The sequence below is a fragment of the Rhinolophus ferrumequinum genome, chromosome 3 (assembly GCF_004115265.2).
Source record: "Rhinolophus ferrumequinum isolate MPI-CBG mRhiFer1 chromosome 3, mRhiFer1_v1.p, whole genome shotgun sequence".
Lineage (NCBI taxonomy): Eukaryota > Metazoa > Chordata > Mammalia > Chiroptera > Rhinolophidae > Rhinolophus > Rhinolophus ferrumequinum.
In genome coordinates, this window is record NC_046286.1 from 19,604,009 (window position 1) to 20,180,724 (window position 576,716).

Below are 576,716 nucleotides of genomic sequence, written 5' to 3' on the forward strand. Positions count from 1 at the left end.
GCTGAGTTTGACCTGTAGCTGGTCTCCTACCAGGTGGCAATGAGGCTGTTGTGCCCAGTGGCCAGCCTAGAAATAAGCTGGAGCTTCACCCAGACGTCTCCAAGAATGATACACTGAAGGGACAGATTGAACAGGCACCAGAGATCTACTGAAGCAGATCTTGCTCTGTAAGGTCAGCTCCTGCACCACAACTCCTCCACTGTAGTTACAGCCAGTCTTCACAGCCAATGAGCCTGAGGGTCAGTCCTTGCCATTGATGGAAAACACCCAAACAGAACAGCAAAAAGAAAAAAGAATCCAAAATAAAGGAGCTTAAGGGATCTCTGGGACAACATTAAGCGTACCAACATTTACATTATAGGGGTACCAGAAGAAGAGGAGAGAAAGCAAGAAACTAAAAAGTTATTTGAAGAAGTAATGACAAAAAACTTCCCTAACCTGGCTAAAGAAATAGATATACAGGCCCAGGAAGTGCACAGAGTCCCAAACAAGATGAACCCAAACAGGCCCACACCAAGACTTATCATACTTAAAATGTTAAAGGTTAAAGACAAAAAAGAATCTTAAAAGCATCAAGAGAAAAGCAGTTAGTTACCTACAAGGGAGCTCTTTTAAGACTATCAGCTGTTTTCTCAACAAAAACTTTGCAGGCCAGAAGGATTGGCAAGAAATATTCAAACTGATAAAAGCAAGAACCCATAATCAAGACTACTCTACCCAGCAAAGCTATCATTTAGAATCCAAGGACAGATAAGGAGCTTCCCAAACAAGAAACAACTAAAGGAGTTCATCACCACCAAACCACTATTACAAGGAATGTTAGAAGGACTTCTTTATTATATATATGAATAATAAAATGGCAATAACTACATACCTATCAACAATTACTTTCAATGTAAATGGATTAAATGCTCTAGTCAAAAGATAGGGTGGCTGAATGAATAAGAAAGTAAAACTCTCATACGCTACCTATAAGAGACTCACTTCAAATTGAAAGACACACACAAAGTGAAACTAAAGGGACAGAAAAAGATATTTCATGAAAGTGGAAACAAACAAACAAACAAGCTGTCATAGCAATACTTACATCAGATAAAATAAACTTTAAAACAGACTGTAACTAGAGACAAAGAAGGAGCTAGTAATTCCACTTCTGGGTATTTATCCAAACAAACCCAAAAAGCTACTTCAAGAGGATGTGTGTATCCACATGTTCATTGCAGCATTATTTACAATAGCCAAGATACGAAGGCAACCTGGGTTTTCCTTGATGGATGAATGGATAAAGAAGAGGTGGTACATGTACACAGTGGAATATTACTCAGCCATTAAAAATGAATGAAATCTTGCCATCTGCGACAACATGGATGGACCTACAGGGTATTGTACTGAGTGTACTAAGTCAGACAGTGAAAGACAAATGTCATATGATTTCACTTATAAGTGGAATCTAAAGAACAAACAAACAAAACAGAAACAAACTCATAAATACAGAGAACATTTGATGGTTGCCAGATGGGAGGGGGATTGGGGTGGTTAGTGGGTGAAAAGAGTAAAGGAATTAAGACCTACAAATTGGTTGCTACACAGCAGTCATGGGGATGTAAAGTATAGCATAAGGAATACAGTCAATAATATTGTAATAACTATGTATGGTGTCAGGTGGGTACTAGATTTGTTGGGATGATAGATAGGAGGGTGGGTTGGGGAGAAAGTGAAAAAGGTGAAGGGATTAAGAAATACAAATCGGTAGTTATAAAATACTCATAGGATGTAAAGTAAAGCATAGGGAATATAATCTATAATATGGTAATAACTATGTATAGTGCCAGGTGGGTACTAGTTGAGGGATCACTTGTTAAATTATATAAATGTCCAACACTATGCTGTACACCTAAAACTAATATAAAATAATATTGAATGTCAACTGTAATTGAACAATTTTAATAAGAGAGGAAAAGATAAAGGGAAATAAAAGGTTCAAATTTCCATGTATAAAACAAGTAATTCTTGGGGATGTAACATGCAACGTAGGAAATATAGTCAATAATACCGTGATAACATGGTACAGAAGATTGTTGGATTTATCATGGCAATCACTTCTTTAGCATAGTGAATATAATCAATAATATGGTAATAACTCTGTATAGTGCCAGGTGTGTACTGTTGAATAACTATGATGTACACCTGAAACTAATACGATATTGTATGTTAGCTATATTTTAATAAAAATCTTAAAAAAAAAAGAAAGAAAGCAAGAAAAAGAGTAGCAGAACTCCAGAGAACTTGAGCTGGTCTGCTCTGCCAAGGTCAGGAGCCTGATTAGGAAGGAGTGGGATTCTGAGATAACCTATCGAGATATGAAGCATTGTGTGCTGAAAATCATGAGTCCTCAAATTCCCCTGAAACAGGATTTCTCAGTCTCTGCACTATTGACAGTTGGGGCCAAATAATTCTTTGTTGGGAGATGGCGGGGAGTGGGGGCTGCCCTGTGCTTTGTAGGGTGTTCAGCAGTATCCCTGACCTCTACCCACTAGATGCCAGTAACCAGTAACCCCTCCCCTCCATTTGTGACAATTAAACATCTGCAGAGATGGCCAAATGTCCCCTGGGAGTGGGGGGGGAGGAGGCAAAACCTCCCCATGTTGGGATCCAGTGCCATGTAAACCCTCGGTACCGGCCAGAGTGGCCCAGTCCTCCCTGTTACAAACTAGTCCTCCACCTTTGCTTAATGACAGTGCAGAGACCTCTACTTTGCAAATCAACAAGTGTCCCACTCAAGATGTATTGTCACCTCCCCTCATGGTCCCCAAACCAATGATTAAGTCTAACCCAGTTAGGAAACGTTGGCCTACTAAGGAAGGTAAAGAAGCTACAGGACCAAGCCATCATGTACCAGCAGGACCCTCGAGAGCTTACATGAGACTGGATTCTGAGACTGCTGGATTAAATCTGGCAGAACATGAAGCGGGATAAAGCGGAGTTTATCAATATGGGATTTAATATCCTGGCGAGGACTCCAGGAAATGGTGCCATTGTGCCGCTGGAATGGTTTATAGAAGCATGATAGAAGGTGAAATATAAATACAATAATTTTCATGGTGGAAGAAGGAATCAAAAAGCTCAGAGAAGTAACCATGCTAGAGTGAATACACTGTACGAGGCCACAAAATGTAGTACGTGATTAAGACCCCACGGAGGGGCCATGGAATACTTCATTTGCCAAAATGATAGAAATTGTGCTGATGAGATGGACATCCTTCAGGGCCTTACCACAGGAGAGGGGAAAGACTACTCTAGAACTGGGTTCAGTGATATTTAATGGGCATGATTGGCTCCAGGACTGATGAAGGACAAGTGGCAACACAATTCCACAGTGAGACTTGGATCACATGGGTATCCCATAGACTATCACATTGGTTCGCTTCATAGATGGCATCATGCTAATTGCACTGTATGAGCAGGGAGGAGCACATGCAATGGTCCGTGTGTATTCAAGGGAGCGCGAGAGAAAGCCTGAGTATTCAGGGGCCTGCTGCCTCCATGATATGTTCAGGGATGCGGGGGAATGGAACACACAGGAATGTCTCATCTAGACTGAAGCACACATTACCACATTTTACAACTCCCCCCACGGAAAATGAAGCAGAATGCCTGGTAGGGCTCATCGGGTTTTGGAGGCAGCATGTTCCATTCCAGGGAATACTTCTGTTGCTTAGATACTGGTGACATGGTTTGAGTGTGGCACTGAACAGGAATGGCTCTGCAAACAGCCCTGCTGCTTGGGCCACATGACACAATAGGCCCTATCATCATATATATACACATACGGTGGGAAAGATGCAGGGTAAAGTTTACAGAAATCCTTCATGGAATCAATATGTGGACCCCCAGTGTTCTGACACAAGGCAATGCCATCTGCATTGGAGAATTATATATGCTTTTCAAAAATCAGCTCCGGTGTTCTGCTACAGCCCAGAGAAGAAGGAGCACACGACCCAAGGGATCAACCATCCAGAATTGCCCACCTTGGGATGGGGTCTGTCAGAACCATGAAGTTGGTGGCAACCTAGAATAATTTGAGTGGTACACTTGGGATCAAACATAAGCAGTACCCAAGGGAACAAGTGAGCTGCACAAGCTCAGCGGCTCAGATTCTTCTATTATCTATCACTGTTACATCACTCCTCTCCTCTAGCTCACCCCTGTGGCCACATGGATATGTTCCCTTATGACCAGCTGACAGAGAAGAGAAAAAACCAACCTTGGTTCACAGATGAATTGCCTTGGTATGTGGATGCAAACTGAAAATGGATTGCCCTACACCACAGCCCCAGGGGTGGCCTTAACAGACAGTGGTAAGAGGAAATCCTTCTATGTCCGGTCCACCGGCCATCTACTTTTTGGGGACTGTAAAGGAGCAGGGACCTTGTCTGTTTTCTTCAGCTCTGCATTCTGAGTACCTAGAGAAAGAGGTACTCAGTAAATATTGGTTAAATGAATGAGTGAAGTCAACAACATTCACTGAGCACATACTCTGACCCAAGAACATAAGAACTATTTGGTAGCTTATTAATTAAAATGCTTGCTGATGTTGTGCCTGTAGCAGAAGGGTGCCAAGGAAGAAACTTGGAAAGGTAATGCAAACTCACTTTAAAAGGAAGTGCAATGGGAAAATCTTGATAAATATCTTTTTACCCAAAGATGTATTCTATGCATAAATAGCCAAGATTGGGGAGGAAGCACAATTAAGATATCCAGAGACAGAAACAAAGGGAAAATGAGTGCCTTCCACCTGACACGCTTTTCCACTCATGTTTCTATAATTCTAAAAGTGAAAAAGTATTTCATTTATTTTGAGCTAGATGCCTACTGCCCTTGTGCTTCTTTCAGAAAGAATGCTTTCCCCAGTCATTATTCCAGTACAACAACCTCTTGTATAACTCAAGCATTTATAGCTTTCTAACAAAATGAGTTGAATTTAGTTCAGTGAATGTGCAGAAAGGCCCAGACAACATGTAATTTAAATCAGGGAACAGTCTGGGGACTGGTAGAATCCAATCAATTAGATTGGTTTATTTGTGGCAAAAGTCTATAATAGTTTATACCTTGCCCAGAGACTGTAATATGGATAATGAATAGTGCCTGACCCATGTACAAATTTGATTAAAATTCCCTACATAGAAATAAGACTATGATCCAGCAAGCACGCTGCTTGGTATTTACCCAAATGAGGTGAAAATGTATGTCCACACAAAACCTGCACACAGATATATATGCAGTAGCTTTATTCATAATTTTCAAGATTTGGAAGCAACCAAGATGTCTTTCAGTAGGTGAGCGGATAAAGTGATACATCCAGACAACAGAGTTTGTTCAACACTAAAAAAAAAGAGAGCTACCAAGCCATGAAAAAAAACCATGAAGTTACCTTAAGTGTATATTTCTAAGTGAAAGAAGCCAATCTGAGAAGGATGCATATTGTATTATTCTAACTAAATGACATTCTTGGGAAAAGCAAAGCCATGGAGACAGTAAAAAGATGAGTGGTTGTCAGAGTTTGGGGGATAAGAGGGATGAACAGGTGAAGCACAGAGGATATTTAGGACAATGAAACTATTTTATATGATGCTGTAATGGTGGACGCCTGTCATTATAAGTTGTTAAAAATCAATCCACCATGAATGAATCCTAATTTAAACTATGGCCTTTGAGTAACACTGATGTGTCAGTGTAGGTTCATCAGTTGTAACAAATGTACCCCCTCTCCGGCCCGTGATGTAAGACAATGATAATGGAGAAGGCTGTGCTTGTATATGGGGATGCTCTGTACTTTCAGCTCAACTTTGCTGTGAACCTAAAACTACTCTAAAATCCAACATCTAGTCAAATAAAAAAAGAAAGAGTAAGCAAAAAAAGTAAAATAAAATAAGTAATTTGCTATAGGGGCACTTATTGTTCATAGGAAGGCTGTTAGCTGGCCTGACAAGGGACTGGGGCAGAAAATGAGAAAGTTATGTGGAATGCAGGCGGGCACCCTCTTTTTCTCTTTGTCTGAGGCCACCAAATCCCTACTCTGTTTCCTTGGTGTTTTTTTTTTAACTAATAGCTATTGCCCACACTGGTGGTTACTTGTTCAGTGTCTATTCTCTGCGTATTCTTCCCTTCCTCATTATTAATAGACTTCAGTTTTGTTCAGAGGGGCAATACGTCTAGTTTTTCCAGATACTTTTGCAACTAAATAGTTGTGTCATATTGTCCAAGCAAATGAGATGTAAGCAGAAGTCGTAGTCACAGAATAGTGACCTCAGAAAGCTATTAAGGAAACAGACTCTGATGGTATGAATCTGTTTCCTTTCTGCGTAGAATATAGGCGCCTTACCTGAAGATGGAGTAACTATCCTGTGCCCAAGAGGATGACAGCCACATGCTGAGGATCGTGGAGAACAAAACTAGAGAATTATGGGTATGTTATCAGCCCAGGACTGCCTATCTCTGCACCTCTTATTATGTGAAAGAATTTTAAAACTAAACCAAAATAAGTGGGTTTCTCTTTCATGCAGCCAACACAGTCCCCAATGAATACAACATTTACTGGATCTTTCTTTCTGGGCAGGTGAATATCCTCTGTTGTTCTAGTCAGTGGAGCAGATGGCTGCCCACATATTTGCAGTTTATATTATCTCAGCGGATGATAACAATCCAGATTGAACCAGAATCTCTGACTCAAGATGAACTTCACGAGAGATAGAATCTGATTAGCCTGGCTGATTCTAGCAACTATTTGCAGGGATAGGAGAACTTACACAAATATGGCTGCCAGGCCCTATGTCTGAAAGATTTCAGAGAAAAGGGTTCATTATGAACAAAGCCCAACAACGTGAACTATGCTCACGCTATGTAGGCACAGTGATTTCAGCCACAGCATCTGACTCTCCCAATCATTTCTGTTATTTAACTTCTTAGCAGGAAACATTCGTGGGTGGAAATAAACTTTTTTTTTTTTTTTTTTTGAAATTGAATTGAGATCAAATATGCATATAGTAGGATCCTTGATTTGGCATCCATTTCACAGAATGTCTGTGTACAGATATGTGTTTTAATTTACAAATAAGTGGGAGTTGAATTCAGTCAAGATATTGTCTATACTCTCTACCCTAGACGTGTACCACCTAATGCAAGGATTGGAAGGTAACTAGCAACATGAGACATGCTGTCTGCCCTTTGGTGCTTCTAATTTACCTAAGGAGGCAGGCTACAGACGTAAAAGTAATTAATAGTGTCAAGTTCCAGTTTCTCTACCCCCAATATGTGATTTAAATCATAGTTCATATAAGAGATCAGAGGAAGAAGAGAAGATGGCCCCTTGTTATTAAAATTTGTTTGGAAAAAAATGACAAATCAACTTCTATCCCAAGGTTAAGCATATATTATAATTAGGCAAAAGAAAAAAAAAAAAACCTAAATGTGAATTGCATCCATTCAACTGCAGAGTGAATGTCTGACAGGATACATCTAAACACTTACAGATGTAAAAAGGAGTGACTCACCAAAATCTTTTGCAAAATGAAGTGAAATGGCATTCTGTACTCTGCAACTATTTGATACCTCTATCGAACACGAGCCTAGACCTGACAACCTAAACTTGCTGTCTATAAATATGTTAAATGAAATAATGTCACATGTCAGATGCACTTCATCACATCAGGGTCTCTTGGACTTAATAAGTCCAAGATTAATCGTAAGATGTATTTTTCTATCACTGGTGTTTACAGAAACTTTAGAGTGGTAGCTACCCGACACCTCATTTGTATATATTTTAAAGATACCTTCTTTTTTTTAGAATCCCCCCAAAAAAACCTAAACGTGAATTGCATCCATTCCATTGCAGGGTGAATGTCTGAAAGGATACATCTAAACACTTACAGATGTAAAAAGGAGTGACTCACCAAAATCTTTTGCAAAGTGAAGTGAAATGGCATTCTGTACTCTGCAACTATTTGATACCTCTATCGAACACGAGCCTAGACCTGACAACCTAAACTTGCTGCCTGTGAATATGTGAAATGAAATAATGTCACATGAGCCCACTGTCACCATTTTTCTTTAATACAAATTTTGATAGAGATTCTGTAAGAATAATCATCTAAAATGTGTGTGATCTTTCTCAGTACAATTTCCAGTCACTCAGTTATATTTCATTCACGCGTTCAGGAAATATTTATTGAGTGCTTAATAAATACCAGGCACAGTACTAGGCACTAGGAATACGGTAGAAAAATAAGACAAACAAGGGTTTCTCAGTTTATGAAATTTACAGATTAATAAAGATTGACATTGACTAATAGCTGCACATGTGGAAAATGTTATGAAAGAGAATGTATACGGATAATGATAGAGTGCCCCAAACATAGTCTTGTGGGAGGGGAGTAGTTCTAAACTTTTACACCCTTTTCCCATAATCCAAATTTGAAGTGCTAGATTATGAACCTTTGAAATTATTCTCTGGCCAAGATAAGATCAGAAAATGCTGTGTCAAGAGCATTTCCATTTTTTGGAATGGGAACTTGGGTCTTTGCCAACATCACACCAAAAAGAAATAAATAAGCAACGGAACCCATCTATATGCAGCTGTATCGAAAATTGTATTCCATATGCGACAACATATTATTAAAACAGCAAAGTCAGGGCTTCCATCTGCCTGTTGAAATGCACAGTGTCACTCTTTTCCCTGTAATGTTAGACTTTATTGTGTTTGTCGGCAGCATATCCCATTTTAATATTTGATAAATAGGAGAAATTGTTTCAAGCTACAGCCCTGTACTGCCTCAGCTCTTCACCTCCTTTCCGAAGCAAAGTCTCTATCCTCAAACTAATATTCCCTGAAAAGAAAAATCAATTCAAAATGACTGTGAAAATGTGTTTATTTTTCTACCCTCAGGATTAAAAAGCTGAGAAATGATTAATAATAATTTGTCTAGAAAGATAATGCAGGCATTTTAAGGGGGTTAGTGATTTTGCATCTTTAATTTTCATCAGTTCTAATATTTTATCATTAAAACTGCATGAATATATGTAGAGAGAGATAAAAGAAAACTAGAGAGGTGGTAATACCTCATATCTCTTAGGCGGTATTTCCTATGTTTCGGATTTCTACGTTGTCTGACCCCATTTCAGTCAATTTTCCGTAGCCTGCCTGTCTCATATCCGCTGAGGGAACACACTAGTGCTGTGTTTATGCTAATTTTATGCTCTCTGAGTTGTGTCTGTTATTCAAAGCAGTTGAAGCAGTTATTGCCAGTAATCTTATTTCTGTGGGAGCCCCAGGGCAGACGAGGCCTCAAAATCAGGCCTGCAGACCGAGGCAAAGCCATCACAGCCTGCTGGTAAATGGCAGTTCTTTCCCTCCGAATCTGATATCAGTTACTTCGCAAACACAGTAATAAAATGAAACAAATCAGATTTTCAAGTAAATAAACCAGACTTCAGTGGGAAGCAACAACGGTCAGGGCAACAGGAGTTTAATAAGTGATACATGGGGGGAAAGACAAAAGCACTAAGGCCTGTTCCTCTACCCTCTTTATTTTAAACCTCCCTAACACTGAAAAGTTTGTTTTAATCCAACAGCGAGAAAAGAGAGGAAAGTCAAATAAAACAAGCAGTGACGTTGATGTTGACTTGCTCTTATCTAAAATCCAGCAAACGATAATGAAAATTGTATGATTTGCTCTTGAATAGTGGCTAGGGAGGCATAAACAAAAGATTCGCAAAGACAGAAAAAGACTTGTCCGTTCTCCTCACCCATAAAAACTAACAGCCTTTAAAAAAACTCAACAATATAGAAACAGAGGTAACCAATGTAGTTTCCTGATGAAGGGATATTTGTCCTCTCGTCATAAGAGGTAACATGGGGGCTTTGACTCAGCAAGAGTAGTAACCAAGATCTCTTTGCCAGATCAGGGAATCAGAAACTCAGGAGATAAGTCATTTTTGGCAACTTCTTATTTTCCATTATGTCCTTACCTGTGTTCATTCTAAGCTACTTCTGCACTCCACCCCCTTCATTGTCATCACCTATTTGTTGTAAGCAATTCAAATGGCTGACTAACAATAAACAATAAAATGGGGAGTGTCTAAAACTGACTAAATAGTATGATAGAATTCTTCTAGAAACCAATGCTATATACCTTTCACGAAATTGGATTCAGTGCTATGTTGATTAATTTACATTTGTGTTGTTTTTCTCTAATCTGCAATAACTTGTTGCCCCAGTCTTGCCCAACTCACTCATTCATTCATTCATTTGGCAAACATTTGCTATCTGACTATTTTATACTGGCCACTGTGATAGGAACAAGATGTTTAGACTCAGCTTCCAGAGGGGAAAGAATTATACGGCACTGTAACTGCTCATTCACCTAACTGCTGTGAGTGAGGCAAATAGAAGACACTGTAAGGACACGTAGAAGTTGGTTGTGGAAGATGGGCTTTTTGGGAAGGTGACTTCTTCTAAGCTGAATTTTAGAAGAATAAAAAGAAAATTTCTGATTAATTTAGTTAAAAGGATAGAAATTTACAAGTGATGAAAGAAAAAAGAAAAGTATTTTCTAGGTAGAGAACTGAATGAGTTCATTTGGAGACTATCAAGGAGATCAGCATTCAAGGAAATGATGAGGGAACAGTCTAGGAAACTCGACCCTTGACGACCTAGTATGTCAATCATAAATTTCCCACTGCTAGTGCACTTAAGGGTTTTAAACAGGATAGTGGCATTTTCAGAATTTGGTTTTGCAAAGATCACGTTCCTAAGTAGTATGGAACATAGCAAAGAGAAACTTTAGTTGGAAAACACAGAGGCTGGTGGTAAACAAAAAAGGAGGATAAAACACAATGGATTCAGAGGAAAGAGGTAAAAGAAGGGATGGCTTGATGAAATAGCTATGGTGAAGACATCTAGTTCAACATAGCATATTGAGCACATGAATTTATCTCGATTTCTTCCAGAATTAACATGAAAATGGCAGTAAAAGAAGAAAAAATTTAAACCCTCACATAAACAAAGGTAACAGAAAAAGAGATGACAACAGATGAAAAATGTCAAGAAAATGTTGAAATGGAAAGCAGATGTACGTGTATAACTGAATTAGCAAAGAAAGCTAAAACCTAACTTCTGTGGGGAAGACTGCTGATTTGATACCTGCTACAGAAACCCCAAAAGATCAAGGAGTTGGAGGCATTAGTTTCTCTGAAAGATGAACTGTGGTATGCGGTTGGAAATGAGGAGGATTTGTTGATAGTGTGTAAAAGAATAGTCAGCCCGTTGGAGTCTTTTCCCAGTCCCAACAGAATACGGAGAGTTTCTTGTCCAGAGAGGCTAATTCAGAGCAAGTTTGGATTCAAGCATATGAGTGGGTGAAGTAAAATGCTGCATCCTAGATGTTGAGACTTTCTTAGCATTCTTCCCTTGTTCAGCTCTCAGAACAATAGCTTCTATGATTATAAATCCCAGGTAAAGATCACTAAGATTTCTTTTTAGAGAAACTGACCCCATTGAAAAGGGGAAAAACACACACAAAAAAAATCCTACAGTCACAGGTTAAGGTCTCCAATGCACTAGTCAAATCACAGGCTGATTAACCTATAGCTAGCCCCACTCAGCTCACTTGTGCACACAGGGTTTCCAGTCAATCACCTTTTTAGTGCTTCCTTTTAAATAGAAATGTACAGGCAAAGATTACCAGAATTTTAACATAAAACTCTAACATTCCAAAACAAACTTATATATAAAACAAACATATATATATATATATATATATATATATAACTTGAATGAAAGAGAACCGAAGAAAAAGTGCGTGTGTGTATTATACATACATACATATATATGTATGTGTGTGTATATATATATATATATGTATATATATATTCATCTCTAGGAAAAATTAGAAAGAGGATATTACTTTCAGGCCTTCATGAAACAAACAGGGTTGTAATGCAGGGACTCTAGTTCTGCTCCCCACACAAGAACGCAAGATATGGTGAGGCCAAAAGGAACACCAACCGAGCCATAGATAGGGGAGTCATACCACTATATTCTCGCTGGCAGCTGGGTTGGAGACACAGGAAGCAGGAGCCACATGACCCTCAATCCGCCGTCCGCTTCTCTGCCAACCAACCAACCAACGTAGCCGCGGCAGTTATATCAGTGGCTAATGGCTAACTGGTTACAGCTGACGGCCAACTAGTCAGAGCTGATGACCATCTACTACCCGAGCGAGCACCTTTCCACGTGAGGCCGACAGCCTGGAGACTGCTTTCTGGGACTCTGTCCCCACAAGGGTACTCTAAGTAAGGAATATTCTAAGAATAAGAAGAGAGAGGTCTTGGAAACTATCAACAGAGTTACTATCAACATTCATGTACAGATTTTTTTGTGAACAGTTTTCATTTCTTTAGGGTAAATACCCAGGAGTGTAATTGCTGGATTGTATGGTAAATGTATGTTTATTTTTATAAGAAACTGCAAAAAATATTTCCATAGTGGATGAACTATTCTTTCTTTCCTCTAGTAATGCATAAGATTTTCATTTCTTTCACATCTTTACCAACACTTAGCATTGTGTTAGTTTTTATTTTAGCTATCTGAATGGATGTATAGTGGTTTTAATTGGCACTGTACTAATGACTAACGAAGTTGAACATCTTCTCATATGCTTATTTACCATCCCTTTGTCTATTTTTTGAAGTGTCTAATCAAACCCTTTGCCTAATTTAAACTAGGTTTTTTTGTTTTACTCTTGTGGAGTGTTCTCTGTTATATTCTGAATACAAGTCTTTTGTTGGATACATGACTTGCGAATATTTTTTTGTCAATCTGTAGCTTGTCTTTTAATTATGTTAATAGAGTCTTTCACAGAGCAATCTTTTAAAAATTTTGAGGAAGTCTAATTTATCAATATTTTCTTTTATGGATTGTGCTTTTGATGTCATGTCTAAGAAATTTTCCTCTAATTTAGGTCATGAAGATTTTCTCTTAAGTTTTATTTAAAAAATATGATAGTTTTACATTTCACTTTGAGGTCATGATACATTTTAAGTTATTTGTATAAGGTTATATTTGTTTAGGTCAAAGCTTACTTTTTTAAAACTATGGACGCCCAATTATACCAACATAATTTGTTGAAAACTCTATTATTTCTTGATTGACTTGTCTTTTTATGTTTCACAAAAGCAAATGACTATATTTCCATGGATCTATTTCTGGATTCAATTCTAAAGAAACTAAATTGAAAAATTTAGAGATTTAAATTAATATCGTAGTGTGATTTCTGTAAGTTTCTTCTTTTTCAAAACTATTTTAACCTATTTCTTTTGCCCTTCCATATAAATTTTAGAATCATCTTGTTTATATCTATGTAAAAGTCCTTCTGAAACTTTTGATTGCTATTATAATAAATCTATAGATTCATTTGGGGGAAGAAATGACAATTTATCATGATGAGCCTTCCAAACCAAGCAGACCCTATATCCCTCCATTTAATTAGGGCTTTTAAAATTACTTTCGTCAGCATGGAGTTTCTTTATATGGTATGTTAAAATTATACCTAAATATTTAATTTTCTGGGAGTCATTGTAAATGTTTGTTGTAGGTACTCATTCAGAGGAGGGAACCGCTGGTTGACCCTCAAGCTGGACCCCGGCAATGAGAGGCTTCTTATCTCCTCCCCTAAGTCGGCCCACTGCTCCCATAGCCAAAGCTGTTTCAAGGATGCAGCCGAGAAAGAGTGAAGTGTTGAAACTACCTGGACTGAATATGTGACTGAATCCAGCTAAGGCCTCTATATAAATTTTAAGATTCTGGTGGGTGATTGTGGAGATCTACTCATCTTGCAGTTGCACAAGACAAGCCTTATCAACACTACCACCAACAAATCGGGAGTGGTCTGGCTCTTTCTTCCATCTCTCTTTGCCCTCACGTATGGGGCATAGTTTCAGATTTCACCTGGGAAACAGCTGAGGTTTGAATCAACAACATTCTTGTTTTTGTTAAATTTGTTTTCAAAATGTATATTGCTCGTGTGTAGAAATATGTGTGCTCATCTTGTATCTTATGACCTTGTTAAACTCATTTATTAATTCCAGAAATTAAAACAACTGTTTTGGGTTTTACTACAATGGCAATAGTTTTATTTCTTCCTCTACAATCTGTATGCCTTTTCTTTTTCTTGGCTTATTTCATGTGTAAGACAGAGTAGAGTAAAAGTTTTAAGAGTAGAGATGCATGGCTTTTGGTTAACTCTACTACCTTGTTCACATGAGAAATGAAAATCAAAATAGTTCATTGCTATATTTTTCTCATTGGAAAATATTTTTATTACTACAAGCTGTATTTATTATTTTACAAGTATCAATAAAATACATTTTTTTCAAGAAAACTATGTACTTGTTAATTTTCCTTTAATGTGTATATTCTGTTTGAAGAAACTTAAGTTTTTCAGTATTTATCTAAACATTTAGAAAGAGTAACAAGAAAAAAAAAATCACAGGGGCAATCTAATTATCACTAGCAGCTGTAACCTGTTGCATTCAATGCTGGGATTACAATATACGCTGCTTTAACCAAATGTTCAAGCATTTAAAAAGCTTCTTTTATCTTGTGATTCAAAAGGAAATTACAGAGTAAAAGCACTGTATAGGATATAAATGTGTTTTTCTACCATGTAGAAAAAAATCTTAATCCATTTCCAGTTAGCTTTACCACTTTTGAATTATGAGGTGGCTCACCTATCAAAAAATGAATTTCATCTCCCAGATAGATGTCAAGTATTTCATACCATGTGGCTTTCTTTTCTCTGCTCTGTTATATATCACTTTTAAACAGGTATCATTGCAAGTTGTCTTACTATACAATGATTGGAATAAATTGTTATAGTATTTTATGAGACAATGGTCTCATTTTAACCAAACATGATCAATAAAGAAATTCAGATTTGTGCTGATTATATGTTTTATAGAAAACCATAATTTATTTATTTGAAAACCATAATTCAAAATAGCAAGTTGTCACAATTCAATTAGGTGGTTTGGTTTATACACACATGTACAGTTCATGTTGTGCTTGTTATAACAATTATTTCATAAAGTGAAAGATTTTCTAATGAAAGGGAAATCAAGTTCTATTTCATTCTCTGGTTGCAGTAGGTCGTGTCTTTCTCCCTAAATACATCCCTTAAATAAGATTACTTATAGTGTATAAGTGGTAAATAAACAAAGCTTCTTACAAAAGGTTCTACGTATTATGAATGATGCCCCATTCTCTTTAATAGGAGAGTTTGCTTCATGCATACAATGGGAAAGAGATGAAAAGTGGAAAGAGATAAGGAACTGAGGTGGAAGGAGAAAAAGGTATGAGACAAAAATAATTAGGCTTCCACAAATCATTCTTTTATAGATAACACAAACAACATGGGAAAAAAATCATACGAAAACTTGTCTTTCTTTGTTTTAAATGAAATTAATTGTGATTTATTTTCCTGGTAGTCATTAGGTGGGGGAACCTTAATGATTTGTTTTATAGAATTTGAAAATTGATATTGTTCATTTCTGGGTCCCTGCAACTTTGTCAAGGATGTAATAATGAAAATTCTCTGTATGGTGACTTTTTCTGTTCCCTCTCTCTCCTTCCGTAAAATGAAGTTTATTGTCTTTCCTAAGCACAATAAAACAGAAAAAAACACATATTATTGTATTAAATGTATTTACTTTTAAAAAAGAAACCCCAAATGTTGTGTGTGCAAATGTTTCTCCTCTCACATAGAGGCTGGGGAAGAATTTAGAGCTAAATAAATGCTGCCTGAAACCCAGCAAGATAAAACATAAATCATTGCATTAAAACCTCTAACAAGTCTATCTGGTTTTTGAAATGACTGGGAGATGAAAGTGAGGAGTCTCATTTAAGAAGGCCCAGCGGATCAGTTCTGCATTTATATAGCTGTTATCAAAAGCAATTCATTTGGAGATCAAATAGACTGACAGATAGGACAAGCAGGGGATCACCACTGCCTTCAGGCAGCCCAGAGCCTGGACGGCTCCCCACCACCATAACTAATACTGAGTCTAGTCAACGCTCGTGTTCAGTACCACTTCCATCCTCTGGCAGCTGCACATAACACATATTTCCTCCATCCCTTCTTAGGCCACCGTATGGAGAAGAGTAATAAGAATAATGTTTCTTTAGCTGGGTCTGGTGGGGAGAACCCTCTGGTGTACTGCAATGAGTAGACTACGTCCGTTCATCATAATTTTGGACAATAGTGACGGTGGTGAAGAGGAATAAAGGAAATAAGAGAGGCTTCCCAAGGCAGGAAATAAGAGAGGCTTCCCAAGGCGGCCTTGGGGTTCCATGACCTCTTCATGGTTGGCACATTCTGCACAACTTCTCAAGGCTGCAGATTATGCTCAGTTCTCTTCAGCTGATTCTCACACAGTAGGACAAAAGGGAAGAATGCCAATATAAAGTGAATTTGCACCGCTGGGTATTTCCAAGTTTGGCACTGGGGAGATTTGCTTATCAGGGTGGAGGCTGGGGTCTCTCGTCCTCTTTTAAGTAGAATTTACTAGATTTTTATTTGATTAAACGTTAATTGTTGAAAGTCTGAATAAAACAAAAACAAGGAAGAAAATGAAAAATACCAATAAAACCATCTTTCAGAGATAACTCCTGTTAACATGTACATCCACACATATAAATATGGGCATAAATACACACAGATTTATATAGTACTCTCTTTGCATCCTATACTTTTAAGTTAATACTTAAAAGTAAAGATTTCTTGTGCAATTATTATTTGAAAACATAATTTTTAATGAATCAAACCTTTAGTTATGTGAATGTCCCAATCTTGATTTAATTATTTCTCTTTCACCAAGAGTTTAGGAAATGTGTTGTTGTTTTGGCATATGAGTGCGATGTGTAGTTGGTCCATATATTTTTCAATAAATTATTTAGGTAAAATTTTTATTTTTGAACCACTGAGACAAATAGATGCACATTCTAAAGTCTTTTGACAATGATTAAATTGCCCTCTATAAAGTTTATATCAACTGATAGGCACATGAATGATGCGTGGGATGCTTCTTAGGCTGTATTTTTGCCAAGATAAAGAGTATACTCCCATGTACTGAATATTATAATTTCTTTAAATATTTGCCAATTAGATAAGTGAAACGTGGCATTATCTTGTTTTAATTTGCATTACAGGTGTACCTCGTTTTATTACACTTCATTTTATTTCCCTTCACAGATGTTACTTTTTTACAAATTCAAGGCAAGACCCTCCACCAACAAAAAATATTACAATTCATTTGATTGGATATTCTCTTTATAGTTAATATCTGGAACCTGGAATGGAACCCACAATATCTCCGAGGTATGCCTGTACATTGAAATAAATGTGTATGTGTTATTTGTGTTTGTGTTTTTTCTATCATAAGTACTATGTTTACTAGTTTTTAGGGGATTAGCCATGGTCATCTTTTCCTAAAATTTTAAGAGGCTTTTAATTATTAAGTATATTAATCTTTGTTTTATACATTAATAGCATCTTTATCTAGTGATCAGAGCTTTGAGGTAGCATTAAATTAAAAATTTTAAAGGATGTGATAATGAAATAGATACATTACTGACTTTAAGCCATTGTATCTCTACCAATGATTTATAAAGCATCATGTGATTATATAAGCCTTTGGTTTTAAAACGGGATTTACATCTGGTGTACGTATAAAGTACTTGTTTTTAATTTGCAGTGTTTAGGAGTAGAATAAAGAAGAAAAAATATTATCATAAGCTCCTTTCAAAACTTGTTTTACACTTCAAACTCCAACCCCTTTGGTATAAAATACTCAGGAATAATAAATATAAAGGTAGCTAATGCCATTACAAGTGAACTCAGAATTATTTTCCTTCTATGGGACTTAAGGTAGTAATCAATTAACAAATATTTACTGAGCACCTACTCATTGTCTAGGAGAATCATAAATATTTAGAAACATTTATTTACAAATATTTTTAAAAGCACAGAACTTACCTTAAGTCTGATTTGGGGAAACAATTTTTTTCCCACCCTCATTCACTGAACATTCACATGCACTCTGTTGCTAGGTTACTGTATTAGGGTGTAGTAGAGAAGAACTCAGTGATATAGGAGAAGTGGTCTCTGCTGACACTATGTTTATAACCTAATTGGGGAAACAGACATATTCTCTAAAACGTCAACAGCCATTCATCACTTTGGCATGGCCTCGTATTGTCACGAGGGCAGCATAGACACCCTCAAGGAAGGGAAAGCTCATTGGAGCCTCAGAGACCAGAGATGGACCTTATCTGGGTCCCCAAGAGTATATAAGACATGAATTGAGTAAGGAAAAATTGTACTTACAATGGAGTATTATGCAGCCATAAACAAGAAAGAAATCTTACCATTTGCAACAACATGGATGGAGCTAGAGAACATTATGTTAAGTGAAATAAGTCGGAGAAAGACAAATACCATATGATCTCACTTATATGTGGAATTTCAAAAAAAGAATAAATGAACTAATCAGAAAAAATAAAAGAAAAAAGACAAATATTTTCTTTTATATTCCTTGAGTTTCAACACATACCACTTTTGCCTTGAGATCCAATAAGCCCAACAATGACTTTTATCTTTGTGTCTCTGTACCTTTCCTTTAGTTGCTGTACCTCGATCTCAGCAGCACTGGGAGGGGGTCTTAGAGAGGGGTGGATTGAAGGGCTCCATTCTATGATCTCTCTATCCTCCCTGCAACTGGGACCATAGAGGTATATGATGGTGGTTTTTATAATCATGGAGGACTTCACCCTCAACTCCCAACTTATATGCTCCGTGCATGCTGGCATAGGGTTTGTCATTACTATAGCTTTTCATTCCTATAGAGTCAATCTCACCCACCAACATAAATTGCCACAGCGGATATTATTTGTGGTGGGCTGAATAAAGGCTACTCGAAAGCTATCCACATTCTAATCCCTGGAAATTGTGAATGTTAACCTTACATATCAAAAGGAAACTGCCGATGTGTTTAGGTTGAGGACCTATAAATGAGAATTTCCAGGGTTAACCAGGTGTAATCACGGGAGTCCTCAGAGAGTCAGGAGATCAGAAAAATAGTAGGAGATGTGAACCAAGAAGTTGGAGTGCAGTAGACACTGGAGGTATGCTTTGAGGGTGGATGACGGGCCACAAGCCAAGGTACGTAGGCAGCCATTAGAAGCTGAAAAAAGACAACGAAACAGATTCTCCCCTAGAAACTCCAGAAGAAACCAGCCTTGACTACATTTTGATTTCAGCATAACGAAACTGATTTCAGCTTTCTGACTTCCAAAATTTTAAGAGAATAAATTTGTGTTGTTTTAAAGGCACAAAATTTGTGGTAGTAGCAACAATAGGATACTAACGTATCGCTTCTCGTCCTTTCGGCTAAGATCAAGTGTAGGATACTAATGTATTACTGAAGTTTCTTCTCCTAAAATAACCTTCTGGGGGAATTGGAATTCCATCTTTAGATCTATTCTTTAAAGCCGTGGCTTGAGAAATCTGCTAAAATGAAAATATACCTAGGAGGTATGATATACTTAACATTAGAACATTAGTGTGAATTATTCTAGGAAACTATCTAGAAATTCTGGAAGAAATAGGTCACTGGGTAGCTAAATTTGATGGGAAGAATATAGAAAACATAGGTCCACAGTTCAAAATAATTCTGGGATAAGGTGGTCTCAACACCAAAGATTTGGAAACTAAGATTGGAAGAAACAAAATGGGACAAAAGTTGGGGCAAACCCCAAACATATAGGTTAATAATTCCACAATTTTACTTTGAGTTAGCCCTGCTTTCATGTTCTTTACACATATAATTTGTACCCATTTCTGAAACAAAGTACTCCATTTTAATTAATACACAAAAATACTAAAAAGGGAGAATAACTAAGAAATCAAATATATTTAAGCAACCAAGGATTATGGATTGCAACTACAATAATTCAAGTTAAATTTCTACATTACTGTGTAAACTCTCTTCTTGTGCACAAGGGAGCATGGCATGATTTTTGAATTCTAAATAAAACACCTTCTATCTCAGGAGCCAGACCTCTGCTAGGTGAGAAATCTTATACCTCTTTTGGGAAGTGAATGCATTGTTCAGCCTAACACTTGATTTACATTTTCGGATGTTAAATGCACAAATGCATCTAAGCTGGATTCTAGTTTTAACTAGAGACATTAGTTTATGCAGTACCAGTTGTGCTCAGATACATTCCGAAGTGTCTGAACAGCAGAACCCAGGTTCATTTGTCTTAACTACTTGTAGTCTTCTCAGGAAGAATGTTTTTAAGCTTAACCACAGGTTAAGGAAAAGAAAGTTAAAAATGCCATTTTCTCAGGTATCAATAGTAATGCTTATTGTGCCCTCACATATTTTGGAAGCCTAAACTTGGTCTGCCAAGTTTGACCAAACCAAGGAAATCACATCGAGATACATCTATATGTTCATTTAACTCAAGACCGTTGTCTAAAAATGAAGTCTATAATACTAATAATTTATTAGAGTATAATGAATGACTATTTTATATTTATAATGGTAATATATTAGGGTAATGCTCCTGGTTTGCCTGAAACTTTCTGGGATTGATTTCCTGGTTTTGACAGACAGTCCCATATGCCAGGAAACCCCCAATCTCAGGCAAATCAGGACAGGTGGTTCAAATACAAATATATTCTTGATGAACTGTCTTTTGAAATTGGTTTTGACCACTTAAAATGAGCAAAATTTAAAAAGTAGATTACATAATGTTCTTTTTTTAAACATAAAGCAGTATTTACACTTTTTATTTAAATTTATTAAGTGGAATATGGATAAACAGAGTGTGGATTTTAAGTAGTAGTGGTGTTTTCAATGTTCGTTATTGGTTCATTAATTTATTCTAGTTTTTACTTCAATGTGCAAGCAAAATGTGCTTTTTTTCATTTTTAAATTAATCACACTTTTAGGGTCCCAAATTAACATGTTCTCTACACACAAACATCTCCTGTCAAAACCCCATACAAGCCGGTAGTTATTCACATATTCACAACCAGAATGAAACATCTATATTTCTAATGCTCTTTCAAGGCAGTGTATCAGATTTAAGATCCTGATTATCTCTGAGACAGGACAGCATGTAGATCAATGTCCTGACGGTCCAAGCCTTCAAAGAATGTCGCCATTTATTCTGTGGATATGCATCCCTGCACAGCCACCAGACAGGACTGTACATGACACAACTAAATACAATTCTGTTTTCCTAATCCCCTTTTCCTTCCCCTTTGCCCCCGAATCTTCCCTTTTCTCTTTTCTGCACCCTCCTTCAAATGTTCATTTTGAAGATATACTTTTCACTGGGATTAAAACAGGGTTTGCGTCTAAAATTTTCATTTACCAAACAGAAAAATATTTTACTAGAAGGGAATGGCATTAAAGAGAAATGATTTTCCATGTGCCCCGAGGCCTGGCATAGACAGGATTTGATATGCTATGTTGGGCTGGAATCTGGATTGATACGCAGAGATGAGAGGGGGTGTTTAATAAAATTTACATTTCATTTTCTCACTTGACACCAGTCTCCTGTCACTCATGGAACTGATGGGAATACTGCAAATAAATTTCGTCAGAATGTAGTTGGGGAAACAGACTGGGAAATGAGAAGACAGAAAAGAGAGAGGGAAAAAAGGACAGTCTGTATTGTTTTCATCTGTGGTTCCAGTAATGGAAATACATCCATTGTGGCTGGAGGACCTGAATGCTGGATGCCTCTATAACTGGAAGGAACAAGTGTGCTGGTGAGCGACCTGGGGAAGGCACCTGGGAACGGATGTGATCCAGCTGCCAACAGGGGGCAGTCGTACTGTCAGAGGGGGATCTATAGATTGAATGAGGAGATTAAATTTATGGAGGACTGGAAGTGATTCATATCAGCAGAAATAGAGAGCAGAAGCCATCCAAAGACATGATCAAAGACAGGAAAGGACTGAGTTCCCCACCTCCTTTTTTCCCCCCAGTGAAACTATAGTGTCTGTATTAGTTTTCTATTGCTGAGTAACAAATTATCAGAAACTTAGTGACTTAAAACAGCACTGAAAGCAGAATATTACTCAGTCTTAAAAAAGTGGGAATTCCTGCCATTTGCAACAACAAGGATGGACCTGGATACCATTATTTAAGTGAAATAAGCCAAACATAGAATGACCAATTATGTATGAACTCACTTATATGTGGAATCTAAAATAGTCATACCTATGGAAGTTTGGTGAGTAAACTGGTGATTGCCAAAGGTTGGGGGGAGGAGAAAATAAGGAGATTATGATCAAAGGCTAAAAGTTTCAGTTATGCAACATTAATAAGTTCTGAAGATCTATACAGCATGGTGCCTATCGCTAACAATACTATATTGTAAACTTAAAATATTCTAAGAGAGTCAATCTTATATTAGGTATTCTTCATACTATTACTACAACTAATAATAAGAAGAAGAGTGTGGGAGGAAACTTCGGAAGGTGATAGATATGCCTGTGGCCTCGATGGTGGTAATGGGTGGGTACTTACCCATTAAATGTGTACAGTTTTTTACATGTCAGTTACAGCTCATTAAAGAGGTACAGCCTACCGACCAACCAGCCCAGCAAACAAAAACACCACCTATTTGTTAGCTCTCAGTTTCTAGGTTAAAAGACTAGGAAGGCTCAAATAGATGTTCGTCTTAGGGTCTCACAAGATTTTGCATTACAAACCAAGATCTGCTCTTTCTCTCTACTGCTTTTTGAGAAGGTGTGTCAGGGACATAAGAGGAAATCAAGGAGAGAAGACATTACAAAAACCAAGAGAGAAAAGTCCAAGAAAGAGGAAGACAAAGTCTGGATTAGATGCTCCCGAGATGTCATGTAAAATGAAGACAGGGAATTGTTCTTTAGAATTGGAAATGTGGAAGTCACTGGTGATTGCCACAAGAACAGTCTCTGTCCTGTGGAAGGGTCAGAAAACATATTGGAGTGCCTGGTAGAGGGAATGAAAACCTAGGATGTAATGAAATGCAGTGAAATGTGTGTACTAAAGTCTTTCAGACAATTTTGTTGGAATGGGAGCAGAAAAATGGGTAGAGATTGGAAGGAATCTAAAGATTCAAAGAATATTTGTTTTTGTTTTTGTTAAGTGGGAGCTACTTAACCATGTTTGATAGTCATGAAAATAAGTAGATCAGGAAAGATTGATGATGTTGGAAAGAAAGGTGATAACTGAGGCAATGACTTCTTATGAATAGAATGAAGATATGTAGAAAGAAATTCTGAAAAAAAAGTTGGCATTACTAGAATTACAGCCCCAATTTACAGCACTTCTAGAGTTGTCAAAACTGTAGATAAGCACACAGGATTATTTATTCATCCCCAAATTTAAGAAAATTTTGTAGCACCCAATTTTTCCGGCCACTCCCATCATTTGCAACATGAAGTCCACAGTCTCTTGATCTAAGGCTCTGTGACAAAAGTTTCAGTCTCTGGAACCTGCTTAATAAATGTACCATGATAGCTGCTACCAACAGTCAGCTCTCTGTGTTCAGGGTTATGATACCACTTGGTGTGGGTTTAAAATAAGTTCTTGTGGAGCTGGGCTGGAAGAAGCACACAGTGTGTCACTAATCTGGGGAAGAGAGGGATGCTGTCCTGTGGGCACTTCTCAGTCTATGGGAATTGTGTCGGGTCCACTCTTGACTTAAGATGAACATCTTCTTCTCCAGTGTTTCCTCCATGTGAATGGTGGAGAGGAGGCTATTTTAAATTTGGATCTTATTGAGAGATGCTGAGCCCATAGCCATATACACATGTTCTTTATAGACTTTTCACATAGATGGGGCCCTAGGGACACTGTGATAAGAAAGCAGATGTGGTCACACTCTGACATCTGTCCACCATGGAACAATCCTTTCCTTACTTAAGAGACTTTCTTCACTTTTCCTTTTATTCCTCTTTGGTCTCTCTTTTTGGCCCATTTATTTTCTTTTCTATACTTTCTTTTCCTTCTCTTGTATATTTATCTTAGTTCACCTTGGAGAGCATTTCTTATAAGCATTTCCTACCCCTGGATGAGATCTAAAGGGATTGATAACCTTTAGTCAGTCATAACTTGGAGATAATATTTTAATTTTTTTTTGTTTTATAGTAATATGTATTTATAAAAATATTGAAACAAAAAATATATAAAATTTGAAGTGGACATATACACATATTCCTTACTCCATTACTTATAAGTAACTATTGTTTTCAAAAATATATTGCTTATCTTTCCATAATTTTCTATATACAAACTATAGGCAAAAAGCATATTATATACATTATTTTGCAATTTGCTTAATTTTTTTAGCCTAACTGTATATCTTGAGTAATTTTTTACATCAGACATTCTACTAGATCGCTGTACCATTAATTTGAGGGGAAAAATTTAAACAAGCGGATACAGTTCAGACAAATTTGCAATTTTGCTTTGGATCCTTGTAAGAGTTTGGCAGCCAACTGTTCATTATAAAGTGGAGAGAAGAGAGATATTTCCACATTTGTCAAAAGGAAATTGACTCTCTTTCCTTTTGTTATAACTACTTACTTTGAAATAAAATATATGGTGATAATAATAAATGAGTCATCGTTTGGGGACTGAAATAAAAGAATGTAGAAATGATCAACTATGCAAATCCCTATAAATTCTACAAAGTCCTACATATGCAGTAAATGAATCTTCTGTCTCCAAACAGACCAGACTGATGGGCAGAATCTACTTTTTTCTTGAATTGTTCCAAGTAAAGAAATCCCCAGTCTTTTTTGAAGTCTAAAAATAACAAATGTTAGAAGAATATTTGTAAACAGGAAAAGCTCTGTATTCTATTACTTAAACCTCATTGAAGTTTATAAAAATGTTTTATCTTTGTTTTTCTTACAAATTACATTTTGGAAATGTGATTTGTCTCTCAAATATATCTGTAATTAGTCACAGTGCTGTAGTGTAAGTTGAAATCAACTGTTCTACATGCTATAGAATAATTCCTTCTGCTTATAGCTTTTTCAAAATTGTCATTGATACATTATAAATTATGGCAACAAAATATGGAATAAATGCATGAATTTTAAATCCCAGAATTAATTAAAATCTTTCACTGTTATTGACATATACAATTTAATAGAAGCTTGATTGAATAATATTTGCATGTGATTTACATTCAATTTTCCCACATTCATTTTTGCATAGAGTTTGCATACATTTCAATGTATAGCAATTTTGTACATTTGCAGTTAGACTGCTAGACAGAAAGAAGTCATTCAACTAAATAATCATTGAAAGGACTGGACCCTGAGGGAACTAAAGGCCTCTTGGTACTCAGTAATATCACTGGGCAATAATATGAGCAAGTCTCCTGCAGGACACAACCCTTGTCACATTGGCTCAGTCTCTCAGTCTGAGAGAGACATGAAGTTCTGTCAAAGTCTGGTACCTTCCTTGAACACAATCCCCAAAACTTGAGAGATGGTAGAAACTACCCTAGCTCCCTTCATCCTTCTTTCTCAATTTTAACATCCATACATTTTTCCAAAATGTTTTTCAACGCTCTTGAATTTTTGTTTGTTTGGTATCTTGGGGGAAAGGAGTCCCCCATACATAGTAAATCAGAAATGGGAGGCAGGAAGAGTTTCTTTGAAAAAACACAGGAAGAAGATAATTTTAAATAATGTATTTGAATGAAAGGTTGTTAATGCTGGAAATATTTACTGAGTTACCCATATTAATGGTCTGAATAAGTTTAGGGTTGGCCTATAGTGGCTTTACCTAATCCGCTCATCTCCAGACATGAATGAACCAAGAGCTGTGCTCTGCTTTCAGCATTTACTCAATTCTCCCATGTTTTGAGAAGGAAAAAGAGAACTGGTTTAACTACGGTTTGGGGGATTCTGGCCAGATTCTGAAATTCTATGCCACATGCAAGTTACTCTGGATGTTTCCGGTTGTTGTTCAGGCCCAAGGATTCAATTGTGACTTCAGGTAACCCAAGCTTTGCCTGAGGGATAGAATGAATAGGTCAGTTATGGTTGTTCCTAAACAGAGGGATAGGCTCAAGATTCTCTTTCAGAAACATCAGTCTGTTTGCACAGGGAGGATGGGGAAGAAGATAGTACAGACTGGGAAAAAGGTAAAAGAGAAATAGAAAACACAGAGTTGGTAGCTGACCCTTTGGAAAGGGTAAGATAGAATGCGGAGTCAGGGTTGACTTCTAGATTTTGGTCTGAGTGCGGGGATGTGGTGCATTGTGTTGGGGAAAGCATGAGGAGGAGCAGGCGTGAAGGCCATGTTAGGTCATGGGAGCTGTGGGACAACCTAGTGGAAGTTCTCAGTAGGTTGCTAAATATACGGTATAGAAGCCAGGAAAACATCTGGGTTGGAATTTGAGATGGTGAATAAAATCACCAGAGTGAAAAGGAGAATCTGTAGACAAATCCTCAGCTAAGACTGCTACCATTTAATAATCCTCAGAAGCCTTAACTTCTGAAATGTTTTTGTACAAAAAGATTACAGCTCTTGAGGACTTAATATATGCACTAAAGTAAAAATTGCAAACAAAATTACTACATAGACCAGGAAGGTACAAAAATGAGATAAAGAACGGGGACTAATTAAACTAGAGAAGGCATAGTCTGCCTAAGCCATTCAAGTTATTTTTTTTTTCTACTGTCATGTTTTTAAACACTGTTAATGTCCAAACAAAGTACATCTACAAAGAGAATATATCCTGCAGGCAGCCACTTTGTACCTCCAGAGTAAATTTCAATAGGCCAGATTGCCCATCATTAAATACAAATAGTCTGGATTAAAATCTTTTGAAGTACATCTAATTGTATCTCCCTCAGAATCCAACACAATCACAGAGAAGGTTGCTTATCTCCTTTTAGGGCAGCTTTAAGGTTTCAAATATCCACAAGATCCGTAGAAAATGGACAAGGAGGCTGAGAAAGTTACTGCTAACTCATGGCAAGGTGAGACACACTTTTCCATTGATGTCCTGCTGATAGGACTTTCTGCCAGGTACCATCTTTGGGGCTAATTCCAGGGCAATGTTATTGAAAGTTCTACAATAGAAGAGTGTGTCTACTTCTTCTGTTCTAATTCAAACATAGGACAGCCCCTAGTCTTTCAGAGATTGGAAAGTCCTGGTTTACATTTAGGGAAAAACCTGAGAGCAAGTTCTTTCTGGAAAGTCTCCTTACCTCTGCTGTCTTTGTTTTTTTCCCTTGGAGCATAAGGGCTTCCGGATCCAGAGCCGAGGATACAGTCAGGCTGCTTAAAGGATCCGTTACTTTGAACACTGATGCGCCCTGTGCAAATATATGAATTAGGTGAAATTGCCATTAGCATCCTCACCCAACTTTCCTACACCAGTTGACCTTATACTCTGGTCTCTATTAGAGCTTCTAGAACAGCCTAGAGAGGATGTACATGATGTAATCTCTCCCCTACCTCCTTGGGCAGCTTTATGAATTATCTTCTCCAAAAAACAGTTCTCTGATAAATGAGTTAGCTGATAATCCACCTGGCCACTTGGTTATCTCTGGTCTCCCAATACAGTTCTTTTATTCCAGTTGTAAATTTAACACAGTTACTAACAGAAAGAACTACTGAAAGATAACTTTGATGGACAATTTCTTTCCCCAAACTTGCTGTTTTGGTATCTTTGTCCTTTAACTTAAAATCTCAGTGAAGCCTATGAGAATATCAGTTTTCATGTATCAACACTTATCAGTTGCAAACTTGATATGCTTGCTCTATTGTGGGCTCCCAATAATGATTGAATTTATGCCATGAAATAAAATCAGCTTGTAAAATACCAGGAAGTTGTCTTGTGATTGGAAGGTAAGTTCTGACAGATCTTCTTCTAGCATTCAAATGTTCTTATAAGATAAATGTTTTCCTGTAACACTGCAGAAATAACTATAGCAGACCAGCCCATTTCACGATCCCTTAATCAGAGAAGCCCAAAGCATTGGGGCTGGCCGTCCAAGAGGAAGGTAAATAAAAACCCCTACTGGTATAAATCAGAACTGAACCATTATTAAGACGGTGAAACCAGGAAGATACGTAACTGGCTTAAGTTAAAAAACAAGCAAAAAAATTAACAAATATTTGGGAACCTGTTATTTGACTGGCACTGGAGTAAGATCCACGATAAATACAAACGATATATCACACACTGTTTCAATCCACAAGCATTTATATGACTATCTTCCATTTTAAAGTTGAAAAATGACAATTCAGAGAGCATATTCTCCCTTCTTAGTACCCACACAAGTCAGGCCTCATCTCCCCTGCTCATCTTCCAGAAATATTTTGAACATTCTGACTTTCAGCCCAAATGCCCACACACCCCTTAATCACAGCTGTTCATGAATTGCTTCTGGGTGTACCGAATGAAGGCAGAATGCTTCGGTGGCACCACAGGAGGCTTTACTCTCTTGGGAAAGCCGTGTGCTGCCACTGTCCTTGCCCAACCGACTTTGGTCCTGCAATTTCTGCCTTTCTTGTCCAAGGTCTGAACAGAGAAGCAGCTGCTGATCCCGGCCTGCCAGCTGGTATCTGAGCAACTGTTCTTGTGCCTCCTTCCAGTTCCCATTCTCTTGCACGTACACCTGCTGTGCAGGAGACCCCAGAGTACAGGTGTGCCCGTGGGATGTGACACAGGTAATACTGGCAGCTGGCACAGCAGCTTCTCGGCTGCCACCCTCCTCTCGGACAGCACGGCGGCTGACTTTCCTTCTTGACACTCCATTTAATGACTCATGAGGGAGCCGGTTCAGCTTTCCCAGAATGACCTTCGTCCTCATATCTGTGGAGAAAAAAATAGGGGAAGAAATGGACTCAGCGCTCAATCAGCTGGTTACACATGTTGCGTATTTAGCATTCCTGAAAAGATAATTGCTAAATCATTCAAGATTGAGTCTAATCAGCTTATCGATTTCCAAATAATTTTGGAAATATTTTTTCCTAAAACAACCCACTGTGTCCCATGCCCAATTTATAATTAATATTAATTATCTAATAAAAGTTTGACGATATTGCTTCCCAGAGAAACACTTTTGTGATGTTGATAAGTCAACAAGGATTTTTCATTGTAAACAAGATAGTATAACAGACCACAGTTAGGCCTGACCAAGTGGGTTAACTAACACTGGTATTGAGCAATGTGAGCACTAAAAACGAGTCTTATCTAATACTTTGGCTTTTATGCCAAATTTACATAAAAAATTTGAGTAACTGATTTAAAAACAACACATGAATATAAACATATGTAGAGATAACACACATATATAAATAAACATGTATCCATATGAGAATGTACATATGTAATTGTGTAATAGTAGAAGGAGCACTGGACTGGAGTCACAAAATTAGAGTTCAAGCTCTCCCCAGTGAATTGGCTCTGTGACTTTCATCTAGTCACTTAGCCTCTCTGGGCTTCAGTCATACAATTTTATATTACCCTCAGGTGCTACTTAACAGTTTCCTAAAATGTATTTCATTTTAACATTCTTGTTTTGTTTTCTTTCCTTGATATTCCATTTACATTTTATTTCTCTAACCAACAGAATCCATATTCAACTCAGAAGAGTACAGTATGGGTGTTGACTGTGGTAAACAGATGATCTGGGCATTTATCTTTTTTGTTTGATGGTATAAGTTTTATTTTGATTATGCTTGATTCATTTTTTTTAAATTAGCTTCAGGTGCACAAGACAAAGTACTACTTAGACGTTTATCCTTTATATCCCTCACACTGTGTGAACCCCCCTCTCCCCATTCATTATCCCTCCGACATCGCACACAGCCATTACTGTCTCTATTCCTAATGCTGTACTCCACTTCTTGTAAGTATACACACACACACACACACACACACACACACACACATAAACTTGTAGTTGGCATTCATTTTTGTTCAGCTTCAGCCTCAGGTGTACAGTGCAGTGATCAGGCATCTACATCATCCCTGAGGTGGTTCCCTAATGAGACAAGTGTCCATCAGATACCCTACAAAATCTTTACATTATTGATTACATTCCCCAAATTAATTTTCAAAACCCCGTGGCCATCTTGTGGTTATTGACTGTTTTCTAATCCCCTCACCTTCCCCCTTATCCCCACCCGCCCTCCCATCTAGCAACCCTCAGTTTTTCCTCTATGTCTCCAAAACTGTTTCTGATTAGTTCATTCACTTATTCTTTTCTTTAGATTCCACATATAAGTGAGATCATATGGTATTTGTGTTTCTCTGTCTGACTTATTTCACTTAACATAATGTTCTCTAGGTCCATCCATGTTGTTGCAAATGGTAAGATTTCTTTCTTCCTTATGGCCGCGCAATACTCCATTGTATAAATGTGCCACATTTTCTTAATCCAGTCATCTACCGATGGGCATTTCAGTTGTTTCCATGTCTTGGCTATTGTGTATAGAGCTGCAATAAACATAGGAGTGCATAAAATTTTTTGAATTAGAGTTTTGGATTTCTCCGGATAGATACCTAGGAGTGGAATTGCGGGATCATTAGGTAGTTCCATTTTCAGATTTTTGAGATACCTCCATACTGTTTTCCATAGTGGCTGCACCAATCTGCAATCCCACCAACAGTGCACAAGCGTTCCCTTTTCTCCACATCCTCTCCAGCACTTGTTGTTTGTTGATTTATTGATGATAGCCATTTTGACTGGGGTGAGGTGGTATCTCATTGTGGTTTTTATTTGCATTTCTCTGATGGTTAGTGAGGTTGAGCATTTTTTCATATTTCTGTTTGCCATCTGTATGTCCTTTTTAGAAAAATGTCGCTTCATGTCCTCTACCCATTTTTTAATTGGGTCATTTTTTTTTTGGAGTTGAGTTGAGTGAATTTTTTATAAATTTGTGATATTAACCCCTTATCAGATATATCATTGGTAAATATCTTTTCCCATTCAGTAGGATCCCTTTTTGTTTTATTGATGGTTTCCTTTGCTGTGAAAAAACTTTTTAGTTTGATGTAATCCCACATGTTTATTTTTTCTCTTACTTCCCTTGTGTGAGGGGATATATCAGTAAAAATCTTACTCTGGGTAATGTCTGTGAAGTTTCTGCCTATATTTTCTTCTAGGAATTTTCTGGTTTCAGATCTTACGTTTAAGTCTCTAAACCATTTTGAATTTATTTTTGTATATGGTGTAAGGAGGCAGTCCAGCTTCATTTTTTTGCATGTGTCTGTCCAGGTTTCCCAGCACCATTTATTGAATAGACTGTCTTTACCCCACAGTATATTCTTGCTTCCATTGTCGAAGATTAAACGGCCATATAAGCATGGATTTATTTCTGGACTCTCTATTCTGTTCCATTGATCTATGTGTCTGTTTTTATGCCAGTACCACACTGTTTTGATTACTGTAGCCTTGTAGTATAATTTGATGTAGTATAACGATGTCGGTATCATTATACCTCCCACTTTGTTCTTATTTCTCAAGACTGCTGAGGCTGTCCGAGGTGTTTTATGGTCCCATATAAATTTTAAGATTATATGTTCTATTTCTGTGAAAAGCGTCATTGGTAGTTTGATAGGAATTGCATTGAATATGTATATTGCCTTAGGCAGTATGGACATTTTAACTATATTAATTCTTCCTTTCCATGAACATGGTACGTGTTTCCATCTATCTGTATCTTTCATTTCTTTCTTCAGTGTCTTATAATTTTCTGAGTACAGACCTTTTACTTCTTTGGTTAAATTTATTCCCAGGTATTTTATAGTTTTTCAAGCAATTGTAAATGGGATTGTTTTTTAAATTTCTCCTTCTGATGTTTTATTATTGGTATATAAAAATGCAACTGATTTCTGAATATTAATTTTGTATCCTGCTACTTTACTAAATTTATCTATCAGCTCTAATAGTTTCTTGGTGGAGTCTTTAGGGTTCTCTATATGTAGTATCATGTCATCTGCATATAATGACAATTTTACTTCCTCCTTACCGATTTGGATGCCTTTTCTTTCTTTTTCTTGTCTGATTGCTGTGGCTAGAATTTCCAGGACTATGTTGAATGGAAGTGGAGAAAGTGGGCAAGCTTGTCTTATTCCTGATCTTAAGGGGAATGGTTTTAGCTTTTCCCCATTGAGAATGATGTTAGCTGTGGGTTTATCATATATGGCCTTTATTATGTTGAGATATGATCCCTCTATTCCCACTTTCTTAAGGGTTTTTATCATAAATGGCTGCTGGATTTTATCAAACGCTTTTTCTGCATCTATTGATTTCATCTGGGCATTTTTTTCCTAATCTGTCCCAATTATTTGAAGCGTGTATTATATAAGCAATGATACCTGTAACTTTTAAAAGTGTGATCTTGCCACATGTAAATAGTTGAACTAACTAACCTACTACCATGGTGCTTGAGCAATACATGATGGTGAACTAGAACTATTTAGAGTTTTACTGATGTAACTGAATCATACCTACCCAAACTGTTATTTATGGCATTAAAGATGTGAAAGATGGTCCCTAGAAACTACATAACACAGCAGCTGGGAATACAGGCTTGGAATCAAACAAATGTAGTTAGATGTGTTGCTTGTTCCCTTACTTGATGAATAAATGTGCAAATTGTACCTTATCCTCTGTGTGCTTCAATTTCCTCATCTGTAAAACAGTGGAAATGACAGTATCCACCTCACAGGACTGTTTGAAGTTTACATAAGATGATCGCAGTGCCCAGAGCCTGCGATCCGGAAAAAGACTGGATAAATAATAACCATCATAATGCAAATCACTAATGCTCACACAACACTCCACCCTGCCAGACACTGTTCTGAATGCTTTACATCCATTCACTCATTTAATCCTCATAACCGCCGGAGGTTTTGTGATTTATAGTAAGAAATCCTTTTCTGGCACAGAGCTCTTAAAATCCTTGGAATCGCCTAAGTGAGAGAAGGACTGAAGATATCTTTTGTTAAGTTAATGAGGTGACTTTTGGACCTCACCTAAGGATGGGAGCTGGTTGCCAAGAGAACCAATCTTGTTATTAAAGGATAGAAACTTTCAGTCCCACCCCTTGACCTCTGAGGAAGAGAAAGGGGCTGGAGGTTAATTCAATTGGCAATGATTCAATCATTTGTGTCTATGAAATAAAATTTCTATAAAAACCCAAAAAGACAAGGTTCAGAGAGCTTCCTTGTTGGTGAACTTGTGGAGGTGCTGGGAGAGAGGTTCCTGGAGAGGGCATGGAAGCTCCAAGCCCCTTCCCCACACCTTCCCTTATGCATCTCTTTAATATGGCTGTTCCCGAGTTTACATCATTTTATAATAAATTGGTAATCTAGTAAGTAAAATGTTCCTGCGAGTTCTGTGAGCTGCGCTAGCAAATTAATCGCATCTGAGGAGGGAGTCATGGAAACCTCTGATTTATAGCCAGTCGGTCAGAAATACAGGTAACAACCTGTACTTGAGACTGGCATCTGAAGTCCATGGACGTGTCATTGGAACATCCAATCTATAGCCATTTGGTCACAAACACAAGTGATATAATCTGGACTTCCAACTGTCATCAGAAGTTGGTATGAGAAGTGACGAGCAGTGTTATAGGACTAGCCCTCAATGTGTGGAATCGGATGCCATCTCTGGGTGTATAGTGTCAGAATTGAGTTGAAATGTAGGGCACCCAGCTGGTATCTGGAGAATTATTGGAAATTGAGTCTCAGAACTATTTTACAACCCCATGAAGCTAGTTCTATTACTGTCCTCACTTTACAGTACTTGCCCTGGGTCATAAAGCTTTGAAGTATAGTAGATATGGGATGCAAACTTAGCTAGCCTGCCTCAGACACAATGCACCTAACATGACCACTAAATATGATTCCACAAGTTTCTTTTTTTGACTCTGTCTACATTTACATTGATAAAATGTACCATGAATTAATAGCCCTGTAACTATCTTTTCCTCACACAGATAGAAACATTATACAAAATCACATTAAAATGAATAAGCAATGTCAACAAAAAAGATCCTAGGTGTCTAACTTTGGAATGTCTTTTTTCCTGAATTTGTCCATGTTTTTGCATGTACAGTCCATGCTGACCAGTTTTATTAAATGCCAGCTTAGTTTGATTTGCACTTATTTGTTTGAAAGTTTGAAACATTTCCATTCAGAAGTTTCAAAAGTGCCTCAGATTCAATATCTCAAAAGAATAAACTTATCAAATTTTTTCCAAATCCTGCTCTTTTTTCTTTACCCTATTTCATTCAAGCAATCCCTTTTCAGGTGCTCAAACTGGACTGTAGGAGGAATCATTTTGAGTTTCCAGAGATGCTTTACTGGAGTACCCATCTATTTACTCATTAGTTTATTGGTTCACCCATCCATTCATTCATTCACTCGTTCACTATTTACTGAGCACCTACTATATGCTAGGGCTGGGACTATAGCAATGGACAAAAAATAGTCCTACTATTATGTAGTTTGTGTTCTAGTTGTGCAGACAGACATAAACAAGAAAATGCCCAGAGCCTGTACTAAGTGTTCCTGGGATAACAAGCCTTTTAGTGTAATGTCCCCTGTTCTCCAGGACTCCAGGAAACAGACCTCTAAGATGATTAATGTCAGAGCCTTATGGTAAGTGGTGGAACAGAACTAAGAACAAAGAACTTTTGGGTGTGGGGCAGGAAGAAGGCTGGTGTCTGGGGAAGACAGGAAGTGCTTAACCTTGCTTGAGAGGTTAGAAAGGTTTCACAAAGGAGATGACTACAGAGTTTTGAAGGACAATATGGTGAGGAGACATTGCAATATAGGATACAGCAAAGGCAGGGCAGCAAGAAAGAACAAGGCATGTTGGGATCCCCAAAAAGAGCTCCACACTGAGAACCTAGGGTGTGTATATCAATATGGATGTGTATGCATGGTTGGGGTTGGTAAAAAGTAATGTAATAATACTATATAGAGGCCATAAATAAAGAAAGGGGCTTGAAAACCCTACTAAGGATTTTGGAGTATATATATTTCACAGAAGATGGTGTGTGAGTCCCTGAAAGTTTTGAAGTAGAGCAGTGACATATTATTACTCTGTTGGGAAAAATAGCCTTTCTGTAATGAAAAAAAAATAACTGTGAGGGAGTTAGAGAGATTAGTTATGATAATGAGCAAGATATAAAAAATAACAGTAGGCCAGAGTTAAATAGTGGGGGTGCCAAGAAAATGTATACAAGTGGACACTTTGGTCAGTGTTGCTCAAGCAGTAGTTCGCTGTAATCAGAAGTGTCTGGACGCTGATGGTAACCACTAGGAGCACCTCTTGTAACTGCGGAAGTCAAATGTGACTTGTATTCATCATTTGTTATCGGTATGTATTAAGTATTACAATTTTAATAATTTTCATTTCTTAAAAATGTGTATACATTTTTTTGGCACCCTCTGTATGTTTAATCACTAAACAGAAAGATTCCAGAGACAGATTATAACATGAGTGGGGAAAAGAAGTGGCTGATATTTAGGGGACATTCAGGTATGGGTCATGGACTTCAGTGCTATCCCCATTGATAGGTGAGGAATTGAAAGATAGAAGAGATCTTATAATCTAGGGAAAATGAAACAGAGTGTATTTCTATTGCATCAGAAAAAACAAACAAACATTGTTTGATGCACCTAAAGATAAATCAATTGAAAATAAAAAATATTCCTCTTAGGCTGTATTATCGGTGTCTATAAAACTCTGGTGGTTGTAGGTGCTAATGAATTTTTGTTGAATGAGTATGATAAATTAGCATAAGGACCTGAATATATTTTACTTCCCCTCCCCCCCATAAATTATAACCTTCTTGAAAACTTGGACTTGCTCCCACTCTCCATTTATCTTTTGCAGCAACTATCTCACTATTAACTGGATATTGATATCAGCTACTTTTCTGTTAAGAGCAATGTTCAAGGAAGTAGGGAGCTTTTTCAGACCGGGGAATCTGAAAAGGCATTTCACAATCACAAAGGCCCTGCTTTCTCCTTCTAGCAAGTTCTCATCGTGTGTGTGTGTGTGTGTGTGTGTGTGTGTGTGTGTGTGTGTGTGTGCTGGGCTTTCACTTGCCCATGTGCCCAGGGCCGTGGTAAGAGTAAAGGTTTTATAATTGGAAAAACTATTGAGCCTCTATTTGGGCTTACTAGAAAAGTAATTTAACCTTTGAATTGCAGGGGTTTTTTTTTTGTTTTGTTTTGTTTTTTTTAGTAAGATGGGATAACCTACTTTGCTATCTCATAAGGTTGTCATGAAAGCAGATGAGCTAAAACACGTTTTGATACCTTGTAAACTATGAAGGACCTTATAAAGCTCAGGTGTTGTGCGGTGGTTGTGTTAGTCTTGTGCTGATGATGAAGGTGATGATGACAATTACTGTAGAAAGAAACAAAGGACCATCCATAGGAGTATTTCATGGAAATGTAATGTAAATATTGGCTTAAACATTACAAGCATTGTTTTCAAATAGTGTACTCTTTTCTAACTTCAATATTTTGAACTCCTTTTGGCTGAGTGCTTACATACATTTCCTTTACAGTATTTTATATCCATACAGAGCTTTAGACTTGGGCTTCATCCTACTACAAGCCCAAATGTTTTTATTCTTTCCCTAATTATCTCATGTCCCACCTGTAAGAATTCTTGTAAAACACATTCTTGTCTTGAAATAGTTTTTCCATCTTATCTTTCAGAACTCTCTGCCTTCTTTTATTCATCTCCTCCCATATCTCACTTCCTTTGCAAAGAACTTTGTAACTCATGACTTTCTCATTATCATAATACATTGCATGTTGAGGGATTTATCAATTTATTTGTTATAAACAATAAGATATTATAGTTCAATTTAAAAAACAATTTTATTAAACTATAGGTTTGCTAAGAATAAAGGAAATCCAAGATTATTCTATGTTAATGACACCCTTATTATTTGCATCCCAGTATGTGTTGTTGTTTGAAGAGAAAAGGCTAAAAATAATTTAAAGTAACACACAGCAATTGTAGCAATTATCACATGTTGGGCACTAATATATATATATATATGTATATATATATATACATATATATATACATATATATATATATATAATACAAACACACACACACACACACACACACACACACACACACACATACACAGTGCCAAAAAAATGAATATACATTTTAAGAAAGGAAAACTGTATTAAAATTGTAATACTCAATATATACTGATAACAAAAGATGAATACAGGTCACGTTTGACTTCTGCAATTACAAGAGATGATCAAAGTGGTTACCATCAGCGTCCAGACACTTCTGATTAGGGCGAACTACTGTTTGAGCAACATTGACCAAAGTGGCCACTTTTATACATTTTTTTGGCACCAGAGGTATGTGTACATACACTGTGTTTCCTCAAAAACAAGAACTACCCAGTTAATTAGCCCCAGTTAAGATTGTCAGCCAGATGGATGCATTTAGTCATTATGATATGACGATGTTCCAGAAGAATATGACATGACTATATTTGAATAAATGTAGATTGTTGTACATGAAAAAATAAGACATCCCCTGAAAATACGCCCTAATGCATCTTTTGGAGCAAAAATTAATATAAGACCCAGTCTTATTTTCGGGGAAACATTTTATATATGTATATATATATATACATATATATATATATATATACACACAAACACACACACACACATACATATACATATATATAACATATATAATTATATATACACAAAATATATATATTTATATATACATAAATATTTATATATATATAAAATTTACTCCTTATAACAACCTTTTGAAGTAAGTGCTATTATTGTCTCTCTTTTGGAAGGGAGAACATTAAGAAGCACAGAGATTAACTTCCCAAGTCCACGTACAAAGTAGTGACAGATCTTATTTTACAGAATTAAAGATTTTTGGCTCCAGAGTCTGTCCTCTAAGCCCCACATGACCCTGTGTAAAGTTAAACACAACAATGTGGATGAAGGAGACTGTTCTGTTGGGTGTGTGCATGGGAGTATGGCAGGCATGTGAATGTCATCTTTTATTTCCCTTACAGTGAAAAGAAATTAAGAGCTATCCTAAAGCCCTGGAAGGTAGGTGGCAACACCAACCTTGACATTTCCCATCCTTGCTTTTCTCTCATCTCATCACCCAGTTCATTAATCACTCTTTTCTATACAATGTAAATGCTAACTTTTTTAACCTGGGTATTATGCCCCTCAGTTTACTGAGACCAGTCTTGGTTTGTATTAGAAGACAGTAATCATGTCTATATCATAATATATGACACATTATTGCGGCAAAGTATACTAATTTCCCATTCAATTTAATGATGAATGGGAACTGAGGTGAGAAAGAAAAGATAATAGCAACAATATAAATACGTGCAATATACTTTTGATTTGGAGCAGTAAAATGAGATAAAGTATTATATTGTTTCTATTGTTTCCATGATGCATCAATTAATATTCTGCTAAACCCATAGGATTCTTATCGTCTCTCTCATTTTCCAGTCCTTTGCCTAGCATGTATCTGCCACGGCCAACTATGGGAAAATTGTCTCGATTAGAGCTATTCAAACTTTCAGGTTATCCTAGTTTCCCTACGGGATCGCAACTCCTTCCAGAACTATTCATTGACAGCTCAATCTACATTGATTTATACCTCAAATACCTGCTGACTAGAGTTTCTCACTTGACTTGTGTAACTGCTTCTATTATTGGTCACCTTTCCTTGTATGACAGTCTCCTTTTCCTCTTTGGACGTTGAGTTCTTTCAGGGAAGGAACTTGTCGTGCTATCAACCTTGTCTCTTTCTTATGCCAAGTGCTATGTCAAGTACTGAGTTTGATGTCATTTCCATAATTACTGCTCCCACCAGGAGGAAAAGACAAAGTTTATTGAGATCAGCAAATAACCAAAGAACAAGTATAATAAATTGTCACGTGGAAGCAAACTTAAAAAAGGAAAAAAAGGCTTTGAATTTTTATTCCTTGGTAAAACCAATACCATTTTATATAAGGGAAATCAAACACTGCAAATCACCTATTTTCAAATCATTGAAGATATTGTTATCCTGTTTTTGAGAGATCGTCATTCGAAATCTGTCCCCTCTTGTTCTTCAAGTCTGTATCTCTTCATAAAAGACTAACACAAGCATACCTTTCCTTTGTAGGCCCCAAAACATTTAAAAATCTCCCATGAATTATTTACATGGCAGCCCCAATCAGCAACATACCTGGCAGACTCCTAGCCAAAATGAAAGTGTACTGTGTAAAGGTGCCCAGGGAGGCTGGCCACCTCCCACTGTGAGGTTATAGACAGAACTAAGTCAGCACACATTATATGTCAGCGCCGACATCAGAAGGAATCAGTTCCTTTGATCTCAGACCTCCATAGGAAGCTTAGATCTCAGACAAATTAGATAAAAAATGAATTTATAGCAGATATGTGTCCTAAGGCATTCAGCTGAATGTTTGGGTTTTAGGGAAGTAAGAATATTAAATATCAAAACATATGAATTGCCATGCCTCCTTTCCACCTCTACCTTGTTGGTGAATTCCCACTAAAATGGAAAGATGGGATTTCAGATTGACTCTCCATACCTCTTAGAGTCCCAGTAGTGCTTTTGATCAAGTTTTAGGAAGAATGGCATAAAATACGGGAACATATATCCCTTCGCTATGAAAAGAAGGACTCTGGTTTGGGGTACCTTCAGGTTCAACCACAGTCAGCTGTAACTTTTTTTTTTTTTTCCAGCTATCCTCACCCTCTTTTGTCTTCCAAAACTTTCCTGGGCAACAAATACATGCTGCGCCTGTGTTGTTTAATTTGTGTGGGTAACTAGTCACTGGCTTCTTTTGCAACAGGAACATCAACAATGAATGCCCCCTCAGTTCCCACTGCACTCCCACTGTTCATATCTCTCTAGTCCAGTTACCGTGTGCTGCATTCAGTGTTGGAGGGCCTGGCTGCAGTACAGAAGGCCCAACATAATCACCTGCATCTGGGAACCTAAACAGAATCTAAAGCAGAGAGATGGACGGCTGATCAACCAACATAAAGAATGTATTCCACCTTGGTTTCTCACTTGTCAAGAAGTGAAGCTGCCCATATACTGAAAAAGGATATATGTACTCGTTAATGAATAATATCAAATTATTAATTATAATTTATTATTGATAAAATTAATTAATAAATTGTATACGATTCCCTATGTCTTTTCTAGATTATTTGTTCAAGGGAAAAAATCATTTATTTTCAATAAGCAATGCATGACAAATCAGGAAGGTATGAAAATTTCTAAAAGATGAATGAAAAAATGCCTAATCTCACACAATATCACAAGGGATCTCCATTTTATTGTTTTTGTAGTACTCTAGCAATGGAAACGGTTTAATAAACCTAATTTAACTTATTAATAATCCATCTGGAGTTCACTTTAGTGTATTTTTTGAAGTGTGAATCTAGATTGTAAATCTAAACAGTCAAATTTACTAACTCCATTTATAGAGTAACACTTCTGTTTTCCTTTATTTTTATCTCCTTTATCATAAATTACATTTCTGTATCTAATATCTATATCTATATCTAATTGAGGTTATTTCCACCAATGTGCCCATGTTTTCTTATGTTAGTATCACATTATCTTAAGAATAGTAACATAAATATGGTCTCTCTGGTTGACTTAACATTTTCCCACAACCATAAAATCAATTTCTGATTAAAAAATTAGCTTTGTATCATTGATCTATATTTTCTGAAGAATTTTAGGATCATCTTATGCTGTTCGACTCTGTATAAAATAATTGGAACTGTGTTAAGCCCAAGTTAATTTAGGAATAATGGAGGTCTTTGCAATATTAGTCAATCTAATTGAAAACATGTTAAATAATAACATCATCTGTAAACCATCATGTATTTTCTCTAGCACTGTACTCTTAATTTTGCTTTATATCCAACTGTGGTTTTTTAACATTCCAAAATATAGCTTGTAATATTATGGTAAGAATGAGTTACGTGTCTTATCCTTGTTTGAGTAAGAATTCTTCTAATACTCCATTGTTAAATGTGATATTGGCTACAATAGCATGGGAACACTTGGTTACAAATAGCATTGGAGTTCTCCATCTTATTTATCAAGCAGGCTCTTATTCCTAGTTAATTTTTTAAAGTTTTCTTGAGGAATTAAGGGCTAGATTTTACTCATGTTCTAAATTAGGAGATGTTCATGTTTTTTATTATATAACATGGACATGCTATTTATTAATAATTTCTAAATATAGTTTTATTCTCCTGGGAACTTGGGACAATTTCTAGTCCTGAGCTGTTTTGCTCTTCATTGATTCCAGACAGCTTGAGGCCATCTCTCCCCTCCCTTCTCCCTGTCATTCTCATAGACTGGTACTTACAAAGGTACACTGATAGTTCTTTTTATTTTACATTCACAAAACATACCATCTGTAGTTGATAGGACTCTAAAGTGGTAGAAATAAACCCCTGAAGTTAATGGTCATAGTCACAGATGTATGGTATCTTGCCACTCTTACACATCAGTTTTCCACTCTCAGCATTGGTGTATGCATTGCACCAAAAAAAAAAAAAAAATAAGAATAAAAAAGTGACCAAATAAAGATCAGTGTACAATTGGAGAAGGCATACTGAGTGAGGTCTACAGCAGTAGCTGTCCTGCCAAGACAAAGGTGGTGGCAAGCAAACTGGGAGAGGAGACTAAGGCGGCTAGCAGGCAGTCACATTTGCCCATTGTTAGGACCCAAAAGATGTGCAATCATTACCCTGTCTTGTTTTTTTGTTGTTGTTGTTTTGGTTTATATACCACATATCAGTGAAATCATATGGTTCTCTGTTTTTTCAGTCTGACTTATTTCGCTTAGCATTATACTCTCAAGATCCATCCATGTTGTCACAAATGGTCCTATTTCATCTTTTCTTACCACCGAATAGTATTCCATTGTGTATATATACCACACCTTCTTTATCCATTCTTGATGAGGTTTTAACAGGTGAAGACAAGCAATCCAATTGGAAGAAATGGTGTAAGCAAATGGGTGGAAAGGTGTTAGACATGTCCCCGGATAAGTGAACACTCATGTGGTGAGTGTGAGCAGGGGGCAGGAAGGTGAAATCTAAACTAAGATGACGAAGATAGAATGGAGTCAGGTCTTGGAGGGCTCTGAGTCTTCACTGACAAGAGAAACCAACAATAAATAACACATACAGTATACAAGGAATGGTTCTTCATTCTCTCATGATATTAACTCACTTTATCGGTATAACAACCCTAAGTGTAGGCAATATTATTATATCAACTTAACAATGAGGAAACTGAAGCACACAGAGAGGATAGATGATTTGCTTGAGGCCACAAAGTAAGTCAATAGGACAGTCAGGATTAAACACAGCCTGCCGGACTCCTGGGTTTCCTGTCCTTAATTGTCACATTCTCCTGCCTCTCCAATTAACAATGGGGGTTCATTAAGTCTTCCGAATTGCAGAGTGACAAGCCCAGATATGAATTTTTAAAGCTGGCTCAGATGGCTCTATAATATAAAAAACCCTGGTTGGTAACAGTAAAATTCAAAAGAAATATGCTTTACTCCCATCTTCCTCCATCACGACTCTACCACCCACCCCTATTGCATCCTTACAATTTTTGGTAAAAGGCATAACATGGTAAATTTATAGTCTAAATCTACTGGACAATAGGAATAATTCCATCAGCTAAATAATTAAATACGTGCTATGGTAATGCTTAGTGAATACAAAGTGCTTATGAGAGAGAGAGCCAATCACTTTATCAGCAAATGACAAAAGTTTAAAACCAAAGAGGGAAAAAAGGGAGACAAAAGTGCCATGGAAATAATGAGATAAAAGAAAATTTATTTAAAGTTAGCAATAATTAGGTGTTTTGTAGCTGGTAATAATTTCCAAAGAAAAGCAGGAGATGCCTCATTTCTTGCCTTGGAAACACTGCTCTTTAGATTTGGACAAACCTTAGAAGATAAGGAAACAAATTGCTTGTGATCCTCAAAGGAGGATTCAGATAACACATCTTTCTATTTTTAAGCTGGATGTCCTAACAAAATGGCCTCTTTGGGATGCCCATCTCTTCAATCTTAACTCTTCCACAGGAGGCCTGTCCCTTGTCTCATTCCTGATAATTTATTAATAAGCCACCACATAAAAAATGTGCCTTAATAAAACACCCAGGCATTGTGGACTGCTTAATGTAGTTAATTTAAGCGGGGCAACTGAGATTCATGTAGATGGCCATATTAGATTAGGGGAGAGATGAGTGTCACTCGGTGCCATTCCCTGAAGAATGCAGCTGACTATGCCGTTCTTCATTCACTGAGCTGAGTTCAGATGACTGCAAACATGTGTCCTGAATTTACATGAAATAGTATGGACAAGAAGCTTCTAGAAACCAAGGTTAAAGTGGTATTAGATGGAATCTAGAAAGAGATTCCTGTGTTTTTCTCTCTGCCTTCATTCTTCTCACCCCCACCCGCCCCAAACCCCCTACCAACTTTTGGTGCAGGTCCAGGAGCTGGATTATGGCTGGCTAATTTGTTGGGAAATTTTTTAGTAAATGAACTTCATTTCCTTCATGGGAAAAAGTATAAACAGCCAAACAAACTGAAACACGTATGCACATGCACACACACACACACACACACACACACACACACACTCTTCTCTTGCCGGAGTTCTTTGAACAAGTTAGACACAGAACAACTTGGATGGCTATTGTTTAGTTAAGCATTCACTCAGAACTATTAAGATTCCTATTCCCTTTCAAGCAGAAAATATCATGAAAATTGGCTATTACTTATAAAAATAGGAACATTCTTCTCTTTAGAGCATGTTTCAAAATGTTTCAGATCCATGGAAATTATATATTTTTCATCCACCATATCCATACCTGGCAAATCCATCTTGCGTTCTGCCCACTATCTTTCTATTTTCTGTATCCTTAGAAGGACAAGGGCAAAACATTGACCTGAAGCAAATATCTATGTTTTCTCATCTTGGCACCAATTATCACGGTGATTTAGCAATATAACAAGGAAAATCATCTGGTATAATGCACAACGCGAGCAAATAATACATTTTGCTAAAAGAACGACTAAATAACAAAGCAGAGCTTAACAAAGCTGACTCATTTCTTGAGGTTCTATATTCAATCTAATTTGGTATTTGGAAGTTAAACTCTCTTCTTTCCCAAATTCAGTAATGTTGCCAAACTGGCAGCTTTGCAATAGCTAAGGGAAAGATTATATGCCTATTTTCTGTTTTTCCCTTTCTCTGTGTAACAGATCCATGTGTTAAACCAATAATCTTATCCGAAGTAAGAAAATACAAATACCAACTTGAATAATTGGTTAGTTAATAGATGAGTGGACAGTTAGACTTATGCATTCCTATGCTAGGGTATAATTTCCTTGAGACAATGTAACAAAGACTAAAAGAAATGTCTATCAACTGAATTGATTCAGAAACTGACAGCCGGGGCAGAGGGAGGCTACAGTTTATCCACACTGGGTCTCAGATGGGGATCATCCCCAATATCCAAGCTTACCTTCTCCCATTGTGGGGTCTTCTTTTGTAGTCTCTACCTGTGATCCTTGGTGCTTGGATGAGACATGGACGTGATTCTTTTGATCATTAGTCTGGGATTCAGAAATATTTTCACTTTTTATTTCTATATCAAAGAGAAAAGAGTGTTTCTTGGTTTTTTTTGGAATAAAATAACATTTTATTTGTAAATGGGCCCTACGTATTAAGACATTTTCCTTGTATACTCCCACAAAATGATTGTGAGATACATGCAATAGATATATCCAATGCATATAACATCCAGAGTTTATAAAATAATGAAATGAAATCCCATATACTGACCACCAACTTTTAGGTATAAAACTGTACCATCCAATAAGGTAGCCAACATATGTAGCTATTGAACATGTGAGATGTGACTAGATTGAGTTGAGATGTGCTGTAAGTGTAGCATATACACCTAATTTTGAAAGAAAAAAAAAGTAAACTATCTAATATATTTATTTGTCCATCACATGTTGAAATAAGTGTTGATACATTAGTTTAAGTGACTCCTAGAAAAATTACATTCTGTGCCTCACATTTGTGGCTTGTATTATATTTTTACTGGACAGAGCTGGTACAGAATGTTAGTAATACTTTTTTTAACTTTTATTTTAAAGCAATTATAGATTCATAGCAAGTTGCAAAGAAATATACGAGGAGAATTTATGTAAATACACCCAGCCTCCTTCATTGTTAACAACTTGCGTAATTATAGTATAATATCAAAACCAGAAATTGACATTGCTATAATCCATAGAGCTCATGCAGTTGTGTGCTTTTGATTGAAGACTTTATATCTTCAGTCTACTTTTGACTGAAGAGATTCTTTATCTTCTATTCATTTATTTATTAAGTATATTCATCAAAAATATATTTACGTTGCTCATGCCAGGCACTGTTGTAGGCAATGGGAAGACATGATGAGTAAGAAAGACCTGATCCCTGTTCTCAAAGAGCTTTTATTCTAGTTTGCATGGCAGAGAATAAACAAATAAATTTGTAACATAATGTCAGATAACGCCATGTCATGGCATGTGATGGTTTCTCAAGGAAAACCAACATCTGTGATTGAGCTCTGAACTGAGCTAGCTAGCTGCTTTTTCATGGAACGCCACTTTTACATTGAAAGAACTTGAAGGAATGATTTAAAGAAAAATTATGGTATTTTTTATACTTTGGTATTTGGAAGATATATATCTTTAAGTGAAAGAAATCAGGCTGTAACATCAAAGAAAAACTGACAGTATTCGTTGGGAGTGATAAAGTTCAAGTTGCCATGGGAAATTTAGAATTTTGGAAAACTTGTATCAACTACAATTTTCAGATTCCTAACTCTTAAAGGTCCATGTGGATATTAACAAATGTGATTTAAAAATCGTAGAATAAAATATGTCAGCATTTGAAAGATCTTCATAACTCAGTGAAACTATATTTTCCAAATGGCAAAAGCATCAAAATCATGCATGGGTAAAAACTCCACTGAAGTACAAGGTAGACTAGTTGATTTTCATGTAACAGAGTACACAAAGTACATTGAGATGTAGCTTTAAGTAACTATCTTTTGGCCAGTTTGGGTGCAGTATCAAAGAAGAATATCCACAATTAGCTATAAAGGTTATTAAACTACTCTTCCCTTTTCTACTATGTATCTGTACAAGGCTGAAATTTCTTCATATACTTTAGCCAAAACAATACATTGCAACAAATAGAATGCAGAAGTTGCCTAAAGAATCCAGCTGACTTTTCTTAAGGCAGACATTAGAGAGGTTTATAAAAAGGCCATTCTTTTCACTATAAAGTTTTTGGAAATATAGCTTTTAAAATATGAAATACATTAATTATGTTAACATATAATGCATGTATTATTGTTAGTTTAAAATAAATTAATAAGTAAATTTTACATTTTCTCATTTAACTTCTAATTTGGAATTACTGACAGATAGAACACACATTGACAAAAGCTCTTTGGAGTTTTCAATAATTACTAAAAATTTAACGAGGTCTCAAGATCGAAATTTTATCAACTGCTGACACAGACCATACAGCTGAATCAAAGAATAATGTTCTCTGAGGATGATGGGGAACAATATAATTTTCTGATTCTAAAGTACAGAATCAAATGTACAGAATGAAAATGTTAATTTTAGAAATTTGAAAAGTACAGAAAAATATAAATAAGGATATTCAAATTACTCATGCCAGGTTGATTACTGAACACTATTCTTTCATAAAGTTCCTTCTAATCTCTTTGTATTAAAAAAAAAAAAAGAAGAAGAAGAAAAGAAAGAAAGTTAAGAGTCTGTCCAGACAGGAAACAATGGAAATTTAATAAAAGGAACTGTGTCCACAGATATTCAAATGTTCAAAGAGCAAAAAGAGACACTGAGGTAACTGATATGTTAGTAACTGCAGAAAGAAGCTTCCTCTGTTGCTGGGGGAACAAGAGAAGAGGGGGGTAAGCAGAGGCGAATGAGAGGTCCCTCCATGGCTGGTAGGTTTAGTATAAAACGGAGGATGAGAATTACACCACCTACATCACATAATCACCTGAGATCAAAAATTACAAAAGGTCTTTGCTTTCACACCAGAAAGCACAACACACACACACACACACACACACACACACACACACACACACACCCCTTTAGATTTAAAAACAAAGACCAAAACCTTGGGGTCGAAAAATCACAAGCAAAATCCCAGGGTGAGATCTTGTTCTTTTTGAGAAAGACAGGACTCCTCAAGCTTCTTTGTAGTTTGCCCAGCCTGATCATGACAGAGAGAGGCAGGGATATGGGCTGAAACTTGGTTCAAAATAAAAAGCTCATCCTGTGAGTCCCTCAGAAATCCAAACACGGTGGATCTTCTAGTAGCGGCACCAGGCTTCTTCCTGTTTCCATTTTTTTATTATGACTTTCTCTCTTTGCCTTTCCTCATTTTGCCTCTTATATATCTTGCTTCGGCTTATCACTTTGGTTTCCCAATATCTCCCAGTATCACAGGTGTTTCATCCACTCATTGGCTGGGAGTGTGGTGTGGCTGGAGTAAGGAATTTGCCACTGTCTGACCTGCTTCTTTCTCCCTCACACCCTAAGAACAGAGTAGAAATAGAAAGAAGGCTCTTTTGCAGAACCTCTTTTCCTCAGTGATTCTCCATGTCTCCACCCTGAAAAAGAAATGATCTGCTTCTGAGAAAATATTTAAAAACATAATTTCTATATGCCTCGAGAAACACACACACACACACACACACACACACACACACACACACACACCCCAACACCAAGCACTCTCTTTCTCCTGAAGAAGAAGACAACATTGCTCCTAATTCTTGAACTCAGCTTTTGCAGGGTTACATGGGCAGTGGGGCACACAGTTTCAGAGAGTGAGTTTTGCAGCCAAACTGCCTGGCTTCTTCCTGATTGTTTGACCTTGACCAAGTTACTTAGCCTTTCTGTGCCTCATGCTCTATCTCCATAGCACAGACATAGTATCTAGTACTTACTTCATAGGGGTTGTGAAGATGTGGTAAATTCATGTGTCTAAAGTACTTAAAACCTGGTCCATAGTGAGTATTCAATACCTATGAGATTTTATTATTATTGCTGTTATTTAAATTAGCAATCCTTGTCTCTACTATACGAATTGAATGCTTTAGCTCCACACGGTTTAATATATTGCACAAGTTCATAAAAAATTTCTCTTGGGAAGGAAAAAAACATTAATATATTATTATACATGATCACATATATTTCTCCAATATTTTCATTCTTAAAAAAAATGTACATACTTCTGCTTTTGTTTTTCTTAAACCAACAGCACACAAGACAGCAGAGAGCTAGCCATGAGACCACTGAGCAGAGGGAAGCAGCCAGGATTATGGTTGATCTCTCTGACCCAGTCACGGGGAAGACAGCAAATGGCCTGGATCGAGCTGTAAAATTGGCTCCTGTTAAAAGAAAAAAAAAAAAGCAAACAAGCAAAAAAAAGTCTCAATAGTAACATATTAACAGGATGCTAATATAATATTGTGGAAAAAAATATGCTCACAACAATATTGGCACTTAGTAGGTCCAATAAACATTTATTGAATTAAATGATTAAATAAATGAATCAATAATAAATCCAAGGTTTGTATTTCTGAAACTATAAGGATCCAACTCCACCAATAACTTACAAATGTTTTTTCCAGTTCTGTCTAGTACTGCTGAGGGAATTCTTCCTATTTTCCTCTTTTATTCTCAGACTTATGCGTACCTTCTCCACCAATGCAAAATTTCAGTTTCACTCTTATGTCCTACTAATTAGAACAGAAATGCTCTCAGCTCCAGAATGTATCAAACTACTCTGACAAATGTATCCTATTTAAAATATGGTATGTGACATCAAAACAGGGAAACAGGGACTCCTACTAGCAAGCCAAGAGCATTTTTAATGTCAATGCAAAGTTATTTGAAAAACTGGGAGTAGAGCAGTGGTAGATAGATAGAGCCATTTTGGCTATAGAAGATGGAGCAAAATGGGTGACTTTATTTACAGAGTGAACCTTTTTAAGAATTTATCTCAGATCCCTCCACCTTTAACAGGGTGATAATTTGAGTTCTCACCCACTATTATTTTTGAAACAAGGCATAATATAAAAACCAACCAACCAACAAAAAAACCCTTTGCTTATATACACAAAAATATGTACACAAATATTTATAGCATTTCTGTTCATAATCACCCAAACCCAGAAACAACCCAAACGTTTGTCAACAGGAAAATGAATAAACCAACTCTGGCTTCTCCAGGTAATGAGATACTACTCAGCCAAAAAGAGAAAAAGAAGAAGGAAGGAGAAATGAAGGAAGGACAAAGAAGTAAAGGAGGGAGGAAGGAAGGGAGGAAGGGAGAGGAAAGAGAAACAAACCATTGACAACGTGCAACACCTGGGATGAACATCAAAGCCATACTGAGTGAGAGACGACTACCTCTGAAGGGTACATACTGTATAATTCCATTTATATGACAGTCTAGAAAAGACAAAACTATAGAGATGGAGACCAGAACAGCTGTTGCCAGGGATTAGTGGTAGTGGGAGGGCTGGATGTGAGGACATAGAAAAGCATAAGGAAGACTTTTTTGGGGAAATATTCTGTATCCTGACTGTGGTCATGGTTACATGAATCTATACATGTAATTGAATTCATGAGAAGACAGGCCAACAAAAGATAAATTTTACTATATATTATTTTTTAAAATAAAAAATTTTTAAATTTGCCTCTAATTTGGAAGGTGATAGATATGTTCATTATCTTAATTGTGGAAATGGTTTCATGGGAATATACATTCATCAGAACTTATCAAATGCCATGCTTTTAGCATGTGTAGTTTATCATGTCCATTATACCTCAATGTAAAAAGTTTAAAAAAAAGCTTGCATATGAACATGAGTTAGTTACAGCCAGTGTTTTTAAAGTAACTTATTCAACCAAACCTAAACCTCTGCTTTCATCTGAATCACTCCGGCAAAAACTGAGTTTTTATTTTCTCTACTCAAGGAAACACCATGTTTTTCTTTGCTGTGCTTTTCTTGGATTGAACCTGACAATTTGAAATTCACAGTCAAAACTTTAGTCTCTGGACTCCTGACTGACTCAGTCCCAACGCTACCATAACAAAATTAGCTAGAAATAGTTCTCCTGTGTGTACGTCTTATACTTGAGACAAACTTGCTTGTTTCTTATCAATTAGTTGCTTTTTATGGGCATCTCAATAAAATAAATCTAGCCTGGGGATGGGGCAATGGGTTTTACTGGGGATTTGCAGAAGTAAAAACAAAACTCCTCATTCTTTTATCCATTTTCCAATGATTGCTCAGTGATTGTTTACTTTGTTAGGTGGTTAAGTTACTGTTCTCATTCTTAAGCTATTTACAAGCTAGTTAATGAAATGAGATACACATACATACACATTTGTAATACAAATCAGAATGTGACACATACCACCAGAATAATGCAAATCAATTGTTTTGGAAGGATATTTTCCATTGTTATGATAAGAAGAAACAGACCAGCGGAGGGAGTATCTAAGTGGGGCTTTGAAGGCAGAACAAATAAAGACAGAAAGGAGAAAAAAAAATCAATGGATGTTTAGGATATTAATGCTGGGAAATCCTGGAGATTAATGCTGGAAAGCATTTGAGACAAATTTGAGACAAATTTGGACATTAGATGTCCATCAAAAGGGAAAATTCTGAATGCCCAGAGTCATGGAGACCCGTTTATTAGCCGATAGCAGTAACCTGTGTTTAAGAGTGAAGATCACCAAGTTTCAAATATTTTTAGCAACAGAACATTTTTTAATAATGCAATCTTAGACATAATCTCAGTATACTTACTTATTCATAAACAAGTATTTACTTGAGTCTATGATGTGCCATGTTTTTCTATACCTGAGAATATAATGCTGAACTCAGCAGAATTCCTGTGTCTTTTGGAACTTAGGTTCTGATGGAGCACAAATTACACAGGCAGTAGACAAACAAGCAAATGCAGGGCTACTCGGAGTCCAAGTGGTGGTAAGTGCCATGAAGAGGACTAACGTGAGCTTGGAAGAAAGAGAATGACTGGAGGTGGGAGAGGGTTGGGGGTGGTGTTGTAGCCTAAGTGACGCAGAAAAGGTGACATTTTGGGAAGAAACCTGAGTGAAATGATGAGTGAGCCATGTGACTTTCTGGAAGAAGAGTATTTCAGGCATGGCCATGACAATTATAATAGAATTTCTCTAAATTAGACAGAGAGAGCATCGTTGGTTCCCCCACTCTCTTCCCAGCTGAAAAACTCCTGAGAACCCCCTAGGAGCTCCATGGCTCCAAGAAGTGGTTAGAAAAACCACAGCCTAGAATAGACCCTGGTCATGATAGTGAATGTGGAAAGGCTGGGTGGAAAGTCAGTAGTATACATTTACAAAAACCCTTTTTTCTTGGCAGTGTCTTAGGAAGTTTAGAAATGAACAATTGAGCTGGATTAGTCAACATATTAGAAAGACTTATGAGGATTCCACACACACTTGGTCAGAACCTTTCAACTTCTCAGTTACTCAGTATCTATATTTCTAAAACAGGAATAATGATTTGTTCTTTTATTTGTTCCTTTCTCTAACAGAGAAGAGGAAAAATAATAAAAATTATTACAAGTTCTTTGCTTGATTCATAGATAGATGAAAACATAACAACAACACAAATCAATGCTTGTCACATCTGTAACTTTGGAGCTAGTTAGAAATGAGAAATTTCATTGATTGGCCTATCAATGTGGGAATGAGGGCTGCTTTCCCAAATGATTCTAGCACTAGAAATTGATATAGTTGGAAAGAAAGAGTTACTCTCAGTATATGTACTGCTAATCAACATGATGTCAAATTAAAACCACAATGAAATATCACCTCCCATGTGTCAGAATGGCTATCATCAATAAAACAATAAATATTAAGTGTTGGCAAGGATGTGGAGAAAAGAGAACCCTTGTACACTGCTTGTAGGATTGTAAATTAATGCAGCCACTATGGAAAACAGTACGAAAATTCCTCAAAAAACTAAAAACAGAGTTGCCATGCAATCCAGCAATTCCACTTCTGGGTATTTATCTGAAGAAAACAAAAACACTAATTCAGAAAGATATATGTATGCCTATGTCCACTCCACTGATATGGAAGCATCCTAGATGGCCAGGGCCATCAATAAACGAAAGGATAAAGAAAATGTGATATATTTCATATGAACATTATATATAATTATACATATATATAATGGAATATTATTCAGCAATAAAAATAATGAAATCTTGTCATTTATGACAACATGGATAGACCTAGAGAGTATTATACTAAGTGAAATAAGTCAGACAGAGAAAGACAAATACCATGATTTCACTTATATATGGAATATAAAAAAATAAAACAAATGAATAAACAAAACAGAAACATATCTGTAGATACAGAGCACAAGCTGAGGGTTGCCAAAGTGGGGGGAAGAGAATGAAATTTAAACCAAACAAAACATGATGTCAAGAAGGGGATCACAGAAATACAGGCCTTTTAACATTTTCTTTTATCCTTCATCTATTTTCTTCTAATTTAAACTTTTGTAATCTTATTCTGACAGAGCCTCACCTTACAGACTTGATCTTGAAAATTATGAAGAATAATTTATGGAAAAATGATAAAGAAAAACTTTTCAAGAAAATTCCTCAGGTAGTTTATTTTACAAGTTACAGTGGGACCCTAAAATAAAGTAGTGTTCTACTCAACATGAACCCCAAGCTCAGCTCAAAATCATGTGTTACTGTCCAAGTTTTGTCTACACTACATCTTACATTTGGTTTCATAAATTTTTTTTTTTTAAATATACTTGATGAAGTATTTGGTGTTAGTTAACCCACTGAGAAAATGAAAGGACAAAAGTCTCTAGGACAAAATAGCCAACTCTGCATATGTTACCCTTCAAAATATATCCTACGTTCAAGGATATTGAACATGTTTCTCCATGAACTTGTATTTAATTAGGACACCTTCATACATATTAAAAGAATATCTGTCCTACACAATTAATAATAATATTACCTGACCCTAGAAAATATTCCCTTTGTGAAGAAAAATGATCCAAAACTGGGAATGAAGGGAAAAAATGATTATAGATCTTATCAATATCATATTTTAGCATTTGCAAATGGGCCCATCCAAGGTTTATCAAATTTGCTGGAAGATACATTTTTTGACTTAATATTTAATATTAAGTAAGGCTCAGGCTTGTTAATTTGTATAAGATTGGTAAACTACAGATGATTTTTGTCCCGTAAAGAAGCAAAGGATATCTGTAGACATGTGACCTCAAAGGTTACAGTTTTATTGCCCTGTTTCCAATTTTGCAAACTTATGTCGGCAGTTTCCTCCTGGCTATACGATCTATATCCTTCAAATATTCCTTTACAGGTTTAGCATCCTTCTGGTTCTCTCATTGATGAGTTCAAGAATTTGTTGACAAGTGCTCTTTATATATTTTCATGAGAGCCACATTTTTAACTTTTTGAAAAGTGTATACTATGACAGTTTGAATTTAAGTTTCAGGAGGGAAAACTGATATCTGACCTTAATTAAACATTTGTGTTGGACTTCAGATAGTTCACATCAAATCATTTGATTTCCTTTGCCATTTCCAATATCTAAGAGGTTTAAATCCAGTAATGATGGTTCTGATATATTTTTCATAAAACTGTATTATCACATGTTACATGAACTGCTTTCCACAGTTGCATGTCTTAAGTATCACATTAATTTACCTGATCAAAATTAATAATGAAATATAAATTTATAGTTTTTAGTTCAAATGTGATGTATTTAAAAAAAAATTTTAGATGGAGGTTGTAGGTTTTTATTTTTTGTTTTTTTTCTGGTAAGTCACAATAACGTTTGCAATATTTAAATCATTTGTTTTTCATAGTAGATAACTCTGTGTGTCTATCAGGGTTCAATCTTTTAAAAAGAGCATATCAAAAATTGCACTCTTGGGGTCTAGATAAATAATGGACAACAATCAACATCAAATCAGGATTTAAAAATATTTGCATGCTCACCACTCCTCCATAGAGGAGACTTGGCTCTACCCTTCATGGACATCAGAGAGTAGTATATTACATAAGTTCATCTGGCTTTGAACATTAATTAACATGTTACCTGCTACAAACTTATTGACTAGTATTACCCTCTAATAAAGCAAAATTTGTCAAGAATAGATATTTATTCTTAAGGTCTTATCAAAAAGAGTTGGACCATATAAATAATTTATAATCAACTTACACCTATACTTCTGAAGTGCCAGGATTTTAAATGGGTGTAGTTGCCATTTATGGGGGGAGAGGGAGAGGAGATGGGGAGTGTAGGAGTGAAAGAATTTATAACACTCAATATCCCGTGACTCTCTTTTTTATAACTTAAAATTTTCTAATTAATACCAACCAAATGTAATCAAATGTCATAGAAATTTAAGAAATAGAACATTCAAAGTCAATTTTAGGAATTGGAAGAAATTGGACATTTGGATTCTTGCTTACCAGTATTCTCCAAAGGCTTAATTTTTACCTGTGTTCTTGTTTCTCACACCTTATTGAGAGATCAAGTGATTTTTTTTTTCCCCTCTAAACTACAATGACTCCTTATTCATGATAGGAGCTATTCTCATTATAAAGAAGCGGTTATTTTTTTAAAAGAAAAGAAACATAATAAAAACACACTGTGTTGAAATTACCTGGAGGGGAAGTGACAGTAAAAATAAAGTACCAATTTGACCCAGAGATCAAAACTGCCAGGTTGGAGAAGCTCACGTAACCCTCTTGAGTTTCTGCCTGAGTACACCCTACAAACAAACACAAAAACAAAAAGTAAATGTTAGTTACCTACTCAGAGAAATTTCTTCAAATTTTCTTTATAGAGAGGAAATTGGACAATAAAGTAAAAAAAATTTTTTTCATTAAAAAAGTTACTAAATCCATCAGGTTTTTCTTTTCTTTTCTTTCTTCATTAAAGTTTATTGGGGTGACAGTTGTTAGTAAAGTTACATAGGTTTCAGATGTACAATTCTGTAATGCATCCTTTATATAGCACATTAGATTTTTCGTAAGCAAGTGTTGGAACCAAACAATCCACAATAGAATAATAACAACAGCTAAATATAAAGAAAGCTTAACCAGATACTGTGCTTTATATGCATCATTATAAATAAACTACACAAAAACCCTATAAAACATGTTATTGTCTATATTATTTAGAGATAAGGAAATAGGCTCCTAAAAGTTTAAACTACTTGGTGCTGGGGTATAGCCCAAATCTTCCTAATTTCAAAGTTAGCATTCTTAACCCCTACTATATATTGAGAATTTTTATTACTAAATGCCTCTCAAGAAAGAAAAACTATTATCTTTCTAAGTGGTCAGTTTCTAGGCTCTGCCTCTCTTCTATTCAAAGAATCTTTGGTTTATGTGAGGGCCAAGTTCGGCCAATTGATCAAGACTTTAGCAATGTTATCAGAGCATGACTGATAAAGCTACTATGATTTAGCAACTTAAATTGCCTAGGCTATGGTTCCCCTGAATAAAAAGGAGAAAAGAAAGCTTCCATCTTCTAAAAATAGGCCACCTATTTATAATTAAAAGAAGACAACTCAGGAACACAGTCACAGTGCCGTTAGTCTTCTGACTCCAGTATCCTCAAATTACGCTGCTAATTACCAGCTGCTCCATTTCACTCTGGGAATGGCGCTATGATTGGTATGATGGACAATGAGTTAGGAGAGGGTCTTAAAGTTTATAAATTGGTTTGAGATCTTTAAGTCTGAAAGGTGTCATAAAGATATACAATGCTTCGTGTTACATTTTTCAATTCAATTGCTCAATCTTTTTTTGTGAAAACATTGTCTTTCCTCATCAATTTTGCAGAGCTAACTAAAACTTTCTTTTTCAGAAACATCTTTTCCTTCATCTCTTCAGAGTCCTCAAATAAATAAAATGCCCAGAAAAAATGGAAATAAATAAGCCAAGACAAAAATAAATGATAGGCGCCCAAGATAAATGCAGTTTATACTCTTTAAAACCTATATGCATCAAAATTATGGCCAATAAACTCTTGCAAACAATGAACTGCAGAGTACAGATGTTCAACATGAAATCGTTTGCTGCAGTTTTTCCTTTGACAAACGTCCTTATTGTTCCCATCTTTGGAGGAATACAAAGCAGCATTTAATCGAAATGTGTCCGTGGAGCACAGTGAGTCTGCCTCGTAGAACAGCCGTCAAACTGCCTAATGGAAAGTGCTTTAACTCCAAATGGGTTTGCTTTTGTGTTAAATACCAGCTTGCCTCAGAGATCTCTACAAAGATTCCCATATATATCTATGATATTCTCAGATTTGAAGCATATGCGCCCAAAAGCTGAGGCAGTTGCTGCCAAGTACAGTCTATTACTCCAGGGTTCATCATATCTCTGGAATGGTGCTTGTAAAATATATAAACGCCATTGACAGGCTCCCTGATCGAGCTGGTATGAACAATGTATGGGCTGAGGAAACAGGTGGGGGTGGGGTGTTGGGCTTGGGCAAGACTGAAATTGATTACATGATTTACCAAGGAATGCGCCCTGAGTATGTTTCTGCAGGGCATATGGTTTCTAAAATACCTTTTCAGCCCGAATTTTCTGCCTCAACTATCCTTCTCACCCCTAGCTATACATACTAGCAAACTGCTATAGCCTTAATGTTGAGACTTTATTTTCAAAAAATATTAAGGTCATATTTTTTCTACAACTAGGATCTATAAGTATCAGAGACTATGAAGGGCCCTTAAATAATCGTCTTTATGCATATAAGTCCACTTTTTTGTGAACAGATTATATAACCTCTTTTTTACTGAGGAAGATCTCCTGAGACAAAAGAACAAGAAGTTACATTGCAGAATAAAAGACGTAGACTAGACATGTAGGTATGATTTGGTTGTTATTTTGTTTTTCTCCAGGAAATGCTTAGAATGAGTTATGTAATCCCTCCCAAATGGTTTTGGCTCCATTCTTTCTGAAGTTAAAGAGAAGTATTTTGTGACGGTTTTAAAAGGTACTTTCAAACATATGAAATAGAATGGTTTGGTAATGTGGGCATTCTAAAAACAGAAAACTACACAAGGTTTTTTTCCCTACTTCATGACACACATAAAAAAATGTGTGCACAGAAAACAACCTCAGCCTATTCCTCATACTTTTTCACTGAATCTCCCAAGGAGGATAATGGTGACAATACTGATCCAAGTGAATCAGCTCACTTGGTGTGCATTTTTGTTAATAGAATAAAATAGTTGTTTTGCATGATCACAATATGATTCTCAGCTAGTTAGTGATTATATTCTTGGGATAACTGAAAGAAAAAGAATGGAGGATTATGGGGGGCAAGTATCAGGAGTGGTCAAAGTAAAGTGTGGAGTCTGAGTAAGGCACGGCATAGGAGTAAGACATGGAGCGTTAGTAAGGTACTGAGTATCCATAATGTATAAAGTACGGTGAGGTGTGGAGTATGACTACGTTATAAAGGATGAGTAAGGTATGAAGTATGAGTACGTATGGATAAGGAGCTGGGTATGGGTAAGTGATGGAGTAGGAGTAAAATATGGAGTGTGGGTAGGACATAGAGTACAGGTAGGGTATGGAGTATGACTAAGGATATGGAGTATGAGCAAGGTATGCCGTATAAATAACGTACTGGATATGGTTAAGTTATAGAATACAGGTAAGGTATTACGATAAACTCAATGTTTGGATCCTCCAAAATTCAAACGTTGGAACCCGATCTCAAATATGATGGTATCTGGAGGCAGGGCCTTTGGGAAGTGATTAGGTCATCAGGGCAGAGCCTTTGTGAATGCAATTAGCACCCTTATAAAAGAGACCACAGAGAGCTCTCTTGTCCCTTCTGCCATTTGAGGACATGATGAGAAGATGGCCATCTAGGAACCAGGAAGGGGACCTTACCAGACACTAAATTTGTTGGAGCCTTGATCTTGGGTTTCTCAGGCTCCAGAACTGTGAGAAATAAATTTCTTCATTTTTAAGCCACTGCCCCACCTTCCCCCTTCCCCCGCCACGCCCCGCCACCACCACCACCAGCTTATGGTATTCTGTTATAGAAGCCTGAAAGGACAAAGACGGATATGGATTGGGGGTAAAGTATGAAGTGTAGGTATGGTGTGGAGTGTGGATACAAAGTATACAATATGAGTAAGATATGGAGTAGAGAATAGGGGTAGCTGAGTTTCAGTAGTCAGGTGAAGGTAACTAATGCATATATTACTAGAACATGAAAAAAGCTGAAAATTGGTATTGTGGATACTGTTGGATTAAGATCAGAAGGTAGCTGAATTACTGTTATAGCTTATGCATCCCAAAATAAAATGCCAGCAACAACTTAATGGCATTGAAGAATGGACAGAATGACATCATCGAAATAAGTAATTTAAAATTACCTCCTAATGCAGTTTTCAATGTTTAATTTTCACATTAGCCAATTGTGGATAGCTTTGCTCAATTACTTTATTTTCTTAATAATTTGGCTTGTTTCTACAAATTTGCACAGGAAACATTTTGGGCTGTCCTCTTTCCTTGGGATTTGAAACCCAAGGAGTTTTAGATTTAACTGGATAAAGAAATTACCAAGAAAAGCGAAAATAACAATATGGGTGTTACTTTTACGAAAGTGAGTAAAATACAAATTGCATGACTGGAAATACAGAAAATATGGAACGTCTATGAGGTGATTTTCATAAAATGAGCAGCATCGTCAGGCCAATAAAATTGGATTATACAAAGAGAAAGCAGACAGGGTGATAAGGAGAGTAACAAGACTATGGACATTTGGGATAAAATTATTTTTTTCTACAGACTGAAAAGTTTTGATTTCTTAATAATTAAGTAGATTGGGTAGGGGATTTATAGGCCAAAATAGTTGAAAGGCAACTTGAAAGAGATAGTTCTAATAAGAAAACGACAGAACAAAACAAGCTTTAAACAATAACGGTCTCGAAGCTATGAAATGTTTAATTATGAAATGTCGATTGCTTCCTCAAGACAATTTTCAGAAGGGGCTAGTTCTGTTTCTGGAATTGATGAAGTGCAGCTTTGCACAAAAACAAAAACTATAAGCTAAATAAAACAGTGATGTAGAAAAAAATATTCTGGGATTAATTCATAAAAAATATGTTGAATGGGTATTCATTTTCTTGGAACCTTTATCATAACAATTTTATCTTTTACCTTTTTTAGAGACAAGTAACAATGAATAAAAAAGCAATATCCTCAGGACAGGCAGGTGTTATATACCAAATAACAGGAATAATTTAGGCCAAAATAAATGCAATTAGCAGGAGAAGCAAGATTTAGCACTTCTATGATGGACTTACTCCTATACATTTTAGCATTTCATATACAAGTCTTACAGGAGCTATACGAGTGAGCTTAGACTCATAGCTAGGGTAGAGGAAGAAATAACTGAAGTGATAGCCAGTGAAACCAGCAATTTTGCAGAGAGGCTGATGTTTGAACTGGTAGGTGAGTCATTTAGAAGTTTGGTAAAAACATTACAGACAACCCAAAATCAGTAGAAATGTCTTAACCAGTTTGTGAAGTGCACAAGAAATTTAATAAGCTATTTTTTAAAAGTTATCAGTACACCTTCTAATTTTGCTTTTGTAGCCTGTGCTTTTGATGTTCTATCTATGAAATCGCTGCCAAGACCAATATCAAGAAGCTTTTCTTCTGTTTTCTTTTAGGACTTTCACGGTTTCAAGTCGTATGTTTAAGACTTTAATCCATTTTTGAGTTGATTTTTCTGTATGATATAAAACAAGGATCCAACTTCATTCTTTTGCACGTGGATATCTAGTTTCCTACACTGTTTGTTAAAGAGACCATCCTTTCCCCACTGTATTTTTGGCTTGCTTGTTGAATATCAGTTGACCATATATACATGGACTTATTTCTGGGTTCTCTATTCTGCTCCATTGGTCTATATGTCTGTCTTTATGCAAGTACCATTTTTTTTTTAACCATAGTTTTGTATATATTTTGAAATCTAGAAGTATGATGCCTCCAGTTTTGGTGTTTTTTTTTTTTTTCTTTTTAGATTGTTTTGGCTGTTAAGGATCTTTTGTGGTTCCATACGAATTTTAGAATTTTGTTTTCTATTTCTGTAAGAAATGTTATTGAGATTTTGATAGATATTGCATTGAATCTGTAGAGCATTTCTGATAGTATGGACATCTTAAGCAAAATTAGGCAAGTGGCATTACATCAAATGAAAAATCTGCATAGCAAAGCAAACAATAAACAGAATGGAAAGGCTACCTACAGAATGCGAGAAAATGTTTGTAAGCCACTATTTCTGATAAGAGTTAATTTCCAAACTATATAAGGAACTCCTACACCTTAAAAGCAAACAAACAAACAAAAATAAATAACCTGATTTAAAAAATAGGCTAAAGACTAGAATAGACATTTCTTCAAAGAAGACCTACAAATGGACAACAGGTATATGAAAAAATGCTAAGTATCACTAATCATCAGGGAAATGCACATTAAAACCACAGTAAGATATTGTCTCATACCTATTAGGATGGCTATTATCAAAAAAACAAAAGACAACAAGTGTTGGTGAGGATGTGGAGAAACTGGAACTCTTATACACTGTTGGTATTGCAAAATGGTGCAGCCACTATGGAAAATAGTATAGAGGTTCATCACAAATTTAAAAATAGAATTACCATATGATCCAGCCAGCCCACTTCTGTATATTTATCCAAAATAACTGAAATCATGCTCTCAAAGAGATAGCTGTATCCCATGTGCATTGCAGTGCCATTCACACTTGCCAAGATATGGAAATAACCTAAATGTCCACTGGCAGACAAATGAGTAAATAAAAATGTGGCATACACATGCAATGGAATATTATTCAGTCATTTAAAAAACGGAAATTCTGAAATATGTAACAACTTGGATGAACCTCGATGACGTTATGCCAAGGAAATAAGTCACAAAGGGACAAATACTGTATGATTCCATTTATATATATGAGGTATCTGGAATAGTCAACCCAAAAAAGCAAAGAATAGAATGATGTTTTTTTTTAAATTTTCATATGCACAAGCTCCAGGGAAACTGAATGAAGCCCGCAGTGGTGCACAGGAAGTTAATAGAGGACAAATAAAGGTAGAGAGGGAAAAATCAACTGGAGGGTCTGCTCTGGGCCAGGTATTTTGCATTTACCATCACATTTATTCTTCTGATCACTGAGATCGCGTGTTTCTCCATTGGAACCTCATTGTACCTGTGACTTGCTCCCTGGGCCAGTCTATGGTATTGGACCAAAGAATCATTTGTCTTAGGGGAACACGCTCTTCTTCTTATACCATACCGAGGATATGGGATATGACCAAAATGCTCCTTCATCATGTAAGGAAAGGGAGGGGAAAAGATGGTTCCTTAAATATTTACTGCCAGCCTAAACTTTCTTTTCACATACCCTGGCTTTGTAGTCTGGAGATGAAGGATGTTTCTTCCAAATCACTGAAGATACTGAGTGTTATTGACCTTGCTATGAATTCCTAATGGTTGCAAACATTTTCTGTGCAGATGCAGTAGTAACAGGCCTCTGAATATCACAGATACCTACCTTGCAGCACTGAGTTGGACGTCCCTTCCAGGGAAACAGAAATGGCCCAAGGCTCTGAGGGGGATCCCAAGGACTCTACTCTCCGATTCTGAAACCGGAAAAAAAGAAAGAAAAGGGAAAGTTGTATTCAGAAGAGAATTTTGTGAAGTTATCTTAATAAATAAATAAATAAATAAATAAATAAATAAATAAATACAGACAGAACCTTTTATGAAACACAAAGGCAGGAGAAATAAGCAAAAGAAGGAAAAATGATAAGTATTTTCTTTCTCATATTAAGAATATGTAAAAATTAGCTTATTGAGAGAGGAGAAGGGACATTATCGCAGACAAAGTTGGGGCAGCACAGTGAAGAGAAGAGAGGAAAGCTGCATTTGTAGAAGAGGAGAGAGGTGTTATGTGCTAGAGGATAATGAGGAAGGAAAAGTTAAGAGAAGAAAACAGGAGAGAATTGGGTGAGTACCACCAGACTACACCAAAGCGACCGGTTTCCAAGTGGGGACCTCGGTCCCCTGGCCTTCATTCCTCTGAAAACATGTCAGGGGGTGCATTTTTAAAATAAAGACTGGAAACCTGATATAACTATCCTATTTCACTGTTTTTCCTGAGTGACTTTAGTAAATATAGGAAAAAAATAGAACTAGAGGGCCTGGACCTGAAATTAGAATTAAGCACTGAACCCTCTGGTTAATGACTTACTTAACCAGCAAGCCTACTTCTGGGGATGTATCCAAATATAAGAGAAATCATTTTAAATAACATAAAACTATAATGCAGATATGATGGTACAAAGTCCTTCGTTGGCATATGAAATTATTTCTTCAGATATACCAGATATACTTCTTTGAGGAGGCTAGATTTCCAAGACAATAGGAGAGACCTACTTCAAGAATTTGCTTGGGGAGGAAAAGTATCAGAATTATATTTTCTCCCCTTAATCAAATTCTGGACATTCATATAAAGTGGAAGGAAAGTAGGCTATGAAACGGAAGGAAGATGACGGAAGTAGTTAGAAGTTCTAGGTGCAGCAAGTATCACTCAGTGGGCACTCTGTAAATGTGTACCATGATGGATTCTAAAAGGTGTCCTGAGTACACGCTATCCAGCTCTAAAGAAAGAGTGTAACCTGTGAACAAGTTACCTGCTTATCCACAAAAATGAGTTGTGGTTGTACTGGCAGTTCTTTTCCCACTTCTCCATCTGAAGGCTGGACTAGGACTGAAAGAGCATAAGGCCGAATATATATCAAGTTCCCAGTTTTAAAGTTGCTGGTATTTCTGGCACATGTCAAAAATAAAAAGATAGAATATATTCATAGGATTACAAATATCAATGTGGTAGCTATATTCCATAATACATTATTACCAGAAAGAATATTCACATTTGCATCTAGAAACTTAATAATACACATTATAGTGAACATCATAACCACAGAATAATTACGTATTTGTTTTATATGCTTGCTTAGCCATAGTAAAGGATGGACTGGGTGTTGGGGGTGTGGAAAAGCACAGATTATAAACTGCGACTTTTATCACAATTTATTAATATCAGCCCCCAAAAAGCCTCAGTGAGGGAACTTCTCAGATTGAAATACTTAGAAGATGGAAATGTGTTCAGCAATATGGTAGTAAACTAGCTCTCCCCCCAAATACCCTGATTTGTGGCATTTTTCCAATTTCGATGGTAGAAATACTCTCACAATGGCTGATTCAGGTACCAAGATGACATCACTGAGAACTGGGAAGAGATACCTGAGAGCAAGCTCCAGGATTTTACGTGGAATAACTCATTTAGTACTCACAACAACCCTTTCACCATGTGCTTGCACTAAACTGGATCAATAACTGTGGGATTAATTCATTAATTTATTTTAATGGAATGAAGCCTTGGGGTGAATAATACTTATAATTAGTATACGCTGAGTACTTACCATGTAGCATATAAAAACCCATTGCATCTTTAAAATGACACTGTGAGGTAGATACTCTTGTTTCTACATGAAAAAAACGAGGTCCAAAAAGGCTAACGTAACTCGCCAAAGGTCTTACAAATAGTAAGTGTATGACCAAGGTCTAGAGTGGTTCACCAATAAGCTGTATTGTTTTTCCTCTCTTTGTAGCACATTAATTGCTGATATAACTTAGCAATAAAATTGAATAAATAAAATAGAATAAAAATGGTTATGTAATTCATGATACCTTAAAATATCTTTTCCCAGAGCTTTGGCACTTTTGATGCTCAAGATAGCTTTATTAAAAGAACACTATAGATTCTATATCTATTGCCCCATTAAGTCTATTACATATTACATATCATAGGCATACTACAGATTATTAGTAATTAAAAGGAGATTATAGACATCAAATAACTCATATATTATCCTAATATAGTACATTCTATGCTGACTTATCCTCAGAAAAACCTAGGTCAGACCTAATAAGTAAGGACTTGGTTTTAAAAATGTAGCCTATCCTGCCCTCAATTAAATGCTTGTGAGTCAGCTACTTTATTCCCTTACCTTTTATTTATTTTTTCTTTTGAGGAGAAAAGGATAAAATATTTATTTAACATGGAAGGTGTATGCCTGGTAAAGGGACAATTAGTCCTAAAAAGAGGAAATAGTGGAAAAGCAAATACAGCAGATAATAAACTGTGGAGTTTCTATAGGAAGCATTTTCCCTGTCCCCTGAGAATCCTGTGAAATGGGAGGGCGGGGCACAGTGGGAATCTGTGGTCCTAAGAACTCCCTTTGGCCATCTACCCGCTAAGGCCCTGACCTCTGCTGCAGTCACTCACTGGGAATTCAACATACACTAGCCTGACCGTCACTTATTAGTTTGCTTAGCCTGAGTGGGTATGGCTCTGTTTTAATTGTTTTTAAGGGAATGATTTAAAGCAGATTTTTAAAATCCATGCTATTCATTCTATTCTTCTATGGGTCCCAGGTTACTAGAAGATTTTAACATTGTTATCAGATCCTGTTTCTTCCCTAACCTATTTCTTAAATGCTTTCTGATGCGGGGCAGGATCCAGGCTAGCAGCGTGGGTTAAAGAAACTGAAAGAAAAGACTCCATCAGATGCCTAGAGACCAAGGGATGGGAACCAACTGCCTGAACACCCGCTGAGAGGCCATCCCTGACACACTTTAAAGTTTATTGTGAGCAAACATCTCTTATTAAATGTAAACAGCATCTCACTGGAGGTCAGAGCCTTGCTGCTACAGCATATCCCAAGGTAATACCACTTTAAGCTCCACATAAACTCTTAAGCAGTTTCTATCCTAAAACCTGACCGTAGGTGGTACAGTTTTTTACGATATGTTATAATAGTGCAATAAATCTGTTAGCTTAAAATCGAATCTCCGTGGCCTTTTAGAGAAATCATCATTAAATGCAAGGTCCTGTTAATGATGCCATCGAAGTGAAATTGTTTAATCTGCTAAGGGGGTGAAAGGTCACCAAATGAATTTTTTATAATACATCAACTTGACACGCAATAGGGAAAACTGTAATAGATAAAAGCAAAGGAAAAGGGCACTGTCTTCTTCTGATAGGTCAATAGCAGCCAAGAGAGTCACTCATCCACTTTCCTTTCACGATGGGGCTCCTTTTGCATTTAATATGGACACCCAATTAATACCTCAGCACCACAGACAACCTCATTTTAGGTGACTTATAGCAATTTCTCCCCCTTCCCTGAAATGAAAGTGATCACAATACATCATAGCATTGTGCGAATTAACGTTAATTGATTCAAGTTACCAAGCAATGATGGGCCACTTATATAATCTAGGCGTTATTGGGTGCTAGAAGGGATGGAGGGAAGATTAGATTCCAGTGTCCGTTGCTGTGACGACGGGAGTCACCTGACGCCTTGTTAGACAGTTGTAAGGTTCTATTGCTGGCCCCAGTGGGGTCGTCAGTAAACTGGAGTGATGTCCAAACATCATTATACCCTGCTCCGATATTAAAGCAAAGGGATTAACAACTTATTGCAAGCAACCTGGATTTGTCATTGTGCTGTCGTTATCCAATTTCCAACTGCTAATGTGACTGTAGCCTGCAGGCAGAAAGACCTACAGCCAAACTCTAAAAAATGGGGGAGGAAAGTTCCCTCCAACCCTCCCAGTTTTAACCACTATTTAACAGCTTCCAATACCCAGTCAGATATGTGAAAGAATTTTTCCCCCCTTCAATGCTTGAGTGCAAACTGAAAAAGAATGATCATGAGAATACAGAAATTTCCCAGTTCAGAGATCAAAACTATTCATTATAACTCTTGCTTTTCAATCTACCAAATCCAAACGGCTTACTTACCCTGTAAAGGAGGGGATTATTTCTATTTGCATGGCAAACCCAGAAAACAAATAAACAAATAAATCCTACTGGTGAAAACTGGCTCTGGGCAGGAGCTCTGGCAGGGGTAGTGAGAATGGGGGTTGAGATACTGCCTCACTCCCTCTTTAACATTTGCTTTCTTAAAGTTACAAAGTCAGGTTCCTTTAAAAGAGCCCCATATTTTAATTAAATGTTTCAGGATGTCCTGAGCATTTTCAACCATTGTTATTTTAAATAGGCTAGATAGGGCAGATTTTGTATGGGGCAGGAGGGTACTTGAACTCCAAAGGAGTTGGAAAGATTCTGTACCCTGGAAGAAGAAAGTGAGTTCTTTAAATCACTTCAGTTTAACAAACATGTTAACTCTTCTACTATGTACAAACATTGTTCTAAATAGTGTGAGAAATGCCAGGATAAATAAACACCATGACCTCTGTCCTTTAGGAAGTTCTTCCATATAGTTTGTAAGGCATGAATGACTTTACTGGTTAACTTTCAGATTTGACATGTACCATTTTACTTATAGAGTAGTCCCCCCTTATCCACAGGGCATTACCCCCAGGAGACATTTGAAACCAAGGATAGTACCAAACTCTATGCAAACTATGTTTTTTCTTATACGTACATACCTTTTCACTTAAAGGAAGCACTTTATGGCTTCTCTTTACATATCTGAATTGACACCCTCACTACTTTTTTGCTTTGGGGAAATTATTAAGTAAAATAAGGGTTACCTACCACAAGCACTGCGATACTGAGACAATCAATCTGATGAACTAGATGGCACTAAGTGACTAATGAGTGAATAGCACATACAGGGTCAATACACGGGACAAAAGGATGACTCATGTCCTGGGCAGGATGAACTGGGACACTGAAAGATTTCCTCACACTATTCAGTATGGCACGCAAGTTAAAACTTAGGAATTGTTTATTTCTGAAATTTTCCAATAAATATCTTTAGGCCATGGTTGGCTGCAGGTAAATGAAACCTCAGAAAGCAAAACTGTGGGGACTACTGTATTTCATCGTCCTTATGCTCCCTACCCAACCTAGCCAGATGCCCTTACCTGCTGTAAACTCCTAAGTGGGATGGAATGTCTTATGATTTGACTCTTTGGCACTACAGCATAGTATTTTCGTTAAATGTTTCAGGGTTCTAAACTTGGCACATTGTAAGCACCCAACACATGTTACTATAGTAACACTATAACAAATAAATACCCACCATGCCCTTTTTCTGCTCTAAGGCCACTAAACGCCTCTGGAAAGCCACACCAATCTTGGTCTGGCCAACTTCTCATCCTGGTATACTCCTCAATTGGTGTGCTGTTATGTTCTAATACTTATTATTCAACTCTTGAGGTTCTTTGGAATTATTCATTTCAAACTGGGATTTCAGTAACACTAGATACAGGTTGCAGTCTGCCAGGAGTATATAAAGACACAGAGTAAATATGGCACAGCCTCCAACGAGGTCAATTTAGAGGTTGAAATCTAAGTATTTTAGTTGGCAAATAACATTTAAAATAATATTTTATAATACATCTAGCATGAATATCTTATCTAAAATAATGGAAACTCTGAATACATTTTTAAGATCATACACAAAATATTCAAAATGTCTTATTTGTACTGGGGTGCAGTGGCAGTCACAGTCTGACCCGGAAGACAGAAATCACTCAAGATTTTTCTAATGAAAGAGATTTGATACGAGATATTGGTTACACAGGAGTGTAAGAATAGCAGAGAGGCCAAGCAGGTTGCATTTCAATATCTGCAAAAAGTATTTCATGATCATTTATTGTGCATGGCACTGTGCTTAGGTATTCTTGAGAATGTAACAGTAAGTTGAAGCCTTGGCCACCTAATAAATATTATAAAGAGAAAAATATACTCAGGTTAATTTTACAAAAATCTAAATTAATGGTTAGCAGATTCACATTGCATTAATGATATCTTTGTAATAGATATAGAATAGTGAGATTTAATACAGCATTCTTATTAAATAGTTACATAAATATTTGTTTTGCCTATCCATTAATTTTCAGATCTCTAGATTTTCATATAAGCCATATAATTTTGGGACATAATAACTGTTCAATTAATGTTTGGGAGGTACAAAACACTGAAATGTGAGTTTTTATAAGTCTTTATTATATTTACCTACAACTTCACCATCTGGATAAGTAAATATAAATTACTTAATCTTAAAGCAATGTGGTCAATTTTGGAATCATAACTACATGTGTATGTGGGTAGGAAAATGCTGGATGCAGGTATGTCAACAGCAATAATGGATTACTAGTCACATCCTGTTTATAAGGAAAATAGCAGAAAAAAATGTAACCTCCAGAAGAAGAATCAAAGATTTAGTGGTCTGGGGCCTTTTAGTATAAGAACAACGGTTCCTAAGGGCATCACTGCGGAAACAGGGCTGTGAAATAAATGATGGTTTTAATGATGGCCGTGAATCATCGATAAAAATGTGAATAGTCTACATTATTTCCCATTTAATAAGGCTGGATAATATATTATTTTAAGTTTAAGAGATGAAAGCTTTTTTAAAAATATAGTGAGAAAAGGAGTAATTTTTAATTAAATGGAAAGTTTGCTTATGCGGTGTATCTCATTTCCCCACAAAACCACATCTATAAAATACTATTATGACAATTTGGCCATACACCTCACTCGACAAAGTAGTGAATCTGTATTACAGTGAAAAGAAGACATAGTGCAGAAATATTCTTTAACAGCAACGCTGTGTTTTTTGCCATGAGGGAGGAAAGAGACAAGCTGGCAGTGTAGGAATCTCTTCCAGGATGAACATTCTGATATTCTTGTGAAAAAGATCCTCCCAGGTTGACAGAAAGATTTTGTCCTTGCATACTCAAAACAGCTGTTTCCTAGAAAGCAGATGCCCAGGGGCCTGGGGAGGTTACACAAGAGAAGATGCTAAATGAGACTGCGCGCCAATAGACTCCTCTAATTGTCTCTTCTAGTTTTCGCCTCTTTTCTAAGTCAGCTTGATAGTTGCTCCTTACACAGAATAAGGGAATTAAAGGTCTACTCATGTGATGGGTACAAAAACACACAACTATACACTCCCACAGTGTCATGTTTACCTTAACTATAACTGTTTTCAGGGCCCAAGTTTCATGTCAATGACATAGACAAAGACATTTATGTCAGACAGCTTATTAGTTTTCCATTGCTGCATAACAAATTACCACAAACTTAGTGGTTTAAAATAACACAAATTTATTGTCTCCAGGTTATGGGTCAAGAGTCCTGACAGGCTTGGCTGACTTCAAGGCTTAGGTGGAGGCTCTCGAGAAGAATCTACTTCCAAATACATTCACATTATTGGTAGTTTATTTCCTTGTGGCTGTAGAATTGCGGTCCTTGTTTCCTGGCTGGCTGTCGGCCAATGACCCTTCCCTATTCTTGGAGTCTACCTGCTTTTTTTTCTCATGTGGTCCCTTCCCTCTTCAAAGCAGTGACACGTCAAGTCCTTCTCATACTTTAATCTCTCTGTCTTCCTCTTCTGCCTTCTTCTTTTGACACAACAAGAGAAAGCTCTCCTCTTGTAGGGGCTCATGTGTTTAACTGGGCCCACCTTGAGAATCTGGATAATTCCTCTGTCTTAATGTCAACTGTGCCATATAACATAATGTATTCACAGAAGTGCTATCTAATCATATTCGTAGGTTCCTGGGTCTAGGGCAGCACATTTTTGGGAGGCCATTTTAGAAATTCTGCCAACCATAAACAGCTTTGGCATTTCAATAGCCAAACTTCCATTTAAAAATGCAGATATATTTAATTTTTCCACATGGCAAATATTATTATTATTAATATTATTATTAATTTTAAAGAAAGGAGAGAAAGAAATTCAAGAAAACAAAAAAACAACTTTCTATGGAAAGGAAGGGAACCAACACAAAATGTATCCTGCCAGGATTACAAATAAAAGACAGAATATACAAATAAGATGCCCCCATGGGGAACCCCCAGACTGAAAGGGCACATTGAACATATGTTTGTCTCTGTTCTCTCTACTGCACTGAAATTACTTCAAAGAATAAAGATGCATAAAAATAGTATAAATCAACAAGGATGAAGAAGGCAGGAGAGAAGAGAACTGACAACAGAGGTCAACAAAGTTTTGTAAGATGGAAAATAGGTTCATAGAACTGACCTAGCCGAACGAGTGAGCTTAAATCCAGACGCCTTTAGAGCAGGATAAACACTAAGAGAGGCCAATTCACTGTGCAGTATTTCATTAAAAATAGATAGCATTCTATTTCTCCCCGCAAACTGAAGGTTTTTGAAAGCAGGGAGTACTCCGATGGAAAAGTAAATGCCCAATATGGCTTCAATTTGTTGACATGCATGCAACCCCATTAAATTAATAAGAGTGAACCTCTCAAGAACATCCTTGGTGCTTTTCACTAAAAGGCCTGAGAGCTAGACTAATTTCTGCTGTCTCAAGGTCAATTCATTAGCTTGTCAATGGCTCTCCAGTGAGTTCAGTGGAAGTCCAAACTGACGCTGATCAAAGATGAAGGAACAGGGCTGGCCTTGGGGCCTGCACAGGGCGTCAGGGTTGTTTACCACACTGTGCAATTCTTAAGAATATGCAATGTGATATGTACATGATGTAATACAGAACTGTACCCCTGAAACCTATGTAACTTGACTAACAATTGTCACCCCAATAGACTTTAATTTAAAAAAAACAAAAAGAATATGGGTTTTCTCATTCAATTCCTTAGGACATGGCATTTCTCATTCTTCAGAGACTTATTTAGATATACTTAAGAAAAGGCCGTTCCTTATCTTCAGAAGATTTGCCTTTTGTCTTACGTCTAGAAATTTATCTTAAAATAATAAAGGAATAGAGAGACATGGGGGCTATAACATATCCCAACAGAAAATTGAGGCACCTAGTCACCCACACGTAAAATATACTTATAAGAACTCAGTGGGATCTAAATGAAATTGGACTAAAGGAAAGAAAACATACTTAAACTTAAGCTAAGCTACATTAGCACAGTGTTTTCCAGATTCGTAATTCCTATATCATCATACATAATATCATAGTACCATCAATAGCATGGTGAAGGTTTGGTGGTTGATAAAAATATCCAAGATTTAATAGATTCTGAGCAATCATGCAACTAGGAGTATCTTTTGATTCTAAGCTAACAATTCCCAAAACTCTTCAAATTAACCAGAATCCAGAAAAAAAAAATGCTTGAGTTTTCTTTCATATATTCCATACATACTAATGTATTATAGAAAAGAGGAACACCTATCTCCATTGTAAAGACAGATAAAATATAATACAAAAACACTAGCTATGCTTCTATATGAATATGTTTCTCTGTGTATAAAAAGGCAATAAATGTATTAGTTAGATATACCTCAAAATGTGAAGGTATCACTTTTTGCTTTTGTTGTTTATTTTATAGTGAATTTCACATCCATTGGAAATGGTTGTATAGAAATAACTAACACCCATTAAATATTAATTGCTCACTTATTAGCACTACTACATATACGATGAAAAAGGAATAATAACATAATAATCTAAAAGAATGTTAATGCTCTAAAATTTCATTGAGTAATATAGCTCAGAATCTAAATAATTTTACCTATCTCAGGGACCCAGTATTATCTCAAACTGCGCATAAGTTTCAGCTTATTTTCCCCGTGGTGGTGACAAGTTTATAGGGAATATCCATGTTTGCCGATCTTGAGCCCTCTACGACCAAATAACATGCATTTGTGAGGTGGTTAGTTTTATGTGTGTTTCCTAAGAATTATGACAAGTTCATATTGTTTCTCAGTCTGGGGTATCATTTTCGGTTGTTTTGCATTCTCTAAAAATTGGATCTTGAGACTCTAACAGTCTTGACTTCAAGGCAGATGCCTTAGATGAACTTGGGCTAGTCAGTTCATCCCTTAGCTAACGTAGTCCATAAAATTGAGAGTACTTTACATTTGCCTTTCCTTAATGTGTGCTGCACGTACTTGAGGGAAACATTCACGTAAATCTACTTCTGAAATGTGTATTAAACAGAAACCTAGTGGAAAATTTCAAAATACAAGCTTGTAGAGTCAGAATAACAGAACAAAGGATGTTACAGGTCCTACACAGGTCTATGTTGTAAACATAATCGGCAGCAGTGATGTTCCTGCCTCACACAATTTGACAAAGGTATCCTTTCAGAGCTTTGTAATCCTGGGTTAAATAAAACCCAACAAGTGTTACTGATTTAGCCTCGTAAACTCCTGGTCATCCCTCCAAAATTTTCCTAAATATAAGTAATTTTCCCAGTTCCTACACGTAGAATTATTATCAGCCTCCCAGTACTCAAGTTTTAGCTCATAGCTCTATAGAATTGTGATAGGTAATGTTTCTGTTAATATTTGTTTCATGTCAGCAACCCCAGAATCTAACCCACTGATTAAATTCATTATATGAATAAATGAATGAACAAATGAATTGAAAACAAGTTGCTTCAGAAAATTCTCTTCCTACATGCTTTTCACTTTAAGATACCAAAAATATGTCTTCAACTACCCATGAAATATAATAATCATGAAAGACATAGATTTAATAAAGAATTTTAACATTGAGAATTTAAGACTATAAATTTATTCTTTTCTTAAGAAGCATATAGGTTATGTAATTCAGTATAAGTATATTGACATTTGTAATATGCACCCAAGAAATCAGTCCTAATTTGGATTTTATTATAATTAGTACTTACCCATAGGCATTGACTTCCTTTGACTGAGTCACCAGTAAGGCCCCAATAGTGATGTTCAGAACGTTTTCTAGTACTCCCGTCTGTTGAGCAGTGATAACCTGGTGAGCCAAATCCTGTAATTTGTTACATGATAAGGATGGGATCAGGCCAGTGCTCCTTACTGTTGGCAGATCACCAATTTCGATGACCATTATTTTTGAGATAGTTTCCATGGTGGTTGGTGGTGGGACCAAATATGAGCTTATTTCCATCATGAGAGGTCTACGTTGACCAACTCTATAATGACTGGCACAAGTCACAGTTGGGCAATTGCGCTTTCTCTTTGCTCTATGGTCAGCAATGGCCTTTAAGGTTGCTTCATTGCCAGGCATGTCTTGAATTAATCTGATTTGGTCTTGGCTAACCTGCAAGAAGTCAATTAGTCTTTCAAGGATCCTGATTTCCCAGCCTTTTTCTAGGACTGAAAACATCACAGTGAAAGCCAAATTAATGGAAACACTTGAGCGTATTTCAATGGGCTTCTCTCCTTGTAGGACAATATACAAGAGATTATCCATCACGTTGAAATAGTTGGAACCAACAGACTCATCCAGCAATGAGGAAGTTGATTGAACCAGAGTAGATGGAATGAAACGTTCCCCTAAAAAAACATGGGGCCTCTGGAGTTCATGGTAGAATACAGCCAAGAGAAGCTTGGAAGTGCTTTTGTTCCCCAATAGAAAAAAACGGAAAACTTGAGGAGTGTGATCCACAAAGCAGACCTTGGTGATAGCCCCTGTAGGTAAAATGGAATAGAAAGCAGATGCAGACCCTGAGGTAAAGCAGGAAGTACTGTCATTTATACTACTAAAGGTGTCAACAAAACCACTGGTCACAGATACAACAGGATATAACTTCCTCATTGCCCAAGTGACATCAACATTGTCAAGAATTAAAATCACGTGGTCAGTCTGTTTGCAGATGTAGCCTGGTATCAGGGATCGGTACGTGCATTTTTGTTCTTCTCTGAATGTACCTACAAAATAAAGGAAAACAAACACATGACATATGAACCACAATCTCACAAAGATTATTTGCAACCTGTCACTTCCATCATCATCTATAACCTCATGAAACATTTCTTGAACATTTAGGTGTACTAGATACTGAGAACACAAAAAAATCTTGGGCAAAATATGAGAAAAAAGTATGTTAAATAACAGTTATTTACTATAATCTAACTGTATATGCTATATAATGTGTTATTTAAAGTTGATAATGGTTATAATAGCTAAGTGTGAAAACAGTTGAATAAATAAAATAACTAAGAAAAAAGGAATAATCACTAAGGCCTCCATAATGGAAAAAGAATAGGAGAGAATGAGGTAATACTCAAGCCAATGGGAAAAGAGGAAGAAGAAGGGGGCTGGAACAGAGAATTTATGGAGGCATGTTAAAATCGAAGAGGTATATTGTGACCAGATTGTGAAAGAGTGTTGATGTCAGACTATATAATTTTTCATACTTTCTTTTTCTCTAAATGAAGAGTCAAGAAATACAAGAAGAAGGGGGATAAAAAGAAAGTAATAATTTGGGCATTGTTGACATTAAGTAGAGGCCAAGTTGAAGATTATCTAGGTTAATGAAAACATTTAAAGAAACATCATTATCCATTACGCCCACCATTCCTAATTCTCCTGTCTATGAGCCTAGAGTAGTTCTTGCTCTGAGTCCACAGGAATATTGTATCTTCCAACAAAGAAAGAGTTCCTTTGACTTAAAATTTATATGTACAAAATTATCTTGTATTGTTTGCTAGGTATTTTAACTTTCCTTATTAGTGCAAGTTCATCAAAGTAACCTAAACATTAGTGCAAGTTCATCAAAAAAAAAAAAAAAATCAGGTTATTACTAAGGTAGTATGACCTAGCTTCCTCCTACATCTTTCCTTTCATATGATGTGATTAGAAATCTGTGCCAAAGCTGCCTATGTATCAATAAATTTAATACCAAAATGTTGCTTCAGGAGTAGAGCACAAAGTTTACTTGTGCCTCACAATTACAGTAACAACAACAGTGGTAAAAATTACAAGGGTAATTGTAAAATAATTTCAAACTGAATGACAAAATTTTAGCATACCAAAATTCATGGGATGTAGTGAAAACAGTGCTTTGAAGAAAATTTATATAAATGCTTACATTACAAAAGAAGACTTGTCTAAAAACAATACCTTATGGCACTACTTTACATATTTTGAAAAGCAGCAAAACAAACCCAAAGTAAGTAATAATGAAGGAAATAACAAATATAACAACAGAAATCAATGATATGAAAACAAACAAAACCAGAGAAAGTAAGCAAAGCTATCATTTTATTCTTGGAAACATCAACAAATTGAATAACCCCTCACTTGACTGCTCAAGGTAAAGAAAGCAAAAATCACCAGCTTCAGGAATGAAAGAGGGATTATTACTACAAATCTTATGGCCAAAGGTTAAGAGACTTACAAAGAAACTTTATGCCAATAAATTCAAGAACTTGGATAAATTAGACAAATTCCTTGAAAACTGACACAAGTCAAAACAGAACATTTGAATTGCTCTGCCTCTTAAAGAAATTGAATTTACTAAATTGAATACTAAATTATTAATTTAAATAGAGATTTAATTATTAAATATAAAAGAATGGTCACTTCTACATAGTGTATTTTCTCCGTATGGTCCTATACCATGGAAATGTTAATGTTAAATCAAGTATTATCTTCAAAAGCAAGGAACCACATGAAGGGAATTAATTGCATGATCTTAATAGCCAGGAAATTGTGCTTTGAGACCTTGATGCACCAGTCACTACTGCAAATGAAATAGTTCCCCTTTACTAAACTCTACAGCTCACTTTCCTTTGTACACATTTTTTTCCCAGCCATGTTGATATCATTGATTAAATCATTCACATTCCATCCAGTTTTTTAGATCTCTGATTTGTTCTTCTTGCTTCTCATCCAGGAGACAAAATGTCTTTTAAAGTGACCTCTACAGATTGCTAAATTCTTGGAACTGGCCCTAAGTAAAATAATTATTTTCTTCGTTAATATGATTCTCAATCATGCTCTGCTAATAATTAACCATATGTACTTTAATAAATTACATAAGCTTAGTAGGTATCAGTGTCCCTAAGGGCTATTTCTCAAGGCCAGAGGCTATATCTCACATTTAAATCACCACAGGTCTTAACACATGACCTCAGACACAGTAGATGCTTCTTTATATGTATTAGTTGATCAATAAGCAATGTCCTTTTCAAAATTCCTATTCTCTAAATAGTTTTTATCTATTCTTGCCAAGTGTCTAGTTATAAGATTATTATTCTAGGGTTTGAATATATTTTAAACTAACCCATTAAAACAATAATAACAATATACTACAAAAAGTTATTATGAGAATTGCTCCCTGAATTGATGTTAATATGATAGCTCAATACTATGAGAAATTCAGCTATTTCACTTGAAACCATAAAATTGAAATGATGGCTAATTACATTTGTATAAATTTTCTTGTGTTCTTGAATCACATAATTAATTTGTCCACAAAAGGTTTCTGTTGTGACAACACATTTTATCTTGACTGAGGCAAGGAAACTGAGGCAAGGAATTCAATAAACATTTATCACAATAAACGTTTATTGAATTCCTTGTGTATGCTTCAACTGCTAACATTAAGAAGATTATATTACTACCTCGTTTCCCTGAAAGTAAGACCTAGCCGGACAATCAGCTCTAAGGTGTCTTTTGGAGTAAAAATTAATATAAGACCTGGTGTTATATTATATTATATTATATTATATTATATTATATTATATTATATTATATTATATTATATAAGACCCGGTCTTATATTATAGTGAAATAAGACTGGATCTTATATTAATTTTTGTTCCAAAAGACACATTAGCACTGATTGTCCGGCTAGGTCTTATTTTTGGGGAAACACGGTAGCTATATCACCTCTCCAGTGATAAGGAAGGAGTTGCCTTTCTGTTATTATTAAGAACTGTGATGTGATTAGGGAGTAAATGCTAAGCACCAAATATGTGTCAATCATGCACTTGTTTAAACTTGGCCAGTTACCTTCCTGATTTCAGAGTAATGCCAATTACATGCATTGTTTTTATTCCTAATTTATTTCTTTTTTATGTTTTGAAACTCTGTGTCTGAACATCTTACTATGAAAGAAATACATACATATGTTCTGATTTCTGAGACATTTGTTTGGAGATTTACCACTATGACCTTCATGAAGTCAATAAATGGTAGCTCTTAAGTAAAAAGAGTTTCAAGAAATGTTGGTTATTTCAAAATATTCTCCCCACGCCTTTCTTCCCATACCCCATAAAATGGAGGACATACCCATTTGATCCAATGTAAGTATAAAGAATATTTAAATTATGTCTTTGGTTCAGCTCTTCTTGACAAAATGTAAAACAAACAGGACACTTTCTCTCTAAAAGCATACACTCTTTATAATAGTTCTTATCCTAGAAATAACATTGTGCAAAAAAATCTGTAATAAATAGCATATTATCCAATTATCTATTGAAGGATACTTTAGTTGTTTACATATCCTGGGCCACCGTAAATAAAGCTGCAATGAATATCGGAGCACATATTTCTTTATGGATAAATGTTTTCAGATTTTTTGGGTAGACACCCAGGAGAAGGATTGGTGAGTCATATGGTAATTCTATTCGTAATTTTTTGAGGACCCTTCACACTGCCTTCCATAGCGGCTGCACCAGTCTGCATTCCCACAACAATGTATGAGGGTTCCTTTTTCTCCACAGCCTCTCCAACACTTGTTACTATTTGTCTTGTTGATGATAGCCATTCTGATTGGGGTGAGGTGATATCTCATTGTGGTTTTTATTCACATTTCTCTGATGATTAATGATGTTGAGCATTTTTTCATATGTCTATTGGCCATCTGTGTGTCCTTTTTGGAGAAATGTCTGTTTACAATGGAACACTATTCTGCCATAAGAAAAGATGATACAGTGCCATTGGTGACAACATGGATGGATCTTGAGATTATTATGCTAAGTGAAATAAGTCAGACAGAGAAAGTGGAGAACCATATGATTTCATTGATATGTGGGATATAAAACTGAAAACAACAAAGGAACAAGACAAACAAATAAAGAAACAAAAACTCATAGACACAGACAAGAGTTTAGTGATTACCAGAGGGTAAGGGGAGAAGGGGATGATAGATGACTGTAAAAGGGGATCAAATATATGGTGATGGAAGGAAAACTGAATCTGGGTGGTGAACACACAATGTAATTTATAGATGATGTGATACAGAATTGTACACCTGAAATCTATGTAACTTTACTAACAATTGTCACCCCAATAAACTTTAATTTAAAAAAATGCATTAATTATACTTTAATGCTATCCAGGGTTTCTTTAGCCCCATGTATCTTAGAAATCAGAGCTGAAGTTTCTTTGATGGTAGTGTGAGAATAATGATTGGGATGGGACTGCCCCAACCTGTTTATAAGTGGGGTAAAGCTGCACACAGGTAGGTAGCATTTGCCCACTGGGGAAAAATATGATTTATATAGTAGATACATTATCATTTAACTAGAAAATCCTTTTTTTATATAAAGGAAGTTAAAAGAGACAAAAATTTAATAATTCCACTAAACAATTATATAGTCTTCTCTGGGAGTACAGGCTTACTTCTAGCAGAAATTTCTACCTTAGAGTTTTGACAAGAATTCTGTACAAAGGACATGACCTATGAGTGCTGAGAAGTTGATTTTTTAAAAATAATTAATTGAACTAAATCAGCCTGGCACTCAAGATGAGATTGTGAAAAGCAGCTAATGCATAACTATGATAATTCAGAGCTTCATAAAATGTACAAGAAAAAAAGTCAGATTGTTATATTTAGATACAAGCTGAAGTTCTGCAGATAAGACAGAACCCATAAAAAGGGAGAGAATGAAGTTTGATGAATGACAAGTTGAACAGCGATGGCAGAACAACGGCTAGAGCCCTTTAAAAACTGGTTGGATTTGATAAGTCAAAGACTCTCCATCTTTCATGGAGCAGGAAAGAAAACAGAAAGTGGTTGTGCAGGTAAAGGTGGCTGGGAGATAGAAGCACTTTTAGCTGCTGGGACATGTGAGGCAAAGTAAGGTCATAGACTGAAAGTGAAGTATGAGGGTATGTATTAGGGTTTGGGATGAGGGGAGAGAGGGTAGGTAGAATGTTTGTAGATTGAGAAAATGGTGTGAAACTGTAATTGTGCAAGAGGAGTGAACCCGGTCATTCTGGATTTTAGTGCTTATACAATGTTTGGGAACCTTTCTATAAAAGTAGGAATAAAACTGTGAATTGAAAATTAGGAATAAGAGTGAGTAAATATTAGTTAAAATGAGAAAAAAAAGTCACAACACAATTATAAATTTAAACCTCACAAACACATAATAAAATCTAGGAAAAAGTAACGTTGTTAATTAATTACCCAACACACCTTTATATTATTTTTTTCTTAAATTTTTATTGCACACTTTTGTGTAGCTTCTTTATATGACAACAATATTATAATATTTTCTATAGAAGGGATAGAAAAATAATTCAGAATTTCCATTAGCCTGGATGATTGACATTTGTTGTCTATCATGGTAGTTTAAAAAGAGTTACTTGCAGCTTAACAACTCATAATTGGTAACATATAAATGTTTGGAATTGTTGTCAAATGTGGCAAATTTCCTAGAAAGTTTTTCTCATGTATGAACTATAATCGTTGAATAAATTTGCACACAATAACTTTTATGACCATGTTGCTTGAAACCCTACCTCTCCTCCACCTCTTACTTTTCTTCTCATTTCTCAGGATACATTCATATCACAGTGTATACGAGAGTCTGGCTTCTGTGTGTCACAGTATGGTAAGTTGACATGAGTGACTAGTAAGAACTTTACATAGAAGTGATTGTGAACCATAAACACCACACACTATTAAACCTATATCAAATGTCTGTCCACCTCAATGTCCCCTTAGCGACATCCTAAAAATGCTTGTGGCTACTCCATTGTCATTCAACCTCATAGTACTTATAATAAGGAAGAATTTAGAGTGGAAAGAGAGTGTTATCTTAAATTTTAGTTAAAATATCTCAATTTTTCAAATGTTACAAAAACATAGGGCCACGCAAACACATTATTAGGATTCCTTTTGGAGTCTTGGAAGTAAGTGGCCCATGTAAGTGAGGCCCCTGAAACCTAAACTTGGTCACCTTCACCTTCCCTGAACCCTAAGTCAGCCTGTGTCATGGAGAGTGGATGAACAAATGCCTTGGATATATCTCGTAAGGTGGCATGGACAAATACGATGGCTGGGTTCACTGAAGTTTGGATTTCTGCCTGTTACTGGCAAGAGGGTCACAGGTATTTGCAAAAAAATTATAATGAAGCACAGCACATCTCAGCTGCATAAAAAGGGAAATACAGCAAGGGGTGCTTATGTATGTCAAATAAAGGCATGTGGCAACGGATTTGATGTCACAAGGAAAGAAAGGGCCTTTGAACAAGTGAGACGGAAAGACATGAGTCATGGTCGTAAAGTAGGGCCCTTGAGTTCATGATTCTGAAAGCTGATGGTGATGCCAATGCCAATGCTATGGCTGTGCCAATCAATGGTGAGGTAGAAGGAAAAAACAAAGCACAAGCACACTTCGAGAAAATAACAGCACCAACGAACATTTACTTATGTGCCAGGTATTCTAGATAAGCCTTGAAGATGAGTTGAGCACTAAGAGTCTGAACATACTAACAAACAATAGCCAGACCATTTATAAAAATAAAACTCTGACCCACGATCTGCAGTAAACAGTCCAAGAAGCCAGCCTATTATCAGTAGCAACCAGTCCAGGATGACCAAACAATAACCCCTGAAATAATCAGCACAAAACAGCCAGTATTTGATTAACAGCTACCTGCTCCCCTAATTTTGTTCCTTTTTCCTTTCCTTTCTCCCTCCCTCCCTTCATTCCTTCCCTCCATTCTTCCTTTTCTAACCTCCTTTACCTAAAACTTCTTAATGACAAGCTTAATTATCCATAGTTTACAGATAGAAAAATTGACTCACAGCAACTTTGACTCATATAATTACTTAGTAATGAGGAAGAGATGGAAGAGAAAAAGTGTACTTCTAAACTTCTACCTATGCCTCTGGCAAAATAAAATGTAACCCAAATAACTTCATTTGGGGATTGTATTTAGATGTAGGGTCAGCTGTGATGATTAGTACGGTGAAAGAGGTGCTGTAATAATCAGGACTTCTCTCTACACAATCTATTGAAAGGAACTCATGGAAAAGTTTTTTGGTTATTTGTCCAATCACATATGTGGTGAGATTCCATTTGCTTTTTTATATTACCATTTGGCCTTTGTTATATTTTTGCATATTATCCCAGAAGTATAAACGTACAGCCACAAATTTAACAAAGGCAATAGCCTAAAGATTATCAGCCAATAACATTAATTATTTAGTGTTATAGACAAAGTTGAAATCCTGGTGTTCATAAATAAGAAATTTTATTTTTATTTCTCCAGAATTTACCAATGCCTAAGAGATGAGGTATTTGATCAGTATCTTACCATTCATTTTCCTATTTCATCTTCAGAATTAATCAATTCTGTTATTTTAATTTTGATGTGAAGCAAAAATAAAGCACACATAGCCAATGCACTGGGGTTCCAGAACTGCCACCTGGGTGTAGTTATTAACTGTGGGGGAGAATACACATTTACTTAAGAAGGCTATGCACACAGCCAGATAAGCATCACAGGTAACTCCCCCAGCCACAGCTGGCAGAAGCCCAGTGTGACAGTCTAGTTTCCCTTCTAAATAACATTCTATCTTTTCTTCCTTTGGATTTCTTTCCTTCCTGTTTCTTTCATTTGGGGAAGGTTTTGTTCTGAGTAATGATTATCTTTCTCACTTGTTTGTGTCTTTCTTTTGCCTACTTCTCTACATGGCCTTATCTGCCAGTCACAATTTTTGTGGTCTGCAATTCTGATCACTTTTAAATGAAACCCATGCTGGCTTTGGTAATCATAATGTCATTTACAATTTACCACTAGACACATTTATTCAGTTAGTAGCACACTGGAGAAAGAGAACTCCATATGAACTCACCGTGAAAGGCCTAATCTGATTATTTCCTCATGAAAATCCAGGCAGGGGTGCTTGTAAGAGGGGCTGAGAGAAGAAGAGAAAAAAAAAAAAAAAAAAAAAAAAGGCAAGGTCTGGCCACAGCTGACTTTCATAATCAATGTGAATAGATAAGTGACACAGCCTGTCAGGGGCAGCCGTCGAATCACCCCAGGGCATTCCTCTCCAAAAGGCAAGAGTGGACAGGACTTAATAAATGCTGAGTGACCAGTGAGTATTGGCTTGCCATATGCTATTGCTCTCAAGGTGGACAAGAACAGTGATAAAGTCCAGAAGCTCTTCTTTAAGTGGGGGAAATTAGATTAAGCAGGTCATATTTGTATGTGCATATGTGCACACGAACACTTGCTTTGTGTATACTTGAACATCCTGGAATAGCCTATACATACAATATGCTTTGCCCACCTTTCCCTACATTGGAAACCATAGACCTAAAACCCAAGAAAGAAGGCAAGTTAGGTATGTCTGGTGGAGGAGGAGACAGAGGAGAAGGTTGCCTATGTGTGAGAGTGTATGTGTACTCAGGTTGCTTCCAGGGTTCTAACACATATTAACTTTGTGTCAATATTTGTCCTTCCTGTCGTGAAATGAGGATTTTCCACCTCATTTCACGTTTGAAAAGAAAATATGCCAAAGGGGTCTTCTTTGCTAGAAAAAAAAAAAGGAAAAAAAGAAAAAAGAAACAACTTCTATCCTTTATTTAGAAAGATGGATCAGAAGGAAAGGAAAAAAGTATTTTTAAAATAAATGTTTTGACTCAAAGGCACATGGAATCCTTCCATCTTCCCCTTTTCAACAAAAGAGAAAAATTTATGTTTAAAATTGAATGAAATACATCAACATTAATGATTTTTTTCCTCGAGGTTAACACCATTTCTCTCAATATTTTTTTTTTAGCCATTTTGTGATCATTTCACAATTCATGGTACAGTAAAGTATAGGAGATTTTGACAAAAACAAAGTATATAATCATTCTCTTATTTTCAAGAAATGAAAAGAAATGGTTTACAATTATTTTCTGTCAAAAAACATTTACACCTCATTATTTCTAATTTAACAAATACAAATAGCCACATATCAAATGAAGTAAAGATAGGTTGAATTTACCCCCATTCATATATTTTGTTATAGACCCTCAGGGTATGAGGCGTGAAACTCCAAAATCTCAAAGCTATATTCCTAAATAGACAAAGGGAGTAACTGAAACCTTGGGAAAAATATTGAAGAAAATATATTTTGCTCACACTAGAGATAATAGAGAAAAACTGTCTACTTTTTTAGAATAGGGAATTCCAACTAAAAATTATTTTTAAACCTTAAAAATAATGGGCATGTGTTATATTTGTACGGTTAGGGTAAACTGAGAGTGATGTTCTTATGCGTAATAGATTTAAATAGATGACAGAAAACACCACCTTGTTAATTTGGAGTCTAGAATAACAGGTCTTCAAGTCTAGCAAATGACCACAGCATGGTAGTTCTGGTCATTATAAAAAAGATAAGCCCATCCACTCACATATATAACTAAACACACAGAGAGTAGTATTATAAGAACATGTAATTTGAGAAACTTAAAGGTCATTTAGTTGAAAAAGTACAACACATATTCAAAGCTCAGATCCTGGAGCTTCAAAATGAAGGCATTTCCAGGTTGGGTTTCATAATTTGCCCGACAGTGGCCCTCAGGAGAATACTCTCCTCTGGCATCCTCCTCCATGAAGAAGACAGAAGGCTAAAAGCTGGTGACCGGTGTGGTGAAGTGGCTTCCAACTCTTAGGAATCAAGAGAGGATAGAAAAGAGATTACCAAGTGTAAAGATGGCTCTAAAGGACAGAAGACACGGCACTGAACCAGGAAGCTGCTAGATGAGGAGTGCAGGCCTCTGCAGGCATATAGGCTGATGGACTTCAGGAGCAGGTTGCAGGATCTGTCGCACTTTCAGAACAGTCTCACTGAAGTTCTTGTACTTGGGTCTACTTTTCAAGTTAAGTAATATCTTGGGAAGACAATGATGAAATCCAAATGAATTCCATTAATGTGGAATACATTTCCAAACAAATTGGAGAAAAATGGAAAACCACATAAAACCAACCATTACGTGAAACAAGGGTGCCTGTAAGGCCTTATGTAAAAAGCTGTTTTGTCTTTAATAAGTTCTCTTGGTGAGAATTCTGAAGTATTTGTTTCCTTTTTATTAAGGTGTCACTTTGAGGGGGAAAACAAGATCAGGAGATGAAAATAAGTGATAGAATGACAATGAAGATGGGAAGAAGAGTCAGATATGTATCAAATAGATCCTTCCCAATCAACCACTTTTCCTTTCGACATTTTTAAATTAAAAAAAAACCTTACTTTTATCGATGAAAGTCCATTCAAACAAGTTCCATTAGACTATTTTGTATTCTTTTACTACGTCAATATGTCATCTATATTTTTCTCGAAATAAATGGCTTAGGAAGTGTTTTTGTATTTTTGTCATTTTGTTGTATTATGATTTGACTTACAATCATCAATGGGTATGGTCTCAGTTATGATTTTTATTCTCTGAATACTGCATGGAAAACAGCCAAAGCAAATGCAACTTCAGGAAGTATAGTTTGGGGGTGACAGATCAAACTTTCAAATCAAAGAAACTTACATGGCATCCGGGCTCTACCACTTTCTAGCTGCAAAACCACCGGCGAGTTCTTTATCCTGCCTTTGGCTCAGTTAACCCATTTGCAAAAAGGATTAAGAATCCTTAAAAGTGAGATGATGTGTGTGCAGACTTCGGAACAAACACGTCCTAATAAATATAAACTGTTACGTTCGCCATAATAAAAAATAAAGGGGGGGAGTATTTTTTAGAATACTTGACACTCTCCTTTTGCCTTTTTGGCACTAGCCTCATCTCAAACTAGTAACATTTGCCTTGAAATTTGAAACAGCACCTGTTCCTAAGTGTTGCAAGCATTCATAAGGAAAGAGGATGTTGAAAGGAACAGGTTATAGGTGAAGAAAATGCTAAAATGTGGACATAAGATCTCTGTATTTAGAAAATGTGGGCAAGAAATACATACATACATCCATACATATGTACATGTGTGCACAAACATGCACACGTGTGTCTATAAGCAGGACACCTATTTTTTCCACTAATGAAAAAAATATAAACCTGCAAAATTCAAGATGGATTCCCTTTTCAGCTAATCTTAATTTTTTCCTTTATTCTTTTTGTAATATTCTCCATCCCTACCCCACCCTTTCTCTCCATCCTCCTATTTCTTTTTTGCTATCAAACCTTGCCTGCTAGCTTAAAAAAAAAAAAAAAATAGTGACATTCGTGGCTTAGATTAAAGGCAGAGGCTGCCAAAAGCATCCCTTACAAATACAATTCGGGTATACTCTTTTCCCAGAATGATAAACTTATCACCTCTCCAGCCCTCGGTTTGGAGCTGCAGCAGTGATTCTGCTGTATGCCAAAACTAAAATTAATGTGACTGTGCCATGCCCAGCTCTGAGCTGTGGCTGTAATGAGATTTGAATGGGAAGCCCCGGACACAATAAATCTGCGCCATATGTGACCATTTCCTGTGTCAGTTCCTTTCTCATAACCAGTGGAGACTTTTTTTTCCCTCTCATGACCCCACACCATGACTCTGAAATCTTTCATGGCTGCTTATGAGCCTCAGGCTTTTTGCAGCAGTTGTATAAATAAATGAATTTGACAGCAAACATCATAACAGTTAGCAGTAATGTGTGTTTGCCACAAGTGCCTGTACTGCTCACTGGAGAAATGGCAGAGGAAACAGCTTGTTTTGTTACCTAAACAAAAGTAGTTTCATTTGACAAGTGGTGAAAGAATTAGTCAAATAAACTTGAAATCCACTAGGACTATTTTTGCCAAGTCTCCCTGCCAGTGAAATGTTCCCAGCTCCTCAGTGCCCATGACTCACGAGATAAATTTCCCTCTTTTATTTTGAGATAAAGATCTGGGCTGGGAATACGAAACCTTTGACTGCTGTTGTTTTTATTAATCTTCTTTGCAAGGCAAGCCTGTCATGCATGGGAACCCAGGTACAGCAAAGAGTTTTCAAGGAAGCAGACAAGCCACGGAGGACAGTTCAGGTGGGAAGGAGGGGAGGTGGCCATGATGACACGACTCACTAATTGCCTGTGGAAAGCAAACTGAAGCTTACGAGTGCTGCCTTTTCTTTCACATTGCCTTTATTCAAGAAATAAAATCTTCACATGAGTTACTGAAAGAAGGGGAGGTAACATTTTTCCTGTATCTCCTTAGTCCCAGTAAAAGGAAGTTGACAATGTTCAGTGAATTTGTGGTCAATGTAGATCAGCACAGAATGAGCATAGATTTTCCTCAGTTACGTAATTTGCTTGTTTTATAAGTTCTTACGTTTTTCTGCTCTTCCACTGGCATCTTGGTGCCAACCCCGTTGTCCCAGCTGTGGAGGGGATTACAGCACAGTGGTTGTTCTTATGGACTCTGGTTACGTATACAGACTCTGGTGCAAACTGCCTGGGTTCCAAGCCTGCTTCTGCTACTGCTACTTACTCTGTGTGATCTTAGGTATATAACTTAACTTTACTGGGTCTCAGTTTCCTCCTTCACAAAGTGGAAAGAAAGATGGTATGGTATCAATCAAGCTCATAAGGTAGCTGTGACAATTAAATGCATTTTGAAAGGCTCGGAACAGTGCCTGGGACAGAATGTGATGTTGTTTTTATTGTCATTATCGTACCAAACAAAAAACTTGGATAAGAATCTCTTTAGAAACACTAGAGCTCTTCTCTGTGATAACATGATATTGGCATCTAATCTGGGAAATGAAATTAAAAACTTTTGAGGGAAAACTACAACCACACATTCATTTGAGCCAATTACCATTAATTTCAAGGTATAAGTACAGCATTACTTTAAATAAAAATATCATCTGTACCTTGAAAATACTTTTTTAGATGTAGGTCATTTCCAGTCTTTTTAACGTTTTAATTTTGTCATGGTTGAATAATTATTACCTCTAGAATGTTCTCATATTTAACAGAAACATTACTGATTAGGAGAATGAAAGTAGAGAGCTATCACCAAATAATGGATCTTAGCCCAGGTATGTTTTGTTGTGTTTTATCTTTTTTTCAACTAATTACTGGCATACCTTGTTTTATTGTACTTCACTTTATTGTACTTCATAGATGTTGCCTTTTTACAAACTGAAGTCAAGATCCTCTACCAGCAAAAAAAATTACGATTCATTTTATTGTGGTGGTCTGGAACAAATCTGCAATATCTCTGAGGTATGCCTGAATTAAAATGATTCACTAAAGTGTTTTGCTTGTGTGATAATATGTAAGAAAGTACTTTAAAACTTTGGAAGGTATGGATTATAATCAATATCAACATATATTTCAACTTATAGACAGCCTGCTACCTACACAATAGATTCCTAGTGTTTCTGTTTTAACTCACTGACGAAGCCACTTGAACACACATTTCTCTATACCTAGTCCAACTATTTCTATGGAGAAAAGTCAGAAATATTAATGTACTGAACTGTGTAAAAGTAAATGGATTACTTAAGTTTTGCTCTTAGAGCAATACTAATAAAACTTGAAAAAGATGTGTCAAGTGAAGATAAGGAACCATTTGATTTTATAAAACAATGATGAACCAGGCCGGAACAAAATGCGGTTGGTTGTGATTTGAAGGGGGCGGTATTTGCTAAAAAACCAAATCTGTGAGGTGACATCATCCTGTTATAAAACAGGTTTAAGAGAGATTCCATTTATAGTAAAATGAACTGAAAACTCCATCTTTTCATTTCTCCCTGTTATAGGCTACAATACTACATCTAGGGAACTTCTCAGAAATTGGTCTGTGAGAAAATGATTTTTGTCCCCTAGGCAACTTCACTGTCAAGAAATGTCATCTGCCAAAATGCTCTCCACGCTGCTTCTAAATCCTTTTCCAAGATCTGCTTCTACAATGCATATCCTGACTCACCTTTGGATTCCCAGAGGTGAAGATTTCAAGTGATCAATAATTCCAGCTATTCACTCCCCACATGAAAATCAAGACTAAATAGTCACAGAGCTGAGCAGTGTCTTCCTTGACTGACCAGCCACTTCTACCACCTCTTAAGTAGCAGATGAATACTGCCACCTTGTAAAATCTTTTTTTCTGAGTTAAAGAGAAAACTGAAGGTGTCGAAAAACCCTAAATGACCAGTAAGCTTAATCAAGCATTGTGGAGCTGTACAAATAACTGCTCAGCAATTTCTTGATTATTTTTAGGGTATGTGTGAACACATATAAGGCTTACCTCAAGGAGTGACAGCCTTGTACTTTCCTATCCTCTCATGGCTGACTAGAATTATTCGTCCTTAATCATTGAGCAGAAGTAACAAATGTCCCTTTTGAGCCACACAATTTAAATGAAAGAGATGGGAAACTACAGGCCATAGGTCAAATCCAGCCCACTGGCTATTGTTGTAAATAAGTTTTATTAGAACACAGCCCACACTTATTTGTTTATATATTGTGAACTATTATAAACACTGCTTTTGCACTGTAATAGCAGAGTTGAATAATTGTGACAGAAACTCTATGGGCTGCTTCGTTAAAAATATTCACTATCTGGCACTTTAGAGAAAATCTTGCCAACCCCTGCTCTAAAAATTCTCTGAGACAGTGACCAACAAAGTACAAGATGGAGGCTGATCTGTCAGGCCCGTTTTTTTTGGCAGAAAACAACATAATCCTTTGCACCCTCACAGAAGGGCAAGTTGAGTGGACACTGCCACTGCTGCTCTTTGGAAACAGGAAGCGATGGAGACCGCAACGAGAGCACCATGTTCCAGGTGTCTGTCATCGAAGGGAGAGCCAAGGGGAATCTTGCCAAAAGAAGTGCTGAGATAAACAAGAAATGTAATCAAGAAATAAATCTTTGTTGTTTTAAGCTATTGAGATTTGCAGGTTGTGTGTTGTGGCATCCTCACTTAGCCTCCCCTGAAGGATACAGCATCTTTGCTACTCTCTGATGTAGCTTTTTCTCTGAACAATATAAAGTAACCTGCTTTAGGGAAGGAAACGAAGAGCATAAAAGGACTTTTTCTTTTTTTCCCCTGTCCTCAGGAGACAGGATGAGGACATGAAGTGTTTGAGTTCACAGTCAACAATTGGACTGGAACTTCTCCCTTTCTAAACATAAATTTTCTTTACATAATTTATCCCAATATTTGCTTCATCTAACCCCCAAAAATCAATCTTCCCTGTTAAAGCTTTTGGAAAATGAATCCCATGAATCTCTGCAAATCTGCCTTCCTTGCCATTGTGATATAAAGATGAAATATCTTTAATATACTGTGCACAGAAGGTTGTTGAAGTAATTAGGAGAAAAAAATTCCATAAGCCCAGAATTGGCATGCTGAAGTCTTTCAGAATGAGTTCTTGCATTTGGGCTTTGGCAGTTTTAATATGGGTGAAAAATGTATACAGCTGGCTCTACTTCCTTATTTTTCTATATCCAGATCTTCTTTGGAGGAAGAAAAAAACAGGTCCATTTTTTTTTGGCAGAAAACAACATGGTCCCTTGCACCCTCACAAAAGGGCAAGTAGAGTGGACAGCCTGCCACTGCTGTTCTTTGGAAACAGGAAGTGATGGAGACCATAACGAGAGCATCATGTTTCTGGGTTTTAACCATCGAAGGGAGAGCCAAGGGGAATCTTGCCAAGAGAAGTGCTGTGATCTGATGACTAGAGACTCCAGTTTGAAGATGTCAATTCTAATTTATTTTCTTCCTCCTCCTGGTGATCTTTGACAACAGACCACCATGCACCTCAGTTTCCTTATCATGCACACAAAGCAATATACGTGGATATTTATCTACAGAGACATTGCATAAAAGTTAATTGCACTAATGTCTAGGAAACATGGCAGGAGAAAGTGGGTTGAAAGAAGATGAAGCCACCCAAGCAATCTGCTCACGAAAGGTAATAACTACGAGCCAGGAGGAAGAGCGGATGAGAAACATGATCAAGTTAGCTAGATACTGTTCAGTCACTTGAATAAATAATTTGTTAGGATTCTTACAAATAAGATACGGGATGAGGGCATCCCAGGTAAGCTACCTCGAAGTCATCTTTTAAGTTCAATGGCTCTGCTTGAAAACTGTTACAACACAATTCAGCAAAGTGAATTGTTTCAAATGTTTAAGGACATTTTGGAATTCAACTTTGAGTAAGAAAACATAGCTAGATTCCTGAGATGCACAATTGGCACCAAACATGCAGAATGGATTATTTATAGCAAAAGCTTTATACAAATTGGGAGACAAAATAGTGGCTGGAGCTATAAGATCAAGCACAGCAAAATATACCAACAGATACTCACAAATTCTATATACAGGCTCAACGTGACAAAGAATAACTGATTAAGCAAAATTTTGGTTACCATACTTAACCATAGCTAAGATTTAAAAATTATAGGCAGTTGTGTACTGTGATTTGCATATAGACCTACTTCAAGATGATGTCTTCAATTCTGATGAAATCGGGTGTGAAATCAGGAAATCAATAGTCATCGTAGGCATTATCTTTTCATCTCAGATTTTTGTAAATTCTGGGTGCAGGGAGGGTGATGGGGAAAGAAAACAGGACAAGAATCTCCTTTTCTTATTCCTTCATTGTATAGTTCTGACAATTTAAGCCCTGATTTAACGCTACTTATTGAACATTTATCATTATCCTAATAGCAATCTAGACTTTGGGAATATGATAGCTAAAAATAAAAGGAGAGGCACAGTGCTTGCCTTCGTAGACTTAGAGTTATAGTTCTAGTAATATATTTGCCTTCTTTTTTAGAGTCAGTAAGCTCATAAGCTATTTGAGTACAGATATCAGCCTTACTCATTTCAGTATGTCTCCCTCTTCTCCCAGGCATTTGCACCAGTGCCTGATATACACAATCAGAGGGAAGAAACATCAAAATTCCCTGCATGTGTACTATGTGCCAGATACTGTGAGAGTCATTCAATATGTCTTATTTCATTTAATCATCATAACAAACTGATAGGTATGTTTTTATTGCTTCCATTTTCAAGATAAGGAAACTGGATTTGAAGCTGAACTTAAAGGACTCCAAAATGGCAAAGCCAAATATAGCTTAGATCCCTGAGTCACCACCAGGAGCACAGCTGCCAGGGGAGCGACCCAGTCTTCTTAAGGCTAAGATGTAAGTGAAAAAAGAAAATGTTTCCTTTTCTTAAATAATTGAGATTTTGGGGGGTTATCTAGAGTTAATTACTCTGCCTTACACATTATCCATGTTTTACACAAGTAAATGAAATAAATTTAAAAAGTGAATAAATACACAGAGGCAAATAATAAATAAGGCTAAGGTCCCAGCTGGTTTAGAAGCAAGAGGAAAGGCTAAGTGCGCTGACTTTCTGACCCAGACTACATCTACCATTTAAGGAGGCTCTATTTCATGAAAGTGTTGTTGCTCTCACTGTATTTTTGGAAGTTCACTGAGAACTGGTTACAGATGAGTTCTGCCCTCCTAGGTGAACTCCACTTGGTGACTAGCTCAAAACTAATTTGGGAGCCCTTAAAGACAGCTAAGGATTCAGAGCTTCACTAAGGTCTGGAATACGACAGCTAAAGCAACATACTGCATACTAAGAAAGAAAGTCAGAAACTACAAGCAGCTGGTTTGAAATTTGAAAAATGTTTGGCAAAAGGACAAGAGCATATTTATAATTCTCAGTACTTTCCATTGGACTGCTCTATGTCAAAGGCCAATTTCCATCCATTAAAATATACTAAGTTAGTTATATGAATATTATGTTTAGAGAAATTCACACTCTGGGTCAAAAGCAAAGCAAAATTAGACCGTATCCATCAATGGGGAGTTTATCATTCCACCAACCACAAAATTCTTTTTCCTTGAGTTCAAGGCTAATTTCCCCTGAAATACAGGATTTTCCAGATAAAACTAGCCACTGCTCTTTCAAGAATGGTTTTCCAGGTTAATAGGAGATGACTCCTGGGAAAATACTACACCCCATAATGCATCTGACCAATTCTTTGGTGCCATTCAAATTGTGAGGGGTAAGAGTCGGAGAATTCCTTCCTGTCCTCTGAGACGATCATTTTATACCCCAAAGCTTCAACCTCATTATTCTTATCTTAGGGCATAATTACAATGTTATTATTGGTCATAAAATTAACCAGATTTTCCTCTCTTTTCTTTTCCTCTTCAGCATTTGACTCCCTGACCTTCCTCAACAGAAAAGTCTATGGACTGATTATACGCTAAGTATAAAAGTATTTCCTTTTATTTGTTTTAAATTTTCCCGCTGTTAATTTCATTGAGAGCATATTTGTTTTCATATTATGAAACAAGGTAAAGAAAACATATAAGAAGAATTTTTACTACTCCTATGAAATCTGAAAATTTTTGTTCCTGTCTTCCAATGCTTCTAAGACTGTTCACTTTTATTATCTCACCATCCAGAGTTCCTACTCTGTATTTATATGAACATGTAGATACATGGTTCACCTAATATCCCAAGATCCTTTGCCAATTGCTCACCTGTATCCTGCAAACTTCACCTTACTATTTTCCAAAGCAACTGTCTTGTTCTGACTCAAATTGGAATACAGTTTTCACTTCAAGGCCTGGTGCCCAACTGTAGCAGAGGCTGCTATAGTATTGTCTTAGAAAGAATTATAAGTCCATGTACAGACTCAGGAGGGAAAGTGTTGTGATAGATCGGCAGTCTACTGGGGTGAGGGGTGGTATATATAGTGGAGCCTCAAAAAAACTTACAGTCAGGACAAATATCACTATACCTGCTACGTAAAAACACCTTACTCAATAGTACTTATGTGAGCTTTCCATGTTCATATAACCAGAATTCCATCTATATTCCATTCTTCAGAATTCTATCCAAATGCCATTCCACCAATCCACATCTGATATTCTTTAAGTTTCTAAGAAGATTTTTCTAACACTCTGTGCTGATCACTGACTGGCAAAATTCATTCCATAACTTACTCTCAATTTGAAAACCATAATCACTGACTGACAATAATAACTATATAATTTGACTCTAAAATGGAAAGTGTTGTCCCACATGGATGGCAGCTTTGGCTGACAACACCTAAATCCTTCCTAGCCTGGATTTAGAAAGTCACTGCAGATTCAGGGTGAAAGCCTCTGGAACCATTGATTCATGCTCCCTTTATAAAGAAGGATGATTGCTCTTGTATTTTATATGTTAAGAGAATTACACTTGGTGACCTGTAAAACTACACCAAAAGCTAGAGTGTTTTTTGTTTTTTTTTTGCAAAGAACCAGGGTGCTTTCCCTCTGCTACCTCATCTTCTGCTACTTTTCCTCTCTCTCTTTCTCCTCACTCTGCTCAGACCACTCACCGCATTTGGGGCCTCTGCTAAGTCAGACCTTTGTACTCTTCTCCCAGATGTTCATGTGGCTCTTGTCCGTACCTTTTCCCACGTGGTTCACATTGTTTCCTCCTCAGTGAGGCCCAGCTTGACCAGACTACCCACGCATGCACTCTTGTTGCCTCTTATAATGCCCTACATTCTCAAATTTTGTCCATAGCACTTACCAGTTTCCAACCTAGTAGATAATTTACTTATTTTTCATGGGTACTACTTAGTATTTCTCTCCTCTAGAAGGTAAGCTTCATGAGGGCAGGGATCTTTGTCTAGTTTTTATACTTACTGTGTTTCCCCGAAAATAAGACCTAGCCGGAAAATCGGCTCTAATGTGTCTTTTGGAGCAAAAATTAATATAAGACCCGGTCTTACATTATATTATATTATATAAGACCTGGTCTTATTTTACTATAATTTTTGTTCCAAAACACACATTAGTGCTGATGGTCCAGCTAGGTCTTATTTTCGGGGAAACACGGTATATACTATAGCTAACTAGAAGCGTACCAGAAACACAGTAGATACTCAGTGAATACGTGTTAAATTGAATAAACGTAAGACATTCATTTATTTCAATTATTATCTCTAGAGTTTTTCTGGTTCACTCACATTCAGGCTGAATGTTCATGTTCTGCTTATTTAGAGCTAAATCTCCTTTACACATGGAATGTGTATATTTGAAATCTACAATGAAATCTTGCCTAAAGTGTTTTCAAAAAAGGACTGGGTATCAAAGGTACCACATATCTTTCAGGTGTCAGATATGAACGTATATTTTCTCAGCTACTCCATTTTCCTTGGTTTTCAGAAAAAGTGATGTTCTTGGCCTCCTGAAATCCTAGTACCACAAATGAGGATGTAAGATATCTCATTGCGGAAAGTGAATGAAAGGGATTGGGTGGGGAGGGAAAACAGGAATAGGGAAGAAATAGATGATAGTATTTCTAGGACTTCTCCCTCCACAGAAAGGAATGAAGGAATGAATTAAACAGGAGGCAAGATGGTGACAAAGTTAGGTGTATGAATTTCATCAGGTTGGCAGAATTGCAACAAGATTTCAACAAGAATTGAAAGGTAAAAGGAGAAAAAGACAACTTTACATTTGTATCATACCGTTTATATATAGATGCTAACAACATCTAGATATGAAAGGTAATGTCTTTAGTTATATTTTACAGACAATGAAACTGATGCTCAAAGAGGTTAAATAATCATAGGCACCCATCTATTTGGTGACAATCAGCTTCTGAAGCCATATTTCAGCCGTCGTTTTATGTACTTGGCTACCATTTTACCAGCCATCATTTGCCTTTCACAACAACTATGAAAGCCAGGTATAGTACGTCATATTTCCGTTTGCCTGTTGAGAAAACCAAGTTTCAGATGGCTTATTACTTGCCCAAAGATAAAGTGAATTGATCAAAAACATTAGTCTCCTGACTTCTTAGTCTATTATTTTTGCCATAACACAGTGTTCTCTGTATTGGCTATAAAACTAAAGTTTCTCAAATAGCAGGTAGAATTATGAATGAATAAACCAGTCAAGGCTTGATTCTGTAATCTCCAAAATAACCCTGAAATATTTTCATATTTTCAAACCATTTGGATTAACACTCACAGAGGGGAATTAGAACACAGAGGGTAACTAAATTATCAGACTTAATTTTACAAATAGTATTGCCTTGAGGTCCATCTACTTGAATTAACCAAAAAGTACCACTAATTAGCTAGACTTAAGCAAGGGCTGGTGTTAGGCAATGTGACCTTTTTATGTCACATGTCAACTGGATTACATTTTTCTCTTTGATGTACAAGTCAGTGGTCACCTTAGGCTGCCAAAATTTGACACCATGGATTTGTTTGATGAAATGCACACAAACAGATTGGTTTGTTAATTTTTAAACACAATCTAGAGTCCTTTTATAATACTGTTTCCAACTTCACTGAGAAAATCAATACATCAGTGTTTCAAATATAAGTGTGGTTTATTAAATATAGCCCCAGACTGAGGAAAGGGGACCTGCATGCTACTACAGGTTTTGCCAAAAATTCACTGTTCTTAAACAAGTTGGCTTAGCTCTCAGAACTTCAAGCTTGCCATCTGAAAAATGAGATTGGACTAAATAAGTTATTGTTGAGATCCATTTTAACAATCACCATGCACGGGATTTTATCACTTAGAGATCACCATGCTAGCATCCACTCGAATGGCCATTCCCTGGCCCTGTTCATTTATTTCTTAGGACCCCTCCATGTCGGACATCTTAAAAAGGAAACTCATCTCTCCAAACAAACCTCCTGATTTATTTTTTTTAATCTCTTTGTATTTATATTCCTGCTGTACCTATTTCTTTACCTCATTGAAACTTTAGCCTTGAATCTTCAGCCTTCTCCTGACTTCCTTTATTTCTTACCTACTGGCTACTTCCTTGCTCATCACTTCCTTGACTCTCTCAACAGAATTTTCAGTCCTCCCAAGTTGTGATCCCTCATTCTTCTCCCATGTCCACATATAAAATCTCTGTCCTTGACAAAGCTAAGCACCCACTTCCATCACCTTTTCTCCTGGGAAGTTAAAGAACTCTAGAAAATCACATGATGAAAAAAGTATAAAACCACGCATCACAGAACTGTGTGATTGGGTGCTATCACACATACTTTTTCTCCAACCTTGATTGAGCCTTCAGTATTAATCCACTCATCGTCCATTCACCTCTAAAGTTCTCTTCTTTTTGAGGCTTTAGCTCTTCCTATCCTTCCACCTCTATGCCCAAATCATTGACATTACAAATAAATTTAGGGACACCAGGAACTAATTCTCCCACTTTTATCCCTGCCTTTTTCAAATATTCAATCTTCCTTATTTCATTCTCATCTCACTCAAAGAAATGGATCACTTTCCTCTTTCCCAAGCTAACTTCTTCATAGTTGACTTCATGCCTGCCTCCTCCTCCTCGAATGTCACCAATTAGCTTCATCCATTATTGCCCATTTCTTAGACTTCAAAGTTCTACCCATCATCTGGAAGCATGTACAAGTTTCCCATGATAAACACTTACATTCCACTTACCCTCAAATTCCTTGAAAAGGTAGGTTTGCTTTTTCTTTTGTTTTGTTATTACTTAATTTTTTTCATTGTTGAGGCAGGTCTCAATCCACTGAAACATACATTTTCCCCCAATCACTCTACCAGTCCTATTCTCAGTCATATTATTAGAAGCCTAAGCTTTAGTTCTGGTTCTAAGATCCAGTTGCTTTTTTTCCAGTTCAACATATTCGACTTCATTGTAGCATTTGTTCTTGCTGTTCTTGAAATGCTCCCTTGCCTGAAGTCCTAGAACATCGTTATCTCCTCATTCCCCTCTAAACCTCTGTTTCTCCTCATCTGTTGTTGTTTCGTTGTTATTTTTGTTTGGGGGACCTCCTTCACCCAACCCTTTAAGGAAAGGTGTTACACACACGCACACACACACGCACACGAGAGAGAGAGAAAGAGAGAGAGAGAAAGAGAGAGAGAGAGAGAGAGAGAGAGAGAGAGAGAGAGAGAGAGAGGGATTTATGTATTTATGTGTTAATGGACCCCAAACTCATCGTCTGTCCTGAATGACATGACTGTGGTGTCAGTTACCCTCTCTTTTAAGGCATTTCATACACATCTCAAACCCACTCTCCTGCAGCCCTTCCATGCCTCAATCGACACTACATACTCATTACCTACTACTTATGAATGATTAAATTTGAGACCCAGAAAGTCAACAGCTTACTTATCCCTTCTCATATGCACAAGTTTATAGGGAGAGGTTCTATAGAACAACTTGTAACATCTAAGCGCCGACCATGTGCCTGAGACTGTGTGCAGTGGTTTTACAAGGACTGTACCAAGTCTAATCACATTAAACCTAAAAAGTCTATGCTATTGTTATCTCCATCTAAAGATGTGGAGTCAGGGTAAAGAAAAGTTCAGATATTTGCTGAACAAATAAGTCATAGCTACAGGAATCCTATCGAGCCCATCTGGTTGCAGAGTTGTTCCATGTGTGATATTGCCTGCAGGAGACATGGCGCAGCTTAATTTAAGGCACTGGATGAGAGTGGTATAACCATCACCTCCTTAGCTCACTGAAAACAATAAAAACAATAGTAATAATAGCAGACTACAGTACGTGTACTAAATGCTTGCAATGTGATAAATGTTTTAAGAGCTTTTAAGGCATTAACTCATTTAAGCCTCTATGACATAGGGGCTTATAGAATAGAATAACTCTATGGCATAGGTACTATTATTACTCTCATTTTATAGATGAGGAAGATGAGACATATAGGGTTTAAGCATCCTTCCTATTTTCAAATAGTTGAGGAAAGTGAACACTAAGTAGTCTGTTCTGAAGTCCACGTCCTTGACCTCTATAAACGACCTCTCTTGTCATTTAAGCATTAAAGTAATAGGAGAGCTGGTTCCTATGCATCCCTTCACCCACTATACTGTCTGGCTTTGTCCCAATAATGAACAGTCCTGCTGTTAGGATGCTATTTTTTTTTCCCTTTTCTCCCCCTCCTTGCTTTGGCTTGTTAGTTTATAACAATGTCTGAAAATGTTTTCTTCCTCAGTTCCCCCCAAATCCTACCACATTCTGTTTCATGCTGGATAATCTAATTTTACTGATATTTTTCACAAACCACATACTCACTCCTACCACCATCAAAAAACAAACAAAAAACACACACACGAAAAAACAGAAACACTTCATACTACTACCACTTTCTCCATATAGTATTCTAAGTTTAGGGTAACAATATAATTTATTGTTTAAACCAAGACACTTTTGAGAGGGGTATATTACACTTTTGAGAGGGGTATATTACAATTGTACTGGAACAGCAAATATGAACTTGGGTTGTCCTAGGCAAACCAGGAGGTATGGTCACATCACTTCTGACCCACAGAAAACGATGCAGCTGCACAACCAAATTGTTGACTGAAAAGATTTCCTAGTTAACTGCTTCCCACTGGCAAAGACATAATGGCTTCTTTCAATAGTACTGAGTATAGCACAACTAGAATTCTGCTGGGATCTTCAAATAACAAGCACAAAGAAAACAAACTTGCCAAAATTTTACAACAGAAAATGAATAAGAGAATACGATTTTAGGTTCTAAGTCTATTATAACCAATGGCAAGTAGACAGAACTGAATAAAAATGGACTTAAAAGTATTTAGTAATATTTCTTTAAATCAGCAAGGTTTAAAGAACAGAGAACTTACTTCTTAAAGTCTTTCCAATAAAATCCTCAGTTTAATCTCATTGAAAACAATCATTTCTTGTTAAATAAACATTATCTAATGAACAAAGGATTTTTACAAAATCCTTTCATATCTTGTTATTCTCAAGTATAAATTAAAGCTTTTAACTTGTCTGTATAATGCAACCTCAATCTCAACCCTTTAACCTTTCTCCATAGTATTTAATTCTGTTATTTCTAAAACATAAAGAAAGACCAACTTGCCAAAATGTATACATATAAAATGAAATCCTGAAGTTCATAATTTTAAATTGGTAGTGACCAAGAAATAACTTTTATCTATTGAACCTATTTTTAGGGTTAATTTCTATAGTTCTTCATCTTGAAACAGTGTTGTATTTACCTGAGTCTCAGAGAACATTTTTCCCATAGGTTGTAAAATCTATTAACTGATCACTATTTAATATCTATTATTGGTTTAAAATAATAATAATATGGGTATATGGGAGTATCTCTGGGAAGTATATTAATTGTAAATTTCTAGGTTTTATAGAGGCTATAGTGTGTATAAAGTTCTATTTTGTAATAGTAAATTCTAGAATGGAAATCTTAATCCCTTCTCTTCCCTGCCCTATTATCTTGTATCTGTTGTGCATCTGGATATGAAGAGCAGGGGGAAAAAAATGGCACAAGCCCAAAGTGAAATTTTAAAGTAGGAAAAGTTTGCCTTTGACGGCCTTTTTGAATCTTGAAAAAATAATCTCTCCCACTTTGGGGATCTCAAAACTGTTCTCTGTTCCTACAGAAAAAAAGAACCTGTTATTATTTGAATTTTGATGAAAACATGTTCTTGCTCCCAGTTTGCATTTACAAGTTGGAAAATCTAAACTATGTAGTGGATTTAAAAGTTTATCTTCATGTAAAGGAATTATAGGCACCAAGTTTCAAGCAGTGTTGAGATTTTTAGAACGGGGTCTCCTCTAGTCTGCAAACCCAGAGCACTCGATAGGCTGGTCTGAAGCCAGCTCTGCCTTAAGGATTTGGCAGTGATGGACAGACACTAAGTCAGCCAAGAATGGTTGCTGGGCTGTAGCCCATGGATGCCTTACGGATTCCCAGGAAAGGGGCAAATGGGGCTGAAGATTTTAGAAATCTAGTTCTCAGGAGCAGCACAGCAAGATTCATGAAAGCCATCATGAGTACCACCCAACTAAGCAAACTATGTCCAAACGTCCGGGAGAGAGATTCTTCCGTCCCAAACAAAGGACTGAGATACCCGATCTTGTCCCCGGTGTACTCTCACCTGGACAACCCACTACATACATAATCATATCCTGCTCCAGTACCTTACTATTTATTCATTCTCTCATAAAGAGTTTATAGTCAAGATTCAGAATTCAGAGAGAGAGAGAGAGAGAGAGATGGAGAGAGGGAAATTAACAGGATTTTCTGCTCCCAAATCCTTCAAGTTTAAAGATCAAACAGCTAAAGAGACGATTAGCAAACTAGAAGATTAGAGGTGAAACAGAGAACTGTAGCCCTGGAGAACTATCAGTGGGAGCAAGAGAACCCCAGCTGGTAGGACATGAGCTCCAGAAACTGTGCCATTAACAGTGGAAAATGAGGAAAAACTGACTGATCCTTGAAAACTAACTGTAACAGAAAAGAGAGGAAAACAATGCTTAGTTTCACAGGTTAAAAAATACCGGTATTAGTCCTCTTAAGGAGCTGTTTTGTATGTGTGCCTAATCAAACATGTTATGAAATGATTGCAATGCATGTCATGAAATTTATGTTAGGTTAACACTGCCTTGCAACTTACTTGATTATAATAATAAATACTCTCCCTCTATGCCTTCAGTCTGATTTGAGAAGTCTCTTGCAAAAATTCTGACAATATATATTCTACATCTACCATGTTTAAGGCCTGTGCTCGATGCTAAAAACACATTTCCTTCACTTTATAGAGTAGGAACTTCTCAATATTGGCACAAAGGACATATTGGACTAAATGAATAATTCTCTGTTGAGGGGATATCCTGTACATTGTAGGATGTTTAGCAGTAACACTGGCCTCTACCCACTAAGTGCAAGTAAGTATACTTCCCAGCCCCCAATTGTGACAACCCAAAATGTCTCCAGATATGGCCAAATGTCCCCTGAGGGGCAAAACCATCTCAGCTGAGAATCCACTGCCAAAGAAGGATTCTCTACAAACCCTGGCCTTAGGGTGGTTATTTACTGCTCATGTGGCATAGTCGCCTTCTTACCAATTAAAAACCTTAGCTAGATTCTGCTTTGAAACAACAGCAGCAAATATTCTCATTGAGTAGATATCTAAATTCCAACCCCTGAGTTTTTTCAACAGGGTTTGTGTCTCACTTGGCATTTATTTTAAAAACAAAGTCTTTATTAAGAAACTGTAAATGTTAAATAAGTTGCTGTTAGCCACTGCATAATGCCTAGATATTTACCATCCACCTAAGAGATAGGAGGGCAGAAAAACACCATATTATATTTGCCAATTAAACTCCTCCATTTTTTAAGGAATCAAAGCAATACATTAGAAAAAATATGGTAAAAAGTAACAGTCTACAGAGTTATCAATTATGTGGGGACAATTAGCTCTGAGACAATAGCATATAAAGTACTGAACAGTCATGTTACATCTATGGAGAGGTTCATTTGCTTTTCTTCTTATAAAATCTAGGACTTCTAGATATAGAAAACCCATTAGATTAGATGGGATTTTTACCTAGTCCTTCTTGCAGCCTCATAGTAGAGTAGAAAATCAAATCCTTGACAATTAGACTGAGTGTATCACAACATTCCTTACCATTTGGAATCTAAACAACATCATCAATATACAGATATTAAAAATTGGACTTTAAAATACAAAAGAACTTAGTTGTGCTACATGGTTCACCTTCAGCCCAGGTTTCTCATCTACGTCTCAACAACAAGAATTAACACTATGTGAAACAATGGTCAAATGCTTTATAAGGAAGACTTAAATATCCCTCAAAAGCATCAGATAATTACTTAAGCCGGAAGCAAGATGTTAGACTAGGCAGACTAATGATCTGATCTATGATGGTAATTCCCATGGTTCCCAAGGAGCGCGAGCATCAATCATTTAATAAATATGTGGTTTCCACTGGACTCCAGACTGGGGTAAAAAAAAATCTCAGTGGTGAAATAATTGCCCAAGTTTTCCTGGCATAACAATATGCATGTCACTTAAAGCAAGGGCTATTTCTAACTTAACCCATTTCTAATCTTTCTTTTAAATTCTGTCATATTAATTCTGTCATATTAATTAATACCAGAATAAGCACCCAGAGGGGGAAAGCTGCATAACTGGACAATAAAGTGATGGGTTCAAACAAGATCCCACAACTCTGCTGTTTGAAAAATTCTAAGAGAGTTTCCTTTTTGATACTATTTTATTTTTAAAAAATTATACTATAGTTGACTTTTCTACCTTTCCATTGCTCAGATAACTATATCATGGCTTTTAAAACCCATGGTCTCCAGTTGTGATGTGCCTGAGAAGATATCACCTGACTGTAAGTCTCAATGGACTAAACAATTATCTAAATCTTATATGCCGAGAGACTATTTTATTTTTCAAATTATCACATGGTAACTTTTTTCCTTTTGGTATACAGTTCTAGGGAGTTCAGTAATATATGGATTTGTGTAACTACCTCTACAATTAAAATGCAAAACAATTCCCTCATGCCTCAAAACTCCTTGTACTACTCCTCCTGTATAGTAATATTCTTACCACAACCATACCTCTGGCAACCACCGACCTTTTCACTGCCTTTATAGTTTTCCCTTTTCCAGAACATCACATGGTGGGAATCATACAGCATGTAGTGTTTTCATACCATATCTTCCCTCACTCCAACATGACTTGGAGAATCATCCATCTTGCATGTATCAATAGCAGTATGTATCAATAGTTTGTTCCTTTTTATTTCTGAGAAGTATTCCACTGTAGGGACATACCACAGCTTATTTATCCATACCCTTGCTGAAGGACATTGGGTTCTTCCTAGCTTTTGGTTATCACAAGTGAAGCTGCTCTGAACATTTGTCCACAGGTTTCAGTGTGAACATAACTTTTCATTTCTCAAAGGTAAATAACCAGGAGTAGGATTGCTGGGATTGATGTTAAGTACATGTATAACTTTGTTAGAAACTGCCAAACTATTTTCCAAAGTATCTGTACAATTTTGCACTCCTACCAGCAGTGTAGAAGAGTTCCAGTTGCTTCATATCCCCACCAGCGAATGGTATGATGTCCTGACAGTTTTAAACAAAGAATGTTAAAATGACTTTATTAAAAAATATCTTTATTAATGTTATAAGACATCTGCTTAGTATAAAGCAGCTAGCACTTCAATTGGGAAATAGCATTGTTTTCTAAAAAGGTCCTTTGCAGAAAGTATTTTGATATTGAACATTTGAAACCATAATAAAATGGTTTATTCAATAAGAGATCCTCTAAAATTGTATTATATAATTTTTCAGGGAGCTGCAATGGCCCTGAACTACTTGTTTAATTTTTTGGTGTGTCTATGGTAACTATAAAATTGTACTCCATGCTTTTTGGCTGCTACAAGAACCAGACCACATTTATTAGTTCAAAAAGTATTTGGTGAGAGCTATTATGCTAGGAATAGTTATAAATAGGACAGATTTGGTTCTGTCCTGATGAGGCATACACACACACACACACACACACACACACACACACACACACACACATGCATATGTGTACACACATATAGACAATAATAATCAATTGCATGAGTACTTCTTCCATCTAAAGTGTGCACAGAGTATGTTAATTAGCTAGGGAAGTTTTAGTAAAACTTGGCCTTAGCTTGATCAATGCCAGGTACTCACTCAGAAAGCATACATAGAAAATATTAATTTTCCTTTAATTCTGATTTCATAGCAAGTCACAAAATTACCAAGTGTTTCTGAGAAATTTGTACGCATTAGAAACTAAAATATAATACCAATTGTGATAACGGAACAAAAAGCTCTAATTCCAAGATTTTGAAAAAAGCAGGTCTAGAATGTAAAGAAGAAGAAAACTAGGAACAGTACCTTAAGATATCAAACTTCTTCAGATAAATGGAAAGCGCATTTGAAAGTCACCCATAGCTAAAGCTCAATTCTCCTTTTGGCTAAGGAATGTCTCCAAGCCCCATCGCTGTCCCCCCTTTCTTTCTCTAAATGCTCCCTCTTGTCCAGATTCCCAGTTTTCCATCTCATATATATAGATGATGCATTACAGAATTGTGCACTTGAAACCTATGTAATTTTACTAACCATCATCACCCCCGAATAAATTTAATTTTTAAAAAATTCAAAAAAAAAAAGGATCACACCAGCATTCCTTACTCTCTGATTCCTCTGGATTGCTTTCTCTGGATCATATCTGCAGCTACGCATAGAAAGACAATATCCAAGAAGAAATGGATTTTCCCTATATCAGACTCCTCATTCATAGGACCCCAGCCCCTACCTAGGCTGGGTCATCCAAAGAGAGAGTCAGACATTAATAGCTCATTTGTGATTCACTGAGGAAACAGCAATGTTCCAGAACCATTGTCTCTGCATGCATTTAATACTGCTTCCTTAGTAAAATGCAGCCCATTACCTGAAAACCCTGTGAAATTTGTTGGGAAATTGAAAACTTCACACGTATACAAAAGGCTGAGTCTTTTTCTAAGAGTTAGGCAAGTAATACAAAGATTTCAACTGCTAACAAGATTCTTCAGAAATGAGGCTGACTAAACATAATCAGTTCACCCTAATTGACTGTATACAGTTTTATTACATAACTGGTAGTTTTAAACCCCCAGCTAATTAGTTTGCCAAACAGAGGTTAAATTCTTGAGTGGTTCATTCAAACTATATTTAGGCAGGATTTACAATGTAACTCGCACCTTATCCAGGCAGCTGAAAATGCACTGTTTTAACAACTGAAATTAGTAAGCACTTCCCTGTAACCAAAAGAGTAAAAGAGAAGTTTCACAAAAATGCCAATCTTAACTAACCATGACATCTACTCTGGGTTTTATTTTACTGGATGCAATTTCTGTTCTATATAGTTACCTAATTTTGAGATCTTGTAAAATATTTTTATCATTGGTGTCACTGGTAATGCTGCATTTGAAATTATTAAATTAAAATTAAGCAAAAAAATCAGCTTATTTGGCCTGAAGTATTAATTCAGAGGAATCTCTTAGGTTGTCTTAGTTATTGCCTCTAGTCCTTCATAGATTTTTACCAATTAATAGTGTTTGGCAGAAAGTTAAGTCTGTCTGAAGATTCCAGAATTTATTTCTGAGCATATCCCTCACAGTCTAGCCCAGTCGTTTAAAATAATTCTCATTATAAATATTTGTGTTTACATTGCATTTTTAGGCTACTATCAATTAAAATTCTAATGGAATAAGACAAAGTCTTTTACCAAAACTGAGCAGTGAGAGTAATAAATCAATTAACCCCTTTTTACCAAGCATCCATTATATATTCATCCCTATGCCAAGTCAAATAAAGCACAAAAGAAGGGTCAGACATAGACATAGGAGAGAAGCAGGATTCATGATTTCAATGTCGCATTAGAGAAATTTTTACAAACTAATTGTTTCTTAAACTTATAAAAAGCATTTTACAGAGCAGAGGTCAGCAAACTTTTCCTGTAAGAGACCAGATAATAAGTTTTTTTAGGTTTTGCAGGCAGAGAAGCAAAATTGAGGATATTATGTACATACCAGTCATACAAAAAGGGAGAAAACAAATTTCCACCAGTTTTTAATGACGAAATTCAAAACTTATATCAGATTGACCATACCTCAGACAATGTAATTAGCAGAAGTAATTGCTATGTATTTTCTGTTCTAAGACTTCAATAAAGAATAGAGAATTCAAATGGACCAAATTTTCTCTGGGACTTGGAACTCTCAGAAGTCCTTGTTCTGCTTGGAGTTGCTTTCAATTAAACAGGTATTGATTATTTACCATACTTCTCCTGGAAACTGTGCTAGGTTATGAGGACATAAAGAGAAATGGTCCTCTGCCTTCAATGCACTAAAATTCAAGAGGAGACAGATGAGCAGACAAAGTACAGCGAGGCATGTAATATGTACTGCAATAAAAGTATGTATACAGTGCTTCATAAACATCTGTATAAAGTTCTATGTAAACACAGATGGAGGACTTTTGAAAACACTGTTGAAAGTTGTTCTAAAAATGTGTATCTCTCTCCTTGCAGTCCTAGTAACAAGAACACTGGACCTTCAGAATATTTAATTGATTAGGAATCCCCAAGTTGCTTCTGAATAACCATGCCAATCCATTTTCATTGTGTAGCTTTACAGAGGTGGACGTTCCAGGTAATTTGCCTGAACTGAAAGGGACAATGAGAACCTAGTCAAGTATTTTATTTATGTTTTTACTACATCTACTGCAATAATTTTCTTTCATACTGACAATTAAAATTATGATTATTTGAGGGCTCTAATTAATGGAGAATTTCCCCTAGAAGTCTTAAGAATAAACATGAGGATTTACAAGAATAAACAACAACAACAAACAAATTATTCAATACCAATCCAAAAAGAAAGAGAGGAGAAAACTTTAATATTATTATTACTTTGCCTTTCAAAGTAGTGTACTATACAACAGGCAATAAACCACCAAAGCCTCACACTTACTTTTAAATTCAGAAGGAAACCAAAGTCTCCTGTATCTTTTTTCCCGAGGGGGCTTGTGTTGCACTATGACTTAAATGTGGCAACATGCCTGATTCATGAAGTAGTGAAGACTTTCATAGCCTTTTCCTCTTCAGATATCAGTTAGATGATGACTTCAGCATCCCCTATACTACACCAAAAAGTCCACTTTTGGTTCTAATTCCTGGAAAGCTTATCGGGAAATAAGCAGAATACAAGGGTCTAGAAGTCAAGATGCTCTGCTGTTGTGTGGAATGCAAGCTATTTACATCTCTGCTCTAATGATCCTAGTGACAAGCGTGCCTGGTACATTTGTGAAAAGTTATTTCTACCTCAGAGTCATGCTAGTCATGCTAATACTGATGAGATGCAGTAGTAACCAGATGAGAAGTGATACGTCCTCTACCTTTCTTTATCCCTCTTTTAATGTTCACTTCAGTCAAATCAACACCCATAGAGATGGAGTTTACTCCACAGTTCCTTCTAGCATGGAGTTTATTTTCTATATAGGTACGTAAGTCATAGACATTCATGAAACTACAAGAAAGATCCAGAAGAAGATACTGTCCAGAGATACAACGGCTTCAAGCAACATGAAGTGTTTAGCTGTATTGGGAAGAAGGGATGTGGAGGCCAGTCTTTTGCTGGAGGTTAGATCACAAAGCACATCGGCTGTTATGTTCATGAGTTGAGATTTTATTTTGTAAAATAAAGGGAAGCCAGTTAACAGTTTTATGCTGACACTTATGTGATCAGATTTGCCTTTTAGAAAAAGCACTTTTTCCTTGTGTAGTCTATAGAAGTATAAAGGTTTATATTGCTATTCCTCAGATAAAGGCTTACACCAAGGCAATAATAAGAAAATGGAAAAGAGGATAAATTTAACAGCCATTAAGAAGCTGGACTTGGCAAGCCTTTGTAACTATATGGAAGAAGGGGATGCGAGGGTGAAGCAGCCAAGGGTAACTAGTAATTCAGGAGACCAGAGAGAGGGTGGAGGGCAAGGCACTCACAAAGGTAGAATGGAGATAACTTGCTGGATATTCAGATCTGGAAAGGGTATATGGTGGGGGTGGGTCTAGAATGGAGATAAAGATTTGAGACCTGGGAGTCAAAGGCCAGGAGGTTGATAAGATCAGGAGGGGAAAAAGAGGAAAAGGAGAAGATGGTTAATGATAAAAGTTTAGAGACCACAAACACAGTTACGTACGTGTAGAAGAGGATTCATGGAGAATATGAAGAATAGGTAATGGCTGGGGCATTCATAGCTACAAATTTTCTATTTTGAAAGGACTCTGACCAGCAGTCAGTTCAGAAGGGGACCAGAACATTTGTTTGCACAGTACTTGATATAAGAACTGAGAAAATTCAATTGTCCATATCAAAGAGTAAGGGCTGCTGCTGGACATTATATTTTCACCCTAGACCCACCTTTCAGGACTCCAGTACTGAGAGGTTGGAGAATCAGGGGAACACATTGCTTTAGAAACCAAAGGAGGATTATTACGTCATAAAAATGTCAGTATGAGGTGAGCCTCTTGAAATCTCCCCTGAAATTTACAACAAATCAAACAACTGTAATTCTACAAAGGACTCCCTGCACAGCAGACAGGCAACACTAAAGGACACACAATTGAAATCATCTAAAGGTGGGCAAATTGGACAAGCAGGGGAGGAAGGAATGGGGATGAGGGAGATATGGGCCGTGCGGGCCAACGGCGCAGGACGCAGACCTAGCTAGGTGCTCCGATCTCCCTGCATTCTAGAGCTACTGCAGCCATGGGAGTGGGAATAACTTGGACTGCTAGGGCTCTGCTTACAGCTCATAGTCCCACCTGAGGGATCAGCATATAACATGGCTGAACCCAATGCTCATGGCAGAGACCTCGGAGCAAAGACTGAGGGAAGAAGGGTGAAAACGGTGGTTTAAGCCCTCATTGCAGAGCAGAGAATGGAGGGCATAGGCACGGAGCCTGGCAACCCCTTCCCCACCTTCCCAGACCTCACCACGCCTCCACCTGTCCAGTGTAGAAGCAGAATGGTAGCAGGGTCAGATCAAAAGGACAGGATATTTGCAGTTCTGAGAACTGTGGCCCATAGCCACAGACTCAGCCCAACTAGTTCCAGCGAAGGGGAGGGAGCCTTGGGTACAGGAATGGCTGTGCTGGTGGTCACTGCCATAGCTCTGGACCACCTCTCACAACCTACCTGGCCCCTGCCCCACCTATCTGGCCAGATCCCTGCAGGAGTAAACAGAGCCGCTGAAACACACAGGCTCTGAAACTGGTGCAGGAAGAGCTTTGCAGCTTCAGAAGCTCTCCACATCCCCCCACAGAGGTGGCACCCTATGACCCAGGCAGACTGTCCACAGAGGAAAAGCCCACCTTCCAGGGAATCCCCCAATTGTGTGAGAAGCCGTAACAGTGCAGAGAAAATATAACACTACAGCATGAAAGAGAATAAAATCTGCAGAGAGAAAATAAAACATTCTACCAACACCTACTGGAAAACAAAAGAAAGACCTCTTCCTATCAACCTGTTGCAGAACCCACTCCTGTAGATGTCTAGGAAGAGAAATAAGAATTCATTAATTGCCATGAATAAGCAAGGTAACAAAGACAGCTCAGAAAGAAAATGAAAAGTTTTCAGAAAATGAACTTAAAGACGTGGAAATATGTGACTTAAATGACAGAGAATTCAAGATTGCAGTTCTTAAAAAACTCAACAAGATGCAAGAAAACACAGATAGGCAGTTTAATGAACTCAGAAACACAATCAAAGAACGAAATGCACATTTTACCAAGAAGCCTAAAATTCTACAAAAGAACCAAATAGAATTTCTGGAGATTAAGAACTCAATAAAAGAAATGAAGAATGAAATAGCTAGCTTAGGTAATACAGTTGACCAGATGGAGGAAAGAATCAGTGACATCAAAGATAGACTGGAAATGACACAGATGGAATAACAGAGACATGAAGGTTAAAAGAACTGAAAGAACTCTACAAAAACTTTCTGACTCCATCAGAAAGAGCAATATAAGAATAATGGCCATACAAGAAGGAGAAGAAAGGGAGAAAGGAATGGAAAGTATATTCAAATAAATAGTCAACGAGAACTTCCCAAACTTGTGGAAAGAACTGGATCCTCGAATCCAAGAAGCAAATAGAACACCTAATTACCTCAATGCCAACAGGCCTTCTTCAAGGCATAGTGTATTGAAGCTGTCAAAAATTAGCAACAAAGAAAGAATCCTCAAGGCAGCCAGGGAAAAAAAGACTGTAACCTACAAAGGAAAGCCCATTAGATTATTATCAGAATTTTCAGCAGAAACTCTACAAGCCAGGAGGGAGTGGAATCAAATATTCAAACTATTGAATGAGAGAAAATATGAGCCAAGAATAATGTATCCAGCAAAGATATCCTTTAGATATGAAGGAGGAATAAAGACCTTTCCAGACATACAGAAACTGAGGGGATTTTCAAACACACGGCCTGCAATACAAGAAATACTGAAGGAGGCTATTCAACCTGAAACAAAAAAGCAAAAGAATTCAAAACCATGAGTAGTATTATGAACAGGCAGAAGCAGGAAATGGCAATCCCTACACCAAATAGGACACTATATGCTTAAACATAACATAGAGTGTAAAGAAGGAAAAAAAAAAAAACCCTTAAAAAAAGAGGGAAAAGACAACTTGATACTGCAGTACAGAAATCAACTCACAGCAAAAACATAAAAGGGGAGAGTAAAGGTCTGAACTGGCACAAGGGAATGGAGAAAGTAAGCATACTGAAGAAAATGGAATACTCTAAATATGAAACTTTCTTTTACATAAACTTAATGGTAACCTCTCATAAAAAAAAAAAAAGTCCAGTAGTGAAATATGTAACACAAAAAAGAAGAAATAGAGGGAAAAATCATAGAATACCACCGCACTGAAATAATAGATAGCAACAAAAAGGCAAAGAAACAATGGAGACACCATTCTACCAGAAAATCAGAGACAGAATGATAGGAAATTCTCAAATAGCAATAATCACCCTAAATGTAAATGTACTGAACTCACCAATAAAAAGGCACAGAGTGGCAGATTGGATCAAGAAACTAAACCCAACCATATGCTGCCTCCAAGAGACACATCTCAGCTACAAGGACAAATATAGACTCAAAGTGAAAGGGTAGAAACTGACACTCTAAACAAAAGGTATTCAGAAAAAATCAGGTGTAGTCATACTGATATCAGATGAAACAGACTTCAAGATAAAATAGGTAACAAGAGACAAAGATGGACATTTCATAATGATAAAGGGGACTATACAACAAGAAGTCATCAATATTTATGCCCCTATCAGGGAGCACCAAAATATACTAAGCAACTACTAACAGAACTAATTGGAGAAATTGACCAAAACAATTATAGTAGGGGACCTAAATACATCATTGACAGCTATGGATAGATCATCCAAACAGAAAATAAATAATGAAATAGCAGCCCTAAATGACACATTAGATGAAATGGACATAACTGACATTTATAGAGCACTTCATACTAGAACATCAGACTATACATTCTTTTCTAGTGTACATGGAATATTCTTAAGGATAGACCATATATTGGGACATAAAACTAGCCACAGCAAATTTAAGAAGATTGAAATCATCCCAAGTACAATCTGTGATCACAAGCTTTGATATTGGATATCAACTGTAAAAAGAAAGTAGGAAAAACCACAAATATGTGGAGATTAAATAACATACTTTTAAAGAATAACCAGGTCAAAGAAGAAATAGGAGGAGAGATCAAAAGATACATAGAAACAAATGACAATGAAAATACATCCTACCAAAATTTTTGGGATACAGCGAAAGCAGTTTTAAGAGGGAAATTTATATCATTACAGGCCTATCTCAAGAAACATCCCAGGTAAATAACCTCACGTTACACCTTAAAGAACTAGAAAAAAGAAGAACAAATGAAACCCAAAGTAGCAGAAGGAAGGAAATAATAAAAATCAGAACAGAACTAAAGAAATAGAGAACAAAAAGACAAGAGAAAAATTAATGCGACAAACAGCTGGTTCTTTGAAAAGATTAATAAAATTTACAAACCCTTGACTAGACTCAGTAAGATTAAAAGAGAAAAGACACAAATAAACAAAATCAGAAATGAAAGAGGGGAAGTTTCCATGGATGCCACAGAAATACAAAGGATCATCCAAGAGTACTATGAAGGAATGCATACCACCAAATTCAATAACCTAAAAGAAATGGACATATACTTAGAAAAACGAAGCCTTCCTAGGCAAATCACGAAGAGTTGGAAAATCTAGATAGACTGATCAACAGTAAGGAAATTGAATCAGTCATCCAAAACCTTCCCCAAAGCAAAAGTCTGGGACCAGATGGATTCACTACTGAATTCTACCAAACATTCAAAGAGGATCTAATACCTGTTCTACTCAAACTCTTCCAAAAAACTGAAGAAGAGACAATACTCCTTAACTTATTTTATGAGGCCAACATTACCCTGATGCCAAAACCTAGTAAGGGTGACACATAAAAGAAAACTGCAGATGATGAATGCAGATACAAAAATCCTAAACAAAATTCTAGCAAATCGAATGTAACAATTCAATAAAAAGATTGTACATCATGACCAAGTGAGGTTCGTCCAGAGGTACAAGGATGGTTCAACATATGCAAATCGATCAATATGATACACCACATGAACAAAATAAAGGACAAAAATTATATGATTACATCAACTGATGCAGAAAAAGCATTTGACAAGATACAACATCCATTTATGATTAAAACACTTAATAAAATAGGTATAGAAGGAAAATGTCTTAACATAATAAAGGCCATATATGACAAACCCTCAGCTAATATCATAGTTAATGGTGAAAAACTGAAGCCCTTTGCTCTACATTCAGGAACACGACCGGGCTGTCCCCTATCACCTCTGCTTTTCAACACAGTATTGGAAGTCCTTGCCAGAGCAATCAGGCAAGAGAAAGAAATAAAAGCCATCCAAATTGTGATGAAGAAGTTAAATTGTCACTTTTTGTAGATGGCATGATGCTGTATGTAGAAAACCCTAAAGACTCCACCAAAAAGCTATTAGAAACAATAAACGAATAAAGTTGCCAGCTACAAAATCAATGTACAAAAGTCCACTGCATTTCTATATCCTAACAATGAAATCTCAGAAAAAGAAATAAAAATAAACCAAACAATTCCTTTTGCAATTTAAACAAAAAGAATAAAATACTTAGGAATAAACTTAACCAAAGATGTGAATGACTTATATACTGAAAACTATTAAGACATTTTTAAAAGAAATTGAAGAAGACACAAAGAAATGGAAAGACATTCCTTGTTCATGGATTGGAAAAATCAACATAGTTAAAATGGCTGTACTACCCAAAGCAAGATACAGATTTAATGAAATCCCCATCAAAATCCCAATGGCAGTTTCTAAAGAAATAGAATAAAAAATCATCAGATTTGTATGGAATGACAAAATACCCTGAATAGCCAAAGCAATCCTAAGAAAAAAGAACAATGCTTGAGGTATCACACTCCCTGACTTTAGCTTGTACTACAGGGCAACAATAATCAAAACAGTATTGTACTGGCAGAAAAACAGACACACAGACCAATGAAATAGAACTGAGAACCCAAAAATACACCCATGTAAATATGGACAGATAATTTTTGACAAAGAAGCCAAAAACGTACAATAGAGAAAAGAAAGCCTCTTCAATAAATGCTGGGAAAATTGGAAAGCCACATGCAAAAGAATGAAACTAGACTGCTATCTGTCACTGTGTACCAAAATTAACTCAAAATGGATGAAAGACCTAAACATAAGACCTGAAACAATAAGCTGCATAGAAGAAAACATAGGTACTAAACTTATGGACCTTGGGTTCAAAGAGTATTTTATGAATTTGATCTCAAAGGCAAGGGAAGTAAAAGCTAAAATAAATCAATGGGACTATATCAAGCTAAAAAAGCTTCTGCACAGCAAAAGAAACCATCGACAAAATAAAGAGGCAACCAACTGAATGGAAGAAGATTTTTGAAAACAGTGCCACCGATAAGGGGTTAATATTCAAAATATATAAGGAACTCATACAACTGAACAACAACAACAACAACAAAAAAAAAACAATTAAAAAATGGGCAGAGGACTTGAATAGACATTTCTCCGAAGAAGACATACAAATGACCAATAGACATACGAAAAAATGCTCAATATCACTAATCATCAGAGAAATGCAAATAAAAACCACAATGAGATATCACCTCACCCCAGTTAGAATGGCTATCATCAACAAGACAAATAGTAAGAAGTGCTGGAGAGGCTGTGGAGAAAAAGGAACCCTCATACACTGTTGGTGGGAATGCAGACTGGTGCAGCCGCTATGGAAGGCAGTGTGGAGGTTCCTCAAAAAATTAAGACTAGAATTACCATATGACCCAGCAAATCCCTCTACTGAGTATCTATCCAAAAAATCTGAAAACATTTATCCATAAAGATATACGTGCTCCAATGTTCATTGCAACATTATTCTCAGTGGCCAAGACATGGACAACCAAAGTGTCCTTCGATAGATGAACGGATAAAGAAGTTGTGGTATATATACACAATGGAATACTATTTGGCGGTAAGTAAAGATGAAATAGAACCATTTGCGACAACATGGATGGATCTTGAGATTATTACGCTGAGTGAAATAACTCATACAGCAAAAGTCAAGAACCATATGATTTCACTGATATGTGGGATAAAAGACTGAAAACAACAAAGGAACAAGAAAAACAGATAAAGAAACAAAAACTCATAGACACAGACAAGAGTTTAGTGGTTACCAGAGGGTAAGGGGGGTGGTGGTAGATGAGGGTAAAGGGGATCAAATATCTGGTGATAGAAAGAGAACTGACTCTGGGTGGTGAACACACAATGTGTATATATAGATGATGTATTACAGAACTGTACACCTGAAGTCTATGTAAATTTACTAGCAATTGTCACCCCAATAAACTTTAATTAGAAAAAAAAAAGAAATCAAAGGAGGATGGGATTTTAAGAATCAGGGAGCAGACTCAGAGTCAAAATCGGCAGAGACCATATGAATAAGGAGAAAATACTCCATCAATTTGCAATTGCTGATGGTTGCCTGTGCAATTTCAGTGAAGTAATGAAGGAAGAAGCCACAGTGCAGTATGGGAATAAGAAGGGTCAAAGAGGGCCCAGTGTTCTTTAAAGAAGTTTGACTATGAAGAGATGCAGAAGGATATGGCAGTAGCCACAGAGGTGTGCAGGGTCAAAGGGCCTAAAGAATAGTTTGAAGACACAAGTGGAGACCCTGTCTCAGAGCTACTCTTCAGAACTCCATGTGCTAGACTGGCAATGACCGCAGAGCAAATTGATGGCTGCTCTTCTCCATAAAATCTCTCCCATAGGTCTCCATGTTCATCTAAAAGTCTACTATGAAAGATTCGTTTAGTTGGGCCTTCAAGGCTTTTTACTAACAACAATTTTCTATTAAAGTACAAATACCCAAGCAACACTTGGAAAGGAAGCCAGGATAGATGCTGGAAGTAGAAGGGGGAAGTGAAAAGAAAATTTTGCCTGCTTCACTGTTTTGCCTGAGTTGGCCTTGAATTTAATCATTAGTAATAACAGAAAATTACCTGTGTTCTGTATTGGGCAGAAAACACCGATTAATCACTAGTGCTACTTAGCTGAAGACACCCTTCATGCCCTACGTACAGAGAGGCGTACTCAGATTACCAATTTCTGAGAACAAAATTCAATTTAATAAGTGTAATACTAATTTGGATCAAAATTAAATCTATCACGTGACACAGATGACACTAAAGATTTTAAATGCCCCGGGTGAAACTTATAGGGATCAATTGTTATTTTTCCTAATTACAATTATAGATGTAAAGTAAGGATATAGGGAAATCTAGGTCGACAGTGGTTACTAGGTAACTTTGGAAAGGAAGCAGAATATGCCTCTCCAAAAAATCCCTCAACAGGCTGATTATGTGGAGATGAAGACAACTGAGAAGTAGCAGATACAAATAAAACTTTCTGTTTGTTTCAAGACAGACAGGACATAAATTTGTCCTGTTTGTCTCAAGACAGGACATAAATTTGTAAAGGGGCCTCCACTCCACTCCTTACCAGGCAGGACTGAAGTGAATCATGTGAGACTCTAGACCCTTATCAGCCCAGAGATGGTACCAGAGGCATCTGCATAACCAACTTTACTATGGAACCCTTATCCACCATTAGTTTCTCCATATATTTACCTTCGCACAATTTGCCACCCCTGGAAGCTCAAAGTTCCTTTTTTTTGTCTTGTCACTTTTCTACATAATTATTGTTCTTAGGATGAGAACCATTAAGATAGGTAGCATATACCTCATACTCAGTGTGTGTAAAGCTGAATTCTTCTCCAAATCTGCTCCTTTTCCAGGGTTCTTCCTCAGTCAATGACACCACCAACCACCTAGATGTTTGAGAAACACCTTGGAAGTCATCCTTGCCTGCTTTCTCTTCCTCATTCCCTACACCCAATCAATCAACAAGCTGAGCCTATTTCACCTCACAAATCTCACCAAATCCATATATTTCTCATGTCACGATCTTTGTCTATGCTGCCTCATTTACTCTCCTTTGGATTTTTACCATTGTACTGGACTCCTTCCCCGCTCTCTTACCCTCGTCCAATCTATTCTCCACAGGGAAGACAGAATAATCTTTTAAACATACAGATCTGATTATGATACTCCCTCATTTAAAATCTTGGCCCTTAGGATCAAGTCTCAACTCCTTGACATGGATTATAAGACATTCTAAGAACAGATCTCTCACATCTCAATGTCATCTTGGGCCACTCTCAGCCAGATTGAGGTTCTTTTGCTGCTTTAAAGACAAAATACAGTCTCTGATCACTGTGCTTTTGTACATATTATCCTTCTATCTCATATCCTTTTTTTTACAACTCTTTACCTGGCTTATGCACTTGTGTTTCAAATCTCACTCACTCCAAAATGTGTCACTCACTCCAAAAAGCTTTCCCTGATCTCCTAGATAAAAGGTTGACAAACTGTGGTCCATGGGCAAAATTGCCCATGCTTGTTTGGGTACAGCCCTCAAGCTAAGCATGGTTTAAGAATTTTTAAAGGATTTTCAAAGAAGAAAAGAGAAGGAGGAGCAAGACAAGAAGGAGAAGAAGAAACAGAGACTACACATGGCCCTCACAGGCTAAAAATAGTGAAAGCCTAGAATATTTACTATCTGGCTCTTTACAGAAAAGTTTGCTAATCCCGGCCTTAGATCCTCAGCTCAGGGCTCCCTACTATGTACTTCCCTGATGCCCTCAACTTCCTCAGTTATCACACTCATGCTTTATTACAATTAGTTATTTAGTGTCTCCATTTCACACGCACAAAGTCAGGTGCCATGTCCATTGTTACCACACTATATCCTCAGTATGTAGTACATGGTAGATTCTCAGTAAACATTTGTGGAACTAACCACAGTGAAAATGAAAACGAATGACAGCTTCCATATTATTGCGTTCAGAAATGGGCCATGAAAGCACTTTCAGAGGTGTATGATTAGGACAACACCATTGCTCTCAGGACAGAGATGACTTATGCTTGTCATTCCCCAAATTATTAGTAGTTTCCCCTTTCCTTCATAAAATGTCCTACTTGGGAGGAAGTGAGGATACTTAGAAAAAGTTCATAGGTCCTGCTCCCTGGGAGGAAAGAGACTTCCTAAAAACAGGGGAACAGAAACCACAGTGGAGTTTGTATTAAAAGGCAGAACACTTGAAACCAATGTAATTTTACTAACCATTGTCACCCCAATAAATTATAATTTAAAAAAAAAATAAGCAGAACTCTTCCTACAGGGAAAATAATCATTGTAACACATAGTGTCCAGAACTGAGCAAAATGTTAGTAAAATATTGTGGTTATGGAGCATCAGGATTAAAATACGCTTTTGTTCACGGACCTGGAAATAATCTGCCTATTATTTTTAACATAGTCATTGTGTGACACACATCCCATATTGTAAATAACAAACTTTTGGAAATCCGTCTGTGTTGAATTTGGGACAGCCAGTACTCATTACATTAAAGATTAATAAATACATTTATAACAAGCCCTTTTGAGTATGACATACACAGATGAGTCACTCTTGTTTCTTTTGGAATAAGTGGGCAATAAGATATTCTAGCTTATCAATATTCAGAAATGATAAAATAAGTTATTTTGTGATACAAAATTTAAGATTTGAAATTAATTTCAGGAATTATCTAGTTCGACACTGTTATTTTATGGATATGGATACGGATATGGAGGGCAAGGGTAGCACATGTTCCTGCCCTGTATAGTGCTCCTTTGAAATCCATAACAAGGCTGCTTACAATTTTTTCCATAAACTTAAATCAAGTTGAACATACTTAATAATAACATATTATATTTGTACTGTATTCCTTTTTTTAATGATCTTGAAATCATTTCGGAATCTTCATGCCTGAGATTCATCTTAAAGAACAGAAGTGTATGTTGCACTTTATGTGTACATGAATCTCACACCTATCCAATGACAGATATAAAGCTTACATCTTTTTAGAATTTCTTTTTCACTTCTCTAGTGTCTTGCTACCTGAGCCACAGATCTAACAAATCAAATATCTGTGTCACATTAATACTATTAATAAAAATGACAGAGAGTATTTTATTGAGTGTGTACAATGTACGCGGCACTAAGCTTATGTGATTGATTCATTGACTCATCACAACAAGCCGATGAGATAAGAGCCATTAAGAAAAAGATGAGAAAACTGGAGCCAGGAGCAAATACCTTACTCAGGATACACAGTTGGTAAGGAATCCATTTGGGGCCTCAACACGTGTCTTTCTGAGTTCACTGGGAGCCAACACCCTACAATAATCATTTTTTAAGGAGGCTGTGTTGGATACTTCTGTGCACCACTTCAAATCCTCACGGTCCCATCTCTTACTCCAGCCACTAATGTGGCTCCTAGTTCCATGCAGGAGGAATCGGACAGGGCATCTCCAGTGCTGCTGCATGAGATGAACCACCTTGAATTCATACATGTGCAACCAGGAAGTGTTGGAGTTAAGAGCTACCTTTGACCAATGGGAGACATGAAACCGTGTCTCCTCTTTTTGTCCATGGGCAATATCGAGATACATTTCACAAGGGTCTTCAGAAGGCCTCACAGAATCAAGCATTCCCTGCAGGCAATTTGAGTTGCTTTCCCTCCTTTGTTTCATGACTGCCGTCCCCAACTCCTGCTCCCTGGGATCACCTCCCAAATAAATAACCTATGTGCAAGCCTTTCCCTCAGGTTCTGCCTTCAGCAGCATCAGGGATAAGAAGAAGCCATTTCACCCACCATCTGAAACCATCTTGTCTCTACTCATGAGTTTTGTATCACTAATATGCAACAGCTAACATACTTTATCTGAAGAGGAAATCCCCTGTCTCTGATGGACCTGACTTCTTCATTTCCTGTGAATAGCAGAACTATCTGCATCTGGAGGGTCTCAGCACAGCGCTTTGAATATTTGTCTACCTCTACTGGAAGCCCTTCTGATTAGTCAGGCTCCTTGAGTTGGAAACATAAGGATTTATAATGAAAAAGAATCACACAGTAAAAACAGAAAGAATGAAAAGAAAACAAACCAATAAAGAACCTATCCTATCATAACATTTGAGATTCTGGTATTTGCTGGCTTTGGAGGGAGTTCAACATAAACGAAACAAATGTGTATTTTATTAAATGCTAATATTTAGAAGATGTAGGGGGGGAAAGAAAAGATAAATGCCTCCAATCATAGTTGCAAATATGAGGCGTCTTTTAGCCCCTTCAAAATCGTTAGATGTTTTCCTTGCATTGGAGCCACCTACTCAGTTTTGGAAGTAACGCCTGGGACCAACCAGAAAAGTGTGTGAAGAGTAGCAAAGTCGCACGTGGATCCAACCAACAGAGATGGGCACCACGCTGTGCTCTCAGCCTGGTCTGTAATCCAATAACTAGTCATTTCTAGCCAAGTTGCAGCTGTCCATCCGACTGCCTCCACAGGAAGAGCCTATTGCTTCTGACCCTAACGCAGATCTGCCTATAATAAACTCTATTCTTCCCTTGCAACATCTGCTATTGTTAATATGATCTCTGTTTGTCTTGAAGTATAAATAGGCTCCGAATTTCAAGAGTTCAGAATACACTGAACCGTAACAGCATAGCTTCTTCCTTTTCTTATGGGTAAGAGCCTTATCCCTCTCTTGGGTTTTGGAATTCATTTTAAGAACAACAATGAAATACAGTGGAGAGGAAGAAGATTTGAGAGGCTCAAGAGTGCTCCAGGGGTTCAAAAATGAAGAGTTACCCCTTGCTTTTGTGTTTCCCATAATTGCAGTAATACATGTTGACTGTCAATTCGAGCCATTTTCTGTGTTCTGTTTTCTAAAGAGTTTGAGTCAAGAGAAAAAAAAACTAATTACATTATTAATTAGTACCCAAAGTGTCTTGCAATGTTGAAATTTACCAATTTTTTATTTTGCTTGGGTAAGACTCTCTTGTTCCTTATTTTTATTAATATACTTGTTCTCAAGAAGTGAAAACAGGTGAGCATTAGTCCTTTCCTCCAACATAGAATATTCGTAAAGAGCCATATAGTCAGCCCAATAACCCTAGATTCTCAGCCTACACCTGCCTTTAGGTGAACTGACGTCACTCCTCTGAATCTCAATTTTCTCATCTATAAAGTGGATGAAATGAGTAATTATTTCATAATATTGTTAGATAATAAATGAAATCATGCATGTGAAATGCTTAAGTGTGCTTCATAAGTATTAGGAGATAATGATTTTTTTAGTAGGTGTGATTTTATCTTCCCGTGTGACTCAAAGTCTTATAATCCACTTATATGAACTACCTCAGATAGAGAAGAATCTGTTCCACATGTATCTCCAGTTTGAGGGTTAAAACAGAAAAAAATGCTTAGAAGGGTACCTAGCAGTTGTAAACACAGGATAAATGTCAGCTATTCATCATCATCATTATTAATATGTCATTAATAATGTATAATTATCTGTATTATTGTAATCAGTTTACTGAATGAGCTGGACTCAGCAGGTACAAAGAGAGGAAATTTAGTCTTTATAACCAATTCTCATTTAAACTCATGCTGTCAAGTGATTTTTCTCAGCTCCTGGATGAAACCCTAAGTAGATAACACAGCTTTTTTGAGTATTTTCACATAGGAAAAATTTTAGTCCAATCCAATGCAATCCCAAATCCTTTGAAAAACTCTTTCTTCCCTCAGCTTGGGTCTGCCTCTGGCTGAAAAATCTGTGATGGGAAAAAGTGTGGTTGTCTGTGCATCATTTCCCCACCTGGATTCCTCCTTCTCCTCTCACTATGACGCCTTCTCCAGGGTTCTCCAGGGTTGATCTTGGGGCCTGACATTGAGAGAGGGAAGACCAATACAGGACAGAGAGGAATTCCCTAATGAAGAACATTTATAATCCAGCATTAATGTCCTTTGAGTACTGCAGATGTCTAAAACTGACTCTTTTTTGAGTTAAAGCCTCCTGTGGGTTCCACAGAGATTGACACTAAGAATTTGCAGTTGCCTGCTTGACATGGGTGATGCTTGTTCCTGCTGGCTATTTGAGACATATCTGGTAGCCATTGCTGTCCAGTGTCTACTGCTCACTTGAGGTCACCTCACACCTCCCGGCTGAGGGAAGAAAGAGTTTTCCAAAGGATTTGAGATTGCATTGGATTGGACTAAAATTTTTCCTATGTGAAAATACTCAAAAAAGTTGTGTTGTCTACTTAGGGTTTCATCCAGGATCTGAGAAAAATGACTTGACAGCATGAGTTTAAATGAGAATTGGTTATAAAGACTAAATTTCCTCTCTTTGTACCTGCTGAGTCCAGCTCATTCAGTAAACTGATTATAATAATAAGGATAATTATATATTATTAATGATATATTAATAATGATGGTCACCTCACACCTCCCGGGTGTGCTGAGGACCCAGTGATTGGTACTGAAAAAGGCATAAAGTTCAAATAGGAATTAACAGCTTTTCCTAGGTCTGATACATAGACAATGGGAGGGAAAAACTTTCTTTTTCATCTGGGATTACTAAACTAGGATTAATGAGGCATCTTTTGGCAGCAAGATGGAAAGAGGCTAAGTATCGAGCAGAGAGAACAAAGAGAGGCGGTTGACATCATTGAATCCTTAGTCCCAATCCCTGGCAGTCCTCACGTCCCAGGTTCTTCTAAAGCATTCTTCAGTTCTGTTAGGGGTTGCAATATTCTCCCCAGAGGCACAAGCTAAATATTCATGTGTTGCTTAAGGTTCCTAGAGTAGTAATTCACTTCCGTGCCCTGATTAATACTTTGAGTTAACAATCACCTAATAGGAAGGGCAGGGAAATGGATTCTGAGAACAGAGTGGACGGAGAACAGGATTGAAAACATAGCAGCATTACAGAAGAAGGTAGCCTAGATCCAAGGGGACTGGGTCTGTTCATAAAGGAAGCCAATGCCGTAGCAAAGGTGCTTTGACCCTCATGACAAGCACCTATCGAATACATCTCATTTCCAAAGGTCAAAATACTTCAGCAAGGTATTCCAGGATAGAAAACTTTGGTTAAATGAAACTTGTTAAGTAGGTTTTTGCTACTGCCTGAAAAGTTCTGCCTCATCTCAGAGCATTAATATTTTAAGAGTGGCCTGCTCCAGACAAAAAAATTCTTCATTGTACTCAGCGATCAATCTTTTCTATTGGAACTTAAGCCCTGGGGGCATGTGGACCACTGTCTACTGGTCCACACACCAATCGTACTTCCTCTCTATAACTGTGCCCTTCCACTGTGTACACCTCACCGCATTCATCAGTGATGCAAGGGCATTGTCCTGTAGTCTAGCAACCATAAGCATACTCATTCTACGATGCTTACTTCCTTGGAAAAGGAAAATGGTGAAAAGTGTTTTTTATGCAATTGAATCATGAAATATTGTCAGTGACGTTCATGGCCTATGAATGTGAGTCTAGTCACTGTTACTTAGGAGGTAAAATTTCTAAAGGATACATAGAAACATTAAAAACTCTTTTTCAGATTATCTACTTGAAGTTTAAGCAATAAGGGGATTACTGGTGGGATTTGAAGTTGAGCATAAAGAGAAGATTACGCTGTGTCAGAATCATTAAATAACATTTATTATCTGCCATCTGATCTATGGATAAATAGAGATGGTCTCAATGAAAGTGATTTATGATACTTCCAGCATCTTTCACAGAAAATGAGAACATGTATAAATGGGGATATAATCAAATAAAAAAGCATGGAAACAGCATTTAAAGTTGATAATATTGTTCAGTGTGCTGATGCATGCAAGCACACCGCGTAAGACAAAAGGAAATACAAATGCAGCACTCAGGTGTTTGGAATTTATTTCTTATTTACATTGTGGGAAATTGTCAATTAAGTACTTATAATACAGCAGGGAGGTTATACTTCCTTTGTGCTTAAGCTATTCAGACATTTCGTCCTTTTATTTAATTCAGTCTATAGCCTACACAGGCTGGCAAACACTCTGCTTGGCTAGAATGGCCAGGTCTTAATATATTGATATAGCGGCTTCACAGATTGTGCAAGAAACAGCCAGTTTTAACTGTGTCTATGAATACAGATTTCACTTGAATGCCGGTTAGTTACTGAAGCTTCTGGGAGAGGTAATGTAGTCTAATAGAGAATATGTCAATTTAGGAATTCGATTATGTTTTAGGCAATTGTTTTCTTACAGGTAAAAAAGGAAGTAAGTCAGAGCAGGGTGGCTCACCTTCATTGCGACTGACATTTGGGGCTGGATTATTCTTTGTTGTGGGGGCTATACTGTGCCCTGTAGGATGTATATTAACCTCTCTGTTCTCTACCCACTAGATGCCAGTAGCACTCCTCCAGTGGAGACAACTAAAAATATCTTCAAACGCTGCCAAATGTCTCCTGGGGCCAAAATTAATCATCTCATTGCAAACCCCAGACTTGGAGGATTGTTGTGAGAATCAAAATAGATAATAACTGTTACTATCTTTATAAAGTGGAAATTACCTTACGAATATTGTTTGTATCACTTTACCTAATAGTATAACTAATTTTCCAATCTTTTAATTGGACCACTTATACTATACAATAAGTGGCATTGGTCTCTTGGGGCAAAAACTTACTTATGGTGGCAAAAATTTAGTTACGTTCCTGGCAAAATTCAGAAACAAAGCAAGGTCTGACAGATCTTCCAGAGCAGGATCATTCTTTAGTCATTTTTACCCACATTGCCTGATAAAGTTCCTGACACACGCTGTCTCTCCATAAATCTTTTGTGAGTGAAAAAGAAACTCTTAAAAGGGATCCTACTATGTATATTTTCAAGAATGCTTTAACTGGAGTGAATCTCAATGAATTATGTGCATTTGGCATTCTGAACATTAGGAAAGTTTCCAGATGTATGTGCATGGAACCAGGGCGAGGAGGATGTTGTCAGAATAACAGAACATTCTTAATCGATGCTATTATCCATCATATTTTTATCACTTCTAGTAAATATTTTCCAAATAATCAGGAAACTAGCAGATTGCCACTGCGACAAGAGTAATCAATCCATGTCTTTTCTCACCTGGATCACTGCAATCGAACTGCTAATTCATCTCTCTCTCTCATCCATTCTTGCAAACCTCCATTTGTTCTTCCAGAGTTTTAAAAATGCAAAGTAAATTACATCAGTCTCCATTACAAGTGGAATAAAATCTCATTTTCTTAAAATGTCTCATAAGGCTCTGCAGGATCCGGCTCTCATCCACTTGTCTAACGCCATCACTGGCTACCTGGTCGCATGACCATTTGTTAGCCCTTCTGGTCTTCTTTGCCCAATGCTTTTACTCCTCCAGCCTTGGGCTTTCCACATAAACTGTTCTCTCTGCCTCGAAGGCTTTCCCCTCTACGCATTACCTGGCCAACTCCTACTCAGTTCTGGTAATATTCATAATTATAGATTTATTTGTCTATTGTTATATGTATATTTGTATCTTATTATTTACTTTCCCTAATAAGACCTGAGGCCAGGATGGGGATTATGCCATTTTGTACACCCAGCTTTTATCACAGTACCCAGCACACAACAAATGCCCAATAAATATCTGCTCAATAAATGAAAGAATGAACAAATGAATGTACACATCTTATCACTGACTTTCTGAAGGAAAATGTTTGGAAGCAAAGGTAGCAATTTCAGGCTAGAAAAGAGAAAGCAGCATGGGTAAGGGAAGTATTTAGGGGTTAGCAAGGCCATGGGTGAAACAGTCCTTAAATCACATGGTATCTGTACCTATTTCCTCCATCAATGCTCAAGACTGGCCCAGCTTCTCCCCTCCCTGAATGACACCCCAACCCTTCTTGGCCACAGATTAATTTTTCCTCAAAACACCTCAGAACCCAGCAAGTAAGCATACAGTAGGAGCTTTTGCTCCCACAGTGCATGATCATACCTTTGTGGCCCCTTGTCTCGGTGACAAACAATAAAATGTTATGCATCATTTATTCGCTTGCACACTTTCAAACAAAGGCTCTCCTCAATGCCATGCATTCTCCAAAGTTCTAGCTTTGGATTATTTTCTTTTGTCCTTCTTTAGCAATCTTATTTACCCTATTGTTTCACTTATTACCTATTCCAAATAATTTCCACTTTTATCTCTAGCTGCAATTTATCTCCCAATATCTAATCCCAGAGATTCCAGACACCAGCTGAATATCCGAATAACTCCTATCCCATACAGTGGTCACGCTAAACTCACTGAAGGCAAAGCCTAGGCAATCATCCTCTTCTTTGTCACGTCTCCCTATCTGCTGCTGGAACCTCCATTCCCCAAGACATCCCGCCTATGGACGATGGAGTTACTGTCGGCTTCTCCTTATCGGTTCCCAACAGTCAGGAGGAGGTAAACCCTTTCTATTTCCTCTCTTTTGTATTTTCTTTGATCGGTACCATCCTCTCCCTTCTGATTGCCATCAATATCCTCTAGATCCTCAAAAGATATCCTCCAAGTCTAAACAATTGAAGCAGTGTCCTAACGAGTCTTTCCATTGGGTGTATGCTTCAACCCATTCTTCACCCTGCTTCCTGCTGTCTGAATAATCTTTCTAAAACACAGCTTCCTATAGGCTCCTCCTCTGTTCTGAGTCTTCAAAAGCCCCTCAGTAGCTATTGAAATAAATAGAAGTACTTTAGTCTGGCATTCAAGGCTCTCCAATAATATGGTTCCACCTCCCTTTCTTCTCAACATGTTTCCCATACTGCAGCCAAATGAAAATATCCCACACTTTGTGACATCTGTGTTCTTTATTCAGGTCTCAATATGGAAAGTTCTTTCTCCTTCTGTCAAAGTCCCACCCATCCAGTCTGCCCAGATTACTATTTATGTATTTGCAAGTGCTTATCTTATATTGCTTCATATTATAGTTGAGTATTTGAATTATCTTACTAAATCATTATCTCCTTGAGAGTCAAAGATGAATCTCATGTATAATCCCCCAGAAAATGTATACACAGAAACGGGCATGGGCATTAAGAAAAAGGCATGGGCACTGAATTCAGAAAGACTTGGACACAAATCCTGGCTTTACCGCTTGATATATCACCTAACTGAAGACTTAAACTCAGTGAGTCTCAGTTTCATCATATTTAGAATGATGAAAATGAGGCTTACTTCCATAGTTATTGTAAAGATATGCTCTATGAAGCACCTAACACAATATCTGGCATACAGGAAGTATCCAGCAAATGGAAGTTACCGTAATAGTATTCATTATCATTACATTGTAATAAAGACTTAATTCATTTTCGTTAAACTACACTAAAATTATCATAACAAATCTTTCCTGCCCTCTAGTAGGTTATAATCAAATTGTTTATAAAGGAGTCAGTTTGCTCTGGGATCTCCATGATATCGGCTGCAAATAGTAAATGCTAGATATATTTTCAACAGAAAACTTCTAGGAAAGAGTAAGGTGGTGAGGAAACTTGTTTTACAACAGATTCAAAAATGGGTTCATACAGTGGGTCTACATGGCCTTCTCCTTGTCATCAGAAGAGAAAATCTTTTTTAATGCTTAACCTGCATCATTCATTGCCCAGCATGCATAGCCCTGCTTGGAGGGGAGAATACGAGAATTTACTAGCCTTTCTAATTGCCAGGTACTATCATATAGACCAGTGTCAGAGTTTATACCTTAAAACTACTGATTATTCAAGGAGAATTCAGGTTTGAGTGGAACAATCTTGAGAGAGGTAGGAAAATCAATTGTTGAGAATTTCAAATGGTATTAAATCTACCTCCAAAACTGAATGTGAAAATAAGAAAGAATATTTTTAAAAATGTATGGTAAGATGTTACTTTAGATCTGTTGCAGGTATGTATATTATCAAGAATGATTTAGGTGATTCAGGATATTTTCTTTCCGCTTTCTCCATCTTCCCTCTCAAGAGGAGAAAAGGGAAATAAAATAGCCTCAATCACCAAATCTGGATTAATCTTGGAATCCTGGAATCACTAAGTATGTTAGTCTGAATAATGGTCCTGAAAAGTTTGTGTCATGTCTTAATTATCGGCATCTGCAAATACTGCCTTATACGGGGAAAGGGACTTTGCAGATGGGATAAAGGACTTAGAGATGGGGAAAGTATGTAGGATTACCCAGGTGGGCTTTAAATATAATCACAAGTGTCCTCCTAAGAAGGAGGAAGATTTGACTACGGAAAGAAGGTAATGTGACCATGGAGGCAGAGACTGGAGTGATGCAGAGACCATGCAAACAGCAAGAGACGAAATGGACAGCAAAGCATTCCAGCCACTCAGTGAAGGGAAGGAAGACAACCTCCAGCTATTAGGTTGTGGGGAGAAAAGGGTCCATGAGGAGAAACGCTTAGAAGTGCCTGTCATGCTATGTGATCATGGGATCTTTAGTTACAGAGAAGTTAGAGTAGGTCCAGGGAGAAGAGGAAGCGGTTCAAAACTAGTTAGCTCCTGAGGAACAGAAGGGCTTCCTGTGGCCAACGTTTCCCTGCTGTAGGAAGCAGCCCTCCCCAGGCCTGCGAAGGTATTTCGGCCACTCACATGGTTGGTTTTCCCAGCTGCAGTTGTTCAGCAACCCGTGTGGAGGATGTACGCTTCCCCGTCTGGAATGGGCATCTGGATCTTTTTTAAACAAGACTAAACAACTGCTCCTTGTTTTTACAAACTTTTCTGTTTCTGTAGTTATTTTCATGTTCAAGGCAAACTGAAAGCTAGGTGAAGGCTCAGCAATTGAAACCGTGCCCCTGTTTTGAAAGAGATGTAAATCAGCAGGACCTTCAAAGGAATTTCTCACCATGTACTCATTATGTCCATATCCTGTTTCGAGAAATGGAAGGAGAAAGGAAGAAAAGGGAAAATACAAAGGAAAAGAAGAAAAATAAAACAGGAGCATGGGGGCAAGAAAGTCCGAGAGAGAAAGAGAGAGAGAGAGACACTACCGGGTGCTTGTGCGTGACTCTCTTTCATATGGAATTAATGGTGGTTTAATGGGGTATGAAAGGATGTTTTACTGGAAACAATGAGGAACAATTGTCTAGCTCACGTTTCATTTCACAGGTCATTATTGCATTAAGAAGTAAATCGACCAAGTCCGGTAAATAACAGTCTGCGTATTGCCGAGAGCTTCAAACCAACAATTTTAGCCATCACCAACTAATATCTCTGTCATTTTAACCCTTGCAGGGTAGTGCTAGGGGGCTAAACAATTACAGTCTTCACCCAGCTCTAGCAGGTGAGCATAATTCATTGCCCCTCTAGTCCCTTCTTTTGCAAAACCCAGGAGGCCATATTTTAGCATGGTGTGTTGTTGATGAGCCCGCCCGAGCCCACTGCAGCTCTGGTGGCCTTGAAAAACAACCTCCATTTTAGAGAGTGCTGCAGGCATCTTTAAACAGACTGTTTCCTCTGCAAAATTAATTGCTGCAAAAATCAGTGCTCCCTCATCTAAGCTTTTGCAAGCTCATACTCAGCTATTTGAGCAGGCCACAGATATATCTGAGAGGGCCAAAGAAAACGAGCCGCTTTCCTTTGTTATAAAAGTTCACATTTGTGTCACCAAGCTTCATCAGGCACTGGACATCCAGGAGTTTCTAATGTCTAATATTTGTTTCCCTTAACTCAGGGGCAATTGGTAGATGAAGCAAATGGTGGCTGTATTTAGAAGCAATAGCACAGTAAGTAAATATATCAAAGATAGTTTATAGTAAACAATGACTTAAAATACATGTAGTAAAACGTATATTTAAATACATATCAAAATAAAATATCTTCTTGCTTTGACTTATAACAAATTTGAGACCAAAATCAGGCTAAGAATCATAATGTTACATAATCATGTCAAACAAACCAGGTTATACTGATAATACAAAAAAAAAACAAAACCTGATGCTCAGTCTGCAGAACAGATATGGAATCCTCCACATTCTTACAATAGCCCTGAAACAAGGTAAACTAAGTCTAGATTATTTCCTGAGAGAGAAGACATCTTTATAGTATTTCTTCAACATTTATAGTAAAGAATATGAACTAAGAAACAATAAATTGGAATACTATCAAGATTTAGTATAAATCATATTCTTTCACTTTCCACAACTATAAAATTGAGGCCTTACAAAGAAGTATGGTAAGCTGAGTAATGAATGCTCTCCCAAAGATGTTCACGCCCTAATCCTGAACATGTGAATATGGCAAACGGACTTTGCAGATGTGATCAAGGTTATACTTAAAGTGAGGAGATTATCTGGGTAGGCCCAATCTAATACCATAAATCCTTCAAAGTGAAGAACTTCTCTGGCTGGAATTAGACAGATGCAGAAGAAGTCAGGAGAGGTTCAAAGCATGAAAGGGTTGCGATCTTTTCAAACCATTGCTTGCTTTGAAGATAAAGGAGGCCATCAGGGATGGCATGTGGGCAGCCCTAGGAGCTGGGATGACTTTCAGCCTACAAGCAAGGAAATGGGGACCAAGTCCTACAACCACCTGGAACTGAATCTGAGCGAAAACCTGAGTGAGGTAGGGAACGGATGCATCCCTGGAGACTCCAGAAAGGAACACAGTCCTGCCTACACCTCAATTTCAGCTTTGAGAGAATCAAAGCAGAGAAATCAGTCAAGTGTACCAGGTTCCTGACCTGCAGAACTGTGAGATAATACATGGATGTTGTTTTAAGCTACGGAATTTGTAATAATTTATTATGGCAGCAACAGAAACCTAGTGCAAGAAACAGCTAATATACGATGCTCAAATGCTCAATTCATCACCACAGCCAGAGCCTGAATAAATGGTGGCAGTGGTAGCCATAGCATAGCAGTTACTAGTATGTACTAAATGCTTATCCTGAGCCAAGCATGGGTCTAAGTATTTATATGCTTTGTGTCTTTTATAGCTCTAGGATCTGTTCCGTTGCCTCAAACTGTTTTAGGAGAAAGAGAGAATATGGCCTAGATGTGGAGAAAGGCTGGTTTCCACAGGAGCAATGCTCAAGGAAAGTTGCATCTTACCAACATCACGCAAAAGGGAAGAGGTTATTACTCACAGCCACATAAAAAATCAGTTTTGACTCCCTTTCTCCATGGTAATTACTTTCAGGAACTTATCTTCAATTTTTAAAAATATTTCTCCTGTGAGGGAGCTAAGCAAATTGGAATTGGGTCCTACAGGGATTCCCTTATTCTGTAGTAGAAAGATTGGCCTCTAGGTCTAGGGGAATTTCTTTTCTTCCGTCTCCCTTTTCTTGACATGCTTTACATAATAATCAACTGGATTTTCAGGATTCCCATTTGTTATATAAATGAGTTTTACTATCATTACTCTTACTAAAATAGTAAGTAATACATATACATGATTTTAAAAAATGGTAACTCCCCAGTTGTTCCCTCTGAGCAATGGTACCGAAGATCGAGGTAGAGGGGTAAGAGGCCAAGAGTCTTTTATTTTTCATTGTGTATGCTTTATTGTTTCATTTATTCTTTCAACAAAAGTCTTCAGGACAATTTCTTAAAAGTGCAGTTGCTGAGTCAGAGATACAGGCCTTTTGATGGTTGCCAGATGCCAAGAAGCTACATCAAGTGATATCTGAGAACGGGTTTGAGAACTGTTTCCCCATACTGTCCCGCTACACTGAGATTATAATACTTTTTAATCACTGCCAATATAATTGGTAAAACAATACTATTAATAATAGTATTAATTATACAATAATAATTAACGATACTATTAATTATTAATACTATTAATAATTATATCATGTTTCCCCGAAAATAAGACCTATCTGGACCATCAGCTCTAATGCGTCTTTTGGAGCAAAAAGTAATATAAGACCCGGTCTTATATTATATTATACCCGGTATTATGTATTATATTATATTATATTATACCAGGTCTTATATTAAAATAAGACCAGGTCTCATATTAATTTTTACTCAAAAAGACGCATTAGAGCTGATGGTCCAGCTAGGTCTTATTTTCAGGAAAACATGGTAGCAGTGGTCATTACTGTATTAATAGTAGCGATGGACACTTTTCTTGAGCTTATCTCCTTTAAAATAATCATATGAGTATATAATATTAATAATTTCACTTCCTAAATGAGGAAACCGAGCCTCAGAGAGGGTAATAAACTTGCTTAGAGTTGCACATCTAGTAAGAGAACACAATCTAGGCAGTTTGATTCAGTGTTAAGAGATCTAATCTGTGCTTTGATTATGAGAGAAACTGGGATTTATGTTTATTTATTGGCATTTATATTTATTTTGTACGAAATGCATTTCAGAATCCTTTGAATACTTTTTCAATTGGTTTGCTGCTTTTTATTCTTACATATTAGTATGAACTGTTTGTGTATTAAGAAAATTAGAGCTTTTAGATAGGAGTTGCAAGAGTTTTCCTAGTTTTTTTAGTTTCTTTTTAATATTCTTTAATGACATTTTTAATTCTTATATAGTCTAATTTTTCAAATCTTTACATATGATTCCTAGATTTTGATTCATGCTAAGTAAGATCTCCAAAACTCTAAGAGCATATGACCTCATCAATATTTTCTGGTAATTCTAAGGAATTTTTTTTCATCTTTAATGTATATGGAATTTACTTTTGAAAAGAGAAAGATACGAATGAATTCCTAAATTTTTCCCTAAGTGATTAGTCAAATTCTTGAACATCATTAATTGAATAATTTCTAATTTCTAATGATTAAAAAATGTCATTTTTATTATAAACTAAGTTCTCAAATACATTTGGATCTATTTCTGACCTTTTGTTCCATCCATGTATCTATTTCTAGGATATTTTTAATGATGACATTCAAACTGGGAAAAAAATAGCATTAGTTTTTACATCTAATGAGCATGCAAATATTAGAGAAAAAACTGAAGACTAGATTTAAAAATCTATCAGATCCACAAAATTGAAAAGAGAAGGTCTCAATCATTAATTTGTTTAGCACCTATTGGTAAGGCACAAGCGTTTTATTTATTGGTGACGCTGCTCAAGTAGTCCCTTCCATTAAAATGCACACACACACACACACACAAATATATAATAATCAGACAGACAACATCCATCTGTCTTAGGTATGAAATAAGCTGAAGTTTGAGCTTCTGCCTGCTAAATTTTTCAATACTATTGCACCAAAAGAATGGAAAGCAGCAATGCAGGATTCCACCATTATTAAAATTTGAAGAATAGAGGTACAACTGGATGGCTCAGTTGGTTAGAGCACTAGTTCTGAACAACAGGGTTGCCGCTTTGATTACTACATGGGCCAGTGAGCTGCGCCCTCCACAACTAGATTGAAGGCAAGGAGCTGTCTCTGAGCTTCCGGAGAGGTGGCCGGACGGCTCAGTGGGTTAGAGCACGAGCTCTCAACAACAAGGTCGTGGATTCAATTCCTGCATGGGATGGTGGGCTGCGCCCCCTGCAACTAAAGATTGAAAATGGCGACTGGACTTTGAGCTGAGCTGCGTCCTCCACACCTAGATTGAAGGACAACGACTTGGAGCTGATGGGCCCTGGAGAAACACAGTGTTCCCCAATATTCCCCAATAAAATAAAATAAATTTGAAGAATAGAAACATAGCTTATTATTCAGTGAAGTCCTAGAGATAATACAGGGGGAAAATAGGAAAAAGAAAAAAACATGAAAAAGAGAAAGGAGAGAGACAATATACTATCATGGCAAAAAGTAAAGTAATTTCATTTAGTTACAGGTGTTCAAAATAGACCCTCTTGTAGAGTAGTGATATGACTGCTTCTCGTACAACAAAGCATAGCAATATGAGTAGACTTCTCCGTAAAGGGTCATTAACTTGAGTAGTGTATTCCCAGTCTCAGAAAATCTTGATGCTTTGATTGGAGGACTGGGTATTCCCACAGCAGCTCCAGCTAGTGGTAGATAATCCAGGGCTAGCCAAGCTTCTTTCTTGTACTGAGTCACATGCCCAGAACCAATTAGGTGGTATCTAGAATGGTTTCTAATTCTGGGGTTACTTTCTAATCCTAAAAAACCCAAAATGCATCTGATGACCTATAAAATGACTTATACAAATGGAATTTAATAGGGATGAATAGAGTCTACAACATAGGTTAAAAAGTGAATTCTCTTTATTATTTCTCACTCAGAACAAGGGAGAAAGATACCAATATGGTAATTATAGCTACACATAGCTAACTAGCTCTTGAAATATGACTAGTGCAACTAGGAACTAAATTATAAATTGTATATCATTTTAATTAATTATAAAGTACAAAACTGATTAGTTATTGGAAATGTTTAGGTATACATGGAACACTTGCGTATGTGAATATCTACGTTTTCAATTGTAAAGTTTATGAAATCTAGATAAATGTTTGAAATCTAGATCAAATATTTCTGATGAAATGTAGTGTCTGAATTGAGATATGCTATAAAATGAAAACAAAATTTCAAAGACATAGCATGAAAAAAGAAATGTAAAATATCTCAATAATTTTATACTAATTAATCTTAAAATGGTATTTTTAATATATTGAATTAAAATAGTATATTATTAATTTAATCTTTTTATGTTTTTAAATCTGTCCACTAGAAAATTTAAATTATACTTGCATCTTTCATTATTTTTTCTACTGAACAATGCTATTCTGGATAGGTAATATTCTGGTTTCTACATTTTGGAAAAGTCCTTGATAAATTGAAGAACATCAAAAGAAGTCAGTCTAGAAAGTGAAGACTTAAAAAACAATCTGTCATATGTTGAATAACAGAAGGAATTTAGGATTTCCATGCTTGAAAGAGGCATATTGGGTTATTATAAGATCACTGTTTTACTATCTTTGAATATGTAAAAGGCTGTGATATGGAAACAATTAGACTTATAATCTGTCACATCAGAAGGAAAACTAAGTCACTAGGCAGACATCATAGAAAGAAGATCCTAACAAGTAAAATTATTGAAAATATATTAGGCAGTCTTGTAAGAGAGTGAATGCCCACTTCCTGGGAAAAGTAAAGGTAGAGGTCATCTGTGCATTGAATGGGAAGTGGAAAAGGTTGACCTTCAAGGAAACATCAAAATAAAGATGTCATAATCTTATTCTTTCCAACTGGCCTATATTCCTGCAAACTAAGGCATTAATATGAGGCAATATTTCTCAAGATGCATTCTGAAATACACTAATTCCAAGCACACTAGTGTGTAATATAAACAATTATTCTCTAGTTAAAATGTTTGAGAAATATTGTATAACATAAATTTAAACAGTATTTTTAAATTTAATTACAGGACTTATCAGAACCTTTACTATTTTAATGCACACGTTGAAACTCTAAAGTGGCAACAGTCAAGAGTTTTCAAAATTTATTTGGCCACGGATCACATTTTTCAGAATTTCCTGAGAATATTGAATGGGGAACATTCTCTAAAAAGGCTATTATACATAAGTAAAATTATAAAATTTACTCTGTGAAACTGTTGACTGGCAAACAAAATCTGAGTTCTTGACTTTTTCATTCATTCATTCAGCCATTTATTCCCTCATTCAGCAAACATTTACTAAGCATCTATTATGTTCCAGGGATTGTATTAAAATTCAAAGAGCTTGCCTTCAAGGTACTCACAGTCTGATGAGAAGGCAGGCTTGTAAAGTGATGACAGCAGAGCTTGAGACATGCTATAATGGAAATGAATGACAGGTAAAGGAAGGGCATAAATAGGCAGAGACCCAACTACATGTGGAAGAAATGCAGCACTTCACAGGGGAGTTGCTGCACTACAGCACAAAGGACAGCCCTGTGTCTGATGCTCTAACCACAACTCTTTTACTTTCCTCTTTCATCTATGCCTTTTCAAACTTTATCCAATGGTCTAGGCTCATGGCAAATTCCGTTTCCTTTATAGAGCCTTTGTCCATATCCCCAACTATACATGATCTCTCCAATATACTTTGTGCCAGTTTTATACCAACTGCTTTTCTCCATTGTGTAGCCTGGATCTCCTGCCCCCATGAATGAGGGCAGGAATGGTTTCTTATCTCCCTTGAGGTCACTTCTAAGATACCCCAATAGGACATAGTGCTTCTCTCTCTCTGGGCACTTGATAAACATTTCTCTAAGATGGAAAACAAAAACAAAAACAAACAAACAAAAACCCCGCATAAACTCACTGAGGGAAAAGGGAAGCTACAGAAAAATTACCATAATAAGTTTTTGGTCTCATGACCAAAACTCATGCTACTCTATTGTCATCATACAACCTCTAGTAGTTAACACTGGCAAAACACTTCATTTTTTTTTTCTTTTTCCCCCCTTTTTCCACCTCCTCTCCCACTCCAGTTCAAGCTGTTGTTTCTCAGTCTAGTTGTGCACGCCACAGCTCCCTGGCCCATGCTGGTATTATGAGCCTTGCGCTGCTCCCAGCTGAGGCAGTCGATCATCCCAGCCCACAGCAGCCCACAGCAGCTCACGCCAACCTCCAGCCGCTCTTGGCAGCCCAGCTCCAGGGAGAACTGTTGTTCACAATCTTAGCTGTAGAGGGCGCAGCTCACTGGCCCATGTGGGAATTGAACCAGCGACCTTGGTGTTAGGAACAGGGTGCTCCAACCACCTGAGCCACCGGACCGGCCCAAAACACTTTTCCCTGATGTGACAAAGATTACTTTGTACATGAAGAATGGTTTTATATATATATATACACACACACACACACACACACACACACATATATACACACACACATATATATGACTTTTTGTGGTTATTACATTGTCTTCCAAAAATGTTACAATAATTGACAGCTATTTTTTTTAACTAAAAAATCTATTTGCTACCATGTAAAATGGAAATATGTGAATTATCCAGTTAAATATATCTCTGTATAGCACCTCAACAGATGATTCAGGCCACAGGATAATTATCTAGAAGTGGTTATGAGCCCAGATTTTGAAGTCAGACAAATATAGATTTAAACCTTTGTTCTGCACATTCTAGCTCTGGGGCCATGAAAAATTAGTTAACTTTTCTAAATCTCTATTTCTTTAAATGCTGAAAGGAGATAACAATCCCTACATGTCATGTTAAGGTTGTTGAAAAGATACATAGGAATGTCCATAAACCACTTACCACAATGGCTGGCACATGGAATATGCTAGATAAACCGTAACTGTTATTATTGCTAGTGGGGAGGGATAATTGCTGGAATAATTGCACAGTCTTGGTTTGCTTTGTTCTGTGTAGACAGAGCTATCTATGTGTGCGAAAAGCTGATAGATCTAAGAGAGCTAACACTGGAGAATGTATAGAAAGAAGGAAGAAAACCTAGAAGGAGAATATCGCATACATTATAGCCTAGTGTGAAAAACATGGGTTCAGTCCTGAATCTTCTATTAATTAGTTGTATGACTTAAACAAGTTACCTAATGTCTCTACATCAGTTTCCACATCTACAAATGGAAGGAATTATCTATTTCATAAAAGAGATCCTCTTGACGGCACTAAATTAAATGAGATAATTCATCTGAAGGCCTCGGCACAGAGTCAGAAACATGGCAGATACTCCACAAGCATTAGTTGTTAATGGAAGATTTGAGGAGCAAGACAATCGCAAGGATAAAATGCCTACACTGAAGAAAGGAAAAGGCAATTATTCCCATGGCTCATATGCCTTTTCACATCATCCTTTAAAATTCACACGTGAAAAATCATTCCAATTCACAGTAGGAACTATTTCAAAATGCAGTTAAATATTGTTCTGCCACTCACTGCCTGGAGACTAGGCAAGTCATGGGGGAGTGAGAGAATAAGGTGAAGGAAAGGTGCTCTTTGAGTCTTACAAAGTATCATCGGAAGCTTTATCTTCCTTTGCTTGGGATAAAAATCCCTGCAGCCACATATCCCAAAGATTCTAATATTTTCTGAGACTCCACTGTGCCTTTATATTTTAATACCCTGACATCTGGAATCCTAAAACTCTAATGTTTAACCATAAATATCTGCTGAGATTAAAGAGCTATATACCAAGTTTCAATCTTTGGGGCCTATAATTGCTTGGGAAAAGAGAATGGTATTTCCCCCTCTAGCTAGAAGAAAAAGACCTCTGCAAGCACAGATATTGGCAGACAAATTTTCTAAGAACCGTTTCCTCTCTCCATTCTGTCCCCTCATTTTCTCCCTCCCTCTCCTTTCTCTCATTTTATAATACCATCTTGCTGTCATTCCCAGGACAAATGGGAAGAAAGAGAGAGAGCCTAGAAAGCTTAAAGAAAAGACACATTTCAAGACCTAGCAACAAAGAGTTGAGAAAACACGAGCCACTGTCTGTTAAGCAGCTGAGCCCACCTCTCCCTCTACTTGAGCTTTCCCAGTATTCAGTTAGAAACCACTTCATCACTCTATGCGCTGACAGTCAGATGCCAGCTTTATTTTCTTTTTTATCCACCTAATCTTTTAGTTTTGATTTGAGGCGAGTCACTTTTAAGGTCTCCGCAATGGTTTATAACTTTCTTTCTGAAGAGGCATCCAAGAAGTAACACAATTTGAAAAATGTTTCTTACCCTCTCATGGTTAAGAATGAGAAACTCTCACCTGCCCTGAAGGTGGATTGGGTCAGAAATCCTGGTCAGACCACAGCACTTTGCTGGGAATAATGTCAAGGAGAGTGTGGGAAAAGCTTATCATGAGTTTGGGCTTTTAGTATAATGATTCAATGTAGAATTTGAAAAATAAACTTAGCATTGTGCCCATTTTTATCCAATGATATATTATGAAAGTGACGTTTTGAGGTTACTCAGCTCACTTCAATACTAGGAAAAATAATCCATATTTTTAAAAAATGGTTTGATATATTATGCTTCAAAGACGTTATTTAGAATGCAAATACTCCTGTATCATTTTATTGTTCCTTTTCCTTTTGGAAATATATCCAGTGTGTATATAAGCAAGTATGTTTATGTCTGTTGGTATTCTTAATTATTCATGAGAAATTGAAACTGCCCACTTTTTAAATTAAAAATATGAACTGTCTTCTTAACATCCTGTTTATTTTAAAGGGAACATATAACTCTATAGCAGTGATTCTCAAACCTTAGTACTGCAGAATCACTTGGGGAAGTTTTTGTTGTTAGTGGTGGTTTTTATTTTTTTATTTTTTATTTTTTTTCTGTGTGTATGCTTAAACACAATGGACAAAGGCCTTCACCTCACACAAACCTGTTGACCCAAAATACCCTTAACATACAAATGAATATTTAATGCCCCAGGTGATTCAGATGATAAGCCAGCTTTGGAGCCACCATCCTAAGCACATTAAATGTATCCCCTAAAAAGAAGAAATTTTGGCAGGAGAACAAGCGTTTTTTGTTTTGTTTTGTTTGTTTTAAAATTTCCAGTCTTTTGAGGACCAATACTTTTAGAAATGCAGTATAATTTATCAGACAAATTAGACATACAAAAGTCCAAGTTTTGTTTGTTAGACTCAACAGACATAACATTATCCTATCAGATTGCTATGTTCCTAAATGATAAATCCCTACAATTATCTAATTGTGGACTGATGCAATAGTTTGTGGGGTAGCACAGGTCAGTGGACCACTCCTGGTGGAGCTCATATTAGGCCGCCATTATTGTCCACTTCCTAATTGCACTGCCTGCCCCCAGTCTCTCGCCCACTTATTATCCATTCACTCCACAGCAGCTTGTATGATCTTTTCAGAGACTGAGTAAAATCCTGTCACCTCCTTTCTTAAAACCCTCCAACACCATCTTATTAAATTACACTGGCCTATAATAGGAGGTGGCTCCTGACCAGCTCCAACTATTCCCCTTCTCATTCACTACATACTGCACTCCTCAGACACTTTGAGGCTATTCTTGTCTCAGAGCCCCTGCTCTGGCTGGTCCTTCTCCCTGGAGAAGGTCTCCTAATTCAGGTTTCACTGGAAACGTAAGTCTATTTTGAATAGCCACTCCCTTACACACACACACACACACACACACACACACCCAAACTACCTCTCTAGCCCAAAACCCTATTTTATTTTCTTTATAACTCTCATCACTAATGGAATATTTTTATTTATTTGTTCATATATATATATATATATATATACATATATGACATATATATTTCCACTGGAACAGAAGTTTGATGAAAGCAGGGACATTATCGTGTTCACAACTATAGTTCCTATCCTTAGAAAGGCACTGGTAGATGATAAGTAGTCAAAATGAATTCACTGAATGAATGAACAGGCCAACTTCAGTGCATAGCAGGCTAAAGGTGCTCTGAAATGCTAGCTTCTTTTTTATCTCCCTTCTGTTGTCTTCATCATGTCTGAGAAATTGTAAAATGTCATTGAAACTACAGCTCTGATTGTTTTCAGTTCTCTCCCACCAACACCAGTGTTCCAAATATATGAACTGGTCTGAGCAGTGATGCCACCCATTTGTAGTCTGAGACACAAGAAATGAGTAAGAAGAAAGTACAAAGCTCTGATGTCTATCTAGTGCTACCTAAATGGGATATTAATTTCAAGACTTTGTTTTTCTCAATGATTTGAATTTTCAGATGATCAGATGCCTCCAAAATCAAAGTAAATCCTTTCTGGAATAAAATGCAAATGGTTCTTAGAAGATCTCCTGCTTGGGATTAGCCATGCATATTTCAAAGTTGGCTGCAATGCAAACTTACAGATAAGTACAAAACAAAATTAACAGCTTACTTTTCCCCTGGCTACACACCCTGCGTTACACAGATAAAAAACCCACTGGCACAGCATTCCCCACAGCTGATCCACATGGATAATTTTTGCTCCTAATGCTGGAGTATATGACAATATGCCGAGACCTGTGGATATCTGTCTGTGTGAGTGGATAGTTTTTCACATGAACTTAAATGTGCAAATAAAATCTGTTTTTTTTTCTTTCAAATTAAAAATAAACCTCAAAGGCAATGGACTCCAAACTTTTTGTTAATGAAATCCAAAAAGGGTATAAGGGTATGTTAAACTCAGTGTCATTTGGAATAAATGTGAGAGTTGGTTCCAGTGGTCTCCATTTTCATTTTTGCTGTATTGCTCTCACTGTTTTACAGAAGACCATGGATTCTTGCCTTGCAAAGGAAAAATACAAAATAGACGTTCATTCTCTCCAGATTAAATTTGTCCTTTTCTCATCCACCAGATGTGAACAGGAATTGGATACTAGCACAGAAGAGAATGGTTTAAAAAATAAAGAGACTTGAATTAGGCAAGGAGGGATCTATTCATATTTTGGAAGTCACAGGAAAACACAACAATTCTGTTAGCACCCGGAAGGCACCATTTACTATGTGCTGTCTCCTTCATTGCAAGAGGACACAGACTGTATTTTTAGTGCAGTAAACAGAAGATCCCACTGTGGGAATCCTTGTAGTTGGTACCTCTAGCAAAACCTCATTTAAAATGTTATAAAGCTTTAAAACATCAGGAATTTAAGACAGTCGGTCATATATACCTCCTTGTATACATTCGGCCACTCATACACATTCTCATTATTGTTGGCACACTGATAGTAAATGGTATATAATAGTATAATACATGATTACACGTGGTTTTACCGTGGAGTCACGTTTCACAACTAAGACAGAGAGTGATGAAAATAAAATACACAGCACCACAAGAGCACCACACATCGCATGGTAAGCAACCACCTAAGAGTTCATCAAAAGAACATTATTATTCACATGTGGAGAATTTGAGAGGTATTTTAGAGCTATTTGTAACAGACATTTTCAGTACCACACTCATGGTATTTGGTACTCACCTTGACAAACCAAAGACTGCTACTACAAAAACTCACAGCTCCCTTCTGAAAAAGGTTTTTCCTGGTCATAAGAAAGAGAATAATTGGCCTTTGTTCTGGGAAAGCCAAAGGGCTGAAGAGTTAATGTCTCCAGTAGCATCCCTCAGCCAGAGATAGATAGGGATTTGAAGTACAAATACCTTAGCTTCCTCCCAGCTTAGCTGGGACAATTTTGGGTCATGTTCCCATGGTCTCCTGGGGTTCCCCACCAGACCTGAGCTCCAGCTATCCACCAGTTTGATAACACAACCATTACTGATTTCAGTCCTTTTTCCATCTCACTTCCCCACTTCTCTACGTTCCTCATTTCACCTCCTACCTCCCCTACATAAACTATTTGGATTCTAAGCCTATATCAAGGGGAACCCAAATTAAGATACTATCTTCAGCTCTTATTCTTTTGTGAAATGTAATTTTTTATTAAATACCCTGGGACATGTATCCCCTGTCACTAATTCCATAGAAATGTGATCCTCACCAAAAGCCACAAGTTGAGAAAAACCTCACAATTATTCATGTACTTATTTTAAAATATAAAGATGTTTTCTCGATAGCATACACACCTATAAAAGTGGGATGGTTCTTAAAACCAATAGAATAACTTACTACAGAAAGCTATTTGAGTAGACGTACTAGTAAATGGGAGACTAGTTAACTGTCTTTTTGTTCTCTTTTACTACTCCGCACATATTTTCTCAATATATACTTTTCCCTGAATTTAATTATTTTGTGCAAAAATGTATTTAGTGGTTATATTCAACAGATATAACCAACATATCAAAATGAATATTTACTTAGCATGTTCCATGCACTCAGTACTGACTTTTTGAAACCTATATTGTAATTCCCATAGTTTGTCACTCTATTGCAAAGATAAGCCTTCAATCTGTAAAAAAAATTGAGAAATATATGAAAAAGTATAGAAAAAAGTATAGAAGCATGAAATTGTATGGTAATTAAAAGACTTGTGTGAAACATCTCTAAATGACAAACGCTATAAAGCAGTAGTAGTTTACATGGAAGAAGGTGGACACAAGTAAAAAGATACTTGGAGACTTCTTGGTTCCAGGATTCCTTATTACAAATATATCCTCAAACCAATGACCTGAAGGCCTCAATTTCTTCTGAATATTCTTGAATGGTTTGGAGCAAATGGCATTAATAATCTCCTCAGTTACCAATAATTCATTCATTTGATCAGTTCATCAACTAATATTTGTTGAGCATCCCCCAAATACATAAGAGTAAACAGAACAAAATTCTTGCCTTCATCAAATTTGCACTCTAAAATGGCAAAAAGAGTAAATCAACAAGTAAACAAGTACATTTATAATATAATTTCAAGTAATGGAACCCTGACAAAAAATAATCAGGCACAGTAGGGCTAGAGAATAATGGAGGAATATTTATTTTCGATAGGATGATCGGGGATGGCTTCTCTAAAGAGTTATCATTTAAACAGGAAAAGCTAGCTCTGCAAAGAAATGAGAACAGGATTTTTCTGGCAGAAGAAATAGCTAATGCAAAGGCTCTGAAGTAGGGATTAGCTTATCATATTAAAGGAAAAAATAAGCCAATGATGAGTAAGTTAAAAGGGTGTCACAGAAGATAAAATGAGAGAGGTAGGTAGGAACCATACCACAAGACTTTGTAGGCTTACAGTTTGGATTTCATTCTGAGGGGGATAGAAAGTCATTGGAAAGTTGAAAAGATTATTATGGCAATCTGAAAAATGAACTCTGGGACACAGGAGTGGAAGAAAGAAGACCAGTGAGAAGGATACTCCCTTGTCAGGTGGGAGATGATGATGGTTAGAAGTGGGAGAATTTGGGCTAGAAAAAAGAATAAATTATTATTTTTTACCGAAATAACCTCATGAATGATGGTATCAATTACAGAGGTGGACACAGCTACTAGGCAAGAAGCAGGTAGTGGATTGGGACAGAGATCAAGCTTTCCATTTAGAACATGTTGAGTCTGAGATGCCAATTATACTTCCCAAGGGAGTCAGCTGGATATACCAGATCAAAGTTCAGGGTCAGGTCTGGGCTGAAGATATAAATAGGAAGTCATCAGCATCAAATGGTATTTCAAGTTTGGACTTGGGAGGAAGATTAGGGAGAGAAGAAAACAGATCTGAAGACATACTTCTGGGACATTCACACATTCAGAACTTAAAAAGGGAAAGAAAGACTAAAAGAGAAGTCTGAAGAATCAATCACAGAAGTAGGAAGAAAGCTGGGAAAATTCTTTAGATTTACTGAGAGCAGGTTCTACCTGACCACAAATAAAACTCTGAGTTTCATTATTTGTGGTAGTAGAAGGACAATGATTTCTCCAGGGGTCCCATTATAAAAATTGATAGCTAAGTGGGCTTTGGCTGTATAAGAAAGAAGAAGAAGGAATTTTGATCACAGCATTTCCCTCCCGCCCCAAGGACAATTAGAAGATGGAGAAAAGGAAGGCAAAACTGCATACCATCTACTATACCACCCTTTCCAGACTGAGAGCCCTTAAGTCCTGATGGAAGAGAAAGATAGAATCAGAAACCAGAGGAGCTTGTTCCATGGCTGACACTGTGAAACGGTGAACACTAGAGTGCTGCTTCAGGCTCAGGTGACCAAGTCAGTGAGAGCATTGTTCTCTTCACCTGTGCACAGACCTGGGTGTCAGGAATCGGTCCCTTTGACATAGACACAGGCAATCTCATGGAGGCCACAACAATAATCATGACATCTCTTAATCACTCAACATTCCATGATACAGGTGATTAGCACAGACTTCAACTCTAGAGCTCAGTTCCTCTCCAGGATGTTTAGACAACACGGCCAATACAACCCCTTCACAGGCACACTCCCTCTAATGGAGGCATCGAGTTCTGATATAACCAACCTGTGTTGAAGAAGGATCCAGTCCATTCTGCCTCGGTTTTAGGAAATACAGAAACTGGTGGAGGTAGACCCAGGGCTCTCCCATCCAGATCCTTAAAGAGATATTTTCTTGGACTTTCACAATCCGATTCAGGGCAGACCAGTATTCCTAAATCTTTCCTGTGAAGACAGACAGAAAGCAGCTCTCATTTCATGATAAGCAGCAAAAAGAAAATATATTGGTGTTACTAATCTGATGAAAAGTAAATTCAACACAATTTTACTATTAAAATGTATTACATAGACATGAAATAAAACTCTAGAGAAAATGTTATTTCCCAGTTATATGGTCAAGAAGACAGTATTATTAACCAAATATTCTGTATATATAATCTTTACAGAGATTGCTAATTTTCTAAGAAGCAAGATACAACAAAATGCTTCTAACTGCCCTGTTTCCCTGAAAATAAGACCTAGCCGGACAATCAGATCTAAAAATTAATATGAAACCTGCTCTTATATTATAGTCAAATACATTAATTTTTGCTCCAAAAGATGCATTAGAACTGATTGTCCGGCTAGGTCTTATTTTCAGGGAAACACGGTATAATATCTATTGAAAATAATGTAATCATTTCTGTATGAAACTTTGGAGCTTTGCAGTATTTTAAGATTGCCATTATAAATATCAATTATATTTGTGCTATATACAGACAAGATCAAAATAGAAATTCTGATTCAACAAATGTCTATTAGAAATCTACTACTTACAGGTTGAGGAATATAATGGTGATAAATATAGACAAGGTTTCTATGCTTTCAGAATTTGGAGTCAGGCAAGGTATATAAACAAATAATAGGCAATTATAACATTGAGTTATAGAGAATTTATTTGATTTCCCCTAGTCTAGTACTTTTAGGTACCATTAGTAATAATATTAAATATTTATTGCATGCCAACCATGTGTTAAGTATTAATAGTACAAAGAATCAGATGCTAATATCATTTAGCTTTGTAACTATTTCATCCCATAAGTAAGACATGAACATAAGGAAAGTCGGACAGTAGAAGAAAAATGATAGAATAACCCAAGTTGCATAATGATGATACCTAATAACGTTTCGGTACCAAAAGTGGCTCAGGGATGGGCATCTTAAAAAGAACAGTGTTGGGCAACACACATTTACTTTCCATTTAGGGTGATTTTTCTTGACTCTTTTCTTCCAACTAAAGAAGTTTTCTCCAAAGTTGTGGGGAAGACAAAGTAGCCCATACTCCCTGCTCCTGACTTTTCTACTCCCTTTTATGGGAAAAATAATGCTTTCGCTAGTTTTCAGTTTCTTGAATAAAATTCTCAGATCATATGTTCCGTTACACCTGGTCTGAGCACCAACATCTGTCTAAGTCACATGGCTCAGTTCAGGGATTCCTGACAGTAGACGTGGTCTCCTCCTTCCCACTAGTCCCTTCACAAGGGCTCCCAAGCTTCCTTCTGAAGACTAGTGATATCATACGCTATGGAAGATTCAAGAATTAGGGTCAATTTTTTTCTGGTGACTGAAAAACATCCCAAAGAAGTATCTCTAATAAAGACAAAAATAATGAAACAATACCAATGAAACTTAGACACCATCACTTCTGCCCCCTTCTTTAACCAGACAAATCCACATGGCTGAGCCCAGATTCAAGAGAGAGGAATAGCCTCTGCCTCTTTAGTAAAAGAGATTGCAAAAATCATGTATTAAAGCACATGAACATAAGAGGGGTAAACAATTAAAGTCGTTCAATTAACCTACTTTACCTTTCCAAAAGGACTTATTTCTATTTCCACTGATGATTTTATTAAAAAAAAAAAGTGTAAGGATTTGAATAATTGCAAAATACTTCATAGATATGGTTTATTATAAATAGTAAAACTGGTACCTGCTTTGTAAAGGAGGAAAGTAGAACTTGTTTTTATCTTTGATATTTAGCATCTTGGTCCTCTCTGCTGTTATGGGATGAGTGATTCCAGTATTCTCTGCATTGGGCAGGATGCAGACATCTAGGTCATCACTATAGCAACTCTTCACAAAACTAGAAAAGGTGACATCTGAAAGAAAAATTTTTAAGATACCATAATATTCGATCATATAAACTACCAAACACAAATATAGACTACACAACTAAATACTCTTATAGTAATGTGTGTCCAGGAGTTAGTTTAAGCTATCCAGGGTAATTCCAGGAGTATACATAAATCTTGACTTAAAATATCTGTAATTCTGCATGACATGGACATTGTTTGCAGAACAGAAGAGTATTCCAGCACACTCATGTATTAAGAGCAATACTTTTTATCAAAGTTTTGATCAAAATCCAATGAGGAGTACGATAATACAAAAGAGATCTGATAGAAAATTACTGTATAGGTTGTGGTACAACTTTGATTTTATTTCTGGCTGCCCCACTAACTACCAAACAACCTCAGTGGGGCACAATTGCTGCATCTAAGTTTCCTCCTTTGTATAGTAAGAAAAATAACACCTCCCTAAGAGAATTGTCATGTAATCAAATTAAATTACTGCTGTGAAAACTCTTCAACATGTACAAAGCAGTGATTTTTTAAAGGAATCACTCACTGTCATTATAGACCATCATTGTGGTAATCAGGACACAGCAGGTGGTCAGCGGGACACCAAGCATTGGATTATACTGCACCCTCTAGCTGATCTAACTTCAGAATATTAAAAATTCTATGCACTGATTTATGAAATTATGTTGTTTAGATAAGCCCAAACATCCTACCTTGAAGTTTCATGATTCCTGAAATTGAATGGCCATTTCTCACTTTGTGCCATGGTTCCTGTGGCCACCGATTTGGTTCAGAGGTGAATACAGGCCACAGAATACCAACTCGACCTCCTCTTGGGTTGGAAGGAGCTCGGTCTGTTAATGTCAGGTTGGCCGAGCAAGGCTTGACCCTGTCCTGAATGCAGTCAAAAGAGGAGCTAGTGGCCACAAGGACCGAATTCCTTAGTACGATCTGCACATTTTCAACAGAGCTCTGTCGAACTGAAGACACATATGCTGTTGCCAAGAGACCGATCGTGTTGTCCACCAGAGTGACATTCTCTATCTCCATACTGTTCTCCACATGAAGCATGGCACCATAGTCAAAGTTCTTGAAAGCCAAAAAGCCAGAGATACTAGTACAGTTGTCAAGTCCACTTTCCTTATAAAGATGAAGGCCGTGAAGACTTGAGTGGGCTACATTGTCAGCCCAAAGGGCTTCAGGAGAGCAACAACTCTGGCCTCGGATGTGAAAGCCAAGTCTCTCCGATCCTGCCACAACGTTGCCACAGAGATTGATGTCCTTTGCCTGGTTTACTTTGATTCCTGCTACCCAAACTGTGGACCAGGCTGACTGTGTCATCAGAACCACAAGGTTATTATAGAGAGAATAGGCCTGACCCTCCAAAGCAATGCCATGACCAGCTGTATTAAACACTACATTGTCTTTCAAAATGATCCCATGACTGGCAATTGCATGAATGCCCCCACCGCAACTTTGGTGCAGAGTAGAAGATATTATCCAGGATCTTGCTGACACATTAGTGAGTTCAATGGATGAAAACAATGGTGACCCAAAGTTCTGAATTTCTACATTTAAAAGTTGAAGGACACCTGCAAACAAAACACATATCATAAGGTACTTTCTTCTTCCCTACACAAGGCAGAAGGATGGTCCAATTATGGGTACAAGACTATGCAGATTTTTATTAAAAATATAATTGCTTATTCTCAGCACAAATATATTTCATGCCAGTGAAACTGCAGGCCGTGCTGGAGCATTGTGACAGGAACAGGACAGATGGCCAATTTGTATAGTTGAGCACCATGCCAGCAGAAGTGACCCAGCAGCAAGAGTGCCTTGGTCCTGAACCTCTGACATTGCTGATTCATCCAGGGTTTCTGAAATCATCCCCAGGGGAAAGGAAAGAGAACCTGTACTGGATGCTTCTTATGGACCAGGAGCGATGCTGATTTTTATGCCTATATTATTATCTCAGTTCATTTTAACATCCCTGTGAGAGAGACATTTTTATAGACAAAGAAACATAATAAAATTTCCCTGCAGTTTTGTAAAACTCTGACATGAGTTTGTGAATTCCTTAAGGGTAAACGTGGGTCTTTCATCCCTGTTTTCCTAATATGGTTACTTCAGTGTATTAGGTGCTCAATAAATGTGAATGAATAAAATAAATGAAGAGTAAGAAAAGTCATTCAGCTAGAAAATGGCAGAAGTAACATTCAAACTCAAGTCTGATTCTGAAGCCCTTGTTAAATAAACTTTTATTTCTGTAAACATTTTAAATTTATTGAAAAGTTGCAAAGACAGCATGGAGAGTTCCTGTATACTTTGCACTCCGTTTCTCCTACTGTTAGTATCTGACATAACTCTGGTACATTTGCCAAAACTAAAAATTTAACATCGATGCATTACTATTAACTGAACTCAAGATATTATTCAGATTCCACCAGCTTTTTCATTAATGCCCCTTTTCTGTCCCAGAATCCATCTAAGTTCCCACATTGTATTAAGAACCTTTGTATTTTTCTATAACATACTCCAGAGTCTGGTGGTACTTTGAGAAGAAATTGAAACAGCATGCGCAGTTATACAAGTAGGCACTTTGGTCAACAGTTTCAATTAATAGAGGCCCTGTCTTGCTCTCCGTCCCTGATTCTCCATCTTCATCAACTTCAGGATAGTCTCATTTCTACAAGACCAGGATCCAGCCTTTGTCTCAGTCTTCTAAAGCAGGATTTCTCAATCTTAACACTATTGACATTTTGGACTAGAAAATCCTTTCTTGTGGGAGACTGACCTGCACAATGTAGGATAGTTAGCATTTACCCACTTGATTCCAGAAGCCCCATCCGTCAAACTTGTGACAAGCAAAATGACTCCAGATATTGCCAAATGCCCTTTGGGGGTTGGAGGGAGGAGCAAAATCACTTCTGTTGAGAACTAATGAAGTGACAGCTTATAGAGAGAGAGCTTGTTCTATGGACCAGAAATCCAGAACTTCTAATGTAGAACTTAAAGATCTAAACACTGCCCTTTATCATAATGGTGAAACAAATGTGCCAACAAAAAGTGTTCCATGCTCAACATACCAGGGGAGCCAAAAAAATGTGTACACATGACTTGTATTCATCATTTGCTATTGGTATATATCGAGTATTACAATTTTAATACAGTTTTTTCCTTTCTTAAAATGTGTATATATATTTTTTGGCACCCTCTGTATTTGGGAAGTGGTTAAATCCTTTATTCCAAGCCTTCTCAGAGCCTTTACTATATTCATGTACACAGTGACATTCTAAGATGGAGCTACAGAGAAAGCCTTTGCCAAAATTTTTGACTAGGAAACAACTTTGGAATAACATTTAAGGAATACAAGTTTACAAAATAAGGTGCTAATCAAATAATTTTGCAGCATTACAAGAGCTAAAGCTTGAAAGAAACAAGAGAGATTGAACTGATCCTTAAAGCAGTCTAGGATATGGAAATCATTTTTATTTAAATTTACGTTATTAATTTATAGCATGAGCTGAGGTCTGTCACCAGCTATAGCATGCTACTGGGACGGAGTAATAGAAATTCAGGAAAGAGATAAAATTCAAGTGGTCATTAAATCATCTATAATTTCAAAGCAGAGGAAATTTCACATCTGCTAAAGATGTTTTCTTTGAGGTAAAAATGTGCATATGTGCTGATCACTAGTATATTATTTTAACATCACACTGATAATTAAGCACAGATTAGGACTGAAAATTCATAGCTTCTCAGTGCACAAAAGAGCCATCTCATTTGAATATTTTGTTTTATAAATGAAAATTCTCACAGTTGGAATTCCTGTGTGTCCCAGATGAATACATTTCAATTAGTTACGCTACTAGTAACTGAAAATGTCATTTACCTGAAAATTCTTCTCTGCTGGACTTCCTGAAGGACCCCACAAGTAGTCTCCCCCGACATGATGTATCAGCCTGGATTTGTATATTTCTGGTCAAAAGTCCAACCTCAGCAGCCAAACGAATATATTGGCCATCCTCCATGAAATGGACGCTTCCTGGGGCAACAGGAGTTGGGGAAGACAAAACTTTAAAAACCTATTGCAGAAATCGCAAACTGGGGACCCAAGTGAACCTGCCAAATGAAAATACTCCTTTCCCCTCGGAAGTCCTACCAACATTAAAGTCTGCTTTTCCTCGGGCATTCTTCACAAATGTCAGCTGAGAAATGAAAAGCCCATTTACTTGTCTCTCTTTGGGATCAGAGAGAGAGTGCTTGAGCAAGAATTCATTTCTCCTCAATAATTGTGGGTACTGGGACAGGTTACTGGTGCAGGGATATCAGGGAAGACCTGTCCAATTAGTGGAGGTCCCCAAACACCTTCCTTAAATTTATCGGTGTGAGACGTAGGGTTTGGTTGTACATTGTCTACAGACTTTGTTCATGAGAGTGAGGAATCCCAGAACAACTGAGGCAGTTACAAAACTAAGACAGCAATGCATCACAGTAAAGGGACAAAGAACAGTAGCAGTGTCCCCCATAACAGGTCTTAAGCTCACCACTGCTTGAAGGAGCCTCCTCAGCAGCAGGAGCTAAAGAGCCAAGTGCTGATTTGTTTCACTGGGCCACCATTTGCATTTCACCTTGGACCTCACTGGCAAGGAATGCTAAAGATTTCTCTTTTTTTGATTACTTTTCTAAAAGAGAAATAATCCTTGCAACTATGATTTAAAAAGAGAGATTCAGACATAGTCCTGTTTGAAAATACATCAGACAAAAAAGATATTCTCTAACCCCTCTATTTTCATGTTTTATTACTTGTTAGCTATATTTCCTGTGTTAAATGTATTTATTAGACTAAACCAGGAAACTTATGGTTATTTATAATTTCTGTGCAATATATTTTAACTATGTATAGTGTATAAAAATATTCAGGTTTTTGTTTTGTGGTTTTTTTAGAAAAAGTAGTGCTCAATATATAAAATGAATTTTATGTCAGGAAGGACACATTCCTAAGTATGAGGAAAAAAGTCATTTACAATAACTACCATATTCTAGGTAATTGTGTGATTCAGTGTGCCAGGAAATGAACAGGAAACTCAGCTCCGATGAGGCTTATTCTGGTCTAGCCAGGAAAATATCCAATGGCCTTGAACAAGAGTCATAACTCTCCCACTAGCTTCTAGACTTGCCATTATAAATAAAAAGTTAAATTCTTCCCTCACATCAAAATATTTTTTTCACCAGGCAATAAAATTAATGAAGGGATAGAGATAAAACCTTCTAGGATGAGTCTAGGACAGCAGTAAGGCACTATTTATCTCCTCTCAATGGTGATCGGATCCAAGACTCCAGGCAGAACTCATTCATCCTGACTCATTCACTTCCCTTAACCACAAACCAAAGACTTACCGATATGCCGGTGTTTGAGCCGTTCATGGATCCTAACATAGCGACCCTTGACTTCTTTCACAGTGAGGACCTCTGCTTCATGAGGCTCATAAGAAGAGGAGCTAAGGACGATTTTGTCATGGGGTCGCCAGTCCACCGTGTCCTCTACTATAATTCTGTAACAACATAAAGATGGTATCAAGTATACAATAATTGAAATAAAGAATACATTGGAGGGGATCAAACGTAGATTAGATGAAACAGACAACCAAACCAGTGATTTAGATGATAAGGTAGCAGAAAACACCCAAGCAGAACAGCACACACACAAAAAAAGATTCCAAGAAAATGAGGATAGTTTAAGAATAGTTTAAGGATACCAACATCTGCATCATAGGGGTACCAGAAGTAGAAAAAAGAGAGCAAGGTATTGAAAACCTATTTGAAGAAATAATGATGGAAAACTTGGCAAAGGAAATAGATATCCAAGCCCAGGAAGCACAGAGAGTCCCAAACAAGATGAACCCAAAGAGGCCCACACCAAGACACATTGTAACTAAAATGCCAAAATTAAAGACAAAGAGCGAATCTAAAAGCAGCAAGAGAAAAGCAGTTAGTTACCTACAAGGGAGCTACCATAAAAATGTCAGCTGATTTCTAACAGAAACTTTGCAGGTCAGAAGGTATTGGCAGGAAATATTGAAAGTGATGAAAAGCAAGGACCTACGACCAAAATTACGCTACACAGCAAAGCTATCATTTTGAATCAAAGGACAGATAAAGAGCTTCCCAGACAAGAGAAAGGTAAAGGAGTTCATCACCACCAAACCAGTATTGCAAGAAATGTTAAAGGAACTTCTTTAAGAAGAAAAAGGAAAAAACAAATATTAAAAAATATGAATTATAAAATGACAATAATTACAAATCTATTGACAATTACTTTCAAAGTAAATGGATTAAATGCTCCAATAAAAAGACATAGAGTGGCTCAAAAGATAAGAAAACAAGACCTCTACATATGCTGCCTGCAAGAAACTCGCTTCAGATTGAAAGACAGATACACACAGAATGAAATTAAAGGAATGGAAAAAGATATTTCACAAAAATGGAAACCAAAAATAACTGGGGTAGCAGTACTTATACTACACAAAATAGACTTTAAAACAAAGGCTATAACAATAGACATAGAAGGACCCATTACTCCCAATTCTGGGCATTTATTCGAAGAAACCAAAATCATTACTACAAAGGGACATGTACATACATACGTTCATTGCAGCTTTATTTATAATAGCCAAGATATGGAGGTAACCTGGGTGTCCATCAATGGGTGAATGGATAAAGAAGAGGTTGTACATACGAGTATATACAATGGAGTATTATTTAGCAAAGAAAAGGAATTAAATCTTGCCATCTGCAACAACATGGATGGACCTAGAAGGTATTGTGCTGAGTGAAGTAAGTCAGACAGATAAAGACAAATGCCTTCACTTATATGACTTATAAGTCCACCTATATGACTTCACTTATAGGTGGACTCTAAAGAATAAAAACAACGAAACAGAAATAAACTTATAGATACAGAGAACATTTTAATGGTTGCCAGAATGGAAGGGGGATTGAAGGAATGGGTAAAAAACGTGAAAGGATTGAGAAGTACAAATTGGTAGTTACAAAATAGTCATGGGGATGTAAAGTATAGCATAAGGAAAATATTCAGTCATAATGCAATAACTATGTATGATGTCAGATAGGTACTAGATTTATCAAGGTGATTGCTGCATACGCTATACAAATGTTTAATTGCTATGTTGCATATCTCAAAGTAATATAATATTGTATGTCAACTGTAATTAAAAAGTTAAAAATTATATTAAAAATAAAAAGCAGGGACGTCATAAAAATGGTGGCATGAGGTGAGCTTCTTGAAATCTCCCTTGGAATTTACAATAAATTGAACAACTATAACCCCACAGGGGACTCCGTGCACAGCAGACAGGCAAGACTACGAGGTGCACTACTGAAATCATCCAAAGGAAGGCAAACTGCGTGAACAGGGGAGGAGGGAAGGGAGAAATGCAGAGATGGGGCTGTGCAAGCACAGGACACAGACCTAGCTCAGTGCTCGGAGTTCGCTGCATTCCAGAATTACTGCAGCTGCGGGAGAAGGAAAAACTTAGACTGCTACGGCTATGCTTATGGCTCACAGGGCTGAGGGGACAGCATATGACACGGCTGAACCCAACATGGCTCATGGCAGAGACCTCAGAGCAAAGAAGGCTGACAACAGTGGTTTAAACCCTCACTGTCCAGCACAGAATGGAAGACATAGGCACTGAGCCTAGCCTCCCCTTCCTATGCTCCCAGAGCTTGTCCCACCACCACCTGCCCACTGCTAGAAGTGGAACAGTAGCAGTGTCAGATCAAAAGAAAAGAATATTTGCAGTTCTGAAAACTGTGGTCCTCAAACATGGACTTGCAGCACAATTAGTTTTGGCAAAGGAGAGGGAGCCGTGGAAGCAGGACTCGCTGTAGTGGTGGTCGTCGCCATTGCTCTGGGACACCTCTCACAACCCACCCCGCCCCTGTCCCTACCTATCTGGCCGGATCCCTGCAGGAGTAAACAGAGCTGCTGAAACACACGGGCTCTGAATCTGGTGCAGCAAGAGCTTTGGAACTTCAGGAGATCTCCACACCCCCCCAGAGAGGCGGTGCCCTATGACCCAGGTGCACTGTTCACAGAGGGGAAGTCTGCCTTCCATGAAATCCCCTCATTGTGTGAGGAGCTGGAATACTGCAGAGAAAATATAACATTATAGTGTGGCAGAGAATAAAAGGCTGCAGTCAGAGAGAAAACAAAACATTCTACCAAAACTTACTAGAAAACAAAAGAAGTACCTCTTTCTATCAATCTGTTGCAGAACCCACTCCTGTAGATATCTACGTAGAGAAATAATACATCATTAATCGCCAGGAATAACCATGGTAACAAGACAGCTCAGAAAGAAAATTAAAAGTATCCAGAAAATGAACGTAAAGACATGGAAATATGTGACTTAAATGACAGAGAATTCAAGATTGCAGTTCTTAAAAAACTCAACGAGACGCAAAAAAAAAACATAGACAGGTAGTTTAATGAACTCAGAAACACAATCAAAGAACAAAACAAACATATTACCAAAGAGATTGAAATTCTACAAAAGAACCAAATAGAATTTCTGGAGATTAAGAACTCAATAAAAGAAATGAAGAACTAATAGGCAGCTTAAGTAGTAGAGTTGACCAGATGGAGGAAAGAATCAGTGACATCGAAGATAAAAATCTGGAAATGACATGGATGGAAGAAGAAAGAGACTTGAGACTTAAAAGAAATGAAAGAACTCTACAAGAACTTTCTGACTCCATCACAAAGAGCAATATAAGAATAATGGACATACCAGAAGGAGAAGAAAGAGAAAAGGGAACAGAGAGTATATTCAGACAAATAGTCAACAAGAACTTCCCAAACTTGTGGAAAGAACTGGATCCTCAAAGAAAGAAGCAAATAGAACACCTAATTATCTCAACCTCAACAGGCCTTCTCATTGTATTAAAGCTGTCAAAAATTAACAACAAAGAATCCTCAAGGCAACCAGGGAAAAGAAGATGGTAAATTACAAAGGAAAGCCCATTAGATTATTATCAGAATTTTCAGCAGAAACTCTACAAGCCAGGAGGGAGTGGAATCAAATATTCAAACTATTGAATGAGAGAACTTATGAGCCAAGAATAATATATCCAGAAAAAATATCCTTTAGATATGAAGGAGTAGTAAAGACCTTTCCAGACACACAGAAGCTGAGGGGATTTTCAAACACACGGCCTGCACTACGAGAAATACTGAAAGAGGCTATTTGACCAGCATAAATAGGGATAATTTGTGACAACCAAAACATAAAAGAGGGGAGAGAAAGGCCTGAACCGGAATATGGGAATGAAGAAAGTAAGCATGCTAATGAAAATGGAATACTCTAAATATGAAACTTTCTTTTACACAAATTTAATGGTAACCACTCAAAAAAAAAAACAAACAAACAAAAAACAAAAACAAAAAACCCGCACTGAAATATACAACATAAAAAAAAGAAACAGAGAGGAAACTCATAGAATACCACTACACAGAAATAATAGACGACAACAAAAAAGCAAACAAACAATAGAGACACGGTCTTATCAGAAACCCAAAGATAGAATGATAGGAAACACATATCAATAATCACCCTAAATATAAATGGACTGAACTCACCAATAAAAAGGCACAGAGTGGCAGATTTGATCAAAAAATAAACCCAATCATATGCTGCCTCCAAGAGACACATCTCAGCTACAAGGACAAATATAGACTGAAAGTGAAAGGGTAGAAACTGACACTCTACACAAAAGGTATTCAGAAAAAATCAGGTGTAGCCATACTGATATTAGATGAAACAGACTTCAGGATAAAATAGGTAACAAGAGACAAAGATGGACATTTCATAATGATAAAGGGGACTATACAACAAGAAGACATAACAGTCATCAATATTTATGCCCCTAATCTATTAAAATCAGGGAGCACCAAAATATACTAAGCAACTACTAACAGAACTAATTGGAGAAATTGACCAAAACACAATTATAGTAGGGGACCTAAATACATCATTGACAGCTATGGATAGATCCTCCAAACAGAAAATAAATAATGAAATAGCAGCCCTAAATGACACGTTAGATGAAATGGACATAATTCACATTTATAGTGCACTTCATCCTAGACCTTCAGACTATAGATTCTTTTCTAGTGCACATGGAACATTCTCAAGGATAGACCATATATTGGGACATAAGACTATCCTCAGCAAATTTAAGAAGACTGAGATTGTACCAAGCATATTCTCTGATCACAAGCCTCTGAAATTAGATATCAACTGCAAAAGAAAGTAGGAAAAACCACAAATATGTGGAGATGAAACAACATACATTTAAAGAATGACCGGGTCAGAGAAGAAATAAGAGAAGAGATCAAAAGATACATAGAAACAAATAAGAATGAAAATACATCCTACAAAAATTTTTGGGATGCAACGAAAGCAGTTTTAAGTGGGAAATTTATATCATTACAGGCCTATCTCAAGAAAGACACCTTAAAGAATGAGAAAAAGAAGAACAAATGAAACCCAAAGTCAGCAGAAGAAAGGAAATAATAAAGATCAGAGCAGAACTAAATGAAATAGAGAACAAAAAGACAATAGAAAAAAATTAATGCGACAAAGAGCTGATTCTTTGAAAAGATTAATAAAATTGACAAACCCTTGGCTAGACTCACTAAGATAAAAAGAGAAAAGACACTAATAAACAAAATCAGAAATGAAAGAAGGGAAATTATCACGGATGCCACAGAAATACAAAGGATCATCCAAGAATATTATGAAGGACTATATGCCACCAAATTCAATAACCTAGAAGAAACAGACAAGTTCTTAGAAACATAGCCTTCCTAGACTGAATCATGAAGAATTGGAAAATCTAAACAGACCGATCACCAGTAAGGAAATCGAATCAGTCATCCGAAACCTTCCCAAAAGCAGAAGTCTGGGACCAGATGGCTTCACTAGTGAATTCTACCAAACCTTCAAAGAGGATCTAATGCCTGTACTATTCAAACTCTTCCAAAAAATTGAAGAAGAGACAACACTTCCTAACTCATTTTATGAGGCCAACATTACCCTGATACCAAAACCTGGTAAGGATGACACAAAAAAAGAAAACTAAAGACCAATATCGCTGAACAATACAGATGCAAAAATCCTAAACAAAATTCTAGCAAATCGAATGCAACAATGCATTAAAAAGATTATTCATTACGACCAAGTGGGGGTCATCCCAGGGACACATGGATGGTTCAACATATGCAAATACATCATTGTGATACATCACATAAACAAAATAAAGGACAAAAATCATATGATTATATCAATTGATGCAGAAAAAGCATTTGACAAGATACAACATCCATTGAGGATTAAAACACTTAAGAAAATGGGTATAGATGGAAAATACCTCAACATAATAAAGGCTGCTTTGCAGATGACATGATGCTATATATATAGAAAACCCTAAAGACTCCACCAAAAAGCTATTAGAAACAATAAATGAATACAGTAAAGTTGCTGGCTACAAAATCAATGTACAAAAGTCTATTGCATTCCTATATACTAACAATGAAATCTCAGAAAAAGAAATTAAAAAAAAAATTCCTTTTGCAATTACAACAAAAAGAATAAAATACCTAGGAATAAACTTAACCAAGGATGTGAAAGACCTATAGGCTGATAACTACAAGATATTTTAGAAAGAAATTGAAGAAGACACAAAAAAATGGAAAGACATTCCGTGCTCATGGATTGGAAGAATCAACATAGTTAAAATGGCCATATTACCCAAAGCAATATACAGATTTAATGCAATCCCCATCAAAATCCCAATGGCATTTTTTAAAGAAATAGAACAAAAAATCTTCCGATTTGTATGGAACCACAAAAGACCCCGAATAGCCAAAGCAATCCTAAGAAAAAAGAACAATGCTTGAGGTATCACACTCCCTGACTTTAGCTTGTACTACAGGGCAACATTAATCAAAACAGCATGGTATTGGCAGAAAAACAGACACACAGACCAATGGAATAGAACTGAGAACCCAGAAATAAACCCACATAAATATGGACAGATGATTTTTGACAAAGAAGCCAAAAACATACAATGGAGAAAAGACAGCCTCTTCAATAAATAGTGCTCGGAGAATTGGAAACCACGTGCAAAAGAATGAAACTGAACTGCAATCTGTCACCATGTACCAAAATTAATTCAAAATGGATCAAAGACCTAAGCATAAGACCTGAAACAATAAACTGCATAGAAGAAAACATAGGTACTAAACTTATGGACCTTGGGTTCAAAGAGCATTTTATGAATTTGACTCCAAAGGTAAGGGAAGTAAAAGCTAAAACAAATGAATGGGACTATATCAAACTTAAAAGCTTCTGCACAGCAAAAGAAACCATCAACAAAATAAAGAGGCAACCAACCGAATGGGAGAAGATTTTTGCAAACAGTGCCTCTGGTAAGGGGCTAATACAAGGAACTCATAAAACTCAACAACAAAAACAACAAACAACCCAATTGACAAATGGGCAGAGGACCTGAAGAGACATTTCTCCAGAGAGGACACACAAATGGCAAATAGATATATGAAAAAATCATCAGAGAAATGCAAATAAACACCACAATGAGATATCACCTCACCCCAGTTAGAATGGCTATTGTCAACAAGACAAATAGTAACAAGTGTTGGAGAGGCTGTGGAGAAAAAGGAACCCTCACACACTGTTGGTGGGAATGCAGATTGGTTCAGCTGCTATGGAAGGCAGCGTGGAGGTTCCTCAAAAAATTAGGAATAGTATTACCATATGACTAGCAATCCCTCTCCTGGGCATCTACCCCAAAAATCTGAAAACATTTATCCACAAAGATATATGTGCTCCAAGGTTTATTGCAGCTTTATTTATGGTGGCCAAGACATGGAAACAACCAAAATGTCCTTTGATAGATGAATGGATAAAGAAGTTGTGGTATATATACACAATGGAATACTATTCGGTGGTAATAAAAGATGAAATAGGACCATTTATCACAACATGGATGGATCTTGAGATTATAATACTAAGCGAAATAAGTCAGAAAAGGTAGAGAACCATATGATTTCACTGATATGTGTGATATAAAACTGAAAACAATAAAAGAACAAGACAAACAAATGAAGGAACAAAAACTCATAGACAGACAATAGTTTAGGGATTACCAGAGGGTAAAGGGGGAGGGGAGCTGTAGAAGAGGGTCTAATATATGGTGATAGAAAGAGAACTGACTCTGGGTGGTGAATACACAATGTGAGATATAGATAATGTATTACAAAATTGTACACCTGAAATCTATGTAACTTTACTAACAATTGTCAGTGCAGTAAACTTTAATTAAAAAAAAATAAAAATAAGTTGCAGGATATAAAATAATATGCACTATTTATTTTTTAATAAAAATAATGCATGCACAGAAAACAGAAGATAAGAAAGATGCTATTGAAATGTCAGCTCACTATGGATGGTGGGTTTCTTAGTGATTTTCACTTAAATCTAAATTTTCTAACTTACCAGGTAACATACGGTAGTAAAATAAATATTGAAAAAAAAAAAAAAAGAAAGAAAAGAAGGCTATGGGTTTAAAATCACACCAAAGTCAAATTAGCTACATAACTGAAATCAATTCTTTCCTTCAGTAATATCAGGATAATCCTTGTATTATTGTTCACATTATTGAAAAAAGTTTTTCAGACCATAGATCGCCACAATGTTCTGAAAAGGTCCTTGTGAAAATGATAATTAATTCCCTATGGAACACAGAGGATTTTTAGGGCTGGGAAACTATTCTGTAAGGACGGATATGCGTACATGTCGTTATACACTTGTCAAAACACATAGAATGTACAAAAGGAAGAGGGAACTCTAACGTAAACTTAAAAAACTAATAAAAGCTTATCCCCTTACTCTCTTATATAAGTCCTCGGTTCCAGCCAGAGGAATGTGCTCACTTTCCCAAAAAACAGCTATGTGTTTCTCAGCTATCACGTAAAATGTCATTGCCTTTACTCTGTCCTCCAGTCCACTCATTATTTTTTTTTTAATTTTGCGGTGATGTCAGTTAAAAGTATTAAACAGGTTTCAAGTGTATAGTTCTATAATATATCACCTATATAGCATTGTGTGCTCACGACCCAAAGTCAAATCTCCTTCTGTCATCATATATTTAAACCCCTTTACCCTCTTCTACCTCCTGTTTCCCCCTTTACCCTCTGGTAACCAGTAATCTGTTGTCTGTCTATGAGTTGTTTGTCTTGTTCATTTGTTGCTTTTAGTTTTATATCCCACTGACGAGTGAAATCATATGGTTCTCAATGTTTTCTGTCTGACTCATTTAGCTTACCATGATAGTCTCAAGATCCATCCATGTTTTCGCAAATGGCAGTATTTCATCTTTTCTTATGGCTGAATAATATTCCATTGTATGTATCTTCTTTATTTAATCATCTATTGAAGGACACTTTGGTTGTTTCCAAGTCTTGGCTCCCGTGAATAAAACTTCAATGAACACAGGGTTTTTTAAACATATATATATATATATATATACATATATATATGTCTTTACAGATAAGTGTTTTCAGATTTTTTGGGTAGGAGAAGGATTGCTGGGTTTCATGGTAATTCTATTCTTAATTTTTGGAGGCAACTCAATACTGTTTTCCATAGTGGCTGTACCAATTTATATTCCCACCAGGAGTGTATGAGGTTTTTTTCCCTACAACCTCTCCAACACTTGTTATTATTTGTCTCGTTAATAATAGCCATTTTAACAGGTGTGAGGTGGTATCTCATTGTGATTTTTATTTGCATTTTCCTAGTAGCTAGTGAAGTTGAACCTGTTGGCCATTTGTATGTCTTCTTGGGAGACGTGTCTGTTCAGATTCTCTGCCCATTTTTAAATTGGATTGTGTGTTGTTGTTGTTGTTTTATTGTTGAGTTGTATGAGTTCTTTATATATTTTGGATATTAACACCCCACTCATTCTAAAAACTGACTGAAGTTCCTTTGCCTTCAAGAGGTCATCCCACGGGAGTCTATTCTCCACTGAACGCCCAACCCGCATTTCTGTTTCACTACAAATTTGTCGTAATATACTACTCCCTGGTAACTGATTTTGTACTCTTGTCTTCTGTGGCTGTTCAACTTTGATATTGTTCGTTAATATTTAATAAAATATAACTATCTAGCTATGTAAACTCCATAGTACCTAACAGTTTTCTAGGCAAAGAGAAAAAGGAATTATTGAAATTATTTGTCCAAGCTTTATAACAAAAAACCTAATTGAACCTAAGCCAAACTTTTCCATTAAAGCTTCTGAAACCTTACAGTCTCATGATCATTTACCTCTCTAAAGATAAATACTAAAGCTTTGGGATTCTAAGCTTCATAAGGAACATACACAGATGGCAAGGGAACACAGGCCTTTCCACTTTATGTCCACATAGCAACAGTGGCAACTTCAGAGAAAACTGTGGTCCCAGAATCAACAACCTAGATGGCTCTGCTGGTCAAATATCAGTTTCCTTAATTTCCAACATCCACTCTTCCCACTTTCAATGTTCTACTCTTAGGTTACCCTTCAACCATTTCAAGAAATTCTAGTGTAAGGACTGCTCAAATTCCAGCTGTATTTCATGCATGTGATTAATACTAATAAGAGTCCTATAAATACATGGGAGAGGAGAGACCCGCTTGTTGCTCTGAGCAAAATATACCTAAAACAATAAATAATTAAAAGAATTACAAGAACTTTTACAACATATTGGACCTAAATGGAAACCGTATGGGAAGAGAGAAGATACTATGAATAATCACGGCAGCCATCTCCTGAAAGACAACTTTTTAAAAATATAAACAGAATATCAGCACAGTTTCCTTTATTTTGGCCTTAACATTTTACCCAGTTTAGAGAAAATACAATACTACTGGTCAAAAGAACATAATTATAAACAATGAAAAAGAATATGCTTCCAAATTTGATTTTAAAGTTTTCAAAACCATGTATAAGGCATTCATATACAAACACCTACAACTTACATAAATTTGTTAACCAAACTTTAAGGAAGTCTTAATAATAGATGCATTTGACCACATGATCAGTGTCCAGATGCTAAAATATTTTTACTGGAGGATTAGAGATGACCATATACTTCTGAACTCTACTCACACTGAGGCTTTTTAAAGCTCTGGTTTAATTTTTTTTTTTTTTTTTTTGTCAGTACCACTGAAATGTACTGAGGACCTTCAGACTCACTGGATTATGAGAGATATTAAAGAACTTGAATCCAATAATGATATTGATAGTAATGATGACAACACGAATAGTTATTGTGTATGTCAGTCATTTGTCTACCTGATCTCCTTTCTCCTTCATTCCAGGAAATCCACCACAGCTCTTCTGAGACCTGCTCTCCCCGCCCACACCCACAATACTAATTAAGCGGTCCTAGTGAGAGCATCTCAGAAACCCTTTGCTAAAGGGTGGGCAAGGGAGCTAACCTACCTTTGTTTGTCAAAATTCTTCTCCTGAACTTTTTTTCAGCTTTATTGAGGTATAATTGACAAATAAAACAGGAAGATTTTTTTAAAATGTACAACGTGATGATTTACTATACATATACATTGTGAAAAAAGTCCCCCCGTTGAGTTCATTAACATATCCATCACCTCACATACCATTTATTTTTTGGTGGGAACATTTAAGTTCTACTTTCTTAGCAAATTTCAATGATACAATACAGTGTTATCAACTATAGTCACCTAGAATTCTGAATTGAAACTAAGAGAGAGAGAACTTCCTCTCTGGTGGTAAAGCTGGGAAAAGCCTGATAGCTCTGGGTTCACTTGCACTGGACAGAGTGGGGAAAACCCTCTTCAATAGAAATAAATGGGATTGAAATAGAGAAATAGGAGAGGTGGGGGGAGGGCCTAGTGCATCCAATCTCCCAAATGGATTAAGAAAGGTGGTTTTTACTTTCAACTAAAAGAATCCTGATTACCACAATAACTACCATGTCTTCTGGCTTACTTTGGATCAAAAACTGGGCAAAGCACTTTGTATACATCAATTCATTTAATCCTTTTAACTACTCGATTAGCTAGGAATTATTATTCTCATGTTATAGAAAAAGAAACAGACTTGAAGAGAATTATTTACCCAAAATTACACATTTAATTAATTGCCCAATTAGAATTATTTTGTTTGCCTATACTCAGAGTTGAAACTCTTCTGCATTGTGGAACACTATTTTCATTCTACCTTCCTAACTCATATTTCTTTTCCCAGCATGGAGACAATAGCCAATCTGAGGTTAGGCCCCATCAATTCATTAGACCAGAAGGAATTATTTTCTTTTGGAGGCTACATATGTGATCCTGGATTCCTGCCAATAAATGAATAAGGCCAATGAACTCTACATTCTAATACTTGAACTAAATTGTTATAGTCTAATGATGGGGTTTGAGTAATAAGCAAAATATGGTTGTTTTATAAATTGAATTCGAAATGTTCATTTATTACATGATATGACATTGAGCCAAGAGGCCCAAAAAGTTCTCATTTCCAGAAAAGACACATCAATTCAATGTCGCAGGCATTTATTGGAAGTCTTTTCTATGTTCTGCTGTATACTTGATGCTAAATAATAAACCAAATCAATAAAAAAACAAAACAACAGTATTTTCCCACTCCCATAGAAGCCACTTAGAGGAATAGGACATATATACCTCAAGCAGCTTAGTATCACTCAGTAGGGCACATTGTTATTAAACTATAAATTAGAAAATCACAAACTATAGTGGCTCAGATGGTGGGAAAACCAGTGTGTGCTAGAGGGTAGATTGAAAGCCTTGCGGGAGAGATGATGGAATCTTTAAGGATAAGTAGGAAGTATAAATAATGGTAAAGAGGAGATGTAAGGATAGTTCTGACCCCTTATTTCATGTAACAAGTATTTAGGGAGCCAGTACAAAACTATCATAGAGATTCATGTGTGAAGAGCTGAAATGAGAACGTAGCAGAAAGAAAAGGAAAAAGAAATATTCCAAGCAAAGTATATCCAAAGAATACCATTATTAATTTGACATAAAAGATAACAGAATATATATAATCGATAATGAATAACATTAGAATTAAAGGCCTACGTCCTGGGGAAAGGTTGAACTAACATCTGACTTGATTTGTTCTTCAGTTCAGAGTTATTTCCTTATAAACAACAGAATAAGCTAATAAATTACTTAAGAAACACAGAAAATAAGAGGACAAAGAGACTGGATATAATCTTTATATACTATCTTTCTTTAAAAAGAAAATGAAAAGGAATAAGACAAAAAAATGAGAATCCTTGAAGAAGTTTTCCCGTAAACCTCCTCTACTCCCCATTTTCCTCTTCTCAGAAATTACACCACTCTTCACCCAGGTGCTCAGGTCAAAAGTTTTACAGTAATCTTTTACTCTTTTTTACCCAATCTTTTAGCAAATGCTGCCTCTGTCAACACAGATATAACCTCCATCTCTTCCACCCTAATCTAAGCCATTAGCATGTATCACCTGAAAGGTTGCCATATTATTGCAATGTCTTAACAGTTAGTCTCTGCTTCCACACTTGTCCTCTCGTTAGTCATTTCTCTACATAGCATAAGTCAGATTAAAACAAAAATCAGACCCTGTCCCTACCTTGTTTAAAATCTTCCAATGACTAGTATAAAAACGTAAAAGTTTTATCACAGGATTCATTGATAAAGTGATCATTTAATTTCAAAGAACACGTGATCATCTTTAAAAGACTCAGTGAAACATATACTTAATACTTATAATGGGTAAAAAACAAATTATTTTTTAATCTAAGTATAACCTCCATTAAGTTATCTAAACTGCAAAAAATCCAACATTTTTGTTCATCAATCTCCCCAAAAGTCAACTGAAGCAAGCAATAGAAGGATAATTTAATTTAGAGATACAGTTATATAATAACATGCAAAAAAGAAAAAAAAAAATTCAAATATCTGACTAAGCTTCTTTGGTTGATAGTGTAAGAAATGAGTATAAATTTATAAAGTTAACATGAGTTTTCTTCCTCTGAATATTTCACTCTAATGTTCTTCATAAAATAAATCAATTACATACAAATAAATTTATATCTCTAATTCTGTTGGTGAAAGTTTATAAAGGGGTCCATTTGTGTCCCCATGAGAATATATTAGAAAGACTTACTAAACTGACTTTTAACCTAAGGAAGATTGTAAATCAATGTTTAAAGAAATGGTTTAAAATCTGTAGTTCAGTTAATACTGTACTAGTTTCAACTTGCTGGATTTGATAATGTTCTGTAGTTATGTAAGATATCAACAGGGAACACTGAGTGAATGGTTCATGAGAAAGAACTCTGCTAAGTTTTGCAACTTCTTGTGAGTCTTAAATTATTTTACAATTTTTTAAAGGTTAAAAAAAAAAGCTATCCATGAAACAATAATTACATGTCATTCATACAAACTCATTAAAGTACTCCTCCTCGGGACTGAAACTTTGTTTTGAATATTTGTAATATGTAGAACACAAGCAAAGGAATCAGACAAACCATGGTAAAAATCTAGCCTCAGGAACTTCTGGCTTTGTAAATCTGGAAAATTTACTTAACTTCTTTAGCCTCAGTTTTCATGTCTGTAAAATGCAGATAATAATACCTAACTTACAGTATTGAGAGATTCAAATAAGATAATGCGTGTAAAATGCTTGGTAGAGGCCTGACATATAGTCAGCCCACATGATAAGAACTCAATAAATGGTAGCTAGTTAATTACCATGGATAGTTTTAATTAATAAAATTGAGTTTCTTTCAAAATAGCCTGTAGCTCTGACTCTGAAGGAAGTTTTTAGCACATTCTTATAAGAAAAATCCATTCATATGGCTCCTGCCAGATTCCAACTTGCTAACCTTTTAATAACTGGAGTTTTCTTATTGATCCCCCTTTGCCTATCTCACAAATTGTCTTGAGGATGACAAAGGCACTTCTACTCAACATGACCAAATCCGAACTCATAATCTTTTTCCCCAAACTCAGCCCTCTTCTAATAAATGGCACCACCATCTATCTACGCAACAAGAAACCAAGAAAGCACCTCACACCCAAAACATTTTATAGCTTTTACTTCCCGTCCTCAAATCTGCCCACTTCTCCCCTTTGTCACGTTAACTCCTAACTACAAGTAACACCCTCTCTTGCTTGGACCTCCTAAGTGGTGTTGCTAGATCCATTTTTAACCCCCTTTTGTTGTCTGTATTTGTTTTTTTTTTAGATATAGAAAAATCTAAAAAACTGATAAAAAAAAAACTGATTTTTTTTTTTTTAGATATAGAAATGTGATTATAAGTGTTACCTTCTATCCATACCATCCTCTTAGAAACCTAAAACAGCTGCACAATGCTCTCAAGAGGGTAAAAACTAAAACTCTTGACATCACCGTCGGATCTGGTCTGGACCCCTAACTACTCCTTGGAACCTTATCATGCTCAGTCCCAGCTCTCCACATCAGTCACCCTGGCATTCTTTCAAGTCCCTCATATTCTCTATTCTTTCTCCTGTCACAAAATCTCCTCTCATGAGGCTGCTTCTCAATCACCTGTCATTTACTCCTCGGCTATCAACTTCTAAAAACTTAGACTAGCCCCAATATCATTTCCAGGCTGAAATGTTCTTCTCTCCCTATGTCTTCTTGGTCAGGGACATCATCCACTTCCAGGATGACTCCCTGTCATCTTCTCCCTAAGCCCTAAGATACATATGTAATTGTCTCCTTGACAACTCCACTTGGTGTCTCCCATTCAGCATGTCCCTGTCAAATCTGTCCCTCCCCGTCTTCCCATCTCAGTGCATGTTTCCACCACCCACCAGGTTGCTCAGTCTAAAAACCTGAAGCACTCCCCTCACCTCAGCATTCAATTTCTTGGCATGCCCCGACAGCACCGTCTCTTCTCTCAATCCCCACTGTCTCCTCCATAGTCCTAGCCACCACGATTTGTCACTTCAACTGGCCTCCTGATGCTCCAGCTTTTGTTCTTGTCTCCACAATCCATCAACAAGAGCAGCCAGAGTGGTTTTCAAATCATAAATCAGATTCCATCAATTCCCGGGCCATTCAGTGTTTTTCCCTTTGACCTCTCACAACTAAACAAGGTTCCTTGTGACTTGGCATCTATCATGCCATACAACTCTCCCCTCTGCTCGCTATGGTCCAGCTATCATGACCTCCTTTCTGTCCCCAGGACCAAAGTCCACCTCAGGGACAATGTTGGTGGTCCCTCTCTCATTGCCCATATTATCAAAGAGCTGGGTTCCTCCTACCATTCCAATCTCAACTCAAATGTCTTTTCTCCAGAGAGATCTTTTCTGTCCATTCAATCCAAAAGGGAACTCCTCATACCCTCTACATCTCTTTTCTACCATATGACCCTGTTTATTTTCTTACTAGTACCTTTTATCATCTGGAACTATGTTGTTTATATTTCTGTATTTGATTGTTTCTTGTCTATCTCCACTAAGATGCAAACTCCCAGAGGACAGCATTGTCTTCAAATTTGCCTCTCTATCTCCACTACTTACAACCGGGCACATAGTAAATTTTCACCTCATATTTGTTGAAAGCCTGCATGCTGTTTGCTCTGGCTTTAGTGCTCTTTCCACACGCATTTGACCCCACATTGCTTAATTAAAGCCCACTCATCTTTCAGTTCCCACGTCTGAAATCACTCTTTAGGGAAGCCTTCTCTAACTTCTATTACTGCCTCAAGATCCAATGTTTGTATGTTTTGAAAATCTTACATAACACTCCTTCGTAGCATTTATCACATATGTAATTTTGCCTTTACTTTCTACTTATTTAATTAATGTTGATGGCAGAGACATGTTGATTTTTCACTTGTTATTGTATCTTCAGGCCATCAGTCAATGTTGACACAGGATAAAATATGACAAAAATTGTGTTGAATAAATAAATAACAGTGTTAAAATAACTACAAAAGTATAACTGTGCTATGAAGAAACTCTGTACGTAGAGAAAAGCACAACAAAGCAGTAGCTATCTATCATTTTACCAGCAGGGATCCTTGCTGTGCTGGATGTCCTTCCAGACATTTCTGTATCCACACATATGCATAAATATTATTTTCTTTTATTTACAAAACTAGAGAATATCTAATATTAGTTTCTACCTGAATGCTCACATTTCCTCCCCTCTGTCAACTTGGAATTCACTCTTTTTCACCTTTACCAATTTAAAATTAATCAATGGTATTTAATTTTGATTAATTAATATTTATTTCAATTTCAGCAAGGAAGAACATTTTTCCATATGTTTATTAGTCAGATGTTTTCTTCTGTGGCCCATGTATTCAAAGGTTTTAGCGATTATTCATATGGTATGCTCATATTGTTTTCTTTGTGTTCCTAGGAGTTCTTTACATATAAAAAACAACTAGCCTTCCATTAGTACTATTATGTATTGCAAATATTTTCTAGCTTTTTATTTGCCTTTACATTTTATAATTGATGTGCAGAAATATTTATTTTTTTATGTTGTCAAATCTATTATTTCTTGCTGTTATGCTTGTCGTGTTCCTTGTTACGTTCAGACAGATCATCCCTAGTTTAATATTACATAATATTTACTTAGATACTTTTCAAATAATTTTATGGTATTGCTTTCTGATATGCAATTTTTTAATCCATCTACATTGTCTCCTGTTCTGGTGCCAATAACAATAAAACAATTATTCACATTAAAGGTATATATATATATATATATACCTTTAATACATATATAATGTATATGTAATATATATATATAATGTATATATAATGTGTATATAATGTATATATAATACATACACACACACACATATATTTTTTAAATAACTGGTAATGTTTAGTTATCTTCAAGTGTTTACTGTTCCAAAAGGCTAAGAATTAATAAGTCAGATTCCAAATGCATATATTTCGCTTGTGATTAAAGTTACATTAGATTTGACATCTTTAAAATATTAAGCCTTTCCATTTACATTATGCATCACCACTTATTCTAATCTCCTTTTATGCCTCTTACTGGTGTTTTACAGTTTTGTTTTTACAGCTCCTATAATTTTTCTTAAGTTTATTTCTAGTATTTCAAATTGAAATTTTAAGTAGGATTTTTATTATAATTTAAAACTTTATTGCTTACATATTAAAATGTTATTGATTTGTGCATTTATTGAATGTAACTGATAGTTTTTCAGATAGTGTCTCGTTTTCTAGAACAAAATATACAGAATCCATAAAAAAACGACAGTTTGTATTCCTTTCAATATTTACAACTAATGCATTTTTCTTGATGCAATACAATGGCTGAAACTTTAATAACAATATTTAATGACTGTTATACAGTAATTTTTAATGTCAGTTTTTCCATAATATACAAAGTGTCTTGTTTTGCAGGGATTTTTAATTATTTATTTTGTACTATTATTTAAAGCAGTGATTTTCAACTAATAGCTAAAGAACCCTATTAAGAAACATTGATTTAAAGGAAGTATCCTTGTAGTCCTAACTTACTGTTTCTTCTAAAAATGCAAGCTGAATTTTATGAAATGCATTTCTGTTGTGTCCCAAATTGATTATATTCTTAATAGTTATACCTATTGTTTAGACAAATTATATCAATGAATTTCATTTTGAACCATCTCTCTTTACTTGAATGACATGCACTCAGTCATGAATTTTGTTTCTTCTAATAAATTACTGGATTTCACTTGTTTCCATTTTATTTAGGATTTTTGCATTTTACTTACATTTGAATGCTGCCTCAGTTTTTTTTTTGTTGTTGTTGTTGCTTTTGAGTTATCTTTACCAGCTGTTTAAAAAACTTATTTTATGCTTGCTTCCTAAAATTAATTGGAAAGCCTCACATATTTTCCTGTTCTATGGATAGATTATACAACATAAAAAGTAATAAATGAATGATTGAAAGAACATGCCACACATTTATTCGAACCAAATGCATACTTGGAAATAATCCTTTGATAACTTTATGTCTTTTGCTATTATTGGTTCTTTCAGTTTTATTCTTCTTTACCAATTATGATCATTTATATTTAAATATATCATTTTTTAAATTTCAAAATGACACTATATATTTTATATTATAATTTGAATCTCTTTGGTATCTGTTATATTTAAATTCTCATTTCTGATTTTATATTTTTTGTATGATTGAAGTTATTTGAGATTAAACCAGTATCTCTAAAAAAATTTAAGTCTACCAATTTTCTACTTCTTAATTCACCAGTTTTGATTATGCTCCAATTAATTTATTAGTGCTATTAGTTATTTTATTTCTGGTTTCTCATATTGACAATGTAGTCTGTTTATTTTTGTACTTTCTTGTTCAACAATGAAAGTATTTAATGTGATGGAATGTTTGGCCATGTCTCATTCAATACTCTCAGTATTGTTGCTTCCCAAGTATTGGATTTATAAAGGCTTGATACAAAAGTTATTTAGGAATGGGTTTTTCTTTTGTCCTTTTTTTCATCTTGGAAGAGATTAAGATTTTTAATTAAGATGTCTTAATTTTTATGTTTATTTTATTGTGATCATATTCTCTATCATTTCTGTTCATTAAAATTTATTAAGGTTTTAACTACATATATTCTGGGATAAAGATATATATATATACACACACACATACTTATTATATATACATACATATATATACACAAGTGAAATTGCCTTTATTATATTATTCATATGTCTTCACATTTTCTTTATTTTTAATGTAAAGATTAAAAACTGAAAGAGGTAAGTAAATAGCTTTTATTCTGCTTTTGATTCTGTCAATTTTCCCTTACAATACTTAGAGGCTTACTTTACATATTTCTATATAATGTTATCTAGTGTAAAACTTTCATGATATTGGGTTCTCACTGGGGATTGAAGTCTTTATTAATATAAAATGTATTTATTTGACCAATTTTATATATTTAATTTGATTTTTATTTTTCTTGTGAATAGTTTTCAGGCTCTTGCTTTTGTTTTGTTCTTATTTTAAAGATTCATTTAATCCAATACTTAACGTAAAAATGTTTCTGAATTGGTTTTAAGTTTTCCTTTGGTAAAAAATTTTGATTTATTATCCAATTTTTTTCTAAACAGTGTTATTTTTAACAAGTATATTTTCTTCTTATAATTGGCAGATTTATCACTTTTTTATTTTTGTTGCCTTTTTGTGTCTTTTTTGTTGCTTTGGTTCTACTATTTCATTTTCTTCTCTTTTTATATTTTGTTATTTATTTTATGGTTTCTATCATTCTTTTTCCCCCCTCTGGTGATTTGGAAGATATATGTCCTATTTTAAATTCTGCCAGAACAAATTCAGTCATACTTTCTTCCTATGGCATGCTTATGTCCCATCTCCAGTTTCCTACAACTATAGTCCCAGATTTTAAACCCAGAGTTTTATCTAAGAATAATGACTTGTGAGGGTTAGTTAGTTTGTGTCAATTTGGGTAGACTATAACACCCATTTATTCAAACACTAAAGTAGGTGTTGCTGCAAATGTATTTTGCAAATGTGGTTAACATCTACAATCAGTTAACTTTAAGTAAAGGAGATTACCCTCAATAATGCTGGTAGGCCTGATTAATCAGTTGGAAGGCCTTAAAAGAAAAATTGAAGTTTCACTGAAGAAATTGTGCCTCAAAACTGCAGCATCGAATCTTGGTTAAGACTTTACAGCCTGCTAACCTGCCCTACAAATTTTGAACTTACCAGCCCTTATAAGTGTGTGAGCCAGTTCCTTGAATGCACCTCTTTCTATATACTATACAAATAATATTTACTATATATAACCAGTATTATACAAATACACACAGACACACACACACACATAAACTACTAATTATATATATATATATATACACATATATATGTGTATATATATGTGTATATATATATATATATATATTATATAAACAGAATCCTGACTAATACATTAACTTTTCAAATTTTATATAGTTTCTTTTATAGGAACAATTAGAATTTGTCCTATTTTAATAACCATATTTACAGTATATCTATTTCAAGGCTTAACTTCAATATGTATATTTTAGATACCTTTATGTTATTCTTTAAATTTAAATTCAGTTTAATCGCTTTATTAGGACACTTTTTTTCCAATTTGTTTCAATTCTTACAAAGCAAAAGATATCTTTTGTTTTCAAGTGTGAAAGCATCTTAGCAGGGAGTCCAATTCTTTAGTCATAATCTTTTTATCCTTAAACATATATACATTTTGCACCACTATCTTCCTACATCTAATGATATAAAAAAAATCCTAAGGTTAAGAAGCTTTGTGTCCCCTTCTGTTTTATTTTTACTTTATCACTCTGTTTTTTCTTATGCTGTGAGGATATGTAGCAATCATTGTTCTTGATGTTGATCTGTTCAAATTAAATGTAACTACTTCCAGGTTTGCTAGGTGTATTTCAGTTGTAGTTTTCATTATTGTTTCTATTATAGTTAACCTGGGCTCATATTAAAAAGAGCAATTACTTGTATATACTTTCTATTTCTGTTCTCTATTTCTAATACCTTCTGTTTTATTATTTTTAGCTCCTGATATTGTCTTCTGCATTCAGGTAGATTGCATCAGTTTGTTCTTCATATTATCTATTCAGAGGCAGTGATGATGTCATTCTTTACTGCCTCCAATGCATTATTAAATTCTGTTACTGTCTTTTAAATTCCATTATATTCTTCATATACTTTATCTCATTCCTATTTTAGTCTATCTTAACCAGTTATCATTTTATCTCAGACTGTTATGGTCTCACCTTAAACTTCATCTATTATCTCATAGAATTCATATTTTCAAAGATTTATTGATAACAGTAAACATGTATTATCTAAAATTTACTCCTTAAATAAAGGAGTAAATTTATTCCTCCCCTGCCTTTTATTTGTTTTATTCACTTTCTATTATGTTACAGAGATTTTTAAATTCCCTTCTAGTCCCTTATTTTCCCATTTATTCACCCCTGAACTGTGTTCTTAATCTGCAATTTAATTTTATATCATAGTGAAACATCAAGCAAAAGCAAACTAAACCAAAAATTATATTGCTAACTTACTCTCATTCCTTACCTCTCATTGCCTGATGCAATGTCAGCCCCAAGATGTGTCCAGGATTTCTTAGGATAAGCACTATGAAGCTGAAATTTCCCATACACCCCTGAAAATAAAAGGAGCAATAGTTGGATAGAAAAATCCTTCAGAGGAATTAAGGGCACATAAGTAAAACTCATTAGAGAGGTTATTGTGCAAGATATATGATGCAGAAACTATATATAAAGATGTCCATCATATCAGAAAAAGAACACTTAAGTGCTCTGTTTTCAGCAGGTCAAATATATCCCATGTGGCTATAAAACTTATTCTCTCAAAAGCTATCGAAAAATGAATGCTACACCACATCTAGTAATCCAAAAGCTGGGAAAAAGACCATTCTAATGTTTAACTAGTTAGATTTCCACCATTACGTGATTCCAAACCATTTGCAATTCTGTTGGAAGTTAACTGGTTTTGATGTTTTATGTTATACACTAGATTTTCCAAAAGGCAAGGGTAATTTTATTTCCTAAGGAAAGAGATTTGGTGCTATATTAGCTTTATTTTCAGTGGTTAGACCTCATGTATATATTTTTTTGTATTATAGACATCAAAGGATAGATCTCTAGCTCCTTTGTTTCAAAATATAATTTATTTCAGACTCATAAATTAAAGTCTTACCAAGGACATGCTTGATGCAGTCCAGTTTTATTCCTTCAGGTCTTTCCTCTTACATGTTTTACTGCTATTTAAAATTAAATAAAGCACAATTCTTCGTACTCTAGTGGTCTAAAAATGTTTTGGGCGTGAACCCAAGCAGTAACAAAATTATGATCATGCACTTCTTTTGCATGCATATTTATTTATTTTTAGTAAACAAAGCTACACAGGAATACATTCATATATGTTTGAATATAAGTACTAATATTTTCTTCCTGCGCCCAAATGGATTGTCTCCATACCCCAGGATTGGTGTACCCCATTTTGCTGCAAATCATGTGTCTTGAGATCTAAAGATTGTATATTTTTTAGCAGAAAACATATGAATAAAAGAAACAAACAGCAGTAAGTTACAAAAAAACATGCCTTGACTTTTCATTCAATGTAAACCAAAAATATATATTAATTAAAACATAGCCAACTATTTATGACAACATTCATAATTTTTTCCATACTCTAATTCAAAAAAAAGTTAGAAGATAATAAAACTAAAATCAGGATTAATGGAAATATTAAAAATATTTTCAGAACATATTCTGAAGTTAATCTTTCATAACTATATATATGTATATATATATTCTCATATGTATATTCTCATATATATATATTCTCATATATATATATATGTTTTAGAAAATATCATCATTATCATTATCTTTAAAAGAAATTCCATCTTTTTCACTATTGGCTTAGTAAGCTAGGCAAGGGAAGAACATGAAGTAATTTACAGAAACTTCCAACAACAAAGATAATCAAAATCAGTTTATTTCCTTAAATCTGAATTATCCAGAATATTCAACTGACCAGAAAAGCAGATTTCTTGATCAATCACAATCATCGAAGTTTTACTATAAAGTGACACAATTTCTTATTTGTTTCAAGGTAGTTTCAATACTTAAAGAGATTAAGATATGTTATTTACTTATGATATCACAAAATTCTAAGCATATCGTGAAACAAATATTTCATTCCTTATTCAATTTAGTATCAGAAAAAATTTCAAAAGCACTAGTTTGGCCATCAGGACAGGCATCCTTTTATACTCCTTATACAATATTTAATCCAATGTGGCACTCCATAGAACAGAGTGGACAACACAGGCAAAAAAAGATTGAATGTTCCTGTGATGCTTCATCCAGTTTAGCAACTTAAAAAAAAAAAAAAAAAAACTAAACTATTATCAAACCTCATATTCTTAAAAAGATAAAATAAAAAGCATGTATGAAAAATCCTTTGGAAACAATAAAGCATAAAGTATTATATGTCAAAGGCTATATATGTTATGGAACTAGGGTACCCAACTTCATACTATCCTAACATGATTGTTTCCATTTTACTGAGTCACTAATATCTTATAAAATTAGTAACGCCATACATAAAAAGTGAGAAAATACTAGAAATCTAATAAACAACCTCTTATCGTTATCCCTTAAAATTAAGTTATTGTGTGGCTCTTACCTCAAGGTTATACAAGGTCAGTCCCAGTTTCTATGCTCTCATGTAGACCAACTTTAAAATAAGATTTGGTATTGTGGCAGTATCTAATTAAGAAACTGTCAATAGAAATGTTTCTTAGTAATATTTTGATCTATCAGCTTTAAAAAATACATCAATAACCACATAGTATTTATGGTTGATAACACAGACTCTTAGTCCAGATTTTGGTGTCTGGTCAATCTGGATGTAAATCTAAATTCTGACATTGTAAAGCTGTGTGGCTTTTTTCATATTGTTTATCATCTCTGAGTCTTAGTTTTGACATCTTTAAAATGGACACTGCTTATAGGAGAGGTGGCAAATGAAATAATAAACATAAATTAATTAAAAGAGTACCTGAAATTTAGTAGATGTTCTATGAATGGTACTCCTCTATCACACATACACATTTCATTTTTAATGGAAACTATATTATACTCTTACCAATTGTTCCTGGATCAATATGAATTCCATTGAAACGGTCGCAGGAGACTCCCTCTGAAGCTCTAAGGAGAATCAGAAGACTTTGTTCTTTTTTTAAGGGATTCTCTAAAGTACCTGTTTACAAAGAAAAGTATATCATTTATATTAATTTGAAATTAAAACAGAAAGAGGGAAACTGTAATGGAATGTCGGGAAAGCAAAGTACATACTCTAGAGTAGACTATATGGAGGAGAGCCAATGGTCATATAGGGAAATAAAAGGGGAAAAATGAGCTGCAGTAGACTTCTCTAAGGTAGTTTGGAGTCTGGCAAAGATTCACTCTTTTTTTCTTCATTAGGACACAGTAAATTTTCCTGACCTCCTAATATTTAGCCTGGTCATATGACTTGTTTTAATCAATGAAATTTTTGTAGAAGTAATAGTAATGCCAGTTCTGAGTTGATGCTCTAAATTGCTTGGCAGGTTTTCACCAGATCACTTACAATGATGTACTCTGCCATTCAAGGAGAATTCTTTAAATAGCCTCACGTGCCTGAATGAAGAGACATATGTAGTGGATCTGAAGAGAACATACAGGCTGGAAGCAATTCCAACTGAGTTTATCATAAATATTTGTTGCTGTATGCCACTGAGCTTTGAGGATTATTTGTCACACACCATTCCTACAGCAAAACCTGGCTGATACCTTGTCTATGGCTGGATCCCCAAATTGCTTTACATGCATTTTAGCATTTAGTGCTCAAAACAAACCTGAGAAATAAGTATGATTTTCATCTCTATTTTAAATATTCATACATAAAGAGGCTTTGACATTAAGGGACTTGTCCAAATTTATCCAACTAGTAAGTAACAGAGTCTAAATTCAAATCATGGCCTGTTTATGCTGAATGTTTTATTAAACAAGTTACCTATAAAACAAATAGGTTATTGTCTAAGCCTAAATAAATTCTGTTAACAGCATAAGGACACAATCCATTCAGGCTATGATACTCAGACATCAGTTGGGAAGTGCTTCTCACGTTATTCCCTTGATGTAAACAGTGGAGTTTGGTCACTTTTATAGTACAAGAATTGTTTGGGGAATTTGCTGAAATAGTGGTAGTGAGTATGGACTTAACAAAGATTATTTTCTTCAGAAAATATATCTTAGAGTACAGAAAATATTACAAGGAAATCAATTTTTCAAGAAGCAACTGGTGAAAAGACAAGTCTCCAAACTACATACTAAAGCAAGCAGATTCACCAAAGACATCTGCTATCAAACAAGACTTTCCAGTTCAAAAATTCCTGCAAACATTACCAGAAATGGGGTTGCCAGGTACAGTATGAAATAAATGGTAAACTTAAAATTGCCTGGTTGTCATTTTGGTTATGAAGTCTTTCAGGGGCATAAAATCATCCTCCCCACTTGGCACTTCATACCTGGTAAACCAAAAGACTCAATGTGAGTTTGTAGCTTGCTACATACTGTACCTAACTTTATAGTCCACTAGTCTATAAGGAACTGCTGAAAGTAAGAATCAGAGAGATACGTAAATCTGCTTAGAGTCATACAGTCCATGACCAAGCGAGGATTAGAGCCTACTGGGCATTCCCAGTGAGATCGTAAGGTCCGTGTAGGTAACACCACTGCTCAGCGGAGTGACCAACATATCCTCTTAGCCAAAACAAAGACGTGCCAAAGCAGAAAGAAGGGAAGCAGGGGAAGAGAAGAATGTTAAGAAAATGTGTGTGGTGCAGCTCTTATCTTGTGGTTTTAAGTCTGTCCACTAAGCTGTTTTCCAGCTGTGATTTCATTTATTTCACGGAGGGTAGTTTAGATTCTTAGGGGGAAAAATGGCCTAGCACTAAACAGATACCAGAGAGAAAAAAGTAGGACAGTTTTTGCCCTAGAGAAATGTATACAGCGTCCCACAAAAGGAGTTCAGCGTTCCTCTAAAATCAGAGATTGAATCAATTATGCAACCCCAAACGGCAGCACATGTGGAGTTTTCACAGAAAGTCTGGGCAAAATTAGCCTGCCGTGATTTTGTGGTATCTGAAATAACCAAAATTTGGATTCTTTGTTGTGATGTGGGGGAAGGGAAAGATAGGGGATAGGGACTGAGTAGAAAGAAGACAAGAGTGACCTAAGAGAAGGAAATATATGCTGCTTTAACATTAAAATGAAATGCATCTTCATATATATATGAAGATTATATATATATATAGTCTTATATATATATTATATATTATTCATATATATATATATATATAATTATTAGCTTCAGGTGTACAAACCAATGTAATAGTTAGACATTTATACCCCTCACAAAGTCATAACCCCCCACCCCCATTCTACTACCCCTCTGACATCGTGTACAGCTGTTACAGTTCCACTGACTCTATTCCTTATGCTGTACTCAAATTTGTAAAAGCTGGTGAATGGAAAGCCCTAAAGGCTGGGCTCCTTATTTTATTCTCAAATCGAGCAGTCAAAGAAAGGTAAGACATTCTCACCGGCTTGGGCTTTGCCCTAAATGACAGTAGCCACTTCAGGATAATGCAGTTCCTCTCAGGATAATGCAATTCCTCTCTGATTTTCCTTTTTCAAGCTGCTTCTATCTGCTATACGCTGTAGCAAAAGGCATTTTCAACCTGGACAAATTTGGATACTCATAATGGAGAGGAAATCACTGCACTGTGCTGCAAAGACAGGCCAGGGGTTTATGCACACATGATTTCATGAAATTCTTACAACCCAATGATGGATATTAAGATTCTCAGGAGGAACCTGAGACAAAGAGACGTCAAGTAACTTGTCAGAAATTACACAGCTAATAAGTGGTGAAGCTAGGCTCAGACTTAATAAGTACCATCCTAGGGCATGTGGGCATAGAGGAATAGGAAATAAGTAAAGGGAAGTTGCCATTATTTAATATGATGGAGGGCAATGGAAGGGAAACAGAATATGTTCCAGATGCTAAAACCACCTAGGGAGATGGAAGAAAATAAGTTCTGGTATACGAATGATAACCGTTATAATGATTTGATGAATATGGTACAAATGGATTCCATGAACTTCAAGGGTAAGAAAAAGGACTTTCTATTATTTTATTAACTAAACCTCTTTGATGAAATCAAATGTAAACTTAGTTTACACTTAAGCCCACTCTCTCAACATAGCGACCCATGCCATGGAACTAAGCCAACCCACCCACACTGAGTTACTTGCCGACCCCTCCACTCTCTCCTCTGTGGACAGGAGATACCCCAGGATTTGATATCCTTCACCTTCATCCTGTCTACATCCTAATCATCGCTGAAAACTTGGCTCCACTGTAATTTATTTCTAAAAGCCTTCTATGATCTTGAATCGCATGCCTCTTTGTGTATAAAAATGTCCGTGCCACTTGCTGTAGCAATTTTGCTTCAAGGAACCTGTCTTAAAGAAATAGTGCGGAATGTGGATAAAGATTAAGACCCAAAGTTCGTCACTGCAATGTTATCTATTCATAAATGTGAATATTAGAACACCTTGAAATAGCACACAATCAGAAACAACTTTGTCCATTTAGAACCCCCTTCTTTTTCCCCAGTTTCCTTGACATGCTCAGTAGCTGAGCCACATAAGTCCCTAAAAAGCCCAAACGCTCCTCACAGGCCACTTCCTTTGGGATCTTTCCTTGTAAACTAAGCCTGGGTTATGTGGCCCTCACATTATGGGCTATCACACCATAGAGTGTTTTCCCTCGATACTTCTAAACGATACTATAAGTGCTTTTTACCTGACTGCCTCCTTCTCTTTACAGTGAGCTAATGGAGAGAAGCGGCTGTGTACTGCCAATAGAGTTCATTTATGTTTTACCCAGAAATGATGAGCTAAGTAATTTTAACCATTCCTTTTGCAGAAAACAATTAGAAATAAAGAGGAATACTGTACAGTAAAAAAGATTCATTTCACCAATGTTATAATAATTTTAAGCGTGGATGTGCCTAGCATCATAGCTTCAGAATAAATGAAGCAAAAATTGACAGAATTCCAATGAAAAATATGTATATCTATAATAACAGTGGCAAATATAACACAACTGCTTATGAAATAAACAAAAAATAGTAAGGATATATATATATATATATATATATAGCTAATCGAATAATACAATTAGCCACCAACATAATGTGTAGGTGGAGAACTAGACTCATAAAAGAGACATATTCTTTTGAAGCATGCACAAGACATTCATCAGTATTGATCACATGATGACCCTAAAGCTTAATAATCACATGATGACCCTAACGTTTAAGAAATTTGAAAAGACTGGAATCATATAGCATATGCTTGCTGACTACTTTTTATGTAAAGTGTACAATTCATATTGGGAAAGGTTTATAAAATGAGTTATATTAAACTAAAAATTTTCCAATTATCTAAAAATACCATTAACAGAGAAAAAAAAAGCCGCAGAGTGGGCAAAGATATTTATAATACATGTAACAAAAAAATGATACATTCCAAAATATATAAATGACTTCAATGAATCCATATAAAACAGATAATCATAAATGCAGTAAGAGAATAGGTACTTCACAAACAGGATATAAAATAGACAACAAAAATTTTAAAAGTACTCAATCACATTACAAATTAGAGAAATGCAAATTAAAACAATAATGAGATCCCACTATATACCCATTAGAATGGATCTGTAGTGTTTAACTGAGCTGTGTATACTTTATTTTACAAACTTCTCTGTACATGCGTCATATTTCACAACAAATTAAAATTTATTAACTGATTATTTTCCAAGCACTCATCAATTTTGTTGATCTAAAGAATGGAAACTGACAAAAATTATACTTGTTTTTCTGCTTCTCCATGCCATTAATTTTTCTACAACTTGATTGACATATAATTGATACATAAAATACTGCATATATTTAATGTATACTGATGAAAATTTTAAACACATTGCCCTAGTAAACTTTTCTGCAGGTCTTGTTCACTAAATCCAAAGCAACACATTGTATTTCAAAATAATTTGTATTTCTGTCCAAGTTAACCTTGGCATTTCATAAATATCATGATTGTACACGAAAGACAGGTGAAGAAATTACCCCCCAAAATCAATTGCACACATTTTCTCCTGTCCTCAGAAGTAGGTTACATGGTGATAACTTTAGAAGTTGAACTTTTAACTGGAACATAACTATTTTTCTCATGTGCTACTAGAGCTATTTTCTTCAGAGCATAGCCCCCAGAACATTATAACTTAACACACTCAAGCTGGCAAATAGTACTGAACCAATTAAATTATGAAGCATATTGTATTCTGAATTAGCTTGTAATTCCCAGTGTGTATTTGATCCCTAAAACACCCCTCTCCAATAGAATCGATCCCATGTAGGGGAAAAAAAAAAAAAAAACGGAGGATGGAAGGGCTTATAGGCCAATGAAATAAGAATCTGTAATAATAAGCATAACCAGTAGGTATTATCAAATAATTATGTCTAACTACCCAGGGAGTGATTTTATTCAAGCTGACATATTTTTATTATTGGGAGACCTCGTAATTGATCAACAATTGATAGAATATAAAATAGAAATTAATATAATTCATTCATTCACATACTAGCAAAGTGCAAAAAAATCCTTAAACCATCCTAAGTGGGGTTGAGCAAATTCATTGCTGTAAACCTGGATTTCTGCCACTATAAAATAGACACAAGAATAGCATCCATTTTTTGTGAGGGTTAAATAACTTAGTGCATATTAATGATACATGGCACAGTGTCAGTATATAATACTTGCTTTTAAAAATATTGGCTCTTAATAGTAATAACAGTAAAACATAGTAGTAGTAGCAAAAGGAGAAATAAAACATTAAAAAATTAACATTTAATTAACAAAATTAACATTTTAAATTTGAAACTAAAGAAAAGGAAGGCGAGCTCTTCCTAGCAAATGATGACCTATTTCTAAAGTGCTAGAAACTAGACATTTCAAAGGTAAAAATATTCGATGATCACTTATTTGAATGTCCAGTCCAAGGAACTGAAGGAAAGACAATTAAATTCCTCTTAAACTCAAACACTCTTACAAGGGTTTCTAATCAAGTAAACAAATTATTCATTCATTCACTTATTCACCTGCTTGCTTAAAATTATTTCGTTTTTCCATGCAAAAATAATTACCTAAATTTAACAATAACTTTTTTACTATATAATTAAATATTTAATAATTTAAAAATAATAAATTTGTAAGAAATGTTATGTTACTGTGATAGAAGTTCAAGAGCTCCAAATATAATTTGGGAAACACTAATTTAGAAAACATTAAAGTAAAGATGATTACTGTAAATATGTTTAGTATAGACTATCTGATAGTCTAATAAAACAGAATAAAACAGAAGTTGTTTCTTGTATCAGTATTTTGCATATATATATATATATATGTATATATATATATATATAATATGATGTTTGTCAGAGAATTAATATGTATAGGAAAATAAATAGATATTTCTGTGCTTAATCTCATTTTTGAATATGTATTATTGAACAGTTGGCTGTCAGTCTTCTTAGGGACTCACAGAAATAGATTTTCGTGTTTCCTGAACCAGCAGAAAAATAAAACTTTTGTGCTTTTTCCCTTATCATTAAACAAGTACAATATTTAAAAGTCACATCCATTTGATGTTACCTTTTTATTTTATCAGCTAATTAGTAGTTTGATTAGAGAGCTATCAGTGTAAACAGAAACTGACCTGTTGACTGATGATCCATGTAAGCTAATTTATAATTTATTTTGCAGATATCTATGTATATTTACACATTAAATGTGTGGTTATTTCTATTATTTTTCTAATTATAGTTAAACTTGAAAGAGGATATATATATATATATACATATATATACTATATACTAATACATATATATACATGCTCATATGTATGTATGTATATTTTTTACTTAATATGTATTTTTTAAACAAACATGATACAAGATTCTCTCTGGGTACTTAATGGTCTGACTACAGGGGATTGTGGCTGTAAGCTGGAGGATATGTTTTAATCTACACTTTTCTGTGTTTTGTCTCCTTATTACTTAATCATCCAATGAGTCATACAGAACTGTCAGTTTTGAAGGCAATAAACTGTGTATGGATTTGTCTTCTTCTTTAGGATTGAGAAAGTCCCAATCTTGGAAGCAATGAAAGAAACTTCCATACACCTAGTACTTCATTTCCCGATAATCAAAGTGCTAATGGTGACCTTAGGCTCTCAACTACAAATGTGAGATAAACTGACAATACCCATCACTGGCTTTACAAAACAACATGTGACAAGTTTTAGGATAAAAACCCAGCTCCTAGCCTAATTACTGAGTAACCGGGCAGCACATCACGTCACCTGGCTGTAACAAGCCAAAGGAGCAGTGAACTGCTGAGTTCTCAGGGCCACTGAGTTGCGGGGCATGTCATTGCTTACGTGGGGATCGAGAAGGGTTCTATTAAGTTTTAAAGATACAAATTTACTATTACTGGTTATCCTCCGAAATCCTCTTACAAAATCACGAAAGAATTTTCTATTTGCAATTTTAAAAGTATAAGATTAAAATACCCTCCATTGAGTTGAATGAACATTGAGGCTAGCAACATGTCCGTGTCATTGATATCTAACATAACAAGGAGCACATATTAAAGCACAGAAACAATGTCTTATCTAAGAAAAGACACTGATGAAAAAGATGAGTATAAACAGCTATTCATAGGCAAAGAAATACAAACATTTAAAACAATGGCAAACCAATGTTAACTATACAGGCTTTGAATCAGGCATTTTTATCAGTTTCTCCTAGAGAGACTAAAAATTAAAATATTTTGGATTTGTACAGGATCACCAACTTGTTAAATGTGTTTTTACCTTTGTTTTGTTCCTTTCATGCAGGGAGAAAAACATTATAGTTATTTATACTTTCACACTGTAATTCCTTCCTCACAGATGTTGACATTTCAGTATAGGGAGACTGAATGTATTATAAGGAAAAGGCATTGAGCTGAAAGACAGATTCAGATACGTCCATTCATTTATATATACACCAATCAGTCACACAGCCCATTATCAGAAGTCGACTATGCACTAGGTATGAGCGTTACAAAATGTTCTAAAGAAGTATCATCTAATATAGAGAGGACATTCACGAAAACATACCATTTTATAACAATGAAATGAAATCAATAATGATAATATGAATGAGTAGAATGGACCAGAAGAAAAGATACACTGAAAGCTGCTGAATGGAGACAAGAAAGTCTCATAGTAAAACTAGTCCTTGGGTAAAAGTTTAAAGGATGAGTATTTAAGGTAACTAATATAGCCTCTAATTCTGGCCTTATTCTTTACCAGCTATGAGACCTTAGAACAAGTCAGTAATCTCTTTGGAGCTCACTTTCCTTACCCATACAATTAGATAGATAATTTGCAATCTCTGAGGTCTATAATATTAGGTTGGTGCAAAAGTAATTGCAATTTTTGCAATTATTTTTAACCTCTTAAACTGCAATTACTTTTGCAACAGCCTAATATCACAGTTATAAAACTATTGGGGAATTTTCCAGAAGTTGTAAAATGAGTTGCTAAACTAGAATTATAATCCAGGCTCTAGAAATTCCTTATTTATGAAGCTCCTCAACTAATTTTTGTCTTGTTAAGGTCACACCCATGAAATTATCAAAAAGTAGCAATTTTCAGCACTACTTGTACTCATTTGTGCTTTAATGCTTTACAGAACAACATTGCATAGCTTAAAATCCAGCGTACATCATTAAACTCGCATCTACTGTTTGCTATTCTCCAGCTACTGTGGACACCTTTCTGCCTCACAACTACGTAAATCACAATCCTGCCTCTGCCTCCAGACTTTTACACTATCTCTTCCTTCTATCTAAAACCCTCTTGTCCAAATTTTTGCAAGTCTGGCTCTTTTTTCTCTCTATGGTCTGAACTCACATTGACTCTTCAGAAAAGTTTTTACTACCTACCTAATCTGTGGTGCCAGCATCCAACCTGGACCTCTCTTCAGCTCGATCTCCCCTTCAGTTTCCTTCAGAGCGTGTATTTCCATCTAACATTATCTCCCACATTTATTTTACTATTTCATTGTCTGTTCCCACCCAACAAAAGAATGCAAGCAGGAATCTCATCTGTCTTGCTCCTTTCTGAATACTCAAGTCCCAGGAAGAATGCTTGGCACTGAGTTGGCATTCAATGAAAGAGAAAGTAAGGGAAGGGGACAGAGACAGAGACAAACCTACAAATAAAATTTTGAAAAATCACCATATCAAAGGAATTGTTTTCTTCTTAATAGCTACTCATTTGCTTCATTTTATCATCCAAAGGAAAGGGGTAGAGGATTATCACTTTGTGAGGGGTATAAATGTCTAATTATTGCATTGTTTTGTACACCTGAAACTAATTTAAAAAATGAAAAAGAAAAAGAAAGCTCGTTATTCATGAAAACATATAAAGTTGGATGACATCACTTTGAATACGGGTAACTGTTCATTTTGAAACACGAGATTTAATATATTCAATTGTACTTAAGGATATATTAAATCCAAAAAAATGAAGTTGTTAAAGAATAGATAAATGGTGTTGAACATATTAGAAGTTACTATCCTTCAAGTAATGTGTTGAATTTTTTCTGTGTTCTACATGCAAAGTAACATTTTATGTCAAAACTATATTACACAGCCATTATAAAAAAAAATTAAGGTAGATTAAGGTGGCCAATTTTTCCCCTTACTTTCTTTGTTCTCTCCACAGTATCTCATGCTACTAACCACTCCTTCTGTCCTGTAAATTACTTCTTTTCAAGATATTATTTTCTTGTCATTTCATTTTCCTTCTACCTACATAGCAATTTCTTTTCCTTTCTCCTTCCTGAATTCCACTTCCTTTACCACCCTTAAAATGTTGGTGTTCCCCAAAATTCAGCTTTAGTCATTGTTTCTCCTCTGTCTCACATCTTTGATTTCACATTTTCACTGACGACCCCCAAATATTATCTTCTGCACAAGTTCTCTCTCCTACACTTTCTCATAAATTGATTTGCCCTCTACATGTTACCACTTACATATCCCACTGAAATCTGAACTTGACATGTATGAGTCTATGTACTCAACAAACCATTCTAAGAGCTTACTATGTGCCTGACTCTGTTCAAGCACTTTAATAAATATTAACTCATTTAATTTTTATAAAAGTCTACAAAATAAGCACTATCGTTATTCCCATTTTAGGGGTAAATAAATTTTAAAAATCTGAGGCAGAGTTAGCTCATGTAATTTACCCAGAGTCACTCAACTAATAAGTGGTAGAAAGGAGATTCCATCCTGGTACCACCATCAACCCAGATCTCCCAGCCTGAAACCTAGAATGTATTCTAAACGACTGCTTCTCACCTCACCTCAAAATTGCCACTAGGTTCTAGTGATTTTATACTTCCTCAATATCTCTCTAACTCAGTCTTCCTCTTTAACTCCAATGTGTTAGCTCAATCCTTTACAATTGTGTTCCTGAAACACCTCAGTAGCCTTCTCACTTTTCACTGTGTCCTTTTCAATACATCCCACACTGCCAGCCCAGAGTGATCTTTCTAAGACCAAATCTCACCATGTTACTATGTATCCTGCTTAAAACTATCCAGTGACTACCCACTGCCTTCATGATAAAAATCCACATACCTTAATATAATCTACAAGACCAAGAAGTTTCATTGGCTACTATTCTATAAATCCTACAATCTGACATACCCATTCCCTACAATTTCCTAAAGGTACAATGCTCATCCACAAATATATGCCTTTTCAGATCTCTTCCCTTATCTTTAAGCCCCACTCGGTTGAAAGAGATGATACTTCCAATTATGTTCTCGCTTGTCTCCATTACTTTATTGAAAGCTAGGTTCACGGCTCCTATTTCTGTATACCCAACTTCTCCCATGGTCCTTAGCTCATGTGAGGCAATGAGCAAACAGATGATGAATGAAAGAATGGACATGCAAGTGAAATACTTTAAGCTTATCTTAAGTGTTTTATCAGACTAATGAGACAACCACTGAACACAGAGTGAAATTGAGTTTGACATTTGTGATGCAGCTGTAGCCCTCTAAGCAAAGCTTTGATCTTAAACTTCCCTTCTAATGCTGGCATTATCATTCTACTCTACCAAAATGCAATTGGTACCCTTTGCCAACACCAGTTGCCTTAAAAGCAGGACTACCAAGAAATATAATTCCACAATGTTGGAACTTGGATCAAATGGCATCAAATAGCAGACATAGTCTGGCAGTGCTCCGTACCAATGTCCACATCTATTAAGTTTATTTACTAACTAGTCTTATTACCTATTTCATGTTGCGATTTCTTTAGGGTGTGCTAGAATTGGACAGATGGGTTGAAAGTCTTCCTTCAGGCATAATACACATTGGATGGGGCAGATGGGTTCCAATAATCAACTTTTAGTCCTGAAATGCATGAACAAAGCAGGGAGCAAAAGAATACACTATTGTCTAGTAATAGATAAAAATATAGTTGGAAATGGAAAAATTTATAAATAAGACTTGAAATGTGTATATCAAAACTGGACAGTGGCATAGTGTCACTTCCCTTCAAAGGTGCAGATTTTCAGGCAACAAGTTTTTGTTATAGTAATAAATAACTTCAGAAATGAAAAAAAAAATCAATCTTAGCAATAGAAGATGTCAACCGAAATAAGTTTTCTGGTAACACAAACAAGGCTCGGTTTTATTTAATATTTCTATAACTGGATAAGGCTTTTATAGAATATTTAACAAATGCACAAATGATATTAATTTGCGAGGAAAAGATCAGAATTCAAAAGGATTTCTCCATTGTGGAAAGATGGATTTATAATAAAATAAAGAAATAGTAAAAGGTATTGTACTAAGACCCAAGGGAAAAACCAAATAATACCTACACAAGTGTACAGTGTAGAGATACGTATTTGAGGCAGCATATATAAAAAGAATAGAAATTAGAGCTGACACTATCGTTGGCAGGACCAGCAGCATAACATGGCTGGACAAAGACGTTAGTTTAATCTTTGGCTGTATTAACAAGAGAATCATATCTGTTATGGCAGATATAAGCTGACTGCTAAACAGCTTCCATTTCCAAATTCTGCTCTTCTTTACTCTGCTCAGTGAGCCAGGATTCTGTTGACCTGCAAGGAGTATTACATCAGTGGGTTCTCCTTTACTTCGATTCCATTTGGGTTTGGCCAAATGGTAGTGAGCAGGAAACGAGAAGAAAGAGAGTGAGGTCAGATTACTTATTCCTATAGGTCCTTCCCAAGTGGGCCCCAGCTATACAAAAGATCATGCTGCAGTCTGGCAAACATCTCCACTCTTCCCCCTTCATCTCTGATTAGAATGTTCTGCTGCTACTAGCCATGGGGTATGCTTCATGCCATTCGGATAGTTGTAAATGGTTTCTGTATCAAAGTCTATTCGGATTGTCCAATACAGTATGACATCTACGAGTATTTCCTGCAGGCACCTTGACAGATAAACTAACATTTATTAAACATCTAGTATATGCCAAGCACTTAATACGTAGGAGCTGTTACGTTTAATGGTTTTAACATCCCTCTGAGGGAGGTTCTATTGCTGTTGCCAGGATATTTTACAGATGAAGGAATGGAGGTGTCCATAGGTTGATTTGCTTTAGGTCAAATAGCAAATAGGTGACCAAGCTGGATGTGATCCCAAGCTGTCTGACTTAGAGCCCGTGCTTTTAACTACTATACTTGTTTCATTCTTATCCTTATTCAGGTGGAATAGTCCTTTCCCTCTGGCTTCATACTGTCAGAGGAATTAAACAAAACAAGCATGCTTAGCAAAAATATTAAGTATGAGGAGATCTTATAACTGTGAGAAATGTGGAGGAAATACAAATTTGTAAAATCTTTCTGAAAAGTGATTTGACAATACATATCAAGAACCTTAAAACATGCACTTATCCTTAGGCCCACTAATTCCACGTATAAAAGTCCATCCTAAGGAAATAAGCAGAGATATGAATAATAATTTAAATGATAAAATGTTCATGGCAGAGTATGTTATAAGACCAAAAAACATCTGAAATAAACTTGATTTTCAACAATAGAAAAATGGTTAATTAAATTGTTATACCTGTATGTATATGAATATACTCACATAGATACATAATATTAAAACTATTAAAATTGTGTCTTAGAGGAAACACTCATACACTGCTGGTGGAATGTAAATTGATGCTGTCACTATGAGAAACAGTCTAAAGTTTCCTCAGGAAACTAATAATAAAGCTACCATATGACCCAGCAATCCCTCTTCTGGGTATCTACCTGAAACACTTGAAAACACTTATTTGTAATGATATATGTACCTCTTTGTTCATTGCAGCATTATTTACCATAGTCAAGACATGGAAACAACCCAAGTGCCCTTCACTGGATGACTAGAGTAAAAAGATGTGGTACATATATACAATGAAATTGTGCTCAGCCAAAAAAAAAAAAAAGATGAAATATTGCCATTTTCAACAACATGGATAGATCTTGAAAGTATTATGCTAAGTGAAATAAGTCAGACGGAAAAGAACAAGAACCATATGATTTCACTCATGTGTGAGATATAAAACAAAAAGCAATAAACAAACAAAAAAACCAAACTCACTGATAAAAACAACAAAATGGTGGTTATCAGAAGGGAATGGGGTTGCGGAGTGGATGAAAAGAATAAAAACGGTCAAATATAAGGTGATGAAAGATTAGACTTTAGGCGGTGTGCACACAACAGAGTATACAATTGTATTATAAAGTTGTACACCTGAAATTTACATAACGTTATTAACCAATGTTACCCCAATAAATTTAATTTAAAAATATTATGTCTTGGAAATAGAATGAGTTGGGGAAATTTTCACATTGTTAACATAGGATTAAAAAAATTATCTGTATACCCTACATTTTAAAGTATGTGTGTGCAAGTATTTATGCATGTGTAGGAAAAAAATTTAAGACAAGACTACAAAATGTTAACTGTGATTATCTCTACATTTGGGAATATGAGTGATTACTTCATGTCTTCTATATAAGTTTCCATTGTTGTTCTGTATTTTCCAGTTGTGTACAATAGATTGAAAAAATAAAATTATCTTAAAACATCAATCACTATGATTAAAATGGTATAACTAGACTATAACGATATAATAATAATGATAATGATGATTGAAGTAACTATTATTTAACTATGGTGAAAATAATAGGACCTGCAGAACCTGAAAAAGAGAAGATTCAAGAAAATGTGCATTAATAACTATCAAAGAAAAGGAAATTTAATTCTCATCCTATATGGATCAAATAGAAGAACCTGAACCAACAGACATTAGAAGACAGAATTTGGCTTAACAAAAGGAAAACAACTCTAATAGGATTTTTTAAAGTGGGAACAGGTTGTCTTGAAAGCTTTTGATTTTTCTGTCACTGGAACTATTCAAGAAGAGCCTTGACCACAATTTTTCAGGAATCTTTTTACAATGATTAAGCTTTGGATCAGTCTCTCCCACAGTGATTTTAAAACGTGGATGCTACCAAACAATATCTAAACATTTCCTCACCATCAGAGATTTATTTCTCTGGTAAAAAGTATTACTGTTTCTGGGAATTCTCTTTTAATCTCCTTTTTGGGAGCAGAGTAGAATGTTTCACTAAGTTCAAAAGTAGTTCCTTTGAGGGCAGGACATATGTTTTCATCATTGTACACTTATTGCGTATAACAGTTCCAAGTAAAAATAAATACCTATTGCGATATATATATATATATATAATTTTTTTTTTAAAGCCAATGCACCACTTCTGGTTAACCCACTGCCCCAGATCCACTCCATCCTGCTTGTTGTTTCAGCAACATGGCTCACTCCTGGCACCCACTGAGTCTCTGGCCCTCAGTAGCTGCACAGGGAGCCACAAAACATAACAAAGAAAGAGGGGTAGACAAGGTGAATTATTTCCTTCCCCCAAGCTTTCTCCCCTTTGTCCCAAGATAGGGTGGTTCTGTAAAGGCTTCTCTAAAAGCATATCACACAGCCAAGCGAACAGCCATGTCTCCGTGAGAAGCTGTGGCCACCTTGTGTTTGTTTTCTCTCTTTTCTCCTTTGCTTCTCTTTTTCCTTTACTCCCTCTTCACTGCAATTATTTGTCCTGGTAAAGCATGCGCACATAAGCTTTGTGTCAGGTCTGTTTCGCCAAGGATGTGCACTAAGATAGTAACTGAAATTTTATTGTGAGTTAGTGGGTGAAAGGATAACAAACCATTGTATGAGATCGGAACGAGGGAGCTGCCAGTAAAGTTCTCATACAAAGAACGGAGGGGAGAACTGATCTTGGCCTGGAGGAGGCAGAACAAGCCCTGGAATGAGCAGCACCATGCGGCCAGAGACGTGACCTGATGATGGTGGGTGGACATGAGAGACAGACCAAGGACACGTCTCTGTGTCTAAAGCTGGCTGGAGAAAAGTCTTACTAGTAAACTCACTACTTATCTTAGCTCTTCCCAAAAGCCATGAAGCGACCTGCTGATGACATACCATTTGCCAAGTCCTTTCTCACAGAGCTTAATTCTCATAATGCTCCCCATCCTTGTGTCCTCTACTCACCAACTCTCAGCTCCCCGCCTGCAATGACCATGCACGCCACACTCAGAACGTTGCTTCTGTCCACGGGGAATTCTAAAGTCCCCATCACATAGAGGCCTTTGAGCAATGGAAGCTCTACATCGACAAAGACAGTCCTGTCTGCAGAGAGAAAAGAAATTGCTCAGACATGTAACCAAGACAAGAATTGCCTTCTCTCCTCTAGTGACTTATTCTGTGGTTCTCCAGAAAATTCAGGGGCGGCTTACATCGCTGCCTATGGCAGTAAAGGTGCAGTATCTGGAAGAACAAACACAGAAGGTGCCAAAAAAAGGTATACACATTTTTCTGGAAAACTGTATAAAAATTGTAATACTCAATATTTACCGATAACAAAAGGTGAATACAAGTCACGTTTGACTTCTGCAGTTACAAGAGGTGCTCACAGTGGTTACCATCAGCATCCAGACACTTCTGATTACAGCGAACTACTGCTTCAACAACATTGACCAAAGTGTCCACTTGTATACATTTTTTTTGGCACCCCTGGTAGTTTGCCAAAGTCTAGGCCTTAAGAAGAGGCAGGGGAGAAAAAGCCATGATTAATAAATTCTGCCATTGCTTAATAAACTGAGTGTTATGGCCAAAAGGCTTTGCTTATGCTCCAAACAGCTGTCCCAAGCCTCCTCTCTTTAGTGCAAATGTACAGATACGGTGCCAACGCTTTGTCCTGTCCCTTCACTTTGGCTCTAGTTTCAGAGAGGTCAAGAACCATGGATAAGATCTTGGCCTCTGACTATGTGAATGTGAATCCCAGCTCTGTTACTTAGTAGTTGTGTGGACCAACAACTTTACTTCTTGGGACCTCAGTTATCTAATCTGTGAAATGGGAATAATAATAAAAATACCTGCTTCATTTATAGGGCTTTTGTGAGGGTTAAATGAGTTAATAGAGTTGAAGTGCTTATAGAGTACTAGTGAGCCATTCTCAATGCCCCAATTCCTACCATGTAAAGCAAAGTGTCTGCTATGTGCTCAATAAATGCTGATTATGTTCATTATCTGCACTGTTGTCCATTAGCCTGGCATGCTTTTAGAGCTCTTCAGACAACTTAAAACCATTTCTCTTCCTCTCCCCTTCTATAAAAACAGTTTCCACACAACTTCAGAAGAATCACAGATTTTTTCTAAAAGTAACAATAGAGTAATAAATTAATAAAAATTTTCACTTAAAATAGTAAATATTTTACACATTTGCCAAAGGACTGTGTTGCTTCCTGAAGCTCAGCAATAATTCAACACAAATTAAATATATCAAATAAATATTTCTGCTTAAATTTCAGGTACCATAATCACTGACACACGTGAAGATTTTTAAGGAATTTTGTTAACATAATCTCATGTTTTATTTCAGGAAGTAATGCACCCCTGCTGTTCTTAAGAACCTGCTTTTATTAGCTTTTCCTGAGTTGTCTTTTCTAGTCCTGCCTACTTCCCTAGTTATAAGACCTGCCTGTAGTAGAGACTGTAGGGTTGGAAACCAATCATTTTCCTTTTCCTTCTGGGTTCAGAGTTAGACTATCTCTTCCAGATTACTTTGCAGTTAGATGAAGTCCTGTGCCTGAGTTGTAGTCAATAAAATGCAGGAAGAATGGAAGTATGACCTCTCTAGGCCTGATCCATAAATCCTACTGTATGTGCTCTCTCTTTTCCCTTCTCTCTCCATTGGACAGTAGAACAGTGGTCCCGAAGGCACAATCACAATCCAACAGCATCAGCGCCATGCACTCAGCCATCAGAACCAACCTAAGTTTTAGCTCTCCTAGTAAGCCATTCCCAGTCCCACCGTGGAGATCTCTCTCTCGTCACTCTCCAGTGAAACCTTGTACATTCTTATGATAAAGCACTAAAGCATATCATCGTAATTACATACATATTATTATATGTAAGGGAGCAACTGTCACTGGGCTGGTCTCAGTGTAATTATCTCTCTCTCCCACTGTTACTTCATTAGGTGAAGAAACCATCTATTTTTCAATATCTCTAGTGCTTATTGTTACATCAAAGATAAAGATGAAATAAATGTGCTTATTGTTACATCAAAGATACAGATGAAATAAACTGTCAAGTTTAGTTCCCTACACACCTTAAATTCAAGAGTTTACTAGTGACTGATACAAAATGAATAATCAGGCTAACTAAATGGGGGGGAATATATATATATATATATATATATATATATATATATATATGTATGTATAAATTTAATCACTGGTACTTTATAAACATGCATAGAAAGAGTGAAATATCTAGAGAATGCTCTACGTTTAACATATATTTTATGGGTTCATGACTAATATGACTTCAAAAGCAAGACAAATTATTTCAAGCAAGCACCTTTGAAAACAAGAGTTCTATCCAATGGCCTTTACCTCTTCCAACCGATGGCCTTTTCTACCAATGTTTGGCTGTTGAGCCTGATTTTACAAAACAATGAAATTTCCTGATCTGTCTGTTCACCTTTTCTTCTTTCCGAATTTCTTTCCTCATGATGTGCCAAATCTTGCTAGGTAGTGGGAATTCAAATATAAGACATATTTCTCATTATCAGATGAACACAAATAAGAAAATAAATACAATGCAATATACTTGAATGATAACACAAGGTGAGACAATTAAATTCACAAACTCATCCTAGAAAAAGTCCTACACAGTACCTCATTGCTGAATATCACTATGGTCACCTTCAAAGTACTCCCCTTGGGAAGCTATGCACTGACAGCAATGCCTAGTCCACCCTTCAAAGCAATTTTGGAATTCTTTTCTGGAATGGCCATCAGAGCTGTCGTCATATTACCCTTGATGTCCTGAATGTCATCAAAATGTCTTCCTTTCAATATTTCCTTTATCTTCGGGTAAAGAAAGAAGTCATTGGGGACCAGATAAGATGAGTAGGGAGGGTGTTCCAATACAGTTATTTGTTTACTGGCTAAAAACTCCCTCACAGACAGTGCTGTGTGAGCTGGTGCATTGTCGTGATGCAAGAGCCATAAATTGTTGGGGAAAAGTTCAGGTCGTCTAACTTTTTCATACAGCCTTTTCAGCACTTCCAAAAAGTAAACTTGGTTAACTGTTTGTCCAGTTGGTACAAATTCATAATGAATAATCCCTCTGATATCAAAAAAGGTCAGCAACATTGTTGCAACAATTTCGCAAACTTAATTGTCAGACCTCGTATATTTTTTCATTATGTGGAGGTTGACCCTACCTTTATTCCCATCTTCTTCAAAATGAAAAACTTATCAATGTCCCTTTTATAATAAAATTCTGCTAAAATAAAATAAACACATGCCCCCAAAAGATTTTTATAAAGGAATTGTCTTTTTATCACAATAACAGAGATTACAGCTATCATTGCAAGTAGCAAAAGAATTCATCCTAATGCAGTCTCCAGAGATCAGCTGCAGATTCAAATTGACCAACCTTAAGCGATCATAGCAAGTTTTAGAGGATTTCTCTCTGTTCCAGGTGTGGAAAATTAGAATCAACCGAATTCTCTAGAAGTAGCATTCTTTCCATGAAATTACTCAAGATATTTCAGAGAAATCACTCAGAAGGAGTTACTTATACAACCCATGTAAAAAACATGAACGCTAGGCAACCTCTAGTTTAACTGTGGCCCAGTGCTTTTCACCTTCTCTTGACTGGCCAAGGCTACTCCATTCCACTCTGTCAGTGACCAATCTATCCTACTTAAGAGAATGAACACTGGCATATGGAGGGAACCATCTGGAATTTCTGTTGCTCAATGGGAGGCTGATGGGGGAACAGATCTGGAAAGAGACTCCAAAAACAATTAATGAGTACCAGATGTAATTAAAGACTGCTTTTCCCCCCCAAAGGAGCTCAGGACCAGCCATGGGGTGGTGCCTCTTGGTTCCGAATTACACCCTCTTTCCACTTGTTCATCCATCAAGCACTAAACATCCCACCATCTTTATTCTAGTATCATTTGCCAAGCAGTGCTTTGTTTTGTTTACAGAATGTGTTATAGACAATTAAAAGGATAGCGCTTTAGAAATAATATCTGGAAAGTTAACATATTAAGCAGCAGTCACCTTTATTTCCCCATGTATCAAATGCAACACAAAAGTAGCAACAACAAAGAGGCTTTAGTCTTCTATAAATGCATTATCTCTCTTTAAGACCAGAAAGCCTGCGCCAAATCAAAAGGCAGATGTCTCTCTGAAAGAGGGCTGGGGCTTCTTTTGAATCAGGAATAGCCCGACTACCATAGTTACAAAGCATTCCATGTAATTTCACCACTAGATTTAAACTCCGTTTTTTTCCAGAGCAAAGTCAAGGAATCAAGGTCACTATTGTATAGCATTCCAAGGGTCTGACACTTGTCTAAATCCTGTAGAAATGAGATCAAGGGCAAAGGGCACAGATCCTGGGAATAATGATGGGGTCACATGAACAGGCGTAATTTAGGGCAGGCAGACCCACTGCTTGTATGGTAGTCACTGTATCAGGCCCCATAACTTAGGTGGTGAAGACAGTTTCCACTACAACCCTGCTATTGTCAGGAACGCAGCCTACACCAACTTCAGACATAGCTCAGACTTCTGAGGGAGAGTGATGGCATGCAAGGGCAGAGCGGGACATGTAAGGACATACAAGGACTATACTATTTGTAGGCTTGGTATTTTCCATTATGTACCTTCCATAATTAATGGGTTTGTTTTTACACTCTTGGCCCCAATGCTTTTCCATGAATATGCAAACCAATGGCAAAGTAAGTTTTAATGCCATTGGAATCCCTATTTAATGACCTAATCTTCCTTTTGAAAAAGAGAAGAATATTTTTAGCTCTAAAATGACTACTTTAAATATATGTATTTATATAGTGATTGGTGGTGTTTTTTTTTTTTTTTTTCCTTTGTAGTCTTATTTAACTTTTTGGTAAATCTAACAATTTATCCAAATAGTCTATCCCAACATGTGAGAAAAGCTGGCATATCCAAAGAAAGTACTCTTAAAATAGAGTGGAAGTTCTCAGACATAAATCATTCACAGGTATGAAAGGTTAACATGATTGAAAATTAGTGTCAAGTCGACTACTTTGCAGAGATGATGGTATCCATTTATCAAGAATTCATTCTTTTGTAGAAAAAGCAGAACAAAGAAGTCCTAGAAGATAAGGATGCATTCTTTCTACAACTAAATTCTTATCAAAGTACTGCTAACTTTATAGTCTGCCTTTTTCAGTAAATCCACACAGGTGGTTTCTTTATTTTAATCTGCTTATCATTTTTTTTTTTCAGACTGATCTTAAAAATAGGCAGAAGAGGCAGTTTTCAAAGTGCCCAGAGGCGCATGATTCAAAACTGAAAGCTGGCTTCCTTAAACCTTGAAGAAAAACCATCTGCCTGCTTGGTAAATATGTGTGTGGCGGGGAGGACAGTGGTAGAAGGAGAGGGAAGGAAAAAAGCTCTCCTCATTCCCACCCCATAGAAAGAGTCCAATTTAAATTTTGGATAATAAATGCTCATCCCACTACCTGTCTTTACCAATCACATAGAGAGACATGCATCATTCCCATAGTAAAATCAACATTTTAAATTATGATATTTTAATTGATCCAATAAAATATTTAACATACAGTGTTTATCTCTTCCTCTAGTCTATACCATCTGTTGTTCAAAAATATTTGAATCTATTTAATAGGAAGGTCTTTAAGTAAAATTACCAACTGTATCAGATCAATCCTCTGAATCCCAAATTCTAAGAGGAAAATGACAGAAGGTGCTGCTATTTTCATAAAAATAAAAAAGAATCTGTGCCTTCTTTCATTCCAGGCTTTCTTTGTTTTGTTTTTAATCTTGAGATGGTGTTATGCTGCTGTTCTCTCTATAAGACCTCAAAGAATTCAAAGTGGCCAACTTGGTATTGTCTCTTCTTTTTAACTACTTTAATATTTAAAAAATATTAATGTATAATTGACATATAAAAAGCTGTACATGTTTAATGTGTACACCTTAATGAGCTTAGAGATAAGTACACACCCATGTAACTACCATCACAATCTATGCCATAAACCTATCCATCCTCTCCAAAAGTTTCCTCCTGCCCTTTTAATTAATTTATTTATGTTATTATTATTATGCTGTGATAAGAACACTTAAGATAAGATCTACCCTCTTAGCAAGTTTTCAAGTATAGAATACATGATTGTTTACTATAGGGACTTTGCTGTACAGTAGATCTCTAGAATTTATTCATCTTAACATAACTGAACTTGGTACCCTTTGACTACTACCTCCCCCGGTTCCCCTCCTCCTGGACCATGACAACCACTCAATTAAAAAATGGGCAAAGGAGCTGAATAGACATTTCTCCAAAGAAGACATAGAAACGGACAACAGGTATATGAAAAGATGCTCGTCATCACTACTCATCAGGGAAATGCAAATAAATACTAAAATGCGATATCACCTCTCACATTTTATAAATAAAAATGCTTTTATAAATAAAAATGTGTTTACAAAGGATGTGGAGAAAAGGTAATCCCGGTATACTGTTCATGGGAAATGTTAATTGCTGCAGCCACTATGAAAACCAGTGTGGAAGTTCCTCAAAATATTAAAAATAGAACTACCATGAATCCAGCAATCCCACTTTTGGGTATATACACAAAGGAAATGAAAACAGGATCTCAGAGACATAGTTACACTCCTGAGTTCATTGGTATTGCCATTTGAAACAAGGTCCATGGTGTTTGATTGCTCAGATGTCTCGAGTCTTAAAACACAAAACAAAACAAAAAACTGGACCTTTCAATCCCCAGAAGACCTAAAAGTAAAGAGTGTGCGCTTTGATAAATTTGACGTCAGATGTTAAACTACAGTTTGGCTTTATCCACATAATTCTATTAGCTCTCTACACCAGTAATAAATCTGTATTAACCTGGAGTTTGGGGATAAAATTCCCCTCCAACCCTTGTAGTGAATGATACAATATATGTGAAAAAGCAAAAACTGGTAACTCTCAAGAGATCTAATTATTAAATTTTTACATGTTACAGTTAGTGTTCAAACCCAATAAGGCACCAAACTTATTTGCATATGGAGGTTTTTGTGTTGTTTTCTTAAGAAAAATTCATGAGACCCACTTCTAGTAAATAAACATATTTTCACACTTCAACCCTGAAGAAAAAAATCTGAAGATCTATGAAATAAGCAACTGATTCCTGAATAAGGCTATTTAGGCATAGGTCCATGCAGCAAATATTATGTTAAATGTGTTTATCTCCCCCATTAGCTCTTTTTTATAAATAAATCCTCTCTTTTTCTCTCTGCTGTACACTAGAGAAGGTGATATGTCCTGAAAACTATGAGATTCTTTATTTTTCTTTAATGTTATTGACTAATTTTTTTCTCAAGCTTTCAATTGTTCCTTCAAATGGGGGAAAAAAAACCCAAAACATTATTAAATTCCTTAAAGGTAAGATGCTTGTATTCTGTTTGTTTTTAAAAAAATTACACACAGTATTTCATAAACGCATAATTGATGCTTAAGAGAGAGTTTATAACACCTGACTAATAAATATTAGTAAATAACCTCTAGTCTACATTTTAATATATTGTATCAAAATTTATAATTTTGGAGCAAACTAGTCTATATTTTATGCTCCTAGATTCATAAAGTACTTATATTCTATATAAATACAAAACTTACTTCTTACTTCTGTAGAGGTTTTCATTGTTCTCAGCATTTCCATATTTTCCATGGTTATATATTTTAGAAATTTCCAAAGCCTTTAAGAGGTTTTTTTGTAAATTTCAATAAATTACATGTATCCAATGCAAAGAGTTCTTGCTTGGGGTATCCAAAATAAGTTCCTTTCCCCTTGAAATCAAATACTATACCAGAGACGATGAAGGTTTCTAGAACGTTTAATCACTATTACAAGTTTTTCAATAATGTCTAGATTGTACAACCTCTGCCAATGTCCCAATACTCTACAATATCTCCTTACTGCCTGCAAAGATACTGAAACCCCTATCTTTGTTAATACCTTTTTTTAACCCAGGGTGTCTAGAAGTCCCCAAGAGAAGAATAATATATAAAGAAGAGCATTATCACTGACAATTGATTTTTTTTATTCATTCATTCATCCATTCATTCATTCAACAAATATTATCAAGTTCCTGTCAGATACTGACACATGCCAAAGAAACAAATATAAATAAAACAAGAGAAGTAAATATTTTTATGAAACTTATCAGGTGAGTTTTTAGTAGAAGAAAGTAGACCTGAATCCTTTTGAATATTTGCTTCCGATACTCACCAAAATAATCATGGTAAAGCAATATTTTAAAGTAAAGAAGACAATATCTGTTCCTCCCTTCCTTCTAGTGCCCATCGATCCAACCCCTAGAAACCAGTGTCCTCATTCGCTCCGAATGGCCAGGATCCCCCTGCTGCCCCCACCTACCTACATGTCACATATATCCAGGGTCTAAGTAGTTCTACAGTTCTAGTTGCTTCTCAACTGTGTCCCCATTCTCTCCAGGCTCCATTCGCTAATACCTGACTAATAAAGAATTTCTGTAGGACACACACACTGGTTAATTCACATATTATGATTTGTTCAAGAAGCAATCGGGTGCAATGGAACGCTCACCACATTTGAATTCAGATAAACTTAAGTTTGAATCCCAAATAAGACATTCCTTGGGAGAACTGCTTAGGTTCTCTGATTTTCTGTTCCCCGAGTGCAAAAAAAGAGGAATCGTGTTTCATGGAGGTGATAGTAAGGATTAGGTAAAATACGAAATGTAAAAAGTATTGTCGTACCCGGTACATAAGGGCATAAATCTATTAGCTATCACCTGTTTAGTATGTCCAACATACATTTTTGAATGTTCACTCTATACCTATCACTCTGCTGTGCAGTGAGCCAAAGAGACACATCCTTGCTCTCATGAAACTTAAAATTTTGTGGAGAAAATATACATTTAGACATAATCACATAAATAACTGTATAACAAACTGCTAAGTGGCAAGAAGAAAAATGTACAATGTGACGGGGATAGAGTGCTCTAGAGAGGGAAGTAGCACATACGAAAAGTGAGAGGTGGGGAAAAGCTCCATACATTCCAAAGAGTGGAAAGTAGCACGGGTGCCTGGACTGCAAAATTTGGAGGAGAGTGGGAGAGGTGGGGGCTGGAAAGGTAAGCAAGAGGGCAGATCAGGCAGGACTTTGGAGGCTATCCAACAGACTGGATACTTTGTCCTAAGAATGACATTAAGCCAGTAAAGGGTTTTAAGCAGGGAAATTATATGACTCATTCATATTTTTAAAAGATCACTGGCTGCAGTGGAGAGGAATGGAGTAGATGAGGGCAAGCGTCGGAGGAGAATAAGTAAGAGGCATTCTTGTGGTTCACCCCAGAGGTGATAATGCACTAATTAGGGTGTGAAAGGAAAGATGAAGAAATGCAGACATATTTGAGAAATAGTTATAAAACAGAATATACAAAATTTGCTGAGGTGTCAAGAACGTATCTGGGCTATCAGCAATGGGAGAAGACACCATGTACCGGAATAGGGGGAGATGGAGGAGGAGCAAATTGGCAGCTGGAAATGGCAGACTTATGGGGGACAGAATAGAAACAGGGGATTTGGGGTGTATTGTTTCAGTTTGAGTTATCTGTAAGTCCTCCCAGTGGAGATTTCAAATTGACTATTTGGGTCTGATACTTGGAAAAGGAAAACAACATTTCCCTGGCTTCTAATACTACCTGTAGGTTGACAACTGTTAAATTTATGTTTTCACAAATCACCAAGGAAGCAAAGACAGAATGAGAAGGGACGAATCAGTATCTAGAAGTCAATAAGGGCTCAAGAGAATTTTTTAAAGTCATATTGACATACAAAAGGTATGTGTATTCTATTAGGAAGTATTCTGTAGGAGGGAAAGGCTGCAGACAGGGAAAAAGAGACAACTGAGGTATCTAAAAAGCAAGACCAGTCTAGGATGCAGAGAACACTGGGTAAGAGGGATCTTTGAGAGAAGGTAAAACATTTTCTGTATTATAACAAGAGAGAAGAACATAGGGGCACATGCAGTCCACATGCATCCATCTCCTTTCGAGAGGAAACTGAGGACAAGTGTAAAAATTAAAATACCCTGCAAAGATCGTGAACTTAGGAGACACTTTCAGCTCACCTCTAATTATACAATGTGAACATTAGACTCCACCTGCCAATACCAATCAGAAATCATCTCTATTACAAAACTCTATGAGAGAAATCTGTATATCTGAGCATTTGGTTTAGTGTCTGCCTAAAAAACTGTAATACCTTAACACCATCTAAGTGGGATTCTTTTAAAAGTAATCGATGAGAACTAATACTTGAGTGACTGCTGTATAAACATATGAAGTGGTTAATGTTACTAATGTATTTGTGCCTATATATCCACATATCAAACCAAACACGTATTTTACATATGGAGTCTTTTTCGCCATTTTTTCATTCTCAGATAGAGACTGGTTACATACTACAACATGGATGAACCTTGAAAACATTACACAAAGTAAAAGAAACCATTGTATGATTTCATTTATGTGAAATTCTAGGGTCGGCAAATCTATAGAGACCAAAAGTAAAATAGTGGTTGCTTGAGGCTGGGAGGGATGGAGGAATTAGGGATTTGTGGCTACGGAGTGCAGGGTTTCTTTGGGGGATAACAAAAAAGTTCTAAAAATAATTGTTGCGATGAGTGCAGAACTCTATAAATATACTGAAAACCACCGAACTGTGCACTTTAAGTGGCTGAATTGTGTGGAATTTGACTTATACCTCAATAAAACTTAAAAAATAAAGAAGTACTTAATATGCTAATATAAAACACTCATCAAAATATATCTTTTAAAGCAAGGAGCAACACAGTTTGTAATGTTATCATTTGAGTAAAGGAAGGGATTAAGGAAAAATATATTTACATATGTATAATTACAGAAAAAATGGTATATACAAAATAGAATATCTCTAGGCTAGAAGGATACCCAGGGATCTAGTAACATTGTGGTTTCCAGGGAATGATAGTAGGTGGCTGGAAGACAAGAACGAAGGGAAACTTTTTAGTGAGTACTTTTTTGTGTCTTTTGAATTCTGAGCAATGTGAATACATTAACTATTTTTTTTAAAAAATTGTAGCTGAAATTAAAAATAAAGACTAATTGTATTCTTTTTTATTTGCTACAAGCAAAGTTATAGTCTGTGTGTGTGTGTGTGTGTGAGAGAGAGAGAGAGAGAGAGAGGAGAGAGAGAGAGAGAGAGAGAGAGAGAGAGAGAGAGAGATTCTTTTCTTGAATTATCTTCTTGTCTTTGCCAGACTTATAATTTCCTTCCACTACTATGACTTATAGGCAATGCCTTAAGAAAGAGACTTAGCTGTGCAGTCTCTTCTTCCTTGACTTGCCTTTTCTGTTCCTGTTTTTAATGTTTCTTAGTTTACATTTTGGTATGAAATGCTGCTTTCCCACCTATCTCCATCTTTGCCATTTTTACATTTGGATATTTGTAAAATGCTACACATTGCTGAGTGCGAATCTAGAACCATCTTGACTCTTCTTTGGGACTGAAGAGTCCCAAATGTTTTAATTTGTTCTGACTTTAGTTCTTGCCTGCTAAATTAATATTTGGACAAAACCAAACTCTACAAAGTTCTCCTTATTGCATCTTTGCTGGCTCATATTCATTCGAGTTCATGAAACAAGGATTTATGGGTAGAAAAACAAGGAATTATAAACGGAGCTTATAAACAAGGAATTATAATTATAATTATAAATTATAAAGGAATTATAAGCAAAGAACCATAAAAGAGTGCTACTGAATAGTCAATATTAATTCAATAATATTAAGAACTAATACCCAATTGAGCAAATAGAAGAATCTAGCTTCAGCATATTTCCAGAGATATTTTAGAGGCTATATCCATGAAAAGAAAACAATTAGCTGTACGATACTTTTTAAATTATCAGCAAAAATAAATTTTAATCAGTAGATTGAGTAAATAGCAAAATGAATGCCACTAAGAGTTTGAACTGGAAAATCAAGCTCATAGATTCTCCCAGAAACAAAAAGAATAAAAAGATAGAAAATATGACAAAAAAAGGCTTATATACGTAAAACATAGTAATATACCCTGAAGTCATAATATCCACCTACTTAGGAGTTTCAAAAGGAAAAAAACAAAAGACAGACAAATATCAGGGAGAAAATTATTAAAGAAATAATTTAGCAGGGTCAAAGAAAAATATATTTTGAAAATAAAAGGGTCCGGTGAATAAGAAAAATTCTTAAAGTTTTCCAAAAACAAATTACCTATGAAATATAAAAACCAAATGGATTTCAGTCCTGTGTGCTAGAAAACAATACACAAAATCATCAAACTTCTTTAGTTCCTCTATGCATGAATTCCTAGAGGATGTATGTCAGCAAACCACATGTAAATCCAGAAAAAAAGGAAGATGTGGAATATAAAAACAGATGGTACGAAGAAATCAAGGAAAATTTAAAGATAAATCTAAACAACTGTTAATGTACAATATTAAAAACATAACTTCAACTAAATCCTCAACTATAAATTGTGGATAATAATTCTATATATCAAATAGGGTTATTATGAAGATAAGGTTAATGTGTAAAACACAGATATGTCAAACAGCAAAATCTCAATTAAGTGCTTTTATAATCTCCTTAATTTGTGCTAATCTAGTGGCCAAAAATGAATATTTAACTTTTTTAAATTAATATTTTCCTGACTGGTAGTGAGATTGAGAATTTTTTCATGTTTACTGGCCATTTCATTAATTTCTCTATAAATTTCGTTTTTTAGTCATTTGTGTTTTTCTCATTCAGGAAAAATAATTATAGGATTTCTTTGTATATTATAGATAATAATATGTATTGTCATGTACTGTGTATTATATTTTGTTTCCATGGCTTGAGTTTTACCTTTGTTTAGAATTTCTTTGATCATGGGGAGGTTTTTAATTTTTATGCATCCAAATTTTTCCATCTTCTCTCTTATGACTTCTAGGTTTCTGTCTTGTTCAGGAAGGCCTTCCATATAATATAAACAGAATATGAGAAACAGTTTCTCATATTTCCTTTTAATTCCTTTATACTTAATATGGGGCTTTTTAGTTTATTTGGCATGGTATGACTTGATAATGCCACAGAAATATATTTTTTTAACATATAGGTAGATAACTTTACCAACATCATTTACTGAAATTTAGTCTTTTTCCGTGGTTTTAAAATGCCATCCAAATCACTAACTGAATCCTCACATATCCACAGGTGTGTTTCTGGACTCTTTTGTTTCAGTCACTTCCATTTCTCTATTTATCTGTTCCTATGACAATACACACCAATTTGGTTGCTAAGCTTTATCTAGAGCAAGCCTCCCTAAATTAACCTCTTCCTAAAAAATTTCTTGCTTATCGTTATCTATTTGTTGTTTCCTAAAAATGTTAGAATCAGCTTCTCACATTCCCTTTTTTTTTTTTTTTTTTACTAGTTGCAATTTTAACTGAAATTATTTGAGGTTAAGATTCATGTAGAGAAGAACCTTCCTGTGTCTTCCTGTCCTAGTACGTCAGTTCCACTTATTCACCTAAGTTTTGAGGGCTTTTTTTTTTATGACATATGAATGCCTTTTTAAGTTTATATCTAAGTATTTTATAGTTTTTTTCTTTCAAAAGAAGAATCTTGTGTCTATTACCTTTTCTAACTGGTGATTGTTAGTATATAGAAATGCTATTGTTCATTGTATGTTGGTGGTGTTTCCAGCCATTTTACTGACCTCTTTTGTTTAATGATTTTTCACTTGAAACTTTTATATTTTTATAGAAAAAACAATGTAGGTTTACCAATAATTGTTTCCACCTCCTAATGGTTATGACCTTTATTATATTTTTCTTATTCAATTACATTGTCTTGCACCTCCAGTAATAGAAATGATGGTAAGTACTCATGTTTTGTTTCTGACTCTAACAGGATACAATTAATCTTTCATGGTTATTTATGATGTTTCCTGTGGATTTCTTGTAAATATTTTATATCAAGTTAAGGAAAATTCCTTCTATTTCTAGCCTAATAATTTCTGTTGTTATTGAGTAGGCATTGAAATTGATCAAATGCATTCTCTTTTATAGATGGGGAAGCCTTTGGGAAAAATCCTCTTGATACTTTTGTCCTCTTTATGTCACCATATAAACATTTTCCCTTTGGGTGGGAAGCAGAAAACTTTGACACACTATGATTATTAGCTTTTGCCCTTAGCAAATCATACAAATAGCTGTGTCCCATTCAAGAGGAAGACTGTATATTTTTCACACTAAAAAAAAAAGAAAAAAAAGCAGAACATGGAATGCCTTCAAAAATCTTGCGTGAACTAGATGCTTAGATTTTATATTTTAGATTCTTCGATGAAATAACTTGGAGAAAATTTTCTCAATTCAAAAAATGCTGAGAGACTTGTGATTAGATACCATTATAAACCTACAATTTGTGTTTTCAATTCATCTGCTCCTTCCTCGGCCTTTCCCATCCCATCCTTCCCCACTAACCTAAAATAGTTTTCTCTGTTAATTCACACTTTATGATTTTCCTTATTTGTGTTATCTTTGTCTAGTTTTAGAACCAATTCTATAGTCTTGGGAATGAATTGGGAAGTTTTCTATCTTTTGGCTCTAAATGAGTTTATAATATGATGATTATGTGTTCCTTGAAGGTATGTTCTGCATTTTTTTAAGAAGCATTCTAGGTGATTTCACATGTAGGTTGGTTGTGGAATCCACTTTGGGAATCAACTGGCCTGAAGACATTCTCCCGCTTATACAATAATGTGTAAATATTTCTTGCTGTTCTATTATTTGTAAAATTGAAAAATTGGGGAGGAAACCGTAAGTGTTCATCAGTGAGACAGGAGTTCAATGAGTCATGCTACATCCTTCTTCTGGAATTCTATACAGTCATTTAAAAGGATACAGTAGATTTTTCTTTAGTGGTATGATAGTATCTCCAAGATACATTAACTTTTTTTAAAGTCACATACAAATACTTAGAACATATTTTCATGCTGAATTGGGATACATTTTAGCATGGCATGTAAGAGCTCTGTAGTCAGACTATTAGGTTTAAATTTTGTCCCTCTATCAATAAGCTTATGATCTCCAAGTCTCAGCTTTCTCTGCTAATAAAGAAAGTTAGCACCTCATAAGGTGGTTATGAGTGTTACAAAGTGAATTCATCTAAAATGCTTATGATGGAGACTGACATAGAGCAAAGTGCTCAATTAATTATATTTGTAAAGCTAAACATCATACAACTAAATACACACATTGAAAAGAACAACATAATCCCAATTGAGAATAGCAGTTATACAACAGAAGGCAAGAAGAAAGGGCTAAAGGATTCTTTGATATTTTGCTTTGGATATATTTACATTATTTTGGACAAGAAAAATTTTGTGTATTATTTTGACTTTTTAAAACAGAATAAAGTTACAGAAACATAATACTAATTGTATGGATACCCAATAATATATGAAATTGGATATATAAGGAAAGTATTGATCCTGGTACAAAGCAACATGAAGGAAAGTATGGACAACAAGATGGAGACAGATCTGGATGGAACTCCTGGCTCAGTCTTTACTGGCTGTGTGATCTAGGGAATGGTACTCTAAGCCAGGGTTCTTCAAAACCGTGGTCCATGGATGCCCTACTTCTGTACTAACTGCAAAGTTGTTTCAAAATGCAGATCACTAGTACTTGAAACTCATCTCACTTGATTCTTGTGCATGCTAAAGTTTAAGAACTTCTGCTCTCAAATTTGGTTTTCTTGTGTGTAAAATGCAGTGCCAATGTCACAGCCTCTTTATGAAGCTTCCGTGGATAAAATAAAAATTAAGGCAATGCTTGACACACTAAAAAAAAAAAAAAAAAAAAAAAACTGAGCTCATATTATATTAATGGGCATATTATTGCAAGTAATACTGCTATTAATACCAAGTTATAATTACTTTTATTATTACTAACTAAGGTATCCAATTATTCTCAATGTGTCGTATCTTTCTATAGCCTTATATTTACATAATTTATGCCCTTTTGGCTCAAAAAATCAAATTTGAACACCTCTGCTATTTTCTACATGTTATGGCCTTCTGATTTTAACCCAGCCTCTCTGACCATTATTATTCAAATAATCTGAGATCTTGAAAAGGCAAGTTGAGCACTTGGCACTGAAATTCTGGCATGGTCCTTATTAATGCGATGTGATTTGGATCTGCCTGTGATGGTATATGGTGGAATTAGGATGGGAAGAAAGAAGATACTAAAATAGTAGACTTTATAAAAATCGTGGTTACGTTTTCCTCTGAGGCTTGAACTGAACATGGTAGGGCAAAAACTGTTATCAATAAAGTCTTCTCTTTTCTGAGCACCCACCAGTCTCTCCCTTCTCTTTGTTACCTGAAAATCCTAGGCATCAAAGTTGCATTCCCCTTTGGTTCTAGTTTTCCTATTCCCTGGGGTGGGGTGCGGGGAGTCCACATTTCTCAAACAGCTTTGGGGAAGAGACTCATAACCATACTTAATGTATAAAAGCTGTGGTTTTCATGCAAAAACCAGGAAAAAATGCAAAAGCTCTCTTTAGCAGTTTAAAATCCTTTAACTATTTCCTTCCCTTTCTACTTGAATGATGCGACCAGCTTGTTCTGCCTAAAGCCTTCTCTAAAGTGGTACTTCCAGATGAAGAAGATAATTTAAGAAGTGTTAGAAGCCTTTTTAATTGATTCAGACTCATAAGGTACCATTAAATACACACCAGGTAACACACTAGGAGCCTAAAAGACTTACTGCTCCTCTCCTATTCCCTGTTATTACAAATAATTTCCTCACCAGTACTATGATTAAGGCCTTACCTGGTTTACAAACAGCACAACGTGGGCCCCTTTGCAGTAGCCAATGTCATAGCTCTAAGCAGACACCAGTGTTTTCTCCTTTACACTCTTCCTTTTATAGTTTCACCCCCAAAAAAAGAAAACAAACAAAAACAGGTGCATCCACACTATGCAAATGAGGAAAGGTAACCTCTGAAACTATTTCACAGCAAACAGAAGATCCTCAAGCTGCTTGCTAGCTAAAACCACAGGAGGCGTGTCAACTGCCTAGATGCTAAGCCATGGGAGGCCTGCAGGCTGGGAAAGCTGTAACTCCCCGGAGAGCTCTAAACTCCTGATTGGCACGCCACACCAGGCCCCTCAGTTCCTCAGGTGTAGATCCGCAGGAGGCCCATCAACTGCTCAGGTGGAAGGTGCAGGGAGGAGGGAGGAGGCAAGCTGTGTGGAGTAGCAGCTTGACTGAAAGGCCACCAGCTCACCAGGGAAGAAGGGAAATGAGAGGCACCTACTGAGAATACTTGAGTTCAGAGAACTACATTAAGGAAAGGAATGAGCCCGCTCTCTCTTGCATAAAGTAGCTTCTTAACTGTGGGAAGCACAACTTATGAAGAGTAAGTTTCTGGCCCACGGATTCTAAATAAATGCTGGTGTTAAATGATTCCCAGGCTGGGTGCCCAGGCAGACCACCAGGGCTCCCCAACGAGATCACCACCTTCTAGTCAGTTGCTAAGGCTTTCAAGGACTTACCATCCTCCACCCAACCCCTGGCTGCCAAGATTCTCAGCATGACAGTGACAGCTCTCCCTTCAGTTTCCAAAATCCCTTCGTATATTTTAGCAGAGACTGATTGGGTGGAACTTGCGTTTCACTCTCGTTTACTCACCAGAACATTCATTGAGTATCTGTAACATGCCAAATCCTGTGCTTTCCATTGGAGAAATATAAAATCAAATAAGGTATGTCCTCCTCAAGGTGACATAAAAGTAAATAATAATTACAGAATAAGGATATGTAATAGAAATATACCCAGGTTGTTGTAGAAATGCAGGGGGAGGAGAATTAAATCAAATGGGATTCAAAGACAATTTCTGGGACAGGTGACAGTAAGTTGAGTATTAAAGGACAAAAAGGAGTAATTAGAAGACAAAAAGGGGAGAGGAACCGGGCGAGAGGTGGGGAGAGTTACAGCTAGGCAGAGAAAATAGAAAATATGAATGACTGGAAAGAGAAATAGTTGATTCCATCCAAGAACAGGAAGTAGATGAGAGTGACTGGCTAGAGAGGCATGCAGGGGACTGGTGGACAATGAGGCCAGATCACATAGGATCTTGTAGTCCAAACAAATGACTTAGAGATTTACCCTGAATGCATTCAGAAGTCCCTGAGTATTATACAGCATCAATACACAAGACCAAAGCCATAGGAAAATTAAAACTTGCTGCTCTTGACATTAAGGTTTTTCAGGTTTCCATAAAGGTTAACCTATTTTCAAAAATTAAATAGATTCCTAAAGTCAAATTTTCTAACTTCATATTTTGTCACTTAATTTAAAAAACTTATATAAAAACACAGAAAATGGTGCATACCATATGTAGCACATATTTCACTAGCAACTGCTTTTAAAGGGGGCACTTAATATAGTTAATGAACACTAATGTGGTATTAAAATTCAAATAAATGCCAAATATTCCTTCTCTAGATGAGTATAATTTTAATCACATATTCCAATATTATTTATAAATGTATTGATAAATCACACACACAATACTAATGTAATAAATATTATCTACATAATAAAACATAGGCAAAGAGAAAACTTTCAAAGGATAAGAGGAAAATAAATAAAAGTAAAGTTTCTAGAATTTTCTCTCCGCTCCTCAATGGGTTATCTTTGATGCCCCATTTTGGAAGCCATTGCATTGACAGCTAGCAAATGCCTAGACGCGCCTCCCCCACACTCTTAAACATATGCACGTGGTGACAGAGCAATGTGTTATTCATGAAAGCAAATCAACTAAATGAAGAAAAACAGAGACAAGTAGAGTAATCAAGGATGGTGATGACATAACATGCTCCAGTCCAGGCGAGCGCTGGGTAGCTGATAAGAGACTAAGGCGATAGATCATGACTTGATGAAAGCCGATACCTTCCTTCAGCTCCGATGGGTCCTTATGAGGGGTAAGAATAACACAAGTTACGAAGCAAGCTCCTGATCCCCCCTTTAGAGTACAAGAAAAAGCAACCTGGGTGAAGTCAGAGTAGTACAGGCAGGATATTTCACGTAAGGAGTGAGGGGAGTCATGGGGCGTGATAGCCTCTGCTCTCTCATATTAACCAGACCTCTGGGATGTCAGAAACAGATTTTTATTTCTAGATCATTTTTCAGGTGTCTCTCAGAAGCATTGAGGAGTCAGCAACCTGGGAACCGCTCTACATCAGAGGTATGTGTCTATATCTCTTTGCCAGAGGTAGCATTGTTAAGCTTAAATCCTATTTATAAGATTTGAGCCGTCATAGGATGCTGCCCACTTCCCTTTTCCACAGGGTTTTTAGTAAGAAAAGCTGTCACTGTGGTGAGGATTAGAATTACAAATACCTGAACTTGGGGAAGGAAACTCTGCTCTAGATACTCATTTCCCCAGACCTCTCAAAAAGAAATGACTTCCACACATTATCTCCTGCCGAGGGGAGAAGGAAGGAGCCTGTGTGTCAGTGTGAACGATCTGATTCAGAACTATAGCCATGTCCCCAGAGCAACCACCCCAAGGCGTGTGGCCTCACTATGCCAACAACAATCATTCCTGCTAATCCATCACAGGTCCAGGAATTATGCCATCAATAAGTATGGACGAGAGGGGCTGGGATATCATCAGCTTTCCATTCAATTCACCGTTCATTCATTCATTCATTCACTCACCCACTCACTCATTTAACGAATAAGCAAAGAGCACCTGTTCTGTTCTGCACTGTACTGAATGCTGGGAGCACAAAAATGAGAAGTGCCCTTTGATACCAGTCATGTGCTAGAAGACAGCAGAGTGATGCCTGCCATTTGCACTGCTGAGCACAGCCCAGCCAGTCCTGGCACCATGCAGGACGCTCACCACCTTTGTGAAAACTTTTGCGTGGGTTTTACAGACACCATCATCCCACACACTACTGCTGCCTGAGAAATGCAGGCAGAGGGGCTAGCCCACTGTCGTTAAACCAAAACCCCAGCTCCATCTAGGTAAGAACAATGTTTTTGTTTTGTTTTGTTTTGTTTTAGCCAGACACTAAATTGCCATCAGGTGATGTTATCGTGTAACTAAAGAGAGGCAAACAGATGGCTTCAAATAGGATTCAGGGCTTGCAGAGCATCACTCATGTTACAAATGAAGAAAAGCCAGGAGATGCTATTAGACACAGAGCAGGTCCTGGAGAGCACAGCAGCCTGACAAACAGAATCCTGGACTTAATAATGCAGCATAACAAAAGGCAGTCCCATCCCACGTGCAGTTTTGTGTTAATTACGTGCTATTTATTCCAAATATGAGGATATACTGCTAAGAAACATACATTCCTACCTTTCTCTTAAAATCTACTTTATTGTGTTGTCTGTTTTTATCACCATGACCCTGTACATCACACCCCATGAAAGGCTCTATTTTGATCCTTCCTACGTGCTTCAATAGGGATAGTGTCATGAACTAAAGAGACTCAAGGAATTTGGAGGCTTGGATTTGAATTTGTGCTGTCTCTGATCTCTGAACTCTTTCTTGGGCCTCCCTTTTTGGGTCCATTTTCCTCAGCTGTAAAATGAGAGATAACTATGTCAGAGACACCTAGTGGCCTCCCAGTATTTTTTCTCTCCTTCCTTAGTAAGGAAGGAGAATACATTCAATTTTTGGCTGAATACATTGTGACCCAGCCAAAAGATTACATTTCCCAGCCTCCTTTACAGTTAAATATGGCCACTTGGCTAAGTTTTGGCCAATAAGATGTAAAAAGAGGTGTCACCTGTGATTTACAGGCATAATCCTTTCTACTTCCTGTGCCTAGAATGGGGTGGCAATGGCTGGAGCTCCAGCAGAAATACTGGAACAGATTGACTTTGGGACTGGAAATGGAACATGGTGGCACAAGACAAATGGAGTCCTAATCTGACACTGTGGAACAGACTTCTTTTTTATGAGAGATATAAACTTCTATCTTTCGGGTCTTTTTTTATTCACAGAAGTCCTAGTCTTACCTAATACAACTGGCTACCTAACCTCATGCAGTGGTTGCAAGAGTTAGACTAAGTATAAGAGTACTTTGTACTCGGAGTGTTTCCCTAAAACCGTGGCATTGTGAATTGCTCTGTGAATAAAGGGGCTCCATAGTTGACCATCTCTGAGAAACAGCACATACAATATGCCCCTGTGGAAATTACACAATTCATATTATCATAGAAAAGGCTTTAAAAAGACCAAATACAAAGAAATATATTTATCTGTGTTTAGTCCAAAGTTTCCCAAACTCATCTGACTTTGTTATCTTTCTCCCATTTGATGCTTATTATAAAGAGCGAGTTTCATAGGAAACAACAGTTTGAGAAATTCTAGGTAAATATATTATTAGTTAATATATACATGGTTGTTTTTAACCTTACAATATGGTTTACCTAATTGAATCCACTTCCATTCCAGTCCAGGCCCTCATGGTATATGCTTTCATAATTCTCTAAATGTTTCCTACAGCACATTTGTTAATTTTATTAGCTTATAATTGCATGTGTGATTACATTTTTGTCTCCCTTATAGGCAGTAAGTTTCAGATAGATATTGGAACTGTTTTGCTCACCATTTTACCCCAACATGAGGCAAAATGCCTGGCACATAATAAATCATGTGTCCGGTAAATAGTTGTTCAACAGATGCATGATTTCTGAACTCAGCTTTAATATCAGGCACATTGTGGAAATGGCAGAGATGAAATAAGGGTAAATCAACTTTGGAAGAGGAGACAATGCTTACTTTGAGGCAGATTTTTAATCACTTTTGCTGTCTTAGATAGCATGTAGGCCATTAACTCTTCCAGGGCCCATGGAGAAACCTAATAAACTGAACATTGGAATGCCCCTTTGAAGGGAGCATTATTTAATACTACACAAAAGAAATCCTGAGTAATATTGACCTAATGATTAAATACAAAAATTTTAATGAGTTTTCAAATGAAGGGAAAATAAACCCTCAGAGTTGTCGGCAAGACTCCATTACAGGCACGAGTCAGAGATATTGCAGGTTCGGTTCCAGATCACAGCAATAAAGCGAGTGTCACAATAAAGCAAGTCATAATTTTTTTTGCTGATGAAGGGTCTTGCCTTCATTTTGTAAAAAGTGAAACATCTGTGAAGGTCAGTAAGACAAAGCACAGTAAAATAAAGGATGCCTATACTGAGCTCAATTAGCCTAGATATCCAAGAAAGATCACTCACACGGCTAGAAATTGATGTTGGCTACTAGCTAGAACTTATCTGAGGTTGCCAACCAGTGTGATAAACGGGGCCTCTCCACACAATTTGGGATTCCCATAGCCTGAGGACTGTGTTCCAAAAGGAAGCATTCCAATAGCAAATAAGACATCCGGGCCAAAAGGTCTTCTGATGCAAGGGTTTTTGTGACTCAGCCCTGGAAGTCCCAGAACATGGCTTCTATTACATTTTATCGGTCAAGCAAGTTACTAAGGCCATCGCTGACTTAAAGAGAGGAGAGTGCATACCCGCTTCTCCGGGAAAGGAACAGCATACAGTTATAGGGAGGGAAGTGATTTATGGCAGAACTTTTTGAAGAATAGCTACAAACGACAACATTTAAATTATGATATAATTAGAACCAGCACTATAGTGTTAATTAGTGCTCTAATAAAGAAGCAGATATACGTTTATATCACAAATTTGATTTTTAATATTTTGATAGCTGTATCACTATAACTGTTTCTTTTATAATCCTATTTTATTTTTTTAAAAATAGTATTCTGAGAACAGATCTATGCTTTGCCAGACTACCAAAGGGACCTAGATCACACGAAAAATTAACAACAATCTGGATTGTGTAAAAGTGTGGCGACTCAAGGTTTGACAATGAGCCACTTATGCCATTCCTGACCCTATTGGCCAGGCTGCACCTCTAATCACCTCCTCACTGGGCAAACTTCTTATCTTTAAAGATCTGCATATGAAGAGCCTCAAACATCTCCCTGAAGAAAGTATAATCAACTCAAGAAATGGCAACTATACCTAAACCAATAATTGGGAAATCATGAATTATTTAATTCTACATTCCAAGAATATCTGCATGGAAAACAGACCATAAAGTATAGAGAAAAAAAGGTACATAATTCAATTATATCAAGTGAAAAATGCCCCGCTCTATATGAAGGGCACCGAGAACAGCTGTTCCTTACTTCGTTCATACTTCCCCAGCCCCAACCAGGAAGGCAAAATACATATGTAATCACTCAGGTCCCATTTTTTGTTAAAAATTCCTGTGTCTCCTCAAAGAATATTAATTCCATGAGACAAATTTCTTAAGGGAATAAAACTAGGTAAAATATAAGTTCATGCATTTAAGGCAAGGAAAAAAATGACATGAATTCTCAGCAAATTTGTAGCAGTTCAGGTCATCGAATATGGGGTTAGTAAGAACTTTAAAAGTGATTTCTTAATAAGGTGATTAACTCATCCTGGTTTGCCATAGACTTTCTAGGTTTTATCATGAAAAGTTCTATGTCCCAGGAAACCCCTCAGTCCTGGGTAAACCAGAGTAGTTGGTCACTCTATTTACTAATGACTTTAAAGAGATTAGCTCCTAAAAGCCACATCCCCAAAATGAATTCCAATAGATACTGGTTTCAGTATTCCAAAGTTGAAAGGAATTAACCCTTGTACTCTGATGGACTACTGCTGCCTATTTTAAATATAACCTTCAACTCTTACCTACAGAACTGACTTGTAAGAATTATATCCAACTCTCCAATTTTTTTTTTTAATATTTATTGTGTTGCTTTATATTTTTGTAATACTGTACCCCTTTTGGAAATGACAGTGATATCTTAGAGAATATAGCCTATTCTATTTTCCCAAACTGAATGAGCTGTACAAATGACCAGTTCTGTTGGAATTAATCTATCATATGAGCCTATCAATTTGGAACACTTGGCAGTATTCTAACCAGAGAGTGACCAGGAACAACCTAGAAGTTCTGGTGACTCATCAGGGAGTTACTGTCTTTAATTTTAACAAAGATGTGGGAACCCTTGAAGACATGAATCCCTACAAGGGTTTTCATAAATATCCGATGCAGATATGTGAAACTGTAAGATAAGGCAAGCATTACGTTTTCATTTGATTTGTAGGAGCCTCCAGAGAGTACACAGGTTATTCTCGGACAATTTCTAAATTAGTCTTCTTAGTTGTCCTTGGAACATTTATGGTTAACCACCTCCGCCATCTTGGAATGGCTCTTTTCCTGTCTTCTGTTGTTCTAGTTCTCCTCCTTGATCCATGATTGCTCCTTCTCTGGTTTCTCTTCCTGCCACTTTAATGAGCATTTCCTCCAAGATGTTATCTCCTATCACCTCCTTTTATTTCTCTGACGGTTCTCATGTTGGTTCTAACCCTGGTTCAATCCCCAAAGCTTCCTTACTCAACTCTCCTGAGTATTACAAAATCTAAATCCAGATTCCCAAATGGCTTCCCTCCCAAACTCCTAGTCCACATTTCCTGTTAACATCTCGACATCTGCACATGAAATTTAGTATACGTCTATAATGGAATTCATTATCCTCCCAGTTAAACCTGTTCCTTCCCCTATATCCTCTATTTCTACTGATGGTATCCCTAGCCATTCACTCTTGCACAAAAGTTCTGAGTCATTTTTCAGCCTCATTCTTTTACCCTTCACAATTAATAAAACACCAAGTCCTGCCAATTCTGCTTCCTATCACATTTATGATACATATTTATACTCTTCCATAGGAACCACCAATGCATTTATTGCTACTATGAAGCTGGTAGTTTATACTGCTACAGTCAAAGTACACTTGAAAGTCCTGGGGAAAATAATGCATAACTCCTTTAAAAGGTAGTTTTGAAATGTGCATGGAAGTATACAGAGGTTATACTAGTAGAAAAGAAATCACATCTATGCAACTGAAGAAAAGCCCCATAGGTGTTATACAGGTATACCTGTTAGGCTCTTTAGGGGCTAGAATACCAGGTGTCCAGAAGGGTCACATTTCTAGGACACTGGAGTCAGAAGTTTGTGAAGTTCTAAAAGTAGTGATTCTCTAGGCGGGGCTAAGTACCAAAATAAACACTGGGTCTCTTACATATTTCACACTTGCTAATGTACCCCCACCCAATTTATGATCTGCTAACCCTGGGGAAATATGTCCCCTTTTAGAAAATTGCTATGATACTAATACCAATGGACCATGATAATCTATGTTTCTCAGGTGAGTGATGACAGAAAAGGGTTTGAAAAACTACTCAGAGTAAAACTCTAATTAGTTCCAGCAAGTTAGCAAGCCATAAAAAGTGTCACGGCCAACATGACTTTGGGTCTAAAGAGAAGATTCTCAGTGAGTTCTAATGAGCCCAGAAACAAACACCAGGATTGAGTCAAGCAGAAATTGACAAACTGAGATTAGAGAAAGCGTATCAACCTATTTTAATATATTTTTTAAATTATGTTCCTTGTGTCACTTATAGGGAATAAAGATCTCTACTGTTATTTTAATTGAAACTTAATTTTTATGGAGAAAACATATATATAGTTGTAAAAATACTTTTAAAAAGTATTAGTTACCCACCCTAGTTACCCACCCAGGCAAGAAAACTCTGTCCCAGGCCTTGGTCCGTGGTTAGTGTATTACTGCTATTAATTTATAAGAAGCCATTTGAATCCGGGTCATTGCAACTAGAAAGAATTCCCTAACTTCCAAGTGTGTCTCACAAATGTAATCCTATTTTAGGGACACAAATCTAAAACAAGTAAAACCACAGTATTCCTTCTTATAAATTTTAGGAGGCAATTTGCAGCACTGGGTTAAGAAAAGGGGGATTGAAATTCTGCTCTTATCTTTGGTACAAAACATAATAAAAGCTTGGGCAATAACATTAATGCATTTCATAGCATTTCACAATTTCTAAAACACTTGCATTATCTTAGCTCATTTTAGTTGGGCTAGATAGCCACTAAATTCCCTACCAGTGCAACAATTCTATGTATCTATATTTTTACATATATATTGATATTTAGTTTAATACAAATAAATGAATATAAAGACACTCCAATCGATATTACTAGATAATCATTCAATTCATCAAAGGACCCCATATTGCAAAGGATTTTGCACTTAGATTGCTTTAAATAGTAAGCTTCTATAGTATATTTGTAGTCTGTGGATAAACCTGCTCCATGGAGCTTGAGATCCTGATTTTTCCTTCTGTGGGAAGAACGTGGCCTTAACATGCTTTACCACTAAGCAAAATTCAGAGGTCTATGTCCCCCTCTAAGAAACTGCCTAAAAGGGAGATTAATACAGTATCTAAAGATACTTTGATCTTTTGTTTCCAATTTTCTTTTTATTTTTTTGATAAAAATACTGATCAAAGTTTCTGTGTCAAAAGTACCTCTTAAAAAATCATATTTGTTTGTTCTTCCCTATGAAATATTAAAGAATAACTGTCCCATTTGTATTCTAAATAAGGTTAAAGAAAAGTTTGACTGTTATCCCCATGGACTTTTAATGTCTGCCATGAAAGAAACAAAATTGCTCAAAATATTTGTGCTCCATTCTTCCGTTCACCCTACCACATTCTTCCTTCCCAAGAAGAGGCTTCTTGTCATGTATGTAAAGATTTGACCACAGGTTGCCGCCCAAACACTGTCTTCCACCCCATTTTACAGTGAGCAATCCCAGATTGGGGGCCCAGTTGTGTTTGGAAGGTTGACGAATCCCACTTTCAGGCAGTTAAGAGGCAATACAATAAAACCAAGCATTATAGGTGGTAAAGAATAAAGAAACTAAAATCCTTTGACCTGTCTGTCTCCTGGTGTTCTTCAATTTCTGACTCATATAAGCCAATGGAATCTGAAGTCTGCACAGACAAGAAAGACAGCACAAATTCACCAGACCCTAAAACATTTAAACCTTTTGAATTAAGTCAGGTACATCTGCTCTTAATTACATGTGTGCACATACTCACACACATAAACACATACATAGTGGTAGATTAAAGACAGCTGCAAGTTCTTTGCTATTCTTCCCATTGAGAGTGGAACATACTTCTTCTCCCCGTATCTGAGCTGGTTTTAGAGCCTTACTTATCCAAGAGAATGTGATGGTTATGAGATTCTGAAGCAGCTAAGGCCGGTTCAGAAAACATGCAGCTTCCACCCAGGTCTCCTGGACTGCTCACTCTGGGAAACTCTTTTAGGCTGTTTCCTCTTGGAATCCAGCTGCCACACTGTGAGAAGCCCAAGTGGCCCCAGAGAGAAACCCGTGTGAAAAGGAACTGATGCCTCTTAGCTAACTTCGCTGACTAGCTCCCAGCCAATAACCAGCATCAACTGCCTGTTACATGAGTGAACCATCTTAGGTCACGCAGCCAAGTGGAGCCTGTAGATAACTGCAGCCTAGCCACCATTCGACTGCGATGCCTGAATGACCCCGAGAAGAATATTCCAGCCTAGCCCTACCCCACAAAATTATGAACAAAATTAACTACATGTTTTAAACTGTTAAGTTTCTATCTAGGTGATTTCCTAAGAAGTGATAGATTTCCAGAACACACACACCGCAACCATGACCATTCTGATGCCATGCCTTGTATGGGGTGCCATACAAAAACACCCCACTAACTGAAGCTTAAATTTCTTCCTTATCCTGCTTGCTAGCAATCCAGAATAAACGGAGTGATGGTTTGTATGATTTTTCTGTCCCACCCAAATGGGACAAGGCAAGAATTTTGAAAACTATTCAAGCTACATAGACAACACTAATGTTTATACTTTGTTTCTAATTGATGTTACAGACCTAAATTTCTGAATTATGTATATTTTACCCTAAATCAGTTATAATCTCAGGTTGAAAAAAAGATAAATCAAGATAATAATGCTATATCAAAGCACTTTGTAGAAATTCCTCCCTCCAATACTACTTCCGATTTTATGATTATCTTACCTCATATCACCAACCTGAATGCCTTGAGACTTAACAAGAAAATGCGTTCAATATTGCCATCTTTGAACATCATATGACTTTGATGAACCTCTCTGCCATTTGAAGTACCCGAGTATTGAAAATCATAACAAACAGAAGAACTATTATAAAACAGTACTCTCCCATTCATCTTCAAATAAGAACAGTTCAAAGTACTACAGAAAATGGAACACAGTGAATTCTCACACACACACATACACACACACACACACAACATGCCGGAGGCTATATGATATCACATCTGTACCCTTCAAAAAAGAATCCTATCATTTGGAATTATGACATATTTTCCTTTCATTAAGCCTGTACTGTGTGAAGAGGGTATCATCCTGTCATGGCTGAAACTCCCTCAGAGAAAGCACTAGAAGCATCTTACACAAATCCTCTCAGATCAGTTCAGGACAAAACATGAAGTACAAGTTAGCAGGATCATTTTCCGCATTGACCAGCTATGTTTGTGAAGGTTTAAGATATTCATAGTATGATAGAATGTGTAAGATGTCTAAAATACATTTATACCAATTCTCCCAATATTTAGGAGGCAAAGACAATCAGACATACTTGTTTGTGTGAAGCGAAGTTATAAACAAAACTACAAGAGCAGATTCTTCATGATTACCTCAGCTTACTCCATATAATACCACTAAGAACAATTTACAACTGTTTCAAAATCCAGTGTCTATAAAGACAGAACGCCTCGAAGGAAAATGGTACCATACTTAAGATAGTGATATCTTTTATTAGTACAGTAAGTCCTATTTTTATGGAATAGGATGGGTCTGAGGTCATTCCATAAAATTGATTTTCCAGAAAATGGAAATAGGCAATTTACCCTAAGAATTTTATTGAAAAATTATGCTATTCTATTTGAATAATGATGGGATGTTCTACACATTTCCTTTATTAATGAATTAAAATACACAAAACACCATAAAATTATATTAGAGGTTCAAAAGTATCACTTAAATCTTCTTTACCAGTCACTTTCATTTTATAAAATCAGCAGTTCCATTAAAATCGTATTATGTAAAAATGGGTTTTTACTGTAATAATAGTTATTACCTATTTAGCTCCCAAGGATGTTGTGAAAATTAAATAATAAGCCATTGGAAAGCAAATACAAAGTGTCGCTAATACCAGAGGCCAATAGGGGCAGCCAGATGGAAAAAATGAAAGAAAAGAGCACCCGATACATTAAAAATCACAGCTTTCATCTATAATTCCATTACTCTATGCAGTGGTCATGTGTACTGATGTTAGCTCATTTAATCCTCTCAACATTATGATATATTAATTATAGCCCTCATGTTACAGATGAAGGTCAGAAAGGTTTAAAACTTGTCCAATGTCACACAATGGGTAAATGTCAGGATCCAAATGTGAACCCAGATTTATCTTAATCAATAGCCCGTCCTATATCACCTAAAGGATCACCACCTTCCCCTGCCCTGTGCTTCCTAACTGCCCCTCAGACTGCCACCCTATCTCTCAAAGTCCGCTTCAAATGCCTCTTCCTCCATGAAGCCATCTCTCTTCCACTCACATAAGACACTTTGATTTGAAACCCTCTTTTGATTACAGCTATTCGTTGTATTATTATGGGTTATGCGTTTTATTTACCCAGCTCAGATCACTAGCTGTTGGAGGTCACGGCTGTATCTGACTTGCCTTTGGCGCCTCAGATCAGGAGCACCTGGTTCAGAGCCTTGAACACAGCGAGTGTTCAGTAAATGTTGGTTACACTGAATTGGAAAGGAGTGTTAACTTGAATTACAACTCCATTTGCTACCAGATGCAAAGCAAATGCTTTCACCAATGGCTCATTACATCGGATACCTCTTTGGGAAGTTTCCCCAGTTTCGCCATGTGTGTACCTAATGGGATAGTGGTAAGACTGAATTCCTCAAGTAGAGTATCTGACATATGCTAGGTACTCAGTAAACTAGAGTTTTCTTCATTGTAATTCCACGTGAAGGGAACAATGTGAACAGCAAACAGACACGTATGGATTCAGTATAAAATATAGTCTGATTTGAATGAACCAGAGCAGGCAGAGACGACAAGTTTTTTAAAATGATATGATAAAGAATCGGGTACTGGAACCAAACTGTCTGATTTTCTACCTCAGCTTCTTTACTTACTAGCTGAATGAAACTTAACCTCTCTGTATCCCAGATTTCTCAGCTATACAAAGGAGAATAATAACAGGATCCTCACATAAAGTAGTTGTGAGAATTAATTAAGAAAATCCGTGTAGAACACACAGCGCAGGGAATAGCACCCACCAAGCACTCAAATTATAGTTTCTGCTATCATCACCACGATCATCATCATAAAAATCTCAATGCTTAGGAATCTGTTCAGAGGAGAAGACATTATTTTCCATAGACCTGTAAAATCTTATAGTTGTACTATGGTGTACTCAAAGATTATTTCTGGTATTAAATTACGGATGGCAGCATTGATATGTGCATTTCATTCAAGCAATACTTATTGAGTGCCTATTTTGTGCCAGACTTTGGTAAATAAATTTCTTGATTCAAAGAAGGAATGAAAGAAACCAAGAGAGCCAGACAAGGTTAAACATGCAAACCACAAGTAAAAAGAGGAGGTAAATTAAATCCAAAGATCCATCAGAGGTCAAAATATCAGGGTTTGCCAAAAATCAGAAGAGCAAAATAAGGCAGAACAGCTCCAATGTAAAACCCAAAACTAAACAGAACTATGCATCAAAATGCCAGCTACCAAAACGTAATTTGCTGGAGTTCAAAGAGGGCTTATTAAAGGAGAGAGGCAACAGGCAAAGAGTACGGATACTCATTTATTAGATATTACATATCTGTTTTCATTTACTTATCTTTCTAATTGAAAACTGAAAATCATGAACAGTGACTACATATTTTAAAAATCTTAACTTCTCTGGTTCTCACAATAATACTGAAGGACCACTTGGGAGATACTCTTATACGTCCAGTGCCTATGCCTGCCCACCTCCCCCCCCACACACACACACACTTTTTCCAAAGCACTGATTGATTTGTTCTATTTAACAGCAACTTCATGGAGAATCCAGGTCCATCTCATAAGCTGACCATGAACAAACGAACGAAGGATGATGGAGCATGCCAGAGACTCTGGGCAGCCAGGGCACAGAGCGGATACAGTCTGTCCGACTACAAATGCCAAGCAATATAGCTAAGATTGCTCCTCGCTCAGCATAAAGGCCCCAAAGGATATTAAAAGCTTGGCAACCTTCAAAAGCTTCTCTTGCTTCCTGCATAGGGTGGGAGAAACAGCTTGCTTAGTGGGAGAAACCATAGCCCAAGGCCAATCCGCTGGCTAGATTCATCAAAGAGATGGCTAAGACAGAACAGATTTTTCCTTTCCGTATAGGAATGACTCATGAGCTTGTTTATTCAAAAAGTTACATCCTCCATTTAGAGAGGTGGATGATAGGGGAGTTGGATAATAATAAAAGTTCAAGTTCGTATTGGTCTGGTCAGCCCATTCCCTCCCTCTTGTCCCACGTCTCTCTATGTAGTTACACCGGCACACCACCATTGCCCAGAAGGTAGTCAGTATGTTTTATTCATTCTGCCTTCCTTCTTCATCATTAATAAAGCAAACAACACAAACTACTCTATTTAGTTTATTCTTAGTCCTTTTAGAGAAAGAGTGTACTTGATCGGTTAAGAATAAGAACTTGGAGTAAGACTGCCTGGGTTAAAATTCTGACTCTGCTCAATTGTAAACTGTGTGACCATGGGCAAGTTCTCAAGTGCCCTGGGACTCTGTTTCTCTGTCAGTAAAAATGGGGATAAGAATATTATTTATATCACAGAGTTATTGTGAGGATTAAATTAGTTAATATATGGAGAATAATACCCGTCAATATTGTTGTCAAAAATGTTTGATATTATCATTATTATTACCTCACAGGTGACCAAATGGTCATCTTTCCGTATGGATCTCCTTTTATTCAGTATTACCTTAAGAAGTTCAAATCAAACCAGAAATGTAATCAAGTCTTTTAGTGAAAATATACGTGTTCTGTGAAAAATATTTTCTTCATAGGCTAGAGAGATTTTCTGGGAGTTTTAATAACTCTCTCTTAAGAAAGAAGAATTTTGTAAGTATGTGTGTATGTTTCTGTATGTCTGAGGAATCATCTTTCTCCTATATGTATGTATACAGGGAGAAGGTTCTAGATAGACTGATAGTAGATAGATAGATAGATAGATAGATAGATAGATAGATAGATAGATAGATAGACAGATAGATAGACAGATAGATAGACAGATGATAGATAGAGTGGCTTTTATTTTTCTATTTTATTTATCTGTTCCTTTTCTAGCATCTTTGAAAAATCATGGCAACATGATCATTTTTCTTCAGTACCTATATGTAAATGATTCACAAAAGAAAAAGATAGAAAGCCATTTGTAAATTGCTTCTTTCCATACACTCTATCTTTCCAACACAAGCTGTAAATCTGTTCTCTGACACATAAGAAAATTTATCCAGTTAGTCGATTATTTTAAGTCCTCTTGGCATTGTGACTACTTATTCCACCTTTAAAGAAGGTAGGCTAAGCTAGTTTTCCTGGATTTCACTGGATTATGAAATTCCTCTTCTATATTTACCCAAGAAAGGTTGTATGCATAAATTCCTACTTATTTCCACATTGTTTACTGTGTTGTACAATCCATTTAAATGACAAATAATCCCCAACTACATTGGCCTGGTTCAGTCTGTCTGTGATTATTTAACCCATGGATTGTTTTACTCACTTGGTAAAATCAGGACGTCATCCCCAGGGCCTGGAACGGTATGGTTGTGTCCTCCCCAACCCTCCTCAACACCTGTCCATGCTTCAGGGAGAGACCATTTAAAAACTGATTCAGGCACAGAGGTAGCAGCTAGAAAACAAAAGGAAACTAGCAAGAGTAACTGAAAATCTTATTCACTATGATAACTCGAAAATTCTATTATTTTAGAATACTGGTGATATTTACACCTCCCAAAGTAGCTGCCTTTTAATATTTTATAACCTTCCAAAAAAACATTTTTCAGGTATGAAGCAAATAATTATTTGATCCTTTGATTACTTCAACTTCTAGGGAAAATATGTTCTACTTTTATTATTAAAGATTTGTGTTTTGCTTTATTATAAATATTGCATTTGCTTATTATAAATATAACATATATATGCTTATTATAAATATTGCATATACAAATACGCATTGTATTTAACATTTGGAAAATACAAATATAAAAAAGAAAATAATAATAATAATTGCCTACAATCTCACCACCTAGAGATAACTACCACTAACCTTTTATTTGTATTTCCTTCCAGAATTTCTCAGCATTTTTATATAATTGAGATTACATCATATATGCAATTTTACATCCAGCTCTTATTTTACTTAGCTTAGCACTTTTTTATATGCATTTTCTAATGTCATTAAAACTCCTTGTAAACATAATTGCTACATAATATCCTATCATATAAGAAGTCCATAATTTACTTAATCCCTAATGTTTGGTATTTAGGCTCTTTGCTTTCCTTTTAAATTATAAATAATGCAGTGTTAAATATCTCTACATAAATTTGCTGATAATCCTGATTTCTTCTTCAAATAGAATCTTAGCATTGAAATCACTGAGTCAAAAGATCATAATCTCACAGATTTTAGTGCATATTAAAGGCAAGATAATAATCTGGACACCTCTCATTACAGTAATTTGCGTACAGTTCATGTGTTCCAAATGGTTTTTATTGATTCCGCCAGTGATAATCAAATGGCATTTTCTTTTTAACCATCACACTGGCCCTTTCATCAGGGAATTGAAACATAAATCTACTAATCACCAATTAGGAATGCCCAGTATCACAACTCCATGCTGCACTGCACCCACATGTTCTTTTCTGGAATGTGATCCCTATCACAGAGTCAGAAGGGCAGACAGAAAGGCTCAAAAGAGGATGAAAAGATTCAGATGACCAAATGTTTATCTTCCAGTACAGATATTCTTTTATTCAGCCTTACCTTAAGAAGTTCAAATTAAACCATAAGCGGAATTAAGTCTTACAAGGGAAATAGATTTGTTCTGTGAAAAATATTTTCTTCTCAGGCTAGGAAAATTTCCTGGTAGTTTCAAGAACTCACATGATTCATGGGAGGGGAGGATCTCATCCATTACTTGCTATTTCATAAGCATAAATAATCAGTGCCTTCTCTATCAGAATTGTCCTACAAGTTTAGAAATACAAAAAAGGAATGAAATGCCACACTTGTCCCCAAGGAGCTACTAGCATTGTGTAAGTTGTGTAAGTAAATATTGGGAGGACAGAGCTCTGAAGAGAGTTCACTTTAATAATAGTACCTGACCAAGAGAGGGAGTGAGACCTTTCCGGGGGAGGCTTCTTTGAGAGGGAGCCTCTGGGCTGCCTTTTAAATGCAGGTAGAGGCGGCGTGAAATGTGGTGAGAGCTTACACTTTAGACAGAGGGATGAGCATGTGTAATGGCAAGATGAGAGATCGAGTGGAGGAAATAGAGGTAATTTGGTGTTGCTGAGCCAGAGAGCTGGAAGGAGGCAAATGATGAGGCTGGAGAAATAATCAGAGGTCAGGATGCATAGGGTAACAAAGCTGGAGGAGCCAAGGAGGACCTCTGGGCTTCCAGTGTAGGTGGTGATGGGCAGAGATGCCCATTAAGACAGACACTGATAGACTTAGTGTGGGCCATGTAGAGTTTGGGGACAAACTCTGTAAGGCCTCCCGGTAAAGATACACAGCAAGCAGAGAATGCCTATGAATCTGAGCATGAGAGAGGGCTCTGAGTTAGAGAGATGGATTTTGGCATCATATGACCAGAGGTGATATTTGAAACTCTGAGGATGGTTGTGATAGACACGGAGAATTATGGTATGAAAAGAGAAAATGCCTATGGTCAGAACCATGGGAACAACCAGTTATTTTGTCTACCTGAATCCAACTACCCAGTAAGTCATGGTCTAATTAGGGCTCCAGGATAATTTAAAAGTATATAGATTGTGGTCAAGTAGAAACCCTAGGCATTTAATTATCACAAAATATACCCCACACCATGGGAATCGGGCAATGTCTTAAAACAAGCCTCACTCAGGAAGACGCTTTATAAATATTTTTTTAAAAACAATACTATAATACCTTTTTAAGTTTCCACCCAATTTTGCCTCCTTTGCAATACTGTACCTTAAATATTCAGGTGGGATAAGATGGTGGCATTTGTTGTAGTGGCCACTAACTAGCACCACAAAGGCCAGAAAAAGATGTTCTGATGACTTTTTTCCAGTGGTATTTTAAACAGGCAATGACAGGGTCTTTAAAAACCTATTCCAAGCCTCAAAAACCCTTAATTACTTGTTTTATGTCACAGACGTTGGAAACAAACATTCTTCAGTTATTTCCTGTTTTATTCATTCATTCATTCATTCATTCATTCATTATTAGTTTCAGGTGTACAAAAAACCATAGTGATTAGATATTTACACCCCTCACAAAGTAACCCCAATAAGTCTACTAGCCATCTGACACCACACGTACATAGCTATTACAATACCATTGACTGTATTCCGTATGCTGCACTTGACATCCCCTGACTGTATATTTTTTTAATTATAGTTGACATTCAATATTATTTTATTGATTTATTTTAGTTTCAGGTGTACAGCGTAGTGGTTAGGCAGTTATGTACCATATTTTGCCATGTATAATACGCTCCCATGTATAATGTACACCCACTTTTGGGCCCAAACTTTCAGGAAAAAAATCTTTCATTTTAATTTTTTAATTCAAATTTTTATTTGTTTACATTTAGGTAAACAAGTTGTATTATAAAGGAATTTTAGCATTTTTTTAAACATGTTATGGTACAAGAAATTTTATGTAACAAATAATTACAAACCACAAGAGCAGATAGAAGGGACAAGAAATTTTATGTACTGGTAACAAATTTACAATATTTACGCATCATAGAAGACCAAGAACTCTTCATCGTTGCAAGTTCATTTTAAGTTCAACAAAACCAATTATCGTATTCCAGGGTATTATTTTGCATACGGATATCATTATTGATTACACTTTTAACTCATAAGCATAAATAAAATAATTAAAAACATTTATATAGATATGGAATTAGTACTACCCATGTATAATGCGCAACCTTATTTTTCCCTTACCAATTTGGGCAAAAAGTGTGCATCATACATGGAAAAATATGGTAATTTATGAAGTGATCCCCCGATAAAGTCTAGTTCCCATCTGACACTATACATGGTTTTTACAATATTATTGACTATTTTCCCCAGACTGTATATACTGTATTTCACACCCCCATAACCATTTTGCAACTACCAATTTGTACTTCCTAATCCCTTCACCTTTTTCACCCATCCCTCCCAATCCTTTTGTTATCTTCACTCTTGTTTGTAGGAGGGCTAAAATTGTCTTTAATTGCACAAAATAAATCTTAAGGTAGTTATTCTACAGGATGTTATTATGAGTGAATTCGATCATTCTAGACCATCCTGCCTTAAGATAAGAACAGTTAATGGAGAGAAAACACACTTCAGTCTCCTGCAGAGCTATTAGATTTCTATACAGTTAATATCAGGCTTCTATATGCCTATTAATAATATAGAAAGGGGAGGAGTGAAAAAGGAAGCCTAAAACAGTTAAAGAAGAAGCAGTCAGAGATACACAGGGAGAACCAGGAGAGAGGAATGTCTTGGAAGCTTAAGAAATAGAGAATGTCAGAGGGAAGACGTGATCTTGTTAATAGCAAAGTTCTGATAAAAGAAGGAATAAGAAGTGGCTGTTGAATTCGGTGACCAAGGCATGGGTGATCAGGATGTGATCAGTCCTGGTGGAACTGGCAAAGTGGAAACCACTGTGGATTATAGTGAACTGAGGACTGTAGTGGAGGGAAGGAAGAGAAGACATTGGGTCAGATTATCCACAAAGGTCAATGAGGAATGAACAGCTTTAAGATTTGAGACTCTCAGCCTTTGATCTATCTTCCCAACATTTAGATAAGCTAGACTTATCTTGAAACTGAAGTCCATGAATTTTGGTCAGGACCAAAATTTATGATGAGGCTCCATCTTGCTTTCCTCTACAAACTTGTCTCAACAACAAGCAAAATTTGAGGTGGTCTCAAACTTCATATTCAAGACAAATATCGTCCTCTCCACCTTAATCCTTCATCCACTCCAGCTTTTTATGGGTCTGTTTGAAGAGGAAGCTACTCTTTTGAGAAGTTTGCAGAAGAGATATCAACTGGGGAAGGATTAGGTAGGCATTCATAAATTTTGTTTTGTTTTAATTGGGAGGCAATGAACAGAAGGAGCCAGTAAAGAAGAGGTTAACTATACAAGACAAAGGAGTCTTTTTTTGATGGGACGATGTTCAGAAGATGCTGGAAGTGATGGGTTGACTTTAAACAGGAGAAGGGCAGACAGAATCTCAGAGACCAGAGGAAAGGAAATAAACATTAATAGGCCTGTGCGAAAAGGGTTGGCAAATTTAAGTAGAGAATATCTGATCACCCGAATGTTCTCATATGATTGTGGACAACACCTGAAATTAGCACCCACTAAAAAGATAAGATGGTTGAGGTAAGGCTTCTTCAGAGGGAGATCGCTGCATAAATTACCTAAATGTCCAACCATTATGCTGTACACCTGAAACTAATATAAAATAATAGGAATGTCCACTGTAACTGAAAAATAAATAATTTAAAAATAATAATAAGTTAATAAATAATAAAAATAGTCGCAGGGATGTAAAGTAGAGCACAGCACAGGTAATATAGTTAATACTATTGTAATACTAACAATGTATGACGGCAGTGGGTAGATTTATTGGGTGACCACTTCGTAAGTTATATAAATGTCAAATTACTATGTTGTATACCTTAAACTAACATAAAACTATACATCAACTATAATTAAAAAATAAACTTTAAAAATTTAAAATAAAAAGAGAAGTTGCTTCATGTTGAGAGTGAAAAAAGTTTCTTAGTTAATCCCCCCCACCAAAAAAAGGGAAATAAAGGACAGGAGACATAGCAAAATGCTATGGCAGCTCTGAAACAGTTATGAAAACAAAGAATCACATTCTTCCTAGTCCAAGAAGCATGGAGTGGTGACCGTCAGCACTCCTAGTTTACAGCTGTAGTCCAATACCTTTACCTCATTTATTAATTTCAATGGAGAAATTAGATCATTTTCTGATTAGTATGGGCTGTGCTCTGACATAGGACAAAATTGTCACGGGAAATCAAAGGAAAACTCAGCCTTTGAAAAGATTTATGTCTGCTGCAAATGTATAGTTAAATTGACTAAGAATAAACAAAAACAAACAATGAAATACATTAGAAGGTGCTTATGAGTCATTTAGCCTTTGAGAATTTGTCTTTTATGAGTTAGAAAGATTTCACAGAACCATCTGACTTTAGGGGAGGGTTTGTTTACCCTGATTTTCTGAAATTACTGGGAACAATTAAAGTTTTGAAATACCCTGAATTTTTCTTTCCATTTGGTGGGGGCCTAATGGCCCATCTGCAGATCTGGACTCCTGTGTGCACATATGGCCCATAATTTATGAAATGTGGTTATTTACATGTGTTAATTCTTACTTTCCAATGTTTTGATATACACCCTTCTTATATATTTCTTTGACATGCAGACGCATATTTTAGCTATGGGGCTGACACAATAGAACTGTTAGGCATAAAAGCATTAAGACTGATACCTGCCTGTTTATAAACATTGTGATATGAGGAATTTGTAGAATCATTACTGGAGGACATTCTGTTGTACTAGGCACTTCTATGCCATGGGTTAAATATTTTGTACACCTGAAATTAATAATAATAATTGGAAAAAAAAACTTACCTGAAATAGTTGGGGGCACACCTTCCTTCACCTGGAGAATTACTTGAACTTGGCCTTCACCTGAAACTAAATAAAAAAAGGCCACAACTCGGATGTGATACAGAGATCATCTTAATATGAAAAATATTCACTTAAAAGTGGCTAAATTCTCCCCAATCTAACTAAAATTTCGTTATAAAAAATGAAGTCCTTGTTAGTTAATCTAATAATTGATTTCCAAGATTTGATTTTGCTTGATTTAATTAAACTTAATTGCAGTGGGTCTCCAAGAGAATTAGCACACAAATAATTAGGAAAAAAAAACCCAAAAAACCTTTACCCATATGTTATTTGGAGGCCAATGTTGGTCAGCAGGGTATAACTTATACCCTATTTTCTATCACTTTGAAGGCTCAGCTTTTAGCATTCATGTGTGTTTCACCAACAGAGTTCAGATCACCCATGAAATGTATTTGCTTTATCTTTATCCAAACAAATTGCCCTTTTAATGAAGGTTTCTCTCCACCCTCCTTTCTCCTCCCATCTTCCAAACCAACTGAGCACATTTAAAAGGCCTGGGGTTCATTAATTTTAAGTGTTCAATAAATTAGTGGAAATAATCAAAAGGCCCGATTCTTTCTGATAATGACAATTTGATGTCAGTATAAACCAGTAGATTAAGCTGGGAACATATGCTCCTTTGCCAAGAGAGGCCGCTATAATTAAATAGTGAGTGCATCTACAAGGTGCTCTCATGCCTGATTAATTAGTAATCAGGTGCATGAACTCCACTTTTTAGTAACACCTTGTCTCTTATTGGTTAATTACCTTTCTGCCTTCTCAGACGTCGTGGGAGCCAGCACCTCCCACCACTGGAGGGCCCAATGCTGTTGCAGGCTGCAGTCTAGGGCTCTTGGTCTGACCCATGCTCTCCATTTGCCTTTCCCTGGATCCCTGTGCCCTTTCCTCCATCACAGAATGAGATAGACCCAGGATCATTCTTTATAATTGCAAAGCATAAGCTTCAGAACATTACCAAGAAAAGCATCCCCAAGGGGATCCACTATGGGACCTCTCCTACTCTTCTATTCTCATTTTGATCATTGTTCTCATTTAATATTTTTCTCATTTTAAAAGCATGGGTCTGTGGCTTTCTCCTTATGCTGCACACATTTTGAGACTAGGTAAAATGGCCAACATGTTCTTTTTTTTCCCCCAACATGTTCTTGTACACGTTCTACTTTATCACCGCTTCCAAGACTTCACTTAAATTGTTTCTTTACCCTATTGTATATTTCACCTACTTTTCTGTCTTGAAAATAATAATAACAATGACAATAATAAAGCCACTAGCCCAGCAGCTTATCTTTTTTTTCCCCTAGAATGTCTAACTCATCCACTTCTTCTCACACTGATCTATGCATTTTCTAAAGTTGAAAAGCACTTTAAAATCATACTGTGATATTTACCATAAACTTGCTTTTAATTTAGCAAATATTTACCAAGTATTAACTGTGGTGAATTTAGGATTGCATCAATCATTAGCTCTGTCTTTATATCTTTGAGGAAGGGATTTCCACATGTACCTTAGACGCTATCATTGGTAGGTATTTAGATACTTAATTTTCATGGACCAATCTGAACATCCTAATTTTATAGTGCTCTACTCTGGATATCCACTACCTACAATCTCAACAAATTAAATAAAGGCAGGAAATAACCCTCTTAAAGGAACCAAAGACAAAATAGTAAAAAAGTTAGGCTCAATAGGAAAGAAAAGTAAAAGAGAATATGGACAAGATGATATATAAAAACATGCAAAAGGCTACAACAATAGAATACCCTTCTACACACACACACACACAGACACACACACACACACACACACACACACACACACAATGAATATTGTAATAGAATCAAACTCTAAGAAAGGTAAATTAGAAAAAAAATTCCAGAAATCATTTGGAAAGGGAAATCAGCTGATTTAAAGATGTTATAAAATCATCTTTGTTAATAGTTTCCAGGCACTTGTAAATTTCAGTATATCTGTGCTCTCTCCCTTAAGATACAGCCACTGAGGTAAAAAAAGTAAAAAAAAAATACTTAGATGTAAAGTTCTCTTTCAAAGCCAGAGTAGTCATTTTATAATGAATTATTCAACCCCAAATAAGTATAATTTATACTTATAAGACAAATGGTTGGGGGAAGGGAAAAAAGGAAACATCATTTTTCCCACTAGGTAGATGAGGAAATTTGAAGTAGAGAGAAAATAATCAATGTATCCCAAATCCGCTGGGTGACACAGATCCCATAAATGCCACACATTGTAATTATCATTGTGATAATTAACTCCAAGACTGAAAGGCCAGCATATCTGACTCCTGTTTTAGGTTGTCCTTCATGGAGTCACGTCGTCATGCCCTGTTCTTGGCTCAGAGTGATGTCATGTCCATACCTCTGTGCCAGTGGCTTCTGAGCTGAAGACTCTGATTCTGTTCAGCCTCTACGTGAGCACAAATGATTCCCAGCTCCTGAGGAACCTCTTCCCAAAAACAGACATTGAAATGAAAACGTACATTGAAATGCTATTGCTCCCTTTATGAAAGCGGGGGTGTGACTACCCTTCAATCTGAGAAAAGAAATCGTTTCAGTATCAGATGAAAGGGAGAAAAGTTACCAACAGTAGGAAAGATTAGAAAAGTCTGATTTCCTACACCACCACTTACACATGCCCTTCTGCAGGCTGGTTCTGAGCATATGAGCATGGCTCAGAGGGCTATTTCTTCCCAAACACCCTTTCTGCATCATGAGAGTGGTACCATAGAGAGTGGTGGTAGGGAGGAATGCGGGTGCCAGAGTCCCACAGCTGAAATTTGAATCCGGGGTCTTCCGTTTCCTGGATGTGGGCAATTGACAAGTTATTCATCTTTCTGAACCTTAGTCACTTCATCTGAAATTGAGAATAATTCCACTATCTACCTCAGAGGGTTACTGGAAAGAATAGGTGGGATAACCTATGAAATATGCTTAGCGTAGTGTCTGGCACATAAAAAATAACAAATATAGCTATCATCAATAGTTGTTATGGCATGAGCATTATTCTAAGAATCAGTTAACAAAACCCAAGAACTATGCTTTTATTCATTTTATTCTTTTCACAGCTGTACCGAATCACAATTCAGAGTTGTAAGCAACTTAAGCAGACATGCTAAAATTTGCTAAGTGCTTTGACTCTGCAAAAGACAGTGTAAAGGTTAAGTGTTGTTTCCAAGTTGATAAATACAAAGAGAAATGGAAATCATTTGCAAATAAAGGTATCAATTTGGCAAGAGTTTAAAAGCTGTGATATTGTGTACATATGTTTTCTCAGTGCTTATGATTTCTGATTTTGTATTTGTAATACAAGAATGGTTAATCCACTTTGTTTATAAACGGAGACTTATTGCAGTTGATCCTTCCCAGATTGTAAGAATCTGGTTGGGTCTCTGGGTCAATTATTGCTAAATTATTCCAACAAGTGCTATATAATCTGAGCTTGCTATAAACCGAGATATCTAGAAGGAAGAGAAAAATGTGCTAAGAAAACAGCTCCTGGTAAGAGGAAAGAGAGTTATTCAGCTAGATATGACACTTGTGCCTACCAGAGTTATGTGCTGTGCCTGGCAAATTTTGTCCTTACTAGGGAACTAGAGAAGATAAAAATTCATAATTTTCTCCCTGAGTAGGTCCCATTCTTTCTTGGAATTTTGGATGAATAAGTACCTATGTAGAAAGAAAAAAACACATGGCATCTTAGCAGGTTGTAGACTCCTTTCCTATTTTATTCTTCATTAATATCCGCATTCTCACTTTGCCATCGAGGTTTAGGCACATATTGGGACCTCTCATTCAGTCCACATTTATATAGTGAGTCAGCCACTGACTACACATGGAGAGAACATGAAACAGCAACTGCAATCTGTCTCTGCAGATTTCATCCATTCTCACCCTGACTCATGCCTTCTCTTTCCAACTCTGTCTGCCCTGGACCCGGGTGTCAGCTCTTTCTTCATGAGCCAGCTGTTGGATTTGGTCCCCTCTTTGCATTTTCAGCTTAATTGCCCTACACTCTACCGCCACTTCTCCTGGATCTCCCTCACACACCTGCAAACTCCTGCTCTGTTCTCTCTACCTGTTCAGTGAACTTGAACTCGCTCCCCAAAATTAGCCTCTTTCACTTAGCCACAGAGAAGGCTTACTTGTCAACGGGTCGCTGGAAAACTAAAGCTTGATTCACAGGACCACACTCCCGGGTGATTCCAGCCTGCCAGAGACAGCCAGAATCACCTTGGCCCTCGTAACACAGGCTCTTTTAAAGACTTTCACAGAAACGTTATGTAAAAAGCCTATGATCCCCACTGAGTCTTCTATTATCCCAGTAACATTCATTCATGGATGAATGTAATTTTTTTAAGTGTAAAAGAATTTGATCAAGACACTGATAGACAGATACATCTGCATTAACCACAGTCCTGAGAGTTAGCTCAATTAAATCTTCTTAATTAACTCAGAGAACAATCACAATTGTTATTCTGACTCAGAGCAATGTTTGCCACAGTTGCATGGTGGTATCTGTGTTTTTCTGGGCCTTGCACAAGTGTACAGACCCAAAACTTCCGGGGAGGGGCGTGGTAGCAAGCATTCCAGCTGTTTGCCCATGAGGCAAGTTTAGAAAGCACTGAATTGAGGAATTCTATAACTCCCTTCATACCATACTCTCAAAAATGTGGTTTGATCTCAGAAGCAGGTGTTCTTAGCAAGTGAGGAGAGAGACCAAGATAAAAAAACGAGAACCTCATGTTCAAACTTCTTACTTTACCAAAAAGTTGCAAATCACATTGTATCCCAAAACATAAAATGTGAAGTGATAATTTTGGTGGCAGAGAAGTTTTACTTTAATAGCTATGAATGTTAATGAGTTTTAGAAAAACCACTAGGTCATTAAACCCATGATTTTATGGATATTATTGCTTAACAAGAGGTTAGGTTTTTAAAATAAAATAGTGTGGAAATTGATTTAAGAAAAATATTAAGTAAGTAATAATACAGGAGGCAGAAGGTAGTGACAAATTGCGAAGGTGGTACTCAAATATCTAAAGTTTAGGCAGCATAGAGTTAATCGATAAGTATAGGTTTAATTATGAATAGAAGGAAGAAAAATTGGTTTACAAGGATAGGAATATAAGCTTTGATTTAAAACAAACAAACAACAACAACAACAACAAATCAATAGTATGCTAGAAAAAGTATGGAACCTGAGTCAGAAAAGCTGAGTTTGAGTACTGGTTGTACCCCCAGTACCCTTCCCTACACGAATTAAGGCTAGCCACCTGCATCACTAAAAATTTGCTCCTTAATCTGAGCCATTCCTAGAAAAAGCATCTGATTCTGACTTCTAAGTTTTCCTTCCTTCCTTCTGTTTTCTGTTCTTCCTTTCATCCTTTTCCTTGTGGAGAAGTTGCTTGTCATCAAGAGGCAAAATCTCCTTTCACATCCCCAGCTCCTGTTTCATTCTCTTTTTTTTTGCCATAAAGGTTAGTGCATTTCCCTGAAGTCAATCCTCTATATTACTGGTAAGAATCCTTGGGGATCTTTGGGGAATGAGTTTTCTATAAGAATGTAAATTAATTTATTAACTAGAATGCTACAGATTGCCTTAGAGGAACACAGCATGGAAATGGCTGCAGAGTTTCGAAAGATTATGACTCTGCTCTGCTTATAAAATCTTCCCAAAGAGCTCTGGGGAGCCAGTTGAGTCCTCTCTCCACCTTAGATTCAAACGGGATTCCTTCCATCCCAAGGAACTGCACAGGGTCTTGCAGACCAGCTAAAGAACAGGAAGGTCTAGGCAGCAGCGTGCTCCATCCCTGTGCCCTCAGCGCTTTGAGAAAAGAGAAACCTAAGCAGTATCCATGATCTCCTCGCCACAAACTTAGGAAAACATTCCTTATTTTCAGCATCTCCCAAGTTCACAGCATCTTTTCTGAGCCTCCTGTGACCGGAGTTCTTCAGGGCACCTGGTGCAGACAATAAAGTCCATCTGTCTCTATCTACAGCCCTCTTGCCCTCCTGGACAACAGCCCCGGCGGCTTGCCAAAGAGCCTGGTGAGGGGAACACTTGGAGACAAGCATTGGCCAGCCTGGCTAGACATGTCTCTTTTCAGTCCGATCAGGAAAAGGTGGTGCGCGGGAGCCCTAAGCGTAGCAGGCGGACTTTCTCAGCTGCCGCCTCACACAATATCCCAGCTCGGCAGTATCTCTGCCGCGAGAGTGGGGGCTGTGTGAACTCGGGAGGGCAGCGGTGAATGGCTCAGCATCTGATATGAATTTATCACCGGCTGCTGGTTGGGTGGGGGATAAAGCAAGTGGAAGGGGCTGTGAGTGTTTAATGCACCCTGCCTCAACCCAACAGTTTGCCCTAAAGAGCCTTTTACCAATATGAAAGGCCAGGGTCAAAAGTAAGTTGACCCCTGACAGAATGTACAATTATTAGAAGAGGGCTGTGCACGAGCAGCTGCTGGAACCCCACTGGTTCCGCATCGGGCTTCCAGGAGTCAGAATATGAATAATCAACTCAAGATTGCTTTCTCCACCCCTCTCAACCCCCACCCCGTCCCCTCAACCTTGTCCCCCTGTTTTGGGCAAGTCCTATTATATTTCTACAGGAAGAAGCAGAGCCCGCCCTAGCAGCTGCAATAATTGTGTTCCTATTGTGATGAAGACCTCCTCCAGGTCACCCCCCTACAAGTGGCCATTGTCGGTGGAGAGTCAGTGATTATACGCTCTGCCTGATGCTTTGGGGGACCCAGCTGCCTAAGTGCTGACACACGAGCGAGCCGAGCGAGCAAAGCGTGTGGAAGGCCAGGGAGGGGGACTGGTGGAGGTGGAGGCAAGAGGTGGGGGTATTCCACGTCTGTGAGACAGGACTCTGACATACCAGACCTTTTGCATAAGTCAAGCCCAGAACAAATGAGGCTTTATCGGGCCCCAGTGACAGGGGTCTCATCTCCCTTTGAAGTGGAGCTGAGCATGGGGCCCAGCAGCTTTTCCTCCTTTGGATCAAGCAAACATCCTTCTTTTGATATGCTACATGCTCATTATCTCTGCCCCATTTAATGATTTTTGATTGAAGGGTGGCGGCTGGGATGCCGAGAAGATCGTTAGAGAGGCTCCATCCAGCCAAGCCTGCAAGAAAGGCTTTCCTTGTGCCTGGGCCTAAATTTGGAATTTCTTAACAGTGTGTGCTTGTTCTTAGAGGCAGATAAGGGCTGAGCGTGAAATTCTTAATTAAGCAATAAATAGAGAGTGGGGTGTCAGCAGATGTAGCCAGTAGCCATGGCAACGAGAATCACATGGGCGAGAGAGCTGAGACTAGATGTAGGCCTCGGGCCTGGGCCTGACTGACAGCTGAAGAATCCTACAAAGCTTGTAAACCAGATTAATTAGCTGACTAATTATTTCATAGCGTTAATGTAACTAAAAAATAAAAATAGTTCACCATGAACTGAAACATCCCTGGAAAAAAACAGCAGGGAAAGAAAGAGGCAGTGGGAAACTGGCTGTGTCGGCAAAGATGTGAGCCTCCAGTGAATTAAATCATACAAATGGAAAACCGGGCTTGCTAGATTTGACTCCAACTTTGAAAACATAAAAGAATACTTGTTCTACAGTCATACTCATTCCCAAGCATGGCATAGGAGTTATAGTTTGGAACCACTATTCATAATACTTTATCACATCTAATACCCTGTTTTCCCGAAAATAAGACCGGGTCTTATATTAAGTTGTGCTCCAAAAGATGCATTAGGGCTTATGTTCAGGGGATGTCATCCTGAAAAATCATGCTAGGGCTTATTTTATGGTTGGGTCTTATTTTCGGGGAAACATGGTATTGCCCCCCTCCCCCTACCCCGGGTCCTAACACAACTCTAGCACACAAGTACTTTACTTGTGGTCTGATCTGTAAGTGGCTCCTTGGGCAGAAGTCTCAGGGGCTTTAGAAAGGCAACCTGAACCAATCTCCTTAAAAGATATTCTTAAACGAGTGAGGTTATCTTATTCTGTGGGTAACAATTGCTTAAGTGGTATTAAATGTCAGTTATGGCAGCAATATATCATATATGTCATACTATTATGAATCTCAGTTATCTCCCAAAATCTAGTCAAGGAAAACAGAGAGAGACCCTTTCAGAGGGGTTATGATGAATTCAAGGCATGTGACACTGTTAATCTTCTAGGAAAAAGGAAAAAATTTAGAGAAATAATCTGTTGAGAAAATCTGTAGTAAAGTAACATGGCATACTAATCACACTTGAAGATGTGTGGGTGTTTTGTGCCACAATTCCAAGAGATAAGTATTCTTAACCTCATCGAACAGATGAAGCCATTGAGGCATAGAGCATTTATAATTCCATGCCCCAGGTGAAATAGCCAGCCAGCCACTGATTAAAACCTTAAGCCCTAAGCTCTGGCCATGAGTTTTCCAAAGAACCTGCATTCCATAAAGATGTTTGCTGAACAAAGACAAAACTCGCCTTGGTGGAGAAGAGAAATGCAAGGGTCAAAACATATTCCATGTGCGGGATTTTTTTCTTCGTCAGTGGGGATCAGTGAGAAGTTTTCTCCTCCGACTCTGCCTAGTAGACCCCACCACCACCACCGCTCCCACCACCGCCCTTTTTGGTTAGTGATCAATGATTAGTTAGCAGGCAGCACACTCTAGTGGAGAGATCCATAGCCAGGAGCTAGAATGCCTGGGTTCTGCTTCTTCATTCTCAGCTGAGTCTAAGACTAGTCAGGTATCTTACATCACACATGAAGTCGCCAAACAGAGGAAATGAAGATAATTGTGATTTTTTTTTAAAAAAAAATTCCTCTCCTGGGGAATGTGGTAAGGCTGCAAACAAACAATACAAAAGATGATCCACTTAGAAGTGGTCCACAGATGAATGAAATATAGCCAATTGTCAGTAAAGCAGCACTCTGAATAAAACACCCGCCAGGAAAAGGAGCAGGAGCCCCAGAAAACCCCCAGAAAGTCTGACAAGAAACTCGGTGTACCTGAAGGAGGTCAAGCAGTTTTCCTACAATGAAATGAAACTTTTGAACACACAATTCTCCCATGATTTTTTTTCTCATTCTAGGAATATATCCACATAGACTGTGAGGTCTTGATTTATACTCTCTTCTTAGACCAAACGTAAATTATACCAGTCACAAACCTATAAAGTCACATAACCTGAAAAAACAATTATGTGAAAGTAAGAAACTAACCAATATGTAAAATGCATGACACAGAACTGCAACTCTATTTTGGGGTACCAGCTTTTGGGGTACCAGCTTTTGGGGTACCAGCTTTTGGGGTACCAGCTACAACTACCTCACTGTCATTACGGCATTTAGGCATCATCAACCTTCCTAAAGATGGTGTGGACTTTACACAGAGGATATCCAAATCCACACAACCCAAGATAGCTTCACGGGACATCCCTGTGGAGAAGCAGAACGAGCCTCAGTTCCTCCCGAATCCTCATATCCTTACTGTGCCCGCCCACAAATGGGAAGAGAGGTGTCTCTAGCCACCTGTCTCCCCCTCATGCTCAGAGGATGGAGGAGACACAAATGACCGTAAAAGCCACTATGTAGAGCCGTGGGAATCATCTTCAAGGAACAAGGGTCTCCGAGTTTATTAAACATTCAACCAACCCTCTGTGACTTCCTGTTCCTTTTCCAACTCATAGTATTCAAAGGTGGCGATACTAGGGTATTGTGATACAAAGACTTTTGTAAAAATTAATAAAAACTATGTACCTAATGAAAATATTTTAGAATGAAATATTCATCTGCATCGTATATATGCAATAGATACATACAGATACATACAGGTGTACACCTACATATAAATATACATATATAGATATACACTTACACGGATGTGCATTTATACCATGTATGTATGTGTGTATGTGTATATATGTATAAAATAAGAGTATAACTTGCTATTAATTCAATAAATAATACCATCCCAGGGGAAGGAAATCTGTAGCTGCATGGTTTGATTTTTTTTTTATGCCACAAATGTGCCTTCATCATTTGGCTTACGTGAGTATTCAAATTAGTTTGCAGTTCATGAGCAGAATCTGACCGATGGACAAGATAGGCTCTTCAGAAGCATGCTAAGTAATAGAACAAGAATAATCTGAAATTAAATTCTGTTCCAGAATGTATATCAAGTGAAGTTATAGTGGAAGTTAATGGCCACTATTTGCTCTTGCTTAATGGCTGTACACGGCTCCAGTGGTAAAACAGTCTCAGGGATCTCTGTCCATCCTGAGCTTTTATAGTTTTAGGTTACATTTATGGATGGATCAAATCAGAAATAAAATTTGAATGGTACAATTCAGTGCAAATAAAATATACAACAATATATTTGGCAGAGATAAAGGTATCAGGGAAGTACGATATTCTCCTCTCTGGTGCTATTAAAATTTCATAGTCCCGGGGCTCAAGTGTAAATCAGACTCAGTTGACATATGGCGAGGCACAAATAAGAGGGACAAGGGACTCAAGACAATCGCCTAGCTCTCTAAATCTTTAGGGCCAGCTCTGGTTTGTGGCAGGGGCTAGCACTTTCCATGCTGATGAGGTCCCCTGAATTTGACCAGGATCTATGAAGACCAATTTATAACAAAATTGTCATCCTAGAGACCCATTTGGACAGTCTCCTTACAGACCACACTGAGCTGAGGGTGATATATAAGTGGACATCATGGTGCTCAGAGCAACCAGTGCTGACATCGTATAGAAAAGGAATATGAGACGAATACCAGGAGGTTCAGAAGAAATATATAGTCCTGACCCACCACTGGGCTCCTGTGAAACACTCACAATAAGAAGATAAGGAAATCCTTTTGCCACCTGTTACTCTGCAGTCATGCAAGGGTTCCTGGTCCTTTAAGATGAGGATCCTGATCCTTCATTCCGATGCTGCATCCTGGCAAAGACAGAGACCGCCCTCCCCGCCCCCAGGCCTCACGTCAGCCCTTCCTGCCTTCTCATCTTCCTGACCTCAGGTTCCCTTCCGCGGCTTTTCTTCTCACCTTCCACATTAACTTCACTCTTCATTCCTCCTCTCTCTGTAGCTGTCACCTTGTACTCTCTGCTGTTCCGAGTATCTGTGGCCATAATCAGCCATCCTGTCTTTATCTGTGCAGTGGATCTTTCTACAAATACAACACTGCCTTCAAGTGAATTGAAAATATTAATAATAATGTTTATTAAGTACTTGCTGTGGGTTACACACTCTACTAAAATGTTTTGCATGTTATCCTTTACTTAATTTCTTATCTTTTGAGGTAGGTCCAATTATTATCCCATTTCACAGATCAGGAAGCTGAGGCTTAGAGAGAAATGATACCTGTTCAGTGCCCCATAGCTAGTAAAAGTTGGAGCTGGGATTTAAACCCAGGCAGTCTGATTTCAAAGCCCACCCATTTAACCATAACAAACGGCTGTCCCCTTCAGCTCCTCATCACTTCATAGCACAAATCTGGAATTCAGAAGTAAATAGTGGTTTCTGATTCTGTGACCTCAAAACGCTCATCCAATTATACTTACCCAAATAGGTGAGTTGCCTCAACCGGCTATCGAAGAACCAGTCACAGCCTTGGTCTTTACCAGGTGATGGAAGAGATGGAAGGGACCGCCCCAGTTGATTCCCACACGTTATGAGGATGTCAGGATAAGGCCACAGGACTGTGTGTACCAGAAGGAGGTAATTCCCAGGACCAAAGTTGCCAAATGTTGCTGAGTACTTGAAGTGAAAGAAAGTATAATAGAGCTCATTTAGTAAGGAAGGCTCCCCTCCAAACAGAGCTACAAAGAACACAGATGGAGTCATTTAGAAATAGGGTAGTTCACAGCCATACTACTTTCCTTGTGGGGAATGGGCTTACTTAAATCCACTCCATAATAAATTCATAACTAGAGCTACACAATCATAGAATGTGAAGACTGAAAGTCTCCATAGTTTTTTCTTCTTTAACAACCTCAATTAAAAGAGAAGAAAACCAAGCCCCAGACAAGCAAATTGACTTGTCTCAGATCAAACAGCTAGAAGAGACAGAGCAGGGTCCAGAATTCCTTTCCAGTTGTTCCCTTAACTTAAAAGGCAATTACGTTATGGTATGATAGGAGTGTCATCCATTTCTAACATTAGTAGCTAGCACTGTTGGGGGTTTGCTACATGCTCGGGTGTTCTTCATATCAAGGCATTCAACCCTTGAAAATTCCCTTGTGATTGCTACTGTCACTGCCCCATTTTACAGATGAGGAAACTGAGGCAGGAAGAGGTTCAGTAACTTGCCCCATATCACAAAGTGGAAGAGTGCCGAGCCAGGACAGAAACCCAAGGTGTCCACCTCCAGAGTCACCATTCTGCTACCTTTGCATTATTAAAATTCCCCAAAATGTTCTCATGGGAACCTCAAGGGAAGGAAACAGAGCTCCATTCTGAAAGCATTGGTGAGAGGATCAAGAGCTGCTTTAAATTCCTCAGAACTATGGCACACCTAAAGCAGCTTCTAGTTCCCTAAGACTGCCTTCATGACTTCTAGGAAAAAAAATGTTTGATGAGAAAAGAAGAAAGAAATATGTTAAAAGGAAGAAAAGAAGCTTGAGGGAATCCACTAGATTGCTTTTTTTTTTTTTTTTTTTTTACTTCCAGAAAATGCACCCACTTTCTATATGGCCATTGCTATCTTGGCTCATTTAACCCCTTCAACACAACCCAAATGAAAGGCTTGACCTTCATTTGCAAGTTAATCTTTGACCACAAGGTGGCAGTGTGCAACGTAAAAATGTATTGTTACGACATTATCTCTGGCTACAAACACTTCTCCCTGGATTAAGTTGGTTCTGAACCCATAATATAAGGATGCAATTCTATAGATGGCTTAGAAGCTGGTTTTCATCGTGTTAATAAAGTTGAAAATGTTCCATTCTCCATTCAAGGTAAGTTTAAACTGATTGCAAAATTTTCAAGTTAAAAAAAAAAAAAAGGAACATATCTCGTATTCAGATTACATTCATCTGGCCAAAATCCTGCTGCAGTTGCATCGGCACCAGAAAATGCTAATGCCTGCAAACTATTATTTCACAGAAGGAAAGATAAGAACCCCTGGGTAATGGAACACACCATTAAATTAATTCCTGGGATTACCTGTAGAGATCTGTTGATCCAAAGGGTCTCAAATCGGAGTGAGTAGGTCTCTTGATCCAAGAGCAGAGCCATCCAGCCATAAGAGTTAGACAATGTGTCACACACATAATTGACAGTGGTGGTCCTATTTCTGCTGTCGGTCACGGTTAAATCATAAGAAACATCTGGAACATTAGTTCTAGGGTGATTTAAAAAGAAAAATATGGATTTTAAGTTATTTGCTTATTCTGTATCTAATGCATTCCTCTTCCATCTCATCTCCTATTCTCTCAATGTATGTGTTAGGCCCCTTCTTGGCTGTGTGTCTTTTGGAGGTTTTCGTAGTCACTGCATGGGTTAAAACAGACCAGTGAGAGGTGTTTTGGATTGTTTGTGCATGTCACTAACCTGGTGGGTTAGAGATGGTAACACTCAGAATGGATGCCGCTAAAATATCGTCTTAATGAATTCACATATGCCAGGACTATATACTATGATTTTAACCAAGAAATGTGCATGGCCAGAATTTTGCGGTTGACCAGGTTTATCAACAGCATAAAACATATTAGTTATTAGATATTCCTATTGGGAGCAATGACTGAGAGCCAGAACTGGATGGCCCTAGACGCTCAGAAGGCTGCCTCCAAGTGCTCCGGAGGAATGACTTTGGTAGTCTACCTTGGAATGAGGAGGTAACCTGGGCGCTTCTTCTCTTGGGCGCTTGCACAATGCCCAATGTTCACTCCCACTACTACACCTCAGTGTTGTTGGGCTTGCGTTTTTACTTGTTAACACAGGCTGTAAGATTCTTAAGTTAGAAATATTTTCTTTCTGGTATCCTACACGCTGGCACAGGACCTTGTATACAAAGGGCCCTCAAATTATGTTTGTTATATGGACAAAGAATGCACAGATGAACTCTCCCAAAAGTTGATGCCAATTTCCTGATTTATACAAAGAGTTTTGAGGAGAATTAATGAAGAAACTGAGGCAAAGTATGGCAAAAGTGTTATGTGAATGTCAAAGGTAGAACTAGAATTTTTTTTGACTTCTACAAATTATTCTACACAGTCCATCCCAGAAAGTAATTTTTAAGACTTAACTAGAACAATAGATTTAGCCACATGCTAAGACCCTAAAAGAAAGTCAAAGTGGACAGAAAAAAAAATCAATACACATTATGACTGTCCTTCCCTCTTTGGTTTAGTTTTTCATGAGAATCTTTAACTGTGGCATTTTGCTGCAGGCAGATAATTAAATTCTCAAAGTAGAGGGAAATGAGATGAAGGAGGATGTTGGGTTTTCAAAGTGAGGTGTGGCATGAACATATCCAAAGCCAATTTACAATCCAGTGGCAAATTATAAAAGGAAACTGTTTTTGGTGTTAAATGATTGGGCACTGCGGTCAAATGGTGTAAATTGGAAATCTGTATCAGCAAGCACGAGGTGTAGGAACTTGGGCAAATTACTGACCCTCTTCAAGCTTTAATTTCCTTTTATTTGTTAAATGGAGACAATAGTATGTATCTCATGCAGCTACTGTGAAACTTAAAGAGATAACATATGTAAACTATTCGGTAACCGTCTACCTACAGCCCATTTAAAAAAAGAATCTCAGTTTTCAAAATAAGAAAAAAAACCTCAGATGTGCCAGATTTGCCATTCTGTACTACCTATTTTAATGTCTAGAGGTTTATCTAGGATATTTGGTCATTTAAAAACACTCAAAACCTTTCATGGTAAAGAACATTGATATATATTTCTCGTAAGATTAAATGTGTTTCATCCATTAATTAATAAAATGGAAGGGATGAAAATGCTTGGGGCATTGGGAATATAAGAACTACTCTCTCCCCAAATTTCCCTCTGCAGCATTAACCGAACTTCTAAAAATCTTGGAGTAGAGGGACTTCTCCCTCTCTTTGGGCTTGGTAACTTGGATGTTTTTCCTTTCACATGTATGTCAGAATTTAAATTAGAACTAAAGAACAATCTTCAACTCATATTCTTAGAATCAGAATGGGCACAAAAGTCATCTGCTCTCACTTCTAATCCATGGCAGGAACTCCCTCCGTATTTTATCCAGTCCCTTTTTCTACTGATGGGGCATTCACATCCTCAAATTCCTCCTCTGTTTATGGAATTTATTTTTATACTTTAATCTTTACACAAGCTTTAGGAAGCTTAATTTTATTCCTTGTATTTTCTAGCCATTTGTCCTCAGCCATTGTGGCTCTCGCCTCCCCTGACTGAAACCATGAGTCCCAGAGTCCCACGAGATCACCCAGCACAATTTGGCCCAACTAATATACTTAATGAATAAAGATAGGCTACTGAGAAATAAATGTAAAACAAATGGGATAAGAAGAGATAAACTGGAACCAAGAAATACCAAAGAGGTACATGAGTGGGCTGCAATAGGTACCATGGTCAATATATAAAGTGGGATTCCCCACAGTGTGGGATGCTGTTTAGAGTGTTTCAAGTTCTGAAAGTGCACCCTTTCGGCTTTCACTGAGACATATGGGATCTGGAAAATGAATCACAAGACCTAAATCCAGGGGAGACTAATTGATAAATCAGAATTTCTATTTAACAACTCACAATAAAAAAATAAAACTGACTCTCACACGAGGAAGTCTACCCAGCAAAACCACACGAGTGCCAGGAGATTTCTTGTACACTTATTAATTGAAGGAGATAAACAGTTTGATCATAAGTTATCAGAGCTCAGTACAGTCAACCCCATAGGATATTTGCCAAAAGGACTTAAACACTTATGTTTAGTGGTCAGAAAAACCTCTCCTGGGCTTATACAAGCAATCTACACTAATAGTGAGCTCTGGTTTAGGAAAATGCCAAGGTTTCCTTGTGATTCCTAGGCAAGTGCTCTCAGTTAAACCAGCTTTATGAATCATTCTTTAAACTACAGATCAAAAGAAAAATTCCATTTGTGTAAATCCATATATTTGTTCACATTTAATTCTTCCAACCTACATTTTGTCACTTACACTGCCTTACCAGTCTATATTTTATCACTCTTCCCTTAAGATACGCACACCACCTTCAAAATATTACCTTCGTATGTTACAATACAATCAGTTGGGTAGATATCTCCAGAAACGCTTCTTAATTCCAGCAACGTGGCCCCAAGAATCCTCCTGGTCAGCTTGACGAGACTTAATTATTTCCATCAGCATCACATTTATAAATCAATTTCCCTCAGCATCACATTTATAAATCAATTTTTAGGATGTGATTTCTCCTGGTTGAGTTTCTACAGATTGTAACTTCAATTATTCAAGGAGCTATTTTTTCAGACTGTACTCCCCAGTTTCTGAAGGCCCTTATAAACATGATCACCTCTTCAAAGATTGCAAAACAACTAAATTCTAACATTAATGCAGTTTCATTTGTCTTTAGGACTTTTGTACCCTTTTGATGCCCCTTCCAGCATCTAGGAATCTGATGCCACCCTTTGCTCAACCGGAGATCTACTATAGCACATTGTGATCCTATATTATCCTTCCTCTTCCTTCTTCATGCAGTGCCCTGATCCTATCAACGCACCCCAGCCATCTCAACCAAGCTTTATCCAGGATGCAGTTTCACAGGCACTCACATACAGCACCAGCTTTCTGTAATGCTGTACAAGGAGAGGAGGAGGTTATCAAATAAAAGTTCATCAGAGCTGGGAGTGGAAATATGGTACATCCTGAAAAGCAAATCAAAATGTAAAAACCCATCCTCGCCTACTAGGCACGATGCCTTGGGTTGACCATCACAGGGGGCCAAAGATTCAAAGTCAAATCAGCTCCCATCCTTCTAGGACAAATACCAGCAGTGATAGCGGTGGGTTCTTCTGAAAAGCACCAAAAGAACATCAAGAGTCTAAGAACACCATGAAGAGAATTTACCAACCATAATTACTACAATTTTCACTTGCCCTAAATAGCCACTAATTTCCCCGTGCCCTAAATAGCCACCAATCTCCCTCTCTTTACTGTTAATGAAGCAAAGGAGCACAAAAGTATTTCTAATTTGGAGGAGCCAAGGGAGTCGGCATGGGTCATTAGCGGCAGAGAGCTTCATTACGAGGGGAAGAAGTCTCTCCCTGAACTTCTCATGGCTTTATGTGCAAGAAATCAGGAGGCAATCAGTCCATTTTAAATGTTAACCCTTACCTCTGTATCAGCAATAGCTCCTATATACAATTAAAAAAAAAAAAAAAAAAAAACAACTACAAGCCTGTCCTTTTCTTTTTCCGTTCAATGGGGTACCTTAATTTTTGTTCTTTTTTTTTTTTTTTAAATAACCAAACCTGTTTTTAATTAAGGGATAGTCTTCTTTAAAAATATAGCACAATCACTTAATAAAACTTCCCAGCCTAAGTACCAATTTACAATACTAGTTGCATAAACAGTTATGTAATTTAGTGCCCATATACCGGGTGGAACGTTGAATGTCTACTGCCCACAAAGGATTTGTTAGGCAATCAACATTACCAATGAGAACAAATACTAACACCCTGGTTTGTGTTTACCGTTAGCTTACTTTTCCTGAGGGTCCATATCTCTGTGTATTGAGACAAACGCTGCATTGAGCTCGAAATGCTCTCAATTTGGAACAATTGTGAAATAAACCTTTTATAATTACACATCTCCTAAGCCTGACACATCATAATAACTAGCCTGAAATGGTGCTGCTAGCATCTCCTGGATATTAGTGCTTGCTGCTCTTGCTCTCATCCTTTACTTCACAAAGAGGACAAAATTGAAATTTTGAGGACAGCCAACACATTTTTTGTGGCACAGTTTGGCTTGAGCAGCCTTTGAAAGTACACTGGGCTCATAACAAGTCCTTGTCAGAAAACCACTATCCTACCTGCAGACCTTCCACCATCCAGTAATATTTTATACGTATCAAAAAGGTTTCTTTTTATATACTTTTATTGCTTGAGATGCACTGAATGGTTTCTCCTTCCGAGTAAGAAACCTAAAAAGAGGAAAGAACCCACAACACTCAGTCTCTCCCTTAAACTTTTAGCAATCTTTAAATTCACATAAAACACAGGAGTGGTAGGCAGAGAGGGAAGCCATATAATTTAATAACCCCTGTGTTTCTGGCAGGCACACCCAAACATCACTCCTCCATCACTTTGCACGTGTATATTTCTGTCTATCATTTTTCAGAGTTGGCTAAAGTAAGAATAGTTTATTGTAGAGAAGCCCAAGAATCAACCCAGCACCTCCTCATACGTAGTGTCTAAAGCTTTTGCAACACACTTAGGACAATGCTTCTTGCTTATTCTACCGTAATCCATGAAGAGAAACAACAAATGTCTATCATCCTATTTAAGCTGATCCCTCGGACACTGTCGCATCTCTTCTCTTGATCTGTTGAATCTAACTGAAATGGCTTCATCAGAACATGAGAATACCACTATTGAAGATATGCAACCAGAAGGGACACAACTACCTGTCAGGGATACTGAACAATAATTTTATGCTTCAGGTAAGGAGTTAGACTAAGAAGCTTGTCTTCCTTTTTACATATATACACCTGGTGTTGTGGTGGAGCTGACCGACACCAGCTCACAAGTTTATTGTCATCCCAATGCCATTTTCAGTAATATCACGGTTTAATGATATTTCTCAGTTTGGGGTTTCATTATCATTTTTTGATCTTTTTCTATTTTACTTGTGTAACTTCTGCTGCCAAGAGAGGGTAATACCTCTTTGAACTTTGTTATCTCACATGGGTTTTTGTTTGGGTTTTTTTTGTTGTTGTTTCTGAGGACTGAAAAGATACCATTAGTGATGCTATGCCTATTTATCCCTAGGAAGGAGAGTTAGGCGATTATTAAAGGGAAAGGTAGGCCAACATTTCCATTTGAACTCTTTTTTACTTTTGCATTTACAGAGGCAGGGGGTGCCTCATACTTTGAACACTGACACATTAAGAGCAGTTACATAGATAAAAACTGAACGCAAGCACTACAGGAGAGGATATTAAGCAAGATCTAGGAATCAAGGTGATCAACAAGAACATTAACCTTTTCTTCTCTTTTCCAGGAGAAGTAAGAAGAAAGAAACAAAAGGTATCGGGAACAATGAATCAAAGACTGTGTCCTAAATGATTCCAGATTCTATAACTGCCTGGGAGGTTTTGCTGGATCAGTATAATGTCATGTGACTATTCAAAAGTATTTCCTATTTTTCAAGAATTAGATTAGGTCACATTTGAGCAAACTTAATTGCCTTGCCAGGCATTTGTTTCTCAGAAACATAATGATCTATAATATTTTATTCAATATGCATATTTATATATTTTGTAAAACACAAACATAAAATGGAGACATTCTAAAGCCAACGTGTATTGAGCACTTATTATACTCCAGGCAACTACCCTGTGAGATAAATACCATTATGTCCATTTTACTGATGTAAGAACTAAAGCAAAAAGAGATGAAGTAACTGTCCAGAATAATACAACTAGGAAGTTGGGGTGGGGGAGCTATGTATTGTACTCACAAATGATTTTTAATTACTTCTCTATTCTTCAGATTTGAAAAATAATTCCAAATGTATGCAGAATCTCATGCACTGAAAAGGACAAAGAAGTTGAGTATGGCTGAGGCATAAAATGCAAGCAAGGTTGGGCAGAGTGCTGAGAGGTGATGCTGGAACTATAGACTGGGAGTAGGTTCTGAAGGGCCCATAAGATATTAAAAACATTGGACTTTCTTTAGGAGACACTGGGAAATCTTAAAAAGTTTCAAGCAAAGGAATGAACGGATAGTAAGACCAGTTCTGCCTTTATAAAATTCAAGGATGGAAGCACAGCAAGATGGCAAGCTAAGAGGCTATTGTTGTTATATAGGTGAGAGATAAAAGTGGCCTGGACTAGAGAGAGGATGTTAGGAAAAAGAAATAGAAAGACTCAAGAGGAATTCTTGGGGGGGGGGGAGATAAAACGGACTGGACTTGGTAGGTGATTTACAGAGAAATAAGGTAAGAAGATACGTCAAGTATGACCCCATATTTCTGAAACATTTGCCTGAACACTCAGAAGGGAACAGGTCTATGGATAAAGATCATAAATTCAGTTTTGGTAAGTCGAGTTTAAGATGGCTATTAAATAGTTAGACATAGGGAATCGCATATCTGATTATACATCTATAAATAGTGAAAATATTGAAAGCATTGCTGCTCCATAGAAATATAATACAAGCCATAAATGTAAGTCACAGGTATAAACTTAAATTTTAAATTAGCAACATTAAAAAAGTTAAAAGAAACAGATGGAATTAATTTAAATAATATGTTTAACCCAACATATGTAAAATATTATCGTTTCAACATAATCAATATAAACAAATTACTAAGATGTTTTACATCCCTTTTCCATACCAAGTCTTAGAAGTAGGGTGTATAATTTACACTTACATAACATCTCAAGTTTGGACAAGTCATATTTCAAGTTTTCAGTAGCCACATGTGGCAAGTGGCTACAATACTGGACAGTGCAGATCTTAAAGGCAGTTGGATAAACAGGTCTGGACATGCAGACTAGAGGAAAAAAATCTGGAAGCATCAGTGAATGTTAACTGAGGTGGTGGAAGAACCCAGATGACCTGAGAAGAGTATGACTTAAGAGACAGGAAAGCTCTTCACAGAGCCCTAAGCAAACACTAGCACTTACAGGACAAGGGGAGGAGCTTACAAAGGAAATCTGGAAGGAACACACAAAAATCTATTGGTACTGTTAGCCTTGTTCCATGTAATTATCCCTATACAGAAGAAAACATTTATCTAAATTTGGGGATGGATGAATCCAAGAACTACATGAGGCATGTCATCATTAGGGGACCTCTAGAGAAAAATGGTCACTGACGTATTTTTCTGAACTGAGGTCCTGTCTTACATTGGTAGGGCTAACACCACCTCTGTTTTATCAAAAAGGATGGAGATGGTAGAATGAGATTGGTCGAAACAAAAGCTGGGAAAAGAACACTCTCCAGGATCCCTGTGGCTCCTACAGAAATCCTGTTTTTAGAACTGGTCAGCAAGAGAGAGAAAACGTTATATAAGCAGCTCTCATGCAGATCAAGCATATTGCCATTTTAACAAAACATAAACTAGACTCTGCCTTGTAGAGGATGGACGTTTTTTCTTCACCTAAATATTAATTATTATTATCTACTTCAAATATTAACATGTCTCTGTCCACCCAACTGCTAGGGTTGAGCCAGGGGAAGCTATAAAACAAGAAGTGCCACAAATATGGGTACCCATCAGACTGAAGGTAGTGAGGGAAGGGACAGAATGTTGCCAAACAAAGAATTTACATCAAACAAATGTCAAACAAAGAACTTATAGTGAAATTGGACCAAAGAAGGGGCCTTCCAAGGAAGAAATTACACTCCAACCACTTGGTTGTTAGCAAAAGGGGAATGGGTGCCTTGTTTAGGAAGCTATACACGACCACACGCCCAGCCCTCATGGGGACATCAAGCTGAGGGAGGTGGGAAACAGTTGAAAGTGAAGACAGCAGGATGCTTGTGCCATATCAGATCTCCATCAACACGCAATCCCAAAAGATCATGACTGTGAGAGCTTTGTAAATCAACTCTTAGGGTGCTTGCTCCAGGGCAAATAGCACAAATTAATCCTTTCTTCATGATATGTAGCAAAGTTTGTATCTATGCTGAATTCAAATTGCTCATTAGCTCTGACATGTTCCTAATGAGGTTATAATGCTGTGGGACAAAGATCAAGTCACTGAGCACAAACAGCTAGGGATAGAATCATAGAAAGATAAAGTTAAAAGGACCTTAGAGTAGTGCTTCTCAAACATGAATATACATCACCTGGGGATTCTGATTCAGGATCTCTGGGGTGGAGTCTATGATCCCCCATGTTTAACAATCTCCCAGGAGATGCTGGTGCACTGTCACTAACAAGTCCCTAGAGTCCATCTAATCCAATTATCTTATCCTAGAGGTGAGGACGCTAGGACCTAGAGACTTATAATTGGGAGTATGCTGGGACTTCCCTGGGGCTAATTCTGGGTAGTTGGTCATTGGTCCACAAGCTTGTGGTCAACCTGAAATGAACAATTTATAAATAGAAGCATAAAGAGTTGGGTGACCAACCATTCTGGTTTTCTCAAGACTGAAAAGGTTTTTGGGACATGAGTTTTTTATTTTATAACCAGGAAAATTCCAGACAAACCAAGATGTGTTTTTCACTCTAGTAAGAGACTTTTGAATCTACTTAGAATATCATTTCAGGATTATTATCTTTTGACCTTGTCAGTCTGTTTCTGGGATCATGACCTGCTGCTAGGTAAGCACCTAAGTACCCTGCTCTAAATATCTCCGAGAACAGATGCTCAAACAGGATTACATCTGCAGAGCCTTCTAACACCACTGCTAAGTGCCTCTCTAAGAGACAGTCTCCCAGTAGGTTTCAAAGTAAGGCATAAAAAAGGGGTATAAAGAACATAGAGAAATAAATATCATACAAGCACATAATGTTCTTTTTAACTACACAAATGTATTTTAATTTTCCTTGTTTGAAAAAAAGGCATATAAGAAGTAAATCACTAACTTTTATAAATCTCAAAACACTCATTAAAAACACCTTTTGTAAAAATCCACTAAAGCAATAATAATAACCAGGATGCATCTGTGAGAATTAAAAAAATAAGTCATTCTCTATACAATCAAAATGATTAAAAATGAAACTACATCCCTCCACATTGCTATTTTACTAACTGGAATTGGGGCCATTAACATTAGATAGAATAATAAACAGTCTGGCAAGCAAAAGCGAAAAGATTTTCAGACTACTCAGTACTAGCAGTATATCTCAAAGGCTTTCAAAACAGAATGTCAAGACACTGATTCCATGTGCATTGAAAAATGGAGACTTAGTGCAATCCTGACTACGTTGTCTCCCTCTCTGGAGTTTACTGGATTAAAAAGGCAGCAGACGTGGGCTAGCTGAATAACTTGACTTAGTATTCATGCAGTCAGGACACTTAAAACAAAGGATGAAAAGAAGTGTGGCTAAATATATACAATGCATTTGAACTAGGTAAAAGAACCCTAGACACTCAGCAATCATTACCTGGGAATTAAAGAGGGCAGAAGCAATCCTATTATGCATTATAAACAGCCCAGCTGCTGACTTAATGGGAGTTTGACTAGCATCACCCAGGAATCCTTGCTCCAATATTAATAGGAAATGTATTGTATGAATCCAATAGTTCATGAAATTAACAAGGAAAATGAACTGGAGTGAAGCAAAACTGCAAGTGATAGGAAGACATCAGCAGTGGCTTCCCTGGAGCATATCGAACACTTAAAAAGCGCTTGGGAAGAGGACATGTATATAAATGAGAATGGACATTATTGGAATTTTTAAATAATACTTTTAATTTAAATACATTTCAAATTCTCTGTTGGTTGCAAGTCTTTTCAAGAGGAAGCATTAGCTCAAAATGTCAATAAGAGCTCATGGACTAGGAGTTTGGTCCAGCGACACTGAAAGTCAACTGCCATTTGACCCCCATAAACTTATGGTTTGACCGCTGTCAAAATGATTCTCACATCACTTTTATAGAACTAAATACTTCAAATAGAATCTAGAAAACAATTTCACTTTTATAAACCTCAACAGCCTGAATGACATATGCATACTCATTGGCAAACTGAAAAGTAGAGTTAACTCAACTTACAATCCAATAGACATACGATGAAAGAGAACATCTTCCCCACAAACACTGCCAGGGACAATCTGACTGAAGCTGGCATTGACCAAACAAGAATCTGAGAGCGTTTCCATAGAAGCAACAATGTGACTTCCATTTTTCCCAGACAGAGACCCATCCAAGTCTTCCACTATTGCTGCATGAGGAAATGGAAATGCTACTAAGTTGGGAGAGTTTGTAAACTTCAACTGGTTGGTCTTCACAGTAAATCCACCTATAAAAAGGAAGACCAAAACACTGTTACACATGGCACAAAAGACTATTATTACAAATGGCAGCTGAAATCACTGAGATGTTTTCAGTACTTTAAATTGCATATTTATACAGTTTTACAATTCACTCATTTATTTGTTCAAGAAAAAAAAGTCATGAATGTCTACTGTACGCCCAGCTCTGTGGTATGTGCTAGAGATACAGTGTTACTACCTTCGTGCAGCCTGTATTCCAGGGCAGTGATTCTCAACCAGGGCTTGGTTTGCTCTCCAGGGGACATTTGGCACTATTTGGAATCATTTTTGACTGTCACAACTGGGTGGATGGCAGTGCTATTGGCATCTGGTGGGTAGAGGTAGGAATGCTGATAAACATCCTCCACATAAAAGACAGTCTCCACAACAAAAAATTATCCATCCCAAAATATCAACAATGCCAAGTACGAGAAACCGTGGTCAAGTTGGCCATAAACACAGAACACTAATTTACTAATTACTAAACACTGAAGGTGTTATGGCTTAGTCTTTCATTGTGTCTGCTCCAAGTCTTCTGTGGTAACCCCACCTCTTATGAAGTTTATACCTTAAACATTTACCCTCATAAGCAACATTCAATCATGTGGGCAAATAGTAACACACTTTGTAAGTGTTAGCTCTAGGGCTACACTTCTTTGCAGTCTTCTCTCACAACATCATCATATGATTCACCGGTCCTGCTGCTAGTCCAGTTGCCCAGAAAGAAACTATGGCAGTGGTCTTCTAATTCGCACACCAATGTCATTAAAATTTAAAAATTGAGTACATCGCTCAGTACCTATACTACTATACTTCTACACTATGTACTTTATAAAATACACCAAAAAAAGAACACAAAAAAAGAATGAGATACAGATAGCGGCCCAGTAGAGTCCATGCAGTGAATTCAGCTATGCATTCACGACTCCATGATTAACCTCCAACAACTTCTGTAGTTCATCTAATACCACAACCACTGAAGCTCGATAATTCAGGCCTATTGGAATTTCAGTTTCTTGCATATGCTGCTCCTAATACACACAAGAGTTTCCCTACACATTCTCCCTTGCAAATTTCTATTCACCTTTCAGAGCCCTGCTCAAGTGTCACCTCTATGGAGTCTTACCTGACCTCCTTTCTTGCTCCTTTCATTGACTCTTTGTTCAGTTTTCTAGAATTATATTCATCACACTCTAGTACAGTGACTGGATTAAATATTTAATTTTATGCCTAGATCAAGAACTCCTGGAAGACAAAAGCTATATGTTTTTCATCTTTGTATTCCCCATTTCTTTAAACAGACCCTGGAATATACAGTTTTTAAACAAATGAACAATATGATACAGCCAAGATTATCTGGTGAGAAGGGATTAGAGCTTTTTTCAGTTCTTATGAATGATATGAAACAGTGAATCTATTAAAGAACTGAGGAATTGTGATTTGAATGTCATAGGTATTTTTTTATTCCTATTACTATTTCTACAATTTTAACAACAGTCTTTGGCTCTGCCTATATAGAAAAAAAAGTAAAATAGAGACTTGCTGATTATTCATTTAATTAAAAAAAACAAACAATTATCTAAATTGGTGATTCAAACCACAAGAGCACATTTACTTGAATTACTTGGTTTGGCTGTTTACAATGATCAAATCAACTAGATTGCTCTCCACTTCTTTTCACCTTGGCCCTTGAGTCTTCTGAGGTATTACTCACCACCTCTGAGATGTGGTTAAGAAGTGAACAAAAATACCTATGGTTCTTTTTGTACATACAAGCCTTGGGCTGTTGAAAACAAACTACTAAATTCTGGCTCTTTCAGGAAAGATTTCATGTGTGTTAGTTTATATTCATATGTCTATCCATCCAACTCCATTCATTAATTTAATCAGTGAACCTATTAGGCACCAGCCTACTAGATACTAATGATAAAACTGTGAGCAGGAGAGACATGATCCCTGGCTTTATGAAACTCAGAGTCCAGCAGAGACATGGAACCATAGCAATAGTATGACCGAAAAGAATGGGGAGCTGCAGGAGCCACATAGAGAGCACCTGGCCTCCTCTAGGATTTCTTTAAGGTGATTTGAGCAGCAGTTTCTACTGATGCAATCTTATAACTGAAAAAAACAATGAATCACGAAGGCTCTGCCACTATCTATCATATTTACTTGAGTGCTGTTCTTCTTTACTGTCTATCTTATTTATTCAATCAACTTACCCTGTCCTCGGGAACAGCCTGAACAGGTTCTGATGGACACACAGTCAGTGAGATCAAAATTAACAAAGGTTGTGTTAGATACTATCAGTTCCCATCTTTTGGGTGTTTTGATCCCAGCTGACATACACAGGCTTTCCTGTGATTTAGAAGGGCAAAACAAAAAAAAAGATAAGAAAAATAAGAGAACTGACCACATGAAATAGAATTTCTAATACACAAATAAAAACAATTAAGAGCAGAAAAAGACAAGCGACAGACTGGGAGAAAATATTTGCAAATCATATACATGATAAAGGATCATGATAATATATACTACACAGACATTAGAATGATTAAATAAAAAAATTGTGATGATACCAAACGATGAGGTTAAGGAACAACTGAAACCCTTATACATTGCTGATGGAGATACAAAATGGTACAGCCACTGTGGAAAATAGTTCGGCAGTTACTTATAAAGTTAAACGCACTCTTATCCTATGACCTCGTAACTCAAATCCTAGGTGTTTACCTTAGAGAAATGAAAATTTATATTCATACAGAAACCTTACCCAAATGGTTATAACAGTTCCATCTGTAATCACCAAACCTGGAAACAACTTAAATGTCTTTCACAAATGAGTGGATAAATCAACTGTGGTATATCCTTATACAACCCAACAATAATAAGGAATAAAATATTGTTTCTTGCTACAAGTTCAATAAGTCCCTAAGACATTTGGGAGTGAAAGAAGCCAGTCTCAAAAGGTTACAAATTATCCATTTACACAATTGTTGACTGTTGAAAAGACAAAACTAGCGCACAGAGAACAGATGAGTAATTCCTGAGGGTTAGAAGTGAGAGGAAGATGTGACTACAAAGATGAAGCCTGAGGGAGTTTTGGGAGGTTGATGAAACTGTTCTATATCTTGATTGTGGTGGTAGTGGTTACACAAGTCTATACCTGTTAAAAATCAGAGAACTATAATCAAAAAAGTCAGATTTACCATATGTTAATATAAAAATAAAAATTAAAAGTCTAAAAAGAAACCAAAACTGCTTCCAGGGTTTACAACAAAATCTCTTCAATAAATTCTATCTAATCAAGTCATTAGTTCTTTACTGTCCCACTGTTAAAAATAATTGTGCATCTGAGGACCACCAGAAATCTGTCAGAGGCTTCCAACATGAAAGATGGTAAAAAAAAAAGAAACAAACAGAAGAAAAGAAACCCAATGGAGACAAAACCAGTGTAGGAATCAGAAGAAAATTCATACACTATCATTAATAACCTCAGAGAAGTTAAGTATATTATATCCATGAAGCAAGAAGCCTAAAAGGGATTTTTCAGAAAGGAGAACAGAAACAGAAGAGCAAAAATAATTAATTCAATAGAAAAAAAAATTTAGGAAATATCCTAGAAAGTAGAATAAAAAGATAGTTGGAAAATCAGAGAGAAAATTACGAAGATTAGAAAAGCAATTCATGAGATCCAATATCCAAATAATAGTTTCAAAGAAAAAGAAAAACAGAGAGAAGACAATTATAGAATTATCAAAGAAATAAGACCAAAAGTTTCTACCCAGTGCATAACAGTGGTTAGAACAAAAAGCCACACAACGTAAATCATATCAAAAAATACCAGGGACAAGGACAAGATCCTAAAAACTTCAAAAAAGGAAAAACTGAAAGGTTACATAGAAAACCTAGAATCAGAGGATCTTAAAACTATTCAACCTCAAGACTAGAAGCTAGAAGACAATGAAGCATTGCCTTCAAAATGTCAAGGTAAAATTAACTTCAACCTGGTGTTTTATAACCAACAATCTACTAACAAGGAGGTATCCATTCGTAGCTCAAAACCTTCACCTTCCAAAGACATTCACTTTGGTAAGAAACTTACCATAGGCTACATTCTAATAAATGAGGAATTAAATCAGAAAGGTGGAAGATGTGGGAATTAGAAGCAAGAGTTCCAATTTTAGGGAGACATGGAGGATGTTGGTCAAAAGAAATTCCAGGATGCAGCTGTGAAACCCTTCTCCTACACTGCAGGTGAAGTATAAACACTTGGGATTGTTTGACATTATCCACTAAAGCTGAAGGGATAAAATCTGACCCAGCAATTTTATAATTTGGCATATATTCAAAAGAAATGAATGCACATGAACACCAAGAAAACTATAGAAAAATATCTGTAATATCATGATTTGCAATAACCCAAAATTGCAAAGAATCAAATGTCTATCAATAGCAACATAGCTTTAAAAAAATTGTGGTACAGTCATCATAAAGCTGAATACTATATAGCAATTGGAAGAATAAATGATTGCAAAATAAAAACAAAAAATGGATGAATGTCACAGACATAATGTTGTACCAAAGAAGCCAGGAACAAAAGAGTTACATGCTCAATGATTCCATTGATACTAAGTTCAAAAACAGATTTGAAATCAGTCTATGCCTATAGAAGTCTAAATAATGATTCCCCTTTGGCTGGGCGGCTACGAGTTGGGTTAAATCGGAAGAGACATGAAGGAGCTCCAGAGAAACTGGTAATATTGCATTTCTTGATCTGGGTGCTTTGTACATGATTTTTGCTTTAAAAATAATCCACTGAGCTCGTCGCTGGTGATTTGTGCACTTTTCTCCATAAATATTATATTTCCACAAAACATTTATTTTAAAAAGTGGACCAAATACTAGAGAAAAGTAACATACAAGATGGGAGTGTGAAGAAAGAAATTAGAGGAGTTTGAGGTCTTTGAATTCCTCAGGTACAGTTTAAGAGTGCCGATGCAATTAAGGCTTTGAGACAACCAGGCAAGTGAAAAATTTAAGTTCAATAACTAAAATAGTCATACAGAATAAATAACTTTCAAACGAGTAAGTATAATAAAAAAAAAAAGAGATACTGTTCAACGGGAAGACAAATCAAGTTTGGAAAGTAGAAAAAAAAAGAAATAAAGAAAACTGATTGCAAACTGAAAGCATAAAATGAGATGGTAGAAATAAATGCAAATATATGGGAGACATCAGCTTTTGGATGCTAATTGAAACCACTAGAGAAAATGAGATTTCTCCCAGGGAGAGCATGTATATTGAGAAGAGAAGGGGCCCTACAACAGAATTTAGAGAAACAAAAAGATGAAAGGTCGGAATTGAGGAAGACAAATCCACCAGTGAAAATGGGAAGGAACCCCTAGAGAAATAGGAAAAATGAAGCAAGCCCAAGAGCATCTGTCTGAATAAGATATTTTTAAAGGTAGTATTATTTGTTCAAATTAATCACAACAACAATAAAAAGGCAATCATCTTACAGATACTTTCAAAAGTGGGGTGACTGTAATCTATATCCGGACATTTTTGAGGTGTGAAAGGGGATGCTAGTTAGATAGAATGCTGGGACAACAGGTATAAACAAACTACACGACCAAACTAGAATGTACAGTATACTCATATTTCTTGTATGTTAAAGCTCTCCTCGCCGGAACTTATTCTCCCCATCTCAGTATAAAGGTAATGTTGGGGGTGAGAGTACCAACATATACACAAATATGTTTAAAGGAAAAAAATCCTTTCTAAGCATAACAAGTTCTTCCAGAAACTAATGCTTGTTTCATGATCTGATTCACCAATCATATGTGAGTGGACGTTCTAACAATGGGTACGCAAAATTATCCAAAAATCTTACTTCCTAAAGGAATGGCAGACAACAAAGTGAGAGACTAAAATCGAAGTTCCACAACCACAGGAGTCAGGTATCCTTTTTCTTTTTTTAACAATTGACATCGCTTCACATGTCAATAAAGTGGTTCCCAAGTAAATCTAAGCAATACTGTGTAAAATAAAGATTCAGAGATACTTTAGTTGTTGTTTGATTTGTGGTTGTTTTTAACCCTAGGACTCCGCAGAGCCATTAATGGGTTAATACGTAATCTAAATTTCCAAAGATAGGAGATATATTAAACAGCATATCCTAAATGATATCAACCTAATAATCTTCCTTTCCCCAAACCCTCCTTGGAGTAGCCTTCCATGGAAAACCTGCAGGGAATACTGGAGTAGGGACTAATAAATGCTCATTGCCAAAGTCTTTTCCATGAGTAATTGGAAATATTTGACCAGTAGTGGGAGGACATCCAGGTGGTCCCAGCTCCACACTATGAAGCAAGGATCTTAGGCTATCATTTGATCCAAAGCCTCCATTTCTTTAGCCGTAAACTCGGGAGTTCTAACTAGATCAACTCTTAGGTAGCATTCAGCTCTAAAATGGCATAGTTTTATGATTTGGATGTCTAACCAGGATCTAGGTCTCTCCTAGAACAGACTGATCTCTTTCATCCAGGGACTTGTGTCCTGCACTTTCTTGTTAAGAGACTAAAAGGCCCTAAGCTGCATTGCATTCCTGGTGAATCACACCCCAGGGGTGTGATTATTTTTTATTATTTCATGATAAGCACCCTTTTGTCAAAATTTATATCTTAATTTATGTCACTCTCCCATTAATTATGATGTCTCTTTAGCACCAATTAAGATGTTGTGACATTAATTTACCAGGACAGCTATTCAGCTTGATGAGAATTTTGTTTTTAGCGTCTTTTCTAAGGTTATTTTGGAGAAATTTAAGGGCCTTTGCTCCACCAGTATCACAGAATCTAAATCTGGGTCCCATCCTCTCTTGAAAACTATTCAGTCTAAAAATAAGAATCATCTCTCAAGGTGGTCATCCTTTCAGAGAAAAGGAAAAACTGGCAGCTATTTCGCTCCTGAAAAGGATGGTTCAATAGATTTAACTAAGTAAATTTGCGAATTAAACATAGAAAAATGTAGCTTAGTAAGAAAATTATTTTTTTAAATCTCAATGTTAATACATATAGCTATGAAACACTCTCCAAGGGAAGTACAAAAGTCAATAATTATCACTTAAATTTCAATTGGCCGAGCATTCAGGAACAAATTAAAGAGAATGCTCTTTCCTTGGTTCTCATGTATGAGTATTACGAGTGTTATGACAATGTGATACTATGAGTATTATGAGTATTCCATCTATGAGTAGTATGATAATGTGATACTAATACTTATGTACATCTTTCAAAAACAAGAACTGAGGGGACCCATTATAGGTCTGAAGCCTCTTGAGACCAATGGCAGCCATGGACTTCCCTTAAGGAGAACTGATAGTCTCTTCCAAGAAGTCCTCTTTGCCTCATCTGCATCAAGGTCTCTGGCCTTGGGGTGGCAGAGAAGTCATCCCCTTTGATGCTTATCATTCGGAAACCCAATGTTAAAAAAAAGAAACAGGCCAAAATGGACTCACTTTTGCTAAACCATGTACCAAACGAAAACTCCATAACTAAACTAATTGGAATATCAGCCTCTCCCAGGAGTGGAGTTTTAAACCAATAAGTCTGAAATTTCCTAATCAATACTAGTGAGATAATCTCCATGATAAAACCCCTGCCTTGCCCTTCCCTCCCAAACAACATGACCTGACTTAAAAGCAATCCTTTCCTTTCTTTTGCTAGTAACTCCCTTGCCACATCTTTTTGCCTATAAAAACGTCTCATTTTAGGGGCAGCAAGTTGGCTCAGTTGGTTAGAGCGCAGTGCTCAGAACTCCCAGATCACTGGTTTGATTCCCACATGGGCCAGTGAGCTGCGCCGTCCACAACTAGATTGAAAACAACGACTTGACTTGGATCTGATGGGTTCTGGAAATACACACTGTTCCCCAATATTCCCCAATAAAAATTAAAAAAAAAAAAAAGACAACTTTTCATTTCGTACAATTCTTGAATTGCTTAATAAAGCCAATAAGATCTTCAAATTTACTTGGTTGAATTTTGTTCCTTAAAACTACAATTACGAAAGTAGTAGGAAATCGCATAAGAAACTATAGTGTACTATAGCAAACAATGTAAATTTATATGACCTATTTTTGGGGAGAGGTCTCCCGACATAGAGCAAGGACTCTATGAACAGAATGTTGATGTAGAAACTTGGCAAACCATAAGGCAGAGAGACACTATGGAATCATACTATTCTATAATCCTTGTGAACTTAGAGTAAGTTAACCTAAAATTATTAAGCATATTATTGAATTGGTATGGATAACAATGCTAAATTACAACCAAATAAGAATTCTGCAAACTACTCATGATGTTTATGTTTTATATCAACTCATCACAGCAAAAACTCATATGTATATTTGATTTTTATTATAAATATCACCACTGTTACAAATAAAAGTCCCCTCCAACTTTTACCAACTCAATGTAAGATTCACCTAAAAATGCTATTAAATTTATATATCCTGAATCACCAGGAAGCCCAATACATATGATTCTATTTTGATGGACAGCTTAAAACAACTACATTAAGGTACTTACCTTGTAAGCAAAATGAGCAAGTAATAAGCTGTCAGTAACTGAAGTATTTGCATCACTTTCCAAGATGTCAATTCCAAAATCTCTGCATGAATAAACTTGGAAGCTTTTTAGATGAAGATTGCTACTCCTAAAAATCTATAAAAAAAAAAAACAAAAAACAGCATATGTTATGGCAAAGGTCTGAGGCTTGGTTTTTTTGAAGACTTCCCATAGCTTCTTTAATTATTAAGTATAAATAAACATGCTGCACCATATTTAAGCAGTTTTTGCCCATCAATACCTGCAGACATCCCAAAGTTGCCGTGAGGTTAGCACTAACTAGTCCCCTCTGGTAATATCCCATCTATACTTTTCATTTCTCCTCATTAATAACTGACACATTAAAAAAGGTCAATGTGAATCTTTCCCATATCTACAACAAACGTGTCGGTGTCAAATCACACAAAATTAATAGAGAAAAACAGAGCATCCAAGAACTCCAGTACTTAACATTTTCCTCAGTGTAGTATGTACTAATAGGGTCAGAAAATTGCAAGTATGAAATAAGTAATTCAGCATGACTACAGACTCAAAATATGTTATGTGCACGGATATTTATCACAACTGGGGTTAGTGGGCCCAATCAGGGATAAAACATTAAAAAAATATGTTTAATAGTGTTTAAAGAATCCTTCTAGTTTGGGGGACAGAACCCTTCTTTTTTACCTAGCACTGATATTAACTATGTGATCGTGGGCAAGACATTTAACTTCTCTTAGACCTCAGTTCAACCGTCCGCAAAACCACGGTGGAAATCAGGACTAGAAATTACTCAACAGTCATCCCTTTACTCATTAAATAGGGTCATGGCTTCATTCGTATCTTAAGGCGGAAGTGTCCTATTAATTAAGGCCAAAGTAGGCATGATTGATCATAGTACCATGCTTCTACCTGTGGATCTGTCTTTGTGCTTGCATTTTCAAGAATTAAGTAGCTTGCAGCTCCCACTTTGTATGCACCAATAACTTTTATACAATGATAGATCTTTGAAGACTGAAAGGTTTATTTAAACAAAATAGGAATGATCTGAACTGATAACTTGACGACAGTTGTTACCCAATTACAGGCGTCTCAAGTTCTGGAAAATATGCTCATATTCAAAAACAGCTAACACCTAGCACCAACTCACCAACTAGAAAACCTGGTAATTTTTAAAGGAAACCAACACACAAAAGCGAAAAGCCCCTATCTGTGGTGTAAATACATTTTTTATGATGTGCTCTCATCTCTCTCTTCTAAAAGAATCACTCTACGTTTATGAGACATGGTGAGGGGAGCGTATTTTTCTCAACTTTTAGTAACATACGTACAGAAGAGTTAGATTGCTTGAGTTGGAATCCAACAATTCTTAGCTGTATGACCTTAGCAAGTATTTTATCCCCAACCCAGAGTTTTCTTATCTAGGGTGAAGAATAATGAAGCCCCTCCACCAAAGGTTATTAAGATGATTGAAAAAATATCCAAAAATACTAGCTATCAATATCCTCAAATAGGTATAAATTTATGCTTACTCACAATATAAATTTTACCTAATGGAATGTTTTGTTGGAATAACTATATGCATGACACTTACGTCTAATGACCAGAATACAATCAGATATATCTAATAATAAAATTTATGAAATTTAAGCTTATGAAATTTAAACATAATGTATTTTGATGATGCAGAAGGTACTTCTCAATGTCACAATTTCCAGAGACAGTATTATCAGCATTGCTCTATCACCAGACAATCCTGTTTACTAACAATGATAATGGCAGCTGTTATTGTATATCCAAGAAGATTCACATACTCTTTTAGGCACTTTACATGCAGACACTTACTTAACTATCAAAACAAACTTATCTTGTAGGTACTATTACTATTTCCATTTTATGAATGAGATAGGAAAAACTAGGGTATATGCCTAAGGTGACACAGATAGCAATTGTGAACATTTGAGAGTTTACATGGCTATATCCATAGGAGGCTAGTTTTGTGTGTGTGTGTAATAACTGTGTTAAGATATAATTCATATACCAATGTACCTATTTAAAGTTTACAATTGAAAGGTTTCCATATATGCACAGACATGTGCAACCATCACTACAATCAATTTTAGAACATTTGCACTTCAAGAAGAAACCCCATATTCCTTAGCCTTAAGCAACCATTTATCTTTTTGTCTCTACAGATTTCCTTATTCTTGATTTTCTTATGAGTGGAATCATACAGTATGTGGTTTTTTGTGACTGGCTTCTTTTACTTAGCATAATGTTTCCAAGGTCATTCCTGTATCAGAACTTCATTCCTTTTTATGGCTGAATAATATTTAATTGTATGGATATACCACACTACATTTATTTATTCATTCATTGGTAGATATTTGGTTTTTTTCCAACTTATGGCTATTATGAATAATGCTGCTATAGACATTGGGGTATGAGTTTCTGTGTAGATACGTTTTTATTTCTGTTGGATATATACCTAGGAGTAGAATTGATAGATCATATGCTATCTTCATGTTTAATTATTTGAGGAATAGCCAGACTGTTTTCTGAAGCACCTAGACCATTTTAAATTCCTACTAGCAGTGTATAAATGTTCCAATTTCTTTTTTTAAAGATTTTTATTAAAATGTAGCTAACATACAATATTATATTACCAGTAGTTACACCGGTACACCATAGTTATACCTGAAGAATTGATCATCACGATATGTCCATCAACCATCTTACACTGTACCGTGTATCACAATATCACTGGCTATATTCCCTGTGCAGTACATTATATTCCTATGACTTATTTGTTTTTATAACTAGAAATTTGAACCTCTTATTATCCTTGAACTTTTCCCCCTTTTTAAATTGTTCAATTACAGTTGACATTCGATATTATTTTATATTAATTTCAGGTGTATAGCATAGTGGTTAGACATTTATACAACTTAGGAAGTGATCGCCCTGACTACTCTAGTACCCACCTGACACTATACATACTTATGACCATAGTATTGACTATACTCCTTATGCTTTACTTTATGTCCCCATGACTATTTTGTAACTGTCGGTTTGTATTTCTTAATTCCTTCATCTTTTTCACCATGCCCACAAATGGTCTTGACGTCCTCGTCAAAAATCAGTTGACAATAGATGCATGGGTTTATTTCTGGACGCATTTCTATTCCATTCATCTACATTTCTATCTTTGTCCCCATACCACGCTACCTTTATTATTGCCTTATAGTAAGTTTTTCTTACTACCTTCTTTTTCAGGATTGTGTTTAGAGAAGTTACTTTTTAATTCCCTGCTATCATGTGAATTGCTCTCCTTTACTCTCCTCATAAAAGTGAAGTTCCAAAAGCAGTGTCATAACTTGGAGTTTTTCGTTGATTAAAAGAAGTTCAATCTTTAACTATATATATATATATTTTTTTTTCTTTCATGGATTTAGCATTTCTGGTTGCAAAACTTGAGAAAACTGACTTTAATGATTGTCTGATAATGTTTTTGTTTTATTAGCTTATTTCCTCTAGAACAGTTATTTAACAGGATGGAGACAGAGTTTAAGCCTTTGCAAAGCATGAACTGCTTCTCTAGATAGAGGGCACGCAACAAATGTTTCTACTGAATTGAGATCCCTATGTTCATAGTACTTATGGGAAACCTAGTATTTTATAAAATTAAATGAAAACAAAATATTAAATGCAATTGGGATTCTTCATGTTAGCTACGCTAATTATACGTTTTGGGGCTTTCCCCATCCATAATTATCTTCCTCTTATTGGACATATCAAATAAATGTCTGACTTTCTTATTGTGACTTAATTTTATGTTTTTATCCTGTTTCCTGAATGTCCTATAAACATATTTCTTCATCTATGTATCTTAGGCTCCAGATTGCTAAGTGGCAGAGACCAAGTATGTGTAATTTTCTCTGTGTAGCACCAAATAATGACCCCGGATAATTTTTATATGTTGCTGTTAACATGCAAAGCTTCCCTGTAACAAATCATGGTGACAATGAAAAGTAAATGATGGATGTGAACTTTCTTCCCTTTGGAGTAAAATAGAAGAAAATTTTGTTCATTATAAAGGTAACAATGGCACCTTGAGCTGGAATTTTTGTGTTCCAATGATGAATAGCATTTTTTCTTAAGATTGAAACATGTGTTATTCAAGATATTAGGGTATCAAATGCATAACATTTGGAGTCTGAATTCTGCACCTGGTTGTGCCACTAACTGTGTAACCTTTAGCAAATCCCTTTGTTTTCTGAGCTTTAATTTCTCATCTCTCAATAGGCATGGGATAGGGGAAATGGACGACTTCTATGATCCCTCCTGGTTGTAAATCTGTATAATTCAGTTATTCTCTGTGAGAGTTGCTAAAAAGTCACCATAAAGGAAATGAACTAACCCTGGACGACTAACCAGGAATTTGTTCATTCAACAACTATTCCATAGAGACCTATGATGCTGTTGTCTCCTTAAACTTGTGTTGATATTGCAATGCTCCCCTCGGTGGCAAATCATCCCCCTTTGAACGGAGATGTGTAGTAAACCACCATGAAGAAACAAATGACGGTTTTAATAAAAAAAAAAACTAAAGAAACGTACCTGGGCACCACCTGCACTTCCCCAAACCACAAAGTCTTGCAACAGGGTGGGGCCTCTGTCATTATCCCAAGGTGGCTGAAATTTAGGGTATACAAAGAGACCACACCTAGAAAGCGAAACAAACAGTGAAACGTAGCCAATTTCTATGTTTCAAAGTCCCACTTTTTCTCACTGGAAAATAAAAAGGTAAAGATAATGAATAAAGGAGAGTGAAAATGAGACCTGTGAGCCTTTTTTCTGACTGTCCCTGCCCATTGCTTAGCCTTTCCTCTGTTACCTTCTGTGACCTGCCACTGGATCTCAGCCAGATACCGGTTGCCACGATCCCGTTATTCCCTATCAGCCCATCTCTAGGTTCATCCCTGTCCTGGGAGTCTGAACCTCTTCCCCTGCCCTTCAGAACATGGTCCCTGCTATTCTACCAGTCCCCTTCTAGTTTTACCCCTTGGCTAGGACTGTAGACACCAGCACCTACAATCCCTCTATCTTCTGTTCTCCCGGAAATGCCCTACCACTGTGACATTCTGGCTATCTTCTTCCCTCACCTTCCAGGGCTGCTGAAAACTGCTAAATAAAAGCTTCCTAATCTTCGTGATAATTTCACGACACACGTACTAATCCCAGCTTCAGCTGACACTTCAGCATGGTATAGTAATTGTGCTCAGTCCTTATTGCAGTCCCCTTATTGTTTTCCGTGATAGCAGTATTCTTATACTATTTTTATCATGATTATTTGTAACTGTCAATTATTGAGTTTCTACTATATTCCAGGTATTCTCTTAGGTGCATTACACAAGTCATTTCTAATTTTCACATCACACGTTCAAGGTAGGTCAGTCCCCATTTTACAAAGAAGGGATCTGACTCAAAGGAAAAAAAAAAAAAAGCAATTTAGGAGTGAAATCAGCATTTGAATCAGGACATGACTCTGAAACTGAAGTCCACATTTTTCCCATGGTTCCGACCACGTTTCCCAGTCCTTGCTCTTAGCAGATATCCTCATCCTCTACATAACTTTGAACCAGACTTTGAACAGTCCCTTCTCATCTTATAGTATACACGTCACAGGCAAAGAGCCTCTTCTCCAAAGCTGATTTCCCCAGTCAGCTCCTGAGCCCAGGCACTCTAGGTTCCCAGTTGCTCCCAATCATTGGAAATTGAATTGCTTTCTCCACTAAATTCTCCTCTGCTCCCAAAAGGTGCATTCTGTCTTGTTTCCCTCATAAGTGACTTCTCTCCCTTTCCCTTCCCTTCACCACCAAATTTTTGTGATCCAAAATGCTTATACAGATACATCATCAAATATCATATGAATGCCAAAAGTTAGACCCTCTCTGAATGTTGCACACAAAAAATGTTAAACCATAAGCCTTATAACCAAAATCAAGATGAATTTCCTCAAATTTACCTCGTACAAGAATGTGCAATATTCCGAGTGAAGGAGAGAAGTGGAGCTTGTGATGTTTGGCTGGTTACAAGATGAAAGAAGTAGCCATAACCAGCAGCACATACCATGTTTCCCTATAGAAAGTAAGGATAGTTAAATATTAATAATAATAGTTATTCCATATACAATAAGGTTGCTGGAAAGACTCTTATATGTGCTCATTCTGCTTTTTCATTTACTTCCTGTGAAGGTATATTGATACTTTCATGGACTCATTTACTCTTCTACCCACCCGTCCCCCACACCACCCCAGGAATCAAACTTATTCTTATTCCTCTTCCTCCAGACAACTCAACTAGACTGTAATTTGCCCACCTCAATAACTGGCATCTCATGTTAAAATGTCCTTGTAAACTTCAACAGCGAGAAGCTAACATGCGTCATCCAACCCAAGCTCTCCTCTTTGGTATTTCCCAGAATATACAACGGCAAAGGTATAACTTAAAACCAAGTCTACAGAAAGTCTTCTCTCTGATCCTTTCAACAAATCAATGATTTGGCTATGGGCTGAAAGCCAGTGATTGCATTAGCTATGCCTCAGTTCTGAGAAACAGTGGCTGAGTTCAAATACAACTCAAATCTCTTCAATGTGCTTTTGTCCTGATTAGATCATTTTAATCACCTTAATATTTCTTTATAGGATTTACTGTCTAAATAATTTAATTTCTTTTATTATCATACTATAAACCTAAATTCTCCACTAGACCATATGAGTTTGGAGCTTTAATTCTGATTGAACTAAACACATGAGATATTCTTTCTAAATTCAATGAAGTAACTATAGTATGTTCATCACGATGTAATATACACGTATTTTAAGACAGAATAGAAAACTAACTTCCTAAAGAGTCTAATATTATATACAGAAGTATTTTGCTTGGCTTACCTAACGTTTACAAAAATTTTTATTTTGTTTCCAACATTTTAAAATCAGGAGACTTGATAGAAAAAAATTAGACTTTCAGTTTTTTAAAAATGCTGAGCCCAAATTTCTATAGGATAGCTATGGATCAGCTGAAGCTAAAAAGGGGCCTGACTTCTTAGACTGTGGATGTATTTTGTCATTGTCCCCATCCTTCCTGCTTCACCTACTGATGAGAATGGCCTAGTCCCTGCAGCCATTTGAATTCGCAAACTCTTCACTCCAGACAGTAACATAAATGACTTGCTGGCAGCTTTGTATTTTAGCGGGAGAAATGAAAAGCCAATAGATCACCTACTGGACTACTATCTGTGTGCATCTGTCCTCCCTCAGCCTCAGAGGCTCATCCAAGGTCAAGATGTCCATGTCTACCTAGAGAATAGAAGTCAAGGAGCATACTGTCTTGTCTGCCGAAGGCCTAAACCTGTGCTACAGAGACAAAGGGAGCCCCAGTGGCTTCCACACAGTTCATTCTTGATCACCTGGGGATTCTCCATTGGCCTGGCTGGTGTGAGAAAAAGAACGACAAAATTTCCTCTCTGGGAGTAAGTCTCCCAAGGAGTATGTGCTATGGGACTAAGACAACTCATTCTGAACACTGCTACCAGAGCACAGAAAGGAGAATGGGGAGCAGGGAGAATTGTGACACTGTGCAACCCAAAAGGTATTAAATATGTTTCTAAAACACAACACTTCAGTGCCATAAATGGCTCTATATAGGACTCAGGGGGAACTCTATGCTTTGAGAATCTTGCTAGAACAGTTTCTTAAACTTTAATGTGCACCCAGGGTAGGGTTGCCACCTTTAGCAAGACAAACAACAACAACAACAACAAAAAACACAACAAAAAAGTACAACAAAAAAAAAAAAACAGAAACCCAGTCAAATTTAAATCTCACACTTAATAAAAAACAAACACTAATCTCTTTTTAGTATGTCCCAAATATTGGATGGGATATACTTGTTTTAAATACTTATTAGTTGTATATCTGAAATTCAAATTTAGCCAAGTATGCTGGGTTTTGTCTGGCAACCCTAACCTGGGGTATATAAAATACAGATTTCTAAGCCCCGCCAGATATTCTGATTTAGTGGGTGTTGGGATGAGGTGAAGGGATAGGGAACAGAATTCTATACTCTCGAGCACCACTGGTGGTTGTAATGCAGGTGATGTTTTGACCCCTTTTTGAGAACTTCTTCTCTAGAGATGACTGAGATATGAACACTGTACTGTCTAGTTATCAAGAGTCCTAGGAGATGATCAAAAAGGAGGGAGACACTGGGAAGAATTCAATTCCTGGCAATTTTGTCATGAGCTACTTTGGGAACCCAGTATGAATGGAGGCCACTGTTGAAATCTGACGAAGGATAGACCTAGATAATCAGGGTGGGAATGGGTTACCAGATCCCAATAAAAAGATCGTCCAATCACTGCACTGTACACCTGAAGCTGCACAATATGAACGTCAACTACAATTTTATGTATGTATATATAGTTACAAGAAGCGGAGTACAGCATTAGGAATAGAGACAGTGGCAATGTAATGGCTGTGTGCGATGTCAGAGGGGTAGTAGATGGGAGGAAGTGTGTTATCACTGTGTGAGTGATATAAATGATAAATGTCTAACTATTGTATTGTTATATACACCTGAAACTAATAAAAAAATTAAAATATAAATAAATAAAATAAAATTGCTAAAGGAAAAGATTGTCCACCTCAGTGCAAGTTATACTTTATGTTGATTTTTTTTCTTTTTCTTAGACGTAGTTATCTTTTTTGAAGTTATGACCAAGTATAATGATAATATTCATAGTAAAGCGTTATAGAGAAGCTGTTACCATTCAGATATGAATTTCAGCGTCTCATATATTTTTACAATGATTCTGAATTATTATTACCATTGAATTATTATTATTATTATTATTTCACAGAGAAATTGAAGCTTGGAGATATTAAGTAACTTTCTCAAAGTCACAGAATTAGTAATTGTCAGAGCCAACTCCATTCGTGTCCAAGGGTGAAAGTGTCAGAGATCATAGTCTAGGATAGAGAAATGAAGGTCAGACCCAGAACCAGAATGCCAAACAATAGGGTGCAAGTAAAGAAATGTAAACAGTAGGGAGCAATGCAAAGTCACATCACCAGAAGAAGGGCAGAAGAGGAAAGCTTGCTATGGCCTCCCCAACAATGCACAAAACACTGAACAACATTCTTTGCAGAACTCAATGTATCATGGGCATTCAAGGAAGATAAATTTCAGAGAGAAATTAACTGTCCAAGTAAGCCAGTTCTTTGAGGTGTGCATCTGTATAGTTCTAGAAAAAAGTGAGTTAATCCTTCAGGCACCAGGTAACCTGCGGGACAAGATAGGCAGTGATAGTGTTTGATATTGCCACATAAATATAGGTTTCCCCAAAATAGGAGAGCTTTTCTGAGGTCAGATTTTACTAAGGAGTTGCTCTCTTCACACCAAAAATCCAAATATAAAATCCGTTCCATCCCCACCACATGGGGGGAAAAAAACATGCTCAGCTCAGAGTGCAGAGACATACAGGCAAGAAGGTGGGCCAATTCCCAACAGTAGGCGGGGAAAGACATGACATTTTGAAGAGTATATTTAATAAGGACAGCGGTTCTGAAACTAGCATTATAGGAATTGAACCTTATCAAGGCTTAGACTTTATGTGAATGAGGACTAGCTATTGATATTGAAATGTTGAGCAACTGACAGAAGAAAAGACTGAGACTGTCTATAATTTTTACTTTATATTATTAAATTGTTATTTAACGAATGTTATTTTATGTTTAAATTGTTATTTAATATATGGACATGGTGGCATGAGTCATAGCAAATGGTTAGAATTGAAAAAGTCAGTTCTGACCTACTCAATCACAGAGCTCTTTCTCACAGCATTTAACAAAGCTCAGCTTTTACTAGTTTGAGGAAGGAAGAATTAAGAGTGAAAAGTCCAATCGTACCCTTTTAGTTATAGCTGTTCTATATTTACCCTTAGGTTGAGTATACTCATTTCATCCCATAGCTTCAATCATTCTAGATAATATTTTATCGACTTTAATTCCTAAATGAAAGGACTTCAGGTATTATTAAAGGTAGCTCCCTAAACCTGGGTGATCCACTGGCAGTCATCATATTGCAGTACTCCCTACAAAAGGGGACTTTAAAGAGCCTGTTCCTCTCTGGTGTGCCACATGTTCCACTAGGAACATGAACACACACACACACACACACACACACACACACACACACACACAGAACCAAGCAAAGTCAATACAGGATAAAAACTGAATTAGATTGTTTTAAAACAACCAATACTCAATTCCTACCTCGTGTGAGAGAAGGAACCAACACCCTAATGTGCCAGGCAGCTTCTGGGAAAGTGGGAATGAGGGCCAGCACTTACCCTGAGACTGGAAGCCTGGCCAGCAGGTAGCACCCAGGACTTGGGGGGCAGTCAGTACTTCCTAACACAATCACCAGTGCTGTTTCCGGACCTTCAGCTTGTTATTCACTGTGGGCCCCAAGACTCTCTGACCCTGGTTATTTGTGATTAGCCAGCTACTCTCCATTGTTCACTCAGTCACAGAACTGTTTTCTTTCTTTGTGGTGTAGGGGCCCATTCTCTCCTGCACTTTGATAATTTGGGTTCTGAGCACTTCCCTGATTTCCTGAGGCCATATAAAATTCTAATCACGTGTTTCACCTACCACATGGAACTCAGTAAAATTGACTTTTGGATATCAGAGAATGTGAAGTTGAATTACTATGGAAGATGCTAACGTGACTTCAAGGAACCGGGGCCATCTCTAAGACTCCAATTATCTTGAGGTGGCACAGTGTAGAGTGGTAGTTGTCAGTCAGGGATGATTTTGTTCCCCAGGGAGTATTTGGAAATCTCCAGAGACGTTCTGTATTGTCACAACTCAGGTGGTAGAGGGATGTACCTGGTATTCAGTGGGTTGAGACCAGGCATGCTGTTCTACAGAAGACAACTTCCCACAACAAAGAATTATACGATCCGAAACGTTAATACTGCCATGGTTGAGAAACCGTAGTCTAGAGTCTAGACTGGAAGTCTGTGTTGTCAAAATAATCTATGCCCATTCTAGTATCCTAGCTCCAAATTTTGATGGAAAGGTCAACCTAAATTTAAAACATACCCTGTTTCCCCGAGAATAAGACCTCTCCAGACCATCAGTTCTACTGTGTCTTTTGGAGCAAAAATTAATATAAGACTCAGTATTATATTATATTATATTATATTATATTATATAAGACCCAGTCTTATATTATAGTAAAATAAGACCGGATCTTATATTAATTTTTGCTCCAAAAGACACATTAGAGCTGATGGTCCAGCTAGGTCTTATTTCGGTAGTAATTACAATAAGAATGCTTTGGCAGTCTTTACAAGGATGATATTTATATCTTTTTAAACAGTCAAATCTGGTGTTAGACATTCCCAAAAAAGGACATTTATTAGCATTGAATCAGCTATCTCAATTCTTCCCTCATGTTAAAAAAAAAAAAAATAGGATATGTGCTCACGATTCTTAGCTTCAGAAGAATTGCTGTCACTGGGTTGGCAAATACAAGTGCCTAATATGTCTCTTCAGCCCTAGTAGGTACACAAGGAAGTAACATAGCTGTGGATTCTCAGTTATGATTACACAGCTGGAAACTTCCTCATGGAGTTACATATGCAGCCCCACCTTCCACATAGTCTGGGTTGGGTGGCTATGTCTCTACCACACCTATGAGCCGTGAGAAAGGCCATGAGTATGTAAGAACTGAGGGTTAGGAAATGGGGCTTCTAAATACCCAGCTTTTCTGCAGATATGGCAACAATGAAAACGGCACACTAGAGGCTAGAAGTGATTATCTCACTTAGACATATACCTGCATTTCATTACCAAAGCAATCCAAAAATATTACCAAGACTCTATCAAGAGGGGAAATATTCAAACATTTAAAGAATAGATTAGAAGAGCTAAGTGCTGATTCATCACCTTTCCCAGACAGGTGCTCAGAAAGCACATATTTTTAGCAAATGAATAGATTTGTTGAGTCATCTGCCCTAGTGTCATTAGTATTTGCAGAGCAACTAGCTGATCATATTTAAATGCTTTCCAAGTGCATTTATAGTTGCGCAGGGTATTGCAACTTTGGTCGCCTGTTAGCCGATAAAGCCCACTTTTCTTATAAAACAAGCACTTGAACAGTCAGATCACATTACTTCCCAGCCCTTTTTACTCTCCATTCCAATTGGGTATGCTACAAATGAGTCATGAGGAAAAACCACATATTTATGCAGGCAGCCAGCGGCTTGCAGGGTAGGGTTTAAGGCAAGCGAGGATTTTGTGTGGAAATCAATTCTTTGCGGAAGTCAATGTATTATGGACATTCAAGCAAGAGGAATTCCAGAGTGAAATTAACTGCTCAAGTAAGCCAGCTCCTTGAGGTGTGCATCTATAGTTACTAGAAAAAAAAAGTGAGTTAACCCTTCAGGCAGCTCTTAAATATACATTAGCTATTGAGTGGGAAGAGCTAGAGAACTGAAATTGGGCCTTTAAACACAGAATTCCTTACAAAATTGATTCACAAACCAGAACAAATTCCTCTCAAATTAAATGGGGATTTCCAAAGGGTTCATCTTCAGGGTTTTTCTGTGGAATATCCTAAAAAAAGAGTCTGGTCATTGGAAATGTGCAATACCACCAAAAACGGGATATTCGGGAGCTCTGGAAGTGAACAGGCCCTTGCTGTTTGAGAGCAAAGACTTTCCAGCCTGAGATTGACATAGGTGATGTCAACTGCAGAGATGGGGCCTCTGGACAGATAACAAGGAATCCCCATAAAGCGAGTCAGATGCAGATGCTGAGTAGCTAAGGGAAGTCAGTCTGGAAATGGAGTACTCTAAAAGCTACAGGTAATGCAGGAAGAACCACCACTAATCTGTTTTTGGAAAGCACAGCAAAGGCCTATGTAAGGAGTATACAAAGAAATACCACAAGTCTTCTGGAGATGCTAGCAGGAATATCACGCTTGAATCCTCACTAGCAAGAAGCCACAAAGCTCAGGTTTTGCTTCTCCCTGGACCCTGGACTTGGTTCAGTTATAGCCCGGGCAGCGAAGCAGGCACACCACTTGTGGCTATAAAACTAAAAAGTTATATCACACTTGAAATCCCATTGTATCATGCTGGGTTGAAGGTGAGTGAACTATAAAGACAGCTGACTGAAAGTCAAGGTAAATTCCGTGTGCTATAGCTACACTTTTGGTCCTAGGCTTTGGGTCAGGGTAATTAGGGAATAATATATGACCACAGATCACTGCAGAGACTTAAGGATCAACTGTGTTTCTTCACTGCCTGCCTGCCAAGCCAGAGATTTCAAAGCCAGATTCATGTAGGTGAGAGAAAGTTTAGGCTTTCAGGGTTGGTTGCCCAGGAACGAGAATTATATAATTTTCTTCAAGTCTACATAAGGGCTTTAGTTTAGTTAATACTATTATCCCAGTGTCGATTTATTGATTTAGCTATTAGTCTATGGCAATGGCATGGTTATGTTATCATTGGGGGAAGCTGGGTGGCAGTTACACAGAAATGCTATGCTGTGTTTTTGCAATGTCTTCTAAGTCTAAAACTATTTCAAAATTGGAAGTTTAAAAACAGAAAAATCTTAATTACAGCAATGCAGAGGCTTTAAAAAATATTTTGCCAGACTGCAAGAAAACTGAGAAGCAAGGCAAGAGAAAGGATCAAAATAACTGAGTACACACAAGGTTTGACTATATTCCCATAGGGATAGTTTGACTCTAAACCCCTCACATAGAAGGACAAAAGAGCCAGCACCCATGAATCAGTTCCTCAGAATAAGAAATGTCTCTCTTGATTATCAGAACAACCCTGGGAAGGGGGAAGTTTTATTTTACCACATCTCTTTCTGTTCCACATACTTGTATTACACACACACACACACACACACACACACACACACACACGTATCACTGTTATTGTAGCCTCCTCATTATCTCTTTGGAATAAAGGTGTATTTCTAAAATACATTTGTCAAAGTTTTCTGTGTATTGTCCATAGGACAAACTTAATAAATACTAACTTACTAATTTACTGTTTGTTCAATGATGAAATGACCTTCATTGGCCCTAAGGGTCGAGAGCAGTCCCTAACTTTTGGGTTTTGCCACATAGTCCCAGTTATCACCTATATCCTTAGTAATAGCACATTCCAGACATTAGAATTCCAAAGAGACAGCACAGTAGAACAGTAGTGGCACATCTGAAGTAAGATTTAACACTGAGAGGTGAATCCCACAGGATTTATCTGCTGCCACAGATGAAACATCTTATTTTCCAGGCATCGACATGATTGTTAGATCTTGGAATCTATTCTTTATTTTTCTCTTTCTTCTCCTCATTCTTTGATTATGTAAATATGCTCACATTCATTCATTCATGATATTCAATGAATTTGTGTTGATAAACTATTATGTTTCAAACGTCATGTGGGGTCTAACAGCTAATAAGCTAACGAAAAGAGAACTACAGAATTTTAAGGTCATCAAAGAAAATCTCAGGAATACATCTAATGAATATACTTATTGAATCTACACTACCGACTTAAACTGAAACTTCACTCTCAAAACATGTTCACTGTACTTTTAAAATAATTTTGTAACATAGATATAAGAGGAAGAAAGTAAACAAATAAAAAATGGAAGGCCTCTAACAGGGAAGAGCTTGTTTTGGACTCAGTTTTTTGATTGCTGACTGAGCATTTTTCACAGGTCAGTCTGCAAAGGTTCAGGTGATTTATCAGCTTTTCAAATGACCCTCTGGCTCTCTGCACCTACAGACCTATAGCCAGCTCAATTCTTCTGGTTGACTAGTGGCCAAGACACTTGCCCATGTGTTATCCAATGAAGCAAAGACAAACAGACGGCAACCCTGGCATTCAATACTGGATTCAGATATATTCCAGTCTCATGAAGGAAGATGTGGTGGGACACCTTAGGGTCTACTTTCCTCTAGGTATTTCAGTGTAATCAAGATTATATTAGCTGAGAAAGTATGCAGAAACATAGTTCTTTAGGCCCCAAAGCTTGCTGGCATAGCTGCTCAACAAGCCTTATCACCAACCAGTTAAATGCCCACTCTTGTTGTTCTGGGTCTAGAATTTGGTTTCCTTCAATCCATGCAGTTCTGCCTCTTTTCTCACTGGCATATTAGCTGTCCCCATTAGGCACCTAAAATGGTGTGTAAGTGCTGCACTTGGAAAAAACGTAATTAAGCGTCTGGAGGAAAGTTGAGGAGATAACCATGACTTTTATTAGGTGTTATTCAGCTGAAAGTAATTAAAAACAGATGATCGGAGAGAGACAGAGATGTTCATTCTCCCAGTGCCTCAGAAACTTGGCGAAATTGTCATGATACAGTAGATCAGGGGTGTCTAAACTGCAGCCCACAGGCCAATTGCAGCCCGCAATCCATTTTTAATTGGCCCGCAGCAAATTCCAAAAGTATATTTAGTTTACTTAAATAAACCAGGTGAGGCAATACGTACTTCACCTTGAGTGAGTGGCCCGGCTGTTTGTGTATTTTACCACATATGGCCCTGGGTGAAAAACGTTGAAAGAAGTTGGGACACCCCTGCAGTAGATGCTCAGAGGAGTGTCCTGGAAGAGTAGGATATCCCTGGTACAAAATCATTGAAAAAGGGGGAACTAAGTGGCCTTCCCAGTACTCTGATGCAATTCTTCACTCACACATCCATGGTTAAACTACCAGAAAAATGTATTTCTTAAAGTGTTTGGAGAACAATTAACCAAGAAAAAAGAATGTTAAGTTTACTAAATAACGGGATGAAAAAAATCAAGGCCATCAGCATGTACTTCACTCATCCGGGAATCTGACATGACTCATATGCCTCATGACTTTACAGACCCTCAGTTTTGAACATATGACCACAAGAATACAGTAAGACAGTGAAGATTTAATAGGTAATTAATGTTGGAATCATGACAAAAATCAGCACCACAGCGATAGCTTGGGAAGATATTTTAGATTGCATTAATTAAAGTGACCAGAAAAGAAATGTCTACATTGTTTTGTTCCACGTAGATATTACGTCAAAGAGCATTCACGGGAATTCTGAAAGGATTACATTTATCCTACAGCACTTGTTCAACACAACATCAAAAAGTACTTTCTCAATACCAGTGTGCAGCAAGTAAACATTTTATTCTATCCACTGATGCTGCCCTCCAACCAATTTTTGGAGTGAACTGTATGCCTTCTTAGCTCTGACCCTCCTGGTGAAGACCTTACCTCGATAACATTGGTGGGGTTGCGGGTATAGACACCAGATGGTGTCAACAGTTCAGTACTGGATAGTCCCTCGGCGCCAGAAACACGGATGATCACATTGTTTCTTATTATGTTTCCCTGTTCTGACCAGTCCAATTTAAGAAAAAACAAATCAAAAACCCAAAGAATTCACGAACATAATTAAAATTTATAAAACTCAACACTGTTATTTCTACTAATACACATTATAGCTCACATAATGCATATGCATGTGTATAGATACACATATATATATAACATTTAGTATGTTCAACAAATTTAAGATATCTAACATCAGGCCTGTCTATATCATATATGGCAATTTAAACAGACTATAATAGATTTAAAACCAAATTACATATTTACCATTTGTTCTTTCAGGAATAGCCTCCCACGGAATATATCTTGTCTCCGTGTATGTACCTGAGAACAAAAGATCACATTACTTCAGCATATTTCATGCCACCCAGGAAAACGAGGGACACTGCTATACTATGTCTTCTTTGAGGTGTGGCTTGCTTTGATTTTACTTTTGTGTTTTTATCTATGAAGCAAAGAAATACATAATACATGGACTTTTTAGTTCTGGAGTATCATGGATCAGAAGTTCATTTTTTTTAAAAAAAAGAATAAAGAAATGGACCTACTATTTTTTTCTTAGGAAGAGACTAAGTGACTATCTCCATAGTTAAATGCCACATACCCTCGTGTCAGCTCCAGATCTGACCCTACCTATTCTGACTGGCCATCAGCTATCTGCATGCCCCTCTCTTTCCCTGGAAGACCTGGAATGTCCTGGAGTTACAGGCTGGACAGTAACTAGGACCCTCATACCCAAGCCACTGAGGTTTGGAATAGAAGAGAATAAAAGAGGATGGGCCATGCTACAGAGAGAGATTAGCCACATACCTGGCATCAATAGAAAGCAGCCCCACAGAAGCCCTCTTTCTAGGTCATTAGGTATCTGGGTTTCCCATGTCATTTCATGAGTCTGGATTTGCATACTCGTTTTACATGAATTGAGTACTTTATAATGCCCTAATAAACAAATATTCAAATTCGCTCACCTGCACTACAGTAGATATTAAAAGCTACCAATTCACAATATCCAAGTATTAAAGGTTAAATTCCTCCTGCAGATTTTCTTCCTTGTCTAGTTAATGTCTAGTCTGTATAATTGTTTTCTCCTACAATAGTCTTAGTGTATCTTCCTGAATTTCTGTTCCAGGTTTCAGCAAAGTTTCCCCTTATTCAGGTAAAAGTAAGAATAAACAAAGGTAATCCTCCATCTGTTAGTCTGACTGCCCTGTAGCTGTCCTTTTCCAATCAAAAGATTTTCCTGCACCTGATCACTTTTATTGTTCATAGCTCTTTGCCCTTTAGAGCTGGAATTTGTTTTAAAGCAAGTTTATATGATCCATATTTTCTCACTAAACAGTTTCCCTCTCAGGAATAGAACCTTTATAGCTTTTATCTTAACAGATTGTTCTTAAATGAAACATATTCCCACTAATGATATCATATTAACTAATTTAAGAATTAATTTAAATATATAACACTATTTAACAAATACCGTTATAATCTTACTTTCAGTGAAAACCTCTGATTTGCTTTTTTATTCTGATATAACCAAAGACCCTTTGTTCATTAATTCATTCATTTCTTTCAACAAATATAGCTATAATGCACTAGTAAATGTGCTAAATGTTAAAGAAACAATATTCACATGAAATCTGATGGTAAAAACAGACATCAATCAGATGATCAGAAACATGATATATAATTTTTAATCAACAAATGATTGGTGCTAAAAGAACTTATACAGAGTATCGTGCAGAAAGAGGGCAAGTAGCATGAACAGAGGAAAAGAGCTTGTGCAAAGGCTCTGAGGCAGAAAAAAGTACAGTCTTTTGAAAGAATTAAAATAAAATAGGTCAGTGCACCTAGAGCAGAGAGGGAGAGAAAAAGAACAAGACAAGTTTACAGAGGTTAATAGAGGTAAAATCACTGAAGGAATCCTTTAAGCTAGATTAAGGATTTTGGATTGTATTCTAATACAATCCACTATAATTCTCTTAAAGGGTTTTAAGGAGAGAAGTGATATGATGCAATTTAAGATTTTTAAAGAATAACTCTGGGTTGTGCAAGGGGAATGAACTTAAGGAGAAAAAAAAGTGGATACAGGTGACCAGTTAGAAGATTCTGAAACACGCTTCTTCAGCAAGCCACAGGAGCAGCTAAGAATAGAATTCAAGATTTTTAACTCGTTGTCCAGTATTCAGATTTGACACTCCATTAGACAGTACGAAGATATTTTACATGACTTTGAAGTACTATGAAAATTGCTGAAGTAAATTTTAAAATCTCCCATTGTGTATTTATGAACTTGAACTGAAATGTCACCTTTAAAAGATCCATTTCCTATTGTAAAGCTTAGTTAGCCAATCACTGATAACTAAATTTAAATTTAGAAATTTTAACTATGACTTATTTCTAATGAGCAAAGTTTAAAGTTTTTATAAATTGGAAATTCAAATTTGGGGACAATGCTTTTTGAAATAACTGTGTCTTACCCAAGCATATACAGATTAGACAAGCTCATTTCACTTACCCACCAGCACTGCATGGCCTAAAATATCGTAGAACACATTGCTATCCACCTTCAGGCCCAGGGTCCTGGACATGCTGAGGCCTCTGCTGAAGGAGCCCCACACTGTGCAGCCCTGTATGTAGGAACCTGAATTGGAAAAAGTAAGGCAAAAGTCAGAAGGGAATCTTGAAGGCTCCTCAGATTCCATTAATCATCTCCAAAGCAAGCTATAATAAGAACATTCTTCCATACTATGATGAAACTAAGGAAATGAGCAGAAGTCAAATTTTAAAAAATGAGCAACTCAGGCCAATGCATCTCAAAGATACCAAAGATAAGCTGAGCAGAATCCAAGAGTTAAGTGTTAAAAAAGGAAAACATCTGAGAAAGAGACAGTATGGCCAAACCACTAAAGACCGCATGGCCGTCAAGATTTCCAACTGACTCTCGTCACAAAATGGCGGACAGCTGCCAGAGAGAAGTTAAGGACAATGTGAAGAGTATTGCTTATGAACCAATCCTGATCTTTGAAAACTGCATCTGGCATGAGGAGATGTAATCACTATTTCCTGAGCTATGAAGCAATATTTTTAACTTTCTGGGCAACAATATTTAACTTGTTGGCCAGAGATTCTCTCCTTTTCTTAATTAAATTTATTTGGGTAACATTGGCAAATAACACTGTATCATTTTCACACGTACAAGACTATAATTCAATATGAGCAAAGCCAGAGGTTGACCTGAGGATCACAACTCTCATATTTGCATATGGTGGGTTTAGGAAGCTGAAGGGGATATACTCCATACTATGGTAAAAGGAACTGACATTTAGGAAAACCATCACACTGGTTCCATGGGCATATTTTATGACCCCCTAATCAATTTATGTGGACTGGCTCAACAATGAATAAATACTTACTGAGTATCAACTATATATTTCAGAAACTGTGCATGGTGCTAGAGATATAAAGATGAATAAAATTTAGTAAATTCTGTATTTGTGTTTCTTCAGTCTGATGGAAGAAACAAATTAAAATAATAAAAATGTACTATTTAGATAACTAAATAATAAATCCTGAAAAATGAGTCTTGTATTATTTCCAAGTAGTGAGCAATATTATACTGATGTCAAATATTTGGAATATTTAGAAAATATTACTTTGGTTTATAGAATAATTTGAATTTTAAATTGGGTCTACCCAGAAAATTCTCAATTATAGTGTCTCCATAAATGCAGGGCCTCCACATTCAAACTCGATCTCAGCCCCCGTAGTACCAGATGCTCTCACATCACTCACCAATAAGTTAACACATCCGTACCCACTTATGTAGAAAACACTGCCTGCTGTAAACTTTTCCCAACTCCAGATCTCCACCATAGAATCACTCCATCAGGATACGCCTGCCCATCTGATCAACCCAATAAGTACTAATGTATTTATAGAGCCTTTATGGGTTAAGGTCAGGAACCGGTAAACTTTTAAAAGTGGGGTGCAAGTGAAGATTCTAACTACCCTTAACTCTAGTGTCTGGGGGCAATTCGCCACATGGGTCACGAGGGCCTTCAGAGCATGAAACAAAAGATCTTTGCCAAGCATGCAAGAAGTTTCTAACTGCTGGGTTAATATTTTGCCCCCTCCTAGGAAACACATTTGCATTTTAATAGACTTACAGGGGATAATGTATTAACTTAGTAGATTTCAAACTTTTTTTAAGCAAGCACTGAACTCATTCTCAAATAAAACCTAGTATATAAAAATAGGTAAAAATGTAGCTATTCTGAAGCAGAGGTTATTAATAAGCAGAAGGCAAATTAAGGAAGTTTTTGAGCACAAGAGAGTTTTGATTGTGTTCAATTGCTAACACATATGAGACTGCTGTTCTCATTTACACTGGAGCTGGTCCCCATGCTAAATATTCTGTAGCATTATAAGCACCAGGAGACCAAAAAAGAGAGAGAGAGAGAGAGAGAGAGAGAGAGAAGAAGGGTACAAAGATACTGATTGTCCTAATGTACTATCGTTTCCATATTAGGAACCATCCCCCTAAATGAATGTCAAAAATGAATGAATAAATAAATAAATAAATAAAAATAAATAAGGTGAAAGAGATCTGGAAATTGCATAAACAGACATTCTTGGCATGCAGATGAATTTGAAATGAGAAAAAAAATGTTGCAGTTGGCTAGCTTTCAATGACTTCAAAGATTACTCTGTCATTACCTGTAGAAATCCTAGCATTTGTCAAGGCCCACCTGAACCACGAAGTATGTATGCCTTGATGTCCTTTGTCAGGCACCACCTCCAGGAAGGAAAAGCTTGAATGTGTGGGTGTTGGAGGTGCTGAGAGATGGGGAGGATAACTCAGAAATGGCACTTCTGTCTTCATTACTTAGAATCTCTACCCCAATTCTCTGACTCTCTGCATGTGAACTTCTGGCATTGGATTTTCACCCTAGATGCTCCTATGACTCTCCAACTTGTTTCAGAACCTTTATCAGTACATGTTGTCATATTCTTCTTTTCTGATTCTAATCTTGTTTTTTACCTAGTTGTTCCCACCTGCATTTGACATTTCCTCTTCCCTCTCTATCTCAGCTCTGGCCAAGTTCTGCACCCTGCTTGGTCTATGTTCCCAGGAAAAGTGCCTGGTTCTCAGCTCACTCTCTCCCAGTTTTCCAAGGTGAAGATTCCTGTGACTTAGGACAACTTCCATAGAATTGCTCTCTGCTGTGCTGGACTCCCATTGCATTGATTATTTATACTATTCAATGTCAATTTGCCAATAGTCACAAGCTAGTAAATGATAGAGGCAGGGTTTACAACATGGATTCACACAACCCACGTCTGTTGTACCTAGAGTAATGTCTCTCAAAGTATACTCCTTGGATCACTTGTTCTAGAATAATACGGCTTGGTTGTTAAAAATTCAGATCCCTGAGCCCACCTTAGACCAGACTTTGTCTTGGCAGTGTCCATAGTCCTGAATTTTAATAAGCTCCCAAAATGATTACTTTAGTCATACTAAAGTTTGAGAACCATAGAACCTAGATTATAATTGTCTATCTCTGAAACCCCCATACCCCATATATCACTTATCACAACCCCACATGTTGTGCCTTTAACATGTGAGAAAGAAACACGAGAAGTCATAGGCCTGGACCTCCTTACCTCTCATAGCACCCACTAGAGTCAGCGAGCTCAGATGCTTCTGGAGGGCTTGCCCCAAATCCCGGAACTGCACTCCCTTCAAGTAGACCTGGCTGGGTTCCTCTGGGAAGGACTGAATAATGACTCTGGCACCCAGATCCCTGGATCCCAGCATCTTCTCACTCTTAGAATACAAACAGTGCTGCAAATTACCTGAAATACAGAATGAAGTCAGTGGATCTGAAGCATGAGGCTTTTAGACAAATCCCCCCGCTCCCCTGTTGAAATGCACTGACTGCACAAAAGACAAAGCACTATTATTTATTTCATTTAATGATCTTACTTCCCTTTTACTTTGATTCTCCTTTGTAGGTTATGAATTAAAATATCTGATAACTAAGACATGATGTTGCCTTTATTATTTTCAGAAGCCTCCCAAATCAATCACCTTAATTATTGTCACAAAAAGGCTGACTATATCCCACAAACCCAACCAGAATAGATGCTTATTTCAATCCAAAAATCCCCTGAAGGTAGTGTGCAATAAAATGACCTTCTCATGGTTGATAATTGTAGGCAAGAGATGTGAGTGCTAAATAGAATCACAGCTCTTTTTAGTCTTCAGCTGTCCAATGGGCTTCCCCTTTCCCTTGCTGCTTTATAGTTTGGGGCCTTAAGAAAATTACCACTGCAGGAATGGCAAAGAGCTCCAGTGAAGTAACAGCGCATTATGCACCAACCCCTCCTTCTCAGTCGTGCCCCTAAAGAGGACAGCAAACTGCATGTACATCGTATACACAGCTGCTATAGCTGGAGTGCTTCAGGATGCAAGACACTTTCTGTTCACACGTGGCATGTAGTGGTGTGAACTAACTAAGAAATCACTTCCTGAATTGATTCTGTATTATCCAAGAAAACAAATCAAAAAAGAAGTGCCACTAATACAAAATGATGTACCGTTCCCCAGTTAATAGTCCATAGTAAATTAGAGTTCAGTCATTTGCTCACATCCAGAAAAGGAGTGTATAAGAGGCAAATTAAAGAGGTCTTTTATCTGCTTATGCGTTATCACAATTGTGATCATTTATGTCAGTGATCCATAATATTTTCAAGTGGCCAGGCCTTGTATTATTGTATTTAGGTAACTCGTTCCCATATTTCCATCCCACACAAAGAGGGGAGTGACATATGTTTTTAGTGAAGGTATGAATTCTGTTTTATTTTGAGAACTTTGTAGTAACATTTAAGAGTTGTGCTGCAATCAGGGTTTCTTCTTCCATTGGGAGCTAACAGCTTTATGATGGCCCCAATTCAGAGGTGTGGTCTCACTTGCAGCATGATCAAATGCAAAGTTTTACACAACTTGATCTGAGAATACCTATATGAGAAATCCCAGAAGTGTCTGAATAGAATTCAGATCTCAACTCAGCAGAATCGTTAAGCAGTCACTGGATTATAACCCACTGTAGCCAAACATTTTTCAGAATGACGTATTTGTGAGCAAGACGACGGAGGTGGTAGGGGGGTGGGGTCAAGAGCCCTCTCTCCCAACCACATCCCAACATTATACCCGTATGTGTCTATATGTAGAGATTACTCAAGTCTTTAAATTCACCCTTGACATTTCTTCCAGGCTCAGGACACTACCAGACATTTCTACTCAGGTGCTGTCCTGGCATCTCAGTCTCAACATGTACAAAATTAAACTAATGATCTCCACCCTCCCACTCCAAAATCTGTTCCTCTTCCCGTCTCAATACACAGCCTCATCATCCATCCAGAGCTCATGCCTGGGAGTCATCTGTGACATCCACACCACCCTGGACCAAAGTTGACAAATGATGTCTTCACACCATGTGAAAGCCTCATAATCTACAGCCTGAGAAACCAAAACATAACCTACTAAACTAACCATCCCTGAAATAGATGTTTAATAGGCACATCAGTGTGATTCAGTGCCTGTTATTCTTCTAGAAGATAAATTGACTTTTTCAACCACTTACTTAAAGTATGTGGTAGTTCACTCAGAAAACAAACTCCAAAGTGGGAATGGGGGCGGGGAAGGAAGAGGTCTACGAGTCTAACCAGTAAGAATGAGCTGCTGCCTGTGTTCGTGGCTCTGGCATGAAACAGTTTTCCTGAGAATTTTAGAAGGGGACTGGAATCAGAGTTAAGACTTCATTATATAACCTCTAACCTGGAAATTTAATTCAACTCTCCAGATTTAATTATTTAACAGGAACTTTTCCCCCCAAAGAAATAATTAATTTCTCAAGTGGATACTTTTGTTTATCGCTTTCACAAGGTGGTTGAGGGCAGAAGATGAAATGACAATTTATCAAGAGCATTCTGAAAACTACAGAATATTATGGATATGCAAAGATTAAGGGTTTATCCTATTTTAAAAGAAGTCAACAATGCCACAGATCATTTGACAGTAAGAACATTCTTTTTCATTCATTGGACTTTCCCACAAAATATTTCTCTACCTTCTGAAGCATTAGCCCCCTGGCATGAAGCAAGGAACTCTGTCCTCTCATTAGTGAGATTTCCTCGTATAATAATATTCCTGCTGAGCAGGGCCACTGTGGCTTTTAAAATATGATGCTCTCCAGCCACCCAATGTTCTGTGAAGTTGTGAGAATACCTGAAAAACAGAAAAAGAAAAAAGACATCTGTAGATACCACTCTGAATATTATTAGGAATCGAAAGCCACTAGATTCGTATAATTCTCTATGTGGGGGTCTATTTCTTTAGAAACTCAAGTACGGAAGAGTGAACTATGGGCACAACTCTCGGAAAATTAGAAAATATACTGACTATTATACGGCCCACCTACTATAAGATGGAAGTTCTAAGGTCTTACAAAAGGAACTTCAAAACATTTCTTGCTTTATAATTTTGTCAAAACATCTAGTCTTAATTAAAAATGTGTCATTGAAAGACAAACCAATGTCCAGACACCAACACAGTTAAGACCTAATCTTCTTCCATCTAAATGGAGCCACGCTGTCACCCAGTTACCTCAAGGGTGCTCTCAGATGGAGGTGTGCATTGTGCACAGTTTCCACAATGGCAATCTCTTCCATGGGTTTGGCACCTTCAACACCTATTCCACTGACAATGACAACTTCATCCCCAGAGTGCCAGGCCACAGCGTCTTCCAGAGCCAATACTGTGTCATGGGCATAGGCAGCTGCTTGAAGATGGGTGACAATTACTTCTGGTAGTGAACCTAAAGCAGTCAGAGGAAAATTTATCTTTAGACACTCTAACAGTTAATACAAATGTGGTATTATTCAGCCAATGAATCCTGTGAAAGAAGAACCTAGGAAAGCAAGTTCCAGGCTCGATGAGCACCAATGCCTTCACATTTTTGGGTATTGGTTTTTGGTTTTTTTTTTGTCTGTCACATGGTAGCAATAAAAATAATCCAGGATTGAGAGTGGCATGGTACAAAAACACAGGAATTGAAGTCAGACTAAATTTACAATTGAATTACAGTATTGCCATATTCTAACACTGTTTTTTTTGGGTATTATACTCAGAAGTAGGCTTCGGTTTCCTTAGTTACAAAGCAGAAGTAGCAAGGCCTTCCCCCATAGGGTTTTAAGAGGATTAAACCAAATAATATCTACAAAACATGTAGTTTGGACCTTGTCACATAACAGACCCTCAATATTTTTGTCCTTCTGCTTACTCCTCTACATCATTTTGTGTTTTGAGTACATAATTTTACCACCTCTTTCTTATTCCAAATAAAAAACAAATAGCTATTAGAATCTCTGACACAGAAGTCCATAATGAATTGCTAATCTGAAGACTTCAACTCACTTTACAAACAGTATTAGTAGAGTACAAAATCAAAATTACCTCAGAGAGGGTGTCCTGAATTGTGGTGTATTAAACAAGCCTTTTAAAATCTACAACTGGGTGTATCCAACATAGAAATGCTACGCAAAATTGCAGAGTAACTTGTGTCTCAAGATGTCTTCGTTTGTATTAGGCTCCAGAGCTTCTATCTGATCCTGCCATACAGGATGCTACTCCTTCACTATCAAATTTTCAAGAAGGTAGTCTGTCTTGCCGTTTACAATCTGGCCTTTTCCAGCAATGGTCAAAGCAAAGATCTTTTTCAAGGCATTATCTGAAGCAATACTTCAGAAAACACAAGGCTTACTCCCAACTCCTTCTTCTTTCCTCAGTACATTTCCTTCTTCCTTTGCAATAGATGATAATTTACCTTTAGCCCACAGCAACTTACTGTCCTGCCTTGTTGCACTAAAGGAAAGTAATAATACTTGAATCTCTAACTACAGAGGTGGCTGGCAATAAATCATTTTCAAATTATTCTAAACTTTCCTCTTTATTTGTCTGTATGTGTGGGCACTTGTACCAATAATGTTGTTCTAGGCTTAGAAAGGTCTCTGGGTTAATGATGTAATTTCTGAGGTTTACTTGGGCAATAATTTTATCTTAAAAACATTTACAGAGTTCAACATTTCTAATTATAGGGCAGGTAAAAATTAAGACATAAATCATCGCAAACGAAAATAAGTTTAATTTTATTTCTTGTTTGTATGTTTTAACCTTTGGGAACAATAAAATGAAATAAAGTTTCTTTATATATATATATATATATATATATATATATATATATATGAATGAATTTCTATTATTGGTTCTTAAATGTCTGCACAGAAAAACCTCTATTGAGCATAGAAAATGTTTACCAAAGACAAAATTCTATTAAACACTGTGATCAATTATTCACACTACTCAGTCAATATGTAACGAACACCTACTATGCACCTACCAACATGCAAGCTACTCATGGCAGAACCAAGAGTAGGGACAACAAAAATATTTCTCAACTAATCATTCTTATAAATAACAGTCAAGTCAGAATGAAAGAAAAAAACTCAGAGTCTTTGAAGTGCATTTTAAATTATTAATATAAACTGATGTCCTTTCAAATGTTGACAGAGCCTCTATAAAGCAGTAAAATTATCTCATAATTTATTCACTCTCATTGCAATAATATTACCTCTATGTGTAGGATTAAAACATCAAACCTGGATGTTTCATGAGTGCGAGCCTTATGTTTCTAGCTATGTAGTAGATATTGGCATTTGGATGACTTACCATCATCTCAAATTCAAGAATGTTGAAATAATTATGATAACCACCTGAGCTAGAATCTCTCCAAACAACTTTTATTCTCCTGGTCATTCTGCATTGTTCTTTGTATTAAACTTTGCTAAGTTATTTTAATTACATCCCTTCTTTGTCCCTTAATCTACAATATCCACCTACAGTACTCAGTAACAAAGCCCCAAACTCGCTTGACTTTTAAGACTCTCTATAACATGACTCTACTTTATGGTCTTGGATTCCTTTAATAACGTCTCCATTCCAGGAAGCCCAGGCTCCTTACCTCTTCTCATTTAACAGACTAAGTCCTACCACTATCACTTCGCCCAACCTGTGGCTTGACCTGAGGGTCCAGCTTTCTTCCCCTCCCCTATTCTTACAAACACATCTCAGGCCACACCTCTTCCAGATTTCAGGGAGCACTTCAGCCCATACCGATGTCCACCTCCTCTTATAGACATTATAGTGCTGCGGGGTCCTATTTGAGCAAAATGTATGTGTACATCTGAGTTTTAGGCATGTCTGACCAGGTTATGGACAATTTGTGTGAATTGCTTTCCACACATATGGGAAAAGCTTACACAATGGAGCAATTGGGGGAAAAAGGAGATAACAGAGACATCATGGGATCTGTCTCACATATGGGCCTTCTCCCCTGACCTCATGGACCACTGAACCTGAGGAAAGAACCCGAAGGAACTCTCCAGGTGGCTTTTGCACCTGATGTTCCTCTGCTGGGATTCTTTCATCAACTCACTCTGCCTCATTCTTCACAATGATGTTTAACTTGATTCCTCAGAAAAACCTCCTAACTGAGTCAAACCCTATATTATATAATCTGTCACATCACCATGTCACATCACATGTTCCTTTCCAGCACTTAACACACTGCAATTTGACCTCCATTACTGTAATTCTCTGTTTGTCTCCCCTATTAAACGTAACAGAAGGAGTTATACCTATATTAGCTCACCACAATAGCACTAATGCCTATCAAAGTGTCTGGCATATAATAGGTGTTCAATAAATATGTATTACATGAGGAACATCACAACTGAGTCATGGAGAAATAAGCACCCCAAACTGTTGGTGTCCAGGTGACCAGATAGGACCCTGAGTGTCAGCGAGAGGAGGCTATCGCATTTCATCACAGAACACAGCACACTCCCACGCCTCGGGGTTTGACCGCCTGGAATGCAATGAAGGCCTGTACCCTTGACACCCATGTATTCAGTATTCTCATAGCAGGTATCAGCAGTATGGACTGGGGTGAAAAGTCCCCAGCACTTTCCTAAATGAAGTACAATGACCAAGAAAGACAAAACAGGAGGAAACATGCAGGAAAAATACCTCATGGTAACTGTGGCAGACACACTAGTTGATGAACTCACACAAAATTTGTCGTGAGACCACATAAGTGTATAACAAGCAGGCAGGAATGTTGCAGGGGGCCTGGAGGTTCTGGGAGAGTTGGGGGAGGCAGGCAGTACATTTTTTTCTTTATCATTACTGAAATATCCACAGGCTGAGCAGGCTCAGAAAGGCCTGGGGAGATTCGAATTATATAACCTATCTCAGTTCTAAATTATGCTATAATTATTACAATGCATACGTCTTATTCCCCACCTCTGCAGTCAGCACTTTGAATGCAGGGCCACTGCCTCATGTTTCTGTTTATATATGCCACAATTCCTAGTGTAGTCCTGGGCTCATGATTAGCAGTCAACTCACAGGGATTTAAGTTAACTATTTTGAATATTGCCTTCTGGACATTCACTTGCAAACCCCCATCAGATATATATTGAAATTGGTATATAATATCTAATATGTAAAAAGCACCAAGAAACAACAACAACACAAACATTTATTAAGAACTTAGAATAAACCCAACCTATGCTAAGCAGTTTTACTCTGCAGTAAGAACTGTTTTTGTTGTTTATCTTTTAATAGATTGTACAGATTAGGAAGTTAAGATGCTTCAGGGACAAGATTACACAGCAATGAGATGTCAGCACCGAATTCTGAAAATGGCTCTACTGAATCCAGAACCAAAGAATTGTACACAGAATGGAATTGCTGACCTCTGGAAGTTTAACTGTAAATTAACTGTACCAAATTATTTTTGATGCTCAAAAAATTATATCCCTTACTTTATGTGATTTAAATGTCATAGGACTTCTCTGATGAAGAAAGCATTGCACACATTTCAAACGTGAGTCATTTTACTTCACAGAACTCTTAAGAAACCCAGATTGAGCAGCTGCCTTTCTTTCCCTACCACAATTCAAAAAAAAACAAACATAAAAATACAGTTTAAAAGGCTCAATAATTTATGAATTTACTTAAATGAAAAAGGGTTATGCTCTTAACTTGTAATTTAATGTTTAACCACTTTGGGCTTTCAACATTGACCTGTTAACCAACAAATGATTCATTTACTCCCACTAATAACTTCTACTCATAATTGTATTTCCTACAAATTATTGTTCAAGTATTCCAATGCCATTCATCCATAATTACACAATCCCAGAGAACCATCTTACCAAATGGGCATAGCAAGAAAATAATCTTTGTGGGTTAACACACTTTAAAATAAACTAATTGTCCCATGTTTATTTTGTAGGACCTCAATCATCATTCCAAGTGATGAACTGCCAAATCATTTGGAGGGAGCGGGGACAGAGAGAGCAGCATCTCATTAAAATAATGTTTATATAAGAACAGGAGTATAAAGGAACTCACAAAAAACTAGAAATATGCTTCTCAAATATATGTAAGTTATTTCTCCCTTACTTCTGTATGCAGCTTCACCACTATCCAAAGCAAACCAATGAAGTTATCTTTTCTTCTGTGGAGATGGATATCTGCCAAGCCCTGGGAAGACAGAAATAAAGGGAACAGTGTCGTTGTCCTCCAGGCCTAGGGCCAGTAGAGGAAATAGACAAAGTTCACAAATGTACCAAGTTTAGTGTTAAGACAGAGGGACACACAGGTTCCACTGTTACACAGACATGGAGCATTTCAGTCACACAAAAGGAGGAGTTGTTCCCGGGACTGCTGCCCAGAAGGAGTGGTTAATGGAGCTGCGTCTTGAAGAATAATTCATGGTGGGCCAGGTGACCAAATCAGCAGAGCGCTCTAGGCAAAGGCAGCAAATGCATATACAATGGTGTGGGACAACGACACATTCAATAATTGCTACATATGTGGCATGGCCCAATTGCAAGTATGTGGAAGAGATAGGGGCCTGATGAGAGTCAGTGAGGATACATCTGGAAAAGTGAGCAGGACCCACCCAGCAAGGGCTTCCCAGGCTCGCCCAAAGAGTTTATCCTAAATATGACTAGGAAACTACCAAAGGAATATGTGAGATGATAACTATGGAATTCTACTGTTGTGAGACTAGTGATATTTTAAGCCCATGAGTACATATATCAAGCTGAGAGGAGATAATCCTTCGTGAGAAACATATCTACTGTAGATCAGGGAGAATGAGAAAAAATCCGAGTCAAACCTTAACATGAGCAAGAAACAGCTAGTGAGGGAAGTGGAGGCTTAATGTGTCCTACCAACTAGAGATCAGTGTCTAGAGCAAGACAAATGAGATGGCATGGTGTGACTAGGCAAAATAATGCAGGACCTTGTCGGCCTGTTTTAAACAGACTTAAATCTTATTCAAAGCAGTTACATGATCAATGTATGTTGTAAAGGTCACCCTGGATGTTGTGTGGAGAACAGATTGCAAGAAAGTGAATGAAAATAAAACGTTTATGTAAAAGGCTACTGGAGGGTAAAGGGTTAATGCAATAGTTCAGACAAGAAATTTTGGACGTTTGAATAAGAGTTAAGCATTGGATCTGGGGAGAAGTGTAAAAATTTGAGATTTCTTTTGGAGAATCAAGAGGACTGAGTGATTGGATCTTTGGATAAAGCAGAAAATGCCCATGATGACTCACAGGTCCATAGCTGAAAAAAGGTGGTAGATAAACAGAAATATTCTGGGAGGAAGATAATGAATACATTCAATAAATATTTATTGAGCACCTATTATGTGCCATGTGCCATGAGCTGTTCTAAGTACGGGACTACAAGAGTGAGCAAAACAGTAAAAACAAACAAACAAACAAAAAAACACTACCTACCTGCTGTTTCTCTTGCAGTGGCATTCAGCTTTAGACATAGTAAGCTTAAGATGACAATTTGAAACAGGTTACATTTTAGATATTAAAGAGAATATCCAAGTGAAAAGATGAGTCTGGAGCTCAGAAGAGAGGTCCAAGTCTCGATATATAAAGAAATAAGCAGAAGTTACTTCATGGGAATGGGTGGGGTTACTTAGGAGAAAGTATGCACTTATATATGATGAGTACCTGAGACCACACCCATGGGAACATGGTCCTTTGAAGACTGGGTGGATGAGGAGAAACCTAAGAGAAGCAGAAGAAGGAAGAACACCAAAAGATGAAGATATACACCTACCCATACTTAAACAAAAGAATGCAGTAGAGCGACAATCTGTGCAACTGCTTGGGGACTCATCCTGCCCCATCCCTTTATTCTTTGCTGTTATCACTAGGGTCTGGGCACCCTGCCCAGCCTCTCTTGTACTTGAGCCCTGTTCCTCACCGTTCCTTTCATCCCTTTGCAGATAGAAGGTAAGATACACAGTAGCAGAATATGAGCTTTGAGAGAAAGGAGAGGGAGGGAAAATCATGCCCTTCCACTATTACTCATGTCCCTCTTTCTTCTGCCAGCACCTAGCCCAGATCCTGTGCTATCTCTAACCGTAGGAGGTGACAAGTAACCAGAGGAATTAGAGAAGGTTTACCACTGCTGATTACTGCACCTTACATCTAAGCGGACTCTCTCAGTTCCCAGAGCTCACACTGTGCCAGAGCCTATCTCTAGGCCACCAAAGCCACCTACAGATGGAGGTACTGAGAACATCCTCTGCTGCTAGTAGTCAATAAAAAAATCAACTGAGGTAGTAGAAACCAAATGGAGAGAAATGTGTCCCTGCCGTCCCATGTTGGGAATGGACCTACTTCCCCAGCCGTTAGTCTAATACTCAGTGGTCAGCTGCTCTGACCCACTAGCATTATACAGTGAGGAGATTTAGGTGAAACAGGGCTCACTTAGGTCACTAGCCACAAGGTTTATCAGCCTTTCTTTGAGAAGAAAAAAAAAATGTATTCCAAATGCCAAACAACCAATTTACAAGGCAACTCTTTGAACCAAAACTATTTGTGAATTGGAGGCGACCCAATTTACTATACTTCAGAAGGGAAGACTGCGACATTAGCATTAATATAAGACCATCTGACAGACCAAAGAGAGGGAACAGGGCATTTTCACATACCATTTCTCTCTCCCATCGAGAATCACTTGCTGTGAACGCTCCCTTGGACGGAAAGAAAACCTGGCGGGGGAGTCGGGCATGAGCGTGGCTATGAGCCTTCTGCCCCGTTACTGGTTAATGTCTGCTGGTGCGGACTGAGCAGGGAGCATGTGCCTGCAGGAGGCAGAGGGTGCACCAGAGCAATCCTGTCAATGTGCACATCACCGTTGATCAGCAAACATTTTCACACCGTGTTGAGAAGGAATTGGGCACAAAATCTGTTTCCAATGCTGAGAAAAATTTACCATTCTTTTGGCATAAAGGTTTAGACTAAGGTTAACCGAGATTATTTGGGAAGGGTGTAATGAGCCATACTTTGATTGAAGGCCTTTTCCAGAGGTATAAAAGGAAGGCTAACTTTTGTTTATACTCAGTCAGAGCTTTACTGTTCCTACTGTGATTAAAAGTAAATGACTGAGAAGAATCAAAAGATAAAGCTCAAAATACCCAGGAAATAGTACATTGTAAGATAAGTGAAACGTCTGGAACATGGTTCCCAGCTCCCGTGAGGATTTCAGGCCAATTCAACAAATGCCCTTCTTAGGCCCTGCAGAACTGCAGAGGGAAGACCTTTACTCAGAGGTGCAAAACCCACTTGGTCAGAGCTAACGGCTTCTATAGAATGCCCTTAACACCCACTTCTGTTCACTTCCCCAAAATTCCATAAAAATTAGATATATTTCTGACCAGATAATCATTTTGATAATCATCAGTATGATTTATGCTTTGGAGCAGAGGTGACTTGTGGGGGAAGAAAGGGCTAATATTTAATAACATAACTTCCTTTTAGAACAGCAGGAAATGTATAACGCTTAACATAAAAATATAGAGAAGCAAAAAGGCATCAACAAAAGCACTCACAATCTTAATGCAACACAATGTATGTCTTTCCTGTCCTTTTCTGATGTTCATACGTTGGCAAAATTTCATATGTAAACAAAAATGGTGTAATTCTGTACATAGCTAAATTCCCTTTACTTACTCTAGTAGGAACATCTTTAAGCTACATTATATATTATTTAACATCATGACAGTATCACAATATCCCATTTGAAATGTGTATTTTATATACTAATTCCTTATTTATTCGTGTTCAGTTTTTCCCCAAATATTTTGCTTTCATAAAGAATGCAGATGTGAACACACTTGAGCATAATTTGTGCACGTATACATATTCATGATTATCTCCTTAGAATAAATTTCTAAAGGTGGCATTGCTATATCAAGGCATATACCTAGTGTTAAGCCTTTTGATATAATTACCCAATTTTCTTACAGAATGACTGCATATAATTCTACATTTACGAGCAGCACATGTTAGTGCCAGTTCCTCAGCCTTTCTACTACTTTATTTTTAGTCGTGGCCAATTTGATTGTTAAGGAAAAAAAAAATCACTTCTGTTTTAATTTGCATTTCATTGATTTCTAATGAGGAAAAAGTAGGAGAAACCTCATAAGAACAAAAAGCAATCTCTCACTATGACACAGAATAAACTCAAGCCCTCTCCACATACATTCATATCGACTGGCCATTTGCATTAATTATTCTGATATGTCTATGCACATTCTTTGCCAGATTTTTAATTTGTTCTAAAAAAGTTCTTTACTTATAAAAAACATTAATCTATATCTGTATCAAATAAGAATTTAGTGTATGATAACAGTAACATTTAAAATTCTCAGGGTAATGTTACTGTATTAGTTTTTCATTGCCACTGTAATAAATTACCAAAAAAAAAAAAATAGTGTCTTAAAACAACACACACATTATCTCATAGCTCTGGAGGTTAGAATTCCTAAATTGGTTTCACTGAGCTAAAATCAAGGTATCAGCAGGGCTGCTTCCTTCTGTAGGCTCTAAGAGGAAAATATATTTCCTTGCCTTTTTCATCTTCCAGTGACCCCTGTATTCCTAGGCTGTGGCCTATGGGCTGCCTCCATCTTCAAAGTGCATCACTCCTACCTCTCCTTCCTTCAACACATCATCCTCTGACTGACTTCCCCTGTATCTCCTCTGGTAAGGACCAATGTGAATACAGTGGGTCTAACTAGATAATCCAGGATAATCTCCCCATTTCAAGGTCTTGAATCACAACTCTAAAGTCCCTTTTGCCAAATTAAGTAATCTTCATGGGTCCCAAGAATTGGGACATGAACATATTGGAGGCCATTTTTGAGCCTATCATAGTGTTGAGAAAATTGACTAGCCATTTGGATAAACAAATAAATAAATAAGTAAATGAGAAAAAATTAGTTAAATGACAGGAAAAGATACACTATATCAAAATTAATTATGGATGGATTCAAGTAGGGCTTGGCAAACTTTTTCTGTAAATAGAAAATACTTTTGGGTTTACAAGCCAGGTGGTTTCTGTTGCAACTATTTAACTCTGCCAAGTCCATATAAAGCAGCCATAGATAATGCAATACATAATACCTAAGCAAATGATCATGACTATGCTTCAATAGTTTTGTTTACAAAAATGGGCAATGGGCTAGATTTGACCCATGGGCCATAGTTTGCTGACCCTGGATTAAAAACATAAATGTGAAATTGAAAAAAGAGAAAGAGAAATAATAAAAGTACCAGGAAACAAATAGGTAAATTTTTATATAGTTTTTGTATAGGAAAAAGTTTTCTAAATGTAAAATCAAAGGCAGAAACCATAAAGAAAACTATTTGTGTATTTTCCATCATAGAGATCAGAAAATGTCATAAAAATATGGACAGTAAATAGAAAACTGGGAAAGTAACAGGCTCTTTGTACCCCATCAAGAATGTTACAAAAGGAGCCATAAAGAATAAAGTCCCACTTGGGATCCCAAAATAACCTAAAAAAAATTAAAATTGAGAAGACTGTTCCAGAACCTGAAAAGAGTATCTTCTCTTTGTCTTCCTGCCACAAGTGAACACTAGCTGCATGTACACAAAACAGAAGCCCACGTGAGTATTAAACCTACGAAGACAATGAAATGAATATTAGTTATTTCCCCTTCTGGGCCCCATTCTCATCATCTATAAGATGAAAGTCATAATCCCAGTCTTTCCTACTTCACAGAGTTGTTGTGAATTAAATGAGAGGAAAGAATGGGAAGCAGCTTTGAAAATTATAAAGTGCCAAGATCTAAGTAAAATCCAATTTTAACAAATACTGACTATAATACCCAATTCAATGATACACTTTCTCTATGACCAGGCTGAAAGCAATACTATTAATAGTATTGCTTTGATGATATATGTGGAAGAATTCTCTTTGAAGGAAAAATCACAAACTCCTGCCTATGTAGCATTCCATTTATTTAACAAAGTTGATTTTTTTTTCAGTACTCAACATATAAAAAATGTAAAACCTAGAGTATATTAACCATTTTATAAACTGAAAGGAGGTTATTGAGATCTGGAGCATCGTCTGGAAGGGAGTAGAAAACAAGGCAGGAGGTATAGGTAGGGATCTACTTTAGACAGGGCGTTATAATCATGTTAGCAATCTTGGACTTTATCCAATGGGAAGCCACTGAAGAGTTTTGAGCAGAATAAGATGGACAAATCTGTGTTTCTAAAAGATTACCTTGGCTCCAGGGTAAAGAATGAATTGGGGAGGAACCAAAGTGGCAACCAAAAGATAAAAAGAAAACTTAAACAATAGTCCAAGCACAAGTTGATGGTATCATGAACCAAAGTAATAATAATGGAGGTGGAGAGAAGTTAATGGGCTCATGTGTTATCCAAGAATTCAAATCAAGACTTGGTGATGGACACATTTCAGGGAACAATAGAGAAGGGAATATCAAAAAGGACAATCAGGTTTCTGGCTGACAGATTTACTGGAAAAAAATATACACCATCTCATCCTTAGAATAATAATGAGGCAGCTTCATCAAATCAAAATTATAGGCATATAATAATAACAGCAATAACTAACATTTATTAAGTAGTTGCTCCACGCCTGTCATTGTGTGTTAAATGCTTTACAGCTTTATGTTATTTAAACCACATAACAACTCCATAAGAAATGTTTTGGAATCAGCTCCATTTTATAGACGTGGAAACTGAAACACTGAGGAGTTGAGTTTTTCAAGGTCCATCAGCTGGTAAGCAGTAGAAATGGTATTTGGACCTAAGCAGCCAACTTCCTCTAATGCTCAACCAGAGGAAGATGAGTGAGTGCTCCATGACTGAACAAGGGCAAACTCATCTGAGAAGACACAGAATGTGAGCCAAGAGCCTCCTGTTCTAGCAGGAGAAAGTAAACTATAGAAATCCCGAGAGGAAGAGATGAATCTTGGAGCCAGTTATTCCCCCTTGGGAAGCTTTGTGTCAAGACAAGAGACTTGCTATCTTAATGGGTTATGTATCCAAGATATGATACAGCATCAGTTACAGAAAATAGGATTCATTTTAGTGGCTGGGATGGTTCATTTTTATGTGTCAACTTCACTGGGTTACGGGGTACCCAGACATTGGCCAAACATTATTCTGGGTATATCTGTGAGGGTGTTTCTGGATGAGATTAACATTTGAATCCATACAGTGAGTAAAGAAGATTGCTCTTCCTAGGGTAGGTAGCCCTCATGCAATCCACTGAAGACCTGAAAAGTACAAAAACCTGAGTATGCGGGAACGCCTGCCTGAACCACCTCCCTGGTAATAGCAGCAGGCTCAGTGATGAGCTTTATTACTCAAACAGGGCCAAAGTTAATCCTGAGGCTTTTGGTCAAGCTTTTCATTTAGTTATTCACACAACAAATATTTCTTTTTTTTTCCATGATCACGTGGGATTTATTCAAAAGATGCAAGAATGATTCAACATCTGCAAATCAATCAATGTGATGAACCACATTAATAAAATAAAGGACAAAAATTATATCTCAATAGATGCAGAAAAAACATTTGACAAACTTCAACGTAAATTATGATAAAAACTCTCAAAAAATTGTTTTCAGTTTTTGGTCATTATTAATAAAGCTTCTATGAACATTCATGTACATGTCTCTGTATGAACATGTGCTTTCATTTCTCTTGGTTAAATACTTAGGAAAGCAATGACTGGGTAATGTGGCACGTATGTTATTAACTTTTTAACTGCTCAACTGTTTTCCAAAGTAGTTGTACCATTTTACGGTCTCACCTATGTTTATTGCAGCACTATACACAATAGCCAAGACATGGAAACAACCGAAATGCCCATCGGTAGATGACTGGATTAAGAAACTGCGGTACACTTATACAATAGAGTATTATTACACAGCCATAAAGAAGAAAGAAATCTTACCATTTGCAACAACATGGATGAACCTAGAGAACATTATGTTAAGTTAAATAACTTAGACAGAGAAAGACAAATACCATATGATCTCACTTATATGAAATCTAAAGAAGAGAATAAATGAATGAACTAATCAGAAACAGTTTCGGAGACATAGAGGAAAAACTGAGGATTGCTAGATGGGGGATAAGGTGGAAGGAGAGGGGATTAGAAAGCAGTCAGTAACCACAAGATTGCCACAGGGTTATGAAAGTTAATTTGGGGAATGTAATCAATAATGTTGGAAAGATTTTGTAGGGTATCCGATGGACACTTGTCTCATTAGGGAGACCACCTCAGGGATGATGTAGATGCCTGACCACACAACAAATATTTCTTAGAAGTCTGCTATGAGTCCAGGCATGGTTGAAGGAAACGAGGATGTTGTAAATGGAAAAAACAGGAAAATCCCCACCCTCATGAGGTATACATTCTACTGGAGGAGACACTAGAATATGTACAATAAATATGATAAATAAGCTGTATATAATATGTTAGTGTTAAAGGTTAAGGGGGATAAAACAAAGATGGGATATAAAATGTTAATGGAGGGAATGTTGAAATTTGCTCAGGGATCAAATAGTCATTGGAAAAGAGTCACTCTTTCATCTGGAGCCTCAGGGACCCATTTCTGCCTCCATAAGACAAGAGCTTAATTGAAAATGAAGCCATTTCTTTGTGACTTCTTACTGAAAGCAACAAAAGAACAAACAAGACAAACAAAAACTCATTGACACGAACAATAGTTTCGTGGTTACCAAAGGGTAAGGGAGTTAAATGGGAGGTAGAAGAGGGTAAAGGGGGTCAAATCTATGGTGCCAGAAATAGACTTGATTTGAGTGGTGAACACACAATGCAACATACCGATGATGTATTATAGAATTGTATACTTGAAACGTATACGATTTTTTAAACTAATGTCACCCCAATAAATTTAATAAAATTAAAGACAAGACAAGACAAGACAAGACAAGACAAGACAAGACAAGACAAGAAAAGAAAAGAAAAGAAAAGAAAAGAAAAGAAAAGAAAAGAAAAGAAAAGAAAAGAAAAGAAAAAAAAAGAAAAGAAAAGAAAAGAAGCCAAGTGAGGGGAAAGTAGAACTAGGAGTTGCAGAGAAACAAAATCCTAATGACTTCCTCGGAGAACCTGCACTCAGCTGTACCTAAAGTTTCTTCAGTTATAGGAGGCAATAAATGACCTTATTTTTTGTTTGAATTGGGTTTTCTGTCACTTGCAACCCAAAAAGACCTGATGAATACCAACACTTTCAAGTATATATAGAAGCTTAAAGTATCTTACAATGTGTTTCTAAGTGTGGTTCCTGCTGTACTTGGATTATTGAATAGCTAGAACTTATTTCTAATTAGCAGCACACATTTACATATAAACACCCCAAATCTTAAAGACCTTAAAAACAGCATGTTCACTTTAACGTGTTTAAACAAGTTCCTTAAAGGGTGGTTTATACTCTTAATTTAAGGAACCCTTTCTTATAGATTGTTCCAAAATCACTCTTGTCCAGATTAAGCCACTACAAATTCTAAGTTATTATATATCAGTTAAATATCAATGAGATTTTACCAGATATGTTTCTTTCATTGTTCATAGAATAGAGGTATTGTAGACTTTTTTTGAAGTATTATTAGACAGAACAGAGAGAATTTCCACCTTACTTTTTGTTGGTAGTGTTGGTTATATTTTGGGGACATGTAGTTAAGGACTGATTCTCATCTGCTCGGAACTGAGAACCATTCTTCCAGTTTCTGGCCATCTTACCCTGTTGGGGGGTCCAAGTACGCGAGAACCACGCTCACTAGTGTTAACTTGCTTGCTCAATTATGAATTGCCACAATGTACCAGCTGACCAGAAACCAACATTGTATTGAGATTACAGGATGCAATGAATTGGTTTTGACTTTTCCCTATCCTTCTTCTTCCATTCCTCCCCTCAATTTGATCTTACTTCCTTCCCATCCCTAAATCAATATAAAATCAAATAAGCACAGCAAAATACACACAAACAGAACAAACGCAAAATCAAAAGCTGCTCTTCCTTTCAACCCAATGTCTGTTTGGAGCACCCTGTGGCAAATTGTAAAGCAGGACTTCTTCCCTGAAACCAACCAATAGGACCCAGGCAGGTGACAAAGAGATGATAAGCACCCCACATTGTAAGTGAGCCATGAACAGGTGGGAAGGAGACATTTCCTTGGGGCTTATTAAAAGAAGCCTAATCAACTCTGCCATCTGAGTCATCCCAAGACAGATCCCACCTCAGGCTATATGAGGAACAGAGAGGAGATTCACAGGGATTCTGAGACGGGGGTGAGTCATCAGCCTAGGTGACCTAGCCATGGCCTTTTCTTCTCCCTTCCCCTAGAGGGAGGTCTGAGTGTACTTCTTTCCTATTCCGCAAAGAAAAAGGGCTTCAAAAGTACCAATCACAGAGTCACTTGCAAGAAGGGGAGATTGGCTTCTTTCTCCCATGTTGCATATCTGCATGTGCAAACTATTTGCCAGGCTTCCCATGCCTATATAAGGAGGGGAAAGGTGGTAGATGAGGGTAAACGGGGTCAAATATATGGTGATAGGAGAACTGACTCGGTGGTGAACACACAATGGGACATATAGACAATGTATTACTGAATTGTATACTTAAAGCCTATGTAATTTTACTAACCATTGTCACCCCAATACACTTTAATTAAAAACAAAGAAAACAAAGAGAAAGCAAGCCAGAGAAAGGGCTGGTGAGTAGAATATCTTTGGCGTGGAAAGATTTGTAAGTTTCCTCTGGATCAAGTGAATTCTGGGGAAGGCAGGTTGGCTTCCTGGTACTCCACCCAATATGGACCCCAAGGTGGAAGCTAAGAGGATTACTAACCCAGGTGGAGCTTCCACACTGGGGAACAGTGGGAAGGTCCCCTACAGGGCTCCAATGATGTCACGCGGCACTCTTCAGAGAGAGAATCAACAGTCAGCCAGTATTATCCTAAGAGGAAGTGACACACAACAGAGTATACAAATGCACAGTTCAAAAAAAGCTTGTTAACCTTCTTGCCTCACCTCTTTTACCTGTCCCAACACTGAGAGAATGTAAAATAAAAGGATGGGAGGAAGAGTGAAGGAGCAGACCACGACCCTGCCACTCCAAGTGCCTCAGGCTGGAGCCTAATGGGGAGCAAGGAAGGAAACGTTAAATGAGTAGAAGACTGAAATTTTAAACTAGATGAATTAGGACTGGCCTTTTTAATATCTAACATCCACTAGGAAGCTATGGTGCCCAACGTATTATTAAAGGACAGGGCAAAAAGATCTGAATATGGATCAAGACAGTGATTAGAGAAAAATAAAGTCTGTTCTAAGTCAGATATCTAACTAGAAAGTTTGAGTCTTTCAAACATCCCTAAAAATGTACCTCTTCCATTTGCATAGCCCTGTGACTGTTTCACACACCACACCAGCTCAAGTTTCCCATGATATTCCAGGAAATATTTTAGGCAAAAAGTTTGAGGGGAAGGCAAAGAACCTCTTCAATACTGAGGAAATCCAAGATCCCTGGAAAGGAAAAAGAAAAACCATAGCACATACTAGAGAAATTAGATTCCATAAGACCCTGGGATAAATAGAGTTTGTAAGTTTTGGGTAATATTAGGAGGGGATGTCCAATCAGAGTAAAAGCTTTCAAATGTTTTGTTTTTTTTTTTCCCTCTTCTGTTACTTGATGGGACCTTTCTACATTCTGAGTTCTGTGCCAGAAATTTAATAGGCATTTTTGTTTGCCCGATTTCACAGACCTGTTTTATTCAACCTACATGCAGCCTAAATAACAAGTGATTTCAACTTTACACGTTGAGTCTATACAACACTAAAATTGTACTAATATATTTGAATATTTCTGCCTATAAATTTCAGTCACCTTGGGATCTCAGAGATTAAACTAGAACTCAAAAGTCTAAGATTTTAGTTTAACTAGCTTAGAGGACACCTATAGTTTTGTCTGCCCATCTACACCCCTTTATTGGAATGGCTACCATCCTTTCTTTTGGTAAAGAGCTCCCCCAAACAAACACCCATGCAAACACACAAACATATACAAGCCCATCACACCTCCACCCAGACCTCCATGGTCAAGGTAAAGCTGTACCTTCTCACTTCCTGGCCTTCTCTCCCTGGCCTTGAGGGTTGGCAAAGTGACTTGAACTGGCACAATCACAGTGCCCTCTCTCCCTGGGCACCAAGTATAGTCCTAAGCCTGGTAGGTAAATCAAGCTGGACTTTGTGAGGTCTTCCTTGGTTATTTTTGGAATTAACGATAGAACACAGAGCTCTGTTTTTTGGTGGTAGAGAATCAAAGTCCACGTGAAACCAGAAAATGCAGTGGCCATATGGAAGAAGCCATTAACGAGTAAGAACCAGTGTAGCCAACACATGCAGAGAGACCCAGAGGTAAGAGACTATGTCCTGATGGCATTTGGACTCCTGGAGGCAGTCATGCCCGAAGCCAGTTGCCTTCTTGCCCATCCTGCAGTTTGAGCAAGAGCTCACAAATCTTTTGTTTTGTCTAAGTTTGTTTGCACTGGGTTTCTGTCCCTTAAAAATCAAATGATTTAAGGTTAATAAAGCCACATATAAAAATGCTATGCCACAGCTATGGTTTATACTTCAATCCAAAAAAATGAGAGACAGAAGGAAAGGAAGACTCATGGTCTAGAAGATACAGAGAATGAGCAGAGGCTAGAGATGTTATTGATGTAAAGGAAACTGGGCTGAAATGATTGATCAGGTGACAAAAGAGCAGAAATCTGAAAACATATTGTCAGATAGAGAGGACCTGTTATGAGATGAAAATGGGCTCTGAAAATTTTCATCCCACATCAGAGAGACGATAGAAAATGTCCCCAAGCTCTCTCTCAGGGAAATAAGGAATCCTACAAAGAGAGGCCCTGAATTCTTCACTGCATCGTACCTACTGCAGTTAAAAGGATGAGCTAGTAGAGTTGTTTTTAATCATAATTTTAGCAATGGAACTCTTTCTTCTAATGAAATATTACATTGAACACAAATATAGAATAGTGATAAAAGCAATAAATCAGTTACTTGAGCAATTTAAACTTTTGTTGTTTGACCCCCAAATGCTTCATTGTTTGTGGAACCGCTGAAGCTCCTGGAAACACTTGGATTTCGTGGAGCACAGTGTGGAAACCACTGACCAAGAACAGCCCCCCGACATGCATGACTACTCCATGTAAATGACACCATGCTTCAAGACAGCCTGGTACTTGTCAGCAACTACAATAATGGTGCCCATATACAGTACTTCTAAATGGAAACTTGAATAGATACTTAGTACTTTTAGAAGGATGACAAGGCATTTTCTTATGTTTTTATTGAATTTGTAACTATTTTATTATAGTTGTTCAAGAGTTATGAGAATAAGGAATTTATATCGATAATGAGTACACACTTGTGTATTGAGTAGCACTACAATAAAAATAAAACTGGGGGCACGCAAGAATACGTTACTGGGGAGCATATACATTACTCCTGTTTATAAACAGTGAGCCAAAACATTCAAGTTCAGGAGACATGCCTCCAGGGGCACCTTGGGAAGAGGTGTGAGAAGGGGAATGAGGCAGTTGAAATAAGTGGATTTGTTTACCCCATTTTGGTACAGTATAATTCTGCATAAGATTATGTTTGGAAAACAGAAGTTTGAGTACTACAGATCCAGATTATTTCTAAGAATTTCAGCTTTATTAACTAAAACCCATACATTTTCATTGACAATGGTAATTATTGGTAGCTGTGGAGCCTCTACCTTCCCCACTCTCCTTGACATCTCACTGTCTTTAGTGTGTGTTATGTGAGGTTTTATGGGTGTACAGGTGTATTAGTCAGAGTTTCCCCAGAGAAACAGAGAAACAGGAGATACGTACAAATATACATATGTACATATATGTGTATATGTACATATAGATAGATAGATAGATAGATAGATAGATAGATAGATAGATAGCTATGACAGAGAGAGACAGAGAGAGACAAAGATTTAATTGAAGAAGTGGCTCACACAATTGTGGGGGTACAAGTATAAAATTTGCAGGACAGTCCAGCAGACTGAAAACCCAAGGAAAAGCCAATGATGCAGTTCAAATCTGAAGGCTATCTAATAAGGCATATTTAAACGTGCTTCTTTAGACTCCTTTTTTCATTTACTCCTACCAAATTATTCTGCTCATAACAATTACACTAGTGTTTTCCTGAAACATGCCCGCACATACTAGCTTTCCTCAGAAACTTTCATTTATATGTCATGCCCGTATCTTGTAATTTCTTGAAAAGGACAAAGACAGAAGTCCATTCAAGGCCATGAGACAGCTTTTTCTCCTAAGAAACTGTCAGCCAAATTTCTCAGGGAGGAACTAGAAATGAAGTGAGAGACATTGATAAATTTCCCTGCTGAACAATCAATAAAAGCTCCACCGTCCTGTTCAGACTCCCACTGTGGAAGCAAGGGCCGTAATTACATTGTCAAAAATTCAACTTGCCCAGGCTGACAGCGACCCCCTTGAAAAGTGACATATGATTGGCACTCGATTTGGGGTGGTGAACCTGGATTGGCAGACAGAGTCGGGGAAGCAAAAGGCAAGAGTGAAATTTCCTTATTGACTACAAGCACCCAAACCCCAGGCTGCCCCTCTGGAGGGGTCCTGTGGCCCTTTAGTCCTATTAACAATCAAAGTGAGCAGCTGACAGAACTTACCATCTGAACTCCACCAGAGATTCAGAACAAGCCCTGCCCTAATCCACTCCCAAACCCAGAGACATGTGGGTGTGTGTTCACACAGGGGAGGGTACAGGACTGTGGGTGGGTGGGTGTGCATGCATTAGTTTTCCTACATTAAAAGAAAAACATGAAATGTGCTTTCAACTCCATCTTTCGTCATGACAGCTGAACAGCAAAGCCTGTTTGCTTAGCAATTTTAATCTATGATAAAAATCAGCCATAACAGAAGGGTTACAAGGGGCAGCGATGAAGAATGAGAAGGGAGGGAGAAAGCGGGGAAAGCTATATTACGGACGTGCAGACCCATTTGTGTGACTCTCTATGACCTGAGCTGGAGTTAAATCAGCATCCGTCAGTCAGTCCTCTTACTGTTGTATATTAGAAATAAAATGGCTACAAAAGGCTTCATTTGCTGGGCAGTGCTCTGCTTCTGGCTAACCTGGGGTGCATGAAAATGATTTCCAAGAAGGCTTTATTATAACCATGCCTAGGAATGGAGGTTAGTCACTGCTGGAAAGAAGCTGCACCACAAGAGATTAAAATCAAAGGGTGTTCACTGAGTTACGGGAACAGAACAGAAGATATCTGGGAATGTTGCTACCTCATGATCTGCAAAGCTAAAATCTCTCTCTTGCAATGACAAAAAGAAGTAGACAAGAAAATTAATAAGGAGAAAAACCTCTAGGCAGAGCTGGTCCCGTGCCAAATTTTGAAATAGAAACCCCTCCTCCTAAAAGAAAATGAGAACATTGGCATTGGGTACTCAGTGCTTTGGGAGGAAAACAGGATATAATCAAAATAGCCATAACTAACACTGCTTGAGTGTTACCATGTACCAGCTACTTTGGAGCAGTTCACAAGCAGTAAGTCTGTGTGGTGGAGACGGTGTTTTCCTGGTTTTATAGAGATTCATTTGCCCAAAGTCATAGCTGATAAGCTGCAGAACTGTACTGATTTGTGATTCCTAAACTGTTAACCACTAAAAACAGCATTTCTCCAAGTGTAGTCCGTGGCTACCTGCATCAAATCACATGAGGATCCCACTGAAATGCATATTCTTGGGTTTACGTCAGGCCCACCGAGTCAGACTCTGGGGGTGAGGCCCAGAAATCTGCATTGTTAAGTCTCCTTTAGAAGAGTCTCCTCTGCACTAAAGTTGGTGGACCTCCTCATTACAGCATCCTGGAAGCTGAGTGAACACTGGCTCATTAGGGACGTGCCGGGTGCAAAGCAGTGAATCAAGTTGCTCCCTGTTTTGCATACTTGACAGTAAAAGAAAATGAGTTTTTCCCAAAAGCCCCAATGTCACCACACGACCACCTCTGGCCCTGGGAGAAGGCCCGCAAAATTATGTAATGATTTTAGCCATGCTACACCACCATGCTGGAGGGAAAATCAGTTTGAGACCTCAGGTGGTGAGGGAGTGAGGTGAAGAGGGACGACTGACGAGCCGCAGGCTGTGACTGGATTCTCTGATAGAGACTGCAGGAAGGGAGTCCCTCTCCCCCAGGGGCTAAGCTCTTTTCCATATAACATTACCTTCAAATGAGTGAGATGGAGCAGCACCATGTCAGGGAGGAAAATTGCTTGATTTGGCCTGCGTTCAATGTGCAAGCTCTATGGTTGAGGAGAGATCCTTGTCACTCCTATATCGGCAGGGATTTGGAGTAATGGTGAAAACAGTTGTTGATGACAACCTAACCTTGGGAATACAGGGAAAGAGAGGAGGAGGAGGAGGAGGAGGAGGGAGAAGGAAAAAGAGAAGGAGGAGAGGGGATTTGGGAGAGGAGGAAGAGGAAGTGGGGGAGAAGATGGAACCACGGGGAGCAGAGGTATCTGCCTCACAATATCTGGTAACATCACAGGGCAGAAGTAGCAACATTTTTTTATTATTATTATTTCAGAACTCTCAAAACATATTAAAAGCATGCCCTTTGCTTCAATTGCCCCATAATGATTGTAAACAATTATATGTGGGATTTTCTTAACTTGATCTCTGTTAACACAAACACAAAGTCTTAGGAACACAGGGTGTATTTAAAATACAGGCACAAAAAGGTTTATTTATGAACTTTTTCACCAATCCTTCTTGATTAGAATGTGAGAATGAGAAGGGATTGGAGTAAAAGAAGTAGGAGAGTTTTCATTCTTCTTCATTTGAATTTCCATTTCTAGCAAGAGTTTTGCCATCTGAAACATATAGGACAGTGACTCCCAAACCTGAGGATCCCTATTAAAGATTCAGGGTCCTTCAGATGGTCCATGGGCTGGCGGAAACATTGATCTGTGCCTTCTTGTGCTCCAGCTATATTTTTCAGGGATAAACAAAAAAACGTTGGGTTGGTAGCCTAAGTCGCTGTCGGACTAAAGCAAACATTTGAAGACTGTGGCTGATGTGTGACTAGATAGACGATCCCCATGGCTCATGGGCTATAAGATTAATGTAAATGCTTGCTGATGAAGATAAGAGAAGAAACAGTCCTCCTTAGAAGTGAAATGTAAAAATATCGCAGGCATTTTGAATTTTTGTCCGGATAATTATGGGTTTTCTAAACCTTATAAAATTTACCTGCAGTCCTAGCACTCTGGCTGGTCCACAGTCAACACTTAATACTTAACAAAAAGATCTCACTTCCTCTCAAAGGAAGCCAAAAAAAAGGTAGAGTGCCTTTTAGAAAACAATGATTGAGGCCCAGAGTTTGTAATAGAGACTTGATGGAACAAAATGGCAGACTGCTCAGCATTGCTACATGCCCGTGTCTAGAATTATTATTCTTTGACAGGTAGTGGGATTTTATTTTGTTATGCCAATATAGAAATGCCAATGTAGAGAAGATCATGTTTTCTGGAGATCGGGCCACTACCTGAAACAGTATCTTTGATTTGCTTTGACTCATGCTATGTAACCCAAAGTATATAAGTATCCACTGAAATAAACTTAAAGCTCATCATTTTATAATTACCTTTTCCAGGTGATGTTAAGGATGTTGCTGACACAGTTAGTAATTTCCTGAATGTCAAGGAAAATAAAAATATCCGGTTTTCAAAGTGGGATTAGATAATCAGAAGACAAATAAAATTGGAGCAGAAACACATTGTAGCCTAATCCCTGTTTTCACCCAGAAATCCATAAACACCTGACCCATCTGAACCAGGAATCTAAGAGGAACTCCAACTGAACCCTGTTCACAGGAGGGGACTACAGCCCCAACAACAACAAAATGAAGACGTCTCTATTTGGTTTATGATGCCATCCGTGTATACAGCCATCAGTATATGCTAAGTAATTGTATCAGTAGGTTTTTACTACATTATGCTGCAATGACAAACACAAATCTCAGTGGCTTAAGACAACCGGTGTTTATTCCTCACTCACACACAGAAGAGTAGTAGGTCAACTGCAGCTGTGCCCCAGTTGTCATTATTTGGTTTCCCAAGCTGAGGGAGCAGCCCCTATCTGGGACAAGCTATTGTCAAACAGAGAGAAAAAGGCCAAAGCATTGCAATGGCTCTTAAAACTTCTACTGGCTATGCAGTATATCATTTCCACTCACATTCCACTGACGAATGCAAGTTCATGACTAAGCCCACTCTCAGAGGGAAAGGGAAGTGTGGTCCACCCACAGCCAGGCACTAAAAGCCACCTGAAAGTGGGCAGAGGTGTATAATCCTCTTACAGGAAGGGGAGCAAATAATTGAGAACTATAGTGTACACAGTCACAGAAATCATAACAATTAATACTCCTTATTTAAGGAAATAGTGCCCACACTCGACTTAACATTGTTGCCTCAGCAACTAACAGCCAGAGATTTTTAAGTAGTTTTATCATTTTCCTCACTGCCTGCCCATGGGCTTGACATAGCCCTATCTCATCTCCTCTGGTCAGTTGCCCCACTCACCATGCACGGATAGAGTTCCATTCCTCACAGCCAGGAACTTGACACCATAAGGAAAAAATGGGGTAGAGTAGGAACTCCCATAGAGTGTGATCTCAGCTTTGCCTTGGAAGGGCTTGTCCTCAGATCCAATCCAGAGCTCTCCACCATCAGAAACAAGGATGGAGTGTGCCCTGAGCTTGATGGGTCCTGGATCCATGAAAATCAGCTTGCCTCCTAATGGCCAAAAAGAAGATTATCAGTCCTTGGGAAAATAAGTTTCACCTCCTTCTGACAGTTCCAGTATCTGATGAAATCCTCTTCATTTATATACTTCTCCTGGAATTTTGGGCTATTTTATCTTACCCTCTCTTCTAGAAGTACAACAGAGTAGATCAAACACCCAGGAGCAGAAGCACTATATTATCAAGCCATCTTAGGTTAGTTATTACTATTCACTGCTGCTTTATTTATATTTTTAATAACAATAACCTAAATGTCCAGCAATTTAGGACTGGTTAAATAAGTCATGAGTTCACCATTTCTATTGTTTAGCAGCAAATAAAAGCAGCATATAAAAATTAAGTTTTAAAAAAAATTGAGGAACAAATGAACAGGAAATAGAAATAGAAAAAAATGTGCCAAAATTATGAGTATAAGAATTATGGTTAAAGGAAGTGTAATTACAGTTACCATCATGACATTTGTAGCATTTTAGCTGACCAACATCCATTATACTTTTCTTTTGATACTGGACTCTAATTTCCGTAAGGAATTGCTCTGCTCCATTGAATAGAGTTGAGTGGGACTGTCGGTCATGGTGTTCTATCCTACCAAAGCCTGAGTCATTTACCCAGACTTCAAAAGGAAATCTGGAGCAAAAGGGAAGAGAAAACTGGAAATGTTTAGATCTCAGTAATTCTTGTGCTGGTACCGTAATGAGCCTAAAAAGAGTTCCTGTTTCTGAGACACCCTTCCTTCCTGGCAAGGCCCTCCAAAATGCCCTGATTGTTATCATTTCTACATCTAATTTTCCACACTTTCCATCGATTCTGAAAGCTACCCAATACCTTACCAATATATATCCTTTATTTGTTTTTTTGTGTTGTTTGCTGTGCTTCTTAATCCCCTTCTACTTTTCTGTGCAAATCCCTATCCCCTCCCCTCTGGCAACCATCAGTTTGCTGTATCCATGAGTTTGTTACATTTTGTTTGTTCATTTGTTTTGTTTTGTATTTAAATTCCACATATAAGTGAAATCATAGGTATTTCTCTTTTTTAAAAGAAAGTTGGTTTCTTTTATTTGCAATCAAATAACTTTGACAGAGATACTAATAATATTTTGCTCTAATATTCAAATTTTCTGTAGCATAGAATTATTTTATAATAAATTCATTTTATATTGTGAGAATAAATATTTAAAATGTTAAAAATATATTTTCATTATTTTAATGCTTTTCTTTAAAGGGATTAGAAGATTTGTGTTTTATTCATAATCTTCTCAATATTACCAAAATAATTAAAGCATCCCATATAAATAATCACTTTAACCTGAATGAGCTATGAAATCTATCTACCTCCTTTAAGTGATGTGCAAAAGCACTGGACTAGACTCTTCTATCCTATAATAAAGGGGTCAGAGGATTTCCAGTCAAGATCACAGTATAGGTAAACACTGTGCTTGCATCCTCTCACGACCACATCAAAATTACAACTAAACTACAAAACAACCATCATGGAGAATCACCTGAAGTCTAGCTGAACCAAAGGCCTACAACTAAGGACATACAGAAGAAGCCACAGTGCGACTGGTAGGAGGGACAGAGACACAGATAGGGCTGCCCCCATACCTGCATGTGTCAGTTAAAAATCAGGAAGGATATCTCCACTGTGAAGGTCCCCCCCACACCAGGAGGAATAAGGGGTCCCAGACCCATACCAGGATCCCCAGCCCAGGGTTCAAGTGCCAGGGGGAGAAGTGCCCATAACTTCAGGTTGTGAAAACCAGTGGAGATTGTGGCTGAATGAGATAGAGGGTAGCTGCAGTTCCAGGCACTCCACTTAAAGGGCCCATGCACAGATTTACTCATTGGTGGACTCACTTGCTCTAAGCTCCAGTGCTGTGGCAGCAGCTAGAAAGGTTCCAGGGATATATGAAGAGTAACTAAGTTCTCTGGCTTCAGACTGAGGTCTGGAAAGGCAGCTTTCTCCAGGACTGAGGAGCTATGGAAACCATGGTTTCTTTTTAGAGCCCTGCTTCTTCCTGGTGTGCAGACACAGGCAGTAACCATTCTGAGTTTCCATCACCCTGGCTAACACCATTTGCTCACCCTACCCTGGTGATTCTGAGACCTCACGCCATTTTTCGGGCACACCCAAGCTTCTTCCAGTGGCTTTTCTGTATAAATGGACTGCCTTGGCTCATGCTGCACTTTCCCAAAATCTCTCAAAGATTCACAAAATCCAAACAAGCAGCATCTGGCTTCTGTGTGTATTGTACCTCTGGTTGAGCAGCCCGACAGCCAGCACTAGCGACAGCCAGTCTTGGTTCATGGCTTGGCCTCCTGAGGCACCTCCAAGCACAGTGCAGGTGATAGCCATCCCCAGATTGCTTTATAGCTCATTCCAGATAGCCCCAGGTAGTGCACAGGCTGCAGCTGAAACTTTCCTGCAGTGAGTCCCTTCCCAGGGGGCCCCAAGGCTGGCATGCCCAGTGGTCAGCTTTAGACCAAGCCAGAGAATGACCCAGCCACCTCTAAGAATGAAAATACCCAAAGGGCAAACTGGACAGGCACCAGATCCCTGCTAAAGTGAATTCCAATTTGTAAGGTCAACCCCTGCACCACAGTTCCTCCACTGTAGTTACAGCCAGTCCTCACGACCAATCAGCCCAAGGGTCAATCCTTCCCACTGTCATGCAAACAGCAACTAAGGCTCATCTACAACAGGAGGGGACACACAACACACAAAGGGACACATCCGGAGTACCTGGCTCCAGTGATCAGGTAGACTGCACCCCTGGGCCCCACAGGACACCTACTACATAAGGCCACTCTACTAAGACCAGAAGACACAGCAGACATTCCTAACACATAGAAACAAACATAGGGAGACAGCCAAAATGGGGAGAAAAAGAAACATGTCCCAAATAAAAGAACAAAACAACACTCCAGAAAAAGAACTTAAGAAAATGGAGACAGGCAACCTACCAGATGCAGAGTTTCAAACACTGGTTCTAAGGATGCCCAATGATCTCAGGGAGAACTTCAACAATGAGTTAAGAAACATAAAAATGAGGTTAGAAAACATAAAAAAGAACTAGTTAGAAATAAAGAATACAATAACTGAAAGGAAGAATACATTAGAGGGAATCAACAGATAAGATGCAGCAGAAGATCGAATTAGCAATTTAGAAGATAAAGTAACAGAAAACACCAATCAGAATAGCAAAAAAAAAAAAAGAATCCCCAAAAATGAGGACAGTTGAGGGGACCTCTGGGAAATCAAATCAATCATGCCAATATTCATATCATAGGGGTTACCAGCAGAAGAAACAGAACAAGAAATTGAAAACATATTTGAAGAAATAATGACAGAAAACTTCCCTAACCTGGTGAAGAAAGTGGATATCCAAGCCCAGGAAGCACAGAGAATCCCAAACAAGATGAACCCAAAGAGGTCTACACGAAGACATGTCATAATTAAAATGCCAAAGGCTAAAGACAAAGACAGAATCTTAAAAGCAGCAAGAGAAAAGCAGTTAGTTATCTATAAGGGAGCTCCCATAAAGCTGTCTATTGATTTCTCAACAGAAATTTGGCAGGTCAGAAGGGATTGGCACAAACTGTTGAAAGTGATGAGAAGCAAGGACCTACGACAAAGATTACTCTGCTCAGCAAAGTTATCATTTAGAATAAAGGACAGATAAAGAGCTTCCCAGACAAGAAAAAGCTAAAGGAGTTCATCACCACCAACCAGTATTACAAGGAATCTTAGAGGGACTTAAGACCAATCAAAATAACAACAACAAAAAAGATAAAAATTATGAATAATAAAATGCAATAACTATGTATCTATCAACAATTACTTTCAATGTAAATGGATTAAATGCTCCAATCGAAAGTCATAGGGTGGCTGAATGGATAAGAAACAAGACCCATATATATGCTGCCTACAAGAGAATCACTTCAGATCAAAAAATGCACAGACTGAAAGTAAGGGGATGGAGAGAGATGTTTCAAGAAAATGGAAACAACAACAAAAAGCTTGGGTAGTAATATTTATACCAGACAAAATGAACTTTAAAACAAAGGCTATAACAAGAGACAAAGAAGGACGCCATACTTCTACTTCAGGGTATTTATCTGAAGAAACCCAAAATGCTACTTTGAGGGGACGTGTGCATCCATATGTTCATGGTAGTATTATTTACAATAGCCAAGATATGAAGGCAACCTGAGTGTCCCCTAATAGATGAATGGATAAAGAAGAGGTGGTACATATATATATACAATAGAGTATTAGTCAGACATAAAAAAGAAGGAAATCTTGCCATTTACAACAACATGGATGGACCTAGAGGATATTGTGCTGAGTGTGGTAAGTCAGAGAAACTCAAATGACATATGATTTCACTTATAAGTGGAATCTAAAGAAAAAACATATAAACAAATGAAACAGAAACAAACTCATAGATACAGAGAACATTCTGATGGTTGCCAAATGGGAGGGGGATTGGGGATGGGTGAAAAAAGGGAAGGGATTAAGAATTACAAATGGGTTGTTACACAGTAGTCATGGGGATGTAGGGTACAGCATAAGGAATATAGTCAATAATATTGTAATAACTATGTATGGTATCAGATGTGTACTAGATTTATCAGGGTGATAGGTAGGAGGGGCTTGGGGGCAGTGTGAAGAAGGTGAAGAGATTAAGAAATATAAATTGGTAGTTATAAAATAGTCATGGGGATGTAAAGCATAGGGAATATAGTCAATAATATGGTAATAACTACTGTGTTTCTCCGAAAATAACACCTAGCTGGACAATCAGCTCTAATGCGCCTTTTGGAGCAAAAATTAATATAAGATCCAGTATTATATTATATTATATTATATTATATTATATTATATTATATTACATTATATTATATTACATTATATTATATAGACCCAGTCTTATATTAAAATAAGACCAGGTCGTATATTAATTTTTGCTCCAAAAGACTCAGTAGAGCTGATTGTCTGGCTAGGTCTTATTTTCAGGGAAACACGGTAGGTATAGTACAAAGTGAATGCAGACTAGTCAGGGGGATTACTTCTTAGATTATATAAATGTCTGACCAATATATTATACACCTGAAATTAATATAAAATAATATTGAATGTCAACTCTAATTGAAAAATTTTAAAAGTTGAAGGGGAATAAGAGTTTCAAATTTCCAGGCATAAAACAAATAAGTCTTGGAGATATAATATACATAGGAAATGTAGTCAATAATATCATGATAGAATTGTACAGTGTCAGGTGCTTGCTGGATTTATCATGTTAATCACTTCTTTAGGTATATACATGTTGAATAACTATGATGTACTCCTGAAACTAATATAATAATGTGTTAGCTATATTTTAATAAAATTATTCATAAAAAGAAGAGGTAGTACATATATTCGGTGGAATATTACTCAGCCATAAAAAGGAATGAAATCTTGCTATTTGCGTCAACATGGATGGACTTACAAGATAGTCTTGATTCTCAATGTCTAATAGAGTGACTGACAGATCACTTAATTGTTGAGTAAATTATTACAACCGTCCTAGAAAATCTGATTTAAGTACCTCAATTTATTTCCGTATGGACACACACAGTCTCCCTCTCTCACACCCATTTTCTCAAAAAGGATATTATTGCATTCAATTTATTGGTCCATACATTGTGACAATGAGCTAAAAGTAGGCAAAGGAGAGGGCCAGGTGTCAGAAATGTCTCCAAAGGCAGATTCAACTATAATAAGGAAGGTCTTGGTGACGGGCCATGAAAAACAGACTCTACTCTTTTAGATCTACTAAATTTAGTCTTAGATAAAATGCCAAATTATTGAGTTGGATTGTTGCTGTTTTCCAGAAATCACAACTGGAAGTACTTAAACATATCCTGGAGGAAAGAGAGGGAGAGATGAATAAGGCTAAGATGCCTTCAATCATTTTTGTTTACCGCCATTAGTGCAAAGATAGTGATCAATAAATATTTGACCCAATAGTCAAATAGGGAGGCCCCTTCTTCCCTGTCTGTCTACATTGCTCTTCAGCTTCCTTGGCCCTCTTCACCGAGACCTTCTAGCCTTCAATCCGAAAGCCCAAGCCAGCACCATCAGTAACTGGCTCAGAGTATTTAATTGGATTTGACCTCCTTTCCGCCACAATTTAGAACACACCACATGTAGGTATCCAGTTTCTCTGTCTGTAAAATGTGCATGGTAAAAGTTTGTCCTTCAGAGAACTATGTTGAGATTTCTTGAAATTATGTTTGTAGGTCCCTGGTCTCGGTTCTGACATACTAGACACTTAATGCAATGGTGTCTGCTCCATCGTCACACTCCTCTTTATTTCCCCCATTATTGTTATGACTCTTCTATTTCTAGTTGTTTCATCACTTTAGCACTACTAGAAAACATCCTTCCAACATTGGCAGTTCTGACTCTTCTTTTGAAATATGGCATATAGAGCCTTCCCTAAGGAAAACTATCCAAAAAACAAGAAACTATCCTTTGGTGACTTACAGGCTTGATGCTAGAGTGGTACCACACTGCTTAGCGGACTTCTAAAGGATCTACTAGGAATTTTTACTTTAATTTTCCCTTCCATTGTCATTGCAAAGACAATGATAATCTTTAGAAAGGTAATGATGATAATTATTGCTGGATGAATCCTGCGGTGAACAAGGGGAAAAAAATGTGACCTGTGGTATAGGTCACATTCTTACATTTACTAAAACTTTTTTCACTCACAGCCACATGTGATTAATGTCCCAACTAATTCTCGTCAAATCCATGGTCAATCCATGACCATGGATTTCCATGGCACCATTCCTCCATTATAAATAGTCAGGAAACCTGCACTGACCTTGATGAATAACAGGCTGGAATCAAGGTTCCTGTCCTGACTCTGCTATTGGCCTGGGACTAACCCTCAGTAAGTCCCATAACATTGCTGGGCCACAGATTACCCATTTCCCAAATCTGTCCTACTCAGTGGAGGTAGAACCTTGTGTTCACCAAAGCTCCTGATAGCTCTGGAACATCTACATCTTTAAGAACACAGTCAGGTGTGCGTTTAACACTGATAGAGACACGGGACACATGTTTTCCTGACCAGCTATGCTGCAGTGAAATTTTTCCTGAATTTTTTCGAAATTTTGAAATTCTTTGAATTTTGCTTGAAAAAGATACTACTCGTGCATGCACAGTCAGAAATTCAAATACGACTACAGGAAAAACAAGGGGGCTAACATTTATTAATTACCTATGGTGCACCAAAATATTTAGATGTTGTCTGAAAGGACCCTCAAAACAAGACTATGAGGTTGATATCACTCTCCATATTTCATAAAGCAGAGACTGGGCTAATTCTTCTTTCAGTCCAGAATAGGCAGAAGAAGCTTCAGAACCCAATACCACCTGACAGAAAAACTCATATCCCATTCACTTCCACAAAGCTTCCCAGGTTTTTATCAATTAGGTTTGTTATTATAGTTACACTTAAGGAACAAACATGTGTTAACCTGAGTAAATTTGCCTATGGCTTGTTTACACATGATTTATTTGAGTTTTGTTAATGTTGATATACTTCGCCTAATTCCAAAATGAATTTGAGACAGATTACAAGGATTATTGGGTAAATATATAGACCTGGGCTTTGCCCCATGTACCATCAAGCAAAATATTAAATACACTGAAACAAATTGATAGAAATTTTTAAACGTCATTTACTGACAGGAACTAATTACGACATTAATGAAGGGAGAAAAGCTCAGCCCAAAGAAAATGAATGATTTGTGTTGGCAACAGTACATAAACAGGACTAATTAGTTAACATGATATTCATTATTCTCTGCTAAAAAGCATTCCTCCTCACTTTACCAGTGGCAAATATAAGAAAATCGAGGTAAATTAAGGAAAGACTTTGATAAGGAATTCAGCTACTTTTGATTAAAATAATTATAAGTGATAACCAACAGGAAAGCTTCTTGAGTGAAAGAATATAAAGATTATATTTAATCAAGCTCTGTGCCAAGGCCCCAAGTGTTTCATCCTCGTACCTTATTAGCTTAAAACAAATATACAGTAGGCTGCTTTAAAGGATAGGTACTTGAGCATGGGAGGGCAGTGGGAGGACTTTATTTCTCCAATTTATAGAGCTCGACCCCATTTCTGAAAGCTGAAATAAAGAGCAGGGCTGAAATCAGCCTTTGGCTGTGACCCTTAAATTGCTTGTTATGATTGTTCATGAAAGCTGACTATGTCCCACAAGTGACCTTGGTAATTTTATAAAAATCAATCAACCATCATTATTGTTACTTCCCTTCAAAAATAAATAAATTAACACAACTTTTTACATGTAATCACTTCTCTCCATTAAAGATCTCTTTCATTTCTTTTAAAGGGAAGTAAAAGAGACTTTTAGCAGCTAGCTAATGTTTGCAAAGTACATCAAAACTCATTTTTGGCTAAACCTACAATTAGCCATCCTCCGTAATAACCACAAAAGGATTTGTTGTGTTTATTTTTAAGACAAACAAATACACAGTTTTAGCTATTTTCTCCCTCACAGAAAAACTTAAAATATAAATATGTTGCCATACAATAAGACTCTTCCAAAGAGATGGCTACAGTTTCTGTCTTCGATTCTTCCCTCCCCTCTCTTGACACCTCCCCAGTTTTGGCCTTACCTGAGCACTCCATCAGACTGGTCCTGTCACAGTCACAAAAGACAACCACATTGCTGAATCCAAAGCTCAATGCTCAGTGCTCACTTTTCCTGAGTGGCCAGCATCGTTGAACACATCTGATGTGTTCGCTTTCCAGTCATTAAATAGTCAGTTTGATAGGGGAGCCTGTGGAATTCCCTCTCCCTGGAGAATTATAGATGACTCTCCATTCCGGATGGACGGACCCTCCACTGCCTGGATAAGAAGGGCTGGCTGAGTGATCCAGGCACAGGTGGGGTATGCTGCTGTACTCTACGGCACTGTGCTTCTGTGGAGGTGAGCATCAGGAGGAGGTGAGCAACAGGGGAGAGGAGTAGTTTCTTTCTTAAAACTCCTTCCCCTCACTTGCCCAGCACTGTGCCCTCCTGGTATTCCTTCTCCTCCCAAGCTTCCCCTACAGCCTTCTCTACCCAATTCCTTCCAGTTGTCCCCACCACTGACACGTAGAGTATTCCTTGACTCAGTGCCTCAACCATTTTTCTTACCATTCGCTGAACACTGCCTTTGGTTGTCTCACCTTGTCTTAGGTTTTCAATATTATCATATGGTAATTGCTGCTGACTCCCAAATTTGTATCTCCAAAGCCCACCTACACCCTCAGTTCAAGACTCATATACCCAACCGCCTACTCAACATCTCTACTTAGATGTCTCATCAGCTTCTTAGCATAACGAAAAAATGAACTCGGCGTCTTCTCCCACAGGTCCGTTCACAGTCCTTACCATCTCCGTAAATAGTAATTTCATCCTCCCAATTGCTCAGCCTGAAAACTCTAAAGTCAACTTTCCCTCCCTCTTACAGCACAACCAATCTTGCAGGAAATTTTGTGCATTCCTCCTTCAAAGTAGCCCCCTGCTCCAACCACTTCTCAGTACTTCCACCTCTGTCTCTGGGGTCTGAGTAAATCCCACCTCATCCCTGGATTACGACAACTGCCTCCTAACTCAGTTCCCTGCTTCTGCCCTTGCCCCCCACCCCAGGGTGTGGTCTCACCCAGTGTGATTTTTACTTTGTGTCAACCTTATGTCACCTCTCTGCTCAGAGTCTCCAATGGCTCCCACCACACTCAGAGTCAAAGCCTACCCAACCCCTCAGGGCTGGTCCACTCTGGCTCACTCTTCCTCTACTCTTCTCTGCTGCTGTACTGACCTTAACCTTCTTACTCCCCCTGCCTCATAGTCTTTGCCCTCACTTTGTGCAAATCCCCAACCACCACCAAACTCCCTTTCCACCTTTCCTGCTGCATTTTCCTCCATGCTGCTCAGCAAGTCTATACATATAACATTTGCTTACTTGACTCAATATAGAAATAAACCTCATGAGAGCAAGGATTTGGGTCTATTTCATTCAAAGTCATAAACCCTTTGCCTAGAACAGTGCATGGAATATGGGGAAATTGGTAAATGCTCACTAAATCCTTGCTAAATAATAGGAGTTGAATGAGGTCTCCCTAGGAGAACATGTAGAGTGAGAACAGAAGAGAGATAAGAGGAACAGACTATCAAATATTAATATTTAAAGACGAAAATCAGGAAAGGAAGTAACAAGTTTGAGCATGGGTCAAAGAGTTAGGTGGCTTAGGAGAGGAATCCAAAGGTTGTACAGACATAGGCTGCAGGGAGAACTTTAAGAACTGGGAAGGTGGCAGATGAAAATGGCAAACCCTTAATGTCATTTCTTGGAGGCTCAGGGGAGAAAGAGTGCCAAAGAGGACTGTGCTTCATTAGGACACAAACGCCACGTAATAAAATGAACCCAGAGAGAGTGACTCCAATTTTAAGTAAAGGGAAAGCCAGAGGGGAACGAAATCAAGAGCCAAGGAGGGACCTGAGGACCCCAATTAATTAGATCAATCTATATCCCAAACCAGACCACTCATTTGCTTAACGCTTGAATTACCTAAATTTTTAGATGGAAATTGTCCAATGTACTTATCGGTATTGATTAACTTCCATTCGTCTTTTTTTGTGTCAACCCTGAATAATGCCTTAAAAAGTTTAACAGCTTGTATCTGGTTCACTTTCCAGTCATTAAATAGTCAGATTGATAGGGGAGCCTGTGGAATTCCCTCTCCCTGGAGAATTATAGATGACCATCCATTCCGGATGGACGGACCCTCCACTGCCTAGATAAGAAGGGCTGGCTGAGCGATCCAGGCACAGGTGGGGTATGCTGCTGTACTCTACGGCACTGTGCTTCTGTGGAGGTGAGCATCAGGAGGAGGTGAGCAACAGGGGAGAGGAGTAGCATTTAGGGTAGGCAGCCACAGCCTGAAGCCCGCATTGTGACCGGGATGCACACAGCTTCCTTTGTTGGCAAGATCCGGATTAGACTTGTGCCTGATCCACTGGAGCAGAGCCTGGAAGCCTTCGAGGTGGGCCTGTCCCCGGCCAGAGAGGCGGAAAATCAATTTGGCTGGCAAACGAGAGCCCCCCAGAGCTTAGTGCACGCTCCATAATCCTATCCACTAGCAGCTGAGGAAATAGATGCCCGAGCCCTCACATATTCATGGGGGATGTGAGGCATAAATCAGGCTTTAAGGATTGGAGGCAAAGGGAATGGACTCTCTGGCTGGCTACTAATTAATCAGCCGCAGAACACCTAAACCTAACAACCTGGGAGCGAGCCACGCACACACAGGCACAGTCTGCTGTTGCTGCTTCTCCTGATGCTTTCTTTTTTTTTTTCCTTTTCAATTAAAATAGATATCGAGTGAAATTTTCCCCTTTAGCTGATGCTGCTTATGCATCCCCCTGTTCTTCCTTTAATTAAAAAACATGCTTATTGCAATACTTGCCAGAATCACTTTAACGGTATTTTAATTGTAACGTCGCTGCCTGATTAAAAAAAGAAAATATGAACTAGAAAGTGTTTGCAAAAATGTTCTCAGAATGCAGGAAAAGAATCACACACCTCCCCAGAATGGATGCCACATACTAATTCCTTAATTAGCCTGGTACTGTAGTCAAATGGGCAATGTAGAAGGAAAAACATATCTGAAATAAAATCACTGACTCAGAGCCACAAACAATAGCAGTTGGGAGAAATGTTTTCACGGGCTCAGATTTCCCTGGCAGGAGAGGGAACTGCAGCTAACTAAAACTGCCATGCTAAGGACAGGCCCAGCCAAGTTTCAACTGTTCTTTGCAAAGGGTCGCATAGCCTTTGGAAAAAGAGTAGCTGGACCAGGTTAAGTGGCTTCCAGTCCTGACAATTCTATACGGTTCCCTTTATTGTTTTAGGTTAGCAGTTCTCAGACTTGAGCATATATCTAAATCACGTAAAGGTCTTAAAACACAGCTTGGGGGGATCCTCACCCCCAGAGAGCTCTGCTGTGAGGATCCAAAATTTGCATTTCTAGCAAGTTCCCAGGTGGTGCTGATGCCGTTGATGGTGACCACACTTTGAGAACCACTGCTCTAGGTAAGGTAAGTGATTGTTCTAGGCACCCATACTCCTGTGAAGTTTGGTACCATCTAACAGGCTGAGAAATAAAAGGCTGAGATTACAGATTAACTCCCTTTATCACGTTATGAACATTTACTGTTGTTTTCCAGTCCTTCTGCTAGGTGCCAAGATAAAAACAAACAAACAAACAAACAAAAAATGCAGTCTTCACCTCTAGAAGGTCACTGACTAGGAAGTTTAATTGCTTCAGGCGAATAGAAATGCCCTGGTTTTCATGAACTGGTCAACTTTACACATAACTGAGAAAGAAGATAAGGATATGACTCATCCTTTTACTTTTTCTATGACACATAAAGTTAACTCAGTAAGTTAACCTTATAAATGAATTAATTCTATATTAACTACAAAGTGTAAACATATTTATGAAAGAGAAACTATATAGAAATCCTTAAAGATATTCAAATACTGAGATATAAATAAATGCCTTTGCCTTTACAACTACTGTTATCAATTATTACTTAACTAAACCTTGATTTCCTTTTCTACCTCCAGAAAACCATTACTTCCTTTTACCAACAAAGCTTCTGGCGTTTAAGTGCTCACGGCCCTCAGCTGTTCTATGGATGTCTAGAAAGTCATTTAAGACTTCAGAAAGCAAGCTAGTATTTGTAAGGAGAAACAGAAAAGACAACAAAATATAACAACAACAAAATTCCATCTTTTCCCCAAACTCTGCATCAGGCCGGTAAGAAATCTCCCTAGCTACCAAGTTTCTCATTCATTTAAATAATCTCCTTCCATCTCTTCATCAAAGTTCAATTAGCATTGACCCAATCACATTTTTGACCAGCCTGCAATTTGATACACTTCTCTGAGCAATCTGTTTATCCAAAAGGTTACAAATATAATTGTTCTCTGAATATTGTAAATATGATTTTGCTAATAGCATAGTAGTTTTAGAAATGAAAGGTAAAGCTGTTTCCTCATGGTATTTATTTATTTTTTTTAAAAATGAGAATGCCTCTACCTTAATGGTTCCCTGGAATATTATAGTATATGAGAAATAATAGTAATGAAATACTCACTCTCCAGTGTATTTTAACCTGCACAAGAATCCCAGATACATAAGCATCCCAGAGTTCTAGTTCCACTCCAATCTGGATAAACAGGATGTGGGAATCATTAATCAACCAATGAGGTAGAGAGGTGAGAAAAGACCAAGTTCTGAAGGACCTTGTAAGCCATATTAAGGAGCTTAGACTTGATCTTAAAGGCTAATGGAAAGCCAGCGAAGGGTTTTAAATAAGGAAGTTTGAAACATTTATCTTTCGTTACTGAAAATATTATAGCTTCTGTGCTTGGAAGGGACTGGCCCCTTTCAGTAGCATTTTTCATGTTATAATATCCAAGTTGTCAAGACATAAAACTGTAAATTGTTTAATATCTATCTATCTGTCTGTCTGCCCATCTATTGAAAGCATGTCCTTTCTCACAGCAATGGCTTATCTTTCATTTAAGGCTAATCAAGTGTGTCTGGGACTGTTCTCTGGAGGTAAATAATGTAAGTCATTGTCTGACTGGGAAAAATAAGGGGTTTCAGAGCCAAGTGTCCCCACATTAAAAAGCCTTAGTCTCTGATCTCCTGATACACAAATAGTAAATGAAATTGGTCACTGTCTGGACAAATCCACTAACATCTGAGGATGCCAGGAAGGACCCTGATCATAGAGAAATTCACAACTAATGTTAATCTGCCTCTTCAGGTCAGAAATTCATTCATTCGTTTATCCCAATTATTTGAATACCTGCCTTGTACCTGGAGATATAATGGTCCTGGCAACAGAAAGGTAAGCAAAAACAGACCTGGTTCCAGCTTTCTTCAGCTTGTAGCTTAGATTGCACCTTCCCAAAAGGGAGAGGGAAGAAAAAAACATACCCTAATATTAAATTTGTAAAGAATTGATATAAAAGAAATTCAAGTTCTTAGCTGATTAAAAATTCCATCAACGACCCACTTAGCTTTGGATATAGGTAAAATCCCCTCTTATAAAATAAATAACTCGAACTTGTCACCCAGAAAAGACTGACACATAGAGACACACAAGGTAAAGGGAGTTAAGGGTATATTTCAAAAAAAACTCAGGTTAATTCTTTCTGATGCTGACTTTTTAATCAGGCTTCCCCTATAGATTACTGCACAGCCCAGCCCCTTCTAATTGCAGGCTTACCGAAATGAGAAGTAACTTTACCCCTGTACTGCACTTCCTCCACAGGGTTGCACATACGAAGAATATTAACATCCGGTGGAGGATTGTACTCGTACAAGCCGCTCTCCTCCTACAAAGGGAACGGCGTCACCATCATTTCCATTTTGTGCATTGATTTGAGGACCAGAGCCTTACCCAGAGCCAAAGGAGAGTTTGTGGCAGCCTGAAATTTGAACTCAGGCCCCTGTTGGCTGACCAAACTGCAATGAGTCAACCTTGCTGCACTGTCTGTATGTACACATCCCATCTCCTGCCTGGAAGGGTAGCTATGTTTCAACAAAGAAAAGAAGCACTTTAGTCAACAAATTGTTTTAAACTTACCAATTTGCAACAAATTTTACGAGTCCACAAAATGCTTTCATGTCGACCAAGACATTATATAGTTATGCATGAAAGAAATATTAGTGCAGACTACTTCGTTTTTATCAAAACTCCAGCCTGACTTTCCATGGATTTCCTTGAAATCCACATTGGTATCTGTGAAGCCTTGAGACTGTAGGCATAGGGTAATCTGCCCAGTGACTCACATAGACCTGATGCAGAGAAACCACAAGTAATGTCCCAGGAAAGTCCTGCCTCTTAGTCTTGCCACGTCACTGCAGTAAACAGATCGTTGCAAGACGAAACATTCGCCTACTGAAAGTGAGGCTGTTTCAGTGCTAACTAGAAGGGATCTAGTGTATAAGCCATGTGACTAGAAAAAAAAGTTGTGCTGTGTACAGTACTTAATACCTCACTCTGGAATCCTGAAACCCTTGCCAAAGATGAAGAATCTACAATGAACTTGAGAGTGGATCAAGAGAAGGTAACTCACCTCAGTAAACCAAGAATATGCATTTGTATGCCACTGAAATCCCAAATATAATAGACTAAAATCTGAATGTCCTCAAGACTGTAGACTAAAAAAATGGAGAAAATGAGACCATATTCCAACAGTACCAGATCTCTAAAACACATTTCCACGAAGTCAAAATAACAAGGAGAACGGAGGCAAGCAAGTGGATAGACTCTGCTACTTCCACCTGTAATCCTTCCCTCTCTTGCCACGGAAAGAAAAAACACTTCAATATGCTTTCTGAAGATAAAAGCAATCCAAGGTCTTTATTACCCAGCTAATTCTTTCAGTAACCCAGTTAGCTTTGTATATAGAAGCAGCCTCCACCTGCAAATAAAATTGCAACTTAGGCCTGATATTCAGCCATCTCTTCTGTTCTCCCCATCAGTCCAAAAACAAAGACTAATATTAACTGAGTACTTACTCCGGACCAGGTCATACGCTAAGGGCTTTATAAATATCCCCTCCTTTAATACTCAAATCATCCATATGAGTTGGCAGATACGTTGTAGTCTTGCCACACAATAGCAAATAATGAATGTTAGCCATCACGGTTCCAGTTGCTGTCATTATAACAGGCACGATCCTAATGAGGAGAAACCTGAGACCCATGGAGGCTGTGCAACTTGCCCAAGGTCACAGGGTGTTACCAAACAGAACTCAGATTCAAACCCAGTTCTTTCTGACTCAAAAGCCCACCAAGCATTTAACTGCTTTGGCATACTCCAGGAGACCAAGAAATAAAAAAATCACATTACAGGAAACGAGTGCACTATAAAGGAGCGATCGAGACTGGAAACAAGTTTCTGTTCCAGCATTTTAAAGTGAAGGCATTGTCAGTAGCAAGAAACTACAAAATGGCTGCCTTTTGAAAACCCAACACCAAAGGACGAGGGGTTTCTAGAGCTCATTTTTCCCTAATTGATCCTTTTGTAATCATTATCTCTAGGCCACTTCCTGTCAAGCTGCTTGGCCACCAGAATAGAGAGCGACTCATTGCTTCATTCAGAAAATATGGCTGCTTCCCCAACTACAGCCACAAGCTCAGGATGCATAATGTCTCTGACATGAGGGTAACGTTCCTTCTTTGTTATTATGGCTCATCATAATTACTTGGAATAAAATAATAAATTTTAATTCAGTGATGCCTATGGCCGTTGGGCATCTTAACATAAAAGAACGAAAAATATAATTAACTAAATCAAGGCAATATGCCGATTTCCATCCCAGCTCATTAGTATTAATTGATTGGGTTAATTCTCTTTTGTGTTTAACCGTACCACCTAAAACAACAACTTTTTTTTTTTTCAAACAGAGGGAGGGAGAAATGGAGAGAAGAAGCAAAAATGTTAAGTAAATAAAAGCTTTTGATATTTTGCTAAGTAAAGCTAAATAATAATAAATAGAGTTGAAGCTCTTCTTGTGGTCCCAAAATACTCTGCCATTTTTCAATAAAGTTCAGGAATCAGTACGTGCACCATCATAAATAATGGGGAAAACTTTGTCTCTGATGCCATTTCCCAATTGCCTCAAAGAAATGTATAATCCTCCTTCCTATTATATAAGTTGTACTTGTAAGAAAAAATGTCAATTCTGTTTTATAGGTGGAAATATAAGTACAGCAGGGAGACTTTAAGACTCTTGGAGGCCACATGTAGAAGTGTTGGTTTTCCTGATGTAGGGAACTGGTCCTCTATATATTAGGATGATGGCTTCCGTGAATGGAAAAATAATATAGAGGATGTAATATTTCCATAAAGTAGTTTTAAATGTAGTTCTCAGGTGATCTAGTTTCACTTTTATTAAGCACTAATCTTTTCAAAGTGTGTACATACTTCGTTTAAAACGCATTCTTTGTAATATGATGGAAATGACTGAAAGTACTTGCACTATAACACTTCATATTTTGTTAAAATCTTTTGAAGAAATTGTTTTTTGGCTTGAAATTTTTCATGCTTTATCTCAGCCTGTAGAAGCTATCAGAAAAATGAAGAAAATTCTACTCCGTTATTTTTCTGATATCATGAATGAGTATGAAAAAGATTAACAGTGTAACAGACATTTATAGAATGACTTGCTGTTGACAATAAGGAAGATTCTGATCTAGTCTTATATTTGAATAGCTTTTTATTACCTAAGTACTTTCACCCATACAAGGTCAGACAATTAAGTTCGCAAACTCATCCTCCTAGAAAAAGTGCTACATACCTCATTGCTGAATATCACTATGGTCACCTTCGAAGTACTCCCCTTGGGAAACTATGCACCATTTGTCCATCTTTCAAAGCAATTTTGGAACTCTTTTTCTGGAATGGCCATCAGAGCTGTTATCGGATTACCCTTGACGTCCTGAATGTTAGTTATCAAAATGTCTTCCTTTCAATATTTCCTTTATCTTCAGGTAAAGAAAGAAGTCATTGAAGGCCAGATCAGGTGAGTAGGGAGGGTGTTCCAAGACAGTTATTTGTTTACTGGCTCAAAACTCCCTCACAAACAGTGCTGTGTGAGCTGGTGCATTGTCGTGATGCAGGAGCCATGAATTGTTGGCGAAAAGTTCAGGTTGTCTAACTTTATCACGCATCCTTTTTGGCACTTCCAAACAGTAAACTTGGTTAACTGTTCACCCAGTTGGTACAAATTCATAATGAATAATCCCTCTGATATCAAAAACAGTTAGCAACATCATTACAACAAGTTCGCGAACCTAATTGTCAGTCCTTGTATTATAGACCAGGAGAAAACTAGAGGTTTAGAGCTAGGCCTTATCAACTACATACTTGAGAGTCAACATCCTTCATCAGTTTAAATGCCTTTTAGAAACAGAAAAATAACTTTCCAATGGATTTTATATTCCAAACAACTCATAATGATATACATTTATACATAGGTATATGTATGCATATATGTATGTGTATGTATGTAAATATTTGTATATTCATGTGTATATGTGTGGATATATATTGTGTACACATATACACATATGTATACATGTATATATATATCATTAAGAAGAACTAAGGACAGTAAAAGTAAATTAGTTAGGAAAAGTGATATTTAAAAGAACAAGAGTTTAAAGATTATACTTCTTGCCTTTTAATTCTCTGAGCAGCACCATGGCAGTTGGCAAGAACAAGTGCCTTATAAAAGGCAGCAAAAATGGAGCCACAAAGAAAGTGGTTGACCCATTTTTCTAAGAAAGACTGATATAATGTGAAAGCACCAGCTATGTTCAATATAAGAATACTGGGAAATAACCAGTCACAAGAACTCAAGGATGCGAAATTGCATCTGATGGTCTCAAGGGTTGTGTGTTTAAAGTGAGGCTAGCTGATCTGCAGAGTGATGAAGCTGCATTTAGAAAAGTCAAGCTTATTACTGAGGCTGTTCTGGGCAAAAAGTGCCTGACTGATTTCCATGGCATGGATCTTACCCATGACAAAATGTGCTCTATGGTCAAAAAATGGCAGACCATGACTGAAGCTCATGCTGATGTCAAAACTATTGATGATTATTATTTGTTTTATGTATTCTGTGTTGGCTTCACTAAAAAAAAAAAAAAAAAAAAATTCAACAATCAGATTCAGAAGACCTCTTATGCTCAGCGTCAACAGGTCCACCAAATCTGGAAGAAGATGATGGTGCACTCATGAGGTGCAGATAAATGACTTGCAAGAAGTGGTCAATAATTTGATTCCAGATAGCACTGGAAAAGACATAGAAAAGGCTTGCTGATCTATTTACCTACTCCGCTCTATGATGTCTTTATTAGAAAAGTCAAAATGCTGAAGAAGCCCAAGTTTGAACTGGGAAAACTCATGGAGCTTCATGGTGAAGGTAGCAGTTCTAGAAAAGCTACTGGGGATGAGGCACATGCTAAAGTTGAACAACCTGATGGACGTGAGCCCCCAGTCCAAGAATCTGTTTAAAATTCACAGACTTTTCATGGTGACAAATAAAACCCATTTGTGATGTTTAAAAAATAATTATGCTTCTTCAATTTCATCCAGGACCTGAATCCTGCACCATTTTATTTGTCCATTCATTCAACCATTAACATATTCTCATTATGTATCAGGCACTGTCCTAGACACTAAAGAGACAGTAGTGAATAAATTGATGAAGTCCTTTGCTTTTTTGAGCTTGTTCCAGCAGAGGAAATAGACTGAAAACAAGCAAGTAAATTTATAATATTTCTTGTGGTGATAAGTGTTACAAAAAAAAGTAAAGTAAAATAAAAGAATAGAGAATAATAGGAAGTAATTGTAATTTTAGAAAAGATGGCCAACAAGGCTTCTCTGATAAGTTGACATTTTCTCAAAGAGTGAATGAAATAAGTGAGCCAGCCACATGAATATTTGGAGGAAGACTATTCCAGGCATAAGACATTATGTGAAAGGGCCCTGAGGCAGGTGTGTTTCTGGTATATTTGTAGGAGAGCTGGAGCACAGTAAATGAGGAAGACAAAGTCAATGAAGTCATCAAAGGTTTGATAATGGTAAGGAGTTTAGATTTTATTCCTAGGGAGATGAGAAGCCATTGAGAGGTTTAGAGGAAAGAAGTAACAAGATCTGACATATTTTTAAAGGACATGGAAAACACACTACTGGGGGTGTTATTTTAGCATATAGCATAAAAGTCAGATATCAATGACTTAAACACATGAATGTTTGTTTTTCTATCACAAAAAGTAACTTCAGAAGAACAATCCCAGTTGCCATGCCACTGTGGCAACTCCAAAATCATCAAGGTCTTGGGTTTCTTCCATTCTTCTGCTTCCCCATTCTTAATGAGTCACCTCATGGTCCAAGATGGCAGCTGAATATGATGGCAGCAACATTTTTCACGAAGTAAGGAAGGACAAATAGGACATGCCTCTTACTGGGTCGGCTCTACTTCCCAAATGTCCTGTACCACACTTCCCCCTTCCATCTCATTGTTCAGCTCTTAACCACAAGGCTACGTCTAACTACAAAAGAGGCCAGGAAATAGAGCATTTGAGCAGAGTACGTTGCTGCCCCAAATAAAAAAAAACAAGGTTCTGCTATTAAGGAAGACAAATAATTAGAAACATTGGAATCAATTAAGAGGCCATTTGAAATGTTCCTGGACAAAAATTATATTGATTAGGACTAGGCTGGTACTAATAGAGGTGTTGATATATGGGACACATATTGAAGATCCAGTCAACAAGATGCACTGATGGATTGGGCATGGGATATGAGAAAAATAAAGAAGTCTAGGATGCCTCCAAGGTTTCTGGCCTGAGCCACTGGACATGTGCAGTTCTAATAAATGAGATGGGGAAGTTCCTCAAACTGATATTCTGGGTGTATACTGATATTGACATGATCAAAACTTGTCTCAGACACAAATGGTACACTAGTCACCTTGCCTCCAACATCCAACTCTTATCTTACCTCCCTGACACCCTGATTACTCTGAACTACATCCTGCTTTCCTGCCTGTATCACACATTTTAGAACTAGAAATTTTACTCTTTTATATTTGCTCCTTAATTATTTTTTTTTCCTTAGTGATAACACACACTAGTGACATTAAGTATTATTCTTCACCTTTTCTTGTAACTCACACAGAGTTCCCAGGCCACTTAACAAGCATTCACAAGTCATCTGTTGAATCAAATTTGACCTGTGTCCTTTCCCTGTTCTCATTCTTTCTAGGAGCTATGACCTATATCTATGATAAAAATCTCAGAGTTTCATTCTAGGCAACCCTACTCCCTGCCAACAACTCTTATATCCTATTTGTACAGAAATAGGTGACCACTCCTTACCCTCCCATGTCCACCACTAGTCCTACTTCCTAAGAGAAAGAGGAGATCCTTCAGATAACAGACCTTTCCACAGGATGAGGTTCTGCCCTTCCAAACTTGACTCACTTATTCTAAATAACATGGGGATGAAATATTGCCTGAACCAGGAGTATTAAGGAAAACCAGTATTGGAAGGTGACTGGTAGGGGCAAGTATTTGGATTACTTAGACCTTAAAATCTCCAAGAGTGAGCAGCCAAGTGTATATTTCGCATATCCCTGCCTTTCTCTGACCCTTTTCTCTCCCTCTGATGCCTCTTCTCCATCTTCAGTCTTTGGACATCTCACCACCATTCCTTGACTAAACGTTTACCAGGAACTAATAGGACATCCAGAGACTCAGTTAGGCTGAGTCTGACTTTTAGTGGAAAAACTTCTCCCCAATGGTATCAGTATAAGGCAAAAACCTTCGAGTTCTTGAAGGGCATCCTATCCTCCAGCAGAATTTGTCTCCTGTGGAGAGAGTCCTGGTTAAAGGCCTGCAAAGAGCATCTTTACTCTGAGCTGAGGCTTTAAGTCTGTAATTTTCCTTTGTCATTGCTAGTCTTTAGGTAGTTGATGGCTGTCAATAAATCAACACTCCCCAGAGCCCCAGGCTACACACACACATACATACCATAAAGAAGGCCAAGAACCCAAGCTGACACACCATTTTTCCTACAGGATACTAACTGATTTGCCTTAAAACTTCTCCTTGCTACTAGAGAAAAGAAACACAGCTTCCAGAATATACGAGGTGTGATCAAAAAATAAGGTGAATGCTGCTGCCGAGTGCCATCCAATGGAAAGGCCAGGATTTTCAATACAGGAAGCAGCGTATCAAACCTTAGTAACCGTGTGTGACAAGTTTCACCTTGATCGGTGCAGTCAGTAGGGTGTAAGCTACGGTTGAGAAAAGGTGTTTTTTAAAGTGTGCCGTAATCATCCTTCATCATGACAACGCTCTGCGTCACATGTCACACGTTGCTTCTGGTACAGCAATTTCTGTCAAATAAAAACATTACAGGTGTCTTCGTCCACTTTATTCACCGTATCTCGCACCATGAGACTTCTGGCTCTTCCCCAAAGTCAAAATGACCATAAAGGGTAAACGTGTTGAATCAGTTCAGGACATGGAGGCAGCCAAGACAGTACAATTAAAGACACTCACGAAAGAGGACTTCCAGCCCGCTTCAGAAGGTGGCAAGAACAATGGGATAAGTGTGTTCCAAGCAAGGGTAAGTATTCTGAGGGAGATTAATGGCAATGTGTCTTTTACTATAATACTTTTTTTTTTTAATTTAAATGTTCACCATATTTTGTGATCACACCTTGTAGAATAATAAAATACCTAATCAGAAAAACCTCATACCATCTGTAAGAGACAAGTATCAAAGTTGTATCAGTTTAAAAAACAAAAGTTGTATCAGTTTACCCCCTTTAAATTATTATATTTTTCCTCATGTGGCTATGCTCTTACTTTAACAAGAACAAATTCTCCTGTAAGTGTTAAATATGTTTATAGTAAAGAATAATGTTTTCATGCAGTGTTTTATAGATATAACCAATCATATTTCCCAAGCAATTTTCATTCTCCAATGAACTGAGTCACTTTGATAACGATTCCTTATTATTAGCCATTGAAGTAAGCAATAATTTTTTATTCTTATTTAGCAGATAAGTAAACAAATGTACAAAGAGGTGAAATAACTGACTTAGTCACTTGGTGATGTGGTAAAGGACTTGAAATTTGAATTCTTAGTCTCTTCCAACTTCCCAGGCCCTAGAGCTATGGGGCCAGTTTTGCAATAAGGGAAGCCTATTTATATGACTTTCCATGGGACCAGGAAGTCAAAACCACAACAGGGTAAAAGCAGGAAAGCATTGGTTTCTTGGCAGGGAATTTCAAAGCCAGCAGCATTAACTGATTTCAGAGCATTTTGCTATATTGTGGGGTCTGCCCTGGACAAGCATGACTACAAAGTACTTGAATAAAAAAGCATATTATTTGAGAACACTGGTAACTTTCTTGTATTTGAAAAATTAAAATAATCAAGCTCTGTGCTTATAAGAGTCAAAAAAAAAGAAGGCTTATGTTTTGAACCCTCTGACTACTTCTTCCTTTCATAGTAAAATTTCAATTTGGTTGAAGAATAAATTGTCAACCAAGTGCTGGAAATTATCCAAAAAGTTCCCCTCCCTTCTTTCCCCTAAAAGTGACAGAATTGTATATAGTACTGTCACCGCCAATCTCCATACTCCACAAACCTTTAATGTGCAGTAAGTTGAGGATGCTTGTATTGGTGTCTAACAGTAGCAATTGGCCATTCTCCACTGTGACATTGTCGCCATCTTGTGGCACTCTTTCAGGAAACCAACTGTGAGGCCTCGACCACCTCCGGCAGAACTGCAAGGATAAGTTGCCCTGGAAAACAAGAGTTCTGTTGTTTTTGTTTTGTTTTCAAGAAAGAGAGTATGGGTGATCAAAATGGAAACTTCTTAAACTAAAATCAATTGAAATATAATTTTAAATGTCTCAATAACATTAGTCACCTTCTCTTCTTCTTACACTTAGCTCAAAAAGGGAAAAATACAGAAGCGGCAAAGTTATATTTGTGCCTCTGTGCCCAGCCTCTGGAATTCTCCAACAACATGCTTGTGATATTTTGTTACTTTTTTTATTCCAGCACAGGGCCCCTTCTACCTAACAGATGGGATAGATTCCATTTTTTATTTTTACAGACATCTATTGAGCAAAACATCATAGATAGCCTGAAATAGAAAGAATTAAAATGTTCTGCTTGATGGGTGGCATTTTGCTTTATACAATTGGTATCATTTTTCACTGGCTCGACTGCCAAGTGTCTCTATTTTATAGGAAGATTCCTCTTTCTAAGTGCTCAGATCCATCCTCCCTCTCTACCTGTTTTGATATCACTGTATTTGTTGTCTTTCCCTCTGTGGTTGGTGCATCAGTGCTGAAAAAGTCCATGCCTAGGTGAAATGCCAAATGATGTTAGATGATAGCCCGGAACCTTTGAACGAGGGGTAGGGAACAAGGCTGAGAGGAGCCCAGAGGAGGAAGCATCCTCTCCGCATCCGGTCTTCAGGCTCCCTCTCAGAACTTTTGGCTTTCTTATTTCTGGTCACACAGAAGTCATGTGTTTTTTCAAAACAAAGATGTAAAAAATCACGGAAAACAATCTTTGGCTCATACAAGAGGCTGAGAACATGTCTAAATGTCTTGTGCCATTATGGAACCATACTGATAATAAATATAGGGAAATCAGAATAGAGAAAGTGATTCCTTCAAGGTAATTCATACAACATATGTATGCCTCTCTCCACACAGTTCTTCTTCCCACACAGATTCCAACCAAATGTGGAGCTCGAGTTCCTGTAAAATAACTGCCTAGAAGGTCCTCTCATGAGGTGTTAGAGGCAGATGGGAGAAGATCATTAAGAAGGGAAGGTATGTTTATAATACCAATAACTACACCTACACAGAAAATAGTGCCCTGGAGTATTTCTGAGAGAAAACAAAATGGAAAAATATGTTGCCAGAAGAGCCAATCAATTTTCCAGGAGCATGTACTGATGCCCACTCAGTAGTCCCAAACTGCATACTCAACCCAATAACTAATAAGGCTTTGGGATAAGGAAAGGCAGGATTTTTCTCATTTTCTACACCTATGAAGGAGAAAAAAAGTCAGTGACTCATCCCAATCTAAGAGACAGAAAAGCGTAAGTCATAGCGATAAGTAGCCCCAGCACCACACAAAGAAGTATGTGTGGTCTGTGGGCATTGTCGTGAGCTGTATAAGCCATGTCCCTAGGATGTCATCCATAGACTCAAAGAGTAGGAGAGAGTTTTAGCACTCTACTGATTTCATGCTGACCCTAGGTAGAGGGGGTAAAATTACCAGAAGTGCTCCTTAAAAGGCTAACTATTATACATACTTATAATCTTTGAATTCACTCCCATAGAATCCATAAAGAGGAAAGGGGGAAAACAGAAGGAAATTGGAGTGGAATAAAGTGGTGGGAAAGTACAAAAGACTGACTCAGATGAAGATGGTAGTCAACTGCCAAGAAGGGTGAACTGCCGAGATTATCTGTAACGTCAGCCCTGAGTCTACCGTAAGAGGGCATTTGAAAATGCTTGGATTTCTATGTCGTTAGAGATGGAAAGGATGCTAGAAAAATCCTACCCCTTCATTTTAAAGATGATGTCGACGATGTTGCTCGCCTACAGCTGTTTAGGGTATCAATTCCTTCAATGCCACCGTGATGGAATCAAAAGCCCAGGAGGTGGAGCCCAGGAATCTGTCATTTTAATGATCTCTTCAGATAACACTTCTGCTTCAAATTTTGATGGCCAAATCAAGACATGGGCTACAGGGGAGGGAGATATATCCAAAAAAGGAACCAGGAAGTTTCCTTCAAACCACTCCTTGACTCTCGGGGACTTAAGGAAGACCAACAAATAGGGTAAGGTGGTGTGTGGATGAGCTATAAGAAGTTTGAAGAATTCAGCAGCGTAACCCTTTCTGAGACACTAATCTGGTGGTCATATCTAGAGCTCAACTACAGAACTACAAAGAAAACCAGGGTCCACAACTCATACAATGGAAACACCTGGAACAACTAGGTATTAATTAGGCATCGAGGGGGTAGGGATCAAAAGAAGACCATTCCACAATTTCTCCCATTAATTAGTTTGAGAACACTTTATGATTTACAGTTAGCATTGATACCTGTCATTAGCTCTAAATGCATCTTAAAGACTTTCTCTCTTACTCTGAAGCATGTTGTCATTTCCTGCCTTCTGTGTGTTATTAATACATCATCTTAGCCTGGCCTGTCAACCTTCAAACATTGCCATACTCCCCAACCTGACAGATGGGAAAGTCAAATACTGTTATCTCTTCTTTACAGTTGAGGAAGCAAAGAGTTTAAATGATGTGTCAAAGGCCATAGGGGTGGAGACAGGCTGGACTCCTGCAAAACAAGCTCCCACCTCAGTGCCTCTTTTGGAATACTCTTCCACAAAATATCTGCACAGCTCACTCTCTTACTTCATTCAGTTCTCTCTCAAACAACACCTCCATCCCTGTCTCCTTATTAGAATAATCCTTCCAGTCACTCCTCTCCTAATACTGCTTTAGTCAGGTATTAGATCATATAATTCCTTGCATATTTATCAGCTGCTAAACTTCTCAAATGAAAAGCAGGGACTTTGTTTTGGTCGTAAGCCCCAAAAATGTGTCTGACACATAGAAGTGCACAAAAAAAAAAAAAAAAAAAAAAAAACAAACCACAATGAAATCATTTCTTAAATGAATCATCTACCTGCTAATCCTATGCATATATTTACAGATATTACACGCAGGTGCTCACACATAAGCACCTTCCTGTTACAATAAGTAGACAAATAGGTGATAAAGCCTAGAATAATTAAAAGTGATACACTCCCTAAGTCTCCTGATCTATTGGGATTGGCCCACATCTTTTCCCATTCCTTTCAGTGATTTCAAATTCTATTTAAATTTAAACCAAATGATGGTGTGTGTATCTAAATGAAAACCCAAGACTCAGATTCAGTTTTCCTATGAAATCTTCCACCAAGTTTTTTCTTTCACCTTACGTTTCTCCAGTCCAACGTGGTAGATTTAAAATGAATACTTGTATAAAAGTTAAGCATTAAATTTCAAGAGACTTAAGTTTTCCTGTACCCAAACTTCTCCTTCGCATAATAACAGTATCTTGAAATGTATAAATTTTTTATAGATGGCTCATGCTTTAGTGCATGAGTGACTAAATACTAAAAGTCCTAAAAAATTCATGCATCCTCAACTATCTAACAGCTACCTGAGGAAGCAGAAGAACAATGTATCACGGTGATTGCAAGTTGTCAGTGACTTCATGATCGCATGTATATGGCATAAGAATTTTCGCTCTTCTACACTTTCAGAGTTGACAAGCGGATAGCATTGTGGTCGGCACAGGACGGCCAGGGCAATGCCCCATAGCAGTGGCAATGGCTCACTTGCCAACATCTTTATCCAATCCCTATCACGTTGATCCAATCAACCAAAATAGAATGCTGACAACACTGATAAAAGACTTCTTGTCAATATATTTGGAAGCCTCTCAGTTGATACCAGTATGATGGTCTTGGTAAAAGCCATGCTTTGTCGCCAGCTTAGCGTATCGGTCAATGTAGGTGTCATTTCCAGTGAACATAAGCTTTTTCCACTCTGGTCCCCAAGGCACTCAGCCTTTAGCATTCGTTTTCCTCTTTGAGGTAAACAAATCACTCACTCCCATTCTGCAAAAGAAAATCATTTCCCCACAGGCATATGGAGGTGGGTGTGGAAATAGAGATTTAAGAATTATCCAGAACATGCTCTCATCTTTACCTCAGTATACGCAGTCCCAAATAAACTGAAAAAGAAGAAAAGAAGAAAACACAAGCAAAAACTTTCTTGCCTCAGCTAGGAAGCTTATGCAATTTGTTTTCTTCTTGCAGTATGTCAGCAGTTCTCTGAACTTCAGGGAATGTGCAGTGTCTGCAAATCTCACATGTCACCTTAAATGTACTTGCAACACCACGAGAGTTATTTTGAAAGAAGTCATTGATCAGCAAGTTGGAGCACCATGCAATGCAAAGACCTACTTGTGAGGGTATATGTTAAGCTGGGATGGTGGAGGAGGTGGGTGCAGGAATCTCTCTAGTCACAGTGTCTCCTAGATGACAAAAACAAGGAAGAACTGTTTTGAAACCTCACCAGAATGCTTTCTCCTTCAACAGGAAAGCCTTGGAAATAGGAAAACACAGGTCCCTGTAACCAACATTCCTTCCATCCCTTACCCTGCTTTAATTTCTCCAAAGCACTGCTCATGACTGAAACATGGTATATTTGTTTATAGTCAGTCGACCCCCAATAGAATATAAGTTTCATAAGAGTTTCTTCGTTTTCTGCTATGTCCTCAGTGCCTACAACAATGCCCGGTGTGTAGTAGGTACCCCCAAAATACTCTTGAATGAATGAATGGTCAACTTTGACTTGGGCTCATAATCACTATGCCATAATTTAAAACATTATTTTAATAACTAAAATAATTTGATATGAAGCTGAAAATATTTTTTTTTACTTTTTTACAGTGTTCCTTTACATAGAAATGTTTTTAATTTTTATGAAACCAAATGCATCTTTTCCTTTTATTTTTTTTTTTATGTTACGCATAGGACACCCTTCTTTTATCCTTATATAAACATCTCTTATATGTTCTTCTTCATTTGTAGGGTTTTATATTTGCATGTTAATCCTCGCCTAATTAAGAATTCATGTTGCTGGGTAGTTTTCCATTTTTCTATTTTTATCTTTGCTTTTGCTTTACACTCACAAATAGTTAACTGTCTTCACCCCATTTATTAAATAAAATTTGCTCTCCCAACTGAGAGTCTTGGCTATTTTAATAATCATATTGTAATGCTGAGTGATATTAAAGTTGTTGGCCAATTAAAATCCCAAACCTTTTATGTATGAACCAATGTGAAGGCATCTCTCTCAGATACATCTGACCTCATCCTTGTTCTAAAGGTACTCATATTATCATTCAGATAAAACAAATATGCAGATAATTAATATAAAATGTGATTAATTCAATAATTAAAGACATAACCAAGGTGTTATGGGAGTTCAGAGGATTAGATGACTGACCCAAGCAGAGACTGCTTTACAGATGAAATCCAGTGCATTAATCACCTTTCCTTTTTTAAATCTGGATGCTACAGATAAATTAACACAGGCTGAGATTATTTCAGCTGATTTTGAAACCAAAAAATGCCCATTGTAGAAAAGTCAAGCATCTACAAATCTAGGATTACAAATAAAGCCCCTGACCTATAATCTAATAACTCCTTAGGGAACAAAAAGGAAATTAAATTAGTTTGGCATAATTTGTTCTTACTGAGCTCATGGTGGCTCTAAGTGATCACTTTCTTTTTTCGGTGCTTATAAACCCTTCAAGATTATGAGATAACATGAGAAAGTCCTTCCATTCTGCCCAGCATGTTGACTACTCAAAGAAATGTCAACAATGCCTTTTGTGAGAGATTTGTACCCAATTTAAATTTACCCTTTCCATGTTAGAAAACCGGGCAACTCACTAGCATATGTCTCAGTTCTATACACTTCTTACACTCCACGATTTCTCAATGAATATTGATATTAGCTTAGTGCTTTCTATATGTAAGTTAGTTTAGCACTCTTGAGCTTCAGGAGACTATTACGGTCTGCAAATGGAACAAATTTACAGAAACTATCTTCTCTTCCATTTAAGTCTTCAAATCTCCCCAACAATGCCTCTTTTGAATGATAAGCTCACTTGTTGGAGAAAATAATAATGATAATGACAGCTACCAATTAATGCATGCCTCTAATGTCCCAGGTACAGTGCTAGACAATTTGCTTATAGTATCATTAGTCCTCACAACTGAAAAATGTACATATTACCCACTACACTTTACATTTTTTAAATTTTGAATTTTTAAAGTTAACAATAACAGGTAACATTTTTTAAGTGCACATGAGTATTATCTCTCATAACAGTCACAAGCTCTTTTCTTGCCTGGGACTTGTGTGGAGCAAATAGGTCTCTGAATTCAACAAGTATTGAATTGAGAAGCCACTTCCCACCACTTGTCTAGGCACTTGTCTAGGCACTTGTCTAGGCACAAAACAAAACAAATCCCTGACCTCATAGAGCTTATATTTTAGAGAGATAACAGTTAAATACATAAAACAATTAATGTGCTCTGAAAAAAACAATAAGGAGGGTGAAATGGATCACAAGTGCCAGTGTGGGAGGAGCCATTTTAGGTCAAATGCTCAGGAACTGCACCTCTGATACAGGATTGGAGCAGAGAAGTGGAGTGGGAGCCAGAGGCTGTCTGGGGAAGAGTCTGAGGAAGGAGCATGCCTGAAGCGCTGCAGGGTCAGCAAGGAGGACAGACAGAGCAGCCAGGCATGAAGGAAGGAACACTGCACAGCCCTACAGGGGTGCTGATGCAGCGGGATGTTTGTTTTGCCCACTGCAGAAAGATCTCAAGTTCTTCGTGGGTTCTACAGAAAAGAATCATGTGAAATATTCAGCAGTTATATAACAAGGTCAGCAGACTACAGCCCAAATCTGGCTCACCCACTGTTTTGATAAATATTTATTGGAACATGGCTTCGACCATTCATTTACATAGCTGACTTCAGTGTGACAGAGACTATATTGCCTGCAAAACCTAAAATATTTACTATCTGGATCTTCATAAAGTTGGCTGAGCCCTGGTATATTCTAATTCATACTATCAATATAGTAATAAGAACTGATATTGTCCAGTTATCTATAATATGCTCAGTACATTCCATCAATATTGAAATATGTTCAAAATGAAACTTCCTATAATTAAAAATAAATAATTATAATACAGCTACCTAAGAGCTTGAAGACTGCCAAGTAAGCATATCTTAGTAAAGGATATACATTGAAATACTGGCAACTGGTTCAATTCTCATTTTCCAGTAAGCAATAAACCAGGTCTCTGAAGGTTACATAAAGGCAAGTGGAAACGTGGGCATGTGTGTGTGTGTGTGTCACACACATGTGCGTGCACACATACACACATAGAGCCAAATCAGAAGATTGACAGATACACGCTAGCCTTTTCCACAGAGCTGACATACTGCCATTTAACCAGCGAGCACAGAGCATGTGTTTCTGTTCCCAGTCACTAGTAAGAGACAAGGTTAACATTTTAAGTGATGGACGACAGCGTGTTATTTCCCCATGCAATGGACTCGTGACTGCACCGCCTTCGAAAACACTTAATTCAGTGATTGAATACACGGGAGTGCACTTTCCCTGCTATGAACCTTTGACAGCTCTTCAGTTTCATACACCAGGGGGAACCTTTTTTTCTCTCTCTTTTTCTTTTTTTCCTCCCTTTATACCTGAAGGGAAGTAAAATGAGTATGTGGTGGCAGAGAGAAAAAGAGGAAGCCCAGAGAATGAAAACCAGTTTATAGCATCAGGGTATTTTACAATAGAAGTATGCACTGCCATCTGCTCTAATTACTTTTAATGTTTGGGCTACCATCTTCATACAATAGAAATAATGATCTCCTCAAGGGCAAAAAAAAAAAAATTTTTTTTTTTTTTTTTACATAAACAGAGGTTGATTACATTTAGCTCCTAGGCTAAAGAAGCATCAAGCTACTTTGTAGTGAGCAATCAATTAGGAAAGTGGGTAGGTCTCTGATTAACACAAACAGATTAGGTCCCCTTAGGGGCGTCCTCCCCCTTTCTCCTTTTCCCACCTCTTTGGAGGAATCATGTCCACAGCTCACAGAGAACAAGGACTAGACATTTTTCTGGGTCTGAGGTTACTTTACACAAATTCCTTGCATTTGGATCCAAACCAGACAAAGCCAACTCTTCTCCCAGAATTTGTGTTACCGTCAGACATGCTCCAGTTTGAGAAATACTGAATATAGAAATGGGTATTCTACCAAGTACAGATCCCCTCATGTGGTAAGCTCCCCAGAGGCCACCCCAAACCTGAATCCCTCATAAGAAGCTACAACTAACCACGTCATTAAAGCCTCCAGAAATGGAAATGATCTAGATTGGGTCCTCTCCTTGGTACTCCAGGAGAGGCCAGGACTAAGTGAAATATGTAGAGTCAAGAAGGACATGGAACAGCTCACGGCAAGCCAGCAAACACAACTTTCACAAAGGCTATGTCTAGAGAGCTTCTCAAATCCCCAATTGGAGCATACTACTTGTATTAGCATAATTATGAGACAGCTCCCAGGAGTATTCCTGGCGCCTGGCGTACATGCCCTGCACAATCCCCTCCCTTAGTAGGAGCAGAGCCAGGAAACACCATGGGGAGTCACCCCCATGATTAGGTGACATTATGTGGCCATGGTGAAGGAATTCTGCAAGTGTAATTAAGTTTAGAAATCAGTTGACTTCGGGTTCATCATAAGAGATATGGGCTTCACCTGAATAGAGCTTATATGTCTTAAGAGAAGACTGGCCCACTGGCCTTCAAAGGAGCCAACTGCTGTTTATAGGGATGACCACCTGGTGAGGACCCAAGAGAAGCCTCTAATGCTGAAAATATCCCCACACAACAGCCAAGAACATAAGATTCTTAGTTTTACAGCTGAAAGGAACTGACTTCTGGCAACAACCTAAATGAGCTTTAAGGAAGACCTCTAACTCCAGGAGAAAACGTAGCCATCCAGGTGTCAGCCTTGTGAGACCTTGAGCAAAGTACCCAGCTACTCTGTCCCGTGACTTCTGATGTACAGAAGCTGTGAGATAATGAACGGGCGTTGCGTTAAGTCACTAAGATTGTGGTTACTTGTTACGCAGCGATAGAAAATAAATACGTCACATCATGGCCTTCTTTGGCAACTAATTTTCATAGAGAATGTGTTTGTGTCTTCCCTTCATTGAAGCTACTGATCACAAGAAGAGAGAACAATAACACCAACCTGGGATGCAATGCTGGGCAGACGGCAGGTGGTCTTCTTACTACATATAAGACTCGCCACCCACAGGACATGCAACATAGCATTTTTTCATTTATGATGCCAAGCAGTTTAAATTAAGACCTGATATAGACCTTTAATTTGCTCAGGAAGAGCTAAAACTACTAAAGATAGACAGCAAATGCCACAGGACTGCTATGTCTTCACAACCTCTCTCTACTTAGGCTGAAGAAATACAAAACCTTCCTGATCCCCAATATAGCCTCGACATGTGTCCCTTGGAAGGTACTAAGAATTTTTAAAAGCCCATATTCCCACGGTACTTCTGAGATTAGTTATTTAAATATAATTGGTTTTAATAGCACTATTCTTTCGCTTGCATTGCTTCCTCAGGAAAGAAGAGGATCTGATATTTTTTATTGCTTCACTAAAGAAAAAAAAAGGTAAGGCTTTGCAGAGGAAAACCAAGCTCAGAAACCACAGAAATCCACTCTTTTCCCCTTGTTTTTAAAACTTCAGAGTAGATGGTAATACACTTTCTAGGGAGGACAAAGAAAAATGTCAATTTAAGTTTTTAAATCTCCTGCTATTGAAGTGGCATCATGTTTTATCAGGAAACACTAATGCCTGTATTGTCTGGTATTTGATGGTGCAAAAGATTATTTGTTTCAAGGCTGACACCACAACATTATCAGTCCTATATGAGGGATAAGGAAACCCAGAAAAACAGAGTGATGTTTCAGAGCTGGGATAAAATCTCAAGAATCTAGAATTTGGGGAACTTGCCTGCCCACTGCCGTGTAGACGCCTTTCTCATATAGACAGGCTGTGTTGATTAAAATCATCACCATCATCTTTGTGAACATTCACTGGGTGCTCACCGTGGGCCAGGCATTGTGGTACCCAGCCCTGGATCATGAATGCATAATTGAATTTCTAAGCTCTTACAGCCCCGTTTCAAATGCATTGTTCCCCGTAATCCAAGTGCATCTGCCACACATTGTCCCTTTTCTGCCAAACCCTGTTTATTGGTTCCAGATGCAATGAATCATCTACTGACTTGAGTGACATTAGAGGTAAACACCAAGGTTAAAATGTAGAGATAATTGAATAACACCAACTACCAGTAATAGCAGCCCAGGCAAAGGAGGAAATAGACCCAGAGATTTCAGATAGGGCAGTCTGATGGAAACCCTCCATCCTCAGGATCAAAACCACATGACATTTTGACATGATGGAAAATATCTGCATTTTATTTTTCCAAATTTTCATGTGCCCGTTATTAGTATGAGTAGGAGTAGCAAACAGATGGTGATATAATTTAAATGTCCCCATGATTAAAAATAAAACATTCAAAAATCAACTGCCATTTCTTTAGTATACCAAAGCAGTGTGCTCTAAGCTGTTTATATATGTATATATATATATATATATATATATATATATATATATACACACACACAGAAGTTGCCAAAAAAAATGTATACGCAGTTTAAGAAAGGAAAAATCTGTATTAAAACTGTAATACTCAATATATACTGATAACAAAAGATGAATACAAGTCGTGTGTATATATTTTTTGGCACTCCCGGTATATACGTAATTTAATGCTTTGACTGCTGATAAATAAGATTAATGAAAAATATGCATTTCCCTTTCCAGTAAACTCTTCTTCAGAGAAAATCCCATAAAGTAAAAATTTTCCAAAGCCTTTCCAAAAATTCATAAAGCTCAATATAATTTCCAGATAGCAAAATGCACTTTAATCATTTGCTTTGCCATCACCTGGAGTTCATTGTATAAAATGCATATAATGTATAAACATGTGCATATAACATATACACATAAATTTATACAAACACTTGAAAAACTGTCTTTATTATGTGTCTTTAAAGGCAGAAAACTCAGAACTCTTGGTGAATACTAAATAATCCACAGGCATAGTTATCACCCAAGAGGCTCCTCTACGTTTGCAAATTTAAAAGCCACACAGACTCCTATTTAATGAGCCTTAAAGCAACCGTAATCTACTGTGTAGATATTCAAGGTTGGACTAATTCAATAAGCAATATTGGACATTTATCAGAGGCCACAACACTTCTTAGAACACAAGCAAAATGTCTTCCTGCAGAATTCTACCAACTTTGGAGAATTATTCCCTTTCTGGAAATCAGTTCCTCGGCTTGGTGAAAATTAATTATTCAGGTGGCTCAGTTCTGCCTTAAAAAAATAGAAACTTCTTCTTTCCCCATTTTCCCAATGGGAAGAAATATAATTCCCAAAAAGTCCCTCATAAATCTACTTCAGGATTTATGAAAGCTGAGATAGCTGTTCCAATAGCTCATTTCAAAAGGGTGAAATTAAGTAACTACTACACGATTACTCCATGAGCAGCGGTAGAGTCAGGACAAAAACCAAATGAAATAATGATTTTTCCACCAAAAGACATGGGCCTTTATTTTTAAATTAGCGGAGTATGTAGAGCTTTTTAAAACATTTCCTGCTAGCCAATCAATGTGCATTGAAGTAGCTATGACCCACCACATCAGTAGACCCCATGAAAAAGTTGGCAAACACACGACATAGCTTTCTATCATTCCCATTTCCCACTGCTTGACATCTTTCTGCCATTCTCCTCTCCAGATGAAGTTTCCCTTGCCTCGGAAGTTTTTGGTTTTGTTGTAGAAAATTGAAGGGAAAAAAAATCACTTTATCTATTTATCAATCACATAAAGCAGAAAGAACAACTTTTCCTTCTTACTCCCTCGTCTTTCCCATTATACTAAACTAATTGAGGTGGGAGGGTAGTTTTTAATCTGTAAGTCTTTAAGTTTCTCATGTGGACAGACCACAGCAAACCTAAACTATACTTAGTTTTAAAGATTTTTTTTTTAAAACTTTTAAACATACTGAGAACATTTAAAGACAATGCAGAGGGTATAGACATTCGACACCTTGCCTGATTCTCTAAGCAACCAAGATGATAAAAGTGTACACAAAGCATGTTTAGAGGACAGGAGGCAAAAGCAGAAGATAAATGAAGCTGAATTACATTCTGCAGAGTAAGCAAGAGATTTGGATTTTAAAGATAGAGCTTAGGCCAACATAATTTATACAAAAGCTATGTCTTTCTTTTTACATAGAGGAAATCTTCGTGACATTGGATTTGCCAATGATTTCTTGGATATGACACCAAAAGCATAGCAACAAAAAATAGATAAATTGGACTTCATCAAATTAAAAACTTTTGTGTATCAAAGGACACTATCAATGGGGAAAGGATGCACCAGAGGTGAGGAATTGGATGTTGCCCTTTCAAGAAACATGGCTGTGAAAGGAAGGAGAGACCTCAACCACTGTGTACAAAGAGCCAGAGGGTCAAAGGAATATTAAGGGAAGTTTAGAGTTCTTTGTTCAAGATGAAGTTTATATATGAAGGGAAATGAGCTACCTGAACAAGAGTTATAGGCAATGCAGAAAAGAGAGGTGGTCATTGATAACGTCAAGTGCTGCTGAGGTGGGAAAGAAAATTATCTAGAACACACAGGCAGACCAGTCTCTTTTCTGCTCATCCCACAAATAGTGGCAGTCCCCAACCCTCCATCCCATTCTCTCATCTGTACATTCTTCCTGGATACTATCACCACCTCCCTTAGCCTCGTTTACCATTTATCTTATAACAACTCTCAAATCTGTAACTCAAAGCCTGAACTCTTTCCTAAACTCTAAATAGCTAGACATATCCATTTGTATGTGACATGGAGCACCCAGCATGTGTAAAACTGCACTCATTCTTTTCCCCTTCCCACAAACTTACTCAGTCATCAATACCTGAAATATGGCTTCAAGACGGCACTATCTGTCAAGTTTACAGAGTTGCCCAACTCCAATAATAGCCACCTACAAGTCCTCATGTCCTTCAACCTTGACAACCAATAGGTCACCAAATTATGTCCATTCACCTCATAAATGCCTCTTAGTTCATTCTCTCCTGTAGAGGAAAGACATGTGTGGGGCATATGAGATGAACTCGTCTCTCACTTGGTTCTTCTTGACTGCAGCCTCCATGAGGTCGGAAATCAGGTGTGTTTGAACACCTAGAGGTTAGCACAAAATTGCACAGATTTTTAATGAATACTTATTAAATGAATAAATTAATGTTGAGTGAATGACCACTGATTGCAATAGCCAGTCCGGTCTAACTGCTTCCACTCTGCACACATCCTTCCATTTTCCTCTCTACTGCTAATAATGCTAATATTCTCTTCCTAGAAAATTAGCCTCATCAATTCATGCCCCCACACACACACATATACATAGAAACACACATGCACACACCTGGCCTGCTCCCTCTCACACACACTTAAAATACACAGGTATGGAGCTTAGAAGAGAGCTGATTCTCAGTGACTAGGTAATAAAGTCCAAATTCAAATGGGTACATGCCCCCACCGCGTAACTGTTCTCCCCAGTCTCATGTCCCACTTCACCCCATGTCTCCACTGGAATATGCACCATCCTCAAGCTATACCAAAAGCCATGACATCCTATCCTACCATGACCATGCTTATGCATACGCACCTTCTTTCCTGGGCAATGCAGTCGTCTTTCAAGGTCTGACTCCATCTCTGTGATGACTGTCTCGGGCCCCTGACAAGTTATTCTTTCCTCAGTGCCTGCCCTGCACTCTTCTTTTACTGCTTTTGTGGCCCATATTTATATCAATGTTTTACCTGCTAGATTGTTAGTTCTATAAGGGTAGGGACTACACAGTAATCATCTGTATATTGCAAGTCACTAGTACTGTACCTGGCATAGAGTGGGCACTTACAAGTTAGTTAGATCAAATTAATGAATTAGACAAGCTATGTGGAAGAGGCAGTCAACAAACAGTGGATTCCAGTGACACAAAAAAGTTTTCTCTTGCCTGAAATTGTAACAATTTCTTTGTCTCTGCTAAAATTTAGTATTTTTGAAAAGATTGCAGAATATATTTATCAAGGGATAACTCAAACTTTTGGCACTGTATCTGTCAGCAGAGTGCCTCCATACCTGCTGCAATGAATTGATAGCACTTATTTGTAGTTTGCAGCTCTCATTTGCAAACAAATAATTAATGTGCTAGAGTCCACAAAATTGACTTTTCTCCTAAATTAAATATTTCACCTACAATTCTTTTAGTGTATCAATTAATGAAGTTTTACTATATTCAGCCAATAAACATTTATTGAGCCAGGCACTATGCTAGGCCCTGAGGACAAAATAATAAATAATATATAATCCCTTGCTCTCAGGAAGCTCACTGTCTAAAAGAAACCAACATACCAGCCAATGCTTACAATGCCACACACACTTGTTTCTTTACTTCAAAGGGCAGAATCTGGATGTTTACAAGAGAAGGTAGAGAAGATAAAAACTAAAAGACAGTATTCGTAGGACGACTTCACAGATTATGATCTTCTTGCAAAACACAGAATCACTGGCTTTAAAAAAAAAGTCATGCAAACTTTTAACACTGTGAACAATACAGCCTACTCAACATGGTCTCATATTATTGAAACCTTTATTGTGAGCGAACTATTACTGAAATATATACACAATTACTGAACACATATCCATTTAAAGACTATAATGAGATTCCTTTCAATTTCAAGATGGTGGACATTTCACAAATAATGACCTTTGTTTCGCATAGCAACATGTGTCCTAACCAGTCAGCTTCTTTAAAAATCGAATAAACCATAAGGGTGGGGGGAGTTAGATTTTTCATTTCAGTGGAAAATGGGAAGAAAAACACAGGGCTCATGAACCTCTGTTTAGGACCCATGCTTACCCTCAAGAAGGAATGGCCATCAATCCTCAAAAGCAACCCTTGCTGTAACACCATCCCCCAACATGCACACACCCTAAATACTCTTGCCACTACACTCCAGCTCTACTGTGATTGGAGTCACACAAAAATTTCAGTGCAACCCAAGCTCAGATTCTTCAAGAAAATTGTGGCCACAGAGCCCATTAAGAGACGCTCTAGGATATCCACATTCAGACCACCTCTGAGGCATTTGCCCTGGTTCCTTAAGCCTCCTGCATACATGCTGAAATTCTGGGCATTGTGTACGTGGTGCCTAGAAAGCCTTTGCAAGATTCAGGAAGACAGCACAGTAAAGCACGCTGCTAGCAAAACCCAAAATCAAAAGGGAGGCCAAGTTGATGTTGACTGTATCATTGGCAGCTTAATTATTAATTAGCTTGTCATAGAATTTAATGCAGCGGCCAACCCACAGCACAACTGCACAAGTAAATTCAGACCAGACTAAAAAAATTTTTTTCGTTTAATGTTCCAGGTAACCACAGTGGTGAGAATTGGCCAGATTACAAATAATGGGGGTGCTTACTTGTATTAATATTTTAATTTGAAACATTCTTAGTGTGGAAACAGACTCTCCTTTTGCATCTGTATTCAGACAAGGCTGGAAACAGCATCTGAACACATAACCATATCACAGTGTGTTTCTTTTGCTCAAAAGCCGAACCTTCTGCCTTAACACTTTCACAGACTCCTCCAGGCCCGCTTCAAACAGACAAAACGCTCCTCCTAAAACTCAAAGAAACATCGCAACACCTTTGTAATAGGCCTATTTCCCAAGAGGGGGATAAAAGGACAAGGCAAATTAAGGGAAATGCAGAGTATAAACTTGAAACCTACTGTCAATAAAACCAAAAACAAACTCGAAGCGGAGGTGAAGAAAGCAGGGGGAGGAAAAGCAATGTTAAATGGTCATCTTTCTTCTCATTTTATTTGAGGAAGTTAAGTTTGCACAGCTCCTTACAAGCTGTCTTTGGCTAAAATCAGTATTAATGAGCTTTGACATTTGAAATTTAACTGAGCATGAGCTAACAGCTTCCAGCACTGCACCACCCATGAAGGCAACTGGAAATATTTTGCTAGGGCCTTACAGTGTGTTTATTGAAAAGACACAGCTTTCAAGAGAAAGTGTTTATAGCAACCACTTTACCTGCTATCCCTGCCCTGTGATGTCTGTTTGGTTTCAAGGTTTGGGGGGTCCTCTTTAACTCCTTCTAGTCACTGCTCTAATTGTTTTCAAGTCTAGCAGGGAAATGTTAATAAAGTTCTTTGCTCTACAGCAAACTGAGTTATGAGGACAGATTTGAAAACTTTGAGTTATGACAAAGGAGCAGGGCACAAAGAAAAAGAAATAAGCCCATTCAGCTCATTAGAAAGGCAAGATGAAAATACTTATTTTTTGCAGCAATGCCATTAAAACGATCCTTTTCCAAAAGAGAACACAGAACAGTGAGGTTAGGAAAACAGCATGGATTCTTCTTAGCTAAAATTCTGGCTCATTGAATGAAAAGTGAATCCATCATTAACCAAGTAGTTTCCCCAAGGGAAAGGCCTAGAAGCAAGTTATTCACTTTACTCCTCACCAAAGAAGGCTTTAGGTAGATGAGTTGTTTAAGAAAGTAGTGCAACGAAAGGAAGGAGTGAGCTTGAAATGAAAGGATATTCCTACATACCCTGTTCTCACACAGTTTGCATGTTGTCACTCTCCACCTCCACGATATATTAAAACAAAATGGGAGCATCATTCAGAATCTCATGCCATGGTCCTGCAAACAGTGTTCTGTGCTCACTGATCCCGTACAGATTGTTGACCTTAAACATGACTGGATGCCAACATCAGTATGAAGTTTAGACCCTCCATCCTTTCCCGGAAGCCAGTATTATGTTGGAGAATTCAGGGATATCCTTTGCCTGAGGCATTCTTGGACTGAGTAAAAGTAAAAGCAGAAATTATAACCTAATCTGGAATGCTTCCAAGGAATGCAGATGAAAGCTCAGTTACAAAGAAAAGGAAGTTCAGAATCTGTGAACTAGAAATCACATATAATTTCAAGGTTTTTATTTACCCAACCAAGATTGGGCCACCACTAAAATACAAAAGAGGAAATGCTCAAGGGTGACACCAAATCATGAAATTAATTCAGAGGTTACAAAAAGAAAAGTGAGGAGAAAGAGATGGACTCTTTTTTTCATTACTAGATATTTTTTCCATGGAAAAGCCAAGTATTATTGGGTTACAACTGTATGTAAAATACCAAATATGTTTCCTTATTCTCACGTGGTACATGACTACTAAATTATTTCTAAAAATGATACAATAGGCAGTGTTTTTCCAAAAATAATTGTTAGTAACCATTAATGAATCAGCACGTACTTCTGACAGTTATGACTTAATACACGGCACTGGTCATATTAACAATTTATTTTTCATCTCAGTATATCTCCAGTTATAAAAGGGAGAGAGTAAAGTGAAAACGTAATGATCAAAAGGCATAATTGTTTTCTGGAAAACTGTGTAGCTACAATTATCTTGTGTCTTAAGTTTAAAAAATAAAACTGAAATGTCAGGAATATATAGCATTTGACTCCAGTATCATTGGAACACTGTAATAGATCTTGATGGAGGAGAGGTACATATCTGATTTCTCACAATCTCAGTCACAAAGATGACTAACGAGAAATGGGGACGGGGACGGGTGAGGAATATGTCACAATATCCTCTCACTAAAACTACATGCACTTCTCCAAGCAGTGTCTTTCAAGGCTTTCCTCAGAATTTTTTACTTTGATTTTTCATATATATATCTATTAACATTTTGTCGTCTTGTCAGTTGGTGAAGAAGAGAATAGAAGAATCGATTAGGAGGTGGAGTTTGCAGACCTGCAGTCTGAACATCTCAATTCTTTCATGGGCCATTGAGCGAGGAGCACAAACCTTCCTGCAATTTTAACACTTCCTTGGGTAGAGGTATTATTTTTAAAAAGCAAAATAGCTGAAATGTATGCTAATGTTCCAGAAGCATCAAAAGGACATTTGATTCTACAGACTATACTCAGTCAAAAAGGCAGAAAACCCATTGCTCTGTTTTAGAATATCTAAAATAAACATGGCCTGATATTTTAGGGGAAATTTTTGGTTGCCCATAAAATTAACTCCCACGTTCTTCTTCATTCCCCAAGGAAAATAGACGAGTGAGGAGTGTGATCCAAGAATGAAACGTGGAAATGTGTATTTAAGAAACAATGGTGCAGCACCCACTAAAGAGCAGACACGATGCTAGGTACTCAGATTACCTCCCAGGGGCACATAATTTAGCAGGAAACAAGAAGAATAGCAGGTACTAGGTATAGCAGTGGGTACAGGGGACATGGGGGCCCCATGACTGAGTACCAGCCAGCGGTACTCGAAATGCCCTCCACAGCTGAGACAAGGCATATGCCGGACACAGCCTTAGACACCAGATGTTTTCTCACTCACTCAGAGTCCCCCACTTTGATAGCACATTAAATTGATCTGAATTAGGGAACTATCAAAATAAAAACCAAAACAATTAAAATACTCATGGCTGAAGGCATGAGACTAGGAAGGATGATAAGAATGACGATGGTAAACACTGAACATTTATTAGACACCAGGCACTGCACTAAGATCTCTATTTCCGTAACCCTATTTAAACCTTACAGCAACCTGGTGAGGGATCTATCTTATTAGTCCTACTTGTGGATGAGAAAACTGAGATTGCGGAGGCAAAGTAACGTACCAAAGACAACAGGCCGGAAACTGGTGGAACCTGGAGTTCAAAGCTCTGTTGTCAGACATTAGTGGCCTATGCCCAAAACAACAATGTAGATCAATGTAAAAATAAGTCTCACTGTTGGTAAAGCTTTCAGAAATCTGAAGTTACGAGAAAAATATAGCCCCCCCCAAACAGAAAGATCTCAAATTATACGGAATCACCAATCAAAAGTTATATACAATCAGATTTCTCCCCTCATGGGGAAGAAGTTCTATCTCTTCAGACATTTTTTTTCTTTTGTCTGAAAATGTGAACTTTCAGTATCTCTGATTCTGTGGAAGACCCTCAGGTTCCCAAACTACAGCAACTGTTTTGTTTTACGAATTGAAGAAAATAGGCTTTGTACACATCGAAATCTCAAATTCACCACTTACTCACTGTGTGACCTTGACAGTCACCTAATTTCCTTGAAGTTCAGGTCCTCATCCACGAAATGGAGATTTTTGTAAAGGCCATTATAATGTGTTAACTAATATGTGTGAAGACTAACTCAGTGACAAATAACAGGTGCTTAGTAAGTGTCACTGCTCAATCCTTGCTTTTCTCATAATTTTCCTTAAAAAGAAACAAGGAAAAGATACATTTATTAAGATTCAGTTGTTGCATCACCATTTATGGCCCAAAAAAATAATAATAATATAATCAATAAAAAATAGAAACAATTAAAATAAAATCAACTTTCTTGGATGAAATGTTCTATATATTCTATGAAATGTTCTATATATTGATTTTTTGAGCATGGGCTTCAGTATATGTGTGTGTGTGTGTGTGTGTGTGTGTGTGTGTATCAATGAATTATATTCACTTATCTGTGCATTTTATGTGTAATTTATACCTCAATAAGACAAATTCTTGAGGAAGTAAACTTTCATTTTAAATTTAGTATCTCAAACGTATTAATTTTATGGGCTAACCAAATTATACAACGTATATTTTATGTCGCCATACTAGAAATTATTAAAAGCACAAAAACACACACTATATATTTTTCGTCTAGACCTAAAATTTCATTCATCCACCCTGCTCCCACTTTAAACAATTCTATGGAAATTTCCAAGAACCACCATTTCATTCCTCTACTCTGCAAGCACGATATTACAGTTTTCTATGCAGGCATTTGGCCACATTATAGCCAACCACCACCACCACACACCACTGGAATCCACATTGATATAAGTACTTTCAGAGGCTTTTCACATCTGTAGACTCATTTAAATCTTAAAAACATCACAGGGAAATACTATGAAGCACTGCTGACGTCATACACATGAAGGAAATTATAGCTCTGAGAAATTAAGCCATAGACCCAGGGACACTTAGTAAGATGGTGTTGGCAGGGAATGGAACAAAGTTTTCCAGCCTCATAGCTCATACTCATGTTATTTCCATTACTCTGATACCTATGACAGAGGAAGGGATGAAAAAGTCCTTCAATTTATGACAAATAAAGATGGCCCTGTAAGCACTTGCCCTCAGGCCAGGGAATCATATTGTTAAATTCTTCTGACCTTAGAAAAGTCTGGAATCTGCCTAATGCACACTTCTCTACTCTTTCCAGAGTTGCTTTTGGGGACCAATATTTTTCCATCCAACATGATTTTTCTCAAAGGAAAGCATCAATGCCATAGATATATTCTAGCCTTCAGGCCCTTTGCCCTGGAACCAACATTTTACTTTCTACAAACACTCTCTGTCGGGGGGAAGAAAATTGATTTTTCCAAATCAATTAAAAAGAAAAAATCATACTAATTAAAGCCATACTCTTTTAGACAAAAAAGAAAAAAAAGAAAGAAAAAAACCTGTCTTAATGTCCCTTCTTTACTTTTCTTTTTCCCCTGCAAAACTTCCTTCAAGGATAAAAAGAGCTGATTTCAGTTTCTATTATCATGAAATAGAATTCTGTCGGTGCAGCAATACTGAGCAAAAGTGATTTTATTCCTGCCTTTGCAAAAGTGTGCATAGATCACGGGTGTCCAAACTGCGGCCCGCGGGCCAACTGCGGCCTGCAATCCATTTTTATTTGGCCCGCAGCAAATTCCAAAAATATATTTAGTTTACTTAAGTAAACCAGGTGAGGCAATACGTACTTCACCTCGAGTGAGTGGCCCGGCTGTGTGTGTATTTTACCTCATATGGCCCTTGGTGAAAAACGTTGAAAAAGTTTGGACACCCGTGGCATAGATGCGTGTGAAAATAACTATCCATGTGGGCATACCTCTGTGCGTGTCTGTGTGTGTGTGTGTGTGTGTGTGCACGACTTGTGCGTGTGTGTGCGCACGCGTGTGTGCACCCACGGGGAGGAAAACAAGAGAGCTATTACAGAATTGAACTCACTTATCCACCACAAATAAATTAATAATAGCATATTATAAAAACATGTATTTTCCATTATCTAGAGGAATTTTATTTTGTTTTGTATCTTTCACTCTTGAATTACATTATTTTACAGACAGAGTGGAGGTGCTAATTAAGGCCTGTAATTTCACCTCTTCTGTTTTATAAAAAAGTCTTAACAATCCCAATCAGACAATTAAAAAAGTTCAAGGAAATACCAAAGAATCTGTACCTACGTCTGCTAAATTCCCCAGCATAGCTCAAGGTCTATCTTAATTTAAAAAAAAAAAGGAGAGAGAGAGAGGGTAGGAATCAGAGAGAGAGAGAGAGAGAGAGAGAGAGAGAGAGAGGAGGAGGAAGGACAGAGAAAAGAGAAACAGCAATTTCACTTATTCCATCCATGCACCTAGCTGCTGCTTTTATTGTTATTTATTTATTTCCGCCCCTTTTCAACTAGATCCTTTTTTCTCATTTAGTCCAACGGAGATTGTCCTCCTGGAGTGACCTTTTATTCTTTCCTTTTCCTTCACCCCTCCGGGCTATTGCCCTCGTGCCAGTAACTAGATAACACACTCTATCAAAGATTTTTTTTTAAAAAAAATCATTGGGAAGGCACTAGGGCTGATAGTGGCATCAATCGTCGCCTGACACGGGCTGGGGTCAACCATTTATCTCTTCACATAGCCTGTGGTTACTGCAGCAGCCATCTTGACTTGCTACATCTTAACAACCCTGTGCAGATGTTGCCTCTGCCAGCACTGATAATATCTGCTCCCCGAGTCCTTTTCTTTCCTTGTTTGGCATATTTCTTTGATTTAATCCAGTGGACATCTTTTCATACAAAATCGGGGTAGAAATGAGTGAAGCCCCGTTCTTCTTTCAGATCCTTTCCATGTTCCAGGGCCAGGGATACAGTTATGGACTGAAAAAAATCTTGGATTTGGAACCCAAATTGTGAAGATAAAATTGAAACACTTGTGTTACTTGGTAAAATACAGCTGCGTCCTTGAAGTTAAACTGAACTTACTTGGCATTGCACTAATTTCACTAGATATGAGATGTTATTGAAAGATTTCTTTTGGTTCATTCAAATTTATTTTCCATAGTACTTCATCCTTTCCCTATCTCATCTTCTCTTCACCCCCGACATACCATTTGTTATCATTTTTAGTAACTTATTAGCAGGAAATATCATGGTTAAGAGGAAGTTTAACATTAGGTAGACTACATTTCAAAATCCCAGCTCCAAAATTATCATTAGACGTTGAACTGTGAGCAAATCTCTCAAACTTCAGAAGTGTCCATTTCCTTATCTGTAAATGGAGCTAATAACACCTACTCCATAATGCTGTGAAAATAACACACACAAAATAGCTATATGGCATGCGCCTGTCACATATAAAAGGTCAATATAGTATTTATTGCCTTAAAGTTAATGAATAGTCAATTAGTTGCTCAGGCAATGGAATTTAATGGGGTACCAAGCATGGCCCACCCCTACACAGAAACTTGCCTTTATTCCTAAAATTCCCATTTGCTGATTCCCCTTTCAAAGGTAACCCACATAAAACAGTCTTTAATTTTGTTTTAAAGTAAGTAAATTGATAGTTGAAGGTGGGTGATGGGTACATGGGGTTCATCATGTTATTCTCTCTACTTTCATATGTTTGAAATTGTCTATGAAAAGTTAAAGAAAAATAGGCTTCAATAAATATGTCACCTTAAATAGGCCAAGTGCATTGTCCCTCCAATGGTACCACAGAAGTGTGTGATATCTCAATAAAGAATAGAGTCAATTTTCCATGATGTTGAAAGGGATGGTTTCTTAAGATAGAAGGAAAAAGCCTTAAAATTTGTCTTAATGGTGGATTTTGTGGACAGATACATAGTGATAGATATACTTTTTGGCATATCATCCCAAACATCACCAACACTGAACTTATCACACTTCCAAATGTATTCATCCAACATACAGAGAATGTCCTTTAATGACTTCACCAAATTACCATGCTTCTGCGCCCAATGCCTGTAGACATGGAAATGAGGAGTTGCCATCTCTAAACTCTCCAGCTTGAAGGTTACGGGGTGAAGGTGCCAAGGAAACCTTGCATGGCTCATGATATCACTGGCCAACATTTCCTTGGCCAGGATCAAAGCAAGTGGATGCTGAAATTAAGGAGGATCTTTTTTTCTTTTTCTCTTTCTATTATTTCTTTTTAAAATTTCTACTCTAAGCAAGCATAATTTTTATAAGAAGATGAAGATGTTTTGTTTTGTATATTAAATCACTTAAATGATATCATGTAGAGGCCAAAAGGGTAGAAAGAAAGAAGCTGGAATTATAGGGCAATGTAATTTTGGCAAGCACCTAAAAATTACAAAACTCCTGTATCTCCCACACCAGCACCCTTCATCCCTACCTTATAAAATGCATTGCCTCATTCTCTGGAAAATTCAAAAAGGAAGATTAAACTGAACATTCTGGAACTATAGATCTGAGCTCACATTACTTCATTAAAATAACGCAGCAAAGGAAACTATGAGGCGGCTCTCTATAGTACAAAGTAATTCTACTAAATGTTACTCATATTATTAAGAGTTAATGAAAGAGTGCAGGAAGATACCATGAAAATCATCTGTGTCAAGCATATCTGCACCTCTGCAAACTGCAGGAAAACTCAGGTAGCAAATGGCAAAACTATTAGGTTTTAAAAGCCAAAGGCCTTCCTTTGTGTTTCCCGATGTCTACGGTCTCAACAGCAGTTTCCAAAAGTTTCACAATAAAAGTTTTGAGAACTGATTTCAATTAAGTGTCCCTCAGTTTTAACATGGTTATGCATGTATTCATTCCACAAAATTTTACCTTTGTAGTAGTTACAGAGAAGACATAAATATCAGGCCCCATGTTACACATCCTTACCCCACCAGAATAAAGGTGTACACATGCACACACATACATATACGCACACAGAGAGATACTTCCACTCAAATCACTGTCAGAGCACAAAGGTACAGACAGCAGAAAATCCCATTGGAAGAATCTAGAACACAGTGGTAAGACAATGCCCAGAGAAGGGAGGGGCTGGCAGGATCTGTGGCAGATGAGAGGGGTAGAACTAGCCCCAGGTTCACAGCAAAAGTTGAAGCTCAGGAGATAAATTTTAACATACTTGCCCTTTCTCCACTACACAGCAATCTACTTCCACAAATTTATACTGTAATTTCACATATTGATCTTGGTTAATGTTTCTGAAAGAGGACAGATTCCCTTTCTTCTTTTTTGAAATTTCTTTTAAAAGAAAATTAGCAGTAATAACACAGGCTTTAGAATTCTTCTGTCTCTGAGTCCCTGCTCTGCCACATACCACCTATGGGTCCTGCAACAAGCTACTAAACCTCTCTGAGCAATTTAATCTGTAAATCGGAGATGATAAGAGTAATCCTACAAAGCTCCATTCTGAAAATTAAATGAATAGTTCAAGTACAAGGTTTCACTCCTGACCAGAAGTAAGCATTCATTTAATACTAACCTCGTTCTCTTAGCAGTAGTAGTCATAGGGTTTCTCCACAGGAAAATACAAAATATACTTTTCTAGATGGCATCATACGTAGTACTGAAATATCCTATTATGTTTTTCCTTTCATTTTTCTCAGTCTTCCCAAAACAGCAATTATATACTTGGTTGTCTCATTTTAATGTTTGAAAACTATCAATTTATCCAGGTGACATGATGAATTCTGTGTGCAGAAGAGACTTAGCCAAGGAACAAAAAAAATCACCTTCTTCTGCAGTGGTTGGTCCCTGGATTAGACGGGGTACAGTGTGACAATCTCAGTGCTGGAATGGCTCTTCAAGAGATCTCACACAATCTCCTTTATGAGAAGTTACCAGTATAAAACTTTTAGAATAATTTCACCACTGTTCCCCATGTGTTTTCAAGGCTCCCCTGGAGCCCAACCTGCATGCCACGTGGCAGAGTGAGGCTTTCTTCCAGGAGCTGTGCATTGTTAGCATGTCAGAAACATTAATAAATTCCTATCTCAAACATGCAGAAACCTCTCACAGAGAAGCAAGCTTGCCCTCCCACTGCACCGTTCCAGCTCTGGGATAAGAAGGGACAACTTTCAGTGCTGCTGGGACAAGGGTCCCAGTTCAAACCTTCAGTCCCTGCCCCCATTAAAATTTAAAACCAGATTCGACCCATCACTGAGTGGCACCAGAGGATTGCAATTTCATCCAGCACGATTTTTATTAGCCTTGCAATTTCTTAATGGGCTCCCCTGAGGGCTGGCTGGTAGAATCCTACACCACCATCCCGGATTTGCTACAGGCAGCTTAATAAACGTGGCATCTGCCCCATGACAATTGTCATAACGTCTGACCAGGGTGCAGAAGGCAGAGCTAAAGGTTAACAAAACCACCACTCAGGTGGCAGGGAGGCGAGTGAGGAGAATGTTGGAAATTGTAATCAGCAAGAAAAAGCTGCTTGCTGGGTCCGCCGTCCTTCCAGCCTGGTCAGAGTTCCCAGGAGCTGAGCAGGCAGCTCGCTGCCTCCTGCAATCAGCATGTTTTACACATCTCATCAGTGTCACCACTCCTGACATCTCATTATACACCAGAGGTAGAAGTGGACAGGTACGGAACACGCGAACTTTTCCTTTTCTTATTATTTCTGTGGCTCACCATGAAGCTGGGAGTTAATTAAGTCCTGTGGGACAGACAATCAGTGTCTTTTTTTTGCTAGGTTAAATTACATTATATGCAGATGCAAAAAAGAAAAGAAAAAAATAATCCCTCAGCTCTTTCCTAGTTAATAGAGTACATAAGAAGTATGATGATTCCAAACGGGAAGCTGAAGTTGATAGCTCCTTAGCATACAAGGTTTCTATCTAATGAAGTCATATGACGAATCCACCAGGGATCTCCCTCCTTACAGGATTTCAACACACTTTTAAAAACACTTTTAAAGAACTTCTTGCCTCAACTCTGAGAGAAAGTTGATTGGGGGATGATAGACAAGCTTGTATCATAGGTAGGAAAATCCACTCAACCAGACCGGAGGAGTACACTTCCTCTGGATTTGTAAAATCCTAGACAGAAAAAACCTTGAGGGGTAACAGAGTATCAGAGAATGGGAGAATGGGACTTTTCCCTTAAAATGATCTAGCCCCAAATTTCCCAAAGCACCCCACAGGGAGCCAATAGGTATTGCTGCATGGAAGAAAAATAAGTAAGAGTCTTATGATCAATGAAGTTTGGGAAAGGCTGAGTTCAGCAGGGTATAACTGCCTTTCTTTCCACAGGACACTTCAAGACTTTCACGTGTCACTGGACATCATGATTCCCAGAGTGGAATCAAGTCTTATTTGACCACAGACCCTTTTTTTTCCCTAATGGGGTATTACTTCATTACTAATTGTCTACAGAACTCACATTGGAAAATACTAAGTTAGTCCACTCCTTCATTACAGACAAGGAAACTGAGATTTTTCTGAGGACTTGCCTATAATCACATAGGTGATTGCCTAATCATACCAAGCCTGGGTGACAGGATATATAGATCAGCACTCTCGTCTCACACCACTATACCACACTGCCTCTCTCTGTAACGTACCAGAAATCCAAAACACCCAGGAGAATCACCTATGCTTCCTGTCGCTCAGTAAGTCATTTGGTGTCTCTCCATATTATGCATTCCTATCCTGCAGCTTTAAGAGCATTTCCTTATGCTCTTCTCTCAGCATTGACCTTAATCTACTCGTATCCGAGCTCCAAGAGCACAGTAGCTATATGTGTTAGGACTCACAGGGCATTGGGCCACACTTCAGCCAGACTACCATTCTGGCTCTGATATGAACTATAAGTGATATTTCATGAGACAAAGTGGTAGCTATGAAATTTATAAAGCCTCTAACAGCTCTACGTTTCCTTCTGGATTAAATCCACACTCCTTAGTTTGACACATAAGAGCACTTATGTTTCCCAACCTGTTTCCAATGACTCCATTCACCATTCCTTCCTTTCACCCTTACACTCCAGCCAAATATAATTACTTATATATAAATCATGTTTTCCCACCTCTGAGACTCTGTAATACTCATCTCTTCACTAGTATACCTTTGCTCTTTACCTCCCCCTTGTTTTTATAATCCTCATAAATTCAGGCTCAGATTAAATGCCACATCCTCCAGAGAATTTCCAGGTGATGATTTTTCCATCCAGAAAATTTTTTGACCTTCACTGATTTTCCACAGAAAATTACAAATACCTTTACTATTAATTACATCTTGCTTATGGTACAGTTACTAGGTTTTTACAACTCCCCTTTCAAACAGTACATCCCATGAGGCAGGAGTTGTATCTTCTCTATCTGTAGAATTAATGCAATCTTATCGAAGTTGAATGCATAATTTTATCCAAGTCCTTCATAGCTTCAGAGTTCTGCCATCTCTCAAAGTAACCTTCTGAAAATCCCAGACAGGGACTAATGTAATGACTAGCACTCTGTGAGTGATCTGTAAATAATGTCTGAGAAGGATTAGAGGATAATAATTTCATTTGCTTGGTGGAGGAGTACCATACCCTCTCTGCTGGTCATATTGCTCCATTCGTTAAATGTCTTCGTAAAGGCGTCAGGTAGTGTCCTTCAAACTCATATTAATCGGTTTCAAGCAGAAACAGAACAAAATATATTTGCTTCTGCTTGGCTGTGCATACTTTTCCCCTCTGGGAAGGGAAAGAAGTTAAATGGCCGTGCTCTCGGGTGACTGGTACTAGAGCTGTGAGCCCAACAATCAAGGTCCTTGTTTTTGACATTAATTCATGGAGCGGCCTTGGTCAGTTGACTCTGTCTACTCCACTCCATAAAAATAGGTATTCATCACAGCGGGATGCTGGGAGGTTTAATTAATATTTGTAAAGTGTTTGGGAAGATCCATTATGAGAAATGAACACTATAACAGACCATTTCTTTCCCTAGATTGCTCTTTTCTTTATTATTAGAGGATGGTTGTCTTGCATACAACTGAATGATGAGCCATCCCCGTTGGGAGCTGGTACATCATAAAAACAAGAGACTGTCATTTTGAATCAGGAAGATGCACATCAAAAAAGAAACACATAACTGATTTTGAGGTCCTGCAGGCTACTGAAGGTATGTGTGTTTTATGTAGTCATTATGCTTTCTCGTCTGCCTGTTTATTTGTTTGTTTGTTAAAAGCAAACACTCTGCTGAATTCTAAGGGAGGTTTACCAAACCTTTTGTTCCCTTTTTACTTAGCCAATTTCCTTATACAGAAAAGGTACCTTGTTTTCACCTCTGTCAAAATTTCATGTGTCAGCAATATCTTAAGTTATCAAAAAGGACCCGTGAGAGAGGAACAGAGGAGGAGGCCTTAGTTTAGATCCATAAAAAGGAAAGTGAGGCCATTGTGGTCAAGTGTTGGCTGACCCCCAGTATCCATTCTCCAGCTTCCCTCCATCAATGGCACCAAGAGTTTCTGTCCAGGCATCACTACTTTCATATTCTTAGCCAGGTCTTTGGGGTATGATTAGCTCTCTTCTAAGGTCCACAATGGACACCAATTGGCCAAAAACAACTAGCAAATTTTATCACCCTGTGCATAGGACAGTGTGGTCAAGTAACTCAGTTTGGACCAATGAGTCATGAGGAGACATTTGTTGGGGGCTTCTGGGAAAGAAACTTCCTTCTTTTGAGACCAGGCCCATAAAAGATTTTTTTCATTCTCACGTGATGTGAAGAGGGGAACCACATAGCTTAGGAGCTATTCGCAACCATCTTGTGGCCACAGAGAAGGCAGCCTTAGGTTGAATCTGACCCTGTAAAAGGAAGGGCCGAGACATGGAACGAGCCATCTCATTAAGGATCACTGAGCTGCTGGATCCAGACATGCCTATGACTCCTGAGCTTTCTCGTTCTGTGAGTCTCTTATCACTTAAGTCCACGTGAGTTGTGTTTTTCCCTCTTGTGATTGAGGTCTTCATATCAAGATTTTTAAAAAGTAAAAATTCAAGAGAGAAATGAGAGATCATGAGCGTACAGAAAAATACCTATAAATAGATTATACAGTGCTATGGATAGGGATGTAGACTATAGATAAAAATATGCTCCATTTGAACAAATTTTCTTTATGCATATCTTCTTAAGAGGAAATAAACAGAGAGCTATCACAGGCAGAAATGCCAAAAATAGTCATGTCTCCCCACAAACTCCTACAATATGCAACAACACTGCAAAAGAACGTGATTAATTTCTCAGCAACAGAAAATTCCACAGAGGAACTACAGGACGTAAGGACTGTGGGTGAGAATGGAATCATATCACCGATGAGAGTGGAGTAAAGTGGGAAACCAGAGTACGGAAAGAGGCTGGTATTATCTTCACTAAATCCCATCAGTCCTCAATTTCTGCCTAATTATCCCATCTCCTAGTCCAGCTTGTCATACCTGCCACCAAGAACATAAACCAGGTCATGATTCCATGTGGACTCATAGAGAAGAATTAAAGATACCAGGCAAAATATAGTGGACTAGCCACATGACTAAAGGTTAAAAATTGTATCATTAGTCACTATTTAGATTATCACTATCTAGTCACAGATTATGTGCAGTAACAACCCCAAATCCCCATGGACACAACACAATAAATGTTTATTTCTTGCTCACAACTGCTGGCAACTCTCCAGGATAGAACACCTGTCCTCTATAAATTGACCCCATACTCTTGGTCATTTAGTCATCATGGCAAAGGACAAGAGAGTGCTGGAGAGTCAAGCCCTTGAAATCAAATGCTTCCACCCACATTCTAAGCAAGTCATATGGCCAAACCAACTTTTAAAGGGTGGGAAAGTGCAAAGTTTCCTTGTGCTCAAAATAGGTGAGAATTAGATATTGGAGAAGGACTAACTGCAGAAATTGTATACATTCTCTTATTTAAAAGAGAGCAACAGTTCTGAGAAATCAGTTAAATATCCATTAACACGAGGAGATTATTAACACTTAATTGGAAGTAAGGAAATTCTTTACAATGATTCCTTCTGTGTTATATCTGCATCTCCCATCAAGAGGAGAATCTGGCAAACTAGTGCAGTGATTATCATACCTTAGAAAAGCCAGAGGTTCCTTTGGCAAATCAAAAGAATCAGGACATGCCTTTCTTGTTTCTTGTTTTTGTTTGCTTGCTTCTATATGTTTCCTTTCTCCTTCATTTCCTTTTCTCCTACATTTCTTTCATTTGGGAATAGCTAAGATGATCTCTTGGTGTATATTTTATGGAAAAGCTTCCCTCATCCATACATTCTTCCCTTGACTTGCATTTATGTTGCATCCATAGAAAAGGGAAGCCAGATGATAAAGAAGATGTTCTCTATATATACAATGGAATACTATTCTGTCATAAGAAAAGATGAAATAGTGCCATTTTCAACAAAATAGATGTATCTTGAGATTATTGTGCTAAGTGAAATAAGTCAGACAGAAAAAGTAGAAAACCATATGATTTCACTCACATGTGTGATATAAAACTGAAAGAAAGAAAAGTAAAAAGATAAACAAATAAAGAAACAAAAACTCATAGATACAGACAATAGTTTAGTGGTTACCAGAGGGTAAGAGGGGAGGGTGTGGTAGATGAGGGTAAATGGGGTCAAATATATGGTGATGGAAGGAGAATTGACGCTGGGTGGTGAACACACAATGGGATATATAGATGATGTATTACAGAATTGTACACTTGAAACCTATGTAACTTTACTAACCATTGTCACCCCAATAATTTTAATTTTAAATAACTTTAATTTTTTTAAAAAAAAAAAAGTCAAAAGAAAAAAAGAAAAGAAAAGGGCAGCCCAAGAGATGCCCTGAACCATTGTTGGGGTAAGACCTTCTTCTATCAACATTCTGCCAGTAGCCTACCATCAATTAACTTTAGCCAAGAGCAGCAAGGGGCCAGAAGAGGTCCTGTCTAACCATCCTACCAGTGGTGAGAGTAATCCAGGAAGATGGCAGAAAGACAGTAACTAAATGAGCCATTAAGCAGAGTAGGGCATGTGCACTCTCCCTTGATTTGCCCAATGGTATCAGTTTAGTCCCCTCAAAGCTCGAATGAGCCGGTAGGAAAAGAAGCAGGAATCTCAAAACTTATGCAGGAAAGCCTCTGCCTGAACCATTCAACAGACTCAGTAACAAGCTAACGTGAAACCACCCATACAAACAATAATACCATAAAGAGAATCTTCATCTCTGAGTAAGTTTTTATCAAAAACTAGTTCAACACTCTCTTAATTCTACCCAATAGCCCTGCTTCTTTCCTTCTGGTTCCCCTTCTCTTCTCATAAACAACCACCTGAGAGAAGGGAGTTCTTTCTCTCTGAGCTGAATGTTCGAATTGATGAAGTCATTTTCCATAAGCCTATCAATGTTTAAACAACCACATTCTCCCTCATCCAAAATGAGATGTCCCTTCTTATTCACTTTTACCTAGATTTCTTCACCCACAGGGCTCCAGCTGCTACTGCAGCTATCTAGTCCAGGCCGTCCAAGCTTCTCCCACAAAGATGTATGCTTTAGGGGCAATACTGCTGCTCTTTGAAGAGACAGCCGACCTCGGTCTAGTGGAACTATGGCAAGGACCTTAGAGAAAAAGATGAGAGGCTAAGCAAACAAGATTTAAAAGAGGACATCATGGGGGAGAAAATCCAAGTTTTCCAAATTAACAGAATTGCCTGTTGTAGTTCAACACTAAGATGGTTATCTGCTATTTCAAATAGAAAAGCTGTACGTGTTAGACTCGAAACTGCTACCATTGCATAGCTTTAGCAAAATGAAAAATGTTTAACATGTCTAATAAGAAACCACATATCCAAACACCTATGAAACTCATACTGCTCGTTCTCCCAACACAAATACACCACACCATTACCGCCACCCTCACACCACACACACACACACACACACACACACCCCAGAACTCCATCTAATTTATGAACCCATTCCACTACTATCTGAGACCCTTCACACCTGGGACCCTTCATGCCTGGGAAGAGAGCCTACTCATAGTGGATGGCTCTTAAATCTCTATCAGGCTTCGGGGAGGTGGTGATTCACTATAATGTCTCCAGGAAATGAACCAATGGATCTCTGAAAAGCAAGCTTTTCTCTCACGTGAAGAATTAATTACTGATAATGTAACATATTTGTCTCCCACAGTTTCCACATTCCATTGCTAAGGATTTCCATATAATCCTTCCACGTCACCAATGGAGAAATTGAGACATGAGTTTCCTAAACTGAATTGTCCAAGGTGACCAAGGAGTCAGCAAACAAACTCACTTGAACATTTCTGGTTCTTCATTCACTAAGCCTCACTGCCCCTGTAGAAGCCAAAGACCCCTAATATGGTTTTACCACCCAAAGCAGTTTCATAGCACTCGTGCCAGGCTGTGGGCTAACTAAAGTCCTAAACTTGGAAAGGCTCCAAAGAAATCTGATCATTACATTCCCACAGGCAGACCCAAAATGAGCCCACATATTTCTGCATTAGCTTTCACTGAGAAAATTCCACACAGTATTTATTTGGACCAAGATAGCTCCAATTTACGAAGCTGTACTTTGGAAGGAAATAATCATAGCATGTCCCAATGGGACTGCCCTCTGCCTGTCATTAATAAGAGTTGTTTTCACAGGGCTAATGAAACTCACTGCTTTCTACTGAGAACAGAAACTACTATTCTAAGTTAAACATTAAGAACAGTTTACCCGAGATAATTTAAACTCATGTGTGACAACGTAGTAATTACTCCGTGATACTATAATAATGAGGAATAAGAATGTTTTTTGGCCAAAATATGACAAAGAGTCTTCAAAACCATAGCCTCATTTACTGTTCACATACCTTGGTGGGAAGAAAACAGGCTGATATCACACATTCATTTAATACAAAGAGTCCCCGAGAAGTAGAGAGGCATACTTAATTTTTTCAGATGAATTTTAGCCTTCACGCAGGCTCAACACTGCCTAAATCCCCTTTTCTAAAAGGAAGAGCGAGACAGAGAAGCATACTATGTCTTGGGTTCAAAGGGGGCAGTCTCCTATCCAAGTACTAACCAGGCCCGACCCTCCTTAGCTTCCGGGGGATGAGGGTGAGGGGGATCAAATGTATGGTGATGGAAGGGGAGCTGACTCTGGGTGGTGAACACACAGTGTGATTTATGGATGATGTGATACAGAATTGCACACCTGAAATCTATGTAATTTTACTAACAATTGTCACCCCAATAAATTAAAAAAATAAAATTAAAGTATAAAAAAAAAGAAAGAAATGATCCCCCTGACTAGTCTAGTATCCACCTGACACTATACATAGTTATTACCATATTATTGACTATATTCCCTGTGCTTTACTTTACATTCCCATGACTATTTTGTAACTACCAGTTTGTACTTCTTAATCCCGTCACCTTTTTCACCCTGACCCCAACCCCTCCCATTTATCACCCCAATAAATCTAATACCCATCTGACACCGTAAAAAAAAGGGGGGGCAGTCTCCTCACATAGCAAATTCTGGTTATGATAACACCATAATAAAATAATGGCATCAATTTTAACACCTTAACAGTTTGCAAAGCATTCACATATGTATTATCTTTCTTAAATGTGTAATCCCAAAATTATACAGTAAGTAGAAGCATCAGCCTCCAATCTAGTTTTACCCAGAACACAAGCTCCTAACTACTATGTCATAACGCCTTTGTTGGACTTGTGGGTTCCTGTTACTGCTGAACTGTTATATGTATTGTCTTCCTCTCTCTCTCTCAAAGCTGGAAGTCACGTAGTACTGACCTTAATCAATTGAAAGGTTAAGTGACTTGCCACACACGCAAATCACACAGGGACATTGCTAGAAATAGAAGCCACGCTCTAGGAGTCCTGTTCACTGTATCCTATTTGTCTCTACCTGCCTACCTGGCCCTTTCAGATCTGAAAACACCTGACTTCTCAACTCCCCGGCCCTCACAGTAGGCAACACGTGGTATTTATTAGGAGCCTCATTTCACAGACTAAATACAGGCACAGGACCCATGTAGGCAATTTAAAAGGAAGGAAAGGATGAAGGGAAAAAGGGGAAGAGGAGGGGAGAGAGAGGAAAGGAGGAGAGAGAAGGAAAGGAGGAAGGGAAGGGAAAGGAAAGAAGAAAAGAAAGAGAGGAAGGAGAGAAAAAAACCTAAAGAAAGGAAAGGAGAAGAGAGAGGACAGGGGTGATGGAAAGGGGAGAGGAGGGGAAGAGAAGGGAGGGGAGGGGAACAGAGGAGAGGAGAGGAGAGGAGAAGAGAGGAGAGGAGAGGAGACAAAAGTGAGAAGTGTTTTTAGATTTCAATAATAGGAGGGACAAAATCAATTGAGGCATGGAAAGCAGTTTCAAACTAGCCTGTACCTAGCTAAACACATTATAAAGACAATGTAAAGTTCTTCATATTGCTGGATTGCCCCATTTTTCTAGGAGAGTCTCCTTAAACAAAAAATAGGGATTGAATTAAAATAAGTAGCGTGGTTTTGCTTTTTTAACAGTAATTCAGGCACTGGAGAACCAAAATGCGTTTAAAAATATAAATATTTCTAACATAAATGGTGGTGATTTAACCAGCCAAACATCAGCATTGTTTGAGAGCAACTTTGTAGACAAATGGAATGAGCGACGTCTGGATTCGTCCTTTCATCAAATCAAGTAACACACTTGAAGCCCACACCTTTAACCAAAGCACCTTGACCACAAGAAACCATCCCTCACACCAATGATAGTGAGGATAAAACGAGGCAGGGGCTGCCCACCCACTGTACTTATGTGCATCCTTCCTTTCTCTTCCTACTTGCGATCTATACCAGCTGCCTCCACATATTGCTACTCACTTACTGTGTAGAACCCCACAGTATCTGGTTTTTCTCCCTCACACTGTCCTGCAGCCTAAATGTCACTAAGCACTTCCTGGTTGTAGCCCATTTTGAGATGCCTTAATATACCTTCCTTCAGTCTCTCTCCTCCCCTGGGTTCCAGGCACTGCATCAAGTTTTCAAACACACTTTTAGCAGTAGCAGCCTTGTTTCCAACAAGACCTTGCCTCGACCTTCTACCGATTACCATTGCTTTATAGTAAGACTTGAAATCAGGCATTGTAAGTCCTCAAAATGTGTTCTTCTTTTGCAAGGTAATTTTGGCTATGCATTGCAATTCCATAAAATTTTGGAATCAACCTGGAAGTGTCTACCAAAAAAAAAAAAAAAAAAAAAAAAAAGAAAGAAAGAAAGAAAAAGCCTGTTGGAATTTTTTTGGAATTGCTTTAATTCTAAATATTGATGTAGAATTGACCTCTTAATTAGAAGAACTGACATCTTAACATTGTAATGTTAACATCTTAATATTATTGAGAATTCCAGTAGTGAATCTCTTGATGTTTCCTCCGATTTGGATTCATGAAGCTTCTTAGATCTGTGGGTTGGTAGCTTTCATCAAACTCAAAAACATTTTGGCCATGTTTTATTAGGCATTTTTCTATCCCTCCTACCTCCACCTCCTCTTCTACACCGCCCACCTATATGAGCTTGTCTGCTTGGGTTCCGTTTCCCTGTGCTGAGTCTGGAATAGTGCTTCCAGACAGAAAGCCCGTCTCCTCATGTGTTTCCCTCCCTCAAGGATCATAACTTTGTGCTGCCTGTCATCCAGTGCCGAAGCTATATTTTGATTTAGTTGATCATCATTCATGGCAGGAGGGTAAGTCCACAACACATTGCCCTCTCATGGCCAAAACCAGGAGTCTGTCCATGTGTATTTCAGAGCAATGCAATAAAAATCTAAGTGAGTGGGACTTCGTGAGGTTTATAAATGTCAAAATCTGTGGGTCTTTACTTTGGTTTAATCTCTCCAGAACATTACCTGCCAGTCTCTTTTCTGGAAGGCGTATGTCTAGGGTTGCCAGGATTCTGGAGCCAGGCAGAGGAAAATGTTTAGTGGGGTTAGGGGGTTGGAGGAGCACTCTTTAAAGAATAAGCACATCTTTACATTCATCCTTCAGACATCAATTTTATTGTCCATCCCTCTCTCCTCTGGGCTTGGTGTCAGGCACCTAATTATGGAACTAATTCAATTTGCACAGAAATTGTGCCTCTGCTTCCTTGCTGGGAAGGGTGGGAATAGATGTCTGACTGGGTCAGCCGGTAGTGTCCTAGGGATCTAGCTCCTCTTTGCAGGGGATTTCAAACAAACCCTTCCTTTTAGCATCCTGCCTCACATCCATTTCCTGGTACCTAAACTTCTCTAAATCAAAATCTTTTCTAGGGTTCTCTGAGGCAAATTGCCTTGCTTTTTATCTAAGTGTCCCTTCATAGGAACTTAATTTGGACTTTCCTCCACCTCATTAATTTACTTGTCATTCTCCCATGTACTTTCCATCTTCACACAATGTTTGTATTTTTTACCACAAATGTCTCCTCATTTTGTCAAAGAGGGGTTTAGGCCCCTATTTCTTGTTCTTCTTTTATTATACCTACTTGAAGGAGGTTCGTTCCTCTATTTGGTTAAGAATCCATTCTTAGCTATATTAAGCTTCACGGTCACATTTTCGACAATTCTTGCTGTGTTTTTGCTGTTTTTCGGGTTCTTTGTTCATTACTATTTCTTGTACCCCATTTCATCTTCGTTCTTTGACTCATTTTGCAGTTCGCCAGAATACATCATTTTTCAGAGAGTGCACAGGATGATAAACTTTCTGAATTTTGTAGAGCGTTTTATATGTCTATTTTGTTCATACTCCAAATAGTATTTGACTGGATATAGGATTCTGAATTGTTTTAAATCATTTCGCAGGTAACTTGCATTGTTTCAGACTTCTTTTCCACTGCTATGGCAGATCAGATGTTCAGAGAAACCTCTTCAAGTTATCATAACTGAAATTGCTGGGTAAAACATCTGGGTGGGTGGAGTGAAAGGAAAGGAATTCCCTGGAGGCGGAAATGAGAACACTGCTTTCCCCATCCTTTCTTCCTTCCCTGCGTCTGTCCTGGGGTCCAGAGTCAACCTTGGGTTTGGCTGAGTTTAACATGGATTTTAACATCCACAAGGAACCAAACCCATCTGCTGTCCCAAAGCAAACGATCCCTCTTTGTTTTATGAGCTACTCTTAAGACTTTATCTTGAGAGCCACAGATCCAACCACTGCGTGGACACAGGGACAGAAGAAAAGAAAGGAACGAGACGAGGGGAAATGTTGCCCTAGGGGTTCCCGGAGAAATCCTTTCATTCATTACCCTAATAAGCTGCCCTATCTGACTCTTAAGCTTGGACTTTCTCTCAGAGCTCCATTGAACAGTAGGGCTGTACTCTTTATATGTTTGCTCTAAACTTGCTTTGCATTGTGTTTATTCTGCTGTGGTTTCTCTACCTATCCAACCAGATCTGCTATTTGCCCTTCAGAAATCCCTCAAAGCCTCTGATTGTCTTACGGCACCTGATTATGTTTTCTAGCACTCTTTTAGATTTTCTTTTCCTAATACCTTTTTTCTTCTTTCAATGTATCACAGTGTCTGATATATAGTAGATATAATCAATGTCTTCTGAAGAAAAGAAAAATGGACATGCCTTAAATGAAAAGATGGCCATAATATATTCATTCAATTATAAATCCAATCATCCATTCAATATTTTTAACAAGATCTGCTGTGTACTAGACATAGTTCTAAGCTTTGGGAAAGAGTATATCTCTTTTTGAGGAACTTATATCCTAGAGTATCATTAGGTTTTTTTAAAAATACAAGTTGAAGAACAATATAAATAACACAATAATATATTTGTGGGCAAATGGATGTGTGTGCGTGCTTGTGTGTGTGTGTGTGTGTGTGTGTGTGTGTGTGTGTGTGTATTCTTTAAGATATTTCCAGGGGATCACATTGGAGAAGACTTGTTGTAACTGCTTGTACTTGTTTGTGTATTGTTATTCATTAGTACATTTCTGCTTCTTGGAGATCATATTCTAGCAAGAAAAGTCAGATTCTAAACAATGCACATAATAAATTAGGACCTTCTACAACAGAACAGAGTAACAGAAATTGCAAGTATGATCTATGGAGTAAACAGCACTGGGTTGTAATTTAAAATAGGGTGGTAAGGATGGACTTCATTGAGGAAGTAACATTTCAGTGAAAACTTAAAGTGGAAAGTTACTTGAAAAAGGAGGAGAAAAGCATTCTAAACAGAAGGGACAGCAAATGCAAAGGTTGCAGTGTGGGAGCAAGTCTGGAATGTTCCAGGAATAGCAAGGAGGCAGCAGGCCTGGAACAGAGCAGGTAAAGGTGACAGAGGAAGAGGTGAAGCCAGAGATGAATTGGAAGAGGGGAGTTGGTACAGAGAATGACCCTTTAGGTCAGTGTAAGAACTTGGCTTTTATTGCAAGAGAATTTGGGAGCCATTGGAAAGTTTTTGAGAAGAGTGAAATTTTCTGACATGTTTTGAAAAGATCATTGGGGCTCCATTAGAATAGATTGAAAGGAGACAAAGGTGGCAGCAGGGATTCCAGTGGGGAAGAGCTTTGTAATAATCAGTAAAAAGTGATGGTGGTGGTAGTAGCAGCAGACTTGCTGCAAAGTAGTCAGATTAAAGGCACAGTTGACAGAATTTCCTGGTGGTTCTGATGTGGGATTTGAAAGATCAAGGATACCTCCATGGCCTGAACAACTGAAAAGATACAGCTGCCATCCCCTCAGTTCAGGACTATGGCAGGGGTGGCAGAAGATGCAGTGGAGATCAGGAGTTAGTTAAGAATCTGTCCAATTAGAAATGTCATTTCGATATCCAAGTGATAATATGAGTAGGCATGATGTTTGGGAATCTCAAGTTCAAGAGAGAGCTCCGGGACACCTGTTACTATTTGTCTTGTTGACGAGAGCGATTCTAACTGGCATGAGGTGATAGCTCATTGTGGTTTTGATTTGCATTTCTCTGATGATTAGTGATGATGAACATACACTGTTGGTGGGAATGCCGATTGGTGCAGCCGCTATGGAAGGCAGTGAGAAGCTTCCTCAAAAAATTAAAAATAGAATTACCATATGACCCAGCAATCCCTCTCCTGGGTATCTACCCAAAAAATCTGAAAACATTTTTTCCATAAAGACACGTGCGCTCGAATGTTCATTGCAGCTTTGTTTACGGTGGCCAAGACATGGAAACAACAAAAGTGTCCTTTGATAGATGAATGGATAAAGAAGTTGTGGTATATATACACAATGGAATAGTATTCTGCCATAAGAAAACATGAAATAGTACTATTTGCTACAACATGGATGGATCTTGAGATTATAATGCTAAGTGAAATAAGTCAGACAGAAAAAGTCGAGAACTAAATGATTTCACTGATATGTGGGATATAAAACTGAAAACAACAAAAGAACAACACAAACAAATGAAGAAACAAAAACTCATAGACACATTGTTTACCAGAGGGTAAAGGGGGAGGGGTGGTAGATGAGGGTAAAGGGGATCCAATATATGGTGATGGAAGGAGAACTGACTCTGGGTGGTGAACACACAATGTGATATATAGATGATGTAATACAGAATTGTACACTGAAATCTATGTAACTTTACTAACAATCGTCACCCCAATAAACTAATTTAAAATAAAACAGAGAGAGAGAGAGAGAGAGAGAGAGAGAGAGAGAGCGCTCTCTGGGCTGGAGATTACAGTTTGGAAGTCATGAGCATGGAGACAAATTTTTTTCATAAATTTGAAAAGATCATTTTGGAAAGTCAGCACATAATTTTCTCACCACATTTAATTTTCCGTATCTTTGAACTCTTTGTCTAATACAAGTTGTCAAGTGTTGACTATTGTGTGGGTCACCTCCTCTCTATTCCCTCTGCCACTTCTCTAGTGCAATTATCTCCTGCCTGGTTAAGATTCACCTGCCTCCCTTGGATTTCCCAAGGCAGCCTCACCCAAGTAGCAGACCAATGTACTAAAGCACACAGTGACTCCTCGAGGATGACATGTCACCTGATGAATTCAAGGACCAAGCGTTAACCTGCCATCATAATCCAGTCCCAGACTACGTGCCCAAACCTACAACTCACTAGTCCCCTTCACACACATCATGGTCTTTCCACTATTCCCACGGGCCCTTGTCTTAGTGTCTTGTGCATACTGAAATCCCTTTCTCTGCCCTCCTGAATGCCTGAACCCTGCTCATTCTTCATGGCATGATACAATCACCTACTTCTGCAGAATTCGGTTGACTTCTACATACACCAGGTGTGCCGTCTGAAGATAATCCTTCCCACTTCTGATTCCCCACTCTAACATGGGGGGAAGAGCATGGCATGGGCAACACTTCCCAAAGCGAGGGCAGCAGGACAGATACCAGCCCCAAGGCAGAGTCTGAGAATAAAGGGTTCCGTGGACAAACAAGTTTGGGTAACCTTCATATAGTAGCTCTCTCTTAGCAATTCACATTGTGCATTCACATATTAAATGCTCTCAGAAGTCCTTTGGAAATATATATATAAAACTTTGTTTCACCCAGCTTTCATAAATGTATTTGACTTTGGAACCCTTTTGTCATAAAATACTTACTAACATTCTATGGAACTAGTTTCCCAAGGTTCTCCCGTAGTACTTGGAGCTAGAGACCTGGATGCTAGTTCCACCTGTCAGTGCTGGTTTTCGCCAGCCTCAGGCCCAGCTTAGGCAACTGTGTACCCTAACATAGGTGACATGTCCACAGACCCCAGCAGGAAACTAGACTTCTCTACATCGATAGGGGAACGAGACATCCCAGTACTGGAACCTCCTAGACACTGTCACTAGCCTAGTAGGTTTTGACAGACGTGCCCCTCTGGTTCCTAAAGATTAAATGGCTTACTTCCCCCACAGGGACTTATGGCCACATGGGCTATGAAACCAAATTACTACCGTGTGGCCTTTTTCAGGTCTCCTTTCTTTATTGACCTCAGTTAACTTAACTCTCAAATGTGGGGGCTGGTCTAGATGATGTCCAACTTTCCATCTAACTGTGATGAATTGACTCTGTGTGTCTCTCTTTGGAGCTTACCTACTTGCATCCATGGCCTTTCTCCCCTACTATCCCCTAAAGGTGGGGTCTCTTTCCACATTGTTGGTTTATGTCCTTCAGAGAATGGCAGAGGACCTTGAACACGGTTAGAACTCAATAGATACATACTGCATAAATATTTAAAGATGACTAGCATTTAAGCCTCAACAAGTTCAAAATTAGTCTTTGAGGCAGTGAGAAAGTAAAAAAAAAAAAAAATGTAAGAAGTGAAGTGATCTGGTCAAAACAGCAAGCAGTACAGAGAAATAATCCGTATCATGTTCTAACACAGCTACTAGCAAATGAACACTGCCAATGGCTGACACTTGGCATTTCAGCTGTGTGAGCTGCAGTTCTCAGTGGCTCACGAGTTAGACTCCTCACACCAACCCTGTTAAGGGGGGTACTACTCTTACCCCGCTTTACAGATGAGAAAACTGAAGCACAGAGGGGTTAAGTAACTTGTGAAGTCCCTCAGATAGCAATGATAGCTTGGGATTCGGAAAGTTTAAATGAAGCAGCTTTCACAAGAAAATCTGGTATAAGGTGTGGCACATAACAGGCACACAATAACTGTTTGTTCCAAATGAAAGAGACACAAAGAGAAAAATCGGAGAACTGCTTTCATAACGAGAAAGGCACCTAAGGGAGTAGGTAGGTGCCCAAGAAATATTATTTTTTATATGTGTACCATGAGAAACCTGCAGAGTTGTAAAAGAGCCCTGATATATTTCCAAAGAGCTCTTAGCCTCTTATTTCAACTCGTGAAAATCCCTCGGGAGGCTGTGGAATCTCTCACTGGGGACTTTCAAGAACACGTCTTAGAAGAGCCACTTGAAGGGAGTGGGTCAGATGATTTCAAAACAGATGAACTGAGGTAGAGAGGCTAGACCAAATGCCCTTGCAGTCCTTTTCCATTCTAATTTTCATGACATTTCCTCAGAAGCTGGAGTTTTCCTCCTGCTCTCCCCAGAACAGAGATGAACCGGATGGACCAGCAAACACTGCCATCCCACCAACTGAGGAGGGCTGAGTAATTTGGAAACCCTCCAGAAAGGCTTGGTTAAATTGTGGGCCATTTATTTCATGAAGAAATAAACCACAGAAAGCCCCTTTTAAACATGCACACAGAAAATGCTGAGATTATCTGTTCAGAATTTGCTTTAAAAGAGCCCAGGCAGCACTCATTTATTTTTGAGAAAATATATGATTAACTATAGTTAACTATGAATTCAGATGTTGTGCATTAGACCAGCTCCTCAGAGTTTGAGAGCATTTAATATTATATATCGCTGCCATTTGGACTAAATTGTTTTTTTAATGTACACAATATTACAAATTTAATTTGAGCTGTTTGAATCAGTCTGTAAAAAAGATTTGATTATACCTGAGTGTTCTGGCCCCGGCTTTTCCGTATCTCAGTAATCTTGGCGGTAATTGGCTGATTAGGCGTCTCACACTCCATCTTTGCCTCAGTTTCCATGGTAATGTTACAGGAGCTATTATAGATGAGAACTTCATCTCTTTCCACTTTAGGGCTGAAACGAGAGGGGAGGTTAAATGGGGTGTCATCAATCTTAATGAAATGCAATTATTTTTACTCTTATTAATCATTGCAAGCCATTAGCTTGTGGCAACTACAGGCCACCATTTGTCAAATTTTGCAAATTTCTGTAATTTTGTTTCCATTCTTTTATTGTTTATTTGTTTTCCCTTTATCTGCACACCCTGCAATGAAAATGCACATGGTAAATATCTTTCACCGAGGCCTTTCTCTTTTCCAAATCTATGAAGAACATTAGCAAAAGCTTCTCCAAGTCCAAGTTAACAAGCAATGTGCAAACAATTCTTCCAGTTCCAAAAATGGAAGCAAATATTGGGGAGAGGGTTATTTTTTTTTTCTTTTCCCCTTCCCTCTTCCTGTTCTTACTCACACTTAGTGTTGGGGGAGTGAATTGCCTGAATCCCCCCCAGGGCAGATGGAGAAATTGGAAAACCCACACAACTGGCTAACTGGTCCCTAATTCCAACTGTGAAAAAATGAGCTCATTTAGGCTTGCAATTCCCTCTCCCCAGCTGATGGCAATGAGGCTCTGTTGCTAGCAGTGGAACATTAACTTAGTAAATTAATTAAACTTACTTAACAGCCCAGACTAAGGAGATTCGATATATGTGCCAGTTATACTACCAGCCACTCACTTTAAATGTCCTCTTCCTTTAAGGAGAGAAGCCAGACTGCATTTAAAATGAAAAACAGCATTACAGGAAGTCTAACAATATGCAGTCTAGAGATGAGAGCATGGATATTACAGGATATTGTCCCCAACAGGTGTGATATTTATTCAACAATAATCCTGGCTTTAGGCATTGTTACAACTAACTCAAAGATTATTAGTAATAATAATGCATGATATTTTGTAGTTTTCAACAATTTCATATGCATGATCTCATTTCAGCCAGTAAAGTAGGTAGAGGTGTAAAAAAATAATGTAACCCAAAGGGGATTTGCATAAAGTCAAACACTAAAGTATGGCAGCTCTGAGATTAGAACCCAGGTGTTCTGTCTCCTCGAGCAGTATTCTCAGGTTTTGAGATGCTGATTGAACATCAGCCATGAAGATGACAGATCCCATGAGAAGACCAAGGAAAGTGATGGAGAGGGCACAAGTTCACTGCTTGAGAAACTAACTACATCATGTCAAACTAGAGCATCTTTTTTTAAATCAATGTCAAAATGGTTGCTCCCACAATTTGCTAAAAATAATGAGCAGGATAACTACCACATCTACTTAATGTCCTTTATGCTAAAATATTCCCAGCATCTTATCCACCCAAGACATGGCATCCATACCCACTCTCCTCAAGACTTACTGTGGATTGCCAGTATTTTAACATCACGTAACTCAAAACTGAATGCACATGATTTGGGCTGACCATTGGGGTTGTGGTCTCCCTTTCTCTGAGCCCTCCCTCTCATGGCACCTAACACTGTGTTGGGTTTGTAGCCCCCATGCTTAAATTAAGATGGGGTAAACTTGGTCTCAGAACTCCAATTACCTGAGGATTTCACCACGCTGTATTTGTTCAGTTGATTTTCGGAGAAGCATTAACATGCAGAGGTTAGACGTGGAAGCAGACCAGCTAGATTTGAGTCCCCCGAGCAGACACTTAACCATCTATAGGACACTGTCAATACATGACTCTCTACGCTTTCATTTCCATGTTTATAAAGTGGAATTCCTAATCACTGAGTGCCTGTTACAGAGAGGTGTTGAGGGGATGGAGCCCAATGAAGCCTACAAAATGATTTGCACAGAATCTGGCACACATTAAAGTGTCAGATAAAGGCAGTTCTTGGTGGTAGTAGTGTTGGTGGTATTATTGTTAAAATGTAAATTTGGGAATTTACATTCATTATTGTTACATGTCATCTCACTGATGTGGACCCATTGCTTAAATGCATTTTGAATCTGGAGCCTATAATGTAGCTATAAATCCATTTAGCTGAGCCATCATCCCGGGGGTAGGCAAAGCCACAGGATAAATACAGCATTTGCTCCTGGAGTGTCAGTTGTACTCACAGATTCAGAAAGAAGAAGCAAAGTAATTTAACTTTTAAATTTAAATGTAATACAATATTTAGATAAATATGGAAATATCATGAAATAGTATGCAAAATTCACATGGACTTTTTAAATAACACACCTGGCTTCCAAGCAACTTCACGCTTGTGTCGCCACTTTGAGCTTTGCAGCTAGAAACTTTCTTTTGCTACTAGGGGTACGGAGGGTATTTAGAACAGTTTAAGAGCTCTTCCTCAATATTTCTGCCATAAATCACTTTTAAATCCATCAGAAAGGAAAGAAAGTTGGTTTACCACACCATGACGTTCCTTGTGAATCGGTCCCCACATAGTTCTGAAGGCTCACAAACCATCTGATTAATAATTCATTCTAGAATATTGTAAGGATAACACAAGTTTAGTTGTCTACATTTCCAGAATTACCCTTTTGCCCTTTTTAGGCAAGTGAAATATTTGCCCATCACCTGTCTCTGTGTGTGTCCTCCTGTCTCACGTTCATTACCAGCAGTAGATCATCAACTGAACAAGCAAGGTTTCTGTACTCAGTGTATGAGTGATCTGGAATACCAACTTGAACTCAAGGAAAGGAGTCGCCAACTTTCTTTATAACCTTCCTTGGTCTTGGGCTTCCATACTGTGAACAAGCCTTCTTCTGCCCTTTCTAGGTTCTTTGTCAAGACAGGTTAAAGGAAAATGGGGTAAGTGACTTCTTCCTCCTTTTGTTTGTCTGTAGCAATGCACTGTTCTCCCTGATCATGTTCTTCTTGTTCTGAAAGAGTTAAAACCCCTTTCTGGTAGCTTAGACTTCTTTGTAAGCTTTAGCTCATATTTCTTTTTGTATTTGTCCCTGATTATCTTACCAGAGATTTTTTTCATTAAAAAGCCATCATCAAAATTAGCAGAACACCAGGGTATCAAAAATGGTCTAACATTTACAAAATGTCAAAGTTTCTTAATAGCTACTATTCCATGTTTTCTTCCACAATAATCCAATAAATTGAGTAGTGCAGTTGGTCAGATTTAAATATAAATATAAGCATATGTGTATAGAGAGAGATACATAGATATATAGGTGACATGGATGTGCAGGCACACCCACACGCACACAAATATTTATTGTGAGAGAATGTGGTAAAAAGTTTTGGTCCAAATGATAGCAAAGAGTTCTAGAACCTAAGGTTCACGACCCCTAATGTATTCCTCTTTCAGTTGGTCTGATCAGATCCAAAAGCAAGCAGGTAATCTTTCTGAATGTGCTCTCTAGGATAGGCAATAAAAACACTTGCAGTCATTCTGTCTCCCTCACTTAGCCTGCAATTGCTTCCTATGGCTCTGAAATCTCATTGAACGCACACAGCTCAGCTAAGGCTCTCATCACTGATACTGACATCTTGGCGTCATGCTAAGTACACTGTGCGTCAGAGCCTTGGGTTCCAGTCCTGCCACTATGAAGGCTTGACGGTGCGACTTTGGAAAGATACTTGATTTCTTCTTAGAATAGAATCGGAACTCCTTGATTTGGCCTTCAATGCCTTACATACCTCCCCAAGCTCACCTTCAGCCATCTTCCTTCCTTCTCACTCTACCGCCCTTCTGGCCCCTGACAGATCATAAAACTTGATGGGTGCTTTGCATTTTCTACCCCCACTGCCTGACTCGTGGTAGTGACACCTTCTTCTCCTTAGCTCAGCATAAAAGACACTTCTTCAGAGAAGCCCCCTGAGCAAGTTGTATAAAGTAGCCTCCATCATTTTCTATCACTTTATAGCCCTTCTCACAACATGCGATTGTCTTGTTAATTGCCTGGCTTTCTCATCTACACTTAAGGGCATGGATTTTGCTTCCTTATTCACCATGGAGTCACCAGCTCCTGACACAGTCCCCAGAACATAGTAGGGACTTTATAAATACTGGCTGGATGGTAGGATGGAGGAATGGATGAATGGATGGACTGAGCATATTTTTGGCATCGATACACATGTCTACCTTTGCCAAATTATATCAAATCCATAGTGGTAGTGGCTGGCAGGGGGACAAATCATGTAATGGAAGTGGGTTCCTTGCAAAGATCCTTGAAGGTAGTTCTCTGGGTTCACACACATAGTTTTAAGAGAAACCAAGGTTAGCCATTTGGCACATGATTTTCTTAATGCCCCTTGTATAATTTATAGTATATTTTCTGGTTATTAAACATTTTCTGGTTATAGAACATGGTCACTGAAAAAGATACCTAATAACTCAATGACAAAAATAAATATGATCATTACTACAGCCACGTAGGGATAGGCACTATCAACATTTTAATACATCCTTCCAGACCTTTTTCTGATCACCTAGTATATGTGTGTACAAATACATATATTATTAGGATTAAATTGATACAATATTTTGTGACCTGTGCCTTTCACTTCCCAATATATTATAAGCATTTCCCTCTTTGGTTTAAATATTCTACAACATGATTTTTAAAGGTTTCTTAGTACATTTTCATTTGCTTGCATTCTTTATTATTCGACACTTATTTCATATCATTTTTTTATTATACCTAAAACTTCAAAGAATATGGTTTTTCATAAATGTTACATATTTCTAACTGCTTTTTAAAAATAAAACCCTAGAAGTAAAATTGCTGGGTCTCCTCAGTATGAAGAATTATAAGGTTATTAGCACATACTGTCAAAGTGTCCTATATAGATTGTACTAGTAACTTACCTTCACATTGGCAGTAAAGAGCAGTGCTGGTTCCCCTCACACTCAACACTGAGTCTGAACTTTGTTTCTTTAACTCACAGGGCACTTACTTCCATTCTTACTCAAGAAAACACACCCACGTCTGCCTGCTTCAATATCCAAAACATTGAGTAGCACCTTCGAAATAATATTCATAGATAAAGGCATAACCTTTTTGTTTGCTTTTGTTTTTAATGTATTTATTTGTTGTCAGGAAGATAAGGGCATAACTTTTAATGGGGTCTGAGGTTCAGTAGCCTCCACCACCTCCTAGAGTGTAAAGGAAGGACTCAGAAGAACCCCAAAGGATGAGTTTTGGGGATCTACATAAAGTCCACGAATTCCATATAGCCAGGAACAGCTGACGTGCACTTCTTGGTGCCCAGCAGCAATGAATTCTGAAATCCAGTCTCACCTGACTGTAACCTTCAGGACGCCATTTCCTCTGTGACCTGAATAGGGCTCATCATGCCCTTCTAGAAAGCAACCAGACGAGTGAGGCTCCTCTGACTACCGAGTTTCCCAAAAAATAAGACCTACTCCAAAAATAAGCCCCAGTTAAGATCCTTGGCGAGACGGACGCATTTAGTATGTTAGGACGATGTTCCAGAAGAAGATGACATGACTGTATTTGAATAAATGTAGATTGTTGTACATGAAAAAATAAGGCATCCCCTGAAAATACACCCTAATGCACCTTTTGGAGCAAAATTTAATATAAGACCCAGTCTTATTTTCGGGGAAACACGGTAAACACACACCTCAGGTGGCAAACATACTAAAATACATACACACACTGTCTCAGTACACCGAAAAGCCATGAAAAGGACTGGTCATCTCTTTCATTCTGGGTCATTGGTCTTGTTGAGTTATTTATTTATTTTTAATGGGAAAGTAGCTCTTCATTAAATAATTAGATATAAGCACTCCACCCAGATAAGAAGTAAAGAAGGATGCAGGGCCATGTTAAGCATGAAAAAAAAAAAAAATCACACTGCATTGGGAAAGAAATGCTTGTGGAAATTAAGGCCATCCAGAATTACATGGTCACACTTTTTTTTTTTTTTAATTTGTTTAGAAAAGGGAGTTTTACCTGGAAAGTAGTGGTATTTGTTTGTTTCTTAAGTTCAAAGACCCCTTCTAAGCTTATGGCTTCTAAATCCTAGACCTATAGTAATTCTGCCTAGGCATCCCCGCTGCCTTTGAATAAACATTGTACAATCTGCTGGATTTCTCTATGACTTTTTTTCATACTTGTGAATCTGTTTGGAAAGAAAAGAAAAAGGAAAGGGGGAAAAGAGCCTTCTGTTTTTCATAATGTCTAATCTTTTTCCCCATTGGCATTCACCAGATGTTGCTTTGGATCAGAAGATAAATATTAAAATCTAAGCAAGAACAAAGCAGCCTGTTTACTGGGCAGATTTTTCAGATGTTCTCTTGAACACTTGAAAAGACAGGAGATGCTTTGATATGCAGGCTGGCTGGAATCCACAGTGGAATGGTCCCACATCCTCCCAGCCTCTAGTTCCTGCTGCCTCCACCAGTCCATTGGCCACGCATTCGAGGGGAAGGGCAGGGAGGACAACTACGGGCTCACCTGATGAAGAGGCCTGAGAATGATGGAAAGACTGACTCTGTCCGGTGATCTGGTGCAAAGTGGCATTGGATACTTTCCTCACAGATGTAGAGGTAAGGCCACAAGTCAGGCAGTCTCTGTGTCCCCACGGTGACAGTCAAATCACATTGCACATAGGTTCGGCTGGAGGTTTCACAGCTCTCCTCCTCAGGCTTCAGGTCACACAGGGAAGCCAAGGACCCTGCAGGAAACATCACCATGAGGTTAGTTAATAACCACGGAAAGAACTGAAGGCCTCGCATTGTTACATAAATGAAGTCCTTGTGTTGTCCTTTAACTAACAGGAAAACAATCAATTTACTTTAAAAAAAAAGTGTATTATGTGCACATAATACATGCAGAAGACTATAAGTAACATGTTTTGTAAAATACGAATTATTATAATAAGAAAACTGCATGTGCGTCTACCAGCCAACAAAAGGTCTAAAAGAGCTGCGATGCTCTCGCATCCGTATGCTCCTCACCAAGTGCTCAGAAACTTCTTCCTCTCAGAACGCCTTCCTCCTTCTCAGAAACAACCACTTGCATTTTTTAAATAGTTGTCTCACATGCTTTGTATTCCCAAACAAGAGATTGTTGGGTTTCCTTTGTTGTAAAATTTTACAAAATAGAATACATGACATATGAGTCTTGACCTGATTTTTTTCAATCAATATTATATTTCCAAGAATTGTCCATGTTATCACACGTTACTGTTGTTCAATACTGCATTGTATGAACATACAATAATATATTTATCTTTTTTCTTACCAATGGACTTTTGGACATTTCCCACTTTTTGCTACTACAAACATGTACAAAATTTTCTCTAGGGCATGTGCTTTTAAATTGCTTATTTATAGGGTAGGTACAAGATCAACTTTACAAGATAGAGCCATATTGTTTTGAAAGTGGTTGTATCATGTTACATTCCTACCAGCTATATTTATCAATTCCCATTATTCCACGTAATTTTCAACACTTAGGAGTATCAGCCTGTTAATTTTGGCCAATCCAGTGCATATACAATTCCATCTCATTGCACCCTTAAACTGTGTTTTCATCACTTTTTAGATCAAACTTTTTATGTGTTTAGTAATAACTCATGTTTCCTCTCCTATGAAATTCCTATTTCTGTCACTTGCCCTTTCTTTTTCTATTGGAATGCTTGCCTTTTTCTTCTTGATTTGTGTTTCTTACGTATTCTGGGTACTAATCCTGTAGAGGTTACATGGTTACTGATACCTTCTCCAGGTTTGGGGCTAGACTTTTCATTCTCTTTATGGGATCATTTGATTAAAAGAAGCTCTTAATTTTCATATATTTATGACTATTAACATTTTGTAAAGAAGAAAGGCAATTACGTGAAGGCCTTTGACCCTTATGCCATTTCTTTATGGGTCATGAGATACAATGTTAAACTCATCAACAAGGCAGACTGGCAGTAACCTTTAACAGGAAGATAAACAAGTCTGTATGTGAGATGGTATTGGAGCAGTTCTGTCTGAAAACCTTAATAAAATAAAAAAGAAATAAGAAAACATTGTGAGCTTGGACCTAAGCCCTACCTACATCACAGTGCTGAATGCAGCAAAGGATAAATAAGATAAGTACATATGAGAGGGTTTGCAGTTACTCAATCACACACAAATTGTTGTTGCTGCTACATATTCCAAAGCATCTGCCACACAGTAGGTTCTCTGTGAATATGTTCTAAATGAATTATAGCAATTAACATGTCTGACAAGTAAGACTCTCAAATGGATAGATGAAACATAAGAACTTTCCAGTTAGTAAGCCCTAGGGCAAGTAAAAACAGGCTCAACACCTATAAAATAATGAACTCATTATGGGTGATTAGGTAGATGCAAATTGACAAGGTGGATTATGAAAAGTACCCAGGGCTGGGATCAGAATCCATGGATTTTTACTCAAGGTTCTGCCACTAAATAGCTGTGTGACCTTAATCACTTTAGCTTTTCATGCCTCATGGAAATGTTAGTTTCCATGAAAAAGTCATGTGGTATAATTCAAGGTATAAATGCAAGAAATCCAAAGATCAAAGATCTTGCTGATTTTATAAACACAAAGTATTAGTTGAACCTAACAGGATGTTTTAGCAATCTATCATGTGAAAAAGTAAAATTCTTGTTTTGTTGTTAGAAGCACAGTTTTGGGGAAAGGTAAAGATAGATGACACCAAAAGCAGCAGCAGAACTTTTTCAGAACGGCACATTTAACACCCCCGCCCCACGGATGAAAAGAAAACACACTTGTATTGTGGTATCAGAACAAGCAAAACAATAATTAGGAAAGTTTAAGTTCTAGGCTATCATCTACATCCCAGAATGTGAAGCATTGCTTTTTTCATTGTACAAAGTCAAACTAAGAAATAAAACTCAAAGCAAGGGTCAGAATTCAAAGTGACCTTAGCAAATTAGAGAAGTTAAGAGAAATAAACAAAAGACCAAATGAAAATAGTAAGGCAGTAAACCACAGAAGAAATAAAGAAATCATATAAATATGAGGACAGTCCAGCTGTGCACAGTCATGTTAGAAAGAAAGAAAGAAAAAATAACTTGGAATAATAGGTAACAGAGATTATAAACCAGCAAGACAGCAGTATAATTTTAAAAACAAATATGACGGGCAGCCGGATGGCTCAGTTGGTTAGAGCGTGAGCTCTTAACAACAGGTTTGCCGGTTTGATTCCCACATGGGCCAGTGAGCTGCGCCCTTCATAACTAGATTGAAGACAACGAGCTGCCACTGAGCTGCCAGAGGGGCGGCTCAGTTGGTTAGAGAGCGAGCTCTTAACAACAGTGTTGCCGGTTCGATTTCCACGTGGGATGGTGGGCTGTGCCTCCTGCAACGAAGATTAAAAACAGCGACTGGACTTGGAGCTGAGCTGCACCTTCCACAACCAAACTGAAGGACAATGACTTAGAGCTGATGGCCCCTGGAGAAACACACTGTTCCCCAATGTTCCCCCAATAAAAATTAAAAATTTTAAAAAATTAAAGAAAAAAACAAATACGAGATCAGATTATTAGGTTGGTGCAAAAGTAATTGCGGTTTTTTGCAATTGTTTTTAACCTTTTAAACTGCAATTACTTTTGCACCAACCTAATATCGTGTATGCAGGCATTTTATGACGCTACCCAATATGGCCAGAACTTGCTTACACAGAAGAGCTAACTAGTTTTAGGCTTCAAATTAGGAAAGAATGTCAGAATTCAGAGAGGGCTCAGAAGAGCTATACCCAAATGTTTACTTGTTGGAAAGTTTCATATTCAGTAGGTCCCAAGACTTCACATTTCTCACAAACTCCCAGGTGATGCTGCTATTGCTACTCCAGCAAAAATAATAACAATAATAGTACTTTCTCAAGAATTCTCAAAATAATATAATTCTCAATAGTATTATCACTGAGAACCACTGCATTAGAAGGACTGAGATTATTCAGTTTTCCAAAGGGCAGCCAGCTGATTAACGCTGAAAAAAGTAGAGTAAGGGAGCGTTAGTTAAACAAAAGGATGGATTTCTCTAAGCATGGCAACTGTGAAATACTTTTAAATGTTGCTGCTGTGAAATCATCCTCCAAAAAAAATATTTTAAAATATAATAGTCTTAACTAAATTAGTTATACTCAGTCCTCTCTGAACGTAGGGGAATTATTAGTGGTTTCCAATAATTTGTGAGACGCACTCCCTTCAATCATTTGATGCCCTTTAGAGACAAACGTCATAGAAACAAAAAAAATACACAACCATATGCTCAAAATGTTTTATTCAATTTCAGGTGTTGGATAGAATCCCTGAATACCATCTAGGATCCTAAGTAAGAAATCAGTGGAACTGGTTTTTACCAGTTCGTCTCCATCTTTAGACACTATAATTGAAAGACTTTTTTTAAAAAGGAAAAAGGAAAATAAGTCTAATTATCCATTTCCCTAAACTAAATAAGCAGCTCTTGCACAATCAATGAGTGTTTGGTGACACCTAGTGGCAATGGTAAGAGTTACAGCTCACAACTTGCCTCTTAAAAATCACAGAATGTTAAGAAGTCCTGTTCTAATACTTAATCAAATCTTTTAAAATATAATAATTTCTATTATTCCACTCCTAGGAGTTATCAAACTTCCAATACCACAATTAACTGACCTTGAAACCTCATTTTTTACAAGATTTTTATCTTGTACTTCTAGTTAAAATTAATTGTCTTGAAATAATACTAAGAGGCTTAAAAAGTTAATTTAAGCAGTATATATGTGAAAGCCTTTTAAAAAAAAAACTGTAGCAGTATTAGTTAACTATTAGAACCTAATTGTGGAGTCTTGGTTTTCTGTTGCCACGGTTTCCTAACTCCTACGTTATTCTTTCATCAAGCATTAACTTTGCTCATACACCGGGGCAGCACTCTTCTATGCACAGGAGGTAGAGTGAAGAATGAAAACAGACAACATCTGAGACTTAAATCTTTTACTGCATCTTAAGTTTCCTGTTATGGAACTTTTTCATTAAATTTACTTGGTTACCTATTGTGGAATTTTAAATGGAATAATCTCTCTTCCACAATGTTCTGCTTATATATGATGATAATATAATAGAACTCAATTGCTAGTATTTTAAACAAGAATTGTTTCTCCTCCTTCTCTTTCTCCCCCTCCTTCTCCTCCTCTTCCTTCTTGTCCAAGACAATCCAATGTAAACTACCATCACAATAGTATTATCCATCATGGAATTTTTGTTCAAGCTCAGGTGAAGTGATACCCTATGAATCCTTCACCCACATTCCAGTTGCAAACACATATTAGGCATATAACTTAAAGTATTGTACAGAAAGCATGTGTGCAAATGATTTTCAAGGATACAAGTACAAGATCTATGATTATGCAAACAAGACAAGCACCTGGCTATGCTGTTTCTGTAGGAATAATGGCAATTTCTTCCCTTTGACTTGTCTTTTTCTCTGAAGCTCAATGGGTAATTATCCTGTGTTATAAAGCCCCATCACGGCACTATCAAAGTTTCGCACCTTCTTTTCTAAGAAGCTGAAAACAGTGAGAGATCATAATGTTTTACTGAGTAAGGGCTCAAATAATTACCTGAACGTTACAGAATCAGAGGACGATAGGCTCTTTTGCCTATAAGAATACAAGAACTGAACACATTAGGCAAATATGGAAGAGAAATCTAGCTTGACGATCTAATCCCTTCACTTGTACCTCCAGTAAGCAGATGTTTTCAGCAGCCCCACCCCAGAACAAGACCAAGGGATTGTTTTCTCCACAGTGTCTAAAGCTAGCCTTGAAACCAATATTCAGAACTCAGAATTACTTTCTCCATCATAGGACTACAATCAAGAACAGAGGTGATACATTTTTTGTTGCCATTAATATAACAAAAGAGATGAACCATTTTAACAGGTGGTCCCTGATTCTAACTACCATTTTAGATGGGGAGAAAAGAAATTCTTTCCCCAGGAACACATAGTAAAATTAGGAATCGGTACAGCATTAATTACAAAAATAGAGTTAACCAAAGAATATTATTTTCATACATCCTCTTCAAAGAAAAAAATATGACATTTTCACTGACCATCCAGGGGAAGAACCAAACAGCTGAAGGCAGACACTGTAGCGTTAGCCAAGACTTGGCAGGGAGCACCACACACAGCAGCTGAGATGTTCCCTGGAGAAAATCCTGCTCCAAACACATGCATAAGTCTTCCACCCAGGCAGCCTTTAAGAGAAAACGACACGTTCATGATCATAGAGGCAAATCTCTCTTTCTTTACTTAACCCAAAATTCAAATCCATGCTTCTTTGCTGCCTATCATTCTTTTTATGCCCTCCAGATGCCACACAACTGGCTTTAGGTCCCCGATATCCTCAGTTGATTCTCATTTAGCTCTAGCTTCCAGAGCCATAGTCCTTGTTTGTCAGATCCCAATCATATTCAACAACCTATTAAAAACATGATAATTTTTATAAGGAAAAGTAATGCTTATTTATAGTTGTTAAATTTTTTATACAAAAAAAATATAAAATGAAAGTAGAAGTTTCCCGAATCGCCTATCTAACTCCCCAGAGGTAGCCATGTATGGAGTGTTTTGTAAATCCTTCCAGAATCTTCTAAGCATACGTATTTTCATACAAAGACATCTCTCTATGCATATTCTTCTACAAGAATATGGTTTTTAAAGATATAATATCTTTAAAAGAATATGGTTTTTAAAGATATAGTATAGACACTTTTCCAAATACATATATATATATATATATGCCTAACTCATCATTTTAATAGCTACTTAGAATTCCGTTATATGATTATGCCATAATCTATTTAGCTATTTTCCTATTGATTGATACTTTTATTATTTATCCTCTCTATTTTATTCAAATACGTGCAATGAACAGTACACATATTTGAGTAAAACTGCTGCAAATGCTTAGAAGTGGAATTTCTAGGTCAAGGGAAATGTAAACGTGTAATTTTGATGAATACTGTCCTATTTCTCTCCAAAATAATGTTGCACCGTCTTAGACTCCTATCAGCCCTGTATGAGAGTGCCTGTCCCTGATGGGTAAACTGTATGACAATTCTTAACAAATAACGGATTTTGCTTTGGTCTGAGAACCAGTAAAGGTAACTGTCAGTAGGACACTCGGACATGTGGCAGGTGGCAATGTCTCGTCCACACTGAGGTAGAGTTCCCGTTGCTACTGCCTTCATATCAAGTCTCGGTGGTACTTAGACACTCACCTGACAAACTCAAGAGTACCACTTGGCTTAAGGGTACATTTCGTACCCCTGCTTTCTCACTATAAAAGTGATGGATCTTAGAGAGTAAAAGGGGAACTAGGGATAATCCAGCCCAAACCCCTTTATGAAATAAGGAACCTGAGGCTTAGAAAGTTAGCCAACTAAGTCACTGACAGACCAGGGACCAAAATTCTGATCCTTGTTGCATTCCACCCAGCTGAAGCCAGACCAATTTGTTCTAAGAAAATGTTTGGCTAGTACTTCATCAGTCTAAGATTCAGCTCCCATAATTTCCTGTGCACTTTGTGCATCACAATCAAATTTGAGCTATCTCAAGTGCATTAAGGCTTTAAATAAACAGAAACCGAAACCATCGTGGCAAGAAAAGGCAAGGCAAACTCTAGTGTATCTAAAAGGAGAAAAAAGTTCAACCAATGTATTCTATTCCGTTCAATTATTTGTGGAGTATGAATTCATCTGTGAAATATTACAAAGTGATAAAAATTAATCATATTTAATAAGTTTAAAATAATTTAAATTGACACATAGGTCGAAAAATAGGTGAAGGCATTTACGTTCTACTTAAATGATCAAATCGTGAGCCCTTATAAATGGTATTATTTAATTTAGAACACAAAATTAAATGGCTTTAATTCATCAGATTAAAACACAATCACACACTTAGAGAATATGCACAATTCCCTTATTAAAAAACAAAGCCTCATACACGGCGCATGAGAAAGACAAGTTTCAGGAGGAAACTGAGACTGTAAGAGGCCAATCAGGCTTCTCTCTCCTTCAGAATGATGTTGATTGCCCACCTTTTAGAGTAGTGAGAGTAGCTATTACTGTGTTTCCCGAATTTTAATATAATATAAGACGGCATATAATATAATATAATATAATATAACAACATGATATAATATAGTATAACATAATATAATATCAGGTATAATATAATATAATACAATACAATATAATACAATATAATACCAGGTCTTATATAAGACTGGGTCTTATATTAATTTTTGCTCCAAAAGATGCATTAGAGCTGATGGTCCAGCTAGGTCTTATTTTCGGGGAGACACGGTAGTCCACTCACATAAAGAAAGTGCTCTGTCTTATTTGCTCGACTTACCGAAGTTCTCGGCCACTGCTGTGACAGTAGCTCTCGATGTGAACACCAGGGTAGACGAGGCCCACCCTCTGAGGCAGTCATAACCTCTGACGTGGTACTCCCCGGCAGGAAGGAATGGGACCACACACTGGAGAACTGTGTGGTTGCCCGTGACACCCACACAGGGGGACATCCCAATAAAAATGTCCACGTTCACAGCTCCTGAGATCCGGGCCACCACAAAGGTTAAGATGTCATCAGTGTGAGAAACAGAGAGCAATTCTGGGGTGAACGTGTTGCTGTAGTCAATGACTCCCATCGGGTGTGAAAGCCCGTCTATCTCTATGTCCAGGACCACAGAGCCGTTCCCTGCAGGAACGACGCACTGGATGAGCTCGGCGCTGATATTCACCATCAGGCAGGCCTGCTGGCCAAGGTAGACCAATGTGCTGTTCCGTCCTCTCAGGGCTGTGCCCTCTATGGTCAAGAGGCTTCCACCATGTATGCTGAAATTCTTGGGGAAATAATGAAACACCTGAGGCGAAATATAGAAGAGTCTGGAAGCATTGCCAAAACATGCATATCCATATCTTGTATGAATTATTGACAGGTAGTGGAGTCCTGGGTTCAAGTCATTTATCCAGCATGCCATGTGGCTTGCATTAAAGAAAGTGACAATGCAAGGAAGATAGTCATCCAAATACACCATCGGTTCATCAGCTGTGGTGCCTAACCTCTGACCTCTAACCAGCACTGTAGTCAAAGACCCACTGGCGTTAGTGGTCAAGGCATCCACTACAGGAGTCGTCTCTTCCCTCAAGAAAAGAGTGCAATTCCCCTGACACTCACTGGGTAGCCCATTGACCAGCACTGTGACATTCAGAGTGAAGAAAGTGCCAGGCAAGGTGTCACCCACCAGGTTAATCTGGCAGATGACAGTCTGGTCTCCCAAGCTCAAAATCACACAAGTAAAAGGACCCGAAAGATCAACCTGAACTGACCTCCTCCTAGAGTTGAGAGCAAACCCCCTCACCGTGAGTACCGTCCCGCCACAAGCAGACCCCTGTGTTGGGAAGATGGCCGTGACCTGAGGCGGCACCACAAATTGCTGGGGCACTGCAGACATGTTAGCAAACCCCATCTGCTTCTGACGTACTTGAAGAGGATAGACGCCGGCCTCCAAACTGTGAAGAGGAAAGGAGCACCCAAACAGGCTCATGTTGCTTCTGAAGGACTGTGTCTCAAGATGACAGTCCAAGCCCCCCAGGAGAATCACCGAGTTGGAGAGGTTATTTCCTTCCACAATGAGTCTCAGGCTGCCATTCGTGATCTCTCCTCGCACAGCAGTGACCACTGGTGTTGCGGCCACCTCATATGAGAAGGTAAAGTCCTTCCCCACCAAGCGTGGTGCAGGTCCTTGGGTGAAGGACATGTTGCCAGCCCAGACCTCCACGGGGGCTGGGACCGTGAGAATGTCTGCCTCCGGCAGCAGGGAGGCAGGCGGCGTCTCACACCAGACGTTCGTCTCCGTTGAGTTCACAATGTCACAGGACCGATTGCCCACAAGCACCCAAAGTAAAGCTGGCTCCCTGCTGAACCCCACTCCTGAGATGCTGATGATGGTTCCACCTAAAACACGAATATCAAAAACAAAACTTAAAAGCTGGTGTTCAGTACTAGGAACTCACACACTTGTGTAAGCCCCAGAGCAGTTAAGTGGAGGATGGGGTTAAATGTTAGTGAAACCCCAACTATCTCACCTCACCCCATCAATACCAAATTTGTGATCATTTTGACAGGAGTCAGACGGGCTGAAATTCACGTAATAGTCAAACTAAATTGTTATGTAGGAAGGATGTTTATAATATTTAAGACAAAATTTTCAAGTATATTGATAGATCCTAGAAGCCACTACTTCTATCCACTTGTACACTAATGAAAAGTCAAATTTCTTGAAGTATTCTTGTCATCTGCTCTGTTATCGGACATGTTAGTCTATATTAGTATATATTGTGTAGAGACTATATGTATATTTTTATATACATATATACAATTCATACATTAATAAAAATCAAATTCCTTAATTTTCTTATCTACCATACTACCTGACATGTTGTTTCATGTTATGCTATGTATTATTATGTGGAGTATAAGTATATCATTCTACATATTCAACTTACACACTAATGAAAATTCAACTTTGGTGAAGCCTTCTACTTATCTTTTATATTATTTTGTATAATATTCCAATATTCCAAATGTTAAGTATTTGCATATGTGTGCGTGTATAGATATATAGATATATATATGACATACCAAGAGCCATTGAAATACTGAAACACGCTCGTGAATTTACTGCTATATTCATAGACTTTGTCTCGCACTCTAGCTGAGAGACAATCAAACCCATCTTCAGGACGGGTTGGAGCAACGTACCCCACATCATTCGCAAACTCAAAAAGGATAACGTGCTATTTCATACACTATCACAATGATTATTTACACGCAGGTATATAGCTTTCAATTTTTTTCTGAAAATGAATAGTTGTCTAGAGTTCTCTATTTGCCTTGTCCTTACATCGCCCATACTGGCATTCGTGTTTCTGACTTCTTCTGGGTCCTTCATCTGCATCCCTAGAGGAAAGTGAAGACACCGAACTTCATTCCTCCTCTCCTTGCACATGTAGTATCTAAAAGAATAATGCAGGAAGCTCTTCCCTATTTTTCTAACATCCATTTGAGATGTGCTAGCCATTAGATGTTTTAGCCTCTTTCTATTACAAAAGGAAATATCTCCTTTTCATAAAAATTCTATAATTTCCTGAGCTTACTGAGCTAAGGAATCCCCAAGTTTTCATACCCTTCAAAGTACACCACCCAGTTCCTGGAGCAGAAGGAAAACTCTTCTCCCTGCTACCCATTTCTAATCTCACTGGTGAGTTAATCCAGGAAGAGAATCTGAATATCCAGCAAGTAGATTTACTGGGTAAATGATACCAGTCACATCAGAGTCACTCACCCAGAAGGGATCCACAGCAAGGCTCAATGCCGAAAACTTCTGTGATGTACAGGATGTGGAGATCGACCCTACAGAAAATGGGGAGATTGCCAAGAAATCACTGAGAGAGTTAAAAGAAGAGAAAGGAAGGAGTAAGACAGAAGAGGTGAGGTGTATGTATGTGGGGAAGAAGAAGAGAGCAGTGATGGAGAGCAAGCTGCCTAACAGAGAAGAAAAGAAATAGTGGGGAAAAGATTTGTGTGGGACATTTTCCTGGACCAGTATCATATGATGGCATCAGTCCCATACCGTTTAGCTAACTTTCTGGAATGAGAAGATGGAACTTCTAGAGAAATGCTGGACAGAGGGACTTCAGGGCTAAGAGGATATAAACATGGCTTGTGCAATAATTGTAAGCCATTTATTCAAAGCCCAAGATAATCTTATTAAAGGTCTTATTTAGTTACAGACCTTTATTAAAGCACACTCTTCCCCCTTCACATATAGATACTCACTCCACACCTACCCCAACCCAAAGCCATGACATCTTAATTCCAGAAAGTTCTCTGTTCCCCAACTGGTAAGCCAAATATTTCCCCTGACTTGGTCTTGAGAGTGAACTGTCCTGTACGGTCTCTAAGACCTGTTTAAATTTTATGATTCTCATGTTTATCCCCTGACTTCAGAAGAAGAAAAAATATAGACCTAACTCAAAACTAGAATTCCTCAATTGAATCTCTAGACCATCAAACAGACCTAAAACCAATGGCAAGTGTCCCCCTTACCCTTCTGATTGAATGTTGACCCCATTGATGGAGACCGAGATTCTATGGAGGCCAGCTGGCAGCGGGGGCAGCACCACCTCCAAACCCTGAGCCGTCTTTGCATGAACCCAAGCCGACGTATCCTGGATGTGGACTTCCACATCCAAATCTGCGTAGTCCCTCGGCAGCGCCATTCCAACGAAAAGAGTCTCACCTCCTGTGTTGAAAAGAATTCATTAGCCTCTGTCAGGGGGTTTGTGGCTTCAATCACCCATCCAATTCTACAATGATCTTTTACAATTAAGTACATGGTCAGCCCTGTGCCTAATACCCTAATTAAGAGTTTTAATGCAAACCTATTTTTTTTCATGAAACTTCTAACAAATCTTTTAATAGAGCTACAGCCTATAATCTCAAGACCATAACAAAGCAAGCATGTCAGGACAATTGTACGCAAGAGGCACACTAATTTATCTTCATGCAAAGGCAAGTCGAGAAGTCATTTTGAGGGCTGATGCTCTCCATAAGCAACAAATAGCACCCCATGTCCTTATTTTTTAACATTTACATGTCTACTGATAGAAGTTTAAAGTTATAGCTGCAGGGTGCACTGAACCTAATAGTAATGCTGCATATGAGTACAGTACTTCACAGTTTATAGAGCATTTTCACATATGTTATCCCATTCGATCCTCATACTATCCTGATGACATATACAAGGCAGTTAGCAGGACCGACATTTAACTTTTGAGGAAACTAAGGTTTAGCAGCCAAAGTCTCATTGCTAATTAATGGAAATGTCAATGCCTGAACCCAGTCTTCTCTTATATTTCAATACCTTTTAACTTTAATTAGCAACTCTACTAAAACATTATATGTATTATAAACACTCTAACTCAATTTCTTTTACCTTAAATATTATAGAGTACCATGAGTAATATGTCACAAGGGACACACAAATAAGGTCTCTGCCCTCAAAGAGACCTCACTGGTCTCTTTGGTGTTGAAATAGCTTCAGTTACAAGACATGCCATAAGAGAGGTGAAAATTAAGCAGGGGGGGGGTTTCAAGTAAGAGCATCATTCAAAATATCAAGAAAGGCCTTCTGGGCAAGATGGGGCTTGAAATTCAATTTGAAAGCTAAGTCCAAAGAGGAAGGATAGAGAAGAAGGGATTCACAATTCAATTCTAAAAACCCAACAGTTTTACCCAAAGTCTTTCATAGCACTTCCTCATTTCATCATCCAGTGGTTTAGAGAGAAGGAAAGAAAACTGGGTGGCTTTCTGAAAGACCAGATACATGTCCATACAGCTAGGAATAGGCCAATTTGATTGTGGTTCTACGGCTGAAGACCAGGAAAGCCAATACTCAAGGGTCTCTACTGAATTCAGTGGGCAGTGGAGACCTCCGAAGTTTTGTAAGCAAGGAAAGAAAATGATTGAAGCTATTTTTCCAATCTATAAGACCGATTGAAGACCTAAGGAAGGAAAATCCACTCTGCAGACAACTGGAGTCTTAACAAGAGCCAAAACTCAAGTATGCGATGGCAGGAGTAAAAATAAACCTACATACATCTCCTGTGTCTCAGTTTGTCCATAGAGACACAGCTTGGGCGAAAGCACCTCTAAGATGCCCGTGGTTGCTAATGTTTGAGAACTACTACAGAGCTGGCATCTGCAGAACACTATAGACAATCAGTCGAGGAGGTTACTTAAAAGAGAAATGTGAAAGAGGAGGGTTTGTGGTGTGTTGAGAAGACTGAACCTACATTCAAATCCCTGCTCTGCCATTGAACAACCTGTGTGCCTGGGTAACTCACTCTGGGCTCTCAAAGCCTGGGATTTTTTCATCAGTAACATGGTAACGGAGCCCACCCCGTGTGGTTAGTTGTAAGGATTAAGTTAAATAACCTAGGACAGCCTCTGGCATAGTACAGTATTCAAAAGCTCTCAATTAACTTCATTTTCTTCCTTGATCCACATCCTCTTTACTTCATCACGTCTTCCCAACCTTATTCCTACTGTGAAGTCTGAAGCCTCAGCGCAGTGAGTTTGAGGACTTTCAGGGCTGAGCAAGAAAAAAGACATGACCACAAGATGGCAGAAGCATAAAAACAAGCTTTCTATGGGTGGTGCTTTCACAGGTGCAGAAATCTCACAGCATGAGACTTTCCAGAGGCAACAATAGGAGACTACCACCCAGAAGGGGAGGAAGGCAGGGAAACTCCTGGGGGAGTGGGAGATCAGAGAGGGGTCTTGTGTGTCTAGAGGATGTCACTCAGCAGCCCGGTGGGTAGTCTTTGGGTCAAAGAGCTGTGAAGTGTGACGGTGGTTTAGAGTCCTTTATAGCCCCCAGGTTAATGTTATCAACGTCTAGCAGATGTTGGGTGCAGTTTTACAGGGTATGCAAAGCAGGCAGCCTCTAAAATATTAAAAATCTGCTTTGGGAGGCTATGTTTAAAATAACTGGGTATGTAAAAATTTTAGTTTGACTTTGGCAGGCTTTTGAGCTAATGGCTCCCAGCCTGCTGTGAAAAAGTAAGTAACATCGGGCCAATATACAGAGGCCATCTTTGGCTCATTAAGATAACACAGTATCTGGCAGAATGATCACATCAATTTCAACAAAGCATTTATTGAGTGCTTGCTCCATCTTAGTTCCTGGGCTAGGTACTCTTACCTACTTTATTTGCAACTTTCACAATAATCTTGAAAGAATTACTCCCACCTAACAGTTAAAGAAACTAAAGATAAAGGAAGTTAAATATCTTGCCCAAGGAGTAGTTGAGCTAGAATTCACTGCAAAAACCAAACTAATGGCCGTGCACATCAAATTCTTCCTCCCCGTCCGCTGCCCCTTCTCCTCTCTTTCTTCGATTTTATCTTAGGTTCGTGGTCACTGCCAACCTAATCTTCTCCAGGATGGAGATGTGCTGCACTCCAACTTCCAAATGAGATTTTCCCAATAGGCTACTACTCTTTGTGGATTTTATACACCATCTTCTTTATTCTGCCTGCAGAAAGATTTAAATGCAAGTATAAATTCTGCAAATAATACATCATGCTGTATATATCAATAACGTGAACTGCTTGGGCTCTTGGTCAATTGTCAAGCTAATCGTAGGGGCCTTTGAGGCACTGATGCAATGTATGAATTCTACTCATTATAGGTAGGAAATTGTATCAAAATCCCAAAACACTGAAATCTGAACAGAACACAGAGCTCCTTCCTCCCTTTTCTACTTCGTTGGGAAGAATCTATACCACTAAGGAATTTTATACACCTTCATTGCCTGAGGGAACAAATTCTTCTTCAGCACTATCTGAGCTGAAAAATATTGAGAAGCTAAAGGACACTTCCCTTTATTTATGTACTCTTGAGCAATGGAAAATGAAAATAGCACCAGAAAAACTGAGTCTAGGCTTTTTAGGGGAAAATTTGACGGTCATTAGTAATAAACCCTTAGATATGGCTGTCATAAACCCTCTGTTATCTGGCATTCAATTAACCAGAAAGGTGTATTACCTGGTACTTCTCCAGATCTATAGGATGACATGATAATAAATTGTTATAATTCCACCCTGCCATATCATCTGAATTATCAAAGAAAGATTAAATTGTTTCATGTAGTTGGGTGCTAAAGAATTTACTCTTTTTATACATAGCCTGTTTCAAGGAACAAGAATTCTTGGTTAATTAGAACATCTATTCTCTAATTATACCAAATAATTGCTTCAATAGAATATGATGCCAACAAGAGTGTTTTACAGGAAATAATACGTGGCTAACTGCTTGAAATCTGGACCAGACTGCTTGATTCAACTCCCAGGTCTGTTACTTGCTAAAGGTAACATCTGAGACAAGCTACTTATTCTCACTGTTCCTCAATTTCCTTACCTGTAAATTGAGGTTAATAGTTGTAAAAATTAGTGACAAGAATTAAAGTCTATTTGTTAAATTGTTACCTTTGAATTCCCATGTCATTTTCATGACGGGAAGTGGTTGCAATTTTACAGAGGGAAAATGTATATAAAGAGATTTATTCAGTGATGCCTAAGATGAGAATACAAGTCTCCTGGCTTTCAGAAAAATATAACTTCCATCCAAAATATAACACTACCTTCAATAAAATGTATAGGCAATTTTATTTTCCTTCTTATAGGCTCAATTGTCTAAAAACAAGATTGTACAGTATCAAGTATTTTACCTGCTATGTTGCTTCTGTTTCTGCTCAGAGACATGATCACTGGATTTAAAGAGGAGACATATGTAAATGCCATGGAAAGAACTGCAGAGTGGTGCTCTCTGATCACAGTCACATTCACAATGGGTCCATCTTTCCCCTGAAAAACAATTTTAAAATCAACCCTCTGTAAATAAAACTGACTTAAGAGAAGTCCATAATTAGTTTAAAGGGTTAATTTCAGGAAAATCATTTTTAAAGAATATATTTGTTTCTTTCAAGTCTCTCTTTCTCTTTATCTCTCTCTCTCTCTCTCTCTCTCTCTCTCTCTCTCTCTCTCTCTCTCTCTCTCACACACACACATACACACACACACACACCAGAGTGACAAGTGTTTAGAATAGGCAAGTGCAACATCCTACAGATTAAAGAGTAAACAAAAATGATTTTCAATTAACAGACCAATTAGTTCTGTTAAAAGTGGCAATTTCAAATAAACATCCATACCTAATTAAACCATTCATCAAATGTGAGAATACTTTCAGATATTTAAGTACTTGGAAAAATTCCCTCATATATATTCTTTTTTAGAACGTTTCTTAAGGCTATGATATAAAGAAAATAAACAATAGCCAAAGAAGAGGAAGATATATACTCCAAGAAAAAAATGACTCTACATAGAAGAGCATCAAGGGAGGTGCTAGGATAAAATCTGTAGAATGAATCTAAAAAACACCAAGTTTAATTAAAGCGGGAAAGTGAGAGCAAGGAAAAAGAGTAACTGATATCATGGAATTTTTTTCTTAAGATAGAGGATTTTTATTATAAGGAAGACATGAAAAGACAAACTTAAAAACTCACAGTGTAAATGGGGATAATTTGTAACAACAAAAACATAAAAGGGGAGAGAGTAAAGGTATGAATTTGCAAAGGGGAATGGAGATAAGGTGCTTCCAGAGGAAAAAGGTCTACTATATGTATGAAACTTTCTTTTGCATAAACTTAATGGTAACCACACAAAAAAAATTCAGAATTGGGGTCAGTCCGGTGGCTCAGGCGGTTAGAGCTCCATGCTCCTAACTCCGAAGGCTGCCTGTTCGATTCCCATATGGGCCAGTGGGCTCTCAACCACAAGGTTGCCGGTTCAACTCCTAGAGTCCCACAAGGAATGGTGGGCTGTGCCCCCTGCAACTAAGATTGAACACAGCACCTTGAGCTGAGCTGCCGCTGAGCTCCCGGATGGCTCAGTTGGTTGGAGCGCGTCCTCTCAACCACAAGGTTGCCGGTTCGACTCCCGCAAGGGATGGTGGGCTGTGCACCTTGCAACTAGAAAACGGCAACTGGACCTCCAACTGAGCTGCGCCTTCCACAACTAAGATTGAAAGGACAACAACTTGACTTGGAAAAAAAGGCCTGGAAGTACACACTGTCCCCAATGAAGTCCTGTTCCCCTTCCCCACTAAAAATCCTTTAAAAAAAGTGACTGTACCATGCCAGCAAAAAAGCAATTAAAAAGAAAAAAGAAATATAACTTTAAAAAAAAAATCCAGAATTGATACACATAACATAAAAAAGGAAACAGAGGGAAAAATAATCAGAGAATACCACCAAACTAAGATAACAGAAACACAAGGGCAAAGAAACAATGGAGCTACAAGAAACAACTGAGCTACAAGAAAACAGAAGATAAAATGGTTATAGGAAATCCTCATATATCAATAATCTCCCTAAATGTCCGAACTCGCCAATAAAAAGGCACAGAGTAGCAGATTGGATCAAACAAAAAAATCCAACCATATGCTGCCTTCAAGAGACACGTCTCAGCTATAAGGACAAATATAGACTCCTTATATTGAGTCTAAAATGAAAGGGTGGAAATTGACACTCCAAGCAAATGGCATCCAGAGAAAATCAGGTATATTCATACTTATATCTAATGAAATACATTCCAAGATAAAAAAGGTAACAAGAGACAAAGATGGACATTTCATAATGATAAAGGGGACAATACATCAAAAAGACATAACACTTATCACTATGTATGTTCCCAACCAGGGAGCACCAAAATATACAAAGCAACTACTAACAGAACTAAAGGGAGAAACTGACAAAACACAATTATAGTAGGGAACCTAAATATCCCATTGGTGGCTATGGATAGATCATCAAAGCAGAAAATCAATAAGGAAATATCTGCCTTAAATGACACATTAGACCAAATGGACATAATCAACATTTACAGAGCCTTTCATCTCAAAACACCAGATGATATATTGTTTTCTAGAGCACATGGAACATTCTCAAGGATAGACCACATGTTGGGACACAAAACTAACTTCTACAAGTTTAAGAAGACTAAAGTCATACAAAACATATTCTCCAACCACAAGGCTTTGAAATTGGAGATCAACTCCAAAAAGAAAGCAGGAAAAAAACACAAATATGTGGAGATAAAACAACATGCTACTAAAGAATGACTGGGTCAAAGAAGGAATAAAAGGAGAGATCAAAAGATACATAGAAACAAATGAGAATGTAAATACAACTTATCAAAACTTTGGGGATGCTGCAAAAAGCAGTAATAAGAGGGAAATTTATATCATTACAGCCCTATCTCAAGAAACAAGAAAAATCCCAAATAAATAACCTAACATTACATCTTAAAGAAATCGAAAAAGAACAAATGAAGCCCAAAGTCAGCAGAAGGAAGGAAATGATAAAAATTAGAGCTGAATTAAATGAAATATAGAAAAAAAAGACAACAGAAAAAATTAATGCAACAAAGAGCTGATTCTTTGAAAAGATTAATAAAACTGACAAACCCCTGGTTAGACTCACTAAGGAAAAAAGAAAAGACACAAACAAAATCAGAAATGAAAAAGAAGTTATGATGGATACCACAGAAATACAAATGATCATACAAGAATACTATGAAAGACTATATGCCACAAAATTTAATAACCTAAAAGAAATGGACAAGTTCTTAGAAATACAGAGGGTGCCAAAAAATGTACACACATTTTAAGATAGGAAGAAACTGTATTAAAATTGTAATATTAATACAATGAATGACACTAGCATTCATTTGATTAATGCCATCTTTTGAGCGAACATCATACTACACATTGCTACTGTAATTCAATTCAACTTCAAAAAGTAATACATAAATAACATCTCTTAAAATGTGTACATTTTTTGGCACCCCTAGTATATAACCTTCCTAGACTCATGAAGAACTGGAAAATCTAAATAGACTGATCAACAGTAAGAAAATTGAAATAACTATACAAAACCTCCCCAAAAGCAAAAGTCCAGGACCAGGTGGCTTCACTACTATATGTATGAAACTTTCTACCAAACATTCAAAGGTGATTTAATACCTGTCCTTAAACTCATCCAAAAAATTGAAGAAGAGGCAATACTTCCTAACTCATTTTATGATGCCAATATAACCCAGATACAAAATTCTGGTAAGGATAACATAAGAAAATTACAGACCAATATCTCTGATAAATACAGATGCAAAAATACTAAACAAAATACTAGTATATCAAATACAATGATACATTTAAAAGATTATACATCACCATCAAGTGGGGTTTATTCCAGGGGCAGAAGGATGGTTCAACATATGCAAATTGATCAATGTGATATACCACATAAACAAAATAAAGGACAAAAATCATACAATCACATAAATAGATGCAGAAAGAGCACTTGACAAGATACAACATCCATTTATGATTAAATTACTTAATCAAATGAGTATAGAAGAAAAGTACCTCAACATAATAAAGGCCACAGATGACAACAGTCAGCCAATATCATACTTAATGGTGAAAGACTGAAAACTTTTCCTCTAAAATCAGAAACATGACAAGAATGCCCCTTTCACCACTGTTATTCAACAAGTATTGGAAGTCCTAGCCTGAGCAATCAGGCAAGAGAAAGAAATAAATGGCATCCAAATTGGGAATGAGGAGGACAAATTGTCACTTTTAGCAGATGACATGATTCTTTATATAGAAAACCATGAAATCTATTAGAAACAATAAACAAATATAGTAAAGTTGCAGGATACAAAATCAATATACAAAAATTCATTGTTTTCCTATATACTAACAATAAAATTTCAGAAAAAGAAATGAAAAGGAAAAAAATTCCTTTTGCTATTGCAACAATAAAAATAAAATATCTAGGAATAAACTTAACAAAGAATGTGAAGGACATATACACTGAAAACTATAAGACATTATTAACAGAAATTGATTAAGACACAAAGAAATGGGAAGATATTTCATGTTCATGGAGTGGAAGAATCAACATAGTTAAAATGGCTATATATAGAGATGATGTATTACAGAACTGTACACCTGAAATCTATGTAACGTTACCAACAATTGTCACCCCAATTAACTTTATTTTTTTTAAAAAAAGGCCATATTACCCAGACCAAAATACAGATTTAATGACTCCTCACCAAAATATTAATGGCATTTTATAAAGATATAGAACAAAAATCATCAGATTGGTGTGGAATCACAAAAGACCCAAAAATAGCCAAAGCAGTCCTGAGAAAAAAGGACGAGGGCAGAGGTATCACACTCCCTGACTTTAAATTATACCACAAAGTGACAATAATCCAAACAGCATGGTATGGCAGAAAAACAGACATACAGACCAGTGGAACAGAATTGAGAACCAAGAAATAAACCTACATATACGAGGTTGGACAATTAAGTCCACAAACTCATCCTAGAAAAAGCAATACATGACTCATTGCTGAATATCACTATGGTCACCTTCATAGTATTCCCCTTGGGAAGCTATGCACTGGCACCAATGCCCAGTCCACCCTTCAAAGCAATTTTGGAACTCTTTTTCTGAAATAGCCATCAGAGCTGTCATCGTATTATCCTTATGTATGTCCTGAATTATCAGGAATTATCGTATGTCCTGAATGTCATCAAAATGTCTTCTTTGCAATATTTTCTTCATCTTCAGATAAAGAAAGAAGTCATTGGGGGCCAGATCAGGTGAGCAGGGAGGGTGTTCCAATACAGTTATTTGTTTACTCACTCAAAACTCCCTCACAGACAGTGCCGTGTGAGCTGGTACATTGTCGTGATGCAAGAGCCATGAATCGTTGGCAAAAATTCTAGTCGTTTAACTTTTTCACGCAGCCTATTCAGCACTTCCAAATAGTAAAGTTGGTTAACTGTTTGTCCAGTTGGTACAAGTTCATAATTAATAATCCCTCTGATATAAAAAAAGTTAGAAACATCGTTGCAACAAGTTCGTGAACTTAATTGTCAGACATCTTATGTGGGCAGATAATTGTCAACAAAGGAGCTAAAAGCATACAATGGAGAAAAGAAAGCCTTTTCAATAAATGCTAGGAAAACTGGAAAGCCACATGCAAAAGAATAAAGCTAGACTGCTATCTATCACCATATGCCAAAATTACTCAAATTTAATCAAAGACCTAAACATAACACCTGAAACAATAAATAGCATAGAAGAAAGCATATGTACTAAACTTATGGACCTTGGCTTCAGAGAGGATTTTATGAATTTGACCTTAAAAGCAAGGGAAATAAAAGCAAAAATAAATGAATGGGACTATATCAAACTAAAAAGTTTCTGCACAGCAAAAGAAATCATCAACAAAACAATGAGGCAACCAACAGAATGGGAGAAGATATTTGCAAACAATAACTCCATTAGGGACTAATATCCAAAATATATAACGATCTCATACAACTCAACAACAAAACAATCCAATTAAAGAATGGGCAGAAGACCTGAACAGACACTTATTCCAAGAACACATGCAAACGGCCAACAGATATAAAAAAAAAAAAAAAAAAAAATCCTCAATATTATTAGCTATTAGGGAAATGCAAATCAAAACCACAATGAAATACTACCTCACACCTGTTAGAATGGCTATTATCAACAAGACAAGTAATAACAAGTGTTGGAGGGCGTGTGGAGTAAAAGGAAGCCTCCCAACTGCTGGTGGGAGTGTAAAGTGGTGCAGCCACTATGGAAAACAGTATGGAACTTCCTCAAAAAATTAAGAATAAAATTACCATTTGACCCAGCAATTCCTTTTCTGGCTATCTACCCAAAAAATCTGAAAACATTTATCCATAAAGATACATGTACCACTATGTTTATTGCAGCATTATTCACACGGATAAGACTTGGAAACAGCCAAAGTGTCCTTTGATAGTTGATTGGATGACTATATGATACATATATACAGTGCAATATTACTCATATTCAATATTACAATTCAATATTACTATAAAAAAGATGAAATACTGGCATTTGCAACAATATGGATATATCTTGAGATTATCATGCTAAATGAAATAAGTCAGACAGAAAACATCAAGAATCATATGATTTTACTCATAAGTGGGATATAAAACTGAAAGCAACAAATTATCAAGATAATTTTATCTTTGTTCAAGATAAACAAAACTCATAGACATAGACAATAGTTTAATGGTTACCAAAGGGTAAGGGGTTGGGGGTGGTAGAAGAGGGCATAAGGGGTCAAATATACTGGGAGTGCCAAAAAAATGTATACACATGACTTGTACTCATCTTTTGTAATCAGTATATATTGAGTATTACAGTTTTAATACAGTTTTCTCCTTTCTTAAAATGTGTATACATTTTTTTGGCATCCTCTGTATAGTGACAGAAGAACTGACTTTGGGCAGTGAACACACAATACAATATATAGAGGATGTATTATAGAATTGTACACTTGAAACCTATATAATTTTTATAACAAATGTCACCCCAATAAACTTAATTTTTTTAAAAATCTAAAAATAGAAACTCTTGAGAAAAAATAAGCTATAAAAGAAAAGATATATTCCTGATTCTGCACGCATCATTTGAATAGTTATAATAATATAAACATGATTTCTTGATTTAACAAAATAATAGTATTGTAACTAGATTCAAAAGAATTAAAAGCGGTTGTTTCAGAAAGGGGGATTTGAAAAAGAGAGAAAATGGATAGAAGAGCATGATTGTTCTACTATTTTCCTTTTACTCTTTGCATGTATTACTTTGAACAAAATTAAAAGTTTGGTTTTTTTAGTGCTTATTCTCTCTAGTAAAATAAATCCAAAGAGCACAAATCTTTGCTATTGAAACAGTAAATATATTAAAGTGATAATACCCAGTGTTGGCCAGATTCCAGAAATCAGGTACTCATACAATGATAGTGGGGATATAAATTAAAAAGGAATTTCAGACAACTAGATACTACATACCTTGAGAAAAATAAATATGCCCCAAAATACAGTTATTGGGATGATGAAAGTTCTGTTGTTTAAAATAGGAAATTTTGGAAATTTTCTTAATGTTCAACAATATAGAGAACAAACAAATTACAATCCAACTGTATGTGAAATTGCATGCAGTTTATATATAACAGTTAACATTTCATAATATTTGAGTAACTGGATGAGATAAAAATGATTAAAGACCAGAGATCAAAGATTATTCTGAATCTTCTATTCCAGAGATCTGTATTTGCTCAGAAAACAGTCATATTTTGGGGTCATGGATATGCTATTAAATCCATGTTGATCACACTGAAGTCAACTCTGAATAGAAAGCTCAGCTGTGAGTGTGACTCTACTCTCAGCAACAGCACCAGGAAAGGACCTGGACTCAATCTCTTAATAAGAGTAGACGATAAAATAGTATTAACTGAAAAAAAAAAAGGGAGGACTAGTTTTAAGGGGGAAAGGAAGCAATAGGAAATAGCGAGGAAGATATTTTATAGGAACCAGACATTCTAGAAGTGCCTAAGTTCCACCATTCACATCCACGCCAGAAAACAAAATTGCTGGTGAAAACTTATTTGTTTAAGAGAGAAGGGCAATGACAAGATATGTAAGCTTTGCAAACCGACACCCAGATTGTGCACTACATAAATGTATTTATTATGTGGCACTAATACTCATGTGGACTTCCTTCTTCGTTTTCTTTTAAAGAAAATTAGCTGATGTTAATTACAAGCTCCATTGGTGGAGTCAGCTTCCCACTTCATAGCCAAACAAGCGATATAAATCATATAAGCACACTCTCATGATGAAAAGGTCATGTCAACTAATTTAGTTCTAAGAAATGATTCACTGACAACCTCACACTACATGTTAATAACGGTCACCCACCCAGAAATAAGGAGATACCAAAGGATGCCGCTTACCCTCGGTGGAACTTTGCATCGAATTTGTCGTGAATTGCTTGTGCTGATGTTGACGGCACATGACTGAGATCCAAATAACACAAGGCTAACGTCTTCCAAACTAGAGCCTTGGATGGTGGCCCAGAGCCCTCCTGTAATGAAAACAGTATTTTCAGGTGAGATATACAGCCATGCGTGCAGACATTAATTTTCTACGAGAGATAAAAAGAAATTAAAATAAGAGGCTCCATAGACAAAACACAAGGCATGCTCAAACTGCAGAGAAATACTGAAGTTAAATATATAAACTCTATATAGAAAGGGAGGCGTGGTGACTAGAGGGCAGAGAAACGTAGTAATGCATCCCAGAGATATTTAAGAATAAAACAGAGACGCAATACTGCTACAAGTCAGAGAAGTAAAGTAGATGGTGTCTGAAAACTCTTCCTGCCCTACATTTTTAAACATCATCCTTGCCAATCCTATAAAATTTATTTTTCCCTCATATTTTAAGTATAAGAGAGCATCATGGCAGAAAGAGAAGTGGACCCAGAGTCAGGGCCACAGACTGCTCGGCAACTTCAAACAAATCATTTGTAATATTGCTCCTGAGTTCAATGGTTCTGACTTCCCTCATCTTGCAATAACAGCCTTAGCCCTTCCAGCTTTGCCATTTGCTACCACACATACTAAGTTCTCATCTCCATGATGGTGCAGAAGTGACTGACATCAAAACCCACTACCGTCAGGATTTCTCTACTGACCACTGAAGAGCAACCACAGAAACCCCTATCCCCTCACTGCAGACATCAGTAAGAAGAGGCATGGCACCAATCACACAGATATCATGGCACACTTTCCCATTTGGAGGAGCAGCCTTTGGTCCAACAGATGAACAGAAATTCCACTTATTATTGATGACGGCAATTATTCTGGTGTGCCATCTCCACAGAATGGAACACAAGAGAGGCAGTGAGGCCCCAAATGGAGACATGTACCCCTTGAGAGTGGGAAGTGGTTGCAAGAGCAAGGTTATCTTCACAAAGCATGTCAGGGTGAGAAAGGGAAACTTATACAACCTGACGAAAACCCTTCAGGAGAATGTGACTGGGTGAAATAATACCCTGAAGTTAAATATATAATTTGCCCTGAAGAGTCAGGGCAAGATAACAATAGACTTCAAAGTTACAGAATAAAATTGAAGAAAAGGAATTTGAATACCAACATAAAAGATACAATATCTGGAAACAATCTTGACAAGAAAAATTCAAGGTAATGAAGAATTTGAAGAAAAGTTTGAAATGCTACTGAGGAACAAAACAGATGTATTAAAACATAAAAATAACTAAAATAAATGGGTAGAAGGAGTGAACATCAGAATGGCGGCATATCTTTCCAAATTAAACCAAAGCATCAATGCAATCCCAATGAAAATACAAATAATATTTTCTATTTAAATTAGACAAGATTTTAAAATTCAATAAAAAATGAAAAACAATAGCCAGAATATAAAATTTCAAAAGTAAGAGTAAAGGGGTCTTCTGTGAGACATTAAAATATCTTATAAAACAACCATAACTAAAATGTAATAATAAAGCATGAACAGCCAGATAGATCAATGGAACAGAATTGGAAGTTCAGAAATAAACCCAGAGAAGTATGGAACTATAGGAAATGATAAATACAACATTTCATGTAAATGCAAATAGATGGATGATTTATTTAGCAATGAAATAAGTGAATAGTATTGAAAAAATTAAATCTGAATTCCTACTTCACATCCCCACAAAAATAAATTCGAAATTGATCAAATATTTAACCATAAAAAATAAACTATTAAAAAATAGAAAACATGGCAGAAATTTTATTTTTACATAATTTCAGAGAAAGAAAACACATTCTAAGTATTTTATAAACCATGTAGTTATAAAAAATGTTAATTTATTTACTACATAAAAAGTTAAAATACTTATGAATTTAAAAAATAGTAAACATAGAAACAAAGAATAAACATAAAGAGCTAATATCCTTAATATATAAAAATAAATGCAAAGTGAAAAATACAATGAAATGTTATTTTTCTTCTATAAGATTGGCAATATCAAAAAGTTTGGGAACATAATGTGTTTGTAAGAAGTAAATACAGAGGGTGCCAAAACATGTATATATATTTTAAGAAAGGAAAAAACTGTACTAAAATTGTAATACTCAATATATACCAATAACAAAAGATGAATAGTCATCTGTATACATTTTTTGGCACCCCCGATATACACTCATGTACATTGCTGCATAGGGAATAAATTATACAACCTCCAAAGAGGATATTTTGTTATTTTCAAAATGTTAAATGTACACAACCTCTTGACTTTGTGGAGGAATTCCATTTGCAAGAAATTATACTACTAATAATTTCATACATATGTAAAATGGAACAACTTCTTACCCACATACAAAAGAATGAAGCTGGACACTGTTTTGGGTTGAATTGTGTCTCCTAAAATTCACACGTTAAAGTGCTACCTGCCAGTACCTCAAAATGTGAGCTTACTTGGAAATACAGTCATTGCAGATGGAATTATTTAATGTAAAATGAGGTCATACTGGAATAGAGTGGGCCCCTAATTCAACATACTCCCATATAAAAGGGAAATTCGGGGCACAGAAAAGACACAGTGAGAATATCATGTGAAGATGAAGGCAGAGATCAGATGATACTTCTACAAGCCAAGGAACGTCCAAGATTCCCGGCAAACCACCAGAAGCTGGGGAATAGGAATGAAACAGATTCTTCCTCACAGGTTAGTTCAGAAAGACTCAACTCTGCTGACACCTTGAAACTTGACTTCTAGCCTCCAGAACTGTGAGACAATAAATTTCTGTTTAAACCATCTAGTTCGTGGTACCTGGATAAGCAGCCTTAGACAACTAATACAGACCCCTACCTCACACCTTATGTAAAACTTAACTCAAAATGAATCAGATACCTAAACGTAAGAACTAAAACTACAAAACTCTTAGGAAAAAAAACATGCATACCGTGTTTCCCCGAAAATAAGACCTAGCCGGACAATCAGCTCCAATGCAACTTTTGGAGCAAAAATTAATATAAGACCCAGTATTATATTATATTATATTATATTATATTATATTATATTATATTATATTATATTATATTATATTATATAAGACTCGGTCTTATATATTATATTATATTATATTATATTATATTATATTATATTATAATATTACATTATACCCGGTCTTATATTACAGTAAAATAAGAACAGGTCTTACATTAATTTTTGCTCCAAAAGACGCATTAGAGCTGATTGTCCAGTTAGGTCTTCTCTTCAGGGAAACACGGTGTGTGTCCTAGTTACATTGGATAAGGTGATTGTTTCTTAGATATGACACCAAAAACACAAGCAACAACAATAAAAAAGATAAACTAGACTTCACCAAAATTAAAAACTTTTGTGCTTCAAATACTACTGTCAAGAAAATAAAAAGACAACCCACAGATGGGCGAAAATATTTGCAAATCATATGTCTAATAATAGAATAATCCAGATTATATAAAGAATCCTTATAACTCAACAATAAAAGGACAAATAACCCAATTTTTTAAATGGGTGAAGGATTTGGATAGGCATTTCTCCAAAGAAGATACACAAATGGCCATTTGTGACCTCCTTGGTTTACTTGAAACAAGCCAACTTCATTCGGACTTAAGACTTTATCATTTGATGTTCCCCCTCCCTACAACTCTCTTCTCCAAGATTTCTCCAGGACTCATTCCTCCATTTCATCCATGTCTTCGTTCACCAGTGTCATCCATGTCATTCCTGCAGTGCCAGTGGCCATGCGATGACAACCACCACCCCCTCCGTCACTCTTCCCCTGCTTCATGGTTCTCTTACCCACTAAACATCACCTCCATGACAGCAGGAACTTTGTTTTAACTTACTGTATCCCCAGCATTAGTGCCTGGTACATAAGGGCTAAACAAATTGCTGTCATTACTATTGTTGATGTTAATAATTAAAAGTTGCAGAGGTGGTGATACTGTGCCATTTCCATTTGATAGTTCAGGTGCCTCACAAGGGTCCATACTTAAAGAGAAGGCAACTCTCTCTCAGCACAGAAATGGGCCAAGGAAGTATGTACTCCAAAGCCAAGATTGTCCTCAAAAACCCTTTTGAGGGAGCTTCTGCCTATGGGTAAGTTGTGCTTTAGAATATTATTTATCACATTCTTATATGTATTCATTATATGCTAGATTATTCTGAAAATTCCTTGCTGGTAGGGCTCAGCGTGGTTCTCTGTAAAACCCCTACTGCAATGTTACTTAAACTGCACTATTCATAGTAATTGCCTGAGGATCCTGTTAAAATGCAGATTGTTTAGGAGGTCTGAGATGGGGCCTGAGACGCTCCTTTTCTAACAAGCTCCCAGATGATGCAGATACTGCTAGCACAGAACCACACTTCGTGTGTGCCGAGGTCTTCAGCACCAACTACAGGGCTTTACACAGGGTGGCTCAAAGAGGGAGGGAAGGGCAAAGGGAAGGAAGGAAGCTGGTGATACCAGGTAGGTGACAAGGTTGAGGAAGGGACAATAGGGAAAATTTAAATTCTGTAATAAGGAAAATAGCAGCTAGAGCCTCTCCCTTTCTCCCTTCTTTTTCCCTTAGTCTTACTAAATGTTAACATGTACCCACACAACGTTATCCTCTCTCTGAGTTTTCCATCTTTTGCAAAAAATATAGACACATGATGTACAATCCTCCCAGACAAATCCCTTCACCACACATTATTGGTACAACATGTCCTGACTCTTTGATAGGATGCGGAATCAACTTATTTATTGGCCTGGGACTTTCTGAGTTTTAGCACTAAGTGGTCCACAAGCCAGTTTTAAAACTGAAAGTCTTTCATCCTGGGAAACCCCTCAGTCCTAGAAAAACTGCGACATTGGTCACCCTGTCTGTGCAAGGCGCTGTCTAGAAAAAACAAAGATGACTGAGTCACCTGTCTGCCACTGAGATGTCTGAAGGTTTGTATGGCTTGAACTGCAAAGCTAACTTAAGAAGAAGATTAAACCCCCTTATAAAACTCAAACTAATAATTATTAGGTTAATATAGTGTATGATTTTTCACGCTGAGTACCACATATCAGCTGGCTCCTTCTTTAAATCACTGAGAAAGAAGGACAAGCGGGCTCTGTTGTATGTGCGGAGATGAAGTAGGGCTGGCCTTGTCATTCACTTTCTAGGCAAAGTAAAGAGGGAAACAAGCCGTTCCTTTGAAAAATGCAACTGTAGCCAGGAAATAACTGCTTTAAAAATTGTTCTAAGCCACAGGTCTTTGGCCAACAGAATAAACAATAACAAAAATCCAAAACATTAAGGAAAGGAGTTGTATCTTCTATTAAAAAAAAAATATCATACATTAATGTATGTAAGCCTGAGTGTTCTTGAGATTCTTGCAATCTGGGTGAGTTGTTTTCAACTGGTCTCCATGCAGAAAGCATGGAGAGATCCTTGGTTTCCATGGCACTAAGATCCAGTCCATGGGATCACACTGACAAGACCCACTGTCCTCCCTATACCCTCTATGTAAACGGTAGTTGGTTTTTCATGCTAACCAAGTATCCGAGTTTACAAATGTCTGTGGAGACCTGCTGTGTGCAAACTTCTAGTGGGCAAGGCCTGTCTGTCACATAAGCAAATGTTTTTACTTCTCAAGGGGCTTTCTCACCTGTTGGCTCATTTTAACCTCACACGAAACTAGGACGCCTGCATGCTAAGCATCATTAGGCCCATTGTATAGCTATGACAGCTTGTACAGCAGAAGCAGCAGTCGCCTTGGCATCCGACAACGCTTTTGCATCCTAGCTCCACCTCTTTCCATTGGAAAGCCTTGGGCAAGTCACTGTTTCAGAACCACCATTGTCTCCTCTGAAAAATGTGGATGATGATTCCATCCTTCAGGCAGCTGTAAACATTTAGTGTATGTGACTACTTAGAAGAGATACTCAATAAGTGACACTATGCCTATCATCCTTATTAGGAAACCAAGTCCCATAGAAATAACTGAAACATGTAAGGTCATACATCTGACCTTAGCAGGATGAAAACCCAAGCACACATGGACTAACGCCCAATCTAGTATTGTTTCCACCAGACCAAATTGTCCTGGTGACTCAGTGACTGACCCAATTATGCCAATACCGTCAGCCAAACTATGTAGTGAGTGAGTTCATTGAAAGGCTTAACTATTTGTGGCTCGTTAGAAGAAATGCTGATGGCAGAAAACCAAAAACCTGTGAGTCATAGTGGACATGGAACTTATTACACGACAGGACTAGATTCCTGCACACCGGCAAGAATGCTACCTTCAGAGGGTCAGAAGCAATGTGGGGTCCTCCCCAGATTACCAATCTCTGCAGCTCTCGAAGGGTCCACAGCATCCAGTCTGGGTTCCACGTGTAGAAAGAGGTCTTCTCCACTGGCACTGACTGCATACCCAGAAGTTCCCACCAACATGGAGAGCCGATGCACTCCGACAGGCAGCAGGTTTGTTTGACAGACCACATTCGTTTGGTTTGAGAAAATAACTTTGCAACTTGTTGTGTTCACTGTGATCTGAAAGGCCTGGGAGTCACCAGAGAAACTAGTTCCAGTAATATAAACCAGTAGGTTGCTGTCACCATCTTAAAGGAGGAGAGAAATTAAAAGAACAAAATCATCGCTCAGTGGTATCGCTCCATTTAAGAGAACTCTCTCTAATGTCAAATGTTCATTCCCTCTTACCTTCCCCTCTCAAAATTCAAGAAGTTAAATGCTGACTCAAATATTGGACATGTGCATGTATTATTGTAGCATGTAGCCCCCATCTTAAATTTTCTCAAACTGGTAAGGAGAGATCACTAGTCAATCAAAATGTGGAAAAAATCAAAATAAAGAATATTTCACAACAAGAGACAAAGAGAATAAAACATTTTAAGTCATCAAAAATCCACTTGTCTCCATTTCAAATCATGACCACATCATTTAGATTGGCCAAAACCATGTATTTTCTGCTACATCACTCAACGTCCGTCCTATGAACTGATTCATCTTCTATCCACCTGTCACCAGGTACATGGCCTCTAACAAATCACTCTGAGTCTAAAGTTCATGAGCATCTCAATGCCAAGTCATGAATCATACCAAGGGAATACCACACAGAGTGGACCCAGGGAGTTGACCCTTCAAGGTACTGGAAAGAACAGGAACCTGAGCAATGAGCTGGTATATCATTCACTCGCACAGCCACCTGAAAGAGAGAAAGGCGAAAGAATTAAAAGCAAATGTATGCATTTCGTGTACCCAAGAGTATTCCTAAAGTATTTGTGAAATTTGCCCAAATTAAAACGTGTTAGCGATTCATTTATTTTCTTGCTTCTATTTCCCAATAATAAACCCCAAATTGTAATGAACGGCTTGAAACATATTAGGCTTTCTTAAAATGATTGTAGGCATGCTAAAACCTAACATTTCTATAATTACATGTGTTAAATCTTGAATAAATTTCTTGTCTGTCATATAAAACTGAACGTAATAAAATTCAAACTGCACACGGACTTTATATCACTCTATATTTTTAACTAGGTATCTATTTCCTATAAAAAGCCCTTTCTTTGCTGGCAAATGCCAACAAAGTAGGCACCTTCATTCCATCATTACTATATGGATATATAACGGAAGATGAGAGTATTTGGACAGTTGATTTGGGGGCTTTTTTAATCCTAGAATGGTAGGTCCCCAAGAAGAGAATACAGTTGATCCTTGAACAAGACATGTGTGAACCACAAGGGTCCACTTTTATATGGATTTTTTTCAATAAATGCAATAAATGTATTTTTCCTGATGATTTTCTTAATAATATTTTATTTTCTCTAGCTTACTTTATTATAAGACTACAGTATATAATACATATAATATACAAAATATGTGTTAACTGACACATATTTTATGTTATGTTATTGGTAAGGCTCCCAGTCAACAGCAGGCTACTAGTAGTTAAGATGTGGGGAGTCAAAAGTTACACACAGATTTTGGACTGTGAGGGGGGTCAGTGCCCCTAACTCCCCTGTTGTTCAAAGACCAACTGTATATGTCTTTTCCTCTCACTGGAACTAATGTTAATCTACTAGAACTCTACGATACTTGGAGATGAGAAAGGTGAAAAAGATATGACTCATTTGACTCTCTACCTATGAAATGTAGATTAAAAGCACTCCCTATATTTATGATAGTGTTTTTTTATGGAATAAAGGGGTCTGGGGATGGCATGAAGGCATAGGTGATAAAGAACACTGATTTTATCTCTGATGTTTCATTTTATTCAGAAAGACAAAAACATATATATCAAAATGTTGACAACTGTTCATCCTCAGTTTAGGTACCCTGGTGTGGGTTATATTATTCTTTACAGTCTTTTATTTTAAATTTTTCTCAAATTAAAAACAGATGACTTATAACAGGAGTATGGCAGATGGGAAAGAGCAAGAGACATTTTAAAGAGAGAAGGAGTTGACTTAGCTTATTACTTTTCAATAAATCATATGTAGCTATAGAGGTTCTCTATTTTTTTAATACGATAATAACAGTTTCAGTAATTATAGTAAGAGGATGTTGTGTTTCCAGAGCACTTATATTTTCAGAGTACTTTCTATACCCTGTAGAAGTAGAAAGGGGACAGTCATACTTGTCTCTACTTTATGGATTGGAAAACTGATCCTTGGAATCGGTCCACGAATCAGAAGGGACTGAGATAGACTAGAAACTAGTATTTACATTTGGGGTGGCCCATTCACTCTCACCTGAGTGTGTTGGTTGGCAGTAACCACCATGTCTCCAAACATGGGTGCAAGAAAAACTCCACCATCATATACCACACGAATGGTTGCAGCAGGGTTCACTCCAGTTAGATTTTCATCAGAGACCTAAGTTGATTACATTTGTAGTGAATTCTGTAGTGAGTTCTTGAAATAGAAGTCTAATCTTGATTAAAACAAATGATAAAAGGTCTTTTCACATTCTGTTTAAGATATTCAGATAGGTAGAAAGTGAAAATGGAGTGACAGGGGATTAAAATCTAGCAAACTAACGTAAGTAATGGCTAATGAAAGCCCCATATATTAGAGAAATATTTATTTGCAAGTAGAGTTGCCCAAAAAGGCACACAAAAAAATTAATCTTCTCTCTAAGTCTTCATATGTTTTCATTTCTATGTGCTTTCCTATTTTATATGTTTGCAATCCATTAAAATAAAACGTAAGGAAACAAGTGCTATGAGATGACTCCCAGCCTTCCTCCATTTCCACCCATGTATTTTATTTGAAAACCAGATGACCCACAATGCCATATAACAGAGATCAAATTCCATCTTGGATTTCATTTTATAATAACCAAATGCTATGTGATCATTAGATTATTTTTCAAAACCCTAAATATGCAAAAGCATCTGGTTTTGTCATTATCCAAAGACAGCAAATCCTTTTCTAAACTTCCTTCTGCTGTGCCATCTGCCTCCATGACAATCTAAGTCAATCACATCTGCTTAAATTATCCAATAACAGATGTAGAATTATTGTAGGGTGGACACTGACCAACAACTCTCTACCTACACTGAGTTTTAGGGAAGGAGATGTTGGGTTCAAATCACTTATCAGGGATATGAAATCCAAATATGTCTTAAACACTTCCAGAAAGGTCATTAAACCCCTTTACTTGAATATTCCAACAAAATTAATAATTCATGACAGTTTTTGTTCATATCATTCTGATTTTTTTAATAAAATTATTCCCAGGCAAAAAATCCATACCACCAAAAGGAATATTATACATACCCTGATGAAATTGGGCAAATCCCCAACCTGGGTGGACCAGAAGATAGTCCATACATGTTCATAGCAAGACTTCAGATCCTCCATCACAGTGAAGTCACTGACATTGAGGTACCTGGAAGTGAAGTCGTCAGCATTGCTCTGTAAGAGTTGGCGAAGGTGACTAGCTGAAATATGCACAGGGACATCTGTGGGAGAAGGGTTTGATATAGAAAATACAAGACAAATTACCCCACCTCACAGGATCTCATGAAGATAACGGAGAATAAATGTCAAGATACCTACTAAACATGCAGGAAACCCTCAAGTTCTAAATATAGCTTCAAGAGAACCCCCAGCCCAGTTAAAACCATTTTTCCTAAGGCAAATACAAGTAAATGCCCACTTTTTATGTTGTGATGTCTTTTATTAGTATTACATCTCATAGCAAGCAGAGAACACAGTCATTTCGGACAAAACTGTCTCAATTGTCCACTCAAAATATAAACTCAAGACACCCTGGTGAGGCCTGAAAGTCTAATTAAATGTTGGGTTTTCCCTGGAAAATTTAACTGGGTCTGTGAACAGAGAAAAGTTGGCCCCCTTTCACAGAGATTGGGGAGCCCCACAGCAGCTGACACCCATAAAAATTTAGCCTACTCAGCTGAGGAATGCTGGCATTTCGGTTTCTCTATTAGAATTTCCTTTAAGCCCAACCACCTGCTTCCCCGTTCCACATTCCCATAGAGAAATAACAACACTCTACTTAAGTCCTGCTTATGTTTGAACTGTTTCATGCTTTACCAAAAGTTTCCATTTCATTAGCTATTCCCAATAGCCCCTGCGAGGTGGGTCACGTGGGCATCCTAACACCTCCTTTAGAGATCAAGAAAATGAAACCCAATGAGACCAAGGAGCTTGCCAACCAAGGGAGACAGGTTTAGATTAAGACCCAGGTTGCCTTCTACCTACTTAAGAGCCTTCTTCTTGAATCTCATACTCTCTTGGAGTGTTAATAAAATAATACTATATTTCCAAAATGCAAACAAAATTCTCATCCTTTTAACAGATTGTCCTTCATCTCTTCACCAGACCTGGTTAAGGCTGGGTTCCCCCACCCTTGCCCCCCGTTATACTGCAGGTGGTGATGTGAGGAGCATCGATAATAGTAGGTGGTGCCAGGAAGTCTCTCTGCAGCCCTCTTGTTCGTGCCAAGGAAAACAGCACAGTGATGGACTTGACAAAAGCAGGGCACTGTTGGCACTTACTCATCCATTTGTCAGACGTGAATAGCAATAGACTCCAATAGCCTACAGACCTTCAACTTTTCCTAAGTTGTCCTTTTAAGTAAAACCATCACTCTAATTCCTCCCACAAGAAGATTCTTTGCAAGCTCAGCATCTTTCTGCTTGTGAGGGCAGAACACTTTTGGACCATGCACCAATTTTTTAGTTCTCCCTAGCCTCTTTTCTGATTCCCCTAGGATTTTACCAACTAAATAACATATTATGATCACTTATATTCCTCGTCCTTTGTGAAATGAGTATGTTATTGAAGATTTAGAAACTATTCTACTCTCATGGTATCTGAAAGCTCTTTCTACATTTGTTATGACCACTAAAATCCTCAATAGTATAGGGTGTTGCCATGGAATTTAATTCAGAAGAACCATGGCTACCATGGATCTTGGCGTCCTCTAAACAGAAGAGGACTGACCTGAGAATAAAGACTCAAGGTCATATCTGGACCTTGCCAACAACCATCTGTATGACCTTTGGGCAAATTCAGTATAGGGCTGAACGGTGGCCCTCAAAAAGATGTCAAAGCCCTAATCCCTGAAACCTATGAATATAGAGGGTGCCAAAAAAAAAATGTATATACATTTTAAGAAAGGAAAAAATCTCTATTAAAATTATAATAATATACACTGATAACAAAAGATGAATACAAGTCACATTTGACGTCTGCAGTTACAAGAGGTGCTCAAAGTGGTTGCCATCAGTGTCTAGGCACTTCTTCTTGAAATAGTGCTTGAGGAACGTTGACCAAAGTGTCCACTTGTATACATGTTTTGGCACCCCCGGTATTACCTTATAAGGCAAAAGAGTTAATGTTACCTTATATCTAGCAAAAGATGTGGTTAAGGATCTTGAGTAGAGTAGTTTATTCTGGATTATCCAGGTGGGCCCTAAATGCAATCAGATGCATCCTTATGAGAGAGGCAGACAGAGTTTTGAGACAGAAGAGGAAGAGACGAGGTGACCAAGAAGGCAGAGGTTGGAGTGACGTGGCCATAGCCAAGGAATGCTGGCAGCCACCAGATGCCAGAAGAGGCAGGAAACAGATTTTCCTCATGAGCCTTCAGAGGAAGGCTGGCGCTGCCGACAACTTGATTTTGGACTTGCGGCCTCTAGACTGTTCGAGAATAAATTTCTGTTGTTTTAAGCCACCGAGTTTGTGGTCATTTGTTTTGACAGCCCCAGTACACTAATCCACTTAGTGTCCACATCTAAAAACTTAAAGGTTGGTATCATATTAACAATGATATGTTATTGTTATTCTCCAGATCTTTAATTTTAATGAGGTCATTTTCAGACATGGAAAAATAAAAAAGTTTTAAGATGGTCACCCTGCCTGACAATCTCATAGGATGTTGCTTGTCTGGAAATGCCCCTTAAAATGAAAATGAGAAATGTTGCACCCCTCCACTGCCCCTTTACCAGGAATCACTGTATTAGAAAGTTGGATGCAAAAGTGTCCTCCTAAAGGTGGGCTTGTTCTCTGTAGTCTCTGTGTTGTCACCTGGACCACCCCAGATCCTTCTTCTGTTCCTTCAGTGGGCACAGAACTGTGGCATATGGAAAACAAAGCATTAGCCACAGTAACTGTTCAGAATGCCTCCCCAGGCAGAACATATCTCCATCTCAAAGACCAGGCAGTCCCCCATTTTTCCCCACCATGAGCTTGAACTCCCAAATATCGGGTGCCCCTCTCCCATCACAGCAGAAACAGTGTAGTGTAAAAGTCATTATTCTTTAAGAGTGTTCCATCCTTCCCCTTCACTGATCCTAGGAGCACAGGGACCCAGAGTGCAGAGTGATGACACTGGCCTCCCACGGCTCCACTCCTGAAGTACAGAGTGGAAGGAGAACCTGGTATTCTCTTACTCCATTTTCATAGTCAAATGAAAAGTTGGGGCCTGTTTCACAAATACTTCCCTACTCAGTATCTCCAGCTGAAACACAGACCATGCCATCTAGCTAAGTAATCTAATACCTGTGTATAAACACACTGACTGCCAATTCTTGCTTTTAGTACAACAAATGGGTCAAATAAATTATGACACACCGTGAGATGGAATACCACTCAGCCATTAAAAACCATTATTTTAGAAGAATGTTTAATGAAATGGGAAATATTCTATGTTTACCATGAGGTGAAAAGGGTATGTTACAAATACAGTATGTAATGTATGGTTCTAATATGAGGTTTAAAAATAAATATATACATGTATAGATGTATACGAAACCTGCCTGGGGGGGGGAAGGCAGTTAGAATATGGATCCAATATGTTAATAGAGTTATCTGAGCACGGGGATTATGAGTGATTTTTATCTTCTTCTAAGTGTTTTTTTTTTAATTTTCTAAATTTTCAACAATGAATATATCTGCTTTCTATCAATAACATTATTTCAGTACTACATATTGATGTGCATATATACAACTATACAGAAACAGTTAGACAGTGATACTATCTGTGTTGGGGGATCTAAGACAGGCCAGTCTGAAGGTTGTCCCATCTTGCTTAGGCGGGAGGCTTCCAGAAAGAGCTAAGGGACTTGAGGAAAACTCAGAGACGAAGGACCACTCTAAGGGTGGACCTGTTCAGAGTAACCTAAATTAGCCTCTCTCATTTCACAGTTAATAACTTTGACATTTGGAGCACAGGACTGCAGCCTGGCTACTCTGGCAGCTCCCTCTCCACCACGGAAGCTATATCACTCCTGCATTCTATCGATTGCTTTTGGCATCTTTCCTGACCAGAAGACTATGGAACACAAGTCAAGGAGAGTGGAGCACAAATTCAAGCTTTCTGAGCCTGCCTTTAATATACCATCTCAAGCATGGTGTAAGTATGAGAACTAACTTGGGAACATGTTAAAGATGGGGAAAAAAAGAAATTTTAAAAGTAAAACATCTCAGTTCTTCCCATCCTACTGGGGTTTTAGTTGAAAATGAAAAGAACAAATTAGAGCATATTAGAACTGTTTCAGGAGTTTGGAGGAGCCTGATCCTTAGTTACTGCTTTGTAAACTGTGGCTAAAAGGTTAGACTATTAAAGACGCAACGTTTATGGGGCTCTAGTGCCATCTGGTGGTGAGTTCTTAGAAATAGCTATTTTTTGTTCCGTGGACTATTTCATTTTGCCTCAAAGAATTCCAATAAGATTAGTATATGGGGAATGGAAAGAGTGGAGTGAACAGAAAATGGTGGTAATGTGAACCTCTGAACAGCATAAAAATACAATTACTTTTAAACAAATTCACTAGGAACTGGTTCTCGAAGTGTAGCCCCCAGATAAGTAGAATCAGCATTACTTGGGAACTCATTAAAAATGCCAATTCCCAGGCCCTGCCCCAAACCTACTGAACTAAAGAAGGTGTGGTTAGTGCCCAACAATTTTTGTTTTAACAAGACCCCAAGGTGTCTGATACAGCATTCTTAAGATTGAGAACCATTGCTTTAAGCAATAAGACGGGTAGTTTTCCTGATAAAGGTCCCACCTCTGTGTTCTTTCAAGTCAAATCGACACACACACACACACACACACACACACACACACACACACAATTCTAAGGAGGGGCAGGTGAGCGATGACAGCTCCCTACCTTGCAGTGATGAGTGGGAGTTCCAGGCCACACCCTGCCAACCAAGAGGTGACATTGTAGACTGGAGGGGATCCCACCACAGAGAGCAATTCCACCAGATTCCCGCCTGGGCGAGCTGTTCCAGAATCAGCCTGAGAAACTGTAGACCAACGATGCAATTATTATCAAGTAACCCAAGATGAAAGACCTGTTATGTGGAAAGGCCCAGCTGGAGACGCTGAGTTTCTTAGACCTCAGCACACACTTCAAGCTGAGATTCCTACCATCTGCTGCCATGAAGAGCAGAGTTAGAGGAGGCAGAAGTTTAGGACCAATAAGGAAATGCAAGGTCATGGTATAAGGAGACAAAGTCTAATTCCACAGCAAAGTTCAATAAGCCTGAAGACAGACAGACATCACTCCCTATTCCATAGGAGGACCCCTTACACCGATAACCTGTTAGTGTGGATGGCCACCCTTTCTTCCGTTTTTCTCCCCAAGGCCCCTGGCAGCTCCAGTACAGCGAATCCTCCTTAGAAACACTGATCGCACGAGGCGAGGCACTGACTGGGGGTACTTACTGTTTATCCACAGCATGGAGTCAGCACATGTGCAGAAAAAGTGCAAGCTTTAAGACAGACGCCTGTTCAAATCTTATCTTCTACTTCTATTGGCCTACCATGTGGCTAACCAACATAACCTCTCTAAGACATTTTCTCAAGGGTAAAATGGAAATTATGATGTACACTAACCTGTATAGCACGAAGAGTTTAGTGAGATGGCAGGTTTAAAGGACCAGCACAATATATATTTTAATATCCTCTTTCCCTCCTACTAGGCCCTGTGTAAAACACAGCTTCTTCCCCAAGACTGTGCGATCAAGAGTAAACATCTTAAAGGCAGCAGCTTTGCATGTGCCAGGCTTACTTCGCACAGCACCAGCCACAGTGTATGTGCTCAATAAATGTTTATTCACTCATCCGGGCCTGAAGTCATGGAGGGCTTGGTATCACCAATCTCTAGGTTCCAATCACCCCCATGTCCCATCTGTGGGATTTGGGGCAAGATACTCAGCCCCTTTTAGCTTTGGTTTCCTCATCGATAGTGTGGGGATAACAGGACCATCTTATGGGATTCTGAAAAGTGAAGGAGAAATAAATGGTAGCTACCGCTAGAGAAGAACGTCCGTAAAGGACATTAGGTGGGAGAATATAAGCCAGGGTTAAATTGATCAGGTAAATGTCAGACAATCGACTATGAATATTGAGCCCAGTTGGGTTGAGTTTATGTTGCTATTATATAATCCTCAAAGCAAAATTGTTGCCAGCAGGGTAACTAGACAAAGCAGGAAACACGGTTTTACCCAAACCACCTTCAGTCTTCTGTCTTGTCCCTGCCCTCTCCCTCTCTGCTTCCCTCCTCACATCAGCCCTAGATGGTTCCAAATACTGGAGCATTTGGTGGCAAAGAAGTGGGGGCAATGAGAGAGAGAGCTCTGGATCCTGGGCTTTGAGGGTTTGGAGGTATAACATGGCACTTAAGGGAGAAAATTGAGAAGGTAAAAGGCACCTATTATCTAGTCCTGAGTTTCCCAATCAGTGGATTCAAATGTATAAACTATTGATACCCTCAGCCCTCCAGGAATCCGGGCAGCACTTGGGGGAGGTCATCAAAGGGCCCAGCCTGGTATCTTAGGCACCAAGAAATTCAGGCGGTTACCTAGGATACCTTTTGAATATTATTTTCTAAACGTGCCAGAACATGAACAGGGTTTAAAACAAGCAGTGACTCGGTCTGACCCAGATGCCCCCAAAACACTTAAACCACTGAAACAGATAAGAGACAAAATTGTGATGAATTCAAATATGATGTGATTTCAGGGCTAAAAGAGAATCCTCTTGCCACCCACCCTCAAGCTCCTTTGCCCTCAGCTCTGCAATTTTACAGGCAAAACACTGAAAAGGTGCATTTTGTAAATCAAAATGTAAACGACTGCTTCCTCCTTTTCTCCCGGGGTGGGGGCGGGGAGAGACTACTTAAAGCAGTAAAGCTGAGTCCCACAGTGACAACAATTTGATGGCAAAGGGAAAGTGAACAGAAGTCGGAAGCCTGGGGGCCCCGGGAGCAAAGGGCGCATCTGTCTTGGCCACAGGCTGCCCCCCCCCACCCCCGCGTCCCCTGGGTGTGCTTCATCCGTGGCTAGCCTCAGAAGGACTTCAGATGAGCACTTTGTCCCTGAAACCTGTGGACAAGCAAAGCCCAGTGAGATCGCTGTGCCTCAACAAGGTCAAGGGACTTGGTAGAGAAAGGGGCCGGGTCCATGAATGATGAATGGGAGGAGTCCGGACGGGCGGAAAGAAGGACGAGGCTATTTTCATGAGGATATGGTTACGCTCCAACTCTCACTGAGTCTGCCTCGTAAATCAGAGCTGTAGCCCATTTACATGGCTAGACATTGCTGAGTTCTTCCAGTATTTTGTATGACAGATATTACCGGATGGAGAAGTGGAGAAATCCTGCTGGCCAAACAGTGATAATAATGCTAATAGTAACAATAATTGCTTATATTTATTGAGTACTTACTATGGTCAGGACCTGTGATGAGCACTTTACACTGTATTTCAGTTAATCTTTGCAGTAATCCAATGGGGTAGGGACCTCAACATGCCCATTTTATGGATAAGGAAACCAAGGCTTCTCAGTGAGGAAGTGGTAAAATCGGGGTAAGAGCACAGGTACCAGAAGCAAGAGCAAGCATATCAGTGAATAGGGAAAAAAAGGGGGGGCGGGGAATAGCTAGAGAGTTATAGAGGCCAAAGGCACACAATCCCAATGACATCTCCTTTCTATTAGGCTGGTGCAAAAGTAATTGCGATTTAAAAGGTTAAAAATAATTGCAAAAACCGTAATTACTCTTGCACCAACCTAATAGAACCAAGGCAGGCAAGATGGAGAATCACCTCTTCTCTCTCCAATTAAAACACATCAGCCCCGAGCAGAAAAGTTTAAGGTCGGCATTTGATGGACAGGTCCATGGAGGAGAGTGGATTGGCTGATCACCTGTTAGGTTTGTGTCTGCAATAATGATTTCATCCATATAGAACACGCCAGTCTCCTGAGCCAGTGGGAGGAGGTCAACCCGATGAACCAGCACCAGGGAGTTTGCCACAGGCATCGGGAGAGACGCCGAACGACGCACGCACGTCTTCCAGAGGTCAGTGCAAGTGAACTGCCAGCTGAAAAACAAGTGCACAGAGGAAATGGACCTGTGCCTGTGCATCTGCGCTAGAGCCCTAGTTCTCAAATCCGGGGGCCTGAGGGCTGTGTGGTCAGGACAAAGATTCCATGATCCCCTGCTCCCAAATAGTCCTGTGTGCCATGGGTACAAACACCCAAGACAGGCTCCGCTCAGCTTGCGATATCACAGTAGTGAATTATTCATTCTTGACACTCAATGTCAGTGGCATTTTTAAATTACAATATAATTGTGTGTCTTAAGCAGATCATACGTTGGTATTTAATGACGGAGAAGATTAATACTCTTGGATATTACTGGACTCATTTAGGTTTAAAAACCATTTACAAAACCCAGAAGAGATACGTGGAAAGAGCACTGAATCAAGGAATCAAGAGGCTTGAATTTTATTCCAGAGTCTTTGTTCACTCGCTGAATGAATTTTTGGTGAATCACAAATTCTCTTGGCCCTCATTTTTCTCACCTGTAATGTCAGGAATGTTCTCTCAAATCTCTTCCTAATATGAGGTTCCATGACTCTAGCCCAATGAGAAATGTCAGATTCCTTCTAGGAACTATTACATTCCTAACAACTAACTATTCTTAAATTAAAGTTCTCTGGGCTCCAATTTTTCTCATCTGGGTTCAGGGCCCCACGTTAGTATCAGAGGACCAAATATAAGAGATAGTACCTTAGGTGGGCCACTGTCCCCAAGAGAGCTAATCATCCCAGCTGGCAGAATTCCTACCAAACCTCCCCACAGATTAGCTACCTTTCGGGACTGGTCCCCGTGAGACTCCAGTTACAGGTGATGTTCTTCTTAACAATGCTTTGAAGATCCATTGTGAAGGACACGGTCACCTTCAGGATGTTGTTCATGGAGCCTTTGTATGCAGCGCACAGCTATGGACACCAAATAAGTGCTTCAGCTCTCTGAGTGCAAGAAGCAGCCCTTCATCAAGCAATGCGTAGTGAGGAGAGCCCACCTCCCTAGGACCCTGCTTCCTGCTGTGAGAGTCAGCCTGTTCCCACTCTCCCAGAGCTTACCAGTCTAGCTAGAGAGACAAATCGTTTAGAGTGAATTGTTATTTGTCCAAAAGAGAGTTATGTAATGCCTAGCACTGTGCTTGGCAATGACGATTTTAGAAAGCCCCTGTTCTGACCCAGTTACCTGTGCAACCTTGAGCAAGCCACTGAACCTCTCTAAGACTCAGCACCTTAACGCTATGTCCCCAGCATCTCTGGTTTCTAACTCTGCCTTAAGTAAAGTTATTTGGCTCAAGACAACTTTAGAGCAGGAATTTTTTGACTTCAGCACTACTGACAGTTTAGATTAGATGATTTTTTTCCTGAGAGGGGGCTATCCTGTGCCTTGTAGGACATTTAGCAACGTCCTAGAACCTACCCAGTGGATGCCAGTAGCACTTCCCCGGTTGTGACAATGAAAACTGTCTCCATAAATTGCCAACTCTCCCCTAGGAGGCAAAACCATCCCCATTGAGAGCCTCTGCTGTAGAGGAAACTCTGGGAGATAGATGGTTCCCTGATCCAAACCATTTAGTCCTGGCTCCCACTGCCATTTGACTAGGAAAGGACTTGGAAGCACTGCTATGAACTCAGCCACCTCAGCAAGGCTCACTCTGGTGCCAGAAGGGCAAATGAGCTGCACTCTTGTATGAAAGATGGCACAGCTATTGACACAAAAGATATAAGAGGGATTCAAAGAATGTGTCAGTCAATCCATCAATAATAATAATAACTCTAATAAATAACAACAATTAGCCTTAACCGAGTCCTAACCACCGCACAAGCACTGCACTAGATTATCTCATTTAGTCTTCACCAAAATCCTGAGAGGGTAGACAACATTAGTACCCATTTTCAGAGGAGTAAACTAAAATAAGACACTGAGGGCACACAGGGTGTAGGATCAGGATTCAAAACCAGAGAGTCTAAATGGAGTCTGCGCTCACACCTAGAGAGCAAAGAAAACACTAGAGCACGTGAAAGCTCCCATAGGTCTCACAGCCAATGCAAAGGTATTTCCACATAACAAGTAGCTATTGGAGGACTGGAGGTATCTGTTCACACCTGACACAGCAGTTCAGAAACCTAGAACCTCGGCCAGAAGCACCTTGGACACATCACAACCATCATTCCCTTGTGCTTCTGTTTCTTTAGTCTCAACCCCAGAGTAACACTAGTCCGTCCTTACTCCCTTGCCCAGAAGCATGAGGGCTGCTACTTACGTGTGTGTACTGATCCAGCCGGTAGCCCTTCTGGGCAGCCGGGGGTGTGAGGACAAGGTGTCGAGGCTGATAGAGGCTGAACCTCCCACAGAAGGGCTCTGTCCCACTGGTGAGAGCACCATCAAAGCTGGAACCTTCTGGGCCTGGAGGCGGTTCAGATAATATAGGAACACAGATGTAGATGTTAAACAGACAGAGCTTCCCAAAATGTGTGAAGGGAATGGGTTATGGATTCACTGTGATATCGGCACCCCCCCTGCGGTTGGGCCAGCTGGGTAGGGCTTGGGTACCTGGCAGCCCCCAGTTTGAAGGCTCCGGCTGTGAAAAACGTACTGTGCTCACCCTAGAGCACTGAAAATATACAGGAGTCCTCCCTACCATGGTTTCACGTTCCCCAGTTTCAGTTAACAGTGGTCAACCATAGTTCGAAAATATTAAGTGGAAAATTCCAGAAATAAATAATTCACTCAGTTTTAAATGGTGCACTCTTCAGAGTAGCGTGATGAAATCTCGCACTGTCCCTCGCAAGAGATGGATCAGCTCTTTGTTCCCCTTTTAGAGACTCCCCACCCACTAGTCTCATGGTAGCGTCTGGTTATCAGATTGACTATAGGAGCACCGCACGCAGTGCTTGTGTTCAAGGAACCTTTACTTTACTTAATAAAGGCCCCAAAGCACAAGAGTAGTGATAGTGGCAAGTCAGGTATACCAAAGAGAAGCTGTAACGTTTAAGCATCAATACAGTCCATAGCAGCCTAACATTATGTCACAATCCATAGATAATCCACCTCAATTCTCAGCACGCAGGCATTTTATCACCTCGCATCATCACAAAACGAAGGGTGAGCGGAGTACAACAAGATATTCTGAGAGACAGAACGAGAGCATAGCATATTTTTTGTTACAGTATGTTGTTTTAATTGCTCTATTTTATTATTGTTGTTGTGAAGCTCTTCCCGCGCTTAATTTATAAATTATATCTTATCATTGGTATGTATATATAGGGAAAAACATGGTATGTGTGGGGTTCAGTACGGTCTGAGGTTTCACGCATCCACTAGAGCTTTTGGAACGTATCCGCCTCGGAGAAGAGGGGATACTTTATTACTATTTCCTTTGTGTGCCATGACACGAAAAGCTGTTGAGAAGCGAAAAGACAAGGAGCATCAACTATAACTTAGCTCACCTAACTATTTTAAGAACATACCCTTACATTTTTACAATAGTTTTTAAGACTGCTGTTTTAGGTAATAATTCCTTTATTCAAGATGCCATTTGAATGAAACAACATTTGTACTGCTTCACTGTTTTCCACCTGCATCTTTTGCCCTTTTCCCATTGTGTGGTATGAGACACAGTTCCTTAACCCTAACTCTCCAGCATCCTGGGTTTCTACCTTTGCTCCACCTGAGAGCTCGGGAGGGATGCCTTTTACTTCGGTAATACCCACGCCACGCAGCTCCCTCCCAAGCACGTAGCCACTCCCTGGCCATTCAGTGTCCAAATCCAGTGTCCATATCTTTGTTTGACCCTATCAGCACCTTGGAGAGGAAATGAAAATTGTTCCCATTTTACAGATATGAGAGAGAGAGAGAGAGAAGACAATGATGGAGAAAAGGGCCAGAATTTGTCAAACCATGGAAAGCACCTTGTTCGAATCCAAGCCGGAGTAGGATGTTAGCTGAAAGGGGTTCCAGCTGGCATTTGACTGCAAGTAATTCCTCAATGGCTGTTTGAATCTGTTAAAAAGAAAAAATTCTAGGAGTCTGTACAGTGGGATAAAGACTAGCCCTAGTTCCCCCACCTCTCATTATTTGAAGGAGGTTCCCACCTCATGGGCTGTGGCATTTGCAGGGATTGGCTGGCTCGAGACATTGTCCCAGGTAAGGAAGAAGTTCCCTCTTCCAGACACATTCAACATCTAAAAAGTTAAGAGGGACAGGACTAAATGATGTGTGCTAATTAAGCCAGAGAGACAGTTTCGGAACACAGGACATACTTCCTCAGCTTGCTATTTTCTTTTTATTGTAATTTCCTTTTTTTTTTTTTTTAACTCACTACCATCTAGAAATATCTGGAGAACACAAGTGGCATCACCTAATGAAAACTTTTCTTAGAATAATAGACACGTCTGTCTGCCTGTTTATCCATACCCCACTCCTTTTCTTTAGAGTGTGAGACTTAAATGTTGTCACTGAATGACCCACTTTCAGCCCTTCTCACCAAGTACTCTCACCCAGGGGTGGCCTGGTAAGCAGAAGCAGCCACATAGCGTGATGCCACACTCTCTCAGAGGCTTCTTCAATCTCTGCTTTGCTTCCAGAATATTCCCTGCTGGGCGCATTATACTTTTGTTATGGAGTAAGACCTATTATCTTAAATCACTTGTTATGTTTAATCTCTTATGTCATTTGTTATTTTCTACTTTGTTTTATGGTCATTTGTGCACATGTTTTTCTGTTTGACAATAAGCTTTACAAGGCAGTCCATAATGATTCATCCTTGTACACCAAAAATTGAACAAAAAGCACATCAAAATTGTCCAACAAAAATATGGGGCATAACTGAGAGACCCAAAGTTCTTAACGTCTACAAAATAAACTTAGAAAATACAGCATATGAGGAAATAGGACCTGAATTAGTCAAAAAGCTAAGGAATTTAGTGTGTACAGGCTCAAGCATGCACACATGGGGGTGAGTGTTTGGAGGACTTGCTCTCTTCTCTGGGGAGTACGTTTCCAAAATAATATTTACCTGGAACTTAAATTCCTGAAACTAAGTACATGAGTAAGGTCATCTCAATAATAAGACCTTGCATTTTTTTTTCAAACGTCCTCACAACCCTATTGGATAGATAGCCTATTTCTTTGGCAGCAGAGTTATAACTACAGCTCAAATCTTCTGGCTTCCAGCCAGTGATGCTTCCACTAGGCAAGACTATATTCCTTCCAGAACTTGGCCCTTGAACCTAACCCCATGGGACTGGGAAGAGACACAGACCTGGATTTCCGGAAGTCTCTGAGCACTGATTCGGATCTGATGCTTCTCCCGGAAGTAAGTGCTGACCACACCGGGATTGAGCCAGGTGTTATGGATCTGGACACCGAGTGTCATCCCCTTGCTGGAGGCTGTCCCACGGTGCTCTGCCTCCAGGTAGTACCTGGCTCCACCAAATAGCTCCAACTTGGGGCTCTTCTGTTGCCAGGTCCCTTCATTCCCATTCTGCTCCCAGGAGTCAAACCAGTCGGCAGTGCCCACCTTGATGGAGGCCACCTTTACCTGCACTCCAAAAAATATCACGATCAACACTCTGAAGCTTCTGGGCCTCTCTTTCTCAGATAGTGAGTGTCTAGACAGCTATTAACAATGGACTTAGGGGCTGATCTGCCTTTTCCAACAAATTAGCCCCGTCATACTAGGGCCTATGGTTGTTTATGCCTCTCTACCCTCATTCTCTCTTTCTCTTTTTCTCAAGTAAATAGTATTCATGTGAGGCTGGATGGGCCATATTCGGAGAAGGAAGAGCCAACCTGAAACCCTAGGTTGACATGATGCTGTAGATAAAGTAATATTAATCCCTCTGAGAAATCTAAAATGACTTGATCACATCAAAATCTATGACGTTTCTCTAGCCAACTACCAAAAAAGTTTCATAGAAGTATATTAATAATTTGAGAAAAACTACTGTGGCTCTTTGTCAATGACACTAGTAAAATTTGACTGTTTGTTAAAAGCACCTTTTCTTATCCTTCAAAACTAATCAGGAAATTTCAACATAAGACTGACGACATCCCTACCCAAAATTAGTGGAAAAGGCACAAGTTTTAGAGTCAGCCATATCTGAGTTTGAATCCTAAATGTATCTCTTATTATCCAAGTGTCCCTGGATAAGCCATACAGTCCTTCTAATACCTCAATTTCCTTATCTGGAAAATGGAGATAAACATACCTAGCTCACGGAGATACCGTGAACATTATAGAGACAAGGTCCATAAACAATGTAGCATAATGCATGGCTTATAGTAGGTGCTCAATAAACAGTAGGTGCCAACACATTCAGCAAAATTCTGTTTCAACAATTAAAAGCATGTCAATTATATCTCAATTTGAAAAATTTTTAAATTGCAAAAAAAACCCTCCCCCCACCAAAACCATATATTAAAATTCCCAGTTGCCTAAGGGGGTGTTACAACTATTAGTACACATGCAAGCTTTAGTTCTGATTCTTTCCTCAGGAGTGAAGGACTGGGGACAAAGAAAAGACAAATGAGAAGAAGGTGAATACCTTGGTCCTTGGATCTTCTGATCGACTGAAATACAGGGAAGCTTGGCTGTCTGCCTGGATCCAGAAAGTGTAATTATTGGTCTCTGGGGCCACAAAGAACCCACTGAGTCGTGCTCTGTAAAGCAGAGGAAAGTAATCAAGCAAGTGCAACCAAGGCCTGAATCACTCACCCAACGAATGGTTGCCCTTGTACTTTGTTTTTCTTTATGGTAATGAGAAGGAAACACTTTACTCTTATGCCATGTGATTGGCCAGAGTACATACTCCGGAAACAGCCATTCCCGTGGAACCTGCCTAGTCTTGATAGCTCAACCCATCTCTTTGCACAGGCCACCGCTCCCCCTGCAGTCATGTCACCTTCAGGAAAGTTGGAGCAGAAACATGGGGCTGTCTGGAGGCTTAGCTGAGAACACCGACCGCATACAGCCCATACAGAGCCAGCCCATGGGAGGAATTCAGTCAATGGTAAAAAATGTTTTTACCCTTAGAAATAAAGAGAGATCACCAATCACAATTTGCCCTGACTTGATCTAGAACACTTGTGCATTGTCTCCTTTCCAAAACATTGGTATATTACGAGATATATTAGATCACCCTGCCGGCGAATGTCAGACCTTAGCTACTTTACATTTAGCATGTGGGTAGCCGTGAATGTACATGGATAACCATAAACTACCGAATGTTTCCTGCCATACAACCTTACTTGGCTTCTAGACAACATTGTGCAGTTCTTTTTGGAGGAAGTAAAGTGATAGACCTGAAATGGCCCCAAATGAAATCAAGAAAGGCGTCTATTTCTCTCCTTCATGACAGACATTAATTTCATAGAAACAGGGTTTCTTCATGTGAGGTTTCAGAATACTAGAGTGTCCTTTTAAAATACCATATTCTTGTGGGCAAAGAAGGACGTGTGCCATAATGTGGCGGGCTTAGACTTGAAATCAGAAAAATTCAGAGCTTGGTTCTGCCTCTTGATAATTGTACAATATTAAAAAAAAAACCACTTTACCTACCGGAAACTATGGTTCCTCATCTGCAAACTAGGGCTGTAACTATTTCCTCGGTTGTTGTAGCTCATGAAGGAATGTGTCTTAGAAGGCCTGGGACATCGTCATGAGTCTATACATTTCAGTTGAACTGAATGAGAGCAGGAGACACACTTGGATGCACAGGAATTTCAGTGCCCACTGTCTTGCTTGCTCTTTGGATGCTCATGTGCATGACATGGCTGGTCACTCTTCAAGGATAATTCTAGATTTCTTGTTCTAGATTTTTAATCCTCACAATACTGAATGCCATGTTGTGTTTATTGGAGGTGGTCAGCAAATAGTTTTTAATTTTGGGGGGTTTACTAATTAAATGGTATTACACACACACACACACACACACAGAGAGAGAGAGAATGTGCTCCGAGCTTACCAGATACCGCAACACCTGCAGAGAGTATTTTTTCCAATTAAAAATGTTATGGTCCACAGAGAAAAGTCAACTGAATGTGTCAACGACTTCAAATTAAAATACATAACTGATAACTTGGAAGAAGATTGCAGGCAATTTTTTGAATCATTCTAAAAGTAAGACTATATTTTTTAAATGTTCAGTATAAATTCTAGTGACCTAGTATTAGAGACAGATATGACTAACAAAATGATTAAACTATTTTAATAATGATTCAAATATACCAAGAATACTTTCTGAAATATTTTTGAAAATAACTATCTTAAAGGTCCATCAGTGTAATAATCACATCATCACTAACTATTCTATTTTTTTAATTTAAAAATTTTGAATTTTAAAGAAATGAATGAGAGAATGGAAAGAGTTGCTATCTGGTTTATGGCTCCTCAAAACGGCAGTTAAAGAGATATACCCTACAGGTTGTGCCATACACTCAAAATGTTTGAGGTGGTCTGACACTCTCCTTAACACCCCTCACACACTGAATATAGTGAAAAGGTTTTCCTTTGCACATTATTGATGGTCCTCAAAAGATATGATAAAGATGCATTACTGGCTGCCGCAAAGGACCACAAATTATTACCACTTTTAAACCCTGTATTGGTGGTTAAATACCTAGTTAGTCAGGTGTCCAGCACAGTAGAGATTATTCTGTTCACAGATTTCCTTCCCTACTTAACTTCTTCAATTTTAAAAATAAGACCATATTTGTCAAATGTTTGTTATAAATTCTAGTGACCTAGTATTGGAGACAGATATGGCTAAGAAAATGATTCAACTCCCTCAATAAATACCAAGAATATTTTCTGAAATTCCCTGAACAGGCAACAAAGCCTCTTATTTCACAATTGAATTGACATTTAAAATGGCCACATCCTTGGAGGTCACGGGATGGCTGGAATTCACACTCAGGGCTCACGGCCAACTTCTCTGAGAAGAGTAACGGATCACACAGCAAAGGATCTATCCCTTTATATCTACACTGAGAGTACACTAAAGAAACAGTGTATCTAAGCAATTCTAATTTTTTTAATATTTTTTAAGCCCACTTTAAAGAACTAGAAATTTTGGCAATGTCCTTGAAGGGATTAAAAATACCCAAAACAATATAATTACAGTTCAGTCACTTCTACAAAACACAATGTCTCACGGAGCCCATATCTTCCCCTGCTACACACCAGCCACTGAGTTCACCTTCAGCACGAGGTGGTTATTGGTGGTTATTCTAACAGACCTGTTTGTTACCCAGCCTTTGCTCCCTCATATGACCAATGGGCAAATGCTTGCATCTTTCTTTGGCAGCAGCCAGATGTTAGTTTCACCTCTTAACCATGTACTTGCAGGAAGTTTTACCCTGCTCTCTTTTAAGTCTCCTGGCCTACTCGACTCAGTGTCCCAAATAATAGTCATCTCCAAAGCAGATTGTAAACTAAGTTGTAGAAAATACAAATTTACCTATTGATCAAAATGTATGTCCATCTATAAAGGGCCTGTGGTACACTAGCATGACCGAGAACAGTGGTGAGACTCCTTTGTTGTGGAATTGGCGGATGTTATAAATTTTCCCCAGGAAATTTCATTGATTATTTATCTGTCTCCTAGCCTCAGCTAGGCTAGTAGAGATGTTTTGGATACGGATGCCCACTTTTCCTACAATGTACCTGAAAGTTTGCCCTTCCTTTGACCAAAATCCAAATGGAGAACTGGCATTAGGGACAACCTGCCACCTGTACCCAGGGGTGACTTCAGTCAGGTCCAAGCCCTCAGCAGCATCTCCAACTTCAAACAGAAGCCCTCGATTGCCTGTAAGACACATATTCCTTATAAATATCAAAGAGCAATCCTCCCTAAATTAGGGAACTACTTTATTTCAGGTAACAGAGTAAAGATGATTCAGGTCCTATCTAGAAAGGTGAGTCAACCGAGACACAGAGGGAGAAGTCATGTGAGAGTGTCTATATAATACAAATGTTCCGGAAAGCAGAAAATACTGCTAGGTATAGGATTTGGCCTCTTGGAAAGAGAGACTTGATAAGGAACAGGAAGGGGAAATATTTTCAGAAGACCAGAGAAGAGCAGGGAGCCCTTTTTAGTGGGAGTGTCTAGAGAAGAGCACCAAGTCCTGGAGAAAATGTGAAAGAGCAAACAAATGTTGTGGTTACAGGGGATAATGTGATTGTGTACTTGTGACTTGTTCAGGAGTGGACTTCAGTATCTTTTAAGGTCCAGTTCAGCCTCAGAGTTCTAGTCATAAAAACCCCTTCCCCCTCCCCGAAAGTTGGCAAGCCTTATATTTTGCACATGTCATGGCCTGAATTCGTGGACCTGCACATAGAACAAATTACATGACATGTAGCTATTATGTGACATTTTCAGTGATGTTGTACTTATTAATTTGTGTTTTATATTAAGCAAACCCTGAGACCAAAGGCACATGTGCAATCAATGTCGGATACAAACTTGGACTGAGGGTAAAAGCTCTGGAATCATGTATTTGTGGGTTCAAACTTCAGCTCTGCCACTTACCTGATGTGTAGCTTTGAGCAAACTGCTTAATGCCTTCATTTTCTCATGCACGAGGCCAATGATAAATAGAGATAATGCACTAAAGACTAAGGGAGATTGAGCTATATGTCAGTGAAACTTCAATAAAGCTAGGGGGGAAAATAAGTCAATTTGATAATTCTGGCAAAAAAAGAAAAGAAAAAATGAAAAAGACTAAAGGAGCTTGAAATATATACACAAAGATACCAAAATACAGTAACTACTCACTAAAAGATAGCTAGGGTAATTATTATTATTTTAAACTGCTACTATTATTATTCATTAACACTTAAAAGGGGAAATAGATAAGGAGTAAGCAGAAAAATCAGAGCATATTTTACTACATTACTTGAGGTTTTTCAACCTCAGCACTATTGACATTTTGGGCTGGATAACCATTATGGAGGCTGTCCTTTGCACTAACGGATGTTTAGTGTCACCTCTAGATGCTAGCCACTAGAGTCCAGTAGCACCACCACCACCATCCCAGTTGCAACCACCAGACATTGCCAAATGTCCCCTGGGGACCTTTGAGAACTGCTGCTTGACATAATAATTTGCCCTACTTCCATGGAAGAAACTTCAAACATCTTCGTAAAGACACTGTTACCTCTCAAAAACAGCTGCACTCGGGAAATTATCCTACCATTACCCAAGTAGTTAAAGCAGCAACTGCTCAAAGAGGGGACAGCTCTCTATTTCCTGACACAGAAAACACATTCAATCCATCACTTGCTTCAGTAGTTTTTCTTTCCTTGGACGGGAGTTTTCACTGAGTAAAAACTGCAGATCTGGGACCTGGAAAATGCCCAAGCCAAAGCTTTGCATGCATTTTCACACCTGAATGGTCTTTCTTTAGAGAGGTTTCTCCACCCCGCTGAGTTACTTTTCTTGTAAGTGCTGAGCTTCTGGAGTTCAGCAAACTGGCTGTAGTTTAAGCACGAATCAGTCCTGTGGGGCAGATAGGGGATACAGACGTGCAGCCTGTGGTTCTGGGTTGCATGACAGCCAACTGCACTGAGTCCCTAACTACGCCCGAGCCTCCAGTTCTAATGCTTAGCAGAAAAGTGCTCCAGAGGTGTTCTTTACATTTGCAGCCACGACGTGGAAGCGTTAAACAGAGGTGGACTGATGGAACCCGAAACCTTATGTTCTCCATTTGTGCCCACTAAGCCATAAACGGGGGGCAATGTCACAATACATCCCTACATTTCAAAGTAGCAGACAGGTGCTGCAGAGAAGAAGAAACAACGTTTAAATGCACCCAATTCTGCCCCACTCTCAGGCCTTGCCTAATGCTGTCCTTACGAGCACAGAAGAGTACGTTCTAGTGCTTCATTGTCTTCTTAGACAATGGGCATGCAGCTGACCCAGAGTATGGAAAGAGGCAGTTCAGGGGTTCCCACTAGGAGCTGTAACAATGACTTGATTACAGTTATGATCCCCACTGAATCCAGTGGCCATTTCTCTGGCTGGGTGTAAAAGCGCAGAATGTCACCCACCGAGCAGATGAATAAAGCAAAGAGCTGCCAAGAAACAAGAGCCCTGACAGCGATATCATGGACCCAGAACTCACTGAGCTAACCAGTCAAAAGCTGAGACAGAAGGCAAACACTCGCATTTCTACTTCCAATCCCCTCAGGCTTAGAATGTAGCCAGAGGCCCGTGAACAGCCCCGTGACTGCCTTACCTGCCTGAGGAGCGGTGAGCCTTGCCCCTTCTCCTGGAGCCCTAGTGGTGCATTCAATCTTCCTGGGAGACACATGTCTAACGTCGCATGGAATGCCTGAGGAAGACAGACGTGTGTATGTAGATTTCATGACAAGACCGCAGACGCTCTCTGAAGCAGACAGGCTCCTACTCTAAGGCAAAGGGTTGACTATGAAGAGCACAGCAAAAGTTGTCATCCCAACTGAAGGGGGCCAGAAAGGGAGAGTGCAGAGCAGCAGAGCATACAGCGTCTTAAAATAAAATAAAAAAGACAGCAATGGCATGCATTGCCATTCACTGAGGATGTACTGAACCACTCAGCTGAGCTTGGGAAGGTACGTGTGACATGAGAGTGCTAGGACATTTTTCTGTATCCTTGGTGTCACCAACTAGAGGAGTATCCCAGTAGGCAGAAGAAAAGCTTCAAGACGGTTTCCTCAAAAGAGTTTACCATGGGGGCATTCCAGAAATTTGTGCACAGCAATTGCCAGCTCACCCTTTCTTGTCCTTCCAGAGAGTGCTAAGGAAGAAGGGTGGGGGCTGCCTCTTAGTACCAGTCGACCTTTGTGAAGAGGCAGCCGTGCTTTTCCCTACTCCCCACTCCCAAAACGGAATTGCCCACGAATTGTGAGTGTGTCTGCAGTACATCCTATTCCTGTTACATGTTTGCAAAGCGGCAGTGGCGCAATCCCACCTGGTCTCAACTAAACACAGATGAAATACCCTAGAGCAGCGTGGCTCATCATTCCCCTAGATGAGCGGGAAAAGAAAAAGATTCTTCCCTCCCCCCAACCCTCTCCATGCCATAAGAGATACATCATCTCCCACAGTATTTAAAACTGGGAACTATTTTCAGTCATTTCAACTTAATTACCTGCAATGGTAACCTGGGCAGGAGTGTCAAAGAAGTCTCCTGTAATTGTGATGTCGGTTCCTCCCCCAAGGCTGCCAGTTTCTGGAAACACAGACAGTATTTCTACAAGAAAAAAAAAATAGAAGCATTCGACTGTAGACCAGGATGTGACCCAGATAATAATACAATAATAGAAACTATCAATTTATTCCTTACCTTAACTTTCTAAGACTAGCAACAGTTGGAATTTTTGCAGTAATAGTCATTTAAAAGTGTATATACTAAGAAAAGGATTCCCCTATAACAATATGTATAATAACATATACAGGATCCGTATTTATAAGGAAAGAGAAATGCAGTCACTCAGGCTATCAGCATAGATCCCTACATCCCATGATGCTTTCTTAGGAAATCTGTCTCCTGACCTCAAGGACTCTAGGTACAAGTCACGCAACACTAGGCTATATTTATGGAGGATTCAACTTTGGATGCACCAAGCTACGCCTCAGTTTATCCATATGAGTCTGCAATTTGCTCTAAGCAAAAGAATGAATGACATGTCTTCAGTGCCCTTACACTCCTCCCCGTCCCGCAAGCCCCTTCCCCTGTGCACTCACACCTCATACCCAGTCCTTTCACACTGCCTTCTGGTTGCTTTAAAACCCTCAGGGAATATGTCACATATCCCAAAGAATTTAACTGTTTCTGATCCTTTCCTCTCCTATGATAAAATTATCACTGTCATCACCATCTCAAGTGCTTCTTCAAACTTACTCCAAAAGAGATTAATTACACTGTTTAAAGAAGATAAAGACAAGGGTCAAAATTCAGCTTTTGCAGAATTAGCTTATCTGGGGAATAATTGGCATTTGCCCTATGACCTACAAAATTTCTTGTACTTCTGACAAAAGTAGGTTCCGCTGCCTCTGGAACCTGAACCTATCTCACAGACACTTTTTCAGTGGCTTTGAGATTGTACTCAAGCCTCGAATCGAAGTACTCTTCTTTAGTAGCCAATTTTCTTGTACTGAGTTGTGTGCACAATTTCACGCTAGTTTCCAACGTTCAGCTTTCATTTTTTAGTATGGAGGTGTACTCATCAGATAGCAACATAATCGCTTAGTGTCAGTATCAGAAACGCATAAATTGTGGAATGAATGAATGTTCAGAGGTGCAATGTTAAAGTAACTGAACAAAATGTGCTTTTAGATTTTTCAGTGCTACCTCTTTTCTGTTATTTTTCAGAACATAGAACAAGGATGGCTCCCCTTTCTTTCATCCAGTCTATATCCAGAAACTTTGTAGAGAAGTCTATGATCAAGCCTTTTTATTAAAACGAAAGCTGATCCTCACACAAGCAACTATTTCTCATGCAAAACCAAAAGGTCATCCATGATTGGAGGGACAGCTTCAAGTGTTAATGGTAACAGAGAAATAGCCAAAAGAAAGGGAAGGAGGGTTCCAACCTTCGGTGAGTTGTGAGGGAAGGAGTGAGTAGTATAAGGTGAAGGGAAATAGTACCTGAGTGTGTCTGGTACAGGAAAAGCTCCTGTTTAGCACTGATCAGCCACGCATTCTTATGTACCATTGACCTTCAAAAAAGACAAAATTGAGTTTTAAATGAAAACAGCATCTGAAATTGCATATTTTTTTTAATTGGCTGCCTGAAAGGAAGATCATGGATCAACCTCTAGTGGACTTTAGAACAGTTTGGACACCAGCTCCCTTTGATGACTAGAGAATGAGACTAGTGGGGCAAAGTATGTATTCTGATCTAGAAAATTCTTGTATGAGAATAATAATACCTACTTCACAGAGTATAAAAAGCATTAAATGGAACGATGAATGTGAAAGGGTCTGATATGGAGCTGGCCTATCGTAGGTGCTTAACAGATATTAGCTTTCTTCCTTCCTAAATTAAAGAGCAAAGGAAAGAGGGAGAATACATACTTTGAATTGTGTAGCTTTGGGTAACATGTCACCAGCATCACACTGAAATTAATATTAGCTAGAAAATGCACTTTGAAGAAAATCACCAGCCAAATTACATAGGGACAGAATATAAGGTAAATCATACAGAAAGAAATTTAAAATTTTAATTTATGTTTCCAAAGCTCTATAAAACTTGCACCCTTTCCTTTTCAAAATTCCTGGAATGGTATGATGTATTTCATAAAACTAGTACCATTTTAAATGTACAGCATTATGAGATTACTTAGGATGCAATTCCCAAAATTCTGTACCATCACCACATTAAAATATTTACACTGCCTCAAGATGAATACATAGGACACAATTGTATTCACTCAAGTAAAAGAAATCAAGCAGTTACACAGGGTTTTATTACTTCATTCTGTTTATATATGTTTGAAATTGTCTGTTATAAAAGGTTAAAGAAAGTACGAAAAAGGAGAGAGGAATAATATAAGATGAAGATAAATTTGGTTACTCCCAGTTACTTACTTTCCTTTGTTAAATACTGAGAAGCTAACATTCTGGGAGCCTGGAACAAAAAGAAACAGACATCAATACAGGAACGTGCGTGAAGCACCTCGGCCAGACTATTGCTACCATTAACCCAAGGACTCCAGACATCACCAAGTTACCATCTAAACCTGTAATATCCTTAATGGCGCCCAAAACAAACATCTCCCAGACTTGTACCTGCAGCAATGTTGATTTCCAACAATAAAAGGAGAAATGCAATAGTGCATAGCGGGTAAGAGCCCAGGCTTGGGGTTAGATTGAGCGTGAGAAAGCCTGCTCCACTGGTTACCAACTTCAATTTTATCACCTGTAAAGGGAAAATATTCCACCAACCTCACAGGTTTCTTGTGAAGACTAAATTAGCTAATATTTAAGCTGTGTTTTTCAGAGAGTTATCAACCAATGGCAGCTATTATTATCATCCTTTTGAGAACCATTTCTTGAAATAGTTTTTTTCCAGACACAGAGAAAGAAATGGTTGAGATTTTAAAATCACGTTCCTTGTCAAACATACCAATGTAGCTGCCTTCCACACGGCACTGCAGTGTCCCAAGTCCGTGGTCTTCCTGAATAGCATAGCTAGGAAAAGAAAGAAAAACCAGAGGTAATTATTACCAGACAACTCAGTCCAGAAGCTCTAACTCTTTAGCCAGGAAAGTAAAAAATACAAATTAGCCAGAGAAAATTGGTGGATACTGAAAGTGTAATGAACTCACTGGGGCAAATGCTTAGGGTAGTACTAGCTAGAGTTGTCATCAATACATTTGCTACTAGTCAAACACACAGTGTGAGAGACAAAATGTAACTTACTCCTACCCTACATTTGGTTCTTCCTTTCCAAAATCTGTTTTATGACAAAAATAGCAAAATCTTTACCAAAAAAAAAAAAAAAAAAAAAAAAAAAAATCTGTTAGCAAGTGTGAACTCAAAAAGGACAATCCTGAGCCAAACAAACTAACTTAAGACACCAGGAAAGAACCACATTATAGAATTTGGCTCTACTAAATGCTGTTCCTACAAAGCTAAAACCATAGAGCTTTGTAGGAACAGTGTAATTCTTGTGATGGCCTCAAAGGAAGATTAATACACGTTGTCCAGAGTGAAGTAAAAATCCAACAAACTGTTGGTTATCTGAACTATAAGCAAGTAGACATACATTTTTTTAAATTGTAATTAAAATAAACAAATGTAAAAATTTTAGTCACTCTTTTCTTTAGCTAGTCATTATAGGATCAGGGTTTAGAGCACGAACTCTGGAAGCTGGTCAGTCAACCAGAGTTCAAATCCCAGCTCTCTGTGACTGCACTTTATGAGACACTGGGCAAGTAACTTAACTCTCTGTGCCTCAGTTTTCTTATCTATAAAGTGAGACTAATAAGTGTATGTACCCACAAGATTATTGAGTGACTTAAATGTAACACATTAGAGCAGAGCATGGCCTATAGTAGGCACTTAGTAAGGATTAGCTATTGTTTTCAAGAAAGGTTTCAGAATCCCCTTCAGTTTGAATTTCGAATCAGTTACTCTGTCTTTTCAAGTAAGTCTAAAGATAAACCAGTCAACAGTTATGGATGATTTATATTAAAAAGTAGGGGTGTGTGTGCATGTGTGTGTGTGTGTGTGTGTGTGTGTGTGTGTGTGTGTTCTACCCCAGTGGAAGAACCTAAATGCATATATGTTAGCAAGAAAGAAAGACACTCACCAGCTTCCCATCTGTCTGTTTACAAGAGAGCAAGGAGTGACCCATTTGTCTCCTTGAGCTTCCAAGATCAATGGACTGGATAAAAAAATGGGAACAAAAGATAAGAGAAAATAGTGCAATGCTTCCAGGCAAAACTGAGAGGAAACACTATTATGAAGATTCTCCTCTAGATTTATATGGCATTACCACAGGTGGCTAAAGGCTGCCCTCTGAGGAGATGCTGAATCAAATTCTCAGCCTAAACATAGGGGTGTACAATATTGCTTCATGGTCTGTGTTTTCATGCTGCAGAGGGAGCATGTCCTCTTTCCCAAAAATACCTTCATCATCTCCACATTTCCTATATTGGGTCTACACAAAGTTATAGCAGAGTTTAGGCCTTTGTTCCCCCTTTCAAAGATGGTATCCCAGATCAATGCTGAGATGGGACCAAGTAATGAATATGGTATATTGCCAATGGTGTGCTTGTGGCTTCTACCCTCCACAGAAAAAAATAATTTCCTTTCCAGACAAGCTGACCATTAGTTAATGCCAGAAATGTAGATCTGGAGAGTAGTCAAATCCGGTTCTCTTCAACTAGGAAAGAATCAAAGAGGAAGCAGAACAGAGGAGGACGCCCCATCCTGCCCAGGGCTCAGGGAAAAATTAGACACAGTATATACTCAGCTGAGCATAATAAGATTACGTTCCTTCTACTTTACAAATTCTCACTGTAATTGCTTAATATGCTGAATAAACACAGTTTCTTAGAGCTTCCCACAGACATCACCACTTTAGTATTATACTTTCCCTCTTATTCTCCTCTCCTCCTAGCATTGATGGTTTATTAACAGGATCACTTAAAAAATATCTCCAGTGAAAAATGTAATGTTGACATCTTAATAATTCCCAGAAAACATTAAAAACTCAATGGCTTTCAGTCCTTCCTCCATACTTCCTCTGATCACACTAATAGAATTTATAAATGCACAAACGTAACAACCAAGCGAGGAAGTTAATGGTCTTTTGGGTTCACACATTGTTTTATAAAGAATTTATTTCATCCTGAGAAACAAAAGGGAGAGGGGTAAGAATTGAAAAAAGAAAATCCACAGATGCAATTATAGTACAATTCACACTGAGCCCAGAGTGACTAGTTGTCAGTAAATAAATGGACAAATTTAATCGTCCAGTCACAATTACATTAACAAAGTTTGCTGAAGCCCAGCTCACCAGGGACCATAAACTGCAAAGAGGAAAATAGCAATTCTGTGCCAATTGCTTACAATTTATTGCTATCAAGGAAGCTGGTCCCAGAAAGCAATATAGCATATTTGTAACTAGTCGTGCACAGAAACAAACACACACTTACCTGTCAATGTACTCAGCATCAAAATCAAAGGTTTCTAATCTTCCAGTGATAATCCAGCCATACACGTGTATTAGTTTTCCTGTTTTAAAAGATTTTGTGAGATTTACTTAGCTCAAACTCTAAATGTATAAAGTGCATTTTTTGTGCATCTACTCAGTATGGCCAAGCTGGTCACGACTCAGAATATTCACTTTTTTATAAACTGTACAACAGGGAAGGATCACCAAATATGATCCAGTGATTGATATTACACATTAGAAAGGCCAAAAAAAGAGAACATTATTGCAATCATAGACTTCATCATTTAAGTGTGGAGCATGGAAGGAATAACGGGTCTCCCTCACAGTCTCAGAAGCATGAGGATTTCAAGAGGAGGGGGCCAGTTTCCACACACTGCCCTGTTCTACTCTCTTGGCTGGGTGGGGACCATCCACCCAACATGGCCTTGAAGAGAAACATGCCTTGGAGTGCTCCACGCTTCACGACCCTTTCCTCTGGATGCTTGCTAGTATGAACACCTGGGATATGAGGAGGCTCATACCACATGCTCTGGCTGGGTATTGAGGGATACTAAAATTTTTTCCATATCTCAGAGTACAAAAGATAAATATCGCGATTGACTCAAATGGACCGGAACTAAGAAAGAAGTGCATGAGATAGCAGAATTATGGCTTAAAGGATGGGCCATTCATGTCTCATTCATTCAATAAATGTACTCATGTTACAAGATAGGGCAAATTGGGGATCCACAAACAGGTGGGGTCTGTCTTGCCCACTGATAAATGGATGACTCCCACTGCTGGGTTGCCGCTATGTGACTTACAGGGATTTCCATTGAGTATTAAGTTTTCTTCCTTAATGCTCTCTCCTTTGAGATCATAAGAATGAAGTACAGGAATCAGTATTCTCCTTTGAGCAAGGTGCACTCTCAGTGCTACCCCCACCCCCTCGGCTTATAGGAGTTGGGAAAGAAACCTAAAGTAGCCCCTTTGCAGTAAGAGTTTGGGGGCCCCTAACAGATGCTATATGGGCCGATTTCTTCCATAGTTGAAAAACACCTAAATCCAGTTCTGTGTACCTGCCTGAGAAAAGGTTTTAAGCAACCACACCACAGCAAGGTAACGATGTTAAAGTTGACCATACAACCCCACACCTTCCAAATAATTACAGAATACATTACACATAATTGTCTTCAAAATAATTACAGAATTTAACCATCTACGCTGTCATATTTCAGCATCACAAATAATGTTTACAGATGAGAGAGTTGTTGGTTAATAATGTAAAAAATGGAGGGAAAAGGGCACCTATGGGGTTCCTGAGGCACTGAATTCAGAGGACTTTGAGTTTCTTCATGACCACATATAAGGCTGTGAAAGAACATTGCCAAGAAGCTGTTCCCGTCACACTGTGCTTGTGTTTTATTAACAGGAAGTGTCTTTCATCTGCAGTCATTCGATGGCTGACATTAAAATAATGGGAACCTTCTAGGAAGTTTTACAGCCACTTCATAGGTGAATGAGTAGAAAGAAAGGGAACCTAATGATTTAAACGAAGGCCACAGAATTGGCAAAACCCTATTGTCTGAAGGTCTCTGCTATTGCTAACAATGGGCAAAATAATTCTCCTTTACTTTAGGAGAATAAAGAATTGAGGGCTAAATTATCGATTCCCTGACTTTAATGGACATGATTTCTAGCTTTGACAAACAAAATTTTAGTAAATATTAACAGGTTATAGAAATTAGGAATTCCTGAGGGTTTTTGCTTTGTTTCTAAGAAGAGAAAGCGAGAGAAAGAGAGAGAGAATCCCCAACAGAAGCCGACAAATGGCTAGGCCAGACCACGGTGCTGAAAGATTCTGCATCACAGTGGAGAACTGCTAACCACATACAGAAATTCAACTGCTCAAAAAAACCTCATCTCTCCTGTCCCCACCACCTCCCTCATCTCTGGCTGCTACTCTGGGCGTGCTTCCCAAAGGAAATGAAAGTAATCTTCTAGAAAGTGATTTCAAAGATGCAGTCATGTAGATCCTGCCTGGAGAGACCGCTCCAACCAGGCCAGTCACCAGTTGTTCCCCCAGAAGGTGGAGGAGCTAGTGGGTGAAACTCAAACTCAGTGGGAGAAGTGGACTTGACAGATCTGGGTGCCAGCTGACATCCCATTTCACAGGTCCAAGAGCTGGCCATTTCTTCATCCCTCACCCTAACAAGACTTCTGCCATCTAAACAGGAGCTTTCTAACACCAGGGCAGTAGGGACCCAAATGTCTGCATGTGATTTTCACAGATCCGATATCTTTATAATAAAACATTATCATGTCTTGATTATTCAGACAAATAAAAGAAATAGATCTGTGAATAACCCGCACTAAGAAGATAAAACCAAATTTATATTCTTTAGGATATCATTTAAATGCACACATACATAATCTGTGACTAATACACACACACACACACACACACACACACACACACAAATGTACAAACACTTTGTAGTAACTCAGATATTCATTTTGACTTTCTTCAGCAGCCAAGCCATGGAAAACAACTAGGTCAAGTTTATGCATTTAGACACAACCACATATAAAAATTTAGCAACTTGTATCCTCATACTTAGATCACCTGGAAACCCTGAACAAATGAAAAGCTTGAACTAGATGTAGGACTTTGCCAAGAATTAGACAGCAAATGACATCTAATCTTAGCTGTGCTTACAACTTAGTCTTAAAGTGGGCTTAGTAGATTCTGAATGTCTTAGTCTCAATCCCTTCTTTTCTATAAGTCCCCCAGCTTTCTCTCCTCTGCAATCCTGGCCTTTGCATTATGTGCGTTAACTCAGAAACAAGCCCCCAGGATAAGGTTCAGGGTTAATGGTCTGCATGTGCTAGGCAACACTGCTCAACACAGGACAAAATGTTGGCATATGGGTCCACTCTGGACTCTGACTCTGTAGGTTCAAATCTCAGCGGTACACTTATTAGCAGTATGACTTTAGGCAAGTTACTAAACCTTTTGGTATCCCATTTCCTCATTTGCAAAATGGGAATAATAAAAGTTCCTCTATGATCAGGTTCTTGTGAGGATATGGTAACATAATATGTGCCAAAAGCTTAGAACAGAACCTGGTTCACAGGAAGTTTTAATAAAGCTTTGCTATTCTGTCGGTGATTATCAAGTTGCAAGCAATGATGATTTCTATTCCCTCCATTCTAGTGCTGCACCTGGTTTGATTTTGCTGGCCTCTTTTTCTTTTCATGTTTGGATTCCTTTTGTTATCAGGGAAGTAACAGAGCAGAAGTGCCCAGAGGTGAAACCAAACCGGGTTAAAAATAAACCAGAGGTTGACACTTATTTTCAAAACAGCATCAGAGAAAAAGCTAAATTTTCCCATTTATGGAGACCACCCACCTTAAATAGAAGAGTTTGCAGTAAGCTCTGGCAAAGGGATTCATAAATATTCCTATTTTAATACGACATTTCTTACCTGGAGCTCCACTTGGTGGATTAACTTGGTAAACAATGGGTGTCTGCGCCCTGGAAAACTGTTTTGAAAATGTTATTACAAGTGAGCGTTTCATTAGAATATCACGACCACAAACAAAAGAAGGACAAGTCACTTCTCACAGAGCAATTGAGCTAAGGCAATAAATGATAACATTTCCTCAAATCGCCTTTCATCTATTTCTTTTCATCTTCGTAATATTTCTGTGATGCAGAGATGTCCAATATTATTATAACTCTTCCCTAGATAGGTAAAGGAATTTGATCAAGGTCATACATAGAGCGTTCTATCTTGCACCATGTTGTCCAAACCTTGGCAACCTTGTGTCTGTTTGCCCACCTACCAGACCCAGGAACATGTTTTACCAGAAGGAAAGGTAGGCAGGCCACGCTTTAAAACACCAACCTTTCAATTCCATTATTATAACCGAGTATCTTGGGGTCTTGAAGGTTTTTTTTATTTTTCTAGACAATAATTTGCTTATTTAATTTGAAAGGATTGCAACTTAAATTATTATCCATCTGTATGATGGCAGGGATTAGCAAACTACAAGAAAATTGAAAGCTGAGTAGTCACACAAGTGAGGTGTCTAGTGGGAAAATTGAAGATGCCTGTTGGGAGGGAAATGATACAAATAGTTCAAGCAATGGGAAGCAACATTACTCTTCAAAAAGGAGGGAAACTGCACTGCTGGAGAAGGGGGATCTGTGACAGCCTGGTCATGGCGCTCCAAGTCATCTGGCGATGCCCCTCCTTCCCGAGCATTTCCCCTGCTAACCATTAATTCCCGAAGTCAGGAACAAGGCCTGACGCAGTCACTGTTGTATCCCTGTGCAAAGCATGGTGTGTAGAAGACATCCAACTTTTTGTGAACGAATGGAATGGACCCATCTGAGAGGACTGATGTACTATACTGCCTGGAAGCAGAGGGGAGAATGAGAAAATTCCAGGAATTCTATCTTGCCTATGAGCATGTGGATTAGTCCCAGATTAGTGCATTTCCCGGTCACGGTCAGTGTGAAGAAGCCAAGAAGCATAAGAATGGACTGCCCAGGCCAAGGTGTGACCCATGAGCTAAAAACTCCCTGGAAGAGTCCCAGTCTCTCCCCCTTGCTACCCTCACCTCCAAACTCCTCTAGGTGCCTAGACTACCTCCATTCCCCACAACCTGTGCTTCCCATTTGCAAAACAAAGACAGCAAATTGTTTTGTTTGGTCTGCTTCCAGCACCCCAGGAGTCTACCTTCCCAGGAAGAATATCACCAAAGAATAACTACGTGGTTACTCAACAGCCCTAATCAGACACTGAGAATCAAAGACATTTCCACGGATCTGACAGGGCTTGACAAGTACAGCGTTAAGTATTGATCCACAGGGCTGTTCATTCTGCCATCAAGACTAGTTTCCTCCCTTTCTAAGGGAAAGTGTTAGAAAATAGTTCACAGAAAATATGTACAGTCAGGGGGTCAAAATAAGAATGCTGTGACCTCATCGGTTGGGAGCTGGCTCTGATCTCACCAAAAGATAAAGATTAATGAAATTCCACACACACCTGCCAAACACAGTCCCTGTGACCTCCCAGCCTACTGCGGCACCCAGGCCTTCAAACACACTGGGATGTCTTCATACCATTGTCACCTCCATTGCAACTTTATTATAAGTGCCTCATGAAGTAGAGTAGTTGTTATTGTCTCTTCTCACAGATGTTAGAAACTGAGGCAGATGAAACAACCCAGTCCAAACCAAATAAGGAAACATACCTCTTGATTTCCAACTTGAAATAGAAAACCTACTGCTCGGTCTGTAAGCCTTCCACCAGAAGTGTGGGGGGAGCAGAGCAATTCCTCTACCACTCCCTCCCAGCTCTCAGAGCATGGTGGGGCAGGCTCAGTGTTAAACCTCAAAAAAGCTTTCACTTGTGATTCTCTCTGAGCTGACACAACATAAAATAGTACATCCCTAAGAGAAATAAGCCCCTGGTCACCCACCAAGCTAGAGACATGACAAAGTGAAAAATTAATGAGCTTCCAAATCAAGCTTCCTGCATGCTGGTCCTTGAAAGGAAGTCAGGACAGCAGCAGCAAGATGGAGGAGAGGAGAAGCGGAGGATTAGAATGATAAAACCACAGCCACCAGCTGCTTGATAAACCTTCTGTGAGTTGTTCAAACTTGTCAGTGCTTGAAGCAGGCTCTTTGGAGTGGACTGCGGAGAAGGAATTAATTTTTAATACTCACGGTTCCCCAGTCCCAGCCCCAAAACAAAGAGACATACCGTGTTTTATTTAGCTTGCAATGTCTCTCGTTAACTGCATCCCCTGGTGATATTTCATCAGCTCACCAAGGTAGTTGAACCACTGAAGAACTTGTTTCCTTTAATGTGCAGTTTTAGGAAGTGTTTCTCTTCTCTCCCCTTGCTCTCCTTTCCATCTTTCATAAGGAGGAAAACTACTGTCTGGGTTGAAAAGACATCAAAGCCGAAAGCGGCATGGTGAGTAAGGAGAAGCTCGGCCACCTGTGTTCTGTTATATTCACTGAGACAGTGTAGAGGGGGTAGTGTGGGTCTAAAGAAAGAATGATAGTTTTTTCTCTGTGTCTATGTGCAGAAGGAAAATTCCAGAAAAGAAGATCCTCTTGGAATATGAAACAAGTTGTTAAATGTGAAGTGACAGCAAATTCCAAATTTGAAAAATGAATTGCCTGCCTGTATAAAATGTGGATCACATTAACGATGAATTTCAAGGATGAAGCCTTGTTCTAAAGAAGTAATAATCAATGACTCAATTGTACTTTTATAAACAGAGGTACCCTTTAAGAAGTACAATCAAGTCAAAGGAGCACTGGCAAACGTCTGCCTTTTATGAGAAGCCTAGGACCTACATTTTCAGAGATCATTTTGGTGTAAAACTAATCTGAAATGAACAGTAGACTGAACCAAACATAAAATGAAGTCCCAGTATGCATATTGAGTCTATAAAATAAGTCAGGCATTGGACCATAAACTCTCTCTCTGCTTCCTTTTAGCTCTGAGTTTAAAGGAGAATTCCACCAGCAAATGCCCTTTCAGTCTGGGGTTGGAAAGCAAAGCAGAAATCAACTGTGAGGCAGAAAGGAAGGTGGAAGTTGAATCTCTGAGTCCCTTCACCACGCTGAGACGATCGCAGCTGTAAAGTGAAACGCTAAGGCACACTGGTAATTTTTGTGGCTCTTCTGTGGGCTTCCGTTTAGGTGACGGGTCAGTCAGATGCAGGTTCAAATCCTAGTTCTGACATTTACCACCTGGGCAAATTGTCCACGACACGGGCAAAATCTCTCAGAGTCTCAGGATGCTCGTCTATAAAAACAGCATAATAAATAGCTACCCCATAAAATTGTTGTGAGAATTAAATTAATGTTCATAAAGCACAGAGCCTGACTTATAAGTGCTCAATACTTACCTTTCAGTAGTATAGTCCCAGAAACCCCATAACTGTCCTCCACCTTTCCTCTAACCCTGGCAAAGCAGACTCCCTGGCCAATTTATGACTTGCTTGTAGATAACACAAGGACATCTGCAGACCAGGCAAACATACATTCCTCCATCCTTAAAACCTACCTTGAAAGTGCAGCTGTCTTGTGCTCCTGGAATTGCGTTGCCTACCACCTGTCCCCCAGAGTGCACTTCCAGGTAGTACAGACCCTCATATGCTTCGGAGAGCAGAGGCCTGAGGGTAGAAAGTGGAAATCTTAGTGAATCAAAAACTGTGATTTGTCCTGAAAGAAAGCTAGCAGCCCCACTTGACCACTTCAAATTTCCTTCCTGTACCTGTGAAGCAGAACTAGCCAAGGATCCCTATATTTCACTTTACACCTCCCAGATGTATCCGTCCACTAGACTTTAAAGATTGGATACTTCAGCTAAAGAAGTTATGATTTTTTTAATTGAAAATCTCTAAAATTAAAAAAAAAAAATCTGTCTTACTTCTCAGAAGCATAGGTTCACAGCACTGTAAGAGTTGAAAGGGATGTTGATAGACACTCTAATCTTACTTTCCATTTAAAAAGTGACAGGTCCAGATTAATTAAGAGATTCATGTGTGTGAACACCACAGGTTAAAGACAAAGTGGGGCTTGAATCATGGCTCTTTCTGATAAAAGGCATTGATTTTACTTGTTGTAAAAAAAAAATCTTGACTTCATAACCACCGAGCAGCTTATAAACACTTCATATAATAATCAAGAGAATCCTAGACCTTCTCTCCTCTTCTCATAAATATCACAGGGATTTCTTTGCCTTTTTGAGGCTGACTTCATGTTGATTTTTGTAAGAGGAGGAATATGATGAATAAAGAGCTGGAGTTAAGTGCCTTCCCTCCAAACCTTTTCACCAAATCTTTAATATGGCCTTAAATATGTAAACCTGCACTATCCAGTGTGCTCATCACTAGCCATGTGTGGTTACTGAGCACTTGAAATGTGACTAGTCCCAACGAAGATGTGCTATAAGTGTAAAATACACACTGGATTTTGGAGATTTAGTGCAAAAAGGATATAGAGCATCTCATTCATAATTTATATATTGGCTATGTATGAATTTTGAGTGTTGAGATAAATACATTATTAAAATTAGTTTCATTTGTTTCTTTTGACTTTTTAACGTGGCTACCAGAACATTTTAAATTACGTTCGTGTCTCACATTACGTATTGATTGGGCAGTGCCAATATAGATACTACAATGCCTGTTTTGGTGAAAGCAGATATGTCTTTCTATGATAATGGGTATGACAATATTTCATTGGTGGTAAATTGTACATTTTTTCACATATAAATGTTAATTGAACTTGATATTCATTTTCCGATGAATGAATACATTTAAGAGGGCAGTATTTCTTCTCTAAAAAGATGATATAAAATCAATGGTGCATTTTAAAATTATTAGTATGAGGAGATTGAAGATATGGAACTTGTAAATCTTCAGAGTTTTGACTCATTTCATAGCAAGTTCTTGCAGGAACTCTATGCCCAAATATACCGTAAAACCTAAGGATAACATAACACCCAGTTTTAAAACCAGCAGCAGTGCTATAAGGAAGTGCAGTTCAACAGACATCTATCGAGCACCTTCAACTTGCAAGGTACTGTGCTCAACACCATAAGGACTACAAGGGTGGAGTTAAAGACCTCCCCTGTCCTCACTTAATTCTGTAAGGATGAATGTCACAAGTTAGCAACTAAAATACGTGTCATGAGAAACAGGGCTGAGGAAACAGGGCCATTGAGGTTACACATGTTATGCCTTTGTTAAATTACAAAAAGCTCTCCCCATAAGATGAATTGTACACACACGCGCACACACACACACACACACACACTTCCTCAAAGCTGCTGTAAGTATAGTCTGGATTTCAGCCCTGACTTGTTCCCCTTTCAAAGAAGGGAAAGATTATCCTCAGTTGAACGTTCAGACAAGAGGTGGAATTTGCAATATGATTGGTGAGGATTTCAACAGGCAGAGATGGAAGAGGGGAGCTCTCCTGAAAGAGGGAAGAAAAATGAAAGGAAGTGACAATGTTTTTTGTCTTAACCGATGATCTACTTTTATGGCATCTCTAAGATACGAGTAGAAAAAGAATGAACCGGTGTAAACTTCATAGGCCAACAAAAACTTGATTAGAACAATAGATTACCTGGAATGCCATTCAAATCATATCAAACTCAGCAAACACACCTAAGACTAAAGCAAATTTCCATTTTAACTAGTTTTGGGTTTATGCACAATCATTACAATTATGCCTGTTGCAAAATAATGGGTTCTTTAGGTGGCAAAATGGCACCGTTTATTGAAATATTAATAGCTATAGAACTCCTTGCCGAAAATTTAAAAAATAAAAAAAACTGGAAATACAATCTAGCCCCTCCTTATAGATATTTCAAAATTCTCAAAATTCTTCATCATATTTTCATCCTGTCTTAAGCCCTAGGGCCCTGATAGGAACATGCAAGAAGCATATTCACAGGGAACATTTAAAAAAACTATAGCTGATAATTGCAGCCACAGCAGGAGTTGCTCTCATTTGCCCCCCAAAACTGAGATAAGCAAAGCACTTGTCCTGTCCGGTCTTTTCATTCCCAAGCAGGTATACCTGGTCTTGCACATCACCACCGGCAAATCCAAGAAGACAGGGGAGACGTCACAGGGGATGCTCGGCAAGGCGGGGACGGCCACATTCACCAGGTATATTTCCAGCTGAGAGCCATTGGCGGGATAAAGGAGACCGGACTCCAAACCTACATCCAAGGAAAAGGGGAATCTCAGGCTCAACAGATTTGTAACACACACACACACACACACACACACACACACACACACACACATGAATATAAAAGCACGGCCACAAGGGGGCAATGTGAGACATTGAGTTTGCCTAAGGATTAAATTCATTCTCCTCATTTTCAAAGGAGACTGCTATGTAAAGGAGTGTTCTCATTTATGAGGTTATAAAACCATTTTCTCTCGTCAGGTCCATCCACTTAAATCCAGGAAAGAACAGTTCAATCCCCAAAGTTATTCTTTACCATGGTGGATATGGATACACTAAGCCATGGTTTAGAAGTTCCCATGTATTGAATTACCTACAAGGAAGATAACCAAGATGGGGGCGGTGGGGTGGGGGACACATTGCCAAGTACTAGGCTAAGAACCTCCATATCTCACTTAGGGTTCCTAGAGTCCCAGCCTACAGCCTGGGATAAGAAAGTGGACACAGCATATAATGGCATGATGTGCTCTGCTTCTGCGACATTAGCAAGGGAACATCTGGAAACACAGAAGTTGGTCAGTTGGCCCGTCTCCCTTCGGGTCGTCGTTTACACCTGTCCTCAGACAAGGAAGAAAACCAACGACTCATATTCTTTAGGATTCTTTAGATCAATAAATAAGAAACTTGTATTTGGTAAGACACAAACCTACCATCAAAGATGACTGTGATCCACGTTCCCCCTGCAAGGCTACCCTCTTCAGGTTCAATGTGGCAACTCAAACAAGACACTGGAAATAAGTAAGAAAAACACGGGTTTTGAGGGTCAGATTCGATCCACCAGCTTCCCCAATGTTAGGAAGCGAAGTTTTAGCATTCATCAGAATCACCAGATGATCACTGGACCCCACCTCCAGGGTTTCTGACTTAGTATGTCTGGGGGAGGGCCCAAGAATTTACATTTCTCACCAGGTGTTGCTGGTGCTACTTGTCTGGGAATCACACCTTCAAAACTCCCATTTTTCTAAGGAAGTTCTGACTGATTCTCTTATCTTAAACATCCAAACACCCAGTGTCCACCAGGACAATTCTGAATTTCTACTTCCTCTGGAAAGGGCCTCAAGGACACATTTGGTTCCCATTTGAACTCATGATACCGCTTCTCTCTCTTTCCCACTCTTTAATAAGGTAGTCATACTTAATTGTAAAGTCACCACTTATTTCTCCTATTTCCAGGTCCCAGAGAAAGGGAGAACATTCTAGAAGCTGTCCCTATTTCAACCCTCCTGCTCAGTACACTATCCTCTAGTTTCCCCCCTAGTTTTGAATACATGATCAGAATGATTCTCTAAATAGATACAAAATTCTCTAGATTTTTACCTTGCCCGCTCTGAGAGGGGCTGAAGTATGGATTAGTGCTGGAATTTCCTTTAAAAAATAAAATAAAACCCACTATAGATTTCCCATGCTAGACTCGATTGGGTTCTCCCATAGAGATCATTGGCTGAACGTATCCTTAATGAATCCCTCATCTTTGAAGATGCTCCTGGATATGCTTTGGCCAAGGCGAAGCCAATTCAAGGGAGAAAATAAAATCAGTCAGCAACTCAGTGAGTTCATGGGCAGGAAAAGTGTTATCTACAGAGCACTTTTCAGTTTCTGTCAGCAAAATTAAGGGATAATGCAGGCCACCCTACCTCTGGTTAGCCTAGGGCTTCCATGCACAGCCAAGGATGGTGGGGAATCATTTACATCAAAACAAACACACATCGCAGACCCAAACCAGCCCATGCTTACCCCTAAAAGGTATATTAGATACTTCTACCGGAAGAAGACCAAAAACAAGTGCCATAAAAAGATACAGAGGTTAACCAAATTCACAGAGAAAATTAGAGACATAATTTGAGGAAAGGAGATTTTAATATAAGTGGTCATTCATCGCTAGACAAGATAAAGTACTCCCTTTAAAAAGATAAAGCAATAAAATCTAAAAAGAATTACATCATATGGCCCAGAAAGGAATTACAAAAGGAAGGTTATAAGTTATTATTAAAAGCTCTAGACCATAAAAGCAACCTCCATTGGTCATTAAAAATTGAAGTATATTTTCATAACTATTTAATATATAACCTCAACTACTAAGCAAAAACAAAAATAATTAAGCAGAGAAAATTTAAACCCAGAGCAAATACTTCAACACTGCCCCCCAAAATAATATTTTAAGTCTGAATAAACTTGTTCTCAAGATAACCTGTTCTATTCTGTCCATAATTTCTCCAAAACACATCCTACTTACCTGCTAAAAGTAGTATTTCAATACTTTTCAGCAAGATCAGACAAATAATCATCTCGTCCACTGAAGGCAATCCTCTCAAAATTGCTCAGACATTAAAAGCATTTTCAATTTTTATTGGAGCAGTGTAGCTTTTGTGCTTTATAAAAAATAAAATGAAAAATTACTATCACTTTTTGCTTATGTATTATTACTGTGCTGTGTAAAAACTTGGGATATTAAGGAAGTCATATCAATATGACCCTAGAGTCTTCAAATGGACCCACCATCTTCCCAAACTCTGGAGAAAAGGATAATCTAAGAATTTTATATAAAATCAACACTATTCCACCTACTCCCCTTGTCCCACCAACTTATTTTTTGCATGTTTAAGCTGGGTAAATAATAATAACCTCTTTCATTAACTCATTATTGAACAAAAGCTTAGTTTAAAAAATAAATCCTAATTGAAATAACTATATACGATGTCAAGTGAGTACTAGACATATAGGGGGGATCACTCCATAAATTATATAAATGTCTAACCACTAAGCTGTACATCTGAAATTAATATAAAATAATACTAAATGTCAACTGTAATTGAAAATAGATAGACAAATTCTAGATATCTATTATATCAAGATATAAAATAAATAAATACTCTACACCAAAAGTTAATGGTGGTTTGGGGAGAGGAAGAGGGAGTTGTGTTTTTGAGGTATTTTTTGTTGCTGTTTTTTCTTGAAAAGTCTCAGTCCTCCAGGAAGCAATCAACACAAAAAATTAAACAGTTTAACAAAGCAAATGGTAAGTATGGTAATGGGTTGGAAAAAAGTGGTACCTCCAAGAATTTGGGGGAAATTGTCTTATTCTCACAGCAGAAGAGAAAAGGAAGAAACAGAGGAAGGAAAAGCTGGACCCTCCAAAGTGGACCCCATGACCCCAGGGTCTCTCTACCCGATTCCACAATACCCAGTCTGCAGACCTATCTTCCTTACACACTGTGCCATTCTTCTGCTTTTCATTCAATGCAAAACTTCCATTGTTTGTAAAATGATGATAAAAATACTTCTTAGGACTTGTATCCAGCTTAAATGAGGTGATCTATACAAAGAAATTAACACAGAGCTCAGCACAAAGGCTACACCCCACGCAGGTTAGTTTTCATTTCATGGGCTCTATACTTCCAAGGGGAAGCCCTCTCTCTGACTTTGCAATCTTGCCACGATCTGGCTCCCCTACCTTTCCAAATTTTGCCTTGCATTGCTTTCCATTGTGAAACCTCTACTGCAGCCAAGCTGTTCTCCCCACCATGTCTCTTAGACAAGTCTTCCACACGACAGGCTCTGCCTTGGCTCCTGCTGGTCCCTTCCTGGATTCCCTAAACAATCTTGTGGCCTAATGAAATATTGGCCCTCCTCCATGGCCCAGCTCGGGAGCCGCCTCCTCCACGGAACCCATCCCCGGTGTTTGTTCATACACTGGACCCTGAAAATCAGGGCCAAGGAGAGATAGGAGAGACAGATGACTCCAGATTGGTAGGAGCACACAGAGCATCAGGGATGGTAGGGGCCCGTGGGACAAGCCTGAACTTGTTCAGGTGTTAAGGTTCCCCACGGGCCAACACCGCATCAGGTTGCCGGTCTATCTTTTCAGGTGGGGTCCTGGCAGTAAGGAAATCAAACCACATTTGCTTCCAGGTTACTTCTATTGTATTCTTTACCACTGATTGGGAGAGTCCTTTGGCTTTTCAAGTTCCCTCTCTGTCTCAAGTTTTCCCGTAGCCCGAGCCCATTCCCAGGATTTGGCAAGTTCACCCAGATCAGCAACGACCTGCCCAATATCATAAATGTCTTGTCCCACGACTAGGCTCAGCATGGATATCAGCTCCCTATATCAGGTGCTGGAGGCTATCTTGGTTTTCATTCCTACAGTGAATGTGGCCCCATCAGGGCCTTTAAAAACAGGTGCCTACGTAGATGGCCTGTCTTATTTCCAATTCCCTAAGAATTTGTTGTACCTACTCTATAAATTTCCAAGGTCCAACATGCTCAGGGATATTTCGGTCTTTGAGCCAAGGCTCCCTGGAGGCTAAAATAACCCAATCTATAAGGGAGTGAGTCCCTTGAACCCCCACCTGCATGGTGCAGGTATGCCAGAGGCAGGGTTTGTGGTGGTGGTGCTCTTTATTTATTTTCTTTTTTGTCTCCTGCCAGGTCAGCAAAATGCCACACCCAGGGGCAATTTCATCAATTTCACTGTCAAGCATCACAACATCCTCCCCTTTTTCTCATCACTTTTCCAGGGACTCTACCCCTGAGTCTGTCAATCAGGCTTTGTCACAGAGCTCAGACCTTAATTCAAAGCAGCTTGTGTCCTCCTAGCTTTGCAAAAACAGCAAACTAAGTTCTCCAACTTATTACCCTGCTCTCACACCTTGTGTGCTAGCCCCAAAGCTAGCAGAGTAATGGACAACACAAGTCCTTTACTAACCTCAGCTCTCCTTCCAAATTTCTAGCTTGACTTTCAGCCTCTAGTCGGGCATCGGTGGCCTGCCAAACTGCCCACAGTACATTCCAAGGACAGGCGAGGGGTGAGAGCCTTTGATTGCCGGGTCCAGATCGGGAGTGAGCCACAGTTAACCGCAGTGCCATCCTCTCTGTGACTTCCCCCATCACCTAATCATTCCAGTTCTCATCACCCTTTCCTACCTGAACCTCTAGCTTATGTCATGTGCAGCGTGGACCAGATAGTGCAGTGCTTCATATGCCTACTCTTCTAGACTGTCCATTCCTCAGCCGGGTCTTCTATTCACACAACCCTCGGTGCAAAAGTCTCACAGAGTACTCAGTAAATTCTAATTGGTGAGTGCATATTTAAATAATCTAAGCCTGGGTTCTAACCTAATCTGAAAAAAATAACTTGCACACATTTGGGGTGGGCAGAATTCACAGAAGCCTGCCTGAAAAGCCATATACCTTAGATAATGCCTGATGCCTGCTCTGGAAAGGCTGCTGAGCTGCTCTCTGGTACCCCCACGTCAGACGGCACAAATATAATCCTCTGAAAAATACTGGCTGTAAAATTTTCTGAAAGTTAAAACAGGTACAGAATTAAATACATATGCATATTACTAAAGATACATTCAACTTATGTTTTTAAGAAAACATGGAGACTAGCAAAAATAGTTATACCATTTCATAAAATATGAAAGCCACAATAAATGCTCAGGAAAAGAATATTTACAAAAAACTTAGAATTAACTTATCAGTATGTTCTGATTAAGATAGTCCAGTACCATAAAAAATCATCTATATTCAATTCAAATCCACAAACATTTATTATATGCCTAATATATGCTGGGCACTGTGCAGGAGCTGGAAAAACTGAGACAAATAATCTGTGGACCTGCCCTGAAGTCCCTAGCAGATGGAGTAAGGGTGGAGGCTACTCGCATTTATGAAAGGATTCTTAGATTTCCAAGTAGATTTCAGCAGGTGTTCCTTTAAGTTGTAAATCCCCTAAATTTAACATCTGTTTGGAATAGAATTCATTTTTTAAAAAACATTCACTTTTCAGAAATACATCTACTGCGTAGAGAAAGGTACCCAGAAATATTTGCTGTACTTTGTCCAAAAGCACAGGATCTAACTTGTTTGTTACACCCAACATAAAATCCCCAGCTTGGGAGAGTCTATTTTCAATCTGGCTGCATGATTTTAACACTTCATTTTAGAGCTCACTACTAAACTCAGAACAATGGAAGTAAATATTCACACTCTGGTTTTCTTAAAGCCTACGTTCAGACCTGCATCTTTTCCTCTAGAATAGAGCAATCAAATCGACAATAAACAATTTTTCTTAAGATAACTAATCCACAAATTCTTCCTAAGGATAAACTCAACCTCTACTTTACTTCTTTTAACCAGAAAATTTTCTACCAGAGGAGACCTGTGTGCTTAGTCAAACTTTTTCTCTCTTCTTGTCTCTCTGCCTCTCTCTGCTCTCATTCTACCTCATCCTCTTTTCCTCTCACCTCTCTTAGCTTCCCTTCCTTTGGGACTTTGAGAGACAGAGCTGCAAGGTTGCTACTACAGATGCCCATTTCATTTGGTTCACCATAACATTGGCAAGAGATGCAATACCTAGAGAACAAAGAGCAGAGACATTTTTGATCCAACAGTACCTTTTTCTGTTTCTTTCTCGTTGCAATTCAAGGAGAAATTATCTTTCCTTAATAAATTGTTCCTCTCTGCTAAGAAACGGTGGCTGTGGTATCTGGTTAGAGTCCAGCCTGCAGCTACCGTGCAGGTAACTCACTCATGTTGGACTGTAACTCACCTAACTTGTTTGTGTCCTGGCCAAACATGTGCCTAAGTAAAAGTTCAGAGCTGACCACAGGGCAAGTTTAATGATTAACACAAGCTATTCAGGATTTTTTTTGCTCAGAGTCTTTAACTAATGACCAAAAAAAGAGTATCTTACATTTTTCTCCACTTAACTGCATGTGCCCCAGACAAGAATTTTAAAAGTCCACCCAGTAAGACAAGCAGGCATTCAATAATTGAAAGCATTTGCCAGTAAATCAGAGACTGAGCACAGGACCCAGGAAAAAGGACCAGTTGAGAGCTGATCCCCATTCATGAACAGTCTTTGGTTTTTTCATCAAGAGGAATGACGTAAGTGCCCTACTATGGACTGCCTTCCTCACCATAAGAGTGTGCGTCTAAAGAAGCAGAGAAAGGAAGCTACTTGCTAAAAAAGGAAGCCTTGCTAAAAAAAAGGGCCAACTAGCCCTCTTTGTTGTTTTACTTTCTTTCCTCACTCCTGTCCTTGCTTTCTTGACCAAGTGGAAGCCTCGACTTGTACTCATTAACTTCTAGTAGGACCCCGTTATTGGTCTAACTCTTTCTTGATAAAGAATCTGAGAACCAATGGGCCTAAGAAGTCAACACCACCTTCTTACTAGGTCCACGGCTGACTTTTCTATCTCTGTTCTGCCACCCATTCCAATTTACGTCACCAGCTTCCCGTACGTGTCAGTCCATGCCCAGCGGTTCCTGACCAGAAGAAATTCTCATCTCCTTTTTCCATATTTTACTTTGGGAAAGGAGCTTTTCCAGTAGAATTTGATAGCCCTGAGTCTCCACCACAAAGGAACATCAGGAGACCTAGAAGGCATCCCCAGTAAGACCAGATTGAATCTATGGAAATATAGCACAACTCTGATGAGAGTAATGGAACTATCCTCTGGAAAGTATGGGAGTTTACACCAAATCTGCTATATATCACAGCTCAGCAACCAGTGACAAGCAGAATGATTTTCCTAGTGCTGCAGCCAGTACTGTAGAGAGGGTTATCTAGCCACATTGGGCAGGTAGAATGCCAATCACCCTGCCACCCTGTCTGGCTACTAAACCTCAATTTCTACTCTAGATCCCTCCACCTTGGCACATGGTAGCGGGGAAGAAGGGACAGACCAGGTTTGGGGAAGATAAAAGAGATTTCAAAATTATTGGTAATTTTTTATTTTTATAAATGAAATTATATTCATGAATCACTTAGATAATTCAAAATTAGCTTTTTAAAGAATATAACACAAAACAAACAAAAACTCATACATACAATCAATAGTTTCGTGGTTACGAGAAGGAAAGGGGGTAGGGGCGAGGTAGAAAAGAGGTAAAGGGGGTCAAATATAAGGGGACGGAAGGAGATTTGACTTTGAGTGGTGAATACACAATGCAATATACAGATGATGTATTACGTAGAATTATACACTTGAAACCTATATAATTTTATTAACAAATTTCACGCCAGTAAATTTAATAAAAATAAAATAAAATAATAAATTACTCTTCAAAAAATAAAAAATTCTCATCCCCTTTCTAGTATATTCAACTTTTTTTTAAAAAGTGTTTGTGAAGCAAGACTACCTGAGTTTGAAGCCTGTTTCAACTGCCTATACTGTACAGATGACAAAGGGAATTTACCTTTTTCTTTTTCTGTCTTCTTTTTCTTTCTTTTTTTCCTTCTTGTTTTTTGTTTTTGTTTTTGTTTTTGTTTTTGCTGCATAAAGCTTTATTTTTCAATTTAAAAATATAGAACACTTCACAAATTTACATGTTGTCCTCGCACAAGGGCCATGCTAATCTCTGTATCGTTCCAGTTTTAGTGTGTGTGTTGCCAAAGTGAGCACTTAACTTTTTCATATTGGTCTCTTCATCTATAAAGTGGAGATAGTAATTATAATGCCTATCTCATAAATAGAAGAAGACAATTACACACACACACGCACACACACACACACACACACAGAATGTAAGTTTTCTCCCTCAAAGCACTTGCTGTCTGGCAGGGGAGACAGAATCATGATCATATTAGTTACCTATATTGTAGTTGAGTCTCCTGATGAAAACTTAATGTGTGTTTTATTTCTTGCTACTTTAGGAAAAGGTTTCCAGAAATTAACCTCATCTGTCCTTGAGTAAATAGTCCATAGCGGATATTTATAATTCTTTTTGGTAGCCTGGCTGTCAACACTTTATCCTAAAAGCACCCCAGTTTTCTTATGGGTAGATTTACCTCTTCACTCGTGACTAAAAGAAGCCTGATGATATATAAGACTTTGGTTTCTGGGCTCTAGGAACTTCATGGTGGGCAATCAAGCTCTATGTTAAAGAAATGAAGTAGAACGAGACATTTCATACCCCAGGGCCTAAAAGGAGAAGTTGTAGAACTCTACTCTACGCGCAGTGGCTATGCCGCATGAAAGCCTGGGGATCCTCAAGTACGCCCCTCTGTAAGCTGTCTCTTCCACTTCAAGATCCCTAAATATACATACATATCTAAGTTTGCCATGCAAACACAACATCCAGAGAAGCCCCCCCTTTCCCTCTAATCATATTCCCAAGTCCCTCTCAAATAGAAATTCTAAATAAAGTCTTGAACTCAGGTCTCTGACTCAGTGATAAAGACAAATGCTCCTCAGAAGGCAGCCTGAGCATGGTTACCCCAAAATAGGTAGCTATGACCACCCCCAGATATTGACACTATTCCACAGGAAGCTATTCCTATGAGAGTTTATGAAATCTTGACACAAAAATTGTTGCTCAGACCTATGAAGCAAACGTGAGGAGATCAAAGGAGAAGGTCATTCTTTGACCCTTTACTCTTGGATTCCAACACCACTCTAAATTTCTGGGAACTAGCAGTTTTGAGAATTGCAGTGGGGTGGTATAAGAATGCACCTCACAGATCTCCAATTATGGGAAGAAAAATTCACCATGGGCCTAGCTGCTGTGCTCTAAAATTCATTGCCACATTTAGACTAAGCCACACTTCCGTAGGCTGCTCCCAACCAACACTGAACATAGCAAGGGTAAGACAGGCTCATTCAGAGGACACAGGACTCCTCTGATGGTGGCTTTGGCTTGAGAGCTCCCTGACAACATCGCAGAACCTTCTTTAGAACCTTGCAGAACCTTCTTTAGGAATGCCTTTAGAACTACATGGCAGCCTACGATACGTCTCTCTCTCCGTCACTCAGGGTCAGTCTAACAGCTCTCCCAAATTCGCAGCTTCATCCCCATTTTCTCTCTTAGGCACTTCCGCTAATAAAATCCTTGCACCTTTACTCCTGTCTTAGCATCTGCTTCTCAGAGGATTCAGACTTACACAGGTACACTGGAAGAGAACACCATTGGCAAGAACTATGGTCTTTTTATTAGCAGTCCCATGCGCAGCAGCGTTGGTGAAGATCCTTTCGATAGCACGGTAGGCCATACATCTTAAACAAAGGAAGTCAAAACAGAGGAGTAAGGGAAAGACAAGCATCATCAAAGAAATGGTAGATTTCCATTGCTTTGATGTGTGCTTGACATCTTCTATTGGAGCCTCCAGGTCTACCCTCTAACCTTGTCCACTCTGCTCTATGCCCTGGAAAGGTGACCTATGTGGACTGTACAAATGGGCTTCCTTGCCCACTGGCTTCCGGTTGGCTTCGCACCACCAGGAGCCCAGAAGGAGGTACAGAGGGGCAAGATGTAATAAGGGTATTTTTCCCCAGTGCCATCCCCACTAATCTCAACCTCTGACAAGGGACCCTTTCTATATAGCACACCCTCTTGCTCTCTCACTCTCGTTCTCTCTGCAGGTTCTGGTACCCCCTCCTCTCTTTGCCCCTTCAGGCTCAAGGGTAATAGCTCCTACCGCTGTTAGCTTGCATGTACTGCACCATCCCTTATTGCTTTTTTAAAACCTTGGCCATACCTCTTAGAAATAGTCCCTTCATTAATTTTTTTTTTTTAAGATTTTAATTGGGGAAGGGGAATAGGACTTTATTGGGGAGCAGTGTGTACTTCCAGGACTTTTTTTTTTTTTCCAAGTCAAGTTGTTGTCCTTTCAATCTTAGTTGTGGAAGGTGCCGTTCAGCTTCAAGCTGTCCTTTCAGTCTTAGTTGTGGAGGGGACAGCTCCAGGTCCAGTTGCCATTGTTAGTTGCAGGGGGCGCAGCCCACCATCCCTTGTGGGACTCGAGGAATTGAACTGGCAACCTTGTGGTTGAGAGCCCACTGGCCCATGTGGGAATCGAACAGGCAGCCTTCAGAGTCAGGAGCATGGACCTCTAACCGCCTGAGCCACCGGGCCGGCCCCCTTTATTAATTTTTAAGCCTTAATGTGCCATCTGTTTCCTACTGGGACCCTAACTGATAGATGAGCTCTGAGAGATAACTAAGCTCCCAAATGGGCAAATGTAGAGTTCCAAGTCATCAAAATTTGGGTGCTACTGTACATGGGACCTCATGATATGCCCAGGCTGGGGCTGCCTGGCAACACCTGACTAATACATGTCATTCCCAAACTAGATGCTGCATTTCCTAAGGAAAACTATTATCTTTAGCACTCGTGCCTCCAAAACATTTTTCACTGTACTTTGTGTAAAACAGGCACAAAATAAAATGGATAGGAATGCCTTGTGAATTCTGTGAGAAAAAAATATCTGGAATGGATAAGGGCAACAAAAGCCAAAATTAGGCTTTAAATGAAAACTAAGAATGCTCACTGCATTTTTTTTTTCTTTTAAAAAAATAACAGCTTCTATAAGTTGAAAAGAATATAAACGATAGAAGGCAGAACGGGAGCAGGACAGGCACATCTCTGACAAAAGGTAGATCACGGAGCGGGACACTAACATGGTCCTTTCATCTCAGTAAGAACTTCCCTGGGCAAGAGGAGCTCTGGAGCAAGCTCTGCCCTCATTCTCCAGGTACACCTCTTATGAGATTAGCCATGGAGCTATGGCCAGCTCTGCCCTCGTATTGTCTGTGCTCCCAGGATGCTCCCCGGGCAATTCCCCTTTCACCTGTCTAGGACCTACCAACTTGCCCTCTTTCCTTTTCCTCAAGTCTTCCTACTTTCCCTTTTTCAAGGAGAAGCAAAAACAATACCATTCGATACTCGCTGGTTTGATATCAGATTCCTGATTAAATTGAGATCTTAAGCATAATAAATACATGGACCAGAGGGTCTAAGCTGTAGGTGAAAGATGTACTTCATGGTTTCTTTAGACAAATTTTCTTACCCACTAAATAAAACTACTCAAAAGTAATTTGTTATTATTGCCTCTGTCCTGAGTCAGTTTTGCTCATGAACTTATTTTGATAAGTAGGACTCCATTTATCCAGAAGTGAAATTGTGGTGACCTCCATCATCTGGATGACAATCCTAAAAACCAATAAGGCCCCTGGGTGCTACAGGTAAAAATAACTTACAAATCCCATGCACTTGGAAGTAACATTGAACTACAGATAGTTCCTGAGGTGGATGAGCAGAGCTGATTGGCTACTCTAGCATTACAGTCTGGGCATATGGTGCTCTGTGCCTTTATTATCCTGAGGGCACCATTGAATTATAACACTCAACATAGCTGGGTTCATACCAATGACACAAAGCAATGAGAAAACAGTGAAATCAAGTTCATACCAAACTGTAGGGTGACCAGCTGTCCCAATCTATCCTGACTAGGTGCTTTCCTAGGACATGGGACTTCCAGTGCTAAAACAGGGCAAGTCCCAGGCAAATCAGGAGGGTTGATCATCCTACATCTAAGTAAACAGGGAAATGAATGTAATACACATTAGAGAGACCTTAATCCAGAAAAATTAAACATTTTCTAAAACACATTGGTATTCAAAGACAGTAGATTTCAGTTGCTCATAAAATTCACTTGTATGGATAATTCCAGCCATGTCAGATAAAATAGATGATTCAATATCCCATGTCTTTCAGACCACGGAAATATCGTTTTCTTTGACTTTGGAGCATCTTTGAGAGATGTGGACAAAACAGCATAAGTCAGTTTCTGAATTCCAATACAGCTCCTTCTCCCTGGGTTCAGCAGAATTTAAAATAAATCATACCAGCAGGGAACAAGAACACAAAAGTCATTCATTTTTATCTACTTTGATACCATGTTACTATCTGAGTCCAGGAGCCCAGCTGAGATTTCGGAAGTGTATCTATCTCACACTTAGTTTTAAAATTATGAGGGACATTGAAGTCATACGTTTGTGCAGCACCCTAGAATGCTTGCTTAGCAGCAGAATGTTAGGAAACTATCACGTTCTATCTCTTATAAGACATTGTTTTAAAAACAGAAGAAATGTTTGCCCCTTCTCTGGCAAATGTCACACGGCTGATAAAACAGCACAGAATCTAATACCTGATAATGAGGAACATAAATAAGCGATAAAAATTAGAGGACTCCAAAAATCAATAAATAAGATTGCCTTCGGAGGTAAACAATAAAAACAATAGATCAAATTAGTCAATAAGACTGAAAGCTAGTAATATATCAAAGAAAACCATTCAGATGGACTATTTGTGAAGATGCGTACATAGTATGGCAGTTTTCTAAGAACGGTCACACATTTTTTTTGTCAATTATCTCATTAAAAGGAAGGTTCTCCCTGTTTGCCTCCCTGTGTCTGATGCAGGATGGGCCTGTGACTCACTTAAACCTAACAGAAGGTGTCAGAAATGATGCTCTCTGGTGTCCGAGGCTAAGTCAGAAAGCACAATACAGTTTTGCCATGTGTGTTGGACACGTGCCTGGTGCTCGAGCCACCGCAGCAGAAGTCCAACGCCCCTGGGGCCATCATGCTGTGAAGGAGCCACACCACGTAGAAAGGCCTCCTGTAAGTACCCCAGATGGCAGTCCTGGAGTTTGCTCCTCCAGGCCAGACATCAGAGCCAGGAGTGAATGGGCCTCTGCACGCCCCAGTCCCGCCCCTCAGGCACCGGTGACCACCAGCCTTTGCGTCTTCTCACTGAGCCTTCAACTATCATTCGTTTATTAGAGATAAGCCTTTCCTGCTATGCCTTTTCCAAAGTCTTAACCCACAGAATCGGAGGATAATAGAATAGTTACTGTCGAATGCCGCTCATGTTAGGGTGGTTTGTCATGCAGCAAAAGTAACTGGAATCACTCCTGAAAGCTTAGAAACAGGAGAGCCAGGGACAAACACTTACGTCATCCTCAAAGCTCTGAACTAAGAAGAACCCCACATAGCTGTTACCTAATTATTAGTTCCGACTCATCCTGAGACCTCTAAATGACTGTCCTATGGAGAGCTTTCCTCTTAGACAAGATGAGGTTCCCCTATTATATATGCTTGTTATATCATTACTTCTCCATTGTCCCACTTAACTCAATTGTACTTAAATAATTATTGCTTTTGTAGTATTGAAGTCTGTATACATCATTACTGATGTGGGCCAAATGGATTCATATTTCTCTGATCACTGCCCTCAGTCATGTTTATCAAATCTCTTTCTTTTCAATGACACCTCAGGCAAATCTCAAAACGTGCGGCTTACTTCTATTTGTTAAAACCAATCCAGTCCTGACAAAATATGAATAAGGTATGGAGTTGAGTTATATCATATCAATGTCAATTTCCTAGTTTTATAAGGCACTATAATGAGATCAAATGTGACCATTGTGGAACCTGGGTGAAGGGTACACAAGAACACTAGAGTTTTTGTAATGTCTTGCATTTGAAATGATTTTAAAATAAAAGTATATTTGTTTAAAACTGCAGTCCTTCCTCATGTGTTCCCGCTTAACATCTCCATCCCCCACCTGCCCCTGTACCTGCTCAGGCTTTGCCTATGGCCCAGGGTCCTCATAGAGAAGAGATGTGGCCTGCGCTTTTACTCCCCTCACTGTCCTCGGAGACCCTTTCAGGGGCCTCTGAAGTGTCAAGGGGAGGGGAAGATTGAGGATAGGGACTCACATGTCTTCCTCGTCTGGCTGATTTCCTCTTCGAGTCCTCCCCTGGCTCTGGCTGCTTCTCTGGCTGTCACTGACCAGCCTTGGCTACCGTCTGCAACACTTGAAACAAGAAAGAGGATGTGAGTTCTTCCAGAGTCCTGGAGAGAATCTTCCACTGCACAGTTCCCTGACCTGAGCGCCCTCCAGCCTACTGTTCCAGCCCGTCCCCCTCTCTTGCTCTTGGCATTCCTTCCCCAGGCTTCTTCTTACTGGGGTCCCCCCCACCCCACACAGAAGAGAGAAAAAGGCCGTGACAGGCCATCAGTAATGCTAAGAATCCTCCTCTTCCCACTGTCAGGTGCCTATATAGAGGGTGCCAGGGAGACAGTGCTGGTTGGGTTAGCAAGGCCTATGCAGCCATGTATCATTAAGCCTGAGGAACTGTGTGACTCCATTTAGGTGAGGGGTCCCTTAAAAGCATCAACTATTTGGCTTTTTTGCCCCCTTACTATTCAGTTACAATAGCCAAACACTGGGCAATAAGAATAATCTCATTCTATATTGTTACATTGTTCCTTATTTGTTTAAAGTCTATCCCCCCCATACTGCAGGCTCCATCAGAACAGGGAGAGCGTCCATCTTGTTCCTAGGGAATAACACGTAGTAGGTCCTTAGTAAATGTCTATTGAGTGATTGAGTTAATGAACGTGACCAATGTGCATTTGTGTCAGATATTTTATACTAATAATTAACAATCATTAGCCTTTACTGAGTTCTCTGTTAACTTTTTCTTGAAGTACTTCATTTACTCCTCATACCCACTCTACCAGATAGGCTTTACCATTATCCCCGTTCTCCATGTGGGGAAAATGGGGCACAGAGAAGTTATCAAAGGTGTCCAAGGTCACCCAGCTAGTGAGGAAAAGAGCTGGGCTTGGGAACCAAAACTGTGTGCTCCCATCCCCTGAGCCACCTTCTTGGGGAGAAGTTTATATCAGGTATATAAGCCAGGTGCCCTTAAAAACTCCAATCCTATAACCAGCACCCTGTTCTGATTCCATGACACCAAGCAAGCATCTGCTTACAATCTGGCTGTCAGTACAGGTGTAAATGGAGCGCTACACCAGCCAGGATCCTCAGATTACAAACAAATCAATAAATATTGAAGAATAACATAGCAGTCTCTTAGGATCTGGTGACAGAGAACTCACTCGGGAGGCAGAGCTCCCTTGGTATGCCGGCCAACCAGGTTTCTGAGCCATGCTTCACCCTGGACTTGGGTATTTTGCCTGGGAGAGTACCACTGCACATGAGGGCTTATCGGAATGCCAGCCAGTCTTCCCCAGGTGGGGCACCCAATGTCACCATATGCTTAGTGAGTCATTCTACTTTGCTATATCATATCTGGTATTTTATAGGTATTCAATAAAAGAAATAATGGATATATGGATGGATGGGTGGATGGATAAATTCACAAACTTCCAAACCCTGAACAAGATTCATAGCAACACATTTGGTATGTTAACTATGTATGAGACATTAAGATACCATGATGGGAATATTCACATCCTGAAATAATACCTGATAGCAGATTTTTAAAACCTTTCAAGACTTTCTCTGTTTTTTGTTTACACATTAACTCATGCAATCTTATGGGTTATTGTAGCCATTTATTGTGACACTCAGAATGATCAAGCAGCTCTTTAAAGTCACAGCTAATTAATGTGAAGTCAGGAATAGAAACCAAATCCCTGGATCATAGACCCCAAAGTGTTTTGTCAGCCGTAGCTGGTACACGCATTCTCCTGTGTGGACTGAATAGGAACTGGTCCCATGAGGGATCTTTAGGGCAGAAACAGAGAAGTCAGATGTACGAGCCTCTCCCTCAGCCCCCACAAATATCCCCAGCATAGGTGGACACTGAGCAACAGTCCTAAACAACTGAACCTACAACTAAAATGTGCTGTCATTAATTTATCACTTAATGAAAAAACTGAATTAGGAAATGGGAAATCAAAACTCTTGGTTCTAATTTGATCCCATTAAGCAAAAAAGCAAATATTGATTGAATACCTGTGATACGATGCTAGCTGCTGTAAGGGCAACAGTGTAACTTCAGCCCTCCAGAAGCTTTCAAGCTAGTTGAAAATATAGAACATTGACAAACAAAGCAACACAGGGCAGCATGTAGGAAGTACCACAGAAGAGGAACAAATGATAAATGCAGAGGAGGGAATAATTACTTCATTCTGAGATTATTAGAAAGGCCTTTGAAGGGGCTGACAGACAACTAAATGGGATGAAGAATGGGTGAGATTTCTATGGATGGAGAGAGGAGAAAAACTATTTTTAAAAATGGAATGGAAACACAAAAGTACAATTAAAAGCTGCATATTAAGAAACACAGCAAAATAAAGGCACAGAACTAGGGTAGGGTCAGCTGGCCTTGGGGAGAATCCGTAACATGAGGTTTAAGAGTGTGGATATTAAAGTTTGTTAGTGTGGTCTTGAGGTACAAACCGCAGCCCTATGTTTTATCAGAGGTTTCTGTGGGAAAATCCAATAGCTAAACTGCCATGAACATTACAGCTATATGTGTAGCAAAAAAACAAAAAGATTTTGGTTTATGAAAAAAATTAACATACAAATTTCAAAATAGTAGGTTGATATATACGGAGAAAGAGATCATTTTAAAAAATAGGTCCAATTTGACCCAATCTAGCTCTGAACCTGAAACTAAGGCTACAGGTCCCCTTAGCTAAAGCTTTCCAGAGTCCGCCCTCCTCAGTCTCCACAAATCTGTTCTCTTTAGTTGCAGACTTACTAACTCAGATCTGGTTTTCACTCTCCGCCCACTCTAGAATAATCCTGCATTTGGATAGCTCATTTGACACTGGATCCACACTTTGGGCAGCCACTTCCTTCTGAGCATGACACCCTGTGTCCTTCAGCCAGGCCCACCCCCTCCTGACCAAAGCTCCAGGAAAATAGTTATACTTGGCTCTTTATTTAGTTATTGTCTAAAAATACCAGTAGCATCACCTTGAGAAATAAATGCTTTCTCCATATCTTTTCAGTTTAGACAGAGATACACTAATTTGGATCCCCACAACTGGTTGAACAAAATGGGTTCATTGTGGGGTGGGGTAGAAGCAGAGACTGGGCAGATTCAAAATAGGCAAGATTCTGATTACTGCAGAATAATCTCCAAACTTCTTAATAGTTAAAAAGCAAACAAGCAAATAAAACTTAATCAGGTAAAATACTCACTAGATTATTGTAAACTAAAGCAAGTGGGACATAAGAGAAAGTGGAGTCCATGCCATGGTACCATGTTTCAAGCCTAGAATTAAAAACAGATCTCCCAGTCTCAGTATCTGGTTTTCAGCCCCTCAGAAGCTAGTATTTAAAAAAAAGAAAAGAAAGAAAAAAGGAATCTGGAATAAAAACTCATACAGAATGGACTGAAATCTCTGACTCGCTAGTCTTAAAGGCTTAGATGAGTCTGGGTATGCTGAGTCTTTCCCTCTTCAATATATGAGTTCGGACAATTGTGTTTAGGAACTCATCCTAGAAAAAGTGCTACGTACCTCATTGCTGAATATCACTACAGTCACCTTCAAAGTACTACCCTTGGGAAGCTATGCACCGACGCCAGCACCTGGTCCACCCTTCAAAGCAATTTTGGAACTCTTTTTCTGGAATGGCCATCAGAGTTGTCATCGTAATTCCCTTGATGTCCTGAAAGCCATCAAAATGTCTTCCTTTCAATATTTCCTTTATCTTCAGGTAAAGAAAGAAGTTATTGGGGGCCAGGTCAGGGGAGTAGGGAGGGTGTTCCAATACAGTTATTTGTTTACTGGCTAAAAACTCTCTCATAGACAGTGCCGTGTGAGCTGGTGCATTGTCGTGATGCAAGAGCCTTGAATTGTTAGCAAAAACTTCAGGTAATTTTTGTCTGACTTTTTCCCTTGTCTAACTTTTTAGCACTTCTAAAGAGTCAACTTGATTAACTCTTTGTCCAGTTGGTACAAATTCATAATGAATAATCCCTCTGATATCAAAAATGGTTAGCATCATCATTGCAACAAGTTCGCAAACTCATACAACTTGTTCGCAAACAAGTGTCAGACCTCATACAGCGGGGTGGTACCTGCGGCAGCTGGAGACCACGGCCCATCACCTCCACCTCGAGCAGCTCTATCAGTTTACGTCAAGGTGAAGTTCAAATATTATGTTCCATGTGTGCCTAGAAGTGAAAATTTAGGGGAAGCACTGCTTAACTTCTCTGCAGCTCCAGTTCCTCATCTATGAAAAGGAAATTCTAAAATCCATCTCCAGGGGGCAGTCCTGAGAATGAGATGAGATAACCTAATGCCACCGAGTCAAGAATAAGCCGCAACAAATGTGGTTACCATTATATTACCCCCCGGGGGACATCCAGAAGCCACGGCTGCTCAGGGGAAGTCTGAACTAACGTAGGCTCTTGGGCTCTTACCCAAATGTTCATTTCTTTCTTTTTCCTTCTTGTTAAAGGGAAGTAAGAAAGAGTCTGCCAAGTGTGACAGAGCTTTGATTATTTTCTCTGGGGCCTGCATGTGTTTTTTACGTGAAGTTGGAGATGGGAGAAGTGAGGACAGGTGGCGGGAAAACAATGAAAACAGGAGGTGCCCTGACAGTGTCCTGCGCTCTCAGTGTTCTTGTAAGTAACCTGTGCCCGTCATCTCAGAACTTTGATGGCACTGGACACGCCTTATTTATAGACAACAACTGCTACAGGGCTTCAAAGGGGCACACAGCCAAGCCAGAGACATGGAGGGAACACTCTGAAGAGCTGCGTTCTCAAATGCAGAATGGAAAGGACGGTACACAACAGCTTCTGAGATCTAGCTCCGGACCCTGCCAAGAATGTCCAATTGTCCCCCAGGACAGTAGGTGGCCAAAGCCCTCTTTATCATTCCCAGAAGTGCAGCTTTCCAGCAAGGCAGGTGATACAAGTGGGCTTTATGTGACTTTCTGCCACCATCTGACAAACTGTCATATTTACCAGCTTAATCCATGGCCTTTAAATCCTGTGACTTCCAGATAATGAACACCTAATTCTCAAATTCTTTAAAGAAAAAAAAATAAATAGCAGAATAAAAAAGAAACAGCCAGTGTGATAGACAAAATCGTGGCCCTCCCAACGATCCCTAATCCCCAGAACATTTGAATGTGTGATTTTACCAGGTAAAAGGGACTTTGCAGATGTGATTACGTTAAGTATTCTGAGATGGGAAGAATATCCTCCATTATCCAGGTGGCCCCAATGTAATCACGCGGGTCTTAACAAGAGGGAGGCAAGAGAATCAGAGTCAGTAGTAGGAGATGTGCTGATAGAAGCCAAAGTTTGATGTGCTGTGAGAAAGGGGCTGTAAACCAAAGAGTGCAGGTGGCCTTTAGAAGCTGAAAAAAAGCAAAAAAACAGATTTTTTTCCTTCAGAACTTACACTAGGAACTAGCCCTGCTAACACCTTGACTTTAGCCCTGTGGCACTGATTTTGGACCTCTGACCCCCGGAACTATAAAAAACCCATGTTGTTTAAACCACTAGGTTTGTGGTACTGTGTTATAGCAGCCACGGGGTACTAACACCGCCAGGAGAGGTTGTCCTTTGGTGCCATTAAAGTGTATGATGTTCCTCTTGGAAGACATTGGTGCAATTACCCGTGAGACATAGTGGGTCACTTAGCTCCTGAGTTACTCCTTCAATACTTCACCCTCTCTCCTGCCTCCTTCCAAAGCACCAAAGTACGCAAGGAGAAGGTTCTTCATTGAGGTGCAAATAAAATGGACCCCAAAAAAGGGGCTGGAAAACAATTTTTAGGAGCAGGGAAGGTATGAACTTTTATGTACATATGAAAATAAAAAAGATTGAAAGGATATATATGCTGAAATGATAACAGTTAACCACTGAGCAGTAAGAGTATGGGTTATTTTTATTTTCTTTATTTTGTTTACCTTTATTTTCTCAGTCTAAAACAAACATGAATTGTTGTGTCATAAAGGTTTTTAAGTGATATCATGTATGATAACAGTATTATCTTTTTTGTATCTTTAAAATGTTTTATTCTGTAGAAACTGCCAAGGTTATTCCCCAAGTTTAGGACAATTGCACAGAAAATTCAGGATCGGACTGGACCCACTGGGGGGTGCAATCTTGAGCCCTTGAAGATAAACACTGAACCAGACTATTGTAAGCAAATACTAATTAGAGGAAGACATGTAAAATTTCAGGTACCTCAGTGCCCTACCTGGCCCAAAATATCTCCCACCAATTAACTTCATAGAGTAGCATTAGAGCAACTTCTTTCCTTTGAAGGTGTTTTAAAAAGTATATTCTGTGCAACTCAATAATTTAGAAAGACATTCCATGAAAAAGCAAGTTCTGTGGTCAAATAAAGTTCGGGAATGCTAAGAGCTGTTCCCTTCCTTAAAGACTTACAAAGCATCGTGGTTTATTAAAGCCTCTGAGAATTCCTGAAGAAAGGAATCCTATTTAAGTTTGTTGCAGGATTTCCCAAACACTTCATCACAGATCCAACATTTTGAATAGAACTAGTGTTTCTGAACATTCTTCATAAATTCTGTTGAAATATTCTGATTTGTAATAAGAAATACTTATCTGGTCTTTGCCCTGTTTCTGGCATAGAGCTCCTAAGACCCTTGGAATTTCCAAAGTGATAAGAACAACCGAAGTGACTTGATACTCATAACAAACCTCTTTTAACTACACCTGAATTTCTGTTAATGAAATAACTTTTGGAAAGCACCGAAGGATGGGGACTGGCTGCTAGGAGAATCAACCAAGTGATCAGAGGGCGGGAACTTTCAGCCTCATCCTCCCAAACTCCAGGGCGGGGAGAGGAGCTGGAGGCTGAGTTCAGTCACGATGGCCAACGATTTACACACTCATGCCTATGTAATGAAGTCCTCATAAAAAACAACAAAAGGAAGGAGTTCAGAGAGCTTCCGGGTGGGTGGAGATGTGGGAGAGAGTGGCCTTCCCAGAGAGGGCATGGAAGCTCTGCGCCCCTTCCCACAGGCCTTGCCCTTGCGTCACTTCTATCTGGCTGTTCCTGACCTACGTCCTTTTATAATAAACTGGTAATCCAGTAAGTAACATATTTCTCTGACTTCTGTGAACCACTCTAACTAATGATTTGGACCTGAGGACAGGGCCTTGGGAACCTCTGAGGTATAGCCAGTCAGAAGTACAGGTAACAGTCTAGACTTGCGGTCGGCATCCTAAGTTGGGTCATCTTATGGTTCTGAGCCCTTAACTTTGTGGGATCTGACACTACCTACAGGTAGACAATGTCAGAATGGAGTTAAATTGTAGGATACCCAGCTCGTGTGGCTGAATTGCTCCACGTGTGGAAAACCCACACATCAGGTACCAAAAGTGAAGCAGTGTTGTAGAGAAGAACTGAGAGTAGAGGAAACACCCAGGAGAGTGTTTGGAGTACTTTTTATTTCTGTGTTGTTGTTTTTTTGTTTTGTTTTGTTTTGTTTTTTGTCATATCTGGTTTAGAGAGTTGAATGTGAAAAGCCCCAATATGTTACCTGAGAAAAGCAACATATTCCACAAACACCAGTTGGGATTTCAGAAATTGATTTTTGAAAAAAATTTCGTAAACTACAATCATTTCCAGAAGAACTAACTACCGTGCCCACGCAGTTTACCCTTTTGACTACTAATGTGATCCTTTATTTGGCAAAGAACTTGTGAGATGAGCTAGGAGCAGAGAGATCTGATCTTAAATGTTCTGGCATATAGAGCCCATGAAAGAGCTTAGAGACATTGGGAGAAAGAAAGAAGCAAGGGCACCATTGTTTCCTACAAATGGGACTCTTCTCATGGAACTCTGAACTGGGGGACCCTATATGTATAAACACGCTTCTCCAAAAAGGTGATCAAATAAAGGTACATGTGTATCCACGCCAATGTGTGTTTTCAGATGGTCCTCAGTCACGTGGGGGAAATTGAAGCAGCTTAACAAAGTCATCCCCACCAGGTAGCCCATCAACAGGGACAATTTCCTGAGGATATGGGGCATCAGAATGAAGGGGGTTAGGTCTGGAAGAGGAACAGTGTGTAGCTGGGTAGATCTACACGGGTGAGAGGTGGGAGGGAAAGGAGCCTAGGGAAGGGGGATGGGGTTGCAAAGCAAAACAGAGTCTAGAGTCTTTAAAAGCAGAGAGCATCCCATTGCTCCATGTCCTTGCTGATCTCCTGAGCTGGGAGGCCTAACATTTTGTGCACCAGAGGATATGAGAATTATCAACCTATCAATAATTGATACCAATACGATCAATATCAATCACCTACTCCAATCCCTTCATTTTAACAATGAGGCAGTTGAGGTCTAGAGGCAGAAAATGACTTGCCCAAGACCACAGAGCTGCTAGGGACAGAGCCAGGCCCAGCTCCCAGACCTAAGGCTTTCCCACGGCACCTTAAATGGGCCTCCTTCCTTATCAGAGGCGCTTGACAAATGAAAACTCTGAGGCACGTTGTATGTGAGTTTTCTTGGATTCCCTTTACAAACCTGAGTCTCTGCTTACCCTGATTTAAAGATGAGCTCTCTTCCTCAGGGGCAATGAGAGTTAATTCTACTACTTTAGATATCAAGACAGAGACAGACTGAGATGAAACCAAGGCCCCTCACCTTGTACTCAGCTAAACCCCAAAGGATGGAGTCCGGATAATGTTGCCCCCCTTATTAAAGGCCCAGGACTAATCAGTCTCTTAGTTTCACCCTCTTTACCCCAAAGTCCCCCTAACAACATGTTTATGTAGGGGAAATGTGCATAAAATGAGTTCCAAGTACTGACTGAAATAACTCAAAGATACATAAAATAACACTCAAGGAAAATGGGTGGACATGGAGAGGAGCCATCTCACCTGGCAGTGTGCCTTGATGATGATGGCTGCACAGAGGGAGAAAGGGAATAGCTGTGATTGTAGAATGTTTCTATCATTCCCCAGGGTTTGTCACTGCGTGTTTTGTTGTTTTGCCCTAGCTGGCTGCCTTCTTGAATCCCAGGACATCCCCTTAGTCACCAAATTAATACCCACTCCCCAACCACACAGCGATGAGATCTAAGAACGTCATTTGAGGGGAGTGAGTGTGACAGAGTGCGGAGCCACACAGAGCGTCCTGGGTTGTGACTGAAGATCACTGAACTAAATTAGGAACTAGACCACATTTGCATTCTGACCTCCCACCTTCTGGCAGCCACTTTCTCCCTCTTTCTCCATCTCCTTTGGCCCTCCTTTGCTCTAGAAAAGTCTGCCAGCAAGAGCTGTTCTCCCAGGGTCTTTCAAAAGATGTGCAAATATGCACTGAGAACCTTCTAGTAAATGAGCTCTTTTTGCTCTATCCCACTGTCCATGGGACACCCTTAGGGATCTGGTCCTCTATTCTGCACACATCACACAGAGGGAAAGCTACTGTAGAGAAGATGAAAGACGCTACTTTGAGTCTGGCTTCAGCATGAATGTGGGCAAGTCCCTCAGTCTATCTTTGATTCTTCCTGTGCCAAATGAAGAAAGTAATTTTTCTGTTTCTTGTGAAGGTTTGATGAGAGGATAAGTGTGAATACACTCTGCAAAGTGTAATGTGCTCTCAAATGCAAAGGACTGGTGTTATTTGAATATTTTACTAAGATGTATTCATGCATAACTTGTGTGATTTAAAAAAAAATAGAGAAACATGGAGCTGGGAATGAGATATTAATGATATGTTTCAAAGCCAAATGACAACAAGAAAGAAAATGAGTCTACAGTAATATTATTATGTGTTCAATTAATTTTAATAAACTATTAAATTTAAATAGATTTCATAATTGAAATATGAAATAACTTCATAATTATTTCATATTTCATATGTATGATATATTTATGAGGTACTTTATATTTCATAATATAAATTTAAATAGATTACATATACATCAAATCAGATTGGAGAGTAAATTGAAATTAAACGAAAAAGTTAACATGGAAAGGAAAAATGATTAAATGAAATAATATTTTTAAAGTGTGAATTATTTGGATAAATCATTTCCATGAAAAGTTAAAGTGAGAGCTGACCGCCTTCCACTCCCCAACTCCAGAAGACCCCTTTTCACCCCAGTGCCTCGTGACTCTTCACCTCTCTTTGGAGCTTTCTTAGCCCCTACACACACTTGACAGTCATCCTCATAGCTTCTCAAGGGCAACACAAGATTCCTGAAACGCGATCCCGGCTCACTGTCCCAGGGACAGTTGTTCACAGTGGAAAAAATCTCCCTGTGGTATTCAACATGATTGGCAGCCTGTGCTGAGGAAGGGGGAAAATTTGCAGGGGATTTGGTGGCATGTGGCCCTCTTGCTCCACCTGCTCCCTCTTCTCCCAAAGGGAGGCAGCTGCCTGTCCTCAGAGCACAACATCTCCTGCCCAAGAATTAAAAGATCTGACTGTACTTCCAGGTGCTTTGCAGTCAAAAGCCACATAGAAGACCCCAGCACAAGCAAGATATTCATTCATGACAAACAGCTGCTATGAAGAAACCTGAGTGCAACTCTAGTGAATCATGCTAAGTTGCTGAACCCAACCAAATTTGAAGTTAAAAAAAAATTTAACAGGTAATCATTTGAAACAGTTTAAGAAGAAGAAAAAAAGTGGACAGGAGGGAAAAGACCTGTATTTTCACTTCTACCCTTCTAGACTGAACTTCTTACAATAAATATATAATTTAAAAAAAAATTTAAGTACAGAAAGGGGGAAAACAAAGCCAAAAATAAACGCATGGTTTCCTATAACTATTAATTCAGAATAAAACAAAGATACATATTTGTCAAAATATTCATGGAACTATACCAATAGTTCAAGTTAAATCACTTTGTTCAATTTAAGGCACTTCCATTAGTCCTGCACTGTTCATTTCTTGAGTTATCTGTCCTCATGACAACATAAAACACTGAATGAGCATGGTCTGAGCACAGATCCAAAAACTTTACAAAAAAATTGCTCCCCCTTGCAGCAGGGTTAAGTGGTTGTCATGATCCCCTCACACCTTCTTCATAGCCAGTTTGGTTGTTGGAGAAGATGCAGGGGTGTTGCAGAAGGGAAACCTGAAAACAGAACTGAGTCTAAACTAAGTGGAGGTAACATCCAGAGTAACCCAGATAAGAAGGTCACATGTAGGACTCAACAGAAAGTTTAAGGTTCCAGTTGGAGATTGTGAGTACTCTGACATCCAACACAGGAGTGATTTAGCAAATGAGTGTTCCCAGACAGAAGCAACCATGCTAGAACCATAAAAATGTTTGATAAATTTTGGTCTCACAGGTACAAGCAGATACCATTTTTTTTTAATCATCCACATCCATGGCGTCATGTACTATCTACATGCTCATGACTCGAATCCTTGAGCTCCTGACCTGAATATCCAACAGCCAACACAATATTTCCACTCAGCTAGCTCTCAGACGCTCGAAACTCAGTAAGTCCAAAGACTTTGAGCCCTTGATCTTCTGCCTGAAATCTCTTTCTTCTCCATTGTTTTCTATCTTCAGGAATAGAACAACCATTCACACAGGTATGCACACTAGAAACCTTAGATTCATTCTTGACACAGCTTAGCTTCCCGTTTCTAATCAATCACCAAATCTTATACATTTGGCCTCTTAACCATCTCTAGTGCACATCCTTTCTCTATCCTCACTGCCACACCCTTCATCCAGGCTACCACTCTCTCTCCCCCAAACTACTGAAAGATCGTCCTGACTTGTCACTCAATATCCACACTTACTCTCCCAATCCATTTGTCCTAAGTCTCCAAAGCAATCTTTTTTTCAATGGAAAACTGACTGACACTTTTCTCCTTAAAATCATTCAATGGCTTCCTAATAAATTTCAAAATATATTATATGAGGTCGGACAATTAAGTTCGCAAACTTAATTGCCCAGTCTTGTATAATGGAACCTACCAGGATCTCCCTCATTTTTTCATTTACTCGATAAATGTTTACTGAAAACTACTGCGTGCCAGGCACTGCTCAAGCACTAAAATATAATCGTGAATGAAACAGACAAAACCCTCATAAAACCTCATCTGGTGGGAGAAACAGAAAATAAACAAGAAAATTCAGTAAAATATACAACAAGTTAGGTTGTGTTAGTGCTAAGGAGGAAAACAAATGAAAGAAGGGAGAAAATGTCAGATGGGGACTAAAATTTATGATAGGGAAGGAAGGGAAGTCCTCAGATAAACACATGAAAGAATGAAGAACAAGCTCACAGATAGCTCAGGTGAGAGAGTTCAAGGCAGAGGGACAGTGCGTACAAAGTCCTGAGGGAGTCCATCTGCTTGGCACATTCACCATTTAGTAAGCAGGCCAGTGTGATCAGGGTGGAGTAAGAAAAGTGAGGTCAGGAAGGTGGTGGTTGGGGGCAGGGAGCTGTTGCTGATTGTACAGGACCGTGTAGGTCATCAAAAGTACAAGACCTTGACTCAACCTGAAATAGCAAGAGGTAAAGTGTCGTGAGCAGAGGAGTGACTTATAGGCACCCACCATGTGCTATTGTAGGCACTGGGGATTGAGCCTTACATGAGGCAGTTAAAATCTGTGTTCTCATGAAGGTTACATTTTATTAGAGGAAGAAAGGCAATATGCAAGTAAATAATAAGTGAACAAGATTATTTCAGATAGTGAGAACACTGATAAAAAAAATAAAACAAGATGATGTAATGGTGGTGACGAAGTTGCCTACCATCATTAGATGTTCAAAGAAAGCCATTCTGAGGTAATGATGTGTTATCTGAAACAGAAGTGTCCAGAAGGAGATAGCCATGTGAATGTACGGGGGCAGAGGATTCCACACAAAGGAACACGTACATGGAGCCTAAAGTGGGCACAAGCAGGAGTGACTAAGGACTGGATGCAAGGTCACTGTGGCTGGAGAAACTGACAGGGATTGACATGAGAGAAGCTGACAGGTTTCACATAATTTATGGAGGAGGATATGGTAAGGATTTTAGATTTTATTTTAAATAAAATGGAACTATATTAGAGGGTTTTAAACTATAAAATAAAATAATCCAATTTGTGTTTTTGAAACTCTTCTGGCTAATTAGGTACAAAGTGATCAAAGGGAAAGCAAGAGTGGCCATCACCCAGACAAGAAATATTGGTGGCTTAGAATAAGGTGGTGATGAACTAGAGGAGACAGAAATGAGGTATATTTGGGAGGACTTGCTGAAAGACTGGATGTGCAGAGTGAGGAAAAGGAGCAATCAAAGATGATACATACCTGTATTTGCATCATGAGATACTGGATGTCATTTTCTGAGATGGAGAAGAATGAGGGAAGAACATACAGTGAAGGTTTAAGGACAATTTGACTGTGTTAAATTTAAGGTAATTCTTAGACTTCCAAATGGAGAATTCAAGTAGGAAATTGGGTATATGAAATAAGAGTTAGATATATGAGCCAAAAGCTTGGGGAGAAGTAAATCTGGAGTCATCTGCATATATGGATGCTACGTAAAGCCATGGGACTGTATAGGATCACCTCAAGAGAGATTATAATCACAGAAGAGTTGGGGGTCATGAGGGTACTCAAATATTTACAGACCAAGCAAAAGAGAAAGAGCCAAAAAAAGTAACTGAGAAGATGAGTCAAGTGAGTAAGTGAATGCTGCTGAGATGCCAAAGTGGGACTATAAAAATGATGGCTGAATTTTGCAATGTTAAGGTAATTAGTGACCTAGCAAGAGTAATTTCACTGCAGAGAGGAAAAGAAGTTCAACTATTAATGAAAGCGTACGGGGGGCAGACCGAGGTGTGTGGCTTTGTGGAGATAGCTGGAGGACAATCATCATTTTCCCGTTTTGTGGTTCTCTTCCTCTGCAGCCACAGGCAGGCGCCATTTTTCCTATGTTGAGTCCTCCCTCTCACAACCAAATCTGAATCTGATTGGTCTGGTGATCTCTGCTGCTCCACTCTGCTGACTCACTGGGACCCCGCCCCACCCAACTACCTCAACTCAGGAGACACTTTCTCACAAGCAGCCAGCCCCGCCCACATTTAACTCTTTCTTGGAAAACTATGGCAGTCTGCGGGCCCCAGGTGAACAACGACTAGCCTCAGTGTGCTCTGAGACTTTTGCTGAGTATCTCCAGTTCAGCAGTGGCACCAAACCAGAGTCTACATCAACCTGGTGACCACAAATCTTCCTGCTCTGGTGACTCCCTTAGACCCTGCCTCACCCAGCTTTCATACCACACGAGGCTTTATCAGTGGCTGTGCCTTAAGGGAACCAGCAGATGGCAGCAAGCCTTGGGGTGTACTGGATTTTTGTGGAGCTAACCCAGGCTCATTATTGGCAGCAGCTGTCCTCGGTTCACAGCGTGGCCTCTACCACATGCCTCCAGGTTTAGTAAAGGCAGTGAACAATCAGATAGCTTTGTAGCTCCTACCAGGTTGGCCCTGGCCAGTCACAGGCAGTGGGTGACCTGGGCCTGCACTGGAGCCCCTCCCAAAAGACCCCAGAACCAACATACTTGGAGGTTGTCTTCAGATCACAGCAGAGCACCAACCAATTATTTCTACAAGCAGCACATAAAAAGTGCGGTCTCAGTGGCAGAGCCCGCTGAGGTGAATCCCGCAGTGGCATAAGCCCCCCACATAGCAGCCTGTAAGCTTTGGACTTGGCCACCCACAGCCAAAAAGCCTGAAGATCAATCCCACCCACTGATGTGCCAATAGCAATCAAGGCTCAACTATAACAGGAAGGTACAAACAACCCACACAAGGGACATTCCTGGAGCACCCAGGACAGGTGGCCAAGGACAGGTGGCCAGGACCCCACAAGGCACCCACTACATAAGGCCACCCGGCCAAGACTGGGAGACATAGCAGATCTACTTAATACTTAGGAACAAACACAGAGAGGCAGCCAAAATGAGGAAACAAAGAAATACATCCCAAATGAAAGAACAAGGAGAAAACTCCTGAAAAACAACTAACCAAAATGGAGGCAAGCAACCTACCAGAGACAGAATTCAATACAATGGTTATAAGGATGCTCAAGGAACTTAGTGAGAACTTCAACAGAAAGATAGCAAACATAAAAAAGGACACAGAAACCATAAAAAAGGAACCAGTTGGAAGTGAAGAATATAATAACTGAAATGAAGAATGCACTAGAAGAAATCATCAGCAGACTACATTAAGCAGAGGATCTAATCAGCAATTTGGAGAACATAATAGCAGAAAACACCCAATCACAACAATAAAAAGAAAAAAAAATGAGGATAGTTTAAGAGACCTCTGGGACAACATCAAGTGTAACAACATTTGCATCAGAGGGGTACCAGAAAGAGAAGAGAGAAAGCAAGGGATTGAGAACCTTTTTGAAGAAACAATGATGGAAAACTTCCCTAACCTGGTGAAGAAAATAAACATACAAGTCCAGGAAGTGCAGAGGGTCCAAAACAAGATGAACCCAAACTGGCCCACACCAAGACACATTATAATTAGAATGACAAATATTAAAGAAAGAGAGAATCCTAAAAGCAGCAAGAGAAAAACAACTAGAACTTATAAGTGTGCTCACATAAGACTGTCAGCTGATTTTTCAACAGAAACTTTGCAGGCCAGAAGGAATTGGCAGGAAATAGTCAATGTGATGACAAGCAAGGACTTATAACCAAGAGTACTCCACCCAGCAAGGCTATCATTTAGAATCGAAGGATAGATAAAGAGCTTCCCAGACAAGAAAAAGCTAAAGGAGTTCATCACCACCAAACCACTGTTACAAGGAATGTTAAAGGGACTTCTTCAATATGGGGGGGGATCAAAATTATGAAAAATAAAATGGCAATAGCTACATATCTATCAACAATTTCTTTCAATGTAAATGGATTAAATGCGCCAATCAAAAGACATAGGAGGGATGAATGAATAAGAAAAAAAAAAAACCCTGACATACGCTGCCTGCAAAAGAATCACTTCAGATTGAAAGACACACACACACGGAAAGTAAAGAGATGGAAAAAGGTATTTCATGAAAATGGAAATGAAAAAACACAAAATGCTGGAGTAACAATACTTATACCAGAAAAAAATAGACTTTAAAACAAAGGCTATAACAAGAGATAAAGAGGGACCCAGTAATCCCACTTCTGGGTAGTTATCCAAAGTAACCCAAAATGCTACTTTAAGGGGACGTGGGCATCCATGTGTTCACTGCAACATTGTTTACAATGGCCAAGATATGGAGGCAGCCTGGGAGTCTGTCAATGGGTAAATGGATAGAGAGAAGATGGTACAATACAATAGAATATTGCTCAGCCATGGAAGGGAATGGGTTCTTGCCGTCTGTGGCAGCCTGGATGGACCTGGGTCGGTGGGGAGTATTGTGCTGAGGGGAGTGTCAGACAGAGAAAGACAGATGTAATGTGATTTCACTTATATGAAGAATCTAAAGAAAAAAATTTCTCAAAGAAAGAAACAAACTCATCGATACAGAAAACATTTTGATGGCAGCCAGATGAGAGAGGGGTTAGGATTGGGTGAAAAGGGGACAGGGGTTAAGAAGTTTGAGCTGCCCTCAAAAAAAAAAAAAAAAGAAGTACAAATTTGTTGATACACAGCATGAATGAGGATGTAGGGTACAGCATAAGGAATATAGCCAATAATATTGTAATAACTATGTATGGTGTCAGATGGGTACTAGATTTGGTGGGGTAATAAATGGTAGTGCTTTGGGAGACAGGGTGAAAAAGGTAAAGGGATTAAGAAGTACAAATTGGTAGTTACAAAATGATCATGAGAATGTAAAGTAAAGCATAAGGAATATAGTCAATGATATGGCAATAACTATGTATAGTACCAGGTGGGTATTAGACCAGTCAGGGGGATCAGCTCTTAAATTATATAAATGTCTAAGCACTATGCTGTACACCTGAAATTAATATAAAATAATACTGAAAGTCAATTGTAATTGAAAAATTTTTAAAGGGAGAAAAGTTAAAGGGGAAATAATAAGTCCAAATCCAAGTATAAAACCAATAAGTAACAGGGATGTAATGTACAGCTTAGGGAATATAGTCAATAATATCGTGATAGCGTGGTACGGTGTCATATTATTACTGGACTTATCATGGTGACCACTTCTTAATGTTGAATAACTATGGTGTACCCTCGAAACTAATATTATATGTTAGCTATATTTTTAATAAAAATAATTTTAAAAACATTTTTATAAGAGGGTGAGTCAGCAGTAGCACCAAAGTAATATGCAGCTGGTTATTGTTGACAGGCATACAGAACTAGCTGCTTTTGGATTTCTGGAATGCTCTCAATACACAGAAAGTATAGACATCTCCTCAAGGACAAAAAGTGCCTCTAATTCATTTCAATATCCACAGCACCTTGTATAATAATAGGCACATAGGAATTACTCAACAAAGGTTTGTTGAATAGTGAAAGGGAGGGAGGAAGGAAGGAAGGAAGGAAGAGAAAGGGGAACAAGGAATTATGTAAGATTTAAGATTACTGTCCTTATCATTGTTCTAATGAATAGTGTGAATTTCTGTGTCTCCTTTCTTTAAAACTTTTCAGTAATAGCAAATAAACTAAAGCACTTGTTAGAATTCAAATTTATTAATAACCCACCCCTACTCAACACACAACCCACACAAAACACACAATTTATATATGGTATATGGCCATCTCTTGGAGATAGGCAGGGGAACCCCTACTATCCATTTGTAATCTGCAAGGGAAGAAAATGCAGTAGAGAAAAATTCACCGGATTGCTTTCTGTGAAATTCCTTCATCTGTGAAAAACATGTATGAAGCCATAAAGACCAACAAGATTAGAAGCCCTTGGCAGGCCTAGAAAAGGGATGTTTTGCAATTGACCTCAGAAAGAGGAGGCTCTTCAATGATTTCTTGAGACTGGGAATCAGCCCAGTGGTAGTGGAACTTGCCAACCCCACCCTGACGAAGGGAATCTAAAGGAAATCGTGGATTTATGTCTCAAATAAAAAGCCTGGAATCCTGCAGCTTGGATCTGGATGAAGAAACCAAAGGGAAATCTATCCTGACTGTAGCTGCTCCTGTTTCATTCCCTCCCTTTAGAAAGCTACCGAGTCTGCTTCTACAAGCAATTTATGGCTCATGCAGCTGCTTTGACAACAGGTTCGAGGCTTCTTTGGTTTCAGCCATCAGCTCAGCCCTGTGCTGCCCTCTTATATCTGTGGGGGCTTAGGAGGTGTGCTCCCAGCCACCCTCATCACAGGGCAGCAGGTGTTCTGTGTGTGGGGAGGGGTGAAATTAATGGGTCTCGCCCTTTGCACACTTGCCATCCAAACAGCGTGGAGTACCAACTCTGACTTTCTGTAGGTATCAGAAATCAGCTAGGAAGATGGACTTACATCTTCATACTTTTGTTTATTCTGTGACACAGCTGTATGGAAGAGAGGACCAGACAACTTCCTTGCCTTGTATAGGCATCTTCATTCAAGTTCTTTCTCTCTCTCTCTCTCTCTCTCTCTGTCTCTCTCTCTCTCTCTCTCTCTCTCTCTCTCTCTCTCTAACTCTCCCCAAACCATGTATCATGTGTCCTACTAGATATCATCACAACATGCTAAAACTGAGCCCATAATCTCCCCTCATACCCCCACCCCCACCAAATGGACATCTTCCTAAACTTATCTCTCCCTTCCAGCAGCCCCCAGTGGCCAAGTCTGTGAAGTTCTCTTCACTGTCCCTCAGACCCCGCCACCTCTCACCTTCTCCACGCCCTTACCCTCACTCAGGCACCATTCACCTTTTGCCTGAATTACCCTCCCCGTCTCCTAACTGGTCTCATTTCCTCAATCCTTGCCTCCTTTCCACACCTTTCACCCTGTAGGCAGCATGGACATCTTCAAGCACAGATAAAATCTTGCCACTCCCCACCCAGTTCCAACCTGTCAACAGCTCCCTAGAATCCTCAGATGGAAGTCTAGCTTCCCCAAAACGGCATGTTTGCTTTCCACATTAGGACTTTGCCTGGTTATTCTTTCTGTCTGAAACTCTCATTTCCCCATCCTCTTCTCTGTCGCTGGCTAACTCCTACTTATCTTTTAGTTCTCTGCTTAGATAGCGCTTCCCTGTTCCTCTGAGGTCTAACAGCTCTCCTTCATTCACCCTGAGTGTTCTCCATCCCCACTGTTTCTGCAATTATCAGTCTCTATTATAAGTTCCCATTTACTTGTCTATATCCTCAGCAACCAGCACAGAGCAAAATGGACACACAGAGAATGAATGAATGGACTTGTCCAGCTATTCTCCATACTCTCCAAAACTAGAGAGTCAGCAAATCATTCTCATCTCAGCAGTCCACCACCTTTCTGATCAAAACTGGCAAGAACAAAAAAGAATAAAGAAATACCATAGCACCTGAAAATACTTTCATAAATCCCCAAAGTGACATGGTATCTTCCACCTGTGTTCTTAATCCCACAGGCTCCCACCTTCTCATAAACTTTGTCCTATCAATTACCTGTATACTGTAATGAACTGGGAAGTTTTAAAAATACCACTTCCCAAAACCCACACCAGACCCATTCATTCAGAATCTCTGGAAGTGATGTTCTTTAGGGTTGTGAACCTTGAATTTGGTTTTCCCTTCCAATACCTTCCCTTCTCTCTGTCTTCAGGCTGATTCTGCTCCACTTACAGCCACGCTCAGATGTTGCCCGTAGCAAAAGAAAACTCTTCCTTGTTCCTTTTCTGTAGTCACTGACACATCTTTGTTTCTCTTCTCATTCAGATTCTCTAAAAGAGTAGCAGCTGTGAGGTTAGACAGCACTTTTTCCTTCTTCTTCTCAATTCAGTTTCTGCTCCCACCACTCCATTGAGTCTGGTTGGACAGAGCTGCTGTACAGGAGGTGTGCTGGAGGTGTTTCTAGCTTTCTTTCAAACCGGCAGCCTTCAGACTCTGGCAACCCAGACTGCCAGAGAATTTCTCACTGGAAATGTCTGCATCCACCAAAGATTAGGTTGTGGCAGACACAACCTAACGTGACCCCAGTGCACTTGTATAATACATATGTGTGCAGAACCTGTGACTTGCTTTTAACGAATAGAATGTGGTAAAGATGATGGGTGTCGCTGCCTTGATTATGCTGTATTATATATAAATCCATCTCAGCAAATAGCAGCGAGAGATACTCATACTGACTTTGAAGGAGCAAACAGCTATGTTGTGAACGGCCAAAGGAAGAGTGCTACAGGGCACAGAACTGTGTGTGGCCTCTAGGAAATGAGGGAGGTCTCCAGTCAACTGCCAGAAAGAATCAGGACCCTCAGTCATATAACTGCAAGGAAAGGAATTCTGCCAAAAACCTAAATGAATCTGAAAGCAAACTCTTCCCCAGTCCAGCCTCCAGATGAGACTGCAGACCAGGCAACTCCTTAACGGCAGCCTTGTGAGACACTGAGCAGAGGACCCAGTTAAACTGTGCTCGACCTGTGAGGTAATAAATAAATATAGGTTGTTTTTAGCCAATAAGTTTGTGGTCAATTGTTGCACAGCAATAGAAATTAATAGAAGCTACTGATTATTTATTTCTTCAAACCCCTTATTCTCTTGACTCGTTCCCCAACCCATTCTTTCTAAATCAGTGAGGGTTCTTCCTCCAGCACCTGTCCTTAAAGCACCAGGACTGCATTCTTCTTCTTTTTTTAAGATTTTATTGGGGAAGGGAAACAGGACTGTATTGGGGAACAGTGTGTACTTCCAGGACTTTTTTTCCAAGTCAAGTTGTTGTCCTTTCAGTCTTAGTTGTGGAGGGCGCAGCTCAGCTCGAGGTGCTATGTTCAATCTTAGTTGCAGGGGGCGCCGCCCACCATCCCTTGCGGAACTTGAGGAGTTGAACCAGCAACCTTGTGGTTGAGAGCCCACTGGTCCATGTGGGAATCGAACCAGCAGCCTTCGGAATTAGGAGCATGGAGCTCTAACCGCCTGAGCCGCCGGGCTGGCCAGGACTGCATTCTTGACTACTTTCTTGCTTTTCATATTCTCCTTAATCAACTTCATCTACTCCCACTACCTCTCTGCTTACAACTCTCAAATATTGACCTCTCTCTGGAGCTGCCTTCTGGACATAATCCAGCTAGATGACAACAGGCCCATAAAATTCAACCTGTCCCAAAGCAAAGCTATCATCTTTTCTGCTAAACTGGTTCTTACTTTTCATTTCCCATTTCCAATTTGTGATCATAATCTAGAATCATCCTAAATACTTTTTCCCCTTCACACTCATGTCCAGTCCATCACCAAGAGCCACTTGTTTTTCTTCAACTTCTCTGGTGTCCTGTTCTCTCCATTTCTATCATCCTTGCCCTGATTCAGAATTTCATTCTCTCTGGTCAGTCTGATGTGAGAAATTAGTATCTTATCACTAAAATTACATTTCACTGCTTATTAGTGAAGTTGAATTTTAAATGAATCGTATGTTTACTAGATGTTTTTAAACTGTGAATTCCTATTTATGGCTGCCCTGGTTATTCTCTGTTTGCCCCCATCCCCACTACGTATCCAGACTCCACACTTCTGTGCCATTCTTTGCACCAAATCTGTCTCACTTAAGCTCAGATCCAAGAGGGGATGCTACCTGTCCAGAACTCCAGCTCTCCCCAAGCTCCAAGAAGCCATTCCTTCCCTTACGCCTCAAGACCTAGCAGGGGTAATGACTTCCTTATGTCACCCGTACCTTTGTTGCTTCAACCCTGGCTTCTGCTCTGTAAACAGTCCTTTCATTCCACTCTTCCTCACTGAAATCCTTGAGTAAGTCATTGTTTTCTGCTGGTACCTGAGTGATACAATAACCTTTGCCTGTTTTAACATTATCATCTTTACTCTCTTATTGATTTCTTGGAGCTCTTCATATGTTATGAATATTTTATCTCTTCACTGATACATATGTTGCAAATATTGTCTCTCACTCTATAATTTTGTCTTTTAAAGTTTGTCTTTGTAGTTTGCTGTCATACATAAGATTTTTTTTTTCTCTAGGTTTAGCTTAATGGTTGCAACACTAAACCTCAGCTAAAAACACACCCTAAATTACTTATAGATTTGATTAGAAAACTTCTTTATCTCTCATTCTTAATTCTTTTTCTGTGGTCAGGTTAGATTTCTCCTGGAGTTAATATAACCTTCATTACCTCAGGCTAATTAGGCGCCAAAGGGCTCCCAGTCTTTTATTTATAGATTGCTTTCAAAGAATTCACAGATTGCCATAGGCCTTCTAGCTATCTATAACTTCTCTGTCTTTAGTTGTCCACTGACATAAGTAGGGAATGTCTAACTTCCCTGAAAGACTGTAATCTCCAGAAAGACAGAGACCTTGACTGTGTTTTACTACTGTATCCCAGCTTCCAGCAAGAGTGCCTAGCACAGAGACAGGGCCCAATGAATATCTGTTGAATGAATGAACAGATGACAAAGGAGAAGAAATAACATTTCTTCTCTGCTTCCTTTCTCTTTAGTTCTGTACCATCATGTGACATATCCACGACACATCCACCCGGCTAGTGCTGGGCTAAGTATTATTCCTTAAAGAATTAAGCTTTTACACTTCTTCTATCCCACAAAATACCCCCATCAATAGCATCTATGTTCCCTAAGAACCTTTAGAACTGCAATGCAGGGTGAGAGCCTGCAGAGGGGGCAGGCAGGCTTCACGGGCAGATCATTTACTTGCCCTGTAGAACATATCCTGGGAGACTGTAAAGGTGGATTTTTGTCTCCTTTTCTTCCACTTAAAACTATAAAAGTAGCTCCCTGTTGGAGGGGGTATATGTAGGGATCAGGTAGCTAGCTAACCCAAGACAGGAAGAAGGAATGCTAGCCATTAGAAAAGGGGGTAGATCAACTTTGGGTTGACTTTTACTGGGAAAAGGCTATAAGATAAGGAGCAAGAGACATGGTCTGGGATGAACAGGAGCAGTGAACCAGTGTCGCCACGCAGCAGCCTACCCGTCTGTCTCCTCATAACTACCCCCAAAGAAAGGAGAGTCTGTGAGACGGATCCTTTCAGGGACTTGGCTTCACCTTTGTGCTTGCACCTTATGTCTCCTTGTTTGGCCCCAAAATATGGCTGGTTAGCCAATGACAGATAAGACTCCCCACAGAGGGGGCGACCCAAGCCAGGCGGAGCTGTGTAGGGACCAACAGGAGAATTCACAGGGTCTATAGAGGTGGGCACAGCCCCCCACCTTCCTCTGGCTAAGGAAAGCCTCTGCCTCAGTGGCTGCATTCCTTCCCACAACCCGCAGGGGAAGTGACTCAATGATGTGCTCTCCATCTATTCATATGTATAAAGGTTTTGTCCCTTGGGGAAGTACAGACATCCTGAGACTTACCCCTCTGCTGCCTGCAGGCAAGGGTGATTGGTTGAATCAGTTTCTTATTGTGATGTATGGGATTCACAGATCTTGAGATTGACAAGCTTTCTCTCCTTTACTTCCTCACCTGACTAATAAAAGCTATGCGTAGGCCCCATTCGGGGCTCTGTCCTTGAGGCTGGAGTCCCTTGGCCCCACTTGCACTCTATTCTTGGCTACTGTCTTTCTTAACCTTGCGCCGCCCTCCTCGCTTCCCACAACACTTGTCACGCGGAACGCGACAAACTAGGAAAACAATCCCCGTGTGAGCACCCCTGAGTCCAGAAGCTGTGCCAGCCTCAGTAGGCTGTCCATCCCGTGATAAGAGTAGAGCCATTCATTTCACAAACGCTATTCTAATCACTTAGGTATAACTATGAACAAAATATGGAATTTATATTTTAGCCATTATCCTTTCTGTGCACAGAAACCTTACCTATCCATGCTCCAGATATTGCCTATGTCAGAACATGACCCTACAGGTAAAAGTCCTCCAATAACTATTCAGTTGTCCACATGTGGGGTTAACCCTTCATATTATCCCAGACATAATAACCACTAAGGGGTCCACCTCTAGACTTCTGGCAGAGTAGGAAAGAGAGGGGCCTGCTAGGGCCCTGCAAGCTGAGGATTAAGGGGTGTGGTCCCTCCTATTACATGTTCTTTCATTTTTATCAAACAGTTCCAAATAAAATATTGTTTATTTCAGGAGAGTCCTTTATCACCTTCTCCTCTCCTCCAGATCACAGGCTGAATGTTAAACATTAACCTGGTTCTCTTCTCTTCTTGCCCACATTAACCACGTTTAATCAAAATTCCAAAACATTCTTCCAGTGTAGTTAGGGCTGGTTAATGATTGTCTTATCACAAAAGACATGAAAGAATGGCCTTTCTCAGAAACCACTCTGATTGACTCCTCCCTGCATACCCAGCTGTTCTGTAGACCTACCTCACGGCCAACCTTGTGGCTGGTTTGTGTTCAAAGGGTCCAAGACCCTCCTCTGAACACACTGGTGTCTGGGGTCCACTCATCTTCTCAGTGTCCCCTCCTCTTGCCTTAAAATTCTAGACATTTCCTTAGCACTTTATTTTTCCTGACCTAAATGTTAACAGTATTCTTCCCTAAGAAGTTGAAATGCCATCGCAACAAACATTTTTTGTTTGTTGAGGATTCTGTGCTCAGGAGAAATTTCCAAGGGGGATTTGGCATGAAGGATTTTTTAAGCTGTGGAGGATTTCTTTCTGTTCAACAGGTTTTTGTTTTAAATATTAACTAGGCAACTTGCCAGTCTTGGGCTTCGAGAGCAGGGATAAGCTGGGGGAACAGGTGTGAGCGCTGGTTTCTGTGCATGGAGAGAAGCCAGGCAGTTTGCCCTCATCATTTTCCTGTCACCACTGTGAGGACCACCCTCTCATTTCTCCTTCAGATGACCCCCAGGAGGCCTGGGGATCTGTCTCGACTACTGCATCAGAGGGCTTAGACAGGAGATTCCAGCTTTTGCTTTGGGGGAAAAAAAAAAAAAATTTTAAAGAAAGACTTGCTTCAACCAGGATCATGCAAAAATGGCCTAGCCTTTTGTGGGAAAGGAGGAGGGTACAGGAGGTGGTAATTCAGGGCAGCTGATAGAGAAGAAGGAAAGAGTTTCAACTGTTGCTGTTCCAAAAACACTGAGTTTGCACTGGGCCCCCTCGTACATTGATTGGAATGTAGTAGCAAATGGGGTGTCATTAAGCCACAAGTCATGGCACTTGTCCTTCCTAAGTGCTCAGCAGGACTTTAGCTTCCAACAATTCTCCCTCACATATGTCAGAATTTCTGAGACTCCTCGGGGAGGTTTTTATTTATTCACACATAAGAGCACCAACTACCAAAGGCCTCCAACTGACACTCCCTTGAATACTGCAGACCAAAACATGGACGTCAAAATGGTTCAGTCAGAAGGGGTGCGTAATTACAATGTGCGTGCAATGTAATTATGCACCCCCTCTGACTGAACCAGTCTTCAAACTTAATTTTTATCTATCATATATTTATTAAATGTTAGTAAAATACTTACATACACACATAGAAATGTGGCTTACTTATGCATCTGTGATAAGTCTCCTAGATGGAATTAGTGATATGTGAAACTATCACTCCATTACTGAAAGATAAAGTATAACTCAACGTGATGGAATCCAATCTGATGTTTTGAATATAGCAGATTTTTTCATTGTGAAGGAAAAATGTAAAAAGCATTCGCCTGGACTCTCCCTCCAGTTGAGATCTCTGTTTGCATGCTTTTGCACCCTCAGACATTTTCTCCTGGAGTATACTTATTTCCCCATTTTATGTGCAACTACATAGAATTCTATGGAATCTGTGACTCTCAAATTTCATGGGCTCTGAGGATACTTTCTTCTCTTAGCTCCATGCCATCATAGTGTAAGCCTTTAACTTAAAGGAAGTCAGCCCAGAATGCTATAAAAGTAGCCACTTGGTTCCTCACCCCTTCCCTACCCCAACCCTAATCCCAGGCAAACACTCTTCAGTTGGTTTGAGATGTCTACTGGAATTGTGGAGAGAGATATGCAGGAGGCAGGTGAACATGTGGTTCAGGAATTCAGGAAACAGCATTCCTGAAATTAAACTGATTCTCTACTCTGATATCCTGGTACTTCACTGAAGTCATTCAGCAGATTATGGTGAACATTTTAGTAGACAAAATATTTGCCTTACAGATTGATGAATCCAAGGATATTTTCAACCATTCACAATTAATAATTTATAACCACTGTTATAGCAAAGGAAACAGAATTACCGTTAAAAATTATAGCATGCAAAGACTTTCCTAGGTTTATAGATGGGAGAGTGATTTTCAAGTTTTCTTACTTGCATTTGTGTTGATTTGGGCTTTGTTTGGGGAGATAAGCATGTTTACCTATAGACTGCTACAATGCCCAGGTACAGAAGGTGCTTTTTTGCCTCAGCACTTAGTGCTTTAAGCCTTAATGAAAACCTGTTTTACTCATGAACGAGCTTGAGTTGCCAAAAGGTTGAGCTGAATTTGCACAGAACATTGGATGTTGCAATTAAGATGCAAACATTATGAAGTTAGTGACACTAGAATTCCATTTTTTGAGGTGTTTGAGATAATACACATTTATTCTTGCATTCAGAAATAAAATAGTATATCTCGGTTAATATACCCAGAAAGGTATATTAACATGTTTATTTGGACTGAAAAAATAAAGACAGATAAATGACATTGAATATGTTTATTCTGGCTGATTGGTTTGACTATAAAGGGGGGCTTTAAGGTTATAATTGTAGATAGTCCCAAAATTGAATGAACTAACTCTATGGCTCCAAATCTTTGATGAATATGTATTTAAAGTACATAATAAATTTACAAAGTGATTTTTAAAAATATATTGACAAGGGTGGGTGTCTTTTTAAATGTTTTTTAATTTTTCAATTACAGTTGACATACAATATTATATTAGTTTCAGGTGTACAACCTAGTGATTAGACATTTATATAACTTAGGAAGTGATCATCCCAATAAATCTAGTGCAAATCTGCAACGTATATAGTTATTACATTATTGTTGACTTATATTCCTTATGGTATACTTTACATCCCCATGACTATTTTGTAACAATGAATTTGTACTTCTTATTCGCTTCCCCTTTATCACCCATCTCTCAAACCCCCTACCATCTGGCAACCCTCAAAATGTTTTCTGTACCTGTGAGTTTGTTTCTGTTTGGTCTGTTCATTTATCTTGCTCTTTAGAGTCCACATATAAATGAAATCAGGTGGCCTTTGTATTTCTCTGTCTGACTTACTCCATTCATCAAAATAGCCTGTAGGTCCATACATGTTGTTGCAGATGGCAGGATTTCATTCTTTTTTATGGCTGAGTAATATTCCATTGTATATATGTACCATCTCTTCTTTAACTATTCATCTGTAAAAGGACACCCAGGCTATTGCAAATAATGCTGCAATGAACATATGGATGCACATGTCCCTTCAAAATAGTGCTTTGGGTTTCTTTGGATAAATACCCAGAAGTAGGTTTACTGGGTCCTTTTTTGACTCTTGTTAGAGCCTTTGTTTTAAAGTCTATTTTGTCTGGTATAATTATTACTACCCTAGCTTTTTTTTTTTTCATGAAATATCTTTTTTCATTCCTTTACTTTCAATCTGTGTGTGTCTTTCATTCTGAAGTGAGTCTCTTGTAGGCAACAGACATATAGGTCTTGTTTCTTATCCATTCAGCCACCCTATGTCTTTTGATTGGAACACTTAATACATTTACACTTAACGTAATTGTTAATAGATATGTAGTTGGAACACTTAATACATTTACACTTAAAGTAATTGTTAATAGATATGTAGTTATTTCCATTTTATAATTCATATATTGTATCTTTTTTTTTCACTTCTTCTTCTTAAAGTAGTCCCTTTAACATTTCTTATAATGCTGGTTTGGTGTTGATGAACTCCTTTAGCTTTTTCTTGTCTGGGAAGCTCTTTATCTGTGCTTTGATTCTAAATAACAGCTAAGCTGGGTAGAGTAATCTCGGTTGTAGGTCCTTGCTTTTCATCACTTTGAATATTTCCTGCCAGTCCCTTCTGGCCTATGACATTTCTGTTGCGAAATCAGCTGACAATCTTATGGGAGCTCCCTTGTAATTAACTAACTGCTTTTTTCTTGCTGCTTTTAAGATTCGTTCTTTGTCTTTAACCTTTGGCATTTTAATTATGATGTGTCTTGGTGTGGGCTTCTTTGGGTTCAGCTTGTTTGGGACTCTCTGCACTTCCTGGGTTTATAGGTCTATTTCCTTTGCCAGGTTATAATAGTTTTCCACCATTATTTCTGCAAATAGGTTTTCAATTTCTTGCTCTCTTTTCCTTCTGGTATCCCAATAATGTGAATGTTGGAATGCTTGATGTTGTCCCAGAGGCCCCTTAAACTCTTCATTTTTTTGGATTCTTTTTTGTTGTTGTTGTTCTGACTGGGTGTTTTCTGCTACCCTATTTTTCAAATCACTGATTTGGTTCTCACAGAGCTTTGTTCTGTTCTTTCACTTGGGACATGTTTCTTTGTCTGCCTATTTTGGCTGCCTCCTTATGTTTGTTTCTATGTATTAGGTAGAGCTTCTATGTTTCCCAGTCTTAGCAGAGTGCTCTTATGTGGAAAGTGTCCTGTGGGGTCCCGTGGCACAGTCTCCCTGGTTACCTGAGCTGGGTGCTCCAGGTGTGTCCCTTGTGTGGGTTGTATGTGCCCTCCTGTTGCAGTTGAGCCTGGTTGCTGTTTTCATGTCAATAGCAGGGATTGGCCCATGGGTTGATTTGTTTTGAGGACTGGCTGTGAGTATAGTGGAGGAGCTGTTGTGCAGGGGCTGACCCTACAGAGCAGGATTTGTTTTAGCAGAGCTCTGGTGCCTGCCTGGAGGCAGCCAGCTGGTGCTCCGACTAGACAGACACCAGCCACCAAATGTTCCAGCCCTGGGCCTCCTGGGAGGGACCCACCACAGGCAAGTTCAGCCTTCACTTGTGCCCTACCAGAGGTCACTTAGTATGAGCTACAAATTGATCCACAGAATTCTTCCACCCGTGCTGGGCTTAGACATGCCTGGGAGAAGCTAAGCTCAGAACTGAGGCCAGCTGCTGCTAGTGCTAAGCTTGGGGCTGCTTAGCAAAAGGTACAGGGCATGTAACAAGGACAGATGCTGATGATTTGGGGTTTGTGAACCTTTGGGAGGTTTTAGAAAAGTTCCCAACATGAGCCAAGATAAGCCATGTGTATGGAAAAACCATTGGAAACAGCTTGGGTGGGACCACAATTTGGATGGGATGAGGCTTCAGGGAATCACCAGGTAGGGGCAAACAATATGGCTCCCATGGTGTGTACAGTCTGGAAGGGAGGAGGACTCAACAAAGGATCAATGGCCTTCTGCCAGCACTTCTGTCTGGGAGAAAGCTGCCTCTCCAGCCCTCACCCTGAAGCCAGAAAACTCAGTTCTTCCCCATATGTCCCTGGTGCCTTTCGAGTTTCTACCCCAGCACTGGAGCTCAGAGTGAGTGAGCCCATCAGAGAGTAAGTCCATGCATGGGCCCTTTAAGAGGAACACCTGGGACTCCAGCCAGTCTCCATCTCATTTGGCCACAATCTCTCCTGGTTTTCACAGCCAGAAGTTGTGCAGAATTCTCTTCCTGGTACTGGAACCCTGAGCCAGGGATCCTGGTGTGGGGCTGGGACCCCTCACTCCTCAGGGGAGATTCCCACAGCCTAGATATCCCTCCCAATTTTTAACTGCCACATGCGGGTTTGGGGACCAGCCTGTTCTGCATCTCAACCACTCCTACCAGTCTCACCATGGCTTCTTCTGTATGTCTTAGTTATAACTCTCCAGTTCAGCTAGACTTCAGGTGATTCTCAATGATGGTTGTTCTGTAGTTATAATTTTGATGTGGTCATGAAAAGAGGAAACCACAGCATTTATTTACTCCACCGTCTTAAGGGTAGATGTCTTGAAGTTAACAATATTTAGATTTTTCCAACATTTTGAATTATGGTAAACAGGGTGCCTCCATGTGAAAGACTAACTATTACAATTAACAGTCATTCAGTGGGCCACGGTAATGCCTTCTTGGTATTCTTCCCAGAGATTAAAAGCATACATATGTCAGATTCTGTAAAAGATCTGGGATTTTACCCTACTTAAAAGCTAATAAAATAGTCCATTAAGGTTTTGTTGATGCAGGCAAAAGACATGAAACTCATAGGTCAGAGACTATGACCTTTATTACTGCTGGCACAGCAAGAAGCATGAGCATGATATGGGTCTGCATTGATTTCCCATGTCCTCCAAGTCCCACTGGGATAATGCAAGTAGGCGCATAGACTTATATAAATGCCATGTACACTGTGGGTTTGTATCATACTTAGCTTGAGGGATTTAACACTTTTATAGCAAGCAGAAACAAGCCTGTTCTTTGTCTGGGGAGACATGTTACCTCATCTCAAGGTGGCTTACTGCCCTGAGAAATGGCCCAGATAAAAAGCAGCCAGAGCCTTGCATTCTTAGCATGCTCAGAAAGAATGTGCCGGCACATACAGGGCCCAAGGCAGATTGCCTCTCCCAATAAAATACTGTCATAACTGGGTAACAAATGCCCCTGCAAGTCATGTAGTCCCCATTTCTTAGCTGTCAACAAAATTGAAGGAGAACCTCATCAAGTTGTTTAACTAAGGATAATAAATACTTTCTTCATAGAGCCCAAGAAATTTGAGAGTCACAGATCATTAATAATAATTCTGATTATAGACTACTATATAATTTCTGGCATAAAATTCAGATGTGGATCAAAGAATTTTGAGAAACTGCCATCACAAAATTCCTTCCATTCCCATCTTCTTATTTATGTGAACAAGTGCTCTCAGTGGTCATATCTATAAATGGAATAAAAAGAAGAGAGTCAATGCCAAAACTCCACCCTAACGATTAGTAATATCTATCCATAGATGTATGAACACATGGAAAAATTTGAAAAGGCCTATCAATTTCATGAGATATATTCCCAATAAATGTTAATTTTTATGTTTAGCAATTATTGTTTACAATATATTTATGCCATTTTAAGTAAATGCATACTAGCAATAATTGTAATGGTAATTCAATCCAAAAGAAAAATTATAGTATTGAGCTCTGTAGTCACAAGAAATTAAGAAAATTAAAATTTTCATTTTAATTTTTAATTAGAAAGTGTCCATCTTAAATTTAATTTCAACTTTCGTACATTCATTTGTTGTAATTAAAATATGATCAGGTAATGAATAAAATACTTTCAAACATAATGCACTCATTAGGATGAAATTTGTTGTGTGAAAATAGAGTAACACAGGTTCCGGGGTGGGGGGAAAAAGGAACATTACAAAATTCCAACTGTTTAGAAGAGCTTGCTTGCATATTCCTTTAATGAAAGATGATGAGTGTCAAATTGCTATGGATTAGGTTTCATTAAATACATTTAAAAGAATGATATAATATTTGACTTTAAAATATCAATATTTATAACATACCAGAAATTAAGTCCTTCAAATAGTATAATTTAAAAACCCAAATATAAAAATGTTAATGTGTTAGGGAATATGTCCTTTTCCAAAATTATGAGTGGTATACACACAAAAAATACATACACTACATGTTTTAAAATAATAATCTAAATGTAGAAAGACATGACAGAATATAAAAAACAAAGGCGACAACTACTGTCATTAAGGAGTTTAGCATCTATTAGGGTAAAAGGCAGTTTTGTGAGGATTAAATAAGAAAACGTGTGTGAAAGCATGGAGCTGTCCCAGGCCAGGAGAGTGATAAAACTTAGTTTTCCTTCTATTTAACTTTTTTTCTACATTAAAATCTCATGTCCACTACTTATAAAATGGAGGGGGGAATCACATAACTGGTAATTAACATCTTTTATTTAATATCTCTTTGTAAGCAAAACAGTTCAATCAGCTTTGCAGTGGTTTTGTTTATTTGTTTGTTTGTTAGCCTCAAATGTTAATTTAAAAAAGAATAAGAAAACGAGTAGGGAGAGAGAGAGGAGACAGAGGGAGAGGAGAGAGAGAGAGAAGGAAGGGAAAGAGGGAGGAAGGGAGAAAGAAAGGGTAGGAGGGAGGAAGGAAGGAAGGAAGGAAGGAAGAAAGGAAGGAAAGAAGGAAGGAAAGAAGGAAGGGATGGAGGGAGAAAGGGAGGAAGGAAGGAGTCAGAAAGGGAGGAAGGGAGGGAGGAAGGAAGGGAGGAAGGGAGAGAGGAAAAAAGCTTTTAAACATGACATGCACTGTCTTCCCAAACCCAGCAACTGGGATACGTTTTGTGTTGATTTAAGCACATATTTAACCAAATGAATTTTCCATTGTTCCCACCTGTTTCCCAAATAGCTTCAACTGTTCTGCTTTTGACCTGCTTTGGCTCAATCCTACATGGAATCTGCGCTCTTGGAATACTCCCACTCCTGGGCTCCTCCACCACAGAGTTGCCTTGGCAGCAGCTGGGAAAACCAACTAAGGAACAGCTGGTTTCCTAGGCCCCACATGTCTGCCATCCCCGAGGGTGAAGAGCAGTTTTCTGCAATAATTGTATTTGGGGGACATTTTTCATTAAAATAACACTTCATATTTGTGTGGTATCACTCCATTGACAGATAACTCTCACAGTCACTGTCTCATTTGGTCTCCCTTGGTGTTCAGAAAGAACAAACCTGGCAGGCTGCAATATTACAAATCAGGAGACAAAACTCTGGGCCTAGGTTCTGACCCTCACTTGTACTCTCAGGACTCCATTTCCTCATGACAAAATGGGAAGACAAGACTAGATGATCTCCCCTTAAAATGAACATTTGTGGACAAATGCCCCAAAGAAAGCTTTCCCCCAGTCAACTCCATCCACTGCTGAATGAAATGCAAACTGGTCCCTTCCGTTTGTCACACTGCTTACTGTTGCCCCACTCAAATACGACTAAAACAAACCAAGACCATGTTAGCATGTCTCAGAGCAAATAAGCTACTTCATTTAATTCTCCCAACAAACCTAATAAGGGAGGAAGTCCAGCTATTATTACCCTTAATTTTCAGATGAGGAAATTGAGGTGAGAGTCACTAATTTTTGGCAATCACACAGTAGGTAGCAGAAGAAGGAAGGAAGGTCTACCTTCTAGTTCTAAGGAAACCAAACCATCTTGGAAACGAATATGTTAACACAATTTTATTGTTAACACCACCTTCATGGGTCCAGGTCCACAATGCTGACAACTGTCAACCATTTGGTTGAAAAGAGGATAATCAACGAGGGCACATGACACTGTATTTGATCTCTGATCCATGCAAGCAAGTCCATGAGGCCATAAATGGCTCTCTATCCAACTTGACGTTTGGAGAACGCTTTCCCATTGCTAATTCCTTAAGAATGGATGGCGATGGTGTCTAATCTAAATTGAAAGCTTCACCTCCAAGTGGCTCTGCCCTGCGTGTAGCCTGCACATCCTTGTTGATTTGTTTCTCCTGTATCGGGGTGGGTCTCTCCTTGACAACTGGGGGCCACATTTAGCCAAGCAGCTGCCCATTGGCGTCTAAAGCCTGCGATATGTAGTTTTGGCAGCATCTCAAAGGATTTATTATTATCATCCCATGATTTCATTATTATTATTATCGTCCTTATGAAATTCAGTAGCGGAGGCCAATACAAAGCATTAAGCCCATGTTTAACATGAACCGGTCTGTTTTCTGCATTTCCTCCCCACCCCCACAACTGAGGGAGTTTTCCCCCTAGATTATGCTCACTGTTGGAGAGCTCTAAGAGGTAGCCTGCAGCCATGAATGAGTCAGCCCAAATGTTCCCTCCACCACCACTGCCCTGTTCCAGTGCCACCTGGAGGGGGCACAGGTTCTTCAATGGGCTCTTTACCAAACAGGAGCCAATTCAGAGGTGATATAAAGAGCTGTCACCCAGGGGTCAGGAGATGTGGGCTCTGTGAGGGAGGACAAGTCTCCTTGCTAACTTGGGCCTTGATTTCTTCATATATTAAATGAGGTAACCAAGTGAGATTATTTTGAAGATGAATCTTGAGATAATCTTGCTCAGACCACCTCTGATTTCACCCTTTCCCTGGTTTCTGGAGACTTTCGCAGGGAAGAGCTCCTCTAGGAAAGATCTCATGAAAAGACCCTCCCACTCTACTTCACTCAAAACTCAAAACCAACCTGGTTTACATAAGACTGTAGGGAAAACAAAAGTATCTCTTTATCAGGGAAATCAGAATTCCTCACTTAAAATGTGCTAAGGTAAAAAAAAAAAAAAAAGGAAATTGATCAGGGGTTCTAAGACTTGGATTTCATCCCAGCTTTTTAAATAACTAACCATGTAGCCCTCTGTACCTCTGATGGCTCATCTCCCAAATTCGAGTATCAATACCTCTGTGACTTTTGTATCCCAAATAGTTTTTGAGGCTCACAAGAAAATGTGGCAAATGTACAGTATAACCCTATATATAGATAAATCATTAAATTAAGGTCACTTACCTCTTTGACCCCAGATAAACTCAGAAGAACTACAAGGTTGATACAACATGATGAAAATGCTTATCTTCCTATTAGTAGGATAGATGGTAGGTTTATATTTCATTGTCGAGTTTTAGCAAATCTCTTTATCCAGCTTGATTTAAGAAACATTTATTAGGAGCCCACTGTGTGCCTTATATTGTTCTGGAGACAACAGACAATATCAAAATAAATATAAACTTGACCTTCAGGCGTTTACAGTCTTGTGAATTCAAAGAAATAGTAAAATGAATTTTAAAACAGTATAATGACATGTTAAAGTGTATATAGACCTATAACAAATGCTTAATCCACCCAAGTTGGGATCTGAGTCTTCAGGAAAAGAGGTAGATTGGTGTTGACTAGAGTTTAATGGCTGCGTGATGGAGCTAGAACTGGAGACAGACGGTAAATGAGTCGGACAAGCAGTTTTCTACCTTGATAATAGCAGACCTTCAATAATGAATACTAGAATTAAATAAGAAAAAAGAATGTAATATTGATGATCGGAGAGAAAATTTCTCTCTCTATTCAATAGCAACAGGTTTCAGGCCATAGTCTTTCAGGTGATAATTATCAAAGAATCCAAATTCACATTTATTTAAGTTGTAGAAATAATAGTGCTACAGCATTACTCTTTTTAAATTGTTACCTATAAATGTGTAATCTAAAGGAACTCTTCAAAAAAAAATGAGATCTCCTTCTATGAGCATATTTTCTCAAAATGACCGCTTTGTGCCCAAAGCCTTTCCCCAGCTGACCCCTTCACAAAGCACTGACTCCAGCCACAGATTAATGAGTATTACCTGAATATGCTCTGTACATTCCTGCTCCTACGCCTTTGCTCAAGCCCTTCCCCCATCTGGGAAAGCCCTTCCCTCACCTCTCCAGGTATGGAAGCCCTCCCTATCTTCAGGACCCAATTGAAATCCATCATCCTCCATGAAGCCTGGTCCATCACTTATCAACCTCTGCTTCTGAATGCCAGTAGTGCTTATTTTCTGAACTATCAATTTGCAATTATCTTTTTTTGGGGGGATGGGGATATATTTTTCCTGATGCAGTTTCTATCCCCAAAAGGAACCTGGTGGAGTCTCTCAAGGTCAGGAACACAGACACTTCTTTGTATTTCCAGTGCTTAATACACCACGATTTGGCAGACACTCAGTAATGGATATTATTGAGCATCTAGTCAAGTCCCAAACTAGCCATGTTTTCTATCACTCCACTACAACCACCATCCCGTTTGAAAAATTGTCAAAATAAGTTAGAAATAAGCTAAAAGGGATGTATTGAGATGGTATTTATTAACATAACCTAAAAGAAGCCCAGTATCCTTGAAAAAACTTAATGTTCTTACTCTTTAACATAATACATGTATCATTTCAGTATATTCTGAACAGAAGCATTAATATAGATTTGCCTATCTGAAAAAGGATTTAGCAAAGGACATTTCTCCTTGCAATGAGACAGCTGAAGAGGTGTAATTTAACAGCTTTCAGAGGCCCGTCACTGTGGTGATTGAGGTGGACAGAAGGCATAGACATGACCAAGGCCCTTAAAAGACACAAACAGGTGGGAGAATGTGCTGGGGGTGGGCTCAGGGCTGGAGAGTACAAAAGGAGGAGGCAACCCTTGGAGAGCAGAGACAAGAGAAGGCAGAGAGCGAGGAGAGGAGAGCAGAGAAGAGGAGAGGAGAGGCGATCTGAAGCTAGGTCACATCTAGACAGGACCCAGTAGGAGGTAAAGCTAGAACAAATGCCAGAAGCAAAAGAATGAAAGACAAATGAGTGGACAGGGCACAAATAGGGAGAAATGTTGGACGATCGGGATAGGGGATGCACGGGAAGGAAAGACAGATGATTTCTTCGTGTGTGACTAGAAGGATGGCAATTAAAAAGATAAGAGTGAGAGGAAAGGGATGAAAAGGGAATAAGTAAGGAGACAAAATAAGTAATAAGTGCAGAAGTACTAGTTAAATGCTTAGAAAATCACCAGGCTGTTAAACTGAGCTGGAAGAAGAGCCACAGCCGTACCCAAGAGGGAACCATCAGAAAGACAGAGGAAGACAATTTAAGCAGCTAGCTACTGAGGTAAAAATGAAAAAAAAAAAAAGAAAGAAAGAAAGAAAAGAAAAATAGAAGATGGAAAAGGTGAGAAGCAAGAGAGGGAAAACCCTAAGGAGACACTGGCCCAGAAACCTTTTTAACTTTCTGTAAAAATCTTCAAGGCCCCAAACTAGGCCAAGATTCTGACTGACATTTCTGAGCTCACCAGCTGCTGTTTCCTTGAGAGAATTCTGACAAAGGCATACAAATGCAAGCCAACACTGCCAGCTCTGGAAAAAAATAATAATAATACTAACAATCTGTGCTCTAAACACCTCAATGGGGCTGATGCCTGCCAGGGAAGAAGGCGCACAGAGGAGGAACCTGCCTGCAACTTTTCCCCAGGTAAGTACTGAGCTTCTTCCTTCCTGCCGCTTTCTCCTCTAATTGTCCTCTGGCCATTCCTGCCTTGCCCATCTGTCTTTGTGAATTTTGGGGAAGCCCTGCGGGGGATCTGCTTCTGTCATCTGAAGCCAGCTCTGTGGTGCCTGTACGAGCAGGTGAAGCTCCGCGTCCTGCGTCTCACACAGGTGGGGGAGGACATCTAGAATCCAAATCCATCAGGCAGGGCTAGGCGAGGGAAAATGAATGAGCAAAATCACCCCTGCCAGCATTATCAGTGTGTGGGAATGACTGTCAGCTAGTACTGACAATGAACTTGTTTCTGTGTGCTGGGGCTTGAAGCAAAGGCAGAGAGGAAGGGTGAGTGTGGGTGACAGGGGGACAATAAAAGGCGGCTCCAGGGGAGAGATCTTGTGTAATCCCCCGAGGGGCTGGTGAATTACCTAAAGAAGAGCTCGGGTTTTAGGAGTGACGGATGAGAATTTGTCAGCACATGACTTTGAACTTGTGGCTTGCCCTTTCAGTGTCTTGGTAAAATATTTTGTATGTGTGTTGAAATTTTCTTCAAAGCAACTCAGAGGAATTTATTTCTAATATGTAATTTATCTCAAATATCCAATCATTGAATAGGAGTGGTTTCTTCAGATAACCCCACAGACGTCCCCACTAAGATAATGTGAAGTGTTACGTCTTTTTTAAAAAATGAAGTCCCCCCAGCAATGTATTCCTTTGGAAAACCAGGACAAGAACCACATTCTCTGACTTGTTCCCTGGACCTGAAGCAATTTTTAATCCTCATTTAATAGGTGAGAGAGAGAGAGAGAGAGAGAGAGAGAGAGACAGAGAGAGACAGAGAGAGACAGAGAGAGAGAGACAGAGAGAGAGAGAGAGAGAGACAGGGATTTTGGAGCTAAAAGGGTTTATCATTATTCCATATATTATGTTATATTATCATTATGATCCCTCTGCAAATATGATAAGAATTCATGTGAGTCAGTGGACCCTCTGCTGGGCTATCTTTTCAAGAAAAACTTTCACCTCATTTTATATTCATTCTTCACCAAACCCCACTATAGTTATAATGGTAAGAATTGGAAGCCACAGAGATGATTCCCAGGAGTGTACAACCACTCAAGCTGAAAATTCTTACCAGCTTCACAGACGGGGTTCCCTCCCTTTGGAGTGTGTACCATCTGTCTGCATCCTCATTGGTGAAAGCTCCTACAACCACACCCTTGAAGAGCCACCTTCCTGGCTTCTGAGTGGCTTTACTCTACTTCCTCTCCTCGTTGTTAGGAAGCTCTCAGTGTAAGGGCCAATGCCTTGCCTTTGAACTGTTCGGCATCAGAAACATTGAACTACGGAGAGCAGTGGTTCTCATAAAGTGTGGTCCCCAGAAAAGCAGCATTAGAATCACCTGAGAACTTGTTAGAAGTACAAATTCTCAGATCCCACTCCAGGTCTACTGAATCAGAAACTCTGAGAGTGGGGCCTGGCAATCTGCATTTTAGCAAGCCCACCGGGTGACCGATACACTGAATTAGAAGGTTAAGATTTTTAAAAGTGCTCTTTCCTGCACCCACAGAGCTCAGATCTCCTTACATGTGGGATTCTGGTCACCTCCAGGGTTGTAGCTTCTAAAGGAGACCCTTCTATAAACAACAACCTCTCCATGCCCTGTGGCCTTCATCTGTAAAACAGGAACATTTATAATATAAGTTACTTGCTAGAGCACACAGTAAGGGCTCTCTAAGTGTTGCGGTGGCAGTGGTGGCTTTTTCTACTCCATCCGTACTGTGCGAAAGGCCCTGACTGGGTGGGTGGTGTAAGAAATCAAACACGAAGCTGTCAGGATCCCAGCCCTCCTGAGAAGATGCATACATTCCAGGCATCCAAGGAATCAAACAGCAAGGTAAGAGGTAATGTGTGCCCATGTAGAGGTACAAACAGCAGGAACTAAACAGAGAAAGCGCTACAACTGGGAGAAAACTTTGTGGAGAAAGTGTCTTTTGAACTGAGCTTTAAAGAGAGTAATTTTAATCAGTGAAGATGGGCAAAGGGATGAGAACATTCCAGGTGGAAGCTAAGCATAGAGAGCGTGGAAAAGATGATCGTCGTGGTCTGTGTGGACAATAGTGCCTGCTCCCCTTTCTGTTACTAAGTTGACTGTTCGTGTGTGGAGAGCGATCACCCTGTTTCTAACCATTTGTCACCATTTGCAGACGTTCTTTAATCCAAACTAAGTAATTTTCCTTAGACTCTTATAAAATGAGGCCATTCAGTATTAATGATTTCATTACTTTAGCATTCATATCTCTCTGTCTTATTTATTATTAGATCGATGTTTTTCAAAGTCCTCTGCTCACTTGCAACGGAATAAATTGAGAATGGTTGCAAAAATGCAGGTTCCTGGGCCCTGCCCCAGATGGCTAATTTCAGCATCTTTGAGAGCAAGTCAGAAGAATCTGCATTGTAACAAGCTCCCTTGTGATTCTATTGTTCACTCAGGTTTGAAAGCAGCTCTCCTTTGTTTTTCTCCAAATTTGCTGAGCATAGAAATCACCTGGGAGTGCTTTTTTAAAATATGGTTACCTAGCTATTCCCATGGAGATTTCAATTCATGGCTCTGGAGTGGGGTGCAGGCAACAGGACTTTTAATAAGGCCCTCTGTGGCACTAAGGATCAGGCAAGCTTGGGAAATATAATACATTCAAATGAATGTGTGCTTTGGGTTAGAGAGTTGCTTCAAGTCTCACATAGGTCAACAGCCATTTACTAGCTGTGTGATTCGGACAAGTTTCTTAACCATTCTATGGCTCCAAATTACTTAACCTGCCAGACATAGTTTCATCCTGTGTAATAAAATATACTTCACAGGATTGCTAGAAGTGTAAATAAGTAAATGTTGGCTCCCTCTCGCTCCTTGCCCCTTTCTCCCCTGAAATACCAGCTCCAGCTCTGATGAGAAGCAGGGCAAAGACAACAGTGGTAGTAAAATGCCACCAATACTCCCCTCTTCTGAGAAAGGTGACAGGATGCTGCAGGGGGAGAAGACAGGCTCTCGGAGGTGGCCTTGCTCTTGGTTGCGCCTGGGAAGTTAAAATGGGACTCATGCTCATCATTGAAACAACATTCAGTCCTCTAAAAATAGCAAGATGTTCTGGTTGAGCCTTAGGAAAAATAAGGTCCTATCCCGACAAACTACCCCATGCTTGCCTTAAAAGGAGGGGCCTCTGCGTTATTTCCTACCACCTCAGTCACATGATGGTAAGCCCCAAATAATTTGGCTTTTACCTTCGTGAACTCCAGAATAGCTTCTGTTTCATGGACAACAACCAAGAACACCAGCAGTGATACCAGTGCATAAGGTCACAAGCGCTCAGACTTTGTCTGGCATGGATACCTCTGTGCAGACCACTCCCCCCGCAGACACTAGTCGTGTGCTCATCCCCACAAACGTATGCAATTCTGATTATATTTTAAGAAAATATTATTGATTGGTTTAAACTTCCAAGTCTGACTGTGGGACAGAAAAGGGTCTGGGAGAGCTATGATGCCTACATTAGAAATTCGGAGAGTGAGATACAGATGATTTTTCTGCAGAGAGGCCTGGTTTCCTCTCCACGTCCAGCAAAGGGCTGACTAACCAAGGTCAGCTCTGTCACCAGACTACAGCAAAGGCCTAGTTGTAAATAAAGGGACAGTATGAGCATCTCACCATATATGTCTTTTTATAAAGGTCCTGGAAAGGAGACGGGGCCCTTTAGAATCTGACATTTAGAATCTGTAATGATTCTTGTCAGAAATGATACTGCTGAATATCTTTCCTTAACAAATCCTTTTCAAGCATACGAAAATAGCAAAAATTGTTTTTTAAAACAAGGCAAAACAAAATGTGAAAGAAATATTTTTTTATAATATGTAAGCTTTCCCAAGTATCTTAGAACCACCTCTTGGGTAAAAATTGCCATGTGAATGAAACTCTTTAAAGTAGATCAGATATTAGGGATTCCACACAGTGACTAGTTTCACTTGCTGTATTAATATGAATTAGTATTAAATATATGTTAAACAATAGTAATAATAGTAACACAGACCACTTATTAGACTTCTAGTGCTGTATTCACAACACCTTACATAAATCTGTATCATCGAAGCTCCCTGTTGAGTAAGCGTTATTATTCTTACTTTACAGGTGAGGAACCTAAGGCTCAAAAAGATTAAGTAGCTTGCTCAAGGTCATAGAGCCAGAATGCACGGATGCCCAAGCCATGTTCTTCCTTCTTACACCCCTTTGCCTCCAATAACTTTGAAAATTATGTTAGCCTATAATTCAGAGATCTCCCCGTCTTAACCCGTGTTTGATTTTCCCCTAATCAGAGAGTCTTTCCAAAGATCATTAATGGGAAGTCACCATCCTCACTTCTCTATACTGTTGTGTCTGAGCTATTGATGTTCAAATATTGCCCTGCTCAGGGAAAGAAATAGGGAAAGGAGGTGATGGCTATTTACCATCTGATGCTACCTTTAGTGTTACTTAAGTCCTGAATGCTTTAAAGCAGTACTTGGTTCTCAGTAACAGGGAAAGGACAGTTTATTAATTTAAGGCTTTTGAATAATTGCCTAATTACAGAGCAGAGAGGGGGGAAAATAAATCTTGTTTCCAACAATGAGTTGAGTGACATTTTATACTGCCATCAGCCTGTTCTTCTAAGGAACTCAAGACCGTCACATGTGCTATCTCATTGATCTTCAACCCTCCCTGTGGTGGGTAAATGGGATGACACAACCACTACAGGAATGAGAGATAGAAAGGTGGTGGTGATTTGGCCAGTACCATACAGCACACAAGAAACCAGGTCACACATCATTCCTCCCTGTTCTTCCTATAAACACCACCTGCCAAAGTCAGAAGATTTGGCAGGTCAGAAACTAAATAAATAATCTGGAAGAAAAAAAAAAACTGCATCCAATTGCCATATCAACACCCTTTGCCCTGTGCGAAATTCAGAATAACATATCTTTATATTCCCTTCCTGGATTTGTCCTTTCATTTATGCCTGGTTTTGGTTTTGTTATAGTTGTTTCTTTCTGTTTTTTTTGTTTGTTTGTTTGTTTTTTCCAGCCTACCTCTCACTCTGTTTTCTAACCTGTTCCATGAATTTCCTTCCTGGCATCTTAAGTTAGATGACCAGGGAAAGTGAGAGAGATCCGAAAGCAATCAACTCATTGGTCATTAAAAGTTTTTCATTGTTTTGGGTTTTGTTTCCCCTGCAGATTTTGAAGTAAACTATTAAGTAACTGTTTGCCTATATGAGGCTAGACTTGACAAAAAGGCATAATAATTCATACCCAAATGTTGGGCACAGTCTCATGGGATGGGTTAACACTGTCTTGGTTATCTCACATCATTTCCCTGGAAACCTGTTTCTATTGTATTCCTGCGTGACTTAACCACCTCCTGGACTTCAGCTGGCTCGTGAGTGGCAAGTCTCTTAAAGCTGGCTCTTTCCAGTTCTCTGGGTCAAAAACTCAGTGGTCTCTCTCCTCTCTTCACTCCTGAAACTCACGGAGATTTCCATCTGACCGATTTAACCAGTCACAATGAAGCTTGACGTAGCTTTTATGTTCCCTGGTTCACCAGAAGAGATAAGACCTCAACTTCTCAGAGGCACAGCCTCGTCTTCTCCTGGGCCCCACTGCCTCTCCTCCCCGTCAGCCCCTGCTTTTGATCGATGGCAGACCCCAAATGTGGGCGAGGAAAAGCAGCCCCACATTCTCACTCATATGAAGCTTACACTTGACAATAGGGAGAATTGTGTTTTCACAGCAGAACCTTTTATAGCCTTTGGACTAAGTGAGCGATTGGATGATTCCCAAGTTCAGCCAGAAAGATTTTGACTGGGATGCCTAGGGCATTTTCCTACTCTCCTGAGAAAAAGTATGGTTTCTAAGCCACCACCACCAGCAGCACCCCACGTGCACAGCTACAGAGGAATAAATGTACACAGTGTAAATCCCTTAGTGTTTTCTTCTCTGCCTTCCTTCTCAACTCTTACCTTCCAAGCCTATCTCCATGGCTTGATCCAATACTGTTTTTCCAACTGGATTAGTTTTTGCTTAAAGAATTACCATTTATATATATGTAAACCAATTCATTTCCATGACCCTCATCTGTAAAACCAGACAAAAATAACAGCTACTTCATGGAATAGTGGATTTAAGGAGCTTATGTATGCAAAACACCAAAAATGATCCCTATCATGAAGTAAATTTGGGGAAAAAATGCATTCTTCTTTTTATTACTTTTGTTGTTAGATTTCATTAGCCACCCTTGTCAATGCTATAAGCCTCAAACCTTCTTTGCAATTCAATTCTTCTGTTGTCATGCTCCCTGTTTCCCTAGTATAGAATCAGATGCTTTAAACCCCATTGCCCAGGGTGGCCCATCCAGACCCCGAGTGGCCTGACAGCTGCCAGAGTCTCTCACTCTTCCATGGCTCCCAACCTCACAGCTTGTGGGGCAGGTGATGGGCTAGAGGGAGCAGAAGCTGAACGAAAAAAATCCTTCCCACAATGAACAATCATGCTTGGAATGCCGTGCAGGCAGCTGCAGCCTTCAGCACGCGCCCACCACATACAGTAGGAAACCCAGGAAGGCCTGGCTGTTTCTAAGCAGGAGCTGGTCTCTGCACATGTGCAGAATGCTTCTCTGTTAGATTCCCTCTCCTTTCTTAAACTTTCCCTTCATGGGAATTCAAATATTTAAAAAAAGAATCCCATTGAAATGTGTGAAGCAGCAGCTATTCAATTAATAGTAATATTAACAAAGATTATGACTGCAACAAAATAAGCCAGTGAAACTCAGATGCTATTTATTTCAGAACAAAGAGGAGGGGAGAAATTGGGTCCCAAAAAAGCACTGCCATTCCTCACACCAGATGTGTCCCAGGATGGTTGGGGGTGAATGATACGAAGGATGAGTTAAGGTCCTAGTGGTCCTGCCCTCTAGTGTTTCCACCTAGAGAAGGAGAGAAGATGTGAGTGGCCCACATCTGAGATGCCGGGCTGCATTTGGATGACAGAAGAAGCCAGGCTGGGGCCAAGATTGCTTCCCAAGGCCACATGCTTCTTTATATCCCCATATGGATTACTTTGCTATGGAATGTAAGGAAGTGTGTGGTTTCGGCAAGTGCCTCTTCGCCGGTTCCATGGTCCCACCCAGAGAATAGGTTTGACCTCATCCTCACCAGGGCTTTGCTGCAGCAGGTGTCTCCCTCACCAACTAAGAGGGAGCGTCTGAATCCTGTCTGGGCTGCTCTCCCACAGGCCCTTCTCTCGCTCTAGAGGTCCCATCACTTAGCCCACGAGTTCAGGCACCAGGACTGCTGTCCCAGCCTCCCAGACCTCACCCCTGGTGCCTGCTTGGTTGGGAGAAGCCGCATCACCAAAAAGTGTTTTCTCAGAATCAGCCCTTGCCCTTCAAGGTCCTTCCTTCAATCATTTTGCTCCTGAAATGAGATGTTTCTATGAACCAAACTGAATTGTAATTCATATCCATCTGTATCACTTTCCTTGGTAATCATCGGTGTCCATGGCGGTTCACACATTTCAATGAACTTTCATTGCAGATAGAAGGGCAGGTGCTATGAGCCCAGGAGGCCCCAGCTTGCAGTCACACAGCCAGGCCCCCGATCCTGCTATCTTTTCCACTTCACGTCACAACCCTGTAGCAAAGCAGCGCTTCTGAGTGAGGCTGTTAGCAGAACACATGCGAGGTGCTAAAACGATGATGCACTCATCTAATTGGTTGAGTTCCTTTATCCCCTCCTCCCTGAACCCCTGTGTTCCCAGCCCTGATCTTAAAGGGCCTGAATCCACACCAAGAAGGAGTTGGACTTAGGGAGAGAAGCCCTGAGCAGGAGGAGAGACTGCAGTCCCCCAAGGCTCAGGCCATCACCTTCCCTAGCGTTTCAGATCCCTAGCTCCAGGATGGCTGCATGCATTCCCCAGTTCTGCTTCCCTGATGTTAGGGGAGTGTGTGTGAGAGGCGGGCTTGGGGTCGCACCAAATTCATACTGGGACTTCATAAGCAAAACCACAAAAGACACCACAGTTTTCACAGATGTGTGCCAAGATGCACTGGAGGGGTGGGTGGGGGGGCGACAATAAAACAGAACGAAGAAGGAGCAGAAGAAGGACATGGGATGAGGAGGAAAGAGAAGCATGAAGGGAGGATACACATGTTTAAACAGCAGATGGCAGATGAGTGCAGAGTGGCCAAAGGTGAAGGGTGCCATTTCCCTCAGAGGTGACAGCACCTGGAGCACAATGGGCCAAACTCCAACACAAGTGTCACCACCCACCCACCTCTGCCAGACACCAGGCAGCTAACGGCCTTCAAGGGCATGTTAACCTGTACTCTTTGGGGATGAGGGGAACTTCAAAGAATGTGGGTGAATTACTAGAGATGGGGCAGCTACACAATGGAACATAGAAACTTACAGTTTTAGAGCAGTGATTCTCAATCAGAGGTGATTTGGCCCCCCAGGGCACATTTGGCAACGTCCGGAGACGTTCCTAACTGTTACAACTAGGGGGTTCTACGGCATCTAGCAGGTACAGACCAGAGATGTTGCTAAACACCCTACAATGCACAGGACAGCCCTCCAGAGCAGACTTTCCTGACCCAAAACGTCAACATGCCAAGGTTGAGAAACCCTGCTTTAGATCGTGGTGCTTTGAATGAATAAGGCCTCCGACACTGGCATATTGTGTCATGTTATCTTCCAAAGAAAGTGATTATCCTTATTTTATGAACATTTTTGTCTGTAAAATAGGCAGATGCCTCAAAGATGTCCTCCTTTCCAATGACAACCCTTTCCCTTTTCTAAACCACACCTGCACTAAAGATGGTTTTGGGGGTTGTGGTTTGTTTTTTTTTGTTTTTTTCAAGTCATCTGTTCAAAAATCCGGGGGTGTATTGTGTGGGTGGGGCAGGATGTGAGTAAAGAAGGAGAGAGATGATGAAGAGGAATGTTCTGAACTGAAGAAATTACACTGTCAGAGGCTTGTCATTCTGACTGATGAGCTGGACCCACATACTTTTTCCGTCCTGATTTCAGACTGCCTGGCTGATCTGCACCCCACAACTGTCTACTTACTCCCTTGCTACCTGAGGGGAGCTGGAGGAGGGCTGAGCTAGGATGAGGTTAGCCAGAGGAGGAGCTGGAGAGCGGCAGGCCCAAGTCCCCTCTGTCATTGGGAGGAGGAGGAAGGGGAAGGGGAAATGCCTCACTGCAGAGCCAGAAGGATGCATGCGCAGGAGGCCAGGCTCAGGACAAGAAGGAGCCTTCCCTACACAAACCATTCTAGAACAAGCCATGGTTGGTGGGGCCCCCAACTTCCCACCACCATCATGACAGTGTGCTTTTACCTCGTTGTTTTTCCTATGGTGCCTTGTTGAGTGCTTTGATCTCTGACCTATCTCATTTATTCCAGACAGAGCTCCCAAGCTGGGGCATCTGATAAACATTTACTTGGTTGGGTAAACCAGTTCCGCTTTGCCTGATCAGTGGTTTCCACACTTCAGAGATGAAATGAAAATACTTGCAACTGAGGGAAGGGAATACGTGAAGGCTAGGCTGAAGTTCAGAGTGAAACTCTGGGCCTCCAAAGCAGTCGGATTTGTCTCTAGGACTTTCCCCAGAGCCCTGAAAACATCCATTGTGCCCCCCAGGGACTTAGGATTGGCCACCTTTCCTTGTTTTCACTAAGCCTGACAAGTAGGCAAGGTTGGTATCCTCCCCCACTGTACGGATGTTGAAACTGAGGCTTAAAGATGTTATGTAACTTGCTAAAAGCAAAACAGCCAGGAAGCATCAGTGGGATTTGAACCCAGGTAAGTATGATTCCAAGGCCACACACTTTCTACTTGATTACACTTCTCCTCATCAGGGAGAAGAAATAAAAGATCAGTAAAACCTACTCCCAACGGCAGTTTTCTGGCATCGTTCAGACTATACTTTCTTCCTACCTCTTTCCCCACCTGTTCAAATACATCATAAAGGTAGCCAGGACAATTTCCTGGGGAAGTTGTCTCTTTAATCAGCTCGTTGCCCCCTTGATCATATGTTTCTAGAAACAGGGAGAAACTAGTGGGTACCTCTGCTAGTCCAGTGGTCCTCACACTTTAGCTGCATCAGAATCACCTGAAGAACAGGTTGCAACACAAATTTCTGGGTCCACCCCCAGATGTCATGAACTGGTAAATGTTGCTTTTCCTTTGTAAGGTCAACCTATAAGTTCTTACACACTGGAATCCAGATTTCTCCTTTAAAATCTACAAAAAGCAAAGATTTCTCCGCTCTCTGCCCATTTGTCAAACCAAACAACTTCAATGTCTATCACCAGGAAAATGGCTAAATAAATTGTAGTATATTCTCATAGTAGAAAACTATAAAACATTAAAAATTAATAAACGACAGCTATGAATCATTATGGATGAATCTTATAAATATCATTTTAAGTGAAAACACCAAGTCACGGAAGAATACCTATGGTATGATACCATTAGATTGAAAAACAAGTAATATAATATTTAGGAATATATGCATAAATGATCAAAATTATTAAAAATAATTTAAATTATAGTTTAAATTATATCTTCAAAAGGAACTCAAAATAATAGTTACCTCTGAGGGAAAACCAAAAGATAAATTGGGAAAATCATTCAAGAAGCCTTAACAATATCGATACAGTTCTTTTTCTAAAGTAGATGGCTGTTTGTGGGTATTGTTGTTGTCATTATGGGTTACAACGTACATATGTATCACATATATTTATCATATTTAAATAAAAAATTATAAATTTTAATTTATTTTAAATATTAAAGTGGAAGGCATTGAAAGAATATAAACCAAAATATTAATTGTGGAAGATGGGAAAAAAGAGAATTATGAGAGATTTTCGTTTTTTATAGTCTACCATTCTACATCATTTTAGTTCTTCAGAATGTATATATTTAAAAAAATAATAATAATGATAAAAAAAAAACTGAAAAGTCATGCAATGCAAATACAAATTATGTGTGGTTGTCACAAATCCCGCAAAAGGATGTTCTAGACAAGACAAGCTCCTAGGATGTGATTCATGCTAATGCTGGTTCTCTCTGTGTTGCAGGCTTGGACCAGTGATGTTCAGGACGTACCAAGAAATCCTCACACTAGAGGCTGCAGTCACTTCCCAAGGAAACTGCCCCCTGCTCTGGCTGGTCAAACGGAACCAAGTCCGTCTTCCTGAGAGGTTTGGTCCCCTTCAACCAGCTACAGCAGGGCTGGCCATGCCCCGTCCTTGGAGGAACAGAAGACTTTCACCTGTGGCTGGAATGACCTACTAATGCTTCCCTTAAGAAAAGGACTCTGATTTTATCATATACTCTCCTGCTCCCAGCAGGGGAGAAAAGAGGAGCCCTGGGTTCAAAAGTGCGCATGATTTTCATGCCCAACACACAGAGCTCTGTACCTTTGCACCCACAGCCAGACTCACTCACATGCTCTTGACACACACAGTCAGTAAAGGTTTTTGAGGATGGAATTTTTTCCATCCCTGGGTCAGCCAAGGGGAGAGCGTGAAACCTCAAAGACAGGGTCCCTGCTCACAAGGAGCTAACAGTCAAAGTAAAGAATTGGACATATGAGTACAGCACAATTTAATGGAATTACAAGTCAGAGCATGGTTGCTTCCATGCCATAATTCTTCGTACATAGCATCCCAAATATGCCTGACACATTGTGTACCATCTAGTCTCTATTGGTCCATTCCGCTCAAGATAGCTATTCACTAAGCAATATACACGTGACTCAGTTTTCTGATCTGTAGAACGGGGATAATAATCATACCCATCCACCACATAGAGTTTTATGTGGAATTAAATGAGAATATGTGTAAAGGAATTAAAAAGTTCTCAATTGTCACCTGTCATTAAGGGGGAATCCTGACATGCCCTGCCAATTTCTCTTTCAGAATTTGTGTCTTTGATCTAGGAGTGTGCCCAGTAGGTAGGCAGTGCTCAATACATTTATTGTTTGAATTCCAGAAGCACATGTGTTCACATGCTGGACTCTGACACAAATGTGGTCTGATGATGTGCAGAGCCCACCAAGTCCCCACAGAGGGGAGCGCGGTGCTTACTATACATGCCTTGATGTCAGGGAGACCTGGGCTTGAATCTTGTCTTTCTCATTTATTAGCCCTGATATATCCTAAGCCTCAGTTAACACTGTTTAAACCTCAGTTTCCTCATCTGTAAAATGGGACCAATGATACTTAAAGTTGATGTAAGGACTTAAAAGATAATATATGTAAAGAGCTAATATAAGTGCTCAAGAAATGGTAGCTGTTGTTGTTTTTCTGTTGTACATGGCAACAGCTCAAAGACAAATTTGTGTCCACAAATACCCAAGAAGGGGAAGATTGAAAAGAAAAAAAATAGAACTCAAAAAATAAATAAAATCTCATTACAGGGTATTTTTATACTCCAACTATTAATTCTACGATCATGCAGCAAGCATTTATCTTTGTATATGTTACTAGTATGTAATATGTTTTACTAAAAACAAATGCTTCATACATGAGACTGCCAGTATCATCTTAAAGTGTCCTGCCTGGAAAGCCTTTATTTATAAACATGTTGAGATGCTAGTCTGTAAATTCGTGTCCTGAGTACGTGAAGGCCACAGAGTGTATATTCTAAAGGTGTGGAGTTTAGACATAGACGCTGGAGCTAGACTGCCTGGGATCAAATCCCAGCCCTCCATCCCCCCCCAGCTCTGCCACTTTGGTCAAGTGTCTTGACCTCTCTGGGCCTGAGTTGCCTCATATGGAGAATGAAGATATGAATAATAGTACCAACGTCACAGGGTTTTCATGAAAACGAAATGAAAATGCATGTCTAAAGGTCTAAAACTAGTGCTGGGAACATAATAAACTTTTAAGACTTTATCTTTGACAATGTATCTGAAATGTTCTAAAAACTAAATTGGTGTTCAATAAAACCTTTAATAAATGTTCACCTTCTTTTTTTGTAATTCTAAATACAGACTATAGGATCGACTATTTCTGCTTATCTGTAAATACAGCACCCTGGGGCAAACTGGCAGTAGGGCTGGGTGCCAGCCAGTCTCTCTGACTCCCCAGTTCTACAGTGTGATGGTGCCTCCCTGAGAGCTAGATGTTCACCTCTGGGGGGAGAGGCAGGGGGTCCGGAAGCACAATGATGGAGCTCTCAAGCAGCTGTCTGGGAAAACAAGAGTGTTAAATGACATGAAAACAAATGTGACGTGGTCAAAGACAAGGAGGGATGCTTTCCCCTGGGAGAGCAGCGGTCCTATAGGGAACAGTGAGCGATGGCAGGTGCAGGCGGTAGGAGACTAAAGACAGGGTCACTTCCAGATTTGGGTTTTATTGCTAACGTTCCTGATGAAATAGGTCAGGACCATATAAGCCTAGAAGGAAGTGATGTCTTCCTCTATGTTAGCAAAAAGAGCCCTCACAGCTTGACCTGGCTCCCACTTCACTGGGAGGTTTTGGAAGCAACTCTGTATCTATGGTCACAGGATATGGGGAAACAGTACCATCCAAATCCCCCCACCCTCGTCCTTGACCAACCCCTCTTTGAGTGTCACAGGATGGAAGCAGTTCTAGCCACATCCTGCATCCTCACTCAGGATACCACATGGTGGGTCCTCCATACTAGGCCCCTTGAGAATACAACTGCAATTCAAGCATCTGTCTGATTTTCACAAAACCAAAAGAGGAGCAAATGTGTCCCTGCTCCCACTCACCACTAAAAAGAAAGATAGAATCCTTACGAAAGCATGTTTGCTGGTAAATTTGAATGGGCTTGATATCTTTGTCCAAAAAGGACCAAACTCTGCATTTCAGTAAGGAATCAAGTTCAATCAAAGAGTTGGGCCTCCGGCCCAAGGGCTGCTCTTGCTCATCCTGCCACAGTCCCTTTTCAGAGCAGAAATCTAGGTTAGGCCACCCAGCGGGGCGTGTGGTTTTCTATTGCTGCTATCTCCCTTCGTGTGTGTTCCTGCATAATCATCATTCCTGTGCCAGGAAGAGGCTGCACATGATGTCACAGTGGTCAAAACTGCCAGCTCTGGGTCACCGTCGAAATAGATCCCACCCCCACATCAGGGAGTGTTATCTCTAAGAGGGGAAAAACGACAGCACACAGGGCTGAAGGAGCTTTTCCCCAGAAGGAGTTGATGGACAATAGTGCTGGGGCTATCTCTCTTGAAGGAATGCAGAACAAAGAAGAAAACCCTATTAGACAGAGTTCATCCAAGATTTTTGTTTTTAATGATAATTCTCAGTGCTGGCAAGACTGTTAGAAAACAGGCAGCTCACACACTGCCGCAGAGAGTGAGTGAATATTGGCATATTTTCTCTAGAGCATCGTTTTTCAACACATATCCATTGAGGATGCTATGATTTTCTGGGACCTGGGTCCCCCCTTCCTCTGTTAACAGCTCAGTCCTTCTTCCTTGGCCATTTTTCTTAAAATTCTTTCTCCACTCCACTCACCAGGTTTCCACAAGAACCTTTCATGACCACACACTGCGATCTGATCTAAGCAATCCTAGTGAGCCCTTTTGTGGAAATTTGGACTTGTGGTCTGCAAAAATTAGGAATATATTTCCTCGGAGAGCTAAAATGGAAAGATGTGAAGCTCCACAACTGGTCCTGGTATTTTCCTGCCAGTGTTCAGTAAGAATGAACTAATTACATAAAAAGAAACCAAAGAGAGAAGAGATACAGAGTCCTGGAGGTGTTTAAGTCCTGGACCCACTTATTCCCAAGGCCCAGTTTCCATATCCTGCATCCCTTTTTACCTAAGGCACTCAACACTGAAACTGTCACTTGGAAACAAAAGGGTCCTAACTCATATGGTACCACATGCATACCCTTTGATTTAGGAGGTCATTCTAAAGATATATTAAGGGACAAAAGCAAAATGTTATTACATGGACCATTTTTGTTTTAAAAAATACATCTATGGATATGTTGAGAAAAATACGGAAGAATCTAGAACAAACGTCATTAGTAAGTATTTCTAAATAGTAGATCTTGGAGGCAGTTCTCTGAATTTTCTACATTTTTCCCCAGTGAGCACGTATTACCGTAATCGCCCCACCTTTGTCAGTGGTTTCGCTTTCCGCAGTTTCCAGTCAACCGTGGTCCAAAAATATTGAATAGAAAATTCCAGAAACAAGCCATTCATGTTTTAAATTGTGCGCTGTTCTGAGCAGCCTGACGAAACCTCACACCATCCCCCTCCATCCCACCCAGGACATGAATCATCCCTTTGTTCAGTGTATCCGCACTGTAGACGCTACTCTCCCATGAGTCTCAGTTATCAGATTGACTACCTCGGTATCTCAGTGCTTGTATTCAAATAACCCTCATGTTACTTAGCAATGGCCCCAAAGTGCAATAGTGATGCTGGCAATTCGGAAATGTGAAGAGAAGCCATAAAGTGTTTCCTTCAAGTGAAAAGATACCGTATGTATGCCTAGGAAACAAACAGAGTACATATAGGGTTCAGTTTCAGGCTGGGGGTCTTAGAGGACCTTATCTCCCTCTAACAAGGGGGGGACTACTTATTATTTGTATAACAAAAAGTAAGCTGCAGAGATTTTGTTATAAATATTTTTTAATATTTACTTTTCTCAAAGCTACACATGCATAAGCCTTCAAGTTTTAAAGCTTTTAATGAAAAAGAGTACCGTGTTTCTCCGAAAATAAGACCTAACCAGATAATAAGCCCTGGCATGATTTTTAATAAGACCTCCCCTGAACATAAGCCCCAATGTGTCTTTTGGAGCAAAACTTAATATAAGACCCGGTCTTATTTTCGGAGAAACACGGTAGGACTCTGCCCCATTCCCAATTTCCACAGTGGATCTACGGTGAGTCAGACCATGCCATCTTGTTCTAACCATAACTGTTACTTAGGGTGAAAGCCTGATGGCTCTTTGAGAGGCAGAGCTGCGTTCTGACCTGACTCCCATGCCTCAACCCTACCCCTGTTCAGAGCCACCATGAATCCCTGCAGGCGGAGGGACCCAAGGAAGGGTGAGTGGAATTGCTGCAGAGGCCACTCTGTCCAAGGCCCAATGTGGCCTTGCTCTGGCCATCCTCTGTCCCGAGAAAAGAAGCTTCATACACAGAATCTTGCAGCATACAACTCTCCTTTATGCTGCACGTAAATTCCCCCTACTGCTAGGTAAACCCATTTCCTCTTAAGTTTTTTTCTGGGGAAACGAACAACAGCTGCTTTTTCATCCAGCACCCCTCTAAAAAGCCTTTTCTGTTCTTTCTTCATAGAAGGCCAATAAGTGGGTCTCATGTACTTACAGAATGTTCAACTGAAATACCAGGAATTCTTGTTCTCTTAATAGGAAAAAAATATATTGTTATAAATTTACAATGCACTTATGGAAGCACACTTGCAAAATACAGAAGCATATGGGTGCGTACCTCAAACTTCCTGATATACCACAGATTGTCTCAGGGGAACATGCTCAAGTGGTTTCTTCTCCCCAAATTTAAATCCTATCATCGGCTTTTCTTTCAGCTAGCAAAGACACAACATAGTCTGTTTTCTCATAATTCTGGGGGGTGGGGGAGGAAGCATGTGGGAGAAATAACTTTATCTATCTTGAATGCTGCTGTTTAAAATTTCCTTACTCCTCCTTCTCCTATGTTAGTCCAAGCACATAACATTTCACTGTGGTTACTTCGGCAAAGCTGTTTTGACCTCAGTGGTCTTTGGACACTATGATGACTCTTTAAAAAGAGACCACTACACGTTCAACTTTTCTGATTCCTGCTACTCATAGGTTATTTCTAGGATATACAGCCTTTGAAAGTTTGGGTCCTGAGTGGTACCTTTTCTCTCAAATGTTAAAAGTCGTGCCCGTTCCTACCACAGTGCCTAGTTGATGTCCAGTAACCATTGGAACGAACATACTGTCCTTTCATCAAGGAACACACTACATTGGAAAGTAGCCAATTGAATTATTTGGCTTTGGGGCTTCTGAGTAATCATTGGCTTATCAATTTGATTTTTTTTTTCATTTACTGGTTTCCCCCATTTTGTAGATTCAGAAACCAGGAAAATGACATCGTTCCAATGTGTTATAGAAAAGTCAGTCAAAGAGAATCAGACTCTAGGTTTCCCTGATGGTTCTATGTCAGCTCTCCAAAAGTTAATTTCCTGAAAGTGAATTCATCCATTGGTCAATGCACCAAATTTACTTGTTTTCTTTTTATGTACTCAGTTTCAGTTTTGGGTGACTTACTTTCATAATTGTATCTTATTAAATTTACTCTTGGCCCAGCTCCTGCTGCTGTAGTTGGATGCTAAGGGATTGAGAAAGGTGGAAGCTAAGGAGGGGATGGAGGTGGTGGTGGCTTATTCACAGACTAAAGGCTGCAAGGAAATCTTCATTTTCAAGAAAATATTAATGATTCTTCATGAATGTATTCTTTTTGTTCCTTCTTTGGATCGTGGGAGTCTCAATCTATTAAATATTATCATTGGTTGGCTCAAGACCTCGCTCTGTCCCTCTCCCTTTCATTTTATTCCCACTTCCTCTTCTCATGGTCCCCACCTCATCCCAGGCAAGCAATAAAATGAGCTTAACATATGTCCTTTTTGCTGGTATGTGTTCTTACAGAATGGGTCCTATATGCTGTGTTAGAGACCTCATTCGCTTTCTTCCTCAGTTCACTCAGGTTCACACTGGGTAAGGGCCATATAAGGGCCATCAGGTTGGTATAAGCACACTGTGGCACCTACTCCCCTCTGCCTTAGTAAATACCTTACAATAAATATCCCTGTACATGCGCTTCTGCAGACCTGGGTGAGGACTTCTTTAGGCTGTACACCTAGGAGTGAAATCCTGAGTCATCAGCTACAGTCATATCTGCTTTATCAAGACTTTCCAGAACCCTCTTCAGCTCCCACTTCTTCCATAAGAACATCAGAAAAACATGAGGGTTCCTATATCCCAATCCAAATGTTTTACAAATCTATTATGTGTCAAGTCCTACCTCACTCTTGTTTACGTTAGGACATCTCTGATTACTACTGACTTTGAACAGCCCTGTTTAGGCTGCTTAACTTTTTAATTGATTCATTTCATTGCTGAATGTATATTATAATATGCGTGTATATTATAAACATTACCTATTTAGATTTACAATACCAGTTTTATTTATTTACTTTACGAAGCACTTCGCTGAACCTCTTATCTATTTGTTAATATTTTCATACTAAACAGAAATCAATCATTTTGATGTATTCTCATTCCCACCTACCCCGCTTATTTCCTGCTTTAGGCTTTGAGATTTTTGTTTAAGAAGTGCTTCCCCATAAGTAGGTATCAAGAGCAAGGGCCGTAGCTTATATTTTCTTCTACTGATTTTAGAGCTTTCCTTTCAGCACTGAAATCTTTGATCTACCTGCACTCTACCTCCAGGTAGGAATCCAATTTTATTTCTTTCTATACAACAAGTCACTTTTCTCTACATCATCTTCTAAATACTCCATCTTTTTTTATTTGACCTATGAAGCCATATTTATCTTGTGAAGTTTTCCTGTGGAGATGGATCTGTCTCTAAGCTCTCTGTTTCATTAGGCTATTTTTCTGTTTTACATCAATAGTACACTGAACTAACATGATTATGGCATTCAAATACGTCTTATTTTTCCTCCTTCAGCTTTCTTGAGATATAGCTTAAGGTGTACAACATGATGATTTGATGTATGTATATAAATATAAATGATTATCACAAGAAGGTTAGTTAACACGTCTATCTCCTAACACGGTTAACTTTGTGTGTGTGTGGTGAGAACATTTAAGATTCATTCTATTAGAAACTTTCAAGTATCCGATATAGTATTGTTAACTACAGTCATCATGCTGTACATTAGATCCTTAGACTTACACACCGTATAACTAAAAATATGTACCATTTGACTAACGTCTCCTAATTCCTTCCACCCACCATTCCTGGCAGCCACCAATCTATTCTGTTTCTATGAGTTCAGCCTCAGAGGTCTTAATATCTAGTAGCACAAATATCTCTCGTTTTTTAGGTTAACTTAACCTGCTGTTAACAATTATTCTCACATTAATTTTTGACTAAATGCAGTTGATTCCTAAAAAAATAAAATAAATAAGTAATCCAAGTGTAATTTCATTTGGAATTCCATTAAATGTATAGGTAAATGGGAAGAAGTGACTTCTATTATGGTATCAGCCATGCAGTCCAAGAGCAAAGAATGCATCTCCCCTAATTAAAATCATTCTCTATGTCTTTACTGAGCTTAAAAGTTTTCTTCAAAGGAAACTTCTCAGTTGAGATAGTGGATAGTTTTATTGCAATTCCAAATGATATCTTATTTTAAAACATATTTTGCAGTTGGTTATTGCAGATGTTGGGAAGCGTTGTTACTTTTTTCTTCTTCGTTTTAATCTTTGTCTTATATCCTCCCACCCTGCTGAACACTATTTTCCATTTCTAATTGTTGGTCTATTGACTCTGTTGGTATTAATATTTATGGGGGGAACAATCATATTATCTGCAAATAATCACAGCTTTATCTCTTCCCTTCCAATCCTTAAACCTTTTCTTCACCCATCTCTGTTGTCTGGGACCCCCACTACTATGTTTGACAGTAGTGGTATTGGGGTTTCTTTACCTCATTTCTTATCTTAAAAGAAATGCACCAATGTTTCACCATGAGGTACTGTTTGATACTGTTTTTTGGTATATAAGTTTTATCAAACTGAAACATAACTTAGTTTACTAAGAGTTGTTTTTAAAGTTATAAATAGTTGAATGAAATCTACCAGATGCCTTTTCTGCACCTATTGAAGTAATCAGATCATTTTGCTCTTTTAGTCTCTTAATGTGGTAAATTATACTGATATATATATATATTTTTTTTATTTGGGGAAGGGGAACAGTACTTTATTGGGGAACAGTGTGTACTGTTTTTGTGTACTTGACTTGTTTTTCCAAGTCAAGTTGTTGTCCTTTCAGTCTTAGTTGTGGAGGGCGCAGCTCAGCTCCAGGTCCAGTTGCCGTTGCTAGTTGCAGGGGGCACAGCCCACCATCCCTTGCCGGAGACCGGCAACCTTGTGGTTGAGAGGACATGCTCCAACCAACTGTGCCATCCGGGAGCTCAGCGGCAGCTCACCTCAAGGTGCTGTGTTCAATCTTAGTTGCAGGGGGCGCAGCCCACCATTCCTTGTGGGACTCGAGGAGTTGAACCGGCAACCTTGTGGTTGAGAGCCCACTGGCATATGTGGGAATCGAACCGGCAGCCTTCGGAGTTAGGAGCACAGAGCTCTAACCGCCTGAGCCACCGGGCTGGCCTTACTGATATATTTTTTTTAATGTTGAACTATCCTTACATTCCTTTGGGGGCAATGTCTACCTGATCGTGATGCATTATTACTGTTTTATTATTCTTTGGATTTGCTTAGCTAATATTTTACCCAGTATTATCCCATCTATATTCATAAATGATAATAATAACAGAGTTCTATTTGTAATTGTTCATATATGGTTTTCGGATCACAATTACACTGGTCTCATAGAACGAACTGAGTAATATTTTTCTCTTTTTCTATTTTCTAGGCAATCTTTAAAGTGAAAATTAACTCTCTTTTGATAGTGTTCATCTGGAGAGGCTTCTGGGGTTTTCGGTGTTCTTAGACCACCATTTACATTTATACAATACTATCTTATTTCATGGTATTCATCACAAATATGGCTATCATAAAAGATACATTTCTAAGAAGACAATATTCCTTGGAGATTTTTGTAACCATTTGGCATGTTGGATATTGGTGAATTGGCCTGTTTCTTTTCTTGGCCGTCTACTGAAGTATGTGTTCTTCTTGTACATTTCAGACCGTTCTGTTATTATATTTAATGCAAACAATACTAAAAAGTAGTCCTGTTGAATAAATCTTTGAACTCAACAATTGTACTGATGAGAACACTGGTTCTGGTAGGATTGATGTATTAGCGTGAGGTAGAGGGTACAATTTGCTTACTGGGTTCCAGTGAATCAGAGAAGATTTCACTCTGATGGTACCCTGCCTCTTTGAAGAAATTCCTTTCAGCATCTTTCTCTCTAACGATCAAATACAGACAATACCTTAAACAATAACATAAAGATTGAAACGTTAAGCTATTTAGTTTGTTGAACTTTGCTTTCGTTCCCCCTTGCGTTGGCTACCAGCATGTTCCTGATGAACTTGAATGCCTGACATCAGTGCCCATCTTTTCCCAGCTTCCAGCTTCCTTCCCTCAGGTACATATTTCAGATCATACTCTCTGACTCTTTCTGTAAGTGCTCTAAACTTACATTGAGTTTACCTAGATCTCAAGTACCTGATTATCGTATTGGATTTTGCAGTTCCATCATCTTAAAATGAAGATAGACACCCATCGCACTCTGTTGTTGTGAGGATTACATGAGACTGGATGAAATGAGAACCTTCCTAGCTGATCAGGGCGGATGCAGTGCAGGCCACTGGGGCTCACTCACTTTCTAAATGACTCACTTCCACACACCAGCCTCCAAGGGAACACAAATGTCTGCCTCAGCAAAATTATAAATTACTATATCGTGGGCTTTTAGAGTCACTTATAAAGAGTTAAAACTGCAAATATTAAGGGTCTACTGTACGTGCTTCTCGGGGGAAACAGGAGGGGCATAAATGATAAGCAGACATATCCCTGTTCAGAACCAGGGAAGTAATGGGTGCTCGGCAGAGGCCCCAGCTGAGCTCATCTCAGCTCTCCCCCACAGGATGTTCTTGGCTGTTCATGATTTAGCCTTATCTTCCTTCTTTCCTCTTCAAGCTGATATAGAGGGAAGATTTACTGGCTCACTTCCACCACTGCAGCCATTTTGAAGCTTGGCAGCTCTTGCTGGGGGACTCAGTGACATTCCTGCAAGTCATTGAAGGGGAGGACTAGATGGGGCCCCTGATGGTAACACTCAGACAGCCCCAGCAGATAAGATGGCAACCTGGTAACCCATTAGGATGTGCAGAATTAAGGTAAGGGCCTCCCAGGGAGCCAGGGAAACACTGAGAAGAAGGCAGGGAGGGACAAAAAGAACCAAGAAAAGCAGGTAACAAAGAGAAATATCTGAAACTAGTAACGCATGTGGAATTTTTTAGTGTTTACTCTTTTCATTGGATTTCTCTTTTCTAAATCTCTGCCTCTCTGTAATTTTCCCAATCAATTCCCCCCCTAGAGATCTTTCTGAAATTCTTCTTCATCAAAAAGTATTACTGTGGATTAAATAAAAATAACGCTACTTTGGTAGAGTTTGAGAATTGGAGTTTGAGAAGGTGTTATCGCCTCCTATTCAGAAACTTCCCAACATGTAACAATGTATTTGGAGGATATACTATTCAGGAACACAGTATTTTGCTCTCAGCATTTAAAATAAAATTCTCATGGAACCACAAAAGACCCCGGATAGCCTCGGCAATCTTAAGAAATAAGAACAAAGTGGGCAGTATAACAATACCTGACATCAAATTATACTACAAGGCTACAATAATCAAAACAGCATGGTACTGGCATAAAAACAGACATATAGATCAATAGAATAGAATAGAGAGTCCAGAAATAAATCCATGCCTCCATGGTCATTTAATCTACAACAATGGAAGCCAGAATTTATGGTTGGGTAAAGACAGTCTATTCAATAAATGGTGCTGGGAAACCTGGACAGACACATGCAAAAAAATGAAGCTGGATCACCTCCTTACACCATATACAAGAATAAATTCAAAGTGGATTAAAGACTTAAATGTAAGATCTGAAACCATAAAACTCCTAGTAGAAAATAGAGGAGGAACGTTTACAGACATAACCCGGAGTAAGATTTTTACTGATATATCCCCTTGGGCCAGGGAAGTAAGAGAAAAAATAAATATGTGGAATTACATCAAACTAGAAATTTTTTCACAGCAAAGGAAACCATCAATAAAACAAAAAAGGATCCTGCTGAATGGGAGAAAATATTTACCAATGATATATCCAATAAGGGATTAATATCCAAAATTTATAAAAAACTCACTCAACTCAACTCCAAAAAACAAACAACCCAATTAAAAAAATGAGCAGAGGACATGAAGAGACATTTTTCTAAAGAGTACATACAGATGGCAAACAGACATATGAAAAAACTGCTCAACTTTAATAATCATTAGAGAAATGCAAATAAAAAACACAATGAGGTACCACCTCACCCCAGTCAAAATGGCTATCATCAATAAATCAACAAACAAGTGCTAGCGAGGATGTGGAGAAAAGGGAACCCTTGTGCACTGTTGGTGGGATTGCAGATTGGTGCAGCCACTATGGAAAACAGTATGGAGGTATCTCAAAAAACTGAAAATGAAACTACCTTATGACCCAGCAATTCCACTCCTAGGTATCTATCTGGAGAAATCCAGAACTCTAATTCGAAAAAATTTATGCACCCTATGTTTATTGCAGCACTATACACAATAGCCGAGACATGGAAACAACCGAAATGCCGATCGGTAGATGACAGGATTAAGAAACTGTGGTACATTTATACAATGGAGTAATACGCAGCCATAAAGAAGAATGAAATCTTACCATTTGTAACAATATAGATGGACCTAGAGGACATTATGCTAAGTGAAATGTCAGACACAGAAAGACAAATACCGTATGATCTCACTTATATGTGGAATCTAAAGAAAAGAACAAATGAATGAACTAATCAGAAACAGTCTCAGAGACATAGAGGAAAAACTGAGGGTTGCTAGATGTGGGGGCTGGGGATAAAGGGGAAGGTGGGGGGATTAGAAAGCACAATCGGTAACCACAAGATTGCTACAGGGGTACGAAAGTCAGTTTGGGGAATGTGATCAATAATGTTATAAAGATTTTGTAAGGTATCTAATGGACACGTGTCTCATTAGGGAGACCACCTCGGGGATGATGTAGATGCCTGATCACTGCACTGTACACCTGAAGCTGAAGCTGAACAATAATGAATGTCATCTATAATTTTATGTATATGTGTGTGTATATATATATATATATATATATATATATATATATATTCTGTGTGTGTATATATACATATAGAAGCGGAGTACAGCATTAGGAACAGAGACAGTGGAAATGTAATAGCTGTGTGCGATGTCAGAGGGGTAGTAGATTGGGGGAGGGCAGTTATCACTGTGTGAGGGATATAAATGATAAATGTCTAATTAGTACATTGTTTTGTGCACCTGAAACTAAATAAATAAATTAATTAAATTAAATTCTCTTTTTTTCCCCCTCCATACTCTCTCCATCCTTCGCTTTTCTCTCTTTTGCACCTCCTTTCACACCCTCGTGTCCCAACACACACGCCTCATGCCTCCCACACGGGTGGGGGGTGATGACTGAAGCACATTGATAAGCCTCAAGGGAGAGTGACTGAAAGTGCCATTTGCCACTTGAAAAGGCTGGGAGCCAAAGGAATGTCTGTAACACAAGAAGCTTCATTTTTTAAGGATTCCCTTTCTACTTCTCTACCGTGTGTGTGTGTGTGTGTGTGTGTGTGTGTGGTGTTCACTGCCACAGGCAAGAGAGAGGTTTTCTTTGTTGTAGAGCGCAAGTGTTTTATTTTGGCCTGTGCCCCTTGTCACTGTGGAACATTCCAATTTGGACAAGTCGAGCAGAACAGTGGTTCACTCTGGTAACATGCTTTACTGAGTGCCCTTGGTTTGGGAGGGGGTGGAGGTGGGGTGAAGCTCCGGAAAAGCCCGTCAATGGGGCTATTCTTCTGGGATGGCATTTTTCTTGTTCTCTAAGGTGCCCACAGTTGTTGCCTGGGGAAGAAGATAAGAAAGGCGGGGAGATGGGGGGAAGACAGAGGCTGCAGGGATTGTCACATATGCTGAACAGCTGAGTCAGGCAGTACCAAGGACCATACTGGCAGCTTAGGCCACTCAGTAAAATTTCTCTGACTGGTAGGTAGTCCTTCTCTGTAAAACCTAAAAAAGAAAGGAAAACAGTACAAATTCCTTTAGTGGATACCACTATTCCGACGTCACTCGCTCTCTAAGTGCTATCAAAAACCACCGACACATGTCTTATTAGGGGACCACTCCACGGACTGTGTAGATGCCTGACCACTGCACTGTACACCTGAAGCTGAAACTGAGTAATACTGTATGTCAACTATAAGTTAATAAATATACATAGTCACAGGATGTCGAGTACAGCACAGGGAATAGAGTCAATGGAACTGTAATACAATGTCAGAGGGGTAATAGGTTGGGGGAGGGGAGTTACCACTTCGTGAGGGGTGAAATGTCTAACTATCACATTACTTTGTACACCTGAAACTAATAAAACAAACAAACAAACAAACAAACCACCGAGACTTCCTCCTTCAGGTACCTCTTGGGGCCCTGGGCCTCAACCCAAGCTTTTGGGTGTGGTGACTGAAAGAATATTTTTTAAAAATCATTGCGATGTGGCTACGGGTATATTTCAATGAGAATTGGAAAAGGAGCCATGAAACTTTTGCTGTTTTTTTTGTTTTGGTTTGGTTTGGGGTTTTTTTTTTACAGAAAAACAAGTTGCCCTCATCACTTTCACTGCATCTCTCTTCTGCATCCGACTATATAGTGTCAGAAATCTAGCACTGAAGGAAGTTAGGGGAGGAAGTTAGGGGATGTGGTAGGATTCGGGGTGGATTCATGCTCAGGGAGGGGTGAGTGTGGTTTCCTGCATTTCAGAATGCGAGGCTGGAAGTGTCCACAGAGGAAGGGAGTTTCTATTGCTTCTCTCCTGAAGATGAGCGGAACCCTGTCTCAGAGACTCTCCCCACCTACAATTGTCTAAGCAGATCCCCCACGAAGTGTGGCTGACAGTCCCCAGAAGAGTTTGGCCCTGTTGTTTCTAAACGCTCTTTTGGCTGTTACATCATTTGTGGGACCCAAACTTTAATGAGAAGACCATCACGTAGAAGAAGTAAAGGAGGTAGCAGAGGTAGGAGTGAGGGTCCCCAACCCCACCGACTGAGCATGCCCTTCCTTTTCGTCCCTCTCTCACGGGCCCCATCCTGTGTAGACCCAGTGCCACAATCACAAACCCCAACTTGGAAACCAATGATCCTGTCCAATCCCATGATTTTATAGAAGAGAAAATGGGACTCAGAAAAGGAGACTGTGACAAAGGTCAGATGCCTGCACGTGTAATTCTTTTTGGGAACAAGGAATTATTATTAACGAAGTAGGAGTAGAGCTAAAATTCACACCCAAATCTCCCACTTCCAGTTTATTCTCCCTCGCTGGTCATCTTAGCTTAAAGTGTCCAGTGTAAAGCAGTGGTGAAGAGCATGGGCGCAGGAATTGGATCTCTTGGATTAGAAGTCTGGCTCTACCACTTATCCACAGTGGGATTTGGGTAAATTTCTCAACCTGTAGATGCCTTGATGGGATAAAATGAAGATAATAGTGATATCGACCTCCTAGAAGTTTCATAAATGTTAAATAAGATGTTCTATGTAAAGCACTTAAAACGGGCCCTCGTCTTTAATACACTTTCAATAAATATTGGTTATAATTATTAGAACCTGAAGAAAGATGGTGTAAGGTGTTAGTTTATAATAAATGCTAGCTTTGTCAAGAACCACTTAATTTGATCATAAGCCGGAGGCAAACACAGTGAAAAAATACTCTATCCCTACTGCTGACCATAAAGAGAAAATTACTATGCATACTGAAGTTTTCTGCTGCTCCTCAAATTTGCCACCAGATGGTAGTAGTTGATAATACGAAAGATAGTTCTGGCAACAAGTTGATTAATGCTTCCTCCTCTTGAAAAACCGGTGAGAGTGTCCCTTAAGACCTTTATAAGAGTAGGACAATTCCTTTCCTCTCTAGAACTTCTAGTCTAAAATGTATGCTGACAAAAAGGGTTTAAACATAGAAGAACACATTCTAATAATATACATGTAGTTACTGAGCATTTCGAGAAAATAATATTAATGCTAAAACAAATATTTAGAAATTATAGGATTTACACTGAACCAGATTTTTGACAGCGAATAACCTATGTATAAATCAAGAGAAGCAGTTGTTCACAAATAAAATGCCAAGGCTCTGGGGGATAAAACGCAAATTCCAGTCTGTTTGACTTTTTTTTTTTTCAGTGCCTAAATCTTTATTTTCATAACCTACATTTTTTTCAAATTAGACAGTTTTACACTGAATGACATTTTAATTGAAGTACTGAAGAATCTGTGGTAGTAGGGTGTGTGGGGAACAGAGGGTTGTATGAGTCTGATTAAACCCAAAGAACTGATCTTGGTCGGTCCTTCCAGCCTAATTTATGCTGCCGATGGCTACCTGCAGACCTCAGAAGCATGAGATGGAAGGGACAAACCTAAGGATTGCTTCAGAGAGCTGATATAAAAAAGGAAAAGTTCATCTCCTGAGTCCTTGGGCCAAAAATGAAGAATCCTAGTCTAACAGGTCCTAGGTTCTGCTGGAGGGACCTCTCATGGGGTACGCACTCCAGATGATCCACTGAGAGGATGAGCTGAGAGTCAGACAAGCTGGGTTCAAATTCTGGCTCTGCCGTTTGCTATCTGGCTGTCTTTGTGGAATTTATTTCACCTCCCTAAGCCTTAGTCTCCTGATTTATGAAATGGAAATAATAGCACCTTCTTCAAAAACGTATAGGTGATGATTATGTGAACTTCATTTAGTGAGTGCTCAATAAATGTTAGCTACTACTACCATTATTTTTATCATTACAAAATTGTTATATGACAAGCTCCGAGGATACAGTGGAAAACAAAGTAAGAGTTATACCTCCACAGGTCAGATACAGACAAAACAAACAAACACACATTGAGTAACTAGGATTATAAAAGAGGGAGAGAAGGGTGCTGTGGGAGCCCATGGGAGCCACTAAACCAGTCTGAGAAGGAAAGAAAGGCTTCCCTTGGAGAAGTGAAATCTAAACTGGGAACTAAAGGATCATAAGCATTTCCCAGGTGGAATGTCTACAGCAGAAGGAATAGAACTAGCTAAGCCCTGGATTTCAGAAATTGCATTTAGCTTGTGGTTTCTAACAGTAATAACTAACACTTTCCAATAGCTTAGTATGTTGCAAGCACACATATAAGTACTATACATGTATAAATGCATTTACTCTTTATAATAACCCCACAAAGTACTATTACAATCCCCACTTTACAGATGAGAAGACTGAGGCATATATCCAGTACGTGGCATAACCAGGATTTGGTTCCTGAAACGTGACTTTCAAGGAATTACTAGGCTCTATGGTCGGGAAACAACAAAATAGAATGGAATACTCTGTGAAGTAAGTTGGGAGAGACCCCCAGCCCCCAGGAAATAAAACACAAAAAAACAGAAAACGAACACAAACTAAAGGATAGATCTCCAACACCATCAAACAACACTCAAGAATCAATATGATCTCCCTGAAGGCTTCAGGTCTGAGAGTGAACCAGGGATTGCCTACAACCCACCCTCCCCCCCCCCACCCCTCCCCAGGCCATCTACAGATCAGACTACCCACAAAGGAAATGCTAAGAGCCATCTGTCATTACAAAGGCCTCTTGGGGGCTCGCTAAAGCTGCGCTGTCCAGCATGGAAGCCACTAGCTGAATGGGGCTATTGAGCACTTGAAATGTAGCTAATGGGACTGAGGAACTGAATTTCAAATTTTATTTAATTTTAATTAATTAAGATTTAATTTAAAAACTGCAACTATTAAATATTTCTCTGTTAAGCACCAATTTATTGTTTTTATACAACTACATTTCTCTTCAGCCTCTGAATCACATAAGACATTGTTACTGTAGTGTACATATTTATTGGCACGTGTTGTCTTTCTAATATCAACAATGTTTCATATTATTATTGCATGTTAAAATGATATATTGGGTTTAAATAAGATATATTATCAAAATTCATTTCATCTGTTTCCTTTTACTTTAAAAAACTTTTTAATTACATATGTGGCTCTCATGATATCTCTATCTCACAGTGCTGGTCTAAAGCAATGTTGGAAGTTACATTCAGAGTCATCATCTTATCATCAGGGAAGAGTCTGAGACAGGATTTGGTCCCTCACATACACTTCTGAGTGCTATGCCTTTGTGCTTTTAATGTGTGAGTTGCTTGAGCTTGGACTAGAACAAAACACAAAAACTGGCTTACAATTTCTTAACAGCTAGTTAAACCCATGTGTTGCAGTGACGAAAGTGCTGACTGGGGCGTCAGAAAGCAGGAAGCTCAAATGAGCCTTAGTCTTAACCAAATTCTTTGATCTCATCACACCTGCTTCCTCCCTCTGGGTGGGCTAGATACTTCTTAAAATCAGTTGACATTGCAAAGGTTCAAGATCAAACCAAGTTATCAGGATCCATTCTGCTCCCCATCAGGGAACAGATTCAGCGACATCAAGGATGAGCCCTTGGTGATGGAGAAGGAGAGTGTGGACAGAGTATGGGAAGAATAGCACAGGACCTTCACTCACAGGACAAGGCCTGCAGCCCATTCACTTCGCAGCTCAGACACCCTCCCCCACTTCCACGCACAGATATCTACCTGGCCCCCAATGAAACAGCTACTAAAAACATGACACTAATGTTAAAACCATTCGTGTACTCGCCTAACAAATATTTAATGTGTATATACTGTCCACAGAAAAAAATGCCTGCCCTTGGGGAGCTTAAATTCTACCAGAAGAGACATTTAAGAAAGCACTGCACAGATCATTATTGAATTCAGTATGAAGTACAGAGAAGAAACACTGTGTATGAAGACGGCTCAGATTAGGACCACCCACCTCATGTAGGTGGTACTTCTGATATTTGGGGTAAGCCCCTGAAGCTCAGGGGTGAAGAAATCAGACTGTGTGCAGACTGTCGGGTTCAATGCCCAACCGTGAGTCTACTAGTGGTATGATTCTGAGCACACTGTTTAGCCACTCTACTTTTTTATCTGTCTCCCTAAAAAATATGGACAAGAATAAGAGTATCTACCTCTGAGAGTGGTTGGAAGGAGTTACTGGGTCAATATAGAACACTGATGGGTCAATTAGAACATCCTTGGCAAATAGTAAACACTATTTCCCAAGGGTTTGCCATCGTCATCGGAGATTCCAATGGATTGGAGATCTCTCTGGAATAACCACTTGTAGTCGAGCCCATTTTAGAGACTTTCTTTATTCACAACTAATAAAGGAAGAGTCTCTCTGGGGCCTGAGCCAGTCTCCCATGTATACCTTACAAATGCTAGCCTTCCCCTGGACAGTCCCACGTATCAGCAAAGAAACAATTCCTTCCATAAATTTCCAGGCCCAGAAAACTAGCTGATAATTCACAGAAGAGGAAAAACCAAGGGCTAATAAACGTGAGAATACTTTTCCACGTATCCCAGTCTTCAAGGAAATGCACATTACAACACCTAAATGCAATTCTTTGGGTATCAATTAGCAAGATACGTATTGTGATTGATGTCATTGTTGTTTTATTAGTTGGGTTGTTTCTGATCACAGTGCTCAGAAAGGATTCAATAAACAGTTATCATTCATGTCATTCAAAAAATTAAATAGCATGTATACTAGAAACTGTACTCTCCTTCTCTGCTAGTAATACAAATTGAACCCAAGTTTTCAAAAAGTAACATGACAGTATGTAGCATGATTCCCAAAAACGTTCATACCCTATAAATTTCATTTTTAGGGGCCTGAGAAAATAATACAAAGTAGAGACAAAGATTTATGTGCAGAGATGTTCATCATGGTATTATAGCAGAATACTAGAAATAGTCTAATCACTCAATAATATGGAATGTTAAAACAAATTATGGTATATCCACAAAAAGATATTTTAGGTAGCCATTCATAATATTTGCAAAAATTTTCAATCACATGGGAACAGATGCATCATACAATTGTAAATTTTAAAAATGTCAGATATAAAATTGTATATCCAGGCTCATTTCAGTCACATATGACAATAGACACAGAGAGAGGAAATACACCAAAATACTAAGAGGACTTGCTATGATGTTTTTTTTATGAGGTGATGGGGTGATAGGTGAATTTTTTATCATATGAATATTTTCTACAGGTCCCAGTTTTCAAAATATGCAGAGAAGTTTTCTTTGCTTTAATGTTCCTCCAAGCCACTAGCGTGGGCATGTGACTGGAGATTCCCGAGATTGCAATTGGAGCGGAATTTGAAAGACAGCAACAGGTCAGGAGCCCCTAATCAAGCCTGCAATCCCAGGTTTGGGGATACCCAAGACAGGTTTCTGAGCACATGACGAAATAGGAAAAGTGATCTCTTTTGCCCTTTCAACACCCTTTCCTCATCCCACTCTTACCCCCAGGCTTTCTCTCCTGGCTTCCTACGTGTCCTTGGAATATCAGGCTCTTGGCCAGTAACCTGTACCACCATGTGCTTAATTTAACATCACTTATTTTAATAACAAGAGAGTTCCAGGGAATGGAAAAAGCTTGTCTGTAGCAATGAAGTTTACCTCTGACAGTGGCATTTCAAGCACTACAGTGACTTCCTGGTAGGAGAAATGTGACTACAGACAGCGTATTTTAAAGACTGTGGTGCATGCAGCCCCCCTAAATGCAAATGCAAACTGAGCTTTGGCCTCTGGAGCTTTAAAATTCTGTCTCTTTTCCCTATGGGCAGCAAGGAGGTTTCACTCCCCCACATGGTCTATCATTCTCGATCCTGATTCATAAGACTCACCCAAAAGTGAAGTGAATCTCATGAGAGAAAAACTAACGGTATCCCCATCCCATTCCAGGTTTCTTTTTACAGCAGCTAATTAAGCATGTCCACAACAAAGTTTCACTCATCTGCAGCTGCAGGAGAGTAACAAAGATAGGTGTAGCTTTCCAGCACCTCAGAATATTGTTTTTATAATGAAAGCATGTATTCTGATGAATAGGAATGTTACAGGTAAACCGTAGCCTCTGGGGCCTGGTGGTTCTTTGCTCAGATGCCAGAAGGCCATCCCAGGGTGTCCCAAGCCTCTTAATGTGTCATATGTAAGAAAGAGGATTATTTCCTCCTAGTTTGTGCTAATATGTTGGTACTCTGCAAAATCGTTCATCAAAGACATCTGAAGAACAAAGCTCACAATTATATCTATTTTCATGAAAGAGTCTTAAAATTTTGAAAAACAAAAGTATTTTCTGATCATTTTCCATTTGTATTAATTGACATTAAACAAATATTTCAATTTTTGTTAAAGATAAATGATAGTAAAATATTATTCTAACAGTGAAGATTTAATTCCAGTTACAATCCCATTCCTTCTTATGTTTCTAACATTTATCTTTGCTGTGTATTCCAGGCTACCTTTTAATTGTTATTTTGTTGGAGACATAAATTCAGAATCATTAGATTCTTATTATTCAATATATATTTCCCATCACATGCTGTTTTTCTTATATTCACAAGAATTGGAAGCTTCTAAACCACCTGCTAACTTTTCATCAATATAAAGCTTTTTATTCTTGTAGGGAATTAATGGTCAGATGTTTTGACTTCAGTAGGAAAATCTTTTTGTAGGGAAATTACAACTTTTTAAGCACTCTGTCAGTTTGTCATTATTGAATTACCTTTTTCATTTGCATAGTTTCTGTAAGTAAACTTGAAACTTTATTTCCTTAGAAAATAGGTCATAAAATAATCTTAACTGAATTCATCTATTTTACTAACATTCAAAGATTAATATTTTATAATCTAGCAGGTTAAATTATAGTATTAATTGATTTAGTTATCTCAGCAACAGTTGATCTTCCTGCTAGGAGATACAAACTGTGGATCCTTCTTACCATAATAATTTTAATAATACCTCTTAATAAAGAAACTATATATGCTTCCTTTCCCTGCCCTTATTTAGACTTGATTTCCTGAAACCTGTTAGACGTTCTCCTCTTATACCTTATAATTCTAATACCAGATCTAATTTACCTAAGAATTCCACTTAATTTGGATTCATTTGTTTCTTAAGTGTATCTTTTTTTTTTTAATCCTTACTTTTTAATAATATTTAGTAGATAGGAAATTCAGGATACATTGTTTCAGGTACATCAGCCTTAAGTGTGTTCTATCTAACCTTAAATATTATCAATCTCAATTCTTCTCAGTATCCAGTATTTTTAAATGCCTGTAGTGAGTTTGTCACATTACCATCTATTAGCTATTAATCAATTAAAGATGAAGAACCATGGTTTAGCAACGTTGTGTATTTCATATTAAATAACACAGATTGCAGAAGAGCCAGGGTTTAAACACGTGTGTCTGACTCCACAAACCCCAATGGAACTTAGAGTATTACTGGGGAAGGTAAACCATATGCAAATAAATGTCAAATCATTTCTTTTAACAATTGATACATACCATATGTGTCCTCAATTAGACACATTGAGGGGTTAGTTTGTAAAAGTCACTGATCTCCTTCCTGGTTAAAAACTCCTGCTATAGGAAGAGGAGAGTGAGAGATTTGTCAGAAGTTCAGTAGGGAGTGATAGCCTCATGGATGTGAATATGATCAAAGGACAATTAGGCGATGAATATTTGGGGTGGGAGTGATGTAAGTGATGGTTCCCCACAGTGTACATCAACCACAGAAAGGGGGTTCTCCTCACCAGTAGCTACACCACCATGTTTCCCACTGCCCAGCTAAGATAGTACTTCTCCCCCTTCTCACTAAACTCTATCACTTTCTTAAGTTTCCTCTTCAAAACAGATTAGGTTTGCATTCTCAAAATGTCTTTACCAAAAATGTTTTTACCAACATATGTTTACCAAAGGAAAAATTACAATAAATAAAATATGAAAGCAAAAAAAAAATGTTGAACATACAAGATAATAGTTAAGAAACTTAGATAGCTAAACCCTAGTCGCAAATTTCTTCATCAACAAAATGTTCTAAAAAAACATACATGTCCCTATTCTTCTTTTCATCTGTAAGGATACTTCTACCCGAAATCATTCAGGATGGTCCTGTCTCAATCCTTTCCAGATCTAGTTCTTAATCTTTCAAGCATATTCCACATGGCTCCTGCCTCCTCCAACTAGACAGTTCCATCCTACTCCAAACATCAGTGCTCTGAATTAGCCCAAAGCCATGGTTGCTACTGATCTCTGACTTTTTTAAGTGAGAAGAGCTCTTTTCCAATGTGGGCCTAAGTCTCGAGCACTCTGATACTCTGGAGATCCTGGGATCACCTTGTACATATTTCTCCTGGCCAGTGCTAGAGGATGGCTCAGCCTTTAGTGAGACTTGGTTTCTTCACCTTGAATCTCTCCATAGCACCCAAGCAAAAACTCTGTCACAATAGTGTGGCACAAGGTCTCATCTTGGCCTAGTTCAGTCCCAGCTTCATCCTACCTTCTTTTGGCCAGTCAAACCTGTAACTACAGCTTCTGGTCAAATGTCCTGTTTCTCTTAATGAAATCAGTAGATCCTCACCCCTGAAAACAAATGCACATACACATCGATCGTTACTGGTAATTTTAGTAAATTCACAGGTCCCTTGACTCCCATCCATGGATTTTCTAGAAATCTATGCATTCTAAATTAAGACTCTTTCTCTCAGAATCTCCCACCTTTCTTAGGTTCTGGGAAATACAGTTCTCAGTTCATGTGTAAGCAGAGCTGACTAACACTCACACATCTTACGTCATCCATCTGAACTCTTCTGTCCTATATAAAATGCTAGCAAAAGTTTAAACTTTATAATTGTACAGTTTTCAAACCACTTAGCCAATCCAATAGTCAAAAAGTGAGGGGTTGTCTAGTTTCTGCAGAAACAATTTACAGGAGCAAAGATTTGCTGAAAGAATGGGAGCACTGTGTTTGCAAGACAAAAACAAAAACAAACAAACAAACATAAAACAACAAACAATGAGCTGGACAGAAGCAGAGCTGGAAATTATAAAGGACAAGAGGGCAGTCTACATATTAGAAGACTTTGATGTATAGCACCAAGTCGAAACTTTGAAAAGTCAAAGACAATGAAAAAGTTTTGGACCTCATTAATTTGGAAGAGATTGCTAAAGTATAAAACAAAACAAATTAATTGAATTTACAAATGAGGGAACTTAGGTTAGAAATGAGGATACATTTCCAAGGCAGTTATAACATCTCTTTCTCTGAATGTGTTTAGATAAACCATAGATATTTAGACAAGTTTTTGAGAACTCTTATAGATTGGATAAACTCTCTGGATTATTTCCATTTTTCATTCTGTACATCTATGAGTCTAAAGGTATGTCTACCTGCTGGCCAAACCTACAGATGAAAAGTGCAAAAAATAGATTATGTGGATATAATAGTACATAAATAAGCTGAATTTGGCAACAAGTAGACAAAACATTCTGACAACCTGGATTTGTCTTTCTTTAGATGTCTTGTTACGTTATAACCCACATGAAGCAATCTCCTTAGAATGACAGGTTATGGAAGGAAGAACTTCTATTCTTTCTATGTAGTCCAGAGTGCATACAATTTTGATTTCCTGTAAGATAAGAACTCCTGTGATTGGTGATGAATATGATTTGATGATTGAAAATAAAAATATATAGTATTTATGTCTCTGAAAAAAACATTCTAATCCTCCAATAAATAACTTTATGCTGCATATTATTATTGCCATTTTAAAGATGAGGAATTTGTGTCTTAGAGAATGTTATATAACTTGACCAGGTCACATAGCTAAGGTGTAACAGAGTGAAACCAGATGTGTCGATCTCAAAGCTTTCTTATTAATTTGTGAACTTTGAGTGTGTCACAACCAGTGCTCCTTCTAAAACTGTCATTCTTGCTTTTTTTATACAGTAATTATTCAATAAGTGTTTACTAGATGGATAGATGGGGTGGATGGATGAACGGATGGATGGATGGATGGATGGATAGATAAATGGATATGTTTGATGAATTAGGACAACCAGTGGGCAATATATTTCTACTGAGATCCAGCTCCCCAAAAACAGCATTCTAGGGCCTTCCTATGAATACCGGGCACCCTGCTGAAGTATCTCTTCTGGCAACAAGCATAAATGCAAACAAGTGAGTTTCTCACCTCGGTCAGATGGTCTGTAAACCATTTCCTTGATGGCTATTTACTCATCATGTCTAGCAGATGCTGTGTTTAGCCCACATAGGACTCTGGCTCCCTGTCTCTCACTTTCAAGTGTTAAACTCACCCACATTTGGTTTCATTGCTTAATGAAGCAGATGTTATCAAAGAAAAGTTTAAAAAAAAAACACACAAAAACCATAGGCTCAGCAGGATCCATATAAACTTATTTAAAACTTATAACTATTTTTAAAAGTGACAGATAATGAGGTCTGTCCAGCCTTGAGAGAGGGAAAACATCTTGGAAAGATAATCAGGCAGGTATTAAGTACTCCCATACATGCTTTGTATAATGCCAAGAACTGCAACTTAACAATGTCTAGTGAAGATAACCAAAAGAAATTTATACATAACATTTAGATACCTATATATACACATTATATATACAATAAATTATATAATAAACATATGCAGCATACATGTATAAATTATTACATATATTAAGAATATGCCATCAACAAATTAAAAACATCGTTTCACCCAGGTTGAGAAGAATACTACAGCGCAAAGAGCTGGAGACAGTCTTGTCAAGATTGGACAGTATGGAGGAAAGAAACTAGTTTGCTACCTACATACGTTTTTTTCTCTTTCATAGGAGGAAATTTACTTAAAGTACATACACCATTTAGCATGTCTCCCCAACTCCCACTCCTTTTCTTAGAGAACAGGGCTAACTGAACCACAACTGGGCTCCCAGCAGCCCTTTGTGTACTACATCATCCTGCTCCATCAAACCTGATTGGCCATGAGTCAGTTAAGATACTCTGGCTTTCCTGCGTCCACAGCTTGGAACTGAGAAATGCCTATCGGTGGATCTGAGAATATGTGAACATGGCAGACCCAGAGAAAAGGACAATGACAGAGCTCATGGAAGATGGAGTAGGGGAAAGTGAGACAGCAACAGCTTGACCCCTGTTTGTTGTTAGCATGTTTCAGTACTCCCTGAATTCCTGCTGTCATTCCTGACTTTGGTTCCTGGACCATCTTTATATCCTTATGATCAATTCCCACATTTTTGATTAAGTTAGCTCCACTGTTCTTTTATATACAAAGAAAGAAACTATATAATCTTCAAAGCTTCTCAGTAAAACATAGACAATAATACAAATATTCTTATATACCCTATAGTGATAACATGTATTTAACAAAAACTCTAACTGACAAGATATTTACCTCTATATTAATATAGTGACTGATTTGAAATGAATTTAAAATGCATTAATAGGAGACTAAATAAATAAATGATTGTATATACATACAATTGAATTCTAACCAAATATTTAAAAATGATATGTACATGAGAGTTTTTCAATTGCTCTTCCTCTACTCTCATACTTGGTATTATGTTTATGAGGTTTAACTCAATACTGGTCTAGTGTTTAAACCCTGACTTATGCAAAGTTTTTTCTCCATTGCTAAAACGCATTATGACTGTCATGTCCTAGTTCTTCAGATCAAACCAAAACCCAATCTGATTCATAGCCATCGTGTAATTTTCCCCTATCTGGTTCTCATGCTTAAATTCTACTCCTTCCAACACTTCCCCCACCTTTTTTTAAGAAAAAGAAAAGGTTTACTGATCTTCCAATCCAACCAGGAAATGAGCATTAATTCTTTTACCTTGATACTCAGGGAAACATAGACACTTCTCTCTGTTCCCCTAATTTAATGTTTGTGGGAAATCTCACTTCGAGTGGATCACAAAATAAACATATGTTGGGTATACGAGATCTGACAATTAAGTTCACGAACTCATCCTAGAAAAAAAGCTACATACCTCCTTGCTGAATATCATTAAATCACCTTCGAAGTTCTCCCTTTGGGAAGCTATGCCCTGATGCCAGCACCTAGACCACCCTTCAAAGCAATTTTGGAACTCTTTCTCTGGAATGGCCATCAGCGTTGTCGTTGTATTACACTTGATGTCCCAAATATCATCAAAATTCTCCCATTCATATTTGCTTTATCTTCAGGGAAAGAAGAAGTCATTGGGGGTCAGATCACGTGAGGGAAGATGTTCCAATACAGTTATTTGTTTGCTGGCTAAAAACTCCCTCACAGACAGTGCAGTGTGAGCTGGTGCATTGTCGTGATGAGAGAGCCATGAACTGCTGACAAAAAGTTCAGGTTGTCTACTTTTCACACAGCCTTTTCAGCACTTCCAAACAGTAAACTTGGTTAACTGTTTGTCCAGTTGGTTAAATTCATAGTGAATAACCCCTCTGACCCAAAAAAGTTAGAACATCTTTGCAACAAGTTCACGAACTTAATTGTCAGACCTTTGTATTTTAGCCTAGACACACTCATACACTAGGCAAAGAGGGATTGTCAAAAGGAGATAATGGACAATGGTAAATGAAAGAGGTGATAGCCCCAAATGGATGAGAAAAAAATAATTTAATCATTTTAAGACTTCAAATTTTGAAACCAAAATATCAGAAAGTTAACTTCAGAAGTTGGAAGGTCAGTTGCTATATAAGTTTTAAAAATATTTCCAATATCAATATTTTCAGTTTTTCATAATGAAAAGACCATAGCCTTGAGAATCAGACTTATCTGTGATCCATCTCAGGGCCACCACCTGCTGGCTAGATGATGTTGAATGAGTTTCTGAAACCCACCACACCTTAGTTTTCTTTTCTGTAAATTTGGATAATAGTATCCTAAGGATTGTTGTAGAGATTGAATAAATGGATAAACCCTAAAAGGTCTTGTTCTGTAACATCACGTTTCCATCATTATATTTAGTTGACACCTACCATACGGCAGACCACTGTTTTTCATACCTTCACAGGCTTTTCTGTTGTAAATGTTTTTGCTGCTGTCTTTAATAACTATTGCCCTTGTAATAACATTACCGAGAATTGTTAACAAGCTTCATACATCTCTGTCAATTTATCTAAAGCATTATTTTTTCTCATATTTTGTCATGTATCTGTAAATAGATTATAATACATTATATTCATGTTCCTGTGGACAAGATAACATATTTTCCTTAGTAAAGCTGTTGAGTTTGACACAATTTATTTATTCGTATCAAGCAAAAATTGGTAGGAAACTGTCTTGTACATGGGAAAGTACAAGCCGGAAAACTGCAACTCAGAGATGCCTGAACAAATAAATCTTTTCATTTAATAATGTATCTGCTTTAAATTAAAATATTGAATGTGCTCCATTACAAATAAACTTTTCATATTCCTATAGCAACAAAACAAGCTTTGTTCTCCTAACCCATCCTGCTGAGCCTTGTCACTAAGTTTGTTGTTTTTTCTGAACTCTTTAGCTAGAGTTGCTTCCTGCTGAATCAAGCCATCATTAAAAACCTTTGCAATTTCCCAGTGTTGTGAATTCACAAAGGTCACTCTACTTATACAACCAAGTATGTGTAACTCTCTAGGTCTTGCACTTTCTTTGATTTTATCTTGACAACACTGCCCTTCAGCCAAATTCAGTAACTTTGCAAATGTAGAACTCTACAATAATCCTAATGAGCACCCAGTCGTTAGGATTGTTACTTCTATAAGGAGAGGACATAGAGAAGTCAAAGAGATCATGAAAACTGGGAGACAATCAAAATGTTTAACAATAGGCAGATATTTAACAATAGAGTGTTCATCTACTTCTCAAGATATTAGGTAGCCAATGTGTTTCAAACACACACACACACACACACACACACACACCACACAACACACAAAAAAAGCTTTAAAAAGGGCAAAATGTTTAGAATATATTGTAGATGAGAAAAAAGGTTATAAACAGTATTATAATGTGTTCCAATTTTGTCAAATAAATACTTATAGATTTTCAAATGTATTTTTAAAAACTAGAATAATATACTTAAAATGATCCCAATTTTGTAAAATAACCGTAGTAGTGTACTCCAAAGCTTATTCCTAAAACCTCGGATTATAGATTAATTTTGTTTTCTTTCTTTTTGCTTCCTCTCCCTGCCCCCCCAACTCCCCATTATTTTGTATAATAAATGAGCATATATCACTTTCAGGTCAGAAGAAAAACTCTGTGTGTGTATAGATAGATAGATAGATAGATAGATAGATAGATAGATAGATAGATGATAGACAGATAGATAGATAGACAGACAGACAGGACAGACAGATACAGAGATTCAGAGACAGAGATATAAAATGTATACATATAGTGGGTGGAAGTTCTGAGTGAAGTTCAATACAATATACAGTAAACCTTGAAATTCCTTTATTGTCAGTGTAATAATATATAAACCAGAAGGACAAATTAATAATTTTGTAGCTGAGATTATTCCTTTCCACAATCAGAATGTCTGTCTACCATCCAGGGCACTGTTTTCCAGGTTATCTAAGTACTTAAGAAGCCTAATTTGTTATCAGTAGTTTGGTAAACACAAAATAGGATAAAGGGCATGGATTGCCCTGAATGTCAGCTCCTTGACAGCAGAGCCTTTTCTGCTTAGACCCTGCTATTACCCCCGATCTTAGCACAGTGCCTGGCCCCAAATAGGTGCTATTTCATCCAGGCCATGTGGAAACCTGAAGAAACCTTCTTACCTGCTTCAGTGTAGGTATAAAATGAACAGATAACTAGTATCCCTCAGATCCAATGTCTCTTCTCAAAAAAGTTTGACAGACTCTCACAGATTCTCATGCCCTGACAGTCCAATAAAAGTTAATATTTTATCAACATTCATTGAGCCCATAATACATGCCAAGCCACATAATATTATTTAATTTACTCCTCACAACTATCTATGAATTATGTTCTATTATTATCCCCATTCTGTAGATATGAAAACTGAGATGTGCTATAATTTTTCCAAGGGCACACAGCTACCAATGTGAAGTTGAGACTTGATTATGGGAAGGTCTGATGCCAAAAATTTGTCCTTAATCAATGTACAAAACAGGAGCCCTTTATAAGTCCCAGAGAAACATTTTATTTCAAACTGTAACGACAGAAAACTCCTCTCTTCTAAGGAATTAGCTAGCTTCTCCTTTCTCATAATGAGAACAGTGCAACTGAGCACAACTACATTTTCTCTTTGGTTGCCAGGGAAGCTCAGAGAAAAATATAGACCTCAACTAGAGTAATTACATTGGTCCTTATGAACTTTTCCCACATCTTAACTTTACTGTTCCTGGGCCTGACTTCATATTTTTATATCTACTTTATTTATTATTTGAATTTTTGTTATAAATCAGCTCAAATTTTAGCATAAAATCCTTATTTTGGAATAAAGAAATACAGTATCATTATGTATTAGTTTTACTATATTTCTAATGCACGGAGCAGTCTCCTCACCAAAGCATCCTCTATATCGTCTAACAAGAAAAACCAATTAGCAAATTGTTCCAGGTTCATATGCTGTATCTTTCCTTTTAAATACATCTGTGGTTGTCTCTAGATTATATTAACTTCAAAATTGCTGCAAAGAAAATAAAGCTGCTAGCCCAACCTCCATGTGTGGTTTGGTTTTCTTGTTTAATTTTAGACCTTACTTTTCAGTGACTTCCGTTCAGACTTGAAACTTCAGTCATTTTACTGACCTTAATTCTCAGGTTGTCAGATGAAGTCAGCATTACCAAAGGGAAGGCCACCCGTAAAACAAATTTGCATGTGCCTGCTAACGTATAGGTATAGAATTCTAAATTTATTTGTTTGAAAAAAATGGAAAGTTTTTCTGACCCACTTTAAATCAGTGTTTCAGTAAAAGGCTAGTGAGAAACCCAACTAAGGAAGAGGCTTGGTTTCCATGAGGTTAGCAGGTATTACTCAAAGGAGAAATTGACATGCTTCTATGATATGTTTGATGGTGGATTTAATGTAGGGATTGGGGAAACACTGAAGAATTGCGGCTGTTTTGAGATGACGTGATGTGATGTGTCTTCCTTCTCACATGCTTGATCTCTTACACAGCTTCCAGGAATTAACTCAGTGCTTTGGGGCTGGGAAAGAGGTGTACGGGCAAGTCTCATTTACCCAAATGATAGAGGCATTCTACGCTATTTGGAAGTTACCAGGAACAGAATGCCTTTCAATCAAATACCTCATGTGGATAATGCAATGCCTGTTCAATGTTCTTTTGACCATATAGATTAGGTATGTCTCTAAAGATGTCCAAACAGTTTTTGTGATCTGATTCTATCAATAAAAATAGTCTAGTCTGGAATTGGTAGGGGCAACAGTAATAGTGATATTACAACAGTAAAAGCAATAGTAAAAGAAAGAAAATTAGTTACTCAAAGGGTAACTATAGAGGGTCTTCATCAGGAGAGAACAACCCACCAAGAGCTATAATGACCAATGGTGAAAAAACAGAACCCAAATATTGAAAAAGATTCTGTCTCTCAGCCCTCACCAGCCCATTAACAATGACTCTGTTCAAATGTCCTCATTGTTAATCATTCCTTCAATTCATCATGTCATGTAAGGAGAGGAAATTCTCCACCAGGGATTCCAGAGGAAGCCTGTACATACATAACCCTGGAGTATTCCCATCTAACAATTCATTTTTCAGAAAGTCCCTCAGAAACACAGCCACAGTGAATACCTAACAGTCTTCTAACACTGGAGGGAAACAACAATGTTATCAGGTTTATACTAAGATTGATATTTCCTGCTGAATAAACCATGTTAATTTTATACATTTTAAGCCTGGTTCTCATGACTTATCAGCTTTCATCTTAGAGCTGAGCCTTTGGTACATAACACCATTAATACTCTGAAATTGGGATAGATGATCTAGACCTTGATAACTGGATATAAATCTGGATCTCAATTAAATCCTAACTTATCAGTTCCCCAGGACCTCCCACGTGAGTCTCTATTACAAACATTCTACCCCCCTTAATATCACGTCTTCCTTTAAGTGTCTGATGTTGCTCCTTGAATGCTGGCCTATTTTCAAAATGTCAGCCCCAGTCAACCCAAGAGAATTCTCTGCTACTCATTACCCTCTTTATATTAAATCAAAAGTAAGAGAGAAAGGAGTCTTAGTGGTGATGTGCACAGCATTAAACAAAATGGCACCTGCTTCTTTGAATAGCCATTGCCTTTAAATTATAAAGCACAGTAATCACTGATGATGGCACAGCGCTTCCTCCTATACTGAGACCATCGTAATTTTTATTTTTTAAAAAAAAATGCTGTAGAATAGAAATTAAAAGGCAATAGTCACCTGAAATCTATGTATTTTTACTAACAATTGTCACTCCAATAAACTTAAAAAAAAAAAAGGCAATAGTATCTCAATGGTAACCTCACCACCTAAGCAAGAAAAAAATTTTCAATTTGTTTATTTATTTATTTAATTTTTTAACAGCAGTCTTAATTTTCTACCACATTGAGACAACTCCACAATGCTCTCTCCTGGATACAAAAGGAAGAAATTTTTCTTCTGTTTTATATTTATTCTACTATGCAAGTAGAAAGGAATACTCTTGGTGAACCTAATAATGTCAAGGGCCTTGAAAAATCATTTCCCTAAATCAAGAAGCCCACATACAGTTTACGAGTATTATTCCTCGAAATGCATGCTTGGCTCCCAGGAATATTTCCCAGTCTCCACTCCTTGTCTTCTTCCCTCCTTACCCAGCTCCCAACTCCCAATGTGTAGTTCCTCATTACTTGTGGATATCTGTTTCCCAAGCCTTCAAAGTAGCAAGATTAATAACCCTGAGGAAAACCACTAAGCAAAATAATTACCCTTAATTTACTGCAACGTATTGGTTTTTTCTCTAAAAAAAATTCACACATAATCAACTACCTGGGGCAAAAACTCATTTTATCTACAGTCACACTGAGCCTCAAAAGACATGAAGTACCCAAGGACATGGGTAGTTAATGGCAGAGCCACAATGAAAATGAAAGTGCGCTCTCATCCGCTGTTCTAGGCACCCTCGTTCTCAGTCCAGCATTCCTTCTATATCAACAGGCTAGGATCCCAACCTGAACCAGCTGTGCCTACAGACAGATACAGAGGAAGAGCCCTTCCTCACTCTGCACACCTTCTTGTGCTTCCAGTTGTTTCTCCTGGAGGCACAGGCTTCCAGTCCAAACATACATGGAGAAAACCGGTCCTACTCAAGGCTGAGCACAGCCAGCTTCACCCCCACCCACCTCAAAGGGATTATTTGTATACTTTTGTGAACGCACGCCTTGTTTCTCCTTCTTATTTTAAATCAAAAGTTGAATATTTTGAAGAATGGCATACAGGATTTCACTGGCATAGTGAGGCAAGTATAAGGAGATCAGCTAGAGTCAGCTTTTCCCCCTTAGCCATTAATCAAAAGAACTGGCAGCAAACACATTTTCCTCCAGCACATCCTTGCCAGAAAGTAACAAGCACGGAACTCTTTTCTCCACTCCGTATGGTTCAAAATAGGCCACAATATTGTCACACTGCTTTCGAAAGGATCAGAAATGGGAATCAAGGCATTAATGACAGCTCAATATAGTCATTGGAAAGCAATCGGGACCCCCCCCAAAATATTCAAGATTTTGAACTACCCAAATAACATTATTCATACTGTCAACCAGTAAAAATATTGAGCACGTACTATTCACTAGGCACTATGTTAGGTGATACAAAGACTAATAAGATGGCTACGTGTCTTCAGGTAGCAGGAAAAACCAGATATGTAAAAAAATGACATGCAATACACTAGAAATACGCATGAACATCTGTGTATCACAGAGAAATCAGCAACACAAAATAAATCTGTGACGACCCATGTTGTATAAAGCTCGACATTAGGCACCACGGGAGTTACAAAGATGAATAACACACTGGCTTTGAAGGATTACAGTAAAATCTAAAAACAGAAATAGACATACTCATATGTCTTAAACATACTTTTTTCAGCCAAATAAAACACAGTACAAAATGAAGCAGAAGTTACTAAAGAGGTCGGTATAAGCTACGTGTTATGGGAGCCATTCATTTCTACTAAAGTAACGAGGAGAGACTTACAGACCTAGAAGACACATTTCAACAGGCTCTGGAAAGACATGTACTATTTTGATAAAATGAGAATGGGCAAGGGTATTTCAGAGACAGCACCTTAACCAAAAAGCGCACAGACGTTAGGAGGACAATCAGGACCCGTGAGCCTAGGTCTCAGAGCATGGTGGGAGGTGAAGCTAGAAAGGTTGCAAATCTCAAATAGTAGTGACTTAAATACGAATTCAAATGCTAAGGGTTTTGCATTTTGTTCTGTATGTAAGCTCATAGGACAAGAAAAGTCATAATCAAATGAGAAACAAAAACTCATAGACACAGACAATAGATTAGTGGTTATCAGAGGGTAAGGGGGGAGGGGGATGGTAGATGAGGGTAAAGGGGGATCAAATATATGGTGATGGAAGGAGAACTGACTCTGGGTGGTGAACACACAATGGGATTTATAGATGATGTATTACAGAATTGTACACCTGAAATCTACGTAACTTTATTAACAATTGTCACCCCAATAAACTTTAATTGAAAAAAAAAAAACATAATCAGAGCCATGATTTGAGCATCATTATTGCAGGAATGTTGAAATGGGTAGAAGGCAGTTATTGGGGAGAGTGAAGACGGCTATTAAACAGTCCAAGTGGGTGAGAGTATAAGTTAGAGTAATGGCAGTCGGCCTGGGAATGGGGAATAGATGTGAAAGACACAGCAGCTTCTGAGATTGCCACCTGATCACGTGCAGAGGAGGGACAGGAGATCTCACAGTGACTCCATGTCTTCAAGGACAGGGGCTGATGTCAACACCAGAACTAGGGGAATCCGGAGAAGATGCCTCTCACTTTCTCTTCCGTCTCGATCGGCTTTGCCTATCAAGATCACCTACGATCACCCCTGCAATTCAGCCCCTCATGAGCTCCCTCACTGAGAAGTCAGGGTCTATCTAGCCAGCAAAACAGAAGTCACTTCAGGCATTTGCAAACAGAGGAGATTTGATGCAAGAAAGTTTTATCCATGATGATTGAGATTGGCATCAACGAGAGGCTACTATCATCCCAAGGCTGGAGGGACAAAGAGAGCAGCAGTGCCCTAGGAAACAGAGTGAGGAGACGTCTTCCTTCTCCCCACTCCCATTCTTCTGCCCTCCAGTTTCCCTCTGGCTACACCCTGCTAAAAGCCAGCTGACCAGGGAGTCTGAGAAAGCAACTTGAAGGGTCAGCAGCTTGAAATACAGACTGGATCAGGGTAAGGAGGAACGGATTTCAAGAAAAACAGGCCCCCAATTCAGCAACCTTCTTATACACACCAACCGTTGAGTTATTAATAGAACTGCTAGCCAGCCTCCCTATCTTACCATGTATAATATGAAACATAAGCTGAGAGTACCTGGGACTCATTGTTCACCTCACTGGGGAGTAGGGCAGAGAGAGGGTGACATACTATCAGCCACATCTGTATGCACTGACCTCTCATTTTTATCATCCTCAGGCTGGTCCCCAGTGTTCCTCGGGCGGAGTTATCCTCAAGGACCTGAAATCAAAGTCCATCTCAGTGAGACAGCAGAGAGAAAAGGAAGGAGAGAACCATTCCCTTCTCTCATTCCTCCTTATCCCCCCTCACGCCTCTCCCTTCTTGTTCTTTTTTTTTTTTTAGATTTTTTAAAAATTAGTTTCAGATATACAAAACAATGTAATAGTTAGACATTTATACCCCTCACAAAGTGATAACCCCCCCACCTATTGCCCCCAATATGAATGGACCTAGAGAACATTATGCTAAGTGAAATAAGTCCGATGGAGAAAGACAAATACATATCACGTGTACGTGAATCTAAAGACAGAATAAAGGAGCAAACAGAACAGAAATAGTCCCTTCTTGTTCTTATCATTCTCTACTCTTCATTGCTCTCCTTTCCTCTACCTCCATCACCTTTCTTCAGTCTCTATCTCCATTTTCAATTCCTTCCATTGTCTGTCTACATCTCCTCACTCTTCCATCTCCATCTCTTTCCTCCTAAAGAATTGCATGAGTCAACAAGATGCTTGGTTAGTTAGACATGCATTTAATTGTAAATCACCTGTCTCTTGAACCTAGTTATTAGTTCCTTAGCAGAGTAGACATTCAACAAAGCAGGTGTTAATTCAATAAAACAATATGTCCTGTCATCATTTAATTATTTATTCCTTTTTTATTTGTTTATACGGTGAGATTTTGAGAAGTTTCGGAAATGGTCTCCACAACATCTGGCTAGGGAATATGGTGAGGAAAAGAATTGGAAATCAAGGCACATAGCACCAGAAAATTTGAATGTTATGTCAAACTTTTATTTTCCCATGAGCCATTAAAATAGAGCATAGATCTTATGGCAGCTTTATATATGCCCATACATTAATTATATAAGCTCAGAAGTAAAGCATCTTTGCTCAGCTTCTGACAAGTAATAATTCCTTGAAGACATACTCTTTAGAAACATGAATTTCTGTCCTTCCCAGTTTCCTTCACGATATCAAGCAGATATTACCCGTCACAAAGGGGAGATTCTTCTCTGACCTCATTTGGGGATGGAACTTTTAACCAAAATGGTGTCACCCTTGAACCTACTCTGACACGCCAACGTAAGTGACCACAGAAGAAGCAAAGTCCTATAAAAAGGGAGAAGATAGCACTGCACTTTATCCGTCTCGCAGCAGGCAAAAGCTCATCCGTCTCCAGTTAATCAAGAGAAACTACAATGGCTCCTGTAGGAACTTCATCCATGGTGAGTCCTGCACTAATGTGCATTGCTCTTGTTGACTGGCACCAGTTAATACTTCTTGACTGTGGGTATGAAATTCTGGATTCTAACTATGGAGATCTAAGACTACTGATTATATAGAATAGGAAATGAAAGCTTGTAGAGACTTGTCATTGTATAGCATTTTCAAGAACTGACACACTTCAGTTTGAAAGATGAGATTAAAACTGAAAGATAGTTGTATTGGGGCTAAACCACACAAGAAGTGTCACATAATGCTGTGTAGTAAGAAAAAATGTTTATTTTTCTGAGTACAAGTGATTTAATATAATTCTCCCACAGAATTTTTCTTTCATCCAAAATAAGATGGGTCACTATCCTTGAGGATTTACTAACTTGTGGAAATGACTTTTCTTTCCATTATTTTATTATTATGCCATAGTCTTGGTACACCAAACCTATTTGTTCTCATCAGATACAGTATAAGTGTGGTTTAGAGTAAATGGCCCTTATATTTTAAAAATATCTTTTTTGAAATGTAATTTGATTACAGAATCAATACACATAATCTTAGAAAACTGTAAAATATACCTGAGAAAACAAAAAGGGGATCCAGCTTTTTTGTTGGATGTTTGCCAGTGGTACCAACAGCAATTTCTAATACAAATACTGATTTTGCACATGGATTTTCTATGGCCCTTTCTCCCTAAGTGTACATTTGACTTCACATAGGACTTCACAGACTGCTGGCACAGAGAACAGTGGTATAGGAAGACACTTCCTCCTAGAAAATCAAGGTCAATATGACCTTCATGATCTGGCATTGATGCATGTACTGACAGGACGACTTGCCATTTTTACTAAAATTACTGCGAGCCAATGTGTAACGTATCTTTCCTAAATCAAAAGAATATTCAAGACTGGTAAAAACTTTATGGTCTTAACATTATTTTGGTCATGAAACCAGTTTTTCATTTAACTGATCTGTCCTGTAACATCGTATGTTCTCTATGATTACAAATACAATCATCAAAATTTGTTAACAAAACCACATGTTAATCCAGTCTCTCACCTTTCTCTCCTTTCCCATTCAGTTCCAGTCACTACTGCTACTGGTGAGTCTGGTAGCTATAGTGAAGGCAGCAGTAATAATCCCACAAAATCCAGGATGCCCAAATACTGAGGACAAGAGATTCCCTCAGAGCGTGAAGGTCAACCTAAATATCCTTAACCGGAGTACAAATCCCAGAAGGCCCTCCGATTACTACAACCGTTCCACCTCACCTTGGAATCTCCAGTACGTAAGCGCTCCAGATAAAATCTTTGTATTCTTCTACCTTTTGTACATCAGACTGCCAGTTAAGTCATCTCGAGGATAATTTTACTCACTCAGAATAATCTGTCAAAACTGGAGAGGCCATTGTGGAAAATAATGATTCTCAAACTTTCATTCTACAAACTTATTTGATAGAGCACAGGATATCCCTACTCCCAATACCTATCCTATTAGATCTCATTGTCACTGACACCAAAAACCCATCCAAATTAATGGTGGTCATCGTTCTAATATCTATGACATCCCAAGTTTATTGTTGGTTTATTTTAAAAAATAGACATTTATCACTGAATTCTCTTTTTTTTAACCAGAGCTACCAGTGAGAAGATTGCTTGGAAATAACTAGCAATTAACTGGAAATTTTGTACTTTTTTTTGGTCTTATGAGCACTGGGAAAATATAGTTTGAATCTCAATGGAGGAAGTATCATGTTGGATATTTTCACCTCTTTTTAAGTTAGTCTTGATCTACATCCCCAACAGGCCTATATTTGTTGTGTCCTTGCTACTTGTAGTATTTAGATCCCGTGAAGAATTAAACACAAAATGTATTTTGATGACTTGATTTTAAACAAATAAGCCTCAGTTATGTGGTACCTACAGATTCACCTGACTGTAGGGTTTCTTCTCCTCTTCCCATTACTAAGAATAGTTCAAGAAGACCAACTCAAACTCAAAGCAAATTATTCACGCAGCTGGAAGAGAAAGAAAAGAGGAGTTGATAGAGAGACGGAAGCTTTTGTTTCCAGGCCTTCATAGCAGCTCTGTGCTCCGTTCTAAGAATGTACATTCAGATAAAATTTTGATATATTCCATGCTTCAAAGACAGACTTCATTAAGTCAGATTAACAGCTATCTTATTCCTGGATGATTCCCTTGGTCTTTTTCCATCTAGCAAATGTATTACCCCCAAAATTATCCTTTGTGTCAAACTTAAATCCCTTCTGTAGTCCCAATCTATCTTATTTTGTTCATTCTTCAAAGAAATTGGGGGGGAAAAGATCATTGTCTTTTTTCTGAAACATCTCATGTGCTTAAAAATCCAAGTTTTTCTGAAACTACTCCTTTTTCAGACTAACGGTACTTAGAGAATTTGCAATGCCTATCACTTGTTACCCTGTGAATTTGTCTCCCTGCGATTATTCCTGCTGGCTTGTCCTCCTGCTTTACCAGGAATTCACTCTCTCTCCCTGGCTTTTGTCTTCCCTGTAGCCGCAATGAGGACCCCGAGAGATATCCCTCTGTGATCTGGGAGGCGAAGTGCCGCCACTTGTTCTGTGTCAATGCTGAAGGGAAGCTAGACCACCACCTGAACTCCGTTGCCATCCAGCAAGAGATCCTGGTCCTGCGAAGGGAGCCTCGGAACTGCCCCCATTCCTTCCGGCTGGAGAAGATGCTGGTAGATGTGGGCTGTACCTGTGTCAAACCCATGGTCCTCCATGCAGCTTAAGAGTTTCCAGTCTGACCCCAGCTCCCCGAATCAGTTAGGGCTTTCTGGGGAGTAGACCCAGCCCCATTTCTGAGCAAACTCACTAGTGTTCTTAAACAAGTTCATTCAACTGAAGTTTCAAAGGTAACACTTTGATACAGAGATTGAATCTGAATCATTTTTCCCTCTCCCCAAGGAGGAAAGTTATGAGCTTCTTGTTTGCTTTTCTAAGTGCTTTAAGTTATTTATGTATTTAAAAGGCCCTGAGAATCTTAGGTCCCCAAATTCATTTTTTAATGAATTACATGTCTTATTTTGTATTTTTTTAAAAGAAGACAGTATGCCAGACTTGGAATGTTATTATTTAAAAGGTAAACCTATATTTATATGAGCTATTTATGGATCTATTTATGTTTCTTAAGTCTTTAGAGAAAGGTGAAATAGTACGATTATCTGTTCTGCCTAGGGAAATCCAAATAGGAGTAAACAGCAGTTGAAAATTTCTGAGTTTGTACTACATATGGATACAGGATTTTCTTCTTTGTCTCTTAGCAGTGCACGACATGGCTGAAAAAAAAAGACTGTACTTAATTTCATATTTATTAACTTAATTTTTTAAATTGTTGAGGTTTCACAAAAGAGATAGCACGTGTAACTCTCTGCTCTGTTAAACCCATGTAATAAAAACAATTTGTCATAATAAAATTTGGGAAGAAAATTTGTTTCCTTATTTTTTTCTCATTAAAAGTACCTCGGCCAGCTCAGCTCTTCCCTCTTTGGAAGAGTATACAAATTCTCTCATAGAGCAAAAACAAAGCATGTCTTTCAGTCACAACACCCTCCACCCGCCCAACTCCAGGTTCTCAATTTTACATGCCTTCAAGACAGTAAAGGACCAAGGCGAGATACTGGTAGCCAAGGCTGTGGGTTCAAGCATTCCAAAATGAATTAAACAAATAAAGATAATGGCCCTGGGAAAATGGCATGTGATTATTGAAGATCATTCAGGGAAAAGAAAAGACCCTCCTAAAAATATGACCTGAGGTTTGACAGTAAGGAGAAAGTTCTTGGAGAAGACATGGTTTTCAGACTAGAATATCCAGTCTCTCCCCAAACTCAGGCTTCTTTTGAAGATTAATGCCAACCAGAGATCCAGAAAGGAACATTTTTCTCTTCCTCAGGCTACACCCCTAGGACAACCCCTCCTTCTCTCAGACTTTGATCCAATGCACCCCCAGAACACAGAAAATTGTCATTGGGGTGAAATAAACTTGAAGTATGAGAAAATTTCAGCCCAAGTGAAATAAATACTGAATCACATTCAATTCCAGAGTAGTTTCAAGTTTCGAGTCAACCATTTTTCCATGCCATGGCCTAGCATGCTGTCTTGCCCTACTTCTAGAGGCCCCTAAAAATTCTCAGGCTGGTCCCACAAGCTCCCTGCTTCTTGAAAAACCATTTTCTGCACTCCAGTCTCCCATATGCTCCAGCTCCAGCTCCACTCAGAGGCCCATGACTTTTCTCTGCTTCTTCTCCTAATCCAAACCCAGAGGTCAACTTCTCCAGCCCTTCTCGTTTCAGTGTCATTTGTACGCTTATGTCTCAATTCTTGTGGCCATCTCCTGTCACAACCTTTATACAAAAGATCCACATGCATTTTCCACTGACAGTTTCTCACAGCCTTTATGCTTTAAAACCCCTCCCTAAAATCCTGCTGCTTATTTCCCATTTTTCCCTGAATGGTGGCGGTGAAAATGAAAATTTGATTTTGTTTGGGAAGGGAGGGCAAGAAAAGGGCACATATATCCACCGCCCTGACCCATTATTTCCCACTAGATTGTATTCCTGGAAATTTTGTGGTTGGGAACAGGCAGTTGCCGTCCGTGTCTCTCCTCCCCTGCTATGCATTGCTTTAATTTCATCTTCATTTCCCCCAGTTCGCACCACCATCCACTCAGTCATCTACGCTAGAAATCTGTGAGGCATCCCTGACTCTTCCCTCTTTCTCTTCCGCACTCCTAACACCCACACATCACCAAACTCACCAAGTTTTACTTCCTGAAACTTTTTAAATTAACCCCCTCTCCGTGCAGGCTCAGGATTTCATCTTTTCTCATTTCTCTCCTCAGTTATTGCGACAGCTTCCCACCTATCCTTGCTGCTGGTGCCCCAGTCCTCCTCAGTTTGTCCTCCAACATCTATGGCACAAAATTAGACATGACAAATGTGCCCTCCACAATCCGGCCCTGCTCTATCTCATGCCATGGCATCCTTGGTGTTTTATGCCACCGTCGTAGTGAAGTTCTTCTTATGACCACCATGCCATTCTTGTGTCATGTGTCACGTAGTTCCCTCTGTCTTGAATGCTTTTACCACCTCTCCCTTCTTATTCCTCTATTCATACCCTGTTGCTATGGTCTGAATGTTTCTCTATCCCCAAATTCATATATTGAAACCTAATCCCCAAAGTGATGAGATTAAGAGGTGGGGCCATTGGGAGGTGATTAGGACCCTTACAAAGGAGACCCCAGAGAGCTCCCTCACCCCTTCTGCCAGGTGAGGATACAACAGAAAGTCTTTGATGTGAAAGAAAGCCCTCATTCAACCATATTGGTACCTTGATCTCAGACTTCCAGTCTCCAGAACTGTAAGAAGTACGTTTCTATTGTTTTTAAGTTACCCAGTCTGTGGTGTTTTGTTTCAGCAGCCCGAACAGACTAAGGAACCTGCCCTCCCCCACTCTGTCCTACCCTCACTGCCCTGCTCATGCTTTAAGACCTCTGCTGAGGTATCATTTCTTCTAGAGAGCCTTCCCAGACCCATCACTCCAGTAATCCTAGATTAGGTCCCTCTTGTCTAGGCTCCAAGAGCACTGTGGGTACTGTTTATCACTACTCTTCCATACTATATTGGCATTACCGGTTTAACCAGTCTGTGGTCCCTTGAAAGTGAGACCATCAACGCCTGACTTGTTATGTAGCAGACAGCCAATTTTAATGCAAACTTTGAACAAATCCATGGATACCTCAAAGTAAACAGAGACAAAACTAAACTCACTAGCTCTACTACCCAACTAGCTTCTCCTACTGCCTTTTTAATCTATTCAAATAATATCATCTATTCATCTGAGAAGCCTAGATTTCTCTCTGTCACTCATTGCTCTCATCCAATCAGTGACAAGTCCCTCATGATCTCTCTTGGGTCTCTCCCTCCTCCCTAATTCCAAAGTTGTTATTAAAGTTTAATTTTACACTATGTTGTATACCTGAAACTAACATATTGTATATCAACTGTAATTTAAATTATTTTAAAGACAAAAAGTAAATTTAAAAAATATAAAATTGTGGGTGGCCAGATGGCTCAGTTGGTTAGAGCACGAGCTCTCAACAACAAGGTTGCCGGTTCAGTTTCCACATGGGATAGTGGGCTGCACCACAAAGGACAATGACTTGGAGATGATGGGCCCTGTAGAAACACATTATTTCCCCCCAAAAAATAAATAAGTAACTTTAAATAAATAAATAAATAAATAAATAAATAAATAAATAAATAAATAAAACTGCATTTTAATATGACCCTAATTGGTCTCTATATTTTGCTTCTTACAGTTTATAACTCAATGTCTCTCAAACTTTGGGGGGAGCTTAGTCAGAGTAGGTAATTAAGAGCTGTTAACAGAGAAAGCCCAGATAAACAAAGGTTTATTTCTTGCTTATGTTACTGTTCATCAGGGATCCTCAGGGAGCTTTGCTCCACTCAGACATTCAGGGACCCAGGCTGAAAGATGTTCAGGTTCTGCGTTTTTATAACAGCACCATCTAGAAATTCACTGTCTAATACAGTAGCCACTAACCACATGTGGCTGTTGAGCACTTGAAATGTGGCTAGTCTCAATTGAATTGTGTTATAAGTGTAAAATACATAGTGATTTCAAAGATTTTTGTTGTTGTTATTTTTACAAGAGCTCAATTATTAGTTGTGAGGGTCATAATTTTAATGTGTGGCTCACACAAAGAGGGTACTACCACCACACTTAGCATGCATTTTACCTAGCTGCAGGGTATCAGCAGCCTTATTAGAGACAGACAGGACATAAGATATTACGGAGACTGTGAAAAAATATTCTGAATATTATGCGGGGGTTGGAGCAGTGGAACACTGAGATGTTTGCTTTTCATTCTGGCTCCTTAGTTTTGGGGATTCAGATATTTCCCCCCTTTTTGAAAAAAATGAGATGTAATTGACATATAACATTGTATTAGTTTGAGGTGTGCAACATGATTTGATATCCATATACACATAGTGAAATGATTACCAGAATAAGTTTAGTTTAACATCCATTATTACACACAGTTACAACCTGTTGTTTTTTTGGAATGAGAACTTTTAAGATCTACTTTCTTAGCAACATTCAACTATGCAATACAGTATTGTTAACTATAGTGACCATGCTGTACATTACATCCCAGGACTGATTTATCTTATTGCTGATAATTTGTGCCTTCACCAACCTTCATTCATTTCACTATTTTTTAAAATGTAATGTATCTTGCTAAATTTTATACTGATAAATGTTGAAATGATAATGTGTTGGATGTATTGTGTTAAATATATTATTAGAATATAAATTATTAGAAATCCACTCGTTGCTTTTTACTTTTTTGATACGGCTACTAGAAATCTTAAATCAAAATGTGGCCAGCACTATATTTGTTTGGGAAGTATGTAGCCAATGAAAGAAAAGGGAAGGCAGAAAACTTATGTACAGATTTCAAGGGCCAATCTCATTGGCCAGTACTCGTCACACAGACCCAAATTAACACCAATGAAGACAGAAAATGTAGTATTTCTGCATATCAAAAAAAGGAAAATGAAATGGGATTTGGTGAGCACATAGCATTATCTCTGCCCAGGACAGAGGAATGAAGGCTCATGCATACAAACTCCCACAGTTACACAATTCCAAACGGCTGAGCTGTTACATGGCCACTTTCTAGTGTAAGAAAGCTTAGGTGGCACTTGAGAATAGTATTATTATAAGAATAACTTTAAATCTACTCTACTTTAAAATATGTATATTCTTTAAAAATATTGGCATTTTTATAACACACTATAAAACAAATAATTTCCTTGTGACATACTTACAATCAACTAGAGCACACTTGTGTTTTGTACCGGCTCATGCAAGTCTTCTTTGACCATCAAATGATCCATTTGTGAAATTTTATTGATGTGTGCACTTAGTAGTTGTACATTTCTATGTATGTATGTGTGTATGTATGTATGTATGTATGTATGTATGTATGTATGTAATGGTTCAATACAAATTTTGCTTAAGAAAAAAGAACACTGCTTAGCACTGTAAGTTCTCAATTAATCATGCAATAATCATTGCTCTGTTCCTTCCCTCTCCGTGATTCAAGGGTATTCTTTCTAAAATGCAAACCTGATCACAGATGAAAATGCAGGTGAAAAGTAGTGAAGAAATAAATCGATGATAAATATAAATTGTAGTAGATATAAAAGGGAGCAGAGATAAACTATGTGAAAAACAGAAATTTCAAATAAAAAACCTGAATACATTAAAGAGTTACAATAAAGAAAGTTATAATAGAAGAAAAGATTCCTGGTTTGGGAAAATTATGTTTTTAAGTGAATCTGAAAACCATGTTTAGACCAAACTAATTAAAAGAGACTACAGTCAAATATATCGAACCATTTCCTTTTAACAATAAAGAAGCTATAAGACTCACACCCAGGAGAAAAATATAAAATACCAAATCGGGAGCCAAAAGTATATTGATGTCAGATTTTTCCACATCAAACACCAGGAAGTCATACAGTAAAATCGTCAAAGCAATAAATGAGAGGAAGTACAGCTCAGACAGACCCTGCTTAGGCAAGTCTTCTTTGATCACGAAGTCACACAGTTGTGAAATTTTGTTGAGTTGTACACTTAGGACATTTCTTTGTATGTAATGGTTGAATACAAATTTTGCTTAAGAAAAAAGAACAAGGTTTATAGCACTCAATCAAAATTTGTTAGATAAAACAATAAATGACTGAACCAAAAATTCTCTATCTAATAACCTTCTATGAGGTCAACAGGAAGACTTTCTCAAGCAGGTGAGAAAAGAGAAAAATGCTACGTGGGCACCCTTCTTGGTAAAAGCAATATTCAGACGTATACTTTAGCTGACTGAGAGATGAATCAAAGCTGAGAATTCAAGAATGTCCACCTTCTTCCTTCTGTTCCTTATAACCTGGACCCTCTGTAAGCATTGAAACTAGGTATACATGGAACTATGTCTAAATAATTGTTATAAGTGCCTTTTAAATAAATCCAAAAGCCAAAACAAATTGAAAAAAATAAAGGTTAGTTAAAATATCCGTCACCTCAAGTAGTTACTGTGCATGTGTGTGCGTGTGTGTGTGTGTGTGTGGTGTGTTTGATGAGAACTTTTAAAATCTACTTTCTGAGAAACTTCAAATATAGAAGTATTTTTAACTCTAATCACCATGCTGTACCTAATTTATTTCTATGTCTAACACAATACCAATCAAATCCTGGTAAGTCTTTTTGTGGTAACAAATTTCTGAAACTCTTCTGAGAATATATAAATCGTTGCAGTTTTTTTCTATCAGAGAGTGGAACTTAGTTAAATGTTGGCAATTTAAAATGTAGTATGAGAACAGTAAAAGCAATAAACAAATTAAATAACCCAGAAATATATTATGGTTTGTATAATGAATGTAAAATATGGCAAAAGTAAACTATCATCACAAATTAGTACAATGGGATATTACTTAGTGGATAGTTGGGGTTTATTTATGGATTAATTATTTGGAAGAGAAATGAAATCAAGATAGAGCTTTCCCTTATATCATACAAAGAACTCCAGATAGACTATAGAGTAAAATACAAAAAAATAGTAACCACAAATTATAAAAACCGAAAAAAGTAATCTCTCTGCCCAGTCAGATAAGAGATAATTTTTATTTTTGTTACATTTCACTAATATAATTTTATCTATTTTTTATATTAGTTTCAGGTTTACAAAACAACATAATGATTAGACATTTACACCCCTCACCAAGTGATAACCTCCCCCGCCAAGTCTAGCCCTCTGAGATCATATAAGTCAGACTGAGAAAGTCAAATACCATCTGATCTCACATCTGGAATCTAAAGAACAGAATAAATGAGCAAATAAAACAAATGCAGAGATATGGAATAAAAACTGATGGTTGACAGATGGGAGAGGGGATTGGGGGATGGGAGAAAAGGTGAAGGAACTAAGTGGTAGTCACAACATAGTCACAGGGATGTGAAATACAGCATGGGGAATATGATCAGTAATGTTGTAAAGATTATGTGGGGTACCAGGTGGGCACTGGATCAATCAGGGGGATCATTTCATAGACTGTATAGATCCCTGACCACTGTGCTGTACACCTGAAGCTGAAGTAGATTAGTATTGAGGGTCAATGATAATTAAATATATGTGTGTATGTATATGTATGTATATATATGTATGTGTGTGTATAAATAATCATGGGATATAAAGTACAGCACAGGAAATATAGTCAATGGTATTGTAACAGCTTTATAGTCATTTTTTTTTACAGTGAGTGCATCACTTTAAAAACAAACAGTAAGCATTTTTAATCTTCTATATACTGAAAAATTAAAATACAATTGAAAGTTTTGCTAATATCTGTATGGCAAAAGAGTCTATAAGCTTCACAGACATGAAGAGATTTGCAAGTTAACAGGGCGGATTAAACATCTAATTTTCCTTCATCTTAAAACTGCACTAAAACTACAATAAAGAGATGAAATAAATACATACATACATACATACATACATACATACATAAATTCATCCATCCATCCATCCATCCATCCAACAAACAAAAGCAACACAATTTTACAAGTGAAAAACAGAGAATAAGTGATAGCTGATTTCATAAAACCGAGAGAGAAAAATCCTACAGTGTCAGAGCGAAGCTGAGAACTGACCCAATTTATACCCCAGAATCTTCTGAAGGCTCAGGCCCTGGCAGCATCCAGTCTCCTAGAGCCTGGACTAAGGAGGAAGACTTAGATTCAGGAGATCTGTAGGGAGAGCTGTTTGAGCAGCAGCTTGATCCCTGGATCTGCTCCCCAGCCTCCAGCTGCTAGGCAAACACTTCACCCAACCTTAACAGAATGCTGGAGGTTTATCTCTGGAGAGAGTAAAAAAGCAGGCCTTCGGACCTGGGTCTCCCAGCACAGGTGAGACTGTGGTACCACCCGAAATAGAAGGATTAAGTGATCATATAGGTTCTGAATACTGAGGAATCCTCAGGCCTCTTTACCCCTCAGTTCCTAGCAATAAAACCTCTACCTTTTGGCAGGAGATTGAGGAATCTGACCAGTCTCAAAGGAAAACCTAAGGATACTCAGAAGGGATTCCCCCAGATGGCCCACCCAGATCACCCTTTTGGGAACCTCAGACTCCAGAAATTTACCCATACACACTGAGCTTCCAATCAGCTTTTCTCTTAATCTCCAGCAGAATCTGAGAAAATCCCTCAATCATAGAAGACATACCAAAATAAACAAACAGAAAAGAGCAAACAGGAGGAAACAGAAATTATGCAAGAAGAAAACCATCCAAAAATATAATTAACATCCTCAGATAGAGGAGATAATGCATCCATGAAATAAAAATAGGATACTAATTTAAAAAGGAAACTAGAGGACAAAAAAAGAGAGAGATGCTCTTGGAAATAAAAACCATGATAGCAGAGATAAAATAGTCAATAGCATGCTGGAAGAGAAAGTTGAGAATATCTTCCAGGAAATAGAGCAAAAAAGATGAGAAATAAGGAAGAAAGATAAGAAAAGGGACAAATCCAGAAATAACTATATCCAAATAGAAAGAAAGAATAGTGAAGAGAGCATGAGCAGACATCAACAATAAAACAAGTGAAAGAAAATTCCCAGAACTGAAGAATATGAGTTGCCAGGGAAGAACTCATCAAAAGGAAATTTGAACGAAAACAAACTTACACCAAGGCGCATCTTACTGAAATTTAAGAATACTGAAGACAAAAAGAAAATTCTGCAAGCTTTCTGAGAAAAAAAAAAAAAAATCAAGTATAAAGGACCAGGAGTCAAAATGGCTTCAAAATTCTGAACCATGATCCTAGAATATAGAACAGAGTGGAATAATATATTCAAAATTCTGAAGGAAAATCATTGCTGACAGAAAATTTTAAGCAGGATGAAGCTGTGTTATGAAGAAAGAAAAAAAGATATTTTCAGATAAGAAAGACCTCAAGTATATTGCCTCCCACACAATCTTTCTCAAGAAACTAAAGATGTGCTCCATCAAAATAAGAGCGTGAATCAAGACATAGGAAGATACAGAGTACAGGAAAGAGGGACTCAACAATAGGAAAGACGTAAGGGACTTCCTGGGAGGATGGCAAAGGAGATTCCAGGATGACAGCTGTGCACCAGGCAGGCATCGAGGGCACCCAGTCTAGATTGGAGCCATATGACTCGAGAGACAGACATGTTGAAGACTGTTATCAGAAACATCCCCACTGCTATTAAGCTCTCTTTGGAATCTGAGGTCAGAAGGGCCAGGTAAGCCTATCCCAGATGGTTATTATTTGTACTGGGCCTCCCTGGGCTTTGATCTGATGAATTTTCTCATCTCCTCCTTGCCCAGCTGCCTGGGTTAGTTTAAGACATTCGTTTCCCTGCCACCAAATTGTCTGCTTTGACCTACCTTTGAAAACTGGAAATTGGGTATGACAGACTTAGAAACAAAAATCCAGAGCAGTTTGCTCACGTTGACTGTATTTCTGCCGGACATCAAGAACCTGCAGTATCAGTTAAGGTAAGCTAACTTGATGAAGAATAAATCCAAAATGCATAATGGAAGTTTGTTTTTCACTCACATGCTATAGATTGAATGTGTTCCTCCCAAATTCATATGTCGAAACCTAATTCCCTGTCATTTGGAGGTGGGGCCTTTGGAAGGTGTTTAAGGTCATGAGGGGAGGCTCTCACGAATGGGATTAATGCCATTATAAAAGAGACCCCAGACTCACATTGCCCTTTTTGCCATGTGAGGACACAGCAAGAAGACAACTGCCTATGAACCAGGAAGCAGTCATCTGCCAGACTTTGACCTTGGTCTTCCCGGCCTCCAGAACTGTGAGACATAAACTTGTTGTTTATAAGCTATCTAGTCTCTGGTATTTGGTTAGAGCAGCCCAAACAGAATAAAACATCACATAAAAGTTCAAGTGAGGTGTTCCTGGTCAGTGGGTATGTCTCTTCCATGTGGAGAAACAGGAACCCAGCCTTCTTTTCATCTAATGAATGTAAGGGGTGCCGGGAAATGAGATCTCTGGATCAGCAGATGCATCCCCCAAAACAACACTGCACCGGATTCTAGGGGCAGCTGGCCAGCCCTGCTTCACTGGCCCCATCCCACACCTCTCGGCGTTTCCGGAGTCTCACTCCTGCCCTCCCCAAGTGCTCTTGCAAACTCTGAGGGAAGCTGAAGCCAGACCACGACCAATAAAGGATTCAGCTGTGTTCATGAGAGACTCCCCAGCAGTGGACATGTTGCCTCTTCTCATCAGCTAGGTTTGTGTTTGCCACTTGGTTTTTCAAAACTAAGCAATATATCATTTAAGGATGCAAATATAAGTGTGACACAACTATAGAGAAAGAGAAAGATGAACACTAAAATCAGAATAGTGGTTCCTTCTAGAGAGAAAAGATGGGCAGGGGAGGAACACCATGGCTTCAAGGCCTGGCAATGTTTCACTTCTTAGCTTGGGCCGTATGGTTAGAGGTGTTTGGATTCCATTTGCTTTTATTTAATTCTTTAAATTGCACATACATTTTATGCATGCCTTTGCACAGATGATGCATTTCACAATTTAAAGTTTTTAAAATATATAGAAAAAGCCACAAAGGAAAAAAAAATGATGATTCAGCTACACAAAACTATAGATCAGCTATTAATATAAGTTAAAACATTAAACTGAAAGGCAAACAACAAATTGAAAAAGGATTTGTCACAAATACTGCAGGAAGTTAATACCTGGACTAGTAACCTGAACACTAGACACCTGAATACATTCCTTCCACCTGTTACACTCTTCCACTGATAGATAGCCTCAGAAACTTCCCTCCACTTATCTGAGTCTTTGGGCAAATGTCATCTCGGTGAAGGCTTCTCTGACCACACTGCCACTCCCTCTCCAACTTCCTCGATTTATTTTTCTCCATGGTATTCACCTCCTTCTACTATACCATTTCACTTATTCATTCTGTTGTTGTCTCCTCACCAGAATGAAAGCTCCTTGCAGGCAGAAATTTGGTCTGCTTTGTTCACTGCTGTAGTCTTGGTGCCTAAAACAGTGTCTGGCACCTACTAGGTGCTTAGTAGATATTTATTGACTGAATGAATATGACAAGGTCGTGTTAATTGATAAGGCAAGCATTATGAGCCTCCACTCAAAGGAGAGAAGATATAAACTGACAACATAATAAGCCATCAAAATGTCTTTGAAGCACATGTAGAAATATTTATAATGACTAAGGATCAAATAAATTCATCTTAAATAATTACCTACCTTTGGCCTATCATATTAATAAAGTTTATTTTTTTAACTATAATACAGTGTTGGCAAGAATTGCTAAATTGAGCAATTATTCACTGCTAGTAAGTGTTAATGGGTACAACATTCTAAAAAGAAATTTTACATGGGGAAAAGAATAACAAAGGCTAATGTTCATGTTAAATAGAATTCGGGTATGGAACATCTGATATTAATATTTAAATTGTACCTTGATTAATGCACTTTTTAAAACTCTTGCCATTGATTTCTCATATTTTAAATCTCAAGACAGCTTTATTTTCCTTGAATGCTATATAATAATGAAAAAGAAAAATTTGTTTCTTATAAGCTAAATGGTATATGAATTCAGTAGAGGAGTTAACTTATAATTTCAGACTAGATCAGGTCACAAGTATTAATTTTACTGAAAAGTGAAATAATTTAAAAGCATATTAATTTTTTTTTAATTTAATTCAAGAACCTTAAACATGTTCATGCTCTTTGGACCAGTAACTGCACTTCCAGAAAGTTATCAGCGCAAACTAATGTAAAAATATGTAAACAAAACTCGTGTACAAAACTATCGTAGCTTACCACAAAATATCGTGAAACATTTTAAAATGTTTAAACTGTAATATAAATACATACTTAGGTAAAAATCAATATGAGAGAGAAAATAGTTCAACTATTTGAAACAAGGCATTAAAAACACAGGAAGAAAACATCTACAAATACTAACAGGAAATACTCTGGGTTGTGGGGACTGGATAATTTTAATCTTTTCTTTGTAATTTGATTTTAAATAAACATCTATTCTTTTTAAATGGGGGTGTCTTTATGATTTGAAAATTGACAGTTTTAAAAATAATGCTTATTTGATAATTTGAAAAAGTCATTTCAATTTTTAATGAAATAGTGTAATGAGTGGAAAATATGAGATTCTGTGAAAATGGCTCTACAAAAGAGTGAATATCTGAAACCCGGAACTTCACACCAAGAGAATTATAGGCCACCGTGGTTAGGGCTATTACGCCCCCTGGTGGCAGCATACCCAAATAGAGTAGAGAAACAGTAAGGTAAGAATCCATTCAAGCTGGGAAAAAACACAAATCTAGCAAATAATTCACTCTAAAAACAAAGTTTCATATTCAAAACATCAGGGGAAAATATCTCACCCATACAAAGCAACATTGAAATAAGCATATGCTTTCATCCTTTGATGTTATGTCAGATCCCTAAGATTAAGAACTACGGCCATATAGTATATTGTGTTCTACAGGAGTATAAAGGAGCCATTTATGTTGAAGGCCTCAATAAGCTACTTTGTGTAGTAATTATCCAAATGGACTATTTATCTTGATCAAATGAGGTCATCATAGCCACATGTCCATCACTGCTCAGCTTGTAGTACCTCAGATAAAAAATTAATTCAGCAGGATCAAAAACAAGGAATGGTGGCAGTTTTCGCAGAAGTGGGGAAATAGGAGGAAATTGGGTTCAGAAGCTTTTAAATATCAAAATATCACAAATTGGTATGCTAAGATAGTATTGGGAAAGATTTTAAAATATTACAAAACTCGCTCTCATTAAGCTTTTCCCAAATTGGTTCCTGTCACCAGCTACCTCCATGTTGCCAAATTCCATTGTCACTTCTCAGTCTTCATCTTATTCGACCTCTCAGCAATGTTTGACACACATGAACATTTTTTTCCTTCTTTCTCTTTTCCCCCCATCTTCCATTCCATGGTTGACCTTTCTGCACGCAAGTTTTCTTCCGGTGTCAAAGCATTATTACCGCAACATGATGGACGAGAGGAAAGATGAAGTAAAAAAGTCCCACATACATACACCTGTTCTATATGCCAGGCAAGCGCCAAGGCGACTTCTTAGGTTACCACATGTAGTTCTCACAACCACCCTTCTTCCATCTTCAGTGTCAAGAAATGCATCCTTGCCATGGATACTTGAGTTACGGGACTAGCCAACCTTCCCCTCAACCTTCCTCTTCAGGCTGCACTGATGGAATGCCATGTCCATAGGTGCCTTCTTATGCTGCTAGCAAGAAAGTCTGAGCTAATTTCCTAGATGGGAATTAAAGATCTCACTTTGAACTTAGTCCCAAAGATCTAGGGAAATTCATGCTTCCCACATTCCTAAGTCTTAAAAGGTTTCTTGCGGTCCACCTTACCCCCAAATGTGGCTCATCTGCTCACCTATTAACACAGTGCACTGGGCTGGACTTCATGTTGGAAGGAACACCTACTTTCCCAAAGGGTCTGCTGTCAAATATCTTGGGCTGTGAAAGGTACTCAGAGTGTCCACCAAGAAGCCCTGCTTGCAGACCCACAGGAGGCCTGCCCTGGAAAAAGTTGGGAATAAAACAAAATCTGGCTTCCCCTTGGTCCATTTAATGATCCATTTCCCCAGCTGCTTTATCTGCAGGCTCCAACTGCAGTTCCCCATGCTGGCTGTGACCAGATTTCCAAAGGAAAAATACATCAAGACATGAGGTCTCAAAAGGGATCGGTGTACCATTTCTGAATGGGAGAATTTAGGATGAAAAGGTGTAAACTTCAAAGTGTAGACATTTTCAGGATAGATTCAATGATTTGGGGAGCAGTGGGAAGAGTATTTAAAATTCAAACTGGCTTATGCCATGTGAGAAAAACGGAGGCTCTTTCTGGGTCCAATATCATCCCTTTGTTTCCTTCTCCTCAACAAACCTAGCTTTCTATTTGCTCTCTATCCTTTTCTAAGCTGCCTTTCAAGAGGGTTTCTAATCCATATTTGTATATGAGTGAGATACATTAATGTGTCAACACTCCATGCACATTTTCATTTCATTTCCCTGTTAACTCAAAAGGATTCCTCAAATGGTGGGACTCACACATTCGTGAGTGGAGCAAGGAAGCCTCTTCTCACTTACCAAAACCAGCAGAGCACAAGATCACAAGCATGAGCTTGCTTTGGACAGCTCTGGTTGGCACCTGGCCTCAACTTTAGTAATTTTGTGGCTTTAGGAAGTTTTTCTTTTTGTTTTGGATGTCCTTAAACATTGCTTTTTATGTCAGGAAGATAAAGATAACAATAGATACGACCCACAATGCTCTTTACACTGTTAGCATACTGATAGTGCCTGTGGTGTAGAAAAGGCTCAAAAAACTTACATGATTTGTACCATTTGTTTTTTGTTTTTTGTTTTTTTTGCCTGCTAGGCAACTGGCTATACTGTGTGTAAACACAGGCAACAGGAAATCCTGAGTCACCATGAAGTCACACTAACATCGCGCTGGAGTATGACCTGAGAGATGAGCAAACTAGGAGAGAGCTGCGTCATCTGCCGCCTCAGGCTCGGTCTTGCTGCTGGGGTGGGTTTCCCCTTCTGCTGCAAAGGCCCCTCCACTCCCTTCCCCTTTGGGGCCCGTTTGCGCCATGGAGGTCAATCTGCCCCATGGTTGCTGCCCTCTAGTCAACCCTCATCAAACTGCAGTGGGAAGAACAGGGAGATACAGTGTATTATGTTTCTTTTACCAGTTTGGTGAGTCTTCTCATTCTTTTGAGTATTCATTGGATGCTTAATCTGGGCATATTTTTGAACTAGGTCCTTATGGCAGTAAAAAGGAAACGTAAGACCATCTCTCCAGAGATGATGTCTACTATTCCCTCTTCTTTCTCCTCTTCTTACTCCCTCGCCCCGTATCGGCATCCTCCCCTCCCCCTCTTGGTTTCCTCCTTCACCTCCTCCTCCTCCATCTTCTGGCTCGCTTGTTTGTTTGTCTGAAATAAAAGTTTCCCAACAAGGGCGAGAGGTACAGCTTCTCTAAAGGTGAGCGTGTGTAGACAGTTCCATTCTATAACTTTCCTAAGCCTTAGGCAATCTTCCCTTTGAAGGCCCACCACACATAAAGCCCAATCATAAAATTTCATCTATAGCCAATAATAACCATGACTTAGATATAATTTGTTTGAGTTGAAAATTTTTTATTTGACTAATTGACATGCTATTTGATTCTATGAAACCACATAATTTAACTTTGTTTTTCTTTTATCACTTTCCTTTGATATTTTGGAGCCAATTAATTCCTTTTCTACTTCTCAAAATTTTTCAGGCTCTAGAGAAGTTTATAAACCCTGAGTACTGTGCACTTGAGCTGAAAGGACAAAAGGTCGTGGCAGGATTAGGTTTAAATCCCAGCTCCATCTGCTATTTAGCTGTGTGAGTTTGGGTCAATTACTTAAGCTCTCAGCCTCGATCACTCTACCAGTCAAATGAACCCAGTCAGACATACTTCGGAGGCTTCAAGCTCAGTGCTTTCATAGAGAAGCATCTTGACAACTAATTGTTTCTCCATATTTTCCAACTCAGAGTTCTATAGTACACAGAGTCCCCAGCCAAACTACCCTGAGCTAAACAAAAACTATGCTACAGATTGAGACTGAAAAGGGCCTACGTGAATATAGCATCCCCTTGCTTGAAGTTCCAAGGCTTAGCCACTAAGGACGTCAGTGGGAGGTGCTGAAGGAAAATTTCACATGATTTTCTGAAAACTACTCTTGTGTTGCGTTTTGTTCATTTCTACCCTTACATTTCAAGTCTCATGCTCTGTATTTGGCTACAACAAGAACTCTTCCTTTCACGTTCGTGGGGAACATACATCCTTGAATCCAAATCTCAGACTTCTTGTGCTCTTGTGTCTTGGTAGGAGGTGCTATGAGGAGACAGATGAATAAGAGAAGCACACAGGTGGACCCAGGCAGCAAGGGCTGGGACCAAATGCAGGCATCTCAGAGCATCGGTGGTAAAGGGGAGTTTGCAAACAAGCAGAGAGCAGTTGGCTTCATCAACTGAACAGCTTTTCTTGATAGTTCTCCATGAATGCAAACCCAAATGACTAAACAGATGACTTTTTCTGTCAGAAGTAGCAATTGTCATCCACAGAGCCATGGATCAAATGCAATAGGGATCAACCATTTTAATGTTTTAATTAATGAGCACTTATTTGGGGCAAAACATCATGGCAGGAGCTATGCAGATATTCAAGGATGAACAATGAGGTTCCTATCCTCAAAAAACCGACAGTCTAATAGGGTCAGAGAGAGTGGGCATGGAGGATAAGCATGAAGAATGGATTAGATTCAGGTCTCATGACAGGATACAGGTAAATGAGTAGGAGAGATTATAAGTGCTGAAGGCAATTTAAAAGAAAGGCGCTCCACTTTTGGATGGAATAATCAGGAAGAGCTTCACACAAGGAATTTGAGCTGCGCCCGGGGAAAGTTTCAGAGTCGCTGGAGAGAGAAGCGACAAAAGTAATTGAAGGCTTGGGAAACAAGAGAGAGCAGGGACATGGCATTGGGTTTTTCTTGTTTCTTTGATTACAAAGGCAGATTTAGAATCCAGGTTAAGAAGCTCAGAGTCTGTCACAAAAAGAGCAATTAAGAAAGATGGTGCTAACACTAGCAAGAGAGGCCTGGAGGCCTCAAGGTGATGTTTTGTTCTCGCTGCCTCACTTCCTTAAGAACCAGCTCTCACCATGTGTATAATTTAGGGCAGAGCTGACAAGGTTGGTTTTCAAAGCATGTGGCTCATTGATACTAAAGTAGAGGAAGTCCATATGTGTCTGTGGTTAAAAGCAACCAGCCTTCAAAGGCTCATATCGACGGTGACCTGTATCTCACATGCCTCGTGCTGGAATGTCACAGGTAGGTTACTCCCAGGAGTTCCTGGAAGGAGTAAAAACGCACAGCGAGCATACCCAGATGTGTGCCAAATGCGGGTGATGGTGATGGTGACAATGATGGCAATCAAGATTTGGTCCTAAACTAACATTTATTGAGGATACCTCTGTCATTGTTCCTATGTTAATACTGATCAGCAAAGGTAAAACGGCTGGCTCATTCAACTTTATCTGCCCAGAACCTTCCTGGAGGAGTGGGGCTTTTGGTGAGTCTTCCTGCTTGATTACAAGGATAACTATGATAGTTTGTGCTGGAAGAAAGTTTGAATAGTCTTCCAGTCTACTTCTCTGTCAAAAGATAAGCGAAAGTGAGAGTATGCATAAGCAAAACTATTATCAATATTAGTTTTAAAGATAGTTTTAAATACAGATCTTTCACAATCTGGTGAGGCATAACGCCTAAAAAAGCAATAAAGCCTCCTTATATCCAGGTGAAATCTTTCTGTTTTGAATTTGGATCATGTACCATTGCATGAAAATTCGTTACAACTATTACCCCATTATTGGGGGAGATTCTATAGCATATCAAAAAAGCCATAATAACCTTACTTTTTAATTAAGTAAAAAAATGAGTACACAAAATTGATTCAAGAATAAAGTAGCATTAGTCACAATGACATCACATAATGATATGATACTATGTTAGATTGCATTCAATAAATTGCATATTTCAATGTAGAATTACCCTCCGGGGGCAATTTCAATAAAACAAGAACTACAAAGAAACCTTGTAGGGAAGACTTCTGGCCTTGGCTTGGAGTACAGCCAGGTCATCCAGAGTAATAGGAAAGTAGGCAGATGCTGGTAGGTGGGTATATGTATAGGACTTACCTAATTTCTCTTCTGGTTGCTTTTGTTTTGTGAATAAAATAAGAAGCAAAGCCATCTATCAAGATGAAGATGGTGGAGGAGATATTGGAGATTCGAGGAATATATCAATCAAGGTAGATTTGGATATGAGAAGTAATAAGTTGGCAACTGGCGTCAAGAGATAAGAGAAAATGCAAAATAGTCATGTAGGACAGTGGGGGAGCAAACGGATGATTGGGCACTGGCTCCGGAGAGGTTAATGGTCACACATTTAAAGTGAACTTAGTCAGCAGGGTTGTAGATGTCTCTCCACCTACACCAGCGGGGTAGGTTCAGGCACAGACTAAGTGGAGACTTGAATTTA

The 576,716-nt window shown here is 38.2% G+C and overlaps 2 protein-coding genes and 1 non-coding gene across 4 annotated transcripts; 1 reads left to right on the top strand and 2 right to left on the bottom strand.

Annotated features, from left to right (window-relative positions):
• Positions 1–28,350: 28,350 nt before the first annotated feature.
• PKHD1 (PKHD1 ciliary IPT domain containing fibrocystin/polyductin) lies at positions 28,351–458,182 on the bottom strand. The gene is made up of 66 exons (XM_033102675.1): positions 458,131–458,182; positions 456,548–456,625; positions 455,721–455,865; positions 453,193–453,301; positions 449,584–449,641; positions 446,097–446,175; positions 444,746–444,820; positions 443,558–443,622; positions 443,020–443,059; positions 442,078–442,148; positions 440,578–440,679; positions 439,684–439,779; positions 437,111–437,252; positions 433,992–434,106; positions 432,707–432,985; positions 431,538–431,627; positions 431,355–431,445; positions 429,707–429,849; positions 428,230–428,360; positions 427,282–427,457; positions 424,243–424,381; positions 422,074–422,201; positions 419,378–419,562; positions 418,349–418,471; positions 416,694–416,799; positions 415,919–416,194; positions 409,499–409,629; positions 401,278–401,413; positions 397,091–397,286; positions 396,327–396,394; positions 393,329–394,936; positions 391,024–391,167; positions 385,406–385,625; positions 378,883–379,033; positions 336,091–336,247; positions 312,539–312,751; positions 289,012–289,222; positions 288,476–288,633; positions 286,008–286,199; positions 282,859–282,984; positions 280,621–280,670; positions 280,230–280,367; positions 269,902–270,014; positions 268,494–268,599; positions 263,856–263,990; positions 257,485–257,620; positions 255,006–255,252; positions 244,281–244,458; positions 242,678–242,873; positions 231,041–231,106; positions 224,886–225,014; positions 191,883–192,020; positions 176,179–176,292; positions 173,575–173,662; positions 151,711–151,865; positions 150,203–150,355; positions 147,021–147,899; positions 146,157–146,325; positions 144,255–144,412; positions 73,144–74,158; positions 63,162–63,297; positions 62,021–62,108; positions 55,068–55,175; positions 48,573–48,731; positions 44,760–44,882; positions 28,351–28,966 (listed from the first exon to the last, which is right to left on the bottom strand). Exons 1-66 carry the CDS (start codon positions 458,180–458,182, stop codon positions 28,515–28,517), a joined length of 12,234 nt encoding a protein of 4,077 aa, XP_032958566.1. The 3' UTR covers positions 28,351–28,514.
• A 6,019-nt stretch (positions 458,183–464,201) lies between these two features.
• LOC117020960 (U6 spliceosomal RNA) lies at positions 464,202–464,305 on the bottom strand. Its single transcript, XR_004422784.1, has one exon. It is a non-coding gene; the product is annotated as a U6 spliceosomal RNA (small nuclear RNA).
• A 91,095-nt stretch (positions 464,306–555,400) lies between these two features.
• Positions 555,401–558,188, top strand: IL17A (interleukin 17A). Of its 2 annotated transcripts, none has more exons than XM_033094306.1 (3): positions 555,401–555,427; positions 556,498–556,700; positions 557,951–558,188. In XM_033094306.1, the coding sequence occupies exons 1-3, from the start codon at positions 555,401–555,403 to the stop codon at positions 558,186–558,188; spliced, it is 468 nt and encodes a 155-aa protein (XP_032950197.1). The 2 variants fall into 2 exon arrangements, with proteins under 2 accessions (XP_032950197.1, XP_032950206.1); XM_033094315.1 differs by having other exon boundaries at positions 556,504–556,700.
• Positions 558,189–576,716: the final 18,528 nt, after the last annotated feature.

Excerpts from the sequence above, each read along its gene's own strand:
- IL17A (XM_033094306.1), top strand. The coding sequence starts at position 555,401 with ATGGCTCCTGTAGGAACTTCATCCATG. Across the intron at positions 555,428-556,497 it reads CTGTAGGAACTTCATCCATG|TTCCAGTCACTACTGCTACT; the intron begins GTGAGTCCTGCA and ends TTTCCCATTCAG. Across the intron at positions 556,701-557,950 it reads ACCTCACCTTGGAATCTCCA|CCGCAATGAGGACCCCGAGA; the intron begins GTACGTAAGCGC and ends TCTTCCCTGTAG.
- PKHD1 (XM_033102675.1), bottom strand. The coding sequence starts at position 458,182 with ATGATTATTTGTCTGATCTTGCTGAAAAGTATTGAAATACTACTTTTA. Across the intron at positions 416,195-416,693 it reads CTCTGTGTGGTATTCCCTTG|ATGGTGACAGCAACCTACTG; the intron begins GTATGATTCATG and ends TCCTCCTTTAAG. Across the intron at positions 244,459-255,005 it reads CATCGTATGTCTATTGGATT|AACTAATGTTCCAGATGTTT; the intron begins GTAAGTTGAGTT and ends AAATCACCCTAG.